This window comes from Pseudophryne corroboree, chromosome 2, assembly GCF_028390025.1.
Source record: "Pseudophryne corroboree isolate aPseCor3 chromosome 2, aPseCor3.hap2, whole genome shotgun sequence".
NCBI lineage: Eukaryota > Metazoa > Chordata > Amphibia > Anura > Myobatrachidae > Pseudophryne > Pseudophryne corroboree.
This window is the reverse complement of record NC_086445.1, coordinates 354,898,915-355,433,202: the sequence shown is the minus strand read 5'-3', so window position 1 is coordinate 355,433,202 and position 534,288 is coordinate 354,898,915. Positions and strand designations below refer to the sequence as shown.

The following is a 534,288-nucleotide window of genomic DNA, read 5'->3' as shown; positions in this document are numbered from 1 at the left end:
GCTGGCATACTCTCTCTCTGTCTCCCCAAAGGACTTTGTGGGGTCCTGTCCTCAGTCAGAGCATGCCCTGTGTGTGTGCGGTGTGTCGGTACGGCTGTGTCGACTTGTTGGATGAGGAGGCTTATGTGGAGGCGGAGCAGGTGCCGATAAATGTGATGTCACCCCCTGCGGGGCCGACACCAGAGTGGGTGGATATGTGGAAGGTATTAACCGACAGTGTCAACTCCTTACATAAAAGGCTGGATGACGTAACAGCCATGGGACAGCCGGCTTCTCAGCCCGCGCCTGCCCAGGCGTCTCAAAGGCCACCAGGGGCTCAAAAACGTCCGCTACTTCAGATGGCAGACACAGATGTCGACACGGAGTCTGACTCCAGTGTCGACGAGGTTGAGACATATACACAATCCACTAGGGGCATCCGTTGCATGATTTCGGCAATGAAAAATGTGTTACACATTTCTGACATTAACCCAAGTACCACTAAAAAGGGGTTTTATGTTTGGGGAGAAAAAGCAGCCAGTGTTTTGTTCCCCCATCAGATGAATTGAATGAAGTGTGTGAAGAAGCGTGGGTTTCCCCCGATAAGAAACTGGTAATTTCTAAAAAGTTACTGATGGCGTACCCTTTCCCGCCAGAGGATAGGTCACGTTGGGAGATATCCCCTAGGGTGGATAAGGTGCTCACACATTTGTCAAAAAAGGTGGCACTGCCGTCTCAGGATACGGCCACCTTGAAGGAGCCTGCTGATAGAAAGCAGGAGGAAATCCTGAAGTCTGTATATACACACTCAGGTACTATACTGAGACCTGCAATTGCCTCAGCATGGAGGTGTAGTGCTGCTGCAGCGTAGTCTGATACCCTGTCAGTTAATAGTGTTATACTATTTTGCTAACCATAGAGCATATTAAAGACGTCGTCTTATATATGAGGGATGCACAGAGGGATATTTGCCGGCTGGCATCCAGAATTAATGCAATGTCCATTTCTGCCAGGAGGGTATTATGGACCCGGCAGTGGACAGGTGATGCTGATTCTAAAAGGCACATGGAGATTCTGCCTTATAAGGGTGAGGAATTGTTTGGGGATGGTCTCTCGGACCTCGTATCCACAGCAACAGCTGGGAAGTCAAAATTTTTACCTCAGGTTCCCTCACAGCCTAAGAAAGCACCATATTATCAGGTACAGTCCTTTCGGCCTCAGAAAAGCAAGCGGGTCAAAGGCGCTTCCTTTCTGCCAGAGGCAAGGGAAGGAGGAAAAAGGCTGTGTTATGATTCCAGCACTCTGGTCTGAGGAGGTCCTATTGCAAGGACCGGAGCACTGGAACGTAATGCTGAGGAAGGAAGCGGGAATAGAAAGTAGCCCCTGGCGCCCTAACTCCGTTGTCTCGCCCGTGCTGTCAGAAATCCCCTGCGAGACTATGGTTGCTTGAGCCCATGGCAGCCGCGTTTGAAGGGCGGATTATGTCTGCCCAACTCCGATGCCCCCTCAGGTCTTAATGGGAGACAAAGGGAAATCCGAGACAGGGTGATAACAAGGGGCCCTCTGACTAAACAACCAGGCCAGGGGCTACAAGCTAACTGACAAAAGCTGAGGTATGTGCGGAAACCCGCCAGGGAAAAGGACAACCAAAATCCACTAGTCCGTTACTCCTACCCAGCACCGCTGGATACCAGAGTGGATCTGTGGGAGCGGAATCCTCCGCAAAAGCTCCGAAACACAAATAATAAATAATAAATGATAAAGCGGCCAAGCCGCAACACACGGCTACGCCGTGACTCACGAACACCACTGGATGTTCAAAGGTGCTCAGTCAGGACTCCAGGAACAGATGACGACTTCCGAGTACAGGACAACTGAGAACAGGAACGACCGGATACAGCAGGACTGGAAACACTCTCAGCAAACAGATACAGCATGCAAGAAGCTATTACCGGCGTCTGTGAGAAGCCCAGGAAGTGTATTTAACAGGGAGTCCTCCAATCAGCTGTTTAGAGGCTGATTGGATTAGATGCCATACAGCTGCCTAGCTGCATGGCCAGGAAACAGGTGTCCTATTAATTAAAATGGACCCAGCAACGGGGAACGCGGTCCGTCAGTGGCGTCCCCGTTGCTAGGGTCCGTGCGGCTCCGTGCGCCCGGCGTCCAGCGTTGCCAGGGAGCCGGCGGCTGTACGCGCACGGCGTCCCTGGTTGCTAGGCGCCGGGCCGCACCGACGAGCGGACCCCGGCGCCTAACAGTACCCCCCCCTTGAGTAGGGGTCAAGGAACCCCTAAAGCCAGGTTTCCAAGGAAATTCCCGAAAAAATGCCCTCTTGAGCCTCGGGGCATGGAGATCCTTATCCAGGACCCAAGACCTTTCCTCTGGACCATAGCCTCTCCAGTGCACCAGAAAATAAAGCCGACCCCGGGACAATTTGGAATCGAGAACCTTCTCCACCAAGAACTCCTGATGACCCTGTACATCTACTGGTGATTTCCCCTGAGAGATCTTCCGAGGAAATCTACTGGAAGAAACGTATGGTTTCAACAGGGAGCAATGGAACGTATTTCCGATCCGGAGAGCTCTTGGTAAACGTAACCGGAAAGCAACTGGATTGATTTTTTAAATAATATGAAATGGTCCAATAAATTTGGGGCCCAATCTAGCTGAGGTTTGTCGAAGTTTAATGTTACGAGTCGACAACCATACCCTATCTCCCACCTTAAAAGTGCAAGGACGCCGGAGCCTGTCAGAAAATTTTTTCTCTCGAAATGCCGCTTTTCTGAGAGCAAGGTGCACTTTTTTCCAAATGACTCTGAGATGAGAGGTTAAGGTTAGCGAGGAAACAGAGGAATGTTGAAAAAAAGAATTAGCTCTGGGGTGAAAACCAAAAACTGAAAAGAATGGAGACACATTAGTGGAGGAATGACAAGAATTGTTGTAAGCAAACTCCGCCAAAGGAAGAAACTCGGACCAATCATTCTGGAGTTTGGCTGAGTACAAACGCAAATACTGTTTTAATGATTGATTAACTCGCTCGGTCTGCCCGTTGGATTGGGGATGGTAGCCGGATGTTAAAGACAATTTCATCTTTAATGAGGCACAAAAAGACTTCCAGAATTGTGCAATGAATTGTGGACCCCGATCAGAAACAATATCAGTGGGCAACCCATGAAGTCTGAAAACATGGCGGAGAAACAAAACTGCCAATCCCTGGGCAGATGGCAGTCGGGGAAGAGCAATGAAATGGGCCATCTTGCTAAAACGGTCCACTACCACCCATATGACTCGGAATCCGGCTGACAGAGGGAGGTCTACCACAAAATCCATGGAAATATGAGACCATGGCCTGAGAGGAACATTTAAGGGCATAAGTTGCCCGATAGGCAAGGAACGGGGAACCTTATGCTGTGCACAGACCTGACAAGAAAAAACAAACTCCTTAATGTCTTTAGAAAGACCAGGCCACCATACTGAGCGGGAGACTAATTCCAAAGTCTTAGAGATCCCCGGATGCCCGGCAACTTTGCTATCATGAAACTCAGTCAAAACAGTAGCTCTCAAAAACTCAGGGACGTAAAGACGACCAGCAGGAGTATTTCCAGGAGCTTGATGTTGAAGCTGCTTTAACTGGGTAAATAAATCTTGTGTGAGGCCTGCCCAAATGACTGAAGACGGAAGTATGGGAGTAACTGGACTGTTATTATGAACTGGAAGAAAACTGCGTGACAGGGCATCCGCCTTGGTATTCTTGGAACCTGGCCTAAAGGTGATAATAAACTTGAAACGAGTAAAAAATAAAGCCCAACGAGCCTGCCGGGCATTCAGCCGCTTAGCTGATTCGATGTACTGAAGATTTTTGTGGTCAGTCAATACTGAAATGGTATGTGTTGCTCCCTCAAGCCAATGCCTCCACTCCTCGAAAGCCCATTTAATAGCCAGTAACTCCCGGTTACCAACATCGTAGTTGGATTCAGCGGATGAGAATTTCCTGGACATAAAGGCACAAGGATGTAGTTCTAGAGAGTCCGGATCCTTCTGAGATAGGATAGCCCCCACTCCAACCTCCGAGGCATCAACCTCAACAATGAAGGGCAATTCAGGGTTGGGATGTCTGAGGACTGGGGCTGAGACAAAAGCTTGTTTCAAGGCCTGAAAGGATAACTCAGCTTCACGTGACCAGTTGGTAGGATCCGCTCCCTTCTTAGTCAGTGCCACAATGGGAGCAACCAGGTCGGAAAAAGCATGAATAAATCTTCTATAATAATTCGCAAACCCTAAAAAGCGCTGAATTGCTTTTAAGTTGGTGGGTTGCGCCCAACTAAGGATGGCTTGGAGCTTCTTAGGTTCCATACAGAATCCCCGAGGGGAAATAATGTACCCTAAAAAGGATACCTCCGTGACATGAAACTCACACTTCTCCAGCTTGGCATATAGGTGATTTTCACGTAATTTTTGAAGAACCTGACGCACCTGGGTAACATGTTGTTCAATAGAGTCAGAATAGATCAGGATGTCGTCTAAGTAAACGACCACGAATCTTCCTAGAAAATCACGGAGCACATCGTTAATGAGATCCTGGAAAACTGCCGGAGCGTTAGACAAGCCGAACGGCATCACCAGATACTCGTAGTGACCCGACTGAGTACTGAACGCCGTCTTCCATTCATCTCCCGACTTGATTCGGATGAGGTTATACGCTCCCCTCAGGTCAATTTTAGAAAAAATCACAGCCGAACGCAGCTGATCAAAGAGGACAGAAATCAGTGGCAGAGGGTAAGTATTTTTAACTGAGATCTTATTCAGGGCTCTAAAGTCAATGCAAGGTCTGAGTGATCCATCTTTCTTCTCCACAAAGAAGAAGCCTGCACTTAAAGGGGATTTAGATGGCCTGATAAATCCTTTCCCTAGGCTCTCCTTAACATACTCATTCATGGCCGCAGTTTCTGGCCCGGACAATGCATATAACCTTCCCTTTGGCAATGTGGCACCAGGAATTAGCTCAATAGCACAATCATAAGGCCGATGGGGAGGCAGAATGTCCGCATTGCCCTTGGAAAATACATCAACAAAGTCCTGGTATTCCACGGGAATGGGTTCGGGAATGGCAGCAGCTATTCTGACGGGAAATGTAATACATTCCTTATTACAGATGGTACCCCATTGTGAGATCTCCCCCGACTGCCAATCAATGATGGGATTATGAAAGGCCAGCCAAGGGTGACCCAGAACCACTGGAACTGCTGGGCAATGGGTAAGGAAAAACTCAATTTTTTCGGAATGAAGAGCTCCTACCGTAAGTAGTACAGGGGGTGTACAGAGGGAAATAACCCCATTGGACAAGGGACTCCCATCTAAACCATGCATGGTGATACACCTACCCAAAGCTAACTGAGGAATACCCAAGGCCTTGGCCCACGTTAAGTCCATAAAGTTCCCTGCAGCTCCACTGTCAACAAAAGCCGACACCGAAGAACTGAGGCTGCCAAAGGAAACTTTAGCTGGGACTAAAAGGGAGTTATTCGAGGAGATAAGCTGCAGACCAAAGTGAACCCCCTCACAATTCACTTGGTCGAGGCGTTTCCCGACTTATTCGGACAATTACGGGCAAAATGTCCCTTACCCCCACAGTACGAACAAAGACCAGAGTTTTGCCTTCTGGCTCTTTCTTCTGGAGACAGCCGGGAGAGACCCATCTGCATGGGCTCCTCTATGTCCTCAGGAATGGAAAATACACATGGAGTAGACCTGACAGGTGCTCCTTTTTCAGCCCTCCGCTCTCTGAGACGACGATCAATCTTAATAGAAAGCTCCATGAGTTTATCGAGAGTCTCAGGAGCGGGATACTGAAGGAGACTGTCTTTTATAGACTCAGATAAGCCGAGGCGAAACTGACTGCGCAGGGCTGGGTCATTCCAGCCACAGTCGTTCGACCAACGGCGAAACTCCGTAGAATAAACCTCTGCAGGATTTCTACCCTGTCTGAGAGCGCGTAACTGACTCTCAGCGGATGCCTCTCTATCAGGGTCATCATACAAAAGCCCTAAAGACCCCAGAAAGGCGTCTACTGACAACAATGCCGGATCCTCTGCTTTTAAACCAAAAGCCCAGGTCTGAGGATCCCCCTGGAGCAAAGAAATAATAATTCCGACCCGCTGAGATTCAGTACCTGAGGAGATTGGTCTTAAACGAAAATAAAGTTTACAGGACTCTTTAAAATTAAAAAACTCCTTCCTATCACCAGAAAAGCGGTCAGGCAAGTGCATTTTTGGTTCAGGGACTACCCTCGGGGAAGTTCGTAAAAGATCTTCCTGCGACTTCACCCGAAGGGAAAGATCCTGAACCATCTGAGTAAGTTCTTGAATCTGGCTAACTAGGAGCTGGCCAGGATTTGGCCCTAAACCAGTGGGATTCATGAGGCCGATAAATCTTACAAAACTGAATAAGGAAAAAATCAAACCCTGTTTAATTTTAAGTTTGGGTGTGGCCGGTAATAATGTTATGATTCCAGCACTCTGGTCTGAGGAGGTCCTATTGCAAGGACCGGAGCACTGGAACGTAATGCTGGGGAAGGAAGCGGGAATAGAAAGTAGCCCCTGGCGCCCTAACTCCGTTGTCTCGCCCGTGCTGTCAGAAATCCCCTGCGAGACTATGGTTGCTTGAGCCCATGGCAGCCGCGTTTGAAGGGCGGATTATGTCTGCCCAACTCCGATGCCCCCTCAGGTCTTAATGGGAGACAAAGGGAAATCCGAGACAGGGTGATAACAAGGGGCTCTCTGACTAAACAACCAGGCCAGGGGCTACAAGCTAACTGACAAAAGCTGAGGTATGTGCGGAAACCCGCCAGGGAAAAGGACAACCAAAATCCACTAGTCCGTTACTCCTACCCAGCACCGCTGGATACCAGAGTGGATCTGTGGGAGCGGAATCCTCCGCAAAAGCTCCGAAACACAAATAATAAATAATAAATGATAAAGCGGCCAAGCCGCAACACACGGCTACGCCGTGACTCACGAACACCACTGGATGTTCAAAGGTGCTCAGTCAGGACTCCAGGAACAGATGACGACTTCCGAGTACAGGACAACTGAGAACAGGAACGACCGGATACAGCAGGACTGGAAACACTCTCAGCAAACAGATACAGCATGCAAGAAGCTATTACCGGCGTCTGTGAGAAGCCCAGGAAGTGTATTTAACAGGGAGTCCTCCAATCAGCTGTTTAGAGGCTGATTGGATTAGATGCCATACAGCTGCCTAGCTGCATGGCCAGGAAACAGGTGTCCTATTAATTAAAATGGACCCAGCAACGGGAAACGCGGTCCGTCAGTGGCGTCCCCGTTGCTAGGGTCCGTGCGGCTCCGTGCGCCCGGCGTCCAGCGTTGCCAGGGAGCCGGCGGCTGTACGCGCACGGCGTCCCTGGTTGCTAGGCGCCGGGCCGCACCGACGAGCGGACCCCGGCGCCTAACAGGCTGCACCAGACAGCCAGGTTCCCAGGATCAAAAATCTTCCCCCGCTTCCTCTAAGTCCACCGCATGACGCTGGGGCTCCACAGGCTGAGCCAGGTGCGGTGGGGGCGCGTCTCCGGAACTTCAGCGACCAGTGGGCTCGCTCACAGATGGATCCCTGGGTTCTGCAAGTAGTATCACAGGGATACAAGCTGGAGTTCGAGGCGACTCCCCCTCGCCGTTACCTCAAATCAGCCTTGCCTGCTGCCCTCAGAGAAAGGGAGGTAGTACTGATGGCAATTCACAAGCTGTATCTTCAGCAGGTGATAATCAAGGTACCCCTCCTTCAACAGGGACAGGGTTACTATGCCACAATGTTGTGGTACCGAAACCAGACGGTTCGGTGAGACCCATTCTAAATTTAAGATCCTTGAACATTTATATAAAAAAGTTCAAGTTCAAAGTACCTCAAGGGTGTGGTACAGGACTGTCATTACCAATTCCAGACATTGCCGTCTGGTCTGTCCACGGCACCGTGGGTATTTACCAAGGTAATGGCCGAAATGATGATGCTCCTCCGAAGGAAGGGAGTCATGATTATTCCGTACTTGGACGATCTCCTTATAAAGGCGAGGTCCAAAGAGCAGTTGCTAGCCGGCGTGGCACTATCTCAGGAAGTGCTGCATCAGCACGGCTGGATTCTGAATATCCCAAAGTCGCAGCTGATTCCTGCGACGCGTCTGCTGTTCTTGGGCATGATTCTGGACACAGAACAGAAGAAGATATTTCTCCCGGAGGAGAAGGCCCAGGAATTATCATCTCTGGTCAAGGTCCTCCTGAAACCAAAGCAGGTGTTGGTGCATCACTGCATGCGAGTCCTGGGAAAGATGGTAGCTTCTTACGAAGCAAGCCCCTGCGGCAGATTCCATGCAAGGATCTTCCAGTGGGATCTGTTGGACAAGTGGTCCGGATCGCATCTCCGGATGCATCGGTTAATCACCCTGTCCCCGAGGGCCAGGGTGTCTCTGCTGTGGTGGCTGCAGAGTGCTCATCTGCTCGAAGGCCGCAGATTCGGCATACAGGACTCGGTCCTGGTGACCACGGATGCAAGCCTCCGAGGTTGGGGGGCAGTCACCCAGGGAAGAAACTTCCAAGGACAATGGTCAAGTCAGGAAACTTCCCTACACATAAATATTCTGGAACTAAGGGACATTTACAATGCCCTGAGTCAAGCAGAACCCCTGCTTCAAAACCAACCGGTTCTGATTCAGTCAGACAACATCACAGCGGTCGCCCATGTAAACCGCCAGGGCGGCACAAGAAGCAGGGTGGCAATGGCAGAAGCCACAAGGATTCTTTGATGGCGGAGAATCACGTGATAGCACTGTCAGCAGTGTTCATTCCGGGAGTGGACAACTGGGAAGCAGACTTCCTCAGCAGGCACGACCTCCACCCGGGAGAGTTGGGACTTCATCCAGAGGTCTTCCAGCTGATTGTGAACCGTTGGGAACGGCCACAGGTGGACATGATGGCGTCCCGCCTCAACAAAAAGCTAAAAAGATATTGCGCCTGGTCAAGGGACCCTCAGGCGATAGCTGTGGACGCTCTAGTGACACCGTGGGTGTACCAGTCGGTTTATGTGTTCCCTCCTCTTCCTCTCATACCCAAGGTACTGAGAATAATAAGAAGGAGAGGAGTAAGAACTATACTCATTGTTCCGGATTGGCCAAGAAGAGCTTGGTACCCAGAACTTCAAGAAATGATCTCAGAGGACCCTTGGCCTCTGCCGCTCAGACAGGACCTGCTACTGCAGGGGCCCTGTCTGGTCCAAGACTTACCGCGGCTGCGTTTGACGGCATGGCGGTCTAACACCGGATCCTAAAGGAAAAGGGCATTCCGGAGGAAGTCATTCCTACGCTGATTAAAGCTAGGAAGGATGTGACCGCAAAACATTATCACCGCATATGGCGGAAATATGTTGCTTGGTGTGAGGTCTGGAAGGCCCCAACGGAGGAATTTCAGCTGGGTCGATTTCTGCACTTCCTACAGTCAGGGGTGACTATGGGCCTCAACTTGGGTTCCATTAAGGTCCAGATTTTGGCTCTGTCGATTTTCTTCCAAAACGAACTGGCTTCACTGCCTGAAGTTCAGACTTTTGTTAAAGGAGTGCTGCATATTCAGCCCCCTTTTGTGCATCCAGTGGCACCTTGGGATCTCAACGTGGTGTTGGATTTCCTAAAGGCGCATTGGTTGAGCCACTTAAAACCGTGGAGCAAAAATATCTCAGTGGTCATGCTGTTGGCCTTGGCTTCGGCCAGGCGTGTATCAGAATTGGCGGCTTTGTCATGTAAAAGCCCTTATCTGATTTTTCATATGGATAGGGCGGAATTGAGGACTCGTTCCCAATTTCTTCCTAAGGTGGTATCAGCGTTTCATTTGAACCAACCTATTGTGGTGCCTGCGGCTACTCGGGACTTGGAGGATTCCAAGTTGCTGGACGTAGTCAGGGCCCTGAAAATCTATGTTTCCAGGATGGCTAGAGTCAGGAAAACTGACTCGCTATTTATCCTGTATGCACCCAACAAGCTGGGTGCTCCTGCTTCAAAGCAGACTATTGCTCGCTGGATCTATAGCACGATTCAACTTGCACTTTCTGCGGCTGGACTGCCGCATCCTAAATCAGTAAAAGCCCATTCCACGAGGAAGGTGGGCTCTTCTTGGGCGGCTGCCCGAGGGGTCTCGGCTTTACAGCTTTGCCGAGCTGCTACTTGGTCGGGATCAAACACATTTGCAAAATTCTACAAGTTTGATACCCTGGCTGAGGAGAACCTTGAGTTTGCTCATTCGGTGCTGCAGAGTCATCCGCACTCTCCCGCCCGTTTGGGAGCTTTGGTATAATCCCCATGGTCCTTACGGAGTTCCCAGCATCCACTAGGACGTCAGAGAAAATAAGAATTTACTCACCGGTATTTCTATTTCTCGTAGTCCGTAGTGGATGCTGGGCGCCCATCCCAAGTGCGGATTGTCTGCAATACTTGTATATAGTTATTGCCTAACTAAAGGGTTATTGTTATGAGCCATCTTTTCGTGAGGCTCAGTTGTTATTCATACTGTTAACTGGGTATAGTATCACGAGTTGTACGGTGTGATTGGTGTGGCTGGTATGAGTTCTTTCCTTATTGTGTCAGCTCTTCCGGGCACAGTTTCCCTAACTGAGGTCTGGAGGAGGGGTATAGAGGGAGGAGCCAGTGCACACCAGATAGTACCTAATCTTTCTTTTAGAGTGCCCAGTCTCCTGCGGAGCCCTCTATTCCCCATGGTCCTTACGGAGTTCCCAGCATCCACTACGGACTACGAGAAATAGAATTACCGGTGAGTAAATTCTTATTTTTCCAGGCATACTCCTTTTGAGTGGCCGGCTTCTCTATTATGATAAACCCGCACTTTTGACATAATTAATTGTGCCTATACGTGGGAATAATCGGTACAAATCCAGCACATATTATAGCCGGTGTGTTTTGACTGGGGTTAATACCTGATATAATCCTATTATACAAATCTCTTTGCACTTTTTTACCTTTTTTGTGATACAATAATTTATGCTTACATGTGGGAATAATCAGTGCGAATTTAGCACAAGTCAGAGTCACCATATTCTGATCTGGCCCACAGTGGGGCTTTCTTTGGAGTGTGCATCTAAGCTTCAAAAATCTTTTTACACTGTACCATCTTAATGACTCAGGCAAATGCCTGATATAATCTGATTATACAGATATTTGCATCTTCTCACCTCTACTCATTTCCTATATCAGCGGACTCTCATCTATGATTCACAGGTTAATCCTGCGTCGAACATAGAAAGCAGATCCGCAACTTGTGTCTCTCCCTTGAATTCTGTACTAGGTGCACTCTCATTGGCAAGTCGATTAATTGTGACTAACAGTTACTACCATACCCCACCGACAGAGCCCGATCTCGTCCGATCTTGGAAGCAAAACGGTGGTGGTCTGGGTCAGTACCTGTGAGGGGGACCCCCAGAGAATACCTGGTGTTGTAACTAATGACGCACCTCGACTAGATGCCAACAGCAGGATCACCACTTTTTCTTCCTATCTTTCTTTTTTCCTTTTTCTAGATACTAAAGAAAAATCAACCTAATTTATTATCTACAACCACGGGGTGTTTCAGAAGGTACCCCTCCACGTACATACATTGTTATTAGGATTTATACTCCTGTTAACAATAGTCCGGTCAGTTATGATCCATTGAGGTCTCATTAAAACAAGCTTCGCTTGTGCTGGTTGGTTAGGTTTGGATGTAGAACCACAGTGTCCACATCCTCCTACAAGTCCTTTGGTGACAGATTAACCAGAACATTTCCAATTTTTATTGCTGACGTTATTTCAATTTGTAGCTTATATCCATCTCAAGGGATACGAGCACATTTGCGTATACAAGTATATCCTTATTAACTATTTGTGGTGGATTATAGAGTGTGGATTTATTTTTAACAATTAACTAATAAAAGTTATGTTTTAATATTTAGTCATATAAACAATTAAAAACAAGAGTGCACCCACACAAGAGTCTTCTGTAAAGTCGATTTCTCGCCAGTATAATCTTGCAAGAGCGGGAAGACAGCGCCATTGAAGGGGCGAAGTTTCTCCTCAGAGCAGACCCAGCAGCGTTCAGCACCATTTTCCTGCCTGCAGCTCACTGCCAGTGGATGAACAGGTCCCTCCAGAGGACCTCCAGCTATCTGTTCGGTACCAGGGGGTTGTAGAAGGGAGGGGAGGCTGTGTATAGGCTGTGTCACCTATTGAGGGACACAGTCAGCGCTGGTCTGGGGTTTCCCTATACCTATAATAGCGTTGTGTGTGAGTTGGCTCCAATCTCTGTGTCTCTCTGCCATTCTTGGGGGGGAAACTCTGTCTACCCAGTACCTTGTGTGTTTGTGGGGTGTTTGGTGTGTTGTGACATCATGTCTAGGGACACTGTTTCATATGCTGCAGAGGATTTATCTTCCCAGGAAGACTCCATACCATGTAATCAGGATTGCACTGTTGTAGCGCAGATCCCTGCTAGAAAGCCAGAATGGTTAGTCTCTCTGAGGGGGACTATATTTCTCAGATTTCTGATAGGGTTGCTAGGACTGAGCATGCAACTCAAGTTCTGCAATCCTCTATGGTTGTATGGTCTGATAATGCTTCCTCGGGGTTCCCTGCGGTACATTCTCACAAACGTGCACTTGCCATACTTACGCTGGATGACACGGACACCGATTCTGACACTGCCGGTGACAGGGATGTGTCAAGGGGGACGGCATCACTTGCTGGGGGGGGGGGGGGTGCAGTCGATGATTGAAGCTGTAAGGGATGTGTTACACATTGCTGACACAGCTCCTGAGCAGGTGGAGAAGGCCTTTTTCACAGACAGTAGAAAGCCCCCCCTCACCTTCCCGGCTTCCAAAGAATTGAATGCTATCTTTGAAAAAGCATTGGAAAATTCGGAAAAGAAATTCCAGATCCCTAAGGGGGTCTTAGTTGCTTTTCCCTTCCCAGAAGAAGATAGAAAAAAGTGGGAGTCTCCGCCGATAATAGACGCCTCTGTCTCTAGGCTGTCCAAACAGGTGGTATTACCAGTCCCTGGATCTACCGCGTTGAAAGACCTGGCGGATCGCAAGGTGGATGCCACGCTAAAATCCAATTGCATGGCTTCAGGGGCCATACTGCGGCCTACTATAGCCTGTACTTGGATTGCAAAAGCTATTGCTAGGTGGTCAATCACGCTGCAGGAGGAATCGACTACGATGGATAAAGGTGACGTTGATTTATTTTTACGCAATATTCAGGATTCTGCAGGGATCCTGATAGATTCCATGAAGGACCTGGGTTCCATGGCTGCGGGGATCTCCTCCATGTCCGTCTTGGCTCGCAGAGGTCTCTGGCTGCGCCAATGTTCTGCGGACGCGGAATCCAGGATAAGCGTTGAGGGTCTACCCTATACAGGTTAGGCTCTCTTTGGGGAGGCACTAGATGCGTGGATTGCCACGGCTACAGTGGGTAAGTCTCCTTTTCTCCCCTCAGCTGCACCGGCTACGAAGAAGCCTTTTACACCAGCCACGTCACAGTCTTTTCGGCCCGCGAGACCTAGAAAGAACAAGCCTTCGAACACCTTCTTCAGAGGTGGTCGTGCTAAAGGAAAGAAGCCTGCTCCCGATGGCTCCCAGAACCAGAAGCCCGCTTCTGATACCCCAAAGTCCTACGCATGACGGTGGACAGCTAGGCCTGGAGGACGGTCAGGTGGGGGCAAGACACCAGCAGTTCAGCCACGTCTGGGTGTCATCGGGCCTGGACCCCTGGGTACTGGATATTGTGTCCAGGGGGTACAGGCTGGAGTTTCAAGATCTCCCACCTCACCGTTTCTTCAAGTAAGGCTTGCCAGCTTTGCTGACAGATAGAACAATTCTTCTGGACGCTATCCAAATTTGGTGGTGTCCAGGGTCATTGTTCCAGTTCCGCCTCATCAGTGGAACAAAGGTTACTATTCAAACCTTTTCGTGGTACCGAAACCGGATGGTTCGGTATGGCCAAATCTGAACTTAAAATCTTTAAACCCCTACCTCAGGGAGTTCAAATTCAAAATGAAGTCTCTGAGAGCTGTCATCCCAGGTTTGACGGAGGGGTAGTTCCTAGTGTCCCTTGACATCAAGGATGCGTACCTCCATATTCCCATTTGATCTCCGCATCAGGCATACCTCCAGTTTGCACTGCTGGACGATCACTATCCGTTTCAGGCATCGCTGTTTGGCCTCTCCACAGCACCGAGGGTCTTCACCAAGGTGATGGCGGAGATGATGGTTCTCCTGCGCAAGCAGGGGGTGAACATAATTCCTTATCTTGTCGATCTCCTGATGAAGGCATCGTCCAGGGAGAAGTTGTTGCGATCCATTGCTGTCACGACACATCTGCTCAAGAGCACGGATGGATCCTGAACCTTCCGAAGTCTCACCTGGAGCCGACAAGGAGACTGTCTTTCCTGGGAATGATCCTAGGCACGGAAGTGCAGACGGTGTTTCTGCCGGTGGAGAAAGCATTGGTGATTCAATCAATGGTCCGGGATGTCTTAAAGCCTACCCGGGTCTTGGTTCATCAGTGCATCTGCCTTCTGGGAAAGATGGTTGCCTCCTACGAGGCTCTACAATACGGAAGGTTTCATGCTCGGTCCTTTCAGCTGGATCTCTTGGACCAGTGGTCGGGATCTCACCTACACATGCTCCAGAGGATCCGTCTGTCTCCGAAAGCCAGGATTTCGCTCCTCTGGTGGATACAACTGCCTCACCTTCTGGAAGGCCAAAGGTTCGGAGTTCAGGACTGGATCCTTCTAACCACAGATGCAAGTCTAAGAGGTTGGGGAGCAGTCACTCAGGGGGAAACCTTCCAAGGACGGTGGTCGGATCAAGAAACCCTTTTCCTGATAAACATTCTGGAGCTAACAGTCGTGTACAACGGCCTTCTGTAAGCAGCAGGATCGGGCTGTTCAGGTGCAGTCGGACAACGTGACCACAGTGGCTTACATAAACCGACAAGGCGGAATGAAGAGCAGGGCTGCCATGTCAGAGGTGTCAAGAATCCTCCTCTGGGCAGAAAGGCACACGGTGGTGATGTCAGCAATCTTCATTCCGGGCGTAGACAACTGGGAAGCAGACTTCCTCAGCAGACACGATCTCCATGAGTGGGGCCTCCATCTGGAGGTGTTCGAGGAGGTAACCGGTTGGTGGGGGGTTCCTCACATAGACATGATGGCCTCCCGCCTCAACAAGAAGCTGCGGAGGTACTGTTCCAGGTCGAGAGACCCACAGGCAGTGGCGGTGGACGCACTGGTAACACCGTGGGTGTTCAGGTCAGTGTACGTGTTCCCTCCACTTCCTCTGATACCAAAAGTTCTTCAACTGGTAAGACGAACAAAGGTCCTGACAATCCTAATTGCTCCGAACTGGCCAAGGAGGGCTTGGTACGCGGATCTACTGGATCTACTGCTAGATGATCCAAGGCCGTTACCTCTTCGGGAGGATCTGCTACTGCAGGGACCGTTTGCTTATCAAGACTTACCACGGTTACGTTTGACGGCATGGCGGTTGAACGCCAGATCTTAGCTCGGAAGGGTATCCTGAGTGAGGTCTTTCCTACCCTGATATAGGCTAGGAAGGGGGTAACGTCTAAACATTACCATCACGTTTGGAAAAAGTATGTTTCTTGGTGTAAGGCCAAGAAGTTTCCTGCAGTGGAGTTTCAACTTGGACGTTTTCTCCTTTTCCTGCAAGTAGGGGTGGATATGGGACTGAAATTGGGCTCCATCAAGGTCTAGATCTTTGCTTTGTCCATCTTCTTCCAAAAACAATTGGCTGTCCTCCCTGAGGTTCAGACCTTTTTGAAAGAGGTTCTGCACATCCAACCTCCCTTTGTGGCGCCAATGGCACCCTGGGATCTTGATGTGGTGTTGCAGTTCTTGCAATCAGCTTGGTATGAGCCTGTACTGGAGGCTGACATGAAGTTTCTCACGTGGAAGGCGGTCACTCTGTTGGCATTGGCTTCTGCCCGACGTGTGTCGGAATTGGGGGCTTTATCTTGTAAAAGTCCCTATCTGATCTTCCATGAAGACAGGGCGGAACTTAGGACTCATCCACAGTTCCTGCCTAAGGTTGTATCGGCTTTCCATATCAACCAACCTATTGTGGTGCCAGTGACTACTGACTCCTCAATTGCTTCAAAGGCCTTGGAGGTTGTGAGGGCTTTGAAGATGTATGTGAAGAGGACTGCTCGTCATAGAAAAACTGACTCTCTGTTTGTCCTCTATGATCCCAAGTAAATTGGGTGTCCTGCTTCTAAGCAGTCGATTTCACGCTGGATCAGGTTCACTATCCAGCATGCTTATTTCACGGCAGGATTGCTGTGTCCAAGATCTGCAAAGGCCCACTCTACTCGTAAAGTGGGCTCTTCCTGGGCTTCTGCCCGTGGTGTCTCGGCTGTACAACTCTGCCGAGCAGCTACTTGGTCTGGGTCGAACACGTTTGCCAAGTTTTACATGTTCGATACTTTGGCCTCTGATGACCTCAAGTTTGGTCAAGCAGTTTTGCAGGAGCCTCCACGCTCTCCCTCCCATACTGGGAGCTTTGGTACATCCCCATGGTACTAATATGGACCCCAGCATCCTCTAGGACATAAGAGAAAATAGGATTTTGGTTACCTACCGGTAAATCCTTTTCTCGTAGTCCGTAGTCCGCTGCGTTTTCCTGCATTGCTTTTATAGTTCAGTACTGCCTGGTTTCTCTGTAAGTTCTGCGTTATTTACTGTTTCAGCTGTTGCTGAGTTGTTTCGGCATGTTAGCCGGATTTGCCTGTTTTGTGAGCTGGTATGAATCTCGCCACTAAATGTGTAATTCCTTCTCTCGAAGTATGTTGTCTCCTTGGGCACAGTTTCTAGACTGAGTCTAGTAGTAGGGGCATAGAGGGAGGAGCCAGCCCACACTATTAAACTCTTAAAGTGCCAATGGCTCCTGGTGGACCCGTCTATACCACATGGAACTAATATGGACCCCAGCATCCTCTACGGACTACGAGAAAAGGATTTACCGGTAGGTAACTAAAATCCTATTTTTATTTTTGTATTGGGTCATTAGAAACCAAGTTTTGTATTTTTTTATTATTTTTTTTGTTCAGACTTTGAAATAGGGACAATTCATAACATAATTATAAAGAGACCATCCAAACTGTCATGACAGCAGCTATTCTCCATAGAGCGCGTTCCTGATGCAATTCGAATGGTGATGTAGCTCAAATAGTGTCATTACGCTTCCTAATCTCAGTACACACCAAGGGGTAAATTTACTAAGATGGGAGTTCTATTTAAGATGGGATGTTGCCCATAGCAACCAATCAGATTCTTCTTCTCATTTATCTAGACCCTTGTAGAAGATAATACCTGGAATCTGATTGGTTGCTATAGGCAACTTCCCATCTTAAATAGAACTCCCATCTTAGTAAATTTACCCCCAAGTGGCTTAGATGTGATGACGTGAATTGTCTATATTACTAATGAATCATGGAAGCACGAGAAGGAGGACCATTAAGGAGAGATGGGGGTGGGGACATATATGAAGGATGAGCGATGATGATTTCCTCCCCAGCGTAGAGTTGCAGACTGAAGCCTTCTATGAGAGGGAGGAGGGACAGGGGAGCTGCTGCTGATCAGTCTGACAGGGAACCCGCAGCAGTGATGATCCCAGCACCAAACTGCTTCCTAGTCGCCAGCTGAATTCTGCATGTGACTTTAAGAAGCAGTTCACGGGAGGCCTCATCACTCCTGCAGTCCTGATATAACACACCACTCACTGTCCCACACAAAATGTTGCCCCCCAGCAGCATACCTCCCAACTGTCCTAATTTTTGCTGGAAAGTCCTGTTTTTCTGGGACTGTCCCGCTGTCCCACCCGCGGGCAGCAGTGTCCTGTGGTGGTGGTGGTGGTGGGGAAGGGGGGGAAGGGCAGTTGGGAAGCTCCTGTCACTGCTGTTCTGTTTACCAGAGCAGCGGAGAATAGTCACTGTGCGCATGCGCGCAGCGTCTATTCAGTGGAGACAGAGGGAGAGGGGGCATGCCAGCAGCTCACAGAGCACTGATCATCCCCCCTCAGTGACGAAATGGGGCGTGACTCACGATCGCGAGCCCTCCAGCAAAGCCACCAACCCTTTCTGATGGCCACAGTCCCTTTTCTGTCGGGCGCGCTAGGTTTAAAATGTTGGGAGGTATGCAGCAGTACCCCATGTAGCCCCGCCCCAATAGTTACATAGTGGGAGTAACCAGGAGTGGGAGTGTGCAGCTGTTTGTATTCAGCAAGTTGCTGTATGATGCAACAGCCACTTTGTTCTCTCACACTGTCATCATTGTCATGTCCCCCGCAGTGAGCTGGGTGCAGGGGGCAGGCAAGCCCCAGAGGTGCTGCGGGTCCCATAGCAACCACACTCCCTGCACCCACAGTAGCTACTAGCTACTCTCTTGGATACAGGTATCTGGACTGCCTATATCTCTAATGCAAAACACCTGAACACAGCTACTCTTGGCCGTTGTGTGGCACCTTAGAGCCCTACCATTCTTCTCTTTCTGACTTGCTCCACTAAAATCATCACTGCCCTTTTGTTATAGATTAAGGTTTCATAAACCTAAATCTTCCTCAGCAAATGCTCTATAAAAATTGTGATTCTCGAGATTAACGCGAATGGACAGACACATACCTAACAGGGACTTTATTTTATATAGAGAGAGATTTAAAAGTAAAACATAGGGCCTAATTCAGACCTGATCGCTCCATTGCGTTTTTGCAGAGGTCTGCGATAGGATAGCCGCCGCCCATAGACAGTGAAAACCCTCCCCGCGCAAGTGTGCAAATGCATGCGCACGTCATGCGAAAACTTTGCCAGACAGTGGACATCTGCAAATCCGTTCGAAACTCACTCACCATCTAATGATTTTTCCAGTCTGTGCAGTCTGTGCGTAACCTAGGACTTAGGGGGAGATGTACTAAGCAGTGATAAAAGTGGAGAAGTGATCCAATGGAGAAGTTACCCATGGCAACCATCAGCTGCTCTGTATACTTTTATAGTATACAAATTATAAATGTTATGTTAATGCTGATTGGTTGCCATGGGCAACCTCTCCACTGGCTCACTTCTCTATCACTGCTTAGTACATCTCCCCCTTACTCCTACAGTGCGAAAGAAACAGGCTGATTGGGTCCGGAGCTGACGTCACACACCCGCCCAGAAAACTATTGGGAACGGCTGCGTTTTTCCTGAGACTCACAGAAAATGGACAGTTACCACCCACAAATGTCCGCTTCTTGTCAATCACCTAGCATACGTCTCGCAATCGCAATTTTCGCTCCATTCTGTCACTGTTTGGGCTTGCGCATGCGCATTGCGGTGCATATGCAAGCGCAGTCATTCGATAATCGGCAGCTGTGCGATTTCGCACAACATCGATCGGGTCTGAATTAGGCCCATAATCTTTCACACTACAGCTCCTATACATTACAACACTCAGCTAAAGCCCACTGCTATAAGGGGGTTATTTAGGTTTGTTAGCAAACCAAAAAAGCACACTAATGGGCAAAACCATGTGCACTGCAGGTGGGGTAGATGTAAGATGTGCGGAGAGAGTTAGATTTGGGTGGGTTATATTTTTTCTGTGCATGGTAAATACTGGCTGCTTTATTTTTACACTGCAATTTTTTTTCAATTTGAACACACCCCACCCAAATCTAACTATCTCTGCACATGTTAAATCTGCCCCACCTGCAGTGCACATGGGTGGTCATTCCGAGTTGTTCGCTCATTGCCGTTTTTCGCAACGCAGCGATTAGGTGGAAAATGGTACGCATGCGCATGGTACGCAGCGCGGATGCGCTAAGTTATTTAACACAAAACTTAGTAGATTTGCTGGTGTTCGTGCAAAGCTTTTCAGTCGCTCTGCTGATCTGTGAGTGATTGACAGGAAAGGGGCGTTTCTGGGTGGTAACTGTTTTCCGGGAGTGTGCTAAAAAACGCAGGTGTGCCAGGGAAAAACGCAGGAGTGGCTGGCCAAACGCAGGGCGTGTTTGTGACGTCAAACCAGGAACTAAATGGACCGAGCTGATTGCAATCTAGGAGTAGGTCTGGAGCTACTTAGAAACTTCAGGAAAAGATTTAGTAGCAGTTCTGCAATTCTGCTAAGCTAAGATACACTCCCAGAGTGCTGCGGCCTAGCATTTGCAATGCTGCTAAAAGCAGCTAGCGAGCGAACAACTCGGAATGAGGGCCATGGTTTTGCCCAGTTGTGTGCTATTTTTGGTTTGCTAACAAACTTGAATAAGGCCCTTATCACTGCACAGGTAGCCCAGCAGCGTCATGTTGGATGCAAGCACCACAGTGATCAATTCAGGTAAATGGGTTGAGAGTAGAGATGTGCACCGGAAATTTTTCGGGTTTTGTTTTTTGTTTTTGGTTCCGCGGCCGTTTTTTGGATTCGGACGCGTTTTGGCAAAACCTCCCTTCAAAATTTTTTGTCAGATTCGGGTGTGTTTAGGATTTGGGAGTTTTTTTCCAAAAACCCTTCAAAAACAGCTTAAATCATAGAATTTGGGGGTAATTTTGATCCTATAGTATTATTAACCTCAATACCCATAATTTCCAGTCTATTCTGAACACCTCACACCTCACAATATTATTTTTAGTCCTAAAATTTGCACCGAGGTCGCTGGATGAGTAAGCTAAGCTACCCAAGTGGCCGGCACAAACACCTGGCCCATCTAGGAGTGGCACTGTAGTGTCAGACAGGATGGCACTTATAAAAACTGTCCCCAAACATCACATGGTGCAAAGATAAACAAAAAACTTAGGTAAAATAAAGCTAGTTTGTGCAAGGGCCTCCAAATTGCCTCTTTTTCCTGCCAGTATACGTACGGACTGTCTGACGAGCCTACTTGGATGCGGTCACTCATATAATCCTCCACCATTCTTTCAATGGTGACAGAATCATATGCAGTGACAGTAGACGACATGTCAGTAATCGTTGGCAGGTTCCTCAGGCCGGGCCAGATGTCAGCACTCGCTCCAGACTGCTCTGCATCACTGCCAGCGGGTGGGCTCGGAATTCTTAGCCTTTTCCTCGCAGCCCTAGTTGCGGGAGAATGTGAAGGAGGAGCTGTTGACGGGTCACGTTCCGCTTGACTTGACAATTTTCTCACCAGCAGGTCTTTGAACCTCTGCAGACTTGTGTCTGCTGGAAAGAGAAGGAAAGGATGCTCCGCGCTCCAAGAATCACTTAGGATTAATTGATTAATTAATTAATTAAATTAATTAAGTGCAGTCTAGCAGGGAGAATAATTGACTCTATGCAACTCACTTTAAAAATGAATTTCTTTATATCAGAATATTATGTGAAACAGACACACAGCTTAAAAAAGCAATTGATACATATAAAGCAGGTTAAAAAGAAACAAAAAGTTGCAACTTCTTACATGCACAATAGGAGATAGTAATCACTGTCTCAAGAATGTGCTAATTAAGACATCATGTAATAGAACTAAGTTAAAATTCAGACAAGGACAAAGCTCTCTCTAAATTAAATGATTACTAATTAAACCACTGGCGTCCCAGTGTAACATTGAATCATAAAGCTCCACACTGATTATAAAATTATTTGAGGCATACAAGCCGTGATAGTTACCACCGTGCTGGTTCCTGAATATTGCTACAGGGTCCTGTGTGCAAATGCACGTGGCAAGTAGAAATTATGTATTTGTTGCCTCTGGAAATGAATGTAGAGCAAACCCACTGGTAATGAAAACTCGATGTTATGAGGGCCGTCAGTCATCAGCGGGATGTTGTTACATGAAAAAGCCTCACAGCGGAGGACGTCATCCGTTTGGCTGGCGGCAGCGGTGTGTGACAGTATACCCGCAATTGGCCGGCGCTGTCTCAGCCTTACAGCGGGGGTCCGTAAATGTCCGGCTCCCGGAGATAGTGTCCAGAAATCAGCTGTGCAATAGATGATCGTGGTGATCGTACCTCACTGCGGAGGTTAAGCTGAGGTAGACTGGATGGCTGGGGTGTAGATGAGCAACGAAGTGCGGGAATAATGAAAATGGAGAGCTGGTCCGTGCTGCTGTGCTGTTCATTCAAACGAACTCAATTGTGAAAAGGGGCATCAACGCGTTTCGTCTCCTAGCAACCGGAGACTTCCTCAAGACGAATACCTTCCTGTTGGGGGCTGTGTCATTTATACCTAACTAATTACTCGATTAAAGTCTAGTGTGTCAATTTAAATTCAAGTGGTCATTTGATGATGTTAATATTCATATGGTTTAAAATAAACATATTTAAGATCAATGACTTTTATCTATGATAAATAAATGGCCGGAGGAACATTGAGTCAATGAAGTCATATATTTTAATCATAAAATAAAACAGTAAGATGTATTTTTAGACTAATTTAGCGGTGATTAGAGCTTAAAAGGAAAAAACAGAAGAAAGAGGGTAATGGGACCTTAACCCTCTCTAAACCAGAAACAAATATATAATTTAGGAACAATAAAAATCAGTTCGTCCTAATATTCAATGTTTATAATTTACATATTGTCTAGCATCTGTCACTACCCAATATAATTCATTTCATTGCAGAATTGTTTATTTATATACATTTTGTGTTTCAGATATACCTAGACACAGGGCTTAAAGTGGTCCTGGAGAGGTGGGGGAACTCATCTCCCCCACAACCCCTCCCCCTTAGCGCGCGCCGGAGGCGCGCGTGCCGCAAAAAAGGGTGTGGTTTCATAAGGAAGGGGCGTGGCCACACAAAAGTACCCCAAATTCAAAATAATGCCTCACTGTAGCACAATCTTATTCACATTGCCCGCCCCACATGCTTACAGAATGCCCCCAGTAGTGCTCACCATTAAATAAGTAAACAAATATATATATATATATATATATATATATATATCTATCATGTTTCTCCAGCAGAACTCAATAAGGACAAGAGTCGGCTTTAGTGACTAAAGCCAACTCTTGTCCTTATTGTGTGCCGCTGGAGGAGCATGTATGCCTAAATAATGATCATATTGATTTTATGAGGAGTGCTGTCTTGGGGAACACACACTGGAAGGCCCCCTCTCTTTCCCCTGCAGAAACTGACCTCAACTGCAGGCCTGCGGTACAGGAGGCTGTAGCATTGGCATGGCACATGTCGGCACACGAGGAGAGAGTGCAGGCAGGTGGAGAGGGAGGACACGTGGCGTGACGTCATCATGTAACATCGTGGGACGAGTCCAGGAGGGTGATTCAAGTGCGCGGCCGCCGACGAGGAAAGAAAGCACACTCACATGACCTGACGGCGGGCGCAGCAGGAGAAGGGCACAGGAATGTGCAGCAATAAATGTAGGGCACGTGTGGGGGGTGCGCACACCTATGATCCTATGCATGTGTGCGGGGGGACCCACTGTCACGGGCTCCGGCGGTCCCATTACGCTGTGCTGCAGGGAGATAGATTTGCCGGTCCCAGTATCCGTATAAGGGAAGGGGCTGCGCTTTTGAATCTAGCGCCGATTGCGCACCAATCACGTATCGCGGACTGTTAGCCAATGAGAAACTGCCACTAGGCAGCTTCTCATTGGCTGGCGGTCCGCGAGCCGTGATTGGCTCACGCCAGCTTTTGAAATAGCCGCCCCTTCTTTTAATTGGATCTGCAGCTGGTCAGCGAGCCGGGATTGGCTGGCGGACGCTGCAAACTTTACAATGCAGCCGGGACCTGATGCTGTGGCCGGACGGAGGCGGAACTGGTTCCGCCTGCAATTAGAGGTGACGGAACGCAGTTCCGCCCCGTTCTGGCCCACTTTAACCACTTATTGAAATACAAAGGAGAAAGAAATGCTCTGCGCACCAAAAATCACTTTGAATTAATTGATTAATTAAGTGCAGTCTAGCAAGGAGAATGATTGACTCAATGAAACTTGACCTTTTTTATAGTGAAAAATATTTTATAAAACAGTTAATGACACAAAACAAAGTAAATAAGACAAACAATACATATATATATATATATATAGCAGTATAAAAACCGGAGGTATTTCACCTCTTGCAAGTGTAAATAGAAACACTGTATCTAACTTTTATAAACGTGCTGTTTAAACAGCATACACTGTATCTAAAATGCAGATCGGATATCTTAAGTGAAAGAGGCTCTATACAAAGAGCAACAATCGATTCTAACACTGGCGTCCCAGTGTGGAATCAAATAAAATGTCCACAGATGGCTCCACAATAAAATTATTAGAAGCAAAGCAAGTAATAATAGTTACCCTCGTGCTGATTCCTGAGATGTAATGCAGAGTCCTGTATGCATTTGCACGGGGAGAATGTAAAGATTGGTAGTTGCTGCCACAATGGTAATTAAAAGACAGACTTGTTGGAATATTTATTCTCCGTAATAATAGCCGTCAGTTGACCGTCAGATGATGACATGTAGGGAGTTTCCCAGCAAGGGACCTGATCCGTATGGCTATCGGTAACAGCATGGAACGGCAAAACCGCTGATGGCTGGCGCCGCACTGGTGTCACAGCGGAGATCCGTCTATATCCAGCTTGTCGCAGCGGGATTCTGATGTAGAAGTGCCGTTAGCAGCTGGACTCCCTTTAACCTCACTGCGGAGGTATAATTACTGTAGGTCACTTGGCTTAGATGTGGACGGAACCGGAATAGCAGGACCGAGATGGTAGGAGCCCGTCTGTGGAGTAACTGATATCCACTGCACTGCACTCGTAGAAAGGGGGCCCCTTTCTGACGGCTATTATTACGGAGAATAAATATTCCAACAAGTCTGTCTTTTAATTACCATTGTGGCAGCAACTACCAATCTTTACATTCTCCCCGTGCAAATGCATACAGGACTCTGCATTACATCTCAGGAATCAGCACGAGGGTAACTATTATTACTTGCTTTGCTTCTAATAATTTTATTGTGGAGCCATCTGTGGACATTTTATTTGATTCCACACTGGGACGCCAGTGTTAGAATCGATTGTTGCTCTTTGTATAGAGCCTCTTTCACTTAAGATATCCGATCTGCATTTTAGATACAGTGTATGCTGTTTAAACAGCACGTTTATAAAAGTTAGATACAGTGTTTCTATTTACACTTGCAAGAGGTGAAATACCTCCGGTTTTTATACTGCTATATATATATATATATATGTATTGTTTGTCTTATTTACTTTGTTTTGTGTCATTAACTGTTTTATAAAATATTTTTCACTATAAAAAAGGTCAAGTTTCATTGAGTCAATCATTCTCCTTGCTAGACTGCACTTAATTAATCAATCAATCAATTCAAAGTGATTTTTGGTGCGCAGAGCATTTCTTTCTCCTTTGTATTTCAATTAGTTGTTCAGCCTAACCAGCTGTTTTTGCTCAGCAGCCCTAGAGATCACAATTTTCACTGATTACCATCTGGTAAATTACTACCATACATTATTTTAGCGCCAGATATATATACAGTTTGAGATTTATCTCTAGCTGTAGGTATATATAAGTTTCCACTTTAACCACTGCCTAGACAACTCCTTCATGATTAAAGAGATTTTATTTTTATAATGTTAGGGTAGTAGGCACTAATATACATAGTAATAATAAATTCCTAAACAGAGGTATAGATACACACATGTGCACTTTGAATTTATGTACATGTGTGTAAAAATATACTACACCTAACTAATGTAGATCTAAAGAATATTAAAGAAGTAATAATAATAATAATAATAATAATAATAATAATTAATTAATTTTAAAGATTAGAACACAATAGGTGTAAGTTATGGTAATTATAGTAGAAAGAGAACAAAACTACCCAATCATCCCTATCCCTATTATGAGAAACTCACATTACAACCAATGTTTATATCATATCACTTAAAGATGAAGTTAGATGTGTCCTTTATGATAGCCATTGTATAGCTCTCAATGCATAATGAGTATAGAGGGACTAAAAACTCCATACTAAAATTTAAAAGTTTATTTGGCATAGAAAGTTTATAGTTAAATTCAGAAACCCACAAATGTACATGTGTGTGCATGTGATTACATACACATGTACATTTCGTGGGGTCAATCCAGACATGTATAGTCTAAATCTTCATTCAGACCTTTAGGGTATAATGTATCCAATTTGAAAATCCATGATGATTCTCCTATACACAGTTTACGGAATCTATCTCCTCCTCTTTTTGTGCTTGTGAATTGTTCTATTACTATTACTGTTAGAGATGATGAATCGCCATTATGTATTCTGGAAAAATGACGTGAAACACTGTGTGTTTGAAGTTTTTTGATAATATTGAGTCTATGCTCTCTAAACCTTGATTTTAAAGAACGGGTAGTTCTCCCTATATACTGGAGAGAGCATGAACACTGCAATGCATATACACAGTATTCTGAGTCACAGTTTATAAACTGTTTGATTTGAAAAGAGTTCCCATTGGAAGTTGACACTATAGATGAAACTTTGTTTCTCATAAATTTACAAGTTAAACAGATTTGTTTATTGCAACAATAGTTGCCCAAAGGTTTCGTTGGTAACCAGGTCGAACTTCTCACTGGAACCAATGGTTTAAGAAAGCTAGGGGCTATCATTTCTTTTAAATTCGTGTTTCTTCTAAAAATTACTACAGGTTTGTCACATAAGCAATTATTTAGGACCGGATCTTGTTTGATTAGCTGATAATTTGTTTGCACTATCTTTCTTATAGCATTAGATTCTTTGTTGAACTTTGAAATAAATTTCACAGAGTTCTCCACAGAGACCCCACTATCCGTATGTTTCGATTGTGAGATCTTGGGTTTTATATTTTCGATGCATTTTGATGCCGAACTAATATTGTCTGTTAATGGTATTCGCATACAGCCAAGATTCTACCAACAGATAAGGTGGATATCCTCTTTCCTGAAACTGATTCAGTAAAGTTCTGACTTGTGAAAGGAATGCTGAATCTAAAGAACAATTTCGTCTTAATCTAATTATTTGATTTTTGGGAATATTTTTCACCCATGGCCTGTAATGGCCACTTGTATAGTGTAAGAAATTTCCTGCTCCTACAGGTTTCATGTAATTTGTAGAGATAATTTTATCGTTGGCTATTGAAAGGGTGACATCAAGAAAATGTACTGCTGATAAATCAAAGTTATAAGTGAACTTTAAATTATAAGTGTTGTCATTTAAAAAATTAACAAAATTAAAACTACTAAAAGAAAGAGTTGTGGAATATCTTAAATCAAACAACTTACAGGATCCAAAACAGCATGGATTTACTGGTGGGAGATCATGCCAAACAAATCTAATTGACTTTTTTGACTCTGTGATGAAAATAATAGATCAAGGGGGAGCTGTAGATGTAGCATATCTAGACTTTAGTAAGGCATTTGACATTGTCCCACATCACAGACTGCTTAATAAACTTGAAAGTGTGGGGGTGGATTATAAAATAGTTAAATGGATAAGAAACTGGTTGCAGGATAGGAAACAGACAGTTGTAGTAAATGGAGTGCAATCTATGGAGGAAAATGTTACTAGTGGAGTACCCCAGGGATCTGTACTCGGACCAGTTCTCTTTAATGTCTTTGTTGGTGACATTGCAAATGGTATCGAAGGGAAAGTATGCCTTTTTGCAGATGATACAAAGATATACAACAGGGTAGACACACCAGGAGAGGTAAAACATGGCAACTACAGTTTAATGCTAAAAAATGCAAAATCATGCACTTGGGTCTCAAAGACCCAAAGGCTAAATATAGTATCAAGGGTACTATAATGGAAACTACTGAGGAGGAAAGGGATTTAGGAGTCACTATTTCAAGTAACTTAAAGGCAGGAAAGCAATGCAACAAAGCAATGAGAAAGGCAAGTCAGATGCTTGGTTGCATAGGAAGAGGAATCAGTAGCAGGAAAAGAGAAGTAATAATGCCACTGTATAGGTCATTGGTGCGGCCTCATCTGGAATACTGTGTCCAGTTCTGGAGACCATATCTCCAGAAGGATATAAATACATTAGAGAGTGTACAAAGAAGGGCAACTAAAATGGTGCATGGCCTACATCACAAAACTTACCCAGAAAGGCTAAAAGATCCTAACATGTATAGTATGGAGGAGAGAAGGGAAAGGGGAGACATGATAGAAACTTTCAAATATACCAAAGGTTTTAACAAAGTTCAGGAGGGAAACATTCTTCAGAGGAAGAGACGTATTAGAACTTGAGGACATACACTGAAACTGGAGGGACGCAGGTTCAGGGGAAATTTAAGGAAAAATTACTTTACAGAAAGGGTAGTGGATAAGTGGAATAGCTTCCCATCAGAGGTGGTAGAGGCTAAGACTGTAAAGCAATTTACACATACTTGGGATAGGCATATGAATATCCTTACAAAGAATTAAGGTTCAAAAAGGGTTGAGATTACCTAAAGGATAAAAAGTAAAAGGGGCAGACTAGATGGGCCAAGTGGTTCTTACCTGCCGTCAAATTCTATGTTTCTATGTTTCCATGTTTCTAAGTGGACATTGGGTACAACTGCATTTTTTTTAAGACACTGGTGAGTCTGTTTCTGACGCCTGTGTACATTCTCGGTATCGCCTGCCTAGAGAAGTGGAACCTAGATGGGATTTGGTACCGCGGACACACTACCTCAAGAAATTCTCTAAGTCCCTGTGAATTAATGGTGGATACCAGACACACATCTAACACAGCTGCCAAGGCCTGAGTTATCCGCTTTGCAACAGGATGACTGCTGTGATATTTCATCTTCCTCGCAAAGGACTGTTGGACAGTCAATTGCTTACTGGAAGTAGTACAAGTGGTCTTCCAACTTCCCCTCTGGGATGACGATCGACTCCCAGCAGCAACAACAGCAGTGCCAGCAGCAGTAGGCGTTACACTCAAGGATCCATCGGAGGAATCCAAGTTAGGAGAGGACTCGTCAGACTTGCCAGTGACATGGCCTGCAGGACTATTGGCGTTCCTGTCTAAGGAGGAAATTGACACTGAGGGAGTTGGTGGTGTGGTTTGCAGGAGCTTGGGTACAAGAGGAAGAGATTTAGTTGTCAGTGGACTGCTTCCGCTGTCACCCAAAGTTTTTGAACTTGTCAATGACTTCTGATGAATGCACTCCAGGTGACGTATAAGGGAGGATGTTCCTAGGTTGTTAACGTCCTTACCCCTACTTATTACAGCTTGACAAAGGCAACACACGGCTTGACACCTGTTGTCCGCATTTCTGTTAAAATAATTCCACACCGAAGAGGTGATTTTTTTTGTAATTTGACCAGGCATGTCAATGGCCATATTTATCCCACGGACAACAGGTGTCTCCCGGGGTGCCTGACTTAAACAAACCACCTCACCATCAGAATCCTCCTTGTCAATTTCCTCCTCAGCGCCAGCAACACCCATATCCTCATCCTGGTGTACTTCAACAGTGACATCTTCAATTTGACTATCAGGAACTGGACTGTGGGTGCTCCTTCCAGCACTTGCAGGGGGCGTGCAAATGGTGGAAGGAGCCACCTCTTCCCGTCCAGTGTTGGGAAAGTCAGGCATCACAACCGCCGACACAATTAGACTCTCCTTGGGTATTTGTGATTTAGAAGAACGCACAGTTCTTTGCTGTGCTTTTGCCATCTTAACTCTTTTCAGTTTTCTACCGGGAGGATGAGTGCTTCCATCCTCATGTGAAGCTGAACCACTAGCCATGAACATAGGCCAGGGCCTCAGCCGTTCCTTGCCACTCCGTGTGGTAAATGGCATATTGGCAAGTTTACTCTTCTCAGACGCTTTTAATTTAGATTTTTGGGTCATTTTACTGAACTTTAGTTTTTGGGATTTTACATGCTCTCTACTATGACATTGGGCATCGGCCTTGGCAGACGACCTTGATGGCATTGAATCGTCTTTGCCATGACTAGTGGCAGCAGCTTCAGCACTAGGTGGAAGTGGATCTTGATCTTTTCCTATTTCACCCTCCACATTTTTGTTCTCCAGTAATATTATTATATCAATAGCAATGGCCTACTGTACTGTACAACTATATACTGTTGGTCACCAAAATGCTGCACTGTACTACCTACTATATATACTGCTCACAACAATGCAGCACAGATATGGAATGGATACTTGCAGTGACACGGAGCTGCAAGATACAGCAATGGCCTACTGTACTGTACAACTATATACTGTTGGTCACCAAAATGCTGCACTCTACTACTATATATACTGCTCACAAAAATGCAGCACAGATATTGAATGGATACTTGCAGTGACACGGAGCTGCAAAATACAGCAATGGCCTACTATACTGTACAACTATATACTGTTGGTCACCAAAATGCTGCACTGTACTACTATATATAATATATATAGTATATACTGGTCACACAACAATGCAGCAGATATTGAGCACTGATGATCAGGATACTGTCTAGAACTGAGTCTGACACGGAGCTGCAAGATACAGCAATGGCCTACTGTACTGTACTACTATAATTATATACTGGTGGTCCCCACAATGCAGCACACTGAGCACAGATATTTGCAGCACAAATAGCACAGATATGGAGCTTTTCAGGCAGAGAACGTAGATATTTGCAGCACACTGAGCACAGATATGGAGCGTTTTCAGGTAGAGAACGTAGATATTTGCAGCACACTGAGCACAGATATTTGCAGCACACTGAGCACAGATATTTGCAGCACACTGAGCACAGATATGGAGCTTTTCAGGCAGAGAACGTAGCCACATCCTCTCCGTTTAATCTCCAATGCACGAGTGAAAATGGCGGCGACTCGCGGCTCTTTATATAGAATACGAATCTTGCGAGAATCCGACAGCGGGATGATGACGTTCGGCCTCGTTCGGGTTAACCGAGCAAGGCGGGAAGATCCGAGGCTGCCTCGGAACCGTGTAAAATAGGTGAAGTTCGGGGGGGTTCGGATCTCAACGAACCGAACCCGCTCATCTCTAGTTGAGAGGTAGCAAATAGAATGTTTAGAGGTGAGGCAGGAGTCCAAGAAATATATGTGTAAACCACATAATGGTGAGAATAAATAGTGTATCCCCTTTCAGATCCATTCATCAACTACCAGGTGACCTATCTAAAACAGGACAAAAGATAATATTAAAATCACAACCCAACAGCAAACAATCATTGGAGGAAGGCAACCTGACCACTATTGGCAGCAATAGCAGCAGACTAAGGTGAATGCTGGTTGCCTTTCGGGCAGCAATGAATAGGAGGTATGCCTTGAGAAAGTCCATTGAAGGGTCAAAATGCATTGGCGGTGGGTATGATTAGACCTTCAAACAGACCAGAAGGATCCACCCTCATCTTTCCTCAGAGTAATTCGGAACTCGCTGAACTTTGTTTAGCTGTCCTGTGCCTTTTCCGTCCAGTGATGCCGTGGGGTTCCTGATTGCTGGAACACAAACCTATAACGCACCATGGGGGTCATTCCGAGTTGATCGCTCGCTAGCTGTTTTTAGCAGCCGTGCAAACGCTATGCCGCCTCCCACTGGGAGTGTATTTTAGCTTAGCAGAAGTGCGATCGAAAGGATCGCACAGTGGCTACAAAATATTTTTGTGCAATTTCAGAGTAGCTCAAAACCTACTCAGCGCTTGTGATGACTTCAGACTGTTCAGTTCCGGATTTGACGTCACAAACACGCCCTACGTTCGCCCAGCCACGCCTGCGTTTTTCCTGGCACGTCTGTGTTTTTTCGAACACTCCCTGAAAAAGGTCAGTTGGCACCCAGAAACGCCCACTTCATGCCAATCATTCTGCGGCCAGCAGTGCGACTGAAAATCTTCGCTAGACCTTGTGTGAAACTACATCGGCCGTTGTGAAAGTACGTCTCGCATGCGCATTGCGCCACATACGCATGCGCAGAAGTGCCGTTTTTTTGCATCATCGCTGTACAGCGAACATTTTCTGCTAGCAATCAACTCGGAATGACCCCCCATGGCTGTTCCAGGCTCAGTGTGTACTCACTTTCATTGTCCAAGGTGCTACAAGTTGCTGCGTAAGGTTCCTCCAACACATTTCTGCCACCTGAGGCTTCGTCAGCGATGAACTTTTGACACTATTTAAATCCTTAAATAGTGGTTGTTTTCCCTTGGTTGCTCAGTCTGGCGATTAATTTAAATTTATTTAACCCTTGTCTGTTGTATCTTTCTCTGATTAATTCCTCCATCATTTTGAGCTATATGATTTTACAATAGCAGGCATAGTGAATATGCAAATTTAGCATCTTTGGGGTGGGAATTTGTAGTATTATGCATTTAACCTTTCATGGGCTGCTAGCACTATATTATAATATGAGGCTCAAAATATAACGTATTTACTGTCCTGATTCCGTTATATACTCTCTCATTAGTACATATATTAGACATGATGAATAAGAACAGTAAGTGATCTAATACCTTTCACATTGGGCCGTTGACTTTGCATTGTTCCAATGTAAATATACTGTATTAGTCACCTTTTATACTGATTTGAATTCTAGGGTAAGATATGAATATTGATGTCTTATATGCTTGGTGGTTGGCACTGAACACTGTGTTCCTCAGTCACCCACATCACTTCTGATCTTCAGCAATCAGCCATACCTGTAGTTCTGCCAACCACATCCAGAAGAAAGATGGAAAGGGATGATAAGTGGGTGACTATATGGCACAAGAAAAAAGTGTGCGGCTGTAGCAGGTTGTTTTATGGAGAAAATTTTTCTCCACTTAACAGTTGTGGGGAAATACAACTCTAGTTGCATGTTAATTTGCTCTAAATTCTCCTGATTGTGTTTTGTCAGTCATAAGACTATCCGACTCTAATCTACAATCAGTGGTACATTTTTGTGTTACAATATTAGGAGGTAGGCACGCTTTCAAAAATATCCGCCAGTGTTTGTTTGTTGGTTCATACGCATTACCCAGATCTCTGAAAAATTTCTGACATCTGGCTAAATGCTTCCGAGGGTCGGGGAATTCTGAAATGATTGATCGCAGCTCATCTCTGGGCCACGGGCAATACATTGCATTATTCCTGGTGAGGATTATTCCCTGACTATCGGTTCCCCCATTGGGGGTTACTATTTCCAAGACAGGGTGTAATCCTACCATTCCGTTCCTAATCTGTTTACTGTGAGGTGTTGTTGTCTCTGTGCAATGATCTGTCTCACACTTACCGGTAGCTGTGACCTCACCAGTTCTTTCATTGGGGAATATTGTTACTGCTCTACCTGGTCAGACAGGCCCCACATGAGTTTCCTGCAGCAAGGTGACTGCTTGGAGGAGAGCTGCGATTTGGCTGGATATATTTGTTATTTAAAAAAAAAGATATAGATTCAATATATATATTACAAAGTACAGTATACCTATAGTTACAACTCATACAGTAAGCAGTTAAAACATACAGTTACATACAATTACAGTTACAGTAGAGATGAGCGGATTCGGTTTTACTCGGTTTTACTCGGTTCTCAAAACGACATCTTATTGGCTCACGGATGTCACGTGTTTTGGATAGCCAATAAGATTCGGTTTTGAGAACCGAGTAAAACCGAGTAAAACCGAATCCGCTCATCTCTAAGTTACAGGCCAGTGATACAATTACCATTCCCTCCAATGCATCTTATGTCTCTCTCTGTAAATAAATACAGGAACTGAACTGCCAGCAAGTCCATCATCCTCTTGTGACCTATAACCTTGAAAAGACTTCAAAAACAGGATACATCTTGCAAAAAATAATTAGGGTTAATACATTGTTTTTACATACTACTATATTTTACGGATATACCATTGACTGTAGCCATCTTCTCCCCCGCAATATACGGTAGTGGTGGTGGTGCGGTCACCATTATTTTCCCGCTAGGTTTGGAACCTGCTGCGCGAGCTAATTCCCTTTGCACGTCTCCCTCCTGTTGCCATAAATTTAAACAATCTGTATGTCTACTCCTTTGTTTCTTGGATTTTATTAGACATACCCTTATTCTTAAGTTCTGTAATACCTGTACCTCTGGTTCAAAGCTGCCCACTCTAGGGAATGGTACCCTATCATTGATAGTCATACATACCCACTCATTGCATAAAACTTCTGTGTGTGAACCATATTTTTCACAGATACTGGCTCCCATATTTGTGGGTATCTACTAATAATTTAAAAAAAAATTCCCACAAACACCAAAATACTCAATATAAGTAGACGGTGGAAGTATACCCGAGCGCCTTCCACTCGCTCTCGCCCACGCTGGCCAGTACAACGATACACTGTTGGTAGCAGATCGTAATGTACCCAACTTAGGGCTCCTATCAGACCTTACACCGTAATTTCTTTCGGTGGAAGTTCTGTTTGGAATATTTTCCTGAGAGAGGCAGTGAAAATTCCTTTTCGGTATCTTTCAACTGGAATTGTTTGTAGGGTGAAAAACAGAGAAATTAGATAACTATCTTTCACCCTTTCCAGTGAAGCCCACCAGGGAGATTTCCCGAAGTTATCAAAGAAAAACCCCTTTGTCTATACAATCACGTCTGCGTATGCTCTTCCACAGCGCATATGACACAATAATATCACGTTGCGCTGTGCAGAACAAACAGACATGTGATGCAATAGCACAGCCTATAGATACTAGTTATCTATATGCCCTATGATTGCTGTAGACCACCTAGCCTAGACCACTTCAGACCACTAAGAGTTGTATGGGATACCACTCAGTCCACTAAGACCACCTAGTTAATAATGCAGGGTTGTAAACCCTACGCCACCGGGCCTCTACTAACCCAATGTGTCCACCTAGACCACCTAGCTTAGACCACCTAGACCACTTCAGTTCTTGGGTTCAGTATCCACTCACTCCTGCATTCGCTCACTCAAATACACTTTATTTTTCTGTGCAGAAAATTAGGATTCATTCAAGTTGGCAGCTTTACCCCCAGAGGCAATTTACATTTTTTTATTTATACAAAATTTTGTTTTTATACTAAATTTCTTTAGAAACCAGGTGATTTGGTGCTTTTGTAGCGTGGCTACTGTCCCACCTTTAAACCAAACGAACTTATCATGTGGTTTTATTATGCGCGCACAACCCTACGCAAGCTTGCATAATTATGCAACCGTGCGTACCTCTATGCCACGTGTGCAGCCTTGCGCTACGTGCACATTTTTGTACACTGTCCTCATGTTCTGTACCACGTATACCAATGTGCATACGCAATAAAACAGATCACACAACTTCTATAAATGTGAGCAATAAAACTACTATTGCCCACTAAACACAACACACACTTGTTCCGTATAAACCTTTACAACTAGGCCAGACAGTGTTTGTGCTTTACGCTTACTTCCTTAAAATACTGTTATTTCAGATTTACCTATAAATTTACCTATATAGCAAGCAACAAATGTATCCTATTTCACACAGATCTATAATGACTCTAGCAATAATCAATAATTTAAATGATATGATTCAGATTGGATAGCCATCTTGCAGAACATACATTGATATAAACACACACATAATTATAATATTATATATATGTACTATTCACTGGTCTCCTATGGGACTTATTAGCCATTCAGTGCTTCTAATTTGCATATCAATGCTATGTGCTTTTGGCTGCCTGTAAAGGTGGTTTTTCACTGCTAGGAAAAAGCAGTTACACAGGTTAATTTGCATTTCAATTGATATCTTATAGCAAGCAGAGTTAACTAAATCCTAGAGGTAAAAAAAAAACCAAAAAACTTTGTTTATATCTGTGTGTAATTCTTACATCAAGTATTCATCTCACTATTAACTTTCACTAGGCCCTGTTGAAACTATTTGTAATTGACTATGGCATGGGTTAAATAAATGCATTGGTAACTCATAAATCGTGTTTCATGTGACCAAGGAAAGCTGATTATTCTGGGCAGACTGAAAATCAGCCATTTAGAAAAATAACCTTCCCAAAATGGCCGCTGCTCCTCCCCCTTCCACATCCATGAGGGTTACACAAAATGGTGGACAGGCCATGTGGTTAGTCCAAAATGGAGGACAGACCATGCGGCTTCCTTTGTCACAAAGAAATCACACATCATACAAGCACCAGAAGTTATTTTAGGCCTGAGTTAAAAATAAAAACTATATCAAGGCTATGCAGCAACTTTTAAATGTACTTTTAAACCTACTTAACAGATAAACAATCCAATCTGAATCAAACACAATATGACTTATTTGAACCTTGTTTCGCAACAATAAAAATACATTTTAGCATCTTAAATATTATGAGAAACGCATTGTCCCTTGAATTTCATACCAGCGGCTTACTGATACCACAAAATTACATTAACGTGGATGTTATTTTCATCAGCTTCTCAATGCGTCCATTGGAGCCGGTCAATTACAGCCGCGTTTGTAATGTACAGTGCATCATTAAGAACGTGATATCCCGTGAGAGCCCCCAATTGACAATGCTGATTTATATACAGGAATGAAAGCTATACCTTAAACACACTTTATGTACGTTTTACACTGTTAGCATACAGAGTCCCGTATCGTGTACGGACTTTGCGTACAAATGCTGCGCTGACGGTACAAAGTACACACCCAATGAATACACTTTAAACCTTATGCAGCAATGCAGTGTGATGCTATTACACTTTAAACCTTATGCAGCAATGCAGTGTGATGCTATTACACTTTAAACCTTAGCAGGGAAAGAAATACACGACACCAGTCTGTAGTTAAACCACTGGGTTCCGACACCACAGCGTATTATTGCTGAAAGGGGGTTACAATACAAACAATACAATACAATACAATACAATACAACAGAGTCAATGGCTACAGTCAATGTTACATACGTGAGTGGATTCGCTTGCGCAACCCGGTCCTCAGTCATCTGATAGATAACATTGTGAGCCTTGTGTCTGACCAGGCCTGCTGCAGGCTCTCTTTATTCACTTCATCCAAAACATAACACAATGGATACTGTAATCTCTTTGTCCATTGGACACAGGGATGGTCATTTACAGTACAGGAGAGGTCATAGGTCTGTTTGAATAGGTGGGCGATGTCTATTTTCACTGCTCTTGTGGGTGGTCTCCTCTGGATTCCCGCCGCATACATAATGTACAGTAAATACAGTTTATATCTATATTCTGCTCCTGCACATAACTATCCGCAGGAACATGCAATCTTCCTCAAACCAACACCGGAATGTTTCCCTTAAAATACCCTACAGCTGGATACCAAACACCACCTTGTAACCTTGTTCTGTCCCCTCCTATCCTGTAAAGGTGAATCCCTTTGTTCTGTTACCATTTAAACTGCTGTTAATTTCTGATGTGGTGCAAGGAGACTATGTGTACATTGTGCACTATTTGGATTAAATATGTAATGTGTTTTGATAGCCTTCCATGCGCTCACAAACTCTACCGTAAATACTCATACCACACGCTAATGCGCAGGACAGCGGGAGCGACCATACGCAAATTGCGAATATGCGCACGCACAGCAGAGCAAGTACGCGCACGGAGGCCACCTGTGTGTAGTTTGTACATGATGTGTGTACTGCAATATTTTTCAACTTTGACAGAGGAGATGGAGCAGATGAGATGAAGGTCACACTGAGGTAAACAGTACACACAAAGGAAAAGAAAGTACAATTGGGAGGAGACAATGGTATTAATGCATGCACTAAACTGGAGACCAACATAGAGAGGGTTTGATCCTATTACCCGCGAAGGGAGTAATGTGTCATTGCCGCAGCATTAAAACGCAATCAATGGCACCCGATCTCGCACACTTTGCGGGCTGATTTTGTGCTGAATTAGCAAAAAAGTCCTTGGAGCCTTATGGGGCAGTGATCACTTTTGTGCAAATTCTTGCCGCCATAAAATGTGGCACAATGATTCACACCAGCGAATATATATATATATATATATATATATATATATATATATCACAGGGGCTCTGCACTCGCTATATTAACTAACAATAATAATAAACAGTGGAGTTTTAGTTCATGTATTGATCAATTAATTTTAACCTGCAGCCCCCAGCAAGGGACCCCACTTTACTGCAGGTATTACTCTATTGCTCAAAATAATTATCATGAAAATAGCTATCACATTAGTCAATACCCCCTTCCCACCCCACAGGGGGTGACATGTAAGAATGCATACTTTTCGGGGCATAACTCTGGAATGCCTGGAGTAATTTACACCAAACTTGGTACACATATGTCTTACAATCTGGAACAAAATACTGTGGGGGTAAGACAACCCTAGCACCCCGAGGGGTGGGGATGGGAAGGGGGTGACATGTAAAAAATAATGCATAGTTTTCAGGGCATAACTCTGGAATGCCTGGAGCAATTTACACCAAACTTTGTACACATATGTCTTACAATCTGAAAAATAAAAATAAAATAAAAAAATAAAAAAATACAGTGGGGTTAAGACACCACTAGCACCCCTAGGGGTGGGAAGGTGATGACATGTAATAATCTCATAGTTTTCAGGCATAACTCTGGAATGCTTGGAGCAATTTACACTAAACTTGGTACACATATGACTTACAATCTGGAAAAAAATACTGTGGGGGTAAGACACCTCTAGCACCCCTAGGGGCTGGGGAGGGAAGGGGGTGATATGTAAAAATCCATAGTTTTCACCATAACTTTAGAATGCCTGGAGCAATTTACACAGAGGCACACATGGGTAGGGGCAGAGGCACCCACGTGTCAGGTCAGAGGCTCCCACAGGTAGGGACAGAGGCACACATGGGTAGGGGTAGAGGCACCCACATGTAGGGGCAGAGGCACCCACAAGTAAGGGTAGAGGCAAACATTGGTAGGGACAGAGGCACACATGGGTAGGGGTAGAGGCACCCACAAGTAAGGGTAGAGGCAAACATTGGTAGGGGCAGAGGCACACATGGGTAGGGGCATAGGCATATGGGTAGGAGCAGAGGCACCTACAGGTAAGGGCACATGCACACACGAGTAGGCGCACAGGCACACACGGGTGGGGGCAGAGGCATATTTTAGTTTCGAAGCTAAGCAAGGAGACCTGGGGCCCTTTGACCTAGAGTCAGCCTGCAAACCTAACATATTTAACATACAGCGGGCGGAGCTTGGCCTGTCGTCCCACCATTCACAGCACTGAGCAGGGCAGCATCAGAAGCGGGAAGGAGGTGGATTATTCTCCTCAGCACCAGCATCAATCCGGGGAAGCCCTGAGGTGCGGCCTGACAAAGATTGCCATTATTCTTTAAATTCTGTAGCGAAGCACGGGTATTCAGCTAGTATATATATATGTATACATATATATATATATATATATATATATATACACATACACATAGGGATATATATTCACACAGCAGTGTCTACCCTGTCCACCCTCCCCATCACAGTGCCATTTTTTTCTCTCCCACCCGATCACAGCGCTGGCTGTCTCACCCCTTCACCATCAAAGGGTCGGCTGTGTGTGTCTCTCACCCCCCCCCCCCCCCTCCCACCCGATCGCAGCGCCGGCTGTCTCAACCTTCCCCCATCATAGTGCCAACAAAACAATGCAAAGAATTTTATGTGGATTATAAATATAAATTTAATATGCAGAGCCCTTACTCTCTATCATCTCTTCGGCTGTCTGCCCAGTGTACACAGCCACATGTCAGGTCACTGCAGCCCCATCGGTTGAAACACCACATGTTCTGGTCCCCGAACTATCCTCTCCACATGGCATGCTCCCCAACACTGACATCCTCTCCACCCTCCCTTACTGATGCCCTGCTGGTGTATGACTGGGTGCAGGGGGAGGGGGGGGGGATGCGGGCCCCGGAGGCAGTCCGAGCCCAGAAGTATAGTATTCAGATCTTATCACACATGTGGCTGCTACCAGCGGGCCCCCTGAGACCCACTGGGCCCTAAGCAGCTGTTTGTGTTGCCTAGCGGTAAATCCGCTACTGGTTAGGAATATGACAGAATTTCTCACTGGGACACTAAAGGATTGGAGGTTTCACACATAAGTGACAATCATATGACCACTGAGACCAGGGCCGGTGCAAGGTTTCCCGTCACCCTAGGCAAAATTTCAGCCTGCTCGTAACCCCCCAGCGACCAAAAGCACACACTAGTACCCATCATACACATTGAAACCAGGTAGAGCACACCGTTATACACATTGCACCAGGTAGAGCACTCCGTTATACACACTGCACCAGGTAGAGCACTCCGTTATACACACTGCACCAGGTAGAGCACTCCGTTATACACACTGCACCAGGTAGAGCACTCCGTTATACACACTGCACCAGGTAGAGCACTCCGTTATACACACTGCACCAGGTAGAGCACTCCGTTATACACACTGCACCAGGTAGAGCACTCCGTTATACACATTGCACCAGGTAGAGCACTCCGTTATACACATTGCACCAGGTAGAGCACTCCGTTATACACATTGCACCAGGTAGAGCACTCCGTTATACACATTGCACCAGGTAGAGCACTCCGTTATACACATTGCACCAGGTAGAGCACTCCGTTATACACATTGCACCAGGTAGAGCACACCGTTATACACATTGCACCAGGTAGAGCACACCATTATACACATAGCACCAGGCAGAGCACACTGTTATACACATAGCACCAGGTAGAGCACTCCGTTATACACATTGCACCAGGTAGAGCACACCGTTATACACATAGCACCAGGTAGAGCACTCCGTTATACACATTGCACCAGGTAGAGCACACCGTTATACAGATAGCACCAGGTAGAGCACACCGTTATACACATAGCACCAGGTAGAGCACACCGTTATATACATTACACCAGGTAGAGCACACCGTTATACACATAGCACCAGGTAGAGCACTCCGTTATACACATTGCACCAGGTAGAGCACACCGTTATACACATAGCACCAGGTAGAGCACTCCGTTATACACATTGCACCAGGTAGAGCACACCGTTATAGCTTCATGTTGTATTCTCATAGACCCTTAGCTTGGTCTAGTTGTGAGTGTGGCACTGCCCTGATAATCCCAGCGCCACTCACAACTAGACCAAGCTAAAGATCTATGAGAATACAACATGAAGCTATTGTGCAGGCACTGCTGCTACCTGTGGTGTACCCGCTACTTCTGCTTGTGGCCTGACCTCAGTGGTTGTTTCAGCCATCCACTACTAGACATATGCGGCTGCCCCACATTAATAAAATGCCCTTATACATGTGACAGACATAATGGCCCTGTTACACGGCCAGTCTCTGTAATACTAATAATTGCATCCCCCACCCCTTTCACACCACTCACCCGGCTGGGGGTATTAAACAGTCACTGCCCCTGTAGGCCGAGAAGGAGTCTGGGACCTGGAAGCGCTGGGGAGGAAGCAGCAGTGGAGGCAGACATGTGCAGATCGCGGCCTCACACACCGTCGGCTCTGCAACACCTCCGGCTCCTTGATGTGCTCCACCGCGAACAGTTTCCGCCCTCCGTTGCCTGCTCACTCCTGCCGCTACTAGCATGGGGAGGAGGGAGGTGGGTAACATACAGGAGAGGGGGGCGGGATGTAATCGCGGACAAGGCGGGTAATCGTGGGCGGGCGGCATGCCGCATGACATGAAATCGTGAGCGGGTGAGCGGGCGGGCGGCATGTAATTGCGGGGGAGAGGGTTGGTAACATGGTGTTCGCCGGGAATATGAAGGGTATCATCGTGGAGGGGGGAGGAAGGTGCAGCAACTCTGCTCAGCTGTGAAGCTCAGCTGAGCTAGGGCAATACACTAAGTACTCTTTCATCGGCAGCGTGCAGCGCCGCCCTCCAGTGGCCGGCGCTCATAGGCAGCTGCCTAAAGCTGCCTAGTGGTGGCGCCGGCCCTGACTGAGACCCAGAAGACGCAGCTAGAACAGGTAAGTCACCACTGGGGAACCAGGGCTGATATGCCAACATTCTAACATGCTGAAATTCCATCAGTCTAAATTATGAATGTCGACGTGGCCATAGTTGACTTGATAACTGTAGACATATCCTACCATATCCAGCATGCACTGTAACAACTGAGCAGCGTGTGACATTGCTGCAGATAACAGCAAACTTTAATGCTGGGGTCTCAAGTAACATCAGCGTTAGGACAGTACAACATTCCCTTCTAAGGGGTACAGAAGCTGACAGCACACTGTGGTCCAACTGCTGACCCCATAGGACATGGCTCTGTACATTGCATGGCTCATGAACACTGCCACAGGACACAAGATGATTGGAAACATGTAGCCTGGTCTGAAAAGTGAAGGTTCCAACTATTTTGTGCAGACAGACGATTACACGTGCAGAGAAAACCCCACGGGGCTGGTCTCTTCCAAGTGCTGCTGGGATTTCTAAGTGTAAGTTGGAAACAGTAAAAAGGAGCTGGAAGCTGAGTGAAAAGGAGGAGCAGTGAGCTGGAACAACTGCAACTGCTAAGTGGAGTATAGGTGCCACAGGAGAGAGTACTACGGCTGCATAAAAGTGAAGGACCAAGAACCGCACAAAGATAGATAAGTATAAGCCAGCTTAATTATTGTATAAGTGATATTGCTTGTCTTCTATTTTTTATTTTTGCTGCTTTTTCTTTGAGTGTAACAGGGAGTTAGACCTTGCAAACAATATGGGAGGGGCTGTGATTGAGGACCTCACTCAGTGCATGTCGTGCAAGATGTATGCACACCTGGAGCTACCGGCCCAGTGTGAATACATCTGCACGAGGTGTGTGCGAACGGTTGCCCTGGAAGCCCAGGTAACTGATCTAGAGCAAACCGTTACGCGACTGAGGGAGATTCACAATCTCGAGCGTAGTTTAGACAGAACGGTGGAGGAGTTGCGGGAGGGGTCACTGGTAGAAGAGGATGATGATCAGGTAGCCAGTTGGGTCACAGTTAGAAGGAAGAAAAAGAGGGGGAGGCACGACATCTCCGAACTATCAAACCCGAACAAATTTGCTCGATTGGACGAAGAATCGGAGGATGATAGTGAAGAAATGACGGTGCCGGAGGAGACTGCTCCCTCTAGCATCCAGAGGTGCGGTCCCTCTGGCGCGGTTGGGATAAAAGATAGAGAGGTACCTAGTCAAATGGTGGTGGTAGGGGATTCTATCATCAGGAAGGCAGATAGGGCAATCTGCTACCGGGACCGTGATCGCCGTACAGTCTGTTGTCTCCCGGGTGCTCGGGTACGGCACATCGCGGACCGGGTAGATAGATTGTTGGGAGGGGCTGGCAAAGACCCGGCGGTCTTGGTGCACGTTGGCACCAATGACAAAGTTAGCGGAAGGTGGGATGTCCTTAAGAAAGACTATAGGGACTTAGGAAAGAAACTGAAGGCAAGGACATCTAAGGTAATATTCTCGGAATTATTACCCGTGCCACGCGCTAGTCCAGGGAGGCAGAGGGAGATTAGGGAGGTAAATGTGTGGCTTAGGGATTGGTGCAGGAAAGAGGGGTTTGTGTTCCTGGAACACTGGGCGGACTTCTCAGTCAGGCGCCATCTCTTTTGTCGTGACGGATTGCACCTGACTGAGGAGGGGGCAGCGGTGCTGGGGGGAAGGATGGTTAGAAGGTTGGAGGAGATTTTAAACTAGGAGCCTGGGGGGAGGGTTTAGCTAGAAACTACGGGTCATGCAGTGAGAATAGTGGGGACGGCGGTAGTAAACGAAATGGGGGAGAAGTTGGGGGGAGGGTAAGAGCAGGCAGTAAGGTTACTAACATGGGTACTAAAAGGGATTTTACCAAAGCACTAACCAATGACGATTACAGGTCATCCTTGCCACATAAGGTGAAAGATGTCCCTAACGCAAGGGAAAATACTTATCTTAGTTGTATGTATGTAAACGCCAGAAGCATTACTGGTAAAAAGGGTGAACTAGAAATACTTGCAGCAAGCAAACAGTATGATATTATAGGCATTACTGAAACTTGGTGGGATGAATCTCATGATTGGACAGTCAATCTAGAGGGCTATACACTGTTTAGGAGAGACAGACTAAATAAAAAGGGTGGAGGGGTGTGTCTGTACGTAAAGCCGTTTTTAAAACCTAATATATGGGAAGATCTTCAGGAGGGGACTGTAGACACTGTTGAGACATTATGGGTAGAAATTGCATGCGGGGAAAAAGGAACAAAAAAGTTAGTATTGGGTGTATGCTATAGGCCGCCTGGTATCAACGCATCTGATGATGAATTGTTACTAAAGCAAATTGAAAAAGCAGCAGGAGTAGGAGACATAGTAGTGATGGGAGATTTTAACTATCCAGAGATAAACTGGAAAAACGATTCATGTGATACTGCTAGGGGCAGTATGTTTTTAAACACACTAAATGATAACTACCTAGTCCAACTAATTGAGGAACCAACTAGGTACAATGCAATCGTAGACCTGGTATTAACAAACAATCAGGATTTGGTATCGGGTATTATAGTAGGGGAACCCATAGGAAACAGCGACCACAATATGGTCACATTCAATATCAGTTTCTACAAACAGCCCTATACTGGCTCAACTAGGACTTTAAACTTTAGCAAAGCCAACTTTGAAATGATGAGGGTATTTTTCAGGGATATTGAATGGGAAGGTTTGTTTTTAGGAATAAATACTACGGAGAAATGGGAGGTACTAAAATTCCTGCTAGCTAAATATACACTCAAATATATTCCTATGAGTAGCAAAAAAGGGAATAAAAATCATAAACCGATGTGGCTTAACAAAAAGATTAAGGAACTTATGGGCAAGAAAAGGCGAGTATTTAAAAAATACAAATCTGACGGGGATGCAGAGTCATTTCAGCACTATAAGGAATGTAACAAAAATTGCAAAAAGGAAATAAGAGCGGCTAAAGTAGAAACTGAAAAACTAGTAGCAAAGGAAAGCAAAGCGAATCCCAAAAAATTCTTTAAATACATTAATAGCAAGAGATTAAAAAAGGAGAGTATAGGCCCTTTGAAAGACAAGTTGGGAGTCTTAAGCAAAAATGATGACATAGCGGACACACTAAATGAGTTTTTTTCAACAGTATTCACTAGAGAGGACCCAATTCAGGGACTGACACACAATCTCAATAATGACAATATCACACTGATAGGTACTTATTTAAGCGAGGAAGTAGTCTGTGACCGATTAAAACATTTAAAGATTAATAAATCACCAGGGCCCGATGGTATTCATCCAAGGGTTCTAATGGAGCTTCACTCTGAACTGGCAAAACCGCTATCTTTGATCTTTGAGGATTCAGTTATATCAGGTATGGTTCCCAAAGACTGGCGTATAGCGGAAGTAGTGCCTATATTCAAAAAGGGAAGTAAAGCTGAACCAGGTAATTATAGACCAGTTAGTCTTACATCTATAGTGGGGAAAGTATTGGAAGGTATTCTAAGAGATAGTATTCAGAAGTTCCTTGAAACCAATAAGGTCATTAAAAGGAATCAACATGGGTTTATGAAGGACAGATCCTGTCAAACCAACTTACTTGGCTTTTATGAAACAGTAAGCGCAAACCTAGATCAGGATAAAGACGTGGATGTAATCTTTTTAGACTTTGCCAAAGCGTTCGATACTGTACCACACATGAGACTTATATACAAGCTACAAGAATCAGGGCTAGGAAGCACAATATGCACTTGGGTCAAAAACTGGTTAGATAATAGGAAGCAGCGCGTTGTGGTTAATGGATCTTATTCAACTTGGACTGAAGTGCTAAGTGGTGTGCCGCAAGGCTCAGTATTAGGACCGCTATTGTTCAATATTTTCATTAACGACCTAACAGAAGGTCTAGAGAGCATGGTGTCAATTTTTGCAGATGATACCAAATTATGTAAGGCTATAAATACAGAGGAGGATGCCGAGTCTCTTCAGAACGACTTAGTTAAATTAGAAGCATGGGCAGCCAAATGGAGAATGCGCTTCAACACAGACAAGTGTAAGGTAATGCACTGTGGTAACAAGAACAAAAATTACACCTACCTACTAAATGGGGTAAAATTAGGGGATTCTGTACTGGAAAAGGACTTAGGTGTCCTCATAGATAGCAAGCTAAGAAGTAGTATCCAAAGTAGGACTGCAGCAAAGAAGGCTAATAAGATATTAGCATGCATAAAACGGGGTATTGATGCTAGGGACGAGAGTATTATACTTCCGTTATATAAATCACTAGTGAGGCCACACCTTGAATACTGTGTACAGTTCTGGGCACCGTACTACAAAAAGGATATCCTGGAGCTTGAAAAGGTACAGAGGAGGGCGACCAAACTAATTAAGGGCATGGAGACGATGGAATACAAGGAAAGGCTTGAAAGACTAGGCATGTTTACATTGCAAAAGCGGAGACTAAGAGGGGATATGATCAACATCTACAAATATATAAGGGGACAATACACAGAGCTTGCGCGGGACCTGTTTTTGGTTAGATCAACACAGAGGACTCGTGGACACTCGCTCAGGTTAGAGGAGATTCCGCACAATACGGCGTAAAGGCTTTTTCACGGTAAGGACAATACGTGTTTGGAATTCCCTGCCCGAGGGAGTTGTAATGGCGGAATCTGTCAACACCTTTAAGAATGGGTTAGATAAATTCCTATTGGAAAAGGATATCCAGGGGTATGGTGCATAGTCATGCATTATGGTTACTATAAATAGGGATAAAATGTAACGGCTGAAAGCAGCATCAGTCAGAAATTTTAGTCAAATCATCATGCATAGGACACCACAAATAGGTTGAACTCGATGGACAATTGTCTTTTTTCAACCTCAGATACTATGTTACTATGTTACTAACCCCACATGCCAACAAAGGACAGTCCAGGGATGAGATGGCTCTGTTATGGAGTGGGGTGCTCAGTTGGCATGCATTAGAATCCATGATAGATCTGTAGACATTACTGACGCTATGTAGCCATAATCATTTGCAACCGTTCATGTCATGCAGTGACACGTGTGGGAGTGGGCTCTTTCAGCACGACAATGCACCACTGCAAAGGTCCGTAGCCACCAGATTATGGCTGAAGGCATACTGCTCTGCATGTGACATCATAAATTGGCCCCCTCGTTCACTGGGTCTGGATTTGAACCCAATAGAACACAGTAAGCCATCAATGGTAGGATTCCACCACTGGCAAATATTATGGAAATAAGAACCAGGAGGCATGGTCTACACAATGATTAAAAAAGCATGTGGAGTCAGGTGCAAATGCAGAGGGGAGGGGAGGGCAGAGGTGCACATGGGAAATGAGGCACACACGAGATGTGACCAGAGGTATAAATGGGGAGGGAGGCATAAGTACATTGGAGGGAGGCAGAGGCACACAGCGGTGAAGTGAGCGACCTGACTAGATTGTGCCTGCATGCAGGCACAATCTAGAACCGGTGATAGTGACGCGTGGGGCCGCGCATCGCTATGGGCATACACACGAAGAGATCCGTGCTTAATTTCTAAGCAATGTAGTCAGATTGCTTAGAAATTAAGCACGCATCTCTCTGTGTGTTCCCCCCTTAAGGGTACACTGCACAGAAGGATGGGAGAGCAGCTCGTACACTGACTCCAGCTCTCTTGCCAGGTAATGGGATCATGTCGAAATAAGTGGCGCAGAGGAGTCACAAAAGACCAAGAGGACATTTGGAAGAGCTGCAACATTGCTGTTATACTATAGGTGGCTGGAAGTGGTGGCTGGCAATGTGTGACAGCAGCTGTGCTGGGTGCTCTAGGAATCAGCTACACAACATACTGTACAGTAAATGCAGACAGGACTGCAAAACATCATTGGAAGCATCTGGGATAAACATCCTCCCTGGGCTCCTCATTGCAGCTGCAGCTGCCTGGTCCCAGTGTCACTGCTCCTGCTGCCCTATCCCAGTGTCACCGCTCCTGCCAGGGGCAGGATCAGTAGGCTGGGATAGGAGGAGGAGGAGGGGTGCTGGGTAATAGGTATGAGGGGAAATGTAAAAACACAACGGGCCTAATTCAGACCTGATCGCTTGCTAGGGTTTTTTTGCACTGCTGCGAACAGATAGTCGCCGCCCATACGGGAGTGTATTTTTGCTTTGCAATGTGATCGCATGTGTAGCAGAGCTGTACAAACAGATCTTGTGCAGTCTCTGAGTAGCCCAGGACTTACTCAGCTGCTGCGAACACTTCAGCCTGTCCGGGACCGGAATTGACGTCAGGAACCCTCCCTGCAAACGCATGGACACGCCTGCGTTTTTCCAACCACTCCCAGAAAATGGTCAGTTACCACCCACAAACAGCTTCTTCCTGTCAATCTCCTTGCGATCGCCCGTGCGAATGGATTCTTTGCACAAACCCATCACTGAGTGGCGATTCACTTTGTACCTGTGCAACGTGCCTGTGCATTGCGGTGCATACGCATGCGCAGTTCTGACCTGATCGCAGTGCTGCAAGAAACGCTAGCGAGCAATCAAGTCTGATTACCCCCAACATGCGCACAACCCTTGAAACCCTTGATGCGCAGTGCATATTGGGGGACAATTACTTAAAATGATCCCTTACAGACAAATCTAAAAAGTAATAATCAAGTGTATTATTATGAATGGTCTATTGCACATATTACTTTTTAGATGTATCTTTAAGGGTTCATTTTAAGTAATTGCTCCCCCAATACACACTGCACATCTTTTCAAGGGTTGTGTGTCTGTTGTGTTTTTACATTTCCATGTTTTAAGCTTTGTATGGGGAGGTAGGTGTTTTCTCCCACATCTGCTAACTCTTTTTATTGCGCCGTGAAGGTATTCACTTGTATTTCATATTTATATAGGCATTAGAGAAGAGATATGCTGGGAGGGGAGCCCAAGTACCGTGTATTCAAAGGTTAAAATGAGCCGGAACGGGGCGAAACTGCGTGCCATCAGTTCCAGTTGGAGCTGGAACGCAGTTCCGCCTCCTCTGGCTCACCTAACCCAGGGAGAAGTCGGGCGCCCGCTGAGATTTTGTTACCAGCGGCCGTCAGCTTCTTCCTCTCAGTGGCCGCCGGATGCCAGAGCTCACTCCTGAGCTCTGGCTTCCGGCTCAGGAAGTGTGCGCGTGCGGCGCTGTGGGAGAGATGTCATGACGTCTCTCCCATAGATCCGAAGAGCGGGCGGACAGGCGGAGGGCAGCAGTGGTCCGGAAGCAGGAGCGGGACTTGTGAGTATAGTGTTTTTTTTCCTTTTTGTGTATGTGTGTAAGCAGCGCTACTAGGCGGCGCATCTACTGGAAGCACAATGGCTGGGGGCACATCTGTTGGGGGCACATCTGTTGGGGGCACAATTGCTGGGGGCACAACTACTGGGGTCACATCAACTGGGGTCACATCTGCTTGGGGCGCATCTGCTGCTAGAAACATCTACTGGGGGCACAACTCAACTACTGGGGGCATAACTTCTGACTGGGGGCACAACTACTGGGGACACATCTACCGGGAGCAAAACTGCTGGGGGCACATTTGCTGGGGGAACATCTACTGGGGGCACAAACACTAGGGGCATAACTTCTGACTGGGGGCATAACTACTGGGGGAACATCTACTAGGGGTACAACTGCTGGGGGTACGTCTACTGGGGGCATGTCTACTAGGGGCACGACTACTGGGGGCACGACTACTGGGGCACAACTACAGGGGGCATAACTACAACAGCCATATCTACTGACGGGAGACTTAACTACTGGGAGCATAACTACTGACTGGGGGCATAACAACTGGGGGCGTAACTATGGGCCATTACTACTGGGGCAACACTACATGGGGCATTACCACTGGGGGCATTACTACTGAGGGCACTACGAATTAGGGCATTGCATAGGGGGCACTTTATAAGGGGCATCACTCCTGGAGACATAAGGGGCACTACTACTGGGGGCATTGTATAAGGGGCACTATTGCTGTGGTAATTATGTGTATTTGGGGTGCTACTACTGTGGGCTTTGTGTATAAGGGGCACTAATGTGTGTCATAACAAGAATAGACACTACTATGTAGTGTAATGTTAATAAGATTGTGCTACTGTGCGGCATAATTTGAATTGGGGATACTATTGGGTGACCACACCCTTTTTGAGACCATGCCCCTTTTTGCGGCGTGCACAATCCTTTTATTTCACGGGCATGGAGGAGGGGGGGTGAGTTCCACCACCTCTCCAGGACCACTTTTAGCACTGTGTTTATTAGAGGTGAAGGGGAGTCGGGGAAAGGAGGAGAGTGGGCTGGTACAGGAGAATTAGGAGGTGTATTAGATGAGGGCCTGGTACAGAGAAGTAGGTGGGAGCTGGAGACAGGAGGTGTAGGCTGGTACAGGACACAAGGAATCAATCCAGGTACAGCACCGTGTATTTGAGGTTGAGGGCCAGGAGGTGACTGCAGCTGGGCAAAGAGTAGTTGGCGGGGAGGAGGGTTTTAGTGGTAAAACTGAGCCGGGGCATGGTGGAAGTGCTACTAGCTGGGCATTAGAGGCGGTGAGAGAGGGACTCCTGGGGCTTAATGGGGCTTATCCTCTTAATGGCAGTAGGGAAAGCAGGCTGCAGGCAGGCAGGGGAGGAGGTAGGCACAGACTAGGGGGCAGGGCCACGCGTCTGCAATATTACTCCAGGAAGGGCCGGGGAGTGTACTGGAGTCAGGAGATGTGGGTACACTTCACTGCTGTTTGGAAGCCTGTCAGCTGTCTTAAAATAGCGGTACAGGATGGGTAACACAGCCGCTCCATTAAGCAGCCACACCTTATGGAGCTGGACTGCAGTATTCCTACTGCCGGGCAATAGTGCGGCTCATGCTGCTTTGCAGGAACTGGTGGCCGGCCCCAAGTGCTGGAAATAGGTTCAGCCCGGGGGGGGGGGGGGGGGGGGGGGGGGGCATCTGTCACCCTGCCCTGGTCACCTCTAAGTATAATGTATCATATGTATAATGCTTAATTAGTACACATTCTGGAACCTGATGCCTAGAAGAAGTGGTGGGCCCTCAGACAGTGGGGCCCACTGGGGGTTTCCTCTGTACCCCTGTGGGCCAGTCCGACCCTGTCTGCAGGTCCTGTATGTTTCTCAATGCGGGGCCAGTAATATTACAATCAACTCAGTATAGATTTTTTGACTTCTGTCAGGACATATATGTAGATGAGGGTGGAGCTGCAGCTGGATGTTATAGATAATAATTAACTTTTTAATAGGTTTGCAATGGACTGTGAGGGCTAACACTGCACAACTGTTGATAGTTCCTAACATCAAATTTAAATGTTGGTCTTTTAACAAAAAGGTAAAAGATAATCCTAATTCTAAATAGATTTTCTCTCTGAATTAATTGTACGGTAACACAATTTAACAAAAGTAATTGAGCTGTGTCCATTGCACATATCCTTTACCTTCAAAATCTTATGTTCATAAGACCCTGAACTTTGAGCTTTACAAAAAAGAAAAAAAACAACATTTTATTTACCAGCTCTCAGTACAGGACTGCGTTCCAGTTTAACAAGGAAACAAAATGACAAATCCTATGCAGACAACATGCATTTTTTTCTCAATATTCCTCATTCATCAAGCAGACCAAACAGGTATGATTTCATTGTAAGAAAGTTTATTTATTCTCCGCAGTTTTTTTTTTTACATTTAATTTGTAATATTGATTTGGGAAAAGCTAAAATAAGTCACAAAACTGTAGACAAAGGGGAAAAAATATGCATTAAATGGCAATTTAATATTGAATATTTTTTGCAATTAGATTATATATTAAGCAAAACATATTTATTGTTCTAAAAATCATATTTAACAACTTTGTTTAATATTATATTTATTGTACATAGTTTACCTTTAAACAAGTTACATCTAACATTCATATCAATATATGGCATGTGTGATGTTAACTGATTGTAGAGAATATTTACAATACCACATTTTAGTAGAAAGATAAAACATTTTAGTGTAGCTACTATCAAAGCATTTTCTCAAATGTGGTGTGAAATTATATTCACTCGCACCAATTTAAAAATTTACTCCCCCCCCCCCCCCCAAGATTCAATTTTTATTAATTTTTCAAAATAGAATGGAAAGGGGAAAGGCTACAGAAATGTAAAAAAAAAAAAAAAAAAACTTTTAATATGTGGTTTTACTCATCATTATTAGTTAAATAGATTTTAGCATCTCTATTAGCCTCAGATGTAAATGTTAGAATTGCTAATTACCAAAAGCAGTTGACAAATGGCATTCAGGGCAGATTTAATTACATTGAACTTGCAAAGCAGCCGATCATTGGTGGCAATGACCAATGTTTCATGTGGTAATAGTAATTCATGTAAATCAGGCTTGTTTAGCATTAAATACTATTACAGTTTGAAAAACATCGCTCAACGCTGACGATAATCGGCGGCTCTGAAAATCTGATGTTTTGTATCTCTGCACCATAGTTTTTATATTCTGCGGATGAAACGTACCTTTGCGCCTATTTACCGGGTGCAGCAGTGGGGTTTGTTAAAATTGCTGCACTCTCTGCCTCTACCCCCACAGAGGTGATCTGCTGTCACTGCTTTCCCTTAAGGGAGGCTGGGCGCTTTGATGTTTACAGGGGAGGTCACGTGACTCCTGGTGCCAAAATTCAAAATTTCAGCAGACTATTTAAAAAACACTCTGCACTATTTATTGTCAGGCTACAAGGTCCTATACCTTGCTCCAGCATCCTGAATATCTGCCTAGATACTTCATATGGCATGCGCTCAATAGATCTACAGTGTCTAGTTAGACAGTCATTAGGTCGACACCATATTGTTGACATGCATTAGGTTGACTTGGTGATTAGGTCGACCTGTGAAAGGTTGACAGTGCTGATGGTCGACAGGTACAAAAGGCTGACAGGTTCAAATGGACGACCTGCCAATAGTCGACACACATATGGTCAAAATTACTCCCTACCCCCACACACTTTTTTAAACTTTTTCATACTTTACCATTTAAGTGGACTACGATTGGGAATAGTAACCTGCACCAAGCGCAGTAGTAGCAGAGCGAGGTACCTTGCCTGAACGCGAGCCATGCGAGGGGCTGTGGTGCTCTAATTGGGGTCCAAGTGCTCAGACGGCAAAAACGACACCAAAAAAATGCAACCATTTTGTGTCTACCATTTTCCATCTCGACCTTTTCCTGTGTCAAACTTTAATAGGTCGACCTAATGACTATGTTGACCTTTTTTCCATGTCGACCTTTTCAACGTCGACCATATGGAGTTGACCTAATTATTGTAGCCCTTTCTACTGTAGATCTATTGATCTGTAACCAGCGGCGTATATAGAGAAGAGGAGACCCCTGTGCAGTCTCCATGTGTGGGCCCCCTCCTCTCTGTCCCATAGCCAGCAGCGCTGTTAGCTATTTTTTCGGAGACCTGCGCTTGCGCTGTATACTCTGGCACTGTGCCAGAGTCTATAACGTTCAGAGCGATAACAGCGCTGCCAGCTACGGGACGGAGAGGAGTGGGCCCACATCGATGGACACCAGAAAGGTAAGTATAGGAGAAATGGGTGCAGTGTGTGCGGTGTGGGCCCCCTCTGGACCCAGGGGCCCATGTGCACCACACACACTGCACCCATTATAGATACGTCCCTGTCTGTAACACTCCATATACCAGACCTTGCTCATTTAACTGTGAGCCTGGCCATAAGATAGTTCCATACCACATTACCCCTATGCTCCCAGCAAAAGCATACAGGGGACAGTTAGAGGCCGTGACCTTTGGGCTCCAGGTAATGAAGCCTATACCTTCTTCTGACTGTACATGGTAAAGACCATTAGATAGGGTACATTTCATGCACTGCCTGAGCTAACCCTACACTGAAGAGTGGAATCGTTCAAGTCTGTCTTGCATGTGGAAGAAATAATGACATGTACTAAGTACAGAAAAATATTTTTATAAATGTCTCAGTAACTTTCGAATAGGGGTGTACTTTACAATTCTCCTGCCACCACCCTTTGCCCTAGCAGCTTCCAGTCATTGGATACTCCATGCAGAAGATAATTACTTCTGCCCCTACTCCTCTGCCTGGTAAAGGGAGTGGAGTAGGGCCAGCAGATAAATGGTAATTCCCCTTCGTGTCCTATTCTTTCTCCTCTCCTGCTGTCATACACCTTACTTGCTCCTGCACTGAGCTGGTTACCAAAGCAACAAGTAAGGTTAGGATAGGCATGTTGTGGACCATATGTATAATTCATAACAGTGGTACAACACCTTTAAATACTGTTACTTCCCTTTTTACATATGCCACAAATATTGGAATAGCTTCTATTATATGTAAGTGGGATCTCTTGGGACATACTGTATATACTATTATGGGATCCGGTTAGGATCCCAGCGATTGGGATCCCGACTATTAAGGTGGCTACACACTGATAGATATATCTGCCGATCAATTGATCAGCAGATATATCTATGGACGGATCGGGCAGTGTGTTGAGCATACACACTGCCTGATCCGTCGGGGGACTGACGTCATGAACTGGGCAGGCATGTGTACCAGTTCAGCTGTCAGTCACCGCCAGCTGCCGCAGCATGTGTACGGGCGGTCGGCCGACCGCCCGTACACTCACAGCGACTCGCCAATACATCGGTATATTGGCCGTCGGCTGTGTTCGGGGCCGACGCAATATGTCTGTGAACGACAGAGTTCACAGACATATCGGCCGTACACACTGGCCGACGGACCCGCGATATATCGGCCGTTCAAGAGAACAGCCAATATATCGGCCAGTGTGTACCCACCTTTACTCTATGTACAGACCTGCTCCTTGGTGCCTATACATTAATACAATGTATCTCCTATTCCTTTTTCCTGTGGCCAATGCACAATGCGAGAGGCTTCACAATCTTATGGCTAGTCTACTAACCATAACCAATTCTCTGGTGACTAGTGCACAATACAGACTTCATTCTCTGATGGCTAGTACGTCACTCATTCCTTGGGGCTGGTGTGTAGAACACACACCATTCTCTTATGGCTGTTGACATTGTGTTATGCGTGTTTAAAAAACAATACAGAAGACCTGAACTGCATGCATTGTCTTCTATTTTCCTATGAAATTTACACAAAATTCATGCCAAAAATCACTAGTGTAGTTCTAGCTTAATGTTATTTTCCTGTACAGTCTTCTTATCTGCTGAAAATGCTAACAAAATAATACAGAGATCCAGGAGAGCCAACTTCATGATAGAGGAATTGTGGCAAGGCAATTTAGAAAAAGAATGCTATGAAGAAATATGTTCATACGAAGAAGCAAGAGAAACATTTGAAGACAAAGAGAAAACTGTGAGTTTTTACTATTCATATTTGCTATTGTTACTTGTTTAATATGTCTTTGTTTATTGTGATGGTAAAGTCCGTCTACATAAGCATTATGAAGAAATAATAACCTCATACTAGACAGGATTTTTACTTATTATTAATAAATTACCTACGTGGAAAGATAAACGTGTGAATGCAAGGGACCACCTAACAACCGGTTTATATTGTCATTATGAAATTGCTTTGTTTATACCCAGTAGGGCAGTGTTATTATATTGAAAAAATGTCTCCAAGATTTGTGGTAAGCACGAACAGTGTCAGACATATACTCCATCAAAGAAATAAGATTTTTGGCACCCTCCATTAAATCTATTGCTCTGTATCCATCTGGGGTACACTGGTAAACCACAGGTGTAAAGGGCTCTGTAATGGAGTATGTATTTATTTATCAACAGTTTCTTATATAGTGCAGCATATTCTGTTGCGCTTTACAATTAGAACAACAGTAAAAAAAAATGGGTAAAAACAGACAGACATAGAGGTAGGAAGGCCCTGCTCGCAAGCCTACAATCTATACAGCAGGCACTTTTGTCAACTAAACATTGTTTGCTGCTTTCTGCTCCATCCCCTCATGCCTCCGCCATCTAGGCCTTCAGCTTAAATAGCTAAGCCCTTAGGAGACATCTGAATCTGAACACTGAAACAAAATAAAATGAAATAAAACACTGTGAATAAGGTATAAGAACGCAGTGTACCCCAGATGGATTCAGAGAAATGGATTTTATGGTGAGTACCAAAAAGCCTCTTAACTTTCATTCAGTCTACCCTGAGGACATTCCAATGCTGTCCCTAGGAGATTGTATATTCAGACAAAGCTGCGCACATAATGTGACATCCAAACTGGAGTTATTAGATACAAACACCGAACTTGCAAACTTTGGAAAGTATGAACAGAGTACAAGGTGACAACTGGGCCTACTGTTTAGCCGTGGTGACCTGTTCTGCTGAGTCCAGTAAGCACTCAGTGATCATGTAGCGTGAGCCACGATGACATCAGCCTTTGGAGCCTTATATAAAGCATATGCCTATTAGATGGTAGCCCAGGCCACCAACTGTTTTGTTGCCGGACATTCTCATGTGTGCATCGAAAAACACCAGACATGTATCTGTCTTCCGCAAAGGGGCTGTGCTAGCCACATACGACCATAGAGACTCAAACTTTTCCGAAACAAGGATCAAATCACAAAACAGGTAAAAGATCCTAAGTAAGATGGATCATGGAAACAACCTTCATTGAATAAAGACCAGGCAGTACAAAAGTGTTGTCATCATGAACAACCAGGTATGGTAACCTATAATCTACAATATAGATGCCCATCTGGCAGAAGCAAAGTCAGAAAAAGAGACTCCTTTCAGATTAAGTATTTCAATCTGCAGAGTCATGTGACTTCAATTGCAGTATCTGCATTGATGGCACAGACCAAGGCTAGGCTCCACAGAGCAAGCAGTGAAGCATGGCAGTGGAGAACCCCATGATGGAAAAGTCTGATCATCAGGAGAGCCAGAAATCTGATCATCAAGAATACCAGACAATGAAAGTAAAAGAAGAAAGGTCAATGGCAGGCCATTGCCCAGAAAGAGACAATGTGTGTCCAATAGAAGAAAATGTGAACTTGTTTCCTTTCACATCAACCAAGTTGGTTTTACAAAAATATTTAGAAAACCAGTTCCTGGACTCTAATCCTAGCCTGAATGAACAACTCAGATGGCACCTCAGCCCAGAGCCGGATTAAGGGGGGGGTCCCGGGGATACGTACCCCCGGGCCCCCCTTCCCAAAAGGGTCCCCTGCCACACCACCAGCGGCGGAGCTTGCGCCAGGGCAGCCAGGGCAATGCACAGAGGCCCAGCGCTATGAAGGGGCCCACAGCCGGCAGCAATGTAATGAGTCAGCCTGACTCATTACACGCTGCCTGCACACAGGACACGGCGCCAGTGAGTGAGAAGGGTGATCTCATCACCCTTCAACTCGGCACCGCGCTGCTGCAGCAGCTATCAGTTTCCTGCTGGCTCTGTTACTGTGTGTTGTCCACACTGCATGCTGGGAGGAGGGAGGAGGGAGAGTCACTGACAGGGCAGCAGTGTGTGCACAGGAGACGTCAGCACTCACCCCCTGCAGTGAAGAGCATTGCCGCAACCAGGGAGCCAGAGCCAGGAGGTGCAGCAAAGTAAGTTGTGGATAAAGAAAACACATGTACTGTAAATACAAGGGTGTGTGTGTTTTGCTGGCTGTGTGTGCATGTTTAGCTGTTTGTGTGTTTGTTTTGCTATGGGTGTGTATGTGTATATCTGTTTTCCTATGGGTGTGTGTATGTGTTTTGCTATTGGTGTTTAGTGTGTGTATGTGTTTTCCTATGGGTGTGTGTTTGTGTATATATGTGTTTTGCTGTGTGTGTTTAGCTGTAGGTGTGGGTGTTTTTTCTCTATGGGTGTGTGTGTATATATGTATTCTAATGTGTGTGTTTTACTATGTGTGTGTATACAGTACATATATCAATATCTACATATATAGCCATGCTCATGAATAGTGTGACCATGTCTGAGGCATAGGGGGATATTCAATTAGTGCCGAGTTTTCCGACAGTCGGAAAATCGGCACTAATTCGACCATTTAGTAGCCAATAGCGGGAGTTTTCGACAGTGTTTTGCACCGTTTTCTCCATGCCTTTTTTGGGGGGGTCAAACAGACCAAAAAACTGAAACGCACGTACGGCTCAGCTGTCCAATAACGAATGAGTGAAGTAGGCTGCCCCAATGGCTGAGCGGCAGGCTGCTTCATTCATACATGATTGGAGAGCTGATCCGTCGCTCTGCTGTCTATACGGTTGGCGGGGACGGGAGCGCAATTCGTTCACTGGATGGTATGTGAGTGACATCCCCCCCCCCCCCGGTCCTCCTCCTCCTCTCTTGAATAGGGGCCCCACTGTTTTAAGTACCCCGGGCCCCCCAGCGACTTAATCCGGCTCTGCCTCAGCCCCAAACATCATGTCAATAAGAGATAAAGTTAAAACTACCAAATTATTTTTCTAATATGGAAACACCAGAAACCTCCTCTCTCTTCTTTGGCCAAAGGAAGCCAGGAAATCAGAGGAAAGAGATACACTAGTAGGTACTGCAACAGAATGGAGCAACTACAGAAGTGTAAGACACTGATTAGGAAGTCAGAACTCAACTCAATATAAACAATATGAAGAGTACGAAAAGGTTTTTTCACAGTAAGGACAATACGTGTTTGGAATTCCCTGCCTGAGAGAGTAGTAACTGCGGACTCAGTCAACACCTTTAAGAGTGGGTTACATAAATTCCTATTGGATAAAGATATTCAGGGTTATGGTGCGTAGGCATGCATTATAGTTAATATAACTAGTCCTAACATACAAATAACTAGTCCTATAATAAGACTGCATAGGAGACCACAAATAGGTTGAACTCGATGGACAATTGTCTTTTTTGAATCTTAGTTACTATGTTACTATTTTACTGTAACAAACCCATTCAGCGTTAAGTCAGTATGCAAGATAAATAATATGATATGAAGAGAAAAACATGACATAACACACTAGCCAGTATGGTATTGCTAGATATAAATAACTTGGAGAGTGCACATAGCACGCTAGTGAGTACATCAGAACTCAGTATATAGAGGGAGCATTGTGACACATTAGATTAGCGGTAGGTTAGTACTCAACATACAGGATAAGGAAAGAATACAGCAGCATAACCCATTACCCCATAAATGAACACTTTAATTGCAAGGATTGCATAACTGTACATTATAACCTTATTAGACTAAACACCCAGGTCCAAATCTTCAAACACCAGTGATCCGCCTCCTGGTCCTTTTAGTGTGACCTGGTTTGGATAACCCAGGACAGACAAAGAACTGAGAATCAAAAAGGGTTGAGATTACCTACGGATAAAAATGTCAGACTAGATTAGCCAAGTGGTTCTTATCTGCCATCAAATTCTATGTTTCTATGTTAACCTGGGTAGACCCTTTCACTACAAGCCAGGGCCTGGGTTGCCCCGGGAATTCCGTGGGTCAGAGGCCTGGTGTGAAAGGGGAATTACATTAGAGACAGAAGATTCAGAGTATGGGCTGCTGGGAAAATGTGTCTCATGCAAACAGGTTTTTGTTGGCTTTGTCAGCTAGTAACTGAGGCAAGTATACTACTATGATCCAATATCAATATACAGTTTTCTTGTTTTTTCCTTCCGTGTTCTACCAGTACACGTCAGACAAGGTACTGATGACAAATATTTGGTCAATGCTCATATTCACATGGCATACTTATACATATGTTGATTTCAAAAATCCTAGTGGAAAATCTATAATATCATTTAGCTGAGAAGTCATTTTTAGGCAATTTCTAATGGACAGAATGGTTTGAACTGTAGAAGAAGTGTTATATGCTTGGGAGCTAGCAATTACATTTTATACAGTAATACTATTATTCAAGAATTAAATTTATTGCAGCATTTTAAATACTGTACATCAGAGCCAGCCCTAACCAGTATGATGCCCTAGGCAAGATTTTGGCTGGTGCCCCCTAGCACCACCGCTGGTTCTGCCTCTGACCTTGCACCTTTTTCCCAGCACCATCACCCCTCACCCATAGCAGTCCTTGTACCCCCTATATTTTAAATAGGAACAGTTCGCACATTTGATGCACAGCCCAAAAAGGGGCATCTTCTTGCTGGGAAGGGGCATGGCCACACAATAGTAACCCCAATTCCAATTACGCCACACAGTACTGCAACTTTATTCACATTTTATCCTGCGATAATGTCCATAATTCATATTACATCCCACAGTAGTATCACTTTACCTTATAAACGTTACCCCTCACAGTAGAGCCACTTATTCACATTACATCACACTGAATTGCTCCTTATTCACATTACACCACACCTTATTGCTCTTTATTCACATTAGACGACACAGTAGTGCTCTTTCTATATGCAACGCCACATAGTAGAGCACCTTATACACATAATGCCACATATTAGTAATGCATTTATACACAATTCCACACAGTAATGCCCCTTACACATATGACACACATTAATGTCCTTATAAACATAATGCGCCTTACACATTATGACAACCTTTATTAATGCCCTTTTACACATAATGTACCTTACACATATGGCGCACATTATTAATGCACTTATACACATAATGACACACATAGTGCCCCCTACACATTTGCTCCACATTATTAGTGCCCCTATACACATAATGACACACATACAGTAGTACCCTGTTACACATATGCCGCACATTATTAATGCCCTTATACACATAATGACACACATAGTGGCCCTTTACACATATGTTGCACATTATTAATGCATTTTTACATGACACACATAATGCTCATTACACATATTCCGAACACTACTGCACATCCAACCCACTCACGTGCACACAGCACTCACACTTCCACTAACACTGTGACCTCTGCCTCCGCTTGGACACAAATCCTGCATCAATGCTAACGTCGGGCACCTTTTTTTTTTTTTCATGGAAATGCATCTTATTTGCATTGCTATGTGGCTAGGATGCACAAGCAGCTTATGCTGATTAAACTGATATGCAGCATGCCTATATACTGTGTGAGACTGTGGCTGTATCTGCATATGAAATGCTACATACAGAATATAGGCATGCCGCATATCATTTTAATCAGCAGAAGCTGCTGATGCACCTAGGCATATCAAATGCCCTAGGCAATTGCCTATTTTGCCTATGGCCGGTCTGCTGTACATGTGTGTGTGTGTATATATATATATATATATATATATATATATATATGTATGCACACACACACACACACACACACACACACACACACACACACACACACACACACATATAAACGTATGGTCCACACTCACGTTAACTGAACAACTGCTGGGGTGCCATCCTGTGATGGAAACTTTTGTGGTCACCAATCCAATTCAATAATAACAAAGTGAGAGCACTCACCAGTCTTCTCAATGCAGGCTTTTAATTTAAAGCACTATACCAGACAAAGATGCTTCATACCAGGTTTTATATATATATATATATATATATATATATATATAGAGAGAGAGAGAGAGATACTGGCGGCACTCCACGGGTTTTCAAAAAAGAGACAGCTACACAAGCTTTAAATGTCAACGTTTCAGGTGCTGTTTAATCACACCTTTCGTCAGGACGAAAGGTGTGATTAAACAGCACCTGAAACGTTGACATTTAAAGCTTGTGTAGCTGTCTCTTTTTTGAAAACCCGTGGAGTGCCGCCAGTATCTCTCTCTCTGTGTTTGCTCCGTTTGGACCGTGGAGGGCACCCAGGTATTTAAAACTTTTGTTTGGAGTGCCGGTCATATTGGAACTATATATATATATATATATATATATATATATATATAGTTAGTGTATATGTCTGAATCGGGCACATCTTACACAATATCGTCTAGTGTGTATGCACCTTTAGAGCCAGTGTAAGTACTGGAAAAGGGAGACCCTAACGTGATTGGTCAGATGAGCTAAGTATGCAATATTTTGGAATTAACATTCCCTGAATGTAAGTTAAATACAGTTTGGAGTGTGATTGGTAAATGCTAAGTATGTGTGATTTCTTTAATTAAATAGTGTGGTCATGTAGCACTAGCAGCACAAATGTTTGAGTGCCGTGGATTAAAGCCTATTGTGATATAGTATTCACTACTCCATGCTTAATTCTTCATAGATCATACCTTATCTAAACCAAGATAAGATATATCACCAAATATAACACTTTATTTTTACAGGGTCAATTTTGGAGCACATATTATGGTAAGTCTGAGGATAACCTATAATCTAGATATATTTGTTGTGAGCATTTCCATATGTGCTGATTTTATTGAAAGTACAGGTATTTGACACATACTGTATATGGAGAATACTCATCACTAGTGTAAAGTGACACACTATTCCTCATATGTCATGTACAGACACACAGCTACACACCACAGTACACAGGGGGTAATTCTGAGTTGATCGCAGCAGGATTTTTGTTAGCAGTTGGGCAAAACCATGTGCACTGCAGGGGGGGCAGATATAATATGTGCAGAGAGAGTTAGATTTGGGTGTGGTGTGTTCAATCTGCAATCTAAATTGCAATTTAAAAATAAAGCAGCCAGTATTTACCCTGAACAGAAACAAAATAACCCACCCAAATCTAACTCTCTCTGCAAATGTTATATCGGCCACACCTGTACTGCACATGGTTTTGCCCAACTGCTAAAAAATTTCCTGCTGCGATCAACTTGGAATTACCCCCACCATACAGTATTTTGCACAAACCAATGTAAAACTTAGTGTTTAGTGATTTTATGACCAAACAAGGTACACTATCATTTATACTAACCAGTGTAGCAATTATTATGTTAATGGAAGGTAAAAAAATCAGGGCTTTTAGGAATCACCATACAAACAAAAGCCATGTTAGAGGAAAAAGGGATCCACAGGACAGATGTACTGTATGCCACATAATACATATAACGATCTGGACTACTTAAACTCATTCAACTTGCAGTAACCCCTGAACAGAATAATAATTTATTCATATTGTAGTAAAATCATTTTATTTAAAAAACAGTATTTTTTAAAGGTGTGTTTACATATGTTCTTTGCACCCTATTCTACACGGCAGTTTCTAGGCAATATGGCTATCAGTGCGATAAATCAAAATGAATCATGCCTCCCAAATTTTGGGAGCCGAGGGTGAAACGTTTGTTTGTGCCAAGGCATGCATGTAAAAAAATAGTGCATGGCCTCATGTGAAAAGACTACATTACACCATCATTTTGCACCCTGCACCCCCACACATTTGCCCTCAGAGGAAAAAATAAAACACACTTAACCCGAAAGGAAAAAACCAAACACATTAGCACAGACAGTAAAAAAAATAAAAAACACACATTATTTGTCCCATGCCTCCAAAAAACATACCTGACCTGTCAGTAACACTGCAGAGGAGAACACTCAGGAGTAGATGTACTATAGCAGCTCTTCCTGTTTCGCCTTATTACCGAGGAAAGGTACATCATAGAGAAATCAATCTCGTTTGCTGAAAACTCACCCTACGTCGATGCTAGAGCGCACAGCACATCAGCCTAGTGCTGATGCGCTGACGCTGTCACTCCCCCCAGCTGGCTCCAGGGCGCATGCTTGAGATCTCACTACTCACGCAAGATCTCACATGCAGCCCAAAGCTGGCACCCGCCACTGCCAAGGATAGCGCTGTCCCTGGCTGTGGTGTATGGGCAATGACACCTGCAACCGATCAAAATAAATAGCTGTAAACATGGGCTGATACCTCTTCACCCCCCCCCCCATACCAACCATTCATACATGTACCCCTCAGTTCCTCCTTCACCTCCAACCGTGAGCAGCACCGTTACCAGGAGCTGTGCAGCCTCAGTAATGTAGACTTGCAGAGGCTGCACTGTATGGGTAGGACTGCATGTCATACTGCCATGTCGCTATATTTATACGGTCTGGGCTGCTTCTGAGCTGCCTGGCAGAGCCCATTGCTGCCTAGACCCAAAGTTAGTTCATCCTCCATTGGCAGCAGGGTTCCGAGAACCCTGTGTGATAGTACCATTCGTCTGCCCCTAAAATTTGCCCTGCTATTCTAATCTCCTGCACATGTATCTTAACCTGTTTTCAAGCAGTAAGGATTAGAATAAATTGTGGCCAATTAGATCAACCAACTGTAGCAGCATGAGAACAAGGAGCTGGGACCTGTAAAGCAACATGATTAAACTGAGGTCTGTGTGGGACAGGGGCGGTGTGGGATAGGGGCGTGTGGTGATGTAAGGAGGTAATGAATGCAGCAACAAGCTACAGACTTGTGAGGATGTCATGTGAAACATTACAGTGTTAAACTCAGTTCTACATGAAACAAAGTTGGTACATTCAACAAAAGATGAATAGGATTTTATCCATGTACAGATGGAAGGCAGTGCTCCTCCAACCCATGTATGAACAACGCTGTGTGCGCAGACACTATTCGCAGTTACACCTGCAGTTGTCCTGAAGGATTCAAAGGGAACAATTGTCAGTTTGGTAAGAAAAAAATTCTCCCTTTGACATTGTGCACATTGTAATTAATTAGCTGGTTTTAAATTGGATTTTCCCATATATTAGAAAATATACTTTGTGAAAATGTACAAAATAGAGTTTCATTCCGAGCAATACAAACTGAACACAGCGGAAATGACACAGATAAGGTAAGCGAGCGCAAACCTATGCGTACTGTATGTGTAAAAGATGGGATGTAGTCATGGTGACATTTACAATGATGACTCCTCAATGTTGACCATAGGCGTGCGCAGGACATTTTATAAGGGGGTACACGATTAGAAGGGCGTGTTTAGCACAGTCTATTGGGCATGTCTAACACCACCTAATGGGCGTGTCTAGCACCACCTATCAGGCGTGTCTACCACCACATATTGGCACTCAATGCAAACTAAATAATATAGAGAATTGATGCACAGATATCTATCTATCTATCTATCTATCTATCTATCTATCTATCTATCTATCTATCTATCTATCTATCTATAAAATCTGTTTAATATGTTACATTTGTATATTTTATTACCATAGATTATATCTTAATCTCTCGAAATATATATTGATATTGAATTTGAACTTGTGTTCCTCCAAGAGGAACGCTGTATTCTGTGGCGTTGGCACAGGATGAGGAGAGAGAGAGCGTGGGTGGGAGCATGAGCGTGCATGCACGCGGCATGACATCATCACGACACATCCCACAGGTTAGAGGAACTGGGAGTAGGATTACGTCAGTGATTCTGCACCATACAAATCAATGACAACCAGACTGAGCGGAGGGGGTGGCGGGCGCAATGGGCGGGAGGACAGAAATGAGCACACTCGGCGATCGCCGGTACTGCAGCAGCAGCAGGTGTGTGTGAGTGAGGGGGTGACAGACATTAGGGGGTGCCTGTGCGCACCAGGCACTCCCCCTGCGCACGCCTATGATGTTGACACTGAACAAATCATCATCTGCAGAATGTCGACATTCCGCACAGACTTTCAGTGAAAGCCTAGGCACTAGGGAGAGTGTTAGGGATATACTCACAGCGGGAAATCATCATCACCTGGCTGCCAGATCTAAAAGATACTGCTGGAGTTGCTAGACCCAATGTACCAGAAATGTCACTAGGCCACCAGGGACATTTTGTCGACATTTAATCAATGTTGACATGATGAATGTTGATGTGGTCAATATCAACATGATGACCATGTTGACAAAATGGGATACGGTCGTTAGGTCGACCCAACTTAGGTCAACACTCATTAGGTCGACCACTGAAGGTTGACATTGCCTTTATATCGACATGCATTAGATCAACATGGCCGTTAGGTTGACATGTACTAGGTCGACAGGTCAAAAGGTCAACATGAGTTTTTCAAATTTTTGGGATTTTTTAATACTTCGATCCATGTGGACTACGATTGGAACGGTAACTTGTGCTGAGCGAAGCGGTAGCAGAGTGAAGCACCTTGCCCAAGGCACGGCGAGCAAAGCGAGCCATGCGAGGGGACACGGTGCACTAATTTGGGTTCCCGATCACTATACGGAGAAAACAACACCAAAACCAGTCAAAAACCTCATGTCGACCTTTTGACCTGTAGACCTAATGACCATGTTGGCCTAATGCATGTCGACCTAAGGGCAATGTCGACCTTCAATGGTCGACCTAATGAGTGTCGACCTGAGTTGGGTCGACCCGACGACCCATACACGACAAAATATACTACACCCACTAAAGAAATCTAGGAAATTTATTAAGCTCCTAAACCTCTTGAACAGTTGAAGCAAAAATGACAGCGTTTGCCCTTAGCTTTGTGTTGTCTTATTAAATAAGCCTGTTGTGGTGCCATTAATCCAGGAAATACATCCAATTTCTGCTATGTATCAACAATTATGCCGCACTTGTGCCTTTTTAATCTTGCTCCCCTCCTCTTTTGTTGTATTATTTGTTACCATAGCGATGAATGAATGCCACCTTGACGCAGAAGATGGATGTCAGCATTTCTGTGAGCCTAGATACGGTCTAAACTTCTACACTTGCTCTTGTGCTACTGGCTACAGGCTTGGTGAAGATGAGAAGTCATGTCATCCGAAAGGCAAGTAAACACGTGACACGTAAAAAACTTGAAAAGCTCTCTAAAATATAATGACTGCCTGATGTGTGGAACCCATGGACATTGCCAAATGCTGGGTATCCTCCTTTGGTATGCTTTGCCAGGCCTTTACTGCAGCTATATTCAGTTTTTCTTTGTTTGTGGGTCTTTCTGCCTTTACTTTTGCCTTCAGCAAGTGAAATGCATGCTTGATCGGTTTGCTTGGCTTGGCCATTGGCGAATATTCCACTACTTTGCCTTAAAAACATATGGGTTACTTTGGCAGTACCTTTTTCTGTATTGTGAAGCACCATCCAATGAGCTTTGTTAAATTTGGCTGAAACGGAGCAGACAGTATATCCTTATACACTTCAGAATTCATCTGGCTGCTTCTGTCACATCATGAATAAACATTAGTGACCCAGTGCCATTGGAAGCCATGCATGTGTGACACTCTGAACTGGAGCCCCTTAATTTGTATTACAAATGGTGTACATTGCAGGCAACTGCTGGACTGGATAAGACATGAGTAAGGTTCCCTAATTTTCTCATACGTCCTAGAGGATGCTGGGGTCCACTTCAGTACCATGGGGTATAGACTGTTCCGCAGGAGCCATGGGCACTTTAAGACTTTTCAAGGGTGTGAACTGGCTCCTCCCTCTATGGCCCTCCTCCAGACCTCAGTTTTAGAATTGTGCCAAGGCAGACTGGATGTACTCCAGGGGAGCTCTACTGAGTTTCTCTGAAAAGACTTATGTTAGGTTTTTTATTTTCAGGGAGGACTGCTGGCAACAGTCTCCCTGCTTCGTGGGACTGAGGGGGCAGAAGTAGGAACCAACTTCCTAAAGAGTTTCATGGCTCTGCTTCTGGCTGACAGGACACCATTAGCTCCTGAAGGGTAATGAACGCTAGCTGTGCCTAGATGCTCACTCCCACAGCACGCCGTCACCCCCCTTGCAGAGCCAGAAGTCAGAAGATAGGTGAGTGTTAGAAGAGAGATCTTCAATCAAGGTGACGGCTAAAGGTACCGCGTGGCTGGCGGGAGCGCAGCACGCCATGTTGCCCACACATACACAGGCACTGCAGGGTGCTGGGCGCGTGGGGGGGGGGGGGGTTGGACGCCCTGGGCAGCATGAAACCTATTGAAACTGGCATAAATAAGGGGTATAAGTTGCTGAGGCACAGTCCTACCCCCGCCAGTATAAAAAATTACCTCATAAAAGCTGAGGAGAAACACGCCATTGAAGAGTGGAGCTTCCTCCTCAGTCAGCCAGCACACTGCTCAGTGCCATTTTCTCTCTTTCCAGGCTGCAGAGAAGAACGCTGGTCCTCCTCCACTGCTGAACAAGTATCAGGGTGCAAAACATGGGGGCCACAGTGAATTTGGTGCTATATAATTGTGTAATTAACATTATAAAAGCGCTGCATGTCAGTGGGCATTTTGTGTTCACAGACATTGTGTTACTGGCGCTGGGTTGTGAACTGGCAAATCCTATCTGTGTCCCTCTGACAGATTTTACTGTGGGTCTGTCCCCTATAAGCCCGGAGTGTCTGTGGTGTGGTTGTGCACGTGAGTGACATGTCTGGGGCAGGGAGCTCTTCCTCTGTGGGAGACATGTTAGGGACACAGAGGTGTAATATGACAACAAGAGCCTGACTGGGTGAAAGGTTACATGATAGTGTGAATCATATCAGTAAGAGGTTGGACTGAATCTCATGCAGAAAACTGAAAATAATCTGTTGAAGAAGTGATTTTTAATAGTTCTGCCTTTCATCCACAGGGACCCCTCTAGGTCACATACAAATTTGCACAAGTAGCACAAACTGATACCGACATGGACTCTGATTCCTGTGTCGACACTAGTGATTCCAGGGGAATAGGTCCTAAGTTAGCAAAAAGCATTCAAAACATGTTTTAGCTATAAAGGAGGTGTTAGAAGTTACGAAGCCCCCCCTTTTACCACAAGGAGAGGGTTTATTTTAGTAAAAAAGTAATGTAATTTTCCCTCCACCTCAGGAGTTGAACAGTCTCTTGGAGGGAGTCTGATTTAACCTGAAAAGAAATATCAGATTCCCAAAAGGAATTCAGGCAGCTTACCCTTTACCAAAAGGTGGGAGTCACCCCGCATTTTAAACAGGGCCCTGTCATAAAAGAGAAAAGGTGTTTCTCCCTGCGCCTAGAATGGCTTCACTTAAGGAGCTGACAGACCGAAGTGAGTGAGGTGATCTATTGATGTGGCCAATGGGACACTACTCAGGTCTACCATTGTCTGTGAGTGGGTGAGTAGTGCTATTGAAAAGTGGTCAGAAAACTTGTCATTAGACATTGACACAATAGATGGAGACAAGATACTCCTAACGTTAGGTCATATCAAAGACGCTGCTGCGTACGTACTAGAAACAATGAAATATATTGGTCTCTTGGGATCAAGAACCGCTACCATGGCAGTATCGGCTCGGATGGCGTTGTGGATTTGCCAGTGGAATGCTGATGCAGATTCCAAAAGAAATATGGAGGCTCTCCCGTATAAAGGTGAGGCCTTGTTTGGTGATGGGCAGGATGCGTTAGTCTCGGCGGCTACCGCAGGTAAGTCGACATTCTTGTCTTATGCTCCTACACCAGCGAAAAAGACACATCACTCTCACATGCAGTCCTTTCGGCCCAACAAATACAAAAAGGCCAAAGGTTCCCCCTTTTTTGCAGGTAGGGGAAGGGGAAAAGGAAAGAAATCCGCAGCGTCTCCCGGATCGCAGGAGCAGAAGTCCACCCCTGCTTCTGTCAAATCTGCAGTGAGACCGCTCGGTGGCAGCACGTCTGAAACTCTTCAGTCAAAACTGGATTCAATCTGGCCTGGACCCATGGGTCTTACAAATAGTGTCCCATGGGTACAAACTGGAGTTTCAAGACGCCCCCCCATTCCGATTTTTCTTGCCAGCTTCTCTTCCAGAAAGAGAGGCAGTAACAACGGCGATTCAAAAATTATGTCAGGATCAGGTAATTGTCCTGGTACCCTTGTCACAGCAAGGAGATGGTTTTCATTCTTCGTAGTTCCGAAGCCGGACGGCTCGGTCAGACCCGATTTTAAACCTAAAAAATCTGAATATCTACCTGAAAAGGTTCAAGTTCAAGATGTAATCCCTGAGGGTAGTGATTTCCAGTCTGGAGGAGGGGGACTTCATGGTGTCAGTAGACATAAAGGATGCTTACTTGCATGTTCCCATTTATCCTCCTCACCAAGCTTATCTGAGATTCGCAGTAAATGATTGCCATTACCAGTTCCAGACGTTGCCGTTCGGACTCTCCACGGCACCAAGGTGATGGCGGAGATGATGGTCCTCCTTCGTCAAAAAGGAGTCAATATAATTCCTTATCTGGACGATCTCCTGATAAAAGCGAGATCCAGGGAACAGTTGGTGCTGAACATCGCACTCTCCCTGTCAATACTCCAACAACACGGTTAGATCATGAATTTTCCAAAGTCGCAGTTGGAACCGACGTCAAGATTGTCCTTTTTAGGGATGATTCTTAACACAGAAGTACGGAGAGTATTTCTTCCAGTGGAAAAGGCTCTGGAAATCCAGAAAATGGTCAAACAAATATTGAAACCAACAAGTGTGTCGATCCATCAATGCATTCGGTTGTTGGGGAAAATGGTAGCGGCCTACGAGGCCATACAGGATGGCCGATTTCATGCCTGAGTATTCCAGTGGGACCTGTTGGACAAGTGGTCCGGATCCCACCTACACATGCACCGGAAAATAATCCTGTCCCCCAAAGCCAGGATTTCGCTCCTGTGGTGGCTACACAGTTCTCACCTACTAGAGGGACGCAGGTTTGGGATTCACGACTGGGTCCTAATAACCACGGATGCAAGTCTCCGAGGCTGGGGAGCTGTCACACAGGGGGAAAGCTTCCAAGGAAAATGGTCAAGTCAGGAAGCCTGCCTTCACATAAACGTTCTGGAATTGAGAGCCATTTACAACAGCCTTCTACAAGCGGTACATCTTCTTCAAGATCATCATCCCGTGCAGATCCAGTCGGACAATGTAACAGCAGTCGTGTACATAAACAGGCAAGGCGGAACAAAAAGCAGAGCGGCAATGGCAGAGGTGACAAGGATTCTCCTCTGGGCAGAAAGACATGTAAGAGCTCTGTCAGCAATTTTCATTCCGGGAGTGGACAACTGGGAAGCAGACTTCCTCAGCAGACACGATCTCCATCTAGGAGAGTGGGGCCTCCACCAAGAAGTCTTCGCAGAGGTGAGAAGTCTTTGGGGAGTTCCTCAAGTAGACATGATGGTATCTTGTCTAAACAAGAAGCTTCAGAGATATTGTTCCAGGTCGAGAGACCCTCAAACAATAGCAGTGGATGCACTGGTGACCCAGTGGGTGTTGCGGTCGGTATATGTTTTCCCTCCACTTCCACTGATTCCAAAAGTTCTCAAAATAATAAGAAGAACAAGAGTGCGAGCAATCTTCATTGCCCCAGACTGGCCAAGAAGGGCTTGGTATCCAGATCTTCAGGAGTTGCTCATAGATGATCCTCGGCCTCTTCCTCCTCGAGAGGACCTACTACAGCAGGGGCCGTGTGTGTATCAAGACTTACCACGGCTACGTTTGACAGCATGGCTGCTGAGCGTCGGATCCTATCCCGAAAGGGTATTCCCAATGAAGTCATCCCCACTCTTATTCAGGCCAGGAAAGGAGTAACGTCTAAACATTACCACCGTATTTGGAGAAAATATGTGTCTTGGTGTGAATCCAAGAAGGCTCCTACGGAAGAGTTTGAGTTGGGATGTTTTGTCCATTTTCTGCAGGCTGGTGTGGATGCGGGCCTTAGATTGGGGTCAATCAAGGTCTAGATTTCGGCCTTATCAGTTTTCTTTCAAAAACAATTGGCCTCCTTTCCAGAAGTTCAGACATTCGTGAAAGGGGTTCTGCACATCCAGCCTCCATTTGTGCCTCCAGTGGCACCATGGGACCTTAATGTGGTATTGCAGTTCCTTCAATCAGATTGGTTTGAACCTCTGCAGGAGATAGAATTGAAGTTTCTCACTTGGAAAGTGGTGATGCTTTTGGCCTTGGCATCCGCAAGGCGGGTGTCTGAGTTGGGGGCCTTGTCTCACAAGAGCCCTTACCTGATCTTCCATATAGATAGGGCAGAGTTAAGAACTCGTCAACAATTTCTTCCAAAGGTGGATTCGTCCTTCCACATAAACCAACCTATTGTGGTGCCAGTAGCTACTGACACTTTCACTGAGTCACAGTCTCTAGATGTGGTTAGAGCTTTAAAGATTTATGTCGCAAGAACAGCTCGGTTACGGAAAACAGAGGCTCTGTTTGTCCTGTATGCTCCCAGCAAGATTGGGTGTCCTGCTTCTAAGCAGACTATTGCGCGCTGGATCAGGGGGACAATTCAGCACGCTCATTCTACGGCAGGCTTGCATGTTCCCATTTATCCTCCTCACCAAGCTTATCTGAGATTCGCAGTAAATGATTGCCATTACCAGTTCCAGACGTTGCCGTTCGGACTCTCCACGGCACCAAGGTGATGGCGGAGATGATGGTCCTCCTTCGTCAAAAAGGAGTCAATATAATTCCTTATCTGGACGATCTCCTGATAAAAGCGAGATCCAGGGAACAGTTGGTGCAGAACATCGCACTCTCCCTGTCAATACTCCAACAACACGGTTAGATCATGAATTTTCCAAAGTCGCAGTTGGAACCGACGTCAAGATTGTCCTTTTTAGGGATGATTCTGGACACAGAAGTACGGAGAGTATTTCTTCCAGTGGAAAAGGCTCTGGAAATCCAGAAAATGGTCAAACAAATATTGAAACCAACAAGCGTGTCGATCCATCACTGCATTCGGTTGTTGGGGAAAATGGTAGCGGCCTACGAGGCCATACAGGATGGCCGATTTCATGCCTGAGTATTCCAGTGGGACCTGTTGGACAAGTGGTCCGGATCCCACCTACACATGCACCGGAAAATAATCCTGTCCCCCAAAACCAGGATTTCACTCCTGTGGTGGCTACACAGTTCTCACCTACTAGAGGGACGCAGGTTTGGGATTCACGACTGGGTCCTAATAACCACGGATGCAAGTCTCCGAGGCTGGGGAGCTGTCACACAGGGGGAAAGCTTCCAAGGAAAATGGTCAAGCCAGGAAGCCTGCCTTCACATAAACGTTCTGGAATTGAGAGCCATTTACAACAGCCTTCTACAAGCGGTACATCTTCTTCAAGATCATCATCCCGTGCAGATCCAGTCGGACAATGTAACAGCAGTCGTGTACATAAACAGGCAAGGCGGAACGAAAAGCAGAGCGGCAATGGCAGAGGTGACAAGGATTCTCCTCTGGGCAGAAAGACATGTAAGAGCTCTGTCAGCAATTTTCATTCTGGGAGTGGACAACTGGGAAGCAGAGTTCCTCAGCAGACACGATCTCCATCCAGGAGAGTGGGGCCTCCACCAAGAAGTCTTCGCAGAGGTGAGAAGTCTTTGGGGAGTTCCTCAAGTAGACATGATGGTATCTTGTCTAAACAAGAAGCTTCAGAGATATTGTTCCAGGTCGAGAGACCCTCAAACAATAGCAGTGGATGCACTGGTGACCCAGTGGGTGTTGCGGTCGGTATATGTTTTCCCTCCACTTCCACTGATTCCAAAAGTTCTCAAAATAATAAGAAGAACAAGAGTGCGAGCAATCTTCATTGCCCCAGACTGGCCAAGAAGGGCTTGGTATCCAGATCTTCAGGAGTTGCTCATAGAAGATCCTCGGCCTCTTCCTCCTCGAGAGGACCTACTACAGCAGGGGCCGTGTGTGTATCAAGACTTACCACGGCTACGTTTGACAGCATGGCTGCTGAGCGTCGGATCCTATCCCGAAAGGGTATTCCCAATGAAGTCATCCCCACTCTTATTCAGGCCAGGAAAGGAGTAACGTCTAAACATTACCACCGTATTTGGAGAAAATATGTGTCTTGGTGTGAATCCAAGAAGGCTCCTACGGAAGAGTTTGAGTTGGGATGTTTTGTCCATTTTCTGCAGGCTGGTGTGGATGCGGGCCTTAGATTGGGGTCAATCAAGGTCTAGATTTCGGCCTTATCAGTTTTCTTTCAAAAACAATTGGCCTCCTTTCCAGAAGTTCAGACATTCGTGAAAGGGGTTCTGCACATCCAGCCTCCATTTGTGCCTCCAGTGGCACCATGGGACCTTAATGTGGTATTGCAGTTCCTTCAATCAGATTGGTTTGAACCTCTGCAGGAGATAGAATTGAAGTTTCTCACTTGGAAAGTGGTGATGCTTTTGGCCTTGGCATCCGCAAGGCGGGTGTCTGAGTTGGGGGCCTTGTCTCACAAGAGCCCTTACCTGATCTTCCATGAAGATAGGGCAGAGTTAAGAACTCGTCAACAATTTCTTCCAAAGGTGGATTCGTCCTTCCACATAAACCAACCTATTGTGGTGCCAGTAGCTACTGACACTTTCACTGAGTCACAGTCTCTAGATGTGGTTAGAGCTTTAAAGATTTATGTCGCAAGAACAGCTCGGTTACGGAAAACAGAGGCTCTGTTTGTCCTGTATGCTCCCAGCAAGATTGGGTGTCCTGCTTCTAAGCAGACTATTGCGCGCTGGATCAGGGGGACAATTCAGCACGCTCATTCTACGGCAGGCTTGCCGATACCGAAGTCGGTGAAGGCCCATTCTACTAGGAAAGTGGGCTCATCCTGGGCAGCTGCACGGGGCGTCTCGGCTTTACAACTTTGCCGAGCAGCTACTTGGTCAGGCTCAAACACATTTGCTAAATTTTATAAGTTTGACACTTTGGCCGATGAGGACCTCAAGTTTGGTCAATCGGTGCTGCAGGGTCATCCGCACACTCCCGCCCGTACTGGAGCTTTGGTATAACCCCATGGTACTGAAGTGGACCCCAGCATCCTCTAGGACATATGAGAAAATAGGATTTTAATACCTACCGGTAAATCCTTTTCTCCTAGTTCGTAGAGGATGCTGGGCACCTAACCCAGTGCGTACTTTACCTGCAGTTTGTTCTTTATAGTTACACAAGTTGTGTTTCATTTGTTTTCAGCATGTTGCTGTAAATGGTTCATGCCTGTTGGCGTGTGTCATGTTGAATGCCATGTTGTGCGGCATGGTTGAGGTGGGAGCTGGTATGAATCTCACCATTAGTATAAAAGTAAATCCTTTCCTCGAAATGTCCGTCTCCCTGGGCACAGGTCCTATAACTGAGGTCTGGAGGAGGGGCATAGAGGGAGGAGCCAGTTCACACCCTTGAAAAGTCTTAGAGTGCCCATGGCTCCTGCGGAACCGTCTATACCCCATGGTACTGAAGTGGACCCCAGCATCCTCTACGGACTAGGAGAAAAGGATTTACCGGTAGGTATTAAAATACTATTTTCCTCTTGCTGAGCTTCAATTACTACCCATCCTGTTAATGCTAAAGGGGTTAACATTCCCTTCTGCTGTTGCCTGGGAGACACCAGCAGGACCAGTGAGCGGACAGGCACTAGGACCCTTGTACTTACTTATAATGGCAGAGGGAGAGAGAAGGCTGATGGAGTTTTGATTGGCTGTGGCAGAGCTTGAAAAAGAGGAGGCAGGGTTCGTGCCAGTGTGTGTGAGGAGACGCACTGTGGAGAGCGGAGCTGCCGCTGAGGAAACTGCTGTGAGAGCCGCCAGCCGCTGCAGTGACACCAGCCTGCCCAGTACTGAGAGAAGCTGCTGGGAAAGGTCTCATGTGATCGAGGGGAGTGGGTGAGGCTGCTGATAGCAGGTACTTATTTCTGATGCATAGACACTCCAACTAATACCCTCAGCTAGCAACTCAGAACTACCTAGCTCCGCATACACCGCTGAATAGGGGTCAGATAAGAGAGTGAGACAAGAGAGAGAGAGACTATTTTCCCTTTATTCTGCCGACACAGCTAATAACCAGACAGGATCAAATATTGTACCTTTCAATAAGGGAGTCTACTTAATGACCAGCACAACCCTTTTGGATATAATTTACCTCAGAAAAGGAAGGCGCCAGATAGCAAAAGAAACTCTACACTGCCTCAGTGAACAGTGTGACAGGAGAGAGCAGACCCTTGTGCATTTCAGACACTTTACAGCTTGTATCAGCCAGCTTTATTATACCTTGCCTGCAATCTATCTGCACCTTTCATGTGTCGCTGAACTGTTTTGTGAACACACTCTAGATATTCAGAGCCTCAGGTACTAATATAGTCTGCAACTGCCAGCTGTGCTTATAACCTTACTGCTTTGACCGGAAACTGCTTTAAATTAATTTGCACCCTCATTGTACGCAATTGTTGTCTGCATGCTATTGGTCCTGGGACCTAATCCTCTGCAAAGCTTATCCGGGACGCTAGAGAGACACTGACTAGTAAAAGCTCTGGCTTAGGAGGGAGTATCTATTGCATGCTGATGCTATCATCTAAACTGTTACTACCTCATATTTTGCTTTTCAGTACTGTGACTGTATTTATTGCTCCATCTAATAACTATTAGAGACTGTAATATATCATCCTTGATATTGATATCCAGGTAATGGTCCTTAGGTGGTGAATAGGACCACGACAGATTGCAGACTGTAACCTATTGGAGAGGAAAGGTGATTTCATAAGAGATTGTACTGACTTCCCTGTGAGGAACTCTGATTGCATTTCTACTCTAAACCTGCTTTCTAACTCCGCAATTATTCTAGTGCCTGCATGTCGTATTCTGCTTAGTAACTAAGTTGTAATTGTGCTATACTGTGCCTCTGTGACCGAATGCTTCCAACCAGTTTCTTCACCTACTAAAGGGACCACTAAGGATAGTCCTACTCTGCTGCAGAATATCAGTGTGAGAATCTTGTTTAGGAGGTTACACTTAAACTGCAAATAGCGCTTATCTAGAACTGACTTTGAGTGCCAGTGGTGTTATACTGCCACCTACTGTAACATTTGGTTAATACTTTTAGATATGGCTTATTGCCTCAGATAACTGTATGCTAAAATTCTTCCATTGTATTATAAAAGCAAATACTGTGTTATTATTTAAATGAAAGTTAAAGTTACAGAGGTGATCACTTCTCTTTGTTTCCAAATAATAAATCTTTATGTCACCGTCCTAATGTGTGGTGACTTATATGTTGGGTCCTCTGGGGCTGGGGTTCCTCGTCCCTCTGCCTAGGGTTCCAGTGGTGGGACCCAATCCAAGAAGTGACTCCGGGTGAAGAATCCAGGTACGTCCGCGACACCTGCACCTACAACCACATTCCCACAATACTTACCTGTTACATCAACAGTGTGTTGCGGTCTCTGACCTTGTTCCACTGACTGTATGCTGCATGGCACATACAGTTAGGTCCATATATATTTAGACGCTGACCATTTTTATAATTTTGGCACCTTTAAACTACCAAAATGGATTTTAAATTAAACAATGGAGATGCAAATGAAGTGTAAACTTTCAGCTTTAATTTAACGGGATAAACAAATATATGATATGAAATGTTTAGGAACTGCATCCATTTTTATCCACAGTCCCCTATTTTCAGGCGCTCAAATGTAATTGGAGAAAATAGGATTCTAATTACTTAATGGTAAATCCTCTTCTCGTAGTCCGTAGAGGATATTGCGGTCCACATTAGTACCATGGGGTATAGACAAGTCCGCTAGGAGCCATGGGCACTTTAAGAAATCAGTAGTGTGGGCTGGCTACTCCCTCTTTGCCCCTCCTACCAGATTCAGACTGTGCCCGAGGAGACAGACATACTTTGAGAGAAGGATTTAACTGAACAGTGGTGAGATTCAAACCAGCACACACAAACAAGAGGAAAGCCATGCTAACCAAACTTGAACAGGAACAGCAACGGCTGAACCAACAATAATACTTAACCAAGTAACAGTGCAGATAAATGAAGCACCGTCCTAAAGAATACTGGGGTCCACATTAGTACCATGGGGATGTATCAAAGCTCCCAAACCGGGTGGGAGAGTGCTGAGATTCCTGCAGAACTAAGTGACCAAACTGAAGGTCCTCAGAGGCCAAAGTATTGAACTTGTAGAACTTAGCAAACGTGTTTGATCCTGACCAAGTAGCTGCTCGGCAGAGCTGTAAAGCCGAGACACCCCGGCAGCTGCCCAGGGAGAACCCACTGGCCTAGTAGAGTGGGCCTGTACTTTAGGAACCGGCAATCCTGCCGATGAATAAGCCTGCTGGATAGTAAGTAGGAAGGCCAATCCCGGGATCAGCGGGATCCCGGGATTTGGACCCAAAAATGCCGGGATTTAAGGGATTACAGTGCGCATGTGCGGGAGGGTGTAAGTAATATTACTTACTAATATTAGGCGGGCGGCAGCCATGGACAAGCTAAACGCGGTGGCACTTCAAATGTAGCGCCGGCCGCCAGCCAATCAAGCTGGTGGACCGGCAACCAATCAGGGAAGCTGCCACAGCCAATCAGGAGCGGCTGCTGCGGTCGCTTCCCTGATTGGCTGCCGGTCCACCAGCTCTGGTTGGCTGGTGGTCGGCGCTTCATTTGAAATGCCGCCGCGTTCAGTGTGTCTATGGCTGCCGCGGCCGCCCGCCTAATAGTAAGTGTTATTACTTACACCCACCATCCCTCCTGCGCCGCTACCTACACCCTCCCTCCCGCACTGCTACCTACACCCACCCTCCCGCACCTCTACCTACACCCTCCCTCCAGCGCTGCTCCCTACAACCTTCACTGGTCCCTACTGCAATCCCGGGATCCCGGGAATCCCGGGATTGAAAAAACGGCCCGGGATTGGCCTCCCTAATAGTAAGCCTGAGCCAGCGAGCAATAAACTGCTTTGAAGCAGGACACCCAATTTTCTTGGGATCATAGAGAACAAACAGCGAGTCAGATTTTCTGTGATGAGCTGTCTTCTTCACGTAGATCCTCAAAGCCCTCACAACATCCAGGGACTTTGAGGTAGCAGAGGTGTCAGTAAGCACCAGAACCACAATAGGTTGGTTGATATGAAATGCAGACACCACCTTTGGAAGAAACTGCTGACGAGTTCTGAGTTCAGCTCTATCCTCATGAAAAACCAAATAGGGGCTTTTGTGAGACAATGCCCCCAGTTTGGACACACGCCTTGCGGAAGCCAAAGCCAACAGTGTAACATTCTTCCACGTAAGAAACTTAACGTCAACCTCCTGTTGTCACACTCGGCTTGAGTTGGGGATCTGACGACTGATCAATGACTGAGAATGAAACACTGAGGAAAGATTAGTTCAGTTTAAATGAGACTTCAATCATATACAACAGCTAGGAGATAAGTCTGAGTGAATTCTGAAGGACGAAATGTTCGTGACTAGTAAACAATGATGAAGAATACTGAATGAAGAAGTGATTTATGATTTGTAAACGATGCCGAAGAACACTGAAAGGAGAGATGACTTGTGATTTGTAAATGATGCTGAAGAACACTGAATGGAGAGATGACTTGTGATTTGTAAACGATGCTGAAGAACACTGAATGGAGAGATGACTTGTGATATGATGTTGAAGAGAGGCTCGCTGTGAGCACCGTCAGCAAACAAAGACCCTCTACTGGATAGTAGAAACAGTCAGGGTCGGACTGGCCCACAGGGGAAACCACCGGTGGGCCGTACTGCCTGTGGGCCCTCCTCCTCCTCTAGGGATCGAGTTCAAGACTATCCTAGTGCACTGGATTTATGCATTATACATATGTTATATTATGCTTCACAACAATTTGGTTTATTATATATTTACCAAGGGGCACAGAACATGTAATGGTTAGTCAAACCTTTGTGGTGGCTGGCCACACCCCCACTGGAACCTGGCTACACCTTTAAGCATGGGCCTCTATAGCAGCATCCCCCGGTGGGTCCTTTATGCCCCAGTCCGACACTGGACCCAGTGGTTAAACTGCAAGAGGCGGTGAACTTAAAGCAAAGGACTGCAATAACAGAACTGACGACCGGGCGGCCACAGCAGAACCAGGATTCCAGGGCTTAACCTGGGAGCACAGAAGTTGAGCACCTTACAGCAGCAAGTAACTTGAAGCACTAGCACCATAGCTAAGCATCCACCCCTTTTTATAAGGGAAGATTGCACCGGATTGGCTGGACATGAACTCGGATACCTATTGGCTAGGCTTGGTCTCCAACATGGCTGCTCCCTGCACAGAGGACACATGTGGAACCAGCACACAGCCACTACCTCTGGCTTCAGCCTCCCAGACGCCACACTCCAGCAACAGGACATCGGGAAACAGACACCTCCGGCTGCTATGCTCCGCTCCCCAGGACCCGAATCCCGGCCTCCAGAGTTCCAGCAGCCGGGGGACATCACTGCCGCAGCTCCTATCCGTCGCAGCCACACCAGCCAACCAACAGGAAGGCCGCAGGGACCAGAACCGGAGGTAAGACTCCGGATGCTGACACCTGTAAAGGTTCAAACCAGTCCGATTGCAGAAACTGCAACACCAAGTTAAGATTTCAAGGTGCCGTGGGAGGCAGAAATGGTGGTTGGATGTGCAGAACACCCTTCAAGAATGTCTGAACCTCAGGGAGGGAAGCCAATTGTTTCTGGAAGAAAATGGACAAGGCTGAAATCTGGAGTTTCAAGGAGCCCACATCCACACCTGACTGTAGAAAAAGGAGAAAATGTCCCAGTTGAAATTCCACTGCAGGAAAGTTCCTGTTTTCACACCACGAGACATATTTTTTCCAAATACGATGGTAATGTTTAGATGTTACCCCTTTCCTAGCTTGGATAAGAGTTGGAATAACCTTGTTCGGAATGCCTTTCCGGGCTAAAATCTGATGTTCAATTTCCATGCTGTCAAACGTAGCCGTGGTAAGTCTTGATAGACGAACGGCCCCTGTTGCAGAAGATCCTCTTGCAGAGGTAGAGGCCACGGGTCATCCAGGAGCAACTCCAGTAGATCCGCGTACCAGGCCCTTCTCGGCCAATCTGGAGCAATGAGAAGTGCTTGAACCTTTTCCCTTTTTATTCTCTTAAGAATTCTTGGGATTAGTGGAAGAGGTGGGAACATGTAAACCCTATGGTAAACCCATGGAGTCACCAGAGCGTCCACCGCCACTGCTTGTGGGTACCTCAACCTGGAACAATAGCGCTTTAGTTTCTTGTTGAGACGAGAGGCCATCATTTCTATCTGTGGAATTCCCCACCGATTTGTTAAGGACTCGAACACCTGCGGGTGAAGGCTCCACTCTCCTGGATTGAGGTTGTGTCTGCGTCCGTGGTTAGCAGAATCCAATTTTGAATCCCAAACCGTCGACCCTCGGTCAGGTGAGAAGTCTGGAGCCACCATAGAAGAGAAATCCGGGTTTTTGGCGATAGTCGTATCCTCTGGTGCAACTGAAGATGTGATCCGGACCATTTGTCAAATAGATCCAGCTGGAATGGCCTGGCATGAAACCTTCCGTACTGCAGAGCCTTGTAAGAGGCTACCACTTTCCCCAGAAGGCGAATGCACAGATGCACCAATATCCGGGTGGGTTTTAGGACATCCCGCACCATTTACTGTATTACCAATTTTCCAATGGAAGGAACACCTTTTGTTCTTTCTGTATCCAGGATCATTCCTAGGAACAGAAGCCTCCGTGTAGGTTCCAGGTGGGATTTTGGCAGGTTCAGAATCCACCCATGATCCTGGAGAAGTCTGGTTGAGAGGGCAATGCTGTCCAACAACCTTTCCCTGGAAGGTGCTTTTATCAGCAGGTCGTCCAGGTATGATATGATGTTCACTCCCTGTTTGCGGAGGAGAAACATCTTCTCTGCCATCATCTTGGTGAAAACTCTCGGTGCCGTGGAGAGGCCAAATGGCAGGGCCTGAAACTGGAAGTGACAGTCCTGCAGTGCAAACCTTAGATACGCCTGATGAGGCGGTCAAATCGGAATGTGACGGTACGCATCCTTGATGTCGAGAGACACCAGGAATTCCCCCTTCTCCAGACCTGAGATCACCACTCTCAGAGACTCCATCTTGAACTTGAACACCCGTAAGTACGGGTTCAGTGACTTGAGGTTTAAAATGGCCCTTATCGAACCGTCCGGTTTCGGTACCACAAACAGGTTGGAATAAAAACCTTTGTTTTGCAGGTGAAGAGGAATTGGAACAAAGACCTGAGTCAGTACCAGTTTTTAAATTGCTGCTTGTAAGGTCGAACTGGCTTCTGGAGAAGCTGGTAAGCCGGATTTGAAGAATCTGGGAGGTGGAAGCTCCTGAAACTCCAGTCTGTATCCCTGTGCTAAAAAGATCTTTGACCCAGGGATCCTGGCATGACGTTGCCCAAATGTGACTGAAACAACGTAACCGGGCTCCCACTTGTCTGTCTTCCAGGCAGTGTGTTCCACCATCATGCTGAAGGCTTTGAGGAAGCAGACCCTGAGGCCTGTTCCTGAGAACATGCAGCTGCAGGTTTTCTGGGCTTACGTCTATTCCCTTTGAAGGCTGTAGAAGAACTCTTGGATTTGCCCTTGAATTTAGCCATCCGAAAGGACTGCAGAGTTGGAGCAGAGAAGGCTTTCCTAGCTGGGGTAGCTGCGGAAGGAAGGTATGTAGACTTACCCGCTGTAGCCTTGTATATTAGCTTATCCAGTTCATCCCCAAACTGGACCTCTGCTGTGAAAGGCAGATTTTCCACTCCTTTCCTGGAGTCCGCATCCGCAGTCCACTGGCGTAGCCACAATCCCCTGCGTGCTGACACTGCCATGGCAGTGGTGCGTGCGTTGAGCACACCAATTTCTTTTATGGCTTCCACCATAAAGTTAGCAGTGTCCTGGATATGCTATAGGAGTAAAATAATATCGTCCCTGGTTAAGGAATCTAAACCATCACTTAGGTTACCCGACCATTTAGCTATGGCCCTAGTGATCCATGCACAAGCAATAGTGGGTCTCTGGGCCACCCCCACCGCCGTGTATAAAGATTTGAGAGTGGTCTCACTCTTGCGGTTAGCCGCATCTTTTAAGGACACAGCCCCGGGAACCGGTAAGACTATCTTACGCGACAACCTGGACACCGATGCGTCCACAATCGCCGGGTTCTCCCATTTCTTCCTATCATTTAATGGAAAGGGAAAGGAAGAAATCAACCTTTTAGGGATCTGAAATTTCTTGTTAGGGTTTACCTAAGCCTCTTCAAAGAGGGCTTTAAATTCCTTTGAAGCGGGAAAAGTAGCTGAAGATTTTTTAGTATTAAAATAAGATTTCTCCTCTTCCTCCTCTGTCCTGTGAGGAATGTCCAGGACAGTTCTGGTAGCCTCAATGAGGGCCTGAATCCCCTGTGACAGGACAGCATCCCCTCCAATCGCATCCACTTCACCCTCCTCTGGATCTGATGTATCAGGATCAGTATCATCCTGCATGATTTGGGCCAGAGTTCGCTTTTGTGGGCAAATGGCGAGCTCTTGAGACGCAGGCATGGGAGCTGAATCTTTATTTATCAGGTCATCCATAGACTGCCGTAAGAATTGCATCCCCTTCTCATTATGAGACAGTTTAGTGGAAATATTAGAAATCATCCCTTTTATGGAAGCTAACCCTGGAGGTTCAGCTCCACTGGACTGGGAGTGAGCACTATCCTGGGTACAGGGTAGTGAGTCCCCAGGGGATGAGAGATATTCCGCTGCACAAGAAACACAGTCCCTGGACATGACTGTGAAGGGACACCCACACACACACATAGACACCAGGTGAAAACACAGTATATGTAGGCAGGGTCTTCAGAGAGACACAGAAGTCAGAGCCAGCCACACAGCGCCCCTTTAGCAAAAGTGAAACTTAGCTGGGTCGCAAGAACTAACACCTCAGTAGTGCTTATAATCTTAACACTGCTCCCCCCCTTCACTAAGAACCCCTGGTACTGCTGAGGAGCCTTGGAGTCCTTGTGGAGGAGCTGCACTTCCCTGTGAATGCGCACACACTGACTGCCAGCACACCAGCAAGCAAAAGTAAGTTTTATTAAAAAAAAAACTACTAGCATTACTAATGTGGGGCATATGTGTAAGGTGAATTGCTGTGTGGAATTATGTGTATTGTGGGCATTACTAATGTGGCTCATATGTGTAAGGTGCATTATTGTGTGGAATCTTGTGTATTATGGGCATTACTAGCCCACAGGGGCACAAGCCCCCCCCCCCCCCCCCCGGTGGGCCCCCTGTCTGCGTGTTGCTGGGTCAGATGCAGAACTAGCAGCGGTGCTAGGGGGCACCAGACAAAATTTTGCCTAGGGCATCAAATTGGCTAGGGCCGGCTCTGGTCTTCAGGCTCTGTTAGGGGGTGATGGCGTGCTGCGGGAGGGTATGCTGCACCGTGGTGAGGCTTGCAAATGGCTCCCTGAGGAGCTCAGTGTCCTGTCAGCAGAGAAACGGGACCATTAACTCTAAGGAAGTTGGGCCGTTATCCCCCCTAAGTCCCACGAAACAGTCAGACTGCTGCCAAAACAGACCTGACTGAAAAAAAAAACATTTAAAATAAAGGTGGAAAATGCTTCAGGAGCTCTCCAAAGCGTGACCGGCTCCTCCGGGCACATTTTCTAAACTGAGTCTGGTAGGAGGGGCATAGAGGGAGGAGCCAGCCCACACTATTGATTTCTTAAAGTGCCCATGGCTCCAACTGGACCCATCTATACCCCATGCTACTAATGTGGACCCCAGTATCCTCTAGGACGTAAGAGAAATTAACACAATCATAAATAAAATGTTAATTATAATACTTTGTTAAGAATCCTTTGCAGGCAATGACTGCCTGATGTGTGTAACCCATGGACATTGCCAAATGCTGGGTATCCTCCTTTGGTATGCTTTGCCAGGCCTTTACTGCCGCTATATTCAGTTTTTGTTTGTGGGTCTTTCTGCCTTTACTTTTGTCTTCAGCAAGTGAAATGCATGCTTGATCGGTTTGATTGGCTTGGCCAATGGCGAATATTCCACTACTTTGCCTTAAAAACATATGGGTTGCTTTGGTAGTACCTTTTTCTGTCATTTTCCTTCTGTATTGTGAAGCACCGGTCAATGAGTTTTGTTAAATTCGTCTGAAATGGAGCAGACAGTATATCCCTATACACTTCAGAATTCATCTGGCTGCTTCTGTCACATCATGAATAAACATTGGTGACCCAGTGCCATTGGAAGCCATGCATGCCCATACCATCAGTACGTATGGTGTAATGGTTAGCATTCCTGCCTCACAGCACTGAGAACATGGGTTCGATTCCCACCATGGCTCTACCTGTGCGGAGTTTGTATATTCTCCCTGTACTTGTGTGAGTTTCTGCCGGGTACTCTGGTTTTCTCCCACAATCCCAAAAAAACCCCCATATACTGGCAGGTCAATTGGATCCCAACACAAATTAAGCCTAGTATGAATGTGTGCTCGTGTACACGTAGTAGGAAATATAGATTGTAAGCTCTACTGGGGCAGGGACCGATATGAATGGGCAAAATATTCTCTGTAAAGCGCTGCGGAATATGTGTGCGCTATATAAATAACTGGTAATAAATACACCACACTGCCTACACTGTTTTAAAGAAGATATGCTTTAGATCATGAGCAATTCCAGCCCCTCTACAAACTTTTGACTTCCCATCATTCTGGTATAGGTTGATCTTAGTTCCATCTGTCCAAAGAATGCTGTTCCTGAACTGGGCTGGCTTTTAAAAAATTTTTTGGGGGCAAAGTCTAATCTGCCCAGTCTATTTCTGAAGCTTGTAAATGGTTCGCACCTTACGTTGACCCCTCTGTATTTGAAGACTTTTCTTTGGATGATATGCCAACATCCCGAAAAGTGTTCTTCACTTGGCTGGATGTTGTGAAGTGGTTTTTCTTTACCATGGAAAGAATCCTGCATTCATCTAGCACTGTTGTCTTCTGTGGACACCCAGTCCTTTTTGTGTTGCCAAGCTCACCAGTGCGTTTTTTTCTCTCAGAATGTACCAAAATTGCATTGAGTGCTTCTTTGGCCGCATGTTGCGTGTTCACAACAACAGCTTCCAAATGCAAATACTACACTTGGAAGCAACTCCAGACCTTTTGTCTACTTAATTGCTGAAGAAATAAGAATAGCCCAAACCTGTCCATGAAACAGCTTGAGTCAGATGTCCAATTAATTTTGGTCCCTTGAAAAAGAGGGTGTTACATATTAAACAGTTGTAATTCCTAATCCCTTCCTCCAATATGAATGTGAATACCCTCAAATTAAAGCCAATAGTCTGCCCTTTAAAACCAGATTTTATTATATAACTCTAAACTTGAATGTTTTGGTAAAAAAACTATTATATTATATTCTGCCGTGACTGAATTTTCCCAGTATTTTGGTATATGGAACAGCTGCTTAAATCGATTATGCAATGTTTTTTATGTACCTCCCTGTATATGTGTATGGTACATACAATTTGTGATGTCTAACAATAGATAATAATCTTCTACTGATAGATACCTATGCATGTGGACAAATGCTGAATAGGAAAACACTGTCAAGTCTCCATGACAACCATAAAGATACTTTCCCTTGGCAGGTAACACATTTTTTAATATAATTATTCTATTGTGTGCTGCAAGATATATATTGTGGTTACTTATTTGCTAAGAAGTAATTACTCAAACCCCTTTTCCACTAGTGATGCGGGTAGCAGCCGGGAGCCTGACACGGGTGCTACTCGGCCTCGACCCGCATAAGAGCCCCCTTTCCCACTACACTCACCAACCTGGCATATTGCCGAGTTGGTGACGCGGCGCTGGGAGATCACATGATCTCCCTGCGCCGCCCTTCCATACACTGAACGGGAGCCGTGTCGCATCGACACGGTTTCCGTTTACTGCACAGCTTACCGAGTTGAACTCGTGTTCAACCCGGTAAGCTACCCGGGTAGGATTCCCGGATCACTTGATTTAAGTTTTTGCAGAGGGAGCCGTTTCCACTAGCAAAAAACACGGGTAAATGCGCCCCCCCCCTGTGCATTTACCCGTGTTTTTTGAGCTAGTGGAAAAGGGGTATCAGTAATAGTGTTTAGAACTCAATTAACTATAACTTTAAAGAAACAAATGATAGAAAAAGCCTGTAGTTGTAGTTATCTGGTGCAGTGGTAGATAAACCGTGGCACTGAAATATATATTGAGAGGCACACATGGGGGGTCGGGGTCTCTCATACTAGGCACACTGTGCTGCTCCTCCCCCTACACTCAGAGGAGACCGTTTTGCATGTTAGACCCTTCCCAACCCAAAGAACCAAAGTGTAATCTGCAATCCCTGCAAAACCTGAGCCTCTAGAGCAGGCATTCCAAACCACGGTCCTCAAGGCACATCAGCAGTGCAGGTTTTAGTGATATCCAGGCTTCAGCACAGGTGACTTAATTAGTAGCTCAGTAATTTTGATTTAATCATCTGTGCTGCAGCCTGCATATCACTAAAACCTGCACTGTTGGTGTGCCTTGAGGACCGTGGTTGGGAATGCCTGCTCTAGAGCATAGGTCTGCAAACTCAGTCCTCATTACCCCACACGGTGCATGTTTTGCAGGTCTCCTCACAGAATCACAAGTGAAATAATTAACTCCACCTGCGAACCTTTTAAAATGTGTCTGAGTAATTAATACACCTGTGCACCTGCTGGGTTACCTGCAAAACATGCACTGTGTGGGGGTAATGAGGACCGAGTTTGCAGACCTATGCTCTAGAGCAGGGGTAGCCAACCAGTCAGAGGCAAAGAGCCAGAAAAGATCTGTAGTCAAGGGGAAGAGCCACCATCATGGCGCGCACATGGCCTAGTTGTCACAAAGCCTCAACCCATTTTTGTGCGCACACCTTTAGGTATGACGTTTGTAGGAGTATGACCTTGTGACATAAACCCGTTTTTAGTCATGTTATACAGTGCCACATACATATAATGCCCCAGTACAGTGCCACATACATATAGAAATGCCTCCACAGTGCCAGATACACGTATGCTCCCACAGTGCTAGATAAATATATTCCCCCCACAGTGCCAGATACATATATGCCCCCACAGTGCCAGATACATATGCTCCATAGTGCCAGGAACACATATGCTCCACAGTGCCAGTTAAATATGTGCCCCATATGTGCCCCACAGTGGGGATACACATGTCCCCACTGATAAAGTCAAATATTTACCTTTTAACATAAGCTATATACTAATACTGTGGAGCCGTAATGGCCGCTGAACCACGTGCACTTGCTACGCACTGTGTACGCTATTTGCGTACAAAGACCTTGCACGTGGTACGCAAGTTACTTACACACGCTGCGCTGGGTGTACGGAATACACACAGCGAGCGCACACACAGTCAATAACCTTTTAAACCTTATACACCGAATATGCTTATACTGTAAACCTTAGTACTGCAATGATGTAACACTAGTTAACCTTGTGATTAAGCAAGCTGTTTGATCGATTGAGAAGCTCAGAAACCCTTAGTAATAAATGGTGAAACACACAATACTTAGTGAGGTTCCAACACCTTCTTAGATGATTTTAGTAAGAAAAGGGAAAAGAAAACAGTTACAGCTTATACACTACAGTCCTAACATTAATAACTAAACAGAATAACATAAAAGAAATATAAACAATAACGAACGATCGCAAACACAAATACATAGAATGAGAATGAATGGCATACATAAACGGGTAACAAAGTGGCTGCAGAGAAATATACATACGTGAGAATCCTTCGCCGGCGCAACCTGAATTCAGTCCTCAGCTTATCAAGGAGAAAGCCTTGCAGAGTCTTGTGTGACAAAACCTATTGCAAGCTATATTTATTCACTAGCTCAAGACATACTACAATAGACACTGTGTGCTCTTTTTCCATTGGTTAGGGGGGTGGGACATGTCCTGCACCAGGGGCCATTGGTTAGTTCAAGAAGTGGGTGATGACTAGGACTTGTTAGTATTCCAAATTCCTGTCTGCCTGGTTATATTATGGAAAGCTATTGTTTTGGATCTTCCAAACAAACTCTGTCTCTGGGCTTTGTTTACCCCACTGTCCCCTCCTTCAGTTGAGACAATGACAACTCGGCACTCATTATTCTGGAGAGAAACCTGGCCCTATTCATAAACAAAGGTGTAAGCCCTCTTCATAGAATCTCAAAGCTTAGTGTAAATAAGGCCATTGTATTCAGTCTGTGGGAAAGAAATGACTGAATTCCATTCACTTACCCTGCACTTATTTGTAATTTATTTTTAAATATAATTTATCTATTTTCTACTTCTGCGCATAACTATGCGCAGGAATATGCGAATCTTTCCTAACTATCATAGGAATATTACCCTTTTAATACCCTACAGCTGGATACTAAACACTACCTTCCAACCTTTATCTGAGCCTTCCTAGTATGTAATGAGGAATCTCTCTGTCCAAGAACCGTTTTAAAACTTACCATACTTGCTGACATTGTTAAGGGGAATATTAACTATAATATACGCTATTTTGGTTAAATATGTTCCGATCGAGTCGCACGCTACAAGCTCACAAACTCCGCCGTATTTACACATCCCATGCGCACGAGACGCTGGAGTGTCCCTTACGCAATCTGCGGGGATGTGTATGCACGGGGGACCAGGCGACGAGCAGCATGCGCTCACATTAGGGGTTAATACAAGGCATATGAATCATGATATTTTTCGACTTTGACACCACAGTGCCAGATATGCCCCACAATGTCAGTTATACATATGCGCACGATGCCAGATATGCCCCCAGTGCCATATACATATATGCCCTCAGTGCCAGATACACGTCCCAACAGTGCCAGATATGTCCCCAGTGCCAGCTACATATGTCCCCGCAGTGCCAGATAGCCCCAGTGCCAGATATGCCCCCAGTGCCAGATACATATGTCCCCGCAGTGCCAGATATTCCCCCAGTGCCAGCCAGATATGCCCCCAGTGCCAGGTACATATGTCCCTGCAGTGCCAGATATGCCCCCAGTGCCAGATACATATGTCCCTGCAGTGCCAGATATGCCCCCACAGTGCGCTCCCCATCCAGAGCTACTCACTACGCTGCTGCTTGCTGCATATGAGGGGAGGAGAGCGCAGCATGCGCCTCTCCTGCTCCTCAGTCTCACTCTCCGGCGGCAGTGACTATCTTCAATTCGGCGCCGGGCCGTGAACCAATCAGAGCTCACGGTCTGGCAGCCAATCAGGACCCTTACCTGCCGGTCCGTGAGCACTGTTTGGCTCACGGTCCGGCACTGAATTGAAGATAATCATCTTAAGCAGATACAGCTACCTTCGCACACAGAATATACACATGGAGCATATCATTTTAATCGGCATAAGGACACATCTGTATGTTATAATGGTGGTAACACTCTGGCAAACTTTGACTGGTAATGTTGAAAGTCTGGCACCCAAATAGAAAAAAACATTTAACCTGGATCTAGGGGGTTATTCAGAGTTGTTAGCAATTGGGCAAAACCATGTTGCACTGCAGGGGGACAGATATAACATTTGTAGTTAGATTTGGGTAGGGTTGTATTGTTTCTGTGCATGCTATATACTGGCTGATTTATTTTTACACTGCAATTTAGATTTCAGTTTGAAGAGACCCCACCCAGATCAAACTCTCTGTGCACGTTACATATGTTCCACCTGCAGTGAAACAATCGTTTTGCCCAATTGCTAACTTTTTTGGTTTGCTAACAACTCTGTATAACCCCCTAGGCTCTCATTCCGAGTTGATGGCTCACTAGCTACTTTTAGCAGCCGTGCAAACGCATAGTCACCGCCACGGGGGAGTGTATTTTCGCTTTGCAAGTGTGCGAACGCCTGTGCAGCAGAGCGGTACAAAAACATTTTGTGCAAAATAAGACGAGCCCTGCAGTTACTTATCCTGCAACAACGGTCCCGGAATTGACGTCAGACACCCGCCCTGCAAACGCCTGTGTTTTCCCAAACACTCCCAGAAAATGGTCACTTGACACCCATAAACGCCCTCTTCCTGTCAATCTCCTTGCGATCGGCTGTGCAAATGGATTATTCGCTAGAACCATTGCACAGCAACGATGCTCTTTGTACCCGTACAACGCGCATGCGCATTGCGGTGCCTACGCATGCACAGTATTGTCATTTTTTTAAATGATCGCTGCACAGCGAACAATGTCAGCTAGCGATCAGCTCGGAATGAAGGCCCTAGTGCGGTCCTCCTCAACTTCAACCCATAAGTTTTCCCAACAGGTCCTGGTTTGAGGATATCTGTCTGTGGAAATGGGTAACAAACACATACAGTACCTCCTTTCCTAATTATAGGAGATAGATATAGAACATTGTAATAATTTCCATATTGATATCATATTTTTTTCTTAAATATATATATATATATATATACCAGTGATCATTTAAATATCTATACTGAATGAAAATAAATGACACAAAGCAATGAGCACACAGGGAAGTTAGTATATTATTTATTGGTATGCAGTCACATTGTAATCACTTTTTCCTACTTAAGAACATATATCATTAGTATATTTTCTTGCCTTTTTAAATATTTCCCTTATTGTTTTGTTAACATAAAGCTACGTCATTTTAATCAAAACAATAAAAGTAAAATTTTATCCTAGTGCATAACTTCCTTTTTTTTGTGCAGCTGTGTGGGCAACATACCAGCTTTCACAAGTGTTCCTATGGTGATCTAACACAAGGGAATGGTCTTAAAAACATATTTTATTTAAAGGTGCTGCTCTTAAACTCAGAGGGAACACCGTACTGCAGTGGGGTCATACTCTCTCCATCTATGGTACTAACAACTGCAAAATGCAGCAACCAGCACAGCCCTTCTTTTATCCTCCTAGGTAAGTACTAGACATAGTTCTTATTGCCTGTTTATGCATTAAAGAATGCTAAAAAGTTTGGAGAGATTACATTATGTTTCTAAAAACAGATTAGTGTGGCTTTCCAAACTGCTGCACAACTTATTCCCCTTTCCCCCATCACCTTTATGGGTAGTCACAACTCACATCTAACTTACTGAGCTGATAAGACTGATGTATATTTCATAGGAAACGATACGGACGACACACAGAAGATCAAGGTGGCAAGTCATCACGTGCACACAAAGTATTCTGTAGACACCGGAGAAAACAACATTGCAATGCTTAAGCTCCAAAACAACATCACGTTTCACAGACATACTCTGCCCATCTGCATTCCCAAGAAAGACTTTGCGGAGAATGTGCTGATGCCACGTGTCCCTGGTACAGTCAGTGGCTGGCAGCTGCTCTCACAGGACGATCGTCTGGGATTGATGCCTATTCAGTTTTCCATAACAGAGACTAATAAAGGAACTTGTGAACTCTCTTTAAATGTAACACAAACTAACCGAATGTTCTGTGGACTATCCACAACAAATATTGACTCTGTATTGGCTGATGGGAGTCATCTTGCCACTGAACACAATGGCACCTGGTTTTTGACTGGAATCACGGGATTAATCAACACAGAAACAAGAAATCCAAATGTATTTTTATTTACTAAAATATCCAGATATCTAATGTGGTTAGATCAGGACACCACCTAATAGATCATTGTGCAATAATATTGTAAATGCTAGTCAACTATAAATTATCATTGGCCAGCTTTATTTACCAAATGGTATGCTTCAGTATCAGCTACGTTCTTCACAGAAAATTATTCTATATCGTAAAGTGCAGACATGCTAAGTATTTGCAGTGATTACCTCCATACCTAATCTTTTATAAGTCTGGGTTGCTAATAAAATTAAATGAAACCATGTAAATATTTCTGTACAGCAACATAAGAACTATAGTCCTAAAAATAGGATTTTAATTACCTACCGGTAGATCCTTTTCTCGTAGTCCATAAGGGATATTGGGGAAATCTAGTACGATGGGGTATAGACGGGGTCCAAAGGAGCCAGTGCACTTTAAATTTCTTCAACTGGGTGTGCTGGCTCCTCCCTTCTATGCCCCCTCCCACAGGCAGTTATAGGTAAAAACGTGCCCGAAGGAGGAGGACATATATGAGAGAAGGAAATATGAGAACAAAGAGTGGTGAGATTTACATGCCAACACACCACTAATATATAACAACCAGCAATGGCTGGTGACAACAGCAGCAACAGCTGAACAGGTAACCATATACCAAGAACCTGCAGAAAAGTCAACGCACTGAGGCGGGTGCCCAATATCCCTTATGGACTACGAGAAAAGGATTTACCGGTAGGAAATTAAAATCCTATTTTCTCTAGCATCTATAAGGGATATTGGGGAAATCTAGTACGATGGGGACGTCCCAAAGCTTCCAGAACGGGCGGGAACGTGCGGAGACTACTGCAGCACCGCCTGCCCAAACTGGGTATCCTCTTTGGCCATGGTATCAAACTTGCAAACTTCACAAAAGTGTTCTTGCCCGACCAGGTAGCAGCTCCGCAAAGTTGTAAGGCTGAGAGTCCACGGGCAGCCGCCCAGGAAGAACCCACTGATCTCGTAGAGTGAGCCTTCAGAGACTTAGTAACAGGTAAGGCTGCCTACACATAGGCCTGTTGAATAGTAACCCTAATCCAATGAGCATAGAGCACGAACAAAGAATCCGTCTTTCTGATCCGAGCCGCTCTCTTGACATAGATCTTCAAGGATCACACAGCAACCAATGCTTCCGGAGGGGCAGAAGTGCCACAACCGGACGGAATCACAATAGGCTGATTCAAGTGAAACGCAGAGACAACCTTCGGCAGGAACTGCTGCCTAGTCCAGAGCTCTGCTCTGTCCTCGTAAAAGACCAAGTATGGACTTGTAAACGACAAGGCCCCCAATTCTGAGACCCGTCGAGCAGAAGCCAGGGCCGTTTTTCACGTGAGATACTTGTCTTTTACAGTCATCAGAGGTTCAAACCAGGAGGACTGTAGAAAATCCAACACTACATTCAGATCCCAGGGGGCTGTAGGCGGCACAAAAGGAGGTTGGATGTGGAGTACCCCTTACAAGAAGGTCTGAACTTCTGGCAACAGTGCCAATTTCTTCTGGAAGAAAATGGAGAGGGCTGAAATCTGGACCTTAATGGAACACAGACGTAAGCCTTTATCCACACCAGCCTGCAGGAAACGTAAGGCTTTCGTGGGCTGACCACCTGCCCTGGAGCTGCTCCCCTTGGGTGACAGCTCCCCATCCCCTTAGACTCGCATCCGTCATGAGGAGGGTCCAATCCTGAATCCCGAAACTCCGACCTTCCAGGAGGACTGCAGCCACCACAGGAGGGAAATCCTGGCCTGAGGTGACAGTCGAATCATCCGATGCATCTGTAGATGTGATCCGGACCACTTTCTTATGAGATCCAACTGAAAAGTTCTGGCATGGAACCTCCCATATTGGATTGCCTCATATGAGGCAACCATCTTACCCAACAAATCTTATGCAAAGATGGATGGCCACTCGAGTAGGTCGGAGCACCATGCAGACCATCTCCTGAAGTGTTCTCACCTTGTCCTCTGGTCGGAATACCTTCTGGGCCACAGTATCCAGCAACATCCCCAGGAACAGGAGCCGCTGATGGGACTTCTGTAAGTTGAGGATCCACCCATGGTGTGACAGAAGTTGGATAGTGCGGTTGATATGAAGCAATAAAAGCTCCCTGGATCTTGCCTTTATCAAAACATCGTCCAGGTAAGGTACAACATTGACCCCCTGTACCCGGAGTTGAAACATCATCTCCGCCACCACCTTCGTGAATACCCTCGGAGCTGTGGACAGGCCGAAGGGCAGAGCCTGGAATTGGAAGTGATCGTCCAGCAGGGCAAACCGCAGGTACGCCTGATGAGGCGGAAAAATCGGAATATGGAGGTATGCATCTTTGATATCCAAGGAGACCATGAATTCCTGTTCTTCCAGGCCCGCAATCCCTGCTCGCAGGGATTCCATTTTTAACTTGAATACCTTCAAGTAAGGATTCAAGGATTTTAGATTCAAAACGGCTCTTACCGAACCATCCGGTTTCAGCACCACAAACATGTTGTAGTAAAACCCCTTGCCGCGTTGTGGTATTGGTACTGGAACAATGACGTGGGACTGGACCAACTTTTGGATGGCCTGTTGCAACGTAACTTGCATACCAAGCTGGTAAGCTTGATTTGAAAAATCATTGGGGAGGAGAACTGTTGAACTCCAGCTTGAAGCCCTGAGAAACGAGATTTCTGACCCAGGTATCTTGGCAGGAAGTCTCCCAGACGTGGCTGAAGTGACACAGTCGAGCTCCCACCTCGAGATCCCCTCGGGGTGGGTAGGCACCGTCATGCTGAGGCCTTTGCAGAAGCAGAACTGGCGGCCTGATCTTGAGAGCAGGTGCTTGCAGGCTTTCTGGACTTACCTCTGGTGCCTCTAGTTGCATTGGAGGCACCTCTGGCCTTTGATCTAAATCTGTGAGACTGAAAGGACTGGACAGACGGCCCCGGGTAGGAGCGTTTCGCCAGCGGAGCCCCAGAGGGAAGAAACGTGGATTTCCCAGCCGTAACCTTGGAAATCCAGATATCTAATTCAACCCCAAAGAGCCATTCCCCAGAAAAGGGGAGGGATTCCACACTACATTTGGATTCTGTGTACGCAATCCACTGACGCAACCACAAGGCCCTGCGTGCCGACACTGCCATGGCAGAAATTTTAGCATTAATGTTCCCCATCTCCTTGAGCGAATCACAGAGGACACGTGTAGTATCCTGAATGTGTTTTAGGAGGGTCACCATAGTGACCAAGGGCATATCCCTCGAGAGGCCCCCCTGAATTTGAGTGGCCCAGGAATGAATGGCATGGGTCATCCAGCAACCCGCAATGACGGTCTTTGTGCACCTGCTATAAATAGATTTGAGTGTCGTCTCTATTTTTCTATCCCCAGGATCCTTCATGGTAAAGGAGCCCAGGGCAGGCAGCACCGCCTTTTTGGACTGGCGAGAGACTGACACATCAACCCCTGGGGGTTCCTCCCAAAATTTCCTACCTTCAGGAGCAAATGGGAAAGTGCACAATTTTTTTTGGACACTTGAAATTTTTTGTCTGTATTTTTCCAGGCCAGTTTGAATAGGTCACCTAACTCTGTAGAGTCAGGGAAAGTGACATTAGGCTGGTTTTGTATACAGAAAAACGACTGCTGTGATGCAGCATCCTCTAGAGGGAGCTTTAACATGTCCCGAATAGCAAGAATGAGGGGTTCAATACCCTGAGCAGAATCGGGATCCTTACTAACGAGATCCAAGTCATCCCCATCCTCCTGTATGTCCTCATCTGTATCAGAGAGTAGAGCCTGAAACCCACGCTTCTGTGGACCTGCCTGAGAGAGGGGGGGCTGTGCTGCATCTGCCCTAGCAGCTAAATCTGCAACAGCCTGTTGTAGTAGCTGAGTTTTCTGTACATTAGCAGTAAGCTGGGATGACATATCTGACATCATAGTTTTTAGAGACCCTAACCAGTGGGGCTCTGGACCCTCTCCCCCAGCCCTTCACTGATTTGTGAAGATTGGCTGCATTGTTCACATGAAATAGATTCATATGATAATGTGTGGCATACACTGCACAGCTTGTGTTTACCCATGTTTCACAGTAAGCACAATAACATACACACAAACAGTTATATTGCAAGCCTGCACTACTGTATGTGAGAGGAGACACAGAGAGAGAAGGACACCAGCACACCCCTAGCTGTACAGCCCCAGTGAGGCTGTCAGCTAACTATATTCCAGTAAACACTAACAAATTCTGCCCTAGAGAGGACCCAGATAGTGTACACAAGCGGCTCTCCCCCTTTTCTACACCCTGTACCAGATATCCAGCGTGGCTGAGGAATCAGGAAGCGCTGTGTGTGCTGAGAATGGCTGCAGTAAGCAGAGTAAGGCGCCAAAACGCCTCAGGACTCGCTCTGATGTAGCTCCGCCCCCTCCAATGGCGCCGGAGTTACAGTAATATATTATACTGGCAAAGTCTCCATTTAGCTTAAAAACATCACAACAAGTGCTAGTCAAAGCGTTTTTTTTGCCAGTCTACACGGGGATCTTAGCAGGACCCCCACGGGAGGGTCCCGTACGCCGCGCCCACGGTCAGCCTCCGGTGTGTACTCACCACCGATGTCACCTTCAACAACCCCTCAGGACGGTGGTTCTGCAGTGGGGAAGCGGCTCTGCACCTCGTAAGACCGGTGACCGTCCCCCCACTAACTCCCACAGTGCAGGTATGCTGTTGCCCAAACAGCATACAGAAAATAACAAACATAAATTGAAGAAAACTCTCTGGAGCTCAGAGATGTGCATTCTCTCCTGAGGGCACTTTTTCTAAACTGCCTGTGGGAGGGGGCATAGAGGGGAGGGGACAGCACACCCAGTTGAAGAAATTTAAAGTGCACTGGCTCCTTTGGACCCCGTCTATACCCCATCGTGCTAGATTTCCCCAATAACCCTTATGGAGGCTACAGTATATTTAAATGCATAAAATACATATTTAGGGCGATATTCAATTGTTTATCGCACCAAATCGTCTAAAGTGACGGGAGATAGGGGAACAGATACTCAATTGTGCTTAATTATCGCGCCCAGAGAGGTCGAGTTTAGCCTCGTAAAACAGCTAAAAAGTCCTGTTTGAGTGTACAAACGTGTCAGTTTTTGTCCCTTTAAGCTCGCCACCACCAGGGGGTGCAAGCTGAAATGCAGGTGCCGGCAGCTGATTGTGACCGAGCGGAGCAACAATTGAATAGCTCTGTTGGGCGCCATCAACTGGCTGCCAGCGAGAAAACAATTTAATCTCGCCATTAGTGTTTCTTGATATTCCAAGAAATTTACGAGTTTGAAAGAAATGAAGTCTAAACAAGAACTAGATTTACAGCAGGTACAAAAATGACTTTATTTTGATGTGAATACATAGTAATAAAAAATAAGAATTTACTTACCGATAATTCTATTTCTCGTAGTCCGTAGTGGATGCTGGGGACTCCGTCAGGACCATGGGGATTAGCGGCTCCGCAGGAGACAGGGCACAAAAGTAAAAGCTTTAGGATCAGGTGGTGTGCACTGGCTCCTCCCCCTATGACCCTCCTCCAAGCCTCAGTTAGGATACTGTGCCCGGACGAGCGTACACAATAAGGAAGGATTTTGAATCCCGGGTAAGACTCATACCAGCCACACCAATCACACTGTACAACCTGTGATCTGAACCCAGTTAACAGCATGATAACAGCGGAGCCTCTGAAAAGATGGCTCACAACAATAGTAACCCGATTTTTGTAACAATAACTATGTACAAGTATTGCAGACAATCCGCACTTGGGATGGGCGCCCAGCATCCACTACGGACTACGAGAAATAGAATTATCGGTAAGTAAATTCTTATTTTCTCTGACGTCCTAAGTGGATGCTGGGGACTCCGTCAGGACCATGGGGATTATACCAAAGCTCCCAAACGGGCGGGAGAGTGCGGATGACTCTGCAGCACCGAATGAGAGAACTCCAGGTCCTCCTCAGTCAGGGTGTGCCCCTGACCAAGTATCAGCTCGGCAAAGTTGTAAAGCCGAGACCCCTCGGGCAGCCGCCCAAGATGAGCCCACCTTCCTTGTGGAATGGGCATTTACATATTTTGGCTGTGGCAGGCCTGCCACAGAATGTGCAAGCTGAATTGTACTACACATCCAACTAGCAATCGTCTGCTTAGAAGCAAGAGCACCCAGTTTGTTGGGTGCATACAGGATAACAGCAAGTCAGTTTTCCTGACTCCAGCCGTCCTGGAAACTATATTTTCAGGGCCCTGACAACATCTAGCAACTTGGAGTCCTCCAAGTCCCTAGTAGCCGCAGGTACCACAATAAGCTGGTTCGGGTGAAACATTGACACCACCTTAGGGAGAAACTGGGGATGAGTCCGCAGCTCTGCCCCGTCCGAATGGACAATCAGATATGGGCTTTTTTGAGACAAACGCCGCCAATTCTGACACTCGCCTGGCCGAGGCCAGGGCCAACAGCATGGTCACTTTCCCTGTGAGATATTTCAAATCCACAGATTTGAGCGGTTTAAACCAATGTGATTTTAGGAATCCCAGAACTACGTTGAGATCCCACAGTGCCACTGGAGGCACAAAAGGGGGTTGTATATGCAGTACTCCCTTGACAAACTTCTGGACTTCAGGAACTGAAGCCAATTCTTTCTGGAAGAAAATCGACAGGGCCGAAATTTGAACCTTAATGGACCCCAATTTGAGGCCCATAGACACTCCTGTTTGCAGGAAATGCAGGAAACGACCGAGTTGAAATTTCTTCATGGGGCCTTCCTGGCCTCACACCACGCAACATATTTTCGCCACATGTGGTGATAATGTTGTGCGGTCACTTCCTTCCTGGCTTTGACCAGGGTAGGAATGACCTCTTCCGGAATGCCTTTTTCCCTTAGGATCCGGCGTTCAACCGCCATGCCGTCAAACGCAGCCGCGGTAAGTCTTGGAACAGACATGGTACTTGCTGAAGCAAGTCCCTTCTTAGCGGCAGAGGCCATGAGTCCTCTGTGAGCATCTCTTGAAGTTCCGGGTACCAAGTCCTTCTTGGCCAATCCGGAGCCACGAGTATAGTTCTTACTCCTCTACGTCTTATAATTCTCAATACCTTGGGTATGAGAAGCAGAGGAGGGAAGACATACACCGACTGGTACACCCACGGTGTTACCAGAACGTCCACAGCTATTGCCTGAGGGTCTTTTGACCTGGCGCAATACTTGTCCAGTTTTTTGTTCAGGCGGGACGCCATCATGTCCACCTTTGGTCTTTTCCAACGGTTCACAATCATGTGGAAGACTTCCCGATGAAGTCCCCACTCTCCCGGGTGGAGGTTGTGCCTGCTGAGGAAGTCTGCTTCCCAGTTGTCCACTCCCGGAATGAACGCTGCTGACAGTGCTATCACATGATTTTCCGCCCAGCGAAAAATCCTTGCAGTTTCTGCCATTGCCCTCCTGCTTCTTGTGCCGCCCTGTCTGTTTACGTGGGCGACTGCCGTGATGTTGTCCCACTGGATCAATACCGGCTGACCTTGAAGCAGAGGTCTTGCTAAGCTTAGAGCATTGTAAATTGCCCTTAGCTCCAGTATATTTATGTGGAGAAAAATCTCCAGACTTGATCACACTCCCTGGAAATTTTTTCCCTATGTGACTGCTCCCCAGCCTCTCAGGCTGGCCTCCGTGGTCACCAGCATCCAATCCTGAATGCCGAATCTGCGGCCCTCTAGAAGATGAGCACTCTGTAACCACCACAGGAGAGACACCCTTGTCCTTGGAGATAGGGTTATCCGCTGATGCATCTGAAAATGCGATCCGGACCATTTGTCCAGCAGATCCCACTGAAAAGTTCTTGCGTGGAATCTGCCGAATGGAATCGCTTCGTAATAAGCCACCATTTTTCCCAGGACTCTTGTGCAATGATGCACTGACACTTTTCCTGGTTTTAGGAGGTTCCTGACTAGCTCGGATAACTCCCTGGCTTTCTCCTCCGGGAGAAACACCTTTTTCTGGACTGTGTCCAGAACCATCCCTAGGAACAGCAGACGTGTCGTCGGAAACGGCTGCGATTTTGGATATTTAGAATCCACCCGTGCTGTCGTAGAACTACTTGAGATAGTGCTACTCCGACTTCCAACTGTTCTCTGGACCTTGCCCTTATCAGGAGATCGTCCAAGTAAGGGATAATTAAGACGCCTTTTCTTTGAAGAAGAATCATCATTTCGGCCATTACTTTGGTAAAGACCCGGGTGCCGTGGACAATCCAAACGGCAGCGTCTGAAACGGATAGTGACAGTTCCGTACCACGAACCTGAGGTACCCTTGGTGAGAAGGGCAATTTGGGACATGGAGGTAAGCATCCTTGATGTCCAGGGACACCATATAGTCCCCTTCTTCCTGGTTCGCTATCACTGCTCTGAGTGACTCCATCTTGATTTGAACCTTTGTATGTAAGTGTTCAAAGATTTCCCATTTAGAATAGGTCTCACCGAGCCGTCTGGCTTCAGTACCACAATATAGTGTGGAATAATACCCCTTTCCTTGTTGTAGGAGGGGTACTTTGATTATCACCTGCTGGGAATACAGCTTGTGAATTGTTTCCAATACTGCCTCCCTGTCGGAGGAAGACGTTGGTAAAGCAGACATCAGGAGCCTGCGAGGGGGAGACGTCTCGAATTTCCAGTCTGTACCCCTGGGATACTACTTGTAGGATCCAGGGGTCCACTTGCGAGTGAGCCCACTACGCGCTGAAACTCTTGAGACGACCCCCCACCGCACTTGAGTCCGCTTGTACGGCCCCAGCGTCATGCTGAGGACTTGGCAGAAGCTGTGGAGGGCTTCTGTTCCTGGGAATGGGCTGCCTGCTGCAGTCTTCTTCCCTTTCCTCTATCCCTGGGCAGATATGACTGGCCTTTTGCCCGCTTGCCCTTATGGGGACGAAAGGACTGAGGCTGAAAAGACGGTGTCTTTTTCTGCTGAGATGTGATTTGGGGTAAAAAAAGGTGGATTTTCCAGCTGTTGCCGAGGCCACCAGGTCCGATGGACCGACCCCAAATAACTCCTCCCCTTGATACGGCAATACTTCCATGTGCCGTTTGGAATCTGCATCACCTGACCACTGTCGTGTCCATAAACATCTTCTGGCAGATATGGACATCGCACTTACTCTTGATGCCAGAGTGCAAATATCCCTCTGTGCATCTCGCATATATAGAAATGCATCTTTTATAGTCAATAAAATACTGTCCCTGTCAAGGGTATCAATATTTTCAGTCAGGGAATCCGACCAAGCCACCCCAGCGCTGCACATCCAGGCTGAGGCGATCGCTGGTCGCAGTATAACACCAGTATGTGTGTATATACCTTTTTAGGATATTTTCCAGCCTCTCAGCTGGCTCCTTGAGGGCGGCCCTATCTGGAGACGGTACCGCCACTTGTTTTGATAAGCGTGTGAGCGCCTTATCCACCCTAAAGGGTGTTTCCCAACGCGCCCTAACTTCTGGCGGGAAAGGGTATACCGCCAATAATTTTCTATCGGGGGAAACCCACGCATCATCACACACTTCATTTAATTTATCTGATTCAGGAAAAACTACAGGTAGTTTTTTCACACCCCACATAATACCCTTCTTGTGGTACTTGTAGTATCAGAAATATGTAACACCTCCTTCATTGCCCTTAACATGTAACGTGTGGCCCTAAAGGAAAATACGTTTGTTTCTTCACCGTCGACACTGGAGTCAGTGTCCGTGTCTGTGTCGACCGACTGAGGTAAATGAGCGTTTTACAGCCCCTGACGGTGTTTGAGACGCCTGGACAGGTACTCATTTGTTTGCCGGCCGTCTCATGTCGTCAACCGACCTTGCAGCGTGTTGACATTATCACGTAATTCCTTAAATAAGCCATCCATTCCGGTGTCGACTCCCTAGAGAGTGACATCACCATTTCAGGCAATTGCTCCGCCTCCTCACCAACATCGTCCTCATACATGTCGACACACACGTACCGACACACAGCACACACACAGGGAATGCTCTGATAGAGGACAGGACCCCACTAGCCCTTTGGGGAGACAGAGGGAGAGTTTGCCAGCACACACCAAAAACGCTATAATTATACAGGGACAACCTTTATATAAGTGTTTTTCCCTTATAGCATTTTAATATATATATACATATCGCCAAATAAGTGCCCCCCCTCTCTGTTTTAACCCTGTTTCTGTAGTGCAGTGCAGGGGAGAGCCTGGGAGCCTTCCCACCAGCATTTCTGTGAGGGAAAATGGCGCTGTGTGCTGAGGAGAATAGGCCCCGCCCCCTTTTCGGCGGGCTTCTTCTCCCGTTTTTCTGAGACCTGGCAGGGGTTAAATACATCCATATAGCCCCCAGGGGCTATATGTGATGTATTTTTAGCCAGAATAAGGTACTATCATTGCTGCCCAGGGCGCCCCCCCCCAGCGCCCTGCACCCTCAGTGACCGCTGCTATGAAGTGTGCTGACAACAATGGCGCACAGCTGCAGTGCTGTGCGCTACCTTATGAAGACTGAAGAGTCTTCTGCCGCCGTTTCTGGACCTCTTCACTTTTCGGCATCTGCAAGGGGGGTCGGCGGCGCGGCTCCGGGACGAACCCCAGGGTGAGACCTGTGTTCCGACTCCCTCTGGAGCTAATGGTGTCCAGTAGCCTAAGAAGCCAATCCATCCTGCACGCAGGTGAGTTCACTTCTCTCCCCTAAGTCCCTCGTAGCAGTGAGCCTGTTGCCAGCAGGACTCACTGAAAATAAAAAACCTAACAAACTTTTACTCTAAGCAGCTCTTTAGGAGAGCCACCTAGATTGCACCCTTCTCGGCCGGGCACAAAAATCTAACTGAGGCTTGGAGGAGGGTCATAGGGGGAGGAGCCAGTGCACACCACCTGATCCTAAAGCTTTTACTTTTGTGCCCTGTCTCCTGCGGAGCCGCTAATCCCCATGGTCCTGACGGAGTCCCCAGCATCCACTTAGGACGTCCGAGAAATAAAAATGAAGTAAGAAATTGTACAATTGTGAAACTAAGCAAAAAGCTTATTTCTTGACAAGGATTTCTGCTACTGAAACACTGACTTTTGCCTAAGATATGGGCTCCCACTTAAAGACCAGACCATTCTTCATCTTCACTTCTTAGCAGACTGTTGACAGTGGTGGAAAAGGGTTTTGCTTGCTCACCACAAGCTTTTGATGCTGATGAGAGATGTAACCTTTTATATGTCCCTAATAAAAGAAAATAATTTTAGTTACATATTACTGCAAAATAAAATCTCAAAACCATTATTTAACAATATGTAAATGATCAGCTTTAAAGATTTACAGTTAAAACCATATTTTATGGCAATTAGCATGTTTTTAATAAAAAAAAAACAAGACAAAATGTTAACTGTAATAAATGATGAAGATTACTAGGGGCAGATTCAATTACCTGCGGGTTATGTGACATGGATTCTTCTCCTGGGTAAAGTGCCCAGGACTATTCAATTACAGGCCCACTATCAACCCATGAGCAGCTCCCAGATGTTTCATAAAACCTGACAGTTTCAAGGCGAGTTACTTTTAATTTCCAATGTTAAGTCAACTATAAAAATAATAATTTTTAAGCCATAATTATAGTTTTAAGATGAGCTGTCAAGTAAAGACTTCACAGCTAAAGATCCATAACAATGCGTGTAAAATTACATGTTAAATTACTAGTCACCATTCTATGATACTGGAGACAAAAAAAATCCACTTATACCATGTAAATAAGATTAGCTATAATACAGTGCACTTCATCGATATCCACATCTTCCACCTGCAAGAATTTTAGGGCAACCAAAAAGGCATCCATAGACAGCTGATGTGTGCGTAGTAACAGATACCTGGAAAACAGAGAAGTTACACATAATACAAAGCATCAATTCCCTACCACATGTATATTTACACGTACACACACAAGGGTTCTTTTTCTGTCAGACTCTAACTAACCCATCAGTATATTTTTAGAGTTTGGAGGAAATTGAAGCACCTGAAGGAAACCCAAGCAAACACAGTGAGAACATACAAACTCCACAGACACAGGACCTTTGCTGGTTATGGAACCCAGCATCTCAGTGCTGTGACTGGCATTCCAGTAGTCATGTTTACCACATTTGATACTGTTTTGTCAGCAGCTTAAAGGCCAAAAAACAGAACTCACTCACACTCACTACCCCCCCCCCCCCAATTTGGGGAAGTATTAAGCTAATTAATAAGGTATTTTTCATAACCATTGCCAAATTCCTCTCTCCGAGGCTGTAGTATATATACAGATAGTGGGATATGTTTCATATCTGGAGGCAGGGCTTTGGGGGGGAAAAGAAAAACAAAAAAAAAAAAGTATTCCTCCCTAGGATCCCCTTTCTCAAGCTCCTCTAAACTTTAACATAGCCTAAAACATACATTCCTGGGCAGGTTAATGTGTGTCTGTTATAGACATGGAGAAATTAATTTAACATACACGCCTATTTTGCCTCACTAGGGGTAACTCTCACTATTCTCACAACTTTAGTTGCCCAATATTACTGAGCTTGATGGTGAATTATCTTTTACCTATGTTTTAGATCAGGCATTCCGAACCTCGGTCCCTCAAGGCATACTATCAGTGCAGGTTTTAGTGATATCCAGGCTTCAGCACAGAGGTTAAATCAAAATAACAGAGGTACTAATTAAATCACCTGTGCTCAAGCATGGATATCATTACAACATTGACTATTAGTGTGCCTAGAGGGCCGAGGTTGGGAATGCCTGTTTTAGATCAGGTTCTCAAACTCTGTCCTCAGGACCCCAAGAAGTTCATGTTTTCCAGATCTCCTCACAGAATCAGAAGTAAAATAATTAGCTTCACCTGTGGCTCTTTTGAAATGTTAGTAATGAATGCACCTGTGCAGTTGTTAGGTGACCTGGAAAACATGAACTGTTTGGGGTCCTGAGGTTTCAGTTTTCTTTTTTTTTCTTTTTGTGGAAGCACAAGCATTGCTATAAATAACAGTCAATATAAACATTGTACACTGCAACGAGAAAAAGTACAGCAAATACAAAAATTAGTTCTGTCAGATCTGATCTAGTGAGCAAGACTCCATTTTGATACAAAATGGAGTATTTATTCATAACTTCAGTTTAAGGTAAAATGTGTTTTTCAACTCAAAGAATATTTCTCTTGCAAAATAAGTAGATGTTTATGTTAGACTCCCAATGAAGGAATTTTGAAAAACAAAGATAAGGCCATCACCTGGCAATTAAAATGGTTGACGCATAAATGAAATATTTAAGGATGCGCCCAACATTTGGCTTAAAATCATATGACCTAAGTAAAGATATAAACAATAGATAAGGAAAAATTCCAGTAATTGCTTATTAAATTAACTGGTACATGCGCACAAGACGACACGCACGTAAGCATGATTTCATATTTAATGCGCTGTTTGAATTTGGAATAAAAGGTGTGTCCGAACCGACATTAAACCAGTGAATATCTGATACACAGAACACGCTGTCTTGTGTTTATTCACTCACTGATCGATCATTAACCGAAGATCTCCACCTGAAATCATTCAACTCGGCTGAGATAGATTTGACAGTTAAATTACATGGACTGACTGTGGATGACATATAGCATACAATATATTTAACTATACATACTTATGATAGGACTTGTGGTCTGAGTACTAAGTTTGAGAACTTATGTTTTAGATATATGGAACATGGAAAATTATTCATTTTGATAACATGATTCAGTCAATTACTTAACATTAGATTTATCCGCCCATTCCGAGAAACTTTTAGAAAAGTTGGTTTATCCTATTGTTTCTTCTGCATAGTGAGTATATATAAGCATCTATTTTTCCTGTAGTTCTAAGGGGGTACTTACGACTGATGAAGTAATGTAGGAACCAGCAGAGTCAAGTGAATAGGTGATTGAACTGTAATAGCCACACAATTACCAGCGGGTTGATTCGATATGATACTGGTTCTAGGACCAGGATTCAATAGGGTGATTTCTGCTTTAGGTGCAAAGATGCTAGATCTATATCTGGGACCTCCAACTCTGCACAAGGCCCTAAAAAGTTCAGGATCAAGGGACCAGTCCAGGAAGTCTGCCTTCCAGCTGTCCTCCTCAGGAATGTAGGTTGCTGACATAGTTGAAGAAATCAATCCACCCACTGCAGGATGCTTCTGTCATGACTTGGGAGTTCCTATAAGCAACCACTGAGGCCTTATCAGCCTGGTTCCTGACTTCATGGCACTTAGGGAGCAGTGTCCTGATGAGCAGGGATAGATGTTTTCACATTGTACAGCGCCATATTCCCCCTATCGTTGACTGTTTGCACTAAAAAAAAATTCCCCAGATCCTGCCTCCCATGTCCTAGTTTGTCTCCTTCCAAAAGTAGTGAAATTCTGATTGTTAGATAAAGTTACAGACTTCTCTGACTAGGGGAAGTTTAATTATGGCCACCCTGTACACCACGAGAAGGCTAAAGGACTATGAAAGCAAACAACAAGACATGCACAAAGTAAAACAGAATATACTTACACTTTCTTAAAAAGGTTCCTGCAAGTGATTATTCTCAGCTTCTCCAGAATCAAGAAGATGCCACAGCGGATGAAGAAGGACTCGTGTTTGGCTAAAGCCTCAGAAAGCAGCAGCAGATTACCGTCACTGGGAACACACATATGGCTGGTTACCTGATGTCTTTCTCGTGCAGCAATCACTTGCTGGGACAATCAGTTACAGCAATACAACCTTTTTTGGGGATACAGTTATTAGGTCGACATGAGTTTTTCAATTTTTTTTTTCAGTTTTGGAACTTTTTCATACTTTACGATCCACGTGGACTACAATTAGGAACGGTAATCTGCCCGACGCGAGGGGACCCGGTGCACTAATTGGGGTTACCAGTCACTGTACGAAGAAAACAACACTAAAAAGAGTAAAAAAAACTCATGTCGACCTAAGTGTGGTTGACCTAATGACCCATACCCCTTTTTGGTTGCCTATGTGTTTATGCAAAATACTATAATGTACAGTGCTAAGAACACATATAATAAAATAATTTTAGGATGTGATACTGATATAAGTAACCTTATTTCGTGTTAGGGACAATAGTGGTGCCATGATCCATTATTATGACCTTCCAAACACACACAGTATAGATTCCTAACCGAGACCAAAACTGTCTGACAATCAGCTCCTGTATGCTACACTTTTCTGTTACTAATTTACAACATGACCATTAATTGTTTATATTATGGTGTGACAAGATCTGTCACACTAAATAATTTAACACAACAACTATCCCCTGCGCTGTAATTTGCAAATAAATAATTTCGCATTTTGTGCTTAGTACATTTTATTTATAAAGGCAAGAACTGATATTTATGCAATTGGATTGGGTCAGTGACTCCTATACCACAACAATCTGTAATGCAAAGTACCTGACAGCCTTTGTAACTTCTGCAAATTGCATCAAGTCGTATTGTTTCAACAGCTGAATGGTTGGCATGTGACCCTAAGGAGAGACAGAAAAAAATCTAAGTTACATGAGATCATGGAGAACAAAGACTCTACTACAGATGTGTCCTCATACATCTTTGCTGCAGCTGTGCCAAACAGCCCCTCTCAGCACACCAGGTCCCATGAGACACTGCTAGTGTTGGGCAATTTTTTGCTGAAAATGCGTCTTAGAGGCAATGCGTTGTGACCAGGACTCAGGACCGTCTTTTTGTATGGGCTCAATGAGCACTTGCCCAATGGCCCCAGGAGTATAAGAGCCCTAGGCTGATAGCTGAGGGTCCCCTTTTTCCAGGGGTACCAGATTTTTTAAAATCGGCCCTGGCAAACCAGATATATAAGACTTCAAAGCGGTGGTCCCAATCTGAGCCTGTTAATTGCTCTTCCCAGCCAGATATCTCGGTTTCTGTCTAAAGTAGAGTTTTTCTAAGCGTGCACTCAAAAAGCTGGAACTCTCCCCTTTTGGTGGACAGCTTGTCTCTACTATGCCCAGAACCAGAGATATCAGCCCTGCTCCAGCTTACACATGCCGGGTATGCAGTTTTATATATTTGTCAGTGGATTGCTCTGGCTCCCAAACTCTGATCTCAATTCCCCAGTATCACTTGAAAGGTAGAACTCTGTAGTTTTGTATCCAATTGATAGCTAAGAAATCTATTTCCAGGAACTGGAGATATCTACAGTCAGGCAAGCAAGCTGACCTCCCACCGGAAAATTATGAATATTAAGCCCACTCCACTATCCACCCCTCCCCTGCGTATTAAACACCCCCTACCACCCTGGAAGTCATGTACTGCAGCCCCTTCACTCAGCCCAATGCCCCCTTCTACAGTTTAGTGTTCTCCCTCCCGCCCCATCTCTCACGGTCTGTACAGTAAAGGAGTAATTAGCAGAAATTACTGCTCCAGGCCCTACATGCTGAGCGGAAGATAGACCACCACCTACCAGCCGTGGGACATCAAAGTTGCCTACCGCTGGAGGATGGGTAGGGGCCCCCAGTACATTGCTTTGCCCAGGGGCCTACACTGCTGTTAAAACGGCCCTGCCAGGACTTTGCAGATTCATTTGATACTTGTATATCTGAGTGCGACTGCGTCTATGACTCTGCATACGAAGTGCTACGATGCAGCAGCAGCTGCTTTTTTCCATACAAAGTTTTATTGTGCTACATATACATATACAGACTCAGTCACACACAGATATACAGTACAAGTGTTACATATCAAATGAATCAGCAATCTCCTGGTGCGCCCTATTTGCATCACGTTGCAAGAAGCATTTTCAGCACATCTTATATAACTATTGATTTAGACAACAAATACTGTAAATATACACTTACAATCAATCATAGAGAACCACACATATTTAGAACATCACTGATCATATCCCTCTTTTGGCCTGGGGGCAAGGGGAGAAAGTAACACACGTCTTCTGTTGGAGGGGCTAACGGGTTTATTATATAAGAACAGAAGCACCAATGGCCTCATTATGAAACCTTGTACAATGTTTGTATTCATCCCAGCATGTCATAACACATCATTGGGACATTTTTACTCTGTACGATTTACTAGTGACTTTATGCGCTAATAGAAATTCAGGTGTATAAATTAAGGAACAAACACTGCTTCAGTAAATTTCTATATCTTTATATCATGTAAAAATATATTTCATATATACACAAACAATTCATAACATTTAAAATGAATTAATGAACGGCATCCAATGCTATACATAAAAATTGTTGGTCACGTGACTATTGTTGTGTCTACTACAGACACAGTAATAAATGTACAGAGAATCCTCATTTATAATGTCCCAACATGAGGATTAAAACTTTATAACATAATTGGAGTCCGAAATTATACATACATGTAATTTGTAATAAAATAAGTTAGCAATGTCTATTATATGAAATATATTTTTTACATGATATAAAGATATAGAAATTTACTGATGCAGAGTGTGTTCAGTAATTTATACACCTGAATTTCTATTAGCGCATAAAGTCACTAGTAAATCGTATTGTTTTTTGGTATAGGCATTATGAACCGTACTTAATATAGCTGTGTGTACACAGACACAGCTGGACTTAATTGCTGCTTAACGTATTGTAGGATAAGATTATTAAATACAAAACTTTATATTTATAAAAAAATGTGTTTGATATACTAGCGCCTGAAAAGGTTATGTGAACATTTTTACTCTGTGCATGGCAAGAAAATGATCTACAAGCTTAAGTGCAGTGCAGGCATGTGTCGGACAATGTGCCTGGAAGGGTGAAACAGAGGAGGGGAGTTCTAACATAAGCTACAGCAAAGGCAAATGAGCGAATTTGCGAACAGCTGCATACCGGCACACAAAAGCATATATACTCTGTAAAAGCTGTATCATTTGTGATTGGTGGAATGTGACTGTGCCGCTCATACTGATAGGTGCATTTTAGCACATTTGTTTTATACAAGAGATAGTAAGTGACGGTGGTATGTTAAAGGGGAGCAAATCCTAGGACTCCAAACAGTTCTATTGCTTATACCAGTGGTTCCCAAACTCAGTCATCAAGGCACCCTAACAGTGCAGGTTTTAAGGATATCCATGGCTGAGCACAGATGATTAAATCAAACTGACTGAGGTACTAATTAAATCACCTGCGCACAAGCATGGGTATCCTTAAAACCTGGACCGTTAGAGTGCTTTGAGGGCAGAGTCTGGGGACCTCTGGCTTATGCGATTTTGCACTTAAGTATTTTGACATCTGGTTCAGAGGGTAAAATGGTATAAAGCCCAAACTCCATACATGAAGCATAATTTTGCATACATAGCATGTGTATTTTATGATGCTACCATTTCTATGCCATGACAAAGAAGTTATGAGACAATATGTGCAATATATACATGTTCATATAACAGGCACACATTATATACATACACACACATAATGGAATTAATGGAGTGATTGTCAGCTGCAAATAGTTACAGTCTGGCGCACCATGTAGCATGCGCATTGCAGCAACGATGAGTATGTCTACATCTGTATGTTCCATTTGAAATGAGTGCTGGATTTATGATCAATACATAGATACAATTTGAAGAGTTTATATTATAAATTAAACAAATAAAAAAATCCTCAAATTATACAGGTATTTATTGTAGACAGTTAAATATGCATTACTGTAAATGCTGGTCCACTCACCAACAGCATCTTCACTGGCAGCAGGTATATGAGAATCATTCTTTTATTTTTCTGACAGGAATTGGGACAGTTCTTAAAAGCAAATGATAGGTATTCCTCAGCTGGGAAAACAAAAATAAATGGGTATATTTAAATGAACAGTGTTTTTAAAGAGATCTAAATTTTATATAAAAATCCATTGCTTTCTGGTGAAAAAAAAAATATTCATAAAAATAAATAAATCTAAAACTAGGGGTACTACCTCAATACATGCGTGTTTGCCAAAGTCTGTATTGCCTTTACAGGCCTGGATTTCCGTTGCTGCCCATGCCTAGTGAACACTTCTGTTGCGCATGAGAAATATATTTTTTTAGCTACAAATGCTGAATCCAAGCTTGACAGCGTTTGGACTAAATGGCTTTGGTGTTTGCAAAAAAATCCCACGGGGCATACCCTGTGTCTGCATCAGTTCATCTGCCTGATATTTGTGGCCCCCACCCATAGTACTGGTTCGTTGCTATTCTGTGTACCTTTTTATGTGATATCTTTGGATATTGACACGATTATTCCTATTTTAGTCCAGTATATTTCAATGTTTGACCAATGCTTACATCTCCTATTTGTACAGCCATATGTACGTTGCGGGTGGTATTTAGCTTGCCGGATGTTGGGATCCCGGCGCACAGTATACCAGCGCCGGAATCCCGACACCCAGCATACAGACACCTTTTCTCCCTCTTGGGGGTCCAAGACCCCCCTGGAGGGAGAATAGATAGCGTGGCGAGCGCAGTGAGCCCGCAAAGGGCTCATTTGTGCTCGCCCAGCTGTCGGTATGCCAGTGGTCGGGATTCTGGCGCCTGTATGCTGGCCGCCGGGAGCCCGGCCGCCAGCATACCATACTACACCCATACATTTCTCCTCATGTGTTCTTATTGGTGTCAGTATAATGCTTTTCCTTGTAAGGCCGGTATCCAATTAGATGCAGTAATTTTCCGCAGCGATTGTATTCGGCCGGGGCTATCCAATTAGACCTGATATGCAGCACCTATCAGGGATTATGCTTCAGGCACCCGAAACAATATGCGATAAACAACCGTCAGATAACACATGGGATTGGTAGCTTATCAAGGATCCCACGTGTTACTGCATGATCACAGGTCCTTTTTCGCCCAATAAAAACAGCCTATTATTGGATAGCGCAAGTCGCGGGTGCGACCCGCTTAATGCTGTGTGAAAGCGGTATAACACCTTCTTGTTCTGGGGTAGTGAGGTGATTGTGCCAGAAATAATACAGAAGAGTCGCATGTGGTGGCAGAATAAACCAACTGCACCAGCCAGTAATAATGGTAAGGTTTGCCATGACAAGACAAAATTATGCATGCACATCATTTACAATGTGTTATGTGTGTTTGACTACATGTTTTTAATTCAACTGAATTGCATTCAGCTGCATTTGTGGACTCTTCTTGGCTTCAGATGGAGATGGTGCAGCTACGTATAGGACCCCAGCCCCCACCAATATACACCAAAGGTCACAGTTGAGTAAAATAAATGCAGACATCTTAATACAACACACTTCACTGAATTATTTCTATATTATATACCTTTCTTGAAATCACTGTCAAACATGGCTTTGCGACCAACGTAGTATTTGTAAGTGACCCTTTGTGACATTGCGTAGTCATCTTTAAAATTGGAGCTGTCGATAGCTCGGATTAAAGGTTTGCATAAGTGAAGTTTGCTGATCTGTAAGTGAGAAGCAGGATAATAAAATGTTTATAAAGTTTACTGTAAAGAAAAGGAGGTATTTTACTTAACAAAAGTAAGGCTAGAACACTGAATGAGGAAGAAGTTAAAACTAGTGTAAACAGAAAAATAGAACAGGTATATTGTACAATCCTTAATACAGTATCATATATATACAGTCAGGTCCATAAATATTAGGACATTGACACAATTATCATATTTTGGGCTCTATACACCACCACAATGGATTTGAAATGAAACAAACAAGATGTGCTTATACTGCAGACTTTCCTCTTTAATTTGAGGGTATTTACATCCAAATCAGGGGAACGGTGTGGGAATTACAATAGTTTCTATATGTGCCTCCCACTTTTTAAGGGACCAAAAGTAATGGGACAATCGACTCAAAAGCTATTTCATGGACAGGAGTGGGCTATTCCCTCATTATTTCATCATCAATTAAGCAGGTAAAAGGTCTGTAGTAGATTCCAGGTGTGACATTTGCATTTGGAATCTGTTGCTGTCAACTCTCAATATGAGATCCAAAGAGCTGCCACTATCAGTGAAGTAAGCCATCATTAGGCTGAAAAATCAAAACAAACCCATCAGAGAGATAGCAAAAACATTAGGTGTGGCCAAATCAATTGTTTGGAACATTCTTAAAAAGTAAGAACGCACCGGAGAGCTCAGCAACACCAAAAGACCCGGAAGACCACGGAAAACAACTGTGGTAGATGACAGAAAAATTATTTCCCTGGTGAAGAAAAACCCCTTCACAACAGTTGCCCAGATCAAGAACGCTCTCCAGGAGGTAGGTGTATATGTGTCAAAGTCAACAATCAAGAGAAGACTTCACAAGAGTGAATATAGAGGGTTCACCACAAGATGTAAACCATTGGTGAGCCGCAAAAACAGGAAGTCCAGATTAGAGTTTGCCAAACAACATCTAAAAAAGCCTTTACAGTTCTGGAACAACATCCTATTGACAGATGAGACAAAGATCAACTTGTACCAGAGTGATGGGAAGAGAAGAGTATGGAGAAGGAAAGGAACTGCTCATGAACCAAAACATGCCACCTCATCAGTGAAGCATGGCGGTGGTAGTAGTGTCATGGTGTGGGCATGTAGGGCTGCCAATAGAACGGGTGTAGTATGGCTGATCGGCGGTCTCCTGACCGCCGGTCAGCTTACCGACGCCGGGATCCCGGCAGCGTACCGACGCCGGGATCCCGGTGGGGAGGGGCAAGTGCAGCAAGCCCCTTGCGGGCTCGCTGCGCTCGCCACGCTGCGCTCGCCACGCTGCGCTCGCCATGCTGAGGGCTCGGTGGCGACCTACGGTCGCCACGGGTTCTATTCCCACTCTATGGGTGTCGTGGACACCCACGAGTGGAAATAGTCCCTGTTGGTTGGCATGCCGACCATCGGGATAGTGGGGGTCGGTCTCCCGACCGTCGGTCACATGAATACCACCCAATAGAACTGGTTCCCTTGTATTTATTGATAATGTGACTGCTCACAAAAGCAGCAGGATGAATTCTGAAGTGTTTCGGGCAATATTATCTGCTCATATTCAGTCAAATGCTTCAGAACTCAATGGACGGCGCTTCACAATGCAGATGGACAATGACCCGAAGCATACTGTGAAAGCAACCAAAGAGCTTTTTAAGGCAAATAAGTGGAATGTTATGCAATGGCCAAGTCAATCACCTGCCCTGAATCCGATTGAGCATGCATTTCACTTGATGAAGACAAAACTGAAGGGAAAATGCCCCCAAAACAAGCAGGAACTGAAGACATTTGCAGTAGAGGCCTGGTAGAGCATAGGTTCTCAAACTCGGTCCTCAGGACCCCACACAGTGCATGTTTTGCAGGTAACCCAGCAGGAGCACAGGTGTATTAATTACTCACTGACACATTTTAAAAGGTCCACATGTGGAGCTAATTATTTCACTCGTGATTCTGTGAGGAGACCTGCAAAACATGCACCGTGTGGGGTCCTGAGGACCGAGTTTGAGAACCTGTGTGGTAGAGCATGACCAGGGATGAAACCCAGCGTCTGGTGATGTCTATGCGTTCCAGACTTCAGGCTGTAATTGATTGCAAAGGATTTGCAACAAACTATTAAAAAATGAAAGTTTGATTTAGGATTGTTTAGTTTGTCCCATTACTTTTGGTCCCTTAAAAAGTGTGAGGCACATATAGAAACCGTTGTAATTCCTACACCGTTCACCTGATATGGATGTAAATATTCTCAAATTAAAGCGGAAAGTCTGCAGTTAAAGCACATCTTGTTTGTTTCATTTCAAATCCGTTGTGGTGGTGTATAGAGCCCAAAATTGAAAATTGTGTCGATGTCCCAATATTTATGGACCGGACTGTAGATGACATAAAAAAAGATGTATACACAATATAGTGAAAACTAGAAATAATCTTTTATTATTTTAATATAATGCATTCAAAATATGCTGTAATGAAAAAGGACAATAAAATGTCAAAGATCAAAAAGTATACCAGAATTTCTAAGTGTAAAAATGATCTGAAAGCATACCTTAAAGTAAATCTTAAAAAGCTGATTGACGAGAAACAGCATTCCCCATTTTTTAGAGTCATCGAAGGCAGCACGGCTGTTATTAAAAAACAAAATGTTATAAAGTATCCAATGAACATTTAAATAAGTAACAGAACATTTTTGTGCAATTTATTTCTACATTTGTACAATTTGATAACAAAGGGATGTAAAGTATTACAAAGAAAAAAAAAGGAAATTGTTTATGGATTTGTTTCATATTGCTCACTGTATATTGCAGAATGGTGGCACTTAATTAGCTGTCTCCACCTTCTGTAGGCACCTATACGTAAAACTACAGCTGTGCTCTATGGTTCTCCAAAAATCCGAATTCACCCAAATTTTGCGGATCCAAACCATAACCCAGTCCCAGTTTGGATATTCTTGCGGGTTTGGAATTCAGATTTTAAATACGAATTTCAGGTTTTGGAATACAAAAAGTACATGATTTTTGCTGTGATTTTTATCAATGATTTAAATGTTAATGTAATTTTTAAATTTGAAATAAATTTTTTGAAGATTTTTAACAGAATCAAAACACTTGAGGGTGATTTTGTCAAAACCAAAACACAGGGGTCCATGAACCCTGGAGCATGATGGGACTTTGGATCAGATAAGGGTATATTACTCTCAAACAGGGGGGGTTCAAGACATGGTGATGCAGTGGTTCTTTAATTGAATATCTTAGAATGACAAATGAAAAAAGGAGGATATTGGTACTTACCGATAAATCCCTTTTTCAGAAGCCATAGGGGACACTGGCACAACTTCAAGACTGTGGGGTGATGATGGTGGCTTACAGGGAGCTGGTACTTTAAATAATCTAAGAAGTGAAACAGGCTCCTCCCCCTCTATCCCCCATCATCCCTCAGTTATGAATTAGCCGAGAGGAGACGGGAACAAGAGAACAGAAACTACACAAGGGAAGAGAGCATATAACAATTAAACACAACAGAACAAGGAAGGCAAGAGAACAGCGACGGGCGGGCGGCCAGTGTCCCCTATGGCTCCCGAAAGAGGGATTTATCGGTAAGTACCAAAATCCTCCTTTTTCTGTCAGCCACTAGGGGACACTGGCATAACTTCAAGACTGTGGGGACGTCCCAAAGTTTCCCCTCTGGGCGGGAAATCGCTGAGGACCTAGCAAAATAAGATGGCCAAACCGTGAAGATGAAGCCGCAAAAGTATCAAACTTGTAGAATTTAGTAAATGTATGAATACTGGACCAAGTGGCTGCACGACAGAGTTGAGATGTGGTAGCCCCCTTACTAGCGGCCCACAAAGAGCCAACTGAACGCGTAGAGTGGGCAGCAATGGATACTGGCGGTCGTCTAGACTGGTGGAGATAGGCCTGACAAATAGTCAACTTAATCCAGCGGGCCAGGGTCTGCTTAGTAGCTGGCCACCCGCGTCGACAGACATCACAAAGCACGAATAAAGCATCAGACTTCCTGAAAAGCGCAGTCCGCGCTACGTAAATCTTCAAGGTTCTCACTACATCCAGAGAAGAAGGTGTCCCAGAGTCGTCCTGCAAAGATGGAACCACAATAGGCTGATTGATGTGAAAAGCCGACACGACCTTGGGAAGGAAAGAAGCATTTGTTCTCAACTCCGCACGATCAGGATGAAAATTCAAAAAGGGAGGTCTGCAACAAGGCACTTAATTCAGAAACCCCCTGGGCTGAAATTATGGCCAGTAGAAAAGCATAAGATATCTCAAGGTCAGTTTCTTCCAAAGGTTCAAAACAGGTTGACTGTAGAAATTACAGCACCAGATTTAAATCCCAAGGAGCTGTAGGTGGAACAAACGGAGGTTGTACCCGTAGTACACCTTGTAGAAAGGTTTGCACATCTGCCAGGAATGCTAGGCGTTTCAGAAAAAAAAACTGATAAAGCAGATACCTGAACTTCAGGGATCCTAGACGAAGTCCAGAATTCAATCCTGTTTGAAGAAACACTAAGAACTGCGAGAGACAAAAAGAATCTGATGGAAATCCTCTTTGATCACACCAAGCTATATAGGATCGCCATATGCGATGGTAATGGGCTGCTATAACCGGTTTTCATGCCGCAATATTGTGGGGATCCCACATTCCGGAATTCCTTTTCTTTTCAGGATGTCTGCCTCAATAGCCATCCTGTTAAACATAGCAGTGGTTAATCTGGATGCACGAAAGGCCCTTGTTGGAGTAGATCCGGACGCAGAGGAAGAGATCAAGGATTGTCCGCTAGAAGAAAGCGCAGGTCTGAATACCAAGCCCTCTGAGGCCAATCTGGTGCGACCAGGATCAACGCGATTGACTCCCGTTTGATTCTCTTGAGAATTTGAGACAATAGAGGGAACGGAGGAAACACGTAAACTAGGTTGTACGGCCAAGGCACGGCCAGAGCGTCCACAGCTTCCGCTTGAGGATTCTGGGATCTGGAGCTGTATCTTGGAAGCTGATGATTGAGACGGGATACCATGAGATCCACATCTGGACACCCCCACAGCATTGTATCAGATTGTTGAACACCTCCGGGTGAAGTGCCCATTCTCCCACATGTAGATCCTGATGGCTGAGGTAGTCTGCTTCCCAATTGTCCACTCCTGGAATGAATACCGCCGAGAGAATTACCACATTGTGTTCTGCCCATTGAAGAATACGCGACACCTCTCGCATTGCCTGGCGACTGTGTTCCGCCTTGTTTGTTTACATACGCTACAGCAGACGCATTGTCCGGTTGAACTTTTACCGCCTTGGATCGAAGAATGTGTGCGGCTTGTACCAGCGCTCTTATTTCTAACATATTTATTGGCAACAGCGATTCTTGTGGAGACCAGTGGCCCTAAAGATGGGAGTCCAACACAACCGCGCCCCATCCCTTGAGGCTGGCATCCGTCCTGAGGAGCGTCCAGTCCCACACACTGAACCGCCTGTCCACAGTGAGATTGTGCAGCTGGAGCCACCAAAGAAGCTAAATTCGTGTCTCCGGAGTTTACGAACTAACTGTTGAACGTGTAGATGCGACCCCGACCATTGATGCAACAGGTCCAGCTGGAAAGGACGTGAATGAAAAAGTCTGAACTCAAGAGTTTCGAAAGCAGCTACCATCTTCCCAAGCAGACAAATGCATAAATGGACTGATACCCGTTGTGGCTTGAGAACAGCCCGGACCAGATACTCAGAGCTTTATCTTGTGGCAGAAAAACTCTCTGTACATTGGTTTCCAGGATCACACCGAGAAACTGGAGACGCTGTGACAGGTGAAGGTTGGATTTCCGAAATTTGATTATCCATCCATGGTCTACCAACACATTATATGTTAATAGCATATGCTCCTGGAGAATTAGATCGGATGGAGCCTTGAGGAGGAGGTCGTCTAGGTATGGTATTATTGTGATTCTCAATGATCTGAGGTGAGCAATCATCACCAACATGACCTTGGTAAACACTCTGGGTTTTGTGGACAGTCCAAATGGTAAGGCTCTGAACTGAAAATGATCCTGTTGAATCGCGAACCTGAGAAACGCTTGGTGAGGTTCCCAAATCGGAATGTGGAGATATACATCCTTGATGTCTAGAGAGAGCATGAATTCCTTGGGTTCCAGGCTCGAAATCACGGAGTTGAGCGACTCCATCTTGAACCGGTTCTTAGGCAGAAACTGATTTAATGATTTCAGGATTGGTTTTATCGTACCATCTGGTTTTGGAACTACGAAAAGATTGGAATAGTAAGCCTTTTTTCGTTGACTCAGCAGTACCGGCATTAGCACAGCTGATTCTACTAAGGTCCATATTGCACCTTGGAGGGCTAAACATTTGTCCAGAAGGATGGGAAGACTTTTCTTTGGTGGTAAAACTTCAAAATCTAAGTTGTACCCTTGGGAGATGACGTTGTGAATCCACGCATTATTTTGTACCAGGCATCCTGAAAATTTTGAGGCCGCATACCTGGGCCCCGGTGGGAAGGGAGACCGTCATGTCACAGTCTTTTCTGTAGGCTTTGGGTCTTGACGATGAGCAGCGACTGGTTGCTTGCCGCGACCTCTACCTCGCAAGGGTGTAGCTCTTCCGCGTCCTCTAAAAGGTTGAGTGGAACGTAAGGAACAAAAGGAGGTTCCAGTATAAGAGCGTTTAGACGGTGGTGGAAGAAGGTAGATTTACCACCCGTAGTTTGTAGAATTAACGTGTCTAATTCTTTTCCAAAAAGAATGTTACCTGTAAATGGAAGTGCCTCTGCTGCTCTTTTTGACTCTGTGTATACTTGCCATGTCCTCAGCCAATGGGCTCTTCTGGTTGCAATAGTTGCTGCTGAGATCCTAGAGTTAATTTGTCCGATATCTCTAGCCGCTTCTCCTAAGTATATATTGCTGATTCTTTAATGTGTTCCGCTAGGATAACTACGTCTTCTAACGGAACCCCCTCTTGTAAATCTTTAATTAACTTAGTGGCCCAATACTCCACTGCCTTGTTCACCCAGGAACTCACCAAGGTTGGTCTAAGTGCAACCCCAGCGGCCGAATAGATGGACTTCAACATGGTGTCCAACTTCCTGTCAGAAGGGTCTTTCAAAGAAGTTGCTCCCGGAACATGTAATGCCGTTTTCTTTGACAACCTGGAAAGAGAGGAGTCCACTCTAGGTGACTTTTGCCATTTATCTGTTATAGCCGATGGAAACAGATAATACTAAGGAATCTTTTGGGCATCTGAAATTGCTTGTCCGGGTTTTTCCAAGCCTCTGTCAACTGATCATCCAGCTTCTTTGAAAAAGGATACGTGACTGAAGAACGGTGTTTTCTACCAAATAACGCAGTATCTGGCGACTTCGGTGTTGTAGTCTCGGAAATGTTCAAAACTTGTCTTATAGCTAAAATAATAGGCTCAACCCCATGAGAAGGTTCTGGTAGAACTTCGTCATCTGCGTCTGTAATTTTGCCCAACTCGCAATCGTCCTCCTCACTTTCGTCCTGAGAGAGAAGTTCTTCTCCAGATTCATCGGACTGAAGAATTAAGGGCACTGGACATTTCTTAGCCTTGAACACTGTCTGCGGCTATTTACTGGACGAGTCCAAGCATTTTGTGAGACCCTCTACCGACCTGGCTAATCCTGACACCCAAGGTGGCTCTGTAGCAATAGAAGGTACATCACTTTGAGGAATCTCCCTAACCGCCTCACGAGTCTTCCGTAAAGCAGCCACCTCAGTATGTAATTGTGAGATGGTTCCTGTCAGTGCTATTGCCCAGGGGGGAAAATTAGCGTCTTGGGACAAGTTAACTAACATAACCTCCAAAGCACATGCCTCACACTGGGAGGAATCGTGTGTGTAAGCATTTTTGTTACACTTCGCACGGACTAACAATTTTTGTGACGCCTTATTCGCTGGTCCCTTGCCTGCATTGTGGAGACACAAACCATTTTTCACCAGCAGTCTCAATAATAATAAGAATTTACTTACCGATAATTCTATTTCTCGTAGTCCGTAGTGGATGCTAGGGACTCCGTCAGGACCATGGGGAATAGCGGCTCCGCAGGAGACAGGGCACAAAAATAAAGCTTTAGGATTAGGTGGTGTGTACTGGCTCCTCCCCCTATGACCCTCCTCCAAGCCTCAGTTAGGATACTGTGCCCGGACGAGCGTACACAATAAGGAAGGATATTGAATCCCGGGTAAGACTCATACCAGCCACACCAATCACACCGTATAACTTGTGATCTGAACCCAGTTAACAGTATGACAAACGTAGGAGCCTCTGAACAGACGGCTCACAACAATAACAACCCGAATTTGTTTGTAACAATAACTATGTACAAGTATTGCAGACAATCCGCACTTGGGATGGGCGCCCAGCATCCACTACGGACTACGAGAAATAGAATTATCGGTAAGTAAATTCTTATTTTTTCTAACGTCCTAAGTGGATGCTGGGGACTCCGTCAGGACCATGGGGATTATACCAAAGCTCCCAAACGGGCGGGAGAGTGCGGATGACTCTGCAGCACCGAATGAGAGAACTCAAGGTCCTCCTCAGCCAGGGTATCAAATTTGTAGAATTTTGCAAACGTGTTTGCCCCTGACCAAGTAGCAGCTCGGCAGAGTTGTAATGCCGAGACCCCCCGGGCAGCCGCCCAGGATGAGCCCACTTTCCTTGTGGAATGGGCCTTGACAGATTTAGGTTGTGGCAAGCCTGCCACAGAATGTGCAAGTTGAATTGTGCTACAAATCCAACGAGCAATCGTCTGCTTAGAAGCAGGAGCACCCATCTTGTTGGGTGCATACAATATAAACAGTGAGTCAGACTTTCTGACTCCCGCCGTTCTTGAAATATATATTTTCAATGCCCGGACCACGTCCAACAACTTGGAATCCTCCAAATCGTTAGTAGCCGCAGGCACCACAATAGGCTGGTTCAGGTGAAACGCTGACACCACCTTAGGCAGAAAATGAGGACGCGTCCGCAGTTCTGCCCTGTCCGTATGGAAAATCAGATATGGGCTCTTATATGATAAAGCCGCCAATTCTGATACTCTCCTGGCTGAAGCCAGGGCCAGTAGCATGGTTACTTTCCATGTAAGATACTTCAACTCCACCGATTTGAGCGGCTCAAACCAATGGGATTTGAGAAAATCCAAGACTACATTAAGATCCCACGGTGCCACTGGGGGCACAACCGGGGGCTGTATATGTAGTACTCCTTTTACAAAAGTCTGGACTTCAGGAACTGAAGCCAAGTCTTTCTGGAAGAAAATCGACAGGGCCGAAATTTGAACCTTAATGGACCCCAATTTGAGGCCCATAGACAATCCTGTTTGCAGGAAATGTAGGAATCGACCCAGTTGAAATTCCTCCGTGGGGGCCTTCCTGGCCTCACACCACGCAACATATTTTCTCCAAATGCGGTGATAATGTTGTGCAGTCACCTCCTTCCTGGCTTTTACCAGTGTAGGAATGACCTCTTCCGGAATGCCTTTTTCCCTTAGAATTCGGCGTTCAACCGCCATGCCGTCAAACGCAGCCGCGGTAAGTCTTGGAATAGACACGGTCCCTGCTGAAGCAGGTCCCGTCTTAGAGGTAGAGGCCACGGATCCTCCGTGAGCATCTCTTGAAGTTCCGGGTACCAAGTTCTTCTTGGCCAATCCGGAGCCACTAGTATCGTTCTTACTCCCTTTTGCCGTATAATTCTCAGTACTTTTGGTATGAGAGGCAGAGGAGGGAACACATACACTGACTGGAACACCCACGGTGTTACCAGAGCGTCCACAGCTATTGCCTGAGGGTCTCTTGACCTGGCGCAATACCTGTCCAGTTTTTTGTTGAGGCGGGACGCCATCATATCCACCATTGGTTTTTCCCAACGGTTCACAATCATGTGGAAGACTTCTGGATGAAGTCCCCACTCTCCCGGGTGTAGATCGTGTCTGCTGAGGAAGTCTGCTTCCCAGTTGTCCACTCCCGGAATGAATACTGCTGACAGTGCTATCACATGATCTTCCGCCCAGCGAAGAATCCTTGCAGCTTCTGCCATTGCTGTCCTGCTTCTTGTGCCGCCCTGTCTGTTTACGTGGGCGACTGCCGTGATGTTGTCCGACTGGATCAACACCGGCTGACCCTGAAGCAGGGGTTTTGCCAGGCTTAGAGCATTGTAAATCGCTCTTAGCTCCAGTATATTTATGTGAAGAGACATCTCCAGGCTTGACCATACTCCCTGGAAGTTTCTTCCCTGTGTGACCGCTCCCCAGCCTCTCAGACTGGCATCCGTGGTCACCAGGACCCAGTCCTGTATGCCGAATCTGCGGCCCTCTAACAGATGAGCACTCTGCAACCACCACAGAAGAGACACCCTTGTCCGTGGCGATAAGGTTATCCGCTGATGCATCTGCAGATGTGATCCGGACCATTTGTCCAGCAGATCCCACTGAAAAGTTCGTGCGTGGAATCTGCCGAATGGAATCGCTTCGTAAGAAGCCACCATCTTTCCCAGGACTCTTGTGCATTGATGCACAGACACTTTCCCTGGTTTTAGGAGGTTCCTGACAAGTTCGGATAACTCCCTGGCTTTCTCCTCCGGAAGAAACACCTTTTTCTGAACCGTGTCCAGAATCATTCCCAGGAACAGCAGACGTGTCGTCGGGGTCAACTGAGATTTTGGAAAATTCAGAATCCACCCGTGTTGTTGCAGCACTAGTCGGGTTAGTGCTACTCCGTCCTCCAGCTGTTCTCTGGACCTTGCCCTTATCAGGAGATCGTCCAAGTAAGGGATAATTAATACGCCTCTTCTTCGCAGAAGAATCATCATTTCGGCCATTACCTTGGTAAAGACCCGAGGTGCCGTGGACAATCCAAACGGCAGCGTCTGAAACTGATAATGACAGTTTTGCACCACGAACCTGAGGTACCCTTGATGTGAAGGGCAAATTGGGACATGCAGGTAAGCATCCTTTATGTCCAGGGACACCATAAAGTCCCCTTCTTCCAGATTCGCTATCACTGCTCTGAGTGACTCCATCTTGAACTTGAATTTTTGTATGTACAGGTTCAAAGATTTCAGATTTAGAAGAGGTCTTACCGAGCCGTCCGGCTTCGGTACCACAAATAGCGTGGAGTAATACCCCTTTCCCTGTTGTAGGAGGGGTACCTTGACTATCACCTGCTGAGAAAACAGCTTGTGAATGGCTTCCAATACCGTCGCCCTGTCTGAGGGAGACGTTGGCAAAGCAGACTTTAGGAACCTGCGAGGGGGAGACTTCTCGAATTCCAACCTGTAACCCTGAGATACTACCTGCAGGATCCAGGGGTCCACCTGTGAGCAAGCCCACTGTGCGCTGAAATTCTTGAGTCGACCCCCCACCGCTCCTGAGTCCGCTTGTAAGGCCCCAGCGTCATGCTGAGGGCTTTGCAGAACCCTGAGAGGGCTTCTGTTCCTGGGCAGGGGCTGCTTGCTGCCCTCTCTTACCCCTTCCTCTGCCCCGAGGCAGATATGACTGTCCTTTTGTCCGCTTGTTCTTATAGGACCGAAAGGACTGCGGCTGAAAAGACGGTGTCTTTTTCTGTTGGGAGGGGGTCTGAGGTAAAAAGGTGGATTTTCCGGCAGTTGCCGTGGCCACCAGATCCGATAGACCGACGCCAAATAATTCCTCCCCTTTATACGGCAATACTTCCATATGTCGTTTGGAATCCGCATCACCTGACCACTGTCGCGTCCATAAACTCCTTCTGGCAGATATGGACATCGCATTTACTCTCGATGCCAGAGTGCAAATATCTCTCTGAGCATCTCGCATATAAAGGAAAGCATCCTTTAATTGCTCTATAGTCAATAAAATACTGTCCCTATCCAGGGTATCAATATTTTCAGTCAGGGAATCCAACCAGACGACCCCAGCACTGCACATCCAGGCTGAGGCGATGGCTGGTCGCAGTATAACACCAGTATGTGTGTATATACTTTTTAGGGTAGTTTCCAGTCTCCTATCAGCTGGATCCCTGAGGGCGGCCGTATCAGGAGACGGTAACGCCACTTGTTTTGATAAGCGTGTGAGCGCCTTATCCACCCTAGGGGGTGTTTCCCAGCGCGCCCTAACCTCTGGCGGGAAAGGGTATAATGCTAATAACTTTTTTGAAATTAGCACTTTTCTATCTGGGTTAACCCACACTTCATCACATACATCATTTAATTCCTCTGATTCAGGAAAAACTACAGGTAGTTTTTTCACCCCCCACATAATACCCCTTTTTGTGGTACTTGCAGTATCAGAGATATGCAAAGCCTCCTTCATTGCCGTGATCATATAACGTGTGGCCCTACTTGAAAATACGTTTGTTTCATCACCGTCGACACTAGATTCAGTGTCTGTGTCTGGGTCTGTGTCGACCGACTGAGGTAAAGGGCGCTTTACAGCCCCTGACGGTGTCTGAGACGCCTGGGCAGGTACTAACTGGTTTGCTGGCCGTCTCATGTCGTCAACTGATTTTTGTAATGTGCTGACATTATCACATAATTCCATAAACAAAGCCATCCATTCCGGTGTCGACTCCCTGGGGGGTGACATCACCATTATCGGCAATTGCTCTGCCTCCACACCAACATCGTCCTCATACATGTCGACACACACGTACCGACACACAGCAGACACACAGGGAATGCTCTTATCGAAGACAGGACCCCACTAGCCCTTTGGGGAGACAGAGGGAGAGTTTGCCAGCACACACCCAAGCGCTATAATATATATGGGAACAACCTTATATAAGTGTTGTTCCTTATAGCAGCTTAAATATATCAAAATATCGCCCCAAAAATGCCCCCCCCTCTCTGTTTTACCCTGTTTCTGTAGTGCAGTGCAGGGGAGAGTCCTGGGAGCCTTCCTCACAGCAGAGCTGAGCAGGAAAATGGCGCTGTGTGCTGAGGAGAATAAGCCCCGCCCCCTATTTCGGCGGGCTTTTCTCCCGGAGTTTTAGATATCTGGCATGGGTTAAATACATACATATAGCCTCAATGGCTATATGTGATGTATTCTTTTGCCATAAAGGTATTAAATATTGCTGCCCAGGGCGCCCCCAGCAGCGCCCTGCACCCTCCGTGACCGCTTGGTGTGAAGTGTGTGACAACAATGGCGCACAGCTGCAGTGCTGTGCGCTACCTTCATGAAGACTGAAGAGCCTTCTGCCGCCTGTTTCCGGACCTTCAATCTTCAGCATCTGTAAGGGGGGTCAGCGGCGCGGCTCCGGGACGAACCCCAGGGTGAGACCTGTGTTCCGACTCCCTCTGGAGCTAATGGTGTCCAGTAGCCTAAGAATCCAATCCATCCTGCACGCAAGTGAGTTGAAATTCTCTCCCCTAAGTCCCTCGATGCAGTGAGCCTGTTGCCAGCAGGACTCACTGAAAATAAAAAAAAACCTAAAAACTTTTTCTAAGCAGCTCTTTAGGAGAGCCACCTAGATTGCACCCTGCTCGGACGGGCACAAAAACCTAACTGAGGCTTGGAGGAGGGTCATAGGGGGAGGAGCCAGTACACACCACCTAATCCTAAAGCTTTATTTTTGTGCCCTGTCTCCTGCGGAGCCGCTATTCCCCATGGTCCTGACGGAGTCCCCAGCATCCACTTAGGACGTTAGAGAAATAGAGAAAGAGAGGAAAGTCAGAAGGATAGAGGGAGGTATTTGATTGACTCACCTATTCTAAACCCCCTCAGCCATCAGCCTGTAGTTTGTGCAGGCTTTTAAGTTTATGGCAGTCTATAGCAATGTGCACCTGTCTCTACAGTGCAGATTCCTGAGGAGAAAGAAACAATTGTTGCCGTTAATGAGCTGCCTAGCTGAGGAAGGAGTTTGACTGACAGGCTGAAAACCCGCCAAGTCTGACCCCATTTCCTATGCAGAGGCACCCATCTCTCCAGGTCTCTCCATTTTGAGTGGGTGCCTCAATTAAACAATAAGCTCATGTCCTCCTCCCCCTCTATATATTAGACTTTAGCCTTACTGCACTGGAGTGCTGGACTATCTCTCCAGATCCAGTTTGCGTTTAATGCTGATAAACACTGCCGATCTGTGTAATGTCAGCACGGCAGTGCAGGGAGATGGCTACTACATACATAATACTGGAGCTGCGCGGGACGCGGCCGCTCCACAATGTACAGAGGAACCACTCATTACCCCCACGACGCTGCACGATATCGCAGACCAGACACAGCGGGGAGGACAAGCTGGAAGCGGGCACCGCACTCTTCCCCCACACTGCCGCGATCTGTACTGTCAGTGCGGCAGTGCAGGAAGACCTCAACTCCGTTGCTGGAGAGATAGCTGGGAGCAGGCGTGCACTATTTCCCCACGCGGTCGCGCTATGTCTGTCAGCGCGGCAGTGCGGCAGTCGTTCCGCCGCTATCGCGGCCAGTGTGACCGGGCAGAGAAGGGGATGGAGGCCAGCCGCTGTGCCTACAAGGAGGCTCACTAACCAAACCGGAGCCTGAGGATGCGGCCGTGTTGGGAGAAACAGTGCTTCTCTGGTTAAGCGCTGTTCTCCTGTGCAGCTTGCTGCTGGTGTGTGACCCGGACCCCACTTCTCTGGATAAGTGGCGGAGGGTTCCTGAGGCTAAGGGAACTAAGTCCCAAGAAAGAAGAAAAAGAAAATTGAAATAAAGTACAGTAATATGCAGTGACCGGCTCCCTCGGCACAAATTAAAAATAAGAATTTACTTACCGATAATTCTATTTCTCATAGTCCGTAGTGGATGCTGGGAACTCCGTAAGGACCATGGGGAATAGCGGCTCCGCAGGAGACTGGGCACAAAAGTAAAGCTTTAGGACTACCTGGTGTGCACTGGCTCCTCCCCCTATGACCCTCCTCCAAGCCTCAGTTAGGATACTGTGCCCGGACGAGCGTACACAATAAGGAAGGATTTATGAATCCCGGGTAAGACTCATACCAGCCACACCGATCACACCGTACAACCTGTGATCTGAATCCAGTTAACAGCATGATAACAGAGGAGCCTCTGGAAAGATGGCTCACAACCACAATAACCCGATTTTTGTAACAATAACTATGTACAAGTATTGCAGACAATCCGCACTTGGGATGGGCGCCCAGCATCCACTACGGACTATGAGAAATAGAATTATCGGTAAGTAAATTCTTATTTTCTCTGACGTCCTAGTGGATGCTGGGAACTCCGTAAGGACCATGGGGATTATACCAAAGCTCCCAAACGGGCGGGAGAGTGCGGATGACTCTGCAGCACCGAATGAGAGAACTCCAGGTCCTCCTCAGCCAGGGTATCAAATTTGTAGAATTTAGCAAACGTGTTTGCCCCTGACCAAGTAGCTGCTCGGCAAAGTTGTAAAGCCGAGACCCCTCGGGCAGCCGCCCAAGATGAGCCCCTTTCCGTGTGGAATGGGCTTTTACAGATTTTGGCTGTGGCAGGCCTGCCACAGAATGTGCAAGCTGAATTGTGCTACAAATCCAAGGAGCAATAGTCTGCTTAGAAGCAGGAGCACCCAGCTTGTTGGGTGCATACAGGATAAACAGCGAGTCAGATTTTCTGACTCCAGCCGTCCTGGAAACATATATTTTCAGGGCCCTGACTACGTCCAGCAACTTGGAGTCCTCCAAGTCCCTAGTAGCCGCAGGTACCACAATAGGCTGGTTCACGTGAAACGCTGAAAACACCTTAGGGAGAAATTGAGGATGAGTCCTCAATTCCGCCCTGTCTGGAAGATCAGATAAGGGCCTTTACAGGATAAAGCCCCCAATTCTGACACGCGCCTGGCCGAGGCCAGGGCCAACAACATGACCACTTTCCATGTGAGATATTTTAACTCCACAGACTCAAGTGGTTCAAACCAATGTGACTTTAGGAACCCCAAAACTACATTGAGATCCCAAAGTGCCACTGGAGGCACAAAAGGAGGCTGTATATGCAGTACCCCTTTTACAAAACGTCTGAACTTCAGGAACTGAAGTTAGTTCTTTCTGGAAGAAAATTGACAGGGCCGAAATTTGAACCTTAATGGACCCCAATTTTAGGCACATAGACACTCCTGTTTACAGGAAATGCAGGAATCGACCTAGTTGAAAATTTCTCCATCGGGGCCTTACTGGCCTCGCACCCCGCAACATATTTTCGCCAAATGCGGTGATAATGCTTTGCGGTTACATCCTTCCTGGCTTGATCAGGGTAGGGATGACTTCATCCGGAATGCCTTTTTCCTTCAGGATCCGGCGTTCAAACGCCCTGCCGTTAAACGCAGCCTCGGTAAGTCTCGGAATAGACAGGGTCCTTGCTGGAGCAGGTCCCTTCTTAGAGGTAGAGGCCACGGGTCCTCCGTGAGCATCTCTTGAAGTTCCGGGTACCAAGTCCTTCTTGGCCAATCCGGAGCCACGAGTATAGTTCTTACTCCCCTCCGTCTTATAATTCTCAGTACTTTTGGTATGAGAGGAAGAGGAGGGAACACATACACTGACTGGTACACCCACGGTGTTACCAGAGCGTCCACAGCTATTGCCTGAGGGTCCCTTGACCTGGCGCAATACCTGTCCAATTTTTTGTTTAGGCGGGACGCCATCATGTCCACCTTTGGTTTTTCCCAATGGTTTACAATCATGTGGAAGACTTCTGGGTGAAGTCCCCACTCTCCCGGGTGGAGGCCGTGCCTGCTGAGGAAGTTTGCTTCCCAGTTGTCCACTCCCGGAATGAATACTGCTGACAGTGCTATCCCATGATTTTCCGCCCAGCGAAGAATCCTTGCAGCTTCTGCCATTGACTGCTTCTTGTGCCACCCTGTCTGTTTACATGGGTGACTGCCGTGATGTTGTCCGACTGGATCAACACCGGCTGACCTTGAAGCAGAGGTCTTGCTAAGCTGAGAGCATTGTAAATGGCCCTTAGCTCCAGGATATTTATGTGAAATGATGTCTCCAGGCTTGACCATAAGCCCTGGAAATTTTTTCCCTGTGTGACTGCTCCCCAGCCTCGCAGGCTGGCATCCGTGGTCACCAGGACCCAGTCCTGAATGCCGAATCTGCGGCCCTATAGAAGATGAGCACTCTGCAACCACCACAGGAGGGACACCCTTGTCCTTGGTGACCGGGTTATCCGCTGATGCATCTTAAGATGCGACCCGGACCATTTGTCCAGCAGGTCCCACTGGAAAGTTCTTGCGTGGAATCTGCCGAATGGCTTTGCTTCGTAGGAAGCTACCATTTTTCCCAGAACCCTTGTGCATTGATGCACTGAGACTTGGCTCGGTTTTAGGAGGTTCCTGACTAGCTCGGATAACTCCCTGGCTCTCTCCTCCGGGAGAAACACCTTTTTCTGAACTGTGTCCAGAATCATCCCTAGGAACAGAAGACGAGTCGTCGGAACCAGCTGCGATTTTGGAATATTGAGAATCCAATCGTGCTGTCGCAACACTACCTGAGATAGTGCTACACCGACCTCCAACTGTTCCCAGGATCTTACCCTTATCAGGAGATCGTCCAAGTAAGGGATAACTAAAACTCCCTTCCTTCGAAGGAGTATCATCATTTCGGCCATTACCTTGGTAAAGACCCGGGGTGCCGTGGACCATCCAAACGGCAGCGTCTGAAACTGATAGTGACAGTTCTGTACCACAAACCTGAGGTACCCTTGGTGAGAAGGGTAAATTTGGACATGAAGGTAAGCATCCTTGATGTCCAGAGACACCATGTAGTCCCCTTCTCTTGAATTTGAACCTCTGTATGTAAGTGTTCAAAGATTTTAGATTTAAAATCGGTCTCACCGAGCCGTCCGGCTTCGGTACCACAACAGTGTGGAGTAATACCCCTTTCCCTGTTGCAGGAGGGGTACCTTAATTATCACCTGCTGGGAATACAGCTTGTGAATGGCTTCCAACACTGCCTCCCTGTCTGCTTGTAAAGCCCCAGCGTCATGTTGAGGGCTTGGCAGAGGCGGGAGAGGGCTTCTGTTCCTGGGAACTGGCTGATTTCTGCAGCCGTTTCCCTCTCCCTCTGTCACGGGGCAGAAAAGAGGAACCTTTTGCCCACGTGCCCTTATGGGAACGAAAGGACTGCGCCTGATAATACGGCGTCTTCTTATGTTGAGAGGCGACCTGGGGTAAAAACGTGGATTTCCCAGCTGTTGCCGTGGCCACCAGGTCTGAAAGACCGACCCCAAATAACTCCTCCCCTTTATAAGGCAATACTTCCATATGCCATTTGGAATCCACATCACCTGACCACTGTCAAGTCCATAACCCTCTTCTGGCAGAAATGGACAGCGCACTTACTCTTGATGCCAGTCGGCAAATATCCCGCTGTGCATCACCCATATATAGAAATGCATCTTTTAAATGCTCTACAGGCAATAATATACTGTCCCTATCTAGGGTATCAATATTTTCAGTCAGGGAATCCGACCACGCCAACCCAGCACTGCACATCCAGGCTGAGGCGATTGCTGGTCGCAGTATAACACCAGTATGTGTGTAAATACATTTTAGGATACCCTCCTGCTTTCTATCAGCAGGATCCTTAAGGGCGGCCATCTCAGGAGAGGGTAGAGCCCTTGTTTTGACAAGCGTGTGAGCGCTTTATCCCCCCTAGGGGGTGTTTCCCAACGCACCCTAACCTCTGGCGGGAAAGGATATATGCCAATAACTTTTTAGAAATTATCAGTTTTTTTATCGGGGGAAACCCACGCTTCATCACACACCTCATTTAATTTCTCAGATTCAGGAAAACTACAGGTAGTTTTTCCTCACTGAACATAATACCCCTATTGGTGGTACTCGTATTATCAGAAATGTGTAAAACATTTTCCATTGCCTCAATCATGTAACGTGTGGCCCTATTGGAAGTCATATTTGTCTCTTCACCGTCGACACTGGAGTCAGTATCCGTGTCGGCGTCTGTATTTGCCATCTGAGGTAACGGGCGCTTTAGAGCCCCTGACGGCCTATGAGACGTCTGGACAGGCACAAGCTGAGTAGCCGGCTGTCTCATGTCAATCACTGTCTTTTGTAAAGAGCTGACACTGTCATGTAATTCCTTCCAGCAGTTCATCCACTCAGGTGTCGACCCCCTAGGGGGTGACATCCCTATTACAGGCAATTTGCTCCGCCTCCACATCATTTTCCTCCTCATACATGTCGACACAAACGTACCGACACACAGCACACACACAGGGAATGCTCTGATAGAGGACAGGACCCCACTAGCCCTTTGGGGAGACAGAGGGAGAGTTTGCCAGCACACACCAGAGCGCTATATATATACAGGGATAACCTTATATAAGTGTTTTTCCCCTTATAGCTGCTGTATTGTTTATACTGCGCCTAATTAGTGCCCCCCTCTCTTTTTTAACCCTTTCTGTAGTGTAGTGACTGCAGGGGAGAGCCAGGGAGCTTCCCTCCAACGGAGCTGTGAGGGAAAATGGCGCCAGCGTGCTGAGGAGATAGGCTCCGCCCCTTTCTCGGCGGCCTTTTCTCCCGTTTTTCAGTGTAATCTGGCAGGGGTTAAAATTCATCCATATAGCCCTGGGGGCTATATGTGATGTATTTTCGCCAGCCAAGGTGTTTTTATTGCTGCTCAGGGCGCCCCCCCCTAGCGCCCTGCACCCTCAGTGACCGAAGTGTGAAGTGTGCTGAGGAGCAATGGCGCACAGCTGCAGTGCTGTGCGCTACCTTGGTGAAGACAGGATGTCTTCTGCTGCCGATTTTCCGGACCTCTTCTTGCTTCTGGCTCTGTAAGGGGGCCGGCGGCGCGGCTCTGGGACCGGACTCCATGGCTGGGCCTGTGTTCGATCCCTCTGGAGCTAATGGTGTCCAGTAGCTAAGAAGCCCAATCCACTCTGCACGCAGGTGAGTTCGCTTCTTCTCCCCTTAGTCCCTCGATGCAGTGAGCCTGTTGCCAGCAGGTCTCACTGAAAATAAAAAACCTAAAACTAAACTTTTCACTAAGCAGCTCAGGAGAGCCCCTAGTGTGCACCCTTCTCGTTCGGGCACAAAAATCTAACTGAGGCTTGGGGGAGGGTCATAGGGGGAGGAGCCAGTGCACACCAGGTAGTCCTAAAGCTTTACTTTTGTGCCCAGTCTCCTGCGGAGCCGCTATTCCCCATGGTCCTTACAGAGTTCCCAGCATCCACTAGGACGTCAGAGAAAACTGGGGGATGATGGGGAGGAGCCTGTTTCACTTCTTACATTATTTAAAGTGCCAGCTCCCTGTAAGCCACCATCATAGCCCGACAGTCTTGAAATTGTGCCAGTGTCCCCTAGTGGCTGACAGAAAAATATATATATTTTTTTTCAATTTGTGATTTTATGCAACTGGCAAAATCAAATATTGAAACAGCAGAATATGTAACCGGATAATCATTAGTAAATAGCTATACACTTTCTGAAGAAGCAGACATACTCACGTATCGCTTGCACACACTCTGAAGCAGCTCATTAATAGCTCAGCAGCTTTTTCTAACATATCTCCAATTTTTCCTTTTCCTTTTTTAACCAGCTGTAGATCTGCCTAAATAAATGATACTTTATGTAAGAGATTTAAAACAATTCCATTCCACCTTTTCATCAGCAGATTTACAACAGTATAGTTATGTTGTCATGAGTCTAACTGTGCATAAACTCTGTTGACTTTTCTGATTCTCTGTACTTTTCTTATTCTATCTAAAGCTTCTATGGGGGGAATTCAATTGGCCCTGATGATTTTTCGGACAGTAAAAACAAGACTTTACTGCAATTTTTTTTCCAGGCAATCCAATTAGAGCCTGTTTTTACTGCCCGAAAATTACCTGTTTCCGGGAAAGAACACGTAGAGCTCATGTACCTATGTGTTTGTGCCTCCGCAATTGCGAAAACAGGGCACTTATCGGGATTTTTTTTGTAGGGACTTCAGTAGTTCCGAAAAAATCCACAATAAGTGTCAGGCTGCATTCGGGCCTAACTGAACAACCCTAGAAGATCAATTAATCCACTGTAATTCAATTGAATTTACCCATAAGTGTCTCTTTTCAGTTATAGATCAAAATAAACTACATCATGATATTGAGCATAGCAGTAGTATTGTAACATTTACAACAAAGCTATATATATATATACACACACACACACACACATTTCTGTAACACATAATTGGGCCCTAGCCCTAAGCGGTGGTGAATAATATTTCTGTCTGTACAGCTCTTGTGTGGAAAACATGGCTGTTCTATTTGCCAGGAACATTACATGATCCCAACGTAGTAAAACTAATATGTTACACCCATTAAACTAAAAACAATATCCTGCGGGCTTCTTTATTGGCAGATTGATCCAATATGGTTTTCAGAAACGAGCTGAACAGACAGGAATGACAGAATAAGCCTCAAGGTCATATCCAAGTGTGTAAATGTCTGAACAAATGCGCTACTAGATGTACACCCTATGTATTTCTTATTTAAAAATGAAAACTATTTTACATCATTACTAATAATAATGTGTCAGAACTCTTTTTTTTTGTTATGTTAGTGTTACTGCACTTGGAGGATACTGTGGGGAATTCCCTGTGATGTAACATTAGATTGCTAGTGAAGTATCTTGAGAAAAATAAGATTTTACACTTACCGGTAAATCTATTTCTCATAGTCCGTAGAGGATGCTGGGGACTCCGTAAGGACCATGGGGAATAGACGGGCTCCACAGGAGACATGGGCACTTTAAGAAAGACTTTGGATTCTGGGTGTGCACTGGCTCCTCCCTCTATGCCCCTCCTCCAGACCTCAGTTAGGGAAACTGTGCCCAGAGGAGATGGACAGTACGAGGAAAGGATTTTGTTAATCCAAGGGCAAGATTCATACCAGCCACACCAATCATACTGTATAACTTGTGATAAACTACCCAGTTAACAGTATGAACAACAACATAGCCTCGGTTCAACTGATTAACCAACACATAACCCTTATGTCAGCAATAACTATATACAAGTCTTGCAGAAGTAGTCCGCACTTGGGACGGGCGCCCAGCATCCTCTACGGACTACGAGAAATAGATTTACCGGTAAGTGTAAAATCTTATTTTCTCTAACGTCCTAGAGGATGCTGGGGACTCCGTAAGGACCATGGGGATTTTACCAAAGCTCCCAAACGGGCGGGAGAGTGCGGATGACTCTGCAGCACCGATTAAGCAAACAGGAGGTCCTCCTCAGCCAGGGTATCAAACTTATAGAACTTTGCAAAGGTGTTTGACCCCGAGCAAGTAGCTGCTCGGCACAACTGTAATGCCGAGACCCCTCGGGCAGCCGCCCAAGAAGAGCCCACCTTCCTAGTGGAATGGGCCTTAACCGATTTAGGCAATGTCAATCCTGCTGTAGAATGTGCCTGCTGAATCGTGTTACAGATCCAGCGAGCAATAGTCTGCTTTGAAGCAGGAGCGCAACCTTGTTGGCTGCATACAGGACAAATAGTGCTTCTGTTTTTCTGACTCCAGCCGTTCTGGCCACGTAAATTTTCAAAGCCCTGACCACATCCAGGGACTCGGAATCCTCCAAGTCACGCGTAGCCACAGGCACAATAGGTTGATTCATATGAAAGGATGAAACCACTTTAGGTAGGAATTGAGGACGCGTCCGCAATTCCGCCCTATCCACATGAAAAATCAGATAGGGGCTTTTATGTGATAAAGCCGACAATTCCAACTCTCCTACCCGAAGCCAAGGCTAGCAACATGACCACCTTCCAAATGAGATATTTTAACTCATCCGTTTTGAGTGGTTCAAACCAATGTGACTTAAGGAAACTTAATAACACGTTAAGATCCCAAGGCGCCACCGGAGGTACAAAAGGAGGCTGAATATGCAGCACTCCCTTCACAAATGTCTGTACTTCAGGAAGAGAAGCCAATTCTTTTTGAAAGAAAATGGATAAGGCCGAAATTTGAACCTTTATGTACCCTAATTTTAGGACCAAATTCACTCCTGTTAGAAGTGAAGGAAACACCCAAATTAAACTCCTCCATAGGAGCAGTCCTGGCCTCACACCAAGAAACATATTTTCGCCATATACGGTGATAATGTTTCGATGTCACGTCCTTCCTAGCCTTGATCAGGGTAGGAATGACTTCCTACGGAATACCTTTTTCTGCTAGGATCCGGCGTTCAATCGCCATGCCGTCAAACGCAGCCGCGGTAAGTCTTGGAACAGACAGGGCCCCTGCTGCAGCAGATCCTGCCTTAGAGGAAGAGGCCACGGATCTTCTGTGAGCAACTCTTCTTTGTCTTATTATTCTCAACACCTTGGGTATGAGAGGCAGAGGAGGGAACACATAGACCGATCTGAACACCCATGGTGTCACCAAAGCGTCTACCGCTACCGCCTGAGGGTCTTTTGACCTGGCGCAATACCTCTTTAGCATCTTGTTGAGCCGTGACGCCATCATGTCTATCTGAGGCAGTCCCCACCGACCCGCGATCTGTGCGTAGACTTCCTGATGAAGTCCCCACTCTCCCGGATGCAGGTCGTGTCTGCTGAGGAAGTCCGCTTCCCAGTTGTCCACCCCCGGGATGAACACTGCTGACAGTGCGCTTACATGACCTTCCGCACAGCGAAGAATCCTGGTGGCCTCTGTCATGGCCACTCTGCCGTGACATTGTCCGACTGAATCAGAACAGGTTTGTCCCGAAGTAATGCCTCCGCTTGACGTAGGGCGTTGTATATGGCCCTCAACTCCAGGACATTGATGCGGAGGCAAGTCTCTAGACTTGATCAGAGACCTTGAAAATTTCTTCCCAGAGTGACTGCACCCCAACCTCGGAGGCTTGCGTCCGTGGTCACCAGGATCCAGTCCTGAATGCCGAACCTGCGACCCTCTAAGAGGTAAGCACTGTGTAGCCACCACAGGAGAGACACCCTAGCTCTGGGAGACAAGGTGATCTTTTGATACATCTGTAGATGAGACCCGGACCACTTGTCCAGTAGGTCCCATTGAAAAGTACTCGCATGGAACCTGCCGAAGGGAATGGCCTCGTAAAATGCCACCATCTTCCCCAGGACTCGAGTACAGTGATGCACTGAAACCTTTTTTGGCTTCAACAGGTCCTTGACCAGAGTCATGAGCTCCTGAGCCTTTTCCATCGGAAGAAAAACCTTTTTCTGTTCTGTGTCCACAATCAGGCCCAAAAAGATCAGACGCGTTGTAGGAACCAGCTGGGACTTCGGAATATTGAGAATCCAGCCGTGCTGCTGCAACGTTCTCACAGACAGTGATACGCTGTTCAGTAACTTCTCTCGGGATCTCACCTTTATGAGGAGATCGTCCAAGTATGGGATAATTGTGACACCCTGCTTGCGCAGGAGCACCATCATTTCCGCCATTATCTTGGTGAAAATTCTCGGGGCCGTGGAAAGCCCAAACGGCAACGTCTGGAATTGGTAATTACAGTCCTGTACCGCAAATCTCAGGAACGCCTGGTGAGGAGGAAAAATCGGAACATGAATGTATGCATCCTTTATGTCCAGGGAAACCATCCAATCCCCCTCCTCCAGGCTGGCGATGACCGCTCTGAGCGATTCCATCTTGAACTTGAACTTTTTTAAGTACAGGTTCAGGGATTTTAGATTCAAAATGGGTCTGACCGAACCGTCCGGTTTCGGGACCACAAACAGGGTTGAGTAATACCCCTTTCCTTGCTGGAGAAGAGGAACCTTGACTATCATCACCTGCTGAAGATAAAATTTTTGAATTGCAGATAACACCAACTCCCTCTCTGACGGAGAAGCCGGCAGAGCCGATTTGAAAAACTGGCGAGGAGGAATCTCTTCGAATTCCAGCCTGTATCCCTGAGAAACCATCTCTATTTCCCAGGGATCCACCTGTGAGCGAACCCAGACGTGGCTGAAAATTCGAAGACGTGCCCCCACCTGAGCCGACTCCCCCAGTGGAGCCCCAGCGTCATGCGGTGGATTTTGCAGACGGAGGGGAGGACTTCTGGTCCTGGGAACTTACTGTGTGCAGCTTTTTTCCCTTGCCTTTACCTCTGGTAAGAAAGGACGATCCCCGTACCTTCTTGCTTTTATTTAAACGAAAGGACTGCATTTGATAATGAGGCGCCTTCTTAGTATGTGGCGGGGGAACATAAGGTAAAAAATTCGATTTACCAGCTGTAGCAGTAGAGACCAGGTCCGAGAGGCCTTCTCCAAACAACTCCTCCCCCTTGTACGGCAACGACTCCATATGCCGCTTTGAGTCGGCATCCCCCGTCCACTGTCGGGTCCACAAGAGTCGCCTAGCAGAAACAGACATAGCATTTATTCTGGAGCTCAGTAAACAAATGTCTCTTTGTGCATCCCTCATATATAATGCAGCATCCTTGATATGCGCTAGGGTCATTAGAATGGTATCCTTATCTAGGGCATCAATCTCATTAGATAAGGAATCAGTCCATGCTGCTACAGCACTACAAACCCAGGCCGATGCCATCGCCGGTCTAACAATAGTACCGGAATGTGTGTAAATGTACTTCATGGTAACTTCCTGCTTGCGATCAGCAGGATCATTGAGGGAAGCCGTATCCTGGGAAGGCAGTGCCACCTTCTTGGATAAGCGTGTCAACGCCTTGTCTACTTTAGGCGAAGATTTCCATCGTATCCTGTCCTTTTGTGGGAAGGGATACGCCATAAGAATCCTTTTGGGAACTTGTAGTCTCCTGTCTGGAGATTCCCAAGCCTTTTCGCACAATTCGCTAAGCTCAAATGAGGACGGAAAAGTGACCTCAGGTTATTTCTCTTTATACATGTGCACACTCGTGTCTGGGACAGGGGGTTCCTCAGTGATATGCAAAACCCCTTTAATCGCAACAATCATGCAACGAATACCTTTAGCCACTTTTTGCTGTAATTTTGCATCCTCATAGTCGACACTAGAATCTGAATCTGTGTCGGTAACTGTGTCAGTGATCTGGGATGATGTGCGTTTCTGAGACGTAGAAGGTCCCGGTGCCACTGGGATCTGACAACCTGACTGATCCCTAGCCTCAGTCTTGTCTAATCTCTTATGCAATAAATTACATTAGCATTCAAGACATTCCACATATCCACCCAGTCTGGTGTCGGCGGTGCCGACTGCGACCCGACATTCATGCACTCCCCCTCCTCCTTAGGCGAGCCTTCATCGTCAAACATGTCGACACGCGTGTACCGACACACTCCCACACACACAGGGAAGCTCTTTTCTGAAGACAGGATCCCCCTTGGGCCCTTTGGAGAGACAGAGAGAGAGAGAATGCCAGCGCACACCCCAGCGCTATATGACCCAGGAGAAAAACACAGAATGTTTACCCAGTAGCGCTGTAGTATATATATTTGCCAAATATGTGCCCCCCCTCTACTTTAAAACCCTTCTGTCACCGTGTGTAAGCAGGGGAGAGTCCGGGGAGCTTCCTCTAAGCGGTGCTGTGAAGAAAAAATGGCGCTGGTGAGTGCTGATGGAGAAGCCCCGCCCCCTCGGCGGCGGGCTTCTGTCCCGCTCAAAGTTTGTAAAATATGGTGGGGGCTCTTTTATATACATGTACAGTGCCCACCTGTACATGTATATAGGTTATTTTGCCATAGGAGAGGTTATTTATTGCTGCCCAGGGCGCCCCCCCTGCGCCCTGCACCCTTACAGTGACCGAAGTGTGTGAGGTGTAACGGAACAATGGCGCACAGCTGCCGTGCTGTGCGTTACCTCAGTGAAGCACCCGAAGGCTTCTGCCGCCTTAGACGTCTTCTTTCTTCGTTTCTTCCGGCTCTGTGAGGAGAATGGCGGCGCGGCTCTGGGATGAACGCCCAGGACGAACCTGTGTTCCACTCCCTCTGGAGCTAATGGTGTCCAGTAGCCGAGAAGCAGAGCCTATCATTTAAGTAGGTCTGCTCCTCTCTCCTCAGTCCCTCGATGCAGGGAGCCTGTTGCCAGCAGTGCTCCCTGATAATAAGAAAAAATCCTAAATGCTCAGGAGAGCTCCCTGCAGTGCACCCATCTTCCTCTGGGCACAGTCTAAAACTAAGGTCTGGAGGAGGGGCATAGAGGGAGGAGCCAGTGCACACCCAGAATCCAAAGTCTTTCTTAAAGTGCCCATGTCTCCAGCGGAGCCCGTCTATTTCCCATGGTCCTTACGGAGTCCCCAGCATCCTCTAGGACGTTAGAGAAATATCAAGTAACTTTGCTACAGGAAAATGATTTTCAGTACAGTGTCCTCATATGCGGTTAAATGGGATGCGGTTATGTGACCGGTGGTCAGGAGACCGCCGGTCACAATACCGGCGCCAGCATCCCGAACACTGACTAGCCCGCAGGTGCCGACCAACAGGGACTATTCCCACTCGTGTGTGTCCACGACACCCATACAGTGGGAATATAACCTGTGGCAAGCACAGCAAGCCAGCTGCGCGGCGAGCACCCAAGGGGCTTCGTTGCACTCACCCTCCCCCCCCCTCCCATCTGACAGATGGGATCCCGGTGTTGGTATGGTAATTGATACCAATCGTCATACACCTATCCCTTTTGCCCAATATGGCTTGAGAAACCTGGTGCTATTCCTCTGCTGTGACTTGCTAAACCACACTGCTGTGACTTGCTAACCTTGCTACACTATCTTTTTACTTCATTGTGCTACCTTTTTCTGACTTTTGCTTTTAGGGGGTTATTAAGGTGTGTTAGCAATTGGGCAAAACCATGTGCACTGCAGGTGGGGCAGACGTAACATGTGCAGAGAGAGTTAAATTTGGGTGGGTTGTATTGTTTCTGTGCAGGGTAAATACTGGCTGTTTAATTTGTACACTGCAATTAGATTTCAGTTTGAACACAACCCACCCTGAATGTGTTTTCACGAAAAAACGGGACTGATAGGGCTGGTTATCAGGGATTTTTTTCCCGCCTACCACAGGCAAGCAGAAAAAAATCCCTGATAACTGCCGGGGACAATTGAATTAAGAGCTGTAAATATCCCCCATAGAGGTAATATCATATAAACATATTAACCCCTTCAGTGGCATGCCCAGAAAGTTTCCAGACACAGCTGCGCTGCGCAGACTGCCAACTCCAGAAATTTTCCGGCAATAACACTGCCGGTGGGCGTTTGCAGAATGACGTGATCACGTCGTGAGGCAATTATGTCATTCTGCAAACGCCCACCGGAAGAACGGAGTGAAGGGATGATGTGGGGAGAGGATATCAGTGGTAGCAGGCTAGTGCCCACCAGCACATGCTGCCCGGGAGATGGCCATTGGTGGGTTAGCCATCGATGGTCACCATCGATGGATAACCTCAATGGTGTAAACCCATCAGGAATGGATCCTTCGATGGTTTTACTCATCGATGGTCATCCCCTATTTACAGTACACATGCGGGCGGACCAGGGTGCATGGCCTAGTGGGTGTCAGGGGGCGGAGCTAAGCTCTGTGCCCTGACACTTTTAAGGAAAAAAAAACACATGAAAAAAATTAAAATTAAATCGGTAGCACTGAACCATCGATGGTGGGAAACCATCTGATTCTCCCCCATCGATGGTAAAAGTATTCGATATCGGTCACAGACCAACGATGATTTTGAATCATTGATGGACGGTGGCAATCATAGCTACCCCTAAGCAACGAGCATTCCCTAAGGCAATGAGCATTCCCCATGGCAACGTACATGGATCCCAGAGCATAAAACCCCTGGCAAAAAGCAAGACACAGCACATGAAACCCCTGGCAACGAGCATGAAACCCCTGGCAACGCGCAGGTAAAAAAAAATAAAAACCTGCCCTGGGAGGTGTGAGCAAATAAAAAAAAAAAAAACAGCCACTGAAGGGGTTAAAAGGTCTAGGACACTGCTTGCTCTGTGTGTCTAATTATCACCTAGATGTCTCACTCCACCACATTAGAAATTTTATGCGTACCACTGAACATATCACAGCACCAGTTTGATAACCGCTGTTCTACTGCAACAAATCTATCATCCTGTGATGCGATCTAGGACCCATGAGCTGTGTACTATTTACTGACCAATTGGCCATATTTTAAGAACAAGTCACAACATGACTCGGTTTATGTGGAAAGAGAGGAATGGCTCAAACATATATTAAGGACTACTTTTTAAAGGCGAGTTAATGCAGTCCCAGGATTTTGTTGCACTAGTCACAACAAAGAGGTGTCAGCCATCTTGACAGCTGAACCAATATATAGGAGAATGCAGGCTATGCGTTCACTAGGAAACATAATACCACTGAGGACGAAGTGACCTCTATGGTGCCTAGTGATAGTCTGCATTCTTCTAAATATTGGTCCACCAAATACACATCTGTCCCACAGTATGTAAATGACAGGTAACCTATGGCAATGGCCCACTGTACTTACACTATTGGCAAAATTCCGCAAATCCAGAGTAATCGCATACATAACCGGCAAGGCCCTGCAATATTACAGTAGGAGTTAGCTTTAAGAATATTAATATACTGTTATATACAGTACATGGAAATCTAAAGTGCATTTACTGCCATCGCTATAATAAAAATGACCAGAGTTTTCACAATATCATCAATCATTTTGTTAAAGTGGAGAGAAAAACAAACTTATAGCCACGATAACATGTTTTCACACAAAAAAAATTGACTTTTACTGCAAATTCCAAAAAACCTCTATCCAATTAGCAGTGAAAAGTTTTCACCCAATAAGTTTACCGCAAATTTCACTTGACCTACTCTGAGCAGGTGCAAAGTTGGGGAAAATCCCTATTTCAAGGTAAAAAATAGGATTTTAATACCTACCTGTAAATCCTTTTCTCTTAGTCTGTAGAGGATGCTGGGGTCACATCAAGAACCATGGGGTATAGACGGGATCCGCAGGAGACATGGGCACTTTAAGACTTTCAAAGGGTGTGAACTGGCTCCTCCCTCTATGCCCCTCCTCCAGACTCCAGTTATGGGAACTGTGCCCAGGGAGACGAACATTTCGAAGAAAAGGATTTATTGTTAAACTAAGGTGAGATACATACCAGCTCATACCTCAAGCACGCCGTACAACATAGCATTCAACATAACGCAAGTCAACGGCATGAACAACGTCAGCAACAGGCTGACTAAAACGTAACACAACCTGTGTATAACCAGAACTAATAACTGCAGATACAGTACGCATTGGGACGGGCGCCCAGCATCATCTACGGACAAAGAGAAAAGGATTTACCGGTAGGTATTAAAATCCTATTTTCTCATACGTCCTAGAGGATGCTGGGGTCACATCAAGAACCATGGGGTTATACCAAAGCTCTAGAACGGGCGGGAGAGTGCGGATGACTCTGCAGCACCGATTGACCAAACATGAGGTCCTCATCAGCCAGAGTATCAAACTTGTAGAACTTCGCAAAGGTGTTTGAACCCGACCAAGTAGCCGCTCTGTAAAGTTGTAATGCCGAGACCCCCCGGGCAGCCGCCCAGGACAAGCCCACCTTTCTGGTAGAACGGGCCTTTACCGATTTCGGTAACGGCAATCCAGCCGTAAAATGAGCATGCTGAATCGTATGACAGATCCAGCGCGCAATAGTCTGCTTGGAAGCAGGAGCCCCAATCTTGTTGTGAGCATACAGGACAAACAGAGCCTCCGTTTTCCTAAACTGAGCCGTTCTGGCGACATAAATTTTCAAAGCTCTGACTACATCGAGAAACTTCGATTCCAGCAAGGCGTCAGTAGCCACTGGCACCACAATAGGTTGGTTCAAGTGGAACGACGAAACCACTTTCGGCAGATATTGCTGACGAGTCCTCAACTCTGCTCTATCTTCATGGAAGATCAAATAAGGGCTCTTGTGAGATAAAGCCGCTAATTTCGACACCCGCCTTGCGGATGCCAAGGCCAACAGCATGACCACTTTCCAAGTGAGGAATTTCAACTCTTCTGTAAGGGTTCAAACCAATGAGATTGAAGGAATTGCAACACCACGTTAAGATCCCACAGTGCCACTGGGGGCACAAAGGAAGGTTGTAAGTGCAACACGCCAATTGTCTTTGGAAGAAAACCGATAAGGCTGAAATTTGTACTTTAATTAAGCCCAACTTTAGGCCCGCATCCACACCGGCTTGTAGAAAATGGAGAAAACGCCTAACTGAAATTCTTCCGTAGGAGCCTTCCTGGATTCACACCAAGACACGTATTTTCTCCAAATACGGTGGTAATGTTTAGACGTTACTCCTTTCCTGGCCTGAATAAGAGTGGGGATGACTTCCTTGGGAATACCCTTTTGGGCTAGGATCCGGCGTTCAACCGCCAAGCCGTCAAACGAAGTCGCAATAAGTCTTGAAACACGCACGGCCCCTGCTGTAACAGATCCTCCCTCAGAGGGAGAGGCCAGGGATCTCCTATGAGTAATTCCTGAAGATCCGGATACCAAGCCCTCCTTGGCCAGTCTGGAACAATGTGGATCGCTTGAACCTTTGTTCTTCTTATGATCTTTATCACTTTTGGAACGAGTGGAAGCGGAGGAAACACATACACCGACTGAAACACCCACGGTGTCACTAGGGCGTCCACTGCTATTGCTTGAGGGTCTCTCGACCTGGAACAATATCTCTGAAGTTTCTTGTTGAGGCGAGACGCCATCATGTCTATTTGAGGAATTCCCCAAAGATTTGTCACTTCTGCAAAGACCTCTTGATGAAGACCCCACTCTCCTGGATGGAGATAGTGTCTGCTGAGGAAGTCTGCTTCCCAGTTGTCCACTCCTGGAATGAAGATTGCTGACAGAGCGCTTGTATGCCTTTCCGCCCAGCGGAGAACCTTTGTGGCCTCTGCCATTGCCGCTCTGCTCTTTGTTCCGCGCTGGCGGTTTATGTACGCCACTGCTGTTATGTTGTCCGACTGAATCAAGACGGGCCGATTGCGAAGAAGATGTTCCGCTTGCAGAAGGCCGTTGTAAATGGCCCTTAACTTAAGAACGTTTATGTGTAGACAAATTTCCTGGCTTGACCATCTTCCCTGGAAACTTTCCCCCTGTGTGACTGCTCCCCAGCCTCGGAGACTCTCATCCGTGGTCACTATGATCCAGTCCTGGATTCCGAACCTGCGTCTCTCTAGGAGGTGAGGGCTGTGCAGCCACCATAGGAGTGAGATTCTGGTCTTGGAAGACAGGATTATCCTTCGGTGCATGTGCAGATGGGACCCGGACCACTTGTCCAACAGGTCCCACTGAAACACTCTGGCATGGAATCTGCCAAACTGAATGGCCTCGTAGGCCACCACCATCTTCCCCAGCAACAGAGTGCATTGATGGATCGACACTCTTGCTGGTTTCAGAATTTGTTTGGCCAGGTTCTGAATTTCCAGAGCCTTTTCCACTGGAAGAAAGACTCTCTGTAATTCTGTGTCCAGAATCATTCCCAAAAACGACAGCCGTCTCGTCGGAACCAACTGTGATTTTGGCAAGTTTAGGAGCCAACCATGTTGCTGCAGAATTGTCAGGGAGAGCGTAATGGTCTGCAGTAAGTGGTCCCTGGATCTCGCCTTTATTAGGAGATCGTCCAAGTACAGGATAATTGTGACTCCTTGCTTGCGCAGGAGAACCATCATTTCCGCCATTACTTTGGTGAAAACCCTCGGAGCCATGGGCAGACCAAACGGCAACGTCTGAAATTGGTAATGACAATCCTGAACTGCAATCCTCAGGTAAGCCTGATGTGGAGGATAAATGGGAACATGTAAGTAGGCATCCTTTATGTCTACCGACACCATAAAATCCCCCTCCTCCAGACTGGAGATCACTGCCCGGAGAGATTCCATCTTGAATTTGAATTTTCTTAGGTAGAAATTGAGGGATTTGAGGTTCAGGATTGGTCTGACTGAGCCGTCTGGCTTCAGGACCACTAACAGGCTCGAATGAAAACCTTCTCCCTGTTGTGTAACGGGGGAACCCTGACAATGACTTGATTGTGGCACAATTTTTGTATTGCGGCGCATTCCACCTCCCTGTCCGGAAGAGAAGCTGGTAAGGCAGATTTGAAAAATCGGTGAGGGGGAACGTCTTGAAACTCCAGTTTGTACCCCATGGACACTATTTCTAAAACCCATTGGTCCAGGGCCGAACGAGCCCAGAACTGACTGACGAGCTTGAGACGTGCCTCCACCGGTGCAAACTCCCGCAAAGGAGCCCCAGCGCCATGCGGTGGATTTGGCAGAAGCCGGGGAGGACTTCTGCTCCTGGGAACCGGCCACGGCCGGTGATCGTTTACCTTTTCCCTTTCCTCTAGTAGCAAGGAAGGAAGACCCACGGCCTTTTCTGTATTTATTGGGCCGAAAGGACTGCATCTGATAGAGGTGTGCTTTCTTTTGTGGTGCAGGCACATAAGGTAAAAATGATTACTTAACCGCGGTAGCCGTAGATACCAAATCAGCGAGGCAGTCACCAAACAATACACCACCTTTATACGGTAGAGACTCCATAGTTTTCTTAGAGTCAGCATCAGCATTCCATTGATGAATCCACAAAGCTCTCCTAGCTGAGACTGCCTTGGCATTGGCCCTTGATCCCAAGAGGCCAATATCCCTTGCAACTTCCTTTAGGTAGACTGCAGAATCCCTGATATAACCTAGTGTCAAAAGAATGCTATCCCTATCCAGGGTATCTATTTCAGATGACAAGTTCTCTGCCCATTTTTCGATAGCACTACTCACCCACGCAGATGCAATGGCCGGTCTGAGTAGCGTACCCGTGGTGACATAAATAAGATTTTAAACCTACCGGTAAATCTTTTTCTCCTAGTCCGTAGAGGATGCTGGGGACTCCGTAAGGACCATGGGGTATAGACGGGCTCCGCAGGAGACATGGGCACCTAAAAGAACTTTCTAGTATGGTGTGCACTGGCTCCTCCCTCTATGCCCCTCCTCCAGACCTCAGTTAGAGAACTGTGCCCAGAGGAGATGGACAATACAAGGAAAGCTGTAATGCGGAGACGCCCAGGGCAGCCGCCCAAGAAGAGCCCACCTTCCTAGTGGAATGGGCCTTTACCGAATTTGGTAACGGCAATCCAGCCGTAGAATGAGCCTGCTGAATCGTGTGACAGATCCAGCGTGCAATAGTCTGCTTAGAAGCAGGCGCGCCAACCTTGTTGGCTGCATACAGGACAAACAGAGCCTCTGTCTTCCTAACCCTAGCCGTCCGGGCTACATAGATTTTTAAGGCCCTGACTACATCCAGGGACTTGGAGTCCTCCAAGTCACTCGTAGCCACAGGCACCACTATAGGTTGGTTCATATGAAATGAAGACACCACCTTGGGTAAAAATTGAGGACGAGTCCTCAATTCCGCTCTATCCACATGAAAAATCAAGTAAGGGCTCTTGTAAGACAAGGCCGCCAATTCTGACACACGCCTCGCAGATGCCAAGGCTAATAACATGACCACCTTCCAGGTGAGAAATTTTAACTCCACCGTTTTAAGGGGTTCAAACCAGTGTGATTTAAGGAACTGCACACCACGTTTAGGTCCCATGGTGCCACTGGGGGCACAAAAGGAGGCTGGATGTGCAGTACTCCTTTTACAAAAAAGTCTGGACTTCTGGAAGAAAAGCCAATTCCTTCTGAAAGAATATTGACAAAGCCGAAATCTGTACTTTAACAGAGCCTAACTTTAGGCCCATATCCACTCCTGTCTGTAGGAAGTGGAGAAAACTAGCCAGATGGAAATCTTCCTTAGGAGCATTCTTGGTTTCACACCAAGAGACATATTTCCGCCAGATACGGTGATAATGTATTGATGTCACCTCCTTCCTAGCCTTTATTAGAGTAGGTATCACCTCCTCCGGAATACCCTTCTCCGCTAGGATCCGGCGTTCAACCGCCATGCCGTCAAACGTAACCGCGGTAAGTCTTGGAACAGACAGGGCCCCTGCTGTAACAGGTCCTCTTTTAGAGGAAGAGGCCAAGGATCTTCTGTGAGCATTTCCTGAAGATCTGAGTACCAGGCCCTTCGAGGCCAGTCTGGAACAATGAGTATTGTCTGTACTCTTTTTTGTCTTATGATCCTCAACACTTTTGTGATGAGAGGAAGCGAAGGAAACACATAGACCGACTGGAACATCCATGGCGTTACCAGAGCATCTACTGCTATTGCCTGAGGGTCCCGGGACCTGGCACAATACCTCCAAAGCTTCTTGTTGAGGCGTGACGCCATCATGTCTATTTGAGGAACTCCCCAGAGACCCATTATCTCTGCAAAGACTTCTTGATGAAGTCCCCACTCTCCTGGATGGAGATCGTGTCTGCTGAGGAAGTCTGCTTCCCAGTTGTCCACTCCCGGAATGAAGACAGCTGACAGAGCGCTTACGTGATTTTCCGCCCAGCGAAGAATCCTGGTGGCTTCCGCCATCGCGACTCTGCTTCTTGTCCTGCTTTGGCGGTTCACATGAGCTACTGCTGTGACACTGTCTGATTGAATCAGAACCGGTAGGTTGCGAAGAAGATTCTCCGCTTGTCGAAGGCCGTTGTATATGGCCCTTAGCTCCAACACGTTGATGTGTAGACAGGACTCCTGGTCTGACCATAGTACCTGAAAATTTCTTCCTTGGGTGACTGCTCCCCATCCTCGGAGGCTCGCGTCCGTGGTTACCAGGATCCAGTCCTGAATGCCGAACCTGCGACCCTCTAGAAGGTGAGCACTTTGTAGCCACCATAGAAGAGACACCCTGGCCCTGGGGGACGGTGTTATTTTTTGATGTAATTGTAGATGGGACCCGGACCATTTGTCCAGAAGATCCCATTGAAACGTCCTTGCATGGAACCTGCCGAAGGGAATGGCCTCGTAAGTTGCCACCATTTTCCCCAGAACCCGAGTGCATTGATGAGCTGACACTCTTTTCGGCTTTAGTAGTTCTCGGACCATGTTCTAGAGGTCCTGGACTTTTTCTAACGGGAGGAAAACTTTCTTTTGTTCCGTGTCCAGTATCATGCCTAGGAACGGTAGTCGAGTTGTCGGAACCAACTGTGACTTTGGTAGATTGAGAATCCACCCATGTTGTTGAAGCACTCTCTGAGAGAGTGACACGTTCTCCAGTAATTGGTCTCTTGATCTCGCTTTTATCAGGAGATCGTCCAAGTATGGGATAATTGTGACTCCTCGCTTGCGCAGGATCACCATCATTTCCGCCATTATCTTGGTGAAAATCCTCGGGGCCGTGGACAGCCCAAACGGCAACGTCTGAAACTGATCATGACAATCCTGTAGCGCGAATCTCAGGTACTCCTGATGAGAGGGATATATGGGGACATGAAGGTAAGCATCCTTTGTGTCCAGTGACACCATAAAATCCCCCCCTTCCAGGCAGGCTATCACCGCTCGGAGCGATTTCATCTTGAATTTGAATCTTTTCAGGTACAGGTTCAGGGATTTTAGGTTTAAAATGGGCCTTACGGAGTCCCCAGCATCCACCAGGACGTTAGAGAAAATAAGATTTTACTTACCGGTAAATCTATTTCTCGTAGTCCGTAGTGGATGCTGGGGACTCCGAAAGGACCATGGGGAATAGACGGGCTCCGCTGGAGACAGGGCACTTTAAGAAAGAATTAGGAATACTGGTGTGCACTGGCTCCTCCCTCTATGTCCCTCCTCCAGACCTCAGTTAAGGAAACTGTGCCCGGAAGAGCTGACAGTACAAGGAAAGGATTTTGGAATCCAGGGCAAGACTCATACCAGTCACACCAATCACACCGTATAACTCATGATAAACTTACCCAGTTAACAGTATGAACAACAACAGAGCATCAGATAAACCTGATGCAACCATAAAATAACCCTTATTTAAGCAATAACTATATACAAGTATTGCAGAAGAAGTCCGCACTTGGGACGGGCGCCCAGCATCCACTACAGACTACGAGAAATAGATTTACCGGTAAGTAAAATCTTATTTTCTCTAACGTCCTAGTGGATGCTGGGGACTCCGTAAGGACCATGGGGATTATACCAAAGCACCCAAACGGGCGGGAGAGTGCGGATGACTCTGCAGCACCGAATGAGCAAACTCAAGGTCCTCCTCTGCCAGGGTAGCAAACTTGTAGAACTTTGCAAAGGTGTTTGAACCCGAACAAGTAGCCGCTCGGTAAAGCTGTAATGCCGAGACCCCTCGGGCAGCCGCCCAAGAAGAGCCCACCTTCCTTGTGGAATGGACTTTTACTGATTTTGGAGGCGGCAAGCCAGCCGCAGAATGAGCCTGCTGAATCGTGTTACAGATCCAGCGAGCAATAGTTTGCTTTGAAGCAGGAGCACCCAGCTTGTTGGATGCATACAAGATAAACAGCGACTCAGTTTTCCTGACTCTAGCCGTTCATGCGACATAAACCTTCAAAGCCCTGACTACATCCAGTAACTCGGAATCCTCCAAGTCACGAGTAGCCACAGGCACCACAATAGGTTGGTTCGCAATTCTGCCCTATCCATATGGAAAACCAGATAGGGGCTTTTATGTGCCAAAGCCGCCAATTCTGACACACGCCTCGCCGAAGCCAAGGCTAATAGCATGACCACCTTCCACGTGAGATATTTTAACTCCACGGTTTTAAGTGTCTCAAACCAGTGTGATTTCAGGAAACTCAACACCACGTTAAGATCCCAAGGTGCCACTGGAGGCACAAACGGGGGCTGAATATGCAGCACTCCCTTTACAAACGTCTGAACTTCAGGCAGAGAAGCCAGTTCTTTTTGAAAGAAAATTGATAGGGCCGAAATCTGGACCTTAATGGACCCCAATTTTAGGCCCAAAGTCACTCCCGACTGTAGGAAGTGAAGGAAACGGCCCATTTGGAATTCCTCTGTAGGGGCATTCCTGGCCTCACACCAACCAACATATTTTCGCCATATACGGTGATAATGTTTAGCCGTCACGTCTTTCCTAGCCTTTATTAGCGTAGGAATAACCTCATCCGGAATCCCTTTTTCTGCTAGGATCCGGCGTTCAACCGCCATGCCGTCAAACGCAGCCGCGGTAAGTCTTGGAACAGACAGGGCTCCTGCTGCAACAGATCCTGCCTTAGAGGCAGAGGCCATGGGTCCTCTGTGAGCATTTCTTGCAGCTCTGGATACCAAGTCCTTCTTGGCCAATCCGGAACAATTAGTATTGTTCTCACTCCTCTTTTTCTTATGATTCTCAGTACCTTGGGTATGAGAGGAAGAGGAGGAAACACATAAACCGACTGGAACACCCACGGTGTCACCAGTGCGTCTACAGCTATTGCCTGAGGGTCTCTTGACCTGGCGCAATACCTCTGTAGTTTTTTGTTGAGGCGGGATGCCATCATGTCCACCTGTGGCCGCTCCCACCGACTGGCAATCTGCGCGAAGACTTCTTGATGAAGTCCCCACTCTCCCGGGTGGAGGTCGTGCCTGCTGAGGAAGTCTGCTTCCCAGTTGTCCACTCCCAGAATGAACACTGCTGACAGTGCTCTCACGTGATTCTCTGCCCAGCGAAGAATTCTGGTGGCTTCCGCCATCACCACCCTGCTCCTTGTGCCGCCTTGGTGGTTTACATGAGCCACTGCGGTGATGTTGTCTGAATGAATCAGCACCGATTGGTCGCGAAGCAGGGTCTCCGCTTGACTTAGGGCGTTGTATATGGCCCAAAGTTCCAGGATATTGATGTGAAGGTAAGTCTCCTGACTTGACCACAGACCCTGGAAATTTCTTCCCTGTGTGACTGCCCCCCACCCTCGGAGGCTTGCATCCGTGGTCACCAGGACCCAGTCCTGAATGCCGAATCTGCGACCCTCGAGAAGGTGAGCACTCTGCAGCCACCACAGAAGAGACACCCTGGCCCTGGGGGATAGGGTGATCAGCCGATGCATCTGTAGATGTGATCCGGACCACTTGTCCAACAGATCCCATTGAAAGGTCCTCGCATGGAACCTGCCGAAGGGAATAGCCTCGTATGATGCCACCATCTTCCCCAGGACTCGCGTGCAGTGATGCACAGACACCCGTTTTGGATTTAAGAGGTCTCTGACCAGTGTCATGAGTTCCTGAGCCTTCTCTGTCGGGAGAAAAACCTTCTTCTGGTCTGTGTCCAGAATCATGCCCAGGAAGGGCAGACGCGTCGTAGGAATCAGCTGCGACTTTGGAATATTCAGAATCCAGCCGTGCTGTTGTAACACTTCCCGAGAGCGTGCTACGCTGATCAGTAACTGCTCTCTGGACCTCGCCTTTATAAGGAGATCGTCCAAGTATGGGATAATTGTGACTCCTTGCTTTCGCAGGAGCACCATCATCTCCACCATTACCTTGGTAAATATTCTCGGTGCCGTGGAGAGACCAAACGGCAACGTCTGGAATTGGTAATGACAATCCTGTACCACGAATCTGAGGTACTCCTGATGAGGTGGATAAATGGGGACATGCAGGTAAGCATCCTTTATGTCCAGAGACACCATAAAATCCCCCTCTTCCAGGCTTGCAATGACCGCTCTGAGCGATTCCATCTTGAACTTGAACCTTTTCAGGTAAATGTTCAGGGATTTTAAATTCAAAATGGGTCTGACCGAACCGTCCGGTTTCGGTACCACAAACATTGTGGAATAGTAACCCCTTCCCTGTTGAAGGAGGGGAACCTTCACCACCACCTGCTGGAGATATAATTTGTGAATTGCCGCTAACACTATTTCCCTCTCCAAGGGGGAAGCTGGCAGGGCCGATTTGAGGTAACGGTGAGGAGGCATCACTTCGAATTCCAGCTTGTATCCCTGAGATACAATCTGTATAGCCCAGGGATCCACCCGTGAGCGAACCCACTGGTGGCTGAAATGTCGGAGACGCGCCCCCACCGATCCTGGCTCCACCTGTGGAGCCCCAGCATCATGCGGTGGATTTAGTGGAAGCCGGGGAGGACTTCTGTTCCTGGGAACTAGCTGTATTGTGCAGCTTCTTTCCTCTACCCCTGCCTCTGGCAAGAAAGGACGCACCTCGGACTTTCTTGCCTCTTTGCGATCGAAAGGACTGCATTTGGTAATACGGTGCTTTCTTAGGTTGTGAGGGAATATATGGCAAAAAATTTGACTTCCCAGCCGTAGTTGTGGAAACTAGGTCCGAGAAACCGTCCCCAAACAATTCCTCACCCTTATAAGGTAAAACCTCCATGTGCCGTTTTGAGTCGGCATCACCTGTCCATTGCCGAGTCCACAGGACCCTTCTGGCCGAAATCGACATTGCATTTATTCTAGAGCCCAGTAGGGTAATATCTCTCTGGGCATCTCTCATATATAAATATAGTATCCTTGTCCAAGGTATCAAGTTCCTCAGATAAAGTATCTGTCCATGCTGCGACAGCACTACACATCCAGGCCGACGCAATTGCCGGCCTTAGCAGAGTACCTGAATGTGTATAAATGGACTTCAGAATACCTTCCTGCTTTCTATCCGCAGGATCCTTTAGGGTGGCCGTATCCTGTGACGGCAGGGCTACCTTCTTAGATAAGCGTGTCAAAGCTTTGTCTACCCTAGGGGAGGATTCCCAGCGCAACCTGTCCGTTGGAAAGGATACGCCATAAGCAACCGTTTGGAAATCTGCACTTTCCTATCTGGAGATTCCCAAGCTTTTTCACATAACTCATTTAACTCATGTGAAGGGGGAAAGGTCACCTCATGCCTTTTTTCCCCCAAACATATAAACCCTCTTGTCAGGGACTGGGTTTTCCTCTGAGATGTGTAAAACATCCTTCATTGCTATAATCATGTAGCGGATGGCTTTAGCCATTTTAGGCTGCAACTTTGCATCATCGCCATCGACACTGGAGTCAGAATCCGTGTCGATATCTGTGTCAACTATTTGGGATAGTGGACGCTTCTGAGACCCTGACGGCCCCTGCGTTGTAGGGTCAGGCATGGGTTGAGATACTGACTGTCCCAAGGCTGCAGCTTTATCCAACCTTTTATGCAAGGAATTAACATCATCATTTAAAACCTTCCACATATCCATCCAATCGGGTGTCGGCGCCGTCGGCGGCGATACCACATTCATCTGTACCTGCTCTGCTTCCACATAGACTTCCTCGTCAAACATGTCGGCACAAGCGTATCGACACACCACACACACAGGGGATGCTCTATTTGAGGACAGAACCCCCACAAGGCCCTTTGGAGAGACAGAGAGAGAGTATGCCAGCACACACCCCAGCGCTATATGACCCAGGAATTACACAGTAACTTAGTGTTTACCCAGTAGCTGCTGTATACACTGATTTTGCGCTAAATTTATGTGCCCCCCTCTCTTTTTACCCTCTTTCTACCGTGATCCTGCAGGGGAGAGCCTGGGGAGCTTCCTCTCAGCGGAGCTGTGGAGAGAAAATGGCGCTGGTGAGTGCTGAGGAAGAAGCCCCGCCCCCTCAGCGGCGGGCTTCTGTCCCGCGATTTTGTGTAAAATAATGGCGGGGGCTCATGCATATATACAGTGCCCAACTGTATATATGCTCTTTTATGGGAAAAAGACACTAAGCTGCTTTCACAGCGCCTCAGAGACAGGTGACTAATAATCAAATTACCCTGATAGATGCGCAGCTGAAAAACACTAGGTGGGTGTTTGAATAGAGACAATAAAAACAAAAGAATCAGCTGCGCAAAATGTCAGGGAAATGAGAACAATAATGAATTAAGAGAGACAATGTATATATAGTAAAATTTATTAACCATAAATAAAAATAACTAAGTTGTGACAATGCAACATTAAAAATATTTAGAAAAGCACACCTTAACTCAGTAAATCCGATTCAATAGACACCAACTGTGTCAGTTCCATAAATAAAGGTCCACATGAAATATGGAGTCCAGCTGATATTTAGAGCAATGAATAGTAATAGCCGCAAAGCTGGATGCTGAAGGCACAGTGGATAATCAGTTGAATAAATGTCCCATACCATCAAGTCACGGGTCACGTGACGAAACACGTTAGGCCACGCCTCCTCCAGCACACCTTGTCAAGGCATCCGACTTTGAAAGCAACCGCGGGTCTGTTCTCCCCGCCAGCCGCCCTATACCTTCTACAGAGATCTTAGAACAGCCGCGGACTTGGTTCTCTCTGCCAGCCGTCCACACCAGCATACGGCTCTCTGCTAGCCGTCTATACCACATACGGCTCTCACTCCACAGTGAACTCACGGCTTCCTCTCCTTTGCGGCATTCGCATAGTGGGCATTGCTGGTTACATCGCCGAGGACGCTCGGCTCTGGACCAGCCCACACAAGGAGAGGTATTTAATCTGTGCCCAACACCGGGTTAACCCGCAATTTGATGGTATGGGACATTTATTCAACTGATTATCCACTGTGCCTTCAGCATCCAGCTTTGCGGCTATTACTATTCATTGCTCTAAATATCAGCTGGACTCCATATTTCATGTGGACCTTTATTTATGGAACTGACACAGTTGGTGTCTATTGAATCGGATTTACTGAGTTAAGGTGTGCTTTTCTAAATATTTTTAATGTTGCATTGTCACAACTTAGTTATTTTTATTTATGGTTAATACATTTTACTATATATACATCGGCTCTCTTAATTCATTATTGTTCTCATTTCCCTGACATTTTGCGCAGCTGATTCTTTTGTTTTTATATGCTCTTTTATGCCAAGAGGTACTTAATTGCTGCCCAGGGCGCCGCCCCCCCCTGCGCCCTACAGTGACCGGAGTGTGCGGGTTTAATGTGGGAGCAATGGCGCACAGCTGCAGTGCTGTGCGCTACCTCATATGAAGACTGGAGTCTTCTGCCGCCGCCTTCGAAGTCTTCTTGCTTCTCACACCGGCTTCTGGCTCTGCGAGGGGGACGGCGGCGCGGCTCTGGGATCGGACGACCAAGGGTGCGTTCCTGTGTTCGATCCCTCTGGAGCTAATGGTGTCCAGTAGCCTAAGAAGCACGACCTATCCACAGTGAGTAGGTCTGCTTCTCTCCCCTCAGTCCCACGTAGCAGAAAGTCTGTTGCCAGCAGATCTCTCTGAAAATAAAAAAACCTAACAAAATACTTTCTATTCAGCAAGCTCAGGAGAGCCCACTAAAGTGCACCCAGCTCGTCCGGGCACAGATTCAAACTGAGGTCTGGAGGAGGGACATAGAGGGAGGAGCCAGTGCACACCAGTATTCCTAATTATTTCTTAAAGTGCCCTGTCTCCAGCGAAGCCAGTCTATTCCCCATGGTCCTTACGGAGTCCCCAACATCCACTAGGACATTAGAGAAATACCCTTTTCCCTGGTGGCTCAGGGGAACCCTGATAATCACTCGCTGTTGACACAGCATTTGAATTGCAGCTAGCACTACTTCCCGCTCTGGGGTAGAAGCTGGTAAGGCCGACTTGAAAAATCGGCGTGGGGGCTCCTCTTCGAATTCCAGCTTGTAGTCCTGGGAGACTATTTCTATCACCCAAGGGTCCACGTCTGACTGAACCCAGACTTGGCTGAATAGTCAAAGGCGTGCCCCCACCTGTGCGGACTCCCGCAGGGGAGCCCCAGCGTCATGCGGTAGACTTAGCGGAAGCCGGGGAGGACTTCTGCTCTTGGGAACCAGCCGCAGCAGGTGTCCTCTTGCCTCTACCCTTACCTCTGGCGAGGAAAGAGGAGCCCCGACCTCTTCTGGATCTATGCGACCGAAAGGACTGCATCTGATATTGTGGGGGTTTCTTTTGCTGTTGGGGAACAAAAGGTAAAAAGGTCAACTTACCCGCAGTAGCTGTAGAGATCAGGTCCGCGAGGCCGTCCCCAAACAATACATCACCTTTGTAAGGTAAAACCTCCATATGCCTTTTTGAGTCTGCATCCCCCGTCCATTGGCGGATCCATAAGGCTCTTCTTGCCGAAATAGCCATAGCATTGGCTCTTGAACCCAGTAAACCAATGTCTCTTTGAGCGTCCCTCATATATAAGACTGCGTCCTTAATATGAGCTAATGTTAACAAAATTGTATCCCTATCAAGGTCAGCTGACAGTGTATCCGTCCAACCTGCTACTGCACTACATACCCATGCCGACGCAATTGCCGGTCTAAGCAAAGTACCAGTATGAGTGTAGATAGACTTTAGTGTAGTCTCTTGCCTGCGGTCCGCAGGATCCTTGAGGGCCGCTGTGTCAGGGGACGGTAGCGCCACCTTCTTGGAAAGGCGTGTTAAGGCTTTGTCCACTGTGGGAGAGGATTCCCAACGTACCCTGTCCTGTGTAGGGAAAGGGTACGCCATAAGAACCCTTTTGGGAATCTGCAGTTTCTTATCTGGAGTTTCCCATGCTTTTTCACATAACTCATTAATTTCATGGGAAGGAGGAAAGTTTATAACTTGTTTCTTTCCCTTAAACATGTGTATCCTCGTGTCGGGCACCGAGGGCTCATCAGTGATATGTAACACATCTTTTATTGCAATAATCATGCACTGAATACTTTTTGTCACCCTGGGGTGCAATCTTGCTTCATCATAGTCGACACTGGAATCAGAGTCCGTGTCGGTATCTGTGTCCCTTATTTGTGAGAAGGAACGTTTCTGAGACCCCGACGAGTCCTGTGAGTCGGTATAATCCGTAGAGTGATTACATGCCGACGCACTGGACTCTGCTTTGTCCAGTCTTTTATGCAGTGAAGCTACACTAGCATTTAACATATGCCACATATCCATCCAATCCTGAGTCGGCACTGCCGACTGAGACACACCACTCATCTGTTCCACCTCCTCTTTGGATAAGCCTTCCGTTTCAGACATGCCGACACACGCACCGACACCCCACGCACACTGGGATATAACTATAAGGGGACAATTCCCTAAAGAAGGCCCTTTGGAGAGACAGAGAGAGAGTATGCCAGCACACACCAGCGCAACTGACCCAGGAAAAAAAAAACCCCAGATAGCGCTTTTATATATATATAAATGTATATAGATTTCCCCACTCACTGCGCCTTAATTATGTGCCCCCCTCTCTTTTTTTCAGCCCTCTGATGCTCAGCAGGGGAGAGTCTGGGGAGCCAGCGTTCTCTGCAGCCTCTGTGGAGAAAATGGCGCTGGTTAGTGCTGAGGGATCAAGCTCCGCCCCCTCGCGCGGCAAGCTTCGGTCCCGCTCGTGAATTTGAAAAAAAAATGTCAGGGATCCGTAGTTTACTGCCTCCGCAGCCTAACTACATACTTTTTTGCCTAAAACAAGGTTTATTGCTGCCCAGGGCGCCCCCCCTGCGCCCTGCACCCATCAGTGCCATGTGTGTGTGTAAGTGTGGGAACAATGGCGCGCAGCTTCCTGCTGCGCGCTTACCTCATGAAGATCTGAAGTCTTCTGCCGCCTGATGTCTTATGTCTGACATACTCACCCGGCTACTTTTTTCCGGCATCTGTGAGGAGGATGGCGGCGCGGCTCCGGGACGAACCCCAGGGTGAGACCTGTGTTCCGACCCCCTCTGGAGCTAATGGTGTTCAGTAGCCTAAGGAGCAGAGCCCTTAACTCTTAAGAGGTGGGTCTGCTTCTCTCCCCTCAGTCCCACGATGCAGGGAGTCTGTTGCCAGCAGAGCTCCCTGAAAATAAAAAAACCTAACAAAATTCTTTTTACAGAAAACTCAGGAAACTCCCTGCAATGCACCCTATCTCCTCTGGGCACAAGATCTAACTGAGGTCTGGAGGAGGGGCATAGAGGGAGGAGCCAGTGCACACCATACTAGAAAGTTATTTTAGGTGCCCATGTCTCCTTCGGAGCCCGTCTATACCCCATGGTCCTTACGGAGTCCCCAGCATCCTCTAGGACGTAAGAGAAAATGGATTTCAATGTATTTTCCGTTCTACGATCCGCAGGATCCTTTAGGGCTGCCGTGTCAGGGGACGGAAGAGACACCTTTTTGGATAGCCGTGATAGAGCTTTGTCCCCAATGGGGGGTGACTCCCATTTTTCCCTATCCCCAGAGGGAAACGGATACGCCACTGGAATCCTTTTGGGAATCTGAAACTTTTTGCCAGGATTTTCCCAAACCTTTTCACAAAGCGTGTTGAGTTCAAGAGAGGGAGGAAACGTTACCTCAGGTTTCTTTCCTTTATACATACAGACCCTAGTATCAGAAACAGTAGGGTCCTCAGTGATATGCAATACGTCTTTTATTGCCACAATCATGTATTGAATACTTTTTGCCAGTTTTGGATCTAATCTGGCATCACCATAGTCGACACTTGAGTCCGTGTCGTTATCCGTGTCTGCCAGCTGTGCAAATGAACGTTTTTGTGACCCCAAGGGGGTCTGGACTTGTAACAACACATCCTCTACGGATCTCTTCCATGCCTGGTTCTGAGACTCAGATTTATCCAATCTCTTATTTTTCAGAGCCACATTAGCATTCAAAGCACTCAAAACAGTTACCCAATCAGGTGTCGGCGGTGCCGACAGGGTCACTCCAACAGCCGTTTGTGTCCCTAACATAGTCTCCTCCTGGGAAGAGCACTCCGCCTTAGACATGCCGACACACGTGCATCCAACACACACAGACACACTGGGCCTATAGGGGACAGACCCATAGTAAAGCCTGTCAGAGAGACACAGAGGGAGTTATTGCCAGCTCACACCCCAGCGCTCAATTCCGGTCTGAAGAACACCACAGAAAATGCCCCAGACCTGCAGCGCTTTTATAATTTATATATATAATGCACCAAAATAGCTGTGCCCCCCCCCCCCCGTTTTACACCCTGATACTTGCAGCAGTGAGAGGAAGGACTGCTTTTATAATTTATATATATAATGCACCAAAATAGCTGTGCCCCCCCCCCCCCCGTTTTACACCCTGATACTTGCAGCAGTGAGAGGAAGGACTGCTTTTATAATTTATATATATAATGCACCAAAATAGCTGTGCCCCACCCCCACGTTTTTTACACCCTGACACTTGCAGCTGTGAGAGGAAGGACCAGCGTCTCTGCAGCCTTGTGTAGATAAAATGGCGCCGGCTGTGTGCTGTGAGGGCTAAGCTCCGCCCCCGTAATGGCGCGCTTCAGACCCGCTCTTTTCAAATAAATTTTTACACTGGCGGGGGTCCGGACAGTGCCCTGGCACTATGTCCGCTCTTGCCAGTTACTTATAGAGGTCTCTATGCTGCCCAGGGCGCACCCCCCCCCCCCTGCACTCTGTAGTGCCACTGTGTGTGGGAGCATGGCGCGCAGCGCGATCGCTGTGCGGTACCTCAGAATGCCGTCACTGAAATCTTCTTTTCTTCTTCTACTCACCTGTCTTCTGACTTCTGGCTCTGCAAGGGGGGTGACGGCCGGCTCTGGGAATGAGCCCCTAGGCGTACCTAGTGATCAAACCCTCAGGAGCTAATGGTGTCCTGTAGCCAAAGAAGCAGAGCCTTGAAACTCACAGAAGTAGGTCTGACTTCTCTCCCCTAAGTTCCACGAAGCAGGGAGACTGTTGCCAGCAGTTCTCCCTGAAAATAAAAAACCTAACATAAGTCTTTTCAGAGAAACTCTGTGCCCAGCATCCAGTCTGCCCGGGCACAGATTCTAAACTGGAGTCTGGAGGAGGGGCATAGAGGGAGGAGCCAGTTCACATCCTTGAAGAGTCTTAAAGTGTCCATGTCTCCTGCGGATCCCGTCTATACCCCATGGTTCTTGATGTGACCCCAGCATCCTCTAGGACGTATGAGAAATGTAATAATTCGGTTCAGGGCCCCTGGAACACCCTCCCTAATGACTAATTAGGCACTTAGAAGTTTTTTATTATTTTTAATTGCCCAATAATGACTTGTCAGTTTTGGGGTGAAAAAGTGCAGTGATGGAATTTGGGGCCCAAGGTATAGGATAAGTATATTGGGGTGCTTTATGAGTGGGACAAGTGTTTTTAGGCTTGGGAGTAGTCGGTCTGTTTAAACGTTTTTCAATAGTCCCATAAAATGACCCAAGTATATCCATTATTATGTACCCTGAATATAATTTGAGCACTTATTTTGCTGAAAAAAAAACAACTTACTTTTATAATATTTTTCCATTTAAAAAACAAAACAGTAGCGGATGAATTACTGTAGGTTACATATTTAGGAGTCAGGTAGATAGATTGAAGAACAAGCTCTACTTAAGTAATATACTTATGTAGAGTTCTAGATGTCACCTTTAAGAGATAGGCACTAACAAAACATTTTACTCTCGTTATCTGTAGTACATCAGATGAATTTTGGCCAGGACAATGGGGTTAATTATTGACAAAGTATTAGCTAAATTGTAAACCTCTCTAGTGTGGTTGTTTACTTACAGTACATGACAAATGTCAATGTTCTAAAGTGTGTTTCTAGTTAACCTTGATTATTATTATTTATATGGCGCCACAAGGGTTCCGCAGCGCCTAACAGAGTACATACACAAATGAGCAAAACAAGAAAACAAAGAATTACAGTACAAGACAATGTAGGACAAGTACATGGTATAAAAACAATGTTACATCAAGTAACAGGACACTGAAATAATCATCAGGGTGGCAGAAACCAAGGGTTAGGTGTCGTTAATGTGCATTGTCCATCATTGTGTAGTTATGTAGTCCTATTACAGGTTGAGTATCCCATATCCAAATATTCCGAAATACGGAATATTCCGAAATACAGAATTTTTTGAGTGAGGCTGAGATAGTGACACCTTTATTTTCTGATGGCTCAATGTACACAAACTTTGTCTAATACATAAAGTTATTAAAAATATTGTATTAAATAACCTTCAGGCTGTGTATAAGGTGTATATGAAACATAAATGAATTGTGTGGATGTACACAAAAACCTTGTTTAATGCACAAAGTTATTAAAAATATTAGCTACAATTACCTTCAGGCTGTGTGTATAAGGTGTATATGAAACATAAATGCATTCTGTGCTTAGACTTAGGTCCCATCGCCTTGATCTCTCATTATGGTATGCAATTATTCCAAAATACGGAAAAATCCGATATCCAAAATACTTCTGTTCTCGAGCATTTTGGATATGGGATACACTACCTGTATCACTTTAAGGGGTATATGCAATTAGCGGCGAATCGCGGCAAATTATCGCCGTTTTTAAATTCGACACAATTCGACCGTCCAATTTCGGCAAGTGGTTGCCGAAATTCACCATATTCAATGGAAAACGGATTCGACAGTCCCGCGGGCGAAAAACGGCCGATTTGACGGATTTTGCCGCGATTTAAAAAAAACGGGAAAAAACAGATAAAAAATGGCGCGGGGTCCCCCCTCCAAAGCATAACCAGCCTCGGGCTCTTCGAGCTGGTCCTGGTTCTAAAAATCCGGGGAAAAATTGGACAGGGGATCCCCCGTATTTTTAAAACCAGCACCGGACTCTGCGCCTGGTGCTGGTGCAAAAAATACGGGGGACAAAAAGAGTAGGGGTCCCCCGTATTTTATACACCAGCATCGGGCTCCACTAGCTGGACAGATAATGCCACAGCCGGGGGTCACTTTTATACAGTGCCCTGCGGCCGTGGCATTAAATATCCAACTAGTCACCCCTGGCCGGTGTCCCCTGGGGGAGTGGGGACCCCTTCAATCAAGGGGTCCCCCCCCCCCAGCCACCCAAGGGCCAGGGGTGAAGCCCGAGGCTGTCCCCCCCATCCAAGGGCTGTGGATGGGGGGCTGATAGCCTTGTCAAAATTGAAAGAATATTGTTTTTTCCAGTAGTACTACAAGTCCCAGCAAGCCTCCCCCGCAAGCTGGTACTTGGAGAACCACAAGTACCAGCATGCGGGAGAAAAACGGGCCCGCTGGTACCTGTAGTACTACGGGAAAAAAAATACCCAAATAAAAACAGGAGACACACACCGTGACAAGTACAACTTTATTACACACTGCCGACACACACATACTTACCTATGTTGACACGCCGACTGCCACGTCTCAACTCCGACGATCCGGGGTACCTGTGAAAAAAAAACCACTCACCTGATCCAGTGTCCAGAGATAAATCCACATCCAGAGATAAAATCCTCGTACTTGGGGGGAAAAAAAACACGAACACCCGACCACCGGACTGAAAGGGGTCCCATGTTGACACGAGACCCCTTTCCCCGAATGCCGGGACACCACGTGACACCTGTCACCGAGGTCCCTTCAGCCAATCAGAAAGGGCCACGTCGTAGCGCTCTCCTGATTGGCTGTGCGCGTCTGAGCTCAGACAGCGCATCGCACAGCTTCCTCCATTACTTTCAATGGTGGGAACTTTGCCGTCAGCGGCGGGGTTACCCGCAGTCAGCCGCTGACCGCGGGTGACCCCACCACTAACCGCAAAGTTCCCACCATTGAATATAATGGAGAGGCTTTGCGATGCGCTGTCTGAGCTCAGACGCACACAGCCAATCAGCAGAGTGCAAGGACGTTGCACTCGCTGATTGGCTGAAGAGACACTTCAGTGACAGCTGTCACGGGGGTGTCTGCATTCGTGGAAAGGGGTCTCATGTGTCAACATGGGACCCCTTTCAGTCCGCTGGTCGGGTGTTCGTTTTGTTGTTTTGACAAGTACGAGGATTTATCTCTGGACCCTGGATCAGGTGAGTATAATTATCTTTTATTTTCAGGTACCCGTGGATTCTACTTGGAGAAGAGGACAGACTGCTTCGTGTCAACATAGGTATGTGTCGGCAGGTGTGCAATAAAGTTTTACTATCAAGGTGTGTGTCTCCTGTTTTTATTTGGGTATTTTTTCCCCAGTAGTACTACAGGTACCAGCGGGCCCGTTTTTCTCCCGCATGCTGGTACTTGTGGTTCTCCAAGTACCAGCTTGCGGGGGGGGGGGGGGGGGGGGGGGGGGGGGGGGGGGGGGAAGGCTTGCTGGGACTTGTAGTACTACTGGGAAAAAACAATATTCATGTCATTTTCCTCAAGGCTATCAGCCTCCCATCCGCAGCCCTTGGATGGGGGGGGACGACGACGACAGCCTCGGGCTTCACCCCTGGCCCTTGGGTGGCTGGGGGGGGGGGACCCCTTGATTGAAGGGGTCCCCACTCCCCCAGGGTACCCCGGCCAGGGGTGACTAAGTTGGATATTTAATGCCACGGCCGCAGGGCACTGTATAAAAGTGACCCCCGGCTGTGGCATTATCTGTCCAGCTAGTGGAGCCCGATGCTGGTGTATAAAATACGGGGGACCCCTACTCTTTTTGTCCCCCGTATTTTTTGCACCAGCACCAGGCGCAGAGCCCGGTGCTGGTTTTAAAAATACGGGGGATCCCCTGTCCATTTTTCCCCTGGATTTTTAGAACCAGGACCGGCTCGAAGAGCCCGAGGCTGGTTATGCTTTGGAGGGGGGACCCCACGCCATTTTTTTCTGGGATTTTACCATTCCATCTAAAAAAAAAAAAATATATTATTTTTTATAAATATACAAATAATACTTGTGCCTCCAAAAAAGACAAACCAAGTACCTAATCCCTTCTAATATAAATAGATATGCTATTACCAAGAAAAAAACCCCACAAAAAAAACATGTTTTAAATTTTTTTTATTAGTTTCACCCACCAAAGTGTGGCGGATTGAAAATGACGAATTTACTGTCTAAAAGCACTGTTGTCGAATTTCCAAACTTCAATTGAATATACTTTGGTCGAATTGCAGCACTTGTATCATTGCAGAAAAGTCAAATTTGACAAAAGTCGAATTTCAAAAAGTCGAATTTTGAAACTCCGTTTTTTTGACGGAAAGTACTGAATTGCATTGTTGATTTTTTTTTTTTTGGTGAAAAAGTCCCGAAATTCGACAATTTCGGGAATTCCACCGCAATTGCATATACCCTTAAGAATTAATTTTTGCCATTAGCCCACCGCTCATGAGATCCTAACCCCCAGCTGGTTCAGTAGGGAAAGTAACAGTTTCTAAGGGCGGTATTCAAATGATATATCACGCCCAATCTCCTTTCTAAAGTGATCCCCGTTATCTCACCCATAATAATCAGGTTTAGATGCGTAAAGGGTTGGTCGCCCTCGCTATCCCAGGGGTAGCGTGCTGAAATTATTATACCACGACCGTTAGCAGAAACAGGAGAAGGGGTGAAATGAATTAAATACCGCACATAGGGGCAGATGTATTAAGCCTGGAGAAGTGTTAGAGAAGTGATAAGTGGAAGGTGATAATGCACCAGCCAATCATTATGGGTTTGAAAAATTACAGGAGCTGATTGGCTGGTGCGTTATCACCTTCCACTCTTTATCACTGCTACAGGCTTAATACATCTGCCCCTCAGTTTGAAGGTTATCTGCACAAGGCATGAGCTCCTAATGCAACAAGCTCAGTTAAGCATCCATGTATTTAGAGAGGGGTCAGTGTATTTGACAATGCATTATTTGGCTGTATACTGCTGTATTGTGGAGTGAAATAATGCTTCTGAAATAACGGAAGTGATTATCCGTACCTAAAAATGCAAAGCATGTCACCTATCAGCCTTAGAAGCATGTGGTCACGTTATGAGCTACATGCTCCCCCGTTACACCATTCTGAGTCAGCAGAGTGTTAATGATAAGCTCATAGATGCTCTGCAGAAATGTACTGTCTCCTTCACGGCAACAAGGCCAATGTTGTTAGAGCATATTGACTGATAAAAAGGTTTGTTTTTTTCGACCTTCCATTAGGACACTGGGGGTAATTCAGAGTTGATCACAGCAGAAAATTTGTTAGCAGTTGGGCAAAACCATGTGTAATGGGTACTACAGGAGTTGCAGATATAACATTTCCAGAGAGTTAGATTTGGGTGGGTTATTTTGTTTCTGTGCAGGGTAAATACTGGCTGCTCTGTTTTTACACCGAAACTTAGATTTCAGTTTGAACACACCCCACCCAAATCTAACTCTCTCTGCACATGTTATATCTGCCCCCCCCCCACCGCAGTGCACATGGTTTAGCCCAACTGCTAACAAATTTGCTGCTGCGATCACTCTGAATTACCCCCATTGTGATAAACATGTGGCATTAGCTGGCTGCAGTAGAGTGCTAACCTAACAGAGCTGCGGTGGAATGTTAAGGAAATATCTATGCTAAAGGAATTCCAGTAATGTCTTGGCGATGGCAGTAAGAACACTAGAATTTTCTGTAAGAAATACAATGAGGTCTCCAATGGGACCAAACCTAATGTCTGTGCACAAAACAAAAAACATTCCACCATCAACTCTATTGCTTCTGTAACAATGATCCTGTACTTTAATACACACATAAAAAATAAACTACAGTTAAATCTCAACTTACATGACTTTTAAAAGGTTGAAATGAATGACAAGGTGAGTTCTTCATACAGTATATATTAGGAAGGTGGCATGGCAAGATTTACCTTGTAGCTCAACGGCTGGCTAGCTGCAGAGTGCTGATATCAACATTCTGATATAACAATACAGATCTATATGAATTACTAATGAAATGTGAAGCTCCTAATTATTTATATTCCTATGTGACCATAATCATACATACCAGTTTTCTTCTTTATGGGCCTGGAAAGTTTTCAAAAAAGATGTAAGTAGTGTCAAGGATAACATGCTATATGGCTTTAAATGTTAAATACAAGTTAGCAGACAAACATCAATGTACAGGAAAGCTAGTATATGTCATTGGAAACACATTCTATATAGCAGCCTGGGAGACCGGTTGGACACATTTGCAGACTCTGGTCAGGCTGTCCATATCTCCATGTGTATGGACAGCCTGAGATTAAGTTATTACAAAGCAGTTCATCATTTATTTGCTTTGCATATTGTTAGCGCCATGAAGGGTAATTCGATTTTATAGAAGGTACTTTTGAAAAATAATCACACACTTCCCCTCCAAAACTGAACAGTTGGTGTCCTTCCCTTAAAGAAAGTTGCCCAGTATTTCCCCCCTGCATTGCAGCATCGCGTTTCCAGGTACACAGGCGCAGATTTATTAAAGTACAATGAGAGGATAGATCAAAGGCGATAACAAATTAAATTTAAGATAATACGTCACATATTTGGGTGTCCTTTCAGATGTTCACTCTTTCGATTGTCTCATGATATCCAGTTGTCAAACATGAAAAAAAGAAAGATGATACACATGCATGGGTGGTATTGCTTGAAGCACTTATTTGAACACCCTCTAAGTGTCCAGAAAAGAGAAGCCTATGGTGCCGGGCCCAATTTGCTAGTAGATGAGGATAGTATCTCGCCACCACTCTCCCGATTTTTAAGGACGTACCGAAACTCACATCAGAATAAATGAGAATAAGTGTGTAAAGGTATCTTTAGAACTCTATATCCCACGTGATCAAAAACAGGAAGAAGGCTGCTCTAGAAGCGTACCCCACTCACTTGGGAGGGGGATTAATTCCACATGTAAAGGTATCTTTCAAGCCGGGTTCAGGAATAGCAACCGCAGTGGTTCAAAAAGAATTTTATTAAGAGTCCATAAAACAACAATGAATTGCTTTTCTATGTGGTTTCCACTCTCTGGTCTGTACACAACATGCAGGTCAGGAATCATAGACAAAAACTGATGCGATCCGGATTTACACCAGTACAGTCATGTTATGTTGGACATACTCCAAAAGTGGTGTCCCATAAAAAACAAAATGATTGAATAAAAATGATGAAAAACTCACTACCTGGTTTCACCAACGACGTTTCGACCTCCTGGGTCTTTTTCAAGGTGCATATCCAGGTAGTGATTGAATCAATATTTATGCTCCCAAACAGGAAATGATGATAATCGCAATGTATGATGGGTACAACGTTTTTGCGAGCATTATAGTTAATTAAAAGAAAGGAATGTGATAACCTAATATATCTAATAGGTATAAAACATGCTTATAAGATCCTTAAAATATTTAAAAACTAGTGGTGATGGTGAGAGTAAAGATTGTAAAACGGAACCGCCATGGCAAACGCCATGCGTTCCATTTTGCGTTTCACCTAACTGGAAGTGGAGAGCCGTGCGTGTCACGCTGCGTTCCACTGAACCGGAAGTAGTGCCGCGGGTCTTCCGCGATCGTTTGCGGAGAAAACAAACTGAACTGCTGTTCTTTGAATGTAATAAAATCTTTGTTTTCATATAGCACCGCCTTATTATTAGCCCTAAAGAGGGTGAATATAGACGACAAAAGGCTGGGAACCGTAATAACAGACTTCCAGCATTAAATCATATACTTCACCTCACCGGAAGTGCGGCGCCATGCGTTTCAAATTGCGTTCCACATCTAGGAAGTGGATTAGCAAAGTTGTCTTATGCCAAGAAAATATTGCTTTTAAATAAAAATCTATATTCATGTTAAAATAAATAAGTGGGAGAGAGGGGAATTACCTTGCACAATACATTCAATAACCCTAGACATGGATTATGAAAAACTTATATTTGTATATGTAGATTCTGGAAAATAAGTTTAACCATTATTGATGACGCTAATTCTAAAGAAACCATTTGAGTTCGAAATCAGAGTTCAAACCTAAGGGAATCAGGGTGTTTAATTTAAACATCCAGTGCATTTCTGCTTTAGCTAAATTCCCTTCAATATCCCTATCTCTCCAGTTCGACCTCACTTGCTGAATTCCAAGGAAAAAGGATATTTTTGACGTGGAGCATTTATGTATTTTTAAAAAATGCTCTGATAGGGTATGTGTAGTTACGCCTTTTTTAATGTTACGTAGATGTTCGGCTACACGAGTTTTTAATGCTCTACCTGTGCGTCCTACATACAGTAGACCGCATTCACATTTGATTAGATATACTACATTCGTTGTGTGACACGTTATAAAATCATGAATTTCATACTTCTTATCATTTACTGTAAAAGAGGTGGTTTTGGATGTTTCAGATGGTATGGTTCTACAGGGTAAGCAGGTTCCACACCTGTGAAATCCTTTTGTACGTATGGGATTAAATGATTCAAAAGGAAGAGCACTTCTAACTAAATGATTTTTTAAGTTATTGCTCTTTCTGTAGATGAACCTAGGTTTCTCTGGGATTATCTCCTTCAAAATTGGATCTCTTAACAAGAGATGCCAATGGTTCTTGATGATGTTTTCCTGTTTTTTTATAATCAGCCCCAAAACCCGATATGAAGGCCCATTCGGAAGTGCTGTTTGCAGTTTTCGATTTATCCTGGGTTTTCTGAAAGAGTTGTTTCCGGTCTATTGTGGATACCTCGGCTTCAGCTCTCTCTACCGTTTCCTTCTTATATCCTTTAGATAGGAATTTTCTTTTCATAATTTCTTTTTGTTCTTCATAATTTTGATGTTCACTACAATTTCTTTTCAGTCTGAGGAACTGTCCCTTTGGAATCCCTTTTAACCAAAGGGGGTGGTGTTGGCTTGAGAATGGAATTAGACCATTACAATCAGTGGGTTTATTATAACCTTTGGTATGTATTGAATTCTCCTTGATGTAAATGGTGAGGTCCAAAAAATTGATCTGTTCTTGACTAATGGTGAATGTGAGTTTGATATTTAACTCATTGGAATTTAAGTTGGTGCAGAATGTGTCTAGATCATGACGATCTCCCCTCCATACGAAGACGATGTCATCGATGTAGCGATGCCATGTCACCAAGTTCGCGCCAGCCAGTGTGTTTTTCCAAACTGCATCGGCCTCCCACCAGGACATGAAGAGGTTTGCGTAGCTTGGCGCGAACTTGGTGCCCATGGCTGTGCCCACCTTCTGGAGGAAGTAGTCCCCATTGAAAAATAAATAATTATTCTCCAAAATAAATTGGATGCTCTCCAAAATGAATTCAATTTTATCTGGAGCCATGTTCGATCTCTCTAGGTGCCACTTTATAGCCCTTAGACCGTCTTGATGGTTGATGATTGTATAGAGAGAAGTGACATCAGCCGTTATCATGTAGAAACCATTTTCCCATTTTATCATATCCAATCTTTGGATAGTGTCTGTGGTGTCTTTCAGATGTGATTTTCCTTGTAATACCAACGGTTGGAGAAAATGGTCAATCATTTCTGACAGATTGGTAGTCAGACTTCCTGATCCTGAGATTATAGGGCGTCCCGGAGGATTTTCAGGGTTTTTGTGGATTTTCGGAAGGGTGTAAATAGTGGGCGTTTTGGGATGTTCGATATTAAGAAAACCATACTCCTTTTTAGTTAGAATACCTTTCTCTAGGTATTTAGTGATGAGTTTGACATAGTTATTTTTGATCCTAATAGACGGATCTGATTTTAATTTCTGATAAGTACCATTATGGTTGAGCTGTGAGGTTATTTCCCTGATGTAATCTTCCTTATCCTGTATGGTAATTCCCCCACCCTTATCGCAGGGTTTGATTACGATATTGGTGTCATCTTTCAATGATCTAATTGCCATTCTTTCTTTCCTCGTTATATTTTGGGAATGGTTGTATTTTTTGTTGTTGTTGTTATTCCGGGTAGATTTGATCTTACGTACGTCTTCTATGACCGATTTTGTGAAACTTTCCACCATACAACCCTTTACATGTGAAGGGAAGAAGGTGGATTTTTTCTTAAAAGGGGTTGATTCTTCAACCTCCTCTATATTTACCTCAGGTTTATTGATGGAGAAAAACTTTTTGAGGGTTAGCTTTCTCGAGAACTTGTGTATATCTATGTGTGTATTGAATTAATTTGTTTCCGATGTAGGGGCAAATTTAAGACCCTTCTGTAGAACTTTCTCTTCATCTTCTGTGAGGACCCTCGAACTTAAATTGAATATTTTTACTGGATCAATGTTATTTGCCCGGACGATGGAATTGGGTGTTTTATTAGTATTGGTGTTATTCTTTTTCCTCCTTTTCTTTTTTCCACCTCTCTTGCCTCTTTTTCTTTGGTTTAATATCTTGTGTTCCTTGGGTAGTCTCGATGTCCTAAAAAAGATCCTCTGCCTTCTCTATAGTTGTTAAAGGGTTCGAATCTGTTATAGGTATTTACTGTAGCTCTGTTGTCCCAGTCATGATTTCTGTAGTCCCTTCTAAAGGTTCTATTTGGATAAATCCAATCATTACGGGTGAAATGTTCCCTGCTCCTTTGGTCTGATGGAAAACGTCCTCTTGGTTGCCTTTGATATCGATGGTATGGTTGGTACTGATTTCTTTGTTCAAGAGGGTGACGTCTATCTCTTCGATCAAAATTGGCATTTTCATCTGAGAAGGTTACTTCCTTCTTATGATTAAGGGTTGATGGCTCCGTTTCTGACGAAGAGGATGATCTCCGATCTCCTCTGTTATTCTTCCTCTTTGTTTGGGGTTTTTCTTTGCCACCATTTTTATAAAACTCATGATCTCTATTCAATTTTCTTTTCTTTTTTTCTACTAAATCTTTAGTGTGTTTTTTGATTCTAATCTCAAGTTCTTTATCTAATATTGTGAACTCTGGTAGTTGTTCAAAGGGTTGAACTAGTGTTTGTAAAGAAGTTATTTTCTCGTTCAAATCTACCAATTTACTTCTTCTCTCCTTTATTATTAAGTGAATCAAAGAAAAAGAACAAGTTTCTAGAATCTTATCCCACTCTCTCTTAAAATGATCACTTGAATCAGAAAATGAGGGGGATTTTTCTGTGATCACCCACCACAACTTTTTGCGCCAGGAATTCACACTGCTGTATTTGTATTGTATTGTTTATTCCAAATTTGTGTCTTTTCCGGCTGCATAATATGTTTAGACATCTAAAAGACAGACAAGAGTCTGTAAAAGAAGCTTTCAATTTGGATTGCTGTCAAGACCCAACAGAAGTTTCTGATGATGATCTTGAGACAGCAATGAATAAATTGGGATCTCTCCTTGTTAAGGAAAATGCTTTGTGGTGGGAGATAGCCACATTAGAAAAATATTTAGCTGATAACATTATACCTAGAGGCCTAAGGTTGCAAAAAATCCCCCTTATTTTCTGATTCAAGTGATCATTTTAAGAGAGAGTGGGATAAGATTCTAGAAACTTGTTCTTTTTCTTTGATTCACTTAATAATAAAGGAGAGAAGAAGTAAATTGGTAGATTTGAACGAGAAAATAACTTCTTTACAAACACTAGTTCAACCCTTTGAACAACTACCAGAGTTCACAATATTAGATAAAGAACTTGAGATTAGAATCAAAAAACACACTAAAGATTTAGTAGAAAAAAAGAAAAGAAAATTGAATAGAGATCATGAGTTTTATAAAAATGGTGGCAAAGAAAAACCCCAAACAAAGAGGAAGAATAACAGAGGAGATCGGAGATCATCCTCTTCGTCAGAAACGGAGCCATCAACCCTTAATCATAAGAAGGAAGTAACCTTCTCAGATGAAAATGCCAATTTTGATCGAAGAGATAGACGTCACCCTCTTGAACAAAGAAATCAGTACCAACCATACCATCGATATCAAAGGCAACCAAGAGGACGTTTTCCATCAGACCAAAGGAGCAGGGAACATTTCACCCGTAATGATTGGATTTATCCAAATAGAACCTTTAGAAGGGACTACAGAAATCATGACTGGGACAACAGAGCTACAGTAAATACCTATAACAGATTCGAACCCTTTAACAACTATAGAGAAGGCAGAGGATCTTTTTTAGGACATCGAGACTACCCAAGGAACACAAGATATTAAACCAAAGAAAAAGAGGCAAGAGAGGTGGAAAAAAGAAAAGGAGGAAAAAGAATAACACCAATACTAATAAAACACCCAATTCCATCGTCCGGACAAATAACATTGATCCAGTAAAAATATTCAATTTAAGTTCGAGGGTCCTCACAGAAGATGAAGAGAAAGTTCTACAGAAGGGTCTTAAATTTGCCCCTACATCGGAAACAAATTCATTCAACACACACATAGATATACACAAGTTCTCGAGAAAGCTAACCCTCAAAAAGTTTTTCTCCATCAATAAACCCGAGGTAAATATAGAGGAGGTTGAAGAATCAACCCCTTTTAAGAAAAAATCCACCTTCTTCCCTTCACATGTAAAGGGTTGTATGGTGGAAAGTTTCACAAAATCGGTCATAGAAGACGTACGTAAGATCAAATCTACCCGGAATAACAACAACAACAACAAAAAATACAACCATTCCCAAAATATAACGAGGAAAGAAAGAATGGCAATTAGATCATTGAAAGATGACACCAATATCGTAATCAAACCCTGCGATAAGGGTGGGGGAATTACCATACAGGATAAGGAAGATTACATCAGGGAAATAACCTCACAGCTCAACCATAATGGTACTTATCAGAAATTAAAATCAGATCCGTCTATTAGGATCAAAAATAACTATGTCAAACTCATCACTAAATACCTAGAGAAAGGTATTCTAACTAAAAAGGAGTATGGTTTTCTTAATATCGAACATCCCAAAACGCCCACTATTTACACCCTTCCGAAAATCCACAAAAACCCTGAAAATCCTCCGGGACGCCCTATAATCTCAGGATCAGGAAGTCTGACTACCAATCTGTCAGAAATGATTGACCATTTTCTCCAACCGTTGGTATTACAAGGAAAATCACATCTGAAAGACACCACAGACACTATCCAAAGATTGGATATGATAAAATGGGAAAATGGTTTCTACATGATAACGGCTGATGTCACTTCTCTCTATACAATCATCAACCATCAAGACGGTCTAAGGGCTATAAAGTGGCACCTAGAGAGATCGAACATGGCTCCAGATAAAATTGAATTCATTTTGGAGAGCATACAATTTATTTTGGAGAATAATTATTTCTTTTTCAATGGGGACTACTTCCTCCAGAAGGTGGGCACAGCCATGGGCACCAAGTTCGCGCCAAGCTACGCAAACCTCTTCATGTCCTGGTGGGAGGCCGATGCAGTTTGGAAAAACACACTGGCTGGCGCGAACTTGGTGACATGGCATCGCTACATCGATGACATCGTCTTCGTATGGAGGGGAGATCGTCATGATCAAGACACATTCTGCACCAACTTAAATTCCAATGAGTTAAATATCAAACTCACATTCACCATTAGTCAAGAACAGATCAATTTTTTGGACCTCACCATTTACATCAAGGAGAATTCAATACATACCAAAGGTTATAATAAACCCACTGATTGTAATGGTCTAATTCCATTCTCAAGCCAACACCACCCCCTTTGGTTAAAAGGGATTCCAAAGGGACAGTTCCTCAGACTGAAAAGAAATTGTAGTGAACATCAAAATTATGAAGAACAAAAAGAAATTATGAAAAGAAAATTCCTATCTAAAGGATATAAGAAGGAAACGGTAGAGAGAGCTGAAGCCGAGGTATCCACAATAGACCGGAAACAACTCTTTCAGAAAACCCAGGATAAATCGAAAACTGCAAACAGCACTTCCGAATGGGCCTTCATATCGGGTTTTGGGGCTGATTATAAAAAAACAGGAAAACATCATCAAGAACCATTGGCATCTCTTGTTAAGAGATCCAATTTTGAAGGAGATAATCCCAGAGAAACCTAGGTTCATCTACAGAAAGAGCAATAACTTAAAAAATCATTTAGTTAGAAGTGCTCTTCCTTTTGAATCATTTAATCCCATACGTACAAAAGGATTTCACAGGTGTGGAACCTGCTTACCCTGTAGAACCATACCATCTGAAACATCCAAAACCACCTCTTTTACAGTAAATGATAAGAAGTATGAAATTCATGATTTTATAACGTGTCACACAACGAATGTAGTATATCTAATCAAATGTGAATGCGGTCTACTGTATGTAGGACGCACAGGTAGAGCATTAAAAACTCGTGTAGCCGAACATCTACGTAACATTAAAAAAGGCGTAACTACACATACCCTATCAGAGCATTTTTTAAAAATACATAAATGCTCCACGTCAAAAATATCCTTTTTCCTTGGAATTCAGCAAGTGAGGTCGAACTGGAGAGATAGGGATATTGAAGGGAATTTAGCTAAAGCAGAAATGCACTGGATGTTTAAATTAAACACCCTGATTCCCTTAGGTTTGAACTCTGATTTCGAACTCAAATGGTTTCTTTAGAATTTGCGTCATCAATAATGGTTAAACTTATTTTCCAGAATCTACATATACAAATATAAGTTTTTCATAATCCATGTCTAGGGTTATTGAATGTATTGTGCAAGGTAATTCCCCTCTCTCCCACTTATTTATTTTAACATGAATATAGATTTTTATTTAAAAGCAATATTTTCTTGGCATAAGACAACTTTGCTAATCCACTTCCTAGATGTGGAACGCAATTTGAAACGCATGGCGCCGCACTTCCGGTGAGGTGAAGTATATGATTTAATGCTGGAAGTCTGTTATTACGGTTCCCAGCCTTTTGTCGTCTATATTCACCCTCTTTAGGGCTAATAATAAGGCGGTGCTATATGAAAACAAAGATTTTATTACATTCAAAGAACAGCAGTTCAGTTTGTTTTCTCCGCAAACGATCGCGGAAGACCCACGGTACTACTTCCGGTTCAGTGGAACGCAGCGTGACACGCACGGCTCTCCACTTCCGGTTAGGTGAAACGCAAAATGGAACGCATGGCGTTTGCCATGGCGGTTCCGTTTTACAATCTTTACTCTCACCATCACCACTAGTTTTTAAATATTTTAAGGATCTTATAAGCATGTTTTATACCTATTAGATATATTAGGTTATCACATTCCTTTCTTTTAATTAACTATAATGCTCGCAAAAACGTTGTACCCATCATACATTGCGATTATCATCATTTCCTGTTTGGGAGCATAAATATTGATTCAATCACTACCTGGATATGCACCTTGAAAAAGACCCAGGAGGTCGAAACGTCGTTGGTGAAACCAGGTAGTGAGTTTTTCATCATTTTTATTCAATCATTTTGTTTTTTATGGGACACCACTTTTGGAGTATGTCCAACATAACATGACTGTACTGGTGTAAATCCGGATCGCATCAGTTTTTGTCTATGATTCCTGACCTGCATGTTGTGTACAGACCAGAGAGTGGAAACCACATAGAAAAGCAATTCATTGTTGTTTTATAGACTCTTAATAAAATTCTTTTTGAACCACTGCGGTTGCTATTCCTGAACCCGGCTTGAAAGATACCTTTACATGTGGAATTAATCCCCCTCCCAAGTGAGTGGAGTACGCTTCTAGAGCAGCCTTCTTCCTGTTTTTGATCACGTGGGATATAGAGTTCTAAAGATACCTTTACACACTTATTCTCATTTATTCTGATGTGAGTTTCGGTACGTCCTTAAAAATCGGGAGAGTGGTGGCGAGATACTATCCTCATCTACTAGCAAATTGGGCCCGGCACCATAGGCTTCTCTTTTCTGGACACTTAGAGGGTGTTCAAATAAGTGCTTCAAGCAATACCACCCATGCATGTGTATCATCTTTCTTTTTTTCATGTTTGACAACTGGATATCATGAGACAATCGAAAGAGTGAACATCTGAAAGGACACCCAAATATGTGACGTATTATCTTAAATTTAATTTGTTATCGCCTTTGATCTATCCTCTCATTGTACTTTAATTCATTGTTGTTTGACCTGTTATTTGGACAGATCAGTTGAGGATTTAGATTGGGTTGACAACTTTTTGAGCCAGGAATTCACACTGCTGTATTTGTATTGTATTGTTTATTCCAAATTTGTGTCTTTTCCGGCTGCAGATTTATTAAGCCTAGTGAAGTGATAAATTGGAGGGTATTAACGCACCAGCTAGTCAGCTCCTAACTGCCATTTTTCAAACCCAGCCTGTAACATGGAAGTTAGGAGCTGATTGGCTGGTGCATTATCACCTTCCACATTATCACTTCACCAGGCTTAATAAATCTGCCCCACAGTTACTTGCTCTTCTTTCTTTACCCCCCACCTCAGAACCAGGCCCTTTAAGTGTACAATGTTTTCACACCAGCACAATGCTGTATTATTCTAAAAAATGTTTAGATAAACTATAGTTATACTTGCCTACTCTCCCGGAATGGCCGGGAGGCTCCCGAAAATCGGGTGACCCTCCCGGCCCCCCGGAAGAGCAGGCAAGTCTCCCGGAATCAGGGGTCCCCCTGCCCGTCCGCCCACTTAATGTGTAAAGTGGGCGGTCCGGGCAGTTGATGCGATTCTTGCTGAATCGCGTCATCATAGCCACGCCCCCTGCAGTGTAATGCCGGGGATCGCGGCATTACAAAGCGGGGGCGTGGCTTAACGGATGTGCCACGATAACTCCTCCCCCATCCCGCCCCTGCTCCACCCCGTCCCGCCTCCGGTCCACCTCCTCCCCACGTCACTGCCCTCCCCTGCCCCCTTGCTGGGCCGACCTGGCTGCTCTCTCCCGCAGAGAGCAGCCAGAATGTCGGCAAGTATGACTATAGTATGTACCAAATAGGATCCAACATAGCTCAATAAGCAGATCCAGCAATTAACTTCACTGCCAATTTATTAATGGAAATATGCTCTACTTGTGGATCAGTTCACTTTCTTTTTCTTTATATTTAAATTCAGTAAGGCAGCAGTCATTATTCTGCCCAAGAGCTCTCAGAATACCTGCATTTACTCATTTAACAGGAGCAGCCCATACTTGTTTAGCAGGTGAACAGTGCCCCCAGTGGACATAATTGCAACTTTACAAAAACTGCTTGTCTAAACAAGAACTAATATACACACGCAGTAACGTTCAAAAAGTCAATGATTCCCCAAGTTAAACATTTCGAGAAATTCTACTGTGATGAGCCAGATGAAATTAGCATCCCAAGGGTGAAAATATTCATTCTAGACACCAAAGATGGCAAAGTCATCTGCTAACATGACATTAAAATAGGATTTTAATTACCTACAGGTAAATCCTTTTCTCGTAGTCCATAAGGGATATTGGGGAGACTTGGGGATACATTTACTAAGCAGTGATAAGAGCGGAGAAGTGAGCCAGTGGAGAAGTTTCCCCATCAACCAATCAGCAGGTCTGTATAATTTTATAGTATGCAAGTTATAGATGTTACTTCAGTGCTGATTGGTTGCCATGGGCACTTCTCCACTGGCTCACTTCTCCGCTCTTATCACTGCTTAGTAAATGTACCCCTTAGTACGATGGGGTACAGACAGGGTCCAAAGGAGCTGGTGCACTTTAAATTTCTTCAACTGGGTGTGCTGGCTCCTCCCCTCTATGCCCCCTCCCACAGAAAGTTATAGGTAAAACAGTGCCCGAAGGAGAAAGGACATACATGAGAGAATGAACATAACAACAACAACAACAACAACAACAACAACGAGTGGTGAGATTTATACACCAGCACAACACTAACATAAAACAACCAGCAATGGCTGGTAACAAAACAGCAACAGCTGAACAGGTAACCATAGAAAGACAACCTGCAGAAAAATCAACGCACTGAGGGGGAGCCCAGTATCCCTTATGAACTACGAGAAAAGGATTTACCAGTAGGTAATTAAAATCCTATTTTCCCTAGCACCTATAAGGGATATTGGGGAGACTTAATAGGATGGGGACGTCCCAAAGTTTCCAGAACGGGCGGGAATGTGCGGAGACTTCTGAAGCACTGCCTGCCCAAACTGGGTATCCTCTTTGGCCAGGGTATCAAACCTGTAGAACTTCAAAAAGGTGTTCTTCCCCGACCAGGTAGCAGCTCAGCATAGTTGCAAAGTCGAGACTCCACAGACAGCAGCGCAGGAAGACCCCACCGATCTTGTGTAGTGGGCCTTCAGAGACTGTGGCACAGGTAAGGCTTGCAGACACATAGGCCTGTTGGATAGTAAGCCTAAGCCAACGAGCAATAGACTGCTTTGAAGCAGAGCAACCCTTTTTCTGTGCATCATATAGCACGAACAAAGAATCAATCTTTTTGATCCGAGCCGTCCTCTTGACATAGATCTTCCAGGTTCGCACCGCAACCAATACCTCCGGCGGAGCAGAAGTGCCAGACCCTGAAGGAACCACAATAGGTCGATTCAAGTGGAACGCAGAGACGACCTTCGACAGGAACTGCTGCTTAGTCCCGAGCTCCGCTCTGTCCTCGTAAAAGACCAAATAGGGACTTTGACACGATAAGGCCCCCAATTCTTAGACACGCCTAGCAGAAGCCAGGGCCATCATCACCACTGTCTTCCACGTGAGGTACTTGTCTTCTACCGTCATCAGTGGTTCAAACCAGGAGGACTGTAGAAATTCCAACACTACAATCAAATCCCAGGGTGCTGTGGGCGGCACAAAAGGAGGTTGTATATGAAGTACTCCTTGCAAAAAGGTCTGAACTTCTGGCAACACCAATTTCTTATGGAAGAAGATGGAGAGAGCTGAAATCTGGACCTTAATGGAACCCAGACGTAAGCCCTTGTCCACACCAGCCTGCAGGAAAACGTCCCAAGTTGAACTCTGCAGGCGGGTATGTGCGGTCCTCGCACCAAGAAACATATCTTCTCCAGATATGATGATAGTGTTTTGACGTTACAGGTTTCCTGGCCTGAACCATGGTAGCAATTACCTTCTTGGAAAGGCCCTTGTGAGCTAGGATGCTCCACTCAACCTCCATGCAGTCAAACGAAGTCACCGTAAGTCCGGGTAGATGAACGGTCCTTGATGAAGACGATCTCTTCTTAGTGGTAGAGGCCAAGGGTATTCGACGGACATGTCCAGAAGATCCGCGTACCACGCCCTCCGAGGCCAATCTGGGGCAATCAGAATTGCCTGGACTCCTTGATTTCTGATTCCCTTTAGCACCCTTGGGAGTAATGGAATCGGAGGAAACAGGTAGACCAGCTGGTAAGGCCAAGGCGACGTCAGTGCATCCACTGCCCTCGCCTGAGGGTTCCTGGTTCGGGAGAAATTCCAATGAAGCTTCTTGTTGAGTTGAGAAGCCATCATGTCTATTTGTGGGCAGCCCCACAGATCGATGATCTGCTGAAGCACCTGATGGTGGAGCCCCCACTCTCCCGGGCAGAGATCGTGACGACTCAGGAAGTCCGCTTCCCAGTTGTCTACTCCCGGAATGAAGATTGACGGCATTACTCTTGCATTTCTTTCTGCCCAGAGGACTATTTTTGACAAATCTCGCATGCAGGCCCTTTTTTTTTGTCCCTCCTTGCAGATTGATGTATGCCATTGCTGTGGCGTTGTCCGACTGCACCTGGATCGCCTGATCCCTGAGTAGAGAAAAGTCTTGAAGCAACGCATTGTAGATCGCCTGAAGTTCCAGAAAGTAGATTGGAAGGAAGGCTTCGTAGGCTGACCACCTGCTCTGGAAATGAGCCCCATGGGTGACAGCTTTCCATCCTCTCAGACTCGCATCCATCATGAGGAGGATCCAATCCTGAATCCCGAAACTTCGGCCTTCCAGGAGATTGGAAGACTGCAGCCACCACAGGAGGGAAATCCTGGCCTGAGGTGACAGCCGTATTATCCGGTGCATCTGAAGATGTAACCCGGAGCACTTGCTCAGGAGATCCAATTGAAATGTTCTGGCATGAAACCTCCCATATTGGATTGCCTCGTATGAGGCTACCATCTTTCCTAACAATCATATGCAAAGATGGATAGATATTCGAGCAGGTCTGAGAACCATGCGGACCATCTCTTGAAGTGTTCTCGTCTTATCCTCTGGGAGGAACACTTTTTGGGCTACAGTATCCAGTAACATCCCCAGGAACAGGAGCCGCTAAGTTGGCTCCAGGTGGGTCTTCTGTAAATTGAGAATCCACCCATAGTGTAATAGAAGTCGGATAGTGCGGTTGATATGGAGCAATAAAAGCTCCCTGGATCTTGCTTTTATCAGGAAATCGTCCAGGTAAGGGACAACATTGACCCCCTGGACCCGGAACATCATCTCTGCCATTACCTTCGTGAACACCCTCGGAGCTGTGGACATGCCGAAGGGTAGCGCATGGGACTGGTAGTGATCAGATAAGCCTGATGAGGTGGTCAAATTGGAATATGGAGATAGGCGTCCTTGATATCCAGGGAGACCATGAATTCCTGTTCTTCCAGGCCCGCAATCACTGCTTGCAAGGATTCAATTTTGAACTTGAAAACCTTTAGGTAAGGGTTCAAGGACTTTAGATTCAAAATGGGCCTTACCGAATCGTCCAGTTTCGGTACCACAAACAGGTTGGAGTAATATCCCTTTCCCTGTTGTTGTATTGGTAGCTGGTAAACTCGATTTGAAAAATCGTTGGAGAGGAGCACCGTCGAACTCCAGCTTGTAGCCCTGAGAAATGAGGTCCATGACCCAGGTATCCTGGCAGGAACTTTCCCAGATGCGGCTGAAGTGACACAGCCTAGCTCCCATCTCGAGATCCCCTCAGGGTGTGTGGGCACGGTCATGCAGAGGACTTAGTGGAAGCATAACTGGTGCTCTGTTCCTGAGAACCGGTGCTTGCAGGTTTTCTTGTCTTACCTCTGGTGCCTCTAGTCGCATTTGAGGCACCTCTGGCCCTAGATTGAAATCTATTAGACCGAAAGGACTGAACAGACAGCCCTGGGTAGAAACGCCTAGCCGGCGGGGCCCCAGAGGGGAGAAACGTGGATTTCCCCGCAGTAACTTTAGAAATCCACGTATCCAACTTAACCCTGAAGAGCCATTCCCCAGTAAAGGGGAGGGATTCCACACTGCGCTTGGACTCTGCGTCCGCTATCCATTGACGTTAACCACAAGGCCCTGTGCGCTGTCACCGCAATGGCAGAGGTCCTAGCATTAATATTGCCCATCTCCATGAGAGAGTCACACAGGACGCGAGCAGTGTCCTGGATGTGCCTTATGAGTGTTACCGTAGTAACCAGGGGCTTATCCCAGGAGAGGCCCTCCCGAATTTGAGTAACCCACGTATGAATGGCATGGGTCATCCAGCAACCGGCTATGACCGTCCTTTGTGATATACCTGCTGCTGTGTAGACAGACTTTAGTGTAGTCTCTATTTTAATGTCCTCAGGGTCCTTCATGGTAAAGGAGCCTGGGGCAGGCAGCACAGCCTTTTTAGACAGGCGAGAGACTGATACGTCAACCGCCGGGGGTTCTTCCCAGAATTTCCTACCTTCAGGAGCAAATGGGAAAGTGTGTAAAAATCTTTTTGACACTTGGTATTTTTTGTCTGGATTTTTCCAGGCTAACTTAAATAGGTCATCTAACTCTGCAGAATCAGGGAAAGTGACATTAGGCTTGTTCTGTGTAAAGAAAAACGACTGCTTGCTGCAGCGTCCTCTAGAGGGAGTTTTCACACGTCCCGTACAGCCAGAATGAGGGGTTCAATACCCTGAGCAGAAGTGGAATCCCCACTAACGGGATCCAAGTCCTCTCCGTCTTCCTGTATCTCTTCATCTGAATCAGAGAGTAAGGCAGGTAAACCACACTTTTGTGGTACTGAGTTAGAGAGGGGGGTCTGTGTAACATCTGGCCTGGCAGCTAGGTCTGCAACAGCCTGCTGTAGTAGCTGCATTTTTTTTTTAGCATTAGCAGTGAGTTGTGATGACATATTAGACATCATAGTTTTAATGGCACCTAGCCAGGAAGGCTCTTGACCCTCCTCCCTAGCCCCCTCACTGAGTTGTGAATATTGTCTGCATTGTTCACAGGATACAGAATCAGATGTCGAGGAAGAGAATCTGGTGTGACACACACTGCATAATTTGTGTTTACCCATGTTCACAGTAAAGCACAGTTACATATACATACACACAGACAAGTAATAAATTAGCAAGCCTGCCCTTACTGTATGTGAGAGGGAGACAGAGAGAAAGAGACAAGCACACCCCAGCTACACAGCCCCAGTGAGGCTGTAAGCTGTTATATCACAATGAATGATTACTGTCCTTTATAGGACACAGATCGTGTACAATAGTGGCTCTCCCCCTTAGCTCCTCCCTGTACAAGTTTTCCAGAGTTTTCTGAGTGTCTGGATGAGCTGTGTGTGCCTGCTGCTGCAGCTATAAGCAGAGAAAGGCACCAAAATGCCGCTGGTCCCGCACTGAGGTAGCTCCGCCCCCCCCAATGGCTACAGTGTTTTTTATACTGGCAATGTCTCCCAAATAGCTTAAAAACATCACACAAGTGTTAGTTTAAGCTACCGCTTGCCAGTGTACACAGTGGGCTATAGCGGGTCCCCCGCAGGAGGGTCCCGTATGCCTCACCTGCGTGTCAGTAGCACCTTGAACTGGGGCCCCCGGTTTGTACTGTCGTCACTTTCAGGCTATTGTTAGGGGTGTGCAGCAACCTGCAATTGTGACCGCCAAGGCGCAGTGCCCCGCTGTACAACAACCTCAGGACGGTGGTCCTGCAGCGGAGAAGCGACTATGACACCTCGCAAGGCCGGTGACCCCCACCCCCCCCACCTTAACTCCCACGGTGCAGGTGTGCTGTTGCCCAAACAGGGTATTTTTTGCATCCTCTCCGGAGGGTACTTTTTTCTAAACTGCCTGTGGGAGGGGGCATAGAGGGGAGGGGACAGCACACCCAGTTGAAGAAATGTAAAGTGCAATGGCTCCTTTGGACCCCGTCTATACGTCATCGTACTAAGTCTCCCCAATAGCCCTTATGGATGCTAGAGAAAATGAAAATAACCTGAACAAATATGAGACTATCCTTCTTCTATTTAGCAAAAAAGTACTGTATTTTAAGATAATGGGTTAGTATAAGTTCTTTAAATAAAACATTTTATTATATAAACAAATAATTATATCTCTGTGAACCTGCCTAAAGTAAGATTGAATGTTGCCCTAATGCTTTTTCTGGTGATATAAAATCATTACCAATTAACAGAGTGCCACCCAGTGGCAAACATTTCAAAGGAGATCAAACATAAAGCAATTTATTATGCAATAATGAACATAAGGGAATACCGCTAAAAAATACAGACGCACACATACATATATTATATACATATATCTTAAACAGATTTATATATATATATATATATATATATATATATATATAGATATATATATATATATATATATAGATATATATATAGATATATATATAGGGGTATATTCAACAAGAGTCGGGTCCATTCCGACATGCGGTTGTCGGAATGGACCCGAAGGACCCGACAACCCCTATTCAAAAGAGCGGCCAAATCCGACAGATTTGGCTGCTCCCGTGTCCTGCTGCTGCTGTCAGCAGTGGGGGGAGCTGTCAGCGGCGCCGGGGGATGGAAGCTGTCAGCGGCGCCGGCCGCCTGGAGGAAGTGATGTCTTTGGCGCCGGGCGCCTGGGGCAGGTGACGTCTGTGGCGCCAGGGGGGGGGGGGGGAAAGAGAGCAGCGGAGGCTCACGGCAGCGTCCACCCGGCTCCAGCAAGCAGGACGTCGCTTGCTGGAGCCGGGTGGATGCTGCTGCTGGGTCCCTGCTCTCCCCGCTGCTCCCGCGTCTCCTGCTCTCAGCTCACTTATCTCAATCCAACTTTTTTTTAAATTCGGATTGATATTGTCGGAAACGGGGCTAAAACCTGTCGGGTTTGGCCGCGCTTCCGACAATGCACGCTGATCGGCGGCTGAAGCCACCGATCGGCGTGCATTCCGACAAGTCGAGTTTCCCGACTTGTCGGAATAAATGGGGCCGTAATGAATAGGTCGGAATCCCTTTCTGACAGACGGCAGCTTCCGACAGTTATTGAATATACCCCATAATGTACAAGCAACAGAGGAGGCACTCCCGGACTTAATACTCTTCAGACCCTCTAGCAGTCAACCAGCGTGTGATCCCGGTAATCGCAGCTCACCTTTAAGTATGTATTTATATGCACTGTTTTTGTTGCAAGTGTGTCCTGATGACGGGGGGGGGGGGGGAAGGAGAGAGTACCCCAAAACGTTGAAGTAAAGCACTTTGTTCTTCACCAAGTATTAAGTCCGGGAGTGCCGCCTCTGTTATTTGTACATTGTATGGGGTTTGCTGGCCCTGTGGAGGGCACCCTGGCAGGTAATTTTCTGCTTACATGGGAGTGCCGGATTGTAGATTATTGTGTGTGTGTGTGTGTGTGTGTGTATGTGTGTATATATATATACATACATACACACACACACATATACATAAATACACACACACACACAGAGCATTATTCAAAGTCTTTCGCGGTGGCTCCTTCCCCTAGATTTCGACTGAGAGTGTGGTTTCACTGAGTTCTGGAAACTCAGTAGCTAATGGCCCAATAGCGCAGATAATAAGTACCCAAGTGAATTGAAACAAGTAAAACATGAACAGTAGTAGATGAAAATAGTACATTTTACGTAATCAAAATGTATGTGCACTTTTTTCCGAATAGGAAGAATTTGTAGGGAAAGATTCAATTGTTTTTTTTTGCCGGCAGCCACTAGATGGCACCCAACGTAGCTATTTAATTGTTGCTCTGTTCGTAGCAAGCTGAAATGAGTGAAAAGCGATCCGTTTGAGTGCTCAAATGTGACTTTTCGATTCGCGTCCATTACTTTGGCCGGGTTTAGCTGTTTTACAAGGCTAAATCCGATTTCTCTGGCAGCAACAAGCTCAATAAAAAGGCACTATTGAATATAGTCACTTTAGACGGAAGATCAGGAGCAATCAAAAATTGGATATCGCCCTTTATTTGTTTCAAACAAATGCTCTCTGAACCGTATGATCACTTTTAACCACTTGTCTTGTATGGTCACATCAGATGCGACCACACCAGGCTGGGCTTTCCGTGACATGGTCGCATCTGATGCGACCTGTCAGAAAGCTCACTGTGCGGCTGCAGAAAGAGAATCTTCCTGCAGTTGCCACTCTCAGAGGAAAATCCGGTCCACCTGCTTCCTGGTTCGCTCTCACCCCAGTTCCTGCCGTACTGCCAATCACTGCTGATTGGTCAGAATGGCAGCACCCCCCACCCAGTGGCTGCAGACATTAGCAGCCGCTGGGGAAATGTGATAAAGCAGTCCCTTACCTTTAGCAGTCCCTTAAGTGCCTCAGTTTTAATTATATGTACCATTTTGTTTTGAAGTTTAATCTTTAGTATGTTGGTAAGTAAACAGATTTTAATTAAAAGACCAAACATCTTCATGCAGATGTACCAGTTGTAACACATTTTAAAATACTAGAGGAGCACTGTAACAGAGCAGTTATCTAATGAAAACTATTTTGTAAAAATATACAGAGAGTTTAATCACATTTATATCAACAGTAAAAATATAAATGTAAAAAATAAAATGTTACCGTTTAATAGTATTTTTTTACTAGCGGAATACCAATGAGCTTCTGGATAGGAAGAGAGCTTAAACATAAAATAAGATTTTAAACCTGCCGGTATATCTTTTTCTCCTAGTCCGTAGAAGATGCTGGGGACTCCGTAAGGACCATGGGGTATAGACGGGCTCCGCAGGAGACATGGGCACTATAAAGAACTTTTAGTATGGGTGTGCACTGGCTCCTCCCTCTATGCCCCTCCTCCAGACCTCAGTTAGAGAAACTGTGCCCAGAGGAGATGGCCAATATGAGGAAAGGATTTTGTAATCTAAGGACAAGATTCATACCAGCCAACACCAACCACACCGTATAACCTGGAATATACGCAACCAGTTAACAGTATGAACAAAAATAGCATAAGTAAACGACCGATCTCAACTGTAACATAACCCTTATGTAAGCAACAACTATATACAAGTCTTGCAGATTTAGTCCGCACTGGGACGGGCGCCCAGCATCCTCTCTGGACTAGGAGAAAAAGATTTACTGGTAGGTTTAAAATCTTATTTTCTCTTACGTCCTAGAGGATGCTGGGGACTCCGTAAGGACCATGGGGTTTATACCAAAGCTCCAAGCCGGGCGGGAGAGTGCGGATGACTTTGCAGCACCGATTGAGCAAACGCGAGGTCCTCATCAGCCAGGGTATCAAACTTGTAGAATTTTGCAAAAGTGTTTGAACCCGACCAAGTAGCTGCTCGGCACAACTGTAATGCAGAGATGCCTCGGGCAGCCGCCCAAGAAGAGCCCACCTTCCTAGTGGAATGGGCCTTTACCGAATTTGGTAACGGCAATCCAGCCGTAGAATGAGCCTGCTGAATTGTGTGACAGATCCAGCGTGCAATAGTCTGCTTAGAAGCAGGCGCGCCAACCTTGTTGGCTGCATACAGGACAAACAGAGCCTCTGTCTTCCTAACCCTAGCCGTCCTGGCTACATAGATTTTTAAGGCCCTGACTACATCCAGGGACTTGGAGTCCTCCAAGTCACTCGTAGCCACAGGTACCACAATAGGTTGGATCATATGAAACGAAGAAACCACCTTAGGCACAAATTGAGGACGAGTCCTCAATTCCGCTCTATCCACATGAAAAATCAAGTAGGGGCTCTTGTGAGACAAGGCCGCCAACTCTGACACCCGCCTTGCAGATGCCAAGGCTAATAACATGACCACCTTCCAGGTGAGAAATTTTAATTCACCCGTTAGAAGGGGTTCAAACCAGTGTGATTTAAGGTACTGTAACACCACGTTGAGGTCCCATGGTGCCACTGGTGCCACAAAAGGAGGCTGGATGTGCAGCACTCCCTTTACAAAAGTCTGTACTTCTGGGAGAGAAGCCAATTCCCTCTGAAAGAATATAGATAGGGCCGAAATCTGTACCTTAATGGAACCTAACTTTAGGCCCATATCCACTCCTGTCTGTAGGAAGTGGAGAAAACGGCCCAGATGGAAATCTTCCGTAGGAGCATTCTTGGTTTCACACCAAGATACATACTTCCTCCAGATACGGTGATGATGCTTCGCCGTTACCTCCTTCCTAGCCTTTATCAGAGTAGGGATAACTTCCTCTGGAATACCTTTCCCAGCTAGGATTTGGTGTTCAACCGCCATGCCGTCAAACGCAACCGCGGTAAGTCTTGGAACATGCAAGGCCCCTGCTGCAACAGGTCTTCCCTGAGAGGAAGGGGCCACGGATCTTCTGTGAGCATCTCCTGAAGATCCGAATACCAGGCCCTTCAAGGCCAATCTGGAACAATGAGTATTGTTTGTACTCTTTTTCGTCTTATGATTCTTAGCACTTTTGAGATGATAGGCAGAGGAGGGAACACATAGACTGACTGAAACACCCATGGTGTCACTAGGGCGTCTACTGCTACTGCCTGAGGGTCCCTTGACCTGGCACAATACCTCCGAAGCTTTTTGTTGAGGCGGGACGCCATCATGTCTATTTGAGGAAGTCCCCAAAGACTGTTATCTCTGCAAAGACCTCTTGAGGAAGTCCCCACTCTCCTGGATGGAGATCGTGTCTGCTGAGGAAGTCTGCTTCCCAGTTGTCCACTCCCGGTATGAAGACTGCTGACAGAACGCTTACGTGATTTTCCGCCCAGCGCAGAATCCTGGTGACTTCCGCCATTGCCACTCTGCTCCTTGTCCTGCCTTGGCGGTTTATATGAGCCACGGCTGTGACGTGGTCTGATTGAATCAGAACTGGTAGGTCGCGAAGAAGATACTCAGCTTTTCGTAGGCCGTTGTATATGGCCCTCAATTCCAGTATGCTGATGTGAAGACAAGCCTCCTGGCTTGACCACAGTCCCTGAAAATTTCTTCCTTGTGTGACTGCTACCCATCCTCGGAGGCTCGCGTCCGTGGTCACCAGAACCCAGTCTTGAATGCCGAATCTGCGACCCTCTAGAACAGGGGTGGGGAACCTCCGGCCCGCGGGCCGTATAAGGCCCGCGAAGCCGTTTGGTCCGGCCCACCAGCTTGAGTCAGTGAGACACGCTGCCGCTCAGTCCGGCGGCAGCGTGTCTCAGCTGTCAGAACAGGGAGGAGAGCGCGGCTGTCGGGTGGGAGCGGCGGCGTGTATGACTTGAAACCAGCCGACGGTTCGTGAGCCAATCAGAGCTCGCGGACCGGCAGCCAATCAGAAGCCGCGGCTGCCGGTTCCCGAGCTCTGATTGGCTCTCGAACCGGCGGCTGGTTTCAAGTCCTACATGCCGCCGCCGCCCAACATAGCCGCGCTCTCCTCCGTGTCCCGCCGAAAGCAGCACGGTAAGCAGCACGGAGGGGAGGGGGGGGGGGGGCAGGGCATCTGTATACCTGGCACTGTGGGGGGCATCTGTATACCTAGCACTGTGGGGGGCATCTGTATACCTGGCACTGTGGGGGGCATCTGTATAGCTGGCACTATGAGGGGCATCTGTATACTTGGCACTGTGGGGGCATCTGTATACCTGGCACTGTGAGGAGCATTTGTATACCTGGCACTGTGGGGACATCTGTATACCTGGCACTGTGGGGACATCTGTATACCTGGAACTGTGGGGACATCTGTATACCTGGCACTGTGGGGACATCTGTATACCTGGCACTGTGGGGACATCTGTATACCTGGCACTGTGGGGGCATTTGTATACCTGGCACTGTGGGGGCATCTGTATACCCGGCACTATGGGGACATCTGTATACCTGGCACTGTGAGGGGCATTTGTATACCTGGCACTGTGAGGGGCATTTGTATACCTGGCACTGTGGGGGCATTTGTATACCTGGCACTGTGAGGGGCATTTGTATACCTGGCACTGTGGGGGCATCTGTATACCTGGCACTCTGAGGGGCATTTGTATACCTGGCACTGTGGAGGGGCATTTGTATACCTGGCACTGTGGGGGCATCTGTATACCTGGCACTGTGAGGGGCATTTGTATACCTGGCACTGTGGGGACATCTGTATACCTGGCACTGTGGCGACATCTGTATACCTGGCACTGTGAGGGGCATTTGTATACCTGGCACTGTGGGGGCATCTGTATACCTGGCACTGTGGGGGCAATTGTGGATCTGGCACTGCACTATTGGTGCCATATGTGTATCACGTCCCATTTTAACTGGCCACACCCATTTTTTGCGCGCACACACAGTACCTCTAAGGGGCAGACCTACTGGGGGGCATGGTAATTTTTTACGTTGAGAATTTTTGTATGGCTCCCGAAGGATTTTATAAATATTCAAATGGCCCTCGGTAGAAAAAAGGTTCCCCACCCCTGCTCTAGAAGGTGAGCACTCTGCAGCCACCACAGGAGAGACACCCTGGCCCTGGGGGACAGGGTTATTTTCTGATGTATTTGTAGATGGGACCCGGACCACTTGTCCAGAAGGTCCCACTGAAAAGTCCTCGCATGAAACCTGCCGAAGGGGATGGCCTCGTAGGCCGCCACCATTTTCCCCATAACTCGAGTGCATTGATGAACAGACACTCTTTTTGGTTTTAGCAGGTCTCTGACCATGTTCTGGAGATCCTGGGCTTTTTCCAATGGAAGAAAAACCCTCTTTTGTTCCATGTCTAGAATCATGCCTAGGAATGATAGCCGAGTCGTTGGAATCAATTGTGACTTTGGCAGATTCAGAATCCAACCGTGCTGTTGCAGCACGTTTAGGGAGAGCGACACGCTCTTCAGCAACTGGTCTCACGATATCGCCTTTATCAGGAGATCGTCCAAGTATGGGATAATTGTGACTTCCTGCCTGCGCAGGAGTACCATCATCTCTGCCAATACCTTGGTGAAAATCCTCGGGGCCGTGGAAAGCCCAAACGGCAACGTCTGAAACTGGTAATGACAGTCCTGTACAGCGAATCTCAGGTACTCCTGAGGAGGGGGGTATATGGGGACATGAAGGTATGCATCCTTTATGTCCAGTGACACCATCAAATCCCCCCCTTCCAGGCTGGATATTACAGCTCGGAGCAATTCCATCTTGAATTTGAACTTTTTCAAGTACAGGTTTAGGGATTTTAGATTTAAAATGGGTCTGACCAAACCATCCGGCTTCGGGGCCACAAACAGGGTTGAATAATACCCTTTTCCCTGTTGGGCCAGGGGAACCGTGACCACCACTTTGAATTGCAGCTACTTCCCTCTCCGGGGGTGAAGCTGGCAATGCCAACTTGAAAAATCGGCGAGGGGGCACCTCTTCGAATTCCAGCTTGTAGCCTTGGGAAACAATTTCCATCACCCAAGGATCCACGTCTGAAAGCATCCAGATCTGGCTGAAAAGTCGAAGGCGCGCCCCCACTGGTGTGGACTCCCTTAGGGGAGCCCAGGCGTCATGCGGTGGATTTTGTAGAAGCCGGGGAGGACTTCTGCTCCTGGGAACTAGCCGAAGCAGGTGTTCTCTTTCCTCTACCCTTACCTCTGGCAAGGAAGGAGGAGCCCCGACCTTTTCTGGATTTATGCGACCGAAAGGACTGCATCTGATACTGTGGAGTTTTCTTTTGCTGTTGGGGAACAAAAGGTAAATTTACCCGCGGTAGCTGTGGCAACCAGGTCCGCGAGCCCCTCCCCAAACAACACTTCACCCTTGTAAGGTAAAACCTCCATATGCTTCTTCGAGTCTGCGTCACCCGTCCATTGGCGGGTCCATAAAGCTCGTCTCGCAGAAACAGCCATAGCATTGGCTCTGGAACCAAGCAGCCCAACGTCTCTTTGTGCGTCCCTCATATATAAGACTGCGTCTTTAATGTGGGCCAAGGTTAATAAAATGGTATCCCTGTCTAGGGTATCAAGGTCAGCTGACAAGGTATCTCTCCACGCTGCAACTGCGCTACATACCCATGCCGATGCTATTGCCGGTCTGAGCAAAGCACCCGTATGCGCATAAATAGACTTTAAAGTAGTCTCCTGTCTGCGAACAGTAGGATCCTTGAGGGCTGCCATGTCCGGAGACGGCAGCGCCACCTTCTTGGACAGGCGCGTTAAAGCCTTGTCCACCCTGGGAAAGGATTCCCAACGTACCCTGTCCTGTGCAGGGAAAGGATACGCAATAAGAACCCTTTTGGGAATCTGCAGTTTTTTATCTGGAGTTTCCCAAGCTTTTTCAAATAACTCGTTAAGCTCATGAGATGGGGGAAAGGTTACCTCAGGTTTCTTTTCCTTATACATGCGCACCCTCGTATCAGGGACAGAAGGGTCATCAGTGATATGCAAAACATCTTTTATTGCAATAATCATACATTGAATACTTTTTGCCACCCTTGGGTGTAATTTTGCATCATCGTAGTCGACACTGGAGTCAGAATCCGTGTCGGTACCAGTGTCCCCTATTTGGGATAGGGGGCGTTTTTGAGACCCAGAAGGCCCCTGTGACCCAGTCCAATCCGTGGATTGACTCCCTGCTTTCTCCCTGGACTCTGCTTTGTCCAGTCTTTTATGTAATGAGGCTACACTCGCATTTAACATATGCCACATGTCCATCCAATCATGAGTCGGCGTTGCCGACGGAGACACACCACACATCTGCTCCACCTCCTCCTTGGACGAGCCTTCCGCTTCAGATATGCCGACATGCACGTACCGACACCCCCACACACACAGGGATAGATCTATAAGGGGACAATTCCCCAACAAGGCCCTTTGGGGAGACAGAGAGAGAGTATGCCAGCACACACCCAGCGCCAAACTGACACTGGAATAACCCAGATAGCGCATATATATATATATATATATATATATATATATATATATATATACAATGTTATACACTCACTGCGCCTTAAACATGCCCCCCCCCCCTCTTTTCAGCCCTCTGTCACAGAGTTCAGCAGGGGAGAGTCCGGGGACCCAGCTTCACTGCAGCTTTCTGTGGAGAAAATGGCGGTTAATGCTGAGGGATCAAGCTCTGCCCCCTCCAGCGGCGGGCTTCGGTCCCGCTTCAATATTCAAAAAATGGCGGGGGCTCTCTTCATTTACTGCCTCTGCAGCCCAATGTACCCTTTTTTTGCCCGATCAGAGGTTTATTGCTGCCCAGGGCACCCCCCCTGCGCCCTGCACCCATCAGTGCCCGTTCTGTGTGTGTGTGTAGCGTGTGGGAGCAATGGCGCGCAGCGTTACCGCTGCGCGCTTACCTCAGTGAAGATCTGAAGTCTTCTGCCGCCTTGAAGTCTTCTTTTCTTCTCATACTCACCCAGCTTCTATCTTCCGGCTCTGCGAGGAGGACGGCGGCGCGGCTCTGGGACGAACGGCGGGGTGAGACCTGCGTTCCGACTCCCTCTGGAGCTAATGGTGTCCAGTAGCCTAAGAAGCAGAGCCTATCATTTAAGTAGGTCTGCTTCTCTCTCTTCAGTCCCACGATGCAGGGAGCCTGTTGCCAGCAGTGCTCCCTGAAAATAAAAAACCTAACAAAATTCTTTTTCAGAGAAACTCTGGAGAGCTCCTCTGTAATGCACCTTATCGCCTCTGGGCACAATATCTAACTGAGGTCTGGAGGAGGGGCATAGAGGGAGTAGCCAGTGAACACCCATACTAAAAGTTCTTTATAGTGCCCATGTCTCCTGCGGAGCCCGTCTATACCCCATGGTCCTTACGTCCCCAGCATCCTCTAGGAGGTAAGAGAAAAGTTGTTTTCTATATATCACACCCTTCTAAGAATCCTTTGTTTCTGTATTGAAAGTAAAATACTCAGTAGATGTTTACCATATAAAAGGATATTGAACAACAACAGTCTGACATTTGTATGCCTCCACAAAATCATGGTTGGAAACAGCATATGTGCACCTAAAAATAAGAAAAAATGTGTATCACAAGCATAATGTAACATGTTTATAAAGAATGTCATTGTGACATATTGTCACCGTCACTACTATTTATAGAGAAGTTCTCATGCCCGGAACAGACTCGTACTACATGAGCACAGGTGATGGAGGCTTCATGTTATCCGTTGGTGAAACACTAGCTGCCTTATAAGTAGCCTTCCATGAGACTCTGACACTGCATTACATTCTGGGGAAATGAGTCATGTGATACGTGGGTGGGACCAGAACAAAAATCACACACAAAAGGCCTTTTTACATCTTTGGCTATTAGCCAATCAGCCTTAGGAGGGCGTTTATTAGTCATTAGACAACATCTAAAGCAGAATTATCAGTTTTATATAACCTCAATTTCAACCTGTGACCTAGTCCACAAACATCAATGAGCAATTCATTTTTAATTGCAGACAACAACTAGATCAGATTGAACCCAAAGTAAAAATGTTCCTGTAATTGCCATTTGTGCTCTTATCTGCAGCTGTAGATCATACATAAGATGTGGGGGTTTTGTGAAGCAGTAGTGGCTAGGCAGACTGATAACACTCAGCTACTTTAATGACCACTCTGGGGCTCATAAAAAAAGCAGCCTATCAGTTCAGTAGGGACTATTCATATGATCACTTTCACGTTCTGCAGTTCCTGGTTAAAAACACAAACTTCCTGAAATCTCCTTATCAAAATGTGTGGTACATACATACATGGGGATGCCTCAAGAACCATGGGCACTATAAGACTTTAAAAGGGGTGTGAACTGGCTCCTCCCTCTATGCCCCTCCTCCAGACTCCAGTTATAGGAACTGTGCCCAGGGAGATGGACATTTCGAGGAAAAGGATTTATTTAATTTTTAATTTTGAAACTAAGGTGAGATACATACCAGCTCACACCTCAAACACGCCGTACAACATGGCATTCAACAACAACGCATGCAACGGCATGACCAACATCAGCCACAGACTGACTGTACTTAACTCAACATGAGTGTAACCAAAAAACCAAACTGCAGAAACAGCCCGCACTGGGTCGGGCGCCCAGCATCCTCTACGGACTAAGGGAAAAGGAGGTATTAAAATCCTATTTTCTCATACGTCCTAGAGGATGCTGGGGATGCTTCAAGAACCATGGGGTTTATACCAAAGCTCTAGAACGGGCGGGAGAGTGCGGATGACTCTGCAGCACCGATTGACCAAACAAGAGGTCCTCTTCAGCAAGGGTATCAAACTTGTAAAACTTTGCAAAGGTGTTTGATCCCGACCAAGTAGCAGCTCGGCAAAGCTGTAATGCCGAGACCCCTCGGGCAGCCGCCCAGGATGAGCCCATCTTTCTGGTAGAATGGGCTTTTACCGATTTCGGTAACTGCAATCTTGCCGTAGAATGAGCCTGCTGAATCGTGTTACAGATCCAGCGCGCAATAGTCTGCTTGGAAGCAGGAGCTCCAATCTTGTTGGGAGCCCACAGGACAAACAGAGCCTCTGTTTTCCTAAGCTGCGCCGTCCTGGCGACATAGATCTTCAAAGCTCTGACCACATCGAGAGACTTCGAGACTTCCAAGGCGTCAGTAGCCACTGGCACCACAATAGGCTGGTTTACATGAAATGATGAAACCACTTTTGGCAGAAATTGCTGACGAGTTCTCAACTCCGCTCTATCAGCATGGAAGATTAAATATGGGCTTTTGTGAGACAAAGCCGCCAACTCAGATACCCGCCTTGCGGACGCCAAGGCCAACAACATGACTACTTTCCAAGTAAGGAATTTTAACTCAACCTTACGTAAAGGTTCAAACCAATGAGATTGCAGGAACTGCAATACCACATTAAGATCCCACGGTGCCACCGGGGGCACAAATGGAGGTTGGATGTGTAGCACACCTTTCACGAAGGTCTGAACTTCTGGAAGGGAGGCCAATTCTTTTTGAAAGAAAATAGATAAGGCCGAAATTTGTACTTTAATAGAGCCCAACTTTAGGCCCGCATCCACACATGCTTGCAAAAAATGGAGCAAACGCCCCAGCTGAAATTCTTCCGTAGGAGCCTTCTTGGATTCACACCAAGACACATATTTCCTCCAAATACGGTGGTAATGCTTTGCCGTTACTTCCTTTCTAGCCTGAAGCAGAGTGGGAATGACTTCACTGGGAATACCCTTTCTGGCTAGGATCTGGCGTTCAACCGCCATGCCGTCAAACGCAGCCGCGGTAAGTCCTGATACACGCACGGACCTTGTTGTAACAGGTCCTCCCATAGAGGAAGCGGCCAGGGATCTTCTATGAGCAACTCCTGAAGATCTGGATACCAGGCCCTCCTTGGCCAGTCTGGAACAATGAGTACCGCCTGAACCCTTGTTCTGCTTATAATCTTTATCACCTTTGGAATGAGTGGAAGTGGAGTGAACACACAGACCGACGGAAACACCCACGGTGTCACTAGGGCGTCCACTGCTATTGCTTGAGGGTCCCTCGACCTGGAAAAATATCTCTGAAGTTTCTTGTTGAGGCGGGACGCCATCATGTCTATTTGAGGAATTCCCCAACGACTTGTCACTTCTGCAAAAACCTCTTGATGAAGACCCCACTCTCCTGGATGGAGATCGTGTCTGCTGAGGAAGTCTGCTTCCCAGTTGTCCACTCCTGGAATGAAGACTGCTGACAGAGCGCTTGCATGTCTTTCCGCACAGCGAAGAACTTTTGTGGCCTCGGCCTTTGCCGCTCTGCTCTTTGTTCCGCCCTGGCGCTTTATGGTGTTATGTTGTCTTACTGAATTAATACTGGCAGACCGCGAAGAAGATGTTCCGCTTGCAGAATGCCGTTGTAAATGGCCCTTAATTCCAGAATGTTTATGTGCAGACAAGCTTCCTGGCTTGACCATATTCCCTGAAAGTTTCTCCCCTGTGTGACTGCTCCCCAGCCTCGGAGACTTGCATCTGTGGTCACCAGGATCCAATCCTGAATCCCGAACCTGCGTCCCTCCAGGTGGTGAGAACTGTGCAGCCACCACAGAAGGGAGATCCTGGTCCTGGAAGATAGGATTATTTTCCGGTGCATGTCCAGGTGAGACCCGGGCCGCTTGTCCAACAGGTCCCACTGAAACACCCTGGCATGGAACCTGCCATACGGAATGGCCTCGTAGGCCGCCACCATCTTCCCCAGCAACCGAGTGCATTGAAGAACTGACACTTTTGCCGTTTTCAGAATCTGTTTTTACCATGTTCTGTATTTCCAGAGCCTTTTCCACTGGAAGAAAAACTCTGTAATTCTGTATCCAAAATCATAACCAGGAACGACAGCCGTGTCGTCGGAACAAACTGTGATTTTGGCAAGTTTAGGAGCCAACCATGTTGCAGAATCGTCAGTTAAAGCGCAACATTTTTCAGCAATTGCTCCTTGGATCTCGCCTTTATGAGGAGATCGTCTAATTACGGGATAATTGTAATTCCCTGCTTGCACAGGAGAACCATCATTTCCGCCATAACCTTGGTGAAAATCCTTGGTGCCGTGGATAGACCAAACGGCAACGTCTTAAATTGGTAATGACAATCCTGAACAGCAAACCTCAGGTATGCCTGATGTGGAGGATATATGGGAACGTGTAAATAAGCATCCTTTATGTCGACCGACACCATAAAATCCCCCTCCTCCAGACTGGAGATCACTGCTCGGTGAGATTCCATCTTGAATTTGAACTTTTTCAGAAAGAAATTGAGGGATTTTAGGTTCAGAATCGGTCTGACTGAGCCATCCGGCTTCGGGACCACGAACAGGCTTGAATAAAAGCCCTCCCCCTGTTGTGATGGGGGTACCGTGACAATGACTTGATTTTGACACAGCTATAGTATCGCCGCGCATACTACCTCCCTTTCTGGAAGAGAAGCTGGGAAGGCAGACTTGAAAAATCGGTGAGAGGGCACGTCCTGAAACTCTAATTTTTACCCTTGGGTTACTATTTCTAAAATCCAAGGATCCAGGTCCGAATGTAGCCAGACCTGACTGAAGAGTTTGAGACATGCACCACCGGTGCGGACTCCCGCAGAGGAGCCCGAGCGTCATGCGGTGGATTTGGTAGAAGCCGGAGAGGACTTCTGCTCTTGGGAACTTGCCACAGCCTGTGACCTCTTTCCCCGTCCTCTTCCTCTCGCAGCAAGGAAGGAGGACCCTCGTCCTTTTTTGAATTAATTGGGCTGAAAGGACTGCATCTGATAGTGGGGCGTTTTCTTCTGCTGTGCAGGAACATAAGGTAAAAATGACGACTTACCCGCGGTAGCCGTAGATACCAGGTCAGTGAGGCCGTCACCAAACAAGACACTACCATTAAACGGTAAAGACTCCATCGCCTTCTTAGAGTCGGCATCAGCATTCCATTGATGAATCCACAATGCTCTCCTAGCTGAGACTGCCATGGCATTGGCCCTTGATCCCAAAAGGCCAATATCCCGTACAGCTTCTTTTAAATATGCTGCAGCATGCCTGATATGACCCAGAGTCAAAAGCACGTTATCCCTGTCTAGGGAATCTATCTCAGATGACAAGTTATCTGCCCACTTTTCAATAGCGCTACTCACCCATGCCAAGCCACGGCAGGCCTGAGCAGTGAGCCCGTAGTGACATAAATGGATTTAGTGTATTTTCCTGCTTGCGATCCACAGGATCCTTTAGGTCTGCCGTGTCAGGAGACGGAAGCTCCACCTTTTTGGATAAACGCGATAGAGCTTTATCCACCGTGGGGGTTGACTCCCACTTTTCCCTGTCCCCAAAAGGAAAGGGATATGCCACTGGAATTCTCTTGGGAACCTGTGCCTTCTTGTCAGGATATTCCCAAGCCTTTTCAAAGAAAGCATTCAGTTCATGAGAGGGAGGAAAAGTGATCGCAGGTTTCTTTTCTTTATACATACAGACCCTAGTATCAGGAACAGCAGGGTCCTCTGTTATATGCAACACTTCTTTTATTGCCACAATCATGTACTGAATGCTCTTGGCCAGTTTAGGATTTAATCTGGCATCACTATAGTCGACACTGGAATCAGAGTCCGTGTCGGTATCTGTATCTGTTAACTGGGTAAATGTACGCTTCTGTGACCACGAAGGGGTCTGAGCTTGTGACAATGCCTCTTCCATGGATTTCCTCCATGTCTGGCTTTTAGACTCAGATCTATCTAATCTCTTCGTCAACCGAGCCACATTAGCATTCAAAACACTCAACATATTTACCCAATCAGCCGTCGGCGGTGCCGACACGGTCACTCCCCCAGCCTTTTCTGTTCCCACTCCAGCTTCCTCCTGAGAAGAGCACTCAGCCTCAGACATGTCGACACCCACAACCACACTGGGGCTATAGGAGACAGACCCACACCGAAGCCTGTTAGAGAAACACAGAGGGAGTTCTGCCAGCTCACAACCCAGCGCCTATCCCGGTTCTGAAGCGAGTAAAATACTGCCCAGACCTGCTAGCGCTTTTATATTCCAATAATTAGCACCAAATCTCTTGCCCCCCCCCCCCCGTTTTGCACCCTGTTACTTGTACAGCAGTGTGGGAGGCCAGGCTCAGCGTCTCTGTAGCTTCTGTGAAGCGAAAATGGCGCCGGTCAGAGCTGTGAAGGCTAAGCCACTCCCCCTTTTTGGCGCGTTTCAGTCCCGCTTAATTTCATATTTTTTATACTGGCGGGGGTCTGTAATCAGTGCCTAGGCACGTTATACTACTTTTGCCAGTGGCTAACTTGAGGATAAATCCTGCCCAGGGCGCCCCCCCTGCGCCCTTCAGTGCCGTTCCCAGTGTGGGAGTATGGCGCGCAGCGCAGCCGCTGCGCGGTACCTCAACAAGCCGTCTTCTGCCGTCACTGAAGTCTTCTGATCTTCTAATACTCACCCGGCTTCTATCTTCTGGCTCTGCAAGGGGGGTGGCGGCGCGGCTCCGGGAACGAGCAGCTAGGCGCATCAAGTGATCGGACCCTCTGGAGCTAATGGTGTCCAGTAGCCAAAGAAGCAGAGCCTTTGAACTCGCAGAAGTAGGCCTGCTTCTCTCCCCTCAGTCCCACGATGCAGGGAGCCTGTTGCCAGCAGGTCTCCCTGAAAATAATAAACCTAACAAAGTCTTTTTTCTGAGAAACTCTGCAGAGCTCCTCAGTGTGCATCCAGTCTCACTGGGCAGAGAATCTAACTTGAGTCTGGAGGAGGGGCATAGAGGGAGGAGCCAGTTCACACCCCTTTTAAAGTCTTAAAGTGCCCATGTCTCCTGCTGATCCCGTCTATACCCCATGGTTCTTGAAGCATCCCCAGCATCCTCTAGGATGTATGAGAAAAATAGTATGCTCCTATAATAGGCTGAGCTCACGGACCTGTGTAAGTGTGACTTATAATCATAACAGGTTACCTTAAGTGAGCTGCAAACATTTCATCATAGGGAGGCTCCAGCATCTGCTGACACTTTTCTTCTGGAGCAGACAACTAAACAAGGAAACAAATGAATGTGAAAGGCAGTGTATTTAGGGTGTCCAGCATTAAGAATTACATGTAAAATGACTGGGTTTTGTATATTTTATTAACTCCTTGTGCTACTAGATAAATAAGGAAAATGCTGAATTTGAGGTGGAGCACTATAAATATCCCTTGTTTAAACCTTTTACTTTGATGCTGCTAAACTTCCACAAACAAGTAAGGCTTACGTACTGCAGGTTGAATAAGAACCCATAAGTGCAGTACATACTGTAGGTTATCTGTACACAAGCTAAATGGAACCGACCACTGGTCTGGAGAACAATTCAAGAATTTCTCTGCTAGAGCATTGCCAATTGTACCCATAAATAATATGTACCATACAGCAATTCTGTCTCTTCTGTGTCCCGCCTCTCTCTATAGAGCACATCAATACTGTACCTTTACCAAGCTCAAAGGCAGATACGGCATGTTGGCCGGGTGTAGTATGTAATGCCGGCGTTTGGCATTCCGGTGGCCAGCATACCGGCGCCGGGATCCAGACCACCGGCATGCAGGCAGCGGGGTGAGCACAAAAGAGCCCCTTGCCGGCTCGCTGCGCACGCCATGCTGCGGGCACGGTGGCGCGTTATGCACGCCACACTATTTATTCTCCCTCCAGGGGTGTCATGGACACCACAAGAGGGAGAATAGTTGTCGGTATGCCGGCTGTCGGGATTCCGGCGTCGGTTTGGAGAGCGCCGGGATACCGACAGCTGGCATATCAAAAGCCTCCCATGCTGGCCAGTGGCTCATATAATCAGTGTTTCCACATTTATAGATTTCCTGGTCAAAATTCCCTAAAATTGCACTTAAAATGATGTGGTAGATACATGACAAACTAGCAAAACTAAGCACAGATTTAAAACCTGAAAATTTAATTTTACCCGAATTCAAGGAAAATTTTGACAAGTAAAAGTGAAAGATGTATACATACAATAGCTTCAATGTACTAGTCATATTTTCAAGCCAGCATCAACATTTTGGCATCTTTACAAAACATTATCTTATTAAGAGCCTGACTTAAGAATTTTTCTGCTCTAACGACAAAAGCTAAAAAGGCGTTTTGTTTCTTTTTGTTTAAACCTTTGCATTGAGAGCGGCATAAGTCTTAAGTGAGGGTCTTGATAATAGTCCGTAAAGGGACGGAAACATTGACGATGGCTTGAAAATATGACTATTACATTGTGAAGATTGGTTCCCCAGTTTGTGATGTCAGATATACCCTCTGTGTTGTAATGAATTGTTCCTGCTTTTCTACTTTGATTGGCGAGTGCCCCATTTCACAGCAAACAATTATGAATAGCTATTGTTATTTCTCTGTGACATTAGGGATGCACCTCGAATGATGAACTGATAACATTACAGCATGCAGCTGTATTATATTATATATTATATATGATAAACACACACTGTATGTATGTGTAGTAGTAATATATATATATATATATATATATATATATATATGTAGTAGAAGAAGTCCAGCACTCTCATCTTGATAAACACCAGCGGGGTGCACTACACAGAAAGCCACTTACGCAAAGGGAATTTCCGATAGATATAGTCCAAACATAGGCACTCTCCAAACTTCAGCAAGCTTTAGGGTATCTTTAATCCAATACTCACAACACAGAAATGCAAGGCTTTTGTAGATGCATGGCAGTGAAAATAGCAGCGACGTTTCGGTCCATCCGGACCTTTCTCAAGCTTTCCATCGTTATATGCCCATAAGAAATCCAAAATAGCAGAGTTATTTACAGCGGAAGTGTCATACCCCATCACTGCCTGCCTTTTAAGTGCTCAAATGCCGCCAAAACATGCTCAATTCCGGCGTGCGTTCCAACCGTCAAGTGGAACGCACCCGGACGTACTTCCGGTTCCGGTCAAGTGATTTTGCGGTCCAGCACCCGGCGTGACACGCACGTCAAGGCCGGACACACACTGCACTACGTACCATCCGAACCCTATTGTTAGAGCTATCCACATAGTGCACAAATACCACATGTATATGGGGTAGATGCAATTCACGGCGAATCGCGGCAATTTTTCGCCGTTTTTTAATTCGACTAAATTCGCCAGGTGAATTCCGGAAGGTGGCTTCCGGAATTCACCATATTCAATGAAAAACGGATTCGCCAGAATCGCGGGCGAAAATCGGCCGATTTGGCGGATTTTGCCGCGATTTAAAAAAACGGGAAAAACCGGGAAAAACCCGAAAAAAAAAATGGCGTGGGGTCCCCCCTCCATAGCATAACCAGCCTCGGGCTCTTCGAGCTGGTCCTGGTTCTAAAAATGCAGGGGAAAAATTGGGCAGGGATCCCCCGTATTTTTAAAACCAGCACCGGGCTCTGCGCCTGGTGCTGGTGCCAAAAATACGGGGGACAAAGAGAGTAGGGGTCCCCCGTATTTTTAACACCAGCATCGGGCTCCACTAGCTGGACAGATAATGCCACAGCCGGGGGTCACTTTTATGCAGTGCCCTGCGGCCGTGGCATTAACTACCCAACTAGTCACCCCTGGCCGGGGTACCCTGGGGGAGTGGGGACCCCTACAATCAAGGGGTCCCCCCCCCCAGCCACCCAAGGGCCAGGGGTGAAGCCCGAGGCTGTCCCCCCCCATCCAATGGGCTGCGGATGGGGGGGCTGATAGCCTTTTGTGATAATAAAAAGATATTGTTTTTTCCATTAGTACTACAAGTCCCAGCAAGCCTCCCCCGCAAGCTGGTACTTGGAGAACCACAAGTACCAGCATGCGGGAGAAAAACGGGCCCGCTGGTACCTGTAGTACTACTGGAAAAAAAATACCCAAATAAAAACAGGACACACACACCGTGAAAGTAAAACTTTATTTCATACGCCGACACACACATACTTACCTATGTTGACACGCCGACTGCCACGGTCTCCGACGATCCGAGGTACCTGTGAAAAAATTATACTCACCTTCCAGCGTCCAGAGGTACATCCAGGTCCAGAGATAATCCACGTACTTGGCAAAACAAAAAAACGAACACCGATCCATACCGGACTAGAAAGGGGTCCAATGCTTTCACATCAGACCCCTTTCTCCCGAATGCCGGGACATCACGTGACTCCTGTCACTGAAGTCCCTTCAGCCAATCAGGAAGCGCTACTTCCGTGGCGCTCATCTGATTGGCTGTGTGCTGTCTGTGATGTGACAGCGCATCGCAAAGCCGCTCCATTACTTTCAATGGTGGGAACTTAGCGGCTAGCGGGGGGGGTCACCCGCCGGTCAGCCGCTGACCGGCGGGTGACCTCATCGCTAGCCGCTAAGTTCCCACCATTGAATATAATGGACTGGGCTGTGCGATGCGCTGTCTGCTCAGACGCACAGAGCCAATCGGATGAGCGCAACGAAGTTGCGCTTCCTGATTGGCTATAGAGACCTTTCTGTGACAGCTGTCACTGACAGGTCTCTCTGCATTCGGGGATAGGGGTCCCATGTGTCAGCATGGGACCCCTTTCAGTCCGGCATGGAGCGGGTATTTGCGGTTTGTTATTTTCTACAAGTACGTGGATGTATCTCTGGACCATGGCTGAGGTGAGTATATTGATCTTTTTTTTCAGGTACCCCTGGATTCTACATGGAGAAGAGGACCGATGTCGGCGTGTGAACATAGGTAAGTATGTGTGTGTCGACGTAAGAAATAAAGTTTTACTTTCACGGTGTGTGTGTCCTGTTTTTATTTGGGTATTTTTTTTCCAGTAGTACTACAGGTACCAGCGGGCCCGTTTTTCTCCCCCATGCTGGTACTTGTGGTTCTCCAAGTACCAGCTTGCGGGGGAGGCTTGCTGGGACTTGTAGTACTACTGGAAAAAACAATATCTTTTAATTATCACAAAAGGCTATCAGCCCTCCCATCCGCAGCCCATTGGATGGGGGGGGGGACAGCCTCGGGCTTCACCCCTGGCCCTTGGGTGGCTGGGGGGGGGGGGGACCCCTTGATTGAAGGGGTCCCCACTCCCCCAGGGTACCCCGGCCAGGGGTGACTAGTTGGATATTTAATGCCACGGCCGCAGGGCACGGCATAAAAGTGACCCCCGGCTGTGGCATTATCTGTCCAGCTAGTGGAGCCCGATGCTGGTGTTAAAAATACGGGGGACCCCTACTTTTTTTGTCCCCCGTATTTTTGGCACCAGCACCAGGCGCAGAGCCCGGTGCTGGTTTTAAAAATACGGGGGATCCCCTGTCAATTTTTCCCCCGCATTTTTAGAACCAGGACCAGCTCGAAGAGCCCGAGGCTGGTTATGCTTTGGAGGGGGGACCCCACGCAATTTTTTTTTCGGATTGTACCGTTCCAGCAATAAAAAAATAATAATAAAAAAAAAAAAAAATAATATTTTAAAAAAATTATAAATAATATTTGTGCCTCCAAAAAAAAAAAAAAAAAAAGTACCTAATCCCTTCTAATATAAATAGATCTGCTATTCCCAAAAAAAAAAAAACACAAAAAAAACCATGTTTAAAATTTTTTTATTTGTTTTCACCCTCCAAAGCGTGGCGGATTGAAAATGACGAATTTGCTGTCTAAAAGCACTGCTGTCGAATTTCCAAACTTGAATTGAATATGCTTTGGTCGAATTGCAGCACTTATATCATTGCAGAAAAGTCGAATTTGCAAAAATTCGAATTTCAAAAAGTCGAATTTTGAAAGTCCGTTTTTTGGTCGGAAAGCACTGAATTGCATAGGCGAATTTTTTTTTTGGTCGAAAATGACCCGAAATTCGACAATTTCGGGAATTCGACCGCAATTGCATATACCCCTATATCTCTTCAGCCGCAATACCCTCTTAAGCACCGAACATACATAGCGCATCCCACAAATAGCACATCAAGGCACAAATAACTATATCACAACAATATTAAAGCCACTAGGTCAGCGCAGCTGAGTAAGAATAATACCCACAGCGCCACCCATGGCACAAATAGGTATAACAGGCGGCAGAAAACATGTGGGGGCATTTAGAAGCAACCAAAAAGGCAGCTAGCAAAGCTCAATAGTCTATATATCAAAAACCACAATAATATTACATATAAGACAACACACACAAACAACATATAATTAAAAATATATATTATGAATATATAGTGGTGGAGCCCATAAAGTATCACCATAAAACATTAGACATAACATAATAGTAAATAACCATTCTGAAAAAAATTCAAAAATTATTATTATTTTTTCACTAAAGAAACGCCAGTTCAGCTAAAGCAAAAAATTCTTCACATTAATTTGCTCATTCAAGCCCCTAGGGGCAATTGTATCCAACCGAAATATCCATTCGGATTCACATTTGTGTAGTTCAAGGATCCTATTACCCCCTCTAATTGAAGGGGGAATCCAATCAATGATCCGACAACGAAGCATTGGAATCTGATATCCAGCCTCCATCCAGTGCCTTGCCACCGGTTTATCCAACTGACCTGTCTCAATCGCCTGTTTTATAGAGTACCGGTGGTTAGCCATTCGTTCTCTGAAGCAGCGTTGCGTTAGGCCAACATACACCAGCCCACATGGGCAAACAATCAGATAGATTACATGGTCCATTAAACAATGGAGACGATGCTTAATACGTATAGGCGCCCCACTATGCGGATGAGGAAAGGATGCGCCAGGGATTAGAGATCTACACGTCGTACAGTCAGAGCACTTGAAACACCCTTTATGGGCAGACTTAAGCCATGTTTCCCTTCTTCCTTTATCAGGATTTAACAGGGGGCGCATGAGGAGCTGTTTTAGGTTCGCACCACGGCGATATGCCATCATTGGCTGTTGTTGTAAGTCCCGCCCAAGCTTTGGATCGGATGCAACAATTCTCCAATTCCTCCTGAAGGCACGTTTAACACAACCCGCTCTATCATCATACTTGCTACAGTATATCATTCGACCTTTCAGTCTAGCATCAGATGGTCCAGAGGGGTGATTGATTTTATCACGTGCCTATTCCAGGCATTTTTCGATCATCTTATGAGCATATCCACGTTCCTTAAGACGCGCATTCATCTCATTAATTTGTAGCTCCGCAAGTGCCTCATCCGTATTAATCCGAAGTATCCTCATAAATTGTGATATTGGCAAGCTTACCTTCAGGCTTGGTGCATGGTGGCTAGTGGCATAAAACAAGCTATTCCTGTCAGTTTCTTACCTAAAAACTGTAGTGCACAACCCATTCTTATCTTTATAGACTGTAACATCAAGAAAGTCAATCTTTACATCATCTATCTTAGCATTCGACCTCATGCTGCTTGTTATTGAGCAGGTGGGGTCGGAACTCACACAGGTGCGTGAGGAGATAACGAAATTTGAGTCACAATCCATGCAGTCCCTTACTGGTGATAAAACAGATAATAGGATTTTACTTACCGGTAAATCTATTTCTCGTTGTCCGTAGAGGATGCTGGGGACTCCGTAAGGACCTTGGGGAATAGACGGGCTCCGCAGGAGATAGGGCACTTTAAGAAAGCTTTGGATTCTGGGTGTGCACTGGCTCCTCCCTCTATGTCCCTCCTCCAGACCTCAGTTAGAGAAACTGTGCCCAGAGGATATGAACAGTACGAGGAAAGGATTTATGTAACCTAAGGGCGAGATTCATACCATTATTATTATTTTCTCTAACGTCCTAGAGGATGCTGGGGACTCCGTAAGGACCATGGGGATTATACCAAAGCTCCCAAACGGGCGGGAGAGTGCGGATGACTCTGCAGCACCGATTGAGCAAACAGGAGGTCCTCCTCAGCCAGGGTATCAAACTTATAGAACTTTGAAAAGGTGTTTGACCCCGACCAAGTAGCAGCTCGGCACAGTTGTAGTGCCGAAACCCCTCGGGCAGCCGCCCAAGAAGAGCCCACCTTCCTAGTGGAATGGGCCTTAACCGATTTAGGCAATGGCAATCCTGCCGTAGAATGCGCCTGCTGAATCGTGTTACAGATCCAGCGAGCAATTGTCTGCTTTGAAGCAGAAGCGCCAACCTTGTTGGCCGCATACAGAACAAACAGAGCTTCAGTGTTCCTCATCCTAGCTGTTCTGGTCTCATAAATCTTCAAAGCCCTGACCACATCCAGGGACTCTGAGTCCTCCAAGTCCCGTATAGCCACAGGCACGACAATAGGTTGGTTCATATGAAAAGATGAGACCACCTTGGGCAGAAATTGAGGACGAGTCCTCAACTCTGCCCTATCCACGTGAAAAATCAGGTATGGGCTTTTATATGATAAAGCCGCTAATTCCGAAACACGCCTTGCAGAAGCTTAGGCCAACAACATGACCACTTTCCAAGTGAGGTATTTCAACTCCACTGTTTTGAGTGGTTCAAACCAAGGTGACTTGAGGAAACTTAATACCACGTTAAGATCCCAAGGCGCCACCGGAGGTACAAAGGGAGGCTGAATATGCAGCACTCCCTTCACAAAAGTCTGTACTTCAGGAAGAGAAGCCAATTCTTTTTGAAAGAAAATGGATAAGGCCGAAGTTTGGACCTTTATGGACCCTAATTTTAGGCCCAAATTCACTCCCGTTTGAAGGAAGTGAAGCAGACGGCCCAAATGGAACTCCTCCGTAGGAGCAGCTCTGGCCTCACACCAAGAAACATATTTCCGCCATATACGGTGATAATGTTTCGATGTCACATCCTTCCTAGCCTTGATCAGGGTAGGAATGACCTCCTCCGGAATCCCTTTTTCAGCTAGGATCCGGCGTTCAACCGCCATGCCGTCAAACGCAGCCGCGGTAAGTCTTGGAACAGACAGGGCCCCTGCTGGAGCAGGTCCTGCCTTAGAGGAAGAGGCCACGGATCTTCTGTGAGCAACTCTTGCAGATCCGGATACCAAGTCCTCCTTGGCCAATCTGGAACAATGAGAATTGATCTGACCCTTCTTAGTCTTATTAATCTCAACACCTTGGGTATGAGAGGCAGAGGAGGAAACACATAGACCGATCTGAACACCCATGGTGTCACCAGAGTGTCTACCGCTACCGCCTGAGGGTCTCTTGACCTGGCGCAATACCTCTTTAGCTTTTTGTTGAGACGGGACGCCATCATGTCTATTTGAGGCAGTCCCCACCGATCCACGATCTGTGTGAAGACGTCATGATGAAGTCCCCACTCTCCCGGATGCAGGTCGTGCCTGCTGAGGAAGTCCGCCTCCCAGTTGTCCACCCCCGGGATGAACACTGCTGATAGTGCGCTTACATGGCCTTCCGCCCAGCACAGAATCCTGGTCGCCTATGCCATGGCCACTCTGCTCCTTGTGCCGCCTTGGCGGTTTACATGAGCGACTGCCGTGATATTGTCCGACTGAATCAGAACAGGTTTGTTCTGAAGCCACTCCTCCGCCTAGCGTAGGGCGTTGTAAATGGCCCTCAACTCCAGGACATTGATGTGGAGACAAGTCTCTAGGCTTGACCAGAGACCTTGGAAATTTCTTCCCAGTGCGACAGCCCCCCAACCTCGGAGGCTCGCGTCCGTGGTCACCAGGATCCAGTCCTGAATGCCGAACCTGCGACCCTCTAGGAGGTGAGCACTGTGCAGCCACCACAGGAGAGATACCCTGGCCCTGGGAGACAGAGTGATCCGTTTCTGCATATGTAGATGGGACCCGGACCATTTGTCCAATAGGTCCCATTGGAAAGTCCTCGCATGGAACCTGCCGAAGGGGATGGCCTCGTATGAAGCCACCATCTTCCCCAGAACCTTTGTGCAATGATGCACCGAAACCTTTTTTGGCTTTAAAAGGTTCCTGACCAGGGCTATGAGCTCCTGAGCCTTCTCCACCGGAAGAAAAACTCTTTTTTGGTCTGTGTCTAGAATCAGGCCCAAAAAGGTCAGACGCGTTGCAGGTACTAGCTGGGATTTCGGTAAATTGAGAATCCAGCCGTGCATCTGCAACGTCTTCACGGACCGAGACACGCTGTCCAGCAACTTCTCCCGAGATCTCGCCTTTATAAGGAGATCGTCCAAGTACGGGATAATTGTGACTCCCTGCTTGCGCAGGAGCACCATAATTTCCGCCATTAAATTGGTGAAAATTCTCGGGGCCGTGGAAAGACCAAACGGCAACGTCTGAAATTGGTAGTGACAATCCTGTACTGCAAATCTCAGAAACGCCTGGTGAGGGGGGAAAAATCGGAACATGAAGGTACGCATCCTTTATGTCCAGGGACACCATCCAATCCCCTACCTCCAGGCTGGCGATGACCATTCTGAGCGATTCCATTTTGAACTTGAACCTCTTCAAGTACGGGTTCAGGGATTTTAGATTTAGAATGGGTCTGACCGAACCGTCCGGTTTCGGTACCACAAACAGGGATGAATAATAACCCTCTCCTTGCTGGAGATGAGGAACCTTGATTATCACCTGTTGAATGTACAATTTGTGAATTGCCGCTAACACTAGCTCCCTGTCTGACGGGGATGCCGGCAGAGCCGATTGAAAAACCGGCGAGGGGGCATGTCTTCGAATTCCAGTCTGTATCCCTGGGAAACAATCTCTATTGCCCAGGGATCCACCTGTGACTGAACCCAGACGTGGCTGAAAAGACGAAGACGTGCCCCCACTTGATCTGACCCCCCCCCCCCCCGGAAAGCCCCAGCGTCATGCTGTGGACTTTGCGGAAGTAGGGGAGGACTTCTGCTCCTGGGAACTAGCTGAGTGCAGCTTTTTTCCCTTGCCTTTACCTCTGGCAACGAAGGAGGATCCTCGTACCTTCTTGTTTTTATTGGAACGAAAGGACTGCATTTGATAATGTGGTACCTTCTTAGAATGCTGCGGGGGAACATAAGGTAAAAAACTCGATTTACCGGCCGTAGCAGTAGAGAACCTTTGTGCAATGATGCACCGAAACCTTTTTTGGCTTTAAAAGGTTCCTGACCAGGGCTATGAGCTCCTGAGCCTTCTCCACCGGAAGAAAAACTCTTTTTTGGTCTGTGTCTAGAATCAGGCCCAAAAAGGTCAGACGCGTTGCAGGTACTAGCTGGGATTTCGGTAAATTGAGAATCCAGCCGTGCATCTGCAACGTCTTCACGGACCGAGACACGCTGTCCAGCAACTTCTCCCGAGATCTCGCCTTTATAAGGAGATCGTCCAAGTACGGGATAATTGTGACTCCCTGCTTGCGCAGGAGCACCATAATTTCCGCCATTAAATTGGTGAAAATTCTCGGGGCCGTGGAAAGACCAAATGGCAACGTCTGAAATTGGTAGTGACAATCCTGTACTGCAAATCTCAGAAACGCCTGGTGAGGGGGGAAAAATCGGAACATGAAGGTACGCATCCTTTATGTCCAGGGACACCATCCAATCCCCTACCTCCAGGCTGGCGATGACCATTCTGAGCGATTCCATTTTGAACTTGAACCTCTTCAAGCACGGGTTCAGGGATTTTAGATTTAGAATGGGTCTGACCGAACCGTCCGGTTTCGGTACCACAAACAGGGATGAATAATAACCCTCTCCTTGCTGGAGATGAGGAACCTTGATTATCACCTGTTGAATGTACAATTTGTGAATTGCCGCTAACACTAGCTCCCTGTCTGACGGGGATGCCGGCAGAGCCGATTGAAAAACCGGCGAGGGGGCATGTCTTCGAATTCCAGTCTGTATCCCTGGGAAACAATCTCTATTGCCCAGGGATCCACCTGTGACTGAACCCAGACGTGGCTGAAAAGACGAAGACGTGCCCCCACTTGATCTGACCCCCCCCGGAAAGCCCCAGCGTCATGCTGTGGACTTTGCGGAAGTAGGGGAGGACTTCTGCTCCTGGGAACTAGCTGAGTGCAGCTTTTTTCCCTTGCCTTTACCTCTGGCAACGAAGGAGGATCCTCGTACCTTCTTGTTTTTATTGGAACGAAAGGACTGCATTTGATAATGTGGTACCTTCTTAGAATGCTGCGGGGGAACATAAGGTAAAAAACTCGATTTACCGGCCGTAGCAGTAGAGACTAGGTCCGAGAGGCCTTCTCCAAACAACTACTCCCCCTTGTAAGGCAATGACTCCATATGCCGCTTTGAGTCGGCGTCTCCCGTCCACTGTCGGGTCCACAAGAGCCGCCTAGCAGAAATAGACATAGCGTTTATTCTAGAGCTTAGTAAACAAATGTCTCTCTGAGCATCCCTCATATACAAGGCAGCATCTCTGATATGCTCCATGGTCAATAGAATGGTATCCCTATCTAAGGTGTCCATCTCAGTAGATAAGGAGTCTGCCCATGCCACGACAGCACTACAAACCCAGGCCGACGCCATGGCCGGCCTAACTATAGTTCCTGAATGTGTGTAAATGTGCTTCATGGTAATTTCCTGCTTGCGATCAGCAGGATCCTTGAGGGAAGCAGTATCCGGAGAAGGCAGTGCCACCTTCTTGGATAAGTGTGTCAGCGCCTTGTCTACTTTAGGCGCAGATTCCCATCGTATCCGATCCTTCTGTGGAAAAGGATACGCCATGAGAATCCTTTTGGGAACATGGAGTCTCCTATCCGGAGATTCCCAAGCCTTTTCGCTTAATTCGCTTAGCTCAAATGAGGACGGAAACGTGACCTCAGGCTTTTTCCCTTTATACATGTGTACCCTCGTGTCAGGGACACGTGATATGCAAAACCTCTTTTATGGCAATAATCATGTACCTAATACCTTTTGCCACCTTAGGCTGTAATTTTGCATCCTCATAGTCGACACTAGAGTCAGTATCTGTGTCAGCGACCTGGGATATGGGGCGCTTTTGAGACCCTGAAGGTCCTGGCACCACAGGGACAGGCACGGATTGGCTACCTGACTGATCCCTAGCTTCAGCCTTGTCTAATCTTTTATGCAGGAGATTTACATTTGCATTCAAGACATTCAGCATATCCACCCAGTCCGGTGTCGGCGTTGCCGACCTGACATTCAAGCACTCCCCCTTCACATTAAGCGAGCCTTCCTCATCAAACATGTCGACACACACGTACCGACACACTACACACACCCCGGGAAACTTTTTCTGAAGACCGTATCCCCTGAAAGGCCCTTTGGAGAGGCAGAGAGAGAGTATGCCAGCACACACCCCAGCGCAACAATCTGGAGACCAACACAGAATGCTTTTCCCCAGCAGCGCTGTATTATACTTTATCCGCCAATTATGTGACCCCCCCCTCTCTTTTTAAACTCCCTTCACCGTGTGTAAGCAGGGGAGAGTCCGGGGAGCTTCCTCTCAGCGTTCTGTGGAGAGAGAAATGGCACTGGTGAGTGCTGAGGGAGAAGCCCCGCCCCCTCGGCGGCGGGCTTCTGTCTCGCTCAAAATCGTGTAAACTGGCGGGGGCTCAATTATATACATGTACAGTGCCCAGCTGTACATGTATATACCTATTTGCCATCTAAGAGGTGTTATTATTGTTGCCCAGGGCGCCCCCCCTGCGCCCTGCACCCATACAGTGACCGGAGTGTGTGAGACGATATGGAGCAATGACGCACAGCTGCAGTGCTGTGCGTTACCTCTGTGAAGCTGAAGGCTTCTGCCGCCTGAGACGTCTTCTTGCTTCTGTTCTTCTGGCTCTGTGAGGAGAACGGCGCCGTGGCTCCGGGGGTGGACGCCCAGGACGAACCTGTGTTCACCCCCTCTGAAGCTAATGGTGTCCAGTAGCCGAGGACGCAGATCCTATCAGTTAAGTAGGTCTGCCCATCTCTCCTCAGTCCCTCGATGCAGGGAACCTGTTGCCAGCAGTGCTCCCTGTGAAAAAAGTAAAAATCCAAACAAAAATGTTTTCTGTAGCAAAGAACTCAAGAGAGCTCCCTGCAGTGCGCCCTTCATCCTCTGGGCACAGTGTAAAACTGAGGTCTGGAGGAGGGACATAGAGGGAGGAGCCAGTGCACACCCAGAATCCAAAGCTTTCTTAAAGTGCCCTATCTCCTGCGGAGCCCGTCTATTCCCCATGGTCCTTACGGAGTCCCCAGCATCCTCTAGGACGTTAGAGAAAATTGGATTGCCAAACTGCAGAAGCAGATTGATGTATATAAGGATGAATTGGTCTCCTTTAAAAGGAAGAAGCTTAACACTGTGAATAAGGATTACAAAAACCATCAGGTTTATAAGTGGCTTAGTGGAGATAACTCTAATAATAATGCTGCAAGATATAGGAGGGCACCTAGATCTAGGTTCTTTCAAACTGTTGACACAAACTCATCAGCCACAGCCTCTGATACTGATCAATCTGAAACCCTCCCACCAAGTGGTTTTTTAGAACAACGGGGTGGGAAGGGAGACCAACCCCACTCCGTAAGAGGAGGAGGCCGCACCCGAGGAGGGGCGGGTACAGGGAGAAGGGGTCGAAGGAGGCGGAAATGAACCTTATATTTAATTTATCTGATTATGAATTAACGGCTGATGAGATTTCATTGTTGGCAAAAGGTTTGAGCTTTATTCCTACTGTGAGACATGATGATTTTGATTTCTGTATTGACCAGTTTAAGTTCGGGCGTAAGCTTCGCCTTAGGGAATTTTTTGGGGCTGGGGATCAAACAAAAGTTTTGGATGAATTTAAAAACCCTAGTCAATTTGATCCTCCCTCGGTGAATTCAAGTATCAAAGCTTTCGCCAGAGTTATGGAAAGAGAAGTTAGAACTGGGTGTAAATCTGACAGTTTTGATAATATCTCTAAAGGTGAACGTGTGGCTCTGAAAGCACTAAGGGAAAATGAAAATGTGGTAAAACACCCCGCCAACAAGGGTGGGGCTACTGTTTTACAAAATTGGTCCTCATATGATAGAGGTTAAACGACAACTAGCGGATGAATCTGTTTATAGATTATGTGAAGCTAATCCAATGAATAAGGTCAAAAATAAGATTGATTTGTGTATTACACATGGACTTCAAAATTGTTGGATTGATGACAATATTGCTGAATATCTAAAAGGTGGACTATCCAGAATGTCCATATTTGTATACCCTGCCCAAGGTCCACAAGACTCTAGTTGACCCACCGGGTCGCCCAATAATTTCAGCACAAGATTCAGTGTTACAACCTGTTGCCAAATTTGTTGATAAATGTTTGCAGCCGGTGGTTGCTAAGATCCCTACTTGCTTGAAAGATACGGGAGATTTTCTTCTGAGATTAAAACAAATTGATTTGTCTCATTTTGAGGATATCCATCTGGTTACATTAGATGTTGTATCGCTGTATACGATCATTCCCCATGAGGGTGGTATGAGGGCGGTACGTGAGGCACTTGTGGCCTTTGATCATCAGGGACCCCCAGTGGAGTTGATTTTAGACCTACTGGGATTAGTATTAAATGAAAATCATTTCTTATATGCGGGTAGATACTATAAGCAGGTGTCAGGGACCGCGATGGGGTCGAACCTGGCACCTGCTTATGCTAATATCTATATGCATACTTTTTAAAGTACATATATATTACCTGTATTCAGTGATAATATTAAATGTTATTTCAGATTTATTGATGACATTTTCTTGCTTTGGTGTGGGGAAGTGGCTGACTTTTGGCAGATGGTGACCACTTTAAATAACCTAGAAACGCCAGTAAAATTTTCAGCTAAGATAGATGATGTAAAGATTGACTTTCTTAATGTTACAGTCTATAAAGATAAGAATGGGTTGTGCACTACACTTTTTCGTAAAGAAACCGTCAGGAATAGCTTGCTTTATGCCACTAGCCACCATGCACCAAGCCTGAAGGCAGGCTTGCCAATATCACAATTTATGAGGATACTTCGGATTAATACGGATGAGGCACTTGCGGAGCTACAAATTAATGAGATGAAGGCGCGTCTTAAGGAACGTGGATATGCCCATAAGATGATCGAAAAATGCCTTGAAAAGGCACGTGATAAAATCAATCACCACTCTGGACCATCTGATGCCAAACTGAAAGGTCGAATGATATACTGTAGCAAGTATGATTATAGAGAGGGTTGTGTTAAACGTGCCTTCAGGAGGAATTGGGAGAATTGTTGCATCCGATCCAAAGCTTGGGCGGGACTTACAACAACAGCCAATGATGGCATATCGCCGTGATGCGAACCTAAAACAGTTCCTCATGCGCCCCCTGTTAAATCCTGATAAAGGAAGAAGGGAAACATGGCTTAAGTCTGTCCGTAAAGGGTGTTTAAAGTGGCGCATTCTTTCCTCATCCGCATAGTGGAGCGCCTATTCGTATTAAGCATCGTCTCCATTGTTTAATGGACCATGTAATCTATCTGATTGTTTGCCCGTGTGGGCTGGTGTATGTTGGCCTAACGCAACGCTGCTCCAGAGAACGAATGGCTAACCACCGGTACTCTATAAGACAGGTGATTGAGACAGGTCAATCGGATAAACCGGTGGCAAGGCACTGGATGGAGGCTGGACATCAGATTCCAATGCTTCGTTGTCGGATCATTGATTGGATTTCCCCTTCAATTAGAGGGGGTAATAGGATCCTTGAACTGCACAAATGTGAATCTGAATGGATATTTCGGTTGGATACAATTGCCTCTAGGGGCTTGAATGAGCAAATTAATGTGAATAATTTTTTGCTTTAGCTGAACTGGCGTTTCTTTAGTGAAAAAATAATAATAATTTTTGAATTTTTTTCATAAAGGTTATTTACTATTATGTTATGTCTAATGGTTTATGGTGATACTTTATGGGCTCCACCACAATATATATTCATAATATATATTTTTAATTATATGTTGTTTGTGTGTGTTGTCTTATATGTATTATTATTGTGGTTTTTGATATATAGACTATTGAGCTTTGCTGGCTGCCTTTTTGGTTGCTCTTAAATGCCCCCACGTTTTCTGCCGCCTGTTATACCTATTTGTGCCATGGGTGGCGCTGTGGGTATTATTCTTACTCAGCTGCGCTGACCTAGTGGCTTTAATATTGTTGTGATATAGTCATTTGTGCCTTGGTGTGCTATTTGTGGGATGCGCTATGTATGTTCGGTGCTTAAGAGGGTATTGCGGCTGAAGAGATATATACATGTGGTATTTGTGCACTATGTGGATAGCTCTAACAATAGGGTTCGGATGGTACGTAGTGCAGTGGGTGTCCGGCCTTGACGTGCGTATCACGCTGGGCGCTGGACCGCAAAATCACGTGACCGGAACCGGAAGTACGTCCGGGTGCGTTCCACTTGACGGTTGGAACGCACGCCGGAATTGAGCATGTTTTGGCGGCATTTGAGCACTTAAAAGGCAGGCAGTGATGGGGTATGACATTTCCGCTGTAAATAACTCTGCTATTTTGGATTTCTTATTGGCATATAACGATGGAAAGCTTGAGAAAGGTCCGGATGGACCGAAACGTCGCTGCTATTTTCACTGCCATGCATCTAAAAAAAGCCTTGCATTTCTGTGTTGTGAGTATTGGATTAAAAATACCTTAAAGCTTGCTGAGGTTTGGAGAGTGCCTATGTTTGGACTATATATATATATATATATATATATATATATATATATTAAGAATTTACTTACCGATAATTCTATTTCTCGTAGTCCGTAGTGGATGCTGGGGACTCCGTAAGGACCATGGGGAATAGCGGCTCCGCAGGAGACTGGGCACAAAAGTAAAGCTTTAGAACTACCTGGTGTGCACTGGCTCCTCCCCCTATGACCCTCCTCCAAGCCTCAGTTAGGATACTGTGCCCGGACGAGCGTACACAATAAGGAAGGATTTTGAATCCCGGGTAAGACTCATACCAGCCACACCAATCACACCATATAACTTGTGATCTAAACCCAGTTAACAGCATGATAACAGAGGAGCCTCTAGAAAAGATGGCTCACTACAGCAATAACCCGATTTTTTGGTAACAATAACTATGTACCAGTATTGCAGACAATCCGCACTTGGGATGGGCGCCCAGCATCCACTACGGACTACGAGAAATAGAATTATCGGTAAGTAAATTCTTATTTTCTCTAACGTCCTAAGTGGATGCTGGGGACTCCGTAAGGACCATGGGGATTATACCAAAGCTCCCAAACGGGCGGGAGAGTGCGGATGACTCTGCAGCACCAAATGAGAGAACTCCCGGTCCTCCTCAGCCAGGGTATCAAATTTGTAGAATTTTACAAACGTATTTGCTCCTGACCAAGTAGCTGCTCGGCAAAGTTGTAAAGCCGAGACCCCTCGGGCAGCCGCCCAAGATGAGCCCACCTTCCTTGTGGAATGGGCTTTTACAGATTTTGGCTGTGGCAGGCCTGCCACAGAATGTGCAAGCTGAATTGTACTACAAATCCAACGAGCAATAGTCTGCTTAGAAGCAGGAGCACCCAGCTTGTTGGGTGCATACAGAATAAACAACGAGTCAGATTTTCTGACTCCAGCCGTCCTGGAAACCTATATTTCCAGGGCTCTGACAACGTCTAGCAACTTGGAGTCCTCCAAGTCCCTAGTAGCCGCAGGCACCACAATAGGTTGATTCAGGTGAAACGCTGAAAACCACCTTAGGGAGAAACTGAGGACAAGTCCTCAATTCCGCCCTGTCCGAATGGAAAATCAGATGAGGGCTTTTACAGGATAAAGCCGCCAATTCTGACACGCACCTGGCCCAGGCCAGGGCCAACAGCATGACCACTTTCCATGTGAGATATTTTAACTCCACATATTTAAGTGGTTCAAACCAATGTGACTTTTGGAACCCAAAAACTACATTTTGATCCCAAGGTGCCACTGGAGGCACAAAAGGAGGCTGTATATACAGTACCCCTTTCACAAACGTCTGAACTTCAGGGACTGAAGCTAGTTCTTTTTGGAAGAAAATTGACAGGGCCGAAATTTGAACCTTAATGGACCCCCATTTCAGGCCCATAGACACTCCTGTTTGCAGGAAATGTAGGAATCGACCTAGTTGAAAATTCCTCCATCGGGGCCTTACTGGCCTCGCACCACGCAACATATTTTCGCCAAATGCGGTGATAATGTTTTGCGGTTATATCTTTCCTGGCTTTGATCAGGATAGGGATGACTTCATCCGGAATGCCTTTTTCCTTCAGGATCCGGCGTTCCACCGCCCTGCCGTTAAACGCAGCCGCGGTAAGTCTTGGAACAGACAGGGTCCTTGCTGGAGCAGGTCCCTTCTTAGAGGTAGAGGCCACGGATCCTCCGTGAGCATCTCTTGAAGTTCCGGTTACCAAGTCCTTCTTGGCCAATCCGGAGCCACGAATATAGTGCTTACTCCTCTCCATCTTATAATTCTCAGTACCTTGGTTATGAGAGGCAGAGGAGGGAACACATACACTGACTGGTACACCCACTGTGTTACCAGAGCATCTACAGCTATTGCCTGAGGGTCCCTTGACCTGGCGCAATACTTGTCGAGTTTTATAAATATGTGGAAGACTTCTGGGTGAAGTCCCCACTCTCCCGGGTGGAGGTCGTGTCTGTTGAGGAAGTCTGCTTCCCAGTTGTCCACTCCCGGAATGAATACTGCTGACAGTGCTATCACATGATTTTCCGCCCAGCGAAGAATCCTTGCAGCTTCTGCCATTGCCCTTCTGCTTCTTGTGTCACCCTGTCTGTTTACGTGGGTGACTGCCGTGATGTTGTCCGAATGGATCAACTCCGGGTGACCTTGAAGCAGAGGTCTTGCTGAGCTTAGAGCATTGTAAATGGCCCTTAGCTTCAGGATATTTATGTGAAGTGATGTCTCCAAGCTTGACCATAAGCTCTGGAAATTCCTTCCCTGTGTGACTGCTCCCCAGCCTCGCAGGCTGGCATCCGTGGTCACCAGGACCCAGTCCTGAATGTGCGGCCCTCTAGAAGATGAGCACTCTGCAACCACCACAGGAGAGACACCCTTGTGCTTGGTGACAGGGTTATCCGCTGATGCATCTGAAGATGCGACCCAGACCATTTGTCCAGCAGGTCCCACTGGAAAGTTCTTGCGTGGAATCTGCCGCATGGGATTGCTTCATAGGAAGCCACCATTTTTTCCAGAACCATCTCATTGATGTACTGAGACTTGGCTCGGTTATAGGAGGTTCCCGACTAGCTCGGATAACTCCCTGACTTTCTCCTCCGGGAGAAACACATTTTTCTGAACTGTGTCCAGGATCATCCCTAAGAACAGAAGACGAGTCGTCGGAATCAGCTGCGATTTTGGAATATTGAGAATCCAATTGTGCTGCCGCAACACTACCTGAGATAGTGCTACACCGACCTCCAACTGTTCCCTGGATCTTACCCTTATCAGGGAATCGTCCAAGTAAGGGATAACTAAAATTCCCTTCCTTCGAAGGAGTATCATCATTTCGGCCATTACCTTGGTAAAGACCCGGGGTGCCGTGGACCATCCATACGGCAGCGTCTGAAACTGATAGTGACAGTTCTGTACCATAAACCTGAGGTACCCTTGGTGAGAAGGGTAAATTGGGACATGAAGGTAAGCATCCTTGATGTACCGAGACATCATGTAGTCCTCTTCTTCCAGGTTCGCAATCACTGCTCTGAGTGACTCAATCTTGAATTTGAACCTCTGTATGTAAGTGTTCAAAGATTTTAGATTTAGAATCGGTCTCACCGAGCCGTCCGGCTTCGGTACCACAACAGTGTGGAATAATACCCCGTTCCCTGTTGCAGGAGGGGTACCTTGATTATCACCTGCTGGGAATACAGCTTGTGAATGGCTTCCAAAACTGTCTCCCTGTCAGAAGGAGACATCGGTAAAGCCGACTTTAGGAAACGGCGAGGGGGAGACGTCTCGAATTCCAATTTGTACCCCTGAGATATCACCTGAAGGATCCAGGGGTCTACTTGCGAGTGAGCCCACTGCGCGCTGAAATTCATTGAGACGGGCCCCCCACCGTGCCTGATTCTGCTTGTAAAGCCCCAGCGTCATACTGAGGGCTTGGCAGAGGCGGGAGAGGGTTTCTGTTCCTGGGAACTGGCTGATTTCTGCAGCCTTTTTCCTCTCCCTCTGTCACGGGGCAGAAATGAGGAACCTTTTGCCCGCTTGCCCACGAAAAGACTGTATCACTGACCTGGTTTGGGAGTGTTGTGGACTCGGGGCTTCTTCCGATGACCGGGAAGAGGAACCGCCACTGGGTCGTAGTAGAGATGGCCGGATGTAGGTCTTCCTCATGCAGAACTAAGACGGCAGGCGGGAGGCCCAGAGGAATTCTTGTAGGTCTCCTGTAAGACAAGACTTGTAGAAATAATGAAGGCTGGGGTACTGAGATATTGGAGACACTGTGGTATTGAAGGCACTGAGGTACTGGGAGTACAGGGAGTGCTGGGAGACCCTTGGAGGCACGGAGGTGTTTGGAGGCACGGAGGTGCTTGGAGGCACGGAGGTGTTTGGAGACACCGAGGTGTTTGGAGGGACGAGGTGCTTGGAGGCACGAGGTGCTTGGAGACACGGAGGTAACTGGAGACACGGAGGTGCTTTGAGGCGCGGAGGTGCTTGGAGGCACGGGGTGCTTGGAGGCACGAGGTGCTTGGAGGCACGGAGGTGCTTGGAGGCACGGAGGTAACTGGAGGCACGGAGGTAACTGGAGGCACGGAGGTAACTGGAGGCACGGAGGTGCTTGAGGCGCGGAGGTGCTTGGAGGCACGAGGTGCTTGGAGGCACGAGGTGCTTGGAGGCACGGAGGTGCTTGGAGGCACGGAGGTGCTTGGAGGCACGAGGTGCTTGGAGGCACGGAGGTAACTGGAGGCACGGAGGTGCTTGTAGGCACAGGATGCTTGGAAGCACAGGTTGCTTGTAGGCACAGGATGCTTGGAAGCACAGGTTGCTTGCAGGCACAGGATGCTTGGAAGCACAGGATGCTTGCAGGGACAGGATGCTTGGAAGCACAGGATGCTTGCAGGGACAGGATGCTTGGAAGCACAGGATGCTTGCAGGGACGAGGGAGCTCTGGATCATAGCTTCCACAGGAGAAACGAAGATACTCAGGCATCGGATCTCTGCCTGGTATCTGATTTTAAATTCCCCGCCCTAGCCTGATTGGCGGAGCAGGCAGGTGACGTCAGACCTGCTCCGCCTCCTTGCCCTTGCTTGTGATGGCGGCGCCCTTGCTTCCGGGAAGCCGCCGGAGAGCAGCGCCGACCCGCCGCTGAAGCCGGAGACTGACAGGGGAAGAGAGGCGCCGGGCAGACCAGGCCACCCGCAGGGACAAGCGCGGTCGCCGCTGCCCGAGGTTCGTGACAGTACCCCCTCCTCCAGGAGTGGCCCCTGGACACTTCCCGGGCTTAGTCGGATGTCTGGAGTGGAAGATCCGAATCAGACGAGGAGCCGTTACTTCAGTAGCCCCAATCCAACTTCTCTCCTCAGGTCCATAACCCTTCCAGTCCACCAAGTACTGTAATTTTTTATGAAGATAACGAGAGTCCAGAATAGCTTTGATTTCAAACTCCGCTCCAGCTTCTGCCACTACGGACGTTGGCCTTGGGAGTGCTGAGTGGAATCGATTCAGTATGAGGGGACGGAGTAGAGAAACATGGAAGGCGTTAGGTATGCGAAGATGGGCAGGCAAACCCAGTTTACAGACCACAGGATTTAAGACTTGTAGCACAGGGTAAGGACCGATGAACCTTGGAGCGAATTTCATGGTGGGCACCTTCAACCGGAGATTCCGTGTGGACAGCCATACCCTGTCCCCAACTTTATATTGAGGTGCGGCTTGCCGTTTCTTATCTGCAAAGAACTTGTACCGAACAGAAACCTGCTTAAGATTAGCATGAACCTTTCTCCAAATTTGTCCAAAGTGTCGTAGAGTGGACGCTACAGCAGGAACCTCTATTATCGGAAGGCTTGGAAATTCCGGAACACGGGGATGGAACCCGTAGTTGACGAAAAATGGTGATTCCCCAGTGGAAGAATGAAACAAATGGTTATGGGCAAACTCCGCCCAAGGCAACAACTCCACCCAGTTGTCCTGTGAAGGAGAGAGATACAACCGAAGAAAAGTCTCTAGATCTTGATTGACTCGTTCCGTTTGTCCATTTGTTTGGGGATGATAAGCCGACGAAAACTTAAGTTTAATGTGTAGAGTTGAACAAAGGGCTTTCCAAAACCTGGCGGTGAACTGTACTCCACGGTCAGAAACAATCTCTTGTGGCAACCCATGCAAACGAAAATGTTCTCGGATAAACAATAGAGCCAGTTTCGGTGCTGTCGGAAGACCAGTCAAGGGCACAAAGTGTGCCATCTTCGAAAAACGGTCAACGATAACCCAAACGGTGTTGCAACCCTTGGAACAGGGCAAGTCAGTGATGAAGTCCATGGAAATGTGAGTCCAGGGTCTCACAGGGATAGGCAGAGGACGAAGTAACCCTGCAGGAGGCAGACGAGGAGATTTATGTTGTGTACATTGGGGACATGAATTAACGCAATCTTGTACATCCTTCCTCATGGTGTTCCACCAGTAAGACCTTTGCAGAAACTTGTACATCTTCTGAGCGCCGGGATGACCGGAAAACTTGGAGTTATGGACCCACCGTAGTATTCCTGGGCGGAATCTAGCTGGTACGGACATTCTTCCAGGAGGAGGAGCTGGAGTAGTTAAAGCAGCAGAGACAGAAACTGGATTCAGAATTAAACCCCGCTCCGGAGGTTCATCCTCGTCTGTGGGAACCTGTGAACGGGAAAGCGCATCTGCTTTAATATTGAGAGTCCCGGCACGGTACTTGATAATGAACGAGAATCGGGAAAAGAAAAGTGCCCATCTCGCCTGGCGAGGATTCAAACATTGTGCGGATTTGATGTACAGTAAATTCTTGTGATCCGTGTAGATGGTAAACACATGTTTAGCCCCTTCTAGAAGATATCTCCATTCTTCCAAGGCAGATTTGATTGCCAAGAGTTCCTGGTCTCCAATAGAGTAATTTCGTTCGGCTGGAGAGAATTTACGAGAGTGGAAGCCACACGGATGTAATTTCTTATCAGAGGAATGCTGGGAGAGGACAGCCCCCACCCCGACTGAAGATGCATCAACTTCTAAGAAGAAGGGTTCCTCGAAATTTGGTTGTTGGAGAACTGGAGCCGTCGTGAAAGCTAACTTTAAGCGAGAAAAAGCTACAATGGCTTCCGGAGGCCACAAACTAGGATTAGAACCCTTTCTCGTCAGGGCAGTAATGGGTGCAACAATGGTGGAGAAACCTTTAATGAATTTCCTGTAGTAGTTCGCAAAGCCCAGGAACCTTTGTATTGCTTTCAGGGAAAGAGGCTGAGTCCAATCACGAATGGCCGACAACTTTTCCGGATCCATGCGAAGCTCCGTCCCCGAGATGACATAACCGAGGAACGGAATAGATGTTACTTCAAAGGTACATTTGGAAAGCTTGGCGTAGAGATGATTCTCTTGTAAACGGTGTAGCACCTCTTTGACTTGAGTCCTGTGTTCGACAAGATTCTTGGAAAAAATCAGTATGTCGTCCAGATATACCACAACGCTCTGATACAGCATATCACGAAAGATTTCGTTGACGAATCCCTGGAAAACCGCGGGAGCATTACTAAGACCAAACGGCATCACCAAGTATTCGTAATGCCCATCTCGGGTATTAAAGGCAGTCTTCCATTCATCCCCCTCTCGGATGCGTATAAGATTATAAGCTCCTCTCAAGTCGAGTTTTGAAAAAATGCGGGCACCACGAACCCTATCAAATAACTCTGTGATTAGTGGCAAGGGGTATTTATTCTTAATAGTAATGTCGTTTAGGCCGCGGTAGTCGATGCATGGTCTCAACCCCCCGTCCTTTTTCTTCACGAAAAAGAAGCCTGCACCAGCAGGGGAGGAAGAGGGGCGAATGAATCCCTTGAGCATATTGGACTTAATATACTCCGACATGGCTTGAGTCTCGGGAAGAGACAGAGGATATGTGCGACCACGAGGTGGCGTCTTCCCTGGGACAAGGTCAATAGGGCAGTCCCAAGGCCTGTGAGGTGGTAACAGGTCAGCAGCTTGTTCCGAAAATACGTCCTTGTACCCTTGATATGCCTCCGGAATGTGCTCTTCATCCGTTTTGGAGGTAACACGGAGCGGACAAACAGGAGTAAGACAATTAGTGTGACAAAAGGAACTCCAGGACAGAATTTGTGACGACTTCCAATCGATGTGGGGGTTATGACTTTTCAGCCAAGGCATTCCAAGAACCAGATCATGGGGCATTTCTGGGATTACCAAGAGTTCCAAATCTTCCTGATGTAGAGCCCCGACCCGCAGCTTAACTGGCCCCGTGCGCCACATTATGAGACCTTTGGAAATTCTAGTCCCGTTGATAGCCGTCAGTGAAATTGGCCGCTCGATAGGCCGTAACTTTAAACCCAAACTTTGGGCACAGAAGGAAGAAACGAAGTTCCCTGCAGCTCCGGAATCCAATAGGGCTTCACAAGACCTGGAGACTGAATTGGAGACTAGAGTTACTGGAAGCAAGCAGTCCGAAGTTGGAGAAGCTTTTGTCGTAACTCCCAGCTTGACTCCTCCGGAACAAGCTAGGTCTGCCCGTTTCCCGGACGGACTTTACAAGATTTAAGAAAATGATCTGCGGCTCCACAGTAAAGGCAGAGTTTACCCTCACGACGACGCTGTCGTTCTTCCGGAGACAGTCGGGAGCGGTTAATTTGCATGGGCTCATCTGAGCTAGGTGAGGCCACCGGCCTAGGAGTAGGATTCCGGAACCTGGAACGATCCGAACGGTTACGTTCTCTTCCACGCTCCTGCATCCGAAGATCCACCTTGACGCAAAGGGAAATCAAATCTTCTAATGGATCCGGCAGATCTCTAGTAACCAGCTCGTCTTTCAGCCGGTCGGAAAGACCGTTCCAGAAGGCAGCTCTCAGGGCATCATTATTCCAGCGTAGTTCGGAAGCAATGGTCTGGAAATGAACCACGTACTGGCCCACGGAACGGGCGCCCTGCCGAACACGGAGCAAATCGGAAGAAGCAGTGGTCATTCTGCCGGGCTCGTCGAAAATCCTTCGAAAGGACGAGATGAAGTTGGTGTAGTTGGAAACCATGGGATCAGATCGTTCCCATAATGGAGACACCCAATCCAAAGCAGAACCTTCCAACAGAGAAATAATATATGCTACCTTGGACCGGTCTGTAGGAAAGTTGTGTGCAAGTAGCTCGAAATGTACCTCGCACTGGTTCAAGAAACCACGACAATTTTTGGGATTCCCATTATAGCGGGACGGAGTAGGCAACTGAAGGCGTGGAGTGACACCGGCCGATGGTTGAACATTGCTGGCAACGGCAACTGGTGCGACTGCTGGAACAGGAGCCGGAATTACTGAGGCCAGAGACGCCTGAATCTGATCCAGACGCCCGGACAACTGCTGGAGGTACTGCATCACCTGACCTTGTGCTGCTTCCTGACTTTGCACTCGAGAAGCCAGGTTCTGGATGGCACTAGAGTCCGTGTTCCGATCCCCCGAGTCCATGAGGCCTGAGTATACTATCACTGACCTGGTTTGGGAGTGTTGTGGACTCGGGGCTTCTTCCGATGACCGGGAAGAGGAACCGCCACTGGGTCGTAGTAGAGATGGCCGGATGTAGGTCTTCCTCATGCAGAACTAAGACGGCAGGCGGGAGGCCCAGAGGAATTCTTGTAGGTCTCCTGTAAGACAAGACTTGTAGAAATAATGAAGGCTGGGGTACTGAGATATTGGAGACACTGTGGTATTGAAGGCACTGAGGTACTGGGAGTACAGGGAGTGCTGGGAGACCCTTGGAGGCACGGAGGTGTTTGGAGGCACGGAGGTGCTTGGAGGCACGGAGGTGTTTGGAGACACCGAGGTGTTTGGAGGGACGAGGTGCTTGGAGGCACGAGGTGCTTGGAGACACGGAGGTAACTGGAGACACGGAGGTGCTTTGAGGCGCGGAGGTGCTTGGAGGCACGGGGTGCTTGGAGGCACGAGGTGCTTGGAGGCACGGAGGTGCTTGGAGGCACGGAGGTAACTGGAGGCACGGAGGTAACTGGAGGCACGGAGGTAACTGGAGGCACGGAGGTGCTTGAGGCGCGGAGGTGCTTGGAGGCACGAGGTGCTTGGAGGCACGAGGTGCTTGGAGGCACGGAGGTGCTTGGAGGCACGGAGGTGCTTGGAGGCACGAGGTGCTTGGAGGCACGGAGGTAACTGGAGGCACGGAGGTGCTTGTAGGCACAGGATGCTTGGAAGCACAGGTTGCTTGTAGGCACAGGATGCTTGGAAGCACAGGTTGCTTGCAGGCACAGGATGCTTGGAAGCACAGGATGCTTGCAGGGACAGGATGCTTGGAAGCACAGGATGCTTGCAGGGACAGGATGCTTGGAAGCACAGGATGCTTGCAGGGACGAGGGAGCTCTGGATCATAGCTTCCACAGGAGAAACGAAGATACTCAGGCATCGGATCTCTGCCTGGTATCTGATTTTAAATTCCCCGCCCTAGCCTGATTGGCGGAGCAGGCAGGTGACGTCAGACCTGCTCCGCCTCCTTGCCCTTGCTTGTGATGGCGGCGCCCTTGCTTCCGGGAAGCCGCCGGAGAGCAGCGCCGACCCGCCGCTGAAGCCGGAGACTGACAGGGGAAGAGAGGCGCCGGGCAGACCAGGCCACCCGCAGGGACAAGCGCGGTCGCCGCTGCCCGAGGTTCGTGACAGACTGCGCCTGATAATACGGCGTCTTCTCATGTTGAGAGGCGACCTGGGGTACAAACGTGTATTTCCCAGCTGTTGCCGTGGCCACCAGGTCTGAAAGACCGACCACAAATAACTCCTCCCCTTAATAAGGCAATACTTCCAAATGCCGTTTGGAATCCGCATCACCTGACCACTGTCGTGTCCATAACCCTCTACTGGTAGAAATGGACAACGCACTTAGACTTGATGCCAGTCGGCAAATATTCCGCTGTGCATCACGCATATATAGAAATGCATCTTTTAATTGCTCTATAGGCAATAATATACTGTCCCTATCTAGGGTATCAATATTTTCAGTCAGGGAATCCGACCACGCCAACCCAGCACTGCACATCCAGGCTGAGGCGATTGCTGGTCGCAGTATAACACCAGTATGTGTGTAAATACCTTTTAGGATGCCCTCCTGCTTTCTATCAGCAGGATCCTTAAGGGCGGCCATCTCAGGAGAGGGTAGAGCCCTTGTTCTTACAAGCGTGTGAGCGCTTTATCCACCCTAGGGGGTGTTTCCCAACGCACCCTAACCTCTGGCGGGAAAGGATATAATGCCAATAACATTTTAGAAATTATCAGTTGTTATCGGGGGAAAACCACGCATCATCACACACCTCATTTAATTTCTCAGATTCAGGAAAACTACAGGTAGTTTTTCCTCACCGAACATAATACCCCTTTTTGGTGGTACTCGTATTATCAGAAATGTGTAAAACATTTTTCATTGCCTCAATCATGTAACGTGTGGCCCTACTGGAAGTCACATTTGTCTCTTCACCGTCGACACTGGAGTCAGTATCCGTGTCGGCGTCTATATCTGCCATCTGAGGTAACGGGCGCTTTAGAGCCCCTGACGGCCTATGAGACGTCTGGACAGGCACAAGCTGAGTAGCCGGCTGTCTCATGTCAACCACTGTCTTTTATACAGAGCTGACACTGTTACGTAATTCCTTCCAACAGTTCATCCACTCAGGTGTCGACCCCCTAGGGGGTGACATCACTATTACAGGCAATCTGCTCCGTCTCCACATCATTTATCTCCTCATACATGTCGACACAAACGTAACGACATACAGCACACACACAGGGAATGCTCTGATAGAGGACAGGACCCCACTAGCCCTTTGGGGAGACAGAGGGAGAGTTTGCCAGCACACACCAGAGCGCTATATATATATATATATATATATATATATATACACAGGGATAACCTTATATAAGTGTTTTTCCCCTTATAGCTGCTGTATCTTTAATATTGCGCGTAATTAGTGCCCCCCTTCTCTTTTTTAACCCTTTCTGTAGTGTAGTGACTGCAGGGGAGAGCCAGGGAGCTTCCCTCCAACGGAGCTGTGAGAGAAAATGGCGCCAGTGTGCTGAGGAGATAGGCTCCGCCCCCTTATCGGCGGCCTTATCTCCCGTTTTTCTATGTATTCTGGCAGGGGTTAAATTCATCCATATAGCCCAGGAGCTATATGTGATGCATTTTTTGCCATCCAAGGTGTTTTTATTGCGTCTCAGGGCGCCCCCCCCCAGCGCCCTGCACCCTCAGTGACCGGAGTGTGAAGTGTGCTGAGAGCAATGGCGCACAGCTGCAGTGCTGTGCGCTACCTTGTTGAAGACAGGACGTCTTCTGCCGCCGATTTTCCGGACCTCTTCTGTCTTCTGGCTCTGTAAGGGGGCCGGCGGCGCGGCTCTGGGACCCATCCATGGCTGGGCCTGTGATCGTCCCTCTGGAGCTAATGTCCAGTAGCCTAAGAAGCCCAATCCACTCTGCACGCAGGTGAGTTCGCTTCTTCTCCCCTTAGTCCCTCGATGCAGTGAGCCTGTTGCCAGCAGGTCTCACTGAAAATAAAAAACCTAAAACTAAACTTTTCACTAAGCAGCTCAGGAGAGCCACCTAGTGTGCACCCTTCTCGTTCGGGCACAAAAATCTAACTGAGGCTTGGAGGAGGGTCATAGGGGGAGGAGCAAGTGCACACCAGGTAGTTCTAAAGCTTTACTTTTGTGCCCAGTCTCCTGCGGAGCCGCTATTCCCCATGGTCCTTACGGAGTCCCCAGCATCCACTTAGGACGTTAGAGAAATATATATATATATATAAAATGAAATAAAATACACAAAGTATTTAAGACACTAAACGCATTAAAACTCTCCCCAGGAAATCCGACTCTCCAGACTGTCACATCTAGAGACTGTGTATTGGCCAGAGACATTTTCCTTTGTGGTGCTTTAACGTACTCATTCAGATGTGGTCGGAGCTGCCATAATTGCTGCTTCCTCTAATGCAGCAGTGATAGCGATGTATGGTGATACAGCAGGAGGCACCTATTACAAGCAGACGCTCCTGCTGCAGTCGCGATTCCACCTGCGTCCTAGGATGCAGCATCGGATAACTCAGTCACCATCGGGAGGCTTATGGCACACACGATGCTCTGCAAGTCACCTGTCGCAGAGGCCAGGATACCTCTGTCCTACGACAGATATTCCTGACCTCTTTCCAGCAGCGACACGCCTCCGTTTTTCACAAACAGATGTCGTCCCAGCCCCCTCCCCCAGACGGCAGTAGACTGTCAATCACTGTCCCACATGCTGGAATGCAGATCTGTAGTGAGGTGAAGACACTTTGTTGGTAAGCAATGGACCCTCTAATAGGTTCACGGAAATGCTGGCAGAAGCTTAACACGTTTCAGCGACTCTGGGCACCTTGGTCAGAACCAGGAACACACCAATGTGTTACATCTAATCTAGGCTGCTATACACCTACAACACAGCCTATCATTGGCAGCATAATTATTGGTGAACTACATCAATTAAATCGGGCCGATTCTGGGAACTTTACTCTTATTTTTATAGGATACAATTGCTATGATACATACCGTCAGTAAATGGAGAGACTGTTTGGAATGGTGTAGGGTGGTAGTTGACCATAATATAAGTGAGTCAATCCAGCAAATTAAAAGGTAGTAGTGCTCATGTACTGATATGTACATTCAACAATGAAATCTAATAATAAAATAAGAAATAATAAAAAGTGCAAAAAAAAAAAAAAAATGTACTGTGAAGACCCTCACAGAATCCAGGGTAGTAAAAGTTCAGAGCAGTTGTTTAATCAATTTGGTGCTAGCGATTTTTAAGCGATAAGGGCATTATTAAGGATTGTAAGTAACGCAAAAAAGTTAGCAATTGGTCAAAACCATGGGGTAAATTTACTAATATGGGAGTTCTATTTAAGATGTGATGTTGCCCACAGCAACCAATCAGATTCCAGGTATTATCTTCAAGAAGGTTCTAGATAAATGAGAAGTAGAATCTGATTGGTTGCTATGGGCAACATCCCATCTTAAATAGAACTCCCATCTTAGTAAATTTACCCCCATGTTGCACTGCAGGTGAGTCAGATGTAACATGTGCAGAAAGAGCTAAGACTTGGGTGGGGTGTGTCCAAACGTAAATCTAAATTGCAGTGTAGAAATTAAGCAGCCAGTATTTACTCTGCACAGACACAATATAACCCACCCAAATCTTAATCTCTCTGCACGTTACATCTGTCCCAACTGCAGTGCAACATTGTTTTGGCAAATTGCTAACTTTTCTGGTTTGCTAACAAACCTTAATAACCCCCTAAAACCATTTTCTTTTCTTTCTATCTTTTTTTTTTTTTAAGAGTTTAAAATTACTGTCACCACCTGTTTACTTTGTAATCAGGTTTCCTATGAATTTTTGGTTGTAGAGGTTGCCTTAAAAATGTCGGAATTCAAGTCAACATGATGTGGGCTGTGTATCAACGACAGAGACAACATCACAAGTTTTCCCTTGCACCTCTATATGGTGCGGGGGGAAAACTTGAGATGCCAGCATGCATGATGGACTGTTCCGGAACATCACATATCATCCTTTGTGTTACACTGAATTCCCCCCAGTGAGTTATAAAAAGGTGGGAATGTCCTTTGGTGTCTAAACCAGTGGTTCCTAACCTTGGTCCTCAAGGAGCAACTCTGCTGAGGTCACCTGTTTCTCCTCATCCATGACAGGACATTGGACCAATTCACGGCGGGGTCTTATAGGGAAAGTCCTGCAGATCTCTACCCGGAGTGTCTAGGATCCCGGTGCCTATATATAGACCTCTAACTCTCTCTTTATTCAGAGCAATATTAATCCTCTAGCAAAAACTAATTATGTCACAGTATATAATATGCGCTCTGGATAATGAAAGGATTTCTTAAAATATATCTCACTATTACATCCTTGTGGGTGTATAATATATTATATATAATATGACTAGTAGCTATTTGGTAATAATATTCCCAGTGAATAGTGTCAAAATCTATCAAATGTGATTGGTGTTGCAAATATATGATGGGTGTAATTGTTTGTGGTTTGAAGGAAGGAAATCTATGTAGAACGACACATTTGAGGTGAGAGAATGTATTTCAAAATTTTTAGGAACGCCGGGAAGATTAATGGGATTTTTGCGCATTTTTGGACGACACTAGAAAAACGATAATCTAAGTTGTTTGCGAAGGATAAATTATATTGTTTGGTGGATACCTTGGTATACAGTAATCCTTTTTTATGTAGAGTGAGAAGCTTTTTCTCAGATTTTGTGTCTATTGTAAATGGTTGGAAGATGACACTAAGCAGGTTATACTGTATATGTCTTTGTGTATCTGCTGAATGTACAGGTCCTTACTCATGAACTTAATGGGGAGTAGATATTAAGCTTGTTCTCCATGACCACTGCTACTTTTATTGGTCTTAAGGCATTGTATTTCTATCTGAATTTGGTATTACATAATGCATAACTTTATTTACAGTATAAAGGCTGTGATTTTGCACACAAACTACCCCCAAGAAACACTTTCCTTACACACTGCGATCACTATATCTGGATTCCCATAGTTACAGGGTATGGGGGACTGTGTGACACTCCCATATGAGAATGAAGTCAATAATTAATAGTTATATGCACAAAGAACTGGGGGGTAACAATGTTTCTAATAAAACTCCTGAACATGACCTCTTAGCCACTCTGCAATAGTTATTACAAAATGCTGGTCCCAGCAGAGAACAAGATTTCCCATTTTAAGCCTTTGCTGCATGTTTTATTACTGCATAAGTCTACACTTACTCAGAACACAGGGGGTGATCCAGACCTGATTGCTGCTGTGCGTTTTCACACAGCGGGCGATCAGGTAGTAACTGCGGATGCGTATACATTGCAATGCGCACGCGCTTTGGACAACAACAAAGGGCATCGCCGGTCAGCGACGGAATGGTGCGAAAAATCTGATCACACGGGCGTTCGCAAGGTGATTGACAGGAAGAAGCCGTTTGTGGGTGGTAATTGGGAGTGTCCGGAAAAACGCAGAAGTGTCCAAGCGTTTTTAAGAAGGGTGTCTGACGTCAGTTCCGGCCATGATCAGCCTCTTCTCATCGCACTGTAGGAGTTAGCCCTGGGCTGCGCAAAGACTGCACAAAGTGGATTTTTGCAGCTCTGTGTACACATTGGATCGCACACTTGCACAGCGCAGCAACTATCCAAACGCAGGACAGCAAAGTTTGCAGCTCAGCGATCAGGTCTGTATCACCCCCATAGACCACTTCTGTATTAACACAGCACAGTTATTACATTAATGACATTCTGATTTACATATTTTACCAGATATTCAAGCAAAAGATCACCAGTACCATGAGTGCTGATCCTAATGTCTCGTGTCTCATTCTCCAATGGTTTCCCACTATAATACTGAAATTAACAAAATACCCTCCCTGTCCTATCAGAGTAAATTGGTGAGGGTTAACCACCTATGGCACTCCGTGTCTCTCTACAGCACTGTTAGTGAAAGCTGCCTACTGACCACCGCTGTGCCCTCTTCACCTCTCCAGTTTTATATTAAGTGTCCAGACACTTCTAAGTGGGTGTGGTTCATCAAATCGACAGTATCTAGGTCGACAATGTTTAGGTCGACCACTATAGGTCGACAGTCACTAGGTCGACATGGATGGAAGGTCGACAGGGTTTCTAGGTCGACAGGTCTAAAGGTCGACATGAGGGTTTTTTTTTTTTTGGTGTCGTTTTCTTCGTAGAGTGACCGGGATCCCAAATTAGTGCACCGCCTTCGCTCGCCATGCTTCGGGCATGGTGCCTTCGCTCGGCACAGATTACCGTTCCAATCGTAGTCCACGTGGATCGTTAAGTATGAAAAAATTCAAAAAAAGAAAATTTTTTGAAAAACTCATGTCGACCTTTAGACCTGTCGACCTTCCATCCATGTCGACCTAGTGACTGTCGACCTATAGTGGTCGACATAAACATTGTCGACCTAGATACTGTCGATCTTCAGACCGGATCCCCTTCTAAGTAAAGGAAATGATGGGATTCCTAGGAAAACCCCCACAAAAGTACTCTAAATCTCCTCCCTTCCCTATATAAATTAGAAATCCCTTTAAATGACACAAATAAAATAAAATTAAAAAGAGCAAAGTAATATGATGAAACAGCATCACAAAATCATTAAATATACCACAAAGAAAAATAATCCTTAAGAACTTGTACACAATTTACAAAAAAGAAAGAAACCCCAGCAGCCCCAAAAGTGTACTAAGGGCACAAGGGTGATCTCTCCTACCTGTAGTCTGGGGTTTGCAATGTGAGGATGTCGAAATGAAACCAGGTCCGAGAAACTGAAACCATTTTTCGATTCAATAGCCTCCGACACCTGCATTAATACACCAACATACCAGGACAATCACTGCAGAGTTTTAGCTAATTATATGTTGTTCACAAAATAAATATTACAAAATGATAAAGGCATGGTATTTTTCACATTAGGACTACAAATAATTACTCTATTGAATAAGGTATTTGTATTCTGAATTGATTTAAATTATTATATAGTAAGATTAATTGACAGATCAATATGTCTTCTACTTTGGTTTTCCATTGAGTGATTTTCAGTCACATAACTGTGAGAGTAATCATTCTGCTTAGACATCAAGCAAATTGCTTCACATGATAAACTCTAAATATGAGACTGAAAGCCAAAACCAGTCTCCAATATTATATGGCATGTTCATGAAAAAGGTGTATGGCTTGGTCAATGATCCCCTTCCCCCAGAATACTTATCCCTGTATAAACCTCTAGCATGAAGAGGACACAATGGCATAGCAATTAGCATTGCTCCCTCACATTGGGATCGCAGATTTGGTTCAGACCAGGGCTCTATCAGTGTGCAGTGTTCCCCCACGCGAAATTTCTCGGGCAGTCCATCCGGCAAACTTTCTATGCCGCCCAGCAGTGATGTGCCCTAAAGTTGTGCAGCAATGACGCAGATGTCAGCACATTGCGGCTTATTGGCTGGGTTACAGTGCAGCTCACTGTTCGGAGCTGCCCCAACTGGAAGAAGAATACTGGCCACCCCCCTCCACCTCGACCCTGACCCACCCTGTGAGAGACGTCCCTGCCACTTCAACCCTAGCCCACCCTACCACTGGAGGCAAGCCCGGCAGCGTCACAGCCTTCCCCTTTCCTATCCGATGCTGCCAAACAGTAAGTGAGATACCGGATGGGAGGGGTTAAGGGTGCACAATAGACTGCTGTTTACCTGCTGTGATAGGGTACGTAAAGTACCGGTAAGTAAAATCTTATTTCTCTAACGTCCTAGTGGATGCTGGGGACTCCGTCAGGACCATGGGGATTATACCAAAGCTCCCAAACAGGCGGGAGAGTGCGGATGACTCTGCAGCACCGAATGAGAGAACTCCAGGTCCTCCTCAGCCAGGGTATCAAATTTGTAGAATTTTGCAAACGTGTTTGCCCCTGACCAAGTAGCTGCTCGGCAAAGTTGTAAAGCCGAGACCCCTCGGGCAGCCGCCCAAGATGAGCCCACCTTCCTTGTGGAAAGGGCATTTACAGATTTTGGCTGTGGCAGGCCTGCCACAGAATGTGCAAGCTGAATTGTACTACAAATCCAACGAGCAATAGTCTGCTTAGAAGCAGGAGCACCCAGTTTTTTTTGGGTGCCTACAATATAAACAGCAAGTCAGACTTTCTGACTCCAGCCGTCCTGGAATTATATATATATATATATATATATATATATATATATATATATATTTTCAGGGCCCTGACAACGTCTAGCAACTTGGAGTCCTCCAAGTCCCTAGTAGCCGCAGGCACCACAATAGGTTGTTTCAGGTGAAACGCTGACACCACCTTAGGAAGAAACTGGGGACGAGTCCGCAGTTCTGCCCTGTCCGAATGGAAAATCAAATATGGGCTTTTGTAAGACAAAGCCGCCAATTTTGACAATCGCCTGGCCGAGGCCAGGGCCAACAGCATGGTCACTTTCCATGTGAGATATTTCAAATCCACAGATTTGAGTGGTTCAAACCAATATGATTTGAGGAATCCCAACACTACGTTGAGATCCCACGATGCCACTGGAGGCACACAAGGGCTGTATATGCAATACTCCCTTGACAAACGTCTGGACTTCAGGAACTGAAGCCAATTCTTTCTGGAAGAAAATCTATAGGGCCGAAACTTGAACCTTAATGGACCCCAATTTGAGGCTCATAGACACTCCTGTTTGCAGGAAGTGCAGAAATCGACCTAGTTGAAATTTTTTCGTGGGGCCTTCCTGGCCTCACCCACGCAACATATTTTTACCACATGTGGTGATAACGTTGTGCGGTCACCTCCTTCCTGGCTTTGACCAGGGTAGGTATGACCTCATCCGGAATGCCTTTTCCCTTAGGATCCGGCGTTCAAACCGCCATGCCGTCAAACGCAGTCGCGGTAAGTCTTGGAACAGACAAGGTCCCTGCTGGAGCAGGTCCTTTCTTAAAGGCCGATGCCACGGTTCCTCTTGGAACAGACATGGTACTTGCTGAAAGCAAATCCCTTCTTAGCTCCCGAGGCCATTAGTCCTCTGTGAGCATCTCTTGAAGTTCCGGTTACCAAGTCCCTCTTGGCCAATCCGGAGCCACGAGTATAGTTCTTACTCCTCTATGTCTTATAATTCTCAATACCTTGGTTATGAGAAGCAGAGGAGGGAACACATACACCGACTGTTACACCCACGGTGTTACCAGGACGTCCACAGCTATCGCCTGAAGGTCTCGTGACCTGGCGCAATACCTGTCCCATTTTTTGTTCGGGCGGGACGCCATCATGTCCACCTTTGGTCTTTCCCAACGGTTCACAATCATGCGGAAAACTTCCCGATGAAGTTCCCACTCTCCCGGGTGGAGGTCGTGCCTGCTGAGGAAGTCTGCTTCCCAGTCGTCCACTCCCGGAATGAACACTGCTGACAGTGCTATCACATGATTTTCCGCCTAGCGAAAAATCCTTGCAGTTTTGCCACTGCCCTCCTGCTTCTTGTGCCGCCCTTTCTGTTTACGTGGGCGACTGCCGTGATGTTATCCCACTGGATCAATACCGGCTGACCTTGAAGCAGAGGTCTTGCTAAGCTTAGAGCATTATAAATTTGCTCTTAGCTCCAGTATATTTATGTGGAGAGAATTCTCCAGACTTGATCACACTCCTTGTGTGACTGCTCCCCAGCCTCTCAGGCTGGCCTCCGTGGTCACCAGCATCCAATCCTGAATGCCGAATCTGCGGCCCTCTAGAAGATGAGCACTCTGTAATCACCACAGGAGAGACACCCTTGTCCTTGGATATAGGGTTATCCGCTGATGCATCTGAAGATGCGATCCGGACCATTTGTCCAGCAGATCCCACTGAAGAGTTCTTGCGTGAAATCTGCCGAATGGAAGCGCTTCGTAATAAGCCACCATTTTTACCAGGACTCTTGTGCAATGATGCACTGACACTTTTCCTGGTTTTAGGAGGATCCCGATTAGCTCGGATAACTCCCTGGCTTTCTCCTCTGGGAGAAACACCTTTTCCTGGACTGTGTCCAGAATCATCCCTAGGACCAGCAGACGTGTCGTCGGAACAACTGCGGTTTTGGAATATTTAGAATCCACCCGTGCTGTCGTAGAACTACTTGAGATAGTGCTACTCCGACCTCCAACTGTTCTCTGGACCTTGTTCTTATCAGGAGGTCGTCCATTTTCTTTGAAGACGAATCCTCCTTTCGGTCATTACCTTGGTAAGGACCCGGGGTGCCTTGGACAATCCAACGGCATCGTCTTGAAACTGATAGTGACAGTTCTGTACCACGAACCTGAGGTACCCTTGGTGAGAAAAGGCAAATTTTGGGACATGGAGGTAAGCATCCCTGATGTCCCGGGACACCATATAGTCCCCTTGTTCTTTGCTATCACTGCTCTGAGTGACTCCATCTGGATTTGAACCCTTGCAAGTGTTCAAATTTTTCAGATTTAGAATAGGTCTCACCTAGCCTTCAGTACCACCATATAGTGTGGAGTAATACCCCTTTCCTTGTTGTCGGAGGGGTAATTTTATTATCACCTGCTGGGAATACAGCTTGTGAATTGTTTTCAATACTGCCTCCCTGTCGGAGGGAGACATTGGTACAGCAGACTACAGGAACCTGCGAGGGGGGAAACCTCTCGACATTCCAATCTGTACCCCTTGGATACTACTTGTAGGATCCAGGGGTCCTGTACGGTCCCAGCGTCATGCTGAGAACTTGGTAGAAGCGGTGGAGGGCTTCTGTTCCTGGGAATGGGCTGCCTGCTGCAGTCTTCTTCCCTTTCCTCTATCCCTGGGCAGATATGACTCTTATAGGGACGAAAGGACTGAGGCTGAAAAGACGGTGTCTTTTTCTGCAGAGATGTGACTTAGGGTAAAAAACGGTGGATTTTCCAGCAGTTGCCCTGGCCACCAGGTCCCATGGACCGACCCCAAATAACTCCTCCCCTTTATACGGCAATACATCTTTGTGCCGTTTGGAATCTGCATCACCTGACCACTGTCGTGTCCATAAACATCTTCTTGCAGATATGGACATCGCATTTACTCTTGATGCCAGAGTGCAAATATCCCTCTGCGCATCTCGCATATATAGAAATGCATCCTTTAAATGCTCTATAGTCAATAAAATACTGTCCCTGTCAAAGGTATCAATATTTTTAGTCAGGGAATCCGACCAAGCCACCTCAGCTCTGCACATCCAGGCTGAGGCGATCGCTGGTCGCAGTATAACACCAGCATGTGTGTGTATACTTTTTAGGATATTTTTCAGCCTCCTATCAGCTGGCTCCTTAAGTACGGCCCTATCAGTAGATGGTACCGCCACTTGTTCTGATAAGCGCGTGAGCGCCTTATCCACCCTGAGGGGTGTTTCCCACCGCGCCTTAACTTCTGGCGGGAAAGGGTATACCGCCAATAATTTTCTATCGGGGGAAACCCACGCATCATCACACACTTCATTTAATTTATCTGATTCAGGAAAAACTACAGGTAGTTTTTTCACCTCACGCATAATACCCTTTTTTGTGGTACTTGGAGTATCAGAAATATGTAACACCTCCTTCATTGCCCTTAACGTGTGGCCCTAAAAGAAAATACGTTTGTTTCTTCACCGTCGACACTGAAATCAGTGTCCGTGTCTGGGTCTGTGTCGACCGACTGAGGTAAATGGGCATTTTACAGCCCCTGACGGTGTTTGAGACGCCTGGACAGATACTAATTTGTTCGCCGGCCCTCTCATGTCGTCAACCGGCTTGCAGCGTGTTGACATTGTCACGTAATTTCCATAAATAAGCCATCCATTCCGGTGTCGACTCCCTAGAGAGTGACATCACCATTACAGGCAATTTGCTCCGCCTCCTCACCAATATTTTCCTCATACATGTCGACACACACGTACCGACATACAGCACACACATAGGGAATGCTCTGATAGAGGACAGGACCCACTAGCCCTTTGGGGAGACAGAGGGAGAGTTTGCCAGCACACACCAAAACGCTATAATTATCCAGGGACAACCTTTATATAAGTGTTCCTTTTATAGCATTTTAATATATATACATATCGCCAAATCAGTGCCCCCCCTCTCTGTTTTAACCCTGTTTCTGTAGTGCAGTGCAGGGGAGAGCATGGGAGCCTTCCCACCAGCATTTCTGTGAGGGAAAATGGCGCTGTGTGCTGAGGAGAATAGGCCCCGCCCCCTTTTCGGCGGGCTTCTTCTCCGGAGTTTTAGATATCTGGCAGGGGTTAAATACATCCATATAGCCTCAAGGGCTATATGTGATGTATTTTTCGCCATACAGGTATTATACATTGCTGACCAGGGCGCCCCCCCCCAGCGCCCTGCACCCTCCGTGACCGCTGTGTGAAGTGTGCTGACAACAATGGCGCACAGCTGCAGTGCTGTGCGCTACCTGATGAAGACTGAGAGTCTTCTGCCGCCTGGTTCCGGACCTCTTCATCTTCAGCATCTGCAAGGGGGGTCGGCGGCGCGGCTCCGGGACGAACCCCAGGGCGAGCCCTGTGTTCCGACTCCCTCTGGAGCTATGTCCAGTAGCCTAAGAATCCAATCCATCCTGCACGCAGGTGAGTTGAAAATCTCTCCCCTAAGTCCCTCGATGCAGTGAGCCTGTTGCCAGCAGGACTCACTGAAAATAAAGAACCTAAAAACTTTTTCTAAGCAACTCTTTAAGAGAGCCACCTAGATTGCACCCTTCTCGGCCGGGCACAAAAACCTAACTGAGGCTTGGAGGAGGGTCATAGGGGGAGGAGCCAGTACACACCATGTGATCCTAAAAGCTTGCTTTTGTGCCCTGTCTCCTGCGGAGCCGCTATTCCCCATGGTCCTGACGGAGTCCCCAGCATCCACTAGGACGTTAGAGAAATAAGATTTTACTTACCGGTAAATCTATTTCTCGTAGTCCGTAGTGGATGCTGGGGACTCCGTAAGGACCATGGGGAATAGACGGGCTCCGCAGGAGACAATTCACTTTAAGAAAGAATTTGGATACTGGTGTGCTCTGGCTCCTCCCTCTATGTCCCTCCTCCAGACCTCAGTTAGAGAAACTGTGCCCGGAAGAGCTGACAGTACAAGGAAAGGATTTTGGAATCCAGGGCAAGACTCATACCAGTCACACCAATCACACCGTATAACTTGTGATAAACTTACCCAGTTAACAGTATGAACAACAACGGAGCATCAGATCAACCCTGATGCAACCAAACATAACCCTTATTTAAGCAATAACTATATACAAGTATTGCAGAAGAAGTCCGCACTTGGGACGGGCGCCCAGCATCCACTACGGACTACGAGAAATAGATTTACCGGTAAGTAAAATCTTATTTTCTCTAACATCCTAGTGGATGCTGGGGACTCCGTAAGGACCATGGGGATTATACCAAAGCTCCCAAACGGGCGGGAGAGTGCGGATGACTCTGCAGCACCGAATGAGCAAACACAAGGTCCTCCTCAGCCAGGGTATCAAACTTATAAAACTTTGCAAAAGTGTTCGAACCTGACCAAGTAGCCGCTCGGCAAAGCTGTAACGCCGAGACCCCTCGGGCAGCCGCCCAAGAAGAGCCCACCTTCCTTGTGGAGTGGGCTTTTACTGATTTTGGAAGCGGCAACCCAGCCGCAGAATGAGCCTGCTGAATCGTGTTACAGATCCAGCGAGCAATAGTTTGCTTTGAAGCAGTAGCACCCAGCTTGTTGGGTGCATACAGGATAAACAGCGACTCAGTTTTCCTGACTCTAGCCGTTCTGGCTACATAAACCTTCAAAGCCCTGACCACATCTAGTAACTCGGAATCCTCCAAGTCACGAGTAGCCACAGGCACCACAATAGGTTGGTTCATATGAAAGGATGACACCACTTTTGGCAGAAATTGTGGACGGATCCTCAATTCTGCCCTGTCCATATGAAAAACCAGATAGGGGCTTTTATGTGACAAAGCCGCTAATTCTGACACACGCCTAGCTGAAGCCAAGGCTAATAGCATGACCACCTTCCACGTGAGAAATTTTAACTCCACGGTTTTGAGTGGCTCAAACCAGTGTGACTTCAGGAAACTCAACACCACGTTAAGATCCCAAGGTGCCACTGGAGGCACAAAAGGAGGCTGAATATGCAGCACTCCTTTTACAAACGTCTGGACTTCAGGAAGAGAAGCCAGTTCTTTTTGAAAGAAAATGAATAGGGCCGAAATCTGGACCTTAATGGAACCCAATTTTAGGCCCAAAGTCACTCCCGACTGTAGGAAGTGAAGGAACCGGCCCAGCTGGAATTCCTCCGTAGGGGCATTCCTGGCCTCACACCAAGCAACATATTTTCGCCATATACGGTGATAATGTTTAGCCGTCACGTCCTTCCTAGCCTTTATCAGCGTAGGAATAACCTCATCCGGAATGCCTTTTTCTGCTAGGATCCGGCGTTCAACCGCCATGCCGTCAAACGCAGCCGCGGTAAGTCTTGGAACAGACAGGGCCCCTGTTGCAACAGGTCCTGTCTTAGAGGCAGAGGCCATGGGTCCTCTGTGAGCATTTCTTGCAGCTCTGGATACCAAGTCCTTCTTGGCCAATCCGGGACAATGAGTACTGTTCTCACTTCTCTTTTTCTTATGATTCTCAGCACCTCAGATAAGGAATCCGTCCATGCTGCTACAGCACAACACACCCATAAACCGACTGGAACACCCACGGTGTCACTAGTGCGTCTACAGCTATCGCCTGAGGGTCTCTTGACCTGGCGCAATACCTCTGTAGCTGTTTGTTGAGGCGGGATGCCATCATGTCCACCTGTGGCAGTTCCCACCGACTTGCAATCTGCGCGAAGACTTCTTGATGAAGTCCCCACTCTCCCGGGTGGAGGTCGTGCCTGCTGAGGAAGTCTGCTTCCCAGTTGTCCACTCCCGGAATGAACACTGCTGACAGTGCTCTTATGTGATTCTCCGCCCAGCGAAGAATTCTGGTGGCTTCCGCCATCGCCACCCTGCTCCTTGTGCCGCCTTGGCGGTTTACATGAGCCACTGCGGTGATGTTGTCTGACTGAATCAGCACAGATTGGTCGCGAAGCAGGGTCTCCGCTTGACTTAGGGCGTTGTATATGGCCCTTAGTTCCAGGATATTGATGTGAAGGCAAGTTTCCTGACTTGACCACAGACCTTGGAAATTTCTTCCCTGTGTGACTGCCCCCCACCCTTGCATCCGTGGTCACCAGGACCCAGTCCTGAATGCCAAATCTGCGGCCCTCGAGAAGGTGAGCACTCTGCAGCCACCACAGAAGAGTCACCCTGGCCCTGGGGGATAGGGTGATCAGCCGATGCATCTGTAAATGTGATCCGGACCACTTGTCCAACAGATCCCATTGAAAGGTCCTCGCATGGAACCTGCCAAAGGGAATGGCCTCGTACGATGCCACCATCTTTCCCAGGACTCGCGTGCAGTGATGCACCGACACCTGTTTTGGTTTTAAGAGGTCTCTGACCAGTGTCATGAGTTCCTGAGCCTTCTCCGTCGGGAGAAAAACCTTCTTCTGGTCTGTGTCCAGAATCATGCCCAGGAAGGGCAGACGCGTCGTAGGAATCAGCTGCGACTTTGGAATATTTAGAATCCAGCCGTGCTGTTGTAACACTTCCCGAGAGCGTGCTACGCTGATCAGCAACTGCTCTCTGGACCTCGCCTTTATGAGGAGATCGTCCAAGTATGGGATAACTGTGACCCCCTGCTTTCGCAGGAGCACCATCATTTCCGCCATTACCTTGGTGAAAATTCTCGGTGCCGTGGAGAGACCAAACGGCAACGTCTGGAATTGGTAATGACAATCCTGTACCACAAATCTGAGGTACGCCTGATGAGGTGGATAAATGGGGACATGAAGGTATGCATCCTTTATGTTCAGAGACACCAGAAAATCCCCCCTTCCAGGCTTGCGATGACCGCTCTGAGCGATTCCATCTTGAACCTTTTCAGGTATATGTTCAGGGATTTTAAATTCAATATGGGTCTGACCGAACCGTCCGGTTTCGGAACCACAAACATGGTCGAATAAATAAGAATTTACTTACCGATAATTCTATTTCTCGTAGTCCGTAGTGGATGCTGGGGACTCCGTAAGGACCATGGGGAATAGCGGCTCCGCAGGAGACAGGGCACAAAAGTAAAAGCTTTAGGATCAGGTGGTGTGCACTGGCTCCTCCCCCCATGACCCTCCTCCAAGCCTCAGTTAGGATACTGTGCCCAGACGAGCGTACACAATAAGGAAGGATTTTGAATCCCGGGTAAGACTCATACCAGCCACACCAATCACACTGTACAACCTGTGATCTGAACCCAGTTAACAGCATGATAACAGCGGAGCCTCTGAAAAGATGGCTCACAACAATAATAACCCGATTTTTGTAACAATAACTATGTACAAGTATTGCAGACAATCCGCACTTGGGATGGGCGCCCAGCATCCACTACGGACTACGAGAAATAGAATTATCGGTAAGTAAATTCTTATTTTCTCTGACGTCCTAAGTGGATGCTGGGGACTCCGTAAGGACCATGGGGATTATACCAAAGCTCCCAAACGGGCGGGAGAGTGCGGATGACTCTGCAGCACCGAATGAGAGAACTCCAGGTCCTCCTCAGCCAGGGTATCAAATTTGTAGAATTTTGCAAACGTGTTTGCCCCTGACCAAGTAGCAGCTCGGCAAAGTTGTAAAGCCGAGACCCCTCGGGCAGCCGCCCAAGATGAGCCCACCTTCCTTGTGGAATGGGCATTTACATATTTTGGCTGTGGCAGGCCTGCCACAGAATGTGCAAGCTGAATTGTACTACACATCCAACTAGCAATCGTCTGCTTAGAAGCAAGAGCACCCCGTTTGTTGGGTGCATACAGGATAACAGCAAGTCAGTTTTCCTGACTCCAGCCGTCCTGGAAACATATATTTTCAGGGCCCTGACAACATCTAGCAACTTGGAGTCCTCCAAGTCCCTAGTAGCCGCAGGTACCACAATAAGCTGGTTCAGGTGAAACGCTGACACCACCTTAGGGAGAAACTGGGGACGAGTCCGCAGCTCTGCCCTGTCCGAATGGACAATCAGATATGGGCTTTTGTGAGACAAAGCCGCCAATTCTGACAGGGCCAACAGCATGGTCACTTTCCATGTGAGATATTTCAAATCCACAGATTTGAGCGGTTTAAACCAATGTGATTTGAGGAATCCCAGAACTACGTTGAGATCCCACAGTGCCACTGGAGGCACAAAAGGGGGTTGTATATGCAGTACTCCCTTGACAAACTTCTGGACTTCAGGAACTGAAGCCAATTCTTTCTGGAAGAAAATCGACAGGGCCGAAATTTGAACCTTAATGGACCCTAATTTGAGGCCCATAGACAGTCCAGTTTGCAGGAAATGCAGGAATCGACCGAGTTGAAATTCCTCCGTGGGGGTCTTCCTGGCCTCACACCATGCAACATATTTTCGCCAAATGCGGTGATAATATTGTGCGGTCACCTCCTTCCTGGCTCTGACCAGGGTAGGGATGACCTCTTCCGGAATGCCTTTTTCCCTTAGGATCCGGCGTTCAACCGCCATGCCGTCAAACGCAGCCGCGGTAAGTCTTGGAACAGACATGATCCTTGCTGAAGCAAGTCCCTTCTTAGTATCTCTTGAAGTTCCGGGTACCAAGTCCTTCTTGGCCAATCCGGAGCCACGAGTATAGTTCTTACTCCTCTCCGTCTTATAATTCTCAGTACCTTGGGTATGAGAGGCAGAGGAGGGAACACATACACCGACTGGTACACCCACGGTGTTACCAGAGCGTCCCAGCTATTGCCTGAGGGTCTCTTGACCTGGCGCAATACCTGTCCAGTTTTTTGTTCAGACGGGACGCCATCATGTCCACCTTTGGTCTTTCCCAACGGTTCACAATCATGTGGAAGACTTCCAGATGAAGTCCCCACTCTCCCGGGTGGAGGTCGTGCCTGCTGAGGAAGTCTGCTTCCCAGTTGTCCACTCCCGGAATGAACACCGCTGACAGTGTTATCACATGATTTTTCGCCCAGCGAAGAATCCTTGCTGCCATTGCCCTCCTGCTTCTTGTGCCGCCCTGTCTGTTTACGTGGGCGACTGCCGTGATGTTGTCCGACTGGATCAGCACCAGTTGACTTTGAAGCAGAGGTCTTCCTAGGCTCAGAGCATTGTAACTTGCCCTTAGCTCCAGTATATTTATGTGGAGATAAGTCTCCAGACTTGACCACACTCCTTGGAAATTTCTTCCCTGTGTGACTGCTCCCCAGCCTCTCAGGCTGGCATCCGTGGTCACCATTCGTCCAGCAGATCCCACTGAAAAATTCTTGCGTGAAATCTGCCGAATGGAATCGCTTCGTAAGAAGCCACCATTTTTCCCAGGACTCTTGTGCATTGATGCACTGACACTTGGCCTGGTTCTAGGAGGTTCCTAACTAGCTCGGATAACTCCCTGGCTTTCTCCTCCGGGAGAAACACCTTTTTCTGGACTGTGTCCAGAATCATCCCTAGGAACAGCAGACGTGTCGTCGGAATCAGCTGCGATTTTGGAATATTTAGAATCCATCCGTGCTGTCGTAGAACTACTTGAGATAGTGCTACTCCGACCTCCAACTGTTCTCTGGACCTTACCCTTATCAGGAGATCGTCCAAGTAAGGGATAATTAAGACGCCTTTTCTTTGAAGAAGAATCATCATTTCGGCCATTACCTTGGTAAAGACCCGTGGTGCCGTGGACAATCCAAACGTCAGCGTCTGAAACTGATAGTGACAGTTCTGTACCACGAACCTGAGGTACCCTTGGTGAGAAGGGCAATTTGGGACATGGAGGTAAGCATCCTTGATGTCCAGGGACACCATATAGTCCCCTTCTTCCTGGTTCGCTATCACTGCTCTGAGTGACTCCATCTTGATTTGAACCTTTGTATGTAAGTGTTCAAAGATTTCAGATTTAGAATAGATCTCACCGAGCCGTCTGGCTTCAGTACCACAAATAGTGTGGAATAATACCCCTTTCCTTGTTGTAGGAGGGGTACTTTGATTATCACCTGCTGGGAATACAGCTTGTGAATTGTTTCCAATACTGCCTCCCTGTCGGAGGGAGACGTTGGTACAGCAGACTTCAGGAACCTGCGAGGGGGAGACGTCTCGAATTTCCAATCTGTACCCCTGGGATACTACTTGTAGGATCCAGGGGTCCACTTGCGAGTGAGCCCACTGCGCGCTGAAACTCTTGAGACGACCCCCCACCGCCTTTGAGTCCGCTTGTACGGCCCCAGCGTCATGCTGAGGACTTGGCAGAAGCGGTGGAGGGCTTCTGTTCCTGGGAAGGGGCTGCCTGCTGCAGTCTTCTTCCCTTTCCTCTACCCCTGGGCAGATATGACTGGCCTTTTGCCCACTTGCCCTTATGGGGACGAAAGGACTGAGGCTGAAAGACGGTGTCTTTTTCTTTATATGGCAATACTTCCATGTGCCGTTTGGAATCTGCATCACCTGACCACTGTCGTGTCCATAAACATCTTCTGGCAGACATGGACATCGCATTTACTCTTGATGCCAGAGTGCAAATATCCCTCTGTGCATCTCTCATATATAGTAATGCATCCTTTAAATGCTCTATAGTCAATAAAATACTGTCCCTGTCAAGGGTATCAATATTTTCAGTCAGGGAATCCGACCAAGCCACCCCAGCGCTGCACATCCAGGCTGAGGCGATCGCTGGTCGCAGTATAACACCAGTATGTGTGTATATACTTTTTAGGATATTTTCCAGCCTCCTATTAGCTGGCTCCTTGAGGGCGGCCGTATCTGGAGACGGTAACGCCACTTGTTTTGATAAGCGTGTGAGCGCCTTATCCACCCTAGGGGGTGTTTCCCAACGCGCCCTAACTTCTGGCGGAAAAGGGTATAACGCCAATAATTTTCTATCGGGGGAAACCCACGCATCATCACACACTTCATTTAATTTATCTGATTCAGGAAAAACTACAGGTAGTTTTTTCACACCCCACATAATACCCTTTTTTGTGGTACTTGTAGTATCAGAAATATGTAACACCTCCTTCATTGCCCTTAACATGTAACGTGTGGCCCTAATGGAAAATACGTTTGTTTCTTCACCGTCGACACTGGAGTCAGTGTCCGTGTCTGTGTCGACCGACTGAGGTAATGGGCGTTTTAAAGCCCCTGACGGTGTTTGAGACGCCTGGACAGGTACTAATTGGTTTGCCGGCCGTCTCATGTCGTCAACCGACCTTGCAGCGTGTTGACATTATCACGTAATTCCCTAAATAAGCCATCCATTCCGGTGTCGACTCCCTAGAGAGTGACATCACCATTACAGGCAATTGCTCCGCCTCCTCACCAACATCGTCCTCATACATGTCGACACACACGTACCGACACACAGCACACACACAGGGAATGCTCTGATAGAGGACAGGACCCCACTAGCCCTTTGGGGAGACAGAGGGAGAGTTTGCCAGCACACACCAAAACGCTATAATTTTACAGGGACAACCTTATATAAGTGTTTTCCCTTATAGCATCTTAATATGTAATAATATCGCCACAAAAATGCCCCCCCTCTCTGTTTTAACCCTGTTTCTGTAGTGCAGTGCAGGGGAGAGCCTGGGAGCCTTCCCACCAGCAGTTCTGTGAGGGAAAATGGCGCTGTGTGCTGAGGAGAATATGCCCCGCCCCCTTTTCGGCGGGCTTCTTCTCCCGTTTTTCTGACAACCTGGCAGGGGTTAAATACATCCATATAGCCCCAGAGGCTATATGTGATGTATATTTAGCCAGCATAGGTACTTTCATTGCTGCCCAGGGCGCCCCCCCCAGCGCCCTGCACCCTCAGTGACTGTTGGTGTGAAGTGTGCTGAGAGCAATGGCGCACAGCTGCAGTGCTGTGCGCTACCTTAAGAAGACTGGGAAGTCTTCAGCCGCCGATTTCTGGACCTCTTCTCTCTTCAGCATCTGCAAGGGGGTCGGCGGCGCGGCTCCGGTGACCCATCCAGGCTGTACCTGTGATCGTCCCTCTGGAGCTAGTGTCCAGTAGCCTAAGAAGCCAATCCATCCTGCACGCAGGTGAGTTCACTTCTTCTCCCCTAAGTCCCTCGTTGCAGTGAGCCTGTTGCCAGCAGGACTCACTGAAAATAAAAAACCTAATAAAACTTTTACTCTAAGCAGCTCTTTAGGAGAGCCACCTAGATTGCACCCTTCTCGGCCGGGCACAAAAACCTAACTGAGGCTTGGAGGAGGGTCATGGGGGGAGGAGCCAGTGCACACCACCTGATCCTAAAGCTTTTACTTTTGTGCCCTGTCTCCTGCGGAGCCGCTATTCCCCATGGTCCTTACGGAGTCCCCAGCATCCACTTAGGACATCAGAGAAATAACCCTTTCCTTGTTGAAGGAGGGGAACCTTGACCACCACCTGCTGAAGATACAATTTGTGAATTGCAGCTAACACAATTTTCCTCTCTAAGGGGAAGCTAGCAGGGCCGATTTGAGGTATCGGTGAGGGGGCATCTCCTCGAATTCCAGCTTGTATCCCTGAGACACAATCTCTATTACCCAGGGATCCACCTGGGAGTGAACCCACCTGTGGCTGAAATTTCAGAGACGCGCCCCCACCGGGCCTAGCTCCGCCTGTGGAGCCCCAGCGTCATGCGGTGAATTTAGTAGAAGCCGGGGAGGACTTCTGTTCCTGGGAATTAGCTGTGTTGTGCAGCTTCTTTCCTCTACCCTTGCCTCTGGCAAGAAAGGACGCACCTCGGACTTTCTTGCCTTTTTGTGAATGAAAGGACTGCATTTGGTAATACGGTGCTTTCTTAGGTTGTGAGGGAACATATGGCAAAAAAATTTACTTTCCAGCAGTAGCTGTGGAGACCAGGTCCGAGAGACCCTCCCCAAACAATTCCTCACCCTTGTAAGGTAAAACCTCCATGTGCCTTTTTGAGTCGGCATCGCCTGTCCATTGCCGAGTCCACAGGACCCTTCTGGCAGAAATCGACATTGCATTTATTCTAGAGCCCAGTAGGCTAATGTCTCTTTGAGCATCTCTCATATACAGGACAGCGTCTTTTATATGCCCCAGGGTCATTAATATAGTATCCTTGTCTAAGGTATCCAAATCCTCAGATAAGGAATCCGTCCATGCTGCTACAGCACAACACACCCAGGCCGACGCAATTGCCGGCCTTAGTAAGGTACCTGAATGTGTATAAATGGACTTCAGGGTACCCTCTTGCTTTCTATCCGCAGCATCTTTTAGAGTGGCCATATCCTGTGACGGCAGGGCTACCCTCTTGGATAAGCGTGTTAGAGCTTTGTCCACCCTAGGGGAGGATTCCCAGCGTAACCTGTTCGTTGGCGGGAAGGGATACGCCATAAGCATCCTCTTGGAAATCTGCAGTTTTTTATCTGGAGATTCCCAAGCTTTTTCACATAACTCATTTAGCTCATGTGAAGGGGGAAAGGTCACCTCCTGCCTTTTTTCCCCATACATATGAACCCTCTTGTCAGGGACTGGGGTTTCCTCTGTGATGTGCAACACCTCCTTCATTGCTATAATCATATAACGTATAGCTTTAGCCAATTTAGGCTGTAACTTTGCATCATCATAGCCGACACTGGAGTCAGACTCCGTGTCGATATCTGTGTCAACAATTTGGGATAGTGGGCGCTTCTGAGACCCTGACGGCCTCTGCGACATAGGAGCAGGCATGGGCTGAGACCCTGACTGTCCTAAGGTTTCAACTTTATCCAACCTTTTATTCAAGGAATTAACATTATCATTTAAAACCTTCCACATATCCATCCAATCAGGTGTCGGCGCCGTCGGCGGAGACCCTACATTCATTTGCTCCCGCTCTGCTTCCACATAGCCTTCCTCGTCAAACATGTCGACACAAGCGTACCGACACACCACACACATACAGAGGATGTTCTTTTTGAAGACAGTTCCCCCACAAGGCCCTTTGGAGAGACAGAGAGAGAGTATGCCAGCACACACCCCAGCACTGTATGTCCCAGGAATCACACAGTAACTTAGTGTTAACCCAGTAGCTGCTGTATATAAAGCTTTTTGCGCATAATTTATGTGCCCCCCCTCTCTTTTTACCCTCTTTTACCGTGTTTCTGCAGGGGAGAGCCTGGGGAGCTTCCTCTCAGCGGAGCTGTAGAGAGAAAATGGCGCTGGTGAGTGCTGAGGAAGAAGCCCCGCCCCCTCAGCGGCGGGCTTCTGTCCCGCGTTTGTGTGTAAAATAATGGCGGGGGCTCATGCATATATACAGTGCCCAACTGTATATATGCTACTTTTTGCCAAGAGGTTCCTAATTGCTGCCCAGGGCGCCCCCCCCTGCGCCCTGCACCCTACAGTGACCGGAGTATGTGGGTTTAATGTGGGAGCAATGGCGCACAGCTGCAGTGCTGTGCGCTACCTCAGTTTGAAGACTGGAGTCTTCTGCCGCCGCTTTTGAAGTCTTCTTGCTTCTGTTACCGGCTTCTGTCTTCCGGCTCTGCGAGGGGGACGGCGGCGCGGCTCCGGGATCGGACGACAAAAGGTGAGATCCTGTGTACGATCCCTCTGGAGCTAATGGTGTCCAGTAGCCTAAGAAGCAGGACCTATCTTCAGTGAGTAGGGCTGCTTCTCTCCCCTCAGTCCCACGCTGCAGAGAGTCTGTTGCCAGCAGATCTCTCTGAAAATAAAAAAACCTAACAAAATACTTTCTTATAGCAAGCTCAGGAGAGCCCACTAAGTAGCACCCAGCTCGTCCGGGCACAGATTCAAACTGAGGTCTGGAGGAGGGACATAGAGGGAGGAGCCAGAGCACACCAGTATCCAAATTCTTTCTTAAAGTGCCCTGTCTCCTGCGGAGCCCGTCTATTCCCCATGGTCCTTACGGAGTCCCCAGCATCCACTAGGACATTAGAGAAAAGCAGGTTTTAACTGAATAGCCCAATGCGAAACATTGGGGGGGGGGGAATCGGGATAATACCCCCTTTTCTTGCATATGGAAATTTAGGGAGGACAATTGAATATCACCCTAAATGCTCATTTCATAAACTCTGTTTATACATAAAGCAATTTATTTTATGGGAGACTACATTGACTCTAGTTTCCAAAACAAATAAAAGATAACCGATTCAAATCACAATACCTGTTGTAAATACTGATTGATGGTTATGTGCGCCATCTCCGCTTCTTAGTAAGATTACACAGATCCTAATAGGGAACAAAAACAAACTGCTAACCCAGCATATTGATCAAAATAAGAAAATCACAAATGGCTGAATATACTATTTTAAGCAACTTTTAAAGATTTGTTAAAAAACACCATGTGAACTCCCACCTGCAATGTAAAAACACCTGTCCCATCCATACAGCACCCAGATACTACATATTTTAACCCATTATTCAGCACTTTGCAGAATATCATCTCCAAAATGACACATAATTATTGTCCAAATTAAGCTAATTAAAAACTAGTAAGCGTCTAAACAGCTATTTTGAAATATAGAGGTATGATGACAAATTCAAATCTTTCTCTATTCAGAACTCCCTGATGCTTTGCAGTAGTAGGCAAAAGGGGGGTTATTCAGGTTTGTTAGCAAACCACAAAAGCAAGCAATTGGGCAAAACCATGCTGCACTGCAGGTGGGGCAGATGTAATATGTGCAGAGATTTGGGTGGGTTATATTGTTTCTATTCATGGTAAACACAGACTGACTAACATTAAACTGCAATTTAGATTTCAGTTTGAACACAACCCACCTAAATCTAAATCCCTCTGCACAAGTTACATCTGCCCCACCTGCAGTGCAACATGGTTATGCCCAGTTACTTGCTTTTTTTGGTGTGCTAACAAACCTGAATGAGGCCTAATATGGGTTTTTTTTATCAGACATTTCAGTTTCACACCCCCTTTCCTTTCTCTCCTTTTAAAACTATTCTGGTTTGTTTTATCCTTCTGGTATTTTATGTTTTGATGGGGCCGATTCCAAAGTGAATGAAAGTCAGCTTCCACTGGCACTGCATGGATGGACAGGCGGATAGTTGCTCATTAGCAAAGTTGCACACATCTATTTGGCAATAAGCACGCACATCACACAAATCTGTCTGCAACGCGAATTTGCATTCAATTCTGAATCGGCCTCAGTGCATATTTTTTCTTGTTAAATTCTTGCTTTATACGTTCTCTGCCGTCATTGCATGTGGACTGCTGAATTGACTTACATATCCCTGATTCCCAAAAGTGCTAGGTTGTGCCAAGGAATCTAGACTGCAGTATGTTCTCTGTGTGACTCTGGTAGACAAATTAAACTGAAAACCCCACTGGGGCAGGCACTACTGCAAATGAATAAACAGTGGGTCGAACTTGACAGCAGTATGCTGATGCTATATGAATAAAGGATTATTAAGTGTAGGCTCTTAAATTCCCAGCAGTAATGGGATATGGACAGCTAACTAGAACAGTGGTTCTCAAACTGTGTGCTGTGGCACCCTGGGGTGCCGAGAGGGTCTTGCAGGGGTGCCCTGAGTTGGTGGTCCAGGACCACTTCAAATTATTTATGGTCAATGTAATAGGCAAAAACAGTGCTTGTGGTGCCAGTCATAAAATATGTGGGCAAACAGAAGCCCCTCAGCACATAACTGACCTAAGGATGACATATATACATAATTTAATTTTTTTTCTAAAATTTCTCAATAAGAAACTTTTGGCCTAGGGGTGCCGTGAAAACATTTGTGATGCTCTACGATGCCGTGACTCAAAAAAGTTTGAGAACCACTGCCATAGACTGAGAATGCGAATAGCTGCCTAGACATTGCGTCAAACTACTTCAAACTCCCTAAAATCATGAATGCATCTCAGACCACTGCTCGATCCCTACAACCTCCTTTCAAGTATCCCAGCACCAACTCTTCTACCACCCTCCCTTTAGGTAAGTTCTGACTAGCAGGGCCATCCATACTCTCAGGTGTGATACAGAAGATAGAAATTAATAAAGTTGAGTCATTAGGTCGACACAAAAAAAGTAAAAAGAATTCTAAGTTATTTTGTGCTTTTAAACATATGTCACCCAAATTTGTGAAATGCTATGCTCGCCACGCTTTGGGCTTAGTAGCTCACTCTGCTCACCACAAGGTTACTAAAGGTAATAGTTTGTGACATGGATAGTAAATGCAGTAAAAGTTGTAAAAACACGAAAAACCCCTAAAAAACCGTGCCGACCTTTCTCATGTTGACATTTTGACCCTGTCTACCTATTGACTGTCAACCTTGCAACTGTCTATCTATTAACCACCTCCCCAACCTCTCATGTCATACCTGCTTGCTGTATTTTATGTAATTTAGGGGGTCATTCTAGCTCGATCGCACGCTGCAGTTTATCGCAGCAGTGCGATTGGGTCAGTACTGCGCATGCGCTGGCGCATGCCAGACGGCAGAGACGGTCGATGGGCGGGAGGGGGCTGGGTGGCGGCGTTAAGCCGCCATTTAGGGGGGCATGGTCCGGCCAAAGCAGGTGTTGCCAGACAGATGTGGGGGTGGCCCGCGGCGGCTGCATGACGTCACACGCAGCCACTGCGACCCCGGCAGCGAAGAGGTTCTCGCGGCCAGCCGCAGGAGCTGCGCTGGCCAGGAGGTACTCCTGAAATGCAAGAGCATCGCCACTAGCCCTGTGCTGGGCATCCCCCCGCATGTCTGAGTGCCTGATCGTAGCTGTGCTAAATTTAGCACAGCTACGATCAACTCGGAATGACCGCCCTAGTCATGATGTATACACATTGTAAAGTCAGACAGATGCTGGTTGCCATATGATTTTGTTACTATCCCTGCTTGTATTACTGCTCTGCATGGAGCAGCAGAACTCTGCAGCGCTCTCTAAATAAATGCTTATAATAAGACATATCCTTGATTCACTACTGGGTTGTTGTATTGCAAAGTATGGCCATGTTCCCACTCATTACACTACTTTACTCTCAATAACCCAAAGTAATACGATTTGGACTGCTGTCATATTCCCAAATGCCCACAATTTTGGGGTGTTACAGTTAACTAGCCACCAAACAGAAATAGCTTGCTAGGCTGCCAAATATCTGAATAACCAATACGTTGTGGCTATCCAACAGCCATATTCTTGATTCCCAACAGTGACCTAGCCGCCCTGTCCATCATTCCCAGCACTGACCTAGCTGCCATATCCCTGGCACCCAGCAGTGACCTAGCTGTCATATCTCTGTTTCCATTTTCGGTCATGCTCAGCGAATTTGGATTTTTAAACATGTTTAATATTCCCAATTCCCTGACTATCCCATCAAGGGAATGGAACATTGCCCAAATATATCATTAATCAGCAGCGGCTGCAGCGATGACTACATAGTGCAGGTCAGGGGAGACGCTTAGCACATATAAACATATATGAAGACATTGGCGTTTCTATAATGGGTGCAATGTGTGCGGTGCACATGGGCCCCACACCGCACCCATATTTTGATACCTTTTTCGGAGTCCAGCGTCAGGCGCTGCAGTCGTGAAGAAAATCACAGCCAAAAATGCAGCTGCACATGCCCATTAGTCAAATTGGTCTCCAGAACATGGCACGTGCCATGTTTCCGGAGACCTGCGCATGTGCAGTAGACTCCGGCACAATGGCAGAGACTACTGCACCGTGCAGAGGAGGGGTGCCACCCTGCGGTGCACACCCATCCTGTATGAAGAGATGTATGTAACATATGTGCTGGTTGTAGGTCCCTGGAGATCAGCACCGTTATGTTGATCACAGGCGCCATGCAGCATCTGGGACTTAGCATTACGCATCTCTCTTCCTCTAAGCCAGCGGTGGCCAACCCGCGGCTCTTTCATCCTCCGCATGTGGCTCGATCCGCTCCCGGCCACCGCTGCCCGACACACAGCAACTTCTAAGGCTTAGAAGTTGCTGTGTGTTACTCTACAGTCTCTCCGGCGTGTGAGGAGAGGGCAGGAGAGCGCAGCGCGCGCCACTCCTGTTCCTCTGACTCCTGCGGCGGTGTCTATCTTCAATTCAGTGCCGGCCCATGAGCCAATCAGAGCTTGCGGTCCGACAGCTAAGCTCCTGATTGGCTGCCGGACCGCGAGCTGATTGGCTCACGGGCCGGCGCTGAATTTAAGATAGACGCCACCGCCGGAGTCAGAGGAACAGGAGAGGCGCGCGCTGCGCTCTCCTCCCCTCACAACAGCAGCAGCGCGGCGGGTGAGCAGCACATGGGGGAGGGGGGGAATCACTGTGGGGGCATGTGGATCTGCACTGGAGACATAGCTGGCACTGTGGGGGCATGTGGATCTGCTCGGGGGCATAGCTGTCACTGTGGGGGCATGTGGATCTGCACTGGGGGCATAGCTGGCACTGTGGGGGCATGTGTATCTGGCACTGTGGGGGCATATGGATCTGCACTGGGGGCATAGTTGGCACTGTGGGGGCATGTGTATCTGTACTAGGGGTATATCTGGCACTGTAAGGACGTGTATCTGGCACTGGAGGCATATCTGGCACTGTAAGGACATGTGTATCTGCACTGGGGTATATCTGGCACTGTGGGAGCATGTGTATCTGGCACTGGGGGCATAGCTGGCACTGTGTGGACATGTGTATCATACTCCTACAAATGTCATACCGAAAGGTGTGCGCACAAAAATGGGGTGTGGCTTTGTGAAAACTAGGCCACACCCCCATTTTTGTGCGCGCGCCTACACCGTACGCATGATAGTGGCTCTTGCCCTTTACTATGGATCTTTTCTGGCTCTTTGCCTCTGACTGATTGGCCACCCCTGCTCTAAGCCCTTCTCCAAACTCCCAATGGCTAGGTTTCACAGTCTGGGGTCAGGCTTTGACAGAGAGTGAAGTACGAATGGTCATCGTGTATTCTCCATTGATGGTGGAACTGTGAGTGGTCATTGATGGTCACCAACTATGCTATGGGAGACCATTGATGGTTTCACTCATCGATGGTCACCCCTGTTATTTCAGTGAATGACCCAATGGCCAATCACAACCTGGGAGTGGGGCTTCACAGGTGTCAGGGCAGAGCTATGCTCCGAGTCCCTGCACAATAATACATAAAAAAAAAAATTGTTTATGCAGTGCCATCAATGGATGGAAACCATCTGGTTCTCTCCCACTGATGTCAAAAGCATTCAACAGAGGCCATAATCCACTGATGATTAGGAATCATCGGTGGACGATGGTCATCCCTAGAGTGAAGCTGAATACTACATCTCAAGTGCAGGGGCAGTGCCAATCTCCGGGGACCAGCAGCCAGCACATATATTACATACATCTTCACCCTGCAGAGTGTGGTGTGAGCTGCAGCACTGTCTGCAATGTATGGGGGCCTTAATGTCATACAATCATGGGATTATGGAGATTTGTCAAAGTTTTAGAGATAAAGTACCAACCAATCAGCTTCTGTCATTTTTTAAACACAGCATGTAATATGACAGTTAGGAACTGATTAGCTGGTACTTTATCCCTCGCCAAGGTTTAATCATACCTCCCAACATGACCCTCTCCAGGAGGGACACAATGCTCTGCTTCTGGACTTCCCTCTTAATGTATGATTACCTGCACCTGTTTTGAACAGGATAATAGATGAGAAAGATGTTTCAGCACAGGTGATGGCTCTCATGAATAAAGAGAAAAGTCCAGAAACAGAGCATTCTGTCCCTCCTGGAGAGGGCCATGTTGGGAGGTATGGTTTAATACATTTCCCTCTGGAGTGCTGCGTCAGGTCTCATACACCCTTGAACGAGAACAGCACCTCTGCAGCACAGTCCGCCCGTGCACATATTACACGGCGGCCGCGATGTAAGCCCCAGGCCCCCCACCCCGCAACATAGCTCGCACTTACGCCGTCAACCAGCTACTACACATCAGATTCAGAGCAGTCCGGGCAGCTCGCTGTTTTCCAAGACTAGCCGCACACAACTGCGCATGCGCAAACAGCATATCGCCGGCGACCTCTGATGACGCGATTGCAGCAGAGACCACCGGTCACCAGAAGGCGCATGCGTCGCCCGTCCCGCGTCACTAGTAATGTCTGGCGAAGCGAGACTTCCCGGCGCATGCGCGGTCCCTGCATGGTGAGTCTCCGAGAGGTGCCAATACCAGGTCCCGGTGTTACCGGAAGAGGGCTCCGTTGTCTGTAGTCATAACAGCCCGAGATAGCGGGACAGCTCCCCAACCGGCATGCTCTGCCTAGTAGTCCGCTTAGGTTCCCTAGTGTGAGGCCTGCAGCGCAGCAGCCCGCAGTAGTGTGTCTCCCCAGCCTGCCTCAGTGTGTGCTAGCCTGTAGCCAGTGAGATACACCGGTGCTGATGTCATGCGGCCTTGTGGGGGAAGTTACCTTCTGCACTTGACATAGCTGTGTAAACCTAGGAGCAGGAAGAGTCGGGGATCCCTCTGTTGGAGCGGGGTGCCCCCTGTTATTGTATTGCCAGTACATTCAGCAATAAGCAAACTCCAGCTAGCCATATTATGAAGTACTATTTGCTGTTTCTGTCCTTCAGTGTAGTGTGACTTTGTGGTTCACTATTTTAAGTTTAATTAGTCTTATGACAAAATCTTCATTTTCCAGGACAAGTGTTCTATTAACGTCTGTGATATCTCATTCATGTGTCATGCCTAATTTTAGGACAGGGATAGAAGGCATGCCAGTCATATGTCCCAGTAATACATTTGTTACCAAAAAGTAAATAAACTGTTCAGAACCAATTTCCCATTACAGCTTCATTCCCAGTGTTCTGTCAGAGCCTGCCCTGTAGTTTATGCTTTTCTAGAATGCCTTCTGTATGCTGGTAATACTGACTTCCAGTGTTCAGTATTACATGCTCAAATGGTCAGAGAGACCTGTTCCATACTTGTTATATTCGTACTTTGACCAGGATTTAATATTAACTTGGTTAACACCGTGTGAACCTTACTGCGGCATAAATAGTTTATTCTCCCTAAAGTAAAGATTGTACAGCCACAATGTTCTCTTCTTTTGTTTTACCCGATGCCTTGGAACAATCTGCATGAATGATGGCATATTATTTGCTAGGTGTGTATCTTACGGTTTTCAATGTACAGCTTTGTTTTCACAATTTATCACTCTTCATACTAGTTTATGTACTTTTATATGTATGCAAGCTGACCGTTAATACAGAATGGTAATGTGTCTTGAATAACATCTGGCCATTTTTGGTGTTTTCATTAGATTTAAAGAAAATAGGTTGTGCAACGAAAACATCAATGAGTACATGTAGCCCAGTGGTGGACAGCAGACAGACAGGCAGATGGGTTACATGCATAGTGCATTCACTCAGTCTGTATAGAAGTTTGTTTATCGTTGCCTTGTGGACACTTCATGTTGATGTTCTGATTTTATAATGTGGGCTTTCTTATTCAATCAAGCTCTTGTAGAGTGACGTGCATTAGTTGTATTCTGACTTTTCTGTTACCTTTATGTGCTTTTAACTGAACAAAATGTGCATACAATAGTACTGAGACACAGGAAAAACCACAACAAGGCACATTCCTAGCAAAAACGCTATCTCTAAGAATGATGAATACATACCTGTTAATACTTCATATCCACTAGCAGTACTATGGTTAAGCATTTCCAAAAAGAAACTGAGCTTCAGAGCCCTATACTATATAATGTAATTCATCCTCCACTCTCCATCGCTGAATAATCTTTCATTACGTTTCATTCTAACATGTAATTTCCTGTGCTTCTTCACCTTCAACTCTCTTCCTCCACCCACTTTCCATGCCTTACTGCGTTTTGTCTTTGACACATTCATCTCCAAAATTGAATCCATCAGAAATATCTTCTTCTTAAGCTCATCACACCCTCTCCTTGCCATTTTTCTGCTTCCTCCTCTCCACCCCAGGGAATGAAGCCCAAGATCACCCTCAATCCCTTAGCTTCTCCTCTGCATCTGCCCTAATACATGATTCCACCTCACAAAGCTCTTAAACCTTTTCGTCTCCACTGGCATCTTCCCATCCTCCTTCAAACTTGCTCTAATCTTCTAGTTTTTCAAAATCCATGTCTCGACTCAAAGCCTACCAGACTGCCACCCTGCCTTAATTGCGCCCCCTTTACGTGTCACCCCCTCTATCTAGTCATTCAGAAGGAGAGGACTCGGAATACACTTCTAATGATGTCAATCATTATGTATTGAATAAAGAGGCAGATAACACTGATATTATTCTTTATGAGGGCGTTACCATTATTAATATATTAATAGAAATTTGTTATTTTGTTATGACAGCAATATATATTAAGTATATTAAAGACTCAGTATCTGTTAATTGTAAAATTGTGTTAAAAATGGTTTTCTTTTTTAAATGATGTGAGGAGCATTTATTATTGTTTGGCTATATAAATATTAATTGTTCATTTGGGTTTAAAAAAAATTTCTACTGAAGGGGAACCATTTTAGTGCTCACTGTATGTGCAGGGTGCTGATCCGTGAGGACAGCTTGCTACAGCTTCTGTATCGTAGCTGTAGAGATAAATCACGTCTAAAATGTTGTCCTTCAATATGTAAATATGCTCTTCTCACTGATCACCAACCTGTACCTAGAGTGAGCACTAAAATGGTTCCCCTTCAGTAGAATTTTTTTTTTTAAACCCAAATTAACAATTAATATTTTCCCTCTAGATAATAAAAATTGCTCTCTTAATACTAAAGTGAAAACAAAACCAATGTAAAACAGATGGACATCGGTGATGGAATATAAAACCCCATCAAAACCTTAGACTAGTAAATACAGTGATTTGGTGCTTCAGTTTGCTGTCAATGTTTGAGTTTTACAACCCCAGCAACGTTGACACTTAGGGGCCGATACAGTTGTTGAGCCTCCCTCCCTCTGGGCGTCTCTGCTAATGGCCGTCTATTAGAGCTATTCAATTGTTGCTCCGTTAAGACACTCATTAGCATTTTACACGGTTGACAGCTCCCATTCCTTTAGACGGCCAGCAGGTTACACGCGCCACAATTGAATCGGCCCTGTAGGAAGATTGCCCCCTTGTACTTTGTTCGCCTTTTCTTTACCAAACGATGCTACCCACATTCGGCTACCCTAGATATCCTTGTAATTCTTTTTCCATTACCATACCCTTTTTTTGTATTCCTCTTTCTATTATGTTACCCTTGTATTTTATGTGTTACTCATTACACAGTTGTACTACTGCTCTGTACATAACTGCAATGTTTTGTGGTGCCCTATAAATAAACACTAATAATATTGTGAGTGTGCAGTTTTTCAATTTATGCATTTGTTTTTGCACTTCAGACACCAAATGAGTGGTTAATGATAATTACCTACTGCCATGGAGCAAGACGCTCAAAGGAAAGCAAACTTTTCAACTCTGGTTGGTCATACCAATGGACTAACTAAAACTTCAGCCCTGGCCTCTAAACCTGCGGCTTCAAGAAAACTGATCATCAAAAATTTTAAAGGTTGGTTTCTGGAACACTTAGGCCTTTAAACTACGTTAAAGTTACAATGTATAAGCTGTGCCTTTATTGAAAAGTTTGTTGACAAAAGTAAAATACAAAATAACTGATTATGAGTTTTAGATTTATTGGGGACAATTCAAATGTTTTTTCTGTGGCCGCAACTAGAGGGTGCCCAGCGACAGCAATTCAGTTGTTCTGCCGTTTAGGCCACCAGCCTAAATATGTTGAAACTGGGCACTTTGGCACATTTTAGATGGCTAAACCTGGTCTGCAACATTTGCAATGTGCATGGACAACTAAATACAATTGAATTGTTTAGATGGGATTTTTAGACGCCCAAAACAATTGAATCTTCCCCATTGCATTGCATATCCCAACTTGCGGTATGAAAGATTGTAATGCCTACTTACCCCCTGTGATGATTGAAGCACTTTTTTAGGTTACTTATGCTTGGCAGCATCAGACTTTAGATTGAAATCCAAGTATATTTCTGCTGCGGGGTACACTGGGCTCCACAAGGAATTACATCGGGGTGTAGAGTAGGATCTTGATCCGAGGCACCAACAGGCTCAAAGCTTTTGATTGTTCCCAAGATGCACAGTGCCGCCTCCTCTATAACCCCGTCTCCATGCCAGTGAGCTCAGTTTGTAAGTTTGGTGCCTTGCAGTATGCAGGTACTTAACAGGCGGCTGCCATAAGCAGCCTTTTCAGAGCTTCGTTTTACAGACTGAACAGAGAAAATGTAAAGAAGACTTCCAGGGCTGCTGCAGGCAAAGTCTCATAGACTTTCCAGCGTGCAGCTCCATCACCCCCAGCGGCGCTGTATACTCCCACGTCGCTGTTGCCGGGTCACTGCAGCGGAGGTGCCGGCTTCTTCCATCCTAAAGTGAGTCACACACACGCCGCCGGATCGCGGGGCCGCAGACAAGGGGGAGGTAAGGGGCTTCTGTGCCGCACTTTACCACGATCCAGCACAGACGTAGGAGGCGGGCCGCGCTGGCGTGGACACTGATTACTGGGCAGATGCTCCACTAGCCACCAGGGTTATATTATGGGCACAGATCAAGGGGGATGTTGTACCAAGTTCCCCCCGCTTTGTTTACTGCCCACACACCCGGTGAGGATGCCAGCAGGGGGAGCAGGTCGGACCTGAGGTCCCTCCCCCCAGCGCGCCATTTCAGCAATGTTCCCGCCCTGGAGCTGCTTCCATCTCCCTCATTCCCGATCAGCAGCCATTACAGACAGAGCCTTGCTGTTTCTTGGGATTTCTGGGGCAAATCCTCCTCTGTGGAACCGCCTGACTGCTAGTGTTGTGCTTCCTACAGGACACTTGAGTATTCTGTCACTGGGACTGTGTTAGTTAAGAAAGAGTGCATACTTTCAGGGTTGTGTGGTACAAACACCCTGTGATATACATCCAGTGCTTACTGTGTTTGTTGTATCTATAGTTATCACATATAGCCATACTGAGTATTACTTTGTATTGCTAGTCCAGTGCAGTTTATGGTACATAATTTCTGCATGGTACGCTTGTGACTATATATGTATGTGTGCATGTAGCTGCTGCGTGGTTGCCTTATTGCAGGGTATTTCACTCAGCGTGCTATTCCTATATTGCTATACCTGAGGGGGCCAAGTGTTTCAGGTTTTTCTCTGCAAATTATATAGGATTGTTTCACAAGGTATACTAACGGGGTATTTTTACTTGTGATTTATAGTCACCATATATTCTATTTCTATTGAACTCCCGGTCTGTGCTTTCTTAGGCTCCTTCTCTGAGAGTTCTCATTAGGTATAGTGCTGCTAGATTTTGTACCGGGTTGCCCATTACTGTGCACATAGTTATGTCTGCTACACATGGCAACGACGTTGGGGCCTCTCCCACACTGCGTGTTTGTGAGGCCGCGGACGTAATGGAGGATAATTTAGCAGCTGAGAGTTCAGGTTCAGGGGGTTCCTTACCCCCCAGTGGGTCGGTAGCGCCTGGGGCATCACAAGACCCACCTTGGGCTACATTCTCCACATTGTTAAACACGCTTGTGACTAAATTGACGCCCCCTGTGGGATCACCTGTGCCACTACCACAGTTTATGGTCCCCACTGTGAACCCGCCATGGGCGGATCAGCTTTCCACTCAGTTACAGCATTTGAACCGATCCATGTCTAAATCTAAGGGTCACTCTCGCCCGCATAAGACTAAGTCATATTCTAAAAGGGCTATTACCTCCTCCCAACCCACGGCTTTGACTGACACGTCCTCTGAGGAGGATGGTGCATATACTGACCCCTCTGACGCTGATGTTTCAGATGGGGAGGGTAAGTCATCCGTGGATGTCTCGGATTTGATTGAGGCGATACAGCTCATTCTTCAAGTGTCTGATGATTCTGAGCCTGAAACGGTCTCCAAGAAACCGGACAGGTTTAAGCGTAAGAAGGTGGTTAAACAAGTTTTACCCTACTCTAAACACCTGGTTGACATACGTCAGGAATCCTGAGAAAATCGGGGAACAAAATTTACACTGAATAAGAGACTGTTGGCTCGCTATCCTCTCTCTGCTGAGGTGTGTAAAAATTGGGAAACTCCTCCACCTGTAGATTCTCATGTGGCGCGCATGGTTGTTTCCTCTGCTCTGCCAGTAACTACCGTCACCTCTCTGAAGGAACCGACGGATCGTTGTGTGGAGGGCTGTTTGAAAGCGATTTATGCCCTTTCGGGGGCTGTGCAAAGGCCAACTATTGCAGCGACTTGGGCTGTTGAGGCGTGGGCTCAGGAGCTCGAGGCGGAACTGCCTTCCGATGCATCTGAGCATGCTCGACAATGTCTCTCATATATTGCCACGGATTCTTTGTACCTTAAGGAGGCGGCCTCCGAAGCCGGGGTGCTCGCGGCCAAGGCTGCTACTGCATCCGTTTTGGCCAGACGTATCCTTTGGTTGAGATCCTGGTCGGTGGATTTGGATTCCAAGAAAACCCTGGAGGTGCTTCCTTTCAAGGGAGACATTCTCTTTGGAGAAGACTTCAATAAGATTTTTGGCCGATCTGGCTACTGCTAAAACAGCCTGCCTACCAAGTACGGCTCCTTCCGCTCAGAAGGTTAAAAGTACTTTCCCTCGGCCCTTTCATACTCCAGGTAAAGCAAAAGGTCAAGCTCGTGCTTCCAGGCCTGCCAAGCCCAGACCGAAGCGTGCCTGGGCCGCCCGTCAGCCAGCTTCCAAAACTGACAAGCCTGCCGCATGACGGGGCGGGCCTCCCTCTGGGGGATCCCAGGGTTGGGGGCCGACTTCTAGATTTTGCCCAGGAATGGTTGAAGACCACTACGGATACCTTGGTGAGGGAAGTCGTTGCACGAGGTTGCGCCATACCCTTCAAGACTCGTCCCCCTCATTGATTTTTGCCTGACAGATGTGCTTCTGGATCCGGCAAAAGCAAACATGTTGCACTCTGTGGTACATTCCCTCCTGTCCACAGGAGTGGTGGTACAGGTGCCTCTGACTCAGAGGGGCAAGGGGTTCTATTCACCGCTGTTTCTAGTCCCGAAACCCAACGAGTCCTCGAGGCCCATTTTCAATCTGAAGTCTTTGAACAAGCATGTCCAAGTTTCATATGGAAATGCTGCGCTCTATTGTTCTGGCCATGGAGCCTGGGGACTATATGGTCTCCCTGGACATACAGGATGCCTACCTATATATTCCTATTGCGGTATCTCAGCAGCAGTACCTGCGGTTTGCGGTGGGCAACCTTCATTACCAATTTCGGGCATTACCATTTGGTTTGACAACGGCTCCGCGAGTTTTCACCAAAGTAATGGCTGTCATGATGGCTACACTCCACCGTCAAGGTGGTCAGGATACTACCATACCTAGACGATTTGTTGATCCTGTTGAGTTCCCCAGAAATTCTCCTGTGTCATCTCGATCTGACGGTCAAGTGCATGACAGCCCACGGGTGGCTGATCAACTGAAGAAATCCTCCCTGATTCCGGCTCGGAGCATGGTACACCTAGGAGCGTTGTTGGACACTCACAACCAGCGGTTGTTCTTGTCTCAGGAGAAAGTCCTGAAACTTCATGACAAGATCCGATGCTTCCTATCCCGTCCGCAAGTGTCACCCGCTAGGTCTCATGGTGTTGGCTTTCGACATGGCGGAGTATGCTCAATTCCATTCTCGTCCTCTGCAGAAGTTGATTCTGTCCAAGTTGGACGGCCTGCCTCACCAGATCAGATCTCACGTGATCTCCTTGTCTCCGGAGGTCCGCCTGTCACTGAGCTGGTGGCTTCAGGACCAACGATTGAGCAGGGGTCGTCCCTTCTGGATATCCAACTGGGTCCTGCTGAGACGGATGTCAGTCTGAGAGGTTGGGGCGCGGTGTTGGAACAACACTCTCTCCAGGGTCGGTGGACCGAGTAGGAGTCCCTACGCCCAATAAACATTCTGGAACTGCAGGCAGTGTTCAATGCTTTGACAATGGCCCAGCATCTCATACAGAACAGACCTGTTCAAGTACAATCGGACAACGCCGCCACGGTGGCGTACATCAATCATCAAGACAGCACTCAAAGCCGCATGGCAATGAGGGAAGTACCAAGGATTCTTCAGTGGGCAGAACGTCATCTGCCGGCCATATCTGCAGTGTTCATTCCGGGCGTTCTGAATTGGGAGGCGGACTATCTCAGTCGTCAGGACGTGCACGCCGGAGAATGGAGCCTACATCCAGAGGTGTTTCAAATTCTCGTGGACAAGTGGGGCCTCCCAGATGTGGACCCGATGGCATCTTGACACAATCACAAGGTTCCGGTCTTCGGAGCGAGGACCAGGGATCCTCAAGCAGCGTTCGTGGATGCTCTGTCAATCCCGTGGAATTTTTGGCTGCCGCATGTGTTCCCTCCGGTGTCACTCCTGCCCAGGGTAATACGGAAGTTCAAGCAAGAAGGAGGAAACCTACTTCTAGTCGCTCCAGCGTGGCCCAGGCGGCACGGGTTCTCCGATCTACAGGGCCTCTTGTTGGATCATCCCCTTCTACTTCCACAACGACCAGACCTCCTCGTTCAGGGCCCTTGTGTTTACCAGGATTTGGCCGTCTGGCTTTGACGGCATGGCTCTTGAAGCTTCCGTCCTGAGGGCCAAGGGTTTTTCTGAGGCGGTCGTTCAAACTATGTTGAAGGCCCGTAAGCCGGCTTCTGCTCAGATATACCATAGGGTTTGGAATGCTTACTTTGTGTGCTTCTCACAATCATGACGTTTTCAAGTTTTAGTACGGCCAAACTATTTATTGGCTTTTCTACAACAAGGCCTGGACTTGGGCCTGTGTCTGGCCTCCCTCAAGGTGCATATCTCTGCCTTGTCGGTTTGGTTTCAGAGAAAGATCGCTACCCTACCTAATGTCCATACATTCACTCAGGGTGTGTTGAGGATTCAGCCTCCTTATGTGCCACCTGTGGCCCCTTGGGATCTGTCGGTGGTCTTGGAGGCCTTACAAGAGTCTCCGTTTGAGCCTCTTACCTCTGCTGACCTTAAGTGGCTTTCCCTTAAGGTGTTGTTTTTGCTGGCTATTGCTTCAGCTAGAAGGGTCTCGGACTTGGGTGCCTTATCCTATAAGTCTCCCTATTTGATTTTTCACAGTGACCGGGCGGTGTTTTGAACACTCCCATGTTATTTACCCAAGGTGCTGTCTTCCTTCCTTAGGAAATCCGATTCTCTTTTCGTGTTGTTTGGTTTTCACAAACGTGGCTTAGAATGGTGATTGCACATGCTTATGTACAGGCTGGTCGTCCGGTTCCTGCTACCATCAAAGCCCATTCTACTCGGTCGGTTGGACTTTCTTGGGCATCCCACCGTGGTGCGACCCTTGAACAATTGTGCAAGGCGGCTACGTGGTCCTCAAGGAACACGTTCTAAGCCTTTGATACCGCCGCTTCCCAGGATGCTTCCTTTGGACGCCGGTTTCTTGTGCCCGCTACAGTGCGTCACCTCCCATAAGGAACTGCTTTAGGACATCCCCGATGTTAATCCTTGTGGAGCCCTGTGTACCCCGCAGAAAACAAGATTTATGGTAAGAACTTACCGTTGTTAAATCTCTTTCTGCGAGGTACACTGCCACCCTGACGCACTTAGCTTCTTTGGGTTGGTATTGGCATAGCCGCTGGCACCCTCTCCTGCGGTGAGTGTGTGGTGGTATGGGCTACAAGCGGTTGTCGTCTCTGGTACCTGCTACTGCATTGGGCTGGTTAACGAAACTGAGCTCACTGGCATGGAGGCGGGGTTATAGAGGAGACGGCGCTGTGCATCTTGGGAACAGTCAAAAGCTTTGAGCCTGTTGGTGCCTCGGCTCAAGATCCTACTCTACACCCCGATGTTAATCCTTGTGGAGCCCAGTGTACCTCGCAGAAAGAGATTTAACAACGGTAAGTTCTTACCATAAATCTCGTTATCTGGCACTGTGGGGACATATGTTTCTGGCATTGTGGAGGCATCCATATATTGGCATTTTTATATGTACAGATAGAGCCATCTTTATTTTGGCCTTTAATAGGATTAATTGAGCCAGAGCAGTTAGACTTAATCCCCTGCTGTAATGATTTAATCCCCTGCTGTATTGTTCTCTGTATTGTATTGCAGCTGAGAACAATAGATGAAAGGCTTATGCTAACAAACCATGGTGTGCCTAGGCGCAACAAAGAAGATAATCGTGGCTCCATCTGTATGTGGCACTGTACTGGGGCATTATATGTATGTGGCACTGTACTGGGGCATTATATGTATGTGGCACTGTACAACATAACAAAAAAATATGGCTATGATACAAGGTCATACTCCTACAAACGTCAGACCAAAAGGTGTGTGCACAAAAATGGGGTGTGGCTTTGTGACAGCTAGGCCACACCCCCATTTTTGCACGCGCGCCTTTGGCGCGCACATGGTAGTTGCTCTTACCCTTGACTACAGATCTTTTCTGGCTCTTTGCCTCTGACTGGTTGGCCACCCATGATATAAAGTCTCAATAGCATCTTGCAAACCTATGTTGCCTGTGGCTTTCTGAGTTCTGTGGAGCAGACTGTGTTGTGCAGATTCAGTTAGCTGTGGTTTGTATAGCATGGTCTGTTTCTGTGGGTTAAGTGCCTGGAGCTATTTAACCACTTAACTGACAATTTTTCCCTTCAAAACCATTCATATAGTTTAAAAAAATAAAATAAAATACTCAATCTAGTTTAAAAAGTATTTTTCAAAATATTATTTCTCTGACGTCCTAAGTGGATGCTGGGGACTCCGTCAGGACCATGGGGATTAGCGGCTCCGCAGGAGACAGGGCACAAAAGTAAAAGCTTTAGGATCAGGTGGTGTGCACTGGCTCCTCCCCCTATGACCCTCCTCCAAGCCTCAGTTAGATTTTTGTGCCCGGCCGAGAAGGGTGCAATCTAGGTGGCTCTCCTAAAGAGCTGCTTAGAGTAAAAGTTTGTTAGGTTTTTTATTTTCAGTGAGTCCTGCTGGCAACAGGCTCACTGCTACGAGGGACTTAGGGGAGAGAAGTGAACTCACCTGCGTGCAGGATGGATTGGCTTCTTAGGCTACTGGACACCATTAGCTCCAGAGGGAGTCGGAACACAGGTCTCACCCTGGGGTTCGTCCCGGAGCCGCGCCGCCGACCCCCCTTGCAGATGCCGAAAAGTGAAGGTCCAGAAACGGCGGCAGAAGACTCTTCAGTCTTCATAAGGTAGCGCACAGCACTGCAGCTGTGCGCCATTGTTGTCAGCACACTTCATAGCAGCGGTCACTGAGGGTGCAGGGCGCTGGGGGGGGGCGCCCTGGGCAGCAATGATAGTACCTTATTCTGGCTAAAAATACATCACATATAGCCCCTGGGGGCTATATGGATGTATTTAACCCCTGCCAGGTCTCAGAAAAACGGGAGAAGAAGCCCGCCGAAAAGGGGGCGGGGCCTATTCTCCTCAGCACACAGCGCCATTTTCCCTCACAGAAATGCTGGTGGGAAGGCTCCCAGGCTCTCCCCTGCACTGCACTACAGAAACAGGGTTAAAACAGAGAGGGGGGGCACTTATTTGGCGATATGTATATATATATTAAAATGCTATAAGGGAAAAACACTTATATAAAGGTTGTCCCTGTATAATTATAGCGTTTTTGGTGTGTGCTGGCAAACTCTCCCTCTGTCTCCCCAAAGGGCTAGTGGGGTCCTGTCCTCTATCAGAGCATTCCCTGTGTGTGTGCTGTGTGTCGGTACGTGTGTGTCGACATGTATGAGGACGATGTTGGTGAGGAGGCGGAGCAATTGCCTGAAATGGTGATGTCACTCTCTAGGGAGTCGACACCGGAATGGATGGCTTATTTAAGGCAGTCGGTCGACACGGACACTGACTCCAGTGTCGACGGTGAAGAAACAAACGTATTTTCCTTTAGGGCCACACGTTACATGTTAAGGGCAATGAAGGAGGTGTTACATATTTCTGATACTACAAGTACCACAAGAAGGGTATTATGTGGGGTGTGAAAAAACTACCTGTAGTTTTTCCTGAATCAGATAAATTAAATGAAGTGTGTGATGATGCGTGGGTTTCCCCCGATAGAAAATTATTGGCGGTATACCCTTTCCCGCCAGAAGTTAGGGCGCGTTGGGAAACACCCTTTAGGGTGGATAAGGCGCTCACACGCTTATCAAAACAAGTGGCGGTACCGTCTCCAGATAGGGCCGCCCTCAAGGAGCCAGCTGAGAGGCTGGAAAATATCCTAAAAAGGTATATACACACATACTGGTGTTATACTGCGACCAGCGATCGCCTCAGCCTGGATGTGCAGCGCTGGGGTGGCTTGGTCGGATTCCCTGACTGAAAATATTGATACCCTTGACAGGGACAGTATTTTATTGACTATAGAGCATTTAAAGGATGCATTTCTATATATGCGAGATGCACAGAGGGATATTTGCACTATGGCATCAAGAGTAAGTGCGATGTCCATATCTGCCAGAAGATGTTTATGGACACGACAGTGGTCAGGGGATGCAGATTCCAAACGGCACATGGAAGTATTGCCGTATAAAGGGGAGGAGTTATTTGGGGTCGGTCCATCGGACTTGGTGGCCTCGGCAACAGCTGGAAAATCCACCTTTTTTACCCCAAATCACATCTCAGCAGAAAAAGACACCGTCTTTTCAGCCTCAGTCCTTTCGTCCCCATAAGGGCAAGCGGGCAAAAGGCCAGTCATATCTGCCCAGGGATAGAGGAAAGGGAAGAAGACTGCAGCAGGCAGCCCATTCCCAGGAACAGAAGCCCTCCACAGCTTCTGCCAAGTCCTCAGCATGACGCTGGGGCCGTACAAGCGGACTCAAGTGCGGTGGGGGGTCGTCTCGAGAGTTTCAGCGCGTAGTGGGCTCACTCGCAAGTGGACCCCTGGATCCTACAAGTAGTATCCCAGGGGTACAGACTGGAGATTCGAGACGTCTCCCCCTCGCAGGCTCCTGATGTCTGCTTTACCAACGTCTTCCTCCGACAGGGAGGCAGTATTGGAAACAATTCACAAGCTGTATTCCCAGCAGGTGATAATCAAAGTACCCCTCCTACAACAAGGAAAGGGGTATTATTCCACACTATATTGTGGTACTGAAGCCAGACGGCTCGGTGAGACCTATTCTAAATGGGAAATCTTTGAACACTTACATACAAAGGTTCAAATAAAGATGGAGTCACTCAGAGCAGTGATAGCGAACCAGGAAGAAGGGGACTATATGGTGTCCCTGGACATCAAGGATGCTTACCTCCATGTCCCAAATTGCCCTTCTCACCAAGGGTACCTCAGGTTCGTGGTACGGAACTGTCACTATCAGTTTCAGACGCTGCCGTTTGGATTGTCCACGGCACCCCGGGTCTTTACCAAAGTAATGGCCGAAATGATGATTCTTCTTCAAAGAAAAGGCGTCTTAATTATCCCTTACTTGGACGATCTCCTGATAAGGGCAAGGTCCAGAGAACAGTTGGAAGTCGGAGTAGCACTATCTCAAGTAGTTCTACGACAGCACGGGTGGATTCTAAATATCCAAAATCGCAGCCGTTTCCGACGACACGTCTGCTGTTCCTAGGGATGGTTCTGGACACAGTCCAGAAAAAGGTGTTTCTCCCGGAGGAGAAAGCCAGGGAGTTATCCGAGCTAGTCAGGAACCTCCTAAAACCAGGAAAAGTGTCAGTGCATCATTGCACAAGAGTCCTGGGAAAAATGGTGGCTTATTACGAAGCGATTCCATTCGGCAGATTCCACGCAAGAACTTTTCAGTGGGATCTGCTGGACAAATGGTCCGGATCGCATTTTCAGATGCATCAGCGGATAACCCTATCTCCAAGGACAAGGGTGTCTCTCCTGTGGTGGTTACAGAGTGCTCATCTTCTAGAGGGCCGCAAATTCGGCATTCAGGATTGGATGCTGGTGACCACGGAGGCCAGCCTGAGAGGCTGGGGAGCAGTCACACAGGGAAAAAAAAAAAAAAAAAAAATTTCCAGGGAGTGTGATCAAGTCTGGAGATTTTTCTCCACATAAATATATTGGAGCTAAGGGCAATTTACAATGCTCTAAGCTTAGCAAGACCTCTGCTTCAAGGTCAGCCGGTATTGATCCAGTGGGACAACATCACGGCAGTCGCCCACGTAAACAGACAGGGCGGCACAAGAAGCAGGAGGGCAATGGCAGAAACTGCAAGGATTTTTCGCTGGGCGGAAAATCATGTGATAGCACTGTCAGCAGTGTTCATTCCGGGAGTGGACAACTGGGAAGCAGACTTCCTCAGCAGGCACAACCTCCACCCGGGAGAGTGGGGACTTCATCGGGAAGTCTTCCACATGATTGTGAACCGTTGGAAAAGACCAAAGGTGGACATGATGGCGTCCCGCCTGAACAAAAAACTGGACAAGTATTGCGCCAGGTCAAAAGACCCTCAGGCAATAGCTGTGGACGTTCTGGTAACACCGTGGGTGTACCAGTCGGTGTATGTCTTCCCTCCTCTGCTTCTCATACCCAAGGTATTGAGAATTATAAGACGTAGAGGAGTAAGAACTATACTCGTGGCTCCGGATTGGCCAAGAAGGACTTGGTACCCGGAACTTCAAGAGATGCTCACAGAGGACTCATGGCCTCTGCCGCTAAGAAGGGACTTGCTTCAGCAAGTACCATGTCTGTTCCAAGACTTACCGCGGCTGCGTTTGACGGCATGGCGGTTGAACGCCGGATCCTAAGGGAAAAAGGCATTCCGGAAGAGGTCATTCCTACCCTGGTCAAAGCCAGGAAGGAGGTGACCGCACAACATTATCACCACATGTGGCGAAAATATGTTGCGTGGTGTGAGGCCAGGAAGCCCCATGAAGAAATTTCAACTCGGTCGTTTCCTGCATTTCCTGCAAACAGGAGTGTCTATGGGCCTCAAAATTGGGGTCCATTAAGGTTCAAATTTCGGCCCTGTCGATTTTCTTCCAGAAAGAATTGGCTTCAGTTCCTGAAGTCCAGAAGTTTGTCAAGGGAGTACTGCATATACAACCCCCTTTTGTGCCTCCAGTGGCACTGTGGGATCTCAACGTAGTTCTGGGATTCCTAAAATCACATTGGTTTAAACCGCTCAAATCTGTGGATTTGAAATATCTCACAGGGAAAGTGACCATGCTGTTGGCCCTGGCCTCGGCCAGGCGAGTGTCAGAATTGGCGGCGTTTGTCTCAAAAAAGCCCATATCTGATTGTCCATTCGGACAGGGCAGAGCTGCGGACTCATCCCCAGTTTCTCCCTAAGGTGGTGTCAGTGTTTCACCCGAACCAGCTTATTGTGGTACCTGCGGCTACTAGGGACTTGGAGGACTCCAAGTTGCTAGATGTTGTCAGGGCCCTGAAAATATAGTTTCCAGGACGGCTGGAGTCAGGAAAACTGACTTGCTGTTATCCTGTATGCACCCAACAAACTGGGTGCTCTTGCTTCTAAGCAGACGATTGCTAGTTGGATGTGTAGTACAATTCAGCTTGCACATTCTGTGGCAGGCCTGCCACAGCCAAAATATGTAAATGCCCATTCCACAAGGAAGGTGGGCTCATCTTGGGCGGCTGCCCGAGGGGTCTCGGCTTTACAACTTTGTCGAGCTGATACTTGGTCAGGGGCACACCCTGACTGAGGAGGACCTGGAGTTCTCTCATTCGGTGCTGCAGAGTCATCCGCACTCTCCCGCCCGTTTGGGAGCTTTGGTATAATCCCCATGGTCCTGACGGAGTCCCCAGCATCCACTTAGGACGTCAGAGAAAATAAGAATTTACTTACCGATAATTCTATTTCTCGTAGTCCGTAGTGGATGCTGGGCGCCCATCCCAAGTGCGGATTGTCTGCAATACTTGTACATAGTTATTGTTACAAAAATCTGGTTATTATTGTTGTGAGCCATCTTTTCAGATGCTCCGCTGTTATCATGCTGTTAACTGGGTTCAGATCACAGGTTGTACAGTGTGATTGGTGTGGCTGGTATGAGTCTTACCCGGGATTCAAAATCCTTCCTTATTGTGTACGCTCGTCCGGGCACAGTATCCTAACTGAGGCTTGGAGGAGGGTCATAGGGGGAGGAGCCAGTGGACACCACCTGATCCTAAAGCTTTTACTTTTGTGCCCTGTCTCCTGCGGAGCCGCTAATCCCCATGGTCCTGACGGAGTCCCCAGCATCCACTACGGACTACGAGAAATAGAATTATCGGTAAGTAAATTCTTATTTTTATGCACCTCTGCAGAACGGATCTCTTTGTCATAAACTGGGGGACACAGTGGAGCGGTGTGGTCGCCTGTGATCTGACCATGCCAGTTAAGTGGTTAATAATAGTTCTGTGAGCAGCACCCAGATATTTTAATTGATTTTTGAAATAAGCGTTAACTGTTCATATTACTTGATGCACTGGCCACTGAACCATTAAACCTTGTTCCACCAAACAAATATGGCATTTGTTAAATTCCAGCCAGTTTATTAGTTAAAAGCTAATTCTCCATATAATACTGTGTGCCGGTGTATATTTCCTTTTAGTCATGCTTTCATGCATTTCAGCTTTCTCCTGTTTGACTGCAATATAGATCTTCATATTAGTTTTGAATATACAATACATCCAAATAGATGACGTTATCCTAAAATATACTCATACATGGTGCCTATAAATGATAATCAGCTACGGTGAGTGCGGGGTGGTTGGGGCACAGGGGAAGCCCACACTACAGATGGAGCCACGGTTATCTTGGCTAGTTTCCTGCGCCTAGGCACACCATGGTTTATTAGCATAAACCCTTCATCTATTGTTTTCAGCTGCAATATAGAGAACAATACATCAGGGTATTAAGTAATTACAGCAGGGGATTAAGTCCAACTGCCCTGGCTCAGTTAATCCTATTAAAGGCCAAGATAAAGATGGCTCCATCTGTATATTGTAAATTCTAACCCACACACTTGACTTTAGTTTCATGGAGGTCTTCTGGGTACACTACTTTTAATCTACATATCCAGAAGATATACTTTTACCATAGAGTCTTACTGTATATACATTGTAACGGGGCAGAACTGTGCATTTTGGTTGTGATCTTAGACAGAAAAGCTTTTTTTTAAGGAATACATAACATGATGTCCATCTTTACAGACATGCAGTTTTGCATATCTGAGACATTGTATTGACTGTAGAATGCTGGTGATTTGCAGATAAACCGAAGCTGCCTGACAATTACACTCAGGATACATGGCAGAAGCTCCATGAAGCCGTAAATGCAATAGAAAGCAGCACTTCCATAAAGTACAACTTGGAGGAACTCTACCAGGTATGAGATTTCACTTTATAGTATGATTAAAGGTGCATACACACTGAGCTATTTTCCCCCCTGCCCAGCGATGTCAGCGGAGGTGAACGGTTTTCCATAGCAGGACGCTATGGAAAGCGGTCCACGTCGCCGTTCATCTGATGGTGATACCAGCAGATGAAGCGTGAGTCCGCTTCATTGCCTTTTGGCGTGTTGAGCTGCTTTCAGCTCTAAATCGCCCAGTGTGTATGGGCCTTAAGGCACAAGCTCCTGGCAAGTTGTGTCAAGATTTACCAGTTTCATACTTTAATTGCGTTCTGTGTGGGTAATATAAGAGTCACATATAGCATGTGTGATTATTATAGTGCTGTTGGGTATAATTTCAAGTTTTGGAGTCCCGTTTAAGTGCCCAGATTGCAATTTTTAAAAAATAGTGTAACAAGGAATTTTACTGTCATATCAATAATAAAACCATGTTACTATTGTTGTTTTTTTGTAAATATGCTATTAAAATAAAGCAACTTCAGTTCTAATTTTTTTTTCTCTAGGCTGTGGAAAACCTATGTTCTTATAAAGTTTCACATACACTGTATAAACAGCTTCGCCAAGTATGTGAGGAGCATATGAAGGCTCAGATCCATCAGTTCAGAGAATATCCTTTACTTCATGGATGCATAACTGTCTGCATGCAGTGTTGTTGTCGGGGGATCTATGTTATGTTAAGTTTCCCTTACTTACGCAGGCTCAGATGTTTGAACTGTAGAGCTAGATCTGCTCATTTATTGTGGTTTGGAATTGTGGCATAGACAGTGATATAGCCGTAATCTTCCAAGAAAAATTTCTTAATCGAAATTTGGACCTTCATGATCAGATTTTGATGAGGCTTAGCAGTTCTTTTATGCCAATGTTTGATACAATTTTCCTGCATTTAAATATAAAATCCACACATTGTTTGTGGACATTGCGAGTATTTCAAACTCCTTACGTATTATGCATACAAAATGTTAAAGAATTGTTTGAGGTAAAGAGCATAAGACTATTACACCTTAAAGTGGGGAAATGGTTCCTACCAATTGTTTACAGTTGAGTTTTCTTAAGATCTGCACAAAGGTCCCAGTTATTCCTGCTGATGTTTCTGCTGGAACCTTCTACTGCTGTTGTAGTAGCCTGTTCTCTTGGTCTTATTGCATTGTTACATCTCAAAGTGGAGTAAAACAATATGCAAAATCCACTAATTAGCTGAAAGTGTCATTGTGGGGAGAACTTGAGTCAGACTAGCTAATTCATTAAGGGATTCTGCTGAGCTAGTCTTAATTGCTGTAGAAGGTTTCTGTCATTGGGACTGGATGCAGAGCAACTCCAAATTACAATACAAAAACAATATATGCTGTTTTATTGATCTGTTATGATTGATTACAGAACAGTCCTGAGCATACACTTGCAAATGTCCTACTGAGGTGGATCACATTGTAACATTACTTTCTGCATCTTGGATGTTATTAGCTAATCCAGGTAATGCCTGCTCAGCACATGGATGGAGTTTCTAGTGAGATGGCCCATAAAAAAAATGAATAAGTGCTGCTTATTGCCTCACCCAGCCTTGGAGCCTCTGACCAGCACTGGGGCTCTTCCCTGCACACATTTCCTCATGTTTTCTGGTGTAATGGTAGGTGTAAGAACCTTTGACCACTGGACTGAAAGGGGCACGACATATCCAAGACACATTTGAAGCCACTGAGGAGTCATTGGCTAGTGAGACAGTGAACAATGGGTCCAAAATACTAGTTGGCATCACCTTTATAACAAAAGAAAAACAAAAAACAAACAAAACATGCGACAAATATAACTGCTCATTAGGAGGATCTGCCACAAAGTGACAGATTTGAGTGCAGCCAGACAAGCTGTTGCCACGCAGACAGTTGCCCATGGTTTTCCTATGCTGTAAATTTGATTGGCTGCACTGCAAATATTTGCTCAACTGTATTCTTCTATTGGGGATCTACATGTTCCCAAGCAACCACTGTAAGCCATGGGCATGTTGGTGCTTGTAGATCCACAAGTTGTAACATATACAAACAGCCAGTAGCTTTGCTTGGACATGTAGTTGTGTCCACTGGGGTATCGGATATTTTTTTACACACCATTGCCCTGTTACCCACCGGCAAGGGATGCTGACAAGAGATCTATTGCTATTTAGTTGACTCCCAGAAACATCAAGCCCAAGATGATCAAGCTAGCGCTAGTGGGATCCGGAATATGGATCAACATACATTAGGTCGACCCCATATGGTTGACTTGGACAAAATGTCGACATGTGAAAGGTCTACATGTTCATATGGTCGACACTTTTTTTTTTTTTTTTTTTCCCCCATGTATTTGGATTTTTCCATCCTTGACTATCTTTATCACAAATCGTAACCTTTAGTAACCTTATGTCGAGCGAAGCTAGACGTTGTGCCCAAAGCATGGCAAATGAACGCCTTTCTACAAATGGTGGTCCCAGATGAAAAAACTATCCACACTAACACTAAACATGCAAAAAAAAAAAAAAAGTCGCCCTGTCATATGTCGACCCTTTGTCCATGGCGACTTAATGATTGCAGACCTAATGAATATAGATCTTGGTATACCACACCCGGTGCTAGTTCACATTATGAGGTAAATGGAACATTTAAGTGGTGTGGCTGCTCATGCGTGCATCAACACATGTTTTTTGAGGCACAACCGTCTAACTCCTAAATCAGGCCCAATATTGGAAATAAATATTTGTTGCCTTTATACTGTCCAAAGTCACTTCTGCATATGTAGTGTGACCTGGTAACTATAACCCAAATACAACTGTTTCTCCTGTATATATGTTTGTATCCAGAAAGTTGCATTTCCTTAACTTCTCTAATTTTTCACAGAATCTCTTGATAGTTTTCTGTTTTTAAAAAAGGTGAATTTGTGTTGGAAGGATCACTGTCGACAAATGGTAAGTTTATTAAGTCTGTAATCCTATCTAATACAGATTTTTCTTTAGTAATAATAACAACAACAACGCAATGTTATATTACATGTCTCATGTAATCACCATTTATTAAAATGACTTTTTATTTCTAATAATGTTATTGTATATCTTACCACATTTAGTATTTCAAATACTTTTTAACTTTATTTTGTGATTGTAAAGTGCAGGCAGTGTCCTGGTAACGAGAACGCTCAGAAAACCTAGTCTCTGTTCCTTACACTTCTAAGGAGTCTTTGGTGCCTCTGGAGTAGTGGTTCTCAACCTCGGTCCTCAAGTACCCCCAACAGTTCATGTTTTCCAGGTCACCTAACAGTTGAACAGGTGTATTCATTACTCACTGACACATTTTAAAAGACCCACAGGTGGAGCAAATTGTTTCACTTGCAATCCTGTGAGGAAACCTGGAAAACATGAACTGTTGGGGTTACTTGAGGACCGAGGTTGAGAACCACTGCTCTAGAGCATAGGTCTTCAACCTGTGGCCCTCCAGCTGCTGTGGAACTACACATCCCAGGATGCCCTGCCTCCGTTTTACCATGCCTTAATAGCAAAATTGTGGCAGGGCATGATGGGATGTGTAGTTCCGCAGCAGCTGGAGGGCCACAGGTTGAAGACTAATTCTCTAGAGTCTACATGAAGACCTGTGGGGCAAGAAGCATACACACTCTGTACGCAGTCCAGCATAGTTTATGCTGTGCATATCATTGGATCTTCCCCTTCACAGAGGACTAATACACTTTGCTATGTACAGCTTCATATAAGGAAGTGTACTATGTATGCCACTTATATCGTATATATGTATTTACAGACAGCAGGAGAGAAACCATATAACTGTTTTCTTGTCTGTGAGAGAATGATTGTTGCTTAACTATATATCGTGAAAACGTTACTCCTAGTAAACTTGAAGGAGCTTTATCTTGCTTGCGTTTTCCAGACATTTGAGTCGGATTGTACAGCATTTTCCAAACAAGGGGAAAATCATGTGATTGTTGACTCAACTTCATTTATGTTTTTAAATTTCATAGTTACTTGTGTAAATTATGTATGCGATACAAACACTAATTGAACGTCAACTGTATAATTTTTTTTCTCCACTATGAAACAGAGGAGCAGATGTATCAAGCCTGGAGAGGTGATCAATCAGTGATAAGCGGAAGGTGATAACGCACCAGCAAATCAGATCCTAACTGTCAGTTTACATATTGGAGCTGATTGGCTGGTGCATTATCACCTTCCACTTATCACAGCTTTATCACTACTCCAGGCTTGATACATCTGCTCCTCTGTTTCATAGTGGAGAAAAAAAAATTATGCAGATGATGTTCAATTAGTGTTTGTATCGCATACATAATTTACATAAGTAACTATGAAATTTAAAAACATTAAAACATCTGCCCCAGAGTACCATGCTGATTTTTTTTTTTTTTGTGGGTAGTAGTAATGTATACCTTTTTTATGCACCAAAAAAAATTAGGTATCTTATGTTGATTTAATATAGCATTTTTCATTCTGTTCCAAAAGCTTGCATTTTTGCTGTAACTGGAAACATAAGGCAGATAAAGTAATTTGGTTTGGATTTTTGGATTCAGGAGAAAAAATTACCTTTTGGGGTCCACATTTCATGGTGATTCCTTAATAAAAACCTATGATATTTTTATTATTATTACAATGTATTTATAAAGCGCCACAAGTGTTTCGCAGCGCCGTACATACAACACACATTAGAACAATAAATGCTATACAGAACTTAACATCACAGAAAGCTAAAACAGAGCACAGGTGACAATTAGCACCACAGTTCTCAGTACACGATACAGCTGAGATGTCAGGAAGTAATTGAAGTGCAAGAGAAGAGGGCTGTGAGAACAGGAGGGAAAAGGGCATTGCTCCAAGGAGCTTACAATCTAGGGGAAGAGGGAGACAGGCAGGTGACATGAGGTACAAGCAAGCGGAAGGAGGCCTGGTGTCAGGATGTAAGCGAGGCAGAGATAGCCAAGGCATGAGGATGGGAGAGCGGTCTCAAGACTGGGTTTTGCAGAAGGGTACGCTTTGATAAACAGGTGAGTTTTCAGTGCTTGTTTGAAGATTTGCAAGGTTGGGGAGAGTCTAATAGAGCAGTGAAGAGGGCATGGGCATGAGCGTGGGCAAAATCTTGGATTCGTGCATGGGATCTAGTGACCATGGTAGAGGAGAGGCGACAGTCATTGGCCGACGGGAGTATGTAGGGAGCTGAGGTTGGAGATGTATGGTGCAATGGAATTAGAGAGGGCCTTGTATGTGATACGCTCAAATAAACTGGAATAAATAAACCACGATTATTAAATCCTTTAGTACATTGAAAAATCAATATTTTGTTATGCTAAGTAGTCAGGCAGTCGAGATATTGGTAGAAATAATTTTTTTGACATCCTCATCAAAAAAATAAATATAAAATGTTAAAATATGAGATGGGTGGTGGACGTTTCACTTTAAAAAATTTTTTTTGGGATGATCTGATGTGTAATGACCCTACTTGCACACAAAAACTAAAAACAAAAACAGCAAGGTGCGCCCCAATAGCTCTAATGCAACCTCTGAGGGCTAGTCAGTTGTTGTTGTTTGGGCGCCCACCACTAGAGGGCGCCTGCCGACAGCAATTCAGTTCTGTCAAATTGGAACGCATGCTGCCAGCGCCAACATATCTGCTCACAGCCTCTCAAGCTGGCGGGCAGAAATGTGCCAAAAGTGTCCTGTTTGGGTGCCCAGGACTTTCGTCTGATGACCACGCCAGACAAGTAGTTCAATATTAGAGTCAGAAGAGTCTATGTCTAGAGCAGGCTGGTATAGGAAGTCCTGTATGGTGACTCCCCTTTAAGCGCTTTAGGTTGTGTCCTCACAACAATACATGATAACCATATATATAAAAGATATAAACATACATAGGGTGAAATTTAATAGCTTGCGAGGGGCAAACTCGCAGGCTATTAAATTTCACCCCTAGTGTATTAAATCATAATCAAGTTGAAAAAAGTGTTTTTTCAAATAAAAGTGTTTTTCTTTTTGGTTTAAACTGTTTTGTTGTTGTTGTTTTGTTAAAAAACAGTGCATTATTGCTTTAATGATACCAAAAATAATTTGAATACTGCTTATTATATTAATACTGTGAATCACTGCTATGTATCAGATGGGATACATACGATATCCTGGCTGACCGGTTGCCGGCGGTCATATGACTGATACCGGCATCCCCTTATCCCCCTAATCCTTTTCCATGCTTCATGCATCTTAACCCTAATCCCCCCCCCTCCCTTGAGGCCTAACACTAACACTCCCCGGTGGTGCCTAAACAATAACCCCTTCTTCCTTCAGCCTAAACCTATCCCTCCACGGGGGTACCTATCCCGAACCCACCACACCACAGTCTAACCCTATCCACCCCCCCGCAGCATAATGTTAACCATTAGTCCCACTTATTACTTTTAATTAAATAAATCTCAGTAGTAATACAAAATGAAAAATGCAAAAGAACTTTTCAGAGAAAACACATACACATGAGTTGAGCATTAGCACTGGGCATGCCACTGGCATTAAACATTTTGAATATAAACACTAGTTTTTAAGTATACAGGTTGAGTATCCCATATCCAAATATTCCGAAATACGGAATATTCCGAAATACGGACTTTTTTGAGTGAGACTGAGATAGTGAAACCTTTGTTTCTTTTCTCTGACGTCCTAAGTGGATGCTGGGGACTCCGTCAGGACCATGGGGATTAGCGGCTCCGCAGGAGACAGGGCACAAAACTAAAGCTTTAGGATCAGGTGGTGTGTACTGGCTCCTCCCCCTATGACCCTCCTCCAAGCCTCAGTTAGGTTTTTGTGCCCGTCCGAGCAGGGTGCAATCTATGTGGCTCTCTTAAGGAGCTGCTTAGAAAAAGTTTTTAGGTTTCTTATTTTCAGTGAGTCCTGCTGGCAACAGGCTCACTGTATCGAGGGACTTAGGGGAGAGAAGTTCAACTCACCTGCGTGCAGGATGGATTGGCTTCTTAGGCTACTGGACACCATTAGCTCCAGAGGGAGTCGGAACACAGGTCTCACCCTGGGGTTCGTCCCGGAGCCGCGCCGCCGACCCCCCTTGCAGATGCTGAAGATTGAAGGTCCAGAAACCGGCGGCAGAAGGCTTTTCAGTCTTCATGAAGGTAGCGCACAGCACTGCAGCTGTGCGCCATTGTTGTCACACACTTCACACCATCGGTCACGGAGGGTGCAGGGCGTTGCTGGGGGCGCCCTGGGCAGCAATGTATAATACCTTATTCTGGCTAAAAATACATCACATATAGCCCCTGGAGGCTATATGGATGTATTTAACCCCTGCCAGGTCTCAGAAAAACGGGAGAAGAAGCCCGCCGAAAAGGGGGCGGGGCCTATTCTCCTCAGCACACAGCGCCATTTTCCCTCACAGAAAGGCTGGTGGGAAGGCTCCCAGGCTCTCCCCTGCACTGCACTACAGAAACAGGGTTAAAACAGAGAGGGGGGGCACTTATTTGGCGATATGTATATATATATTAAAATGCTATAAGGGAAAAACACTTATATAAAGGTTGTCCCTGTATAATATAGCGTTTTTGGTGTGTGCTGGCAAACTCTCCCTCTGTCTCCCAAAAGGGCTAGTGGGGTCCTGTCCTCTATCAGAGCATTCCCTGTGTGTGTGCTGTGTGTCGGTACTTGTGTGTCGACATGTATGAGGACGATGTTGGTGAGGAGGCGGAGCAATTGCCGGTAATGGTGATGTCACTCTCTAGGGAGTCGACACCGGAATGGATGGCTTATTTAAGGAATTACGTGATAATGTCAACACGCTGCAAGGTCGGTTGACGACATGAGACGGCCGGCAAACCAATTAGTACCTGTCCAGGCGTCTAAAACACCGTCAGGGGCGTTAAAACGTCCTTTTACCTCAGTCGGTCGACACAGACACAGACACGGACACTGACTCCAGTGTCGACGGTGAAGAAACAAACGTATTTTCCTTTAGGGCCACACGTTACTTGTTAAGGGCAATGAAGGAGATGTTATATATTTCTGATACTACAAGTACCACAAAAAAGGGTATTATGTGGAGTGTGAAAAAACTACATGTGGTTTTTCCTGAATCAGATAAATTAAATGAAGTGTGTGATGATGCGTGGGTTTCCCCCGATAGAAAATTATTGGCGGTATACCTTTTCCCGCCAGAAGTTATGGCGCGTTGGGAAACACACCTTAGGGTGGATAAGGCGCTCACGCTTATAAAAACAAGTGGCGTTACCGTCTCCAGATACGGACGCCCTCAAGGAGCCAACTGATAGGAGGTTGGAAAATATCCTAAAAAGTATATACACACATACTGGTGTTATACTGCGACCAGCGATCGCCTCAGCCTGGATGGGCAGCGCTGGGGTGGCTTGGTCGGATTCCCTGACTGGAAATATTGATACCCTTGACAGGGACAGTATTTTATTGACTATAGAGCATTTAAAAGATGCATTTCTATATATGCGAAACTCTGGCATCAAGAGTAAGTGCGATGTCCATATCTGCCAGACGATGTTTCTGGACACGACAGTGGTCAGGTGATGCAGATTCCAAACGGCACATGGAAGTATTGCCGTATAAAGGGGAGGAGTTATTTGGGGTCGGTCCATCGGACCTGGTGGCCACGGCAACAGCTAGAAAATCCACCTTTTTTACCCCAAGTCACATCTCAGCAGGAAAAGACATAGTCTTTTCAGCCTCAGTCCTTTCGTCCCCATAATATCTGCCCAGGGATAGAGGTAAGGGAAGAAGACTGCAGCAGGCAGCCCATTCCCAGGAACAGAAGCCTTCCACCGCTTCTGCCAAGTCCTCAGCATGACGCTGGGGCCGTACAAACAGGTGCGGTGGGGGGTCGTCTCAAGAGTTTCAGCACGCAGTGGGCTCACTCGCAAGTGGACCCCTGGATCCTACAAGTAGTATCCCAGGGGTACAGATTGGAAATTCGAGACGTCTCCCACTCGCAGGTTCCTGAAGTTTGCTTTACCAACGTCTACCTCCGACAGGGAGGCAGTATTGGAAACAATTCACAAGCTGTATTCCCAGCAGGTGATAATCAAAGTACCCCTCCTACAACAAGTAAAGGGGTATTATTCCACACTATATTGTGGTACTGAAGCCAGACGGCTCGGTGAGACCTATTCTAAATGGAGTCACTCAGAGCAGTGATAGCGAACCAGGAAGAAGGGGACTATATGGTGTCCCTGGACATCAAGGATGCTTACCTCCATGTCCAAATTTGCCCTTCTCACAAAGGGTACCTCAGGTTCGTGGTACAAAACTGTCACTATCAGTTTCAGACGCTGCCGTTTGGATTGTCCACGGCACCCCGGGTCTTTACCAAGGTAATGGCCGAAATGATGATTCTTCTTCAAAGAAAAGGCGTCTTAATTATCCCTTACTTGGACGATCTCCTGATAAGGGCAAGGTCCAGAGAACAGTTGGAGGTCGGAGTAGCACTATCTCAAGTAGTTCTACGACAGCACGGGTGGATTCTAAATATTCCAAAATCGCAGCTGTCTCCGACGACATGTCTGCTGTCCCTAGGGATGATTCTGGACACAGTCCAGAAAAAGGTGTTTCTCCCGGAGGAGAAAGCCAGGAGTTATCCGAGCTAGTCAGGAACCTCCAAAAAAACAGGAAAAGTGTCAGTGCATCATTGCACAAGGGTCCTGGGAAAAATGGTTGCTTCTTACGAAGCGATTCCATTCGGCAGATTTCACGCAAGAACTTTTCAGTGGGATCTGCTGGACAAATGGTCCGGATCGCATCTTCAGATGCATCAGCGGATAACCCTGTCTCCAAGGACAAGGGTGTCTCTTCTGTGGTGGCTGCAGAGTGCTCATCTACTAAAATGCCACAGTTATGCATTCAGGACTGGGTCCTGGTGACCACGGATTCCAGCTTGAAAGGCTGGGGAGCAGTCACACAGGGAAAAAATTTCCAGGGAGTGTGATCAAGTCTGGGGACTTCTCTCCGCATAAATATACTGGAGCTAAGAGCAATTTACAATGCTCTAAGCTTAGCAAGACCTCTGCTTCAAGGTCAGCCGGTATTGATCCAGTGGGACAACATCACGGCAGTCGCCCACGTAAACAGACAGGGCGGCACAAGAAGCAGGAGGACAATGGCAGAAACTGCAAGGATTCTTCGCTGGGCGGAAAATCATGTGATAGCACTGTCAGCAGTTTTCATTCCGGGAGTGGACAACTGGGAAGCAGACTTCCTCAGCACGACCTCCACCCGGGAGAGTGGGGACTTCATCGAGAAGTTGTTTCCACATGATTGTGCACCGTTGGGAAAGACCAAAGGTGGACATGATGGCGTCCCGCCTGAACAAAAAACTGGACAGGTATTGCGCCAGGTCAAGAGACCCTCAGGAAATAGCTGTGGACGTTCTGGTAACACCATGGGTGTACCAGTCGGTGTATGTGTTCCCTCCTCTGCTTCTCATACCAAAGGTACTGTGAATTATAAGACGTAGAGGAGTAAGAACTATACTCGTGGCTCCGGATGGGCCAAGAAGGACTTGGTACCCGGAACTTCATGAGATGCTCACAGAGGACTCAGGGCCTCTGCCGATAAGAAGGGACTTGCTTCAGCAAGTACCATGTCTGTTCCAAGACTTACCGCGGGTGCGTTTGACGGCATGGCGGTTGAACGCCGGATCCTAAGAAAAAAAGGCATTCCGGAAGAGGTCATTCCTACCCTGGTCAAAGCCAGGAAGGAGGTGACCGCACAACATTATCACCACATGTGGCGAAAATATGTTGCGTGGTGTGAGGCCAGGAAGGCCCCACGAAGAAATTTCAACTCGGTCGATTCCTGCATTTCCTGCAAACAGGAGTGTCTATGGGCCTAAAATTGGGGTCCATTAAGGTTCAAATTTCGGCCCTGTCGATTTTCTTCCAGAAAGAATTGGCTTCAGTTCCTGAAGTCCAGAAATTTGACAAGGGAGTACTGCATATACAACCCCCTTTTGTGCCTCCAGTGGCACTGTGGGATCTCAACGTAGTCCTGGGATTCCTCAAATCACGTTGGTTTAAACCGCTCAAATCTGTGGATTTGAAATATCTCGCATGGAAAGTGACCATGATGTTGGCCCTGGCCTCGGCCAGGCGAGTGTCAGAATTGGCGGCTTTGTCTCACAAAAGCCCATATCTGATTGTCCATTCGGACAGGGCAGAGCTGCGGACTCGTCCCCAGTTTCTCCCTAAGGTGGTGTCAGCGTTTCATCTGAACCAGCTTATTGTGGTACCTGCGGCTACTAGAGACTTGGAGGACTCCAAGTTGCTAGATGTTGTCAGGGCCCTGAAAATATAGATTTCCAGGACGGCTGGAGTCGGGAAAACTGACTTGCTGTTATCCTGTATGCACCCAAAAAACTGGGTGCTCTTGCTTCTAAGCAGACGATTGCTAGTTGAATGTGTAGTACAATTCAGCTTGCTCATTCTGTGGCAGGACTGCCACAGCCAAAATATATAAATGCCCATTCCACAAGGAAGGTGGGCTCATCTTGGGCGACTGCCCGAGGGGTCTCGGCTTTACAACTTTGCCGAGCTGCTACTTGGTCAGGGGCACACCCTGGCTGAGGAGGACCTGGAGTTCTCTCACTCGGTGCTGCAGAGTCATCCGCACTCTCCCGCCCGTTTGGGAGCTTTGGTATAATCCCCATGGTCCTGACGGAGTCCCCAGCATCCACTTAGGACGTCAGAGAAAATAAGATTTTACTTACCGATAAATCTATTTCTCGTAGTCCGTAGTGGATGCTGGGCGCCCATCCCAAGTGTGGATTGTCTGCAATACTTGTACATAGTTAGTTATTGTTACAAAAAAAAAAAAAAAAAAATCGGGTTGTTATTGTTGTGAGCCGTCTGTTCAGAGGCTCCTACGTTTGTCATACTGTTAACTGGGTTTAGATCACAAGTTATACGGTGTGATTGGTGTGGCTGGTATGAGTCTTACCCGGGATTCAATATCCTTCCTTATTGTGTACGCTCGTCCGGGCACAGTATCCTAACTGAGGCTTGGAGGAGGGTCATAGGGGGAGGAGCCAGTACACACCACCTGATCCTAAAGCTTTAGTTTTGTGCCCTGTCTCCTGCGGAGCCGCTAATCCCCATGGTCCTGACGGAGTCCCCAGCATCCACTACGGACTACGAGAAATAGATTTATCGGTAAGTAAAATCTTATTTTTCATCCACTAGTGGTCACTGGAGTACTCTTGGGTTATGGACTGGGCGTAGCCGGAAATGGCACATATTTAAATATTTAAATTAGTAACTGGCCATCCCCTCCATAATCCCATAGAGCCTTCAGTATTTTTCTGTGCCTCTAGCGGAAGGTACTGAGGACTGAATGTCCTGCGATTCTTCAAGCAAGATTATTTTAAACAAGATTATTTTTCTACCTGATCCCTTCCCAACTTATCAGAGAAGTTCGGGTTAGGGATCATTGGTGCTGCATTAGCAGCAGATGGTCTGCCGGCGCTCATACAAAGGGCCCCGCCATTGACTAAAATCAGCGCAGCTGATTGCAGCCACGGGCTGCACAAGGACGCAGGACGGCGCTTACAGAAAGGTCCCGTCATGGCCTCCGCAGGTGGTGCAGGTACTGAGCGGTAGGCAGCTCTCACTGCCGCCGCTCACTTACTTACTTTTTTTTTCCCGCAAGTATACTTTAATGGCGTTCCCCTGCTGCCTGCCACTAGTACAACCCCTTGATAATTCTCCACTTGCACAGGGCGAGCGAACCCCGGCATCCTGGGTCACCCGGCGCCGTTGGACGCTTGCAGGGGTAGCTAGCGAGCAGCTCCCGCCATTACCGCCGGAATGCTCGCCGCTTCCCGTCTCGCCAGTGTCCGCGCAATCCGTCCTCCTCCCTACCCTGGTACGGCTCTGATGGGGTGTGCGGCCGAGCTGACCGCGGACAGCTGCTGCCGCGGCCCGCTCTGGCAGCCGCTCACCTATCTCCGACGTGCAGTCCTTCACACGGCCGCGGTAAGACTTGCACTCCCCGTCTCCCGTCTGCTGAACAACGGGGGGGAAACAGTGTGGGGGAAATCGGCAGCCATATAAAGGCTGCACCTGCAAATAAGACTCTTCTGCAGGAGAGAGAGGGGGAGAGGAAGCCCGCAGGGAGGCCCCAATAACTAAGCTGCGTTTAGGCAGCAAAATCATCAGGAATTTTAAGCCTGTGGCCAATATCAGAGTCTGTTACATATACAATATAACTGTTGTGTGTGTGTGTGTGTGTGTGTGTGTATATATATATATATATATATATATATATATATATATATATATATATATATATATATATTATGTATATGTGTGTGTGTGTGTGTATGTATATATATATATATATATATATATATATATATATATATATAGGTGTGTTTGTATATGTGTTTGTGTGTTTACACACTGATAGTATACAGTGTCTGTGTATATACATGTGCATGTATTACTATATATCTATGTGTTTATATTTATATATATATATATATATATATATATATGTATATGTATATGGAACTTGGTGTATCAGCAATCTTGCACTAAGCAAGCACATGGCCGGACACCATTTTAACATTACTTCCTGGTTCTTCCCAGGAAGTTGCTGCCCTACAACACTCGGCCTCTAGAGGAGCCGGGGTGTTGTTAGGAATTTTATTTTCTTGCTTTTGTACAGCACAAGATGAACACGTGTGTTGTAATGTAGATTTATACACACTTTATTTACGTGGTACTAAGTCACGGTACTGGTCTATCCTTCTGTACTTTTTTGTCCGTGTACATAAGGAGTAAGGCTAAGACATAGCAGCTTCGCTGCAGAGTCCGTCGGACAAATAAGACTGCACATACGCACTATTGCCGTTCCTCGTTGGGGGAGGCTGGCGTATATACTGACTGTGAACAATTGTTATTATTGTTTTCTAATTTGACAGTTTCAGAGATACCCGTCGCAGTGTGTCCTACAGTATACAGCAGTAGGGCTGTTGTTTAACCTGGTTTGGGCCCGCTTTCGGCTTAACAGGGCAGTGGTTGCATGGCAAAACAGTTCACGTTTGCCCTACAAGAAGAACACCTTAAGCTTCTCGCTGATCACACTTGTGAATCTGCTCAATATCTAGGGACAGTTTCTGTGGATGTCAGCCAGTTTAGTTCTCGCTTTTCAGTTTCACTAGTGCGGCACAACGTGTTTTTCTCTAACGTCCTAGTGGATGCTGGGAACTCCGTAAGGACCATGGGGAATAGCGGGCTCCGAAGGAGGCTGGGCACTCTAGAAAGATCTTAGACTACCTGGTGTGCACTGGCTCCTCCCACTATGACCCTCCTCCAAGCCTCAGTTAGATTTCGTGCCCGGCCGAGGTTGGATGCACACTAGGGGCTCTCCTGAGCTCTTAGAAAGTTATAGTCTTAGAATTTGTTCTTTTCAGTGAGACCTGCTGGCAACAGGCTCACTGCAGCGAGGGACTAAGGGGAGAAGAAGCGAACTCGCCTGCTTGCAGCCGGATTGGGCTTCTTAGGCTACTGGACACCATTAGCTCCAGAGGGATCGACCGCAGGCCCAGCCTTGATGTTCGGTCCCGGAGCCGCGCCGCAGTCCCCCTTACAGAGCCAGAAGCAAGAAGATGGTCCGGAAAATCGGCGGCATGAAGGCTCAGTCTTCACCAAGGTAGCGCACAGCACTGCAGCTGTGCGCCATTGCTCCTCATACACACTTCACACTCCGGTCACTGAGGGTGCAGAGCGCTGGGGGGGGGCGCTCTGAGGCAGCAATAAAAACACCTTGGCTGGCAAAAATACTTCAATATATAGCCCCAGGGGCTATATATGAGGTAAATACCCCTGCCAGAAGTCCATAAAAAACGGGAGAATAGGCCGCGAAAAAGGGGCGGAGCCTATCTCCTCAGCACACTGGCGCCATTTTCCCTCACAGCTCCGTTGGAGGGAAGCTCCCTGGCTCTCCCCTGCAGTCTACAAGGGTTAAAAAAAGAGAGAGGGGGCACTAAATTTAGGCGCAGTATACATTATATATATAGATATAAAGCTATAGGGGACATAACTCAGTTAGTCCCTGCAGTATATAGCGCTCTGGTGTGTGCTGGCATACTCTCACTCTGTCCCCCCAAAGGGCTTTTGTGGGTCCTGTCCTCGTTTAGAGCATTCCCTGTGTGTCTGCGGTGTGTCGGTACGGCTGTGTCGACATGTTGAATGAGGAGGCTTATATGGTGACGGAACAGAGGCCGATATATGTGATGTCGCCCCCTGTGGGGCCGACACCAGAGTGGATAGAGAGGTAAAAGGTATTAACCGACAGTGTCAACTCCTTACATAAAAGGGTGGATGACGTAACAGCTGTGGGACAGCCGGCTTCGCAGCCCGCGCCTGCCCAGGCGTCTCAAAGGCCATCAGGGGCTCAAAAACGCCCGCTCTCTCAGATGGCAGACACAGATGTCGACACGGAGTCTGACTCCAGTGTCGACAAGGTGGAGACATATACACAATCCAATCCGTGACTTGATCCCGGCAATAAAAAATGTGTTATACATTTCTGACTTTAACCTCTATAAATGGGTTTTAGGTTTGGGGAGAAAAAACAGGCAGTGTTTTGTTCCCCCATCAGATGAATAAATGAAGTGTGTGAAAACCGTGGGTTCCCCCGTTAAGAAACTGGTAATTTATAAAAAGTTACTGATGGCGTACCCTTTCCCGCCAGGAGGATAAGTTACGCTGGGAGATATCCCCTAGGGTGGATAAGGCGCTCACACGTTTGTCAAAAAAGGTGGCACTGCCGTCTTAGGATACGGCCACTTTAATAGGTACCTGTTGATAAAAAACAGGAGGCTATCCTGAAGTCTGTATTTACACACTCAGGTACTAGACTGAGACCTGCAGATAGTGCTGCTGCAGCGTGGTTGGTGACCCTGTCAAACAGGGATAATAGTTGGCAAACATAAAAACATATTAAAGACGTTGTCTTATATATGGGGGATGCACAGAGGGATATTTTGCCGGCTGGCATCCAAAATAAATGTAATGTCCATTCTGTCAGGAGGGTATTAGAGACCTGTCACTGGACAGGTGATGCTGACTTAAAAAGCGCATAGAGAGCCTTATAAGGGTGAGGAATTATTTGGGGATGGTCTCTGGGACCTCGTATCCACAGCAACTGCTGGGAAGAAATAATTTTACCTCAGGTTTCCTCACAGAAAAAGGTACAGTCCTTTCGGCTTCAGAAAAGCAAGCGGGTCAAATGGCGCTTCCTTTCTGTACAGAGACAAGGGTAGAGGGAAAAAGCTGCACCAGTCAGCCTGTTCCCAGAATCAAGATTCTTCCCCCGCCTCCTGTGAGTACACACCATGACGCGGGTGCTCCACAGGTGTAGCCAGGTACGGTGGGGGGCCGCCTCAAAAATTTCAGCAATTAGTGGGCTCGCTCACAGGTGGATCCCTGTTTCTTCCAAGTAGTATTTCAGGGGTACAAGCTGGAATTAGAGATGTCTCCCCCCAGCCGTTTCCTAAAATATGCCTTGCTGACAACTCCCTCAGGCAGGGAGGCTGTGCTAGAGGCAATTAATAAGCGGTATTCCCAGCAGGTAATACTCAAGGTGCCCCTACTTCAACAAGGACGGGGTTACTATTCCACACGGGTTGGGGTACCGAAACCGCATGGTTCGGTGTGACCCATTTTATATTAAAATCCTTGAACATAAAAAAAAAAAAAAAAAAATTCAAGTTCAAGATGGAATCGCTCAGGGCGGTTATTGCAAGCCTGGACGAGGGGGATTACATGGTATCCCGGGACATCAAGGATGCTTACCTGCATGTCCCCATTTACCATCCTCGCCAGGAGTACCTCAGATTTGTGGTACAGGATTACCATTACCAAGTCCAGACACTGCCGTTTGGACTGTACATGGCACCGAGGGTGTTTTATCAAGGTAATGGCCGAAATGATGATACTCCTTCAAAAAAAAAGGGAGTTGTAATTATCCCGTATTTGGACAATCTCGTTATAAGGGCGAGGTCCAAGGAGCAGTTGGTAGTCGGGGTAGCACTATTTTGGAAAGTGCTACAACAGCATAGGTGGATTCTAAACAGTCCAAAGTCACAGCTGGTTCCTATGACACGTCTACTGTTCCTGGGGATGGTTCTGGACATAAACCAGAAATAGTGTTTCTCCCGGAGGAGAAAGCCAAGGAGTTGTCATCTCTAGTCAGAGACCTCCTGAAACCAAAATAGGTAGCGGTGCATCATTGCACGCGAGTCCTGGGAAAAATGGTAGCTTCTTACGAAGCAATCCCATTAGGCAGGTTCCATACAAGAACTTTTCAGAGGGACCTGTTGGACAAGTGGTCCGGATCGCATCTTCCGATGCATAGGCTGATAACCCTGTCTTCAAGGACCAGGGTATCTCTACTGTGGTGGCTGCAGAGTGCCCATCTTCAAGAGGGCCGCAGGTTCGGCATACAGGACTAGGTCCTAGTGACCATGGATTCCAGCCTTTGAGGCTGGGGGGCAGTCACATAGGGAAGAAACTTCCAGGGACTTTGGTCAAGTCAGGTTATTTCCCTACACATAAATATTCTGGATCTGAGGGCCATTTAAAATGCCCTGAGGCCAGCAAGGCCTCTGCTTCAAAACCAGCCGGTACTGATCCAATCAGACAACATCACGGCAGTCGCCCATGTAATCAACAGGGCGGCACAAAAAGCAGGATGGCGATGGCAGAAGCCACAAGGATTCTCCGATAGGCGGAAAATCATGTGTTAGCACTGTCAGCAGTGTTCATTCCCGGAGTGGACAACTGGGAAGCAGATCTTCTCAACAGACACGACCTCCACCCGGGAGAATGGGGACTTCCTCCAGAAGTCTTCCAATAGGATTGTACACCATTGGGAAAGGCCACAGGTGGACATGATGGCGTCCGCCTTAACAAAAAGCTATAAAAGATATTGCTCCAGGTCAAGGGACCCTCAGGCGATAGCTATGGACGCTCTGGTAACACCGTGGGTGTACCAGTCGGTTTAGGTGTTCTCCCCTCTGCCTCTCATACCAAAGGTACTGAGAATAATAAGAAGGCGAGGAGTAAGAACGATACTCGTGGATGGCCAAGAAGAGCTTGGTACCCAGAACTTCAAGAATTTATATCAGAGGACCCATGGCCTCTGCCACTCAGTCAGGACCTGCGGCAGCAGGGGCCCTGTCTGTTCCAAGACTTACCGCGGCTGCGTTTGACGGCATGGCGGTTGAACGCCGGATCCTGAAGGAAAAGGGCATTCCGGAGGAAGTAATTCCTACGCTTACTAAAGCCAGGAAAGAGGTTACAGCAACTCATTATCACCGCATATGGCGAAAATATGTTGCATGGTATGAGGCCGAAAGGGCCCCAACAGAGGAATTTCAACTAGGTCGATTTCTGCATTTCCTGCAAGCAGGAGTGACTATGGGCCTTAAATTGGGTTCCATTAAGGTACAGATCTCGGCTCTGTCGATTTTCTTTCAAAAAAGAACTCGCTTCAGTACCTGAAGTTCAGACATTTATAAAAGGAGTGCTGCATAGTCAGCCCCCGTTTGTGCCTCCTGTGGCACCTTGGGATCTCAACGTGGTGTTGAGTTTTCTTAAAATCACATTGGTTTGAACCACTAAAAACCGTGGATCTGAAATATCTCACATGGAAGGTGGTTATGTTATTGGCCTTGGCTTCTGCCAGGCGAGTATCAGAATTGGCGGCTTTGTCTTGTAAAAGCCCTTATTTGATTTTCCATATGGATAGGGCAGAATTGAGGACTCGTCCCCAGTTTCTCCCTAAGGTGGTGTCAGCGTTTCACCTGAACCAGCCTATTTGGTGCCTGCGGCTACTAAGGATTTGGAGGACTCCAAGTTGCTAGACGTTGTCAGGGCCCTGAAAATATATGTTTCCAGGACGGCTGGAGTCAGAAAATCTGACTCGCTGTTTATCCTATATGCACCCAACAAGCTGGGTGCTCCTGCTCCTAAGCAGACTATTGCTCGTTGGATTTGTAGTACAATTCAGCTTGCACATACTGTGGCAGGCCTGCCACAGCCAAAATCTGTCAATGCCCATTCCACAAGGAAGGTGGGCTCATCTTGGGCGGCTGCCCGAGGGGTCTCGGCTTTACAACTTTGCCGAGCAGCTACTTGGTCAGGGGCAAACACGTTTGCAAAATTCTACAAATTGGATACCCTGGCTGAGGAGGACCTGGAGTTCTCTCATTCGGTGCTGCAGAGTCATCCGCACTCTCCCGCCCGTTTGGGAGCTTTGGTATAATCCCCATGGTCCTTACGGAGTTCCCAGCATCCACTAGGACGTTAGAGAAAATAAGAATTTACTCACCGGTAATTCTATTTCTCGTAGTCCGTAGTGGATGCTGGGCGCCCATCCCAAGTGCGGTTTATCTGCATTACTTGTACATAGTTGTTGTTAACTAAATCGGGTTACTGTTGAGCCATCTGTTGAGAGGCTCTATTGTTTCATACTGTTAACTGTGTTTCATATCACGAGTTGTACGGTGTGATTGGTGTGGCTGGTATGAGTCTTACCCGGGATTCAAAATCCTTCCTTATTGTGTACGCTCGTCCGGGCACAGTACCTAACTGAGGCTTGGAGGAGGGTCATAGTGGGAGGAGCCAGTGCACACCAGGTAGTCTAAGATCTTTCTAGAGTGCCCAGCCTCCTTCGGAGCCCGCTATTCCCCATGGTCCTTACGGAGTTCCCAGCATCCACTACGGACTACGAGAAATAGAATTACCGGTGAGTAAATTCTTATTTTTCGCTACGTGATTAACAGGACGGTGTCCGTTTCTAAACGAGAATAGAAACATTACCTTACGCTGCCCACATGTTTCGTCCTGTCTTGGACAAATTCCTAAATAAATAGATTCAGGATATAGTTTTTACATCTCGGTCCTTTCGGGGCCGTGCTACAGGAACAGCCACAGACGGGTCAGGTGGTAGTGAACGTGGTTTTCGATAACCTCTAATTGTCTGATTGTCGTCAATATACGGTTAAAGGCTGCCACCTACTTCCAGGCATCTTTAACCAGGGTTTCAGTGGCGTTTACAGCTAAGCCACTGAAAAGCCAGGGCTAGAATGAGTTTCCAGGCCATCGCTGATCGTCAGTTGTGGCCATCCACAGTTGGGGGATCCGCAATTTTTGGGTTCGCAGTTTATCAGACAAAGGTTGATTGTTTTCCACCATTGCAATTTGCAAGATCTGCCTGGGTCAGAAGATAAAATCGCGGTTCTGCACACCGCCATACAAGCTCTAGTAGATTGAGCACTTTGACTGCAGTCAACAACTGAGTCACGGTCATTATTCCAGTTTGGGGTAGTTCCAAAGCTGGCTGAATCTGTCAGTCCAATACTGACCCTTCAGGTCAATCAGGGCGTCGCTTATACTACACATTCATGAATACCTGCAGTTGATGACTACAGATTGAAAATCACAGTGATTCTGGATTTCAACAAGAATAGGTACTTAGACGCATCAGGCCTACTTAAGTTGGCAGTAAAAACCATTCTCGCTTTCGAGCGCTACCGTTTTGGCTTCGTATGGCGCCTAGGGTTGTCACAAGTAATGGCTATCGTGATAGCTCATCCCTGGAAGTGATAACAGTTCAGTGATTTGCAGATCTGCTCATTAAAGCTCCGTCTCAAAACTTCGTCATGCAACGGCCCTTACTAACGTAGAAGGGTGTCGTTCAGCATGGTTAGATTGTTAACCTAGAGATATCAAGCCTCATTCCGTAACAACGGACTCATGCATAGGGATAATTCCGTGATTACACGGATTTACCTGCCTGAACATACCACACAAACTGTTCGTCATCACGTACAGTTCGTACGCAAGCCACGGACAGTCTTGATCCGGTTGGCCTTTTGCCTATTGGTAAGGAGAGTGACGTCTTTCGACGCACTCTACTTCGCAAGGAGTCACTCAGGTAATTTTCACCTGGAAGTTCTTGCACGCTCCTACAAGTTCATCAAATAGTACGGTTGTCTCTAAGGGCCAGAGTTTCACTACTCTAGTGGCTCCAAGTACATAATTTTACCGCAGGGACAATGTTCGGCGTCTGGAATTGGATAATTCTAAATATGAACGCGAGTCTCAGAGGTTGGGGACCTGGGGTCCCAAAATGAATAACTTCACAAATCACGGAGATTTCGGTCAAACGCGCTGCGGCAAGCGGGCCACATGCTCCGTTCTCAGACTGTCCAAGTGCGGTCAGACAACACAACGGCGATCGCATACATCACCGATCAAGGACGGAATCGAAGTCGCATGACCATGCGGCAGGTTGCTCCATGTTCATTCTGGGAGTGAACAGCTGGAAGGCAGCTTATTCCAGGACACTGAGCATTGAATTCTTAAGTGTTCCAGATGTCGGTCCAGCGGTGGAGTTACCCACAGGGGTATCTATTGGCATCTCGCAAAAACAAATTAAAAAAAAAAAAAAAAACATCCAAGTATGTGTCCATCCCAGTATGTGTCCAGTACAAGGGCTCCGAAGGCAGCAGCTGTAGATGCTCTGATGCTCTCACGATCGCGTGGCTGTACAGCATTGTGAATCTGTTACAACGGTTACGCTGCTTCCTCGGGTACTAAAATGGATCATACAAGACTCCATGACAGTCATACTAGTGGCGCCACATTGGCCTCGGAGGCCATGATTCTTGGATCTCCGCGAACTACTCGCAGCCGATCCTTCACCGCTCTCGCCACGTCCGGACCTATCCCACTAGGGTCAGTTCTTTTACCCCGTTTTAGCGCGGCAGCGTTTCACGGGGTGGCTGTTCAAAGCGCTCTCAAGAACGGAGGGCATTCCAGAATCTGGTATACAAACCATGTTAGGGGCTGGGAAGCCAGTACGGCAGCTCATTATCACAAGGTTTAGCGTGCCTCTATAGGTTGGTGTGACGCTCAGAAGTTTCCAACATCATTTTCAAGTTATCCCGTCTTTTAATATTTTTACAGACTGGGTTTGGTGAAGGATTATATTCTACACTCAAGGTGCAGGTCTCTGCATGTCAATTTACCTGCAAAGGTGTTTGGCTCCTTTGCTGATTGTACACACTTTCCTGCACGGTGTCCTCAGACGACCTCCATTTATACCACCTACAGCGCCATGGGACGTGATCTGGTTTTACCACCTACAGCGCCAGGGGACGTGATCTGGTTTTAGGTTTTTTATTTACAGTCTTCATTTGTTGAATTCTTACAACAAGTGGATGTTACGTTTATCAATTGGTAAACACTTTTCTCTTAGCCTTAGCCTCTCAGCAAGGCGTGTTTTTAACATAGGGTGGCTTGCATGTCAAGGCCCCAAATCTGGTGTTTTATGGTCATAGGGCGGAACTTCGCACAAATTCCGTGTTCCAGTCAAAGATCGTATAATGTCACGCATCAACTAATTAATATAGTTCCTCGGTTATCAATATGTTCGAGAACTTAAGTTACTTTGAATGTGGTACGCGCACTACGCGTTTATGTAACCCAAACAATTGTACGTAGAACAGACACATTGTTCTCTATAATGTAGTGAAGATGGCTTTACAAGCTTCCAAGCAGTCCTTATGTCATACGTCAGGCTTAGCTTCATAATAGGCTACAACGCCTACATTAGGGTCAGACCATTCCATACGTTCTTTGGGAACGTCAGGAGCAGCAGGTCGTGGAGTTTCTACGAAACAGCGTAGACGAGCTGCTACATGGTCATCAGTGCATGACCATCAGTGCGCATGTTGGTGCGCTTTTACTGGTTGGCTACGTTTGCGGCATCAGCATTTAGCTTTGGCCGTCTAGTATTACAGGTGCCAAACTGCTCTCCCGCCCAAGGGGGAAACTTTGGTACGTCCCAAGAGTACTCCAGTGACCCCTAGTGGATGAAAAAGAAAATAGGATTTTGGTACTTACCAGGTAAATCCTTTTCTTTGAATCCATAGGGGGCACTGGACGCCCACCCAGAGCAGTTTACCTGTCTTGTGGTAAGGTCTGTGGATCTTATGGTAACACTTCATCACCAATGCATTCGATGTTATGGTATTAACTGATTGTTATCAGTTCCGTTATGTGTTAACTTTAGGGTTGACCATTATATTATAATGTTATAGGTGCATATAATGTTATATGTAATTCTCTATGGTTCATCCTCTCTATCACTCCTGTTCGGCCCAGTAAAAATACTGAAGGCTCTATGGGATTATGGAGGGGATGGCCAGTTACTAATTTAAATATTTAAATATGTGCCATTTCCGGCTACGCCCAGTCCATAACCCAAGAGTACTCCAGTGCCCCCTATGGATTCAAAGAAAAGGATTTACCTGGTAAGTACCAAAATCCTATTTTTCTGATGGCTCAATGTACACAAACTTTGTTTAATACACAGTTATTAAAAATATTGTATTAAATGACCTTCAGGCTGTGTGTATTAGTTGTATATGAAACATAAATGAATTGTGTGAATGTAGACACACTTTGTTTAATGCACAAAGTTATAAAAAATATTGGCTAAAATGACCTTCAGGCTGTGTGTATAAGATGTATATGTAACATAAATACATTCTGTGCTTACATTTAGGTCCCATCACCATGATATCTCATTGTGGTATGCAATTATTCCAAAATACGGAAAAATCCCATATCCAAAATACCTCTGGTTCCAAGCATTTTGGATAAGGGATACTCAACCTGTAATAGGCTTTTTTAAGTAGTCACAGCATAATAATAAAAAGTGTTCTTTTTAGAAAAAAATATAGAATCATTTGGTATAAACCAGTTAACCCTGACCCTTTTGTATCAAGAAAATGAAAATTGGTGTTTTGAACTGCTTCCATGTAGATAAAAGGTCACAACATTGGGGGCGGGGCCTGGCTGCTGACCTTAGAGGATGCAGCGCTTTGGAGCTCCTGGCTTACGTCCTTTTAAATTCTCCCTATACAGCTCCACGGGGCTTGTTTTGCTCTCCCCTCCCGCCCTAAGCTCCCCTGGAGTGGGAGAGGACAGCGGGGATTGACCACGGAGCTGGGGGACACGTCTTTCGCGTCCCCGCATGTTGCAGCCTCTCCCCACAGAGAAAGCCGCGGTCTCCTGTGACACAGCCAGCCCGGACGGGGGCCGATTCGGGCGCGGAATACAGTCAGCCGGAAGTGAAGAAGAGACGCTGCCGCTATCGTCTCTGCCTGAGGCTTTCGGCAGGGGAAGCTGGGAGCTTCCAGCATACCGCTCAGACAGACCCTGCAACGGCCGGACCGAGTGCAGCGCGGGTGAACGCGCCTGATCCCAGTCCAGGTACCCAGAGCCAGGGGACACTAGTACTTCATCACAGTTACCCCCTCCTGCACAATACCACTGCTCTTAGCGGGCTCTGCAGTAATTTATAGCCTCACTGGTGTGCTGGGGATGCAGGTCACTTTAGAGAACGGGATTTAAGTGCCGGTACACAAGAAGAGGTGGCCATTTTACCCACTCTCTGCCTGTGCTACCTCCCGGGGCTATTTACACCTCTCCTTTAACATATATGGTGATCTCACAGACTTCTGCCCAGTACATTTCTCCTTTGTGTCCCAGCTTAGTGCAACACAGATCACTGAGATCTTTTGGGAAGGAGTAATCCCTCTACTTATTTGGTCTGCCTCTCTCCATGCCCCATAGAGGATTTCCCTGCACACATCAATCCCTCACTCCATATATGGGTGCTGCAGGAAGAATGTCCTGATACATACTTTTTGTGATCTTTTCTATGCTATTGGGAAATAATTGCAGCAGAACATATTATACGTTTATTCCTACTCATCTCTGCTTATTCTGCAGAGAAACACTTCTTGGCTCCTGTCTGCTCTAATTTAATGATGACCTAGACACGTCCTCTAGAGGCCCTCATTTTTTCTATATCATCAAGTGGATCCATACCTACTATTTTCACTAACTCATGCTATAGTTCTACTATGCCCTATAAAATAAGGAAGGCTGCTGCTACTACGACTCCTGCTATGTTTACTCCTAGGAACAAGGCTGCCTCCCAGTCTCGAAGGAGCAGCTCATCTCCACCTGATTCTCCCCCTGAAATGGATATCGATCGTCTATTCATGCTGTTCTTACTTCACTAGTAGAGGGGATTAAACTGACGTTCCAACAAGAACTGAAAAGGGCGGTAGATGACTTTAAATCTGAACTGATTGCTCTTGGCACGCGTACTGACACCCTTGGGGTCCAAGATGAATGGACTGTGCAGATATCAAGGGGGGGTTGATAGGGAACTCTCTTTTATGCGCAGAAATTAATGACCTTAAAGAAAAGCAGGATGATTTGGAACATAGGTCAAGGGGGTACAATCTCTGGATCAGAAATGTTCCGGAGTCCATTCCTCCACCGACTCTACCAACTTTCCTCCGAGACCTCTTCAAGCATATCCTCCCCGAACTTCAAGATGGTGAACTACTCTTGAACAGGGCTCATCAAGCCCTTCGAGCGTGACCTTCTGGACAACAACCTATGGACATAGTCACGAGACTACACTATTATTGTACTAAAGAGAAACTGGTGACCGCTACTAGAGGTACCTCTAACATTGTCTATAAGGACATGAACATTCAGATATTTCAAGATCTTGCTCCGTCTACAATACAAAAAAGAAGGGACCTGCAACCCATCACGAAGGTGCTTCGCCAGCTTAATGTGCGGTACCGGTGGAACTTACCCTTTCAGCTTCAAGTTCTAGCTGATAACACTGTCCATACGGCTAAGACGCTGGAACAAGGTCAAAAGATCTTGAAGGATTTGAACATTCTTCCGGAACCCTCAACCTCCTCTCCTTTACCAAGTTCGCCCATGCCTTAGCAGTCACGCCGTCCACAAGCACAGTGGACAACTGTACGACGGTGCCATGAGGATGATTCTGCTCCGCCTTGAGGGAGAGTCCTGAGACTTGGATCGAAGTATTTACTGTTAGTCCAGTTTTCTTCCATTGTAGTTGGAATAGATTGAGTTAGTTTTTCTCTCACTCTCATTGGTGGTTTAGAGAAACATACCACTTTCATTCGTTACACCACACAGTTCAGTAGTTATGCTGTGCAAAGTTGACGCTAGTTATTCTTATGTGCTTAACTTCTATATTCTGACGACTATAGATTGTGCCTGTGTTTACTTTTGTCTTTACATTTTAGGACAATGGCTGTAGAACGCCATGGTGCTTTATTTGAATACACACAGTTTGTCTGTTTCTAGACAGGATGTGCAAATACATTTTTTTACATTTTTATTGCTGCCCATTTTATGCTAACAACCGGTGATTTCATTAGACACCTGCCTTTCTTTACGGATCCACTACACTACTCTACATATCTGCTCTCCTTCCCTTTGCTGTTGGTAGGGCAGGCATGTAGATTTCTGTTCATTGTTTATGACAGAGGGTCTCTGGTCTTTCTACAGTTCTAGACGTATATTGCCCTCCACCCCTGATGCGTGCATCATTTCCCTATTTCTATTTTAGTTCTTGCTTACTGTTCAGTATGTTTAGTCCCTTCCTTAGGGTCTACTCTTTTCAGGGTTTTGGCCTATTGAGGCCTCTCTTCACTCTCTTCTTCCGGACTCTCTGTTCTTTTTCTTGTTCTCTTCTCTTCTTTCTTTTCTTCCCTGTTCTTTTCCGTCTGACCCGACTGGTCTCCTCATCTCAAGTCTGGAGATTTATTTTGAGACTCTAGAGATTCTCGCAGTTCACACGAACCATGGGACTTAAGGTTCTCTCAATGTCAACGGTCTCAATTCCCCCAGACGTTGCACCTTAGTTTTAGGAGCTTGTAGGAGGGAAAAAGCAGACCTAGTTCTACTGCAAGCGACACACTTGACTGGAGACCACTCTCGAAGGGTAGGCGATTTCTTCAAACCTACTTTGCGTCAGCTCCTTGTAAAAAGAGGAGGGTGGCAGTTTTGTTTTCAAACACTGCTTCCTTTGTTCTGTCACGCTCAGTAGCAGACCCAGATGGACGATATCTCATCCTAGTGGGCTCCATAGGGACTGAACAGATCACGTTAGTCAATCTATATGCTCCCAATACCGATCAAAGCTCCTTTTTCTTTAAGTTATTTTGGCTAATAGAAAAACTTCTTCAGGGACATCTGATAATAGGTGGTGACTTTTACGCAGTCTTGGATCCCTCCATCGATAAAACCACTGTGTGGCAATCAAAACACTCACCTGAAGTTTTCTCAGTGCCGGTTTGAATAGGCTATCTGTGTTAGACTCCTGGCGCCTGAAAAACTCGTCGGCCAGAGATTACACACACTTTTCTGGTTCCCACCAAATTTATTCCCGAAATGATATGATTTTTGTCTCTCGTTCACTTGCCCCTATGGTCACTGTGGCGGGTATTACGCCTTTTTCATGGACAGACCATGCTGGTCCATATATTTTACTAGATACCCTCTCTTTTCACCACAAATCCCGTACATGGCGCCTCGATGATATGCTGTTAGACCCTTCTCTTTTTCAAGACATTAAATCTGCCATCGGGAGTACTTAGAGATTAATTTATCTGACAAGATTGCTATAGGGACTATCTGGGAGGCTCATAAAGCCACGATCAGAGGTAGATTTATTAGCATGGCAGCATTTCGTCGGAAGCAAGCCCAGAAGGAAATTTTCCAATTGGAGACTGAAATCTCATTACTTCTCGACCGCCGTAACAGCACCCCACATCGGCTTTACATGCTCAGATCAATTCTCTCCGAGGCAGACTTAATGCTATTGTAAGTCAGCTAACATCCCAAAAAAACTCAGACAGAAATACTATGATAAGGTGGACAAAGCGGATTCAGTTCTTGCTAGTAAAATAAGGCAGAAGAAGGCATCTAGTTTGATCTCCAAAATCAAGAGACATGGCTCAGGGGAACTTACTTATGACCCCCAACAAATAATATCAGAATTTCAGGCCTATTATGAAAAATTGTATAACTTGCCTAGTCCCCCCTCAACGTGGCTTGTCAATGTCTCTCTCTATGTCCGCCGCCTTTTCCAGCGGCTTGCTACCTCAACTGTATGACCAACACTTGCTGACTCTGAACGCGGACATATCTGAGGAAGAAATTTCGAATGCCATCAAGGGTCTTAAATCTTCCTCAGCGCCGGGTCCAGATGGATTTACCCCCCAATACTACAAGAAATTTACATTGACGCGAACTCCCTTTTCGAAAGCCTTTTTAATGACCTTATAGACGGTGCTTCTTTTGACCCCGTAACCTCCCTGGCTAGCATAGTTGTGATACCAAAATCGGATAGGGACCCAAAATTGGTCTCTAATTACAGACCTATCTCGTTACTTAAAGTGGACATTAAAATTTACTTGAAATTGTAAGCAAAATAGATTGGGTCCGCTGCTACCTATGCTGGTTTACCCAGATCAAGTTGGTTTTATCACCGTTCAACAAAACAAGGCGCACAATCGATTTGATTCACGCAATACATAAAAATCACCGGCTGTAGTCATGGGATTAGACGCCGAGAAGGCGTTCGACCGAATCCAGTGGCCCTTTATGTTTTATACGCAGTCCATAGGTATATCTGACCGGTTCCTCCATGGAATTGCCGCCCTCTATAATAAACCCAGAGCAGCTGTGCTGGCCAATGGGGTTGCTTCCACACCCTTCTCGATATCTAATGGTACCCGTCAGGGGTGCTCCTTGTCCCCTCTTATATTTGCCGTCTCAATTGAACCCCTTGCGACATGAATTTGCGCCAACCCCAACATACGAGATATAAAAATTGGTCCCACGGCACGTAAGATTGCCCTTTATGCAAACAATGTTTTACTTACAATTTCTGGCCCTGCCCACTCCCTTCCCTATTTGTTTCCGAGAAATTGGATTATGGGGCATTATCGGGCTACAAGATTAATACGGCAAAAACGGAGGTCTTTGACTTTTATATCCCACTACATGTTAAAGATTCCTTAGAGCACTCTTTTCCACTTTCGTTGGAACAGACGACCTCTTTCTTATTTAAGTGTTTCAATCCCCAAAACTTACAGGCAGCTCTATCAAGCTAACTACCCCAAAATATTAGCCCAGTTCCAGAAAGATCTTGAAGATTGGGGAGGCTATCATATTTCTTGGATCGGCCGCATGAATGCCGTTAAGATGAATTTATTACTCAGATTACTATATCTATTCCAAACGTTACCAGTTTGTGTGCCTCCCTGTGTCTTCAAGCTCCTTCAGCACACTGTAATGAAGTTTATTTGGTCTTAAGAAAAGACCCAGAGTGAAGAGCACAGTACTTCAGATACACACCTCAGAAGGGGGGCTTAGGTGTTCCCAGTTCTAAATCTTATTAAATAGCGGCTAGGGTGACACAATGTATTTTATGGAATCGACCCGCCGATGAGAGGGTGTGGGGTTCGATACAATCCCATACTCTTAAGTTGCACTCTGTATCCTCTTTAATTTGGCTTCCTAGATTGTCCCGGCCTAAGACTGTCGCTCATCATCCAATTATATCTCACACATTAGATATCTGGGACTCAGCCAACAGACCGTTTCACCTAGCCCCACACCCCAGCCCTCTGATTCCGCTGTTCGATAATCCACGCTTTCGTCCTGGCTGTGCCTCCGCTTCTTTTGACTGCTGGTAGAATGGCGGAATTAGACTGCTTAATGATCTTACTCAACACTCGTCCTTTCCGACATTTTCAGAACTCCAAACCAAATATTCAATACCTCACAAATCTTTTTATCAGTATTTACAAATTAGGTATTTTTTTTTTCTTCAGTTGTACCACAAATGACTGCTCGTCCTCTCTCTTCAGTAGAACTCCTCTCTTTTCGTAAAGCTTGTACTAAAGGACTTATATCCACTATATACACATTGCTGTCATCCCATTCTATTGAAATTAAAGATGCTCATGAAAGGGCATGGGAATCTGACCTGGGAGAAACACTAACTACCGAGGACTGGTCTGAAATTTATGCAAATGTTGCTTCGAGCTCAATTTGTGTTCAACTGAAGGAAAATGCGTATAAACTATTCTATAGCTGGTACTACGTCCTCACTAGGCTCAACAAAATGAACCCTGAAGTTTCCCCTTTATATTGGCGTTGTAAAAATACTGACGGAACGTATCTCCATATTTGGTGGAACTGCCCACATCTGATTACTTTATGGAAAGAGGTTGCAGCCCTGGCTACCACAATCTTATCACTGAACATCCCCTTTAAGGCCCACTACTTCCTACTATCAATGAACATTCCTGAGGCGTCCCTCCTTCAGAATAAGCTGTTCACTCGCATGGTCCTTGCAACCAGATGCTGCATAGGAGCCCAATGGCGGTCCCCGAGCTCCCTAGAATAGATGAGATTATTGCCAGCATTTGGCACTCTGAAAGGCTCTTCCACTAGATTTTCTTAAAATCTGGGATCCCTGTACTTCCTGTTTCAAGGTCTCACGTGCATTTAACTGAGGGGATAGGACCCGTCTGTTTATCTACACAAGCCGATACCCTTCTGTGGGTTTAGCTAGTTACCTGGGTGCGGGTCTGACCAGTCGGGTCGGTCGGTCAGACATTATTTCATTCATTTATTCACTCACTCACTCACTCACTCACTTATTCAGTCAATTAACCATTTATCAATCCTTTCATAATCTCCTTTTCTTTTCTTCTCCCTTCTCTTCTTTCTTGTACTCTTTCTGCTTCGCCTTTCCCTTTCTATTCTATCTTTATCTGTTCTTTCGCTCTTCTAAATTTTACCTATCTTTTCAATATTATACTTATAATATCTGGGGGGGGTGAGCATTGACACTATGGAATTTGCTTTTTTGAGGTGTTTATTTCTTGTTCTTTATAACAGTCTTTATGTACATTCTAATGCTGTTATGATTTTTTTCTATTGATATCGTACTGATGTATGGAGACCTCTGCACAGGTCACTTCTTCTATGTTTTCTATGTATCTCTGTCATCTCGCAAATAAACTTTATTTAAAAAAACAAAAAAAACAAGTCGGAACATTTAATCGCCAATAGGTATACACACCTTTATTTGACAATTTGAGAAAAGACTCCTGAAAAAAGACAGTTCTTCTAATTTGAATTCTCTCTGCAGATGATATCCTCAGACATACAAAAGGAAAAAATGCAAATCTAGTGCAACACCGCCATTAAATGATCAAATAAATGTCTTTTTACTCAATAGTGCCTTTTCTCACTGGTGATTTGGTAGAGGGTTCTAAGCTTTTCCCAACTTTAACCTGTTTACATTCTGAGCAATGAATGAAAGAAAATTAGCCAATATAGTAGATTATCTTGCGGTGTGCAGATCCTATCTGTTTAAGTGTCTCCATTACTAAAAACAGTTTCCTAGACTATGGTGTGGGAAGGACCTTTTTCCTTCCACCAGCCAACCAGGAGAAATGCTAATACTTAGATGAACCCTCTAAAATCAGTGATGGTGGTGGTTGGGGACACTGTTGAATAAGAAAGAGTTGTTCAACCCCTTTACTAAGCTTGCATAGTAAGTCTGCCCTCTCTAACTTTTGACTGAAGAACTCATTTAATTTCTATAGATCATGATCCGGAGCATTTTCTTATTTTTGGATCGAACTTATGTCCTGCAGAACTCAATGCTTCCTTCCATATGGTAAGTTGCTGTATAACTCTTGCTCTAAAACACACCTCTCACTTTAGTGTATTTATTGCTGTACCAGCACCAATGCTTGTCCTAAATCTAACTAGTTATTATTTGGGTTTCTTCTCACATTTTCAAATACAGCACTAGATAAAAGAAAATTCGATACTTGTGTACTATAGTTTGAAGTATTTTTATGATGTGAACTTAACAAGGTTCTAGTAATGATCTCCATCTTGATTAAATCATTTTCTATGTCAGCTGTATTGGGCAGACTTGAATATGTAATTTTTAGCAGTTGTACCAGTAGATAGAAATTCATTGAAGACTGTATTTATCCTATATTGGACAATACTGTGTCCAATTTGTAGCCAATCACTACTTCATGAGCTTATCTAAGTAGTGTGTCTGGAGAACTTTTAGTTTGTGATTGGCTGTTCTTGTCCATGGAGGTGTATGGGTGCCGGGTTTGGTTAGTGTTCTGTTTTGTTACTACTATTTGCCATTAGGTAAAATATGTCCACAACCTCTCTTAGAGGTCTATTCATGAAGTAGTGAAAAGAGTGGAGAAGAGACCAGTGGATAATTTGCCCATGGCAACCAATCATCATCTCCCTTACATTATGTAGAATGTACTTAATAAAGGCTTCCTTCAAAGCTGATTAATTGCTATGGGCAACTTCTCCACTTGCCATTTTCTCCACTCCTTTTCACTGCTTCATGAATAGACCCCTAAATGCAAAATAGAAATGCAATTCATGATGAATATACCACAGTGCTTAGTACAACTGAAAGGTTATTGAGAATAAAACGTATCCTATATCACTGCATAAGTGTAAGACTAATTACAACTACTAATTATTTTGAATATGTACTATGTTTACAATCATGGCGGTCGACTCATTTCAGTGCAAATTGAATTGCATCGGGAAGAAGATTCCGCAGCTATTCAATTCAGGTCGGAGAATGCCCGTACTTGCGGACTAAACCGGGTGTTTAGTCACGAGAATGGGAATTCTGCGACTGAAGTGTCTTGCCGCGATGCTGTTTGCACAGCGCTAGGGCACAAAACAACATTGCGGTCCTAGTATTGTCGGATCTCTGCTCGCACCCCCGGAGGAGTGCAAGAAAAAATCTTCTAGTCGGGGACAACATAACACTGAATTGAATAGCTCTGGGAGCTCCTTCCCAACTCCATTAAATTCACTCTGAATTGAATCAACCCCATGGAGAAAATCAGAACAAATGTAATGTGTTATAAGAACAACATGACCTAGGAAACCTGCTGTTCACAACCATTAAATACAAATTGGATGTTGAAGTTTTGTTGGGTTCTTAACAGGACAGTATATTGTATATAAAATTATACTTGTTGAAGTTTGTATTTTACCTGTACAAGTCTACATTTTATGCAGTGGTGTATTTTATCTATGAGCTGCAAGACTGTAGCCCCCCCCCCCCCTCCCGGTAACGTCCACCACCCAGCTCCGTGTCAATGAAGCCAGATGCATTAGCTTCACTGGCAGTGACTTTCTATTGGAAGTCCTACCTTTCAGTCACAGACACAAGGCCGTCCCATTGGGACTGAAATATACGCAGTTATGTTAATGCCTTTGTGTTCGGTGTTTTATGCAGGGATATGGGCTTGGAGCTCTTTTGCAGTCATGTTATAAGTGACAAATTGGTTCAGATGAAGACAATTGATGGCATCCTCCTCCTTATTGAGCGAGAGCGATCTGGGGAGGCTGTGGACCGAAGCCTTCTACGTAGTTTACTGGGCATGTTGTCTGACTTACAAGTAAGTGACATTTGCTGACAATCTATCTGATCTCAGTATTATTTATCATTTTCAATGGAATTGTTACATTTAGGGGGCCTGTTCCGATACAGTGGGGAGTATCCAAGCCTCTGTAAATCATATGTCTTGTATTTAAAATGTAACGAATAGCACTTGACTCAAAAACTGTGCACTAAGCAAGCTTGATTGTTTATTAAAGAAAGTTGAAACCTGTTTTTGGTTAAGCAAAGATAACATAAATAAAAGTTTTTACTACAAATCTGGGTTACTTTTGCCGGCTTAATGTTACTGCTAATCTGAAGAATTGTGACATTTTCTTATTATTTTGAGGCACTTTGTTTTGTTTGTCATTATTATTTGACAAACTGATAAAGTGCAGACTTTATGTATTGTAAATGTACAGTTTGTTTTATATATTTTTGGTCAGGTTTACAAAGATTCATTTGAAGTGAGATTTTTGGAAGAAACAAATTGCTTGTATGCATCTGAAGGGCAGCGGCTAATGCAAGAAAGAGAGGTGAGTAGCGCTATTTCTTTTATGGATAGAGTTAGGCCAAGAATTATAATAGTTGCCTTCATAAAGTGACATACTGGAAAATTATTTTGTCAACAACGTAGGACTCGTTTTTTTATATTATCAAAAAGTACATGGATGTATGCGAGTTCTTGTATTTAAGTAATGAATGTATGTTGACTTTAATATATTTGCCAAACTTCTCACAACTAGACTTAATGTTTGCCTCTGACATCTGATTCATCATGATCCGGTTGACTTTTCCGGTAATCAGGCATATGACAATATCAGGAGGATTGTCGATTTGGTTCACCACACTAATTCCACTAGATACCCTGCCCTCCTCATGGCTGTAGATACGCGTTGGCTGGCCCGTCATGACGATGGCCTGTGAGGCACATGGTCTAGAAGAGGAATTTCTCACTGGGTTCATGACGCTTAACCACAATCCCTCATTCTTAGTTAAATGCTGCCCCTCGCTCATGTTCACTCTTACTATTGAACCGTTGGCAGCCGGGTTTTTGCCAAAACCAGTACATCTCCAGTGTAAGGCTTGGGCACACAGTTTTTGGGGCAGCTGAAGCAGCCTCTACAAGTTTTATTATTTTTACACTGAGCAGGCAGTGAGTCAGCATCATTGCCGGCCCCGCTACTGCTCCATCATCTGTCCTGTTCCAGTGACAGGAGCGCTGGCAACAGGGTCAGTGTTCCTGGCCGACCCTAACTTACACCAACAGGAGCCCAGCCATGGCCGCAACGCCGGGGAACAGGAAGGGCAGCTCTTAACCGTCTGCTCTGGGAGGCAGCCAGCGGTGGGAGCCAGGTACTCTCTGCACCCCAACCAGTTCACCTGGGTAATATTTGTAATGGGGGCGCACATATTGCCCTTTTAATTAAGTACACTACTCTACTCTTCCTATCCCGAATGCAGCCTCTCTACCCAATGGATAGGAAAATGGAAAATTTTCTGAAATCCATTTTCGCTAACACAGGTGCTGCTCTCCGTCCAGCTTAGGGCAGGCATGGCTAACCTGTGGCTCTCCAGCTGTTGTGAAACTACAGTACAAATCCCAGCATGCCTTGCCAGTTTTTGTATTCTCCAATAGCAAAACTGGCAGAGCAAATCGTTGTATACATTAGTAGAATTGCAATGCATACGCAAAAAATGAGCACCATCAACGCTGATCCAGCGTACTTAAATCAGTGAGAATGCAGTTGCACCAGGCACCATGTTTTTGAACGCAGCGTTCGCAGATGACGTCCGATACACACCTGAAAAACAGCCATGACATTCCTGCGTTTTCCCAACCACTCCACAAAAACTCCATGTTAGCACCCACAAACTTCCTGTCAATCAAAATGTGTTCTCTTTACAATCAGGCTGCATACGCAGTGCAGTCGCTTTTTACCCTTCGCGTATGCGCAATGCGTTCACAGCGCATGCGCAGTCTGCCAATAATCACTCACTGCATGCAAACTCACATTTGCAGATGGTAGTGCATCAGTCTCTTGGTAATTTGCTCTTGAAGCTTTAACCTTTGTTTGGACTTGAGCTTGATAAAACAGTGGCAGCATCTAAAACTGCTTTCCTGTCATCGGCAGCACCTAAATCGAGAGGTTTTTCCTTTCGCTCCTTTTCGTCTGCATGGCAAAGCCAAGGGCCAGCCTTTTTCTAGGTCACAGGGTTCCAAGTCCAGAGGTCGCCAAGCCGTATGGCCTCCAAACCAAACCACAGGCCTTCAGTTAAAACTCTGAAAAGCAGTAGCCTTGATGAACAGTCTTTTCTGGCCTCCCTAGTCATCATCCCAGTTCCTCCTCTTCAAAGAGGAACAGGTTTTCATAACAACCTGTTTCTGGTTCAGAAGCCGGATTGCTACTTTCTCCCCATGCTCAACTTGAAATTGCTTAACCAGTGTCTTCGGGTTCTACAATTCAGGATGGAATTTCTTTGCTCAGTCATTCTGGCTTCATTAGATATTTAGGGGTGTAGTAGGGTATGCCGGCGACCAGCATACCGGCGCCGGAATCCCGACCGCCGGAATCCCGACAGCTGGGCGAGCGCAAATGAGCCCCTTGCGGGCTCGCCGCGCTGCAGGCACGGTGGCGCGCCGCGCTATCTAGTCTCCCTCCCCCAAGAGGGAGAAAAGACGTCGGTATGCCGGCGGTCGGGATTCCAGCGCCGGTATGCTGGTCGCCGGGAGCCCGGCCGCTGGCAAACAGAAGACCACCCGATATTTAGGATGCATATTCCTACACGGAATGATCATCCGCAATTTTCTTAGGTTTTCAGGACGGACAGATCAGTACCAATTTCATGCATTGCCGCTTGAGCTTTCTGAGGCTTCTCTTGTGTTCTTTAATGTTATGGCTGTAGTGGCAATGGATCTCAGACTCTGGAATCCACATTCTTCCTTATCTGAATTACCTCCTTTTTGCGCAGTCTTCAGATGTCCGGGACCACCTTTGACTAACTGCGGACCTCCTCCAGTCCCATGGATGGCTGATCAACTGGAAAACAAGAATAGACAATTTTTCTGTCTCAAGAGATGCTCCACTTGGGGGCTTTATTGGACTTAAAGGTTTAGAGGGTGTCTCTCCCCAGCTGATCTCTATACAGGACAAGGTTCATTCTTTCCTTCATCAATGCAGGGTGTGCCCGATCACGCCTGCATGCAGAGCCTGGGCACGTTGGGCTCCACCTTTAACATGGTGAAATATGCCCAGTTTCATTCCAGACCTCTTCAGTTGGAGTTTCTCTTCTGATGTACTAACTCCCAACTTCATCTTCAATCTGAGGTGCTAATTTTGTTTCTGGAGGTGCACCACTCAATGTCGTCGCTCCATCTCTCCCATTTGGACAAGGGTTGTCTCTTCTGGTTTCAGAACTGTCCTACACACCACCGAAAGACTATGCCCATCCTAATGCCTCCTGGCTAACGGGGTTTCTTTATATCGGGTCCGGCTCTCCTCTCATTGGCAGATTGTGTTTTAAGTGTGTGTGTCAGTCTTCCTTCTCCTTCTTCTTCTCCTTCTCCCTCTCCTTGAGCTTGTTAACATAACTGTTCTGTGGCTGAGGGGTCGGGGTATAGGGGAGAGGGAGCCTGTGCTGCTGGGTAAAGAAGTTTAACTAGAAGGTGCCGAGGCTCCCCTGCTCCACTCTATAACCTGTCCACCCCCCACCCCCCTTCCTTACCCATGGACTCCATTCCTTTGCTTGTGCATAACCATGGGTGTAATGTCTTACTTGCATCTTTGCCTTCGCTAATAATTAATTGCATACTGTTAAAACTTTATCTTTGTGTTCTTTTACCTGTCTGCATAGAAGCTAGTAGTACATTATCTAGCTGTGACTATGCCCAGTACTTTGCCTGATGCCTGTCAGGATTCAGCATTCCAAGCAAGTCGTGGATGCTGGGCTCCGGGTTTCAGCATCATGTTTCACAGCCTGTATCCCGATGCGCTTCTGTGTTTCAACCGTCCTGACGTCCCCACGTGGGATCTCCCGCCAGCCTTGTTCACTTAGTGCCGCCATCTTGGTCCCAGTCAGCTGATCGTGGACAGACCAATTAAACACTAGCCTCAGACTAGCTGACCACGTCCACCAATGAGCCACTAGCAAGGGGGTTAAAAGACGCCTTCTGTTCCTCCAGTTGCCAGATCTGAGTATCTGAATATATCATTGTCAACTTATTGTTCTGCTACCGCAGCTGTGCGTTTCAAGCCATTTTGATTCACGCATGGATCCATTGTGCCAAGCTATTCCAGTCAAGCCCGTCCCCATTGTGCCAAGCTATTCCAGTCCATCCTGGATCTATTGTACCAAACTATTCATAGTGCCATGTCATTCCAGTTCAAGCCCGGATTCATTGTTCCAAGCTATTCCGGTCCATGGCGGATCCATTGTATCAGTCCTCCCCACATTCCACTTCTTGCCTAAATTCTATCCCCTCCCCCCTCTTCTACTCCTTCTCTCCCATTTCCTGCTCTTACTTTGCCTTCAAACTTTTGCACCATCCCTTATGCATTTAAGCATGCCTTTCTCTCCCATTCTTAAAGAAAAATCTGCCCTTGACCCTTATGCTCTCTCTAATTACCACCCCCTTCTCTCCTCTCATTTGTCTCTAACCTCCTTGTGCTTATTGCCTACAACCACCTTACCTTTTTTTTACCTTTTCTCCCTACTGGACCCATTTCGATATGACTTTAGTTAGTCTATAGTCAGTAATGTCCTTACTGCTAAATCTAAGGGCCATTACTCTTACTCTTTGCTCATTCTCCTTGACTTCTCTTCCACTTTTGACACTGTGGACCACCGTCTCCTCTTGCAAATCCTTTACTTACTTTGTCTGTGTGACACTGCCCTCTCCTAACCACTTTTTCTCTGTCTCATTTCATGGCTCAACATCTATCCTTCTTCCACTACCTGTTGGTGGGGTCATTCAGAGCTAATCGTAGATGTGCTAAATTTAGAACATCTATGAATGGTTACTCAGACATGCGGGGGGATGCCCAGCACAGGGCTAGTCCGCCCCACATGTCTGGCCCTACCTCCCCACCTTCCCCCCACACGGGTGCAAAAGCATCGCACCGCGGCGATGCTTTTGTACCCGCCAAGTAGCTCCCTGCCTGCGCAGCTTAGCTACGCTGGCAGGTGGCTACTCGCCGTGTCCCAGGTCGCAGCGGTTGTGTGTGATGTCACACAGCCGCTGCGGCCGACCCCCGCAACGCTCCGGATACGCCTGTGTTGTCCGGACCACGTCCCACCAATGGCACTCCCCCTTCCGCACCGCAACCGCCTCTGCCTGTCAATGAGGCACAGGCGATCGCAGCCCTAAGATGCTTTTGCATCTCGCTGGGCTTCACGGGGTGCGCACTCCCCAAAGGGCTTCAGACTGCTATCGCTGCCGCTGCAGCGATCCAGTCTGAATGACCCCTTGGTCACCTCCTATTCATCTTCTACTCTTTGCCATTTCCTCCTGGCTGTCCCAGCGCTTTCTTAAACTTGTCTCTGAGGAAGCTGATTGTCCCCATCCCAACCCCAAACCCCCCTTGATTTTCACTATCCGTCGACAACCTGACCATCTCTTCTGTCCCGGGAGTTATCCTTGACCTTTGTGCACTGCTTCTGTTAATGTACAATGTAGTGCCCTGCTGACCCCATGAGAGGTGTGTGTATGTATGTATGTATGTATGTATATGTATGTGTATATATATGTATATATATATATATATATATATATATATATATATATATATATATATATATATATATATATATATATATATATATATATATATATATATATAAAATATGCCTCATGGGGTCCGCAGAGCACTACATTGTACATTAACAGAAGCAGTATATATATATATATATATATATATATATATATATATATATATATATATATAACAGAAATGTGATTTAAAGTTCCACTGCAACTTCAAAGTTGTTATCACCATGTATACAGTATCATTGTAATGTTGTTTTGATTCCTCAACAGTATTTTTAATTGCATTGTGCATAATGTAGTAAAGCTAAAAATATACCATCAGAGTTCGTGGTGATAAGTACTCTTGAGATATTTAAGACTGATCTGCTTGTGACTGGAAAGTTCTTTTAATGAGCTGTAGGTAAAGTATTTATCTATAGCTCATTGTTCTTTATCTCTAGTATTTATGACTCTTGTAATACAGTGTTCTGTTTAGATTCCAGAATACCTCCATCATGTGAACAGGCGCTTAGAAGAGGAGGCAGATAGAGTGATTACATATTTGGACAATGGGACACAGTAAGAAATAACAAGTACCATCATTCATAATACATAATAATATTGTGGCAATAATGGCGATTTACTTGAGCTGTTTACTCAGATGTCCGTACTTCATTGTTCTTGTAACCCAAGTGTCCGTACGCCATTGTTTGGGGTATGCTAGTGTTATGCCATTATTCTGGGACTACTGTGAGGATACCAATGTTCTGGGAACCTTAGTGTGGGTACACCATTATCCTGACAACACTTTTGTCAGTATGCCATTGCACCTGGGAACCCTAATGTCGGCAGGCCATTGCACTTGAGAGCCCAAAGGTTGGCAGGCCATTTCTCTGGAAAGTGTTGGTGTATCTTCGTTTTGGGACTCCTTAAGAGGGGGTTCCCAATAGAATGTGTTTTGTATACTAACAACTTTATTTTCGTTGTAAAAAGTTGTAAGTAATTTGTAGTAAAACAAGTACAGGTTGAGTATCCCATATCCAAATATTCCGAAATACGGACTTTTTTGAGTGAGAGTGAGATAGTGAAACCTTTGTTTTTTGACGACTCAATGTACACAAACTTTGTTTAATACCCAGAGTTATTAAAAATATTGTATTAAATGACCTTCAGGCTGTGTGTATAAGGTGTATATGAAACATAAATGAATTGTGTGAATGTACACACACTTTGTTTAATGTACAAAGTTATAAAAAATATTGGCTAAAATGACCTTCAGGCTGTGTGTATAAGGGGGTATATGAAACATAAATGCATTCTGTGCTTAGATTTAGGTCCCATCACCATGATATCTCACTATGGTATGCAATTATTCCAAAATACGGAAAAATACGATATTTAAAATACCTTTGGTCCCCAGCATTTTGTATAAGGGATACTCAACCTGTATTCTGTAAAAGGTTACGGTTCTTCAGTTTACTGCTAAGGGAGAATTAAAATTATTACTTGTAATAAAAACTTGCACCTTTCTTTCTTTTTGTGAGTGTTTGAAGTGGTGAGCACAGCAGGCTGCTTCTTCACAGTTGTGCCCTCTTGAGGGCGTTGAGAATATTTTTCACTTTTAGTCATGTGTGTCTGGAATTACTTTTCTTGAGGATAAAGAGGGATATTTTTTGTTTCGTAGCCATATAAATATATATTTTCTTTATTTTATGGGCATTATGGGACACACTTTTTTTTTTTGTGAATCTGTGCTTAGCAGCTTCTTTTTTCCTAACAACATTGGGGGTAATTCAGACCTGATCGTAGCTGCAAAATTGTTAGCAGTTGGACAAAACCATGTGCATTGCAGGATGGGCAGATATAACATGTGCAGAGAGAGTTAGATTTGGGTGGGTTATTTTGTTTCTGTGCAGGGTAAATACTGGCTGCTTTATTTTTACACTGCAATTTAGATTTCAGTTTGAACACACACCACCCAAATCTAACTCTCTGCAAATGTTATATTTGCCACACCTGCAGTGCACATGGATTTGCCCAAGTGCTGACAAATTTGCTGCTACGATCAGGTCTGGATTACCCCCATTGTGCAGGGGTGACCTGGTGGTTAAATCTCCAGTGTCTCCTCATACGGGTTCACTACGATATGCCGGCGGTCGGGCTCCCGGCGACCAGCATACCGGCGCCGGGAGCCCGACCGCCGGCATACCGACAGTGTGGCGAGCGCAAATGAGCCCCTTGTGGGCTCGCTGCGCTGGCCAGGTTGCGGGCACGGTGGCGCGCTATGCGCGCCACACTATTTTATTCTCCCTCCAGGGGGGTCGTGGACCCCCACGAGAGAGAATAAGTGTCGGTATGCCGGCTGTCGGGATCCCGGTGCCGGTATACTGTGCGCCGGGATCCCGTCAGTCGGCATACAGAAGACCACCCCCTCATACAGAGACACTGGAGATTTAACCACCAATGTTTCCTGCAGTCTTTGTCGGTGCCATAATTATACTTAAGGAAAGTAGTGTTTGTCTATTTAGAACCTGGTCGTCCTGGGTGGATGGAAAAGGTGCTCGCTATTTATGTCTAAGCAGTATGTCTCTGTTTAGAGGCTCTGAGAATTATATGGGAGGAAATGCCCTATAATGCATAGGACCTGCAGCTATCTCAAAACTGTTATTGGCATTGAGAACGTGAATTCCAGCTGTTTGCCAATAATGGCTGATAATCTCAGAATATTTAGCCATTTTTTAAGTGAGCATATACATTAGGAGCTGTTTTGCAATAGCCATTACTTTTCCCAATGTACTAATATATGCAGTGCATCCAGAAAGTATTCTCAGCGCTTCACTTTTTCCACATTGTTATGTTACAGCCTTATTCAAAAATGGAGCAAATTCATTTTTCCCCTCACAATTTTACACACAATACCCCATAATGACAACGTGAAACTTTTTTTTTTTTGCTCCTGTTCTACTTCATGGCAGCCATGACTCTGGGGATTGTATCCCATCCTCCTAACACTAGACAGGGAGTTTTTTCAATGGTTAGGGACCGCCCGCTCTGGGTATATAGTGCTGCTCCTCCCCTTCCTCCTTAGTCTTTTTCTTGTCTCCTAGCTTGTCAGTGTAGGAGTTTGTTGTTTTTGTTCTGGCTTACCTCTGTAATTCCCAGCAAATATACGCCTGTTTGTAGCCGTTCTAGAGGAGGGTGGCTCCCTGGGGAAGTATGGCAGAGTGTTTTAGGGGCGGTCAAGTAAGTCCCCGTTTTACAGCTGGAAGGTGTCTGTTTGCCACTCTCTCCCTTGCTCACCGTTCCCTGTAGCCGCTGCTCCGTATAACCACCACTCCGTTTGCCGCTGTGCTGTGTAGCCGCATTCTTGGACCGGAAAAAGCGCCTGGCGGCCGGAAGGTACGTTAGGAGAAGGGGATGTGACGGCTGGCGGAAGCACTGGGGAAGAGTCTGGAGGCGTGGCTGGCGGCGGAAGTGCTGTATAGCGGCCGTCCCAGGGTGCTGTGCAGGACGGTCTGCACATGCGCTCGCCTCTCTATGGTAAAGGGGGGTTTAAAAGAAACGACGCTGCACACTAGGAGTATGAAGCAATCTCCTCTGTTTGGCTGGGCAGGTCTGTGCTTACCAGCATCATGGAAAAGGAGCCTTCTCCCCAAAAGCTTGTAAATGCCCAAAAGAGGTAAGTCCTCATAGAGGACATGTTATTATTCAGTAATACGCTTGGTTAGGGTAGGTTTTTTTAATAGCACTATTATTACTATTGTAGTGTGTCTCCACCTAAGAAGAGGTGTAAGAAGAAGTATGAAGATATGGAGCCTGTGATAAAATCTTTTCTTCTGCTGAAAATGTGATGTTCTGTGAAGACTGTACACACAGTGATTCTCGGGATGCTAAGCAATCCAGGTAGATACAGGATTTGATGGATTGGATGAAAAAGTATTTTCTTACCAAAGAACAGCTGTTTGAATTGCAGGGAAATAAAAGAGCTAGATCCCTGGCTAGTATTGACTCTTTGGAGGAATCAGTCTCACATGAATGCAGTAATGAGGATGATTATCATGCAGTCTCTAGTGCGGAGTCCGAAGAGATGCAAGAGGATGATAGGAAGTTTAATTTGGAACTTGTAGACAGTCTGTTAAAGAATATTTTTAAGACTATGAATTACATAGTCTGAAGAGAAATGTGATGATAAAGATGTATTGTTTGGAGATAAATCCAAAAAGAACAAATGTTTTCCAGTTCACAAAGCGTTGAAAGAGTGGCAAAATAATGACAAAAGACATGGCACTATTACGAGAATTGATCGTATGTTCCCGATAGAGGATGAACAATTTTTACTGTCTGAATCGGCAAGGTGGCACCAGAAGTCGAGTACTAATAAAATAAGTATCAAAGATACTAATATGGGCAGAAAGTCATCTCAATACTCTTGTCAGCTTTGCATGATCCTGGAGTAAACAATGTGGTAGCAGATTTCTTCAGCAGACAAGAAGTGCTAGCAGGAGAGTGGGAATTAAACAACATAGTGTTCGAAGAAATTGTACAGAGGTTCGGACGGCCTCAGGTGGACCTAATGGCCACGCATATCAATGCAAAGGTACCTCTCTTTTTCTCCCGATATCATCTTCCAGGAACAGGAGGAGTGGACGTCTTCTCCATACCATGGAGATTCAAGCTGGCATATATATTCCCTCCGTTTCCAATGATTACCCGTATTCTAAAGAAAATCAGGGAAGAGAAGGCACAAGTCATAATAATTCTTCCTTATTGGCCAAAAAGAGTTTTGTTTCCTTCAGTGCTGAGGATGGCGGTACAGGCAGCTTTGGTGTTGCCTCTGAGGAGGGATCTGTTACATCAGGGATCATTGTTGCATCCGAATTTGCAGCAGCTTCATTTGACGACGTGGAAATTGAACGTCAGTTACGAAGGTAAAAAGGTCTGTCTGAGCAAGTCATTAATCTACTGATTCAGAGAAAGAAAGTGTCCTCTAATATTTATTATAGGATCTGGAGAATCTTTATTTCTTGTTCTAATTCAAGATTTCATGATCAAAAAGCAGATACGTCTCAAGTCTTGCAATTCTTGTTTGATGGCTTTGAAAAGGGACTGGCAGTTTCCACTATCAACGTTCAGATAGGATCTCTGAGTGTCTCGTTGGAGCAAAGATTGTCAAAAGAAGGTCTGGTGAAAAAATTCTGTCAGGCAATAAAAAGGATACAACCTCGAATTAGATCAGTTCTCGCCCCATGGGACTTGAATTTAGTATTGAATGCTTTGATGTTGCCTCCTTTTGAACCGTTGCAAGATATTTTGATGAAATTATTAACATGGAAACTAGTTTTCCTGATAGCCATCACGTCAGCCAGAAGAGTTGGTGAATTACAGGCTCTGGAGTCGGAAGAGCCTTGCCTTAATTTCTTCCCAGATAGAGTTGTTCTAAGAACCAATCCAAATTTTCTGCCCAAAGTTGTGTTAGAGTTTCATTTGAATCAAGACATTGTGTTACCATCTTTCTATCCACAACTACAGAATAAGGAGGAAGAAAAGATGCATAATTTGAATCTAACAAGAACAGTCTCGATTTACTTGGAAAGAGTTAGTTTCAGAAGTCAAAGCAGAAGCAAAGAAGGGTGAGACACCCACTAAGCAAACCATTTCTAGATGGATTAGATAATTTTTAACGTTTGTATATGAGGAAAGTGGTCGTAGAGTTCCAGAAGAACTAAAGGCACACACTACCAGGGCTATAGCAACTTCTTGGGCTAAGGGTGTGTACACAAGGCGAGATAAATCTATGAGATTTTGACTATATAGTCAAAATCTTATGAAAAGTTAGTGCATATCTCATGGTGCTAGGCAGCTTGCGATACAGATTCGATCCCGATGCGCGCTCCCGTGGGGTCGGTATCGTAAGGCTAGATAGACTGTGCAGGCAAGTCAATCTTGACTATCTAGTGTACAAAGTATAGTCAAAATTGGCACATAGACAAAATCTCAAGCACAGATAGCCAAATCTGTACAATCTGTACAATCTGTGCTATCTGGGCTCTGGGGGAGTTCAAGGGAAATTGCATAGTCAAAATCGAACATAGCAGGGGATCTCACCGTGTGTACGATTTCACCGGACCTCTTCGCTCTTCTGGCTCTGTAAGGGGGCCGGCGGCGCGGCTCCGGGACCCATCCAGGCTGAACCTGTGATCGTCCCTCTGGAGCTAATGTCCAGTAGCCTAAGAAACCCGATCCACTCTGCACGCAGGTGAGTCCGTTTCTTCTCCCCTTAGTCCCACGATGCAGTGAGCCTGTTGCCAGCAGGTCTCACTGAAAATAATAAACCTAAACTAAAACTTTCACAAAGAGCTCAGGAGAGCCCCTAGTGTGCACCCTTCTCGTCGGGCACAGAAATCTAACTGAGGCTTGGAGGAGGGTCATAGGGGGAGGAGCCAGTGCACACCAGGTGATCCTAAAGCTTTCTTTAGATGTGCCCAGACTCCTGCGGAGCCGCTATTCCCCATGGTCCTTACGGAGTTCCCAGCATCCACTAGGACGTCAGAGAAATATAATTATTATTTCTCTATCGTCCTAGTGGATGCTGGGGTTCCTGAAAGGACCATGGGGAATAGCGGCTCCGCAGGAGACAGGGCACAAAAAGTAAAGCTTTAGGATCAGGTGGTGTGCACTGGCTCCTCCCCCTATGACCCTCCTCCAAGCCAGTTAGATTTTTGTGCCCGGCCGAGAAGGGTGCAATCTAGGTGGCTCTCCTAAAGAGCTGCTTAGGAAAGTTTAGCTTAGGTTTTTTATTTTACAGTGAGTCCTGCTGGCAACAGGATCACTGCAACGAGGGACTTAGGGGAGAAGAAGTGAACTCACCTGCGTGCAGGATGGATTGGCTTCTTGGCTACTGGACATCAGCTCCAGAGGGACGATCACAGGTACAGCCTGGATGGTCACCGGAGCCTTGCCGCCGGCCCCCTTGCAGATGCTGAAGTAAGAAGAGGTCCAGAATCGGCGGCAGAAGACTCCTCAGTCTTCTAAAGGTAGCGCACAGCACTGCAGCTGTGCGCCATTTTCCTCTCAGCACACTTCACACGGCAGTCACTGAGGGTGCAGGGCGCTGGGAGGGGGGCGCCCTGGGAGGCAAATGAATACCTATTTTGGCTAAAAATACCTCACATATAGCCTCCGGAGGCTATATGGAGATATTTAACCCCTGCCAGAATCCGTTAAGAGCGGGAGACGAGGCCGCCGAAAAAGGGGCGGGGCCTATCTCCTCAGCACACAGCGCCATTTTCCCTCACAGAAAGGCTGGAGGGAAGGCCCCCAGGCTCTCCCCTGCACTGCACTACAGAAACAGGGTTAAAACAGAGAGGGGGGGGCACTAATTTGGCGATATGCTTATATATATATTAAGATGCTATAAGGGAAAACACTTATATAAGGTTGTCCCTATATAATTATAGCGTTTTTGGTGTGTGCTGGCAAACTCTCCCTCTGTCTCTCCAAAGGGCTAGTGGGTCCTGTCCTCTATCAGAGCATTCCCTGTGTGTGTGCTGTGTGTCGGTACGTGTGTGTCGACAGGTAGGAGGACGATGTTGGTGAGGAGGCGGAGCAATTGCCTGTAATGGTGATGTCACTCTCTAGGGAGTCGACACCGGAATGGATGGCTTATTTAGGAAATTACGTGATAATGTCAACACGCTGCAAAGTCGGTTGACGACATGAGACGGCCGACAAACAATTAGTACGGTCCAGACGTCTCAAAAACACCGTCAAGGGTTTTAAAACGCCCGTTTACTTTAGTCGGTCGACACAGACACAGACAGGGACACTGAATCCAGTGTCGACGGTGAATAAACAAACGTATTCCTTATTAGGGCCACACGTTAAAGGCAATGAAGGAGGTGTTACGTATTTCTGATACTACAAGTACCACAAAAGAGGGTATTATGTGGGATGTGAAAAAACTACCATAGTTTTTCCTGAATCAGATAAATTAAATAAAGTGTGTGATGATGCGTGGGTTCCCCCCGATAGAAAATTATGGGCGGTATACCCTTTCCCGCCAGAAGTTAGGGCGCGTTGGGAAACACCCCTTAAGGTGGATAAGGCGCTCACACGCTTATCAAAACAAGTGGCGGTACCGTCTATAGATAGGGCCGTCCTCAAGGACCAGCTGACAAGGCTGGAAAATATAATAAAAAGTATATACACACATACTGGTGTTATACTGCGGCCAGCGATCGCCTCAGCCTGGATGTGCAGAGCTAGGGTGGCTTGGTCGGATTCCCTGACTAAAAATATTGATACCCTTGACAGGGACAGTATTTTATTGACTATAGAGCATTTCTATATATGCGAGATGCACAGAGGGATAATTGCACTCTGGCATCATGAATAAACGCGATGTCCATAACTGCCAGAAGATGTTATGGACACGACAGTGGTCAGGTGATGCAGATTCCAAACGGCACAGTATGGCCGTATAAAGGAAGAGGACTTGTTTGGGGTCGGTCCATCGGACCTGGTGGTCACGGCAACTGCTGGAAAATCCACCGTTTTTTACCCTAAGTCACATCTCTGCAGAAAAAGACACCGTCTTTTCAGCCTCAGTCCTCTCGTCCCTATAAGATCATATCTGCCCAGGGATAGAGGAAAGGGAAGAAGACTGCAGCAGGCAGCCCAGTCCCAGGAACAGAAGCGTTCCACCGCGTCTGACAAGTTCTCAGCATGGCGCTGAGACCGTACAGGACCCCTGGATCCTACAAGTAGTATCCCGGGGGTACAGATGGGAATGTCGAGACGTTTCCCCTTCGCAGGCTCCTGAAGTCTGCTTTACCAAGTCTCCCTCCGACAAGGAGGTAGTATGGGAAAAAATTCACAAGCTGTATTCCCAGCAGGTGATAATTAAATTACCCCTCCTACTACAGAAAAGGGGTATTATTCCACACTATATTGTGGTACTGAAGCCAGAAGGCTAGGTGAGACTTATTCTAAAAAATTTTTTTTGAACACTTACAAAGGTTCAAATTAAGATGAAGTCACTCAGAGCAGTGATAACGAACCAGGAAGAAGGGGACTATATAGTGTCCCGGGACATCAGGGATGCTTACCTCTATGTCCCAAATTTGCCCTTCTCACTAAGGGTACCTCAGGTTCGTGGTGCAGAACTGTCACTATCAGTTTCAGACGCTGCCGTTTGGATTGTCCACGGCACCCCGGGGTCTTTACCAAGGTAATGGCCGAATTGATGATTCTTCTTCGAAGAAAAGGCGTCTTAATTATCCCTTACTTGGACGATCTCCTGATAGGGGCATAGTCCAGGGAACAGTTGGAGGTCGGAGTAGCACTATCTCGGATACTGCTACAATCAGCACGGGTGGATTCTAAATATTCCAAAATCGCAGCTGATCCCGACGACACGTCGGCTGTGCCTAGGGATGATTCTGGACACAGTCCAGAAAAAGGTGTTTCTCCCGGAAGAGAAAGCCAGGGAGTTATCCGAGCAAGTCAGGAACCTCCTAAAAACAGTGCATCATTGCACAAGGGTCCTGGTAAAGATGGTGGCTTCCTACGAAGCAATTCCATTCGGCAGATTTCACGTAAGAACTTTTCAGTGGGATCTGCTGGACAAATGGTCCGGATCGCATCTTCAGATGCATCAGCGGATAACCCAATATCCAAGGACAAGGGTGTCTCTCCTGTGGTGGTTATAGAGTGCTCATCTTCTAGAGGGCCGCAGATTCGGCATTCAGGATTGGATGCTGGTAACCACGGAGCCCAGCCTGAGAGGCTGGGGAGCAGTCACACAAGGGAAAAATTTCCAGGGAGTGTGATCAAGTATGGAGACTTTTCTCCACATAAATATACTGGAGCTAAGGGTAAATTTATAATGCTCTAAGCTTAGCAAGACCTCTGCTTCAAGGTCAGCCGGTATTGATCCAGTGGGAAAAACATCACGGCAGTCGCCCACGTAAACAGACAGGGCGACACAAGAAGCAGGAGGGCAATGGCAGAAACTGCAAGGATTTTTCGCTGGGCGGAAAATCATGTGATAACACTGTCAGCAGTTTTTCATCCCGGGAATGGAAACTGGGAAGCAGACTTCCTCAGCACGACCTCCACCCGGGAGAGTGGAAACTTCATTGAGAAGTTTTTTCCACATGATTGTAAACCGTTGGGAAATACCAAAGGTGGACATGATGGCGTCCCGTCTGAACAAAAAACGGGACAGGTATTGCGCCAGGTCAAGAGACCCTCAGGCAATAGATGTGGACGTTCTGGTAACACCGTGGGTGTACCAGTCGGTGTATGTGTTCCCTCCTCTGCTTCTCATACCTAAGGTGCTGAGAATTATAAGACGTAGAGGAGTAAGAACTATACTCATGGCTCCGGATTGGCCAAGAAGGACTTGGTACCCGGAACTTCAAGAGATGCTTACAGAGGTCTTATGGCCTCTGCCGCTAAGAAGGGACTTGCTTCAGCAAGTACCATGTCTGTTCCAAGACTTACCGCAGCTGCGTTTGTCGGCATGGCGATGGAAAGCCGGATCCTAAGGGAAAAAAGGCATTCCGGAAGAGGTCATTCCTACCCTGGTCAAAGCCAGAAAGGAGGTGACCGCACAACATTATCACCACGTGTGGCGAAAATATGTTGCGTGGTGTGAGGCCAGGAAGGCCCCACAAAGAAATTTCAACTCGGTCGTTTCCTGCATTTCCTGCAAACAGGAGTGTCTATGGGCCTCAAATTGGGGTCCATTAAGGTTCAAATTCGGCCCTGTAAATTTTCTTCCAGAAAGAATTGGCTTCAGTTCCTGAAGTCCAGAAGTTTGTCAAGGGAGTATTGCATATACAAACCCCTTTTTTGTGCCTCCAGTGGCACTGTGGGATCTCAACGTAGTTCTGGGATTCCTCAAATCACATTGGTTTAAAACCAGTCAAATATGTGGATTTGAAGCATCTCACATAAAAAGTGACCATGCTCTTGGCCCTGGCCTGGACCAGGCGAGTGTCAAATTGGTGGTTTTTTCTCAAAAAAGCCCATATCTGTTTGTCCATTCGGACAGGGCAGAGCTGCGGACTCGTCCCCAGTTCTCTCCCTAAGGTGGTGTCAGTGTTTCACCTGAACCAGCTTATTGTGGTGCCTTGCACCTACTAGGGACTTGGAGGACTCCAAGTTGCTAGAAGTTGTCAGGGCCCTGAAAATATGTTCCAGGACAGCTGGAGTCAGAAAATCTGACTCGCTGTTTATACTGTATGCACCCAACAAGTTGGGTGCGCCTGCTTCTAAGCAGTCGATTGCTCGTTGGATTTGTAACACAATTCAACTTGCACATTCTGAGGCAGGCCTGCCACAGTCTAAATCGGTTAAGGCCCATTCCACAAGGAAGGTGGGCTCATCTTGGGCGGCTGCCCGAGAGGTCTCGGCATTACAACTCTGCCGAGCAGCTACGTGGTCAGGGGAGAACACGTTTGTAAAATTCTACAAATTTGATATCCTGGCAAAAGAGGACCTGGAGTTCTCTCATTCGGTGCTGCAGAGTCATCCGCACTCTCCCGCCCGTTTGGGAGCTTTGGTATAATCCCCATGGTCCTTTCAGGAACCCCAGCATCCACTAGGACGATAGAGAAAATAAGAATTTACTTACCGATAATTCTATTTCTCGGAGTCCGTAGTGGATGCTGGGCGCCCATCCCAAGTGCGGATTATCTGCAATACTTGTACATAGTTACAAAAATCGGGTTATTATTGTTGTGAGCCATCTTTTCAGAGGCTCCGCTGTTATCATACTGTTAACTGGGTTTAGATCACAAGTTGTACGGTGTGATTGGTGTGGCTGGTATGAGTCTTACCCGGGATTCAAAATTCCTCCCTTATTGTGTACGCTCGTCCGGGCACAGTACCTAACTGGCTTGGAGGAGGGTCATAGGGGGAGGAGCCAGTGCACACCACCTGATCCTAAAGCTTTACTTTTTGTGCCCTGTCTCCTGCGGAGCCGCTATTCCCCATGGTCCTTTCAGGAACCCCAGCATCCACTACGGACTCCGAGAAATAGAATTATCGGTAAGTAAATTCTTATTTTTTTTTTCATTCATTTTCCTTGGCCAAAAACTTTTGCATGCTAGTGTATGCTATTTGAAACATTTATTTTTTATCTACATAATATACAGTGCATCCAGAAAGTATTGACAGCGCTTCACTTTTTCCACATTTTGTTATATTACAACCTTATTCCAAAATGGAATAAATTCATGTTGTCCCTCAAAATTCTACACACAATACCCCATAATGACAATGTGAATTTTTTTTTTTTGCAAATTTATTACAAATAAAAAACTAAGAAAACACATGCACATAAGTATTCACAGCCTTTGCCATGAAGCTCAAAATTGAGCTCAGGTGCATCCTGTTTCCACTGATTATCCTTGAGATGTTCCTACAAGTAAATTAGAGTCCATCTGTGGTAAATTGTTGATTGGACATGATTTGGAAATGCAAATACCTGTCTATATAAAGGTTCCACACTTGACAGTGCATGTCTGAGCACAAACCAAGCATGCAGTCAAAGGAATTGTCTGTAGACCTCCGAGACAGGATTGTCTCGAGCCATAAATCTGGGAAAGGGTACAGAAAAATATCTGTTGCTTTGAAGGTCCCAATGAGCACAGTGGCCTCCATCATCCGTACATGGAAGAAGTTCAGAACCACCAGGACCACGCGAAATGTGTAAGAAGGCTCGAGTGTCAGCAAAGGACATATATGCAGCAGCTACATGGTCATCGATACATACGTTCTCTAGTCATTATGCATTGGATGTTGTAGACGCCCACTTTGGGAAGCATGTCCTTGAAGGGGGCATTATAATAAATAATTATTAGTATTCAGCATTGAACCAAGGTCTTTTGTGTGTAGGGTTACCGTCCCTATATTGAGCGTTGGTATAGCCCAGCGTAATGGCTGCCATGAAGTAGCGCAGGAGAAAAAAGCAAGTTATACTTACCGATAATTTTGTTTCTTCAACATACTTCATGGCAGCCTACAATATACCCTACCTTAGTAAGTTTTTTCATAGGAACAGGTTATAAGGAGACACTCAAAAGACTAAGGAGGAAGGGGAGGAGCAGCACTATATACCCAGAGTGGGCGGTCCCTTACCATTGAAAAACTCCCTGTCTAGTCTTAGGAGGATGGAATACAATCCCCAGAGTAATGGCTGCCATGAAATATCTTGAAGAAACAAAATTATTGTTAAGTATAATTTGCTTTTTTTGAGATTTTTGCAAATTTATTAAAGATAAAAAACTAAGAAATCACATGTACATAAGTATTCACAGCCTTTGCTCAATACTTTGTTGATGCACCTTTGGCAGCAATTACAGCCTCAAGTATTTTTAAATATGATGCCACAAGCTTTGGCACACCTATCTTTGGGCAGTTTTGCCTGTTCGTCTTTGCAGCACCTCTCAAGCTCCCATCAGGTTGGATGGGAAGCGTCGGTGCACAGCCATTTTCAGATCTCTCCAGAGATGTTCAATCAGATTCAAGTCTGGGCTCTGGCTGGATCACTGAAGAACAGTCAGAGTTGTCCTGAAGCCACTCCTTTGATATCTTGGCTGTGTGCTTAGGGTCGTTGTCCTACCGTCGCCCTAGTCTGAGGTCAAGAGCGCTCTAGAGCAGGTTTTCATCCAGGGTATCTCTGTAGATTCCTGCATTCACCTTTCCCTCTATCCTGACTAGTCTCCCAGTTCCTGCCGCTGAAAATCTTCCCCGCAGCATGATGCTGCCACCACCATGCTTCACTGTATGGATGTAATTGGCCTGGTGATGAGCGGTGCCTGATTTCCTCCAAACATGACGCCTGGCATTCACTCCAAAGAGTTCAATCTTTGTCTTATCAGACCAGAGAATTTTGTTTCTCATGGTCTGAGAGTCCTTCAGATGCATTTTGGCAAACTCCAGGCGGGCTGCCATGTGTTTTTTACTAAGGTGTGGCTTCCGTCTGGCCATCCTACCATACAGGCCTGATTGGTGGATTGCTGCAGAATGTGTTGTCCTTCTGGAAGGTTCTCCTCTCTCCACAGAGGAATGCTCTAGCTCTGACAGAGTGGCCATCGGGTTCTTGGTCACTTCCCTGACTAAAGCCCTTCTCCTCCGTTCGCTCAGTTTAGATGGACGGCCAGCTCTAGGAAGAGTCCTGGTGGTTCCGAACTTCTTCCATGTACGGATGATGGAGGCCACTGTGCTCATTGGGACCTTCAAAGCAACAGATATTTTTCTGTACCCTTTCCCAGATTTATGGCTCGAGACAATCCTGTCTCGGAGGTCTACAGACAATTCCTTTGACTGCATGCTTGGTTTGTGCTCAGACATGCACTGTCAAGTGTGGAACCTTTATATAGACAGGTATTTGCATTTCCAAATCATGTCCAATCAACAATTTACCACAGATGGACTCTAATTTACTTGTAGGAACATCTCAAGGATAATCAGTGGAAACAGGATGCACCTGAGCTCAATTTTGAGCTTCATGGCAAAGGCTGTGAATACTTATGTGCATGTGTTTTCTTAGTTTTTTTATTTGTAATAAATTTGCACAAAAAAAAAAAAAAAATTCACATTGTCATTATGGGGTATTGTGTGTAGAATTTTGAGGGACAACATGAATTTATTCCATTTTGGAATAAGGTTGTAATATAACAAAATGTGGAAAAAGTGAAGCGCTGTCAATACTTTCTGGATGCACTGTATATTATGTAGATAAAAAATAAATGTTTCAAATAGCATACACTAGCATGCAAAAGTTTTTGGCCAAGGAAAATGAATGAAAAAAAAATAATAATAATATTTCTCTGACGTCCTAGTGGATGCTGGGAACTCCGTAAGGACCATGGGGAATAGCGGCTCCGCAGGAGTCTGGGCACATCTAAAGAAAGCTTTAGGATCACCTGGTGTGCACTGGCTCCTCCCCCTATGACCCTCCTCCAAGCCTCAGTTAGATTTCTGTGCCCGACGAGAAGGGTGCACACTAGGGGCTCTCCTGAGCTCTTTGTGAAAGTTTTAGTTTAGGTTTATTATTTTCAGTGAGACCTGCTGGCAACAGGCTCACTGCATCGTGGGACTAAGGGGAGAAGAAACGGACTCACCTGCGTGCAGAGTGGATCGGGTTTCTTAGGCTACTGGACATTAGCTCCAGAGGGACGATCACAGGTTCAGCCTGGATGGGTCCCGGAGCCGCGCCGCCGGCCCCCTTACAGAGCCAGAAGAGCGAAGAGGTCCGGTGAAATCGGCGGCAGAAGACGATCCTGTCTTCAGATAAGGTAGCGCACAGCACCGCAGCTGTGCGCCATTGCTCTCAGCATACTTCACACTCCGGTCACTGAGGGTGCAGGGCGCTGGGGGGGCAGCGCCCTGAGACGCAATAAATCGATAAGAACCTTATATGGCTAAAATAAATGCATCACATATAACTCCTGGGCTATATGGATGCATTTAACCCCTGCCAAAACATACAGAAAAACGGATGATAAGGACGCCGAGAAAGGGGCGGAGCCTATCTCCTCAGCACACTGGCGCCATTTTCCCTCACAGCTCAGTTGGAGGGAAGCTCCCTGGCTCTCCCCTGCAGTCACTACACTACAGAAAGGGGTTAAAAAAGAGAGGGGGGCACAAATTAGGCACAGTATAAACAATACAGCAGCTATAAAGGGAAAAACACTCATATAAGGTTATCCCTATATATATATATATATATATATAGCGCTCTGGTGTGTGCTGGCAAACTCTCCCTCTGTCTCCCCAAAGGGCTAGTGGGGTCCTGTCCTCTATCAGAGCATTCCCTGTGTGTATGCTGTGTGTCGGTACGTTTGTGTCGACATGTATGAGGAGAAAAATGATGTGGAGACGGAGTAGAGTGTCTGTAATAGTGTTGTCACCCCCTAGGGGGTCGACACCTGAGTGGATGTACTGTTGAAATTGCGTGGCAGTGTCAGCTTTGTATAAAAGACAGTGGTTGACATGAGACAGCCGGCTACTCAGCTTGTGCATGTCCAGACGTCTCATACAGGGGCTCTAAAGCGCCCGTTACCTCAGATACAGACGCCGACACGGATACTGACTCCTGTGTCGACGGTGAAGAGACAACCGTGATTTCCAAATAGGGCCACTCATTGCATGATTGATGCAATGGAAAATGTTTACACTTTTCTGATAATATGAATACCACCAAAAAAAGGGGTATTATGTTTGGTGAGGAAAAACTTCCTGTAGTTTTCCTAAATCTGAAAAATAAAATGAGGTGTGTGATGATGCGTGGGTTTCCCCCCGATAACAATTGATAATTCTAAAAAGTTATTGGCAATATACCTTTTCCCGCCAGAGGTTATGGTGCGTTGGGAAACACCCCCTACAGGGGATAAGGCGCTCACACGCTTGTAAGAACAAGGGCTCTACCCTCTCTTGAGATGGCCGCCCTTAAGGATCCTGCTGATAAAAAGCAGGAGGGTATCCTAAAATGTATTTACACACATACTAGTGTTATACTGCGACCAGCAATCGCCTCAGCCTGGATGTGCAGTGCTGGGTTGGCGTGGTCGGATTCCCTGACTGGAAATATTGATATCCTAGATAAGGACAGTATATTATTGCCTATAGAGCAATTAAAAGATGCATTTCTATATATGCATGATGCACAGCGGAATATTTGCCGACTGGCATCAAGTATAAGTGCGTTGTATTCTACCAGTAAAGTGGTCAGGGATTCCAACCGGCATTTGGAAGTATTGCCTTAAAAAAAGGGGATGTACCCTAGGTCGCCTCTCAAAATAAGACGCCGTATTATCAGGCGCAGTCCTGGTTGGCAAGCGGACAAAAGGGTTCCTCTTTTCTGCTCGTGACAGAGGGAGAGGAAAATGGCTGCAGAGATCAGCCAGTTCCCAGGAACAGAAACCCTTTTCCGCCTCTGCCAAGCCCTCAGTATGACGCTAGGGCTTTACAAGTTCAGGCACGGTGGGGGCCCGTTCTCAGTGAATTTCAGTGCGCAGTGGGCTCACTCGCAAGTAGACCCCGGGATCCTTCAGGTGTTATCTCAGGGGTACAAAATTGGAATTCGAGACGTATTCCCCTCACCGTTTCCAAAAAGTCTGTTTTACCGACGTCTCCCGCTGACAGGGAGGCAGTTTTGGAAGCCATTTACAAGCTGTATTCCCAGCAGGTGATAATTAAGGTACCCCTCCTGCAACAGGGAACGGGGTATTATTCCACACTATTGTGGTACCGAAGCCAGACGGCTCGGTGAGACCGATTTTAAAATCTAAAATCTTTGAACACTTACATACAGAGGTTCAAATTCAAAATTGAGTCACTCAGAGCAGTGATTGCAAACCTGGAAGAAGGGGACTACATGATGTCTCGGGACATCAAGGATGCTTACCTTCATGTCAAAATTTACCCTTCTCACCAAGGGTATCTCAGGTTATGGTACAGAACTGTCACTATCAGTTCAGACGCTGCCGTAGGGAGGGTCCACGGCACCCCGGGTCTTTACTGAAGTAATGACCGAAATGATGATATTCCTTCAAAGGAAGGGAATTTTTAGTTATCCTTTACTTGGACGATTCCCTGATAAGGGTAAGATCCAGGGAACAGTTGGAGATCGGTGTAGCACTATCTCAGGTAGTGTTGCGGCAGCACGATTGGATTCTCAATATTCCAGATTCGCAGCTGGTTCCGACGACTTGTCTTCTGTTCCTAGGGATGATCCTGGACACAGTCCAGAAAGAAGGTGTTTCTCCCGGAGGAAAAAGCCAGGGAGTTATCCGAGCTAGTCAGGAACCTCCTAAAACCAAACCAAGTCTCAGTGCATCAATGCACAAGGGTTCTGGGTAAAAATGGTGGCTTCCTACGAAGCAATCCCATTCGGCAGATTCCACGCAAGACTTTCCAGTGGAACCTACTGGACAAATGGTCCGGGTCGCATCTTCAGATGCATCAGCGGATAACCCTGTCACCAGGGACAAGGGTATCCCTCCTGTGGTGGTTGCAGAGTGCTCATCTTCTAGAGGGCCGCAGATTCGGCATTCAGGACTGGATCCTGGTGACCACGGATGCCAGCCTGCGAGGCTGGGGAGCAGTCACACAGGGAAGGAATATCCAGGGCTTATGGTCAAGCCTGGAGACATCACTTCACATAAATATCCTGAAGCTAAGGGCCATTTACAATGCTCTAAGCTTAGCAAGACCTCTGCTTCAAGGTCAGCCGGTGTTGTTCCAGTCGGACAACATTACGGCAGTCACCCACGTAAACAGACAGGGTGCCACAAGAAGCAGGAGGGCAATGGCTGAAGCTGCAAGGATTCTTCGCTGGGCGAAAAACCATGTGATAGCACTGTCAGCAGTTTTCATTCCGGGAGTGGACAACTGGGAAGCAGATTTCCTCAGCACGACCTCCACCCGGGAGAGTAGGGACTTCACCCAGAAGTCTTCCACAGGATTATAAACCGTTGGGAAAAACTCGACAGGTATTGCGCCAGGTCAAGGGACCCTCAGGCAATAGCTGTAGATGCTCTGGTAACACCGTGGGTGTACCAATCAGTGTATGGGTTCCCTCCTCTGCCTCTCATACCCAAGGTACTGAGATTGATAAGATGGAGAGGAGTAAGCACTATGGGGCAGATGTATTAACCTGGAGAAGGCATAAGGAAGTGATAAACCAGTGATATGTGCAAGGTGATAAAGGCACCAGCCAATCAGCTCCAATATGTAAATTAACAGTTAGGATCTGATTGGCTGGAGCCTTAATCACCTTGCACATATCACTGGTTTATCACTTCCTTATGCCTTCTCCAGGTTAATACATCTGCCCCTATATTAGTGGCTCCGGATTGGCCAAGAAGGACTTGGTAACCGGAACTTCAAGAGATGCTCACGGAGGATCCGTGGCCTCTACCTCTAAGAAGGGACCTGCTTCAGCGGGGACCTTGTCTGTTCCAAGACTTGCCGCGGCTGCGTTGACGGCATGGCGGTTGAACGCAGGATCCTGAAGAAAAAAGGCATTCCGGATGAAGTCATCCCTATCCTGATCAAGGCCGGGAAGGATGTAACCGAAAAACATTATCACCGCATTTGGCGAAAATATGTTGCGTGGTGCGAGGCCAGTAAGGCTCGACGGAGGAAATTCAACTGGGTCGATTCCTACATTGCCTGCAAACAGGAGTATCTATGGGCCTGAAATTGGGGTCCATTAAGGTTCAAATTTCGGCTCTGTCGATTTTCTTCCAAAAAAGAACTAGCTTCAGTCCCTGAAGTTCAGACGTTTGTTAAAGGGGTACTGCATATACAGACTCCTTTTGTGCCTTCAGTGGCACTTTGGGATCTCAAGGTGGTTTTTGGGTTCCAAAAGTCACATTGGTTTGACCCACTTAAATCTGTGGAGTTAAAATATCTCACAGAAAAAGTGGTCATGCTGTTGGCTATGGCCTGGGCCAGGCGCGTGTCAGAATTGGTGGCTTTATCCTGTAAAAGCCCTTATCTGAGTTTCCATTCGGACAGGGCGGAATTGAGGACTCGTCCTCAGTTTCTCCCTAAGGTGGTTTCAGCGTTCACCTGAACCAAACCTATTGTGGTGCCTGCGGCTACTAGGGACTTGGGGGACTCCAAGTTGCTAGACGTTGTCAGGACCCGGAAAATATATGTTTCCAGGACGGCTGGAGTCAGGAAATCTGACTTGCTGTTTATCCTGTATGCACCCAACTAGCTGGGTGCTCCTGCTTCTAAGCAGACTATTGCTCGTTGGATGTGTAGTACAATTCAGCTTGCACATTCTGTGGCAGGCCTGCCACAGCCAAAAATCTGTAAATGCCCACTCCACAAGGAAGGTGGGCTCATCTTGGGCAGCTGCCAAGGGGTCTCGGCTTTACAACTTTGCCGAGCAGTTACTTGGTCAGGAGCAAATACGTTTGTAAAATTCTACAAATTTGATACCCTGGCTGAGGAGGACCGGGAGTTCTCTCATTGGGTGCTGCAGAGTCATCCGCACTCTCCCGCCCGTTTTGGGAGCTTTGGTATAATCCCCATGGTCCTTACGGAGTTCCCAGCATCCACTAGGACGTCAGAGAAAATAAGAATTTACTTACCGATAATTCTATTTCTCGTAGTCCGTAGTGGATGCTGGGCGCCCATCCCAAGTGCGGATTGTCTGCAATACTGGTACATAATTATTGTTACCAAAAAATTCGGGTTATTGCTGTAGTGAGCCATCTTTTCTAGAGGCTCCTCTATTATCATGCTGTTAACTGGGTTCAGATCACAAGTTGTACAGTGTGATTGGTGTGGCTGGTATGAGTCTTACCCGGGATTCAAAATCCTTCCTTATTGTGTACCCTCGTCCGGGCACAGTATCCTAACTGAGGCTTGGAGGAGGGTCATAGGGGGAGGAGCCAGTGCACACCAGGTGATCCTAAAGCTTTCTTTAGATGTGCCCAGACTCCTGCGGAGCCGCTATTCCCCATGGTCCTTACGGAGTTCCCAGCATCCACTACGGACTACGAGAAATAGAATTATCGGTAAGTAAATTCTTATTATATATGCGAAAGCCCTCACTCACTTGACTCATTACTAATTCTCTTACTTCTCGATCTGTTAGGAGGCTTAGATTTAACATATGTATTCTTCAGGTGGGAAATAGAAAAACTACGTACTTAGAATTTCAATAAACCTCCCCTAAGGGGATGGAAAGGTGCTTGACATAATGATATTATTACCGATGTGTGTCTTGCGTTGTGTGAACGATAATGCCCAAACGGACAATCTGATCTAAAAATTTGAATTACACCTCCAGTGTGTAGAATTTCATAAACTACAAAAATGGTCCTGTATCTGCTACATATGCTGCCTGGGTAACGCCAAGAGCCATGGATTAATATTTACTTATATTAAGACTTCTCAAATTTACATCTTTATAGATTTACCAAATTTTTTACACTCCTTTATATTTACAAACCCGTGAAAATCAGAAACGTCCTTGCGAAGAACGGGTAGAACAACTAGTTGTTAATAAAAACCAAATTGTAGTGAAATAATGAAAATATTTATTCATAATGTTTCACATGCTATTGTAACGAAACATCAACATTATTTATCATTTTATAGTATAACATAAATTTCAGATTAAATTTGGCTTTCATCAATGTGTCCTCCTTTAAGGCGTATCGCTGCTTCACATAATTTGGCCATTCGAGACACCAACTTTTCTAAAGTTTCGTAAGTTATTAATTTCCTTTAAACTAAAAAAACTCCTCTTTTTTTATTTATTTTTATTACTATAGTACATGATTTACCCACCATAACCCTGTCTGTCCCTATCCATTAGGAATGATCTAGCCCATTCTTAAACGTGATGACTGAGTCCGCCATTACTACTCTCTCAGGCAGGGAATTCTAAATACATATTGTTCTTACTGTGAAGTTTTTAGTATTTGTTGGAGCCATTACACAAACTTTTCTGTCTAATCCATCCCAGAGTTTCTCAATGGGATTGCGATCAGGTGACTGAGGAGGCCTGTCATAATTTGTAGAACTTTCTGCTTTTCTTTACTTTTCAAATAATTGATGTGTGCTTAGGGTCGTTATCTTGTTGCATGATGAATCCATTTCAGATATATCCGGCATTCCCCTCCAGAGCGCACAGCGCATCAGTTTAGTGCTGATGTGCTGTGTCTACCTGCCCAGCTGGTGCCAGTGCGCATGTGAAAGACCTCTTTACTCGCTCAATATCTCGCATGCAGCCCAGAGCTGGTACCCACCACAGCCTGGGACAGCGCTGTCCCTGCTGTGGATATGTCGAAATCGATAGCTGCAGGTGTCGGAACGGTCAGTGCAACTGACCATTCTGACATTGCTGTGCACATCTGCGTGCTATCTAAAAGAAATCAGCGCCGATAATGACGGGTGCATAGTCTCCTTGCACACACCACCGTTGTCATACATGGGGGAGAATCAGTATCAGTGCACATAATGGGATATATGCAATTGCCGGCGAATCGCGGCAATTTTTCGCCCGTTTTTTAATTCGACACAATTCAACCGTCGAATTCCGGCAGGTGGGTGCTGGAATTCTACATATTCAATAAAAAACGGATTTGACAGTCCCGCTGTCGAAAAACGGCCGATTTGACAAATTTTGATTAGATTTGTAAAAATGTAAAAAAAACGGGAAAAAACCCGAAAAAAAATTGCGTAGGGTCCCCCCTCCTAAGCATAACCAGCTTTGGGCTCTTTGAGCCGGTCCTAGTTGCCAAAATACGGGGGAAAAAATGACAGGGGATCCCCCGTATTTTAACAACCAGCACCGGGCTCTGCGCCTGGTGCTGGTGCAAAAAATACGGGGGACAAAGAGTAGGGGTCCCCCGTCTTTTTTGGACCAGCACCGGGCTCCACTAGCTGGACAGATAATGTCACAGCCGGGGGTCACTTTTATACAGCGCCCTGCGGCCGTGGCATTAAATACCCAACTAGTCACCCCTGGCCGGGGTACCCTGGAGGAGTGGGGACCCCTTCAATCAAGGGGTCCCCCCTCCCCCCCCAGCCACCCAAGGGCCAGGGGTGAAGCCCGAGGCTGTCCCCCCCCTCCATCCAAGGGCTGCGGATGGGGGGCTGATAGCCTTGAGTAAAATGAAAGAATATTGTTTTTTTCCAGAAGAACTACAAGTCCCAGCAAGCCTCCCCCGCAAGCTGGTACTTGGAGAACCACAAGTACCAGCATGCGGGTGGAAAAACGGGCCCGCTGGTACCTGTAGTTCTACTGAAAAAAAATACCCAAATAAAAACAGGAGACACACCGTGAAAGTAAAAGTTTATTTCATACATGCCGACACATACATACTTACCTATGTTGACCCGTCGACTGCCACGTCTCCAATGTCGCCGACGATCCGGGGTACCTGTGAATAAAATTATACTCACCTCAATCCAGTGTCCTGTGATTTGTAATCCACGTACTTGGCAAAACAAAAAAACGAATACCCGGACCACACGGACTGAAAGGGGTCCCATGTTTACACATGGGACCCCTTTCCCCGAATGCAGAGACCCCCCGTGACTCCTGTCACAGAAAGGTCCCTTCAGCCAATCAGGAAGCGCCACTTCGTGGCACTCACCTGAATGGCTCTGCGCGTCTGAGCTCAGACGCGCATTGCACAGCCCCCTCCATTACTTTCAATGGTGGGAACTTTGCGGTCAGCGGTGAGGTCACCCCACCGCTGACCGAAAAGTTCCCACCATTGAAACTAATGGAGGGAGCTGTGCGATGCGCTGTCTGCCAGCTCAGACGCGCATACAGCCAATTAGGAGAGTGCCACGAAGTGGCGCTTCCTGATTGGCTGAAGGGACCTTTCTGTGACAGGAGTCACGGGGGGTCTCTACATTCGGGGAAAGGGGTCCCATGTGGACCCCTTTCAGTCCGCCTGGTCCGGGTGTTCGTTTTTTTAAGTACGTGGATTATAAAAAAAAGATCCGGACTCTGCTTTTTGGTGAGTATAATTTTTTTGCAGGTACCCTGGATTCTTCACTGACGAGGGGGTCGTGGCCAGTGTCGGAGTGTCAACATAGGTAAGTATGTGTGTGTCGGCAGGTGTGAAATAAAGTTTTACTCTCACAGTGTGCGTGTCCTGTTTTTATTTGGGTATTTTTTCCCCAGTAGAACTACAGGTACCAGCGGGCCCGTTTTTCTCCCGCATGCTGGTACTTGTGGTTCTCCAAGTACCAGCTTGCGGGGGAGGCTTGCTGGGACTTGTAGTACTACTGGGAAAAACAATATTCTTTCATTTTTCAGAAGGCTATCAGCCCCCCATCCGCAGCCCTTGGATGTGGGGGACAGCCTCGGGCTTCACCCCTGGCCCTTGGGTGGCTGGAGGGGGGGGACCCCTTGATTGAAGGGGTCCCCACTCCTCCAGGGTACCCCGGCCAGGGGTGACTAGTTGGATATTTAATGCCACGGCCGCAGGGCGCTGTATAAAAGTGACCCCCGGCTGTGGCATTATCTGTCCAGCTAGTGGAGCCCGGTGCTGGTACAAAAAATACGGGGGACCCCTACTCTTTTTGTCCCCCGTATTTTTTGCACCAGGACCAGGCGCAGAGCCCGGTGCTGGTTGTTAAAATACGGGGGATCCCCTGTCATTTTTTTACCCGTATTTTGGCAACCAGGACCGGCTCAAAGAACCCGAGGCTGGTTATGCTTAGGAGGGGGGGCCCCCACGCATTTTTTTTTCCAGATTTTTACCATTCCATTAAAAAGAAGAAAAAAAAAGAAAAATATTTGTAAAAATATATAAATATACTTGTGCCTCCAAAATAGACAAACCAAGTACCTAATCCCTTCTAATATAAATAGATATGATATTACCAATAAAAAAAACACCAAAAAAACATGTTTTTCAAATTTTTTATTAGATTCCGCCAGCAAAGTGTGGCGGCTTGAAAATGACGAATGTACTGTCTAAAAGCACTGTTGTCGAATTTACAATCTTCAATTGAATATACTTTTGTCGAATTGCTGCATTTGTACCATTGCAGAAATGTCGAATTTGACAAATGTCGAATTTCAAAAAGTCGAATTTGGAAAGTCCGTTTTATTGACGAAAAGTACTGAATTGCATTGTCGAAAAAAAATTTTGGGCGAAAATGTCCCGTTTTTCGAAATTTTCGGGAATTCGACCGCAATTGCATATACCCCAATGTGCGCTGATGCCACTTCTCCCCCATAACGGAGGTTAGTACATTTACCCCATGGTGCCTCATCCCAAGTGACTGCAGCAGTGGGACCATTTTGCCAGCCTTTTCTGCTACAGTACATTTAGTTCACCAAGTAGTAATAGATGAGTGGATTCAGCCAGCAGTAGTACAGATGGCCGGGATCATCAATAGAGCAGTTTCCATACTAAAACCACCCAGCAAGATGACAGCTGAAACTGGAGACAGATTTGGATCACTGGATGTTGAGGATTTGGATTATGGTAGCTTCTGAGACACAGCATGGTGGTGGAGTGGCGCTGTGGGACTGAGACACAGCATGGTGCTGGAGTGGGACTGTAGGACTGAGACACAGCATGGTGCTGGAGTGGGACTGTAGGACTGAGACACAGCATGGTGCTGGAGTGGGATTAAGACACAGCATGGTGCTGGAGTGGGACTGAGACACAGCATGGTGCTGGAGTGGGACTGAGACACAGCATGGTGCTGGAGTGGGACTGAGACACAGCATGGTGCTGGAGTGGGACTGAGACACAGCATGGTGCTGGAGTGGGACTGAGACACAGCATGGTGCTGGAGTGGGACTGAGACACAGCAATGGTGTGGGACTGAGTCACAGCAATGGTGCTGGAGTGGTACTGAGACACAGCAATGGTGCTGGAGTGGTACTGAGACACAGCAATGGTGCTGGAGTGGTACTGCGACACAGCAATGGTGCTGGACTGGTACTGAGACACAGCAATGGTGCTGGAGTGGGACTGAGACACCGCAATGGTGCTGGAGTGGGACTGAGACACCGCAATGGTGCTGGAGTGGGACTGAGACACAGCAATGATGCTGGAGTGGGACTGAGACACAGCATGGTGCTGGAGTGGGACTGAGACACAGCAATGATGCTGGAGTGGGACTGAGACACAGCAATGATGCTGGAGTGGGACTGAGACACAGCATGGTGCTGGAGTGGGACTGAGACACAGCATGATGCTGAGGTTCTGCTGAAACCTAATAGCGACAGTGTAGACTGAAACCTCTCCGTATGTCTTCCTTACCTCACACCATAAAAATGAACACTTGGTATTTGTTATTAAACAAATTGCTAAATTGTAGTTTTTTTCTGTAAATAATTTAACAACGTTACAATGCTTTAAGTGGGGCTGTTTTTTGTTAGCAGCCTCATAGGGCAAAAACCCATGAGTCAGGATTGAGATTGTTTCCCGGCAGTGGTAGCGTCCGCTCACCTCCATCACACCTACTAGGATTGACCCCTTTGATCCTAGTCAAATTAACACATCAACAACATGGGGAAATTGCTTGGTCATAAAATGCTGAACTCAATATGGTCTTTAGGAGTTTTTAAATTGTACATGTGTGCCATTGCCATATTCTGTGGCAAGCTAGTATAGTGCTAAAGTGCTTTATTTTCTCACACAGTAAACCTCTGATAGCTTGTGTGGAAAAACAGCTACTGGGAGAACACTTGGTAGCCATCTTGCAAAAAGGTAAACACTGTTTCATTAATTTACGTTATTAATAAGCATTCTAGTATAGTGACTTGTGATTCACATATGAAATGTAATGTTGAAGTATTTTGTGTCATGTGATGCTGGCGCTGTTTTTTGTGCATGCCTGTGTTTACCTCCCGTAAACGGTCCTTTCATGTCACTCTGTGAATAAAGTCTTACTGCAAGCGACATCGCTAAGGTACAGTACATTACTGTGCAAAAGTTTTAGGCAGGTGTGAAAAAAAGGCTGCAAAGTAAGAATGCTTTCAAAAATATACGTGCTAATAGTTTATTTTTATCAATTAAAATGCAAAGTGAATGAACAGAAAATAAATCAAATCAATATTTGGTGTGACCACCCTTTGTCTTCAAAACAGCATCCTTTCTTCTAGGTACACTTGCGCACAGTTTTTGAAGAAACTCGAGGTTGTTCCAAACATCTTTGAGAACTAACCACATATCTTCTTTGGATGTAGGCTTGCTCAAATCCTTCTGTGTCTTCCTGTAATCCCAGGCAAAATGATGAGTTCAGGGCTCTGTGGGGGCTATATCATCACTTCCAGGACTCCTTGTTCTTCTTTAAGCTGAATATAGTTCTTAATGACATTGGCTGTATATTTGGAGTTGTTGTCCTGCTGCAGAATACATTTGGATGCCTCCCAGATGGTATTGCATGATGGATAAGTACCTCCATGTATTTCTCAGCATTGAAGCACAAATAAACGGGCAATGATGAGGACCATAGACGCAGTCATCGGCCAAGGAATCTTATTGCATCAGATGAAAGACAATATTGATTTGATTTAGATTTCTCTTTTGTACATTCACTTTGCATTTCTCTGACGTCCTAGTGGATGCTGGGAACTCCGTAAGGACCATGGGAATAGACGGGCTCCGCAGGAGACTGGGCACTCTAAAAGAAAGATTAGGTCCTATCTGGTGTGCACTGGCTCCTCCCTCTATGCCCCTCCTCCAGACCTCAGTTAGAATCTGTGCCCGGCCAGAGCTGGATGCACCTAGTGGGCTCTCCTGAGCTTGCTAGTAAAGAAAGTAATTGTTAGGTTTTTTATTTTCAGTGAGATCTGCTGGCAACAGACTCACTGCTACGTGGGACTGAGGGGAGAGAAGCAAACCTACCTGCGTGCAGCTAGCTTGTGCTTCTTAGGCTACTGGACACCATTAGCTCCAGAGGGTTCGAACACAGGGCCTGACCTCGATCGTCCTTTCCCAGAGCCGCGCCGCCGTCCCCCTTGCAGAGCCAGAAGACGGAAGAAGGAGATGAAATCGGCGGCAGAATACTCCGGTCTTCATTAAGGTAGTGCACAGCACTGCAGCTGTGCGCCATTGCTCCCACTGCACACCACATACTCCGGTCACTGTAGGGTGCAAGGCGCTGGGGGGGGGGGGGGGGGGCGGCGCCCTGGGCAGCAATAAGATTACCTTTTGGCACATTATGCACATTATGCACATAATACAGTCTGGAAAACTGTATATGTGCAAAAAACCCCGCCATTAAGATATACAAAACGCGGGAGAAGCCCGCCGCTGAGGGGGAGGGGCCTTCTTCCTCAGCACACCAGCGCCATTTTCTCTTCACAGCTCCGCTGGAAGGACGCTCCCCAGGCTCTCCCCTGCAGTATCCAGTACAAGAAGGGTAAAAAAGAGAGGGGGGGCACATAAATTTAGGCGCAAATAAGATAATAAGCAGCTATTGGGAAAAATCACTCATTATAGTGTAAATCCCTGTGTTATATAGCGCTGTGGTGTGTGCTGGCATACTCTCTCTCTGTCTCCCCAAAGGACTTTGTGGGGTCCTGTCTTCAGTCAGAGCATTCCCTGTGTGTGTGCGGTGTGTCGGTACGGCTGTGTCGACATGTTTGAGGAGGGTTACGTGGAGGCGGAGCAAGGGCAGATAAGTGTGGTGTTGCCCCCGACGGGGCCGACACCGGATTGGATGGATATGTGGAAGGTCTTAACAGACAGTGTCAACTCCTTATCTAAAAGGTTCGATGACGCAGCAGCCTTGGGACAGCCGGGATCTCAGCCCGCGCCTGCCCAGGCGTCTCAGAGGCCATCAGGGGCTCATAAACGCCCGCTAGCTCAGATGGTGTAGACAGATGTCGACACGGAGTCTGACTCCAGTGTAGATGAGGATGAGACAAATGCACAGTCTACAAAAGCCATCCGATGCATGATTACTGCAATGAAAAATGTATTGCACATTTCTGATATTAACCCGGTTACTACCAGGAAGGGTATTATGTTTGGGGAGAAAAAGCAGCCAGTGACTTTTCCCCCATCTGATGAATTAAATGAATTGTGTGAAGAAGCGTGGAGTTCCCCCGATAAGAAACGAGTGATTTCTAAGAGGTTACTGATGGCGTACCCTTTCCCGCCAACGGACAGGTTACGTTGGGAAACATCCCCTAGGGTGGACAAGGCGCTCACACGCTTATCAAAAAAGGTGGCACTGCCGTCTCAGGATACGGCCGCCTTAAAGGAGCCTGCGGATAGAAAGCAGGAAGCTATCCTGAAGTCTGTGTATACACACTCAGGTACTATACTGAGACCTGCTATTGCTTCAGCATGGATGTGTAGTGCTGCAGCCGCATGGTCTGATTCCCTGTCGGACAACATTGATTCCCTCGACAGGGATACTATTTTGCTAACCTTAGAACATATAAAAGACGTCGTCTTATATATGCGGGATGCACAGAGGGACATTTGCCTGCTGGCATCTAGAATTAATGCAATGTCCATTTCTGCCAGGAGAGTATTATGGACTCGGCAGTGGACAGGTGATGCTGATTCTAAAAGACACATGGAGGTTTTGCCTTATAAGAGTGAGGAATTGTTTGGGGACGGTCTCTCGGACCTCGTATCCACGGCAACAGCCGGGAAGTCAACTTTTTTACCTCAGGTTCCCTCACAGCCTAAGAAAGCACAGTATTATCATGTACAGTCCTTTCGGCCTCAGAAAGGCAAGCGGATCAGAGGCACATCCTTTCTGCCCAGAGGCAGGGGTAGAGGAAAGAAGCTGCACCAGGCAGCCAGTTCCCAGGAACAAAAATCCTCCCCCGCTTCCTCTAAGTCCACCGCATGACGCTGGGGCTCCACAGGTGGAGCCGGGTGCGGTGGGGGCGCGTCTCTGAAACTTCAGCAACCAGTGGGTTCGCTCACAAGTGGATCTCTGGGCTGTACAAATTGTATCTCAGGGATACAAGCTGGAGTTCGAGGCGACTCCCCCTCGCCGTTACCTCAAATCAGCCTTGCCAGCTGCTCCCAAGGAAAGGGAGTTAGTACTGGCGGCAATTCACAAGCTGTACCTCCAGCAGGTGATAATCAAGGTCCCCCTCCTTCAACAAGGCAGGGGTTACTATTCCACAATGTTTGTGGTACCGAAACCGGACGGTTCGGTGAGACCCATCCTGAATTTAAAATCCTTGAACACTTATATAAGGAAGTTCAAGTTCAAAATGGAATCGCTCAGGGCGGTTATTGCAAGCCTGGAAGAGGGGGATTTTATGGTGTCGCTGGACATCAAGGATGCTTACTTGCATGTCCCCGTTTACCCACCTCACCAGGAGTACCTCAGGTTTGTGGTACAGGATTGTCATTACCAATTCCAGACGTTGCCGTTTGGTCTGTCCACGGCACCGAGAGTATTTACCAAGGTAATGGCCGAAATGATGATACTCCTTCGGAAAAAGGGAGTTATAATTATCCCGTACTTGGACGATCTCCTTTATAAAGGCGAGGTCCAGAGAGCAGTTGTTAGTCAGCGTAGCACTCTCTCGGGAAGTGTTGCAACAGCACGGCTGTATTCTGAATATCCCAAAGTCGCAGCTGATTCCTGCGACGCGTCTGCTCTTCCTGGGCATGATTCTGGACACAGAACAGAAGAAGGTGTTTCTCCCGGTGGAGAAGGCCCAGGAATTGTCATCTCTGGTCAGGGACCTCCTGAAACCAAAACAGGTGTCGGTGCATCACTGCACGTGAGTCCTGGGAAAGATGGTGGCTTCTTACGAAGCAATTCCCTTCGGCAGGTTCCATGCAAGGATCTTTCAGTGGGATCTGTTAGACAAATGGTCCGGATCGCATCTTCAGATGCATCGGTTGATCACCCTGTCCCCAAGGGCCAGGGTTTCTCTGCTGTGGTGGCTGCAGAGTGCTCATCTCCTCGAGGGCCGCAGATTCGTCATACAGGACTGGGTCCTGGTGACCACGGACGCAAGCCTCCGAGGATGGGGGGCAGTCACTCAGGGAAGGAACTTCCAAGGACAGTGGTCAAGTCAGGAGACTTCACTACACATAAATATACTGGAACTAAGGGCCATTTACAACGCCCTGAGTCAAGCAGAGCCCCTGCTTCAAAACCAACCATTGCTGATTCAGTCAGACAACATCACGGCGGTCGCCCATGTAAACCGCCAGGGCGGCACAAGAAGCAGGATGGCGATGGCAGAAGCCACAAGGATTCTCCGATGGGCGGAAAATCACGTGCTAGCACTGTCAGCAGTGTTCATTCCGGGAGTGGACAACTGGGAAGCAGACTTCCTCAGCAGGCACGACCTCCACCCGGGAGAGTGGGGACTTCATCCAGAAGTCTTCACGCAGATTGTAAACCGTTGGGAACGGCCACAGGTGGACATGATGGCGTCCCGCCTCAACAAAAAGCTAAAAAAAATATTGCGCCAGGTCAAGGGACCCTCAGGCAATAGCTGTGGACGCACTAGTGACACCGTGGGTGTACCAGTCGGTTTATGTGTTCCCTCCTCTTCCTCTCATACCCAAGGTACTGAGGATAGTAAGAAAGAGAGGAGTAAGAACTATACTCATCGTTCCGGTTTGGCCAAGAAGAACTTGGTACCCAGAACTACAAGAAATGATCTCAGAGGACCCATGGCCTCTGCCTCTCACACGGGACCTGTTATAGCAGGGGCCCTGTCTGTTCCAAGACTTACCGCGGCTGCGTTTGACGGCATGGCGGTTGAACGCCGGATCCTAACGGAAAAGGGAATTCCGGATGAAGTGATTCCTACGCTGATAAAGGCTAGGAAAGACGTGACAGCACAACATTATCACCGTATATGGCGAAAATATGTTGCTTGGTGTGAGGCCAGGAAGGCCCCTACAGAGGAATTCCAGCTGGGTCGATTCCTGCACTTCCTACAGTCAGGAGTGACTATGGGCCTAAAATTAGGATCCATAAAGGTCCAGGTTTCAGCCCTATCTATTTTCTTTCAAAAAGAACTGGCTTCACTGCCTGAAGTTCAGACGTTTGTTAAGGGAGTGCTGCATATTCAGCCCCCTTTTGTGCCTCCAGTGGCACCTTGGGATCTTAACGTTGTGTTGGATTTCCTGAAATCCCACTGGTTTGAGCCACTTAAGACCGTGGAGCTAAAATATCTCACGTGGAAAGTGGTCATGCTATTGGCCTTAGCTTCGGCTAGGCGTGTGTCAGAATTGGCGGCTTTGTCATGTAAAAGCCCTTATCTGATCTTCCATATGGACAGGGCAGAATTGAGGACTCGTGCCCAATTTCTCCCTAAGGTGGTATCAGCGTTTCATTTGAACCAACCTATTGTGGTGCCTGCGGCTACTCGGGACTTGGAGGACTCCAAGTTACTAGATGTAGTCAGGGCTTTGAAAATCTGTGTAGCCAGGACGGCTGGAGTCAGGAAAACTGACTCGCTGTTTATCCTGCATGCACCCAACAAGCTGGGTGCTCCTGCTTCAAAGCAAACTATTGCGCGCTGGATCTGTAACACGATTCAGCAAGCTCATTATGCGGCAGGATTGCTGCATCCTAAATCAGTAAAAGCCCATTCCACAAGGAAGGTGGGCTCTTCTTGGGCGGCTGCCCGAGGGGTCTCGGCTTTACAGCTTTGCCGAGCTGCTACTTGGTTGGGTTCAAACACATTTGCTAAGTTCTACAAGTTTGATACCCTGGCTGAGGAGGACCTTGCCTTTGCTCATTCGGTGCTGCAGAGTCATCCGCACTCTCCCGCCCGTTTGGGAGCTTTGGTATAATCCCCATGGTCCCTATGGAGTTCCCAGCATCCACTAGGACGTCAGAGAAAATAATAATTTACTCACCGGTAATTCTATTTCTCGTAGTCCGTAGTGGATGCTGGGCGCCCGTCCCAAGTGCGGACTCTCTGCAATACATGTATATAGTTATTGCTTAACTAAATTGTTATTGTTATGAGCCATCTGTTACTGAGGCTCAGTTGTTGTTCATACTGTTAACTGGGTATGGTTATCACAAGTTGTACAGTGTGATTGGTGTGGCTGGTATGAGTCTTACCCTGGATTCCAAATCCTTTCCTTGTTGTGTCAGCTCTTCCGGCCACACAGTTTCCTTAACTGAGGTCTGGAGGAGGGGCATAGAGGGAGGAGCCAGTGCACACCAGATAGGACCTAATCTTTCTTTTAGAGTGCCCAGTCTCCTGCGGAGCCCGTCTATTCCCATGGTCCTTACGGAGTTCCCAGCATCCACTACGGACTACGAGAAATAGAATTACCGGTGAGTAAATTCTTATTTTTGTTCATTGAATAAAAAAAAAATAAACTATTAACAGTTTTTTGAAAGCATTCTTACTCTCCAGAATTTTTTTCCACACTTTCCTAAAACTTTTGCACAGCACTGTACCCTAGCATGTGCAGTGCGACTTAGGAGCTTATGCAGTCTACAGATAATCACTGTACTCTGTAAACATTGCCATTGTGTGCAATTTTGAATCAGGCTCTTTATCCATTGTAAAAGTTGTGTATGGTTTTGTACATGCAGGTCTAAAGAGTATGCTGAATGAGAACAGAGTTCCAGACCTGACGCTTATGTACCAACTCTACAGTCGGGTCAGAGGTGGTCAGTCAATCCTACTGCAGCATTGGGGCGAGTATATTAAAGTATGCTATGATTTCTTCACATCCACATAGTTCCAGTAGAAAACAGTGTATTCTCTCAGCATTATGCAATTTCCTTTATAAGATTGTGCATGTTGTTTTGGGTGATATGCTCTAAATATGGTAACATAACGATGATGATTATCATTGACTTGTATAGCATCAGCATATTCCGTTGTGCTTTATAATTGGGAATAACATGAGATTGGGTAATACCAGACAGACAGGTAAGAGGGCCCTGCTTACAATCTCATGAAAATGAATAATGTGTTCATCAATGTTTGTCTATTTTAGGAAAATATGGAAAAAGTAGTAATGTATGCAGTGTCTTCCATTTATGTTTATGCATCCTGTTTATGTGATCGCTTCCACTTCTGTATCTGTGTTCCATAATTCTCTTTCTTTTCTGGTGTCTTTGACCACTAATAATGAGTTTATATTATTGTGACAACCCAACTGAATTGACAGTGGTATATTTTACAGACTTTGTGCAGCATGTATTGGGTGAGAGGGGAGGTATAGATAACATCATAGAAGTATGTTAGAGTTATGTGCAGTTTGTAAGTCAGTTTGTCATGTTTTGTTTCTGAAATGTTGCCCAGTGAATTATCACATGTCTAAAAGGAAGTCTATATATGGTCATATCCTCTGTCTCGCACTGAGGCAGGCGGGGAAGGTACATCATGTCCCAAACAACTGGAGAAGTTAATAATCATACAACCCCTCTTTATTAACAATTTGATTTCCCTTGTTCTATCCAGGTAAGCATTTGACACATCTGCACTCACACAACGGGTTAGCTAGTAAGCAGAGGTGGGAGTAAACAGTACTTGTGCATCACATCCAGCCCCTCTGCAGTGATATACCAGGGCACATAGTAATGAGTTACCTGCACAGGTGTGTATTTCAACATCTTGTGAATTAAGAAATTTTAAAAGGACAAGACAGGAGGGGTTGGGAATGGCGTAACAACATCTCCCATCAGGAGATACTGGAGAGTGGAGTTTTGTCTCCTGCCAGCTGCATGATATTACAGTGGGAAGTTCAGGCCTTGAAGTTGTTAGGCTGCTGTACTCGGGAGCCTCATCATTATTCCGCAGAACATTGCACCCAAGAGTTTTGTCTTTGGATGAGGCGTAGTGGAGGTGATTACTGTAGCAGAGATCGTTCAAGACTTTGTGTGAGGAATTCTGCCTCCTACTAGGAACACTGTGTAGGTAAGATCTCAGCTAGGGTACTGGTGATTAACCTGGCAATTGGTCAAAAATAGACTTGTTCAAGGATGTAAGCTGCATATTGCCATAAGAAACAAAATGAATTCAGTTTAAAAGCACAGCATCACAGGTTCAAAACAGGCATAGAATTGATAAACCTAAAAATTAGGCATAAAACTTATGCCCCCTACACACTCGTCGATCTGCCACTGAGCTGCCCGACGGCCAATACGGCAGACGGGCGACCCGGCGGCAGGGGGAGGTGACGGGGGGAGTGAAGTTTCTTCATTTCCCCCCTTCACTCGGCTCCATACCACTGCATGCTAATATGGACAAGATTGTCCATATTGGCCTGCATGCGTAAGCGACCCAGCACCAACGATGAGCGAGCGCGGAGCCGCACATCGTTCATCGTTGGTGCCTACACACTGAACGATATGAACGAGTTCTCATTCATTAATGAACGAGAACGTTCATATCGTTCAGTGTTATCGCCTAATGTGTAGGGCCCATTAGTCTCACTGGAATATTACTTGCAACGCGTTTAACAGCACCTTGCTGCTTCAGTGGAAATTACCCACTTAAATTAAAATTACCACATTGTGTGCTTGTTTTTAATATGTATTTACTGTACATCTTACCTTTTTGTCTGTCATTACACAGTTTGGTTTTATTACTCTTGTGTTCCACACAAACGTATAAAATTACACTTCTGCCACTGTCCATGATTTGCTCTCTCCATTTGGTATCATGTAGGTATCTGCTAATCTTTTGATGCTTAGGGTGGTATCCAATTAGAGGTGAAGAAACATCAGGTTTGTCATGATGTTTCCTGATCTTTCAGCCGTATTTTTTTTACAAGCTATCCAATTTGGTCACCTGTAAAAAATAAAATAAAATAAAAATCATTCTCTCCCAAAAACACACAGGTTCAGTGAAACCTGTGTGTCTTCGGTAGAAACAGCCCTGTTATGAGATGAACTGCGGCTAATTGGATACCCCCCTAAATGAGATCTGGAAATCTTTCTGTAAAATCCATATACTCTTAACTTTTTTAGATTTCCTTAAATGCTTTTGCTATGGAATAGTGGTCAGGGGGCTTTGCCATTGACATCAGACTTCCTTGGTTTACTATGCGAATAACTGTCATGCTTCACAACAATGCTAATCTTTTAAAATAAGTCCTGAAATGTAGTGTAACAGGGATTTGTGAAGTCTGGAGAGTGAAGAGTTTTGACGTTTTATATTCTTATTTGCATAATGGATTAAACGTTCCTGACTGATTCTAACAGTACAATACATTCTTTGGGCGGTATTCAATTCTTTTCACCCTGTTCCACACCCGTTCTGTTTCTGCTGACGGGCATGGTATAGGGTGCCCACCCCTTTGTGCAGCTAAAGCTGATTACTATGGAAGCGATATGCACAATAACGGGGATCACTTTAGAAAGGAGATAGGGCGTGATATATCATTTGAATACTGCCCTTTAAGTACAGTAGAAAATAATACAAGTGAAGGGTCTGGGTGATACTGATTTGAATCAGAATGTTGTAATACAATGATCCTTTTTAAAGGAGCACACAATGCAGGGATCTCCTGTTTGTATTTTTTTTTTAGAGTTTTATGCTTTAATTTGTATTGTTCTCACAGAACCCCCTATTAGTATCTGTTTGTCTCACTTTCTTTTACAGAGCTTTGGGAGCTCCATAGTGGTGAATCCAGAAAAGGACAAAGATATGGTGCAGGAGTTGCTAGATTTCAAGGATAAAGTTGATCATATAATCTGTGTTTGCTTCCAAAAGAATGAGAAGTTTGTCAACACGATGAAGGAATCATTTGAAACCTTCATCAACAAGAGAACAAATAAGCCAGCAGAACTTATAGGTATCCAAGTTCATTTCTTGTATATGGTCTAGTACAAGGGATGTAATATGCATAATACTATGGAACCTATACGTACATATGTTTCTTTTTGGTATAATGGTAGTTGTGTATCTGGATTTGAAGGTTAACGGCCTATCTATTTGTGTCTGTATGGTCTCCCTGTGTTTTCTGTGGGTTTCATTTAAGTGCGCTGATTTTCTATCAAATTCTATAAAACATATTGGTAGGTTAACTGGATTCGGGCAAAATTAACGCTATTGTGTGTGTGTGTGTGTATGTGTGTGTTCTTATGTTAGGGAATTTAGCCTGGTTGTTTCAATAGCCTATAGCTGATATGAATGACAAATATCTGTACGACACTTTTGGAAATTGGTTGCTGTATATAAATAGTGACATAGTAACATAGTGAATGAGGTTTGAAAAATGACAAACTGTCCATCGACTTTAACCTGTATTATAATTCTCACACTACTCTGTATATAACTTGTGACCCAGATTAAGTTATGTTAATAGGTCTAAATAAAAGCTATAGTTCATGCTTTTTCTACCATTCTCCTATCCTTGGATATTTCGTTCAGCTAGGAATTTATCGAATCCATTTTTAAACATATTAACTGAGTCCGCCATTACTACCTTCTCTGGCAGAGAATTCCAAAATTTACTGCCCGTACTGTGAAGGACCATTTTCTATGTTCGATTTGAAACTTTCTCTCCTGTAACCTCAGAGAGTGCCCACGTGTCCTGTGTAGAGTCTCTTTCGATAATCAAATCGCCTGATAGATCCTTGTATTGTCCCTTTATATACTTGTAAATATTAATAATGTCTCCTCTTAAACGCCTGTTTTTGAATGTAAACATTTCTAACCTAGTAAGCCTTTCCTCATAGTCCAGTGCCTCTAACACCTTGATCAGTTTGGTGGCTCGCCTCTTAACCCTTTCAAGTTCCAAGATATCTTTTTTTATAGTGCGGTGCCCAAAACTGTACACAATATTCAATAATAATATAATTGGTACCTTATCGTACAATTTATAGATATACAAGCGTTATATACTATTGCTAAATCTATTCCTATGCTGTGGATTTTTTGCTGTCAATCAAATTTTTAGATCCGGGGTTCTCATGTTTCATTTATCTTAAACTAGGGAAAAGGGAAGAAAATACCATCAAGCTTTATCCTCCATTACATTGTAAATGTCAATTATAGTGTTTCCGCTAACATTAAGGCACGGCAGGGTGCTGTGGTGTAGTGTGGGAGGGCATCTGTGTGCGTGCCCGATAAGGCTGGCCGAAGAGGTGACTGCGGCATGTTGGCCTTACTCTTAGGGGCATGCCCAGTACCGACATGCTGGGCTGCGCCTAAGCCTTCCCCTTACTGAATAGATGCCGTGCGCATGCGCACTACATCCATTCACCTGGCAGGGGTCGGCAACCGCAGCTTTTCCCACCCGTGAGGCACTGCGGGTGGGGGCTACATAGGGCAGGCTGTTTTAGCAGGGTGCTGCTAAAAGGACAGGGCACATTTGCCGTTTTTAAATCTGTTAGAGGGTGGCGGCCTGCTCAAACAGCCTAGCGTGAGCAGTACATTAACCCAGGAAAACTACATTGTATGATGCTGCATGAAATTTTGTAATTTTGGATAGGGATTTTGTATCCTGCATCTGTCATCAGATTGGTGTGATCATGTTATCGCCTGATTCTGTGCTGGCATACACATGCAGAGGACCAATAAGACCTGGGTGCCCAACTAATATATTTTTACAATGTAATATAGTTTAATGACCACTTGAGGGGTACAGACTTTCACTTGATGGTGAATTTTATTCTAAAATTACATTTAATTTGCTTTGCATCATATTTAACAATGTGTTTTTATATGTTTGGTTTATTTTTTCATTTATTTTTCTTTGCAGCCAAATATGTGGATTCTAAGTTACGCTCTGGAAACAAAGAAGCCACCGATGAAGAGCTGGAGAGATTCCTTGATAAAATTATGATAATTTTTAGATTCATCCATGGTACGTGGATTTTGTAATAGAATAAGAGTGCAAGTTCTAAATAGCAGTCCTTAATTTTCTGGAGTAGTTCTGTTAGATAACCTAAACCACATTCATTCCTCTCTTGTCCTACCTGGGGAACACTGGTAGACAATGGGTTAAGTGGAAAGCGGAGGAGTAGGCACCAAATAGTTAACTGTTGAGGCCGAAACACCATCCAACACCACCCCTCTCCAACTGCAACTCAGTTTTTTATTTAGTGCCTGCAGGAGAGACAAGAAAATGTTAGGAGGCTTTTATTTATTTACTGGAACTGGGCTGGGACTGTTACTGCTACACACGGGCTGGTACTGGAACCTGGCAGGGACCGGTACACCCCGGGCTGGGACCAGTATTGCTGGAACTGGTCTGGGACCGGTATTGCAGTTAGAAGAACTGGACTGGAACTGGTATTACAGGTACTGAAACCAATCAGAGTGACTAGAAGTACAGGATACCACAGGTAATGCGGGTAACAAGAACCTGGAGTCTGACCACCTGTAGTCAGGAACCTAGGGATGTGGCAGGTTGTGCAACGTTATTAAGGCATCAACTGGTGCACCGATTACCCCTTATTTACCTTGGTGGATAAAGTCAGTTGGGCAAAAGTCAGACTTCCATTAGTGGATCAGCTCACCAAGGACCGGGACCTCCGACAGGACAATGCAGTGGAGAGTACCCGCATGCCACTGCCTGAACCCTGGCACCTTAAAGTGGATGGGTTACATCAGCAGAAGACCACACCACGCTCTACTCCTGTCCGCTATGAATAGTAAACTGAGACTACAATGAGTACAGGCTTATCAGAACTATACAGTAGGAAAAATGCATGGTCAGGTCAATCTAAATTTCTGCTACAACATGCAGATGGTAGTGTCCAAATTTAACGGATCCATTCTGTCTTGTGTCAGTGGTTCAGGATGGTAGCAGCAGTGTAATGCTAATGCTATAGGGAATGTTTGTTTTCTCATACGTCCTAGAGGATGCTGGGGTCCACTTCAGTACCATGGGGTATAGACGGTTCCGCATGAGCTATGGGCACTTTAAGACTTTTCTAGAGTGTGAACTGGCTCCTCCCTCTATGCCCCTCCTCCAGACCTCAGTTTAGAAAATGTCCTTTCGGCCCAATAAATACAAAAAGGGGAAAGGTTCCCCTTTCTTTGTTGGTAGAGGAAGGGGAAAAGGAAAAAAGTCCGCAGCGTCTCCAGGATCACAGAAGCAGAAATCAACACCTGCTTCTGCCAAATTTTCAGCATGACGCTGGGGCTCCCTTGCGGGATTCCGCTCAGGTGGGGTCACGTCTGAAACTTTTCAGTCAGTTCTGGGTTCAATCTGGACCCGTGGATCTTACAAATTGTGTCCCACGGGTACAAACTGGAGATTCAAGACGTTCCCCCATGCCGATTTTTCAAATCGGCCTTACCAGCTTCACTCCCAGACAGGGAAGTAGTAGTAGCAGCAATACAAAAATTATGTCAGGATCAAGTCATTGTCCTGGTTCCCTTGTCACAACAAGGGGAAGGGTTTTATTCAAGCCTCTTTGTCGTTCCGAAGCCGGACGGCTCGGTCAGTCCGATTCTAAACCTGAAATCTCTGAATCTCTACCTGCAAAGGTTCAAGTTTAAAATGGAATCTCTGAGGGCAGTGATTTCCAGTCTGGAGGAAGGGGATTTCATGGTGTCGGTGGACATAAAGGATGCCTACTTACATGTTCACATTTATCCTCCACATCAAGCTTATCTGAGATTCACGATACAGGAGTGTCATTACCAATTTCAGACTTTGCCGTTCGGACTCTCCACGGCACCGAGGGTGTTCACCAAGGTGATGGCGGAGATGATGGTCCTCCTTCGACAGAAAGGAGTCAATATAATTCCTTACCTGGACGATCTCCTGATAAAAGCGAGGTCCAGGGAAAAGTTGGTGCAGAACATTGCACTCTCCCTGACAGTACTTCAACAACACGGTTGGATCATAAATTTTCCAAAGTCACAGTTGGAACCGACGACAAGATTGTCCTTTCTGGGGATGATACTGGACACAGAAGTACAGAGGGTATTTCTTCCAGTAGAAAAGGCTCTGGAAATCCAGAGAATTGTCAAACAAATTCTGAAACCAGTATTCGAGAAAGGGGTTTGTGGGAACCGCACCGGTCTATCAATGGTTTTTGTATAAATAGAAATCTGAATAATGTCCTCTGAGAAACTGAAATTTTTGTTTTAGAATTACTTTGGATTAAGGTAACTGTGCATATAGAAAGATACTGTATCTTTTCAGGTGCACTGAATTTTGTTACCATTCAGTGGTGCTCCCATGAGTCAAAAAAGTATCAGAGAAAAAATACCAAATAAAGAAAAATGGAAAAGAAGTAGACTCTCTTGTTTGGGAGCACTCAACCTCAGAAGGACTAAAGTGTATTAATGTCTTATACTGATAAAATCATAATTTTAATAATTTCTTAGTAAAATATGTAGAATTATCGGATTTCAATAAATATGTGATTCAAGACTATTAAGCAAAAATATTTATATAGATTAGAGTAGATAATTAGCAAAAATTGCTATAATATAATATAAGCCGGAAAATCTTTTATATAGTCAAAAGAATGTCACCTTCTAGTCTCAGTAGTGTCCGTCATAGAGAGTATATGACCATCATTCATACTGCAAGAATCCCAAGTGGAAAAATAGTTGCAGAAAATTAAATCATAGGTCATATGGATCCGAGTACCTATCTGTGACATAAATTTAGGCAGCAAAATTTATTTGCAGTACCAGGAATGTTCCAAGGTGGTCTCCCATCCAAGTACTAGTCCGGCCCTCCACTGCTTGGCTTCCAAGATCGGAAGAGATTGGGCATCTCCAGTGGGGTATGTCCGCAATTTTTTAAGCTAGCCCTTTTGTTTGTCACCTTAAACAGGAAATAGAATTGGTCGTATTTTCCACAAGAAAAGGGGACGGACACACATGTGACAATTAGGCTCAAATATACAAATTGGATATAACAATTATATGGCAAAACAATGTGAAGGCCACAGATATCCAAACAAGGTAAATCCTTCCTTATTTATGCAGTACTGTACACCAGTCAATTATGAGTGAATAATTCACTCACAGTAGTGCTGTCTAAATATGTAAAACTAGGCATACATTTATCACCAGGAATAATCCCAAGATTACTACAAAGAATCCTTTATAGTTGATGGGTTTGCATCTATATTTTTCTGACAACCAATAATCCACCATTGGTATATACGTCTGAGGTATACAGATGAAAGCAAGTGTTGCAGTAACAGGGTGTTCCAAAGTGGTCTCCCATCTAAGTACCAACCCTGCCCACCACTATATAGCAATCATGCTTGGATGCAATTAAGCACCTTTAGTGGGGTATATCCGCAATTGTATGCTTTTCACTGATTAGTAAAATCACTTTCAATTGGTGAGTTTCTAGACCAGGTGGCCCTTTAATGGTATGAACAGAGAGCTTGGATGCATTTAATGCCTTATATACAGATTTAAACAGGGAATTTCTCAATACAATTCATAATTTCTAAAAATGTACTCCACCACCTTCCGGAGTACCCAGGCACATATGTTGGTTCAGCAAAAGCAAATGGAAATTTATATTCATGAAATTTTCATGAAATATAGTACATAATAAATGGATAAATAAACCATCTGTATGTACCTATACAAGATATGCAGCTGGTTTCTTACCGCAGCATATGGTATATTATTCTTGCAGAAGAGTGTAATTGTATATTAGGTAAAAACATAACAGGTGTCCGCTTTAATAGCAGAAAAATCATCAACCATTCTGTGGTGATCAGGAAACATAGGTCTAAACCTGGCAAAATTTATAACATATAATTTTAAAATAGTATTGCCACTAAGCAGTAATATAGCTTGTGGGGATATGTAAGTTGGCAGATAATTATTTACTAATCTCCCTATGTAGGGACTGCTAAAAATGTAAGCATAACAAGTACTGTTATATGTATACCAGACACTCCAGTATTTCATACGATACCAAGCTGTGTAGGATTTTTGTGTCCCCAGGTTTTCCGGTACAGGTATTGTGAGTGTGGATAACGGGAGGGGTGCCGCTAATCCCCGCTGCTCCTGCCCACAATCGAGCTCCAGCAAGTGAGGAGAATGCCGCTACGTCCCGCCGTTTGTACCCGCAAACGGGCTCCAGAGAGTTGCGGAAAGTCCCGTGGATACCGACCACTGTTTGCCCGCAATCGAGCTCCGGCGGGTGGGGAGAGAGCCGCTAACTTCCGCGGCTTCTGTGGTTGCCTGGTGACAGGCTGAGATGATCCGGCTTACAGGTCACGTGTGCGCACCACGTGACCATATGGGTCCTGACGTACGTTTCGCTGATAGGCTTGATCACTTTAGTCCTTCTGAGGTTGAGTGCTCCCAAACAAGAGTCTACTTCTTTTCCATTTTTCTTTATTTGGAATTTTTTCTCAAATTCTGAAACCAACAAGAGTGTCGATTCATCAATGCATTCGGTTGTTGGGAAAGATGGTAGCGGCCTACAAGGTGATAAAGCTAAATATTTATCTTATATAATACCCTTTATGAGGTCTAAGAACACTGTACGCTATCTACGTATGAAGTACCGTAAGGGTACGCACGTTGCGTAACAATCGCTTAGCCGTAGTCGAGACGCTCAAGCGTCACGTTCGCTCACGGCCAAGAGATCACAGGCAGGCACGCTATTGGCTGCTGACTAACGTAATGATTCGCTATAGCGTAGCGGACGCTCGGGACCACGAGGAGATCACCAGCGGCGCTGACGCTCACAATGTTAAACCTTTGTATCTAAACCATAAACAGTGTATTGTGCAGTAAAACCTTAGTGTAATGATAGTGTAAATGCAACACCGTATAACCTTATTACCTTTAAAGCTGTTCTAGCATCACCGACGCTCTGAGAATACTTAACACTATAAGAAATACACAGATACCGTGCTCAGGGTCCAACGCCTAATATATATATATTATGAATGATATACTTGCAAAAGAATTAATACAAATACAAATCATACACTACAATATAACATAGACTACCTAACCAGATAACTACACAGGAAATACAATACAATTACTATTTAAGGGAAAATAAGAGAGAAAGAGGAGAAGAGAGAGAGAGAGAGAAATTGGCCCACAATAACAAGAAGATCAATATAGTTGCGGAGAAACACTTACGCACAAGGGGAAACGATCGCATGCGCCTCGATATCCAGCTCCCGATTATCAGCAATGAGAACCGTTGAAGAGAGTGTACTGGATATGGTCGGCCTGCCTATTTATGCCCCACACACAATACAATCCAATGGTCCCTACAATCTCATTGTTCATTGGACACAGGAATTCGGCTTCGCATTATAACAAAAGGTCATAGGTTGATTCATACAGGTGGGCTGTGACTGCTTCCAACTGTTCAGGTGGGTGGGATACTGGGTTTCCCGCCGCATGACTAAATAAGAACAAATAATAGTAAATGGACATAAACTTCTTATGTCCATAACTATTCGCACGAGCGATTAATCCGCTCCAAACCAACACCGGAATATTGCTATTTAAATACTCTTCCGATGGGTACCAAACACCACTGTATGACCCCTGTTAGACCCTTCGTACAATACAAAGAGGGATCTCTCTGTTCAGGAACATGCTATGTTAACTAAACTTTCAGAATCTATCAAAGGGACCATGATCTACAAAATACATTATATAGTGAAAATATGTAATGATTGAGTCGCACGCTACGATCACATAAACTCTACCGTAAATACGCATACCGTGCGCCTGCGGGTGCCCGCGACTGTGAGTATGCGCACGTACGGGAGAGCGTACGCATGCGCAGCACGGACCTGTGTGAGGTGCAAATATGGTAGTGTGCATAGAGATATTTTTCTGACTTTGACAGTCCACCCTTTGGCAGTCAACAATAACTGCCACCTTCTAAAACATTTCAAAAGGAGAAAAAAATATATGTCAGGGGTTAATACATTTACATGGTTGGGTAGGGGAGGAGAGGAGAAGGTAGGAAAAGGGTATGACCTAGTGAGATAGCAGAAGCATGTGTGTATGAATCCGTGCTTGGGGGTCATGTATCATCGTGCCGTACGTGTTTTAAATCAAGCTTCGAGGTATTGCGAAGTATACATTTGAATTCCTTCTTATCCCGTGGTACGGGTCTGTGGATGGGCTGTCAAACTTTACCGAGCTCTTTTCGGCTTTGGTTGTAACAAAATGGGGGAGCACATTTTAGTTGATGATACATGAATGGGGGAGATATGTGATTGCTGATATCTGTGCCTGTATTCCCTATCGACTATGTGTGTCATTACCTGAGGGTTGTAGAAATGAAGAAAAGACATAATTACGGTAAATGCGGTGGTATTCTATGTCAGGTAAATGTACATTCGTCGATTGAGGTCTTGTTTGGTGTCTGTTGAATGCAGTCTTCTTTGTGCTTTTGCCCATAAGGTGCGAGCAAAAGCTGTCAATGTCCATAGATTTACAAAAAGTGTTGGGCTAGCGTAATTTTAAAATTTCTAGGGAAACTGGGGATCCATGGCATAGTTCATCAAAAATCTGTGTATCAGGTTGTCAAAACTTCTTCTTTAATCCCTCTGTTGTCTGTATATCGGCTCATTAAATTCCTCGTCCAAGTGGGTCTTTTTACCTTGGAGGAAACGGAAAAACAGGTGAAAGAAACGGACCGTAGAAATCGCATTTTCATCACATCATTGTTTCTACATTTGGGTCATAAATCAAGTTCATTGGAATTACAGTTTCCTCACTCCTTAAACTCATTACCCTTGTACGACGATTGCACCTCATTAAAGCCTGACCGCATCTAAATATCAAACCAATCGTTATGATAACACCTAAGATACATAGGAGAAACTTCCCAACATCCATTATGACTCCTTGAGCCCAGTCTCCTAAACCAGAGAACCAATTTCGCGGGTTCAACCATGACACCCAACCAGTCAGCTCATTACCTACAGCAGCAAGAGTGAGATTGTGTCTCCTGCTAAATTCCCACTTCAGTTGGAGAATATCGTCCATCTTTTGGTCTATGACCTCAACCGGGTCCTCGGTGCTATTCGTAATATATGTGCAACATTTCACGCCGTATTGTGTTGCCAGTGTGACACAATATCCGCCTGTCACTGCTGTGAGGTAATTAAGAACCATTCTATGCTGTACCAGTTCTGTGTTATAAGCTTGAAGTTCTCTTCCAGTATACCTAAACGTGTCATCATACATTTCAGTGATATTATCTAACAAATTGGCGAGCGCAGATATGTATTTATAATTCAACACTCCTCTGGCGGTGCGAGTGATGTCTAACGCGATTAGAAACTGAATCCCGGTGGATTCATGGATCATGTCAGAGGCCGGATGCTCTGTTCTTTCTATCAGGTGTCGTTTAACTACGTGCTCGTAATGGGTGTGAGTATAAGGAGTTTGGGCAACACGGTGTATGTCTTTCATTTTGTCGTGTGATAGTCATTACTTCAGGCAGTACTTTTCCAATATAACACAATCCTTCAGAGTTTGGGGCAAGCCACTTATACGCCTTTCTCCCGCATATGAAATATGCATCATCGGGGAGAACATATGGGACGGAGTAGGACATAACCATATTACACACCTTCCATGTGAAATCTCCTAACCCTAATTCTTCCATCTGCTTAGTACACGTATCAGGTTGTACGATATGTGCACAGTATCCTGGTGATACCTCTCCAACTCTCGTAATCCTATTTCCTAAGGTATACCTATACCGGAAAGATTTTCCTCTACTGGCTATGTGGCGTATAAGCTCTGTATCTGTAGGCATTCTATCTGCTCTATGCGAAAAGGTCATGGTATGATTACTCCATGACACTTCCCAATTTCCCGGCTTTCGGGGATTGGAGATGTTAAAACATAATAGGGACCTATCCACATGGTATTGGTGGAGCTTCAAACTAGGAGGGCTGGAGATATTAAACCTCCTGTCCACCGGTCTCCCACCACTTAACTCAAGTACCTCCCCTAACGTTAAAGGAAATGGTACTAGCCCTGATTTGCTATGACCTTGAGGTACTTGAGAGCATACCCAACAATCTGTTTTATTTAACACACTACCCACTAAGGAGTGATAGTCACTCAATGGATGCCGGTCCATATGGATATTAAAACTGGATTGGCATTTCTTTATGCACCCATCCTCAATGACATTGTTACAGAGCCGACAGATACAGTTTTCTTCAGCTAACAATCCTTCACAATTCCTTCTATGGTCAATGCTATCGGATCGTTTTCTGATACTCGCCTTTACTTGTTGGTTAAGTTGTTCTTGGAAAACTACGCCTCCATCTTTATCATCAGAACCCATTCCAGAACCTCTCTCGACCTCCATGGTACTCTCGCCGGAACAGACTGCTCTGGTCAACGTCATAGTCAACAGGAAAATCCGGATCACAGTCTCTTGGGGCAAGTCCATCTTGTAGGAGGAAATGGAGAAGAATGAGAAGGGGGAAAAAATAATTTGAGGGAGAGGGGATGGGAAGTTGGTGAAAAACAATAAAAGGGAACAGGGGATCGACAACTGCTTTTGGTCTTGTGATTTTCAATGCTCAGGTGCCGCCTCAATCCTCCTGGAACAGACACTCCAGTGATACAACCTCTACCGTCTGTTCCTTATCACGGGACCTCTCTGGATCAGCAACCTTCTTACAGTGGGACGAATGAACCCAAGTCTCTCTCTCAGCAACCTTCAATGCTGTAGTGCTAGTCAATAAGACCTGGTATGGTCCTTCCCATCTGTCAATAAGGCAACCTGAGCGTAGAAAATTCCGTATCATTACATAATCCCCAGGTTCAATGTCATGACAATTACTATCTGGTAAATCAGGAATCACTAACTTCAGATTATCATTTTGATTCCTTAACTGTTTACTCATGTTAATCAAGTATTTTACAGTCACTTCATTGTTACACTTCAAATCATCCTGAGGGTTAATCATAACATGCGGTTGTCGACCAAACAAGATTTCAAAGGGAGACAGATTAAGAGGGGACCTGGGAGTGGTTCTGATGCTGTACAGTACAATGGGTAAAGCTTCTGGCCATGTCAATCCTGTCTCTGCCATCACTTTACTCAGTTTATTTTTAATAGTGCTGTTCACTCTTTCCACTTTCGCACTCGCCTGTGGACGGTATGGAGTGTGCAGCTTGCTATCAATTCCCATCAATTTACACATTCCTTGGAAGACATCACCTGTAAAATGGGTACCCCTATCACTTTCGATAATTCTAGGGATACCATATCTACATACAAATTCCTGCACAATTTTCTTAGCAGTAAACATAGCGGTATTTGTGGCCGCTGGAAATGCTTCGACCCAATTTGAGAAAACATCTATACAAACAAGTACATATTTCAAATTTCGACAAGGGGGTAATTGAATAAAGTCAATCTGTATTACCTGGAAAGGGCCGCCGGCAGGTGGGATATGAGATGGTTCTGTAGGTATTGCGTTTCCGATGTTCTTTCTCAGACAGGTAAGGCATGACATTGCCCTTTTACTCGCATGAGATGAAAATCCTGGGGCACACCAATATGCTCTTACCAACTTGCACATCCCTTCCTTGCCCAGATGAGTCAGCCCGTGAGCTGCCTCAGCTAAACATGGAAGGTATGCTCTGGGGGCCACTGGTTTACCGTGTCCATCCGTCCAGAGTCCTGAGGACTCCTGACCATATCCTTTTGCCTTCCAGACTGCCTTTTCCTGTGTGGAACACAAATTCTGCATCTCACACAACTTCTGTGTGTTGATGGTATTAAATACCATCAGTTGTGTGGTGTCTGTCTGTCTGGGGGTAGCAGCTGCTAATTTAGCAGCTTCGTCTGCTCGGCTGTTACCAAGTGATACTGGGTCTTGGCTATATGTGTGTGCTTTACATTTGATAACAGCCACTCTGTCGGGTTCCTGTATCGCTGTTAGAAGCCTTTTTATATGAGCTGCATGCGCTACCGGTGTACCAGCTGCCGTCATGAAATTTCTGAGGCGCCATAGGGCTCCGAAATCATGGACTACCCCGAATGCGTATCTAGAATCGGTGTAGATATTGGCTGATTTGCCTTTAGCCAATTCACATGCTCTGGTTAGGGCGACCAGTTCGGCAACCTGGGCTGAGTGAGGTGGGCCTAGCGGTTCCGCTTCTATGGTGCCTTGGTCATCTACGACTGCGTATCCAGTACACAAGTCTCCCGAGTCTGACTGTCTATGACAACTACCGTCCGTGTAGAACGTAAGTTCTACATCTTCCAGTGGGTTGTCGCTGATGTCAGGCCTTGCGGTAAAATTTTGGGTCAAATATTCCATACAATCATGTGTGTCTTCCTTTGTATTAAATTCTCCTTCCCCCACCACTCTCATCCTCCACCCTTTGTGCCTGTCCAGGCACACCTGGGAGATATGTTGCAGGATTTAATGCACTGCATCTCCTTATGGTGATGTTTACGGGGGCCATTAGTGCCAATTCCCATCTTGTAAACCGCGCTGATGAGACGTGTCTGGTTTGGGCAGAATTTAACAAGGCTGACACTGCATGTGGTGTATGAATTGTGAGGTTGTGACCTAGCACGACGTCTTCGCTTTTCGTTACTAGCAATGCTATCGCGGCAACGCTTCGCAAGCATGTGGGGAGGGATCGCGCTACCGTATCTAGCTGAGCGCTGTAATATGCTACCGGCCTGCTGGCATCACCGTGCTTTTGGGTTAGTACGCCTGCCGCGCAACCAGCACTTTCTGTTCCGTATAGTTCAAAGGGTTTCCCATAGTCTGGCATACCCAATGCTGGTGCCTGCGTTAGGCACTGTTTAAGTCTCTCAAATGCTGTCTCAGACTCGTCTGTATGCGAAATCCGATCAGGTTTGTTTGAGGAGACCATCTCCTGCAAGGGTAACGCTAGAATGGAAAACCCTGGGATCCAGTTACGGCAATACCCACACATTCCTAAAAATGTTCTGATCTGTTGCTGGGTTTGTGGCAGAGTCATGTCTCTAATTGCTTGAATTCTATCAGCGGTCAGGTGTCTCAGTCCTTGTGTTAGACAGTGTCCCAAATATTTTACCTTAGTTTGGCATAATTGCAACTTGTCTTTGGAAACCTTGTGTCCTGTGTCTGAAAGATGAAACAGGAGCTGTTTCGTATCCTTCAGGGATGCTTCCAATGAATCAGAACACAGTAGTAGATCATCCACGTACTGTATTAATACTGATCCACTCACTGGTTGGAAAGACTGTAAACAATCATGCAAAGCCTGAGAAAATATACTTGGACTATCTATGAATCCTTGTGGTAATCGAGTCCATGTGTATTGGACTCCTCTGTATGTAAATGCAAACAAATATTGACTGTCAGGGTGCAGAGGTACCGAAAAGAAAGCGGAGCAGAGGTCAATAACAGTGAAAAATTTCGCAGTGGGAGGGATTTGCATTAGGATGACGGCTGGATTTGGCACTACGGGGAACTGACTCTCAACTATTTTGTTAATCCCCCTTAGATCCTGCACTAGCCGATAACCCCTCCCCCCACTCTTTTTAACAGGGAAGATGGGACTATTGGCAGTGCTGGACGTTCTTACCAGAATGCCCTGTTGTAGCAAGCGCTCTATTACGGGATACACTCCTAACTCCACCTCTGGCTTCAGAGGGTACTGTGGGATTTTTGGAGCTATCCTACCATCTTTTACTTGTACAACTACCGGAGCTACGTTTGCCATTAATCCAGTGTCCTGTCCATCTTTAGTCCAAAGTGACTCTGGTATCTGAGATGTCATTTCTTCTACTTGGGAGGGAGTCCTATTTGTCATAATGGTATGTGACATTAATTTTGACGGGGAGTCTAACATGTCTCGCACTTCCTGAGCGTGATTCTCAGGTATGTCCAAGAATACACCTTCAGGAGTACAATAAATGACGCACCCCATTTTACACAGTAAGTCTCTTCCCAGGAGATTAGTCGGTGCCGATGCAGCCAGCAAAAAGGAATGCTTGGTATGTAAAGGCCCTACTGTAATCTCGGCTGGTTTGCTAACAGGGTAGTGCTGGACTACTCCCGTTACCCCTATGGCTGGAATTGTCTTACCAGTGGTTCTCATGCCCACTGTCGAATTTATCACTGATTTGGCCGCCCCTGTGTCTACAAGAAAGTTTAATGATTTACCAGCTACATTGATTGCAATTTCTGGTTCACTTCCAAGGCTTGCAATCAATTTTACTGGCTGCAGATTACAGGTATGGCCACACCCCTATTGGGTATGGTGACCTCCCTGAATCCCGCTGGCAGCAACTACTTGTGATGGAGTTAATTGGGAGCTACCAGAGGCTTGCCAGTCTCTGTTCGGGGGATATCTTTTTGTTTCCCCTGCATGTGGCTCATAACTCCGTTTCTGCGGACCCTGATCCCAATGTCGTGTGTCATGTCGTTGTCTAGGGGGTTGGTATGAGTTTCGTGAATTCTTCACTCTACAATCTCGTGCCATGTGTCCCTGTTTATGACAAGAATAACAAGTAACCACATTTGACTTACCCACAGGGTTTGGTGATATAAACAAAGGCTGCCTTGTGGTCAGGGCCTGTATACTTACTGCCATTAACTTATCACCTTGTTGTTCCCTGTGTCTGGTGATGTTCCTATCGTGATCAATAGCAGCCTCTCTCAAAGTAGCCACAGACAGACCTCGCCAACATGGTTGTGTGGTCTGTACCCTAGTCTTCAATGACTCTTTTAAACCATCCATCAGTACCGATACTGCTACTTCTCGATGGTTTATGTTTGTTTTAATGTCCTCTATGCCTGTGTATTTTGCCATTTCTGATAATGCTCTGTGAAAATACTCTGCAGCTGTTTCTGACTCCTTCTGTTTAATGGAGAATATTTTGTTCCATTTAACTACGGCTGGGAAATACTCCTTTAACTGTAAACTTATTCTTTTTACATTGTCTTTGTTGTACACTTCTGTAAGAGGTACATCCTGATCTAATCCACAGTCAGCTAAAAATTGAGCTGCGTCGACATTGGAGGGTAAACATGCTCTCAGCAATATCTGCCAGTCTTTATTGTTGGGCTCTACCGTGTTACCTAGGTCTCTGATGTATTTTTGGCTGGCAACTAAGTCTTTTCTAGGGTCAGGGAATTCCGACACTATGGTCCTTAATTCCATTCGGGAAAATGGGCTGTACATGGCAATGTTCCTAACAGGAGTGACTCCTGAAGTGTCTGTTTTCCCATTTGGAACTACTATTACCTTAACAGGATTAACTCTAACAACCTCATTCTGTGTAGATTCTACAGGCTGCGGTGAAATAGTTTCAGCATAGTGTATGGTGCCGTACTTACCCGTTGATACGACCTCACCTATCCCTCCGCTAGGGGCCTTTGTTACTAATCTCGGGGGTGGAGCTGTGCCTACTGTGGTCTCTGCTATGGTGGCTGCTAGAGAGAGCGCTGAAATTGTTGCTGATTCGTCCTCTTGATCACACTCCTGAGGAAAGTTCAAAACAGGGTACAACTTGCACGGGTTAATACTTGCATTGGTTAATTGGTTAACATTATCTTTAACATTTACACAGTTGCTAAGTGTTTGTTTGTTACACCTTAGTGCGTCATTCTCCGCAACCAATTTCTCTCCTGATATGTATGGTGGCGGTGGGGCCGTGGCTATCAGTTTTCTGATCGAGCCAGATCCCGCCGCCTGAGCCAATCCTCTCTGTATGTCACCCTCCTGTTGCCACAACTGTAAATAATCGTAATGTTTGATTCGTCTCTTGGCTGATTTAATGAGACATATCCTTCTCCTTAAATTCGTTAACACTTCTGTGCTGAAGCTACCTACTCTTGGGAATTTCTCCCCGTCATGTACCGTCATTCTCTCCCATTCATCACATAAAGCTTCTGTGTGACTTCCGTATTTCTCACACATTACGTACCTTGCCGACCCGACTGGTCGGTTCACTGAATCAACCCGAACCGAGGTTGATCGCCCCCTACCTGAACAAGTGGCCCCCATAGTTCGAAGGTGTTGCTTTATTCAGCCAACCCTTACGCAAACCAAAATGTTCAAAATAGGCTGACGGTGGCGGTTTACCGAGTACCCCACTCACTCGCCCACGCCGACCAATACGACCTGATCACACCGATATGGTGCTGGCGTACTCGACCCAGGGCCCCTGCGACCTGAACCTCTATTTACTGGAACCTGTGAGGGTGATCCGAAGAACACTTACTCTTTCCAGTAACTATTGGTTGTTGGATAGTTCCTGAGTGAGCAGCGAACCTCCCTTAAAATAAAAAAAATTACACAAATCACGTTAGAATGTACAAATAGCGTTTATGACCTTCGTACACAAATAGTACCGGTCAGGTTTACTAATGCACACAATTACGTGCGGTACAATCGTTCAGCACATAAGCAACTAATCTTATGTACGGAACGACCAGTGGAATCGAAAATTACGGCTGCGAATTCCTTCAGCCAGAGCTTGTATGGCCTATATTGGGTGTTGCACCAACCCTTTCTTGGTGTTGTGCCTGTGGACTGTATAGCGGACTTCCTTGTCTGCTGTACCAGAACCTGCTGGTCTGCTATGACCTCCTGGTCTGTTACAGTATGACCTCCTGGTCTGCTACACTCTAATGCTCAAATTGTATGTTTTAACCAGGGATGCCTCCCTAGCCACCATGTACGTCACTTACACGCATGTACCTCACGAGAACTCGACTTTTCTTGTGGTTCAACCTCAAAAATTGTAAAAACAAACACTCACTCACCACATATACACTTTTGTTTCTATTTCTATTTCTGCGCAGAAATTTCTCTTTAGACCAGATGTGTTACAAATTAGGAGAAGGATCTGTTAATTTAAATTTCGAATGTTAAAATAGATTTGCGCGATTTATCGCCTTGCGTTATTTACCGCGTTGCGCGATTTATCGCGTTGAAGAAAAAAAAATTAACACTTGTGATTTGAGTTACGTGGGCGTACCCGTACGCTCCGTTGCGTAATATACGCTGCGTGCGTCGGCCCTTGGGTTGCGTACGCAAGTCTCAGTCCTTTGTTAGAGACACGTGTACGCAAAGCAAAGATCCACCGTAACACAATTTATACGTTTATCAATGTAGATGATCCTTTATCATCTACCGCGCACCACACTGACTTCGCCTTGTCTCTCAGGCACAGCTGTGTTTGTCTATACTTTAACTATATTACCTTTTTACTCTTAAACTATGAAATAGCGGCAAATCTCTCTTAGCACGTTTATCAACTATAAAACTGGCAAACAGGAGAGTGATATATGAAAATACACGAATGAAAAGAAATGCAGATATGCGTGCGTGTGTACGCAAGACAGAAATAAACAGTTTTAAAAGGACACTATCGTTTTGTTCTTACCTCCGGTTCCCGGATTCCTTCAGCACCCTTTACTAAGAGAAGCAGACGCTTATCCAAACAGCACTACGAGGAATATGATCTCCCGCCCTTTGCTGCTGGATAATGTCTGCTGAAATTACCTAGTGCAGATATGTGAAGGACGGGCGAGCCCGCAATTGATAAAGCTAAATATTTATCTTATATAATACCCTTTATGAGGTCTAAGAACACTGTACGCTATCTACGTATGAAGTACCGTAAGGGTACGCACGTTGCGTAACAATCGCTTAGCCGTAGTCGAGACGCTCAAGCGTCACGTTCGCTCACGGCCAAGAGATCACAGGCAGGCACGCTATTGGCTGCTGACTAACGTAATGATTCGCTATAGCGTAGCGGACGCTCGGGACCACGAGGAGATCACCAGCGGCGCTGACGCTCACAATGTTAAACCTTTGTATCTAAACCATAAACAGTGTATTGTGCAGTAAAACCTTAGTGTAATGATAGAGTGTAAATGCAACACAGTATAACCTTATTACCTTTAAAGCTGTTCTAGCGTCACCGACGCTCTGAGAATACTTAACACTATAAGAAATACACAGATACCGTGCTCAGGGTCCAACGCCTAATATATATATATTATGAATGATATACTTGCAAAAGAATTAATACAAATACAAATCATACACTACAATATAACATAGACTACCTAACCAGATAACTACACAGGAAATACAATACAATTACTATTTAAGGGAAAATAAGAGAGAAAGAGGAGAAGAGAGAGAGAGAAATTGGCCCACAATAACAAGAAGATCAATATAGTTGCGGAGAAACACTTACGCACAAGGGGAAACGATCGCATGCGCCTCGATATCCAGCTCCCGATTATCAGCAATGAGAACCGTTGAAGAGAGTGTACTGGATATGGTCGGCCTGCCTATTTATGCCCCACACACAATACAATCCAATGGTCCCTACAATCTCATTGTTCATTGGACACAGGAATTCGGCTTCGCATTATAACAAAAGGTCATAGGTTGATTCATACAGGTGGGCTGTGACTGCTTCCAACTGTTCAGGTGGGTGGGATACTGGGTTTCCCGCCGCATGACTAAATAAGAACAAATAATAGTAAATGGACATAAACTTCTTATGTCCATAACTATTCGCACGAGCGATTAATCCGCTCCAAACCAACACCGGAATATTGCTATTTAAATACTCTTCCGATGGGTACCAAACACCACTGTATGACCCCTGTTAGACCCTTCGTACAATACAAAGAGGGATCTCTCTGTTCAGGAACATGCTATGTTAACTAAACTTTCAGAATCTATCAAAGGGACCATGATCTACAAAATACATTATATAGTGAAAATATGTAATGATTGAGTCGCACGCTACGATCACATAAACTCTACCGTAAATACGCATACCGTGCGCCTGCGGGTGCCCGCGACTGTGAGTATGCGCACGTACGGGAGAGCGTACGCATGCGCAGCATGGACCTGTGTGAGGTGCAAATATGGTAGTGTGCATAGAGATATTTTTCTGACTTTGACAAAGGTCATACAGTATGGCCGATTCCATGCCAGAGTATTCCACTGGGACCTGTTGGACAAGTCCGGATCCCACCTACACATGCACCGGAAGATAATCCTGTCATCCAAAGCCAGAATTTCGCTCCTGTGGTGGCTGCACAGTTCTCACCTACTAGAGGGACGCAGGTTGGGGATTCAGGACTGGGTCCTAGTAACCACGGATGCAAGTCTCCGAGGCTGGGGTGCAGTCACACAGGGAGAAAGCTTCCAAGGAAGATGGTCAAGTCAGGAAACTTGTCTTCACATAAACGTTCTGGAGTTGAGAGCCATTTACAACGGCCTTCTACAAGCGGGGCATCTTCTTCAAGATCAACCCGTACAGATCCAGTTGGACAATGTTTCAGCAGTCGCGTACATAAACCGTCAGGGCGGAACGAAAAGCAGAGCGGCGATGGCAGAGGTGACAAAGATCCTCCTCTGGGCAGAAAGACATGCCAGAGCTCTGTTGGCAATTTTCATTCCGGGAGTGGACAGCTATGAAGCAGACTTCCTCAGCAGACACGATCTCCATCCAGGAGAATGGGGCCTCCACCAAGAAGTCTTCGCAGAGGTGTCAGGTCTTTGGGGAGTTCCTCAAGTAGATATGATGGCGTCTCGTCTCAACAAGAAGCTTCAGAGATATTGGGAGTCATTCCGAGTTGTTCGCTCGTTGCTGATTTTCGCAACGGAGCGATTAAGGCAAAAATGCGCATGGTACGCAGTGCGCATGCGCTAAGTATTTTAGCACAAAACTTAGTAGATTTACTCGCGTCTGAACGAAGAATTTTCATCGTTGAATTGATCGGAGTGTGATTGACAGGAAGTGGGTGTTTCTGGGCGAAAACTGACCGTTTTCTGGGAGTGTGCGGAAAAACGCAGGCGTGCCAGGATAAAACGCAGGAGTGTCTGGAGAAACGGGGGAGTGGCTGCCCGAACGCAGGGCGTGTTTGTGACGTCAAACCAGGAACGAAACGAGCTGAGCTGAACGCAGTGTAGGAGTAAGTCTCGAGCTACTCAGAAACTGCTAAGAATTATTTATTCGCAATGCTGCTACTCTTTCGTTCGCAATTCTGCTGAGCTAAGATACACTCCCAGAGGGCGGCGGCCTAGCGCGTGCAATGCTGCTAAAAGCAGCTAGCGAGCGAACAACTCGGAATGAGGGTCCTTGTTCCAGGTCGAGAGACCCTCAAGCAATAGCAGTGGATGCACTGGTGACCCAGTGGGTGTTTCGGTCGGTATATGTCTTCCCTCCACTTCCACTAATACCAAAAGTGCTCAAGATCATTAGAAGAACAAGGGTTCGAGCGATCCTCATTGTCCCAGACTGGCCGAGGAGAGCTTGGTATCCAGATCTTCAGGAGTTGCTCATAGAAGATCCTCGGCCTCTTCCTCTTCACGAGGACCTGCTGCAGCAGGGGCCGTGCGTGTATCAAGACTTACCGCGGCTACGTTTGACTGCATGGCTGTTGAGCGCCGGATCTTAGCCCGAAAGGGTATTCCCAAAGAAGTCATTCCCACACTGATTCAGGCCAGGAAAGGAGTAACGTCTAAACATTACCATGTGTCTTGGTGTGAATCCAAGAAGGCTCCTATGGAAGTGTTTAAGTTAGGACGTTTTCTCCATTTTCTGCAGGAAGGTGTGGATGCGGGCCTAAGATTGGCTTCAATCAAGGTCCAGATTTCGGCCTTGTCCGTTTTCTTTCAGAAACAATTGGCCTCCCTTACAGAAGTTCAGACGTTTGTGAAAGGGGTTCTGCACATTCAACCTCCATTTGTGCCTCCAGTGGCATCATGGGATCTTAACGTGGTGTTGCAGTTCCTTCAATCGGATTGGTTTGAACCTCTACAGGAGATAGAGTTGAAGTTTCTCACTTGGAAATGGTCATGCTGTTGGCCTTGGCATCCGCAAGGAGGATGTCTGAGTTAGGGGCCTTGTCTCACAAGAGTCCTTACTTGATCTTCCATGATCCATTGCGCGGTGGATCAGAGGTACGATTCAGCATGCTCATTCCACGGCAGGATTGCCGATACCGAATTCGGTGAATGCCCATTCTACTAGAAAGGTGGGCTCATCCTGGGGGGCTGCCCGCGGGATCTCGGCGTTCCAACTTTGCCGAGCAGCTACTTGGTCAGGGGCAAACACGTTTGCTAAGTTTTACAAGTTTGACACCTTGACCGATGAGGACCTCAAGTTTGGTCAATCGGTGCTGCAGAGTCATCCGCACTCTACCGCCCATACTGGAGCTTTGGTATAACCCCATGGTACTAAAGTGGAAATCCTTTTCTCCTAGTCCGTAGAGGATGCTGGGCACCCGGCCCAGTGCGTTCTTTACCTGCAGTTGTTATTTTGTAAAGTTGTTTCAGCACGGTTGTTGTAATGTTCATGCTCATTGGCATGAGTTATGTTGAATGCCAAGTTGTGCGGCATGGTTGAAGTGTAAGCTGGTATGAATCTCACCGTTAATTTAAAAAAAAATCCTTTTCTCGAAATGTCCGTCTCCCTGGGCACAGTTACTATACTGAGGTCTGGAGGAGGGGTATAGAGGGAGGAGCCAGTTCACACTCTAGAAAAGTCTTTAAGTGTCCATGGCTCCTGCGGAACCGTCTATACCCCATGGTACTGAAGTGGACCCCAGCATCCTCTACGGACTAGGAGAAAAGGATTTACCGGTAGGTATTAAAATCCTGTTTTCTTTTTTATTGGCATACATTAGGCCCCTGAATACCAATTGAATATTATTTATATGGCATTGGTTACTTGAGTATTGTTGCTACCATGCGCAAACCCTCTCTTACCACAGTCTACCCTTCTTTCAATGGCACACAACTCATTCCTCTACCATGCAACAGCTATCCAGTACAATGGCAGAAGAATGGATGGGTACTCCATTGAAAGGGGAAATAAATCTGGGTGCAAGGAAATACAAAAGAATACTGCACTCTGTAAAATAATACTTAAGAATTGGCTAATCTAGCATGTCTTTGTAGCCATGTTTCTGGCTGTCATGGCCTTATTTTCCTTGATTCAGGAGTTCAGATTCCAAAGACAGAGGTTTAGCAAAATTTTCTTGCAGTTTTCTGCAGCCTTCTTAGGCAAAATATATGGAGAACAAGAGTGGCAAATCTAGAAAAAACTTAGATGCAAACCGATGCAAAACATAGGCCCTCATTCCGAGTTGTTCGCTCGCTAGCTGCTTTTAGCAACATTGCACACGCTAGGCCGCCGCCCTTTGGGAGTGTATCTTAGCTTAGCAGAATAGCGAACGAAAGATTGGCAGAACTGCTACTAAATAATTTGCTGCAGTTTCTAAGTAGCTCCAGACCTACTCCTAGACCTCGATCACCTCAGTCCGTTTAGTTCCTGGTTTGACGTCACAAACACGCCCTGCGTTCGGCCAGCCACTCCCCCGTTTCTCCAGCCACTCCTGCGTTTTTACCTGGCACGCCTGCGTTTTTTAGCACACTCCCTGAAAACGGCCAGTTTCCGCCCAGAAACACCCACTTCCTGTCAATCACACTACGATCACTCAAGCGATGAAAAACGTAGCTCGAGCTTGTGTAAATTTACAAAGTTTTGTGCTAAAGTACTTAGCGCAAGGGCGCTGCGTACCATGCGCATGTGCATTTTTGCCGTTTTTTCACTTGATCGCTGCACTGCGAAAATCGGCAGCGAGCGATCAACTCTGAATGACCACCATAGATGCCACCGATGCACATAGATTTGTGTCTACCATCAGTCCTATGAAATATTCCTATCGAAAGGGATTCAGACAAGGCCATCAAGTATGTCTTCGTTCTGGAGACTGAAACTGATGCAGAGTCGTACTCGTATCGAATGTGCTTGGGCAGTATATTTTTAGGTTGCAACTAGTCTTCATTATCCGTTTGTATTTGCACCTGCACTGTAGCAGGTGCAAACGATAAACCTAAGAACAGTCTTATATATGCTTAATTGTGGTCTGATATATATGCACACACTCTTGCTTAACTTTGCCTACAAGAGAATGACCCTTAGCGCAGCCTTTCCATATCTCCATTTCTAAGGGATTTTGTATCCTAATATTTCTCTTACGTCCTAGAGGATGCTGGGGACTCCAAAAGGACCATGGGGTATAGACGGGATCCGCAGGAGACATGGGCACACTTAAAGACTTTGACTGGGTGTGAACTGGCTCCTCCCTCTATGCCCCTCCTCCAGACCTCAGTTAGATTCTGTGCCCAGGAGTGACTGGACACACACTAGGGGAGCTCTACTGAGTTTCTCTGGAAAGACTTTGTTAGGCTTTTTTATTTTCAGGGAGACCTGCTGGCTACAGGCTCCCTGCTTCGTGGGACTGAGGGGAGAGAAGTCAGACCTACTTCTGTGAGTTAAGGGCTCTGCTTCTTAGGCTACTGGACACCATTAGCTCCAGAGGGTTCGATCACTTGGTGCGCTTAGCTGCTTGTTCCCGGAGCCGCGCCGTCACCCCCCTCACAGAAGCCAGAAGTAAGAAGCCGGGTAAGTATTAGAAGAACAGAAGACTTCAGTAACGGAGGTACAGCACAGCGGTCGCGCTGCGCTCCATGCTCCCACACACCAACGGCACTCACAGGGTGCAGGGCACTGGGGGGGAGCGCCCTGGGCAGCAAGTTACTGAGTGGCTTTTTACTGGCAAAAGAGGCATATTCGGTGCCCGGGCACTGTGTACGATACCCCCGCCAGTATAAAACATTTCAAATTTAAGCAGGACTACAGCGCGCCGGGAAGGGGCGGGGCTTAGCCGCACAGCTTACCAGCGCTATTTTATCTCTTCACAGCCGCTGCAGAGAGGCTGGCCCGGACCTCCACTCTCCTTACAAGTACTGGGGAGCAAAACGGGGGGAGGGGGGGCACAAGCAATTTGGTGCTATATATGTATATATAATTACAGCGCAGCCATCATATATTATTTATTTAGTAGTATATGGGCACTGGGGTGTGAGCTGGCATACTCCCTCTGTGTTCTCTCTACAGGCTTCCCTGTGGGTCTGTCCCCTTTTGGCCGGTGTGAGTGTGGGTGTGTCGGTACTGCGTGTCGACATGTCTGAGGCTGAGTGTTCCTCCCCGGAGGAAGTTACTGGGGGCACGGAGAAAGATTTGGGAATGACTCTGTCGGCACAGATTCTGTAAATATGTTAAGTACATTGAATGCAAACGTGGCACTATTGTCTAAGAGGCTGGATAAATCTGATTCTCAGACACAAATATGGAGAAAATCCATGGAGGACGCTTTGTCTCAGGTACAGACCCCCTCAGGGTCACAAAAATGTTAATTTACCCAGATGGCAGATACACATACCAACACAGACTCCTGATTCCATGTCGACTTCAATGAGGCCAGTTTACATCCGAAAGTGGTTAAGAGTATTCAGTACATGATTGTGGCTATTAAAGATGTTTTACATATTTCTGAGGAACCTCTTGTTCCAGATACAAGGGTTTGTTTATTTAAAGGGAAAAAGCCTGAGGTGAAGTTTCCCCCCTCTCATGAACTGAACGCTCTTTGTGAAAAGGCTTGGGAGTCGCCTGACAAAAGGTGGCAGATTCCTAAGAGAATTTTTATGGCGTATCCTTTCCCTTCTGACAACAGGGAGAAATGGGAGTCGTCATCCAGCGTGGACAAGGCTCTGTCCCGACTGTCTAAGAAGGTGGCGCTTCCGTCTCCTGACACGGCTGCACTCAAGGATCCTGCGGATCGCAAGCAGGAGACGACATTGAAGGCCATTTTTGTTACTACTGGTGCACTACTCAGGCCTGCTGTGGCGTCGGCATGGGTGAGTAGTGCTATTGCTAAGTGGGCTGATAATTTAGCTTCTGATATGGATACCCTTGATAAGGAGAACATTCTTTTGACTCTTGGTTATATCAAGGACGCTGCAGATTACCTAAAGGATGCAGCGAGGGATATTGGCCTCTTGGGATCAAGAGCCAATGCCATGGCGGTTTCGGCCAGGAGGGCGCTGTGGATTCATCAATGGAATGCTGATGCCGACTCAAAGAAAGCTATGGAAGCTCTCCCTTTTAAAGGTAGTGTCTTGTTTGGTGACGGCCTTGCTGACCTGGTGTCTACCGCTACTGCGGGTAAGTCATCTTTTCTTCCTTATGTTCCCGCACAACAGAAAAAGGCGCCCCATTCTCAGATGCAGTCCTTTCGGCCTAATAAATACAAAAAAGGAATGGGTTCGTCCTTCCCCGCTTCAAAAGCTAGAGGAAGGGGAAAAAGGTTGCCTGCTGTGTCTGGCGCCCAGGACCAAAAGTCCTCCCCCGCCTCTGCCAAGTCCACCGCATGACGCTGGGGCTCCCCTGCGGGAGTCCGTGCTGGTGGGGGGCCGTCTCCGAATCTTCAGTCAGGTCTGATTTCAGTCGGCCCTGGATCCTTGGGTCTTAGACATAGTGTGCCAAAGGTACAAACTGGAGTTTCAGGAAATGCCCCCCCCGCCGCTTTTTCAAATCGGCCTTGCCAGTTTCTCTTCCAGAAAGAGAAGTAGTAAACGCTGCGATATAAAAGCTGTGTCAACAGAGGGTCATTGTCCCGGTTCCCCCGTCCCAACGGGGGGAACGGTTCTATTCGAGCCTTTTTGTCGCGCCGAAGCCGGACGGCTCGGTCAGACCGATTCTGAACCTAAAATCCCTCAATCCATACTTAAAAACTTTCAAGTTCAAGATGGAATCTCTTCGATCTGTGATCTCCAGCTTAGAAGGGGGGGATTTTATGGCGTCAGTCGACATAAAGGATGCCTACTTACACGTCCCGATCCTCCTCATCAGGCCTTCCTAAGATTTGCGGTGCAGGATTGTCATTACCAATTTCAGACGTTGCCGTTTGGGCTTTCCACGGCCCCGAGGGTCTTTACCAAGGTGATGGCGGAAATGATGGTACTCCTACGCAAGCAGGGTGTCACAATTATCCCGTACTTGGACGATCTCCTGATAAAGGCAAGATCAAAAGAGCAGTTGCTAAAAAGTGTGGAACTCTCCCTGACTGTTCTGCAACATCATGGTTGGATACTCAATTTGCCAAAGTCTCAGTTGATTCCGACAACTCGGCTGCCCTTCTTGGGCATGATCCTAGACACGGAACTACGGAGAGTGTTTCTTCCGGCGGAAAAAGCTCTGGAAATCCAGACCATGGTCAAGGAGATTCTGAAACCGGCAAGAGTGTCGATTCATCAACACACTCGAGTACTAGGGAAGATGGTTGCGGCTTACGAAGCCATTCCGTTTGGCAGGTTTCATGCCCGGGTGTTTCAGTGGGATCTGCTGAACAAATGGTCCGGGTCTTACCTGCACATGCACCAGAAAATAAGTATCTTCCAGGACCAGATTTTCTCTCCTGTGGTGGCTGCAGAGTTCTCACCTTCTAGAGGGACGCAGATTCGGAATCCAGGATTGGGTCCTGCTGACCACAGATGCAAGTCTCCGAGGCTGGGGTGCAGTCACACAAGGAAGAAGTTTCCAGGGAAAATGGTCAAGCCAGGAATCTTGTCTCCACATAAATGTTCTGGAGTTAAGAGCCATTTACAACTGCCTTCTGCAAGCGAAAAACCTTCTTCAAGGTCTACCTGTCCTGATCCAGTCGGACAACATAACAGCAGTGGCATACGTAAACCGCCAGGGCGGAACAAGGAGCAGGGCGGCAATGGCAGAGGCCACAAGAGTTCTCCGCTGGCCGGAACAGCACGTAAGTGCTCTGTCAGCATTTTTGCTTTCGGGCATGGACAACTGGGAAGCAGACTTTCTCAGCAGACACGATCTCCATCCAGGAGAGTGCGCCCTTCATCCAAAGGTGTTTGCAGAAGTGACAAGGTGTTGTGGAATTCCTCAAATAGACATGATGGCGTCTCGCCTCAACAAGAAGCTTCCGAAGTATTGTTCCAGGTCGAGGGACCCCCAAGCCAGTGCAGTGGACGCCCTGGTAACTCTGTGGGTGTTTCAGTCGGTGTATGTGTTCCCCCCGCATCCTCTCATTCCAAGGGTGCTGAGGATCATAAGATGAACAAGGGTTCAGGCAATACTTGTCGTTCCAGATTGGCCACGGAAGGCCTGGTATCCGGATCTTCGGGAATTGCTCATAGAAGATCCTTGGCCGCTTCCTCTAAGAGCGGACCTGTTACTGCAGGGGCTATGCGTGTTTCCAGACTTACCGCGGCTGCGTTTGACGGCGTGGAGGTTGAACGCCAATTCTAGCTCGTAAAAGTATTCCCAGGGGAAGTCATCCCCACTCTCCTTAAGGCTAGAAAGGAGGTCACAGCAAAACATTATCACCGTATTTGGAGAAAATGTGTGTCGTGGTGTGAAACCAAAACTGCTCCTGAGGAGTAATTTCACTTGGGTCGTTTCCTTCATTTTTTGCAGGCAGGTGTGGATGCAGGCCTGAAATTGGGTTCCATCAAAGTGCAGATTTCGGCTTTATCTATTTTCTTTTAAAAAGAATTGGCCGCCCTTCCTGAGGTTCAGACTTTCGTGAAGGGAGTGCTGCATATCCATCCTCCATTTGTGCCACCCGTGGCACCGTGGGATCTTGAAGTGGTGTTACAGTTTCTTATGTCTCACTGGTTTGAACCTTTGCGAAAGGTTGAGTTAAAGTTTCTCACTTGGAAAGTGGTCATGCTTTTGGCCTTGGCGTCTGCCAGACGAGTGTCAGAATTGGCGGCTTTGTCTCGCAAGAGCCCATATTTGATTTTTCATGTGGATAGAGCGGAATTGAGGACTCGGCGACAATTTCTGCCGAAGGCGATTTCTTCATTTCACATAAATAAACCTATTGTGGTACCTGTGGCTACGGATGCTGTGGCAGTCCCAAAATCTCTTGATGTCGTAAGAGCTTTGAAAATTTATGTCGCCAGAACGGCTCTTGTTAGGAAAACGGAAGCTCTGTTTGTCCTGTATGCTTCCAACAAGATTGGAAATCCTGCTTCCAAGCAGACTATTGCACGCTGGATTTGTAATACGATTCAGCACGCTCATTCTTCGGCTGGGTTGCCGTTGCCGAAGTCAGTAAAGGCCCATTCTACCAGGAAGGTGGGCTCATCTTGGGCGGCTGCCCGAGGGGTCTCGGCACTTCAACTTTGCCGAGCAGCTACGTGGTCGGGTTCAAACACTTTTGCTAAGTTCTATAAGTTTGGTACCCTGGCTGAGGAGGACCTCATGTTTGCTCAATCGGTGCTGCAGAGTCGTCCGCACTCTCCCGCCCGGTCTGGAGCTTTGGTATAGACCCCATGGTCCTTTTGGAGTCCCCAGCATCCTCTAGGACGTAAGAGAAAATAGGATTTTAATACCTACCGGTAAATCCTTTTCTCCTAGTCCGTAGAGGATGCTGGGCGCCCATCCCAGTGCGGACTGTTACTTGCAGTTGTATTGACACTTGTGGTTTTCGGTTACACGAAGGTTGTGTATCTGTTATATTCAGCTTGTTGCTGTTATTAGTTCATACTGTTATCTGGTATTCCTGCTAATCCAGTTGTACGGTGTGTTTGTGATGTGAGCTGGTATATGTCTCGCCCTTAGTTTAACAAAAATCCTTTTCCTCGAAATGTCCGTCTCCCCTGGGCACAGTTCCTATAACTGAGGTCTAGAGGAGGGGCATAGAGGGAGGAGCCAGTTCACACCCAGTCAAAGTCTTTTAGTGTGCCCATGTCTCCTGCGGATCCCGTCTATACCCCATGGTCCTTTTGGAGTCCCCAGCATCCTCTACGGACTAGGAGAAAATGATTTACCGGTAGGTATTAAAATCCTATTTTACCACACATTGTGTGAAAACCTGCCACATCATTTGACATAGTGCTCAGTATAGATTAGCTCCTATACGTTTTGTATTGGATTTGTAGAAAGCGTACCTACAGTACATGTACTGTGTGCGCTCGCTTCTCCCTCTATGCACCTCCTACCAGACTCTGTTTAGAAAATGTGGCCGAGGAGCCGGTCACGCTTAGGGAAGCTCCTGAAGAGTTTTCTGCATTTATTTTTCTGTTTTATTATTTTTAGGCAGTACTGGTTGGCACCAGCCTGCCTGCTTTGTAGGGGGGGGGGGGATTGGGAGAACGGCACGGCCCAACCTCCTACTGGGTTAATGGTACCGTTCCCCGCTGACAGGACACTGAGCTCCTGAGGGAGCCATTCTCAAGCCCCAACACGGCGAGCATACACTCCCGCAGCACGCCGCCTCCCTTAACAGAGACAGAAGTGAGAGGAGTGGTAAGTAGTAAGCCAGCGTCCTGGTACGCGGGTCGCCAGCGGTAATGGCAGCATGAGGGTAGGAGCGCAGCGCTAACAGGCAGGCTGCGGCTCCAGGCTTCAGAGACATACAGGCTGTTATGTATGTTCCACTGTGAGGGGCGCGCTGAAGCCACAACTAAATACCCACACTGGCAATACAGCTTACAGGGGTTCTAACCCTCTGTAAAGCAAAAATATATAACCTCAGCCAGTATAAAAAAAACGGGAAGACTGCGCGACATTAAGGGGGCTGGGCTTCACTATGACCGAACACCAGCGCCATTTTCCCTCTGCAGCTCTCATTGAACAAACTGGTAGAGACGCGCAGCTCCTCCACAAGGACATCAGATTACCTCAGCGGTACCAGGGGGTCATAACAGGGGGGAGCAGTATAAGTATACTGATACCCTATTAGGGGTATTTAGTCTGCGACCCAGAGCAAGAAGGGCGCTGTGTGGCTGGCTCCATCATACTCTGTGTCTCCCTAGAAGGGCTCTGTGTGGGTTAACTGAGCTTACCTTTTCTCGTGTGTGTGTGTGTGTGTGTGTGTGTGTGTGTGTATACTTTCACATTACAATGGCAGGCAAGGAGTGTGTTTCATGCACTGCAGAGTGTTTTTCTTCTTCAGGGGGATCACTACAATGTACTCAGGATAGTACACATTCTCAGGCTAGTGGATCCGAACCAGCATGGTTGGATTCTCTAAAAGGGATGATCTCAAATATTTCTGCTAAATTGTCCCATCATGAGGAAGAAACGCAACAATTAAGACAGTCTGTGGATGACCTGATGAGTAGCGATTCAGGTCCCATATCAGTGTCTCAGACCCCTGTCATTTGTCCACAAAAGCATGCACTGGCCCAAATATTGCAGGCTGACACTGATGATGATGTGTGAGACCCAGAGGAGGGGGAGGTGGACTTAGGTGTGTGGGGGGAGGGGGGGGGGGGGGTTGCAGCCTTGTCACAAGAAATACAGGCCCTGATAGAAGCTTTTAGGGAAGTCCTGCACATCAAAGATGACACAGTGACAGGAGAGGATGAGTAATCTTATTTTAACGTAAAAATTAAATCCTCTGTTACTTTCCCTGCATCTCAGAAATTAAATTCCCTATTTGAAGAAACTTTGGTTAATCCTGACAAGCAAGTGCAGATCCCTAAAAGGTTAATTACATCCTTCCCTTTTCCTCAGGATGATAGGAAAAAATGGGAAAACCCACAGATTGTTGATGCATCGATATCTAGATTGTCACGCAAGATAGTCTTGTCTGTCCCGGGGACAGCCTCCTTAAAAGACACGGCTGACCGCAAGATTGAGACCACTCTCAAATCTCTGTACACAGCTGCGGGAAGAGCCCAGAGACCTACTATAGCTTGTGCTTGGTCAGGTAACCTACTTGAGGGATTAGATTCCTTACCCAAGGGGGCGATTGTTTTACTCCTACACTGTATACATAACTCTGCAGATTTTATGGTGAAGGCCATAAAAGAGATAGGCTTGCTCCATGCATGCACCACGGCCATGGCAGTGTCAGCACGCAGAGGCCTATGGCTATGTCAGTGGACTGCGGATGCGGATTCCAAAAAAGGTGTGGAAAGCCTACCATTCACAGGTGAGTCCCTGTTTGGAGATAAACTGGATACGTGGATATCCAAGGCTACTGCAGGTAAGTCTACATACCTTCCTTCCGCAGCTCCTCCACTTAGGAAGAACTACTCGGCTCCGACCCTGCAGTCCTTTCGGACAGCAAAATTTTAAAATATGACCAGAGGTTCTTCTACAGCCTTCAAAGGTTATAGAGGTAGGTTCACAGGAACAGCACTCAGGTTCTGCTTCCTCTAAGCCTTCAGCATGACGGTGGACCCTCACCGCTTGGAAGACAGGCGGGAGCCTTGTTAAGAGATTTCAGTCACATGCCAGGATCCCTGGGTCATAGAGCTTATCACCCAGGGTTACAGACTGGAGTTTCAGGAACTACACCTCAGATTCTTCAAATCCGGCTTACCAGCTTCTCAAAGAGGCAAGTATAATTTTACAGGATGTAATTCAAAAACTGATACAGACTCAGGTCATTGTTCCAGTTCCACCTCAGCTGCAAAACAAAGGTCATTATTCCAACCTGTTTGTGGTACCGAAGCCAGACGGTTCGATGAGACTTATTTTAAACCTCAAGTCATTGAACCCGTATTTACGGGTGTTCAAATTCAAGATGGAGTCTCTGAGAGCGGTGATCTCGGATCTGGAGGAAGGGGAATTCTTGGTGTCTCTGGATATCAAGGATGCGTACCTTCATATTCCCATCTGGCCGCCTCATCAGGTTTATCTAAGGTTTGCAGTACAGGACTGTCACTACCAGTTCCAGGCCCTGCCATTTGGCCTCTCCACAGCACCAGGGTGTTCACCAAGGTAATGGCAGAGATGATGTTTCTTCTCCGCAAACCAGGGAGTGAGCATAATTCTGTACCTGGACGACCTGCTGATCAAGGCACCATCCAGGGAGAGGTTGTTGGACAACATTGTCCTTTCAACTCGACTACTCCGTCATCACGGGTGGATTCTGAACCTACCAAAATCTCACCTGGAACCAACACGGAGGCTTCTGTTCCTGGGGATGATCCTGGATACGGAAGCACAGAAGCTATTCCTTCCATTGGAAAAGGCATTGGTAATCCAGTTGATGGTGCGTGATTTCTTGAAACCAGCCCGGTTATCGGTGCATCTCCGCATTCATCTACTGGGGAAGATGATAGTTGCCTACGAGGCGCTACAGTACGGAAGGTTTCACGCAAGACCCTTCCAGCTGGATCTGTTTGGCAAATGGTCCGGATCGCATCTCCACATGCACCAGAGGGATACGTCTGTCGCCAAAAGCCAGGATTTCTCTTCTATAGTGGTTTCAGACTTCTCACCTGAACGAGGGCCGAAGGTTCGGGATTCAAAATTGGATTCTGCTAACCACAGACGCAAGCATCAGAGGTTGGGGAGCAGTAACCCAGGGGGAACAGTTCCAAGGAAAATGGTCAAGTCAGGAAACCATTCTTCCAATCAACATTCTGGAACTAAGGGCCATATACAACACCCTTCTACAGGCTTCACATCTTCTTCAAGATTGAGCCATTCACGTTCAGTCGGACAATGTGACGCCAGTAACGTACATAAATCGACAAGGCGGAATGAAGAGCAGTGCAGCAATGTCAGAGGTGACAAGAATTCTCCTCTGGGCAGAAAGACACGCGGTGGCATTGTCTGCAATCTTCATTCCGGGAGTAGACAACTGGGAATAAATACAGTGAAGGCAAACACATAACATCAAGCGCTGAGAAACAATAGGAAATTCAAACCTTACCTTAGAAATTTCTATGGAAGGCGCCTTCCTCTAGTTCTAGATTGGAGATTCCACTCTTCCATTCACATTAGGAATGATAACATGTAAAGAAATATACACTACAATGATGTAGAATGTTTTCACAGGGTCACACTTCACCCCAGTGATGTTAATTAGGGATGAAAATGAGTGCTGGACCTCCACCAAATCTTCAGATAATATGGAACTTTCAGCTTAATAGAGGGTAAACGTACCCCAACTCACAGTGTAAGTGGGTATTACAGACGAATAAAGGTATCTTTGTATAGACGTGAAGCCACAGAAAACAATCTGATGGGCGTACCCAAACTCACAGTGACTGAGGATAAGTGAAGCATATAAAGGTTTCTTTTTGTGTGGTACTTAGAATTACAGCGTACCCCAACTCACAATTCAGCAGGTTTTCATAAACATATCACGGTTTCTTTCACCATCCAGAGAACCAAGCAATGTGGTAGACATCACAAATGTTTATTCCATAAAAGACCGTTTCCAAAAATTCATAAAATATTTCCAAAAGGAATAAACATGTAACAACACATATAAAAAAAAGGAGCAATGATAAACGATCACACCACCTGGTTTGGACACCTGGTGTATATCAACTGGTCAAACGGATTCTGGAGTTCATTCCTGATCAGGGCATCCAGGGTCCAAAATCCAGATGGGGAGATGGTGCAGTAATAATAAAAGCTCCTGTCTGCTACCAGCGCATTTCAATCTCTACAAGAGCTCTTTCTCAAGGCCTCTAACTGGGAGGCAGACTTCCTCAGCGGAAACTATCTCCGCCCAGGAGCATGGGGCCTCCGCCTGGAGGTGTTCAGGTGCTTGACACATCAGTGGGGCATTCCACAGATCGACTTGATGGCCTCTCGTCTACACAAGAAGCTCCAGCGGTATTGTTCTAGGTCGAGGGACCCAAGGAAGTGGCGGTGGGCGCTCTGTCATCACCATGGGTCTACCAGATGGTTTATGTGTTTCCGCCACTTCCATTGATCCCAAAGATTCTCAAAAGAATACAAAGGGAAAAGGTTCAAGCAATTCTCATTGCTCAGGTCTGGCCAAGAAGGGCTTGGTACGCGGATCTACTGGACATGCTCCTGGAGGATCTGTGGCCTCTACCTCTTCGAGAGGATCTCCTGCAACAGGAGCCGTTCGTCTGTCAAGACTTCCACAGCTACGTTTGATGGCATGGAAGTTGAACATCAAATTCTAGCCCGGAAAGGAATCCCGGATAAGGTAACGTCTAAGCATTACCACCGTATTTGAAAAAAAATACGTCACTTGTTGTGGGAACAGGACATTTCCAGCGGTGGAGTTTCAACTGGGACGTTTTCTGCTTTTTCTACAGTCAGGTGTGGATGTGGGCCTATGCCTGGGCTCCATAAAAGTCCAGATTTCGGCCTTATCCATTTTTTCCCAGAAACAATTTTCCAGAGGTTCAGACGTTCTTGAAAGGTGTTCTACACATCCAACAGCCTTTTGTGCCTCCCACAGCACCTTGGGATCTCAACGTGGTGTTGCAGTTCCTCCAATCAGAATGGTTTGAGCCCTTACAGGAGGTGGACGTAAAGATTCTTACGTAGAAGACCGTCACAGTGTTGGCCCTGGCTTCAGTCAGGTGGGTGTCGGAACTGGGGGCATTGTCTCACAAGAGCCCCTATTTGATTCTTCATGAGGATAGAGCAGAACTCAGAACTCGTCAGCAATTTCTTCCAAAGGTGGTGTCTGCATTTCATGTCAACCAACCTATTGTGGTTCCGGTGGTTACCGACACCTCTTCTACCTCAAAGTCCCTGGATGTTGTGAGGGCTTTGAAGATTTATGTGAAGCAGACAGCTCGTCACAGAAAGTCGGACTCGCTGTTTGTTCTCTATGATCCCAATAAAATTGGGTGTCCTGCTTCAAAGCTGTCTATTGCTCGCTGGATCAGGCTTACTATCCAGCATGCTTACTCTACGGCAGGTTTGCCGGTTCCAAAATCTGTACAGGCCCACTGCTGGGTCAGTGGGTTCTTCCTGGGCGACTGTCCGGGGTGTCTCGGCTTTACAACTCTGCCGAGCAGCTACTTGGTCAGGTTCGAACATGTTTGCTAAGTTCTACAAGTTCGATACTTTGACCAAACTGAAGGTCCTCAGAGGCCAATCAGTTTTGCAGGAACCTCACCACTCTCCCACCCGGTTTGGGAGCTTTGGTACATCCCCATTGTACTTATGTGGACCCCAGTATCCTCTAGGACGTAAGAGAAAATAGGATTTGAATTACCTACCGGTAAATCCTTTTCTCGTAGTCCGTAGAGGATACTGGGCGCTCGCCCAGTGCTTCGTGTTTCCTGCACTGTTACTTGGTTAAGTATTGTTGTTGGTTCAGCTGTTCCTGTTCAAGTTGGGTTAGAATGGCTTTCCTCTTGGTTTGTGTGTGCTGGTTCGAATCTTACCACTGTCCTTTAAATCCTTCTCTCAAGGTATGTCCGTCTCCTCGGGCACAGTTTATAGACTGAGTCTGGTAGGAGGGACATAGAGGGAGGAGCCAGCGCACACTATTCATTTCTTAAAGTGCCCAAGGCTCCTAGTGGACCCGTCTATACCCATGGTACTTATGTGGACCCCAGTATCCTCTACGGACTACGAAAAAAGGATTTACCGGTAGGTAATTAAAATCCTGTTTTCTCCCCTATTACAGCTAGAGGTTATTTGGTGCAGCTTTTAACATAAACATTTGAAGCATCTCCAGTTTCAGGCTTTGCCCATTGGGTTTAACGCTACTCTTAAGAATCCCCAAGTCATCAGCATTGCAGTAGCTGTAACTATGATAATCCTTATTTATACAACTGCCAGTTAAGTACAGCTTCAGAATCTGAATATCTTTCCCTGGACCTGTCTGTCTAATGGAATATCATGTATGAAAATTTAGTTGCCTTGTCCAGTGGAAGGTCAAAGGGCTTGCAATCTATTATCCAGAGAATGATAGTGACCAACTTTCTAATTTATTAGAGTTTAGGTATTGTTACAATTATAAAGAAGACATTGAACCTGAGTTTACAATTGGTCATAAGTCCAAACTGGGCTGCAAGTATTCATCAACAGTGCACTTAATTGGGAGGTGGTTGGTAGATAGACAGTTAAAAGATAAAGTCAGTAGGTCGACACCATATGGTCGACAGGGTCAAAAGGACAACACTTTTTTTTAGGGTTTATTATGCTTTTACTACTTAGTTTGTGACATGGATAGTAAATAAAAAACAATTACTTTAAGTAACCTTGTGGCAAGCGAAGCGAGCCCGCAAGGGGACGAATTTCAACAAAAATATTAAACACACTCTGTCAACCTTTTGACTGTTGGACTTTTGACCCTGTAATAATGGTTGGAGCTATGTCTCAGGTATGCTGTTTCTGGAGATTAAAGGAAAGGGAATTTTAAGGTAAGTAACCAAATGCGTTCTGCGCATATAAAGTTTCCTACAGTCTGTTTGCTTCTTGGGCCATACAATGGTCACCATCCTCGATCACTTATCTACAGCTACTGTGTCCTTAATAGACAAGGCAGCATCCAATAAATGCCCACCTCACTTGGGCTCCACAATATCTGTTATGAAGAATCTCATACGGGGACACATCTGTAATCCATGAGGATGAGGTGTCATTTAAAGTTGTCACTTGGGACTTTGAATGACTAGTAGCTTACACTTGGCTACATAGTAAGTGTACATACAATGTGAGATATGCTGTGAGTTATAATAGGGTGTGGGATCCATTATAGAAAATGTCTTCTGTTATTGAATTTAGTGAGGTGTATAACTTGCACTAAACTCTTCAGTGCTAAGGTTTATTGCGGGTAAAAGGACCACGTCCTTTTACCCGCAATAAACCTTAGCATTGAAGAGTTTAGTGCAAGTTATACTAATAAAAGTACATATGTGATTGTTTACATCAAGTTATGATTTAAGTTTTATGTGTTCAGGTTATTAAAAAAATATTGGTGTGTATTTCTCGAACGTCCTAAGTGGATGCTGGGGACTCCGTAAGGACCATGGGGAATAGCGGCTCCGCAAGAGACTGGGCACATCTAAAGAAAGCTTTAGGACTATCTGGTGTGCACTGGCTCCTCCCCCTATGACCCTCCTCCAAGCCTCAGTTAGATCTCTGTGCCCGAACGAGAAGGGTGCACACTAGGGGCTCTCCTGAGCTTCTTAGTGAAAGTTTTAGATTAGGTTTTTTATTTTCAGTGAGACCTGCTGGCAACAGGCTCACTGCATCGAGGGACTAAGGGGAGAAGAAGCGAACTCACCTGCTTGCAGAGTGGATTGGGCTTCTTAGGCTACTGGACATTAGCTCCAGAGGGACGATCACAGGCCCAGCTTGGATGGGTCCCAGAGCCGCGCCGCCGGCCCCCTTACAGAGCCAGAAGGCAGAAGAGGTCCGGAAAATCGGCGGCAGAAGACGTCCTGTCTTCAACAAGGTAGCGCACAGCACTGCAGCTGTGCGCCATTGCTCTCAGCACACTTCGGTCACTGAGGGTGCAGGGCGCTGGGGGGGGGCGCCCTGAGACGCAATAAAAACACCTTGGATGGCAAAAAAATGCATCACATATAGCTCCTGGGCTATATGGATGCATTTAACCCCTGCCAGAATACATAAAAAAGCAGGAGAAAAGTCCGCGAAAAAGGGGCGGAGCCTATCTCCTCAGCACACTGGCGCCATTTTCCCTCACAGCTCCGTTGGAGGGAAGCTCCCTGTCTCTCCCCTGCAGTCACTACACTACAGAAAGGGTTAAAAAAAGAGAGGGGGGCACTAATTAGGCGCAGTATTAACTATACAGCAGCTATAAGGGGAAAAACACTTATATAAGGTTATCCCTGTATATATATAGCGCTCTGGTGTGTGCTGGCAAACTCTCCCTCTGTCTCCCCAAAAGGCTAGTGGGGTCCTGTCCTCTATCAGAGCATTCCCTGTGTGTGTGCTGTATGTCGGTACTTTTGTGTCGACATGTATGAGGAGAAAAATGATGTGGAGACGGAGCAGATTGCCTGTAATAGTGATGTCACCCCCTAGGGGGTCGACACCTGAGTGGATGAACTGTTGGAAGGAATTACGTGACAGTGTCAGCTCTGTATAAAAGACAGTGGTTGACATGAGACAGCCGGCTACTCAGCTTGTGCCTGTCCAGACGTCTCATAGGCTGTCAGGGGCTCTAAAGCGCCCGTTACCTCAGATGGCAGATATAGACGCCGACACGGATACTGACTCCAGTGTCGACGGTGAAGAGACGAATGTGACTTCCAGTAGGGCCACACGTTACATGATTGAGGCAATGAAAAATGTTTTACACATTTCTGATAATACGAGTACCACCAAAAAAGGGGTATTATGTTCGGTGAGGAAAAACTACCTGTAGTTTTCCTGAATCTGAGAAATTAAATGAGGTGTGTGATGATGCGTGGGTTTCCCCCGATAACAACGGATAATTTCTAAAATGTTATTGGCATTATATCCTTTCCCGCCAGAGGTTAGGGTGCGTTGGGAAACACCCCCTAGGGGGGATAAAGCGCTCACACGCTTGTAAGGGCTCTACCTTCGCCTGAGATGGCCGCCCTTAAGGATCCTGCTGATAGAAAGCAGGAGGGTATCCTAAAAAGTATTTACACACATACTGGTGTTATACTGCGACCAGCAATCGCCTCAGCCTGGATGTGCAGTGCTGGGTTGGCGTGGTCGGATTCCCTGACTGAAAATATTGATACCCTAGATAGGGACAGTATATTTTTGCCTATAGAGCATTTAAAAGATGCATTTTTATATATGCGTGATGCACAGCGGAATATTTGCCGACTGGCATCAAGTCTAAGCGCGTTGTTCATTTCTACCAGTAGAGGGTTATGGACACGTCAGTGGTCAGGTGATGCGTATTCCAAACGGCATTTGGAAGTATTGCTTTATTAAGGGAGGAGTTATTTGGGGTCGGTCTTTCAGACCTGGTGGCCACGGCAACAGCTGGGAATTCCACGTTTGTACCCCAGGTCGCCTCTCAACATGAGAAGACGCCGTATTATCAGGCGCAGTCTTTTCGTGGACAAGCGGGCAAAAGGTTCCTCATTTCTGCCCCGTGACAGAGGGAGAGGAAAAAGGCTGCAGAAATCAGCCAGTTCCCAGGAACAGAAACCCTCTGCCAAGCCCTCAGTATACGCTGGGGCTTTACAAGCAGAATCAGGCACGGTGGGGGGCCCGTCTCAATGAATTTCAGCGCGCAGTGGGCTCACTCGCAAGTAGACCCCTGGATCCTTCAGGTGATATCTCAGGGGTACAAATTAGAATTCGAGACGTCTCCCCCTCGCCGTTTCCTACAGTCGGCTTTACCGATGTCTCCTTCTGACAGGGAGACAGTTTTGGAAGCCATTCACAAGCTGTATTCCCAGCAGGTGATAATCAAGATACCCCTCCTGCAACAGGGAACGGGGTATTATTCCACACTGTTGTGGTACCGAAGCCGGACGGCTCGGTGAGACCGATTCTAAATCTAAAATCTTTGAACACTTACGTACAGAGGTTCAAATTCAAGATTGAGTCACTCAGAGCAGTGATTGCGAACCTGGAAGAAGGGGACTACATGATGTCTCGGGACATCAAGGATGCTTACCTTCATGTCAAAATTTACCCTTCTCACCAAGGGTACCTCAGGTTTATGGTACAGAACTGTCACTATCAGTTCAGACGCTGCCGTATGGATGGTACACGGCACCCCGGGTCTTTACCAAGGTAATGGCCGAAATGATGATATTCCTTCGAAGGAAGTGAATTTTAGTTATCCCTTCCTTGGACAATTCCCTGATAAGGGTAAGATCCAGGGAACAGTTGGAGGTCGGTGTAGCACTATCTCAGGTAGTGTTGCGGCAGCACGATTGGATTCTCAATATTCCAAAATCGCACCTGGTTCCGACGACGTGTCTTTTGTTCCTAGGGATGATCCTGGACACAGTCCAGAAAAAGGTGTTTCTCCCGGAGGAGAAAGCCAGGGAGTTATCCGAGCTAGTCAGGAACCTCCTAAAACCGAGCCAAGTCTCAGTGCATCAATGCACAAGGGTTCTGGGTAAAATGGTGGCTTCCTACGAAGCAATCCCATTCGGCAGATTCCACGCAAGAACTTTCCAGTGGGACCTGCTGGACAAATGGTCCGGATCGCATCTTCAGATGCATCAGCGGATAACCCTGTCACCAAGGACAAGGGTGTCCCTCCTGTGGTGGTTGCAGAGTGCTCATCTTCTAGAGGGCCGCAGATTAGGCATTCAGGACTGGGTCCTGGTGACCACGGATGCCAGCCTGCGAGGCTGGGGAGCAGTCACACAGGGAAGGAATATCCAGGGCTTATGGTCAAGCCTGGAGACATCACTTCACATAAATATCCTGAAGCTAAGGGACATTTACAATGCTCTAAGCTTAGCAAGACCTCTGCTTCAAGGTCAGCCGGTGTTGATCCAGTCGGACAACATCACGGCAGTCACCCACGTAAACAGACAGGGTGGCACAAGAAGCAGGAGGGCAATGGCAGAAGCTGCAAGGATTCTTCGCTGGGCGGAAAATCATGTGATAGCACTGTCAGCAGTATTCATTCCGGGAGTGGACAACTGAGAAGCAGACTTCCTCAGCACGACCTCCACCCGGGAGAGTGGGGACTTCACCCAGAAGTCTTCCACATGATTAAAAACTCGACAGGTATTGCGCCAGGTCCAGGGACCCTCGGGCAATAAGCTGTAGACGCTCTGGTAACACCGTTGGTGTACCAGTCAGGGTATGTGTTCCCTCCTCTGCCTCTCATACCCAAGGTACTGAGATTGATAAGATGGAGAGGAGTAAGCACTATATTCGTGGTTCCGGATTGGCCAAGAAGGACTTGGTAACCAGAACTTCAAGAGATGCTCACGGAGGATCCGTGGCCTCTACCTCTAAGAAGGGACCTGCTCCAGCAAGGACCCTGTCTGTTCCAAGACTTGCCGCGGCTGCGTTTGACGGCATGGCGGTTGAACGCCGGATCCTGAAGGAAAAAAGGCATTCCGGATGAAGTCATCCCTATCCTGATCAAAGCCAGGAAGGATGTAACCGCAAAAACATTATCACCGCACTTGGCGTAAATATGTTGCGTGGTGCGAGGCCAGTAAGGCCCGACGGAGGAAATTCAACTGGGTCGATTCCTACATTTCCTGCAAACAGGAGTGTCTATGGGCCTGAAATTGGGGTCCATTAAGGTTCAAATTTCGGCCCTGTCAATTTTCTTCCAAAAAGAACTAGCTTCAGTCCCTGAAGTTCAGACGTTGTAAAAGGGGTACTGCATATACAGCCTCCTTTTGTGCCTCCAGTGGCACTTTGGGATCTCAATGTAGTTTTGGGTTCCAAAAGTCACATTGGTTTGAACCACTTAAATCTGTGGAGTTAAAATATCTCACATGGAAAGTAGTCATGCTGTTGGCCCTGGCCTGGGCCAGGCGCGTGTCAGAATTGGCGGCTTTATCCTGAAAAAGCCCTTATCTGATTTTCCATTCGGACAGGGCGGAATTGAGGACTCGTCCTCAGTTTCTCCCCAAGGTGGTTTCAGCGTCTCACCTGAACCAACCTATTGGTGGTGCCTGCGGCTACTAGGGACTTGGAGGCCTCCAAGTTGCTAGACGTTGTCAGTGCCCTGAAAATATATGTTTCCAGGACGGCTGGAGTCAGGAAATCTGACTCGCTGTTTATCCTGTGTGCACCCAACAAGCTGGGTGCTCCTGCTTCTAAGCAGACTATTGCTCGTTGGATTTGTAGTACAATTCAGCTTGCACATTCTGTGGCAGGCCTGCCACAGCCAAAAATCTGTAAATGCCCACTCCACAAGGAAGGTGGGCTCATCTTGGGCGGCTGCCCGAGGGGTCTCGGCTTTACAACTTTGCCGAGCAGCTACTTGGTCAGGAGCAAATACGTTTGTAAAATTCTACAAAATTGATATCCTGGCTGAGGAGGACCTGGAGTTCTCTCATTTGGTGCTGCAGAGTCATCCGCACTCTCCCGCCCGTTTGGGAGCTTTGGTATAATCCCCATGGTCCTTACGGAGTCCCCAGCATCCACTTAGGACGTTAGAGAAAATAAGAATTTACTTACCGATAATTCTATTTCTCATAGTCCGTAGTGGATGCTGGGCGCCCATCCCAAGTGCGGATTGTCTGCAATACTTGTACATAGTTATTGTTACAAAAATCGGGTTATTATTGTTGTGAGCCATCTTTCAGAGGCTCCTCTGTTATCATGCTGTTAACTGGGTTCAGATCACAGGTTATACGGTGTGATTGGTGTGGCTGGTATGAGTCTTACCCGGGATTCAAAATCCTTCCTTATTGTGTACGCTCGTCCGGGCACAGTATCCTAACTGAGGCTTGGAGGAGGGTCATGGGGGAGGAGCCAGTGCACACCAGATAGTCCTAAAGCTTTCTTTAGATGTGCCCAGTCTCCTGCGGAGCCGCTATTCCCCATGGTCCTTACGGAGTCCCCAGCATCCACTACGGACTATGAGAAATAGAATTATCGGTAAGTAAATTCTTATTTTTGCTTTCTTAACCTTTTACCCTTCTATTTTATCCTTCTTTTTAACTAATTATTATTTTATCCTGCAGGCAAAGATGTGTTTGAGGCATTTTACAAGAAAGACCTTGCTAAAAGACTGTTGGTGGGCAAAAGTGCATCTGTGGATTCAGAGAAATCAATGTTATCTAAACTTAAACACGGTATGAAGTGTACTGCTGTCATCATTGTGTGATTCTGTGATGTTAAAGGATACAATAGATTTTCTATGTACTGTTTGAATGGTTTATGCCCATATCTGAAAAGTTAGGTTTTTTTCATTCACTGGGGGGGGGATTCAAATGTTATTGCACCCTCGATCTCCCGTCTAAAGTGATAGGTAATCGCAGGGCGATATTCAAATGCCCACACTTACCACACTGATCGAGCCCATTACACTCTGGTTTAGGCGCGCAAAGCACCAAATCCCAACTAAAGTAATGGGCGCGAGCGTGAAAATACATGTTTGGGTGCCCAAAAAAGTCTCTATATGCGCATTTCAGCTCGCTACCCCTGATAAAATAAACTTGTCGCACTCATCCGCAGCCACATTAGAATAGCTGCGGGAGGGAGCTGGGGGGGACGGGGATGACATTTGAATCCGGCCCATTGTATCTTAAAGTTTGTACTTTAAAGCAGCAATCCCTCAAAAAATACAGTTTCCAGGGGTTGTAGGAGACTCCTTGATAATACATTCTACTAACTGGCCTCGCCCTTTTCACAAATTGCCGCCTCCTACTCCCCCCGCCTGGATGACCTCCTGGCTCGATATTGAATACAACTCTATATACTCTCCACAACTGTTCTCCCTATGAGGCCTACCGCAGAAATGCTGTCCTCCCTCCTCTAGCCTCCCTCCAACCCTTTAAATTCCTTCTACACATTTGGACTCTCTATTTTATATATACTCTATATATTTTCCGTTACCTCCCCTGTATCCCCCCTCACTCCTATATGAAACCATCCTGATTTTCTACCAGGTTTGCATACTACTCTTGTAGAGCCATGAATAACAATGGGGCAAATGTATTAAGCCTGGAGAAGTGATAAAGCAGTGATAAGTGCAAGGTGATAACGCACCAGCCAATCGAATCCAATATATAAATTGACAGTTAACGCACCAGCCAATCTGCTCCTAACTGTCAATTTACATATTGAATTCGATTGGCTGGTGCGTTATCACCTTGCACTTATCACTGATTTATCACTTCTCCAGGCTTAATACATCTGTCCCAGTGTCCCTTAAATTCCATGCTCAATTTACAACAGAAATCTCCTGCCCAACCGCTCAACTCCTTTGAATATTTTCAAATAAGGCACTTTCTATGCTCCTTACCACAGGCTCCAGTCCAGTGAACTCGCTCATTTTGAGCAAAAATGCAGAAAAAATCAAGCACTTGTGTGTGGTGTATTATAAATTAGTATAAATGTGATAAGCGTGGATAAGTATAGCGTAACTAATGTTTATAGCCGTAATGGGACTAAATAATTGGGAGCCGACAGAGTTGGATGTAATATCCAGCTACTCTCTGCACATGTCTTTTCTTTTATATACTACAGTTAGAATATCATTTCTCAGTGTGGGGCATTTCCTATATCTATCACTCTTTACTGGTACTGTGCCCCAGTGCGACTATCCAAAAAGTTTCCCACTGCCTCACTCTTCTGCTTGCCTTTTGGGGGACTCGCGCTCATGTCGGTTGGACCTGTCCCCTACTTGAATCTTTTTGGACCTCTGTTCATACATTCCTGTCTAACCTACTTGAAACCCCAATACTTAAAGACCCAAGGATCTTTCTCCTAGGCTACCCTCTTTGCACATCTTTCTTTAAACTGTTGTCCCTTGTCCAAGTTGCTGTTAAGAGCCTGATTGCTCATAGCTAACAGAACCCCCTTCCACCTTCTCTTTCTCCTTCATCCACTAGGGGACACTGGAGAGCAGTTACAATGGGGATATAGTAGGCAGTAACTGGGAGCTGGCACTTTAAAACTCTAACACTGTGGCTAGCTCCTCCCCTACTATGTCCCCCCTCCAAGCCAGTCTTTCTCTTTCATCCACTAGGGGACACTGGAATTCCACTTAGACATTAGGGTGTGAAGTCTGTGAACCGGAGGTGTGGCACAAATCTAAAAATTTGCATTGACTGCACAGCCGGCTCCTCCCCCCTCACGCCCCTCATGCCTCAGTTTTGAAAATTGTGCTTGAGGTGTAAGCACGTAGGAGCAGATAGCTCCTGACTAAAACTACTGCCAGGCTGCGTCAACCTAGGAAAAGGGGGACAAAAGGCCTGAAGATAATTGAGAGACAAAGATCCCTTCTGAAGGGATCGGCATCTCTCCTCAGGAGATCCTCTATAAAAGATCTGAGTGAGTACTGGTGATAATATGGGCCCTATAAAGATTTAATAAGTCCCTGCAGGTAGAGGTTACGTTAGTCTTAAACAGTGGGCTCATTTAATATTAATAATTTCCCCCCCTCCTTCCCACTAGGAGACCGGAGTAATTCACCGGTCTCCACTAATACAGAATACATAGCGCGCGCCCAGCAGCGGGGAGAGCCGGTTTCCAAGGCGACGTCGGGCACCGCTGGGCTGCGCGCAAGGAGAGCAGTCACTCACACTACTCGCGCCGGACGGAGAATAGAGCCGCACGGCGGGGAAAACACGCGGCGCACGGGGGAATAGACAGGCTCCCGGTGCGGCGCGTATATGACCATATGAAAGGTTAGTGACGGCCAAGGGGAGACACAACTATATGTATACATACAACAGTAACAGGGGAGCACAATAACGATCCTCATAAAAATATGCAGTGGCGGCCATTTTAATTTTACAAATAGGCGCCATCCTGAGGGAGACAGTAATCCCTCCCCCTCGTATAGATGATAATAGGGGTTATATAAGACTCCTCCTGCTGGTAAAAACTTATATAGGCTAAAATGAGGATCTCCTGTGGAATAATTAATATTATTGTTTATATTTTCAAAGGACTTCTGATCAAAGATCCTGAGGAAAATACTGGGAGTACGTGGACAACCCGATCACTGTAGCTGATTGACAGCTGGGTCTGTGAGGGCTGCAAACCGGCTGGGGTTTTATTTATTAATTTTTTTATTTTTTTTTGTAAAGTAAGTTTTTCCATTTACATATCTTAAACAAGACTTAATACAGCCGGTTCTAAACACTTCACTCCCGTCATATACTACAAACTTTCTTTTCCTGAATAAAGGGTGAAAGTTTTGTTTAAATTGTCAACTAAAGGGCTCAGCATGTCTAAGGCAGCAACCAAGACATCTAAGTCATATTACGTGTGTATGAAATGTAATAAGAAAAGCACGAGGATTGGCAATTCGGGGGTGTGCGAATCCTGCGTAGACAAGGGCGCACAGCCGGGGAGCAGTGCTCCATCACGGTCATGGGAGGATGTTCTTACGGACAAAATATCCAAGGAAATGGCAGAATCACGCAAGCAACAATCAGAGTGGGCTGCAGGGTTCTCAAAAACAATGGAAGAATTCCTCATTAGATTATCGCTACCCGCACAACCAGATACGATTGTGCGCAAGGCAGTTAAAAGACCCCTTCCAGTTGTTCAGGTAACGGATGACGAGGAGGGCCTCCTTATGGATACGGAGGAAGGTGAGTTAATTGAACCTAACCCGGATGCTGATTCCACAGAAGAGGATTCAGCGATCTCAGGTATTGATTCTTTAATTGAGGCAGTTAAAGAAATACTGGATTTTAAAGGTGAAGAGGTTAAGGAACCTGAGGAATTCGATTTATTCGAGTCTCAGAAACCATGTTCAGCAGTGTTTCCCATTCCTAGGTCCCTCCAGAATCAAATGGAGGAAGCTTGGAAACAACCTGATAAACGCTTCCAATTCCCAAAACGGTTTCAGGTAACGTATCCTTTACCTAAGGGAGTGATGGATAGATGGGAAAATCCACCGGTAGTGGATGCTTCCCTAGGTAGATTGTCAAAAAAGACAATCTTGCCGATACCTAATGTAACGACTTTAAAGGATGTCTCAGATCGTAAGGTTGACACAGCTTTAAAGTCGATTTTTGTAGCAGCAGGTGCAGCACAGAGGCCTACCCTCATCTGTGCTTGGGTCAACAAGGCCATGGGAGCATGGGCGAGCCGTATTATACAAGCTATTGAAGAGGAAAATAGCTTAGAAGAGATTACTCATCTGGCAGAACACATTCGAGAATCAGCGTCATATTTATGTCAGGCGTCTAAGGATGCCAGTAGGATTGCATCACGCATATCCGCATCGGCCATTTCAGCAAGGAGAATATTATGGCTTAGAGAATGGCAGGGAGATTCTGACACTAAGAAGGCAGTGGAAGCTATTCCCTTTGCGGGTGACACGCTTTTCGGTCCAGAATTGGACAAATGGATTTCCCAGGCTACAGCTGGAAAGTCCACATTCCTGCCCACTCCTTATACAAGAACCATTTCACAGGTTAAGAGGGGTTATTCGGGACCAACGTTTAATTCCTTCAGATCTCAGTCCTTTCGAGGCAGAGGAAGAGGTTTTGGTGGACAGTCACGTGGGGGCAGAGGTAGAGGCCGCTCACAGGCAACAAACAGAAAGCAGGATAAACCTGCTGAAAAGACCGTGGCATGACGGTCTCCCAGCTCATCTGGGGTCTCCCCTGGTGGGCGCACGACTGGAGGGGTTCCAGGACGCATTGGCCAACACCTCTTCAGAGAACTGGATAAACAGCATAATCTCTCAGGGGTACAAGATGGATTTTCAAGAGAGACCTCACAGTCAATTTTTTACGACAGGCTTACCTCGGTGCCCTCAGAAAGCAAAGGCGTTACTTTCCGCAATTCAGAAATTGCTACAGTCAGAGGTTATTGTTCCAGTTCCTACCCCTCAGAGAGGATCAGGTTTTTATTCCAGTCTTTTTGTCGTGCCAAAACCAGACGGAACAGTCAGACCGATTCTAAATTTAAAAGTTTTAAACCAATTTATAAGAATTTACAAATTCAAGATGGAATCAATACAGTCGGTCATTGCAGGTCTAGAACACAAGGAGTTCATGATATCCATGGACATAAAGGATGCATACCTGCATATCCCAATTTGGTCTCCCCACCAAGCTTACCTACGGTTTGCATTGGTGAAGGATCATTATCAATTCAGAGCCCTACCGTTCGGTCTGTCTTCAGCCCCGAGAATCTTCACAAAGATCATGGCGGTCATGGTGGCAGAATTGAGAATAAGGGGAGTCACTATAATACCTTATCTAGACGATCTCCTAATCAAAGCCTCTTCTCAGGAGAAGCTGATACAGGATGCTCACACATCTCACCAATTCCTCATTCAACACGGATGGATAGTGAACTTCAAGAAATCCAACCTCATTCCATCACAACGGATTCAGTTCCTAGGTCTTATATTGGACACGGTGAAATTGAGAATTTTTCTGCCAGAATCCAAGATTCAGGACATACGGAAGTTGGTGTCTCAAGTAATTAGAGGCACAGACGGTATCTCTACATCTCTGTGTACGACTTCTAGGGAAGATGGTAGCGTCGTTCGAAGCGATCCAGTTCGGAAGACTTCATTCCCGACCCTTTCAAATGAATCTCATTGCTCAAGGAGCAGGTTCGCATTGGCTACTTCATCGGAGAATCAAGCTTCAACCACAGGTACGTATCTCCCTGACGTGGTGGTTGATACACAAGAATCTCGCAACGGGGAAGAGATTCGGCATGTGGGACTGGAGGATTCTGACAACGGACGCCAGTCTCAGAGGTTGGGGAGCCGTCCTGGAAGAGCATCAATTTCAAGGAAGGTGGACGCCTCAAGAGAGCAAATTACCCATAAACATTCTCGAACTAAGAGCTGTTTACAACGCACTCTTACTGGCAGAGAATCTGGTCATAGGTCAGTTAGTACGGATACAATCGGACAATGTCACGACGACGGCTTACATAAACCGTCAAGGGGGAACGAAGAGCAAGATGGCGTTGAAAGAATCAACAAAGATCCTGTTGTGGGCGGAAAGGCGAAACATCATACTCTCGGCGATATTCATTCCAGGAGTGGAAAACTGGGAAGCAGATTATCTCAGTCGACAAGACATGCATCCGGGAGAGTGGTGTCTTCATCCGCGGATTTTCAAGATGGTAGTGAAGAAATGGGGTCTTCCACAAATCGACCTCATGGCATCGAGACAGAACCACCAGCTGCCCAGATATGTATCCAGGACAAGGGATACTGCAGCAGAAGGAGTAGATGCGTTGACACTTCCTTGGGATTACGAAAAGGTGTACATCTTTCCACCTTTCCCTCTCATACCAAGAATTCTGAAACGGTTAAAGCGAGAACGAGTGTGGGCGATTCTGATCGCACCAGATTGGCCACGCAGGAGTTGGTACTCAGACCTACAGGGATTGCTGTCAGAAAACCCGTGGAGGTTACCTCAAAGAGAGGACCTACTATCTCAAGGACCGTTTCTTCACCCAGATCTGAACACACTGCGTTTGACGGCGTGGCTGTTGAAACCCGGATCTTAAGAAACAGGGGAATACCGAGATTGGCTATTCCTACGATGATTGCGGCTAGAAAGCCGGTTACAGCGGGACATTATTATAGAATTTGGAAGAAATATATAGACTGGTGTCAGGAACGTGGATGGGATTCGAAATCCTTCCACTTATCCAGACTTTTACTGTTCCTTCAAGCAGGCCTGACATTAGGCCTGCGACGGTGATCTCTGAAAGTTCAGGTGTCGGCGCTTTCTATTCTTTTTCAACAACGGTTGGCATCCTTGCCAGAGGTACAAACTTTTTTACAAGGAGTGCTAAGGATACAACCCCCTTTTCGTTCCCCCACGGCACCGTGGGACCTGAATTTGGTGTTAGATTTTTTAAAATCCCCTTTGTTTGAACCATTAATACGATCAGATCTAAAATATCTTTCTTGGAAGGTAACATTGTTGTTAGCCTTAGCTTCGGCCAGAAGGGTCTCGGAGTTGGGAGCCTTGTCATGTAAAAGTCCCTTTTTGATTTTTCATGATGATAGGGCGGAACTTCGTACAAGGGCGGATTTCCTTCCTAAGGTTGTTTCGGGTTTTCATGTAAACCAACCAATTGTGGTTCCATCTTTTCAGAATATAGCAGATGGGGATATGTCATTGGATGTAGTACGAGCTTTAAGGGTGTACGTACAGGTTACATCGTCCTTTCGGAAGTCAGATCATTTATTCGTACTTTATGATGGGCCAAAGAAGGGTTGGCCGGCTTCTAAGCAGTCCCTAGCTCGATGGATTAGACTGGCTATTAGGCAAGCGTATATTTCCAGTGGTAAACAGGTTCCATTGCGGACAAGTGCGCATACCACTAGATCAGTGGGTGCCTCCTGGGCGGCTGCCTGAGGAGTTTCCACTACTCAACTTTGCAGAGCGGCGACGTGGTCCTCAGCCCACACGTTCGCGAGATTTTATAAGTTTGATACCTTTGCGTCTGAAGATGCTAACTTTGGACGTTTCGTTTTGCAGACAACAGACAGCAGTCCCTCCCTCGGAGATAACTTTGGGACGTCCCCTAATGTCGAAGTGGAATTCCAGTGTCCCCTAGTGGATGATAGAGAAAAGAGGATTTTGGTACTTACCGATAAATCCATTTCTCTGAATCCTCTAGGGGACACTGGACGCCCGCCTCTGTGCTGTCAGTCCTGCGGTGTTAATAGTTCTTGTTTATACATTTCGTACAAACAGCGTTGGTTGTCTTTTACAGATGTTCTTGGATGCTGTTTGACATGTTGCACGGTTCGGTTCCTCGCCATAGGCTCTCGTACGTGTCCTCAACTCGGTCCAATTTTCAAAAGTGAGGCATGAGGGGCGTGAGGGGGGAGGAGCCGACTGTGCAGTCAATGCAAATTTTTAGATTTGTGCCACACCTCCGGTTCACAGACTTCACACCCTAATGTCTAAGTGGAATTCCAGTGTCCCCTAGAGGATTCAGAGAAATGGATTTATCGGTAAGTACCAAAATCCTCTTTTTTTTTTTAGTGCCCAAGGGAGCTGGTCACTCTTGGGTTTTCTCTTTAAAAAAAAAATTTTTTCTTTCTTCACAGACTGCCAGCTCTGCCACTGCCAGTCCGCACCGCGGGAGCTGCCGGCGGGGTTCCATCGCAGCTGCGTGCGGCTTGGGATGGTCCCCGGCTGAAGGAGACACTGAGCTCTCCGGAGCTGGCCGGACACCATTGCGTGCGGCGCGTGTCGGGGCCGCTCCGTCAGCAGAAAATCTCGGTCAGCTTGGCAGCAGTAAGTATAGTGGCCGGACACCACTGCGTGCGGCGCGTGTTGGGGCCACTCCATCAGTACAGCAGCAGCGGCAGTGAGTACAAATCTCCCTCCTCCCGCTCCCCGCTCTGCTCCCCGGCCGCGGCTCACTGTCCTCCCACGCCCCACTCAGCGCGGCTCACTGAGCCGGCACAGAGATGTTTCAGAGGCGCCTTTGCAGTTTTGAATCTGGCGCTTTGACAGGGGGGGGGGGGGGGAGCTTAATCTCGCTCTACACAGCCGGGTTCAGCGCGCGCGGGCGGCCATTTCTCAACGCTGCACCGCGGAGAGGGGAGACTCAGACCCAGCACAGTGAGCAGTTTCAGTGGGGACAGGGGGCACTAGGGATCGTTGAGGCACCTATACTTTATTATTAGGCCTGACTCTGCACAGTTGCGTGCAAGTTTCAGTGGGTTGCTGTGGCTGCACTTCTCCCTGCTCTCACCCCCCCTCCCTCCCCTTCTGCCTATTGCTGTGTGTGTGGGGGAGTGTGACAGGTGCTGCCATGGCTGGAAAGGGCTCAAAGGCAGCACAGAAGATTTTTCAGTGTCAGAAGTGTCCTGCAAAATTCACCCAGGGCCAGTCTGATAATTCCCTTTTCTCTGACGTCCTAGTGGATGCTGGGTACTCCGTAAGGACCATGGGGAATAGACGGGCTCCGCAGGAGACTGGGCACTCTAAAAGAAAGATTAGGTACTATCTGGTGTGCACTGGCTCCTCCCTCTATGCCCCTCCTCCAGACCTCAGTTAGAATCTGTGCCCGGCCCGAGCTGGTTGCACACTAGGGGCTCTCCTGAGCATCTAGAAAAAGAAAGTATTTGTTAGGTTTTTTAGTTTCAGGGAGATCTGCTGGCAACAGACTCACTGCTATGAGGGACTGAGGGGAGAGAAGCGAACCTACCTGCTTGCAGCTAGCTTGGGCTTCTAAGGCTACTGGACACCATTAGCTCCAGAGGGATCGAACACAGGGCCCGACCTCAATCGTCCGGTCCCGGAGCCGCGCCGCCGTCCCCCTTGCAGAGCCAGAAGACAGAAGAGAATCCTGAAAATCGGCGGCTGAAGACTTCGGTCTTCATTAAGGTAGCTCACTGCACTGCAGCTGTGCGCCATTGCTCCCTATGCACACCACACACTCCGGTCACTGATGGGTGCAGGGCGCTGGGGGGGGCGCCCTGGGCAGCAATTAGAGTACCTTACATGGCTAATTGACACATAATACAGCTTTTAAGCTGTATATGTGCATAATCCCCCGCCATTATACAGATAAAAATGCGGGAGAAGTCCGCCGAGAAGGGGGCGGGGCTATCTTCCTCAGCACACCCGCGCCATTTTCTCTTCACAGCTCCACTGGAAGACAGCTCCCCAGGCTCTCCCCTGCAGTTTCCAGGCATCAAGGGTAAAAAAGAGAGGGGGGGCACTAAATTTAGGCGCAAACTATATATAAAAGCAGCTATAGGGAAAATCGCTTTTGTTAGTGTAAATCCCTGATTATATAGCGCTGTGGTGTGTGCTGGCATACTCTCTCTCTGTCTCCCCAAAGGACTTTGTGGGGTCCTGTCCTCATTCAGAGCATTCCCTGTGTGTGTGCGGTGTGTCGGTACGGCTGTGTCGACATGTTTGATGAGGACGCTTACGTGGAGGCTGTGCAGGAGCCGATAAGTGTGATTTCGCCCCCTGCGGTGCCGACACCGGAGTGGATGGATATGTGGAAGGTTTTAACCAACAGTGTCAACTCCTTACATAAAAGTTTTGACGACGTGACAGCCATGGGACAGTCGGCATCTCAGCCCGCACCTGCCCAGGAGTCTCAGAGGCCATCAGGGGCTCAAAAACGCCCGCTGACTCAGATGGCAGACACAGATGTCGACACGGAGTCTGACTCCAGTGTCGACGAGGATGAGATAAATGTACAGTCCACAAGGGCCATCCGATGTATGATTACGGCTATGAAAGATGTTTTACACATTGCTGGCATAAACACGGTTACCACAAAAAAGGGTATTATGTTTGGGAAGAAAAAGCAGCCAGTGACTTTTCCCCTATCTGATGAGTTGAATGAACTGTGTGAAGAAGCGTGGTGTTCCTCTGATCAGAAACTAGTAATTTCTAAGAGGTTACTGACTGCGTACCCTTTCCCGCCAACGGATAGGTTACGCTGGGGGACATCCCCTAGGGTGGACAAGGCGCTCACACGCTTATCAAAAAAGGTGGCACTGCCGTCTCAGGATACGGCCGCCTTAAAGGAGCCTGCATATAGAAAGCAGGAGGCTATCCTGAAGTCTGTGTATACACACTCAGGTACTATACTGAGACCTGCTATTGCTTCAGCATGGATGTGTAGTGCTGCAGCAGCATGGTCTGATTCCCTGTCAGATAACATTGATTCCCTTGACAGAGATACTATTTTGCTAACTATAGAGCATATTAAAGACGTAGTCTTATATATGAGAGATGCACAGAGGGACATTTGCCGGCTGGCATCTAGAATTAATGCAATGTCCATTTCTGCCAGGAGAGTATTATGGACTCGGCAGTGGACAGGTGATGCTGATTCTAAAAGGCACATGGAAGTTTTGCCTTATAAGGGTGAGGAACTGTTTGGGGACGGTCTCTCGGACCTCGTGTCCACAGCAACAGCTGGGAAGTCGACTTTTTTACCTCAGGTTCCCTCACAGCCTAAGAAAGCACCGTATTATCAAGTACAGTCCTTTCAGCCTCAGAAAGGCAAGCGGGTAAGAGGCGCGTCCTTTCAGCCCAGAGGCAGGGGTAGAGAGAAAAAGCTGCACCAGACAGCCAGTTCCCAGGAACAAATATCCTTCCCTGCTTCCACTAAGTCCACCGCATGACGCTGGGGCTCCACAGGTGGAGCCAGGTGCGGTGGGGGCCCGTCTCCGGAACTTCAGCGACCAGGGGGTTCGCTCACGGGTGGATCTCTGGGTTCTACAGGTATCTCAGGGATACAAGATGGAGTTCGAGACGTCTCCCCCTCGCCGTTACCTCAAATCAGCCTTGCCTGCTACTCCCAAGGAAAGGGAGGTAGTACTGGCGGCAATTCACAAGCTGTACCTCCAGCAGGTGATAATCAAAGTTCCTCTCCTTCCACAGTGACGAGGTTACTATTCCACAATGTTTGTGATACCGAAACCAGACGGTTCGGTGAGACCCATTCTAAATTTGAAATCCTTGAACACTTACATAAGGAAGTTAAAGTTCAAAATAGAATCGCTCAGGGCGGTTATTGCAAGCCTGGAAGAGGGGGATTTTATGGTGTCACTGGACATCATGGAGGCTTACCTAAATGTCCCCATTTACCCACCTTACCAGGAGTACCTCAAGGTTGTGGTACAGAACTGCCATTACCAATTCCAGACGTTGCCGTTTGGTCTGTCCACGGCACCGAGGGTGTGTACCAAGGTAATGGCCGAAATGATGATACTCCTTCGAAAGACGGGAGTTATAATAATCCTGTACTCGGACGATCTCCTTATAAAGGCGAGGTCCAAGGAGCAGTTGTTGATCGGTGTAGCACTATCTAAGGAAGTGTTACAACAGCACGGCTGGATTCTGAATATCCCAAAGTCGCAGCTGATTCCTACAACGCGTCTGCTGATATTGGGCATGTTTCTGGACACAGAACAGAAGAAGGTGTTTCTCCCGGAGGAGAAGGCCAAGAAGTTGTCATCTCTGGTCAGAGACCTCCTAAAACCAAAACAGGTGTCGGTGCATCATTGCACGCAAGTCCTGGGAAAGATGGTAGCTGCTTACGAAGCAATTCCCTTCGGCAGGTTCCATGCAAGGAACTTTCAGTGGGACCTGTTAGTCAAGTGAGGATCGCATCTTCAAATGCATCGGCTGATCACCCTGTCCCCGGGGCCAGGGTGTCTCTGCTGTGGTGGCTGCAGAGTGCTCATCTTCTCGAGGGCCGCAGATTCGGCATTCAGGACTGGGTCCTGGTGACCACGGATGCAAGCCTCCGAGGTTGGGGAGCAGTCACTCAGGGAAGAAAATTCCAAGGACAATGGTCGAGTCAGGAGACTTCCCTACACACAAATATGCTGGACCTAGGGGCCATTTACAATGCCCTAAGTCAAGCAGAACCCCTGCTTCAAAACCAGCTGGTACTGATTCAGTCAGACAACATCACGGCTGTCGCTCATGTAAACCGACAAGGCGGCACAAGAAGCAGGATGGCGTTGGCAGAAGCCACAAGGATTCTCCGATGGGCGGAGAATCACGTGCTAACACTGTCAGCAGTGTTCATTCCGGGTGTGGAAAACTAGGAAGCAGACTTCCTCAGCAGGCACGACCTCCACCCGGGAGAGTGGGGACTTCATTCAGAAGTCTTCACGCAGATTGTAGACCGTTGGGAACGGCCACAGGTGGACATGATGGCGTCCCGCCTCAACAAAAAGCTAAAAAAGTATTGCGCCAGGTCAAGAGACCCTCAGGCGATAGCTCTGGACGCACTAGTGTCACTGTGGGTGTACCAGTCGGTTTTATGTGTTCCCTCCTCTTCCTCTCATACCCAAGGTACGGAGGATAGTAAGTAAGAAAGGAGTAATAACTATGTTCGTAGTTCCGGATGGGCCAAGAAGAACTTGGTACCCAGAACTACAAGAAATGATCTCGGAGGACCCATGGCCTCTGTCTCTCAGACAGGACCTGTTACTGCAGGGGCCCTGTCTGTTCCAAGACTTACCGCGGCTGCGTTTGAAGGCTTGGCGGTTGAACGTCGGATCCTAACGGAAAAGGTCGTTCCAGATGAAGTGATTCCTACGCTGTTAAATGCTAGGAAAGACGCTGCCTGAAGTTCAGACGTTCTTAAGGGAGTGCTGCATATTCAGCCCCTTTTTTGTGCCTCCAGTGGCACCTTGGGATATCAACGTAGTGTTGGTTTTCCGAAAATCACATTGTTTTGAGCCACTTCAGACCGTGGAGTTGAAGTATCTCACGTGAAAAGTGGTCATGCTTTTGGCCTTGGCTTCGGCTAGGCGTGTGTCAGAATGGGCGGCTTTGCCATGTAAAAGCCCTAATCTGATCTTCCATATGGACAGGGCAGAATTGAGGACTCGTACCCAATTTCTCCCTAAGGTGGTATCAGCGTTTTCTTTTGAACCAACCTATTGTGGTGCCTGCGGCTACTCGGGACTTGGAGGATTCCAAGTTGCTGGACGTAGTCCGGGCCCTGAAATTCTATGTTTCCAGGACGGCTAGAGTCAGAAAAACTGACTCGCTGTTTATCCTGCATGCACCCAACAAGCTGGGTGCTCTTCTTGGGCGGCTGCCCAAGGGGTCTCGGCATTACAACTTTGACGAGCTGCTACCTGGTCGGGGTCAAACACGTTTGCAAAATTCTACAAGTTTGATACCCTGGCTGAGGAGGACCTTGAGTTTGCTCATGCGGTGCTGCAGAGTCATCCGCACTCTCCCGCCCGTTTGGGAGCTTTGGTATAATCCCCATGGTCCTTACGGAGTACCCAGCATACACTAGGACGTCAGAGAAAATAAGAATTTACTCACCGGTAATTCTATTTCTCGTAGTCCGTAGTGGATGCTGGGAGCCCGTCCCAAGTGCAGATTTTCTGCAATACTTGTATATAGTTATTGCTTAACTAAAGGGTTATTGTTATGAGCAATCTGTTCAGTGAGGCTCAGTTGACTGGGTATAGTTATCTGGGTATAGTTGACTGGGTATAGTTATCACGAGTTGTACGGTGTGATTGGTGTGGCTGGTATGAGTCTTACCCTGGATTCCAAATCCTTTCCTTGTAGTGTCAGCTCTTCCGGGCACAGTTTCCCTAACTGAGGTCTGGAGGAGGGGCATAGAGGGAGGAGCCAGTGCACACCAGATAGTACCTAATCTTTCTTTTAGAGTGCCCAGTCTCCTGCGGAGCCCGTCTATTCCCCATGGTCCTTACGGAGTTCCCAGCATCCACTACAGACTACGAGAAATAGAATTACCGGTGAGTAAATTCTTATTTTATGTGAGGATTGTGGGTCAGAGCCTTCTACTCAGCCCTTATCAGAACCCCAGAGCACCCCTGGTTGGACAACACAGCTCACAGAGGTTATGACCCTGTTGACTGGAGAACTGAAGGCTTCTCGGGAAGATAGAGAGGCGCGGCCCCGTTCCGACAGTTTGTCCCGAGCCTGAACCAGCATGGGCTCGTTCCCTGGCAAAATCAGTTGAAGGGCTCTCTAGGGCTGTAATCCCTTCCCAAGACCCGTCCTTTAATCCCCCTCCATAGGCTTAAAAAAAGAGATTGCTAGCCCCTGTATTACACGAATCTGACGATGATATGCCTCTATTAGATGAGGCGGTGGTAGATATGCAGGATACTGATGACGATCAGGTGTATGAGGACTCTAAACGGGTTCACTACGATATGCTGGCTGTCGGGCTCCCGGCGACCAGCATACCGGCGCCGGGAGCCCGACCGCCGGCTTACCGACAGTGTGGCGAGCGCAAATGAGCCCCTATTTTATTCTCCCTCCAGGGGGGTCGTGGACCCCCACGAGGGAGAATAAGTGTCGGTATGCCGGCTGTCGGGATCCCGGCGCCGGTATACTGTGCGCCGGGATCCCGTCAGTCGGCATACTGAAGACCACCCCTCTGAACCAGTAGCTCAGGGTATTGAGGCGCTTATTACAGCTATTCGCTCAGTATTACAGATTGAGTAGACCGAGCAGGACACCTTACGCCCTTCAAGGTTTGGCACCAACCAATGCCTGCTGGTGACCTTTCCCGTTTCAGAGGAGCTGGATGCGCTCATAACGGCGGCTCGGAAACATCCGGATGCAAAATTTCTGGTATCAAAGAAAGAAAATTTTGTCTTCCTATCCTTTTCTCACAGATAGTGGGAAGCGTTATGAGACCTCTCTGATTGTGGATCCTTCGGTGTCTCATCTGTCCAAGAAGACTGTTCTGCCGGTTCCTGGAGCGACTTCGCTGAAGGAAGCGTCTGATAGGAAGTTGGAAACCACTTTGAGGACTATTTACTCGGTGGCGGGGGTGTTGCATCGCCCGGCGCAGGTAGGTTGTTGGGTCAACAAGGCCACGGAAGCTTGGGCTGAACAATTGTCCTCTGGTATTCGAGATGATTTGCCTACGGATCAACTGATACAGTTGGTGGAACACATCCACGAATCAGCCCTCTATCTTTGTGAGGCTTCCAAGGACATCTGTATCCTCGGAGCTAGGATTTCCACTTTGGCAATTTCGGCCCGCAGAGCTCTCTGGCTACGGCAGTGGCAGGCGGATATGGAGTCCAAAAGGGTAGCAGAAGCGTTGCCCTTTTCTCTGACGTCCTAGTGGATGCTGGGAACTCCGTAAGGACCATGGGGAATAGACGGGCTCCGCAGGAGACTGGGCACTCTAAAAGAAAGATTAGGTACTATCTGGTGTGCACTGGCTCCTCCCTCTATGCCCCTCCTCCAGACCTCAGTTAGAATCTGTGCCCGGCCAGAGCTGGGTGCTCCTAGTGGGCTCTCCTGAGCTTGCTAGAAAGAAAGTATTTGTTAGGTTTTTTATTTTCAGTGAGATCTGCTGGCAACAGACTCACTGCTACATGGGACTGAGGGGAGAGAAGCAAACCTACCTGCTTGCAGCTAGCTTGTGCTTCTTAGGCTACTGGACACCATTGGCTCCAGAGGGTTCGAACACAGGGCCTGACCTCGATCGTCCGTCCCCGGAGCTGCGCCGCCGTCCCCCTTGCAGAGCCAGAAGACAGAAGAGAAGCGATGAAATCGGCGGCAGAAGACTCCTGTCTTCATTAAGGTAGCGCACAGCACCGCTGCTGTGCGCCATTGCTCCCTATGCACACCACACAATCCGGTCACTGTAGGGTGCAGGGCGCTGGGGGGCGCCCTGGGCAGCAATAAAAATACCTTTGGCATAAAAATACACATAATAAAGTCCGTGACTGTATATGTGTAAAACCCCCGCCATTTTTAGTCAGAAACAGGACAGAAGCCCGCCGCTGAGGGGGCGGGGCCTTCTTCCTCAGCACACCAGCGCCATTTTCTCTTCACAGCTCCGCTGGAAGGAAGCTCCCCAGGCTCTCCCCTGCAGTATCCTGGTACACAAAGGGTGAAAAGAGAGGGGGGGGGCACATAAATTTAGGCGCAAAATTTGTATATACAGCAGCTACTGGGTAAACACTGAGTTGTAGTGTAATCCCTGGGTTATATAGCGCTGGGGTGTGTGCTGGCATACTCTCTCTCTGTCTCTCCAAAGGGCCTTGTGGGGGAACTGTCTTCAAATAGAGCATCCCCTGTGTGTGTGGTGTGTCGGTACACGTGTGTCGACATGTCTGAGGAAGTCTCCGGTTGCCTAGGAGACGAAACGCGTTGACGCCCACTCCACATCGGTCTCTGTTTGGTCTAATTCGTCTGTGGAACGGACCTACCGCCGCACACAGCCACAGCATTTATCCGCACGCTGTACACCGGGTGCTCCAGCTGACTGCCAGCCGCAGATCACTATCCGAAAGGCAGCAGTCCAGAGCTTGAAGTCGGCGGTGTCCTGCAGTACTTCACGTCAGTTCCTTACCATCACAAAAGCCGGCGAGTATCAGCTAATTACCGCATACGGCTGTCTGCAGCGGCTTCAATCTTATCCGTTTCTCCATTTGATTTCACCGGGTGTCTGCCTATGTCCTCCGCAGTGGGGTCAATCACCCGTGGTATGGAAGTAATCACAGTAACTGCCTGACAAGGCCATTAATCAGTGAAGCTGTTTTATGAATGGAACGGTAACTCTATTCTAGCAATTATCCATATGTGCATTTTACTGCAAAACGAACCCTGTATCCAAACAATCCAGGAATCAGCACATTGGTAATTATCTATTACAACTAATATATATTATTCACAGAGAGACTGTATTATCATATTTGCGGGACTTTTTATTATTATCTAGTTTTTTGACACTGGGACGCCAGTGCTTAATAATCCAATTTCTACCAAACAGAGCCAACAAGTTATTTTTAGAATACAGGTTGAGTATCCCATATCCAAATATTCCGAAATACGGAATATTCCGAAATACGGACTTTTTTGAGTGAGAGTGAGATAGTGAAACCTTTGTTTTTTGATGACTCAATGTACACAAACTTTGTTTAATACACAAAGTTATTAAAAATATTGTATTAAATGACCTTCAGGCTGTGTGTATAAGGTGTATATGAAACATAAATTAATTGTGTGAATGTAGACACACTTTGTTTAATGTACAAAGTTAGAAAAAATATTGGCTAAAATGACCTTCAGGCTGTGTGTATAAGGTGTATATGAAACATAAATGCATTCTGTGCTTAGATTTAGGTCCCATCACCATGATATCTCATTATGGTATGCAATTATTCCAAAATACGGAAAAATCCGATATCCAAAATACCTCTGGTCCCAAGCATTTTGGATAAGGGATACTCAACCTGTATAACATATTGTTTATATTGTCTATATAGAGAGCAATATTGTTACAAAGTTTATGTATGTATGTGTCTTATGCTGCTAATTTTTAAGATCAAATATAAAAGTGGATATTTATAATTGAAGTTGTACTGAGTCAATCATTATACATGACAGACTGCACACTGATATAACATAGTGTTTTTTGGCGCAGAGTAAACTTTTTCTTTGTTTGTTTCATATAATCTTAAGCGACCTAGCAAGTTGCTTCTACTCAGCTGCCTATTTACAAAAAAATGTATTCACTTTTAATTAAAAGTTTGATATATATGTATTTATTTTTTGATTTTTAGAACTAGCGCCGGTTCAGCAGATCTGTGACAATTGTCCAGTTCTGCAGCCCTTTAACCAACATGTCTGAGGTAAAAGGCTCCTCTAAGGAGGTGATAGAGCGGATATGTATGTGAGAGGGTGTCTCCGTCGACAACGCCGACACCTGTTTGGATATGTGTAAGTGCTAAGGTGAATTTATTGCACAAATGGTTAGGGAACAGACAGGAAATCTACCCATGTCTGTCCCTATGTCACAGAGACCTTCAGAGTCTCACAATGCTCACTATCCAAAATAATAAACACTGGTATCGACACGGAGTTTAACTCCACTGTCGACTACGATAATGCAAAGTTACAGCCGAGATGGCTAGAAGGTATTCAATATATGATATTGAAATAAAAGATGATTTGCATATCACTGATGACTCATCTGTCCCTGACACGAGAGTACACATGTTTAAGGGGAAGAATGCTGAGGTAAATTTCCCTCCTCTCATGAGGAAAAAGAGCGGGAATCTCCAGACAAGAGACGGCAGCTTCCCACAAGAGAATTCTCAGGCTGTATCGTTTCCCCAGTAGGGCCAGGATGTGTTGAGAATCTGACCCTAGGGTGTCCTGTTTGCACAGACGGTAGCACTTGCTATTCTCAGGGATCCTGCAGATACCGTGCACATTCTAGTATACTACCCAGACTGGCGATTGTGTCGGCATGGGCTTATAGCGCTGTGGCAGCGTGGACAGGTACCTTATCAGCAGAGATTGAGACCCTAGTAAATATATTAAAGATGCTGTCTTAAGTGATAGATATATAGTTATAAAGCATGCCCAAAGAGACATGAGTATACTGGGTCCTAGAGTCAAAGCTATGTCGATCTCTGCTTGACGTGTCCTGTAGAATATGCATTGGACAGATGATGCCGACTTAAGAGGCATATGGACGGCTGAGGATTGTGTGGAGAAGGGTTCTCGGGCCTGGTCTCCACAGCTACAGCTGGTAATTCTGCTAGTTTGCCTTATATTCCTGCACAGCCTAAGAAAGCACGACATTATTAAATGCAGCCTTTCGAATAAAGAAACAAGAAAGTCTGAGGTGCGTCCTTTCTTGTCAGAGCCGGGATCAACACAGCTAGTTCCCAGGAACAGAAGTCCTCCCCGGCCCCTACAAAAATCCACCTATGCCGCTGGGGCTCCACAGGCGGAGCTAGGCCCGGTGGGGACACGCCTTCGTAAGTTCAGCCACAAGTGGGTTCACTCCCTGTTAGGTCTCTGGGCAATAGATATTGTGTCTCAGGGATACAAGCTGGACTGTGAGAAGATGCCCCCTCACCGACGGCCCTGCGGGCTTCCCCCCAAGAGGGGGAGCCAGTGTTAACTGCAATTCACAAATTGTATCTTTAACAGGTGGTGGTCAAGGGTCCCCTCCTTCAACAAGAGGGTGTTATTATTCGACCATGTTGTAATCCCGAAACCAGACGGTTCGGTCAGACCCATATTGAATTAAAAATCCCTGAACATATACCTGAGAAGGTTCAAGTTCAAGATGGAATCGCTAAGAGCGGTCAGGGCAAGCCTAAAAAGAGGGAGACTTTATCATGAATCGGGTCATAAGGGATGCATACCTTCATGTCCCCATTTATCCACCTCATTAGGCGTACCTCAGAATTGCGGTACGGGATTGTCATAACCAAGGTAATGGCGGATATGATTGTGCTCCTGCGGAAGCAAGGTGTCACTATTATCACGTACTTGGACGAACTCCTCATACAAGCGAGATCAAGAGAGCAGTTGCTGAACAGCGTATCCCTTTCTCTGGAAGTGTAACGGCAACACGGCTGGATTCTATATATTCCAAAGTCGCAGTTGGTTCCTACAGCTCATCTGCCTCTCCTAGGCACGATCCTAGACACAGACCAGAAAAGGGTTTATCTCCCGATAGAGGGAGCTCATGACACTGGTCAGGAATCTATTAAAACCAAAACAGGTGTCAGTGCATCACTGCACTCGAGTCCTGGGAAGGATGGTGACATCATACGAGGCCATCCCCTTAGGCAGGTTCCATGCGAGGATCTTCCAATGGGACTTACTGGACAAGTGGTCCGGATCACCTCTTCAGATGCATCGGTTAATCACCCTATCCCCCAGGGCCAGGGTGTCTCTCCTGTGGTGGCTGCAGAGTGCTCACCTTCTCGAGATTCGGCATTCAGCAGAGTGCTCACCTTCTCGAGATTCGGCATTCAGGACTGGATCCTGGTGACCACGGATGCAAGCCTCCGGGGGTGGGGGGCAGTTACACAGGGAAGAAATTTCCAAGGTCTGTGGTCAAGTCAACAGACTTGCCTTCACATCAATATCCTGGAACTGAGGGCCATATACAACGCCATAAATCAAGCGGAGATCCTGCTTCGCGACCAACCGGTTCTGATCCAGTCAGACCGCAGGGGTTCATGTAAACCGCCAAGGCTGCACAAGGAGCAGGGTGGCGAGGGTAGAAGCCACCAGAATTCTTCGCTGGGCGGAGAATCAAGTAAGCGCACTGTCAGCAGTGTTCATTCCGGGAGTGGACAACTGGGAAGCAGACTTCCTCAGCAGGCACGACCTCCACCCGGGAAAGTGGGGACTTCATCAGGAAGTCTTCACGCAGTTTGCAAATTGATGGGAACTGCCTCAGGTGGACTAGATGGCGTCCCACCTCAATAAAAAGCTAAAAAAGGTTTTAAGCCGGGTCAAGGGACCCTCAGGTGATAGCTGTGGTCGCACTAGTAACACCGTGGGTGTTCCAGTCGGTCTATGTATTCCCTCCTCTTCCTCTCATACCCAAGGGCTGAGAATTGTAATAAAAGGAGGAGTGAGAACAATATTCTTTGCTCCGAATGGGCCAAGAAGGACTCGGTACCCGGAGCTGCAAGAAATGCTCTCAGAGGACTCAGGGCTTCTGCCTCTCAGACAGGACATGTTGCAACAGGGGCCCTGTCTGTTCCAAGACTTACCACGGCTGCATTTGACGGCATGGCGGTTGAACGCCGGATCATAGCGGAAAAGGGCATTCCGGATGCAGTTATTCCTACGCTGATAAAGGCTAGGAAAGACGTGACAGCAAGACTTTTTCACTGTATATAGCGAAAATAGGTTGCTTGGTGTGAGGCCGGGAAGGCCCTACAGAGGAATTCCAGCGGGGTCGATTCCTGCATTTCCTAAAGTCAGGAGTGACTATGGGCCTAAAATTAGGATCCATAAAGGTCAAGATTTCGGCCATATCCATTTTCTCTCAAAAAGAACTGGCTTCACTGCCTGAAGTTCAGACGTTGTTCCGGGGGTGCTGCATATTCAGCCTCCTTTTGTGCCACCGGTGGCACCTTGGGATCTTAACGTTGTGTTGGATTTCCTGAAATCCCACTGGTTTGAGCCACTTAAGACCGTGGAGCTAAAATATCTCACGTGGAAAGTGGTCATGCTATTGGCCTTAGCTACGGCTAGGCGTGTGTCAGAATTGGCGGTTTTGTCATGTAAAAGCCCTTATCTGATCTTCCATATGGACAAGGCAGAATTGAGGACTCGTCCCAATTTCTCCCTAGGGTGGTATCGTTTCATTTGAACCAGCCTATTGTGGTGCCTGCGGCTACTAGGGACTTGGAGGATTCCAAGTTGCTGGACGTAGTCCGGGCTTTGAAAATTTATGTTTCCAGAACGGCGGGAGTCAGAAAGTCTGACTCGCTGTTTATTCTGTATGCAGCCAACAAGGTTGGCGCTCCTGCTTCGAAGCAGACTATTGCTCGCTGGATCTATAGCACGATTCAGCGGGTTCACTCTGCGGCTGGATTGCTGCATCCAAAATCGGTGAAAGCCCATTCCACAAGGAAGGTGGGCTCTTCTTGGGCGGCTGCCCGAGGGGTCTCGGCTCTACAGCTTTGCCGAGCTGCTGCTTGGCCGGGGTCAAACAAGTTGGCTAAGTTCTACAAGTTTGATACCCTGGCTGAGGAGGACCTTGAGTTTGCTCATGCGGTGCTGCAGAGTCATCCGCACTCTCCCGCCCGTTTGGGAGCTTTGGTATAATGCCCATGGTCCTTACGGAGTTCCCAGCATCCACTAGGACGTCAGAGAAAATAAGAATTTACTCACCGGTAATTCTATTTCTCGTAGTCCGTAGTGGATGCTGGGCGCCCGTCCCAAGTGCGGACTCTCTGCAATACATGTATATAGTTATTGCTTAACTAAAGGGTTATTGTCATGAGCCATCCGTAAAATGAGGCTCAGTTGTTGTTCATACTGTTAACTGGGTATGGTTATCACAAGTTGTACAGTGTGATTGGTGTGGCTGGTATGAGTCTTACCCTGGATTCCAAATCATTTCCTTGTTGTGTCAGCTCTTCCGGGCACAGTTTCCCTAACTGAGGTCTGGAGGAGGGGCATAGAGGGAGGAGCCAGTGCACACCAGATAGTACCTAATCTTTCTTTTAGAGTGCCCAGTCTCCTGCGGAGCCCGTCTATTCCCCATGGTCCTTACGGAGTTCCCAGCATCCACTACGGACTACGAGAAATAGAATTACCGGTGAGTAAATTCTTATTTTTACAGGAGAGGTCCTGTTTGGTAAGGATCTGGATGCCTGGATTTCTCAGGCCACTAGAGGTAAGTCGACTTATCTTCCTTCTGCTGCTCCGGCCTCTCGCAGGCGCTGTAGGGGTCCCTCCTTTCGATCCTTTTGTGCCCCTTACAGGTTTCGAGGCCAGGGGAGGAGCTTCCGTCTCCCGTGGCCATAGAGGTAGAGGCAGAGGTTCCACAGCCTCAACCCAGTCAGAGGTTAAGTCCTCCACCGCTAACACCGCATGACGGGCTTCTCTCCCACCTGGGAGACCACAGGGTGGGAGCTCATCTATGGGATTTCAGGAAGGCCTGGGTACAATCCTGTCCAGATGCTTGGGTCAGGGATCTCATAATTTGCGGTTACAAGCTTGATTTTCAAACCCAACCGCCTCAGCGTTTCTTCACCACGGGTTTACCAGTTACCGACGACAGAAGAGTTGCCTTACAGGCAGCAGTCCAGAAGCTTCTATCCGCAAAGGTATTGATCCCTGTTCCCTCTCATCATCAGAAACAGGGCTATTATTCAAGCCTGTTTCTCGTACCAAAGCCGGACGACTCGGTCAGGCCAATCCTGAACTTGAAGGATCTCAATCCGTTTTTGAGGGTATTCAAGTTTAACATGGAGTCTTTTCAATCTGTTATTGCGGGGTTGAAGCAAAACGAGTTTCTGGCATCCTTAGACATCAAGGATGCATACTTACATGTTCCCATTTGGCTTTCTCATCAGGCTTTTCTCCGGTTCGCGATGCAGGAAGCTCATTTCCAGTTCCAGGCCCTTCCGTTTGGTCTCTCTTCTGCTCCCAGAGTGATCACAAAGGTCATGGCGGTCATGATGGCCCTACTTTGAAAGCAGGGTGTGACGATTGTCCCCTATCTGGACGATCTGCTAATAAAGGTATACTCTGCAGACCTGTTACTTCAGAATATCCGGATAACACAGGACCACCTGATTCGGCACGGGTGGATCCTGAACTGCCCGAAGTCTTACTTATGCCCCTCACAACGGTTGCTGTTTTTGGGGATGATTCTCGACACGGTCTGTCAAAAGGTTTTCCTTCCTCTGGAGAAGATCCTCTTTCTGCAGTCGCTGGTGAGGTCGGTACTTCGACACCGTCGGGTATCAGTATATCTGTGCATTCGCCTTCTGGGGAAGATGGTAGCGGCGTTCAAAGCTCTTCCATACGGTCGCTTCCACTCTCGACCGTTCCAGCTGTGTCTTCTGCATCAGTGGTCAGGATCTCATCTATTCCTTCATCAGCGGGTGACGCGGTCTCCAAAAGCACGGTCGTCGCTTCTCTGGTGGCTCCAGTCGACGTATCTGTTGGAAGGAAGGCGGTTCGGCATTTGGGATTGGACTCTCCTCGCCACGGACGCAAGGCTGGGGTGCAGTAACCCTCGAACATCGATTTCAGGGGCGCTGGTCGATTCACGAATCTGCTCTCCCCATAAACATTCTCAAACTACGGGCAGTATACAACGCCCTACTTCAGGCACATCACCTGCTGCGCGGTCGAGCAGTCAGAGTTCAATCCGACAACGCCACGACGGTAGCGTACATCAACCGTCAGGGCGGCACTCGCAGCCGTGTGGCAATGAGGGAGGTCACCAACATCCTCCTCTGGGCGGAGGAGTATGCTCTGTCCTTGTCGGCAATATTCATTCCAGGAGTGGACAATTGGGAAGCCGATTATCTCAGCCGACAGGACATGCACCCGGCAGAGTGGTCACTCCACCCCCAGGTGTTTTGTCAGCTGGTCCACCGGTGGGGGAATACAACAGATCGACCTAATGGCGTCCCGCCTGAACCATCAACTGCCGCTGTATTACTCTCGGACGAGGGATGCGGCGGGCGGCGTAGATGCCCTCACGGCTCCTTGGAAGTTCCGGTTCGTTTACCTCTTTCCTCTTTTCCCGTTGTTGCCTCGGGTTCTGCAACGCATCAGGAGAGAAGACGCGCTGGTCCTTCTGGTGGCTACAGATTTGCCACGCAGGGCTTGGTACTCCGCCCTACACCTGTTGTCAGTAGCGGAGCCTTGGCCCCTGCCACTACCAGACGATCTGCTACAACAGGTTCCTTTTCTTAATCCAGACTTACGCAGGCTACGTTTGACGGCGTGGCTGTTGAGAAGGCCATCTTGAAGAGGAAGGGGATTCCTCGTACGGTTATACCTAATAATCTCCGGGCTAGAAAGTCAGTCACATCGTCTCACTACTACCGCATTTGGAAGGCTTATGTAGCCTGGTGTGAACGTTGAGAGTTTTCTCCTTCAGTTTTTTGCCTGGCCCGCCTTCTCAGCTTTTCTATCGAAGGTGCTGTCCGATTTTCACATCAATCAGCCACTTGTGGTTCCGGCCCTCTCAGGGGACTTTCCGGATTTGAGATCGTTGGACGTTGTCAGGGCGCTTAAGATCTATGTGGATAGGACTTCGGCTATTTGGAAGTCGGACTCCTTATTTGTTCTATACGATGCTGCCCGCCGGGGCTGGCCGGCTTCTAAGCAGACTTTGTCCCGATGGATTCAGCTGACCATCAGACAAGCTTATTTGGCGGCTCGCGAGAGCCTCCTTCTTCAATTTCGGCACACTCTACGCAGTCTGTGTGACCCTCGTGGGCAGCTGCCCGCGGGGTCTCCATGACTACTTTATGTCGTGCGGCAACTTGGTCGGGCCGACATACGTTTGTCAAGTTTTATAGGTTTGACACTTTTGCGGCCTCTACGTACCAGTTTGGCCGAGCGGTTTTACAGGACTCTCAGCGCTCTCCCTCCGTCTTGGGAGCTCTGGGACGTCCCCATTGTAACTGCTCTCCAGTGTCCCCTAGTGGATGAAGGAGAAATCAGGATTTTGTTACTTACCGATAAATCCCTTTCTCCGATTCCACAGGGGACACTGGACGCCCACCCAGCGCTGTTTCCTCCTTATTTACCTCAGGGTTTGCAAGTCACTGTGTGACTGCTTGTTTTGTTCAGGTAAACCTTTTTTCTAATAGTTTTTCAGGTTTGTTTTTGGGTTGTCCTGGTTTACAGGGCTTCGTTACCTCCTCTACGTTAACGTTGGTCTCTTCCAGCTCTCCTCGGGCACAGTTTTACGTAGACTGGCTTGAAGGGGGGACATAGTAGGGGAGGAGCTAGCCACAGTGTTAGAGTTTTAAAGTGCCAGCTCCCAGTTACTGCCTACTATATCCCCATTGTAACTGCTCTCCAGTGTCCCCTGTGGAATCGGAGAAAGGGATTTATCGGTAAGTACCAAAATCCTGATTTTTGCCTTGAAATGTCAAATTTGGCATATAGCAATGATGGAAAATATTACTTATCCCCATGATAATGAACACATGTTCACTCCGGTATGGGCCCCTTGGCTTTCTAATGAAAGCACTCCTTCAATTTTGTATCCTTCACCTACCCTCTTTGTTTGACTGCTGCATGATGGGATGGTACGCCTTACTTTCTCGCACTGCTTCTCTCCTGACTTATCACGTTGCTTGTTTGTTTTTGTCTCTCTTGTCTTCCTTCTTGTATCGCGCATGGCACCTTTTCTCTTCCGCCCAACCCTCTTACTTATGTATTATTTTCCTTTCAACTTATAGATAATGTTTGACTGTCTTTTTTTACCTACCTGCAAAAATGTCTTGCTTGTTTACTCCTTGTATTTTTTTATTTATTTTTGTCGGTTTACTTCTGTGAGACTTCTAAATAAAACATTTTACAAACGCATCAGTCTCATTGAAAAAAAAGTGTGTTTTGTTTTTTTTTGTATCCTGAATCACTGTAGTAGATTCGAAGATTACCATTTGTTATTGGTTTTTCTCCAGACTGCTAGTAATGATTCATCATTTTGCAGACTGTATTGAACTAACTTCTAGGACCATTTTAGATGAATTGTAGGTAATTTGTAGACGCCTATTACAATGTTAAGTGAGGAAGTACAGAAGAGAGCAGGGTGGTACTATCCTTTAGAAAGAAATCAATGAAAGAGAAGAGAAATGATTTAAGGACAACCAAAATCCAATTTCTCATACGTCCTAGAGGATGCTGGGGACGACATCAAGACCATGGGGTATAGACGGGATCCACAGGAGCCATGGGCACTCTAAAGACTTTTCATTGGGTGTGAACTGGCTCCTCCCTCTATGCCCCTCCTCCAGACCTCAGTTTTAAGAAATGTGCCCAGGCTAACTGGATGCACTCTGAGGAGCTCTACTGAGTTTCTCTGAAAAGACTTATGTTAGGTTTTTTATTTTCAGAGTGATCTGCTGGCATCAGACTCCCTGCTTCGTGGGACTGAGGGGGCAGAAGCAGAACCAACTTCCTAAAGAGTTTCATGGCTCTGCTTCTGGCTGACAGGACAACATTAGCTCCTGAAGGGTACTGAACGCTAGCCGTGTCTAGATGCTCACTCCCACAGCACGCCGTCACCCCCCTCGCAGAGCCAGAAATCAGAAGACAGGTGAGTATGAGAAGAATGATCTTCAATCAAGTAAGTGACGGCTGAGGTGAAGCGCGGCTGGTGGGAGCGCAGCGCGCCATTGCTGCCCACACACACAGGCACTGAAGGGTGCAGGGCTTGTTGGGGGGGTGGCGCCCTGGGCAGCAAGAAAAATACCTCAAACTGGCTAAAAGGGGGCATAAGATGCCGCTGGCACAGCCCTACCCCCGCCAGTATAAATATTAGAAAGTATACTGAGTGTAAGGACGCGCCATTGCGGGGGCGGAGCTTCTTCCTCAGGCAGCCAGCACACTGCTCAGCGCCATTTTCTCTCTCTCAGGCTGCAGAGAACACGCTGGTCCTCTCATCCACTTCTGACAAGTACAGGGTGCTTTTAAGGGGGGGCACAAAGCGATTGTGGTGCATTTAGTAGTGTAAATTACTATTTAAAAGCGCTGTTGGGCTGTGGGCATACTGTGTTCACAGGCAACACTGGCGCTGGGATTGTGAACTGGCTGCTCCTATCCTGTGTCCCTCTGACAGATTTTACTGTGGGTCTGTCCCCAAAATAGGTCCCAGTGTGTCTGTGAGTGTGCTGTACACGTGTGAGGCATGTCTGAGGCAGGGAGTTCCTCCCCGGAGGAAGCCATTTTAGGGACACAGAGTTGTAATGTGGTGGCGCTACCGGCACACCAAGAGCCTGCATGGGTGAAAGAGATACGTGACAGTATGCATCTGATTAACCGAAGGTTAGATAAGTCTGAATCTAAGGCTGCATGCTGGAGAAAATCTGTGGAAAATGTGATTTTTAAGTATGCGGTTATTCCTTATGTGGGCGGCCCCTCTGGGTCACATAAGAGACCATTTGCAAATGTTGTAAACACTGATACCGACACGGACTTTGATTCTTGTGTCGACGATAGTGAATCCAGAGAGAGAGATCATAAATTGGAAAAAAATATACAATATATGATTGTGGCTATAAGGGACGTGTTGGAGGTTACAGAAACCACTCCTGTACCTCAGGAGAAGGCTTATTTATGTAAGGAAAATAAATCCAAAGTCACGTTCCCTCCTTCACACGACCTAAATGCTCTGTTTGAAGGGATGTGGGTGAATCCTGATAAATTTAGTCTTCCCAAAAGGATTCACATAGCTTACCCTTTCCCAGCTGAAGACAGGAAAAAATGGGAGTCACCCCCTGTGTTAGACAGTGCACTTTCCAGGTTGACAAAGATGGTGATTCTCCCTGCTCCTGGCACGGCTTCTCTTAAAGAGCCGGCAGACCGTAAAATGGAAACGACATTGAAATCTATTTATGTTACCAATGGTACACTGATCAGGCCCACTATTGCCTGCGCTTGGGTGAGTCACGCTATTGAAAAATGGTCAGAAAGCGTGTCATCAGAAATTGAGACGATTGATAAAGATGAGATACTCCTTAAGTTAAGGAATATCAAAGACGCTGCCGCCTACATGCTGGAAGCAATGAAGGATATTGGACTTTTGAGTTCACAAGCTGCTACCATGGCAGTATCGGCTAGGCGGGCGTTGTGGATTCGCCAGTGGAACGCGGATGGGGATTCCAAAAGAAACATGAAGGCGCTCCCATATAAAGGTGAGGCCTTATTTGGCGATGGCCTGGATGCGTTAGTCTAGGCGGCTACTGCAGGTAAGTCGACATTTTTGCCCTCTGCGCCTGCACCGGCAAAAAAGACCTATCACCCGCAAATGCAGTCCTTTCGGCCCAATAAATACAAAAAGGTGAGAGGTTCCCCCTTCTTTGCAGGAAGGGGGAAAAAGCCCACAGCGACTCCAGGTTCCCAAGAGCAGAAGTCTACCCCTACTTCTGCCAAATCCTCAGCATGACGCTGGAACTCCCGCTCGGGTGGGGGCACGTCTCAAACTCTTCAGCCAGGGTTGGATTCTGTCTGGCCTGGATCCCTGGGTGTTGCAAATAGTATCCCAGGGATAAAAACTGGAGTTTCAAGACGTGCCTCCATGCCGATTTTTCAAATCGACCTTGCCAGTTTCTCCGCCAGAAAGAGTCATAGTCCTGGTACCGTTGTCACAACAAGGGCGGGGTTTTTATTCAAGCTTCTTCGTTGTTCCGAAGCCGGACGGCTCCGTCAGACCGATCCTAAATCTAAAAGATCTGAATTGCTACCTGAGAAGGTTCAAGTTCAAGATGGAATCACTTCGGGCGGTGATTGCCAGTCTGGAGGAGGGGGACTACATGGTGTCGGTGGACATAAAGGATGCTTACCTGCATGTTCCCATTTATCCTCCTCACCAGGCTTATCTGAGATTCGCGGTTCAGGATTGCCATTACCAGTTCCAGACGTTGCCTTTCGGTCTCTCCACAGCGCCGAGGGTATTCACCAAGGTGATGGCGGAGATGATGGTCCTCCTTCGTCAGAAAGGAGTCAATATAATTCCTTATCTGGGCGATCTCCTGATAAAGGCAAAATCCAGGGAGCAGTTGTTACAAAACATATCACTCTCTCTGTCAATACGCCAACAACACGGGTGGATCATAAATTACCCAAAGTCACAATTGGAACCGACGACAAGGTTGTCTTTCCTCGTGATGATTCTGGACACAGAAGTTCAGAGGGTATTTCTGGAAAAGACTCTGGAAATCCAGAAAATGGTAAAACAGATATTGAAACCATCAAGTGTGTCGATCCATCAGTGCATTCGGTTGTTGGGGAAGATGGTGGCGGCCTACGAGGCCATACAGTTTGGCAGGTTCCATGCCAGAGTATTGCAGTGGGACCTTTTGGACAAGTGGTCGGTGTCACACCTACACATGCACAGAAACATAATCCTGTCGTCAAGAACCAGAATTTCGCTCCTGTGGTGGTTGCACAGCTCTCACCTGCTAGAGGGACACAGGTTCGGGATTCAGGACTGGGTCCTGGTAACCACGGATGCAAGTCTCCAAGGCTGGGAAGCAGTCTTTCAGGGAGAAAACTTCCAGGGACGTTGGTCACATCAGGAAGCCTGCCTTCACATAAACGTTCTGGAGCTAAGAGCCATTTACAACGGCCTTCAACAAGCGGTACATCTTCTTCAAGAACGTCCCGTGCAGATCCAGGCGGATAATGTAACAGCAGTCGCATACATAAACAGGCAGGGCGAACGAAAAGCAGAGCGGCAATGGCAGAGGCGACAAAAATCCTACGCTGGGCAGAAAAACATCTACAACCTCTGTCTGCAATATTCATTCCGGGAGTAGACAACTGGGAAGCAGACTTCCTCAGCAGACACGATCTCTATCCAGGAGAGTGGGGCCTCCACCAAGAAGTCTTTGCAGAGGTGACAAGTCTTTGGGGAGTTCCTCAAATAGACATGATGGCGTCTCGTCTCAACAAGAAGCTTCAGAGATACTGTTCCAGGTCAAGAGACCCTCAAGCAGTAGCAGTGGATGCACTGGTGACCCAGTGGGTTTTTCCGTCAGTGTATGTCTTCCCTCCACTACCACTGATCCCAAAAGTACTCAGGATCATAAGAAAAACAAGGGTTCGAGTAATCTTCATTGCCCCAGACTGGCCAAGGAGGGCTTGGTACCCAGATCTTCAGCAGTTGCTCATAGAAGATCCTCAGTCTCTTCCTCCTCGAGAGGACCTGCTGCAGCAGGGGCCGTGCGTGTACCAAGATTTACCGAGGCTACGTTTGACGGCATGGCTGTTGAGCGCCAGGAAGGGTATTCCCAAGGAAGTCATCCCCACCCTTATTCAGGCCAGAAAGAGAGTAACGTTGAAACATTACCGCCGTATTTGGAGAAAATATGTGTCTTGGTGTGAATCCAAGAAAGCTCCTACGGAAGAGTTTCACTTAGGACGTTTTCTCCATTTTTTGCAGGATGGTGTGGAGGCGGGCCTCCGATAGGGATCAATCAAGGTCCAGATTTCGGCCTTGTCCGTTTTCTTCCAAAAACAATTGGCCTCTCTTCCAGAAGTTCAGACCTTCGTGAAAGGGGTTCTCCACATCCAGCCTCCATTCGTGCCTCCAGTGGCACCATGGGACCTTAACGTGGTATTGCAGTTTCTTCAATCGGATTGGTTTGAGCCTCTACAAAAGATAGAGTTGAAGTTTCTCACTTGGAAAGTGGTGATGCTTTTGGCTTTGGCATCCGCAAGGTGGGTGTCTGAATTGGGGGCCTTGTCTCACAAGAGCCCTGACCTGATCTTCCATGAAGATAGGGCAGAAATTGAGGACTCGTCAACTTTTTCTTCCGAAGGTGGTTTCATCTTTCCACATAAACCAACCTATTGTGGGGGGTCATTCCGAGTTGTTCGCTCTGTAAATTTCTTCGCAACGCAGCGATTTTCCGCTTAGTGCGCATGCGCAATGTTCGCACTGCGACTGCGCCAAGTAAATTTGCTATACAGTTAGAAATTTTACTCACGGTTTTTTCTTCGTTCTGGTGAGCGTACTGTGATTGACAGGAAGTGGGTGTTTCTGGGCGGAAACTGGCCGTTTTATGGGTGTGTGTGAAAAAACGCTACCGTTTCTGGGAAAAACGCGGGAGTGGCTGGAGAAACGGAGGAGTGTCTGGGCGAACGCTGGGTGTGTGTTTGACGTCAAATCAGGAACGACAAGCACTGAACTGATCGCAGATGGCGAGTAAGTTTCGAGTTACTCAGAAACTGCACAGAGATGTATATCGCAACATTGCGAATCTTTCGTTCGCTATTTTAAGAAGCTAAGATTCACTCCCAGTAGGCGGCGGCTTAGCGTGTGCAAAGCTGCTAAAAGCAGCTTGCGAGCGAACAACTCGGAATGACCCCCGTAGTGCCAGTAGTTACTGACACATTCACTGATTCAAAATCTCTAGATGTTGTTAGAACTTTGAGAATTTATGTTGCTAGAACGGCTCGTATACGGAAAACAGAGGCTCTGTTTGTCCTGTATGCTCACAACAAGATTGGCTGTCCTGCTTCCAAGCAGACTATTGCACGTTGGATTAGGAATACGATTCAGCAAACTCATGCTACGGCTGGATTACCGTTACCGACGTCGGTCAAGGCCCACTCCACTAGGAAGATGAGCTCATCCTGGGCGGCTGCCCGGGGGGGTCTCGGCATTACAACTTTGCCGAGCAGCTACTTGGTCAGGGTCAAACACATTTGCTAAGTTCTACAAGTTTGACACCTTGGCCGATGAGGACCTAAAGTTTGGTCAATCGGTGCTGCAGGGTCATCCGCACTCTCCCGCCCGTACTGGAGCTTTGGTATAGACCCCATGGTCTTGATGTCGTCCCCAGCATCCTCTAGGACGTATGAGAAAATAGGATTTTGATACCTACCGGTAAATCCTTTTCTCCTAGTCCGTAGAGGATGCTGGGCGCCCGTCCCAGTGCGTATTTTACCTGCAGTTTAGTTATTACAGTTACACAAGTTGTGTTATCTTAGTTTCAGCATGTTGCTGCAATTGGTTCATGCCTGTTGGCGTATGTTATGTTGAATGCCATGTGTGCGGCATGGTTGAGGGTGTGAGTTGGTAGATATCTCACCACTAGTTAAGTAATTCTTTTCCTCGAAATGTCAGTCTCCCTGGGCACAGTTCCTACAACTGAGGTCTGGAGGAGGGGCATAGAGGGAGGAGCCAGTTCACACCCAATGAAAAGTCTTAAGAATGCCCATGTCTCCTGCGGATCCCGTCTATACCCCATGGTCTTGATGTCGTCCCCAGCATCCTACGGACTAGGAGAATAGGATTTACCGGTAGGTATCAAAATCCTATTGTTATCAATAGAATTGTTATATACACAGGCACTTAGGTTTATTGATGGTTTATTTAACCTAAAACTCAATATATGCACAACATTTCTGCATTTTTGTATTTCTAGTGAACAGAGAACTGGATGCTTGGATAGTGCTCATAAAAGCAAAATGGATAAATGGAAATAGTACAGCTCTATTTTCCTACATCCATATTACTGTGTGTTTTATAAAAGTACATTCATCCTACGTCCTTTCTTTAATAGCCATTGGATGATTTTCTTAATGTTCTGTAGGCATAGGTGTAGTGCATGTCAAAGTCTACATGTTAATAATATAAATTGTTTTAGTGAATTGATGGCACAGGCCCTACTCGTCTTTTCTCCAAAATGTTATAATGCGGTCCAATAGCATGCTTTGCAGTGAGGGCAACAAAATGTTCTGTTAAAAGACAATCATTGCATAGTTGACAGGTAAATATAAAATGGTTTCACACCGTTTGGGTATTGCTTGAACATTTTATATTCAAGTCTTGCGAAGCATTTAGACCAGTGGTTCCCAAACTATGGGCCTAATTCAGACCTGATTGCTACTGTGCGTTTTCGCTGCGCTGGTATGGAGCTACTCTTCAGGTACAAAAGTATTGCCGCCGTGCAATGCATTTGTAACTGTGCGGCAAGGGGAGGGACAGATATGCCGGGTGGACTAGCCCTGTGCTGGGCATCCCCCCGCATATCAGGGTGGCTGATCGTAGCCGTGCAAAATTTTCCAGGTCACCTGTAGATTTTTAAAATGTGACAGTTGGTCATGCACCGTGCACCTGCCGGGTGACCTGGAAAGCTCGATCCACTAGGGGTCCTTGAGGACCGAGTTTGGGGGCCACTGCTTTAGACAGATTTTCAAAATGATCACAGGGGAAATTTTTAGAGAAGAGAGGGTGCACGTATGCAGATTTAACATGACCTGACCCTCAGACTGTATACAAATGTATACTGGGCAGTACGGATGGTGTAATGGTTAGCATAACTGCCTCACAGCACTGAGGTCATAAGTTCGATTCCCACCATTGCTCTACCTGTGCGGAGTTTGTATATTCTCCCCATACATGCGTGGGTTTCCTCCAAGTAATCTGGTTTCCTCCCACAATCCAAAAATATACTGGTAGGTTAATTGGATCCCAACACAAATAAACCCTAGTATGAATGTGTGCTCGTGTACATGTGGTAGGGAATATAGATTGTAAAGCTCCACTGGGGCAGGGACTGATGTGAACGGGCAAATAGTCTCTGTAAAGCACTGCGGAATATGTGTGCGCTATATAAATAACTAATGATAACATTATTACTATTATCTGTAGTCCTCCATTGATACTGTGATGATAAAATACTGTGATGATAAAAATAAATCTTGGTTTTATCACTGAGATTTATGAACTATTAATTATTTGCTCATTGAGCCAAGCAAGATGCCATTAATATAAAATAAAATAGTTGATATAGTGTTTGTTTCACTTTGTTAGACGGACTGTATTTTTGTCTGTTACTAGTTATTATTTGCTAAAAAAAAATGTAGTTCTGGAATATTACACAGACATTATACTTTTTCTCCATAGAGTGTGGGGCAGCATTTACCAGTAAATTGGAAGGGATGTTTAAAGATATGGAACTCTCAAAAGATGTGATGGTTCAATTCAAACAGGTAAATGATATTGCCAATATAGACGTTTTGCGTGAATGTTAAGTGATTTAGACGTAAACTGCAACCATCCAGAATATGTCTAATAATTGCTCTGATTTTAGTGGTAAGAAGGTTAATCGTTTCCCTATGCACGCCCATTATTTGGTTCTATGGTATTCCGTTCCGATCTATTTAATACACAATTCAGAAATTCGACTCTATTAAAAAGGAATAGAGTAGAAACTATATTTAGCATATAGGTACATCTCGCTTGCCATTTTTACTTTTTAGCGTCCTTTTTTTATATTGGAAACCTTGTATATCTTCACAATAGCCATATGTTTATGTATTCTATGAATTCTCAGCCTTCTTTTAGAACTACTCTTCCTGAACTCTGTTAATACTGTATCGGACGCTAGTTACCAGCCCGTCAAAAAGATGGAACAGCGTTCACAGTAATGTGAGCGCTGGTTGCTGTGCGCGCCTGAACAGAGCAACAATTGAATTGCTCTGTCAGTGCGCAAAATATTTGAATCTCCCTCCATAGAGGTGAGGAGCAGCGTTAGCGTTTTATTATGTAGGCTACAGTTGGGTCCATATATATTTGTGACACAATATTTGTCATTTTAGCTGTTTACTAAAAGATATATTTAAGTTACATAATTAATATGGGGTTGAAGTGCAGACTATCGGCTTTAATTTGAGGGTATTCACATCCAATTTGGAGGAAGGGTTTAGGAATTACAGCTGTTTAATATGTAACACCCTCTTTTTCATGGGACCAAAAGTAATTGGACAATTGACTCAAAAGCTTTTTCATGGACAGGTCTGGGCTTTCCCTTTGTGGCATTTGCAAAGGAGCTCTCAGTGCAAGTGGCACATGCCATTCTTAAGGGCCCCATACACTAGAACGGTTATGCCCGATTTCAGCCCAATTTCGGGCATTTGGACCGATATATTGGATTAAAATCGGGCATTTTGGCTGTGTATCCGACCCGATCCGATGCGCGTTCCCGTGAGCATCGGATCCTCCAGATTGAATGTGCTGCACATTCAGTCTGGTCCGACCCCGTGGATAACCTGAGGACCCTGCCGGAGTAACATCATGTGCAAAATGATAGCATACAATGTATTTTGGGCAATTCTGCTGCCGGGGTGATCACCAGCGATCGCCTGCGACATGTCAGATGGACATGTCGCAGTAGTATATAGGGCCCTTTAGGCTGCAAAAAAAACAATCCGAGCGATAGCAGGAAGCTAAGCAGTAGCTAAATCAACAGTTTGTTAAACCTAGAGAAACAAAGAAAGCACTGGTAACCTCTGCAACACAAAAAGGACCGGACGTCCACAGAAGACAACAGTGGTGGACGATTGCATGATCCTTTCCATTGTAAAGAAAAACCCTTCACTGTATCCAGCCAAGAGGTAGGGATATTATTATCCAAGTCTACCATAACGAGAAGACTTAACTAGAGCAAGGTGCAAACCATTCATAAGTCTCAAAAATAGAAAGGCCTACCAGCCCAGTTCTGGAACAGCATACTTTTCGACAGCTAAGATCAACCTGTACCAGAATGATGGAAAGAGAAAAGTATGTAGAAAGCTTAGAATGACTCATAATCCAAAGCATACCACATCTTCTGTAAAACACAGTAGAGGCAGTGTGATGGCATGGGCTTCCAATGGCACTCGATCACTAGTGATTATTGATGTTGTAACCAAAAACAGAAACAGCCAGATGAATTCTGAAAGTGTATAGTGATATACTGTCTGCTTAGATTCAGTTAATTTCTGCAAAGTTGATTGGACGGTGCTTCACAGTACAGATGGAAAATTACCCAAAACATATCACGAAAGCACGGGTAAAAGGAATGTTGGAAAATAAGGGAGCTTCTAGGGCAGGCCTGGCCAACCTGTGGCTCTCCAGCTGTTGTGAAACTACAAGTCCCATCATGCCCTGCCACTCTTTTTTTGCTATTAGGAAATGCTAAAACTGTGGCAGGGCATGCTGGGATGTGTAGTGTATCAACAGCTGGAGAGCCACAGATTCACCAGGCCTGTTCTAGGGGAAAAGGGTATAGATCCTCAACGGCGCTATAGGATTTATCCCAGAAATCCAAAACGAATATATAGAAACATTGTGGTGAAGTGCTGGAGGTGGCACTACCTTTTTAGAATGCAGTGTTTGGGATATAGGGGGTCATTCCAAGTTGATCGCTAGCTGCCGTTCGCAGCGCAGCGATCAGGCTAAAAATCGGCATTTCTGCGTATGCACCGCAATGCGCACGCGTGACGTACGGGTACAAAGTCCTTTGTGGTTTTGCACAGGTTCTAGCAAAGCTTTCATTCGCACGGCACAACGCAGGAAAATTGACAGGAAGGGGGCGTTTCTGGGTGTCAACTGACCGTTTTCTGGGAGTATTTGGAAAAACGCAGGCGTGCCAGGGAAAACGCAGGCGTGGCTAGGTGAACGTTGGGCGGGTGTGTGATGTCAAAAGCCAACCCTCCAACGTTAGAATCAACGCACACGAAGAGTAAGTCCAGGGCTGGTTTTGTTTTGCACAAAATGTGTTTGCAGGCGCTCTGCTGCACAGGCGTTCACACTTCTGTAAAGCGAAAATACACTGCCCGGTGGGCGGTGACAATGCGTTTGCACGGCTGCTAAAAACTGCTAGCAAGCGATCAACTCGGAATGACCCCCATAGTAAACACATTTTTTAGGTTTATGAAAATTATACTTATCCATAAGCGTTGAAGGCTAATTTTCATTTAGCATCCGTTTCTCATTTGATTTTGAATAAACTAGTTACTCATGAAAATTAAATTAAAAGATAAAAATAAATAAAATAAAAATTGGTTCTTTTTTATGTCATAATAATTTTCGGAATTAAAGAAAAGAAAATCACTCTGTCCCAAACACCGCATTCTAAAAGGTAGCGCCAACTCTTGCACTTTACCACAATTTTTTCTATATACTGCGAAAGCAACCCAGGAGTTTTTTTAAGGCAAAGATGTGGAATATTCTACAATGGCTGAGTCGATCACTTGATCTCAACCCGATCAAACATGAATTTCACTTGCTAAAAACAATACTAAAAGTGGAGAGATCCCTAAACAAAGAACAACTGAAGATATCTGCAATAAAGGACAGGCAAAGCATAAAGGGGGAAATACAGCATTTGGGGATATCCATGGGTTCCAGAGTTCAGCCATTATTCAAAGTATTAAAAATGAACATTTTAGTTATGATTGTTAATTTGTTCAATTACATTTGAGTCCCTGAAAACAAAGATCTGTTTATCTAAATGGTTTTTCTCTTAAATATTTCTCTTGATTTGTTTGGTTTTCTTTACATAAATTTATAGCTTTTTATTATTTTCTTTAATTCTCTATTTGTTATTTCAAATCAATTGTGGTGGCGTACAGTTTGTTATGAAAATTGTCAGTGTACAAATATATAGTATATTGGCCTAACGGTATATGATTTATTTCGTTTTTGCCATCTAACCTGTATTCTCTTCTATAAGCTGTACATGTTTTGCCCTTAAAGTCTTTTATGATTAGGTTTTTATAGAGCTCAAGTAGCTTTTTAGTAGGTCTTCTATTTTGAGGTGTAAATTCTTTCCATCTTTTGTAACCTTTAGCTGTATATGCTACTAATCCAATGTATCGCTGTAATTCACACTATGCTAAGATATATGTAATAACATTTTCTCTCGTTCTATAGTATATGCAAAATCACAGTGACCCAGGTAACATAGATTTGACAGTCAATATACTTACCATGGGATACTGGCCATCTTATACACCCATGGAGGTTCTTTTACCAGCAGAGGTAAGTCAGCTGAGTGTTTTTTTTTAAATCTGTTTATTGAAGGCATCGTGAACAGTACAGTATGGATAAAAAATATACAGATGGGTCCCTTGTCCTCTTACCGGGTATCTGTGGCCCTTTTGGTGCGATTAGTGTGCACACTGCCTGCGAGTGCACTGTGTATGAACCCGCGATCCCATAGGATTGCATGGTGCACACACTCCTGTGAATTTGCCGCAGCTGGCCACTGCTATTCGCGCACACAGTGCGTTCGCACGCAGGTGCAAGCTGAGCGGAGATACATCTATAAACACTGCATTAAATCCTTAAAGTTCTGGTGATATATTTAAAGGCATATATTTGACAGATGTGGTTGGAAACCATTTATAAGGTGGTAGAATGGGGTTGTTCATAGGGTACCCAGTCATAATGTCAGCAGAATGTCAGTAGATTTTGAATGTCAGCATGGATAAAAGGTCGATGGAAGGTGGTAGCATGGGTCTTTTCCTAGGGTGTGGAGTCTGAATGTTGACATAAAGACATAAGGTCGGGGGGGGAAAATGTAGACGTGAAAATATGTGAATGTCAACATACTACATTTTAACATGTTGACACCCGAATGATGACATTAGATTTGTTATTTTTAGTGTAAAGGGGGGGTACACACGGAGAGATCCGTGTTTAAAATCTAAGCAATCTGACTTGATTGCTTAGATTTTAAGCACGGATCTGTCGTGCGTATGCCCCCCAGCGATAGCGCTATCGCCGGTGCTAGATTGAGCCTCAATGCTCACAGGTCTAGCACTCCCTCCAAGTGATGGCAGCCCGGCTGTAGAGCAGTGGTATTCCTGTTGTTGCAGGTAGAGCTCTAAGAATGATGCTGTAGAGCTTTGTTACTTAAGGCCCCAATGGGAAGGATCTTGGTGGCTCTACAGAGAAAGCATTGCTGATTTCAGGACCTCATTTGGGGAACTATGAATTTTCAGTGACTTGATAGGTGGATTTTCTGACTTGCTACTTAGGCAGGTGTCTTCTCCAGGATCTAATGAATGTCTGAAACGGGTTCACTACGGTATGCCGGCGGACGGGCTCTTGGCGACCAGCATACCGGCGCCGGGAGCCCGACCGCCGGCTTACAGACAGCGTGGCGAGCGCAAATGAGCCCCTTGCGGGCTCGCTACGCGCGCCATGCTATTTTATTCTCCCTCCAGGGGGTGTCGTGGACCCCCACGAGGGAGAACAATTGTCGGTATGCCGGCTGTCGGGATCCCGGCGCCGGTATACTGTGCGCCGGGATCCAGTCAGTCGACATACTGAAGACCACCCGTCTGAAACATTTATTGAGATAGATCTGCTATCATCATTCTTCGTAGGCAAAGTGCCACTCTAAGGTGCATGCCCTCACCAATCGTCCTTTGGCCATTCCATTTCATTAATCCATTAATTCACACAAATCTGTGTTTACTTTATATGGAGCCTATAGAGATAGATGCCTCAACTAAGCAAAATAGGTGGTGCATGTATTTTTAAGCACTAAAACACAAATGGAGAGCAAGTTCCATGAGAACAAAAATCAGGGATTAAATATAATTTTTTCCTGTCTTTTGATAATTACGTTCTCTTCCTCTAAAAAGGCTTCTTCGTCTGTAGAAATAATCAACCATTACTCAAATGAAAAATGGTATTTGCAAAAATATAATGTTTGCTGTCTGTTATAAAATACAAACTATACAGTTTTCAAAAGCAAAGTAAGCACCAGGCTTGTGTAAAGATGCACGGATATCTTCATAAATTTGCCTAGCATTTCCCTCTTCATTGGAAGAACACGAGAGGTACCTTATAACAAGTTATACCATGTGCAAGTTGCCTATGTAGTGTTGGTCAAACTTTTTGCATGGAGGCCTATCATTTTGCATGGAAGTCTATCATTCCAGAGAAGAACTGTTAGAACATAAATGTATTTATTTTTATATATGTTACTATATAAATACATTCATATGAAATAACTGTGTGCCTAACAATCTCGGGTTCAGTTACTGTATGTTGCAATGGTGTGGAAATGCCTGCAATGGCACTTCATCTTGCCCTGTCTCACTCTGGACTCATGGATGTTTCTGTGCAGCCCTATTCTGCTGCAAACAAAAATCTGTATGTGGCCAAGCTGCCGCACACCTAATTACATCTACTCCTAAATGTGTTATTCGCATGTTACCATTCTTTCTAGAGGAGTCCATTATCCAGAGACAGGTTTTGGGGAAATGGTTATCCCATAACCAGTGTCATTTAGTTTAGGGGACATGGCATTTCATTGTTTTCTATTGCATCTTCCTTTCCAGATGGTGAAGCTTCAGGAAATATTCAAGACTTTTTATCTAGGAAAACACAGCGGCAGAAGACTACAGTGGCAATCCACACTAGGACATTCTGTTTTGAAAGCTGAGTTTAAACAAGTAGGTTCTATGTGTTAAATTTTATTTAATACCAGTTATTTCATGATGCCAGTGTCTGTTATTATAAATTGTATCGCTTGATATATATTTTTTCTGACTTCTGGAAACAGTCATTAGTTGGACTGTTTATAGTGCTGCTGAAATCAATGACCGCAAGTAATTGATTTACTGATGGCTATCCTATTAGCCATGATGTGTGCGCTCCTCACCCGATGCTGACACTTATCTGGGATTATGCTTCGGGTTCCTCAGGCACTTGAAACATAATCTGCGATAAACGGGTTGCCAGAGCCGTGATAACACATAGGATCAGGGACATATCCCGTGGGTCCGTTTTTGCCTGATGAAAATGTCCTCTAATTGGATACCACCGGTCATAAATTGCAATATCCTGGTGTTTTTATCAGCAGAAAACATATTGGGGCTAATTGGATACCCCCTTTATAGTATGGAGGTTTAATATTACAGAATACATTTAGGTGGACATATCCAGTAACTACTCATACAGGATTATTTATCATCTTTGATTCCTAAATAATGTACAGTTCACAGTAAAAATGTAATTCTAGTTGTATGACTTGTGGCTGCATGCGCAATGTACACATGCCCATTTACCTTAAAGAGACACATACAGTACTGCTACATACTGTAGGTAAGTTCTCCTATATATGGATTGCTGTATTCAGGTGTCCCTGTAAAGTCTCAGAAACAAATGTTTGGGTTATAATATTAGAGGGATCTACAGGTATGCTTGCTAAATTACATCTGAAAAATTGTCTATCTCTTTCCCGCTGGCTTTCCATCCTCATTGCACTGCACATACAGTATTCATTGCATGTGTTAAATTATTTCTTATGTAAGATTACTGTAGATGCATATTAATTTGCCCATCTCCATAACTATCTATCAGCATTTCCCAGCTTTGCAGATGCATGAAGCTGGGTACACACTATATTGGACGATATATCGTTCCGGAGTGATCGCATAATGTGTGTTGGTGATGATGTACCAATATATCACTCCGATATACGATATATTGTGCACAGTGTTTGGTGGCGCATCACGTTGGAACATAGCTGGGCCACACTGTTGTTTTATGTGTACCCTGCTTAAGACCTGTTTGTGTGTTGGTTAATAAGCAATTAAATCGACGATCATGGTTTTTTCTCTTAGTCCTAGTGGATACTGGGTTTTTGTACTTTAGTACCATGGGGTATAGATTGGGTCCACTGGAGCCTGGCACTTTAAAAACCTTTAGTGTGTGTATGTGTGTGCTGGCTCCTTCACGCTATGCCCCTCCTGCCAGACTCAGTTTAGAAAAATGTGCCCAGGAGCCGGGTGCATTTCTCTGGAGCTCCAGAGAGTTTCCTATGGTTTTTATTTTCAGGTAGCCCTGATTGGCAACCAGGCTATCTGCTTCATGGGACTTAGAGGGTGGACCAAACCAACCTCCTGATGGTTAATGGTTCGTAATCCCAGCTGACAGGACACTGAGCTCCTGAGGTGCTGATCACATATCGTTAGTATGTGTGCCCACACCGGCAGCTAGCCGCCACCCTCTAACAGATGCCGAAGTACAAGGTGCGGTGAGTGTTACACCGGGGTCCTGGTCAGCGGGTCCCCGGTGCAGTTTGGCGGCGGTCACGGGCCCAGAGCTGCGGTGCTCACTGTCTCAACAAAGGCTTTGGGTGTACTGTCTGCATATATGATGTTGTTTGTAACATAGCCAGTATAAAAATTTGGATCATGGACTGCGCGCCATTACAGGGAGCGGGGCTTCCGGAGCGGGACCTGAGGTGGTAAGGCGCCATTTCCTGCTGCTGCGGATCAGGCTGCATGCACCCTGCTCCTCCGGAGACCCATGCTGCTACAGTACTCTATACTGGTACCAGGGGGTCATAGTAAGGGGGGGGGAGCACATCAGTGGCAACGCTGCTGCACTACTGTCAGGCCATACATTTAGTTACACATATTATACTGCTGTGTTCTGTGTGCTGGTGTTAGCTCCTCAGTGTCACTCCAAGGGCTCTCTGGGGTCTGTGTGGAGGTGTTTGGAAAGTGGGCTGCGCTGTTTTACAGTTGTGAAGGATGTCTTTGGACATGGTAATGTATACTGCTTGTACTTCAACCCCGTCTTCAGCAGGGTCACTTGTGTGAGAAATGTTCCTTATCACCACAGGGACCCAGCTCACAGGCACCTGACTGGCTTGATAGCTTTAAAAGCATTATGCAGACTGTCAATTCAGAATTAGCTGCAGCTAAAAGAGAGAGACAGGTGTTAAAGCATTCTATTGATTGCGTGGCTGAAGCAGCAGACGCCAAGAAGGTTTCTCAGCCACCTCTAGGGGGTTCACGTAAACACTCTCTGCCACAAGTGCTCCAGTCTGATTCTGATCAGCCTGAGGTGGATGATGATGATATGGATGTGGACAGCTTGCTGTCCCCTGGGGTGGAGGCTCTCATTTTTGCTGTGAGAGAGATCCTCCACATTCCGGATCAGGAGGCAGAACAAGATAAGGAGTTATACTTTAATGTTAGATCCAAGCGCTCAGCAACTTTTCTGGTGTCTAAGGAATTAAACTCTCTGGCCAGGGAGGCTTGGTTCAACCCTGATAAGAAATAAAAAATTTCTCCGAGGTTTTTAACTACCTTTCCCCAACCAGGCTGAGGAGAGTAAGGTATGGGGGAAAAAACCCATCAGTCGATACGTCTGTATCCAGACTATCTAAGAAATTGGTACTGCCAGTACCAGGAGCTATATCCTTGAAAGAGCCGGCTGACTCTAAAATTGAGACCACGCTCAAGGCAATTTTTCTCCAGCAGGGTCCACAAGATAACAATAGGATATGATGGAGCGACAGCGGATTTGCACCAATCAGTAAAAGCTTTCCGGCCTCCCAGCATGCTACGGGCACGTCCATATATCCCTGGCTCAGGCAAATCCGTTGTTATTCCAAAGCTCAAGGCAGAAGCATTATGTAGAACCCTAATCAGGCGAGAAGAACACACATGCACACCTTTCAGTACAAGAAGGAAGAGGTTAGTGCGTAAAAAAGGATCCTCAGATCAGGTGTGTCAGGGTGGGATACCTGTGGACTTAGGAGAAATACCGTTATCAACGGTAAGTTCTTACCATAACGTATATTTCTCCGGCAGAGTCCACAGGTTATCCACAGGATAACAATGGAATTTCCCAAAGCAGTTTAGTGGTGGGGACGCTCCTGATACTCAGGAGAATCCTTCGTCCGAATTCAGCATCGTGAGAGGCAAAGGTATCCAAGGCATAATATCTTAATGAATGTGTAAACGGTAGACCATATGGCTGCCTTACATATCTGTTCTGTTTAAGCACCACATTGTGCTGCACATGAAGGACCTACCTTACGAGTGGAGTGAACAGAGACATTGGCCGTAACATGAAAATCAGCTGAAAATATCCTCGGTGCCGTGGAGAGACCGAATGGCAATGCCTGAAATTGATAGTGACTGTGTAACAGTGCAATCCTGAGATGAGCCTGGTGTGGCGGCCAAATCGGAATGTGGGAATGTGGAGGTATGCACCCTTGATATCCAGGGATACCAGAAACTCCCCCTCCTCTAGACCTGAGATCACCGCTCTCAGAGACTCCATTTTGCACTTGAACTCCCTCAGATAAGGGTTTAACGATTTCAAGTTCAAAATTGGTCTGACCGAACCATCCGGTTTCGGTACCACGAAAAGGTTCGAACAGTAAACCTTGTTCTGCATATGCGGTGGAACTGTAACGATGACCACTGACCTTTCCAATTTTTTAATGGCATCCTGTAGGACAGCCCTGTCTGTCAGTAACGCTGGCAAGCCTGATTTGAAGAATCATTGAGGCGGGAGTTCTTGAAACTCCAGTCTGTACCCCTGGGACACAATATCCTGTACCCAGGGGTCCAGGCCGGACGACACCCAGACGTGACTGAAACGGCTGAGCCTCGCACCCACCAGACCGTACTCCAGGCTGTGCGGTCCACCGTCATGCTGAGGATTTTGAGGAACCAGAAGCAGGATTCTGGTCCTGGGAGCCTGCAGGTGCAGGCTTTTTGTATTTTGCACGCCCACCTACAAAGAAAGTGGTAGGGGGCTTGGACTTTTTTGTCTTAGCGGTCCAAAAAGGACTGCGATGCGGATGAAGAAAAAGGTTTCTTCGCAGAAGGTGTAGCTGAGGGAAGAAAGGGTGACTTACCCGTGGTTGCCGTGGAAATCCACTCATCCAACGCTTCCCCAAACAGAGCCTGACCTGTGTATGGGAGGTTCTCCACACTTCTCCTGGATTCCGCCTCTGCCGACCATTGCCGTAGCCAGAGTCCCCTGCGAGCTGAGACAGACATGGAAGATATCTGTGCATTCAGCGTACCCAGGCCCTTCATGGATTCCACCATGAACCCCGCAGAATCCTGTATGTTGCGTAAAAACAGTTCAATGTCACTTCTATCCATTGTGTCTAAGTCTTCTAGTAACGTGCCTGACCACTTTACTATAGCTTTTAAGATCCATGCACAGGCAATAGTAGGCCTTAATGCCACCCCTGCAGCAGTGAATATGGATTTGAGTGTAGTGTCAATCTTACGATCAGCCAGTTCTTTTAACGCGGTAGATCCAGGGACAGATAAAACCACTTTTTTTTTGACAGTCTGGAGACAGAGGCGTCAACTATGGGTGGGTTTTCCCATCGTTTTCTATCCTCCTCCGGGAAAAGCAACCAGAACCCTCTTGGGGATCTGGATTTTTTTTCTCCGGGGTTTTCCAGGACTTTTCAAATAAAGCGTTTAATTCTTTAGATTCAGGGAAGGTTAGCGAGGCTTTCTTATTATCTGTGAAATAAGCCTCCTCAACCTGCTCAGGTGTTGTGTCAGAAATGTTTAATACATCTCTAATGGCCTCAGTCATGAGCTGCACCCTCTTAGCCAGGGATGCCGCCCCCCTTAGCACATACCCATCACCGTCAGCTGTGTCAGAGTCGGTATCCGTGTCATCTTGCATAATCTGTGCAAGTGCACGTTTCTGTGGGTATATGCTAGGGGATTTTGAAGGAATGGGAACAAAACCCGACCAAACTGCCATAGACTTCTTTAAAACCTGAGTTTCAGTATGTGCTACCCTAGTAGAGATCTGAGAGATCATTCCCTTAATAGAGGTCAACCACTCAGGCACAGTAATAGGGATCTGAGACAAGACATTACATTCCTGTGTACATGGAATGGACTTCTCTGGAGAAGAAATGTCCTCTGCAGCATAAGACACAGAGTCCCTAGACATGGCTATGTGAGAAAACACACACACACACACACACACACACACACACACAGGAAAATGTCACACAGTTTCCCTCCCAAGAATGCCACAGAGCAGCACAGAGCTTGGAGCCAGCACACACCGCGCTACCCTAGGTAGATAAAGTGCAACTACCTGGCGCTGATTGTGTACCTTAATAGACTACACAGTAATTTCACTGCCTCCCCCTTCTACAACACCCTGGTACCACACAGGATAGCTGGAGTTGCGTGGAGGTGCAGCTCTCCCTGTCCGCGTCTCTGTACTGGATCTGCAGGCAGGAAAATGGCGCTGAACGCTGCTGGGTCCGCTCTGAGGAGAAGCTCCGTCCCTTTAACATGGCGCTGCTTCCTGCACTTCACATCTTTATACTGACCTGAGGAATTATGCTGGCAGCATTACCGAGGTCCCTGACAGCCTTGGTGACCAGTGTAGGGTATAGGCGCTGGCTCAGGGCGCCCCTCATAGCGCCGCACTGTGTACCGCTGAGCCTCCGGAGCGCAGTTGATACTGTGCTCCCACCCTTTTGCTGCCATCTTCACACCGGCTCCCCGCTTGCTGTGGGGGCCGGTGACTCACTCACCACCGGAATCTTCTGGCTCTGTTAGGGGGTGGCGGCATTCTGCGGGAGTGAGCGGTCGCCTGGTGCGGCTAACGATCATCACCCTAAGGAGCTCAGTGTCCTGTCAGCGGAGATAGTGGCCATTAACCTCTCAGGGTTGGACACTACTCCTCCCCCCGCCCCCCCCCCCCCCCCCCCCCCCGCCCCACCCTAAGTCCCACGAAGCAGGGAGGCTGTTGCCAGCAGCCTCCCTGTACCTAACTCTAATAAAGACAGCAAAACTAGAAAATCTCCTTTGGAGCTCCCCTAGCTGTGACCGGCTCCTCTAGGTACATTTTCTAAACTGGGTCTGGTAGGAGGGGCATAGAGGGAGGAGCCAGCTCACACTGTTAAACTCTTAAAGTGCCAATGGCTCATAGTGGACCTGTCTATACCCCATGGTACTAATGTAGACCCCAGCATACTCTACAGACTACGAGAAAAGGATTTACCGGTAGGTAATTAAAATCCTATTTTTTGTTGCCGGAAGTACAAACTTTCCTATATGGCATTCTTCATTTGCAACCGCCCTCTGTGCCTCCCATGGCTCCGTGGGACAAATGTGGTTCTGACCTTTCTCCAGTCGGATTGGTTTGAACCCTTACATAGGGTGGAGTTAAAATTTCTCACCTGGAAGACGGTGATGTTATTGGCATTGGCGTCTGCCAGGCGTGTCTCTGAATTAGGGGCCTTATCTTGTAAGAGCCCTTATTTGGTTTTTCATGAGAACAGGGCAGAACTTAGGACCCATCCTCAGTTTTTGCATAAAGTGGTGTCGGCTTTTCATGTGAATCAGCCTATTGTGGTTCTAGTGTTGTCTGACGCTTCCGTTGGTCCTGGGTCCTTGGATGTGGTCAGGGCTCTGAAGATGTATGTCAAAAGGACGGCCCTTCATCGGAAATCTGACTCGCTGTTTGTCCTTTATGATGCCTCCAAGATTGGTCGGCCAGCTTCCAAACAATCTATTGCTCGTTGGCTCAGGTTGACCATTCAACAGGCCTATACTTCGGCGGCTCTGCCCTTACCAAAGTCTGTTCAGGCCCACTCGACAAGGTTGGTGGGGTCTTCCTGGGCGGCTGCCCGGGGTGTATTGGCCCTACAGTTGGGCCGTGCTGCAACTTGGTCTGGTTCGAACACGTTTGTTAAATTCTATAGGTTCGATACCTTGGCCAAGGATGACCTTCAGTTTGGTCAGGCGGTTTTACAGGGGTCTCACCACTCCCCCACCCGTTTGGGATCTTTGGGACTTCCCATTGGTACTAAAGTACAAGACCCCAGTATCCACTAGGATGTAAGAGAAAATAGAAATTTAATTCCTTTTCTCCTAGTCCGTAGTGGATACTGGGTGCCCGCCTCAGTGCTTCGTTCCTGCTTACCTGTGTAAATATTTGGTTGGTCCGAGGTTGCAGTCCCATTATGTTGTTGGGATAGCTGTGCCATCTGGATTAGGTTGGTGTTGCTATCCTCTGTTCTGGTTAGTGCCCTCCTTTCATTGGTTGTGTGTTGGCTTGTCGCCGCACCACTGTTGTATTGTTCTTCTCTCATATTATGTCCGTCTCCTTGGGCACAGTTTTCCTAGACTGAGTAGGAGGGACATAGAGGGGAGGAGCCAGTGCACACACACACACACTAAAGGTTTTTAAAGTGCCAGGCTCCAGTAGACCCAATCTATACCCCATGGTACTAAAGTGCAAGACCCCAGTATCCACTACGGACTAGGAGAAAAGGATTACCAGTAGGTATTAAATTCCTATTTCTGTAGCGGTGTACACTGGTATTCCACAGGGAATCGGGGTGTAGAGTTGGATCTTGATCTGAGGCACCAACAGGCTAAAGCTTTGACTGTTCCCAAGATGCATTTTACTGCCTCTTCTATAACCCCGCCTCCAGGCGCACTGGAGATCAGTTTGTAAGTTAGTGACCTGCACTGCAGGCACCAACAGGTAGGGCTGCGCTAGGCAGCCCTGAAAAGAGCTTTCTAAGAAGACTTCAAGGGCTCCAGCACTATTTATGTCAGTGTGACATTCTGTGCTGCGGCTCCAACACCTCCCCACCAACGCTGAATACTCCTGTGGCCGGGTTTCCGGGTACTTGCAGAGGAGGCGCACAGGTCACCAGGCACACCACCGCTGACGGTCTCCAGGATCGCGTGGCTGCACATCAGGGAGGAGGTAAGAGGGTCCCCCAGGTGGGACCCGCCGGTTAATTGCTGTCCCAGGAGACTGACCGTGCCGCTGGCGTAGACACTGTACTGCACAGGGACCCCACTATATCCACCAGGGAAAGGGAGCACAGGTCGGATTTACTAAAATCCATTTTAGGTAGTCTCCACAGTACCCAGTGGGGAGGACCAGCATAGGGGATAAGGTGCTGACCTGTAGCCCCTACTCCAGCTCCGGGCGCCATCTACTGCTGGTGTTCCCGCCCTGGAGCTGCATTTCACTCTCCCTCACTCCCTGACAGAGATTTTGGCACCATCTTCACTACTAGCTGGGCTGATCTCCGGGACTGCAGAGCTCTGTCTCCTCTGTAAAGTGCCTGCCTCATCAGCGCTGTGCATTTACAGGCACTTAAGTATTCTACATGTCATTTTAGACAGTGTTCGTTAAGAACAAGTGTACTGTTATCTGAATATTCAGTACAAGTATTCTGTGATATACATCCAGTATCTACTGTGCATTGTTATATCTATACTCATACATATTTATAATAAGAATTTACTTACCGATAATTCTATTTCTCATAGTCCGTAGTGGATGCTGGGAACTCCGTAAGTACCATGGGGAATAGCGGCTCCGCAGGAGACTGGGCACAAAAAGTAAAAGCTTTAGACTAGCTGGTGTGCACTGGCTCCTCCCCCTATGACCCTCCTCCAAGCCTCAGTTAAGATACTGTGCCCGGACGAGCGTACATAATAAGGAAGGATCTTGAATCCCGGGTAAGACTCATACCAGCCACACCAATCACACCGTACAACTCGTGATCTGAACCCAGTTAACAGTATGATAACCGTAGGAGCCTCTGAAAAGATGGCTTCCAACAATAAACAACCCGATTTGTTTGTAACAATAACTATATACAAGTATTGCAGACAATCCGCACTTGGGATGGGCGCCCAGCATCCACTACGGACTATGAGAAATAGAATTATCGGTAAGTAAATTCTTATTTTCTCTGACGTCCTAGTGGATGCTGGGAACTCCGTAAGGACCATGGGGATTATACCAAAGCTCCCAAACGGGCGGGAGAGTGCGGATGACTCTGCAGCACCGAATGAGAGAACTCCAGGTCCTCCTCAGCCAGGGTATCAAAGTTGTAGAATTTAGCAAACGTGTTTGCCCCTGACCAAGTAGCTGCTCGGCAAAGTTGTAAAGCCGAGACCCCTCGGGCAGCCGCCCAAGATGAGCCCACCTTCCTTGTGGAATGGGCTTTTACAGATTTTGGCTGTGGCAGGCCTGCCACAGAATGTGCAAGTTGAATTGTACTACAAATCCAACGAGCAATCGTCTGCTTAGAAGCAGGAGCACCCAGCTTGTTGGGTGCATACAGTATAAACAGCGAGTCAGATTTTCTGACTCCAGCCGTCCTGGAAACATATATTTTCAGGGCCCTGACTACGTCCAGCAACTTGGAGTCCTCCAAGTCCCTAGTAGCCACAGGTACCACAATAGGTTGATTCATGTGAAACGCTGAAACCACCTTAGGGAGAAATTGAGGACGAGTCCTCAATTCCGCCCTATCCGAATGAAATATCAGGTAAGGGCTTTTATAGGATAAAGCCGCCAATTCTGATACGCGCCTGGCTGAAGCCAGGACCAACAGCATTACCACTTTCCATGTGAGATATTTCAAATCCACTGTGGCAAGTGGTTCAAACCAATGTGATTTTAGGAACCCTAAAACTACATTGAGATCCCAAGGTGCCACTGGAGGCACAAAAGGAGGCTGTATATGCAGTACCCCTTTGACAAACCTCTGAACTTCAGGCACTGAAGCCAGTTCTTTCTGGAAGAAGATCGACAGGGCCGAAATTTGAACCTTAATGGATCCTAATTTTAGGCCCATAGACAATCCTGCTTGCAGGAAATGTAGGAAACGACCCAGTTGAAATTCCTCCGTAGGGGCCTTCTTGGCCTCACACCACGCAACATATTTTCGCCAAATGCGATGATAATGTTTTGCAGTTACATCCTTCCTGGCCTTGATCAGGGTAGGGATGACTTCATCTGGAATGCCTTTTTCCTTCAGGATCCGGCGTTCAACCGCCATGCCGTCAAACGCAGCCGCGGTAAGTCTTGGAACAGACAAGGTCCCTGCTGGAGCAGGTCCTTCCTTAGAGGTAGAGGCCACGGGTCCTCCGTGAGCATCTCTTGCAGCTCCGGGTACCAAGTTCTTCTTGGCCAATCCGGAGCCACGAGTATCGTTCTTACTCCTCTCCTTCTTATGATTCTCAGTACTTTTGGTATGAGAGGAAGAGGAGGGAACACATATACCGACTGGAACACCCACGGAGTTACCAGAGCATCCACCGCTATTGCCTGAGGGTCCCTTGACCTGGCGCAATATCTGTCCAGTTTCTTGTTGAGACGGGACGCCATCATGTCCACCTTTGGTTTTTCCCAACGGTTTACAATCACTTGGAAGACTTCTGGATGAAGTCCCCACTCCCCCGGGTGGAGGTCGTGTCTGCTGAGGAAGTCTGCTTCCCAGTTGTCCACTCCCGGAATGAACACTGCTGACAGTGCTATCACATGATTTTCCGCCCAGCGGAGAATCCTTGCAGCTTCTGCCATTGCCCTCCTGCTTCTTGTGCCGCCCTGTCTGTTTACGTGGGCGACAGCCGTGATGTTGTCCGACTGGATCAATACCGGTTGACCCTGAAGCAGAGGCCTTGCTTGACTTAGGGCATTGTAAATGGCCCTTAGCTCTAGGATATTTATGTGAAGAGACGTTTCCATGCTTGACCACAAGCCCTGGAAATTTCTTCCCTGTGTGACTGCTCCCCAGCCTCTCAGGCTGGCATCCGTGGTTACCAGCATCCAATCCTGAATGCCGAATCTGCGGCCCTCTAGAAGATGAGCCTTCTGTAACCACCACAGGAGAGATACCCTTGTCCTTGGAGATAGGGTTATCCGCTGATGCATCTGAAGATGCGATCCGGACCATTTGTCCAGCAGATCCCACTGAAAAGTTCTTGCATGGAATCTTCCGAATGGAATCGCTTCGTAAGAAGCCACCATTTTTCCCAGGACTCTCGTGCACTGATGCACTGACACTTGTCCTGGTTTTAGGAGGTTCCTGACTAGCTCGGATAACTCCCTGGCCTTCTCCTCCGGGAGAAACACCTTTTTCTGGACTGTGTCCAGAATCATCCCTAGGAACAGTAGACGTGTTGTTGGAATCAGCTGTGATTTTGGGATATTTAGAATCCACCCGTGCTGACGTAGCACTACCTGTGCTACTCCGACCTCTAACTGTTCCCTGGACCTTGCCCTTATCAGGAGATCGTCCAAGTAAGGGATAATTAATACGCCTTTTCTTCGAAGAAGAATCATCATTTCGGCCATTACCTTGGTAAAGACCCGTGGTGCCGTGGACAATCCAAACGGCAGCGTCTGAAACTGATAATGACAGTTTTGTATCACAAACCTGAGGTACCCTTGGTGAGAAGGGTAGATTGGGACATGGAGATAAGCATCCTTGATGTCTAGAGATACCATATAGTCCCCTTCTTCCAGGTTCGCTATCACTGCTCTGAGTGACTCCATCTTGAATTTGAACCTTTTTATGTAAGTGTTCAAAGATTTTAGATTTAAAATTGGTCTCACCGAGCCGTCCGGCTTCGGTACCACAAACAGCGTGGAATAATACCCCTTTCCCTGTTGTAGGAGGGGTACCTTGATTATCACCTGCTGGGAATACAGCTTGTGAATAGCTTCCAATACTGCCTCCCTGTCGGAGGGAGACGTTGGTAGAGCAGACTTCAGGAACCGGCGAGGGGGAGACGTCTCGAATTCCAATTTGTACCCCTGTGATACTACCTGCAGGATCCAGGGGTCCACTTGCGAGTGAGCCCACTGCGCGCTGAAATTCTTGAGACGGCCCCCCACCGTGCCCGAGTCTGCTTGCAGAGCCCCAGCGTCATGCTGAGGACTTGGCAGAAGCGGGGGAGGGCTTCTGCTCCTGGGAAGAGGCTGCATGGTGCAGTCTTTTTCCCCTTCCTCTGCCCCGGGGCAGGAACGAGCGGCCTTTTTCCCTCTTGCCCTTAGTCTTTTTCTGCTGAGAGGTGACCTGGGGTAAAAAGGTGGATTTTCCAGCCGTTGCTGTGGCCACCAGGTCCGATAGACCGACCCCAAATAACTCCTCCCCTTTATACGGCAATACTTCCATATGTCGTTTGGAATCCGCATCACCTGACCACTGTCGCGTCCATAACGTTCTTCTGGCAGAAATGGACATCGCACTTACTCTAGATGCCAGGGTGCAAATATCCCTCTGTGCATCTCGCATATATAGTAATGCATCCTTTAAATGCTCTATAGTTAATAATATACTGTCCCTATCCAGGGTATCAATATTTTCAGTCAGGGAATCCGACCAAGCCACTCCAGCGCTGCACATCCAGGCTGAGGCGATCGCTGGTCGTAGTATAACACCGGTATGTGTGTATATACCTTTTAAGATATTTTCCAGCCTTCTATCAGCTGGTTCCTTGAGAGCGGCCGTATCAGGAGACGGTAACGCCACTTGTTTTGATTTGTCGGCTGTCTCATGTCGTCAACAGTTTATTGCAAAGTGCTGACATTGTCACGTAATTCTTTAATTACTACCATCCAGTCAGGTGTCGACTCCCTAGGGGGTGACATCACTAACACAGGCAATTGCTCTGCTTCCACATCATTTTCCTCCTCATACATGTCGACACAATCGTACCGACACCCAGCACACACACAGGGAATGCTCTGATAGAGGACAGGACCCCACTAGCCCTTTGGGGAGACAGAGGGAGAGTTTGCCAGCACACACCAGAGCGCTATATATATACAGGGATAACCTTATATAAGTGTTACTCCCTGTTATAGCTGCTGTATTTTTTATATTAGCTGGCAACAGTGCCCCCCTCTCTGTTTTACCCTGTTTCTGTAGTGCAGGACTGCAGGGGAGAGTCAGGGAGCCGTCCTTCCAGCGGAGCTGTGAAAGAAAATGGCGCTTGTGTGCTGAGGAGAAAGGCTCCGCCCCCTTCACGGCGGCCTTTTCTCCCGCTTTTTTCAGGAAACTGGCAGGGGATAAATGCATCCATATAGCCTAGGAGCTTGCATTTTTTTTAGCCATATAAGGTTTTTATATCGTTTTTATTGCGTCTCAGGGCGCTCCCCCCCCCCAGCGCCCTGCACCCTCAGTGACCGGAGTGTGAAGTGTGCTGAGAGCAATGGCGCACAGCTGCAGTGCTGTGCGCTACCTTATTTGAAGACAGGAACGTCTTCTGCCGCCGCTTTCTCCGGACCTCTTCGCTCTTCTGGCTCTGTAAGGGGGCCGGCGGCGCGGCTCCGGGACCCATCCAGGCTTAACCTGTGATCGTCCCTCTGGAGCTAATGTCCAGTAGCCAAGAAGCCCAATCCACTCTGCAGTCAGGTGAGTTCGCTTCTTCTCCCCTTAGTCCCACGATGCAGTGAGCCTGTTGCCAGCAGGACTCACTGAAAATAAAAAACCTATTTAAACTTTTACTTCTAAGCAGCTCAGGAGAGCCACCTAGCTTGCACCCTTCTCGTTCGGGCACAAAAATCTAACTGAGGCTTGGAGGAGGGTCATAGGGGGAGGAGCCAGTGCACACCAGCTAGTCTAAAGCTTTTACTTTTTGTGCCCAGTCTCCTGCGGAGCCGCTATTCCCCATGGTCCTTACGGAGTTCCCAGCATCCACTAGGACGTCAGAGAAATGTAGTTTCACTAGTCAAGTGCAGTTTTATTGCTTATATGTAATAACTCCTGCATTGTATATATATGTGTGTGTATGTATATATATATATATATATATATATATATATATATATGTGTGTGTGTGTATATATACCAACAATCAAAATCAGAGGCGGCACTCGGAGTCTTTGAAATCAGTGAAAAAACTGTATTAGTGAGGTCAACGTTTCGGGGACCACCTCCCCGTCTTATGTGTGTGTGTGTGTATATATATATATATATATATGTGTGTGTATCATGTGTTTCTCAGTCACCTCATACCGCTTAAATCCTCTGTTCTGTGTCCTGTATTTACTGTCACATAGCATAGGGGGTTAATTGCAGGTATTGTGTTTGTCTGGCTATATTGTGCTGTAACGCCCTAAGGCTACATTCCTTATAGTGTCTGCCACACAGGGCGCTAAATCCGTGGACGCTTCTGCATCCTGCAGTACTTGCACCACGGATTTACGTGAAGGAGAAGTTTTAGCTGCTGGTTCAGGCGCTGAGTGCCATACACCCAGTCAACCTGCACCACCTGTGGCCAATCAGGACCCACCTTGGGCAGCGTTCTCAAGTATGCTGACTACACTTGTGACACGTCTTACCCCCCCTGTAAGACTTCCTGTGCCATTGCAGCCACATATTGTCCCTGTAGTTAATCCACCGTGGGCGGATACTCTGTCTACCCAATTACAACAAATTGAATCAACCTTTGTTTAGACAAAAGTCTACCCCACACCCTCTGGGGCCAAGGGGTCATCTAAACGGGCCATTTCTACCTCACAATCTACTAATATTTTGGATGATTCTTCCGATGAGGATTGGGAATATACTGATCCGTCGGACACTGATACAGTTGCTTCTGATGAGGAATCTACAACCCAGGTTGATGTTCCTGACCTAGTGGAGGCTATTAAGCTAATTCTTCAAATAGATAATGACACTGAGCCTACTACTGCGTCTAAGAAACCTGATAAGTTCAAACGTCAGAAGGTTACTAAAGTAGTCTTACCACATTCTGACCATTTAATTGACATACGTCAGGGATCCTGATCGTCTCCAGGAAAGAAATTTTCCCTGTCTAAACAGATGCTAGCTCGTTATCCTATTCCTGCTGAGTTGAGTAACAAGTGGGAAACTCCACCGCCGGTGGACTCTCATGTCGCCCTTCTTGTGGTGTCATCTACTCTGCCTGTCACCTACCTGAAGAAACCGACGGATATGCGTGTGGAGGGATGCCTGAAATCGATTTATTCTCTTTACTGGTGCGGTACATAGACCCACTATGGCAGCCTCCTCGGCTGCGAAAGGAATTGAAGCATGGGTTCAGGCAATTGAGGATGAGCTGCCTCAGGAATTTCCTGACACTGCCAGACAATATCTGTCTTATATTAACACGGCCTCCCTCTATATTCAGAAGGCGGCCTCTGATGCAGGTGTGATGGCGGCCAAGGCATCTACTACGTCTATCTTGGCTCGTCGAATTACGTGATTGAGGGCCTGGAAGGTGGATCTGAACTCCAAAAAGACCTTGGAGGTGCTCCCTTTTAAAGGAGACATCCTATTTGGGGAGGATCTGAACAAGATTGTAACTGACTTGGCTACTGCCAAGACTACATGTCTCCCAAATACTAATCCTTCTGTCCTGTTCCTTTCGACCTCCAGGGAAAGCAGAGGGTCAAGCGTATCAGCGACCTGCTCGTGCTTCCAAAACCACTAAGCCTAAATGTATACAATTGTGGGCCGCCAGTCAGCCAGCTTCCAAACAAGACAAGCCTGCTGCATGACTGGGCGGGCCTCCCCTTTGGGGACCCCAGGGTGGGAGGCCGACTTCTGCAGTTCGCCCAGGCCTGGTTAAAGACCACTTCGGACGCCTGGGTGTGGAAAGTTGTCTCTCACAGGTACGCAATTTCTTTCAAGAGACGTCCCCCTCGCCAGTTTTGCACAACGGTTATCCATGCAGATCCGTTAAAAGCGCAAGCTGTACACTTGGTTGTACAATCCCTGCTGGATACAGGAGTGGTAGTGCCGGTACCTCTGTCTCAGAGAGGCAGGGGATACTATTTGACCCTGTTTCTAGTTCCAAAGCCAAATGGGTCCTTCCGGCCTATATTCAACCTCAAATCATTGAACAAGTTTGTGAGAGTAGCCAAATTCCATATGGAAACTCTGTGCTCTATAGTGCTGACCATGGAACCCGAAGACTATATGGTTTCCTTGGACATACAGGATGCTTACCTGCACATACCTATTGCCATGTCACATCAGCAATATCTGCGGTTTGCTATTGGCAACCTACATTATCAATTCCGGGCACTGCTTTTTGGATTGGCCACGGCCCCTCGGATATTCACCAAAATCATGGCCGTGATGACTGCTCTTCTCCGCCGTCAGGGAATCAGGATCCTGCCGTATCTGTATGACTTGCTGACCCTGGCGAACTCCCAAGAGGTTCTCCTCAGTCATCTGGAACGGACTGTCCAATTCCTACTAACCAACGGGTGGCTCATCAACTGGAAAAAGTCCTCGCTGGTCCCTGCTCAGAGCATGGTGCACCTGGGGGCACTACTGGATACACACAGCCAACGATTCTTTCTGTCTCCAGAGAAAGTCCTGAAACTTCAGGACAGGATCAGATATTTCCTCTCTCGCCCAAGAGTGTCGATACACTCGGCGATGCAAATACTAGGCCTCATGGTGTCGGCTTTCGACATGGTACGCTCAATTTCACTCCCGCCCTCTGCAGAGGTTAATTTTTTCCAAGTGAGACAGCCTACCTCATCGGATCAGGTCTCAAATGATCTCCTGGACTCCGGAGGTTCATCTGTCACTAAGCTTGTGGCAACAGCACCAACAGTTGAGCAGGGGCCGTCCCTTCTGGATCTCCAACTGGGTGTTCCTGACAACAGATTCCAGTCTGCGGGGTTGGGCTATGGTGGCGTACGTAAATCATCAAGGCGGCACTCAAAGCCGCTTGTCAATGCTGGAGGTATCAAAAATCCTCAGTTGGGCGGAACACCATCTGCCAGCAATATCGGCAGTGTTCATCTTCGGAGTCCTCAACTGGGAAATGGATTTCCTCAGTCGTCAGGACATTCACGCCGAAGAGTTGAGTCTTCATCCGGAAGTCTTTCAACTCCTAGTGCACAAGTGGGGCCGACCAGATTTAGACCTGATGGCGTCTCGACACAATCACAAGGTTCCGGTCTTCGGATCAAGGCCAAGAGATCCTCAAGCAGCGTTCGTGGACACACTGGCAATTCCATGGAGCTTTCGGCTGCCATACGCGTTCCCTCCAGTGTCTCTCCTGCTCAAGGTTCTATGGAAGTTCAAGCAAAAAATAGGAATACTACTTCTAGTCGCTCCAGCGTGGCCCAGACGGCATTGGCTCTCAGACCTGCAGAGTCTATCGATAATGCCCTCTTCTACTTCCTCAACGCCCAGCCCTTCTCGTTCAGGGTCCTTGTGTCTATCCGGACCTGGCCAGACTGGCTTTGACGGCGTGTCTCTTGAAGCTTCACTCCTGAGGGCCAAGGGATTCTCCGAGGTGGTTATTCAAACTATGTTGAGGGCCCGCAAACCGGCACGGATTTATTGCAGGGTCTGGAACTCTTACTTCACATGGTGTGCTACTAAGAATTATGATGCCTATTCATTCAGTACTTCTAGGCTTTTGGCTTTTCTACAACAAGGCCTAGATTTAGGCCTTCGTCTGGCCTCCCTCAAGGTTCATATATCTGCCTTGTCGGTGTGGTTTCAGAGGAAAATTATGCCTATTCCTGACGTTCATACTTTCACTCAGGGCGTTTTTTCAGATTCAGTATCCCTATGTCTATCCTGTGGCTCCATGTGATCTGTCTGTTGTCTTAAATGCCCTACAAGAGTCTCCATTTGAACCTCTTGAGTCTGTGGATGTAAAATGTCTTGCGCTTAAGGTCGTGTTTTCACTGGCTATTGGCTCTGCTAGGAGGGTGTCGGACTTAGGCGCCTTGTCCTGTCGTCCACCCTTTCTGATTTTTCACCGTGACCAGGCAGTTCTTCGAACTCGCCCTGGTTATCTACCTAAGGTGGTATCATCTTTTCATCTTAACCAAGAGATTGTGGTTCCGGCCTTTATCTCTTCTGGTTTGTCCTCCAAAGAGCGGTCTTTGGATGTGGTACGGGCTCTCCGTATTTACGTAGAGATACCCATTTTGTACTTTTTGGTTTTCACAAACGTGACTGGCCTGCGAATAAGCAAACCTTGGCCAGATGGATTAGAATGGTGATTGCACAAGCTTATGCACAGGCTAGTCTTCCAGCTCCTGCTGCTATGGAAGCCCATTCTACCCGGTCTGTTGGGTCTGTTGGACCTTCTTGGGCGGCCCGCTGAGGCGCGTCCGCTGAACAATTGTGCAAGGCGGCTACGTGGTCCTCTGTAAATACGTTCATCAGGTTCTATGCCTTTGATACTTCTGCCACAGTGCGTCCCCTCCCATGAGGAATTGCTTTAGGACATCCCCTATGTTATTCCCTGTGGAATACCAGTGTACCCTGCTGCAGAAAAGGAGATTTAGGTAAGACTTGCCATGGTTAAATCTCTTTCTGCGAGTTACACTGAATTTTCCAGGGCGCCCACCCTGACGCACTTAGCTTCTTTGAGTTTGTATGGCATTAGCTGCTGGTCCCTTCTCCTGTCGTGAGAATTTGGTACTATGTGACTAACATCTACCATCTGTTTTACCTGCTACTGCATTGGACTGGTTAACGAAACTGAGCTCCAGTGCCTGGAGGCGGAGTTATAGAGGAGGCGGTGCAATGCATCCTGGGAACAGTCAAAGCTTTAGTCTGTTGGTGCCTTGGATCAAGATCCAACTCTACACCCCGATGTTATTCCCTGTGGAATCCAGTGTATCTCGCAGAAAGAGATTTAATTATGTTAAGGGGTGGTCTTCAGGTTGCTGGCAGCCGGGCGACCACCGTACCGGCGCCGGCATACCGACATCTTTTATCCCTCTTGGGGGTCCACGATCCCCTTGGAGGGAGAATAGATAGTGTGGCGAGCGCAGCGAACACGCAAGGGGCTCAATTGCGCTCCCCCAGCTGTCGGTATGCCAGCGGTCGGTATGCCGGCACTGATATGCTGGTCGCCGGGCCCCCGACTGCCGGCAAACCATACTACACCCATGTTAAGTCTACCATAAATCTCCTTTTTTTTCATCATAATTCAAGAGACTTACTTTAAGTAACTTCCTAAATCACAAAACATGAAACTCTCTGTGAGCAGTTCAGTTATCCACAATGTGCCGCCACAGTGTCTGGCTGCGCACATTATGGTTTTATGGTAGTTTTCTGCACACCTCTTACATCTGTGCATTGTGCTGTCACGACTGATCTGGATGCACATAGCGGAAACTTGTCCCCCTTTAATGCCTAAGCAAACACTATAGTACATTAATGGGTTGTCACATTTCTGTTTTATTAGAAATACAGAATTAGATTTTTCTTTTATGTCCTAGTGGATACCGGGGTTCCATTTAGTACCATGGGGTATAGACGTGTCCACTAGGAGCCATGGGCACTTTAAGAATTTGATAGTGTGGGCTGGCTCCTCTCTCTATGCCCCTCCTACCAGACTTTAGAAAATGTTCCCGGAGCAGCCGGTCACGCTTATGGAAGCTACTGGAGAGTTTTCTGCATTTATTTTATATGTTTGTTATTTTCAGGCAGTGCTGGTTGGCACCAGCCTGCCTGCTTCGTGGGACTTAGGGGGTGGGAACGTGCCAACCTCTTAAAGGGTTAATGGTCCCGTTCCCTGCTGACAGGACACTGACCTCCTGAGGGAACTATTTGCAAGCCCCACCACGGCGAGTGTACATACCTGCAGCACGCCGCCACTCCTAACAGAGCCAGAAGAATGAAGAGTGGGGAGTACTAAGCCAGCATCCCGACTAGCGGGTTGCCGGCCATTATGGCAACACGAGGGTACGGAGACGCACGGCTTCTAACCGGGGCGGAATGCGTCTACAGACACAGTACACAGCTGCGTCTCAGTACACTGTACACAGTACCCACACTGGCATAAACAGCCTTAAAACGGTTTTCTGCTGCGGGGTACTCTGGGCTCCGCAAGGATGGACAATGGGGTGTAGAGTAGGATCTTGATCCGAGGCACCAACAGGCTCAAAGCTTTAACTGTTCCCAGAATGCACAGCGCCGCCTCCTCTATAACCCCGCCTCCCTGCACAGGAGCTCAGTTTTGTAGTTGTTGCTGCAGTAAGCAGGCACTTGACAGAGAGGCTGCTCCAGGCAGCCCTAAGAAGAGCTTTTTTATGAAGAAAAAGTGAAGACTTCAAGGGCAGCAGCGGTGGTAAATGTCAGAAGACATTCACTGCTGCAGCTCCAGCTCTCCCCAGCGGCACTGTACACTCCCGAGCCCTGGTTGCCGGGTAACTACAGCAGGAGGCTCCGGTTTTCTTCACGTCAGGCACACACGACGGGGGCTTTCCGGGATCGCGTGGCCGCGCTTCGGGAGGTGGTGAGTGGGGTACCCGGTCTTTATCGCGATCCGGCGCGGTCAGTGGGAGGCGGGCCACGCGCGCTGGCGGTGAACACTGTGGCAGTACAGGCGATCCCACTACATCACCAGGGCATGGGCGCAGGTCAGGTTTTCTCTCTAAACCGGTTTAATAAGAGCCCACAGTACCCAGTAGTTTTGCCAGCAGGGGGATAAGGCTTAGACCTGAAGCCCCTCCCCCAGCCCTAGGGCGCCATTTCCTGCGAATGTTCCCGCCCTGGAGCTGCATGTCTGTCTCTCCCTCACTCCGTCAGTGTCTGGGCGCCATTATCCCTCAGCTTCACTGTTCCTGGGACTGCTTGGGCAAATCCTCTGTGTAACGCCGCCTGGTTGTCAGTGCTGTGACTTTACATGACACTTAAGTATTCTACCTGCCTTTTTAGACAGTGCTAGTTAAGAAAGAGTGCATTTAGTCAGGGTTTTCTAGTACAATTACCCTGTGATATAGATCCAGTTCTTACTGTGTAGTGTTATATCTATTGACTATATAGCTATATATATATATATATATATATGCTAGTCCAGTGCAGTATTATTGTCAGTAATAACCTCTGCATTGTGCAAACTGTGACTATCTGTGTGTGCATTAGATAGCTGAGTGGTGTCCATTTCGTGTCTTTCACTCAACCTGCTATCCCTATATTCTATAACCTGAGGGGGCTTGGAGCGTCAGGTTTTATATTGATATAGGATTTTCACAAAGATATACTTTGATACGTATTTTTCTCTGTGATTTAGTCACCATATCTCTCCTTTATCTCTGCTAGTGCTGACTACACTGCGCAGGGGTTTGGGTAAGAGGTATTGTGCTGCTGCCAATTGTACTGTGTTACCTGATACTGCAAGTTATATCATGTCTGCTTCTGAGGGTGACGGTTCTGGGGCTGAACACACTGCTGGTGTTGCTGAAGCCACAGATCCCTATGAGGGGAATATAGCAGCTGTGGGCTCTGGTTCTGGGAGCTCCTTGCCCCCCAGTGGGACTGTGGCAACGGAGGCACATAATGACCCACCGTGGGCCGCTTTTTTCATGCTTCTGCATACGCTAGTTCATAAACTAACACCCCCTATGGGACCCCCAATGCCGGTACAACCGTATGTGGTCCCTGCAGCTAACCCGCCGTGGGCTGACGATTTATCTGCTCAATTGAAGAAGTTGAACCAGTCCCTGACTACTAAAAAGTCTGACCATCGCTCGCCTAAGTCCAAGGGGTCCTCTAAGCGAGCGCTTGTCTCCTCACAATCCACTGCTGTCACTGACACCTCGTCTGATGAAGACGGCACTTACACTGACCCCACGGCTGATGGGGAGGGTAGTTCACATGTGGATGTTCCTGATCTTTTGGAGGCTATTAAGTTAATTCTACAGATTACGGATGATCCCGAGCCATCCGTCCCTCCTAAGAAACCTGATAGGTTCAAGTGTCAGAAGGTTGTTAAACAAGTTTTACCTCACTCTGATCACCTAGTGGATATACGTCAGGAACCCTGGGAAAACCTGGGTACGAAGTTTGTGCCTCAAAAGAAGATGCTGGCTCGCTATCCCCTCGCGCCAGAGCTGTCTAAGAATTGGGAAACGCCTCCTCCAGTGGACTCACATGTGGCTAGGATGGTGGTTTCCTCAGCTCTGCCTGTCACTACCGTCACGTCTCTAAAAGAGCCTACGGATAAACATGTGGAGGGTTGTCTTAAAGCGATTTACACCCTCACAGGTGCTGCACAAAGGCCCACTATTGCAGCTACATGGGCTGCAGAGGCTATTAAAGCATGGACCTTGGAGTTAGAAGCTGAAATCTCCTCTGACCATGCTAGACAATGCTTGTCATATATTGTCACAGCTTCTCGCTATATTAAAGAGGCGGCTTCTGATGCCGGTTTCCTAGCAGCCAAGGCCTCTACTACGTCAGTCCTGGCTCCCCGGATATTGTGGCTGAGATCCTGGTCTGTGGATCTGGACTCTAGAAAAACCCTGGAGGTACTACCTTTCAAGGGAGATATTCTGTTTGGGGAGGACTTAAATAAGATAGTGGCTGACTTGGCTACTGCCAAAACTGCCTGTCTGCCAAGTACCGCTCCTTCTGTGTCGAAGGCTAAAGGTACTTCCTTTCGCCCCTTTCGTCCTTCAGGTAAAGCAAAAGGTCAGGCGTACAACAAGCAGGCCCGCACTTCCAAACCTGGTAAGCCTAAGCCAAAAAGAGCCTGGGCAGCCCGTCAGCCAGCTTCCAAGGCCGATAAGTCTGACGCATGATGGGGCGGGCCTCCCCCTGGGGGATCCCAGGGTGGGGGGCCGGCTTCTAGGGTATACCCAGGAATGGTTGAAAACCACTTCAGATGCCTGGGTACGGGAAGTCGTCACTCGAGGTTACGCCATAGCCTTCAAAAACTGACCCCCTCATCGATTTTGCCAGACAGACGTCCCGTCGGACCAGACAAAGGCAAACATTCTGCATTCGGTGGTACAGACCCTCCTGGATACAGGAGTCATAGTACAGGTGCCTCTTGCGCAGAGGGTCCGGGGGTACTATTCTCCGCTGTTTCTAGTCCCGAAACCGAATGGGTCCTCCCGGCCCATTCTCAACCTCAAGGCATTGAACAGGTTTGTGAAGGTTTCCAAGTTCCGTATGGAGACCCTTCGCTCTGTAGTTCTAGCCTTGGAACCTGGGGACTACATGGTCTCCCTGGACATACAGGATGCTTACTTGTATATTCCTATAGCAGCGTCACATCAGCAATTCCTGAGGTTTGCTATTGGCAACCTCCATTGCCAGTTTCAGGCGTTACCTTTTGGTTTAACAACGGCTCCGCGAGTCTTCACCAAAGTAATGGCGGTGATGACGGTGGTACTCCGCCGTCAAGGGGTCAGGATACTGCCGTATCTGGACGACTTGTTAATCCTGGCAAATTCCCCAGAACTTCTATGTCATCTGGATATGACGGTCCGGTTTCTACAAGCCCACGGGTGGCTCATCAACTGGAAGAAATCCTCCCTGATCCCTGCTCAGAGCATGGTGCATCTGGGAGCACTATTGGACACTCACAACCAGAGGTGGTTGTTGTGTCAGGAGAAGGTCCTGAAGCTTCAGGACAGGATTCGTTGCTTCCTTTCTCGTCCGCAAGTGTCGATACATTCGGCTATGCAGGTGCTGGGCCTCATGGTGTCAGCATTCGACATGGTGGAGTATGCTCAATTCCATTCTCGCCCCCTCCAGAGGCTGATTCTAGCCAAGTGGGACGGCCTGCCTCACCGGATCAGGTCTCAAATGATCTCATTGACTCCGGAGGTCCGTCTGTCGCTGCTCTGGTGGCTCCAGGACCAACAATTGTGCAGGGGCCGTCCCTTCTGGATATCCAACTGGGTCCTGTTGACGTCAGATGTCAGTCTAAGAGGTTGGGGCGCGGTGCTGGAGCAACACTCCCTTCAGGGTCGGTGGACCAAGGAGGAACCTCTCCTCTCGATCAGTATTCTGGAATTGCGGGCGGTCTTTAATGCATTAAACCTGGCCAGGCATTTAATTCAGAACCGTCCTGTTCAAGTACAGTCGGACAACGCCACCACGGTGGCTTACATAAATCATCAAGGCGGCACTCGAAGCTGTTTGGCAATGAAGGAAGTCTCACGGATTCTACATTGGGCGGAACGCCATCTACCGGCCTTTTCGGCAATATTCATTCCGGGAGTCCTGAATTGAGAAGCGGACTTTCTCAGTCGTCAGGACGTGCATGCCGGCGAGTGGGGCCTCCATCCAGAAGTGTTTCAACTCCTAGTGGAAAAGTGGGGTCTTCCAGATGTAGATCTGATGGCGTCTCGACACAATCACAAGGTTCCGGTCTTCGGAGCAAGGACAAGGGATCCTCAAGCAGCATTCGTGGATGCGCTGGCGGTGCTGTGGAGGTTTCGGCTGCCGTACGTGTTCCCTCCGGTGTCACTGCTGCCCAGGGTAATTCGGAAGTTCAAGCAAGAAAAAGGAAATCTGCTTCTCATAGCTCCAGCGTGGCCCAGACGGCACTGATTCTCAGACCTGCAGGGCCTATCGTCAGAGCGTCCAATTCTACTTCCACAACGCCCAGACCTCCTTGTTCAGGGCCCCTGTGTCTACCAGGACCTAGCCCGGCTGTCTTTGACGGCGTGGCTCTTGAAGCTTCCATCTTGAGGGCTAAGGGTTTTTCTGAAGAAGTCATTAAAACTATGTTGCGGGCCCGGAAACCGGCTTCTGCTCGGATTTACCATAGGGTCTGGCATTCCTACTTTGTTTGGTGCGCATCTAACAATTATGATGCTTCCAAGTTTAGTACAGCCAAACTTTTGGCTTTTCTGCAACAGGGCCTGGATTTTGGCATGCGTCTGGCCTCCCTCAAGGTTCATATTTCTGCCTTGTCGGTGTGGTTTCAGCGAAAAATTGCGACTTTACCTGATGTTCATACTTTCACTCAGGGTGTGTTGCGTATCCAACCTCCCTATGTCCTGCCTGTGGCTCCTTGGGACTTGTCGGTGGTTTTGGAGGCGTTGCAGGAGCCTCCGTTTGAACCCCTTGGTTCAGCTGATCTTAAGTGACTTTCCCTTAAGGTGGTGTTCTTGCTGGCTATTGCCTCTGCTGGAAGAGTGTCGGATTTGGGGGCCCTTTCCTGTAGTTCCCCATATCTGATTTTTCACCGTGACCGGGCGGTACTTCGGACTTGTCCCGGTTATTTACCGAAGGTGGTGTCCTCGTTCCACCTTAATCAGGAGATTGTGGTTCCGGCCTTTGTCTCTCCTGATTTGTCTCCCAAAGAGCGGTCTTTGGATGTGGTACGGGCTCTCCGTATCTATATGAAGAGAACTGCTTCTATTCGAAAGTCTGATTCTCTCTTTGTTTTGTTTGGATTTCACAAACGTGGCTGGCCTGCTCACAAGCAGACCCTGGCCAGGTGGATTAGAATGGTGATTGCACATGCTTATGTGAAGGCTGGTCTGTCAGCTCCTGCTCACATTACGGCCCATTCTACTCGGTCTGTTTGACCTTCTTGGGCGGCCCAACGTGGTGCGACCCTTGACCAATTGTGCAAGGCGGCTACGTGGTCCTCCGGGAACAGGTTCATAAGGTTCTATGCCTTCGATACTGCCGCTTCCCAGGATGCTTCCTTTGGACGCCGGGTTCTTGTGCCCGCTACAGTGCGTCCACTCACATAAGGAACTGCTTTAGGACATCCCCATTGTCCATCCTTGTGGAGCCCAGTGTACCCCGCAGCAGAAAACGAGTTTTATGGTAAGAACTTATTGTTGTTAAAACTTTCTGCGAGGTACACTGGGCTCCACAAGGCGCCCACCCTGACGCACTTAGCTTCTTCGGGTTGGTGTGGCATTTGCCGCTGACACTTCTCTTGTCGTGAGAGTGTGGTGTATGTGGCTACTAAACGTTGTCGTCTCTTTTCCTGCTACTGCTTTGGGCTGGTTAACTAAAAACTGAGCTCCTGTGCAGGGAGGCGGGGTTATAGAGGAGGTGGCGCTGTGCATTCTGAGAACAGTCAAAGCTTTGAGCCTGTTGGTGCCTCGAATCAAGATCCTACTCTACACCCCATTGTCCATCCTTGTGGAGCCCAGTGTACCTCGCAGAAACAGTTTTAACAACGGTAAGTTCTTACCATAAAACTAATTTGCTCTCCATTTTAAGCAACATATTACCTCAGCCAGTATAAAAAAAAAGCGGGAAGACTGCGCGCCATTGAAGGGGCGGGGCTTCACTATGAGAGGATCTAGCAGCTGACTAGCACCATTTTCCCTCTGCAGTGGACACATACGCTGACTGACAGGGACGCGCAACTCCTCCAATGTGACTCCAGATTACCTTAGCGGTAACAGGGGGTCATAGCAGGGGCGGAGCGATTATTAGTGTACTAAGTTCCCTATCAGGTTACTTAGTCTGCGACCCGGCTAAGCTTGGCATTAGCTATAAGGGCGCATTGGGGGCTGGCTCCTAATAACTCTGTGTCTCCCTGAAGGGCTCTTTGGGGGTTAATTGTGCTTAACCTTTTCCTCCGTGTGTGCGTGTGTGTGTGTGTGTTGTCACATTTACATTATGTCAGGCAAAGAGTGTGTTTCTTGTACAGCGGAGTGTTCCTCTTCACCAGGAGACTCACTACTGGGTACTCAGGGTAGTGCACCTTCCCAGAATAGCGGGGCTGAACTGGAATGGGTTAATTCCATTAAAGGAATGATCTCAAATATTTCTATAAAACTATCCCGCAATGAGAAAGAGACGCAATACTTAAGACAGACTGTGGATGAGTTTATGAATAGAGACTCAGTCCTCAAACCAGCGTCTCAATCCCCTCCCATTTGTCCGCAAGAACTATCTCTGGCCCATATCCTGCAGTCTGATGCTGACGGGTCACACATGGAGGTGGGTGAGGTGGATTTGGAGTGGGGGGGATGCTACTCTGTCACAAGAAATAGAGGCTCTTATAGAGGCTATCAGAGATGTTCTGCAAATTCCTGATAAGGTGTCAGAGGAGTGTGAGGAATCTTATTTTAATGTAAAAAATAAGTCCTCTGTCACTTTTCCTGTGTCAAAGGAATTGACGAACTGTGGGTTAATCCCGATAAGAAATTCCAAATCCCGAGGGGCGTGGCCTGACAGCAGACCTGAGCAGATGTGCTGACTTGGAGCTCCTGCTTTGAGCACATATTTTAAACATTTCTACGGCCCCCTGGAGATACTGGGGACACATTTCTGCCTCCTGGAGCCCCCCTGCATTGGATTAGGAGGTGCGCGGAACTGGAAGATGCGCCCTGCGTCTGTGCAGGTTGCGGCCTACCTATCCACTGAGAGTCGGGACCTTGATTTGTCTGCTGACCCGGGGGAGCGGACCACCTTTAGACCACACTCTGCTGTGCCCTCTGGCTCCCCTCACCGTCTCTGGATCTGCCCACGGCTGTGAGAGAGACCACACTAAGCTGGGCACCATCTTTCATCCCACACAGTTTGCGGCCTGTAGCGCTTCGGGAGGCCGGGGCCTGAAGTCTGGGGCCTGCCCAGAGGTGAGCTCCGAGACCGCTGCTCGGCCGTAACGGAGACTTCCGGCGGCCTGAAGACGCCCACCCCGCCTTCCTTAACCCTCCCTGCTCCCTTTGTACCTCTCCGGGCCCCTCCTGGTGTCCCGCCGGCCGCTGCCTCTGCGCCGCTCTGGGAGCTGTGTGCTCCGGCGGTCCGCGGCCTACGCATCCTCCGGAGACCGGGACCTTGAGTTTGGCGCGTCCTCGCTGCGGACCTCCGGGGCGTACGGGCCGTGATCGGCGGGTGTCTGGGCGCCTCCTCAGTCTCCTGCTGCATTCCCCCTGATCCCCGCTGGCCTCCGCACCTCCCGCTGACCCTCCTGCGGCTCCGATCAAGCCCTTACCTGTGCTGGCATCCCCAGGAGGTTCCTCTCTCCCTGGGACCTGCGTTCTGGTTGCCATCACTCCCCCTCCACTGCTGCACTGTTACCTGTCCTTGGGGGACTCCTGGTCACTGGCTGGACCGTGGCCGGCCGGGCCCCATCCCATAGGTGTACTCCTTATATTGGCACTGGTGTGGGGGCAGCAGATCTTGATCCTGGAGAGGCATCATCCTGCAGCTGCCTGATCTCTGTTCTTCCCGACCTGCAGAAACACTAACTCCGGAGCCGCACTGTAGCTACCAGTTCTTGGAGCCACTCATTGGTTTCCAGCTATATTGGAACCTGCAAGGAGTTGTGCACCTGGGCTGTACTGCAGCCACCTGCTTTTGGTGCCCCGCATTGGCTGTCTGCCGCACCGTTGGGACAGCTGTGACTCCACCGGCTTTTGCTTCTCCCTCCAGTCACACCACTGTGTATTTATACGGGCATACACTCTCTGCAGCAGTTGTTATCGATAGAGTGCCCATAGTGCCCCCTCTGTGATTTTGGCTCAGCCTTAGGTCACTAGCCGTCCTCTACATATTGCCCAGGATGTTGGCCTAGCACCGCAATTTATCCTACCTGGACCGCAATAGTTTTCTTTATACCTCCCCATTTTCTACTTAACATACATTTATTAAGCAGCGTCTGTGTCTCCTTTTACGTTTGTGACGCCCCGCCTCTTCTATTGGCCCCCCACAATGGCGCAAAGAAATAAGAAAAATACACAGGCCCCAAAAAAAATTTGGGGCCAAAATCTAAGGGCCCTCCCACTCCTGCATTGCTCACAGACTCTCCTTCCTCTCCCTGTTCATCGGAGACGGGTATAGACCCACAGATCCAAGCAGTCATGACGAGTTTACTTGAGGGGGTCCAGTCTGCCTTTAAGCAAGAACTTTCCACAGCCATAGCCGACTTCAAATCTGATCTCACCGCTCTAGGTAATCGCACAGACGCTCTTGAATCTAAGACAGACGATCTTTGCCGCTCCCAGCAACGTCTGGATTCGGAACTCTCGACTCCATGATGAGATGGAGGATCTCAAAGAACGACAAGAAGATCAGGAGAATCGCTCCCGTCACAATAATTTGCGTATTCGCAATATAGCGGAATCAATTCTAAGCTCCGCCCTACCGTCCTTTTTGAAAGATTTTTTTCAACATGTATTGCCTGATCTCTCTGATGGGGACTGTCTCTGTGACAGAGCTCACAGGGCGCTCCGAGCGAAACCTGCTCCGTCACAACCACCCAGAGATATCATAGTCCGTCTGCACAATTATCGCTCAAAAGAACGGATCCTGATGTCGGCTCGTGATTCCCCAGTAATCGACTTCCGGGATATGCAACTGCAGGTTTTCCAGGATCTGGCCCCATCTACTATTCAGAAGCGCCGGGATCTCCAGCCCGTTACTAGGATACTACGCCAGCATCAAATACGTTACAGATGGGGATTTCCATTTATGCTACAGGTTACAGCGAACAACTCCACCCACTCCGTTAAAACTTTAGCTCAGGGTCAGGACTTGTTGGCTAAACTGGATCTCCTCCTAGTACCGTCACCTGATGGTGAAACTGCTTCTTCCTCTGGATCACGACGCCCTCAGATTCCATTGCCTGAATGGACAAGGGTGACCCGTCATCGCAATGACACCAATGACCCTCCCTGATCTGGGCGGACACTCTTAGCTACAATACGATAGTTACCGCTGTTCTAGGGATGTGTCTCCTTATCACATGTTCTTTGTTGCCAGATGGGGACTATGGCCTCCATCTTACCTCCTTTATACGAATGTTGTTGGTTTTGATATCGATTTCCGAGCCTTAATGTTTGTTTTATGCTGTGCCTATTTTTATGTTATTACGTTGGGCTCGCCTTGCTTACCTTGATTTCCCTTTGTCTCCTTTTTTTCCCCCCTATCCCTCCTTCCCCCCTTGCCCTTGTCTCCCTCCCTTTTTCCCCTCCCCCCCCCCCCCCCCCCCCTTCCCCCCTTTTATTTTTTATATATTTTTTTTTTATTCTCTTCTCTTGTCATGACACAGTACGGTTTGTTTGGTTTATTTTGTATGTTTTGAGTTATACAATTGATTCTTCGACTATTGCAGTCCAGGAGGATCTGCTCCTCCTACATTGGTTCTCTGCTCCTACTACCCCCATGCTCCCTTTATTTGTAATTTAGTATATGATGTCTATTATTGGTATAGCGGTCCTTGATTGGGACCCTATGTTTCAGGGTGTTCTCCTGTATGGGTTTCCTATCACTTTCTCTCCTTCTACATATCTGCTTCTTGTTTCTTGCAGTTTATTTTCTTCCTTTTTTTCTCCTCCTTCCCGGGATGGGTCTCCGTTGATCCTTTTCCATTCTTTGGTATCACATGGCACTTAAGTTGTTCTCTGTAAATGTTAACGGGCTTAATTCTCCCAAGAAACGTACAGTAATGTTATCCGCCTGTAGGAGAGAAAAGGCTGACATAGTTTTCCTTCAAGAGACCCACCTCACTGGTACACACTCTCGACTCCAAGGTAAGCAGTTTACCCAAAAATTTTTTTGCTTCTGCTGATTGTAAGAAAAGGGGGGTGGCTATATTGATCCATCGTAACATCCCGTTTGTACATACCACAACCATAGCTGACCCTGAAGGCCAATACATTATAGTGATTGGTACGCTTCGCACAGAAATTCTGACACTTGTGTCAATATACGCCCCGAATCAAGACCAATCACGGTTCTTCCGCACACTATTTCTGCGTCTTAATAGAGTAGCACAGGGCCACATCATTGTAGGTGGGGACTTTAATACTGTGATCGATCCCCTCCTAGATAAATCTAATTCTCCAAAAAATAAGAAGGAAGCATCCCCGACTGAGGCCTCTCTCACGTTAATATCCTCTGTCACCCAGCTTAATCTGAGAGACACCTGGCGTTTTAAACACTCTACCGCTAGGGATTATACCCACTTCTCTGCCCCTCACCAACATTACTCTCGGATCGATATGATCCAAGTGTCTCAGTCACTCACGTCATTGATTTCTGATGCAGGCATCACTCCTTGTTCATGGACGGATCATGCGGGAGTTTATATCCTGATAGAACTCTACAGAACCCCTAATAAGACACGTAAATGGCTTTTGGATGACACCCTTCTTTCACACCCCTCCACTCTTTTAGACACTAAATCAACCCTGGAATTTTTTTTCAAAGAAAATGTTTCCCCAGAAGTCTCTCCTAGTATTGTTTGGGAAGCGCACAAAGCCACTATCCGTGGTCATCTAATGTCTAAGGCCTCGGCCACACGTAAGAAAGCAGCACTGGAAGTTTCCTCACTGGAATCTCAAATCTCTGTGCTCTTAGCACAACACAAAAATTCCCCGAGTGACTTCTTACTCTCACAGATCAACAACCTTAGAGGCCAGTTAAACACTCTTTTATCACGACGTGCGGCAGCCATTCTACTGAAGCTCCGTCAAAAATTCTATGATAAAGCGGACAAAATAGATAGTCTTTTGGCCAATAAATTGAGAAGCAAGCGGGCAATGGGAATGATAGAAAGATTGTATTCCAATTCATTGAATACATTCACTTATGACCCTAAATTGATGGTAGAGGAATTTCAGGGGTTTTATAATTCCTTATATAATCTTCCTGATCCTCCTCTCTCTTCTGATGGCCCGGAGGGCATATGTTCGTACCTATTGGACACCCCCGTGCCATGTCTGACGGAGCGACAGATCTCTCTTCTTAATGAGTCTATCTCGTTGGAAGAGACGGTTGCCGCTGTCAAATCTATGCGATCGTCAGCTGCACCTGGCCCAGATGGCTTCACCGCACAATATTACAAAACATTCCTCACAGAATTAGCCCCACACCTTACCTCACTTTTTAATAATGTTTTGGAAGGAGCATCGTTTGCGCCGGCAACTGTGCAGGCCAACATTGTTGTGATTCCGAAACCGGAGAGAGATCCCACACTATGTTCCAATTACCGCCCGATCTCATTGCAAAATGTTGACCTTAAGATCTATGCTAAAATTTTGGCCAACCGCTTAGCTCCCCTACTCACGCAATTGATTCACCCAGACCGAGTGGGATTGATCTCTGGCCGTCAGGCCTCCGATAACACCAGGAGAGCCATAGATCTGATATATTCTATTCATAAACAAAAGTTACCCTCATTGTTACTAGCACTGGATGCCGAGAAAGCTTTTGACAGGATATCTTGGTCCTTCACTTTCTCGGTACTCCGAAAGATGGGCTTCTCTGGCAAATTTTTAGGTGGTGTCTCGGCGCTTTATAGATCCCCTACTGCCACGGTTTCTGTTAATCGCGTCACCTCCTCTGCTTTCGGAATCAGTAATGGCACCAGACAGGGATGCCCGCTCTCCCCTCTGCTATTTGCTTTGGTTATGGAACCGCTGGCAGCACGGATCCGAGCTAATACAGATATAGCCGGAGTGCGGGTAGGCCCTTCTGAGCAAAAAATTGCTTTGTACGCCGACGATGTCCTATTATCCCTTGGATCCCCGACTCAGTCGTTGCGGCCACTCCTCTCTGAAATTGACCTCTACTCTAAGCATTCAGGATATAAAATCAATGCGAGTAAAACTGAAGTGCTGAATTTCTCTTACGTCCTAGAGGATGCTGGGTACTCCGTAAGGACCATGTGGAATAGACGGGCTCCACAGGAGACATGGGCATCTAAAAAGAACTTTTAGGTATGGGTGTGCACTGGCTCCTCCCTCTATGCCCCTCCTCCAGACCTCAGTTTAATACGGTGCCCAGAGGAGACTGGGTGCACTACAGGGAGCTCTCCTGAGCTTCCTGAAAAGAAAGTATTTTGTTAAATTTTTTATTTTCAGGGAGACCTGCTGGCAACAGACTCCCTGCATCGTGGGACTGAGGAGAGAGAAGCAGACCTACTTAAATGCTAGGCTCTGCTTCTTAGGCTACTGGACACCATTAGCTCCAGAGGGAGTCAGAACGCAGGTCTCCCCTAGCGGTTCGTCCCAGAGCCGCGCCGCCGTCCTCCTCGCAGAGCCGGAAGATAGAAGCCGGGTGAGTATAGGAAGGCAGAAGACTTCAGATCTTCACTGAGGTAACGCGCTGCGCACTATTGCTCCCACACAGAACACACACAGCGCACACTGTTGGGTGCAGGGGGGGGGAGGGGCGCCCTGGGCAGCAATGTATTCCTCTAGGACTGGCTGTAAGTAAATATACACTTATTTGTGTGTTTTGGTATCCCCGCCAGTTTGTTCAAAGAGCGGGACCGAAGCCCGCCACTGAGGGGCAGGGCTTCTCCCTCAGCACTCACCAGCGCCATTTTCTCCACAAGCACGCTGAGAAGCTGGCTCCCCGGACTCTCCCCTGCTGATCACTGGTGACAGAGGGTTTTAAAGAAGGGGGGGGGGGGCACATAATTTGGCGCAGTGAATATACAAATAGCGCTGTATCTGGGTAATTTATTTTGTCCAGGGTTATTGGCGCTGGGTGTGTGCTGGCATACTCTCTCTCTGTCTCTCCAAAGGGCCTTGTGGGGAAACTGTCTCCAGATAGAGTCTTCCCTGAGTGTGTGGTGTGTCAGTACGTGCGTGTCGGCATGTCTGAAGCGGAAGGCTCTCCTAGGGATGAGATGGAGCGCATGATTGTGGTGTCTCCGTCGGCAACGCCGACACATGACTGGATGGAAATGTGGAATATTTTAAATGCAAATGTGAATTTATTGCACAAACGTTTGGACAAAGCAGAATCCAGGGACAGTACAGAGGGTCATACCCTGCCTTTCCCTATGTCACAGGGGCCTTCGGGGTCTCAAAAACGCCCACTTTCTCCGGTAGTTGACACTGATATCGACACAGATTCTGAATCCAGTATCGATTATGATGATGCGAGGTTGCAGCCAAAATTGGCAAAGAGTATTCATTATATGATTATTGCTATAAAGGATGGTGCTGCATATTATAGATGACCCCGCGGTGCCTAATCCAAAAATCCACATGTTTAAAGAAAAGAAGCCTGAGGTTACTTTTCCACCTTCTTTTGAATTAAATGAGTTATTTGAAAGTGCTTGGGAAACTCCAGACAAGAAACTGCAGATTCTCAAAAGGATTCTTATGGCGTATCCTTTCCCGATCAAGGACAGGATACGGTGGGAATCCTCCCCAAGGATGGACAAGGCGTTGACGCGCCTTTCCAAAAAGGTGGCGCTGCCGTCTCAGGATACCGCTGCCCTCAGGGATCCTGCGGATCGCAAGCAGGAAACTACCTTGAAGTCAATTTATACTCATACCGGTACCTTACTCAGACCGGCAATAGCGTCGGCCTGGGTTTGTAGCGCTGTTATAGCGTGGACCGATACCTTATCTACTGATATGGATACAATGGATAAGGAAACTATTTTATTGACCCTGGGCCATATTAAGGTTTCGGTCCTTTATATGAGAGAAGCGCAGAGGGATGTAGGCATACTGGGGTCCAGAGCGAATGCTATGGCGATTTCTGCGAGGCGAGCACTGTGGACCCGACAGTGGACGGGTGATGCCGATTCAAAACGGCATATGGAGGTTTTACCTTACAAGGGTGAGGAATTGTTTGGGGAAGGTCTCGCAGACCTGGTTTCCACGGCTACTGCAGGTAAATCAACTTTTGTACCTTATGTTTCCTCACAGCCTAAGAAAGCGCCACATTATCAGATGCAGTCCTTTCGGTCGCATAAATCCAAGAGAGCTCGGGGATCTTCCTTTCTTGCCAGAGGTAAGGGCAAGGGGAAAAAGCTGCCAACTACAGCCAGTTCCCAGGAACAAAGGTCCTCCCCGGCTTCTACTAAATCCACTGCATGACGCTGGGGCTCCGCGGGAGGAGTCCGCTCCTGTGGGGGCACGTCTTCGTCTGTTCAGCCAGGTCTGGGTTCACTCTCAGGTGGATCCCTGGGCAATAGACATTGTTTCCCAGGGGTACAAGCTGGAATTCGAAGAGGTGCCTCCTCGCCGGTTTTTCAAATCGGCACTGCTGACTTCTTCCTCAGAGAGGGAGGTAGTTCTGGCAGCAATTCAAAAGTTGTGCCTTCAACAAGTGGTGGTCAAAGTTCCCCCGCTTCAGCAGGGGATGGGCTATTACTCAACCTTGTTTGTGGTCCCAAAACCGGACAGTTCGGTCAGACCCATTCTGAATTTAAAATCCTTAAACCTATACTTGTAGAGGTTCAAGTTCAAGATGGAATCGCTCAGAGCGGTCATCGCAAGTCTGGAGGGGGGAGATTATATGGTGTCCCTGGACATAAAGGATGCATACCTTCATGTCCCCATTTATCAACATCATCAGGCGTTCCTGAGATTTGTGGTGCAGGATTGTCATTACCAATTTCAGACTTGTCATTACCAATTTCAGACTTTGCCGTTTGGGCTTTCCACGGCCCCAAGGATTTTTACCAAATTAATGGCAGAGATGATGGTGCTCCTGCGCAAGCAGGGTGTCACAATTATCCCATACTTGGACAATCTCCTGATAAAAGCGAGATCGAGAGAACAATTGATGGACAGCGTATCACTCTCCCTGAGGGTGTTGCAACAACACGGTTGGATCCTAAACCTACCAAAGTCACAGTTAAGTTCCAACGACCCGATTGCCTTTCTTAGGCATGATTCTGGACACTGAACAAAAGAGGGTTTTTCTTCCAAAAGAAAAGGCCCAGGAACTTCAGAGCTTGGTCAAGGACCTGTTGAAGCCAGACAGGGTGTCGGTACATCACTGCACTCGAGTGCTGGGAAAAATGGTGGCGTCTTACGAGGCCATTCCATTCGGCAGGTTCCATGCCATGACTTTTCAGTGGGACCTTCTGGACAAGTGGTCCGGGTCACATCTACAGATTCATCAGATGATCCGCCTGTCCCCCATGGCCAGGGTGTCTCTCCTGTGGTGGCTGCAGAGTACTCACCTTCTAGAGGGTCGCAGGTTCGGCATCCAGGACTGGGTTCTGGTGACCACGGACGCGAGCCTCCGAGGATGGGGAGCAGTCACACAGGAAAGAAACTTCCATGGTCTGTGGTCAAGCCAGGAGGCTTGTCTACACATCAACATTCTGGAATTAAGGGCCATATACAACGGCCTTCGTCAGGCGCAGACCTTACTTCAAGGTCTGCCGGTCCTGATTCAGTCAGACAACATCACAGCAGTGGCTCATGTAAACCGCCAAGGCGGCACAAGGAGCAGAGTGGCAATGGCAGAAGCCTCAAAGATTCTTCGATGGGCGGAGAGTCATGTAAGCGCTCTGACAGCAGTCTTCCTTACCGGGAGTGGACAACTGGGAAGCAGACTTCCTCAGCAGACAGGATCTGCATCCAGGAGAGTGGGGACTTCATCAGGAAGTCTTCGCAGAGATTGCAAGTCAGTGGGGACTGCCTCAAATAGACATGATGGCTTCACGTCTCAACAAGAAACTTCCGAGATATTGCGCCAGGTCAAGGGACCCTCAGGCGGTTGCAGTGGACGCACTGGTGACACCGTGGGTGTTTCAGTCGGTCTATGTGTTCCCTCCTCTTCCTCTCATCTCAAAAATACTGAGAATCATAAGACGAAGAGGGGTTCAGGCAATTCTCATTGTTCCAGATTGGCCTCGAAGGGCCTGGTATCCGGATCTGCAGGAAATGCTCACAGAAGACCCGTGGCCTCTTCCTCTCAGGGAAGACCTGTTACAACAAGGGCCCTGTTTGTTCCAGGACTTACCGCGACTGCGTTTGACGGCATGGCAGTTGAACGCAGGATCCTAGCGGAGAAGGGCATTCCGGAGGAGGTCATTCCTACTCTGATTAAGGCTAGGAAGGAGGTGACATCGTGTGAAGCCAAGACTGCTCCTCCGGAACAATTCCATCTGGGCCGTTTTCTCCACTTCCTGCAAACTGGAGTGAATTTGGGCCTAAAGTTAGGCTCCATTAAGGTTCAGATTTCTGCCCTATCCATTTTCTTTCAAAAGGAATTGGCTTCTCTTCCGGAAGTCCAGACTTTCGTGAAGGGGGTGCTGCATATCCAGCCTCCTTTTGTGCCTCCGGTGGCACCATGGGACCTTAACGTGGTGTTACGGTTTCTTAAGTCTCACTGGTTTGATCCGCTTCAAACAGTTGAGTTGAAGTATCTCACTTGGAAAGTGGTCATGTTATTGGCCTTGGCTTCGGCGCGGCGAGTGTCGGAGTTGGCGGCTTTGTCTCACAAAAGCCCTTACCTGATTTTCCATGTGGATAGAGCTGAGTTGCGGACTCGTCCTCAATTTTTGCCTAAGGTGGTTTCTTCTTTTCATATGAACCAACCTATTGTGGTGTCTGTGACTACAAGGGACGTGGAGGATTCCGAGTCCCTGGATGTGGTCAGGGCATTGAAAATTTATGTGGCCAGAACGGCTCGGGTTAGGAAAACAGGCTCTGTTTATCCTGTATGCAGCCAACAAGGTTGGCGCTCCTGCGTCTAAGCAGACTATTGCTCGCTGGATCTGTAACACGATTCAGCAGGCTCATTCTACGGCTGGATTGCCGTTACCGAATTCGGTTAAGGCCCATTCCACTAGGAAGGTGGGCTCTTCTTGGGCGGCTGCCCGGGGCGTCTCGGCATTACAACTTTGCCGAGCAGCAACTTGGTCGGGTTCAAACACTTTTGCAAAATTCTACAAGTTTGATACCCTGGCTGATGAGGACCTAATGTTTGCTCATTCGGTGCTGCAGAGTCATCCGCGCTCTCCCGCCCCATGGCCCTTACGGAGTCCCCAGCATCCTCTAGGACGTAAGAGAAAATAAGATTTTAAACCTACCGGTAAATCTTTTTCTCGTAGTCCGTAGAGGATGCTGGGCGCCCGTTCCAGTGCGGACAACATCCTGCAAGACTTGTATATAGTTGTTGCTTACATAAGGGTTATATTTTTCAGTTGGATCAGTTTTGGAATGATACTGGTTTTGTTTCATACTGTTAACTGGTTCGTATCTCCCATGTTTTACGGTGTGAATGGTGTGGCTGGTATGAATCTTGCCCTTGGATTTACAAAATCCTTTCCTCGTACTGTCCGTCTCCTCTGGGCACAGTTTCTCTAACTGAGGTCTGGAGGAGGGGCATAGAGGGATGAGCCAGTGCACACCCATACCTAAAGTTCTTTTTAGTGCCCATGTCTCCTGTGGAGCCCGTCTATTCCCCATGGTCCTTACGGAGTCCCCAGCATCCTCTACAGACTACGAGAAAAAGATTTACCGGTAGGTTTAAAATCTTATTTTTTACATTCCTGGCCCGATTAAGCTGTCTTTGGAAAGTTCTTTTCCATTTCAATGGCACAAACAAAAGATCTAGGTATCTAGGTATTTTCCTAACACATAGTCACCACCAACTATATCAAGCTAATTTCCCTAGACTTTTAGACCGAATTAAATCGGACTTGTTTTCTTGGTCTAGCCTCTTTATCTCCTGGATAGGCAGGGTGAATTCAGGGAAAATGAACGTGCTCCCACGGGTACTGTACCTATTCCAAACTCTTCCGATATTTATCCCTCCATCTTCCTTCAAATTCTTACAGTTTCACACGTCACACTTTATATGGGCAAACAGACGTCACCCGAGTCCGACTAAAACTATTACAACTCCCCACCTGTAGTGGTGGTCTGGGCATCCCAGACTTTAGAAGATATTATTTAGCTACGCAGCTTTCACAGTGTGTACAATGGTGTAACCCCGAGTCTCGGAGGGTCTGGGTATCTATGGAAGCTGCCGAACTCGGTCTCTCTACTCTTTCTTCTCTTCTCTGGCTCCCGAAATCCTGCCGCCATAGAAATGTGGCCTCTCACCCCGTAGTGTCCCGCTCACGGACGGTCTGGGACTTTGCCAATAGGAAATACAGCTTGGCCTCAGCCCCCTCCCCCATCATTCCAATATTACATAACCCAGCATTTTCCCCTGTCACACATAAGCTATTATTTGCCCCCTGGCAGGATAGAGGTATCTTATACCTGAATGATATCACCAGAGACACTAGTTTTCCTCAGTTTTCCCAGATTCAAGAAGATATTGATATCCCATCCAAATATTTTTATCAATTTTTACAACTTAGACATTCATTCTGCAATGAGCCACGTTCTCTCTAGCAGACCTCTGACTACGCTCGAGGCAGTCTGTTTCAGACGTCACTCAACCAAAGGTTTAACCTCCCTCCTATATGCCACTCTTAATGGGGGATCACCCTCTCAAAGGGATCCTCACAAGAGAGCGTGGGAACTAGACCTAGGCTTGGCTTTAGAGGATGAGGAATGGTCTGAAGCCTGGGGTAATGCAGCAACTAGCTCTGTCTGCGTTAGAATTAAAGAGAACGTTTACAAATTATTATATAGATGGTATTATGTACCTTCTCGCTTAAGCAGAATGTACCTGGATACATCGGACAGATGTTGGAGAGGATGTGGCGCAGAGGGCTCCTTCCTACATATATGGTGGTCATGCCCTAAAATAGTGAATATTTGGAAAGATGTGATCAACCTCATTACTGACTTATTACAGACTCCTATTCCTTATGATCCTAAGTACATTCTGCTCCCTCTAAACCTATCAACGTTGACAAAATTTCAAAGCAAACTGTTGCGACATATAGTTTCTGCAATGACATGTCAATTGGCCGCAGATTGGAAAAACCCTACTCCGCCCTCCATACAGTCTATACTTGCCCGCATCTGGTATGTTTACCGTATGGACTACATGACTAGCATTATTACTTGCTCCTCAAATTCATTTAATAAAACATGGAGTCCTTGGCTGACTAACCAACATGCCCCTTCACCTTTCAACTAACACCGCCCTGTGCTATAACTGACGGAACCCTCCCGGGTTTTCTTTCTTTCTTTCTTTCTTTCTTTCTTTCTTTCTTTCTTTCTTTCTTTCTTTCTTTCTTTCTTTCTTTCTTTCTTTCTTTCTTTCTTTCTTTCTCCTTTCTTTCTTTCTCCTTTCTTTCTTTCTTTCTCCTCTTTCTTTCTTTCTTTCTTTCTCCTCTTTCTTTCTTTCTTTCTCCTCTTTCTTTCTTTCTTTCTCCTCTTTCTTTCTTCTCTACCTTCTCCTGTAATACTTCTTAATATCAGTTGGTTGAACATTCGGCTGACTGCCATTCTTTCTGTTTTATACTACCCGCTTCTTGGGTCAAAAATGGATCACGTGATTTCTTTTTTTTTTTCTTGATTCTCTATTATACGTACCAACTGCCAGGTTGTATCTGTAATGTATTATGCTATTATCACCATTTGTTGGTTCCTGTTTGTACTTTGTGATCCCACGAATAAAAATTGTTAAAAAAAAAAAAAAAATTACAAATCCCTAAAAGGTTGCTCTCATCTTTTCTTTTTCCTCTGGAGGATAGGAAAAAATGTGAAAATCCACCGATGGTGTACGCTTCAGTCTCTAGGCTGTCAATAAAAATTGTATTGCCTGTCCCTGGTGCAGCCTCCCTAAAAGATATGGCTGATAGTAAAATTGAGACTACACTGAAATCATTGTATACGCCTGCTGGGGTGGCGCAGGGACCCACTATTGCATGTGCGTGGATCACAAAAGCCATTGTTAAATGGTCAGGTAACCTAATTGAGGGATTAGATTCCTTGTCTAGGGGGGATGTTGTTTTACTCCTGCAGCATATACAGGACTCTGCAAACTTTATTCTGGAAGCCATAAAATAGATTGGTTTGCTTAATGCACGCACCACCGCTATGGCTGTGTCAGCACGCAGGGGCTTGTGGCTGCGCCAGTGGACTGCTGATGCGGACTCCAGCAAAGGCGTGGAATGCCTACCATTCACAGGAGAGGCCTTGTTTGGAGACGAACTAGGCAAATGGATATCCAAAGCTACTGCGGGTAAGTCTACATATCTTCCTTCCTCAGCTCCCCCAGCCAGGAAAGCTTATTCAGCTTCAAATTTAAAGTCCTTACGGACAGCCAAGTTTAAGGGAAAATCCAGAGGTGCTTCTACGGTCTCCAGAGGCGCAAGAGGTAATCCACTCAAACCAGCAACTGCAGGTGTTCAGGACCAGAGCTCAGGCTCTGCTTCCTCAAAGCCTTCAGCACGACTGTGGACCGCGAGGCCTGGAGGACTGTCAGGTGGGAGCACGACTAAAATTCTTCAGTCGCATCTGGTCAAGTTCGTGCTGGGATCCCTGGGTAATAGATCTTATTTCCCAGGGCTACAGACTGGAGTTCCAAGAGCTTTCCACCTCACAAAGTCTTCAAATAAGGCTTACCAGCTTCACAAGAGGCAAGTATAACTTTACAGCAGGCCATCCAAAAACTGGTATAGACTCAAGTCATTGTTACAGTTCCACGTCATCTACACAACAAGGTGTAGTATTCCAACTTGTTTGTAGTACCGAAACTGGGCGGTTCGGTACGACCAATTCTGAACCTCAAGTCCTTGAACCCGTTCTTAAGAGTGTTCAAGTTCAAGAGACGCTGGAATACGAGGAAAGGCTTGCAAGGCTAGGCATGTTTACATTGGAAAAGAGGAGACTAAGGGGGTAATTCTGAGTTGATTGCAGCAGGAACTTTGTTAGCAGTTGGGCAAAACCATGTGCACTGCAGGGGAGGCAGATATAACATGTGCAGAGAGAGTTAGATTTGGGTGGGCTATTTTGTTTCTGTGCAGGGTAAATACTGGCTGCTTTATTTTTACACTGCAATTTAGATTGCAGATTGAACACACCACACCCAAATCTAACTCTCTCTGCACATGTTATATCTGCCTCCCCTGCAGTGCACATGGTTTTGCCCAACTGCTAACAAAGTTCCTGCTGCGATCAACTCAGAATTACCCCCCAAGAGGGGACATGATCAACCTCTACAAATATATAAGGGGTCAATACACAGAGCTTGGAAGGGACCTGTTTTCTATAAGATCAGCACAGAGGACACATGGTCACTTGCTTAGGTTAGAGGAGAAGAGTTTCCGCACATTGAGGCAAAAAGTTTTTTTTACAGTAAGGACAGTACGTGTTTGCAATTCCCTGCCTGAGAGAGTAGTAACAGCGGACTCGGTCAACACCTTTAAGAAAGGGTTAGATAAATTCCTATTGGCTAAAGATATTCAGGGTTATGGTGCGTAGTCACGCATTATAGTTAATATAACTAGTCCTAACATAAAATAACTAGTCCTATAATAGGACTGCACAGAAGACCACAAATAGGTTGAACTCTATGGACATTGTCTTTTTTCAACCTTAGTTACTATGTTACTAAGATGGAGTCTCTGAGAGCGGTGATCTCGGGTCTGGAGGAAAGGGAATTCCTAATGTCTCTGGATATCAAGCATGCATACCTTCACATTCCGATCTGGCCGCCTCATGAGGCTTATCTACGGTTTGCACTACAGGACTGTCACTACCAGTTCCAGGTCCTGCCATTTGGTCTCTCCACGGCACCGAGGATGGTCACCAAAATGATGGCAGAGATGATGTTTATACTCTGCAAGCAGGGAGTGAACATAATTCCGTACCTGGACAATCTTCTGATAAAGGCGCCACCCAGGGAGAGGTTGCTGGACAGCATTGGCCTTTCAACCAAACTTCTCCAGGATCACGCGCGGATTCTGAACCTTCCAAAATCTCACCTAGAGCCAACACAGAGACTCCCATTCCTGGGAATGATACTGGACACGGAGTCGCATAAAGTGTTCCTTCCGTTGGAAAAAGCATTGGTAATCCAGTCGATGGTACGGGATGTCCTGAAGCTAACCCGGATATCGGTGCATTATGCATTCGCCTTCTGGGCAAAATGGTGGCCTCTTACGAGGCGCTTCAATACGGAAGGTTTCACGCAAGACCCTTCCAGCTTGATCTGTTGGATAAATGGTCCGGATCGCACCTCTCGCAGACCTCTCACGTCGTTGAGGGGTGGAGGTTCGGAATTCAGGACTGGATCCTGTTAACCACGGACGCAAGCCTCCGATGTTGGGGAGCAGTCACCCAGGGGGTGCAGTTTCAAGGAAGATGGTTAAGTCAGGAAGTCATCCTTCCAATCAACATTCTGGAACTCAGGGCCATATACAACGCCCTTCTGCATGCCTCTTATCTTCTTCAGGATCGGGCCATTTAAGTCCAGTCGGACAATGTGATGACAGTGACGTACATAAACCGACAGGGCGGAACAAAAAGCAGTGCCGCAATGTCAGAGGTGTCAAGAATTCTCCTCTGGGCAGAAAAAATGCTGAGGCATTGTCAGCGGTCTTCTGGAAAACAGACTTCCTCAGCAGACATGACCTGCACCTGGGGCAGTGGGGCCTTCACCCGGAAGTGTTCAGGTGCTTGACATGTCGGTGGGGATATCCACAAATCGACATGATGGCCTCTGGTCTCAACAAGAAGCTCAAGTGGTATTGTTCCAGGTCGAAAGTCCCACAGGCAGTGGCGGTAGACGCTCTGACGACTCCATGGGTCTATCAGATGGTGTACGTGTTCCGTCCACTTCCTCTGATCCCAAGAATTCTCAAAAGAATAAAAAGGGAAAAGGTTCAAGCAATCCTCATTGCTCTGAACTGGCCAAGAAGGGCCTGGTACGCGGACCTTCTAGAGATGCTTCTCGAGGATCCGTGGCCTCTACTTCTTCGCGAGTATCTTCTACAACAGGGCCCGTTCATCTGTCAGGACTTACCGCGGCTACGTTTGACGATATGGAAGTTGAACAGCTGATTCTAGCCAGAAGAAGGATCTCTAATAAAGTTATACCGACTATGATCCAAGCCAGAAAGGAGGTAATGTCTAAACATTACCACCGTATTTGAAAGAAATACGTCTCTTGGTGTGAGAGCAGAACTAATTCTGCGGTGGAATTTCTCCTGGGACGTTTCCTGCTTTTTCTGCAGGCAGGTGTGGATGTGGGCCTACGTCTGGGCTCCATAAAAGTCCAGATTTCGGTCTTGTCCATTTTCTTTCAAAAACAATTTACTTCTCTTCCTGAGGTCCAGATGTTTTTGAAAGGTGTTCTGCTCATCCAACCTCCCTTTGTGCCTCCCACGGCAACTTGGGATCTCAATTTGGTGCTGCAGTTCCTCCAATAAGACTGGTTTGAACCATTACAGGAGGTGGACGTTAAATATCTTACATGGATGACCGTCACACTGTTGGCCTTGGCTTCAGCAAGATGTGTGTCGGAGCTGGGGGCTTTGTCTCACAAGAGCCCCTATTTAATTTTCCATGAGGACAGAGCTGAACTCAGAACTCGTCAGCAATTTCTTCCAAAAGTGGTGTCTGCATTTCACATCAACCAACCTATTGTGGTTCCGGTTATCACCGACACTTCCACTACTTCAAAGTCTTTGGATGTTGTGAGGGCTTTGAAGGTATACATAAAGAGGACAGCTCATCACAGGAAATCCGACTCGCTGTTCGTCCTATACGATTTCAATAAAAATGGGTGTCCTGCTTCAAAGCAGACAATTTCACATTGTATCAGGCTCACTATCCAGCATGCTTATTACACGGCAGGCTTGCCGGTTCCAAAATCTGTTCAGGCCCACTCTACTAGGTCAGTGGGTCCTTCCTGGGCGGCTGCCCGGGGTGTCTCTGCTTTACAGCTCTGCCGAGCAGCTACTTGGTCAGGTTCGAACACGTTTGCTAAGTTCTACAAGTTCGATACTTTGGCCTCTGAGGACCTTCTTCAGTTTGGTCAATCCGTTCTGCAGGAACCTCAGCACTCTCCCACCCGGTTTGGGACCTTTGGTACATCCCCATGGTACTAAATGGAACCCTGGTATCCTCTAGGACAGGCATGTCCAAACTGCGGCCCTCCAGCTGTTGTGAAACTACATATCCCAGCATGCCCTGACACAGTTTTGCTGTCAGAGAATGTTAAAGCTGTTTCAGGGCATGCTAGTATGTGTAGTTTCTCAACAACTGGAGGGCCGCAGTTTGAACATGCCTGCTCTAGGACGTAAGAGAAAATAGGATTTTAATTACCTACCGGTAAATCCTCTTCTCGTAGTCCGTAGGGGATACTGGGCGCATGCCCGGTGCTTCGTTCTTCCTACACTGTTACTTGATTAAGTATTGTTGGTTCAGCTGTTGCTGTTCCTGTTTAAAGTTGGGTTAGCTTAGCTTTCCTCTGTTTGTGTGTGCTGGTTCGGAATCTCACCACTATCTTTATCCTTCTCTCAAAGTATGTCTGTCTCCTCGGGCAGAGTTTCCTAGACTGAGTAGGAGGGGCATAGATGGAGGAGCCAGGCCACACTATCAAATTCTTAAAGTGCTCATGGATCCTAGTGGACCCGTCTATACCCCATGGTACTAAATGGAACCCCAGTATCCTCTACGGGCTACGAGAAAAGGATTTACCGGTAGGTAATTAAAATCCTATTTTTAACTTTAATTATAAGTTGGACAATTTCATGCATTTTATAGCTTTTTTTCTTTTAATTTTCACATGTTGTATCAAAAGCTTATTAATTTAGGATTTTGACAAATGTTTTCTTTATGAACTCCATGTAGGAGAAGAAGGAGCTTCAGGTATCATTATTTCAAACACTGGTGCTACTTATGTTCAATGAGGGAGAAGAATTCAGTTTTGAAGACATTAAAATGGCTACAGGAATAGGTGAGATTACTTTGTCTAACTGCACCTTTTTTCATTATGTGACTGTTCTGTGAAAGAGGTTTAACTGGAGGCAGACATCAGTATAAAGCATCTTCTCATACAAAGTAGTAGTATCTATTTATTTTTATTTATTTTTTCCCCCAAACATCCAAACTGCTATTCTGAGTATAGAGGCTGGGCAATAGGAACAGATACTTAATAGGTTAACAAATCAAACTAAAGCTGGGTACACGTGTCAAATCCACAGGAGATCTGACCCATTCACCCAATCCTGGTAGCATGTCAGGTGCCCTGGGTTTTAAAAATGCGTAAGAACCAGGGGCCCCAACACCCGATCAGTTGCGCAGTGTGTGGCCTGCTGAGACTGAAGCTGGCCATTGATCTCCGGTCCCTGCAGCTCAGCACACTATCTGCACTTAGCTGGCAGCCAGACACATGCCAGCATCAGAGGCAGTACATGGCACCTGGTGGGTTAACAGCTGCTGCTGCTAGACGTGGTGGCAGGCCCAGATCCGGAGAAATCCCTGGACTGTCTGACAATTTTCCGGAAACCGATGGAGGCTACGGTTGTGGAATTGGAGCCCGGATGATCCAGTCCTCGAAAGCCATTAAGCTGGGCACACACTAGGGCTCATAGATCCAGGGCTGGTTATTGATTTTTTATTTATTTTTCTCTGACGTCCTAGTGGATGCTGGGGACTCCGTAAGGACCATGGGGAATAGACGGGCTCCGCAGGAGACTGGGCACTCTATAAGAAAGATTTAGTACTATCTGGTGTGCACTGGCTCCTCCCTCTATGCCCCTCCTCCAGACCTCAGTTAGATTTCTGTGCCCGGCTGAGCTGGATGCACACTAGGGGCTCTCCTGAGCTCCTAGAAAGAAAGTTTAATTTAGGTTTTTTATTTTACAGTGAGACCTGCTGGCAACAGGCTCACTGCAACGAGGGACTAAGGGGAGAAGAAGCGAACCTACCTGCTTGCAGCTAGCTTGGGCTTCTTAGGCTACTGGACACCATTAGCTCCAGAGGGATCGACCGCAGGACCCGTCCTTGGTGTTCGTTCCCGGAGCCGCGCCGCCGTCCCCCTTACAGAGCCAGAAGCATGAAGATGGTCCGGAAAATCGGCGGCATGAAGACTTCAGTCTTCACCAAGGTAGCGCACAGCACTGCAGCTGGGCGCCATTGCTCCTCATTACACACTTCACACTCCGGTCACTGAGGGTGCAGGGCGCTGGGGGGGGGGGGCGCCCTGAGCAGCAATAAAAACACCTTGGCTGGCAAAATAACCACAATATATAGCCCCAAAGGCTATATATGTGGTAATTACCCCTGCCAGAATACAGAAAATAGCGGGAGAAAAGTCCGCCGAAAAAGGGGCGGAGCCATCTCCCTCAGCACACTGGCGCCATTTTCTCTTCACAGTGTAGCTGGAAGACAGCTCCCCAGGCTCTCCCCTGTAGTTTTCAGGCTCAAAGGGTTAAAAAGAGAGGGGGGGCACTAAATTTAGGCGCAATATTGTTTATACAAGCAGCTATTGGGGAAAATTCACTCAGTGATAGTGTTTATCCCTACATTATATAGCGCTCAGGTGTGTGCTGGCATACTCTCTCTCTGTCTCCCCAAAGGGCTGTGTTGGGTCCTGTCCTCAGTCAGAGCATTCCCTGTGTGTGTGCGGTGTGTCGGTACGGCTGTGTCGACATGTTTGATGAGGAGGCTTATGTGGAGGCGGAGCAGATGCCGATAAATGGGATGTCGCCCCCTGTGGGCCGACACCAGAGTGGATGGATAGGTGGAAGGTATTAACCGACAGTGTCAACTCCTTACATAAAAGGCTGGATGACGTAACAGCTATGGGACATCCGGCTTCTCAGCCCGCGCCTGCCCAGGCGTCTCAAAGGCCATCAGGCGCTCAAAAACGCCCGCTCCCTCAGATGGCAGACACAGATGTCGACGCGGAGTCTGACTCCAGTGTCGACGAGGTTGAGACATATACACAATCCACTAGGAACATCCGTTACATGATCCCGGCAATAAAAAATGTGTTACACATTCTGACATTAACCCAAGTACCACTAAAAAAGGGTTTTATGTTTGGGGAGAAAAAGCAGGCAGTGTTTTGTTCCCCCATCAAATGAGTGAATGAAGTGTGAAAAAGCGTGGGTTCCCCCGATAAGAAACTGGTAATTTCTAAAAAGTTACTGATGGCGTACCTTTTCCCGCCAGAGGATAAGTTACGCTGGGAGATATCCCCTAGGGTGGATAAGGCGCTCACACGTTTGTCAAAAAAGGTGGCACTGCCGTCTTAGGATACGGCCACTTTGAAGGAGCCTGCTGATAAAAAGCAGGAGGCTATCCTGAAGTCTGTATTTACACACTCAGGTACTAGACTGAGACCTGCAGATAGTGCTGCTGCAGCGTGGTCTGTAACCCTGTCAAACAGGGATACTATTTTGCGAACATAAGACGTCGTCTTATATATGAGGGATGCACAGAGGGATATTTTGCCGGCTGGCATCCTGAATTAATGCAATGTCCATTCTGTCAGGAGGGTATTAGAGACCCGACACTGGACAGGTGATGCTGACTTTAAAAGGCACATAGAGCCTTATAAGGGTGAGGAATTGTTTGGGGATGGTCTCTGGGACCTCGTATCCACAGCAACAGCAGGGAAGAAAATTTTTTACCTCAGGTTTCCTCACAGCCTAAGAAAGCACTGTATTATCAGGTACAGTCCTTTTGGCTTCAGAAAAGCAAGCGGGTCAAAGGCGCTTCCTTTCTGCAGAGAGACGAGGGAAGAGGGAAAAAGCTGCACCAGTCAGCCAGTTCCCAGAATCAAAATTCTTTCCCCGCTTCCTCTGAGTCCACCGCATGACGCGGGGGCTCCACAGGCGTAGCCAGGTACGGTGGGGGGCCGCCTCAAAAATTTCAGCGATCAGTGGGCTCGCTCACAGGTGGATCCCTGGATCCTTCAAGTAGTATCTCAGGGGTACAGGCTGGAATTCGAGGCGTCTCCTCCCCGCAGTTTCCTCAAATCTGCCTTGCCAACAACTCCCTCAGGCAGGGAGGCTGTGCTAGAGGCAATTCACAAGCTGTATTCCCAGCAGGTGATAGTCAAGGTGCCCCTACTTCAACAAGGACGGGGTTACTATTCCACACTGTTTGTGGTACCGAAACCGGACGGTTCGGTGAGACCCATTTTAAATTTGAAGTCCTTGAACACTAAAAAAATTCAAGTTCAAGATGGAATCGCTCAGGGCGGTTATTGCAAGCCTGGAGGAGGGGGATTACATGGTATCACTGGACATCAAGGATGCTTACCTACATGTCCCCATTTACCATCCTCACCAGGAGTACCTCAGATTTGTGGTACAGGATTGCCATTACCAATTCCAAACTGCCGTTTGGACTGTCCACGGCACCGAGGGTCTTTACCAAGGTAATGGCAGAAATGATGATACTCCTTCGAAAAAAGGGAGTTTTTAATTATCCCGTACTTGGACGATCTCCTTATAAAGGCGAGGTCCATGGAGCAGTTGTTGGTCGGTGTAGCACTATCTCGGGAAGTGCTACAACAGCACGGATGGATTCTATACATTCCAAAGTCACAGCTGGTTCCTACCACACGCCTGCTGTTCCTGGGGATGGTTCTGGACACAGAACAGAAAAAAGTGTTTCTCCCGCAGGAGAAAGCCAAGGAGCTGTCATCTCTAGTCAGAGACCTCCTGAAACCAAAACAGGTATCGGTGCATCACTGCACACGAGTCCTGGGAAAAATGGTAGCTTCTTACGAAGCAAAATTCCATTCGGCAGGTTCCATGCAAGAACCTTTCAGTGGGACCTCTTGGACAAATGGTCGGGATCGCATCTTCAGATGCATCGGCTGATAACCCTGTCTCCAAGGACCAGGGTATCTCTACTGTGGTGGCTGCAGAGTGCTCATCTTCAAGAGGGCCGCAGATTCGGCATACAGGACTGGGTCCTGGTAACCACGGATGCCAGCCTTCGAGGCTGGGGGGCAGTCACACAGGGAAGAAATTTCCAAGGACTTTGGTCAAGTCAGGAGTCGTCCCTACACATAAATATTCTGGAACTGAGGGCCATTTACAATGCCCTAAGTCTGGCAAGGCCTCTGCTTCAAAACCAGCCGGTACTGATCCAATCAGACAACATTACGGCAGTCGCCCATGTAAACCGACAGGGCGGCACAAGAAGCAGGATGGCGATGGCAGAAGCCACAAGGATTCTCCGATGGGCGGAAAATCACGTCTTAGCACTGTCAGCAGTGTTCATTCCGGGAGTGGACAACTGGGAAGCAGACTTCCTCAGCAGACACGACCGACACCCGGGAGAGTGGGGACTTCATCCAGAAGTCTTCCAACTGTTGGTAAACCGTTGGGAAAGGCCACAGGTGGACATGATGGCGTCCCGCCTAAACAAAAAAACTAGATATTGCGCCAGGTCAAGGGACCCTCAGGCGATAGCTGTGGACGCTCTAGTGACACCGTGGGTGTACCAGTCGGTTTATGTGTTCCCTCCTCTGCCTCTCATACCAAAGGTACTGAGAATAATAAGAAGGCGAGGAGTAAGAACGATACTCGTGGTTCCGGATTGGCCAAGAAGAGCTTGGTACCCAGAACTTCAAGAAATGTTATCAGAGGACCCATGGCCTCTACCGCTCAGACAGGATCTGCTACAGCAGGGGCCCTGTCTGTTCCAAGACTTAACGCGGCTGCGTTTGATGGCATGGCTGTTGAATTCCGGATCCTAAAGGAAAGGGCATTCCGGAGGAAGTCATTCCTACGCTGATAAAAGCCAGGAAAGAAGTAACCGCAAACCATTATCACCGCATTTGGCGAAAATATGTTGCGTGGTGTGAGGCCAGGGTAGGCCCCTACAGAGGAATTTCAGCTGGGTCGTTTTCTGCACTTCCTATAGTCGGGAGTGACTATGGGCCTAAAATTGGGTTCCATTAAGGTCCAGATTTCGGCTCTGTCGATTTTCTTCCAGAAAGAACTGGCTTCACTGCCTGAAGTTCAGACTTTTGTAAAGGGAGTGCTTCATATTCAGCCCCCTTTTGTGCCTCCTGTGGCACCTTGGGATCTCAATGTGGTGTTGAGTTTCCTAAAATCACATTGGTTTGAACCACTTAAAACTGTGGATCTGAAATATCTCACGTGGAAAGTGGTCATGTTATTGGCCTTGGCTTCGGCCAGGCGTGTGTCAGAATTGGAGGCTTTGTCATGTAAAAGCCCTTATCTGATTTTCCATATGGATAGGGCAGAATTGAGGACTCGTCCCCAGTTTCTCCCTAAGGTGGTAGCAGCTTTTCACTATTGTGGTGCCTGCGGCTACTAGGGACTTGGAGGATTCCAAGTTACTGGACGTAGTCAGGGCCTTGAAAATTTATGTTTCCAGGACGGCTGGAGTCAGGAAAACTGACTCGCTTTTTATCCTGTATGCACCCAACAAAATAGGTGCTCCTGCTTCTAAGCAGACTATTGCTCGCTGTATTTGTAGCACAATTCAGCTGGCGCATTCTGCGGCTGGATTGCCGCATCCTAAATCAGTGAAAGCCCATTCCACGAGGAAGGTGGGCTCATCTTGGGCGGCTGCCCGAGGGGTCTCGGCTTTACAACTTTGCCGAGCTGCAACTTGGTCAGGGGCAAACACGTTTGCTAAATTCTACAAATTTGATACCCTGGCTGAGGAGGACCTTGAGTTCTCTCATTCGGTGCTGCAGAGTCATCCGCACTCTCCCGCCCGTTTGGGAGCTTTGGTATAATCCCCATGGTCCTTACGAAGTCCCCAGCATCCACTAGGACGTCAGAGAAAATAAGATTTTACTCACCGGTAAATCTATTTCTCGTAGTCCGTAGTGGATGCTGGGCGCCCATCCCAAGTGCGGATTGTCTGCAATACTTGTATATAGTTATTGCCTAACTAAAGGGTTATTGTTGAGCCATCTGTTGAGAGGCTCAGTTATATTTCATACTGTTAACTGGGTATAATATCACGAGTTATACGGTGTGATTGGTGTGGCTGGTATGAGTCTTACCCGGGATTCAAAATCCTTCCTTATTGTGTCAGCTCTTCCGGGCACAGTATCCTAACTGAGGTCTGCAGGAGGGGCATAGAGGGAGGAGCCAGTGCACACCAGATAGTACTAAATCTTTCTTATAGAGTGCCCAGTCTCCTGCGGAGCCCGTCTATTCCCCATGGTCCTTACGGAGTCCCCAGCATCCACTACGGACTACGAGAAATAGATTTACCGGTGAGTAAAATCTTATTATTGATTTTATATATATGGTAAACAACCATCAATAATTATTAAATCCTGTGCCCAGCCCCAATAATATTAATAGTTCTGACGCCCACTTCAACATTGTCCTTTATATGTTCCTCGTCTTTACCCAAGGCATTACCATTCTTCTCAGCCGAGTGTATTCTTTCAGCAGATTGTTTCAGCAGATGCAAATGGGATGTCTGCTGAAACATTTAACAAGTGTGTACGCATGAATTCGATGTAGAATGTGCAACCAGGTCTGCAGTAGGGTTGTGTAAACAGTCTGACTTGGAGTTTGATCTCCTGAGGATTGGACAAGTATGTACGCAGATCCGGTGTCTTTTATATATATATATATATATATATATATATATATATATATATATATATATATATATGTGTAAATTACGCTAGTATGAGATGGTAAAAAAAACTTCGCAATTTCAAAAGGACTAATGATGGGATACGGTTAATATTCCACCAGTTGGGTTCCCGGTGTTCAGGATACTGACGCCAGAATCCCGACAGCCGTACAAATGCCATATTCCCATTCGAGTGGTGGGTCCTCACCACCCGAGTGGGAATATAACCTGTGGCGAGCTAAGCTCACCATCGGGCCCGAAGCGTGGCAAGCGGACTTGATGCTGCTGTCTGTATAGTGACAGCTGACATCCTGTCTGCCGGTCTCCAATATGTATTCCCTAATGACATAAGGTTTATGAACGAGTATGTTCTAAAGGCATAAAGTAGTGGTTATTACTACTTCTGACTAGTGTGTCAAACTATAGGGCCTATGTACTAAGCCATGGAGAGAGAGAAAGTGGGCAGAGATAAATTAACAGCCAATCAGCTCCTGTAATTTTTCAAACACTGCCTGTAACATGGCAGTTAGGAGCTGATTGGCTAGTACTTTATATCTGTCCATTATCTCTCTCTCTCCAGGGCTTAGTACATAGACTCATATGTTACAATGCTATGTTATATTTGTTTCAATTGTTTCAGCATGAAAATCTCAATATAGATAACAATCTTTCTTCCATTTAAATAGTTATTTCTGCAGCGGGGTACACTGTGTTCCACAGGGAATACATTGGGATGTAGAGATGGATCTTGATCCAGAGGCACCAACAGGCTAAAGCTTTAGACTGTCCCACAATGCATTGCGGGGCCTCCTCTATATAACCCCGCCTCCAGGCACTGTGAGCTCAGTTTTAGAGTTGGTGCCTGCATAAGCAGATCACTTAACAGGGGGGTTGGCTGCACCAGGCAGCCCTGAAAAAGCTATTTAGAAGACTTCAAGGGCTGCAGCACTTCATATGTCGGTGTGACTGTGCTGCGGCTCCATCACCTCCCCAGCGGCGTTGCATACTCCCACTGGCTCTGTTCCCGGGTACTTGTGGCAGAGGCGCTCCGGTTTCTAGGCACACCACTGCAGACGCTGTCCTGGATCACGTGGCTGCTTCTAACGAAGGAGGTAAGAGGGTCCCCCAGGCGGGACCCGCCGTTAAATCGCGTTCCGGTCGCGGTCTCAGGAGACTGACTGCGACGCTGGCGTGGACACTGTGGCCGAGCAGGGACCCCACTATATCCACCAGGTCAGAGGAGCACTGGTCGGATAATACATATCCAGGTTTAATAAGGCTCCATAGTACCCGGTGGTGAGGACCAGCATAGGGGATAAGGTTCTTGACCTGTAGCCTCTCCCCCAGCTCTAGGCGCCATCTACTGCTGGTGTTTACGTCCTGGAGCTGCCTCGCACTCTCCCTCACTCCCTGACTGAGATTTTGGGCACCATCTTAAACTTTTCTTCCCACTGACACACAGTGTACCGCTCTGTAGTTTGAAAGAATCATCATCCTCCTCCATGGGCTCCGGGTGACAGGATCCTGGGGCTCGGGGCCTCAGGCGTTCAGCAATGCTCTCTGTGCTTGCTGCAGGGCGTAATCCCGGGATTACAGGGTTGAATTTAAAGATGAGGACATGCTGCGCTGCAATGGACTGAGCGCTCGAGACGTTCCCGGTGGGTGCAGTCAGTGTGTGATCTGTCCTCCTACCTGTCCTCACCTGTCTGGGCGCTGCCGCGGGATCCAGTTCTGACACTGCAAGTGGCGGAGGTGAGGCGCTCACCACACAGCCTGGCAGCCGGGACTGTGAGTGGGGCAGCGGCTCCTCTGCAGCTTTGTCCGCTCCTTGTCGCCTAGCTCATTACATAGGGAGGGAGTGTGATGCGGTGCCGGTAACATGGGGCTGCTGGGGGCAATACTTCAGGCTGTAATAAGCTAATGTCAGATATGATGCTGTGAGAATTTGCCACAGGCAGGACCTAGGATGGCTGTGTATGTCAAGGACGTGCGGTGGTCACTGGTGTATGTAATGATATACTGATTTGTCCAGTGTGGCATAATAATGTGGCTAGGGGGGATACAAGCTGGTGTAATGATGGGTCTGGCAGGGCCACTGGCTGGCCAGAGTGGCGTAATGATGGGTTGGGAGCATTCTGCTCATGGTGGGGGAAAGGGGGAGTCTGATGTCATAGTTGGAGAAGTCTGGTGTCAATAGTGGGAGAAGGGGGCAGTTTGGTGTCAATAGTGGGGGGAAGGGGGCAGTCTGGTGTCATGATGTAGTGGGATACTTGGTGTGGAATAACAGTGTGACAGGTTGGACCAGAATACCGACGCCGGGATCCCAACCGTCAGAATGCCAGCAGGAGGTCGGCCCCCTGCCAGCATTCTGGCGTCCGGGATCCCAGCGTCGTTATGCTAACCGCTGGGATGATAACTACATCCCCTATGGCCACATGTGTTCCATAGACATCACTTGCAGTCTCCGTAATACTGTACATAATTGTATGCACCATTTCTATAATTGTATGCACTCTCTTTGGGTGCCAGACACAAGGGTGAAGGGTTGGTCCAAATTCCAAATATTTTCATATGCATAACATTTATATATACTGTTTCCAAACCTCTCACTAATCATAACCCCTAACCTAATACTCTAACCCCTTCACCCAAACTAACCCTAATACCCTACTCCAAACCGCTAAAACAACCATAATACTCTATCCCTAATATTCTAACCCAATCCAGTAAACTAATCATAACACCCTAACCTAAACTTAATACTTTATCCCCTAACCCTAAAGGGCAGACTGGATGGGCCATATGCTTTTTATCTGCTACCAGATTCTATTGGTGCAGCATTAACTCACATTTATCAGGCGGTGGCTGTGGAACTTATAAGATCCTGCCCTTGCTCATCAGTGTACTTACAATTGATTTGTTTGGGAACTTCAGCAACAGTAATACCATTGTGTGTGACAGTGTGGGTCATCTCAAACGTAGTCACATCTGCCCCACAGGGCAACGTCTGCATGATTCTCCACAGTCCTCACTCCCACATACATGAATCCACAGAATTCACAAGATTTACAAACACGTTTAAAACACCATTGGGTCAATTTACTAACAGATGGCGACAGGGCTGATTTTCTGTCGCCAGTTACTGCTAAAATAGAAAACTACCTTTCACTGTGATTCAGGGGTATATTTACCAAGCAGTGGACTTTGAAATCCCCCCAATCTTACCCACTCCCTGCCCCCAGCACTGCTCCAGTATTGTCTTTCACTAAAACACTACATGCACCTAGTAATGCCCAAGCTGCTATCTACCCCTATCCCCAATACTGCCCCAGTAGCTATCTATACATGCCACCTTCCCACCCCCATCATTGCCCTAGTACTGCCTACTCCTAACCCCCTTCTTGCTCCAGCTGCTGTCTTCCCTTATCCCCCTCTACCCCAACTGCTACCTGGTCACAGCACTTCTCAAACTGCTTCCTGCCCTTACCCCCTCCCTACCCCTAGCACTGTATGCCCTTAACCCCCTCTCTGCTCCTAACTCCCTCTACACCCTCCCTACCTCAATTGCTCCCTGCCTCAACCCCCAGCTCTACCCCAACTGCTGTCTCAATGCCCAGCTCTATCCTTACTGCTGTCTGCCCCCAGCACTGCCCATAAAACATAAGAGGTGATGTGACCCACAAACAGTGGAGTAGGACCCCAATTTTTTTAAGTGAGGGGTCCCTGGGACCCACATATTATTTTGCTCAGTATATCTCTATACTAGTCGAGTGCAGTTTTATTATCTGACTAAAATAATTATCTGCATTGTGACTGTGTGTGCCTGCATCTGCTGTGTGGTTTCACTGTCATTGTATCGCAAGCTATAGCTATCACTGTATTTGGACCCTAGGGAACTAGGTGCGTCAGGGTCTATTATATAGTGCTGCGCAGTATTTACAGTTAAGTGTATTTTACTGTGTATTTCAGTCACCTCATTTATTCTCTGCTTGTGTTTTGTATTTTCTGCCACATAAATAGGGGATTTCTTTGCAGGTATTGTTTTTGTCTGGCTATATCGTACTATTACGCTCTAAGGTTACATTCACTATAATAATGTCTACCACAATGGGCAGGAAATCCGTAGACGCTCCTGCATCATGCAGCGCATGCGCCAAGGATTTGCCTGGGGGAAGTTTTGAAGGATGGTCTGTGTAATATGTGCCATACATCTCCCAGTCAGCCCGCTACTCCTGTAGCTAATCAGGATCCACCTTGGGCGGCGATCTCAAATATGCTTAATACGCTGGTGACACACCTTACGACCCCTATGGGACTTCCTGTGCCATTGCAGCCACATATTGTCCTTATGGTGAATCCGCCCTGGGCGGATACTCTGTCTACCCAGATAAAACAATTGAATCAGTCTTTGGTTAGACAAAAACCTACTCCACGTCCCTCTGCGATCAAGGGGTCATCTAAGCGGGCACCTCCTCACAATCCACTAATATCTCAGATGCTACTTCTGATGAGGATGGGGCGTATACTGACCCGTCAGACACTGATACATTTGCTTCTGACAAGGAAACTACAACGCAAGTTAATGTCCCTGACCTAGTGGTGGCTATTAAGCTGATTATACAAATCGATGATGATGTCGATCTCACTACTGCGTCTAAGAAACCTGATAAATTTAAACGTCAGAAGGTAACTAAAGTAGTCTTACCACATTCTGACCATTTGGTATACATGCCTCAGGAACCCTGGTCTTCCCCGGGAAAGAAATTCTCCCTGTCTAAAAAGATGCTAGCTCGTTATCCTATTTCCGCTGAGTTGTGTTACAAGCGGCAAAATCCGCCGCTGGTAGATTCCCATGTTACCCGTCTTGTGGTGTCAGCTACTCTGTCTGTCACCACTTTCACCTCACTGAAGGAACCGATAGATAAGCGTGTGGAGGGATGCCTGAGGTCTATTTACTTCCTTACAGGTGCTGTACATAGACCCACTATAGCAGCCTCCTGGGCCGCAAAAGGAATTGAAGCATGGGTTCAGGCAATAGAGGATGAGCTGCCTCAGGATTTATCTGACACTGCCAGACAATATCTGTCTCATATTACCACCGCCTCCCATTATATTCAGGAGGCATCCTCTGAGGCAGGTGTAATGGCGGCCAAGGCGTCGACTACGTCCATCCTGGCTCGCCGAATTCTGTGCTTGAGGTCCTAGAAGGTGGACCTGGACTCCAAAAAGACCTTGGAGGTACTCCCTTTTAAGGGAAACATCCTATTTGGGGAGGATCTGAATAATATTGTAACTGACTTAGCGGCTGCTAAGACTGCATTTCTCCGAATACTAATCCTCTGCACAAAAGGCAAAGAATACTACTTTTCGTTCCTTTCAACCTCAAGGGAAAGCAAAGGGTCCACCAACGTGGAATCTCCCCTCCTGATAAACATTCTGGAATTGCGGGCAGTGTTCAATGCTTTGACTCTTGCTCTGCCTAGAATACAGAACAGGCCTGTTTAAGTACACTAAGACAACGCCACCACGGTGGCTTACATAAATCATCAAGGCGCCACTCGAAGCCGCATGGCAATGATGGAAGTGTCAAAAAATCTTTCATTGGGCAGAACGCCATCTGCCAGCAATATCAGCAGTGTTCATTCTGAGAGTCCTCAACTGGGAAGCAGATTTCTTCAGTCGTCAGGACGTTTTACACCGGAGAGTGGAGTCTTCATCCGGAAGTCTTTCGACTCCTAGTGGACAAGTGGGGCCTACCAGATGTAGACCAGATGGCGTCTCGACACAATCACAAGGTGGAATTTTCGGCTGCCCTACGTGTTCCCTCCGGTGTCACTCCTGCCCAGGGTACTACGGAAGTTCAAGCAAGAATGATGAATACTGCTTCTAGTCGCTAAGCGTGGCCCAGACGGCATTGGTTCTCAGACCTGCAGGGTCTATCGATAAAGCGTCCTCTTCTACTTCCTCAACGCCCAGACCACCTCGTTCAGGGACGGCATGTCTACCAGGACCTTGACAGACTGGCTTTGACGGCGTGGCTCTTGAAGCTTCATTCCTGAGGGCCAAAGGATTCTCCGAGGCGGTTATTCAAACTATGCTAAAGGCCCACAAACCGGCTTCTGCACGGATTTATTATAGGGTCTGGAATTATTACTTCACCTGGTGTGCTGCTAAGAATTATGATGCTTACAAGTTTAGTACTTCCAGACTTCTATTTTTTTTTGCAACAAGGCCTGGATTTAGGACTTCGTCTGGCCTCCCTCAAGGTTCACATTTCTGCGTTGTCGGTGTGGTTTCAGAGAAAAATTGCATCTATACCTGGCATTCATACATTCACTCAGGGCATATTGCGGATTCAGCCTCCCTATGTCCCTCCTGTGGCTCCATGGGATCTGTCTGTTGTCCTGAATGCCCTGCAAGAGTCTCCATTTGAACCTCTTGAGACCGTGGACCTTAAATGGCTCACAGCCAAGGTCTTGTTTCTACTGTCTATTGCCTCTGCTAGAAGGATGTCGGACTTAGGCACTTTGTCCTGTCGTCCACCCTTTCTAATATTCCATCGTGACCGGGCAGTTCTTAGAACTCATCCAGGTTATTTACCTAAAGTGGTGTCATCTTTTCACCTTAACCAAGATTGTGGTTCTGGCCTTTATCTCTTCTGACTTGTCCCCCAAAGACCGGTCTTTGGAAGTGGTAAGGGCTCTCCGTATATATGTGGCGAGGACTGCCTCTATTAGGAGGTCAGATGCCCTTTTTGTACTATTTGGTTTCCACAAATGTGTCTGGCCTGTGAATAAGCAAACCATGGCCAGATGGATTAGAATGGTGATTGCACAAGCTTATGCGAACCTGGGCTCCCAGCTCCTGCTGCTATTAAGGCCCATTCTTCTCTGTCTGTTGGACCTTCTTGGGCGGCCCGTCGTGGCGCGTCCGCAGATCAATTGTGCAGGGCGGCTACGTGGTCCTCCGTGAACACGTTCATTAGGTTCTATGCCTTTGATACTTCCGCCTCCCCGGATGCTTCCTTTGGATGGCGGGTTCTTATGCCCGCTAAGATGCGTCCCCTCCCTTCAGGAACTGCTTTAGGACATCCATGATGTATTCCCTGTGGAACACAGTGTACCACGCTGCAGAAAAGGAGATTTATGGTAGACTTACCATGGATAAATCTCTTTCTGCGACGCACTTAGCTTCTTTGGGTTTGTATGGCATTAGCCGCTAGTCCCTTCTCCTGTTGTGAGAACGTGGTTCTGTGTGACTAACATCTGCCTTCTCTCTTACCTGCTTCTGCGTTGGACTGGTTAACAAAACTGAGCTCACAGTGCCTGGAGGCGGGGTTATATAGAGGAGGCCCCGCAATGCATCCTGGGACAGTCTAAAGCTTTAGCTGTTGGTGCCTCTGGATTAAGATACATCTCTACATGTATTCCTTGTGGAACCCAGTGTACCTCGCAGAAAGAGATTTGACCATGGTAAGTCTACCATAAATCTCCTTTTTCTATTGTGTGGTGAAGAAAGGTTATGCATAATTTTGCTGTTAATTATAAATATATAAAAGAAACAGATATGCAGGAATGTTTAAGCTCCTTTGGGAAATGTTAGGGGCATTGACTGTTCCACAGTGTAATGGTTCAGGAGTGGTTCATTGTGAGATTGTAATTATTAGGAGAGAGTCCTGGGTAACTTTCTGTGGTCTAACCCTAGTTTGCTTCCAGTATCCTGGGTACTTTATCAGTGAGGTCTCTGTGGCCATTTGCAGATGTACGCTCCGTGCTGGGTTCTGAATGTCGGGTACCGATAGTCCGTTATCCTGCCAAACAGCTTGATTGCATGGGGACACTGGCTGTCCTACTGGTTTTTAGACCTGTCTGAAAATTATACCTGCATTTGTTTGTAGACACTTGTATTGCTCCATAATTCACATAGTGACAGAGGTCGCAGCATGGAGGCAGTCTGGTGTTCCAGAGTCTGGACCATTCCGGCTTTCACTCTTTACCCTGGAACTGGTCACTTGTGGGTGTAATTATAACTGCCACTACAATGGCATGTGCCGAGCTCCGAGGTCCTCTCGTATATTTATGCTACTGATATATACTGCTTCAAGTCAGGAGACGGACAAACACAGTATATAGGTAGTAGTAATAGGGAGCCGTTGGGGCTGCCTGGGTATCTCGCAGAGTAGTATTCCTAGAATCATGATGCTCTCTAACAACGCGGCACACTGATCTGCCCGGCTGTCAGTGAGCTGCTGACAGGTGACTGTCAAGATTCGAATGCAAGCAGCCGCAGTGTTTAAATGTATTGAGGATTCTGCCATGCATCTCCCCGTGGCCCTCCAGCCCCCAGGTAACTAGGCTATAGATTTTCCGAATGACGGGAGGGGGCAGGGGCAGCGTGATGTGAGGCAGAAGGCTGGAAGATGCCGCCAGCGCTTCTGAATGGTGCCGGAAGACAGCTCCTCCAGACTGATTTGTGCTGCCAGTGCAAGCAAAATACACACATGTACAGGGAGAAGCAATGCTAACTATGCTGGCACTGGGGTACATTTTCAGTTGGGAGGGATGGGGTGAGGACTACCATGTCCACGGCAGGTAAATCACATGTCCACACAAAGCCCAATCACTCTGACTGGAGCACCCTTTCTCACCGACGCATCTACACAGACTGAGCCTGGCACTGTCCTGAAACGGATTCCAAAACGGGACCATGCTCCGTGGGCACCTTGCACCACTGAGTGGTCTGCCGGGGATGCAGTTAAAATACCGACTATTAGGATCCCGGCGTTCAGGAGACCAATGCCGGAATCCCAATAGTCGGTGAAATACCTACAGATGTAATCCTGAACACCACCAGGTATTCTCACTCGGTGGTGGATCCACGCCAGCAAATGAATGGGAATACAACATGAGACGAGCCACCGGGCCAGAAGTGTGGTCAGCCCACGAGGGAACTTGCTGCCGGGATTTCAACAGACAGGATGCTGCTGTTAGTATACTGACAGCCGGCATTCTGTTGGCGGTAAAACATACCGATTCCGTCCACTGCTTCAGACTGTGTTGATGCATCTGGAGATTGGTCGTTTGCTCGGTCTGAGCAGCACACACACTACTGTATTGGTCAGTGGATGGCTCTCCAGGTGTTTAAGCAAGTTTGAAAACCATGAGACCCGTCAGGCGACCAGGATCTGGTAAATGGATTGATTAACTGAGAGTACACACTTGCTAATGTCAGACCAACTGGTCGGTCGGGAGGATTGGACTAGTGTGTGCCCAACTTAACACTTCACCAACTTTATACTGCCCTCAACCCTCACAACTAAGCCTCCAAGATTTTGGCCTTTTCACTTTGTAGTGCAGGTGAGAGTGTTGTGGCCCAGAGAAGGGGCCATCACCAAGGTCCAGTCATTAAACCAGGGGCAAATAGACAGGTCTTGGGCTCCATCAAGTGCAATCCACATTGGGAGCCCATCTTTGAAGAAGTGTTGCTTCAGTCTGTCAGTCAGAGGGTCTGTGGTATCCTTTTTAGAGGTTACATTTTGGAGTTGATAGGTCTCCCACCAAGACGCTTCTTTGGCTTACTTTCCTTAGAGACAGAGTCAAGAGGGTTGCGTTAAACTACGCAGTTCAGTTACTCTTGCATGCAGGTGTCATTGTTCAAGTCCTTAAAGAGCAACATAGAAAGAGGTTGTACTTCAAACTCTTTCTAGTACAGAGTCCAGATTGCTCTTTACATACAATTTTAAATTGTTAAACACACACTATAAGTTAGATAATTTCAAAATGTAGTCTATCCAGTAAGTCATAGGCAACATGGAGTGAGAAGAGTTTCTCAGCTCTATGGAGCTCAAAAACCTCTATCTGCATGTCCCCATCAGTGAGGCATATCACACGCTCCTCAGATTTGCTGTAGGCAGTTATTACTTCCAAGTTTTGGATCCTGCCATGTGGTCTTGTCACATTTCCATGGGCGTTTACGTAGATCATTACACCCGAAGGCCTTTGTTGTGAACAGGAATCATTTTGGTCATTCCATATTTGGACAATAACCTTATCAAGGCCAACTCTAAGTCACATCTCAGGCAACACCTGCATGTGTTAGTTTCTACCCTTGAAAGTCATAAATGAGTAATAATTTACCTGGAATCCATTCTAATTTTGCCCAGAGGATATTTCTTGGCCTGTTATTCGACATCGGGAGTCAGAATATGTTTCTCCTGAGTCCAAGGTTCGGCTCTACAGACTCAGATGAAGTCTCTGTTGGTTAGAAGTAGATGTCTTTACTCTACTACATGAACCAGGGATCTGATTTTTATGCTCCCACAAGTGTTGAAGAGGACAAAAAGAGAACTTGTTCTCCTCATTCTCTCCAGACTAGCCTAAAAGCAAGTGGTGTGGAAATCTTCTGACCATGATGTTAGAGTCAACCTAGCTTTTTCTTCACATGAAAGATTTCGAAGCCAAGATCATTTAATATAACAAAAAATTATTTAATATAAAATAATATAGTTAGAATCATACCAGATAACAGATCAAAGAGATGTACTCAAAAGTCCAGAGGACTCCAGATGCATCCTCTCCTTCCTGAGACGTTGGTAGTGATGTTGCAACACTGATGCCACCATCTGGCAAGCTATAAAATAGCAGATGCGTTTTCAGTCCCAATAGGACTCCCCCCCTCCCCCCAGGGCCTTGTTGTTTACTTAAAAATGTATGCACTATTACAGATATTTAAATATGATTACATGAATCCCTGTGGGATATCCATTTGGTGTACTTTGAGGAGAAACCAGGGTGTACTATGTTGACTTGCTGTCCTAGAAAGGCCTCATTTGACATGCCTGTTTGAGCATATCTAAAGTGAGCTCAATACCAAATGAACTTAACCCTCCTGTTTCCTCTGCTTAATCTGATTTGCTCACAATCTCCCTAATTAGTGATATGAGTGGCTAACGTTTTATTTTTGTGGTTAAACACTATTGTATGTTGCGCTTCCCTTTTTCATGTTTTCTGAAGTCAAAGATTTCAATCCCTGGTTTTACAGACTATGAACTTTAAGGGAAGTGTTTTTGGTTATCTTATCACTTTTGTATTGAGCTCAGTCTTTTAACCCACCATTCACCATCACTTTCATTTAGGTTCTAAGGGAAGAACCACATTTTTTTTGTAGGCTACTCCTTTAGTTGCCCCTTTAATCTACAGCGTCAGTCAGTGTCCTGGCCTTTACCTTTGTGGGGTAGTCTATAGCCTAAATGCTTTTCCACAACTCAGGCACCTGTCTATTAATAGTATGCAAGTAGTATGTAATATAAAGTCCAATATCCCATTACTGTGCTTATTGTAGTGTGAATGTCATGTATTATTCTTATTGCGCAGAGGAGAATGAGCTGAAACGGACTCTGCAGTCACTTGCGTGTGGGAAAGCCAGAGTGCTAAACAAATCACCGAAGAGTAAGGATGTGGAGGATGGCGACAAGTTCAACTTTAACGCAGATTTTAAGCACAAATTATATAGAATTAAAATCAACCAAATCCAGATGAAGGAAACGGTGAGCATTTTTCATTTCATTAATCTGAATTTTTTTTTGTATCTTTTTTTTCTTGTATTTGCCTGATTTTAGTAGACATTTTCATATTTGATGCGATAATGTCTTTTTTTCAGGTGGAAGAGCAAGTTAATACGACAGAAAGGGTTTTTCAGGACAGACAGTACCAGATTGATGCAGCAATTGTTCGCATTATGAAAATGAGGAAAACTCTTACACACAACCTCCTGGTCTCCGAGCTTTATAATCAGCTGAAGTTCCCTGTTAAGGTAAGCAGAACCCTGTGTTCTTTTTGTGCAGCTGCTTTTACCTGTGCATCTTTATGTACACTCTGGGTTTGCTGATGCTACTTTCCCTAAGAAAATGTGGAAACTAAAGTAAACTCTGCTCTGCTCTCTTTATTTCATCTGTAGACGAAATCTCCTACTACCTAAAAATGTAGGTGTTCTGCACATAGATGCTATTATAGTGTAGTTCAATTTATAGCTTGTCCTAGAAAGTGGCACCTGCTTTAATATCTCTTGCAGAAAAGTAAAACTGTGCGACTTACAAAAGGTACTCATTATCCTTGCCATAGCTTGCTCTTTTTCGCCTTTCCTACAGATCTTCCCTTGTGCTTGTTAAGCAGTCTTGATTCCATCCACTACATCTACTCCTTCCAGACTTACAACTGCCCCAAAACTATACACCTGGCATTCCTTCCCCCACTGTATCAAGGGTTGAAGCCCATGCTGTCCCCGGAGTCGCAGTCTTCACATCTGCCAAGGTCTTCCCTCCGTCTTGAAAATACCTCCCCTTCCAATGTTCCCCAATTCCACAACACTGTTCCCCAATTCCAATTCTCCAATGGAGAAAGGAAGGACTCTGTCCTTTCTTTCTCCATCCACTTATTGCCCGTATCTTCTCTCCTTGGTTACTGTAATCTGCTTTTCACTGGTGTACCCATTTCCAGTCTCACTTCTCCATAACACCACTGCCCTCCTCTCCCAATAGCTGAGGTTCACTCAGAATCAAATTTAAACTCCTCTCATTCACTTTCAAAGCCCTCAGCTATTCCTCTCCTGCCTACATCTCCTCTAGCCTCATTCCAACACACACTACATCTCGCCTGTTTTGCCATACCAATGACTGCTGTATATCATCCTCCCTGTACACCTCCAACTACTCCTAGCTCCAGAATTTCCCTCCAGTCATCTGGGATGCCCCTCCCACACCCTATACAAATCCTACTTAACTCTCCCAGCCTTCAATCCGTACCCTTAGAGCATCTCTTCACGTAAGTCTCTTCCCCTGCTCAAAATGCTTAAGCCTCTGCATTGCCCTTTCCATTAGGTGTTCACCCATAAGCTGTGTAGAATGTAAGCTCTTGCGCTCAGTGCCCCGTCTCACTTGTGTGACCTTCATGTAATTATGTAATCTGCAGATTAAAATTGTGTAAAATGTCTTTATTCTGAACTTGGCAATAAATGTCCTGTCTGATCACCCAAGCATTATGTCATTTTGCTACAGTGTATGTGCAGTGCTGTGGAACCCTTGTGGCACCTTTATAAATAAGATGATTACATGCAAATCTGAATCACTCAGTATGTTTAATATATTATTAAATTTGAATTTTACTTTCCAGCCTGGAGACCTGAAGAAAAGGATTGAATCTTTAATAGATAGAGACTACATGGAAAGGGACAAAGAAAACTCCAAACAGTACCATTATCTGGCATGAGGAGCACGCCGGGGCTGTTGTAGTGCAATGAATGATAGATAAAACATCCAGTGCTCATCTAATGTTTAATGTTACAGACCTGAGTAACAGCAGTTGTACAACATCGCATCATTGATAAACATTAGTAATATCAAAGTAGCATTTTATGTATTTTTTTTTTTTTTTTGTATGACTGTTTAAAGAATGTTTTACTAGTTCTTTTGGCATAAACATTTAAACTTCTTGTTCTCCTGTCTGCAGTGACATTTCTCCTTTTTCTTATTTCTTTTTTTTTCCGCATTCTTTTGGCTTACGTTGCACATAATCCCGCATCAACTAATAGGCCCATAATGCTGCAATATTTATTATTGGCTCAGAGAAGGATTGCAGTGCAGTAGATCCATATTATGTCCTCTCAAAAATAGAACCCAACAACTAAAACAATAGCTTCCTCTATATTATTGTATAATGTACAACAGTCTAAATTGCATCTTGTTTGGTCTTCTCCACATTAGGTTTGGAGGGTTGTCAGCATAGGTAGAAGTGTAATAAAGGGGAGTGCTGTTGGTGTTAGTTCCACATCCAAAATAGAGGGAACTATTTACTCTAACTTTTTAGGCAAATTGACATGCACCAACAATTTCTATTTGCTAATTATGAGCTACCCAATTTTAAGTTGTGTAATAATAGGCGTTATTTAAAGACGTGGGGCTGGATGTAATACCGCCCGAGTTAGCCCGACGTGTAGGTTCAAAGGGTCAGTCATATTTACAAGGCATAACCATGGCTTGTAAATGACTGCTCCTTTAAAATAACGTCGGAGTTTGCACGTCGGGCAAACCTGAACGGCATTACATCCGGCTCATGGTATCTGTTTTCTAACTGAAGCAGAACATCTATACTGGTACAGTGACTGAATTACCATTGTTTGTTTCATACTGATGTCAAAACACTGCAAAAAGAATCATTGTTGACTTATTACGATGATACAGCTCTGCAGATACACATGATTAATCAGGGTCACTTAAATTCCGCTTGAGCATTCCGGCCGCTCAATAAACAGGTCTCCTAACATTGCACATAGTATGTAGTAAGCGTTGTTGCTGCCTTGAGGTGGTGTTGACTTTAATTAATCATTCTTGTTGGAGCACTTTGTAGGGCTGTGGAAAGGAAAGCTTCATAACTAATTAAGTTATTGCTGCCACTTTCAGAAAAGCTTTCAATATGCAATTTCTAACCGTAAATGACATTTGAATGAGGACATTTGTACACTGTAAACAATGTAAAAACGTATGGGTATTTGCATTTGCTAGTAAAACAATTTAAAGCACAAGTGACCATTTGTGTTTTTTTTGTTAGGGTTTTTCTTTTGTTTAGTAGTAACTTACTGTAGGTTGGGTATGTACATATCCGACCTGTCTACAGACCGCGCTATTCCTGGTCTGAGCAACTGATTCTGGTAAGCATACACACTTACCGATCGGCCGCTCAATGTGTCTGTGCTGACATCACAACTGGGTGGGAATGAAAATTTGCCCACCCAGTTGATGTGTCAGTCACCAGCGATCCCTGCAACAAGTGTACGGGTGGTCGGCGGGTCACCCATACCCACAGCCAGACGCAGTAATTATTATCTGCAGATATATTGGGCATGGGCTTTGACGCTGGCCTGACGTTGTATTTCTGTAAACGATAGAACTGTTGATTTATCTTCCAGTGTGTATCCAGCATCAGACAGATAGATTAAATGTCCTGTTTAAGATATTAAATATCACAGTAGTGTAATAATTATGCTAAAAAAAATTTTGCTTTGATATGTCACAATAATCTAGGCAAGAAACATTTCTTAGTTTAGGCAATAATTATGCTACAATTTGTTTTCTGCAGCGGGGTACACTAGGATTCCACAGGGAATAACATTGGTGTGTAGAGTTGGATCTTGATCCGAGGCACCAACAGGCTAAAAGCTTTGACTGTTCCTGCAGTGCAGGTCACTAACAGGGGGAGCTGCACTAGGCAGCCCTGAGAAGAGCTTTTATGAAGGCTTCAAGGGCCGCAGCACTTCTTATGTCCAGGGGACATGCTGTACTGCGGCTCCATCACCTCCCTCCTGCGGTGCTATATACTCCCGCAGCCTAGTTCCCGGGTACTTGCAGCGGGGACGCACCGGTTCATTGGCACACCACCACTGCTGCTCTCCAGGGTCGCATGGCTGCAAAACATCAGGGAGGAGGTAAGAGGGTCCCCCAGGTGGGACCCGCCGGGTAAATCGCGATCCTCTGTAGACGGATCGCGTGGCTGGCGTGGACACTGTTTTGTACAGGGACCCCACTATATCCACCAGGGCAAGGAGCACAGGTCGGTTTTACTAAAAACCGTTTGTCACAGGCTTTATAGTACCCAGTGGTGAAGTCCAGCAGAGGGGATAAGGAGCTGACCTGTAGCCCCTCCCCCTGCTCCGGGCGCCATCTCCTGCAGGTGTTCCCGCCCTGGAGCTGCTTTCACTTTCTCCCTCACTACATGAAGAGATCTGGCGCCATATCCTTAGCTGGGCTGCTCTTAACGGGATTGCTGGGTTCTGTCTCCTCTGTAAAGCCGCTTGTCACAGCGCCGTGCTATTACAGACACTTAAGTATTCTACATGTCGTTTTAGACAGTGTTAGTTAAGAACAAGTGTGCTTACTTCAGAATAGGTTGTACAAATATTCTGTGATATACATCCAGTATCTACTGTGCATTGTTATAGCTCTCTGCATATACATATCTATTGTTATATGTAAATGTGCTGGTCAAGTGCAGTATTATTGTTTTGTACCTTATATCTGCATTGTACTTATGACTGAAGTGTGCCTGTAGCTGCTGTGTGATTTCTCATTTAGTGTATCACACCCTTGCTATCACTATATTCTGTGCCGTGAATACGATAAGTGCGTCAGGGTCCATACAGCTAGCTATATATATATATATATATATATATACATACACAAAACAGTGGTGTTCGGCACTCCATTAACCATGAAAGCTGCTGCGAGTGCCCTCACATATGTGAAAAAATGAATCCTCACACATATAGACCAGAGTGCGGCACTCCGTCAGACTTCAGTGTCTTATTCTGATGGAGTGCCGCACCCTGGTCTATCTATATATCTATATATATATCTATATATATATAGCGCAGACAGATGGGCGGCACTCAGAAATAATATCAGGCAACAAGCAGGGTAAGGCAACGTTTCGAAGTGTTTACTTCTTCATCAGGACAATATAAACAGTGAAACACCAACCTTGTAAATGCTCACCACAGCGTGTCAGAACAGCTCCGGCGCGGGACGCGAGTGCAGACGCCCACAGATGACGTCATCACAGCTCAACGCGTAACCGGGGCAACTGTAAGAAACACTCCACAGTTTCAAACAAGATCAGCAGAGTACCGATCTATGTGTAACAGATACAGACAGTAACACAATAACATACAAATATGAACAGTCAGTAATTACATTTAAAAACATACTGCAGCGGTTTGGAACAGGGAAACCGGTACCCGGCCGTACTATTGGATGGCAAATTTAAAGATAAGATCAGTGTTAAAACAGAGCATATCAAGGGCATAAATGGCACACCAATAATGTTAGAGAGTACAATTTAAAAGAAACAATATAGTCCCAGGGTTTCGTTAAGTCCCCGGGGGGCGAGTGTTTGTAACTCGTGAATCCATCTGGATTCTTTCCGTAGCAATCTGAGCGATCTGTCACCGCCACGCTGTCTCAATGGTTCATGATCAATTATCATGTATTTTAAACAGGCAACGCTATGTTTTGCCTGTAAGAAATAACGCGCAACTGGTTGGTCGCTCCGACCATTTGCTAAAGCATTCCTAATGGCCAATCTATGATTGTCAATCCTCTTGCGAAGCGTGCGGTCGGATTTGCCAACATAGTTGAGGCCACATGGGCAGGTGATCATATAAATGATAAATTTGGTTGTACATGTAACCCTATGCTGGATAAAGTATTTTCTACCACTAAAGGGGTTACAAAAGAATTTACCAATGGTGAGAGCTCTGCAAGTAGTGCAATTGAGACATCTAAAACAACCTTTCTGTAGTGTCAGAAAAGTATTTTGTTCACTCTGAGTGCTGTCAAGTCCAGTAATGTCGGACTTGACCACCCAGTCCTTAATGTTCTTACCCCTGGTATATGAAGGCATAATAAATGGATCCTGTAGTCGTAGACTGCTATCCATACTAACAATGGGCCATAATTTTTTAGCAGCATGTGAGATATTCCCGCTCAGAGTATTGAAATGGTTAATCCATGGTAACCTCTTATTTTTGGGCAACAGGAGTGTATTTCTATCACAACTCAAAGCCTTTACCTTAGCCTGCTGTAAAGACTTGAGTTCATATCCCCTCTGCACGAATTTACCAATCATGCGGTCAATCTGAGCACTAGCAGTACTAGTAGTACTAGTATTGCTACAGATCCGGACTGCCCTTAGAAACTGAGAGTAGGGTAAACCGAATTTTAGTGTTTTTGGGTGACCGCTATCTGAATGAAGGATAGTGTTCCTATCAGTCAATTTTTGATATAATTCAGTAACTATATGTCCGTTAACCAAACGGACCAATACGTCTAGATAGTTAACACAATCAGGACTAATGTTATATGTAAATTGAATAGGATGTCCAGTGGAGTTATGTGTCTCAAATCTCTCAACCAGTGACTCATGTGTATTGTTCCAAATAATGAATAAGTCATTATGTACCTAACAAAAAATAAAATGGATTCAGAAAAAAGAGGATTATGAAAGAAGATCTCCTGTTCTACTGAAAACATGTAAGTATTAGCGTATGATGGGGCCACAGGGGACCCCATCGCACAACCAGAAGTCTGCAAATAAAATTTACCATCAAACAAAAAACAATTGAATTACCATCTGCAAAAGATCCAGAAAAAAGTCTACATCTGGACCCAAATATAAGGGGTTGTTAATGATTAATTTTCTAACAGCACTAAGTCCTTCATTGTTAGGGATCACTGTATATAGACTTGAGATATCAATACTGCAAAGCAAACAACCTGAAGGTATATCACCCAAAGATTTCAATTTGTTAAGAAATGAAGTAGTGTCTATCAAGTATCTCTCATTGTCAACAATGCAGGGTTGCAGCATAGCGTCAAGAAAGGTAGAGACTCTCTGAAACAAACCATCACGGGCTGAAATAATCGGGCGACCGGGCGGATGTAATAAAGATTTATGCACTTTAGGCAGTGCATAAAGCACCGGTACCATGGGGGTCTCAATAAATAGTGTCTTCATGAGGGTTTCAGAGATCACACCAGTTTGTGATGCAACCAGTAATTTATTGTACAGCAATTTGGAAAATTCACGGGTGGGATCTCCCACTAGTAACCTGTAAACATTGGTGTCACACAACTGGCGTTCTAGCTCTGCTTTATAATCAGACAAATTCTGAATCACAATACCCCCTGGTCAGCGGGGCGAATTGTGATGTCAGTGTAACTAGACAGATCTCTAAGTGCTTGAAATTCATCTCTACTCAAGTTATTTCTAACCACAGCAGACACGTCAGACCCCACCTGTTTGGTGACTGACTCACTTAACATTCTACCATAAGTCTTGATAGACGGATTGTATGAAATGGGATCAAAATGACTGCGTCTCTGAAGTCTGGCCAATTGAGGTGGTAAAGCTTCCACAGATGTACTGGTGGTAATGTTTTTAGTGCCACTGAAGTGTTCGTGTAATTTAAGCTGGCGGTTCAGTTAATATTTCTCTATTTCCCATTGGTGTGATGAGAAATGCACCGTCGGCACAAACGATAGTCCTTTGCTTAAAACACGCACCTCCGTGGGAGTCAAAGTGTGGCTAGAAAGATTAAAGATTATTTCCTCCAGGATAGGGGGGGTCTGCCCACTCGCCCTCGACCACGCTCTCTTACATTGGCCGCCTCGCCGCGTCCACCTCCTTTTCCGCCGACAACCCGACGGGTGCGTGCCCCTAAAGGGGAATTAGAACCGGAGGCTTGATTGTCAGATATTACAGAGTCACTGTTAGTATTCCTGTCACCAGACGAGTCTGACTGCCATAGCTGTTTGTAATTTCTTTGACGGAATCTTTGCTGTCTTTCATTACGGGTACCGCATGCCCAAAGATATACCCGGTTTTGCTCGTAGTCGGTGTTTACTTTAGCTAGCTTTTGACGCTTAAACTGGATAAGTTCTCTTCTATAGGTGGTAACCTGTCCTTCCAGTTTCTCCAACCAGTTGTTCTTTGTGTCGGCAACAAGTGTCGGTTTAAATTTAGCTTCAAATGCAGCTATCTTATCACGTGCTATGGATAGCTCTCTTGACGACTCTTCTATAACCAATAGCAGCAAATCGAAGCTGCACTTGTTTAGTATCGCTATCCAGCGTTTGCAAAAAGTGGTATTAAACCTACCGATCGTAGGTGTATTGCGGATACGGAACCCGCGTGGGATCCGTTTTTCTTTATAGTAGTCACTTAACGTGATTGCGTGATATCGGTAGTCCACTTCTTTTTGTTTTAACATAAGCCAATCCTTATACAGGGATTCAGTGGGCTGTGCATCTGCCTCATCATTTAAAGCTTGTTCTAAGAGAATGGATTCCGCTTCCACCTCAGAGAAGTTAACATAGTCCCCTGTGTTAGCAGTGCAAGGTTAACAGTGTCCACAGATTCCATCCCAGCTGCAGTATTCATCTGAGCCATAAGAAAAAGCTGACAGACACACTGGTGTAGTGAAGCTCACAACAACTCAAATAGGGTGCTAAAACCAAGAAACTTAGTCCCTGCAGACCAGAGGTTCAACATAAACGGCAATTGTGGCAGCACTCCATAGTAACAACGATTACTTGCCTGGTGCCCTCCTAGGTACCTCAATAGCTTAAGGTCCAAAATAGCAGACAGATGGGCGGCACTCAGAAATAATATCAGGCAACAAGCAGGGTAAGGCAACGTTTCAAAGTGTTTACTTCTTCATCAGGACAATATAAACAGTGAAACACCAACCTTATAAATGCTCACCACAGCGTGTCAGAACAGCTCCGGTGCGGGACGCGAGTGCAGACGCCCACAGATGACGTCATCACCGCTCGACGCGTAACCGGGGCAACTGTAAGAAACACTTCACAGTTTCAAACAAGATCAGCAGAGTACCGATCTATGTGTAACAGATACAGACAGTAACACAATAACATACAAATATGAACAGTCAGTAATTACATTTAAAAACATACTGCAGTGGTTTGGAACAGGGAAACCGGTACCCGGCCGTACTATTGGATGGCAAATTTAAAGATAAGATCAGTGTTAAAACAGAGCATATCAAGGGCATAAACGGCACACCAATAATGTTACAGAGAATACAATTTAAAGGAAACAATGTAGTCCCAGGGTTTCGTTAAGTCCACGGGGGGCGTGTGTTTGTAACTCGTGAATTCATCTGGATTCTTTCCGTAGCAATCTGAGCGATCTGTCACCGCCACGCTGTCTCAATGGTTCATGATCAGTTATCATGTATTTTAAACAGGCAACGCTATGTTTTGCCTGTAAGAAATGACGCGCAACTGGTTGGTCGCTCCGACCAGTTGCTAAAGCATTCCTAATGGCCAATCTATGATTGGCAATCCTCTCGCGAAGCGTGCGGTCGGATTTGCCAACATAGTTGAGGCCACATGGGCAGGTGATCATATAAATGATAAATTTGGTTGTACATGTAACCCTATGCTGGATAAAGTATTTTCTACCACTAAAGGGGTTACAAAAGAATTTACCAATGGTGAGAGCTCTGCAAGTAGTGCAATTGAGACATCTAAAACAACCTTTCTGTAGTGTCAGAAAAGTATTTTGTTCACTCTGAGTGCTGTCAAGTCCAGTAATGTCGGACTTGACCACCCAGTCCTTAATGTTCTTACCCCTGGTATATGAAGGCATAATAAATGTATCCTGTAGTCGTAGACTGCTATCCGTACTAACAATGGGCCATAATTTTTTAGCAGCATGTGAGATATTCCCGCTCAGAGTATTGAAATGGTTAATCCATGGTAACCTCTTATTTTTGGGCAACGGTGCCTTGGGCGACAGGAGTGTATTTCTATCACAACTCAAAGCCTTTACCTTAGCCTGCTGTAAAGACTTGAGTTCATATCCCCTCTGCACGAATTTACCAATCATGCGGTCAATCTGAGCACTAGCAGTACTAGTATTGCTACAGATCCGGACTGCCCTTAGAAACTGAGAGTAGGGTAATCCGAATTTTAGTGTTTTTGGATGACAGCTATCTGAATGAAGGATAGTGTTCCTATCACTCAATTTTTGATATAATTCAGTAACTATATGTCCGTTAACCAAACGGACCAATACGTCTAGATAGCTAACACAATCAGGACTAATGTTATATGTAATGTAATGACATTGAAACGTTGATTTGAACATCAGACTTGCCTGTCTGACTTTATTTCTACGCCGAGAGTGCCGCTCGATTCTGCATGTTATATAGGACACAGCGCTGCTGTTACCAGGGAGGGCACCGGCCTTATTACTATGTCATACTGAATTTTGGGAATTGGGAGTGCCGTGGACCTTGTACACACATATATATATATATATATATATATATATATATATATATATATATATATATATATATATATATATATATATATAGAGAGAGAGAGAGAGAGAGATTTGTGTATATATATATATATATATATATATAGATAGATATTGTCTGGTTATATTGTACTATTGTGCCCCATGGCTACATTCCTCATAATGTCCACCAAGCAATGCGGGAATTCCGCGGGCGCTCCTGCCTCAGGCAGTGCTGTTCCCACGGATTTACCAAGGGGAGAAACTGCAACTGGGGACGTGGGTGCTGGGGCCCATACCTCTCCCAGTCAGCCTGCAGCTCCTGTGGTCAATCAAAAGCCACCCTGGGCTGCTTTCTCCAGTATGCTGAATACACTTGTGACACGTCTAACGCCCCCTGTGGGACTGCCTGTGCCATTACAGCCACAAATTGTCCCAGTAGCGAATCCGCCTTGGGTGGACACCCTGTCTACTCAAATTCAAAATTTAAATAAATCCTTGAGTAAACAGAGGTCTACACCTCAGCCCTAGCGTGTAGTTTCCTCATTTCTGTCCACCCAAATTTTGGATACTTCTTCGGATGAGGATGGGGCTTATACTGATCTGACTGACTCTGATTCAGTGGCCTCTGACGGGGAGCCTGCAATTCAGATTGATGTCCCTGACTTAGTGGAAGCTATCAAAATGGTTCTCCAGATTGATGATGAAATAGATCCCACTACTGTGTTAAAAAAGCCTGATAAATTCAAGTGTCAGAAGGTGGTTAAAGTTGTTTTCCCTCACACTGACAGTTTAATTGACATACGTCAGGAGGCATGGGTTTCACCAGGAAAGAAATTCTCCCTCTCTAAGAAGATGTTAGCTCGCTATCCTATCCCTGTGGAGTTGAGTAACAAGTGGGAAACTCCACCCCCCAGTAGACTCTCATGCCACCCGGATTGTGGTGTCCTCTTCTCTGCCTGTCACCACTGTCACCACTGAAGGAACCGACAGTTAAGCGTGTGGAGGGATGCCTGAAGTGTATTTATTCCCTAAATGGGGCAATACATAGGCCTACTATTGCGGCCTCCTGGGCTGCAAAAGGTATTGAAGCATGGGTCCAGGTATTGGAGGATGAGCTACCGTCTGATATTTCTGACATTGCCAGACAGTGTCTGTCTCACATTACCACTGCCTCCCAATATATTCAGTCCTCTGAGGCGGGCATCATGGCCTCCAAAGCGGCCACTACGTCTATTTTGGTTCACCGTACTGTATGGTTGCGGTCCTGGAAGGTGGACCTGGATTCCAAGAAAACTCTGGAGGTGCTCCCTTTTCTCTTACGTCCTAGAGGATGCTGGGGTCCATTTTAGTACCATGGGGTATAGACGGTTCCTCTGGATCCTTCGGCACTTTAAGACTTTTCAACAGTGTGAACTGGCTCCTCCCTCTATGCCCCTCCTCCAGACCTCAGTTTAGAAAATGTGCCCGGGAGACTGGCTGCACATCAGTGAAGCTCTACTGAGTTTGACTGAAAAAGACTTTGTTAGGTTTTTTATTTTACAGGGAAGCTGCTGGCAATAGCTTCCCTGCTTCGTGGGACTTAGGGGGGGAAAGTAGGATCCAACTTCTTAGTTAGTTTAATGGCTCTGCTTCTGCTGACAGGACACCATAGCTCCTGAAGGGTACTGAACACAGCCCTTGCCTGGCTGCTGCTCACTCCCACAGCACTGCCGCTACCCCCTAACAGAGCCAGAAGTCAGAAGGCTGGTGAGTATTTACCGGAGACTTGCAGAGAGGGGCCCTCCGGTCATCGTGGCGGCATAAAGGTACCAGCGCAGTGCGGGACGCTGCGCAGCAACATGTCTCTCAGTACAGGGTGCAGAGCGCGCGGGGGGGGGCGTGCTCTAAGGGCATGATAAATCCTTACTCTCACTGGCAAAATGTACATACATGTGAGCTGCTGATGTACACTACCCCCGCCAGTATAAATATAACTGTGGCTGAACCGCACCATTACAGGGGGCGGGTATTCACCTCAGAATTGCTTGTAACACTCATTTGGCGCCATTTTCTCCTCACAGAGATGCCAGAGCGCTGATCCTACAGGCTGCTTCTCACACATCGCTGAAACAAGTGCCAGGGTGTTATAGAAGGGGAGGGGAGCACATAATTTATTGAAGTCTGCGGGCTTCACATTGGATATAAAGCGCTGTTTTGGTATATATGTATATTCAGTGTATGTAATACATATAGGGCGCGTAGTGTGGACTGGCAATCCCCTCTGGGTCTCTCTGACCGAACACAAACAAACAGTAGCAGCGCTAATTAAATTAGTAACACATGAAGGATTGAGTGATAAAACCTTATATTTAATAAGATGGCGATTTTAAGCCATAATTAAAAACAAATATACACAGCTCACAAAATGAATGAAATAATATGGGTCTCAACTTAGATTGCCTATGATATGCAGTCCGTTCCTATATTGTGAACTGGGTAAGCAGATGAGTGACTTAAATGTGAAAAGAGACTGGCTGCGCAGTCTGACCATCCAACTTTACCAATGCCGCTAAAGGTGAAGTCCTTTGGAAATCTTTGATGTATACAAACGTCCAAAAGGGGTTCCTCAATATTTTGCAATGTCCTTCTCCTTAAGGTGGTGAGTTGTTGGATGTCACAGATTCTTAATTGCCACAATTCGTCTGCAACAGTAAACGTCCAGTTCTGGTCCGGATATAGGCAATAAAAAAGTAACGGATGGTGACCCAAAGATGATTACGGACGCGTTTCGCTGTAGGCACTACAGCTTGATAAAGCTGTAGTGCCTACAGCGAAACGCGTCAGGAATCATCTTTGGGTCACCATCCGTTACTTTTTTATTGCCTATATCCGGACCAGAACTGGACGTTTACTGTTGCAGACGAATTGTGGCAATTAAGAATCTGTGACATCCAACAACTCACCACCTTAAGGAGAAGGACACCGCAAAATATTGAGGAACCCCTTTTGGACGTTTGTATACATCAAAGATTTCCAAAGGACTTCACCTCTAGCGGCATTGGTAAAGTTGGATGGTCAGACTGCGCTGCCAGTCTCTTTTCACATTTAAGTCACTCATCTGCTTACCCAGTTCACAATATAGGAACGGACTGCATATCATAGGCAATCTAAGTTGAGACCCATATTATTTCATTCATTTTATGAGCTGTGTATATTTGTTTTTAATTATGGCTTAAAATCGCCATCTTATTAAATATAAGGTTTTATCACTCAATCCTTCATGTGTTACTAATTTAATTAGCGCTGCTACTGTTTGTTTGTGTTTTGTTATTTCATTGGGTGAGACTACCCCATTAAGTTAGCAGCAGCATTAGAGGTGCAGCAACTTTAGCGCCCGATCCTTTACCTATTGGTAAAAACTGTTTTTTGCAGTCTCTCTGACAGACTTTAGGTAGATCTGTCCCCAATAGCTCCCCAGTGTGTGTGAGAGGTGTGACTGTACACGTGTGTAACAGGTCTAGAGAAAGTTCTTCCCCAGAGGAAACCATTTTGGAGGCACAAGAGTTTTCTGAGCCTGTGTGGGTGTGAAAGCTGCAGAGTAATATGTAAATGCTCTGTGTCTGAACAACAGACAAAGCAAGACAGTCTGTGGAGGATGCTCTGTTTGCTGATTCCTCCACGTCACCCACTCGGGACCCCTCCTGTTCCCATAAAAGGTCTCTGACCCAAATTATGCAAAGAGACACTGACACAGATTCCGACACTGAAGTCGACACTGGAGATTTGAAGGGGGGTAGATCCCAAACTGGCTAAGAGCATTCAATGTTTTATAGTCACTATAAAAGAGGTGTTGGAATTTCCTGACACAACACCTCCACCTGAGGAAAAAGATTATTTTAAGTTAAATAAAAAAACAGGTGGTGACTTTTCCTCCGTCTAAGGATAGCGTAAGTGGGAGTCACCCCCAATGATAGACACCTCAGTCTCTAGGTTGTTATAGAAATCATTTTACCTGCCCCAGGGTCAGCTTCATTAAAAGAAGCTGCTGACCGAAAATTAGAGATTACTTTAAAGTCCATCTATGTTGCTACGGGTACGTTACTCAGGCCCACGATTGCTTCTGCGTGTGTAGGTAACGCAGTGGAAAAGTGGGCAGACAATTTAATTTTTTATATTGACATGGTCGATAAAGATGATATGCTGCAAATTCTAGGTCATATCAAAGATTCTGCAGGTTACTTGGTTGAGGCTATGAAGGACATAGGCTTACTGTGCTCAAGGGCCTCTACTATGGCGATTTCAGCCGCAGGGCGCTCTGGATCCGCCAATGGAATGCTGATGCTGAATCCAAAAGGAATATTGGGCGCTCCCCTACAATGGTGAGGCCCTCTTTGGAAACTAGATGCCATGATATCAACTACTACATCTGGCAAGTCAGCATTTCTGCCGTCGGCAGCTACACCGGCTAAAAAAAAAAAAAAGTATATCATTCTCATACTATGCAGTTCTTTCGGCCCAACAAGTACAAAAAGGCTAAGAGTACCCCTTTTGTCACAGGAAAAGGGAGAGTAAAAGGTAGAAAATCTACAACACCCTCAAGCTCCCAGGAGCAGAAGTCAGCAACTACTTCTGCAAAAGCCACAGCATGATGCTGGGGCTTCTCTGCGGGAGTGCGATCGGGTGGGGGCACGTCTTTTATATTTCAGCCAGGTCTGGCTTCACTCAGACCTGGATCCTTGGATATTACAGATAGTATCTCAGGGTTACAGGTTGGAATTTCAAGACCTTCCCCCATGCCGATTTTTTCAAATCAGCCTTGCCAGTTTCTGCTCAGGACGTCACAAATGTCCTGAACGCAATACACAAATTATGTCAAGACAAAGTAATTGCCTTGGTTCCTGCCGAACAAAGAAACCAAGGTTTTTATTCAAGCCTGTTTGTGGTGCCGAAGATGGATGACTCGGCCAGACCAATTTTAAACCTAAAATCTCTGAATCTTTATTTGAAAAGGTTCAAATTCAAGATGGATTCCTTGGCCAGTATTTACTAAAAATCCGAGTTTGTCCGATTTGTGTTTTTTTTTTCTAAGTCCCAATCCGGGAATTCACTAAGCACCAATCTCGGCAGTGTTTGGACTATTCGCAATGGTTTGAATGACAACGTTCAGAAATATGAATGAATAAACCATCGGTCAAACGCGGCTGTTATTTCATTCACTATTCATTCGTATTTGGGTGTTAGTTTCTGAGTGCTCAAGTGCGGGTCTGTTTTTTTTTCGATTCGTTAAAAAAAGCAGCAAAAAAATAGGCCTGCTTTTTCCAGTCGAGTTTGGCTAACCATGCATTAATCAGTGAGATCTGTGCATGGTTATCTATGGGAAAGGGTCTGTTTAGTGTAAAATCTGAAAAAAAAATTGCGTGGGGTCCCCCCTCCTAAGCATAACCAGCCTCAGGCTCTTTGAGCCGGTCCTGGTTCCAAAAATACGGGGGACAAAAAGCGTAGGGGTCCCCCGTATTTTTTAAACCAGCACCGGGCTCCACTAGCCAGGTACATAATGCCACAGCCAGGGGACACTTTTATACTGGTCCCTGCGGCCCTGGCATTACATACCCAACTAGTAATCCCTGGCCCCGGGGTACCCTGGAGGAGTGGGAACCCCTTAAATCAAGGGGTCCCCCCCTCCAGCCACCCAAGGGCCAGGGTTGAAGACCGAGGCTGTCGCCCCCATCCAAGGGCGGCGGATGGGGGGCTGATAGCCTTGTGAAAAAATGTGAATATTGTTTTTAGTAGCAGTACTACAAGTCCCAGCAAGCCTCCCCCGCAAGCTGGTACTTGGAGAACCACAAGTACCAGCATGCGGTGGAAAACCGGGCCCGCTGGTACCTGTAGTACTACTACTAAAAAAATACCCCCCAAAAAACAGGACACACACACCGTGACAGTATAAGTTTATTACATACATGCACACCTCCAAACATACATACTTACCTATGTTCCCACGAGGCTCGGTCCTCTTCTCCATGTAGAATCCTAGGGGTACCTGTGAAAAAAATTATACTCACATAATCCAGTGTACCTTCTGTTCTTTGTATAATCCACGTACTTGGCAAAATAATAAAACGGAAACCCGACCACGCACTGAAAGGGGCCCAATGTTTACACATGGGACCCCTTTCCCCGACTCCCAGGACCCCCCCTGACTCCTGTCAAAGAGGGTCCCTTCAGCCAATCAGGGAGCGCCACGTCGTGGCACTCTCCTGATTGGCTGTGTGCTCCTGTAGTGTCTGTCAGGCAGCACACGGCACAGATACAATGTAGCGCCTATGCGCTCCATTGTAGCCAATGGTGGGAACTTTGCGGTCAGCGGTTGACCGAAAGTAACCTCACCGCTGACCGCAAAGTTCCCACCATTGGCTACAATGGAGCGCATAGGCGCTACATTGTATCTGTGCCGTGTGCTGCCTGACAGACACTACAGGAGCACATAGCCAATCAGGAGAGTGCCACGACGTGGCACTCCCTGATTGGCTGAAGGGACCCTCTTTGACAGGAGTCAGGGGGGGTCCTGGGAGTCGGGGAAAGGGGTCCCATGTGTAAACATTGGGCCCCTTTCAGTGCGTGGTCGGGTTTCCGTTTTATTATTTTGCCAAGTACGTGGATTATACAAAGAACAGAAGGTACACTGGATTATGTGAGTATAATTTTTTTCACAGGTACCCCTAGGATTCTACATGGAGAAGAGGACCGAGCCTCGTGGGAACATAGGTAAGTATGTATGTTTGGAGGTGTGCATGTATGTAATAAACTTATACTGTCACGGTGTGTGTGTCCTGTTTTTTTGGGGGTATTTTTTTAGTAATAGTACTACAGGTACCAGCGGTCCCGGTTTTCCACCACATGCTGGTACTTGTGGTTCTCCAAGTACCAGCTTGCGGGGGAGGCTTGCTGGGACTTGTAGTACTGCTACTAAAAACAATATTCACATTTTTTCACAAGGCTATCAGCCCCCCATCCGCCGCCCTTGGATGGGGGGGACAGCCTCGGGCTTCACCCCTGGCCCTTGGGTGGCTGGAGGGGGGGACCCCTTGATTGAAGGGGTCCCACTCCTCCAAGGTACCCCGGCCAGGGGTGACTAGTTGGGGTTTTAATGGCACGGCCGCAGGGACCGATATCAAAGTGTCCCCCGGCTGTGGCATTATCTCCCCAGCTAGTGGAGCCCGGTGCTGGTTTCAAAAATACGGGGGACCCCTACGCTTTTTGTCCCCCGTATTTTTGGAACCAGGACCAGGCGCAGAGCCCGGTGCTGGTTGATTAAATATGGGGGAACCCCTGTCATTTTTTTCCCCATATTTTTTCTACCAGGACCGGCTCAAAGAGCCCGAGGCTGGTTGTGCTTAGGAGGGGGGACCCCACACAATTTTTTTCAGAATTTTTTTAGACTTTAATCAACTTTTTAAGGTACACAATGAAGCCCTGCACGGATCTCACAGATCCGGCCGGGATTCCTTGTGTTTTGTCAGGCAGTGTTTTACTCATCACTCCCGTAAAACACTGCCTGATATTACGAATCACATCGACATCGGAAAAAACGATTGTGCAAAACTCGGCAGCTTAGTGAATGATCGTATCAGGATTCAAAAAGTTGCAGTAAAATGCACCCGATACCATTCGAGTTCAAACACCCTTCAAAACGGCCAAAACACGAATCTTTGTAAATATACCCCCCTGAGAGCGGTGATTTCCAGCTTGGAAGAAAAGGAATTTCTGGTGTCGGTGGACATCAAGGATGCTTACTTGCATGTCCCCATTTACCCGCCACATCAAGCATACCTGAGGTTTGCGGTTCAGGATTGCCACTACCAATTCCAGACATTACCTTTCGAGCTCTTCACGGCTCCGAGAATATTCACCAAGGTGATGGCGGAGATGATGGTTCTCCTTCGCAAACAAGGAGTCAACATAATTCCATAATTGGACGATCTCATAAAAGCGAGATCCAGGGACAAGCTACTCCAGAACATAGCATTGTCCCCGAAGGTGCTTCAATAGCACGGTTGGATCATCAACTTTCCAAAATCGCAGTTCGAACCGACAATGAGATTATCATTTTTGGGAATGATACTGGATACCGAGATACAGAGAGTATTTCTACCGGTGGAAAATGCTCAGGACATCCAGAGCATGGTCAAACAACGTTTGAGACCAAGAACAGTATCAATTCATCAGTGCATTCGCCTGTTGGGGAAAATGGTAGCAGCTTACGAGGCGCTACAATATGGCCGTTTCCATGCCAGGGTCTTCCAGTGGGACCTAATGGACAAGTGTTCAGGGTCGCATCTCCACATGCATCAAAGGATAATCTTGTCAGCGAAAGCCAGAATTTCGCTCCTGTGGTGGCTACAAATTTCTCACCTCCTGGAGGGACGCAGGTTCGGGATTCAGGCCTGGATCCTGGTGACCACGGATGCAAGTCTCCGAGGATGGGGAGCAGTCACACAAGGCGAAAGCTTCCAAGGAAGAGGGTCAAGTTAAGAAACTCGCCATCACTTAAACATTCTGGAGTTGAGAGCTGTGTACAACAATATTCATAAAACGGCACACCTTCTTCAAGGTCGTCCCATACAGATCCAGTCAGACAATGTAACGGCAGTAGCTTACATAAACCGTCGAGGCGGAACAAAAAGCAGAGCAACAATGGCAGAGGTGACAAAGATACTCCTCTGGGCAGAAAGACATGCAAAAGCTCTGTAGGCAATTTTCATTCCGGGAGTGGACAACTGGGAAGCAGACTTCCTCAGCAGACATGATCTCCATCCAGGAGAATTGGGCCTCGACCAAGAAGTCTTTGCGGAGGTGGCAAGTTGTTGGGGTGTTCCTCAAGTGGATATGATGGCATCACACCGCAACAAGAAGCTTCAGAAATATTGTTCCAGGTCAAGAGACCCACAAGCAATAGCGATAGATGCACTGGTGACCCAGTGGGTGTTTCGGTCGGTGTATCTGTTCCCTCCACTTCCACTTAGTCCAAAAGTTCTCAAGATCATCAGAAGAACAGGAGTTCGAGCAATACTCATTGCTCCGGACTGACCAAGGAGGGCTTGGTCAGTCCAAGAGTTATTAATGGAAGATCCTCGGCCTCTTCCTGTTTCAGCAGGGGCCGTTAGTTTATCAGGACTTACCGTGGTTGCGTTTGACGGCATGGCTGTTGAGCACCAGATTCTAGCCCGTAAGGGTATTCCCAATGAAGTCATTCCCACACTTATTCTGGCCAGGAAAGGGGTAACGTCCAAACAGTACCATCGTATTTGGAGAAAATATGTATCTTGGTGTGTAACCAAGAAGTCTCCTGCGGTGGAGTTTCAATTAGGACGACTTCTCCTATTTCTACAGGCAGGTGTGGATGCTAGATTGAGATTAGGATCAGAAACAATTGACTTCTCTTCCTGAGATCCAGACGTTCGTGAAAGGGGTTCTGCGCATCCAACCTCCCTTTGTGCCTCCTGCGGCGCCATGGGATCTTAATGTGGTGTTGCAGTTCCTTAAATTGGACTGTTTTGAGCCTCTGCAAGAGGTGGACTTAAAGTTCTCACTTGAAAAGTGGTCATGCTGTTGGCCTTGGCTTCAGGCAGACGAGTATCTGAGTTAGGAGCTCTGTCACAGAGTCCTTATTTGATATTTCATGAAGATAGGGCTGAACTGAGAACACATCAGCACTTTCTTCCGAAGGTTGTGTCGTCTTTTCATATCAACCAACCAATGCCAATGCCAGTAGCTTTTGACACCTCAGCCGTCTCAAAGTCCTTGGATGTTGTCAGAGCGCTGAGGACTTATGTTGAAAGAACGGCTCGGATAATGAAAACAGAATCTCTGTTTTTCCTCTATGACCCCAACAAAATTGGGGGTTCCTACTTCTAAACAGACTATTGCGCACTGGATCAGTGGTACCATTCAGCACGCTCATTCCATGGCAGGATTGCCGTTACCGACTTCGGTAAAAGCCCAGGAAAGTGGGTTCGTCTTGGGTGGCTGCCCGGGGGGGTCTCGGCTTTGCAAATCTGCCGAGCTGCTACTTGGTTGGGTGCAAACACATTTGATAAGTGTTATAAGTTTGACACCTTGCTGCTGACAACCTTCAATTTGGTCAGTCAGTTCTGCAGGAACATTAGCACTTTCCCGCCCGTACTGGGAGCTTTGGTATATCCCCATGGTACTAAAATGGACCCCAGCATCCTCTAGGACGTAAGAGAAAATTTAATTTTAATTACCTGCCGGTAAATCCTTTTCTCATAGTCCGTAGAGGATGCTGGGCGCCCGCCCAGTGCTCATTTTTCCTGCTGATTACGTTTATCTTTTTGCACACGTGTTCAGATGTTGACAGCTGTTGCTGTTGCGTTATACATGCTGGTTGGCATGAGTTATGTTAAAGGCCATGTTAGCCGACATGTTTTTTTGTGTATGGTGTGAGCTAGTGTGAATCTTGCCACAAGTGTATTAGTAATTCCTCTCTCGAAAATGTACGTCTCCTCGGGCACAGTTCCTATACTGAGGTCTGGAGGAGGGGCATAAAGGGAGGAGCCAGTTCACACTGTTGAAAGTCTTGAAGTGCCGAAAGCTCCTGCGGAACAGTCTATACCCCATGGTACTAAAATGGACCCCAGCATCCTCTACGGACTACGAGAAAAGGATTTACCGGCAGGTAATTAAAATCCTATTTTCTCTGACTTCCTAAGTGGATGCTGGGGACTCCGTCAGGACCATGGGGATTAGCGGCTCCGCAGGAGACAGGGCACAAAAGTAAAAGCTTTAGGATCAGGTGGTGTGCACTGGCTCCTCCCCCTATGACCCTCCTCCAAGCCTCAGTTAGATTTTTGTGCCCGGCCGAGAAGGGTGCAATCTAGGTGGCTCTCCTAAAGAGCTGCTTAGAGTAAAAGTTTGTTAGGTTTTTTATTTTCAGTGAGTCCTGCTGGCAACAGGCTCACTGCTACGAGGGACTTAGGGGAGAGAAGTGAACTCACCTGCGTGCAGGATGGATTGGCTTCTTAGGCTACTGGACACCATTAGCTCCAGAGGGAGTCGGAACACAGGTCTCACCCTGGGGTTCGTCCCGGAGCCGCGCCGCCGACCCCCCTTGCAGATGCCGAAAAGTGAAGGTCCAGAAACGGCGGCAGAAGACTCTTCAGTCTTTATAAGGTAGCGCACAGCACTGCAGCTGTGCGCCATTGTTGTCAGCACACTTCATAGCAGCGGTCACTGAGGGTGCAGGGCGCTGGGGGGGGGCGCCCTGGGCAGCAATGATAGTACCTTATTCTGGCTAAAAATACATCACATATAGCCCCTGGGGGCTATATGGATGTATTTAACCCCTGCCAGGTCTCAGAAAAACGGGAGAAGAAGCCCGCCGAAAAGGGGGCGGAGCCTATTCTCCTTAGCACACAGCGCCATTTTCCCTCACAGAAATGCTGGTGGGAAGGCTCCCAGGCTCTCCCCTGCACTGCACTACAGAAACAGGGTTAAAACAGAGAGGGGGGGCACTTATTTGGCGATATGTATATATATATATAAAAATGCTATAAGGGAAAAACACTTATATAAAGGTTGTCCCTGTATAATTATAGCGTTTTTGGTGTGTGCTGGCAAACTCTCCCTCTGTCTCCCCAAAGGGCTAGTGGGGTCCTGTCCTCTATCAGAGCATTCCCTGTGTGTGTGCTGTCTGTCGGTACGTGTGTGTCGACATGTATGAGGACGATGTTGGTGAGGAGGCGGAGCAATTGCCTGAAATGGTGATGTCACTCTCTAGGGAGTCGACAGCGGAACGGATGGCTTATTTAAGGAATTACGTGATAATGTCAACACGCTGCAAGGTCGGTTGACGACATGAGACGGCCGGCAAACAAATTAGTACCTGTCCAGGCGTCTCAAACACCGTCAGGGGCTGTAAAACGCTCATTTACCTCAGTCGGTCGACACAGACACAGACACGGACACTGACTCCAGTGTCGACGGTGAAGAAACAAACGTATTTTCCTTTAGGGCCACACGTTACATGTTAAGGGCAATGAAGGAGGTGTTACATATTTCTGATACTACAAGTACCACAAGAAGGGTATTATGTGGGGTGTGAAAAAACTACCTGTAGTTTTTCCTGAATCAGATAAATTAAATGAAGTGTGTGATGATGCGTGGGTTTCCCCCGATAGAAAATTATTGGCGGTATACCCTTTCCCGCCAGAAGTTAGGGCGCGTTGGGAAACACCCTTTAGGGTGGATAAGGCGCTCACACGCTTATCAAAACAAGTGGCGGTACCGTCTCCAGATAGGGCCGCCCTCAAGGAGCCAGCTGAGAGGCTGGAAAATATCCTAAAAAGGTATATACACACATACTGGTGTTATACTGCGACCAGCAATCGCCTCAGCCTGGATGTGCAGCGCTGAGGTGGCTTGGTCGGATTCCCTGACTGAAAATATTGATACCCTTGACAGGGACAGTATTTTATTGACTATAGAGCATTTAAAGGATGCATTTCTATATATGCGAGATGCACAGAGGGATATTTGCACTCTGGCATCAAGAGTAAGTGCGATGTCCATATCTGCCAGAAGATGTTTATGGACACGACAGTGGTCAGGTGATGCAGATTCCAAACGGCACATGGAAGTATTGCCGTATAAAGGGGAGGGGTTATTTGGGGTCGGTCCATCGGACCTGGTGGCCTCGGCAACAGCTGGAAAATCCACCTTTTTTACCCCAAATCACATCTCAGCAGAAAAAGACACCGTCTTTTCAGCCTCAGTCCTTTCGTCCCCATAAGGGCAAGCGGGCAAAAGGCCAGTCATATCTGCCCAGGGATAGAGGAAAGGGAAGAAGACTGCAGCAGGCAGACCATTCCCAGGAACAGAAGCCCTCCACAGCTTCTGCCAAGTCCTCAGCATGACGCTGGGGCCGTACAAGCGGACTCAAGTGCGGTGGGGGGTCGTCTCAAGAGTTTCAGCCCGTAGTGGGCTCACTCGCAAGTGGACCCCTGGATCCTACAAGTAGTATCCCAGGGGTACAGACTGGAGATTCGAGACGTCTCCCCCTCGCAGGCTCCTGATGTCTGCTTTACCAACGTCTTCCTCCGACAGGGAGGCAGTATTGGAAACAATTCACAAGCTGTATTCCCAGCAGGTGATAATCAAAGTACCCCTCCTACAACAAGGAAAGGGGTATTATTCCACACTATATTGTGGTACTGAAGCCAGACGGCTCGGTGAGACCTATTCTAAATGGGAAATCTTTGAACACTTACATACAAAGGTTCAAATCAAGATGGAGTCACTCAGAGCAGTGATAGCGAACCAGGAAGAAGGGGACTATATGGTGTCCCTGGACATCAAGGATGCTTACCTCCATGTCCCAAATTGCCCTTCTCACCAAGGGTACCTTAGGTTCGTGGTACGGAACTGTCACTATCAGTTTCAGACGCTGCCGTTTGGATTGTCCACGGCACCCCGGGTCTTTACCAAAGTAATGGCCGAAATGATGATTCTTCTTCAAAGAAAAGGCATCTTAATTATCCCTTACTTGGACGATCTCCTGATAAGGGCAAGGTCCAGAGAACAGTTGGAAGTCAGAGTAGCACTATCTCAAGTAGTTCTACGACAGCACGGGTGGATTCTAAATATCCAAAATCGCAGCCGTTTCCGACGACACGTCTGCTGTTCCTAGGGATGGTTCTGGACACAGTCCAGAAAAAGGTGTTTCTCCCGGAGGAGAAAGCCAGGGAGTTATCCGAGCTAGTCAGGAACCTCCTAAAACCAGGAAAAGTGTCAGTGCATCATTGCACAAGAGTCCTGGAAAAATGGTGGCTTATTACGAAGCGATTCCATTCGGCAGATTCCACGCAAGAACTTTTCAGTGGGATCTGCTGGACAAATGGTCCGGATCGCATTTTCAGATGCATCAGGGATAACCCTATCTCCAAGGACAAGGGTGTCTCTCCTGTGGTGGTTACAGAGTGCTCATCTTCTAGAGGGCCGCAGATTCGGCATTCAGGATTGGATGCTGGTGACCACGGAGGCCAGCCTGAGAGGCTGGGGAGCAGTCACACAGGGAAAAAATTTCCAGGGAGTGTGATCAAGTCTGGAGATTTTTCTCCACATAAATATACTGGAGCTAAGGGCAATTTACAATGCTCTAAGCTTAGCAAGACCTCTGCTTCAAGGTCAGCCGGTATTGATCCAGTGGGACAACATCACGGCAGTCGCCCACGTAAACAGACAGGGCGGCACAAGAAGCAGGAGGGCAATGGCAGAAACTGCAAGGATTTTTCGCTGGGCGGAAAATCATGTGATAGCACTGTCAGCAGTGTTCATTCCGGGAGTGGACAACTGGGAAGCAGACTTCCTCAGCAGGCACAACCTCCACCCGGGAGAGTGGGGACTTCATCGGGAAGTCTTCCACATGATTGTGAACCGTTGGAAAAGACCAAAGGTGGACATGATGGCGTCCCGCCTGAACAAAAAACTGGACAAGTATTGCGCCAGGTCAAAAGACCCTCAGGCAATAGCTGTGGACGTTCTGGTAACACCGTGGGTGTACCAGTCGGTGTATGTCTTCCCTCCTCTGCTTCTCATACCCAAGGTATTGAGAATTATAAGACGTAGAGGAGTAAGAACTATACTCGTGGCTCCGGATTGGCCAAGAAGGACTTGGTACCCGGAACTTCAAGAAATGCTCACAGAGGACTCATGGCCTCTGCCGCTAAGAAGGGACTTGCTTCAGCAAGTACCATGTCTGTTCCAAGACTTACCGCGGCTGCGTTTGACGGCATGGCGGTTGAACGCCGGATCCTAAGGGAAAAAGGCATTCCGGAAGAGGTCATTCCTACCCTGGTCAAAGCCAGGAAGGAGGTGACCGCACAACATTATCACCACATGTGGCGAAAATATGTTGCGTGGTGTGAGGCCAGGAAGGCCCCATGAAGAAATTTCAACTCGGTCGTTTCCTGCATTTCCTGCAAACAGGAGTGTCTATGGGCCTCAAATTGGGGTCCATTAAGGTTCAAATTTCGGCCCTGTCGATTTTCTTCCAGAAAGAATTGGCTTCAGTTCCTGAAGTCCAGAAGTTTGTCAAGGGAGTACTGCATATACAACCCCCTTTTGTGCCTCCAGTGGCACTGTGGGATCTCAACGTAGTTCTGGGATTCCTAAAATCACATTGGTTTAAACCGCTCAAATCTGTGGATTTGAAATATCTCACAGGGAAAGTGACCATGCTGTTGGCCCTGGCCTCGGCCAGGCGAGTGTCAGAATTGGCGGCGTTTGTCTCAAAAAAGCCCATATCTGATTGTCCATTCGGACAGGGCAGAGCTGCGGACTCATCCCCAGTTTCTCCCTAAGGTGGTGTCAGTGTTTCACCCGAACCAGCTTATTGTGGTACCTGCGGCTATTAGGGACTTGGAGGACTCCAGGTTGCTAGATGTTGTCAGGGCCCTGAAAATATAGTTTCCAGGACGGCTGGAGTCAGGAAAACTGACTTGCTGTTATCCTGTATGCACCCAACAAACTGGGTGCTCTTGCTTCTAAGCAGACGATTGCTAGTTGGATGTGTAGTACAATTCAGCTTGCACATTCTGTGGCAGGCCTGCCACAGCCAAAATATGTAAATGCGGGGCGTGGCCTGACCTGCAGCCTGTGTGGACGTGCCTGCAGGAGTTCCTGCTGGCCCTGCACTTAAAGGGCATATTTACCGGACCTCCCACGCTGATTTATACCCCCTGGCGAGTGCCCACCGTGCCCAGCACCCGAGGAGGCGGGAGAGGTGCCCCCTGGCACTGTTTCATTGTTGAGGCCTCCGCTCCGTCCCGGGACCGGGACCTCGAGTTTGGGGTCTACCCGGGAGCGAGCTCCGGGACCGGAACGCGGCCGCGCCGGGTCCCCTGGCGGCTCCCCCGCACAAGTAAGCAGGCTCATTTAAGCCCCTCTCTTGCCCCAGACCATCGGGGACGGCGGGGCGGATCAGACTCCCGCTCCCTGCCCTCCGGAGCCGCGGCTGCGGCCTTTTCCCGACTGCACACACTCCGGCGGCGGCCATCTTGCTACACCCGGCCCGCCGGTCACCTGCACACCCCTGCCCCTACGAGCCGGCCCTGCCTCCCCTGAGACCCCTTCTATTATAAATACTCCCTCAGCAGGGAGAGAGAGGGGTCTGCTGCCACTTTTGAAGCCCCAGGGAGTAGAGGCCTACATCAGCACCAGGATCCGGGGCCTAGAGTAGCTGCGAGCACCTGCTGCGGAGCCCTGCCAGTGTGGAGGCCTGTTGGAGCCAACTATCGCCCCCAGCAGCTGTGGATAGCCTGGTCACCTCTCTGTGCCCCCCCCTTCACACTCCCCGACCAGGCGCAATACCGTGGAGGCATCCCAGGAGGGGTGAGTGTTGGTCCAGGAGGGCACTGCTTGCCTGACACCTACGACATTGAGCTATCAGCTGTTGTCTTTATACCTGGCTCCCCCCTCTCCCTTGCTCGCTGGAGACCTGCCCTTCGGCACCGCTGGAGGGTTATGACCGGTCGCCGGACCTCTGCTGATGCCGTTCTTTTGATGTAGTCCAGAACGTTCATACACCATCACCTTTGAACCCTCTGCTTACCTAACCTCCATCATATAGTCTCCGGGACTTATCGCTTCAGAATGGCGCCGAAAAAGGTTAAAGCGGTGCTTCCTCCTAGAGTATCTTTGCCGTCTCAGAAAGCAGCCTCTGCCCCCTCTACGGCACGGAAGTCCCCAATAGCCACCTCCGCGTCAGACCCTCCCTGCAGACCTGCTTCTGTTCCGGGGTTCGACCCAGACTCTGACGCCCCTCTCACGGTCAAAACCCTGTATCAGGCTCTAACAGCATTTAAAACAGAGCTGACTCAGGATCTCACATCGGCCGTCCGAGAGGTCAAGACAGAACTGCATGCTATAGGGGAACGCACAGACCATCTGGAACGGAAAGTCGAGGAATTGGTCTCGTCCCATAATGACCTCATAGCGGCCCATGATCAACAGCAGAATGACCTGGAGGCATTCAAACTCAAGATGGCGGATATCGAGGACAGATCTCGGCGCAATAATATCAAGATCCGAGGCATTCCCGACTCCGTGCAAAACTCCGAGCTAGAAGACTACGCCACCGCGCTATTTAGGAAGCTCTTGCCCAGGGCTGACCCCAGAGAGCTGCTTATAGACAGGATTCACAGACTGCCTAAACCACGCTCTGTCCCTCCCTCGCTTCCACGAGATACGCTCATGAGAGTGCACTTCTTCACGACGAAAGAACGCATTCTAAAGGCGGCAAGAGATGCGGATTCTACCACGCTTGGTGGATTACAGCTCTTTCCGGATTTCTCGGCTTTGACTTTGGCCAAAAGACGTTCGTTTCTTCCTGTTACCCTGGCGCTTCGTGATCAAGAGATTAATTATAGATGGGGCTTTCCGGTGAAGCTCATCGTCTTCTATGACAACAAATCCTACACGGTCGCCTCACTGGATGCTGGAGTCAAGCTGCTATCGGAGTGGGATATTGCTGTCGAGCTGCCGCCTGGAGCCAAGAAACAGTCAACCCCCCAATCGGAGTGGATCGTTGCCTAAAGTCGTCATTGTAAACTTGGGTCTTGAATGTGGACGTTATGATGTTCTGTTCTAATAGATAGGCCTTGGCCTTTCGTCTAGATGCGGACACGTGAGTTACTACATTAGTAGTTGTAATGTTGGAGTCCCGGCTCCGTGCCCATACTTTAGTTTATCAGTGTGTGCATATATGTTATCTGTGGTCCTTACATGGTTGGTAGGAATATTTGCATTTGTACATGTCTCTTTTTTTCTTCTTCTCTTTCCCCTTATCTAGGTTCATTGGTGGTGGTGGCGTTAGGCCACATGTTCCCCCTCGTTAATGTACTACTGCATTTTTTTGTTTTCCTTGCAGTAGTTACACCGACCCGATGTACTGGGTCGTTTCGGTTTGTTCTCACCCTTTCTTCCTTCGTTATTCCCTCCCCCCCCCCCCCCCTCTCACGACACTCTAACTAATGGTATGAGACAAAATAACTTCATACTTGTATACAGAAATATCTCACTACTCATGGCGCGTTTTAGACCGCCTAGATGATCCAGGTTCTGTCCATGAACGTTAAGGGGTTAAACTCCCCTAATAAGCGAAGGTTAGCATTGGACTATTTTGCTAGGCACAAGACAGATGTTATTGCGCTGCAGGAGACGCACTTTTCGTCCTTAGCCCCCCCTACGTTTAAAGACCACAGGTTCCCTATTGGCTATTTTGCAAACGGCCCCTTTAAGAGGAATGGTGTAGCTATATTGTTTAAAAACTCTGTTTCCTTCACTTTACACTCGCAAGTTGCTGATAAAAATGGCCGTTATCTCATCCTGAGTGGCCTTTTAAATGACAAACCTGTTACCTTGGTCTCAGCCTATGCCCCTAACTCAAACCAAGTGGCCTTTTTGCGTAAGCTATGTTTGGCTATCCAGAGGAACCGTACAGGCTCGCTCCTTCTCATGGGGGACTTTAATCTGGTTCTTGACCCTAGATTGGACAGGTCTCCCAGGCCTTCCCCCTCTCCATTAGCCTCCTCTAACGCACCATCCTTAGCCTTCCGTAACCTTTTGGCTGAATTTGACCTCTACGATATATGGCGAGTGCAAAACCCAACGGGCCGTGAGTACACATACTATTCTCCCGTTCACAACTCCTATTCCCGTATTGACTTTTTGTTTTCTGATAAATGGACTCTCCAATTCACTAGATCTGCTGACATCCTCCCAATAACCTGGTCAGACCATGCCCCGCTGTTTCTCAAATGGGATCTTAACAGTCAACATGCCCCGCCCCGACCTTGGAGACTTTCTCCTCACTTACTGGCCAACCCCGTATCAAAAAAAATTATTGTAGACAGCATCACGTCCTACTTGGAATTTAATTCCCCTTCGGACACGTCCACTCTGAACTTCTGGTGCGCATTGAAAGCTGTAGCTAGAGGCGCGGCGATACAGGCAGGAGCCCACCTTAAAAAACTACATCAACAACGCTTGAATGATTTGGAGCGTAGATTAAAGGAACTGGAGGAGAAAAATCAGGCTCGACCTTCGAGATCTCTCCAGAAAGAATTAGCTGATATTAGGTCCCAGCTTCAGACATTGCTCACGGTGCGCACCCAGGCCTCATTAAATAAGATGCGGCAGAAATTTTACCTGGCAGGGAATAGACCGGGAAAACTGCTTGCTCGTAAGCTCAGAGCGCAACAAGCTAGGAATAGAATTAAGCTTATTATGTCCCCAACAGGCACCAAAATATCTAACCCTTTGGAGATATCGAACCAGTTTGCTGACTTCTATTCCCAACTTTATAATCTCGCAACTGACCCTTCTACTCCGCAGCCCACTCTTCCATCTATCAACACCTTCCTCGCTGATTTGAAACTTCCCTCCATTACCGACGACCAATTAGAAGTGCTGAATGCCCCTTGGTCCACCGCAGACACGTTAAGGGCGATCAAATCCCTCCCTAAAGGTAAAGCGCCAGGCCCAGATGGCTTTATAAATGATTTTTATGTGGCACTCCAGGACCTCCTGACTCCATCCCTGGTGTCAGGTTCGGTCTGGTTTGTGTCCCCGGAGGGGGCGCTAGTGGGTCAGTGGAGGTAGGATGGAAGAAGTGAGGATACTGGATTGGATTCCTGCGCATGTGCGCAATGTTGTTTATTAAGGAGAAAGATAAAACAATATGGCAGCAGGAATACTTGGAGAAATAAACAATAATAAATGCAATGGGTATGATGCAGCGTGGAAGCTGAGAGTCTATGGCAAAACAGTGAGAGTCTATGGCAATACAGTGAGAGTCTATGGCAATATGCTGGTATGGGAACCAGAGATGATAAACACGTGGAGCCAGCAGAGGTGATGATAATGGTAGCAAACCTGGTAGCAGATGCAGAAGACTTGATGCAGGGTTCACAGTGCTATTGGAAAGCACAGGCAGCTTGCAAGCTGATTCACAGGTGAGGTGATGAGCTGCACCTGGAGATGGAGTCTCTACAGCTGAGGCTGAAGCACACTGTGTTGGAGATTGGTGTGAAGCCTGTAAATGAATGCAGGAATTGCTGATGCTTGTAGTTCCACGGAGATGCAGGAGGATAACCAGGAACACAGGGGATCTGGAGACTGGAACACAGGGAACCACTGGATGCAGCAGGAGAGCTGGAGTGGTTGCTGGAACTTGTAGTTCCACAGAGATGCAGGAGGATAACCAGGAACACAGGGGATCTGGAGACTGGAACACAGGGAACCACTGGATGCAGTAGGAGAGCTGGAGTGGTTGCTGGAACTTGTAGTTCCACAGGAACTTGCACACTGAATGTCGCAGGAGAGCTGGAGGGGTTGCTGGAACTTGTAGTTCCACAGGAACTTGCACACGGAATGTCGCAGGAGAGCTGGAGGGGTTGCTGGAACTTGTAGTTCCACAGGAACACAGGAACAACTGGGAACTGGAACAGCTGGGACCTGTTGTTCCACAGGTCTAATACACAAGGAAATCTCTGTAGACAGAGGATTGCAAACAGGAGCGGTCTGTTCACGGGATGTGACGTGTTGTCCAAGGCGATGTGAGAGAGCCACAAACTGGAAGTTATACCACCTGCCCAGCAGTGATTGGACACAAACTGCAGGCGGAGATACTAGCTGGATTGGGTGTCCAGATCAGCTGTGAGTTAGTTGAAGCACTATGTACTCCAGGCTGCAGAGGACTGAAAACGAGAACTGGAACAGAACTGAACTGCTGGAACCTGTAGTTCCACAGCAGTGATGTGATGGAAAATGCAGATTCCTGACAGTACCCCCCCTTTTATGGGTGGGCACCGAACACCCACGCTGGAACTTGGAGGAACCTTGAAAAAGAACTTAGAAATACACAAAAGCAGAGGTCCTCAAAAGTCTTCCCAACTTTCATCTTCAGAAGACAGATTTTCCCCGTCAGAACAAGTAGACCATTCATGGTCATTTGAGACAGAATTTACTTCCTGGGAAAAGGCATAGCTAGGAAGGATAGAACCTCCCATAATGTAACTTGAGTCTTTATCAACAAACTCACTTTCAGAGTCAAAGTCCAGGTCTAGTGTGGTCATGGGAGCCTTTTGTTTAGGAATAACATTATCTGAGACAACCTGTGGACCAGTGAATTTGAAGCTATATGAGACACCAGGACTAGGGGTAACGGCAGCATAGCCAACACTTACATCAACAGATGGTAGACTTTGAGCTGGTTTTTGAGCTCTCCAATTCTTGTAATTCTTGAAATCTCTGATACATTGATGCAACAGAACCTGTTCATGTTTGGAAGGAGTTGAGTCGAAAAACTGAGAACTGGAAGACTGATCAGATGTTGAATCCGGGGAGTCAATACTTTCAGAAGTGTTGCTGTAGGATGGAGACACGGGAGTATATGCAACTTTCAAATCTGAAGTCTGAGAACCTTGTCTTGACTTTACAGCTTGGAAATCTTTAATAGCTTGGTCTAATGTATCCTGATCTTGCACAGACAGAGATGTTGGAGAGGATTTAGCAGTAGACAAACTGTTGACAAATTGGCCAGAATGCCCAGATGACTCTGAATGCATAAACTTTGGAGCAAACTCCTGTTTTACGGCTTCGCAGAAAGCGGGAAGATCACTCAGTAGCGGATCTTTAGATTCAATGAGAGGATTCGCCCAGTCCAGTGCTCTACCTTTGAAGAACAGGAGGAAGTATCTGATTGCATTGGCTGGAGAAATAGTCACTGAAGGTTCCGACTCAGTAAAAGCGAGGTATTGGCTCGCCACTGCACGAAACTGAGCATAGTCACCATCAAAGTAGACTGGAGCTTTTGTATCTGGTGGACACTTGGAAGGCTGAATGTCAGTTGAAGTCTCGGAAGACCATGTCGGACACTTGAGAGTAGAGGACTGGAATAAGCATTCAGAAGCAGGAGTAGAATCAACTTGAAATGCTCGAGGGTGGAGAGAGGACGTCATCTCCTGGATTGACTGACGGGAATTCTTTGCTGAGGTTGACAGAATGCTAGAAGCTTCATCTTGGGGTGAGATGCGTAGAGCCTCCATCTGGGTTGAGGCAACTGCAATATCTGCAAGAACTGTAGACTCTGGACATAGCGACAGGAGTTGCTTACTTGAAACACTGGAGAGAACCACACCGGGTTCAGAGGAACTGGAATCGGCAGGAACGGACGACAACTTTGGACAAACGGATGGAACAGGGATTTGTCCAGGACTACTTGAATTGACTTGAGCTGTAAGAGGCTGATCTGGACAGACGGATGGGACCGGATTGGGTCCAGATAAGCTTGAACCGGCTGGAACCGCAGGAGTCTTCGGACTGACGGATAGGACCGGATTTGATACAAAGAGACTGGAATCGGCTGGAACCGAAGGAGTCCTCGGACTGACGGATAGGACCGGATTTGATCCGAGGATGCTGGAATCGGCTGGAACCGAAGGAGGTAGCTCAGCATTGGAAACAGAGCTACTCGGGCTGGCTGGAACCAGAGGAGGCTGATCCGGACAGACGGATGGGACCGGATTGGGTCCGGAAGAGCTTGAATCTGCAGGAACCGGTGGAGTCCTCGGACTGACGGATAGGACCGGATTTGATCTGAGGATTCTGGAATCGGCTGGAACCGAAGGAGGTAGCCCATCATTGGAGCCACTCAGGCTGGCTGGAACCAGTGGAGACTTTGGACCGACGGCTGGAACCGGGCTAGGTCCATTGACACTTGACTCTGTATAGACAGAATCCGGATGTTCTGATGATCCCTTTTGGAGTGGTACTGAGCTGGTAGCACTCTCTGAAGTTGGCAAACAAAAGTTCATGTCTGTATCTGTGACTTTAAGAATTCCTCCTGGGATCTTGGCCCTGGATTCCTCACTTGAGGCTGAAACTCTAAAGACCCCTCCTGGGGTTAATAGATCAGACACACTTCTTTGAGTTGCATGCCCGGATGCCACTTCTGGAACCTGAACATCAGATACCCCTACTGGGGTCACAACATCAGATGCCCCACCTGGGGCTGTAGACACGGATGCCCCTTCTCGGGCTGTAGACACGGATGCCCCTTCTCGGGCTGTAGGCACGGACGCCCCTTCTCGGGCTGTAGGCACGGACGCCCCTTCTCGGGCTGTAGGCACGGACGCCCCTTCTCGGGCTGTAGGCACGGACGCCCCTTCTCGGGCTGTAGGCACGGACGCCCCTTCTCGGGCTGTAGGCACGGACGCCCCTTCTCGGGCTGTAGGCACAGACGCCCCTTCTCGGGCTGTAGGCACAGACGCCCCTTCTCGGGCTGTAGGCACAGACGCCCCTTCTCGGGCTGTAGGCACAGACGCCCCTTCTCGGGCTGTAGGCACAGACGCCCCTTCTCGGGCTGTAGGCACAGACGCCCCTTCTCGGGCTGTAGGCACAGACGCCCCTTCTCGGGCTGTAGGCACAGAAACTACTTTAGTTATGGGTAACATAGATAGTCTCTGTTGATTTCTGAACTTGGGATTGGGTCTATTTGTCACAGGACCCCAATCGTATACTTTTTGGACTCTCCTGTCCGAGGTAAAGGAACTTGAAACTGCAGAGGATACGTTGGAAGGTTTGCAGGTGAAAACACTGTGATGCTGGGACCTGTCACCAACTTTTGAGTTGCGGAAGGAACAGTCCTTAATAAGATGACTAGAACTCCCACAGTAAAAGCAGAGGTGAAGCTGCTTGCGATGCCGGCGTTCAGCTTCCGTTAGTTTGGAGCGCGGGTAGCTCTGGAATCTGCCCTCTCTCTGCATAGGAGAAGAGACTTTAGCTTGAAGAAAAGTTGACACGGAGGTCGCACTAGTCTCAATACTTTGAGCGGTACTCTTGACTGCGTTTAAAGCACCACCTAGGATTTCTGGCATTATTGGAATGATTTTTGTTAGGAGACTTTGAAGTTGTTCCAATAGATGATAAAGTGTGCTTATTGGTTCAGAGTTCACAGCAGACAACAAAGGAGTCTTGAAGCTTTCAAAGGAGGAATTCGCTCTCTCAGGAGAATTAGCTGTGAAGGGACTTCCATAGGACTGACTTGAGCAAGAATCATCCACAGGAACGGATTGTGCAGGGAAAGTTGAAATGACTGGAGCAGGAGTGACTTGAACAGGAACTGGAGAAACAACAGAACTTGGAAGGGATTGCTGCAAGGTATCCAAACGGATAGACATTCCCTGTAGAAACTGGAACATCTGCTGCTGCGCAGCCTCTTGACCATCCAAACGGGAGACCAGATTTTGTAAGGCCCCTGACCCCACATTCTGACCACCATCCGAGTCCATGGGCCTTGGACAAACTGTCAGGTTCGGTCTGGTTTGTGTCCCCGGAGGGGGCGCTAGTGGGTCAGTGGAGGTAGGATGGAAGAAGTGAGGATACTGGATTGGATTCCTGCGCATGTGCGCAATGTTGTTTATTAAGGAGAAAGATAAAACAATATGGCAGCAGGAATACTTGGAGAAATAAACAATAATAAATGCAATGGGTATGATGCAGCGTGGAAGCTGAGAGTCTATGGCAAAACAGTGAGAGTCTATGGCAATACAGTGAGAGTCTATGGCAATATGCTGGTATGGGAACCAGAGATGATAAACACGTGGAGCCAGCAGAGGTGATGATAATGGTAGCAAACCTGGTAGCAGATGCAGAAGACTTGATGCAGGGTTCACAGTGCTATTGGAAAGCACAGGCAGCTTGCAAGCTGATTCACAGGTGAGGTGATGAGCTGCACCTGGAGATGGAGTCTCTACAGCTGAGGCTGAAGCACACTGTGTTGGAGATTGGTGTGAAGCCTGTAAATGAATGCAGGAATTGCTGATGCTTGTAGTTCCACGGAGATGCAGGAGGATAACCAGGAACACAGGGGATCTGGAGACTGGAACACAGGGAACCACTGGATGCAGCAGGAGAGCTGGAGTGGTTGCTGGAACTTGTAGTTCCACAGAGATGCAGGAGGATAACCAGGAACACAGGGGATCTGGAGACTGGAACACAGGGAACCACTGGATGCAGTAGGAGAGCTGGAGTGGTTGCTGGAACTTGTAGTTCCACAGGAACACAGGAACTTGCACACTGAATGTCGCAGGAGAGCTGGAGGGGTTGCTGGAACTTGTAGTTCCACAGGAACACAGGAACTTGCACACGGAATGTCGCAGGAGAGCTGGAGGGGTTGCTGGAACTTGTAGTTCCACAGGAACACAGGAACAACTGGGAACTGGAACAGCTGGGACCTGTTGTTCCACAGGTCTAATACACAAGGAAATCTCTGTAGACAGAGGATTGCAAACAGGAGCGGTCTGTTCACGGGATGTGACGTGTTGTCCAAGGCGATGTGAGAGAGCCACAAACTGGAAGTTATACCACCTGCCCAGCAGTGATTGGACACAAACTGCAGGCGGAGATACTAGCTGGATTGGGTGTCCAGATCAGCTGTGAGTTAGTTGAAGCACTATGTACTCCAGGCTGCAGAGGACTGAAAACGAGAACTGGAACAGAACTGAACTGCTGGAACCTGTAGTTCCACAGCAGTGATGTGATGGAAAATGCAGATTCCTGACACCTGGTAACAGTTTATAACCAAATTACCTCTCAGGGCACGCTCCCAACGGAGATGCTGGAGGCTCGCATTGTCACGATCCCTAAAACAGGTAAGGACTTGACTTCCTGCCAAAACTACCGCCCTATTGCGCTGTTAAATGGTGACATTAAGATATATGCTAAATTAATAGCTCACCGACTGAACGTCCTCCTCCCCTCCTTGATCCACCCCGACCAGGTTGGATTTATTCCCGGTCGGCAAGCGTCTGATAATACCCGTAGAGTATTCAACCTCGTAGACTCTATAACCCGTGAACAGGGCCTCCTCCTGCTGTCCTTAGATGCGGAGAAGGCTTTCGACCGCATAAACTGGGCCTACATACGGGAAGTATTATTGAAATTTGGCCTCCGCGACCGCATCCTGTCATCCATATTAGCCCTGTATAGTTCGCCCTCGGCCCGGGTCTTTAGTAATGGCTTCCTCTCTTCCCCCTTCCCAATTTACAATGGCACCCGTCAGGGCTGCCCCCTCTCCCCTCTCATCTTTGTCCTGGCGATTGAGCCTCTGGCAGCTAAGATTCGGGCAGACCCACAATTTCCAGGACTCCACCTTGGCACCGTCCCCCATAAACTATGTTTATTTGCAGATGATGTTCTGTTATTTGTAACTGACCCCTGCACCTCACTCCCTCATTTACACGATATTTTAGATAGGTACTCTGCAGCGTCCTACTATAAATTAAACACAACTAAAACAGACGCCCTGCCGATAAACCTCTCCCATTCCATGGCCTCTTTGCGTACCAAATACCCTTACAATTGGCAAACAACCTCGATAAAGTATTTGGGTATTCACATCCCCCCGTCCTCCTCTTCTGTATTTGACGTTAACCTCCCCCCTTTACTGACTGCGCTACAACTGTCCACCAAATCGTGGCTCAATTATGAGATATCATGGCTGGGTCGCCTGGCCGCCTTTAAAATGTCGCTGCTTCCCAAACTAATGTTCCTGTTCCGCACAATTCCCTCTATATTCCCCAAGAAATACCTAGACAAGGCTACCAATATCCTCACCAAATATGTCTGGGCTTTGCGACCGCCTAAACTGTCCCGCGCCAGGATGTCACTACCTAGGAGAGTTGGTGGCCTCGACATGCCTAACCTTTCACTATACCAAGAAGCTTCCCTCTTGGCTCAGATTAAAGCTATCACCAGTGATACACACTCGGAGTGGACGTGTCTAGAGGAACTAACCTGCCCCAGGTTCCCCTTAAAGGACCTCTTTTGGCTACCTAAACCCATGCGACCCTCGGACCTACGTCTTCTCCCCTCAACCCGAGCCACTCTACAGGTCTGGGATAAACTGACTATCGGCTTATCATCTCCCCTCTATACATTGCCACAAATTTCCCTACGTACAGTAACCGCCCTAATCCCTAACCTTAATTTGTCAGGCTGGCGTTCTAGAGGGATCGGCCTACTGGGAGACCTGCTCAACGGGCCTGTGCTTAGCTCCTTCTCTACCATCCAAGAACGCTTTGCCTTACCTGAATCTGAGAGGCTCAGATACTATCAAATACAACATTGGTGGACCAGTCTACGCCTTACCCCCTCCCCAATGCACCCTACTATGTCTCAGGCCTTGGGTCGTCTCTCTAGGGACGCTTCGGCTGGAGAGATCTCCTTTTGGTACAAGACACTACTTGCATTAGCTCCCGTTCTTAAAACTAGAGCCCAGAACAGGTGGGAGGTAGACATTGGTTGTACCCTTACCGACTCCCAATGGCAACATATCTTTATGTCATCCTTCACTATGTCCAAATGCTTAAACCATTCCGAGATGCACGTCAAGTTATTACATAGACTATACCTCACACCCGATAGGCTGCACACGATTTGGCCTACATGCTCGAAGTATTGCTGGCGTCTATGTGGTGAGGTGGGCCACCTTTTCCATATCTTTTGGACCTGTCCTTTTATTAAGCCATACTGGGTAGAGGTGTTTGGGCTAATTAATAAAGTACTTGGACTCACCCTGTCCCCCACCCCCCTCATTGCTTTACTAAATGTCTATCCGCGTTCCGTGGGTGCCAATTTACAATATGTTTTAGGCCACATTTGCCTTGCAGCCCGGGCGGCACTGGCTCAGAACTGGAAACAATCCATACCCCCCCCCTTAATGAAAGTCATACACAAAATTCAGAAACAATTCCTGATGGAGACTGAGTATATGTCTTGCTCCCTCTCTACCAAGTCCCCTCTAATACGTTGGAAGCCTTGGCTGCTTTTTACCACGGAGGGTGAGGGTGCCAACTTGGTACGGCGATCTCCCTCCCCGGACATCCAACCCCACACCCCTCCCCTAGATGGAGACACCTCCTCTCCCTGAGCCTGGGACCGCCCGGCGATCTCGGTTGCAATATGCATTAATGTGGAATCATCGTTTCTTTCCATTCTGTACGCCCTACTGCATTACGTCCAGTGTACAAACGTCTGATCGATTTTGAAAAGTATGTATAAGTATACAAATTGTCTCTTATGTATTTACTGCTCCCCCTTCCCTCCCCTCCCCTTTTCTTATTTCTGTACCCCTGTTTTGCATAACAAAAAAAAAAATCTGAATAAAAATTATTGATGAAAAAAAAAAATATGTAAATGCCCATTCCACAAGGAAGGTGGGCTCATCTTGGGCGGCTGCCCGAGGGGTCTCGGCTTTACAACTTTGCCGAGCTGATACTTGGTCAGGGGCACACCCTGACTGAGGAGGACCTGGAGTTCTCTCATTCGGTGCTGCAGAGTCATCCGCACTCTCCCGCCCGTTTGGGAGCTTTGGTATAATCCCCATGGTCCTGACGGAGTCCCCAGCATCCACTTAGGACGTCAGAGAAAATAAGAATTTACTTACCGATAATTCTATTTCTCGTAGTCCGTAGTGGATGCTGGGCGCCCATCCCAAGTGCAGATTGTCTGCAATACTTGTACATAGTTATTGTTACAAAAATCGGGTTATTATTGTTGTGAGCCATCTTTTCAGATGCTCCGCTGTTATCATGCTGTTAACTGGGTTCAGATCACAGGTTGTACAGTGTGATTGGTGTGGCTGGTATGAGTCTTACCCGGGATTCAAAATCCTTCCTTATTGTGTACGCTCGTCCGGGCACAGTATCCTAACTGAGGCTTGGAGGAGGGTCATAGGGG

General features: G+C 46.7%; 3 protein-coding genes and 2 pseudogenes across 6 annotated transcripts; 3 read left to right on the top strand and 2 right to left on the bottom strand.

Moving 5' to 3' along the window:
• Window positions 1-11,368: 11,368 nt before the first annotated feature.
• Window positions 11,369-11,487, top strand: LOC135052521 (5S ribosomal RNA; annotated as a pseudogene).
• A 39,753-nt stretch (window positions 11,488-51,240) lies between these two features.
• On the top strand, window positions 51,241-92,330 carry PROZ (protein Z, vitamin K dependent plasma glycoprotein). Its single transcript, XM_063953125.1, has 8 exons — window positions 51,241-51,584; window positions 55,156-55,316; window positions 62,152-62,176; window positions 64,340-64,453; window positions 66,410-66,547; window positions 86,013-86,095; window positions 91,275-91,392; window positions 91,600-92,330. Exons 1-8 carry the CDS (start codon window positions 51,515-51,517, stop codon window positions 92,115-92,117), a joined length of 1,227 nt encoding a protein of 408 aa, XP_063809195.1. The 5' UTR covers window positions 51,241-51,514; the 3' UTR covers window positions 92,118-92,330.
• A 10,672-nt stretch (window positions 92,331-103,002) lies between these two features.
• PCID2 (PCI domain containing 2) lies at window positions 103,003-255,880 on the bottom strand. 3 transcript variants are annotated; one of them, XM_063953121.1, is made up of 15 exons: window positions 255,746-255,880; window positions 250,020-250,084; window positions 232,562-232,651; window positions 199,228-199,301; window positions 192,767-192,832; window positions 165,923-165,964; window positions 141,902-141,956; window positions 132,967-133,070; window positions 115,075-115,150; window positions 112,385-112,526; window positions 110,802-110,902; window positions 107,536-107,609; window positions 106,634-106,759; window positions 103,820-103,943; window positions 103,003-103,302 (listed from the first exon to the last, which is right to left on the bottom strand). In XM_063953121.1, exons 2-15 carry the CDS (start codon window positions 250,053-250,055, stop codon window positions 103,213-103,215), a joined length of 1,200 nt encoding a protein of 399 aa, XP_063809191.1. In that variant the 5' UTR covers window positions 250,056-250,084; window positions 255,746-255,880; the 3' UTR covers window positions 103,003-103,212. The 3 variants fall into 3 exon arrangements, with proteins under 3 accessions (XP_063809191.1, XP_063809192.1, XP_063809193.1); XM_063953122.1 differs by lacking the exons at window positions 141,902-141,956; window positions 165,923-165,964; window positions 192,767-192,832; window positions 199,228-199,301 and having other exon boundaries at window positions 103,004-103,302; window positions 255,746-255,876; XM_063953123.1 differs by lacking the exons at window positions 165,923-165,964; window positions 192,767-192,832; window positions 199,228-199,301; window positions 255,746-255,880 and having other exon boundaries at window positions 103,004-103,302.
• On the top strand, window positions 255,873-498,187 carry CUL4A (cullin 4A). 2 transcript variants are annotated; one of them, XM_063953120.1, is made up of 21 exons: window positions 255,873-255,977; window positions 259,183-259,349; window positions 273,047-273,162; window positions 273,690-273,794; window positions 276,047-276,115; window positions 304,785-304,858; window positions 306,482-306,644; window positions 307,072-307,161; window positions 312,868-312,950; window positions 338,538-338,605; window positions 345,402-345,520; window positions 348,424-348,616; window positions 350,528-350,632; window positions 390,919-391,029; window positions 425,261-425,346; window positions 429,053-429,160; window positions 431,476-431,589; window positions 476,864-476,969; window positions 494,986-495,158; window positions 495,272-495,424; window positions 496,780-498,187. In XM_063953120.1, exons 2-21 carry the CDS (start codon window positions 259,220-259,222, stop codon window positions 496,873-496,875), a joined length of 2,262 nt encoding a protein of 753 aa, XP_063809190.1. In that variant the 5' UTR covers window positions 255,873-255,977; window positions 259,183-259,219; the 3' UTR covers window positions 496,876-498,187. The 2 variants fall into 2 exon arrangements, with proteins under 2 accessions (XP_063809190.1, XP_063809189.1); XM_063953119.1 differs by lacking the exon at window positions 255,873-255,977 and adding an exon at window positions 255,984-256,936.
• LOC135054397 (5S ribosomal RNA) lies at window positions 353,413-353,533 on the bottom strand (annotated as a pseudogene).
• Window positions 498,188-534,288: the final 36,101 nt, after the last annotated feature.

Bases quoted from the DNA above. Each gene is read 5' to 3' on its own strand.
- PROZ (XM_063953125.1), top strand. From the start codon at position 51,515: ATGACAAATCCTATGCAGACAACATGCATTTTTTTCTCAATATTCCTC. The intron at 62,177-64,339 runs GTAAGTCTGAGG...ATCCATGTACAG, and splicing joins ATTTTGGAGCACATATTATG to ATGGAAGGCAGTGCTCCTCC. The intron at 91,393-91,599 runs GTAAGTACTAGA...TATATTTCATAG, and splicing joins CCCTTCTTTTATCCTCCTAG to GAAACGATACGGACGACACA.
- PCID2 (XM_063953121.1), bottom strand. From the start codon at position 250,055: ATGGCGCACATAACCATCAATCAGTATTTACAACAG. The intron at 192,833-199,227 runs GTAACCTGTTAT...TCTTATTTTTAG, and splicing joins ATGTTTGCAGCTCACTTAAG to GTGCACATATGCTGTTTCCA. The intron at 115,151-132,966 runs GTGAGTATGTCT...TTTTAATAACAG, and splicing joins AGAGTGTGTGCAAGCGATAC to CCGTGCTGCCTTCGATGACT.
- CUL4A (XM_063953120.1), top strand. From the start codon at position 259,220: ATGGAGCAAGACGCTCAAAGGAAAGCAAACTTTTCAACTCTGGTTGGT. The intron at 259,350-273,046 runs GTTGGTTTCTGG...GGTGATTTGCAG, and splicing joins GATCATCAAAAATTTTAAAG to ATAAACCGAAGCTGCCTGAC. The intron at 273,163-273,689 runs GTATGAGATTTC...TTTTTTCTCTAG, and splicing joins ACTTGGAGGAACTCTACCAG to GCTGTGGAAAACCTATGTTC.